The 462,036-nt window shown below is 46.6% G+C and overlaps 3 protein-coding genes, 3 long non-coding RNA genes, 1 other non-coding gene and 1 pseudogene across 17 annotated transcripts; 4 read left to right on the top strand and 4 right to left on the bottom strand.

Annotated features, from left to right (window-relative positions):
- The first annotated feature begins 12,197 nt into the window (after window positions 1–12,197).
- Window positions 12,198–19,848, top strand: LOC128930366 (uncharacterized). The gene is made up of 2 exons (XR_008478325.2): window positions 12,198–12,279; window positions 19,169–19,848. It is a non-coding gene; the product is annotated as an uncharacterized LOC128930366 (long non-coding RNA).
- LOC118149985 (U6 spliceosomal RNA) lies at window positions 19,086–19,188 on the bottom strand. The gene has a single exon (XR_004737755.1). It is a non-coding gene; the product is annotated as a U6 spliceosomal RNA (small nuclear RNA).
- Window positions 19,849–41,849: 22,001 nt separating the features above from the next.
- On the bottom strand, window positions 41,850–56,602 carry RIPPLY3 (ripply transcriptional repressor 3). Its single transcript, XM_003735393.6, has 4 exons — window positions 56,427–56,602; window positions 55,188–55,254; window positions 48,954–49,021; window positions 41,850–43,192 (listed from the first exon to the last, which is right to left on the bottom strand). Exons 1-4 carry the CDS (start codon window positions 56,528–56,530, stop codon window positions 42,955–42,957), a joined length of 477 nt encoding a protein of 158 aa, XP_003735441.2. The 5' UTR covers window positions 56,531–56,602; the 3' UTR covers window positions 41,850–42,954.
- Window positions 56,603–74,708: 18,106 nt separating this feature from the next.
- HLCS (holocarboxylase synthetase) lies at window positions 74,709–297,548 on the top strand. Of its 7 annotated transcripts, XM_078358637.1 has the most exons (12): window positions 74,709–75,036; window positions 91,009–100,896; window positions 105,292–105,429; window positions 122,615–122,777; window positions 124,534–125,480; window positions 131,288–131,470; window positions 165,806–166,077; window positions 280,669–280,736; window positions 282,768–282,928; window positions 288,305–288,419; window positions 292,046–292,259; window positions 294,057–297,548. In XM_078358637.1, the coding sequence occupies exons 2-12, from the start codon at window positions 100,702–100,704 to the stop codon at window positions 294,226–294,228; spliced, it is 2,628 nt and encodes an 875-aa protein (XP_078214763.1). In that variant the 5' UTR covers window positions 74,709–75,036; window positions 91,009–100,701; the 3' UTR covers window positions 294,229–297,548. The 7 variants fall into 7 exon arrangements, 5 of the variants coding, with proteins under 5 accessions (XP_078214763.1, XP_008984903.1, XP_035139061.1 ...); XM_008986655.6 differs by lacking the exon at window positions 91,009–100,896; XM_035283170.3 differs by lacking the exons at window positions 74,709–75,036; window positions 91,009–100,896 and adding an exon at window positions 86,327–86,354.
- LOC144580668 (uncharacterized) lies at window positions 77,636–80,674 on the bottom strand. The gene is made up of 2 exons (XR_013530620.1): window positions 78,547–80,674; window positions 77,636–78,439 (listed from the first exon to the last, which is right to left on the bottom strand). It is a non-coding gene; the product is annotated as an uncharacterized LOC144580668 (long non-coding RNA).
- A 1,373-nt stretch (window positions 297,549–298,921) lies between the features above and the next one.
- On the bottom strand, window positions 298,922–352,405 carry SIM2 (SIM bHLH transcription factor 2). Of its 5 annotated transcripts, none has more exons than XM_008986653.5 (11): window positions 351,614–352,405; window positions 342,468–342,550; window positions 339,056–339,145; window positions 331,312–331,420; window positions 327,661–327,746; window positions 324,360–324,559; window positions 319,041–319,147; window positions 306,886–307,033; window positions 304,878–305,046; window positions 303,529–303,937; window positions 298,922–301,033 (listed from the first exon to the last, which is right to left on the bottom strand). In XM_008986653.5, exons 1-11 carry the CDS (start codon window positions 351,786–351,788, stop codon window positions 300,606–300,608), a joined length of 2,004 nt encoding a protein of 667 aa, XP_008984901.2. In that variant the 5' UTR covers window positions 351,789–352,405; the 3' UTR covers window positions 298,922–300,605. The 5 variants fall into 5 exon arrangements, with proteins under 5 accessions (XP_008984901.2, XP_054105049.1, XP_078214764.1 ...); XM_054249074.2 differs by lacking the exon at window positions 351,614–352,405 and adding an exon at window positions 343,850–344,082; XM_078358638.1 differs by lacking the exon at window positions 351,614–352,405 and adding an exon at window positions 343,174–343,522.
- A 1,339-nt stretch (window positions 352,406–353,744) lies between these two features.
- Window positions 353,745–356,145, top strand: LOC118149984 (uncharacterized). The gene is made up of 2 exons (XR_013530621.1): window positions 353,745–354,997; window positions 355,469–356,145. It is a non-coding gene; the product is annotated as an uncharacterized LOC118149984 (long non-coding RNA).
- Window positions 356,146–426,465: 70,320 nt separating this feature from the next.
- LOC100387596 (small ribosomal subunit protein eS7 pseudogene) lies at window positions 426,466–428,941 on the top strand (annotated as a pseudogene).
- Window positions 428,942–462,036: the final 33,095 nt, after the last annotated feature.

Here is a 462,036-nt window from a genome sequence, read left to right as displayed (position 1 = left end):
GCAGAGGTGTGATCTCAGCTCACTGCAACCTCCACCTCCCGGATTCAAGTGATTCTCCTGCCTCAGCTTCCTGAGTAGCTGGGATTATAGGCATTCACCACCAAGCCTGGCTAATTTTTGTATTTTTAGTAGCGATGGGGTTTCACCATGTTGGTCAGGCTGGTCTCGAACTCCTGACCTCTTAATCCACTGTGGCCTCCCAAAGTGTTGGGATTACAGGCGTGAGCCACCGCATCTGACCCCCCTCCAACTTTTGACACCCTAAATATCTGCACTGCCTGGCTGGACTTTTTATTTGGGGTATAATCACATACATATATTTACACACAGAAGTGGAGTCACATATATTATTTTATTTATCTTTATTTTTATTCTTGAGACGAGTCTTGCTCTGACACCAAGGCTGGAGTGCACTGGCACCATCTTGGCTCACCACAACCTCCACCTCCCAGATTCAAGCGATTCTCCTGCCTCAGCCTCCCGAGTACCTGGGATTACAGGCACCCACCACCATGCCTAGTTAATTTTTGTATTTTTAGTACAGATGGAGTTTCACCATGTTGGCCAGGCTTGTCTTGAACTCCTGACGTCAAATGATCGGCCTGCCTTGGCCTCCCAAACTGCTGGGATTAAAGATGTGAACCACCAAGCCTGGCCTGAGTCACATATTTTAACATGCAAATTTATACCTCTGCAAAAAAAGGAAACTAATTATTTTAAGTAATTGAGAACACTAGGACTTCCTTTCAATAACCATATCCTTACCCAGTAAGCATGAGATGGATAATGTGAATCTGCTTTTCCTGTCCCCTAGTTTGTCCCAGTTCCTGTTATGGTGAGAGCATGTCACCACATTTAAGAGCAATTTAAGGGGGACGGATGTGGTGAACCATGCCTGCACTGCCAACGCAGGTGCATCACCTGAAGTCAGGAGTTTGAGAGTAGCCTGGCCAACATGGTGAAACCCCATCTCTACTAAAACTACAAAAATTAGCCAAGCATGGTGCACGCTTGTAATCTCAGCTACTCAGGAAGCTGAGGCCAGAGAATCGCTTGAACCCAGGAGGCAGAGGTTGCAGTGAGCTGAAATTGCACCATTGCACACCAGCCTGGGCAACAGAGTGGGACTCTGTCTCAAAAAAAAAAAAGGTACTATTAGGATCCCCATTTAAAAGATGAAGATATGAAAATACACAGAGAATAAACACGATGCCAACCAAGCTGTTTGGCTGCAAAGCCACACACAAAACTACAATGGTGGGTGGACAATGGACAGCTATTTCAGAAATCCAAATTTCAGTGACAGCAATGGAATTAGAAAGAAGTGGATAGATTTTCAAGTGTGTAGGAGAACAAAAAGAAAAAAGCAGTATAAGGGAACCAGCCAACTCCATGAAGTATAGAATGGTAAATAAATAAATCATAGTTTGTTTCTATAGTGAAACCCTATACAGCCATGCAAGCAAGAATGCATTACTTCTATACCTAATAATGTGAATTAACATGGACATAACATTGGGCAAAAAAAGCCAGACATAAAAGAATAAATACTGTGTGATTCCCTTTATTTGAAGTTCAGAATCAGGAAAAGCTCATCTATGGAGGCAAATATGAGAATAGTGGTTACCTTTGGAGAAGAGTGTTAACTAGGAGAGGTATGAAGGAGCCTGCCAGTGAATTGAAAATAGACTACATATTGATCTGGGTAGAGGTTATGGTTACGTGATATAATACATGTTTTTTAAAAATCATTAAGTTATTAAAATTTCTGCTTCTGATGCAAGTTACACCTCAATAAAAAAGGGGGGAAAAAACAAAACGTACTCACAAGAGAACAAGGATGAAAAAGACAAAACTACCTTAGCAGTATTATGAAAATAATTCTGACCTCCTAGGCCCCCTGAAAGATGGTCTTGGGACCCCGGACTTCAGAAACCACTGGTTAGGAGCCTCCACTAGCATGTGTGTGTGATTAACTAGAGCAGAACATGTCAGTGCATTGCACTTGGTAAATATTTTGACTGAATGTCTCTTGCAACCACTTCAGACATCTCTGTTCACCTCTTACTCCAGCCACTGATGCCCCAAACAGTTCATGCAGGTTTAACCAAATCCACACTGGTGCCCCTTATAGTACACTCTGGAAGGAGAGGGCTTAACACCCATAGGACCAGCCAGGAGCCCAGCCTGGGACAAGTGTCAGTGGATATACACATCTTCCTTTCAGCCTCAAGGAGACAGTTCTGCGCTGCATTCCGTTAGCTCCTCAGATGGTCTTGTGGGATTGAGCCGTGGTTGCCATGGTGGGGTGGACTCAGCCCATGTTCTTGTCTGTCTGCTGTATTTTGCACTCCCTGCTACTTGGCCCTGCTCTCTGTGATCACTTTCCCAGTAAACTGCCTGCATGCGAGCCTTTGTCCAGTCTCTGCTTTCAGAACTCCAGCTGAAATATTTTTTGTTTTTGTTGTTTTTCCAGGCTGGAGTGCAGTGGCGCAATCTTGGCTCACTGCAACCTCCACTTCCTGGGTTCAGGCAATTCTGCCTCAGCCTCCTGAGCAGCTGGGACTACAGGCGCATGCCACCATGCCTGGCTAATTTTTTTGTGTTTTTAGTAGAGATGGGGTTTCACCATCTTGGCCAGGCTGATCTCAAACGCCTGACCTCATGATCCACCCGCCTCAGCTTCCCAAAGTGCTGGGATTGCAGGCGTGAGCCACCGTGCCTGGCCTTGTTTTTTTTTTTGAGACAGGGTCTCACCCTGTTGCCCAAGCTGGAATGCAATGGTGCCATCATGGCACACTGCAGCCTTGAACTCCCAGCCTCAAGTGATCCTCCCACCTCAGCCTCCCGGGTAGCTATGACCACAGGCATGCAACACTATGCTTGGCTAATTTTTAAGTTTTTTGTCTGTAGTAACAGGGTCTCCCTATATTGCCCAGGCTGTGAGACGTTTTCGTTTTGTAAAAATTGTGCTTCTGCCATGATGTATAATGCATGTCTTAATTTAATACAAAGGTTTGAAAGATACTGTTTTGCAGTGAGCCCAAATAATAGCATAAACGTCTCCAAATAGAAAGTGTCAATAATGCAAAAATTTTTCAAATACTAACAAAACCTCCTCCAGTGATTCAACTCCCAGGGAGAAATAAAAGCCCAGGTATGAAATTACCTAATGAAAAGCCAACAGAATTTAAATCTGAAGTTCTGCTCTCCCTAATATCTTGACCTGCCCTGTATTAGTTAAAAGGATCTCAATCAGGTGCCTGGGTTTCCTCAAGAAGCTGCTGTCCAGGCTGTCATAAGAATGGGAGTCATTCCTTAAGCCAATTGACCCAACCCAAAATTTCTTGCATCTTCCACTTTTTTAAAGATTCCTTAGGATACACAGAAATATCATAGAGTCTCATGCCCATAGAACTTTGAAAACCCAAATACATCAACTTCTACAGCAAAAGTGCTGCATTGTGTGGTACAGACCCACCAGCCAGTAACTAGAACAGACTCGATGGAATGGGGGAAAGGAAGACAGAAAAAGGAAGAGGAAAAGAGAATTCTTCTTGATTCATCTTGCTGCGGTACAGGTCATGCTCTGGCAGTTTTCATGGGTCTGAATCACTCAGTTTAACGCAATGAGGTTAATGGTGGCACTATTTACTACCGTGGGGCTGGAGGAAATGTACTTACCCCAACTTTTCTAGTCAGGAGAATTTGTCATTCCATGGTAAAATTACCCTAAAATTTCAGTGGCTTAACAGAGTTTAGTTTTCAAAGAACTGTACTTTTGAGATAGCCACCAAATCTGAACAGGGCCACATGGACAAGCACAGCGGATGTTTCAGTGATGACCTATCTGGACCTATGAGGACCAGATGTTCTCTCTGTGCCTCGTCACCACTTAAGTCCCAGAGGCCAGAAATCCAATGGAAATCTCAGGGACCAAAGGAGTCAGAGTCAGAAATGATGGCGTTATGGAAAATATAATTATTGAACCAAGTGCATTTGTGGACTGAGTTTTATATGTTCATATAATGCAGGGTAAATTATTGTCCAATAATTCAATACCTGCCTAAGGCTTTTTCTGCAAGTCCAGCATGCCCAAGCTCTGCTTGTATAGGTTACGGTCACAGGGGACCCCATGACAAGGGCTGGAAGAAGCCAGCTAGAGCCTCAGTGACTCAGATGTCACACTCCAATTGCACTGTAATCAGCCCACTTGTGTCGTAAAACCTGTTTACACAAAGCCTGGCATCTTAGAAGCAGCTGTGAGTCAGCCTGCGTCAGCTGCTGCTGCTGCCCCAAGAGACCCATCTCTCCCTGTGATGCTTTGGTTTCTATGGCAACCTCTTTTGACTATTCTCAGTGAATGCACCGTGGGTGGGCACGTCCTAGGGAAAGTTCAATCACTTGCTCCTCACCACCATTCTGTGAAGGACTTAACGCACCTGGTAAGAATTAAAATACAGCGTCCACCTTATTACTGATAGAGCCAGATTTTCAAGTGCTACATAAGCCTGAAGCCAAAATAAAGCTCTATGCTTCATTTTCTAAATCCAGACTTGGGGACTGATGTGAGGAGGACTGTGCCCACACCTAGAGACATGGCCTGACCAGCTGCATGCTCAGGAGGTGGAAGGGCCAGGTGGACAGCAGACAGCTCCATGCAGTCACTCTTGGCTCATTTTCACCCATCAGATAAGTCACAGCTCTTCCCAGCGTACACTCCCTTACGCAAGAATATAGGGAAGACAGAGTGGCAGAAGTGGCTTCCCCACTGCTACCCCAAGAAGGTAGAAATGTTGCAATTGCTGAGGCAAAAGCATGAGAAAGACAATGGCTCCCACACACTAGCCACTTGGGTTGTCTCCTGTTTTCCCCTATTTTAAACAACCAGTACAACAAACATCTTTGTGGATAAACTTTATGAAATTGTGTCCTTGGGCCAAGCTTCTTGTATTGGAATTACTACAGGGTCAAAAAGCTCAAATGTTGATATTGTTCAGCTCTGTGTCCCCACCCAAATCTTATCTCAAATTGTAATCCTCATGTGTTGAGGAAAGGACTTGGTGGGAGGTGACTGGATCATGGAGGAGGTTTCCCCCATGCTGCTCTGGTGACAGTGACGGAGTCCTCACAAGATACGATAATTTAAAAGTGGCAGTTTCCCCTGTACTCTCTCTCTCTCTCTCCTGCTGCTATGTAAGATGTGCCTTACTTCCCCCTTGCCTTCTGCCATGATTGTAAGTTTCCTGAGGCCTCCGCGGCCATGTGGAAGTGTGAGTCAATTACACCTCTATTGTTTATAAATTACCCAGTCTTAGGCAGTATCTTTATAGCAGTGTAAGAACGGACTAATACAAATAATACTAATGCAAAACGGACTAAGATTCTTAATATAAAATGCCAGACTGATCTCCAAAAGGGTTCTATCAATTTACTCTCTGTATGCACCAACATTGGGGCTTACCCATGTACCCTTATGTGTTGTTCCTCAAATTTGCAGTATACAAAATGTCATGGTATTCCATTTTTCCTAATCTTAAATATGCTTTGATTTGCCACAGTTCATTATTAACAGACATTTCAGAATCATTTATTGTGGGACTTCCTGACCCTCCTTTGGGTTACTTATGCTTATTCTACCCAAGAAAATGGAAGAGGATACTGGTTTTTAATCTATAACATTTGCTGTCACTGCCATTGTGCCTTTTCGAGGCCCATGGTTCCACCTTCTCCCTCCCCTTCCTCACAAACTGCCAAAGGTTCACAGGGCTTGGATCTCTGTATCCAGAGGGCCGTGTCCCAGCCCACCTCCTATTCAAGGCCCTCCTCCATGGCTGCTGCACATCAACTGTCTTGGCCCTCTGTCCGCCTGTCCCAGTCCTAGGACCCGCAGTCATCACTGCTGGGGCTGGGCACACGCCCTGTGGCAGAGGCTTCTGGCATCTCTGTTTGTTCTCCCCATCTGCCTTTGAAATAGTTCCCCATTTTTAATGAGGCATGTGGTGGCCCAGAATAGAGCAAGAAAAAGTGACCAAGATGCCAGAAGGTGGCTTGTCCCACTTTTGCCAAGAAAGTAAATAAAGAAACAGTATGTAGTTTTAATTTGCAAATTGGAATACTAACAAAGCTCAGTATTTTTATTCAAATAGTGAATAAATATGCACTTAAGTGGCCAACCTCCAAGGAGCAAAGTGAAAAAAGCATGGGCTTTGAGAATCCATCAGAGCTGAGTTCAAGTCCCAGCTACACTACTTCCTGCCGGTGTGACCTTGGGCAGGTTGCATTACCTCTCTGAGCCTTGGTTTTTCATCTGTAAAACACTTATTGTATAGACTATGGGGAAACAGGAAGTGTATAAAATGCTTAAAACCATGCTTGAGACCAGACACGGTGGCTCATGCCTATAATCCCAGCACTTTGGGAGGCTGAGGCGGGTGGATCCCGAAGTCAGGAGATCGAGACCATCCTGGCCAACATGGTGGAACCCCATCTCTACTAAAATACAAAAAAATTAGCCGGGCATGGTGGTGTGTGCCTGCAGTCCCAGCTACTCAGGAGGCTGAGGCAGAAGAATTGCTCAAACCCAGGGCTGAATCAGGTGGAGTGGGTGAAACTCCTGGAATTCACAGAGCTTGGCCCATGGTCTCACTGCTGTTCCCTGCATGTTCCCTGGCCCCACCCACACCCCAGATGGGCTTGCATTTCTCTCTGAATGTACCCTACATTTTACACCCTGGTCCAAAGGCAGGCTAGGCTGTTTCGTTTGTCTTCACAGGGATTGAATTGATTCATCTTGGGTCCCAGTGCCTAATACAGGGCAGCTAACTATATATGGGGTTGTTGAGTGAAGAAAAAAAAATTTAGACATTCCTATCAGAAATCATCAGATGTCGCCAGGCGCGGTGGCTCAAGCCTGTAATCCCAGCACTTTGGGAGGCCGAGGCGGGTGGATCACGAGGTCAAGAGATAGAGACCATCCTGATCAACATGGTGAAACCCTGTCTCTACTAAAAATACAAAAAATTAGCTGGGCATGGTGGCGCGTGCCTGTAATCCCAGCTACTCGGGAGGCTGAGGCAGGAGAATTGCCTGAACCCAGGAGGCGGAGGTTGCGGTGAGCCAAGATCGCGCCGTTGCACTCCAGCCTGGGTAACAAGAGCGAAACTCCGTCTCAAAAAAAAAAAAAAAAGAAAGAAAAGAAATCATCAGTTGTGTTACAATTAAATTGTAGGTGCAATAAGAGAAGTGTAAACTTTTTTTCACATGGTAAGGAGTCAAATCATTGACCCAGATGTTTTGAATTGTCCATATGGAGATCCTCTAACAACCTTAAGTTACTAGAAAGCCACCATTGTTTACTCTTCTCAAATTTTGGTAAGTCTTTTAAGATTTTTTTTCCCTGAGGCTACTAAAGTTTATGAAACTCATTTGATAACAATTCCAGCCCAAATTCCCATCATCATCGAACGCGAAGATTAAATTTGGTGTGTGTGAAAGATAGATGAACTGCTACAGGACAAAGAAGCAACTGGAAATAATGGCCTCTGGCCGCAAAGGCACACAAATTAAAGGACTGTCAACCCAGGACAGAGATTCTATCAGTGATGAATCTGGCATTTCACTTGACTACTTGATCTAGTACAATTATGGGAAACTAACCGAGATGGCCTGAGTGCACAGACAGACTGGGCCATCCGTCTCCCAAGTGAAATTTCCTGGCACCCAACTTCAGGGTTTGCTTTTCCATCATTGCTGAGTGGCAGTATGGCAGAGAGAGATGACCTTTACTTAACCTTGAGAATAACTCCACCTCTTCCCGGCCACAATAGGGAATGTGTGTCAATGCCTGCTGACAATCCATTTGCAGGAGTTATTGCATGTTTGGTCTAAGTTGATGATATCTTTGCCTTTTTGAACTTTATTTTACAAACTAAGGATCTTCCATAAACCCTCTTGGACCACACACCAGCAGCAGACGCATGACAAATTTAAAAGGTAACTTTGATCTGTTTTGTTTTGTTTTAGGTTTTTGTTTTGTTTTTTTTTACTCTAACATTCAGCCAAATAAATATAAAAAATAACCAAGTTTCATCTGCCATCTTTTCACTGGGTGACACTCTACTTTCATTCCTTTAGGTATTTAGAAAATGTTTATTGCTGTCAGCAACCCAATAGATAAGTGATTCCAAAACAAATCCTAAATCAAGCACTTTTTAGACTTAACTCCTTCCTTCCCAAACATGCCTGTGTAATGATTTGTTCAAAGATCTGAAGTGAACGACATCAGATCAGATATGCAGTCCTTCAAAGAAAATGGTTTCAGTTAACTTAAATCCCAAAACTTGCCCTCATTTTCACCTCCCGAGCCCATCCTTATCAGGAGCTTCTTGTCACCAGTGAGATTAGTGGTAGTTAGTGTATTGGACCAAATAAGATTTTTTTCCTTTGGGTTAACCAAGACAATGTCATGAGCCAAATAACTTATGTGATTGAAAGGCACTAATGGTTCATGACCAGCCTGGTAAAACCCCGTCTCTACTAAAAATTAGCCAGTCGTGTTGCCATGCCGCTGTAATATCAGCTACTGGGGAGCCTGAGGCAGGAGAATCACTTGAACCCAGAAGGCGGAGCTTGCAGTGAGCCAAGGTTGTGCCACTGCACTCCAGCCTGGGCGAGGCAACAAGAGCAAAACTCCGTCTAAAAAAGAAAAGAAAAGAAAGGCACTAATGAAGTCCATCTACCACGTTTTCTATGGATCAATAGACTATTTCAGAAATACCCTTGATTAAAAGTCTCTAAAATTTTAGCTAAGGTCATTTCATGATTACAGTCTTTTAAATCTACCTAAGTTGGGCCCGGCGCGGTGGCTCACGCCTGTAATCCCAGCACTTTGGGAGGCCGAGGCGGGTGGATCACGAGGTCAAGAGATCGAGACCATCGTGGTCAACATAGTGAAACACCGTCTCTACTAAAAATACAAAAAAATTAGCTGGGCATAGTGGCACGTGCCTGTAATCCCAGCTACTCAGGAGGCTGAGGCAGGAGAATTGCCTGAACCCAGGAGGCAGAGGTTGCGGTGAGCCGAGATCGAGCCATTGCACTCCAGCCTGGGTAACAAGAGCAAAACTCCGTCTCAGAAAAAAATAAATAAATAAATAAAATAAAAATAAATCTTCCTAAGTCATGAAAATGGAATGGTATTGGATGGTTGATTTTTAAATATTTTCATTTTTGCTTTTTAATAAGTATCACTTATTTTAGAAGTAATATCTATTTATTGTAGAGAATTTTAAAACTACAGAGAATAAAAAAATTAAAATCATCCATAATCCATCACCCAAAGATAATTACTCCTAATAGTCTTGTATGAGTCCTGGTCAGTGTATCTGTGTGTTACATATGAATATTTAACCAAAAAAAGCGGGATCACACTGCAAATATAATTTTGTGGCCTCATTTTAAAAATAACATTACATTGTGAACATTTATATTGCATCAAGTGAATGCACTAAAATTTATTTCACAAAGTCTCTGTTATTAGGATTTTGGGATGGTTCGAAGTTTTCATTTTTATAACTGTTGTAGCAGCAAATATTCTTGAACAAAAATCTTTGTCCTTTTCTCTGATTTACCCTTGGGAAAGAGTTTTAGAAGGATAAGGGGATATAAAATTTCTGGAACTCCTGCGGATTGCCAAATTGCCAGGAAGGTAGCCGCAGTTTTACATTCCCACCAACAAAGCATGACTGTTCAGTTGTCCACATCATGTATTGATTGTTTATTCAATAAGCATTTTATGCTTTAATTATTTAAGAAAATGACAACAGATCTTCCATGATCATTTTGAGAATTAGTGAAATGAGTTCAGAGAAATCACAAAGTATGTTTTGGAGAGCTGACCGGCCATGCTTTCACAGGAATTTACTTAGCAACCTGTATTAAGAGCTTCCTGGCAAGCCTAAGAGGCTGAAGTCACCTGTTCGTGTGACATAACTGAAACTTTCAAACTCGTTTAGGTAATTCCCTTCACAGGCTGGGTACGGATATAATCCCGGTGATTTGGGAAGCTGAGGTGGGAGGATTGCTTGATCCTAGGAGTTCGAGGCTGCAGTGAGCTGTGATGGTGTCACTGCACACCAGCCTAGGTGACAGAGCGAGACCCTGTCTCTTAACAAAACAAGAAAAGAAGAGAAAATACCCTCACACACAACGTAATTCCTTTTCAAGAATAAAAATGGTTACGGAGTTGCCTAATTTATTTATTTTTGTCTGTATTTCTATTTCCTTTCCTTTTTGATGTTAACTTTTTATTTATTTATTTATTATTTTTCCATAAGTTATAGGGGTACAGGTGGAATTTGTTACATGAGTTCCTTAGTGGTGATTTGTGAGATTTTGGCGCACCCATCACCTGAGCAGTGTACACTGCACCGGATTTGTTGTCTTTTATCCCTCGCCCCCTCCCAACTTTCCCCCCAAGTCTCCAGGGTCCACTGTATCCTTCTTATGCCTTTGTGTCCTTGGAGCTTAACTCCCACATATCAATGAAAACATATGATGTTGGGTTTTCCATTCCTGAGTTACTTCGCTTGGAAGAATAGTTTCCAGTCTCATCCAGATCACTGCAAATGCTAGGTGTTTGTTTGTTTGTTTGTTCGTTCGTTTTGAAACAGAGTCTTGTTCTATCACCCAGGCCGGAGTGCAATGGCATGATCTCAGCTCCCTCAGCAACCTCTGTCTCCCAGGTTCAAGCAATTCTCCTGCCTCAGCCTCCTGAGTAGCTGGGATTACACAGGCCTGCCACTACGCCCAGCTAATTTTTATATTTTTACTAGAGAAGGGGTTTCACCATATTGATCAGGCTGGTCTCAAACTCCTGACCTTGTGATCCACCCACCTCGACCTCCCAAAGTGCTGGTATTACAGATGTGAGCCACCGCACCCAGCCTGCAAATGCTGTTAATGCATTCCTTTCTTTGGCTGGGTAGTAGTCCATTGTGATTGACGGGCATTTGGGTTAGTTCTACAATTTTGCAATTGTGCTGCTATAAACATGCGTGTGCAAGTATCTTTCTTGTGTAATGACTTATTTTTCTCTGGGTAGATACCCGTAGCAGGATTGCTGGATCAAATGGTAGTTCTACTTTCAGTTCTTCAGGGAATCTCCACGCTGTTTTCCATGAACAGTTGTACTAGTTTGCATTCCCGCCAGCAGTGTAGAAGTGTTCCCTGATCACCGCATCCACGTTTTTTGGTTTTTTGATGATGGCCATTCTTGCAGGAGTGAAGTGATATCACATGTTGGTTCTGATGTGCATTTCCCTGATCATCAGTGATGCTGACCACTTTTTCATGTTTGTCGGCCATTTGTATGTCTTCTTTTGGGAATTGTCTATTGATGTCCTTAGCCTACTTTTTGATGGGATTGTTCGTTTTTTTCTTACTGATTTGTTTGAGTTTGTTGTAGATTCGGGCTGTTTAGACTTTATCGGGTGTATAGACTGTGAAGACTTTCTCCCGCTCCGTGGGTTGTCTGTTTACTCTGCTGACTGTGCCTTTTGCTGTGCAAAACTCTTTAGTTTAATTATGTCCCAACTATTGATTTTTGTCTTTATCGCATTTGCTTTTGGGCTCTTGGTCATGAAATCTTTGCCTAAGCCAATGTCTACAAGGATTTTTCCAATGTTATCTTCTAGAATTTTTATAGTTTCAGTTCTTAAATTTAAGTCCTTAATCCATCTTGAGTTGATTTTTATGTAAGGCAAAAGAAGAGGATCCAGTTTCATTCTCCTGCATGTGGCTATCCCATCATCCCAGCACCGTTTGTTGAAAAGTGTGTCCTTTTCCCACTTCATGTTTCTTTTTTGTTTTGTTGAAGATCAGATGGCTGTAAGTATTTGGGTTTATTTCTGGGTTCTTGTAATGGAACAGAAGGAGTTAATTATGTTTACAAGTCATGGACAGACTCTATATCTTCATTTCCTTATCATTGGGAGTATTCCGAGCTCAGAATTTTCCCAATGCAAAAAAAAAAAAGGCTCTGAAGAGCCGGACCTGGGAACCTGGCCAGTTCCCTGATCCAATTTTTGGTAAACACCTCAAGGATGTTAGTTACATGATGAAGACGTGGACAGTGTCCTGACTTGACCCTTCTTTGTTTTAAAAAGTATAAAAGATTGTTTAGCAGAAGCCGAGCTGAGCTTCGATGGTGATTTGGTTTGGACTTGCGAAAACCCGTGCTGCTTTACTGCCGGTGTTGAAGTTTGTGAGCGTCTCTAGGTATCCTTGTAAATAAACCCTTTTTCTCTTTCTTTGTAAACAAACTCTTTTTCTCTATATACCTCGGCTGGTGTTTTTCTTCCCACGAATCTGCCTGAAAAGATTAGAAAATCCAAGCTTGGTACTGAGCAGTGCTCACACAGCTCTCTATTCTGCTCCATTGGTCTGTGGGTCTATTTTTATACCAGTATCACACTGTTTTGGTGACGATGGCCTTGTACTATTTTAAGCTCAGGTAGTGTGATGCTCCAGATTTGTTCCTTTTGCTTAGTCTTGCTTTGGCTTGCGGGGTCTTTTTCAGTTCCATATGAATTTTAGAATTGTTTTTTCTAATTCTGTGAAGAATATTGGTGGCATTTTGATGGGGATTGCATCGAATTTGTAGATTGCTTTTGGTAGTATGGCCATTCTCACAATACTGGTTCTACCCACCCATGAGCATGGGTTGTGTTTCAATTTGTTTGCGTTGTCTGTGAGTTCTCTTTCTTTTTTCTTTTTCTTGAGATGGAGTTTCACTCTTGTTGCCCAAGTTGGAGTGCAATGGCGCCATATTGGCTCACTGCAACCTCTGCCTCCCAGGTTCAAGCAATTCTCCTGCTTCAGCCTCCTGAGTAGCTGGGCTCACAGGCACGTGCAACCACCCCAGTTAATTTTTTTATTTTTAGTAGCAACGGGATGTTGTCATGTTAACCAGGCTGGTCCTGAATTCCTCACCTCAGGTGATCCACCCACCTCGGCCTTCCAAACTGCTGGGATTACAGGCATGAGCCACCATGTGCGGCCATGATTTTTGTTTTTAATTCTGTTTATCAGATGCATCACATATATTGACTTGCTTATGTTAGACCATACCTGCATCCCTGGTATGAAACTACTTGATCATAGTGAATCATCTTTTTGATACGTTGTTGGATTCAGTTAGTTAGTATTTTGTTAAGGATTTTAGCGTCTATATTCATCAGGGGATATTGGTCTGTAGTTTTGGATTTTTTCAATTATGTCCTTTCCTGATTTTTGTATTAGGGTGATGCTGGCTTCATAAATGAGTTAGGGCGGGTTCCCTCTTTCTCTATCTTGTGAATAGCGTCAAAAGGATTGGTACCAATTCTTTGAATGTCTGCTAGAATTCTGCTGTGAATCCATCTGGTCCTGGACTTTTTTTTGGTTGGTAGGTTTTTTTTTTTTTTTATTATTACCATTTCAATCTTGTTGCTTGTTATTGATCTGTTCAAGGTATCTAATTCTCCCTGATTGAAGCTTGGAAGGTTGTATTTTTTCTGGAATTTATCCATCTCTTCTAGATTTTCTAGTTTATGTGCATAAAGGTGCTCATAGTAGCCTTGAATGATCTTTTGCATTTCAGTGGTGTCAGTTGTAATATCTCCTATTTCATTTCTTAATGAAGCTTTTTGGATTTTCTTTCTTTTCTTGGTTAATCTTGCTCATGGTCTATCAACTTCACTTATCTTTTCAAAGAACCAGCTTTTTGTTCCATTTATCTTTTGTATTTTTGTTTCAATTTCATTTAGTTCTGCTCTGATCTTGGTTATTTTCTTTCTTCTGCTGGGGTTGGGGTTGGTTTTCCTTGTTTCTCTGGTTCCTTGAGGTGTCACTTTGGATCGTCGGCTTGTGCTCTTTCAGTCTTTTTGATGTTGGTGTGTAGGGCTGTGAACTTGCCTTTTAGCACAGCCTCTGCTGTATCCCAGAGGTTTTCATAGCTTGTGTCATTATGGTTTTTCAGTTTGAATACTTTTCTTTTTTTTTTTTTTCTTGAGACAGAGTTTCGCTCTTGTTACCCAGGCTGGAGTGCAATGGCACGATCTCAGCTCACTGCAACCTCCACCTCCTGGGTTCAGGCAATTCTCCTGCCTCAGCCTCCTGAGTAGCTGGGATTACAGGCACGCGCCACCATGCCCAGCTAATTTTTTGTATTTTTAGTAGAGACGGGGTTTCACCATGTTGACCAGGATGGTCTCTATCTCTTGACCTCGTGATCCACCCGCCTCGGCCTCCCAAAGTGCTGGGATTACAGGCTTGAGCCACCGTGCCCGGCCCAGTTTGAATACTTTTCTAATTTCCATCTTAATCTCGTTTTTTGCCCAATGCTCATTCAGGAGCAGGTTATTTAATTTCCATGTATTTGCATGGTTTTGAAAGTTCCTTTTGGAGTTGATTTCCAGTTTTATTCCACTGTGGTCTGAGAGAGTGCCTGATATAATCTCAATTTTCTTAAATTTATTAAGGCTTGTTTTATGGCCTATCATATGAACTATCTTGTAGAAAGTTCCATGAGCTGTTCAATAGAATGTACATTCTGTGGTTGTTGAATGAAATGCTCTGTATAGGCCGGGCACGGTGGCTCACGCCTGTAATCCCAGCACTTTGGGAGGCCGAGGCGGGTGGATCACGAGGTCAAGAGATAGAGACCATCCTGGTCAACATGGCGAAACCCCGTCTCTACTAAAAATACAAAAAATTAGCTGGGCATGGTGGCGCGTGCCTGTAATCCCAGTTACTCGGGAGGCTGAGGCAGGAGAATTGCCTGAACCCGGGAGGTGGAGGTTGCGGTGAGCCGAGATCGCACCATTGCACTCCAGCCTGGGTAACAAGAGCGAAACTCTGTCTCAAAAAAAGAAAAGGAAATGCTCTGTATATATCTGTTAAGCCCATTTGTTCCAAAGAATAGTTTAAAGTCATTGTTTCTTTGTTGACTTTCTGTCTTGATGACCTGTCTAGTTCTGTCAGTGGAGTATTGAAGTCCCCCACTATTATTGTGTTGCTGTGTTTGTATCTCATTTGTTAGGTCTATTAGTAATTGTTTTATAAATTTGGGGACACCAGTGTTCGGTGTATACGTGTTTAAGATAGTGATACTTGCCTGTTGGACAAGGCCTTTTACCATTATATAATGTCCCTCTTTGTCTCTTTTAACTGCTGTTGCTTTACAGTTTGTTTTGTCTGACATAAGAATAGCCATACCTGCTCGCTTTTGGTGTCCATTTGCATGAAATGCCTTTTTCCAACCCTTGAAGTTTATGTGAGTTTTTATGTGTTAGGTGAGGCAGCAGATGGTTGCTGAGTTCTTATCCATTCTGCTGTTCTGCATCTTTAAAGTGGAGCATTTAGGTTACTTCCATCCAGTGTTAGTATTGAGATGTGGGGTGCCATTGCATTCATCGTGCTGTTTCTTGTTTGGTTTTTGCTGTTGTTGTTTTTGCTTTTTAACTTGTGTTTTTGTTTTATAGGGCCTGTGTGATTTATGCTTTAAAGAGATTCTGTTTTGATGTGTTTCCAAGATTTGTTTCAAGATTTAGAATTCCTTTTAGCCGTTCTTGCAGTGCTGGCTTGGTAGTGGCCAATTCTCCCAGCATTCGTTTGTCTGAAGAAGACTGTATCTTTCCTTCACATACGATGCTTAGTTTCTCTGGATACAAAATTCCTGGCTGATAATTGTTTTGTTTTAGGAGGCTGAAGGTAGGACCCCAATCCCTTCTAGCTTGTAGGGTTTCTGCTGAGAAATCTGCTGTTAATCTATAGGTTTTCTTTTATAAGTTACCTTAAAGCTCTTAAGATTCTTTCCTTTGTCTTAACTTTGGATAACCTGATGACAATGTGCTTAGGGGATGATCTTTTTGCAACGAGCTTTCCAGGTGTTCTTTGTGTTCTTGTGTTTGGATGTCTAGGTTTCTAGCAAGGCCAGGGAAGTTTTCTTTGATTAGTCCCCCAAATGCGTTTTCCAAACTTTTAGATTTCTCTTCTTCCTCAGGACCACTGATTATTCTTAGGCTTGGTTGTTAAACTTAATCCCAGACTTCATGGAGGCTTTGTTCATATTTTCTTTTTTTTTTGAGACTGAGTTTCGCTCTTGTTCCAGGCTGGAGTGCAATGGCGCGATCTCCTCACAACCTCTGCCTCCTGGGATCAGGCAATTCTCCTGCCTCAGCCTCCTGAGTAGCTGGGATTACAGGCACGCGCCACCGTGCCCAGCTAATTTTTTGTATTTTTAGTAGAGACAGGGTTTCACCATGTTGACCAGGATGGTCTCGATCTCTTGACCTCGTGATCCACCCGCCTCGGCCTCCCAAAGGGCTGGGATTACAGGCGTGAGCCACTGCGCCCGGCTGTCCATATTTTCTTACTTTTTTTTCTTTGTCTTCGTTGGATTGGGTTAATTTGAAGACCTTGTCTTCAGACTCTGCATTTCTTTCTTCTACATGTTAATTCTATTGCTGAGACTTTCCGGGGCATTTTGCATTTCTAACATGTGTCCAGTGTTTCCTGAATTTTTTATTGTTTTTCCTTTAAGCCATTTATTTCCTTGAATATTTCTCCCTTCGCTTCTTGTATCGTTTTTGGATTTCCTTGCATCGGGCTTCACCTTTCTCTGGTGCCTCCTTCGTTTGCTTAATAACTACCTCCTGAATCCTTTTTCAGGTAAATCAGGAATTTCCTCCTGGTTTGGATCCATTGCTGGTAACTAGTGTGATTGGAGCGGGGTACTGAGGAGGGATAAAGAGCGTTGTTTTGTCTTAGTACCAGAGTGGGCTTTCTGGTTCCTTCTCATTTGCGCAGGCTCTGTCAGAGGGAAGGTCTGGGCTGAAGGCTGCTGTTCAGATTCTTTTGTCACACTGGGTGTTCCCTTGACGTAGTACTCGTCCCCTTTTCCTATGCATGTGGCTTCCTGTGAGTCGAACTGCAGTGATTGTTGTCTGTCTTCTGGGTCTAGCCACCCAGCAAGTCTACCCGGCTCCAGGCTAGCACTGGGGGGTTGTCTGCACAGAGTCCTGTGATGTGAACCATCTGTGGGTCTGTCCGCCATGGATACCACTGCCTGTTCCAGTGGAGGCGGCAGGAGGGTACAATGGACTCTGTGAGGGTTCTTAGCTTTGGTGGTTTAATTCTCTATCTTGTGCTGGTTGGCCTCCTGCCGGGAGGTGGCGCTTTCCAGGGAGCATCAGCTGTGGTAGCAGGGAGAGGGACCAGCAGTGGGCAGGGCCCTAGAACTCCCAAGAGCATATGCCCTTTGTCTTCACAACCAGGGTGGGTAGGGAAGGGCCATCAGGTGGGGCAGGACTAGGCGTGTCTGAGATCAGACTCTCCTTGGGCGGGTCTTGCTGTGGCTGCTGTTGGGATGGGGGTGAGATTCCCAGGTCACTGGAGTTGTATACCTAGGAGGATTATGGCTGCCTCTGCCGAGTCATGCAGGTTGTCAGGGAAGTAGGGAAAGCTGGCAGTCACAGGCCTTACCCAGCTCCCACACAAACCAAAGGGCTGATCTCACTGGGTGACCCAGGCTTGAGAACTTGCCCCAGGCTACCTGCCTCCCAGCTGCAAGGCAAGAAAAAGGCGTGGTTCTTCCCCGGCCTGTGGAGCCTGCACACTGTGGATTCATGCCCTCCCCCAACCAAGTTCTGGCCAGGAGGCTTCTTGCCCCAGTTCAGATGGAGATTTCCTTCTCCCTGCGGCATCCCCTCCACCCATCCTCTAGCTGCCCTCCCAGTGGTCCCTGTGGTGCTGGGCAGGAATGGCCTGCCTAGGGACCCAGTGTGCTCCCTAGGCCTTTCCACTGCTTCCTGTACCCCTGTATTTCGCTTGGCTCTCTCACTTCGCTCAGTTCCAGTTAAGGTCAGAAACGTCTCCCACAAACAGACCTTCAGTTTCTCCGGTGGGGGTATGTGTTCAGGAGAAAAGGATCTCCCTTTCCCACTCCTGCAGTTGGGGTGCTCACAGTATTGGGGGTGTCTCCTGGGTCCTGCAGGAGTAGTCTGCTTCCTTCAGAGAGTTTGTGTGTTCTCTCGAGATTGCCGGTTTGTTCTTGCAGTCAGTCTGGAGCTAGAATTCACTGTATGAGCCTCCGAGCACTGCTCTGCCCACCCGAGTCGGAACTGCAATTTAGTCCTCCTCCCGTCTCCATGATGATCCTGCTCCAGTTGTCTAATTTAAACCTGCCTAAACCATCTTTTGCAAATGAGTTGCAGCAATTTTCTGTAATCGGTAACAATGAAAGTAGCCTGGCAAACTCTTCTGTGTCAAGGGAGCAGGATGCAAAGAGAAGAAATGTAGCACTCTTTGATTGTAGACATACACCATTCTGTAAATAGGTCTCAACTGCAGCTCACCACATTTTTTGTTAGTCTGTTTTGTGACAGGGTGTAACTGTGTTGCCCAGGCTAGAGTTCAGTGGTATGATCATAACTCACTGCAGCCTTGAATACTTGAGCCCTGGGCTCAACTGATCCTCCTGCATCAGCCTCCTGAGTAGCTGGGACTTACAGGCATGTGCCGTGACACCCAGCTAATTTTTGTGTGTGTTTGTGTGTGTAGAGATGTCTTGCTATGTTTCCCAGGCTGCATATTTTTTTTAAAAGAATACAGAAACCACAATTCTAAAATTATGTATAATCATGTGCTTTTCCTTTTGGAGATTTGCATGATACTATAGAAACTTCTGGAGCCTCCGTATCATTGGCAAGGACACCCATTGCCACTTTTTTGTAGCCCGCAAATATCAGCTGATAGAAGGCCAGATAAACCAACGTGTCTATGACCCAGACCTACTCTTATTTCTCAGAAAAATTATGAGTTGAAATTCCCTTTTCCGCTCTTTAGCTTTTTAATTTTTCTGGTTGCACAACATAGTATTTTCAAAGAAATCTTTCCAGAAATGGAATTCCATCTTGGCAGCATCTTATCTCAATCAGTAAGTGTCCAAGGCACAGACAGTTTCGTTTCTTGAAAAGGATTTGCAAGCTAAACCTTTGCAAAAAAGCTGCTCTGAAAAACCTGTCTCGGGCTTGACTTTTTTTTTCAATGTGGAGTGCTTCATGAATTAGTGTGTCATCCTCACACAGAAGCCGTGCTAATCCTCTCCGTATCGTTCCAATTGTAGTATGCATGCAGCTAAAGTGAGGAGGGGCTTGGACTGTTGGTGAGATGCTGCTATCACAATGTCCTTCTGGATGGGACACTTGAGGCCCCTGATGGAGCCAGGCTGCAGCTGTCTTTTGCTTTGCAATCAGAAAAAGGAAGGATGTGCGAACCACACGTCGCTCTCGGCTCACTTCAAATCTGGGCATCTTTTACGGCACAAGAACACTTCCTCCTGGAATCCCTCAGACACCCACAGCTGCTGCTGATTGGACCCTGCCCCTGCTAGCTGGCCTGTCTTGGCTACGCCTCACAGCAACAGAAGAAGCCAAGATCACAACACTGCACTCCAGACTGGGCAACCAAGCGAGAGTCTGTCTCAAAATAAAGTAAAGCTAGATGTGGTGGCTCACACCTGTAATCCCAGCACTTTGAGAGCCTGAGGCGGGCAGATCACAAGGTCAGGAGTTCAAGACTAGCCTGGCCAGCATGGTGAAACCTCGTCTCTACTAGAAGTACAATAAATTAGGCAGTATTTTACAGGTGGTGCACGTCTGTAATCCCAGCTACTCGGGAGGCTGAGTCAGGAGAATCACTTGAACCTGGGAGGCAGAAGTTGCAGTGAGCCAAGATTGCACTACTGCATTCCAGCCTGGACGACAGAGCGAGACTCCACCTCAAAAAAAAAAAAAAAAAAAAGAAGTACTAGGAAAATGAAATCAAAAAAAGACAAACAATAGAAACCTGATTTTTTTTTTTTATAACTAGACTCAATAAACAAAAACTTTCTCTGTCAAATTCCTATAGAAGTTTCTCAACATTTCTCTCAATCCTGGCCGGGCAGGACGCAGTACACAGACCCCACTTAGAGAATCGTTGGTTTCTTTATTCATGTTCCCACTGGCCTTTGAGCTCTGGGAGGTCACCGGTCCTATTCACCACGATGTCCCTAAGGCCTAGCATGGTACCTGGCACATAGCAGGTATTCAATGCATTCTTAGTGAATGACTCGAGTGGTTGAATGAACAAGCATCCAGTGACAAAGGAGGGCATGTGGGAAGAGGAGTCCCCGGAATGTCTGGCTGAGTTGGTCACTGTTGGCCCAGTGGCAGGGTACAGGCTATGAAATCTGCAAGCATTCTGGGGACCCACAGGGACACAAGGATTACTCCTGCTGTCCAGGCCCATGGCAGTCAGGAGAGGCCCGGGGCAGTGGCCGCTGCCCAGGTGGAAGCCACCCTTATCTCAGGACAGCTCAGTATGGGCTGCGCCCCTCTGATTCTGATCTCTAACCAGATTCCCTGTGAAGGCCCTGGGTGGAAATTCAGACGAGGTCCATTGATGGGGGTCCCTGGGTGGGGGCAGGCCACTTGAGGGGAGACAGAGAGAGACCCTGAGGAGGCAGGTTTCGGTGGGGTGGCCCGTCCTTTGCCCTCTGCTAGTACGGGTCCCTGAGCAACGTGCAGCATGGACTGGGTCTCAGAGCAAGGCCAGCAAGGACTCATGCCTGACATAGAGACAGCCTCTGTGGGGCTCGGGAACAGGAGAAAGACAGGAGGCAGCGATCAAGCCCGCCAGGCTTCCAAGGCTGGCCCCTGCAGTGTGACACACCTGACTTCAAGAGAAAGCCACAGCGCAGATAAGGAAATGGAACTTTCCTGGACTTATCAGCCTGGCTAGGAAAAATGTTGTGGGCAAAACACTCAGGACAGAGAGCAATGGGCCAGGGGTGGGGGCTGGACCCAGGAGCCTCCAGGACACAGGCAGGAGGTGACCGCCAGGTCAAGCAGAAAGCCCCAGCTGTGGGACTCCTTGGAGGCGCTCATGGGGAAGGCGGTAAGAGGCAGGGCGGGGCCAAGAGATGAAATGAAAGCGCAGCCAGGAGAGACCAGAAGAGGGGAAGCAGAGGCTGAGCCCAGGACGGGGCCTCCTTCCGCCTGCTGTCCGAGGGAAGCCGTCTGGTCCAGCATCAGGTTGAAAGGCATGGTAGCCTTGGGAGACAATCCTCAAAGTTCCCTAATTTTTTTTTTTTTTGAGAGAGCCTCACTGCATTGCCCAGGCTGGAGTGCAGTGGCGCAGTCTGGGCTCACTGAAACCTCTGCCTCCAGGGTTCCAGCGATTCTCCTGCCTCAGCCTCCCAATCTTGGCTCAGTGCAACAAGCCGAGATTGGGAGGCTGAGGCAGGAGAATGGTCTTCTCTTGTGTGCAGAAAAATAACTGTGCTCATTTTCATGGTCATTTTTTTAAGAGCTGGCAGAAGGGTGGGAAAATCTCAGCTGAGATTACAGGTGTGAGCCACCACGCCTGGGTAACTTTTGTACTTTTAGTAGAGACGGGGTTTCACCATGTTGGCCAGGCTGGTCTCAAACTCCTGACCTCAAGTGATGTGCCTGCCTCGACCTCCCAAAGTGCTGGGATTACAGGCATGAGCCACCACACCTGGGCACAAAGTTCTTATTAATAAAAGGCCCCAAGAAAGGCAGGCCTGCACAGAAAATACTATCCTTTACCATCTCTAGGGAGTCTATGTGACCAGAGCAAGACACTGTCTCAAAAAAAAAAGAAAGAAATCCAAATTGACCTATGGGAAAATCAATTTTATAGGTCAAAGTGCTCACATATCAGCATTGCACATGGGTCTGCCTGATGCAGCTAGGTCCAGGACAGAAGGCAGTGAGGGCGGGGGGCCACCGGCCTCTTCCTCGGGCCGCTCTGGGTGTGGAGCAGAGCGGTCTCCAGGAGAACAGAGGCTGATGGCAACTGTGAAGAGAGAAGCTGCTGCACCCCCAGAGCAGAGGGAAAAGGGACAGTCACAGGGAAGCTGACTCAGAGAAGCAAATGGGCTGGGTCATCCCTCGGGGAGGTCAGTCCTCGGGGAGGACTCTCAGGGGTGGTCCCTGTCCCCAGGTGGGTCCTTCTGGGCAAGTCTCAGGATGTGCTCAGCCAGTTCTCAAGACAGTCACCAACCTGAAGACCTCAGGGCCAAGCCGGCCCATGCAAACAGACTGTGCAGGCGGCCTGGTGAAGCTGGCCCTGTCCCATGTCTGTGCTGACTCAAATGTAAGTCTACGTTGGTTTCAGCTCAGGGTTTTGTTTTGTTTTGAGACAGAGTCTCACCCTGTCGCCCAGGCTGGAGTGCAATGGTGCAATTTCAGTTCACTGCAACCTCTACCCCCCAATTTCAACTGATTCTGGTGCCTCAGCCCCCCGAGTAGCTGGTATTACAGGCGTGCACCACCACGCCTGGCTAATTTTTGTATTTTTAGTAGAGACAGGGTTTCTCCATGTTGGCCAAGCTGGTCGCAGATTCCTGACCTCAAGTGATCCACCTGCCTCAGCCTCCAAAAGTGCTGGGATTACAGGTGTGAGCCACTGCACCTGGCCTAGCTCAGGGTTTTAAGTGGATTAGTGAGTTGTTTTTTTCCCCAGGGCACCTCAGTTTTTGAAGGTGTGCCCTGATGTCCCTGGGCAGCTCAACACTAAATATCCAACCACCCCTTCCGGTGTGATGAGGCTGCCTGGCTACCCTAGGAAGAATCAACCACAGTACTCTGTGGAAGAAGGAATGCCCAGTACCGTCCCCTAGAGCCGCCTGCAGTGACTGTCATCTGGCCCACCCTCTCCTGCCGCTCTACCTGCTCAGGCCTGCCTCCAGAGGCATCAGGTGAGAGGGGCCGGATTTGCAAGGGCTGTGGCAGGAAGGACAGCACCCCTACCTGCAGGACCCAGGCCAGGAGGCCCTGACCAAGGCCTGATGTGGGGAGAGGCTGTAACCACAACCCCCCTCTCTGGCTCCAGCCCTTTCCTTTCCACCCCACTGATGGGGGAACAGTGGGTGGCAGTGGGGACAGAACAGTGACACTAATGCTTACTTGGGAAAATGTTAATTTGCCTGGAGATATGCTCTTGTTCCACCCCTGGGGACCTCCCTCAGGTTAATACATAGTTGTGGGGTCCCTGATTCTCCCTTAGCATCCTCTGGCAAGGCCACGTCTCCCAATGCCACTCATAGAGCCCTGGGGACCTGGATGCTGGTCCCAAGGGACCCCTATGAGAGTTGAGCAAGTTGTCAATCACGTGCACTTCAGTATCCTCAGCTGTCAAATGGTGATTGTTATGTCACAGGGCTGTTGTGAAGACGAAATGAGTAAAATACTCAGACCGGCGCTGGTGCAGAGTAAGGACTCAACAAGTGTTATGTGATTACGTAAGTCCTATTCTTGCTGTTTCAGAGATGCAAGCGTCCCTCATGCAACCCAGGTCAGGAAGGCAGCTGGGATTAGAAACACAAAGGAACAAAGAACTGATCTTACCACTGAAAGTAATGGCAAAACCCGCGGTGACTTTCGCACCACCCAAACAGCTAGCCCACAGGTCTCTCAGCTGCTCACCTCTGTTCCTCCAGCCACGGCTGTTTCATTTCACGTCCCCTACAGATCAGCTTCCTCTACTCCCCATCCTATGGCCAAATGTGTCGATCCATCCCAGATCCTCAACGTTTGTATTTTAGGCTCAAAACGATACAATGGAATATTATTTGGCCAGAAACAGGAATGAAGTCCTGATACATGCTACAACTTGTATGAGGCTTGAAAACCCTGTGCTAGGCCAGGCGCGGCGGCTCACGCCTGTAATCCCAGCACTTTGGGAGGCCGAGATGGGCGGATCATGAGGTCAAGAGATCGAGACCATCCTGGACAACATGGTGAAACCCCATCTCTACTAAAAATACAAAAAATTAGCTGGGCGTGGTGGCGCGTGCCTGTAATCCCAGCTACTCAGGAGGCTGAGGCAGGAGAATTGCCTGAACCCAGGAGGCGGAGGTTGCAGTGAGCCGAGATCACGCCATTGCACTCCAGCTTGGGTAACAAGAGCAAAACTCCGTCTCAAAAAAAAAAAAAAAAAAAAGAGAGAAAAGAAAACCCTGTGCTAAGTGAAAGAGCCTGCCATAAAAAGCCACATCTTATGTGGTTCATTTATATGAAAATCCAGAATAGGGATATCTATAAAGACCAAAATGAAATAAGCAGATTTGGTTCTGGGTTTTTTTTTTTGAGATAGAGTCTCACTCTGTCGCCCAGGCTGGAGTGCAGTGGTGCAACCTTGGCTCACTGCAACCTCCATCTCCCAGGTTCGAGTGATTTTCCTGCTTCAGCCTCTTCAGTAGCTGGAATTACAGGCACGTGTCACCACGCCCAGCTAATTTTTGTATTTTTAACAGAGATGGGATTTCACCATGTTGGCCAGGCTGGTCTCGAACTCCTGACCAGGTGATTTGCCCGCCTCAGCCTCCCGCAGGCATGAACTGTAATCTGTGCCCAGACTAGATAAGTAGACTTGTGGTTGCTTAGGGTATGGTGGGGAAATAGAGGACTGATGGCTAATACATATGAGGTTCCTCTTTTGAAGTGATGAAATGTTTTAAAATTGTGGTGATGATTGCATGTATCTGTGTGAATATACTAAAAACCATTGAATTGTACACTTTAAATGGGTGAATTATAAAGTATGTGAATTCTATCTCAACACTGCTATTTTTTAAAAAATGAATGAATGAAAACTGGTAATAACAATCAAAAAAGCTACCTATGTCAATCATATGAGAAACATCCCAAAGTGAAAACTGACCTAAAATTTGAGAAAACTGACCTCTTGATAAAGCATTCCCCCTTGTATTGCCTAGTTAGCTTCCCAGTGCTGAGGGATTTGTATTTACTTATTGCATCTTATGCAACACAAGAAATAATACTCTTTTTTTGAGACAGGGTCTCGTTCTATTGCCCAGGCTGGAGTGCAGTGGCATGATCTTGGCTCCCTGTAACCTTCATTCCCAGACTCAAACCATCTCCCACCTCAGCCTCCCAAGTTGCTGGGAATACAGGCACGCACCACCACGTCTTGCTAAATTTTGTATTTTTTGTAAAGATGGGGTTTTGCCATATTGCCTTGTCTGGTCTTGGGCTCCTGAGCTCAAGTGATTTGACTGCCTCAGCCTCCCAAAGTGGTAGGATTACAGGCGTGAGACATTGTGCCCAGCCTGCAATAAATAATACTTAAAAAATGTTAACTTATCCCAAAATATAGAATCCAAAATAATTTCTTTCCATTTTAAACCTAAGCAAGTAGGTGATTGGTTGTTCTATATCTGTTTGTAGTGAATGTTTGCCCTTTGACCAATGACAAGTTTTTTTGTTTTTGTTTTTGTTTTTTTGAGACAGAGTCTCTCTTTGTCACCCAGGTGCTGGAGTGCAGTGGTATGATCTCGGCTCACTGCAGCCTCCGCCTCCTGAGTTCAAGTGATTCTCATGCTTCCCAAGTAGCTGTGATTACAGGCAAGTGCCACCACACCTGGCTCATTTTTGTATTTTTTGTAGAGATGGGTTTCACCATGTTGGCCAGGCTGGTCTCAAACTCCTGACCTCAGGTGATCCGCCCACCTCAGCCTCCCAAAGTGTTGGGATTACAGGCGTGAGCCACTGTGCCCAGCGACAAGTTTTTCACAAATCCTGTCCTAAGTAGTAGTTCTAGTCCATGTCAATGGTTTCTAAAAACATGAAAAATAGGGCCAAATTCAGGAAGCCCATCTGATCTTGGAGAATACGATTTCTTCTCTACTACTAGTAAATAAGAATATCAAAAGTTGTGGCAGCTTTTAAAGCAAGCAAAAACAGAGAGTAAAGAGTATATGATAAATTCTCCAGTGCTAAAATCCAGCACTGCAGCTGCTCTCTTTGCTGCCTTAGAGTATGGTAGAAAAGAAATGAAACAGGCTGGATGCAGTGACTCACGCTTGTAATTCCAGAACTTTAAGAGGCTGAGGAAGGAAGATCGTTTGAGGCCAGGAGTTCAATACCATCCCGGGCAACATAGCAAGCCATCCACTCTATAAAAAATAAAATTTAAAAATTAGCCAGGCTTGGTGGTACGTGCCTGTAGTTCCAGCTACTTATGAGGCTGAGGCAGGAGGATTGCTTGAGCCTAGGAGTTGTAGGCTGCAGTGAGCTATGATCACGCCAGAGTATTCCAGCCTGGGCAACAGAGCAAGACCTTGTCGCTAAAGAGGAAAGAAAGAAAGAAAATATGTCATTGTTTGTCATTTAAATACGAAATTGTAATGGACATTATTCAAGAAGCTGTTTCTTCTGTATACTAACAAATACCCCAGAGACATGGAAAAGAACAAGCAGCTACAGAAGGAATCAGAATTTAAAGAGAAGTTAAAAGAAAACAGGATACAGCCCTCTCTGCAACCTGCCCCATTAGGGTGTAAAGGCCTCTGAGGTCTGGGAATTCTGGCCAACGCTTCGACTTCCACAGACAGGCCGCAAGCCAAAGGGATCCTTGTTTTCATAGAAAGTCTTCTCCAAACACAGGTGGACACCCAGTTCAGAGACCATGCAGTGAAACTGATGCAGACACTCCGTTTCACTGGGGGCAAACACTGGATTAAGATTAACCTGGGCCATCAACATATCCTACTAGAAGCATGTGAGCTGAATCCAGGTGCCCTGGCTTGAATTCAAATTCTGGCAGAGATGGACTCTGACATGGGGTAGATTATGAGCCCACAGCCACCTGGAAGAACCAGTCACTGGCAAGAGCTTTTAGCCCTGTCAGGAGGTAGACCACCACGCTCCAGAGAGCAGCAGACAAGTGTCCTCTAGGAATGGAGAGACTCAGCCTGGTATTACGTGCTGACAATTGCCCCAGGCATTTTTGTTTTTAAATGAAAAATAAGTTGGAAAATTCCAGCATTTTGGGAAGTCAAGGCAAGTGGATCGCTTGAGCCCAGAGTTTGAGACCAGCCTGGACAACATAGAGAAACCCTGCCTCTGTTTAAAAAAAAAAAAAAATCAGTCAGATGGGGTGACACATGCCTGTATCCCTAGGTACTCAGGAGGCTGAGGTGGGAGGATCGCCTGGGCCCAGGACATTGAGGCTGCAGTGAGCCAACAACACACCACTGCACTCCAGCCTGGGTGACAGATCTTGTCTAAAAAAACAAGAAAGAAAAAGACAGAAAAAAAAATTGATTTCCAGACGTTAGAGGGAAACTGAACACAGCTAACATTTTCCTTTGTATCAAAGCCAGGGCGGGGCTGTGAGCTGTGTTCATCCAGACTCCACTGAAGGGAGCTGGCAGGTGCCAGAAGGCTCATGTGGGCACATTTCCCAAGGTCCAAACCCCACAGGAGCGATGGCTTCCGATGTGATGTTTGGGAGACACCACACTCCACTAACTTCGTGACTGATACTCAGTTGTCCTGCCTATCACAGTGTTTGCTCAGGTCAGTTCTGACGAAGAATGAACGTGTGTTTACACGCAGGAAATTTCTCCATTTAGTGTGTTTACACTTACATCGCTTCAAGTGGCTTTCTAGATTTTAGCAAAATAAAATGATGTACCCTAAAGTTAACCATAAACATAGCCTAGCACCCAACATCCACCCAAGGTAGAGTCTCAACAGAAACGTCCACAGATGCTCACAAAAAAACACAGAAATGTTTCTAGCAGATTATTCGTAACAGCCGAAACCCTGGAAGCAAGACAAATGTACATCAATAATAGAATGAATAAGTAAATTATAATATATTCAATACAAGAGAATCTATTCACATACAATGATATATTTACATTTGAGACTATGGCTGATTTATGTACAGTGTAAAATAAATCAGATACAAGTGAGTGCCTACAGTATGGTTGATTCCATTTACATCAAGTTCAGAATTGGGCAAACAAATGTATGGTGTTAAAAGTCAGAATACGGCTGAGCATGGTGGCTCACGCCTGTAATCCCAGCACTTTGGGGGGCTGAGGCAGGCAGATTGCGAGGTCAGGAGTTCAAGATCAGACTGGCCAACGTGGTGAAAACCCGTCTCTACTAAAAATACAAAAATTAGCTGGGTATGATAGTAGCAGGTGCCTGTAATCCCAGCTACTCGGGAGGCTGAGGCAGGAGAATTGCTTAAACCTGGGAGGCAGAGGTTGCGGTGATAAGGCAAGATCTCGCCATTGCACTCCAGCCTGGGGGTCAGAGCTAGACTCTGTCTCAAAAAACAAAACAACAAAACAAAAATCAGAATAGTGGTTATCTTTGAGGAAGAAAGTAAGAGCGGTAGCTGGGAGGGGCTTATGAGGGGCTTCCAGGGTGATGGTGAGCCTCCATTTCTCAACCTTGCTGGTGTTATAGAAGGGACGTCACCTTTGAAAATTCGTTGAGCACTTACGATATGCTTGCTTTTCTATATCTGTTGTATATTGATAAAAACTGCATTTTAAAATAAAAAAATTGATGTCTTTTAGTTATCTCTATGGTAACTGCAACTGTTGCTAGGCATCAGCATATTATTGCAGAAAATGATGGAAAAGGATTGACTTTCCAGGTACACTGTTTCCAAGTGTGTCTGCAGAGCCCACTTCATGACAGTGGTGACGTCGAAGCCCTAGGTCTTACACCTAACTTAAATTTGGATATTGGTCTTACCACATTGTTCAACAACCTAGTCTTGGAGTTGCAAGTAATTCAAGACACTCAGTTTGAAGCTGGCCTACTGATGGCCTGGATCCGGGCAATTGGTCCTCCCTTCATGCTTTACTTTGGAATTGAACCCATTATTCTAAAAGGACACCTGGGACCTCTTTACCTTTAAGTGATTGATGGCTCAGAGGTCACTGCACATGTTCAGAAGACTGGATCTTAATGAATAAACCAAGGAGAGTAAAAGAGAAGGGAAGAAACTGAAGGATTTCTTTAGAATGTTTTCCTTTGGGTTACTTCCGAAAAATTCAAACTTGGTCATGCCTTCCACCCCTAAAAAGTGTATTATTCCTGTAGTGACTCAGTAGCTAAATAACAGATACAAATTTTGTCTTAACATAAGAGTCTACGCTTTAAAAAAACAAACAACTTACTGGGATGTGATTTATATGCTGTATATTCACCTGTTAGCACTGTACATTTCAAAGATTTTAGTGCATTTCTAGAATTGTGTAACTAACACAAAAATCCAGTTTTAGAATATTTCTATCACCCCAAAAAGTTTCCTTGTGCTGATTTACAGTTAATCCTTGCTCCCACTCCCAATACTAAGCAAACACTTTCGTTTTCTGTGGCTAGAAATTTGCCTTTCTTTGGACATTTTATATAAATGGACTCATATGGCTGGGTGCGGTGGCTCATGCCTGTAATCCCAGCACTTTGAGAGGCTGAGCCAGGTGAATCTCTCGAGGTCAGGAGTTCAAGACCAGCCTGGCCAACATGGTAAAACCTCATCTCTACTAAAAATACAAAACTTAGCCAGGCATGGTGGCGGGCTCCTGTAATCCCAGTTACTCGGGAGGCTGAGGCACAAGAATCACTTGAACCCGGGAGGTGGAAGTTGCAGTGAGCTGAGATCATGCCACTGCACTCCACCCTGGGTGACAGAGTGAGACTCTGTCTCAAAAATAAATAAATAAATAAATAAAAATAGGCTGGGCACCATGGCTCACACCTGTAATCCCAGCACTTTGGCAGGCTGAGGCGGGCTGACCACATGAGGTCAAGAGTTTAAGACTACCTGGCCAACATGGTGAAACCCCATCTCTACTAAAATTACAACAAAAATTAGCTGGGTGTGGTAGTGGGCACCTGTAATCCTAGCTACTCAGGAGGCTGAGGTAGGAGAATCATTTGAACCCGGGAGGTGGAGGTTGCAGTGACCCAAGATAGCACCACCACTGCACTCCAGCCTGGGCGGCAAGAGTGAGACCGTATCTCAAAAAAAAACGAAATTAAATAAATAAGTAAATGAAATCATACAATGCAGTCTGTTACGTCTGGTTTCTCCCACTTAGCACGCTTCTTCTGAGGTCCACTTGTGTTTTTGCATGTATTGATATTTCATCTCTTCTACCACATTTCATTTATCCATTCACCAGTTAATGTGTATTTGGATTATTTCCAGTGTGAGATTACTATGAATAGAGCTACTAGGAACATTCATGTACATGTCTTTGTGTGGACTCATGGTTTTATTTGTGTTGGGTAGACTCCTAGGACTGGAATTGCTAGGTTCTATGGTAAATTTGTTTAACTTTTTTTTTCTTTTCTTTCGGACAGGATCTTGCTTTATTACTCAGGCTGGAGTTCAGTGTTGTTATCATGGCTCACTGCAATCTCGACCTCCTGGGCTCAAGTGATCCTCCTGCCTGGGACTACAGAACTCACCACCATGCCTGGCTAATTTAAAAAAAAAAAATTTTTGTGGAGATGGAGTCTCCATATGTCGCCCAGGTCGGTCTTTAGTTCTTGGGCTCAAGCAAACCTCCTGCTTCAGCCTCCCAAAGGGCTGGGATTACAGGCAGGAGCCACCGTGCCCAGTCACGTTTACTTTTTACTGAAACTGCCAGATTATTTTCCAAAATGGTTCTACTGCTTAGACATTTCCACCAATAATATAATAGGAGGATTCTAGTTTCTCCACATCCCTGCCAACACTTCTTATTTAAAATTGTGATCCAGGCCAGGCACGGTGGCTCACGCCTATAATCCCAGCACTTTCAGAGGCCTAAGTGGGCAGATCACTTGAGGTCAGGAGTTTGAGACCAGCCTGACCAACACGGTGAAATCCCATCTGTACTAAAAAAATTAAAAAAAAAAAAAAATTAGCTGGGTGTGGTGGTGCATGCCTGTAGTCCCAGCTACTCAGGAGACTGAGGCAGGAGAATCGCTTGAACCTGGGAGGCAGTGAGCCGAGATCACGCCATTACACTCCTGCCTGGGCAACAAGTCTAAAAAAAAACCATGATGTTGAGTGTAATATGCCACACACAGAAAGACAAATACTACGTGATCTCACTTACATATGTGTGATGGTTGATAAGAGCGTCAACTTGATTGGATTGAAGGATACAAAGCGTTGATCCTGGGTGTATCTGTGAGGGTGTTGCCAAAGGAGGTTAACATTTGAGTCAGTGGCTGGGAAGGCAGATCCACCCTCAGTCTGGGTGGCCACTATCTAATAGGCTCCCAGCTTGGCAGAATACAAGCAGACAGAAAAACGTGAAAAGGAGAGACTGGCCTAGCCTCGCAGCCTCCATCTTTCTCCTGTGCTGGATGCTTCCTGCCCTCAAACATCAGACTCCAAGTTCTATAGTTTTGGGACTCAGACTGGAGCTCCTTGCTCCTCAGCTTGCAGAAGGCCTATCTTGGAACCCTGTGATTGTGTGAGTTAATACTTAATAAACTCTCTGAAATACATGTATCCATCTATCCTATTAGTTCTGTCCCTCTAAAGAACCCTGACCAATACAATGTGAAATCTAAAACAATAGGACTCATAGAAGCACAGCGTAAATAGGACGGTGATTCCAGAGACTGGGGACTGGAGGGAATGGGTAAATGATGGTCGAAGCCTCTGTTGACAGGAGAAATAAGGGTTTGGTTTGGTTTTCAATCTATTGCACAGCATAGTAAGTTCAGTTAATAATAGTGTATTGTACATTTCAAAATTGCTAAGAGAGTAAATTTTAAATGTTCTCACCACAAAAAAAAATTTGAGGTGATGATTAATCCATTTGATTTAATTTTCCCAAGTTGTGTTTGTAAATCATAACATCACTTTGTACATTATAAATACATATAACTATAGTTTTCAATTTATAATAATAATATTTTAATAGATAAATAAAATTATATCCATTCTAACAGGGATATAGCAGTATCTTCCTGTATTTTAATCTGTGCTTCTGTAATGGCATTGAGCATCTTTTTGAAATATTTGAAACGATAAAATAAAATCTGTTTGTAATGATTACTGTGACGATGCAATCGAATATTAAAATAGCACTGTATTTTTATTTGCCCAGCAACTGCCTCCTGGGGCAGTCAGAACCGTGCGCATCTTTTATAATTCATCATCGTCACGATCATCATCACAAAGTACCTATTTATGCAATGGCCTTTCACCGGCAGTTCTGCAAAAATGAGTCACGCAAACATGATTCATCCCGGCAGGAAAGAAGCAAATTCTTCCTCTGGTGTTTCTGTATGGGGCAGTTTTTCTCTTGCTTTGATGTTACTCTCCTATCACAGAATAAAAAGGTAACAGAAAGAAACTGCTCATGTCAGGCAGGTGGCTCACGTCTGTAATCCCAAGGCTGTGGGAGATTGAGGCAGGAGTTTTGAGACCAGCCTAGGTAACATAGCGAGACTCTGTCCCTACAAACAATAAAACGATGAGCAGTGCATGGTGGCTGCACCTGTAGTCCCAGTTACTCAGGAGGCTGAGACGGGAGAATCACTTGAGTCCAGGAGTTCGAGACTGCAGTGAACTCCAGCCTGAGTGATGGAGAAAGACCCTGTCTCTAAAAACTAAATAAATGTACTGCTCAAGCAAACAAACATAAAACCTCTTTCAGTTCCGTTGATTGTTCAGGGTCCAAAGTAAAATAATAGAAAAAAATCTCAGTGAAATCTGTGATTGGCATGGCAGGGATGACAATAGAAGCAGGTAAGAGTAGCAACAGGTGGCGCACAGTCAGCGGAAGTAATTCCCGGTGAAGGATGCTACCCCAGCGGAAGGGAGGTCGGGGAAGCCGTGCTCCTTGCTGAGAAGGAGCATTTGTAGAATGTGCGTTCTCCAATTTGATGCTTTCTGTAATTAGATTTTCTCTGTATGTAAAGAGACGAGATGAGTTCAAGCCTTGGTAAGTTCCTGAAAACTCCATGGATCCTTCAGAAGAGAATTATTAGACTGCTCCAGGATCTTCTTAAGAGATTGAATTCCTAAGCCAGGCATGGTGGGTACATCTGTAATCCCAGGATTTTGGGGGGGCTGAGGTGGGCAGATCACCTGAGGTCAGCAGTTTGAGACCAACTTGGCCAACATGGTGAAACCCTGTCTCTACTAAAAATACAAAAATCACCCAGGCTTGATGGTGGGCGCAAGTAGTCCCAGCTACTTGGGAGGCTGAGGCAGGAGAATGGATTTAGCCCGTGGAGGTTGCACAAAGCAGAGATAGTGCCACTGCACTTTGGCCTGGCCAACAGAGTGAGACTGTGTCTCAAAAATATTTAAAAATAACAAAAATGCAAAAATTATCTGGGTGTGGTGGACATGCCTGTAATCCCAGCTACTTGGGAGGCTGAGGCAGGAGAATTGCTTAAACCCGGGAGACAGAGATTGCAGTTAGCCCAGATTGTGCCAATGCACTCCAGTCTGGGTGACAGAGCGAGACTTGATCTTAAAAAAAAAAAAAAAAAAGGATTGAATTCCCAGTTCCCCTTTCACATTTCCAAGTCACATCCCATTCTCAAATGAAGTGAGCTCCTAAATATTGTTACAAAATCCCAATTTAGGAAGAAGGAAGAACCCACTGACTGTGGCGCTTGCTGGACACAACGGCACCTGACATGAGCATGTTAACTTTGCAAATTATATCCAGTTTATGATTTATGTGGTTTCCATAGGTGTGTTATTCTTTCACAGAACGTTCACATTGGGCCAGGTTCAGTGGCTTATTCCTGTAATCCCAGCACTCTGGGAGGCTGAGAAAGGCAGACAGCTTGAGCCAGGGAAGTCAAGGCTGCAGTGAGTTGTGATTGTACCACTGCACTCTAGCTGAGGGGACAGGGTGTGACTCTGATATGGTTTGGCTGTGTCCCCACCCAAATCTCATCTTGAATTGTAGTTCCCATAATCCCCACATGTCATGGGAGGGACCTGGTGGAAGGTAATTAAATCATGACAGTGGTTACTCTCATGCTGTTCTCATGAGAGTGAGTGAGTTCTCACTATCTGATGGTTTTATAAGGGGCTTTTCCTCCTTTTGCTCAGCATTTCTCCTCGCCACCACCATGTGAAGAAGGATGTGTTTGCTTTCCCTTCCACCATGATTGTAAGTTTCCTGAGGCCCTCCCAGCCATGCTAAACTGTGAGCCAATTAAGCCTCTTTCCTTTATAAATTACCCGGGCTTGGGTATGTCTTTATGGCAGCATGAGAATGAACTACTGCTGAGACTCAGTCCTGAAAAATAAATAAAATAAAATACATACAAAATGTTTTAAAAAATTAAAAGTTTACATTGAAAAACTAGCCTAGAAAGAAGGATGGTTTTATTTCCTTGATGTTAATATTTGTAACAAAATTGCTATGATTTTTTCCTCTAAAAAATGTGTTATTCAACATATTCTTCAAATAGACCTCTGGAATACAAAGAGAAAAAATAACCTTATGTATAATTTCAGGGAGCAGCTTTATGCCTTATTTTAACACCTACCTAAAATAGTTTAAAACTCCTTTGTGTGATGACCCCCAGAATTTACTCCTAAGCCCTAAAAAGTACATTGCACGAGTGTACTGGCTTGTTGGTGATACATATTTTACTTTTTTGCAGGCTTCCTTGATAACAAACATTCTATTCTCGCTGCGTGAAGACAGTGCTGCTCAAAACGCATGTGCCCCGTGCAGTGGGGTGTTTGCACAGAGCACAATGAGTGGGCGGCTTTGAGCCCCTGCTGGCCCACCCTTGGAGGCACTGTCACTCTCCAGGCCAAAAGCAGACATTTGCAAACCAAGGATTTGCTTATCTCCTTATGCAGAACGAATTTTTCTCTGAGCCTATGTAATTGGATTGTACCAAAATCAAGGCTGCATCGGCGAAGGTATCGATACTGTGCTCTAGCCACAGCTGGTGTGCACAGCCCAGGCGAATGTGGAAAGGATCATGGCTTAGGGGAGCGGGGACACAGTATTGGGTCTTCTGGGCTTTTTAAAATCTAAATTTGTTTTAAGTTTTAAACGATAATTTAGAAGCCAAATCAAAAGAGAAAACACATTGTATGATTCTACTTTTATGAAATGTCCAGGAGAGGGAGATCCCGAGAGACAGAAAGTAGGTGAGTGGTTGCCTGGGAATGGGGAATATGGGAGTGTCTGCTCATGGATATGAGATTTCCTTCTGGGATGATGAAAATGATCTGAGATTAGTGGTGATGGTTGTACACTTCTGCAAATACACAAAAACTGCTGAACTGTACAGTTTTTGGAAGCAGGATGGAGTGCAGTAGTTTGATCATAACTCACTGGAACCTCAATCTCCCAGGCTCAAGCAATCCTCCCACCTCGGCCTCTCGAGTAGCCAGGACTGCAGGTTCACACCAACACACCCAGCTACTTTTTGTATTTCTTGTAGAGATGGGGTTTTACCATGTTACCCGGGCTGGTCTCAATCTCCTGGGCTCAAAGCTCCTCCCCACTCTGCCTTCCAAAGTGCTGGGAGTACAGGTGTGACCCACTGTGCTTGGACTGAACTATACACTTTAAAAGGGTGAATTCTATGGTATGTGAATTACAACACAGTATAAAAATTTTCTGGGTGGATGTGGTGGCTCACACCTGTAATCCCAACACTTTGGGAGGCCAGGGCAGGAGGATCACTTGAGGCTAGAAGTTTGAGACCGGCTTGCACAACACAGGGAGACCCCATCTCTACAAAAAAAAAAAAAAAAAAAAAAAAAAAAAAAAAAAAAAAAAGCAGGCATGGTGGCACATGCCTGTAGTCCCAGCTACTCAGGAAGCTGATGTGGGAGGATTGCTTGAAGCCAGGAGTTCAAGTCTGCAGTGACCCATGATTGCACCACTGGACTCCAGCCTGGACAACACGTGGAGACCCTGTCTCTCTAAAACAAAACAAAACAAAATTTTCCCAAGAAACTGGACTGAAAATAATACAGATAATGCAAGCCCGAGCAAACACAGGAAAATGTCAAGGCTAACATTTCTGTTCTGTTGCAAGCTCCTCATCAGCCACATAACAAGCTAAAATGTTATGTTAGCAAAAATAATTAACATTATCAAGAACAATAATTGAATTATTAACATCTTTTATCATAGGACCCCAAGTAAAGCATAGATTATACCTTAGATACTATCAATGGTATTTAAAAATCATGTGATCCTCAATACAAGATCTCACAAAATTTCACTCAACTTAATGACAAATGTTTAACAGTGTGTTAAATTCATAATTCCATGTTTAATACAGAAGTTTAAAAAGAAATGTTCCATTTGGAAAACATTTTCTTCCTACCACAGTAAAACTGGTTAAAGTAGTCTGTAATCCCAGCACTTTGGGAGGCCGAGGCGGGTGGATCACGAGGTCAAGAGATCAAGACCATCCTGGCCAACATAGGGAAACCCCGTCTCTACTAAAATATAAAAAAAGAAATTAGCGGGGCGTGGTGGCACGTGTCTGTAGTCCCAGCTGCTTGGGAGGCTGAGGCAGGAGAATTGCTTGAAGCCGGGAGGCGGAGGTTGCAGTGAGCGGAGATCGCGCCATTGCACTCCAGCCTGCGCCTGGCGACAGAACGAGGCTCTGTCTCAAAAAAAAAAAAAAAAAAAAAAAAAATAGTAACTAGGAAACACTACGGCAAGAAATCGAAATGCATTCTTTTGTAAGAAAATCTATTGGAAGACTCAAAGAAAACGTGGCTGGAGATTTGAAGAAACCAATATTACAGCAAATCACTCAGCGTGGCAGGTTTGAGTACAGTGGGGTGAAAGTGCAGACACTTCTAGCGTGTTCCAGCTTGCGGTATTTGCAAGATTCTGTTTCAATAATGAAATTTATAAGGAGCTCCTTTTTGTGAGCCACTGAAAGAAAGATGTGTCAGAGGAGTCAGCCTCAACCATAAATTACTTCTTTGTATATTTTATAGAAAACCTAGCTAAGTATGACCATTGTCAGAGCGGCCATTTTGATTAGAATGCTAAAATGATTTCAGGGAACACGTTTAGAGATGGCACCACGTGTGAAATCCATTTACTGCACCGTTATTAGGCAAACGATTACAGGAAAGAAACGGAAAGGGGTGGAGGAACGGGAATGGTGGGGACTGTGGAGAGCGGGAGGCGCTGATTGTTCAATGCCAACAGCCAGTCCTCAGCTCCAACTGATTGATTCCTTGCAGGAACACAGGCAAACACTGCTAGAGATCCAGAGTTTTAAAGAGACATCACCTGATTTTTTAAACCCAAGTGACAGGAAAACAAAATGGGTCTTTTGAAGAGCAGTTTTCTCTCTTTTCCCATTTATATTTTGCTGTAGAATGATTAGGCTAGCGGTAATCTTCTGACTCCTTCAGGAAAGTTGTACAATGGGGTTAATGTAATAACACTTTGGGAAGCTGCAGAGGGAGGATCACATGATACCAGGAGCTCAAGACTAGCCTGGGTAACATAGAGAGACCCTCATCTCTGCAAAAATTTAAAAATTAGCTGGGCATGGTGGTGAATACCTGTAATCACAGCTACTCAGGAGACTGAGGCAGGAGGATTGCTTGAGCTCAGGAATTTGAGGTTGCAGTGAGCTATGATTGTACCACTGCACTCCAGCCTTGGTGACACAGGGAGACCCCATCTTAAATATATGTATATAGGCTAGGTGCAGTGGCTCACACCTGTAATCCCAGCATTCTACAAAGCTGAGGCCAGCAGACTGATCTGAACTCAGGAGATAGAGACCAGCCTGGGCAACATGGTGAAACCCCATCTGTATCAAAAATACAAAAAAAAAAAAAAAAAATTTAGTTAGGTGGGGTGACAGGTGTCTGTATTTGTAGTCCTAGCTACTCAGGAGAATCACTTGAACCTGTGAGGCAGAGGTTGCAGTGAGCTGAGATCATGCCACTGTACTCTAGTCTGGGCAATAGTGAGACCTTGTCTCAAAAAAAAAACAAAAAAACAAACAAACAAAAAAAACCCAGATTCACATCAAGGGAAAATTTGTTCATCAAATTTCAATAAAAACTTCTTCAAAATTGGTGGATGTGACTGGAAAATCATGATTTAGTAAGTGCATACTGTATTTCTTTTATTTGAATTCATGCTTCTCTGTGACACAGCTTAAATAACATATATATATATATATATATACAGTATGCATATATTTAGTTAGTATATGTATTTATTTCATGAGAATAAAAGGATTTAAGAATGATTAATAATTAAAATGCCATCAGGCAAGATAAAGAAATAAAGAGCATCCAAATGGAAAGAAAGGAAGTCAAACTGTCTGTTTGCAGATGATATAATCCTATATCTATAAAACCCTATAGCATTGGCCAAAAAGCTCCTTCAGCTGATAAACAACTTCATCAAAGTCTCAGGATAGAAAATCAATGTACAAAAATCACTAGCATTCCTATACACGGGCAACAGCCAGCAAGAGTCAAATCAGGAACTCCATCCCATTCACAATCGCCACAAAAAGAATAAAATACCTAGGAAAACAGCTAACCAGGAACGTGAAAGATCTCTACAATGAGAATTACAAAACCCTGCTCAAATAAGTCAGAAATGACACAAATAAATGGAAAAACATTCCATGTTCATGGATAGGAAGAATCAATATCATTAAAATGGCTATACTGACCAAAGCAATTTCTAGATTCAACGTTATTCCTATCAAACTTCCAATGACATTCTTCATAGAACTAGAAAAAACTATTTTAAAATTTATAGGAACAAAAAAAAAAAAAAAAAAAAAAAAAGAGCCCAAATAGTGAAGGCAATCCTAAGTAAAAAGAACAAAGCTGGGGGCATTACCCTGCCTGATATCAAATCATGCTATAGGGTTACAGTAACCAAAACAGCATGGTACTGGTACAAAAATAGACACAAAGACCAATAGAACAGAATAGAGAGCCCAGAAATAAGGCCATACACCTATAACCATCTGATCTTTAACAAAGCTGACCCCCCCCCAAAAAAGTCATGGGGAAAGGACTCCCTATTTAATAAATGGTGCTGGGATAACCGGCTAGCCATATGCAGAAGATTGAAACTGGACCCCCTTCCTTACACCATATACAAAAATCAAGATGGATTAAAGACTTACATGTAAAACCCCAAACCATAAAAACCCTGGAAGACAACCTAGGCAATACCATTCTAGACATAGGAATGGGCAAAGGTTTATGACAAAAGCAAAGCCAGGCCTGGTGGCTGATGCCTGTAATCCCAGCACTTTGTGAAGCTGAGGCAGCCAGATCACTTGCGGTCAGGAGTTTGAGACCAGCCTGATCCACAGGGTAAAACCCCATCTCTACTAAAATTACAAAAATTAGCAGGGTGTGGTGGTAGGCACCTGTAATCCCCACTTCTCAGGAGTCCAAGGGAGGAGAATCTCTTGAGCCCAGGAGGCAGAAGTTGCAGTGAGTAGAGATCGCACCACTGCACTCCAGCCCCAGTGACAGAGCGAGACTCTCTCTTAAAAAAAAAAAAAAAAAAGAGATGTCAAAAGCAATTGTAACAAAAGCAGAAATTGACAAATGGGATCTATTAAAGGAAAGAGCTTCTTCACAGTAAACAAAACTATCATCAGAGTAAAAAAACCTACCGAATGGGAGAAAAAATTTGCAAACTATACATTGGATAAAGGTATTATATCCAGCATCCATAAGCTACTTAAACAAATTTACAAGAGAAAAAGCAAACAACCCCTTTAAAAAGTGGGCAAAGGGTATGAACAGACACTTCTCAAAAGAAGACATACATGTGGCCAACATGAAAAAAAGCTGAACATTGCTGATCATTAGAGAAATGCAAATCAAAACCACAAGGTACCATCACACACCAGTCAGAAGGGCTATTGTTAAAAAGTAAAACAAACAAACAAACAAACAAACAGATTCTGCCAAGGTTGCAGAGAAAAGGGAACACTTACACACTCTTGGTAGGAATGTAAATTAGTTCAACTACTGTGGAAAGCAGAGTGGAGAATTTCCTCAAAAATCTCAAAACAGAGCTACTGTTCGACCCAGCAACCCCATTATGGGGTATATATCCAAAAAAATATAAATTATTCCACATGCATTGGAATCAACCTAAATGCCCATCAATGGCAGATTGGATAAAGAAAGTGTGGTACATGTATGCTGTGGAATATTATGCAGCCATAAAAAAGAGCAAGATTTTTTTTTTTTAGACTGAGTCTCACTGTGCTGTCCAGGCTGGAGTGTACTGGTGTGATCTCGGCTCACTGCAACCTCCACCCGCCGGGTTCAAGCAATTCCTCTGCCTCAGCCTTACTTGAGTAGCTGGGATTACAGGTGCCTGCCACCCTGCCCAGCTAGTTTTTGTATTTTTAGTAGAGATAGGGTTTCACCAAGTTGGCCAGGCTGGTCTTGAACTCCTGACCTCGTGATCCACCTGCCTCAGCCTCCCAAAGTGCTGGGATCACAGGCGTGAGCCACTGCGCCCGGCCTCATGCATCATATTTTAAACTGTGGAGGTTGGTGCCAGCAGAATTTGGACTACGTTTGGTTTCTTCAGGATAAAGTCATGATTGGACTAGGCTTTGTTTGTCAATAAAACTGATTTACCAAGAAAACTAAACAAAGCCAGACGTGAGTATTTCGTTTTTATCTCAAGCATCTCATGAAGGAGTAAAGATAAGGCTTCTAGTATTTTTCTGCAAAAGCCCAGCAAAATTCGGGGTCATCTGAAACTTTCCCAGGTTTAATTGTTTTTAAGTCTGAAAAGATGTACTTTAAACAAGTAAAAGAAACAACAAAATACAAGTTTTAATTTTTAAAAGAAAAAGTAGCCAAATTTGTTCAAAAAACAAAAAAAATAATTTTAAAAGAAGAAAATAGGCACAGAAAAGAAAAACACAAAAAAGGGATTTTTTTTTTTTTTTAAAGACTAAAGCAATAAAAAACAATTGATGTTTGTTACCTTTAGACAAAGAAGAGGGAGAAGAGAATGTGACTTTTACTTTGCAATGTATACCTTTCTACAGTGTTTGGATGGCTAAAAGTACTTCCATTCATCACTCCTACTTTTTAAAGTATTGGGCCTAGTATGGTGGCTCATTCCTATCATTCCAGTGCCTTGGAGGCCTAGGTAAGAGGATCGCTTGAGGCCAGGAGTTTAAGAGCATCCTTGGCAACGTATCAAGAACCTGTCTCTACAAAAAAATTTTTTTAATTCACTGGGCGGCCAGACATGGTGGCTCATGCCTGTAATCCCAGCACTTTGGGAGGCATCGGCGGACAGATGACCTGAGGTCAGGAGTTCAAGACCAGCCTGGCCAACATGGTGAAACCCCATCTATCTCTACTAAAAATATAGAATTAGCTGGGAGTGACGGCAGGTGCCTGTAATCCCACCTACTTGGGAGGCCAAGGCAGGAGAATTGCTTGAACCTGTGAGCAGAGGTTGCAGTGAACTGAGATTGTGTGATTGCTCTCCAGCCTGGGCAACAAGAGCAAAACTCCGTCTAAAAAAAAAAAATTCGCTGAGCATGGTAGCCCACACCTCTGTAGTCCTAGCTACTATTAAGACTGAGGTGGGAGTATTCCTTGAGCCCAGGAGTTCAAGGCTGCAGTGAGGTATTATGAGCCACTGCACTCCAGCCAGGGACAGAGCAAGACCCCATGTCTAAAATTTTAAAAAATAAAATAGAATACTAAAATAAAATAGAAATAGCTTATAATTTTAAAAGAATTATTTTTAGAAACCATGAAAACCAAAAAGCTTCAAAGCAGAAACTAATTTTTTTAAAAAAGTGATTATCAAACATGCTTTCAAAATATTTCAAGTAGAAATTGATAGAATGTACTATAGACGGGAAGACACCACATGTAAGCTAAGTGAGTAAAAAACTTTCAGGAGTTCACATGTGATCATCAAAATATTAAAAACCAAAATAATTTTATATCAGATATTTTAATGAAAAAGTGTCAGTCTATTAAAATAACATGCCCCAAACAGTCACATTAAGAGTGAAGGTTCCACCCAGTAGGAATCCACGCACAGCCCTTACACAGCCATCACACACTTTTTAAATCTAACACCTCCTAAAAATCCTTGTATTTTTGTTGCTCTTGTGGGAATTATTGAGTGGGTTAAGAAAAAATTTTTTTAATAAATACATTTTTTTTGGCCAGGCTTGGTGGCTCATGCCCGTAATCCCAGCACTTTCGGAGGCTGAGGCGGGTGGATCACCTGAGGTCAGGAGTTCAAAACCAGCCTGACCAACATGGTGAAACCAAACCGAATCTCTACTAAAAAGACAAAAAATTAGCCAGGCGTGGTGGCGCATGCCCGTAATCACAGCTATTTGGGCGGCTGGTGCGGGAGAATCGCTTGAACCTCGGAGGCCGAAGTGGCAGTGAGCTGAGACTTCGACTCTGCACTCCTGCCGGGGCGACAGGAGCAAAACTCCGTCACAAAACCAAACCAAAGCATTTTTTTTAAATGCTACTAAGCAACCGCATCTGCCCTTAGACAACAGATTTAAGTCGGGCTTTAATATCGAAATCATGTTTACAAAGCAGAAATAGCTAAATAACGAGTCTCAGGTTAAGTAGGAGGTGGAGGGGGTGACTCAGAAGAATTCGTCACCTGGTCAGCCAGTGACAATGCCGAAGGAGCTTGGAAAGTTGGCTCTACCAGATAACAACTCTTGTTGACACAGACCTTCCCTTTGTCCAGAGTCCTTTCTCAGAGGTATGCATGAGTGCACCAAAAACGAATCGCCGGGAGAAAGAAAAGTAAAAGCTGACTTCCTGCGGTGAGTAGTGTGCGGGGCCGGGGGCCATCCGAGAAGCCCCCAGCCTCTGTACACTCAGCAGGAAAGCGCGGTGTCCTGGCTCGGGTGTCCCCAAGAGAATGTGGGGAGACAGGTCCCCCAGCAGGGCCCAGGAGACAGAGGCAGATTCATTTAGATAAGGAGCACTCAGGGCCCCTTGAGGAGTCGCCGTGGGGAGCGGACCCTCCCCCCAGGGACCACCCGCTCCTGAGGATCGCGGCCCTCAGTTGATGCCCTGGTCTCTGCCCTTTCCTCCTGGGCCTTTTTCCTGCAGACCTCCCGCCTGCTGGGGCGGAAGATGGAGGGGCGGGGGTCCTTCCTCTGACTCTTCAGCTTCCGAAGCAGACTCAGTGGCCTCGTCGTTGTAGAAGTGAATGGTGGCTTGCACGGGGAAACTGGCCAGCACTTTCATCCCGGAGCTCTGCAGGAATTCTTGACGCTTCGACATGGGTAAATAGAGTCTAATATTTAAGAAACAAATACGCCATTAACCAACTGGAATCCAGTCCTAAAACCCTTCTAGAGTATCCTCTTTCCCAGAAGCAGAGAACTCCCCAATCTTCCTCTCTCTGATCTTTGCCTTCACAACGCACAGTATTTATTTTAAGTCACCAGAACAGAAAACTGTAGATACCTATTGGAGGACTTGGTGATAAACCTTCCCCAGTTCAGAAGTGAATTATAAATCTGACGGAGCCAGTCCATTTAGACAGACGCAAGAAAAAGGGTGTGTTTCCAGGCAACTGAAAACAGTGAGTTGCAAGATTAGGAGGCTCACTCTGATTAAATAGGGAACTTGACTCTTCTTGCATAATTGATTCCCAATTAGGTGAAGTCCCACTCTCCCACCCCACCCTCTGTTCCCTGCAGCACCGGAAATCCTGTAACCCTTTGGGTTCTGGAGGAAATTTAACATCTCTGAAACCCTGGTCTAGAGAAGCAGCTCGTTTTCCCAGATGCTGCCGTAGAGAAACTGGAGGCACAAGCGCCTGGCTTTGCCAGAATGGAAAAGATGTGCTTAGGAAAAAAGGAAGTAAAACAAAGAGAAAGAAAAAACAAAGTGCTTAAATATGTAAAATTTGGAATCCCTAAATTCCAGGTTTTATGGAATTTAGGATTCACTCACATGGTGAGTATTAAGCTAGCCCCACCCCATAACATCTTTCTTTCTTTCTTTCTTTTCTTGAGAGGGAGTCACTCTCTCACATAGGATGGGGTGCAGTGGCACAATCTCGGCTCCCTGCTCCCGCCTCCTGAGTTCAAGTGATTCTCCTGCCTCAGCCTCCTGAGTAACTGAGATTACAGGTGCAAGCCACCATGCCAGGCTAATTTTTGTGTTTAGTAGAGACATTGTTTTACCATGTTGGTCAGGCTGGTCTCAAACTGCTGACCTCAAATGATCCGCCACCTTGGCCTTCCAAAGTACTGGGGTTACAGGCATGAGCCACCACACCCAGCCACAGTCTCTTATCATTTACTTCTTTTCTTTCTTTTTAGTTTTTGAGAAAGGGTCTCACTCCACCACCCAGGCTGGAGTGCAGCTCACTGCAGCCTTGAACTCCTGGGCACAAGCATCTCCCACCTGAGCCTCCCAAGTAGCTGGGTCTACTAATGCATGCCACCACGTTCAGCTAATTCTACATGTTTTTCGTAGAGGCAGGGTTTTGCCATATTGCCCAGGCTGGTCTGTAATTCCTTAGCTCAAGTGATCCTCCTGCCTTAGCCTCCCAAAAGTGTGGGATTACAGGTGTGAGCCCCCACCATGCCCCAACCTGCTTTCCTTTCATTCATTTGTTTGCATTTTTCTCTGTAGTCTTCTGAGGAAGTGAGTTTGTCAATTGATCACTGCTTATTTGCAAAGCTGATTTCAATATCCTTTGTTTCAGGTAGAAGAGAAAAGGGTGAGAGAAAACACCCTTCTATAAATAATGGATAATAGTTTTTTGCTTCATAAGATATCCAATAGACCAGTGGTTCTTGACTTCCAGGGAACATTTCGCAATGTCTGGAGACATTTTTGGTTGTCACAACTGAGGGGAAGCTACTGACGTTTAGTGAGTAGAGGCCAGGAATACTGGCAAACATGTTGCAAGGCCCAGGACAGTTCCCACCATGAAGAATTATCCAGCCTAAAGTGCCAACAGTGCTGAGGTGGAGAAATTCTGCAATGGACAGAATGTCTGTGTTCATCTCAGACAGAAATATGAACACAGTTCCATTTCTAGCCATGTTTACAATTAGGTATTTATGCTGAAGTATTCACAGGTGAATTCCTAGGATGTCTGAGATTTGCATTGAAATATGCTGGGGCGAGGCACAGTGGCGCCTATCTGTAATCTCAGTACTTTGGGAGGCTGAAGCAGGAGGATCACTTGAGCCCAGGAGTTTGAGACCAGCCTGAGCAACATGGCAATACCCAGTATCTGAAAAAAAAAAAAAAAAAAAAGCTGGGTATGGTGGTGTGTGCCTGTAGTCCCAGCTACTTCAGAGGCTGAGATGGGAGGCTGGGGAGATGGAGGCTGCAGTGAGCTGAGATGACACAACAGCATTCCGGCCTGGGCCCCAGAGGAAGACCCTACCTCAGAATAAGTAAATAAATAAAATATGCTAACAACAGCATGGTTGCGGGCGATAAATATGACCAGCTCAGAACGTTGATAACTGTTCAGTGATAGGTACATGGGGTTCACTGTACCATTGGCTCTACTTTTGTGTATGTCTGAAATTTCCTGTAGTAAATGTATAAAGTGAAATTGTATATCCAGTGTGCAATGCATGGCTGCAGCTCATGCTTTGTCAGTCACGGCATTTTCTTTTTTTTTTTTTTTTTTGAGACAGTCTCACTGTGTTGTCAGGCTGGAGTGCAAGTGGCTCGATCTCAGCTCACTGCAACCTCTGCCTTCTGGGTTCAAGCGATTCTCCTGCCTCAGCCTCCTGAGTAGCTGGGATTAAAGGCACATGCTGCCATGCCCAGCTGATTTTTATGTTTTAAGTAGAGATTGGGTTTCACCATGTTGGCCAAGATGGTCTTGAACTCCTGACCTCATGATCTGCCTACTTCAGCCTCTTAAAGTACTGAGATTACAGGCATGAGCAACAGCACCCGGCAGGCAGTCACAGCATTTTTACCCAATCAAAAACAGGGTGGCTGAGCACAGTGGCTCACGCCTGTAATCCCAGCACTTTGGGAGGCCAAGGCAGGTGGATCACCTGATGTCAGGAGTTCAAGACCAGCCTGGCCAACATGGTGAGACCCCATCTCTGCTAAAAATACAAAAATTAGCCAGGTATGACGGCGCCTGTAGTACCAGCTACTCTGGAGGCTGAGGCAGGAGAATCGCTTGAACCTGGGAGGCAGAGGTTGCAGTGACCGAGATCGCACCATTGCAGTCCAGCCTGGGTGACAGAGCGAGACTCTGTGTCAAAAACATAACACAACAAAAACAAAATGGGGTAGCAGTAGGGTGTCTGTGAGGCCAGTGTGGGTAGGTGGCGAGACTGGACGCCTGTAGGGCATGAATCAGGGTGGTGCTTCTCAACCCTGCACATTAAGATCTCCTGAGGAGCCGGGCGCTATGGCTTATGCCTGTAATCCCAGATCTTAGGGGGGCAGAGGCGGGAGGATAGCTTTAGCCCAGGAGTTCGAGACCTGCCTGGGCAATATGGCAAGACCCCATTCTCTATAAAAAGGAAAAAAACAAAAAGACAAAAAAAAAAAAAAGATCCCCTGGGGAGCTTGTAAAAATACAGGCCAGGCACGGTGGCTTACACCTGTAATCCCAGCACTTTGGGAGGCCAAGGCGGGTGTATCACTTGAGGTCAGGAGTTCAAGACCAGACTGGCCAACATGATGAGACCCCGTCTCTACTAAAAATACAAAAATATTAGCTGGTTATGGCAGCCCACACCTTTAATTCCAGCTACTTGGGAAATTGAGGCAGGAGAATCGATTGAACCTGGGAGGTGGAGTTGCAGTTGGGCCGAGATTGCGCCACTGCACTCCAGCCTGGGTGACAGAGAGAGACTCCATCGCCAAAAAAAAAAAGAAAAGAAAAGAAAAAGGAAGGAAGGAAAGAAAGAAAAGAAGATACAGATGCCTGGGTCTTTCCCTAGAGCAAGTGAGTCAGAGTACCTGGAGAACCAGGCATCTGAATTTTTTTTTTTTTTTTTTTTTTTTTGAGCTAGAGTCTTACTCTGTCACTCAGCTGGAGTGCAGTGGCACAATCTCGGTTCACTGCACCCTCTCAGGTTCAAGCAATTCTTCTACCTCAGCCTCCCAAGTAGCTGCGATTACAGGCATGCACCATCACACCCAGCTAATTTTTGTATTTTTAGTAGAGATGGGGTTTCACCTTGTTGGCCAGGCTGGTCTTGAACTCCTGACCTCGTGATCCACCTGCTTCAGCGTCCCAACGTGCTGGGATTATAGGCATGAGCCACCGCACCCAGCCAGCATCTGAATTTTTAAAAGCTCCACTGGTAATTCTATGAGGATTGAAAACCACTGGTGTGGCCAGTAGCGGTGGCTCATGCTTGTAATCCCTCCCACTTTGGGAGGCCGACGCAAGAGGATAGTTTTCGCCCAGGAGTTTAAGACCAGTCTGGGCAATATAGTGAAACCTTGTCTCTACAAAAAAGTTACAAAATTAGCAGAGCATGGTGGCACATACCTGTGGTTCCAGCCACTTCGGAGGGTGAAGTGGGAGGATCATTTAAGCCCAGGAGGCAGAGGTTGCAGTGAGGTGAGATTGTGCCACTGCACTCCAACCTGGGTGACAGAGCGAGATGATGACTTTGAAGAGAAACGAAAACTATTGGTATAAAGAATACAAGGGAAGCTTCCTTCTAACCAGTCTGAGGGGCCTGAACTTCCTGCCTACACATGAGTGTCTGTGGGTTGTATTAAGCTTTCCAGCCTTCTAGAGTAACAGGGAAAAGACACCTGAGGAGTGGAGGCGGCCCAGGCTTCCCTAACTTTGGTAAAGGAGATCGAGAGCAACAGATAGAATAAGAGAGACAGAGACAGAGAGACAGGCAGAAGTCCTGGGCATGAACTACTTGCCTGAAACGAACGGAGTGTAGGTGGACACCGCAGTGAGAATCCCGGTCACCTCCAGGACCATGACACACACCTGAGAGGCTGGAGGAAAAGGATCTCTCCAAGGTGCTCGGCACCCACTGTGCTGGAGCCACACATCTACTCAACACATAGATTTTCTTCTTGTTGTTGTTGAGGCAGTCTCCCCGTGGCCCAGGCTGGAGTGCAATGGAGCGATCTCGGCTCACTGCAACCTCCACCTCCTGGGTAGAAGCAATTCTCCTGCCTCAGCCTCCCGAGTAGCTGGGACTAAAGGTGCGCACCACCATGCCCAGCTAACTTTTTGTATTTTAGTAGAGATGGGGTTTCACCATGTTGGCCAGGATGGTCTTGATCTCCTGACTTTGTGATCCGTCCACCTCGGCCTCCCAAAGTGCTGGGATTACAGGCTTGAACCAGCACACCCACCATTTTTGTTTGTTTGAGACTGAGTACCACTCTTGTCACCCAGGCTGGAGTATAATGGCATGATCTCGGCTCACTGCAACCTCTTCCTTCCAGGTTCAAGCAATTCTCCTGCCTCAGCCTCTCAAGTAGCTGGGATGACAAGGGGCCTGCCACCACGCCCACCTAATTTTTTTGTATTTTTAGTAGGGATGGGGTTTCACCATGTTGGCCAGGCTGGTCTCGAACTCCTAACTTCAGGTGACCCACCCACCTCAGCCTCCCAAAGTTTTGGGATTACAGGCATGAGTCACCATGCCTGCCCCCAACACACGGATTTTGAAGGTCGACTTTGCACTAGACAATATGCTAGCTTATATCCTGGAAGAACAATAGAAATGCACCTCGATATCTAAGTTTGTATATACACATATACAATTCATGTGAAATTATATAAATATAACACAAGGCATAATATGTAATGAGAGGTACAAAAAAAGATATCAAGAAAAGAGAGAGGCCAATTGTACTTTGCAGAAAACACTGATGAATGAATACATGAATGGATTCCAGAAATCCAACAAAATATCCTTGGTATAAGGAAACTAAACAACACCAAAGGATGTGTATTGAATTATTTTCCACTTCGTTGGAAATCTACGTGGTTGAAGACACTGAAGTGTATTAATGCTTGTATTAAAAGGAAATTACGGATTACTTATGGTGAAGTCATATATTACCTTACAGGATGCTGAAACCCGAAGGCTCCCTTTGATCCAAAAGTGTGTTGGTCAGCCCTAGGTGCAAGCTGTAACGACAGACACATACAAACACAGAGACAGTGCCGGAGCATCGGAAGGTGACATCCTGAGGTTTTAAACCATAGAACCTAGGTCATCTGCAATTGTTCATATCAATATCAACTTTAGAGAGTTTAGACACTTTAGCAGCATTCAATAAGCCTGTTCCTGTTACTGCAGCCCAAAACGTCCCAGGTGCTGTGAAGAATTCAGATGGAAGGAGTTAGACACAGTGCCTCCGTCCAGCATTTTACAGGCCCATGGACAGAGACGCACATGTATGCAAATAACCATGCTACCAAGCACCACACGGTGAGACGCCCATGATTCTAAGTGTGACAGAAGGTCAGGAGCGGGTTCATGGAGGGCCTCACAGAGACATCTGCAGCATGTGGGTTTGCAATTCTAAGACTATTTTGGTAGAGGAGAGCATCCAATTCAGAGTGGCAGGACCAGGCTCGGTGGTGCATGCCTGTAATGCCAGCACCAAGGCGGGTGGATCACCTGAGGTTGGGAGTTCGAGACCAGCCTGACAAACATGGTGAAACCCCCTCTCTACTAAAAATACAAAAATTAGCTGGGCGTGGGCATGATGGCGCCTGCCTGTAATCCCAGTTACTCAGGAGGCTGAGGCACGAGAATCACTTGAACCTGGGAAGCAGAGGTTGCAGTGAGCCAAGATCCAGCCACTACACTCAGGCCTGGGCAACACACTCGGTCTCAAAAACACACACACACACAAAATCAGAGTGTCAGGAAAACAGGGTGCAGGTGGGGAGCAGTGAGGAGCCTGAAGTGGGGAATACTGAGATGGGCAAAGGGCTCAAACAGCATCAGCTGCCTTGAATACCCACTGTTTAGGTTTGAATCTGGGTACAGGAACTGGAGATGGATTTCTGAGTCAGGGAGTCCAACAATCAGATCTGTATTCCAAGGACAGCAGTGGCCATAGAGAGCCATGCACAGACGAGGCTGACGTAGAAAGGGCTTGGAGGAACCAGTCTTGGCAAGAGATGATAAAGAGCTTCTGGATACGGGAAGGATGTGAACTCAGGCTGGGCACGATGGCTCACGCCTGTAATCCCAGCACTGGGGAAGGCCTAGGTGGGCAGATCACCTGAGGTCAGGAGTCCCAGATCAGCCTGGCCAATATGGTAAAACCCCATCTCTACTAAAAATACAAAATTAGCCAGGTGTGGTTGTGCGCGCCTGTAATCCCAGCTACTTGGGAGGTTGAGGCAGGAGAAATGCATAAACCTGGGAGGCGGAGCTTGCACCACTGCACTCCAACCTGGGCCACAGAGCAAGACTTGGTCTCAAAAAAAAAAAAAAAAAGAATTGAACCCAAGAACCAGCAATGGGAAAAGAAAGGAAAGGCAGACTCCAAGTATCTGTCAGTCACATCCAGAAGCTCTGTGACAGCTGGAGCAGCAAGAGCTAGGAAGGGCAGCTGGTCTGAGCACCAGGCAACCAAGGACACCACGAATGACAGCAACACAGCAGAGAGCCAGGCTTTTCCATGCTCGCTGCTGAGCAGGGTGGCCAGGAAAGGGAGGGACAATCACACTCTACCTATCCAAGGTGGGTCCTGTTCTGCCCAAACTCCTGAGAGTGCTGGATCTGAAAGGACTTGGCTTGAAATACAGCCAGGTTATCCCAGGGGCTGAAACATCAGAAGTCATCATGTGCTCTCAGGGCTCTGTAAGCTAAGTTCCTGGGGTAAGTGGGGGCATGGGGCATTCTGGGATAAACCATCCTGGGAGGACTTGAAAATGAGCTGAAATGGGCTGGGCGTGGTGGCTCACACGGGTGATACCAGCACTTTGGGAGGCTGAGGTGGGCGAATCACAAGGTCAAGATATTGAGACCAGGCCAGGTGCGGTGGCTCACAACTGTAATCCCAGGACTTTAGGAGGCCAAGGTGGGCAGATCACCTGAGGTCGGGACTTCAAGACCAGCCTGACCAACAATGGAGAAACCCCATCTCTACTAAAAAATACAAAATTAGCCGGGTGTGGTGATTCACTCTTGTTGCCCAGGCTGAAGTGCAATGGTGCAATCTCAGCTCACTGCAACCTCTGCCTCCCAGGTTCAGTAGGTTCTCCTGCCTCAGCCTCCCAAATAGCTAAGATAACAAGCATGCACCACCATGCTCGGGTAATTTTTGTACTTTTAGTAGAGACAGGGTTTCACCATGTTGGCCAGGCTGGTCTCGAACTCATGACCTCAGTTGATCCGCCTGCCTCTGCCTCCCAAGGTGCCAGTAATTACAGGTGTGAGCCACTGCACCCGGCCTGGTGTAAAACTTTTAAAGCTGTATATGTTTGTGGGTAAAGTGTTGAAAGTGGATAAACGTGTGCTGAATGTTTCACAGGGTCCAGTTAGAACTGAATGATTTACAGAAGCTATTTTTTCTCTGACACCTGCCACTGCCGAGTTAGGCCCTGTCCCATCGCAGGGTGGCAAACAGCCATTAGCAGGACAGGATTGCTGTGGCCATAAAGTGAGCTTGGGCAATTAGAAGTGTTTTATAATTACAAACAGAGCTTAAGAAAGAAGCAACTGGCTGGGCGCGGTGGCTCAAGCCTGTAATCCCAGCACTTTGGGAGGTCGAGGTGGGTGGATCACGAGGTCAAGAGATTGAGACCATCCTGGTCAACATGGCGAAACCCCGTCTCTACTAAAAATACAAAAAATTAGCTGGGCATGGTGGCGCATGCCTGTAATCCCAGCTACTCAGGAGGCTGAGGCAGGAGAATTGCCTGAACCCAGGAGGCGGAGGTTGCGGTGAGCCGAGATCGCACCATTGCACTCCAGCCTGGGTAACAAGAGCGAAAAAAAAAAAAATTAGAAGAAAAAAAAAGAAAGAAGCAGCTTCCTGTAGCCCCCAAAGAGTGAACAACTTAATGGAAAAGATTTTGTTCCAAAAGCTTCATCACTTCCTTAGCTCAACACAGTGAATTATGAAAATCTGGCTGATAAAATGCAGCATCTGCAGAGGCTCCTTACAGGCTAATTTGCTCATGAATGTTGTGTGCACATCCCCTGGCCCCAGTGTCCCTGAAGGATGGAATGATGTGGAGATTGCTGGTGTTAAAGTCCTTCCTTGTCAGGCTATAGCAAGTTTTGTCCCATTCCTTGTCTGGTTCCAACTGAATTCTGGAATCTGAGGGTTTGGAGTTTCTGGTGCACTGCCCCAGACCATTTCAGCTCATTTTCATTTATTTATTTTTGAGACAGAGTCTCACTCTGTCACCAGGCTGGAATGCAGTGGTGCAATCTCAGCTCACTGCAACCTCTGCCTCCCAGGTTCAAGCGATTCTCCTGCCTCAGCCTCCCAAGTAGGTGGAACTACAGGCAGGTGCCATCATGCCCAGCTAATTTTTTTTGTATTTTTAGTAGAGATGGGGTTTCACCATGTTGGCCAGGATGGTCTTGATCTCTCTCTCTCTTTTCTTTTTGAGACAGAGTTTTGCTCTCCCAGGCTGTACTACAATGGCACAATCTCAGCTCACTGCAACCTCCACCTCCTGGGTTCAAGTGATTCTCCTGCCTCAGCCTCCCAAGCAGCTGGGATTACATGTGAAGTCAGGAGTTCAGTGTTTTCCAGGAAACTACCTCCCTGGCAATGCCCGAAAATGACAAGGATGGAAACACAACAGACACCAAGAAAGGTCAGGTAGGGGAGGGAGATCGCTTCCTAGGGTGGTAGGGGCATCAAGTGGGTGAGGGTGACCCTGCTGCTCAGAGCACAGGGCCTTGCCTTCCCTTTACTTGAGGGTTTTTTTGTTTGTTTTTTTGAGACAGGGTCTTATTCTGTTGCCAGGTTGGAATGCAGTGTCCCAATCTCAGCTCACTGCAACCTCTGCCTCCTGGGTTCAAGCGATCCTCCGGTCTCAGCCTCCCAAGTAGCTAGGATTACTGGCACGCGCCACACCGCCCGGCTAACGTTTGTATTTTTAGTAGAGACAGGATTTCACCATGTTAGTCAGGCTGACATTGAACTCCTGACCTCGGATGATCTCCCTTTCCCCACCTCGGCCTCCCAAAATTCTGGGATTACAGGCGTGAGCCACGCGCCTGGCCTACTTGAGGTTTTATTCTAGTTTTGCTCTGCTTGCCGGGAGCCCTGGTACGGGTCACCAGGCCTTAGCCCTCCTCACCCCCACTGCAGCCAATGGCATTTTTGAGAAATACAGAATGGGGCTTGGGAACTGGGGAATTCTCCTGCTTGTCGGGGGAGGGCGCTGTTGAGCAAGAAGCGTTCCTTCCCCATGCTGGGCTGCGCTATCGCTGGGCTGCCGGGGATCGAGCGCGATGCAGGGTACCAGAGCACCGACTAAGCGCTGGCCGCTCTGCGCGACAAGCTGGACCCAGCAAAGAGCAGGTCCCGGGCTGGGGGTGGGGCGTGGCGGGCTCTTCAGCCCCCAGGGAACACCCACTCTCCCCACACCCACATCCATGGACAGAACTACTTCAGCGTGACAGCCTACCAATCAGTAAGAAAGTTACTAAAGTTTAACGTTTTTCTGCAAGTACATTTTTCTCACAAACGGACTTATCATAACAGAAAACAAAACCAAAAACCATCTGTCTTACTGAGGAAGCGTGCTATCGCATTTTGATTCTTGCAAACGACTGATAGGCTCCACATCCATTTCACTGAAAAGAACACTGGGTAATTGTGAACATCTATATTTTCACACAAGCACCTTTACATTTTATGTTTAAGAACTAAGTGTGAATGCGAAACAAGGGATTATTTTTTTTCTTTTTCCCCGAACCACATGGAATGGAAATAAGGGATTATTTTAATTATTTAGATATTATATGTATAAAAAAATGGGGACTGAAAATCATACTTTTTTAAACTAATTTATATTTTTATCTGCTTCCTTCTTTGAAGTAAATTAAAATTCCTAATATTCAGATTAATTTAATGAAGTCGTCTAAATATCAAAATGTGGTGAAGGCCTGTTTTCCCACACTCGAGTTTTCTTACCATATTACAAGTAACAGGCGTTATGTAAATTAAATACATCGCCTTTCCCAGCCTAATTCTTCAGTGTTTCAAGAGTCATCAAGAAAATAAATAAAATAAAAGTCATCAATTTATGTTTTAAAATATAACAAAGGAAAGGTAAATTCTATGAAAGCCAGTCATGACATCAGTGAGTATAAAGCAATTGAGTTAGCAATGCAGAGTCACAAAAGAATGTTCGTGGCAATTAATCTCGCCCACAAAGCCCTCGCCTTGAGTGTGTTTGCTCAGACAACATGAGTTACCTCAGGAGTGCTTGACGGGGCTGAAAGTGCTTCAGAAAGGGCCAGACGCTGGGTGGGGGCTTTTAACTGCACCTCTGGGCACCTCAGATGGGGCTGGCCTTATTTGCTCTGTGGCACCCGGCAAATGCTAATGGTGCTCTCAGCTTTTCTCTAAGGCAAGGGGCAGTGGCAGCCGTCTCCCCTCCCCTCCCGACCTGTAACTGCAACACGCAGGACCACCCTTATAATTCCCATGAAAGGACTATGACTTTGCTGTCGTTGTTTTTGGTGTGTGTGTGTGTGAGAGAGAGAGAGAGAGAGAGAGAGAGAGACAGACAGAGAGAGAGAGAGAGAGAGACAGGGTTTCACTCTTGTTACCCCCGGGCTGGAGTGCAATGGTGCGATATCGGCTCACCACAACCTCCACCTCCTGCGTTCAAGCGATTCTCTTGCCTCCGCTTCCCAAGTAGCTGGGATTACAGGCGCGCACCATCAAGCCCGGCTAATTTTTGTATTTTTAATAGAGACGGGGTTTCGCTATGTTGGCCAGGCTAGTCACAAACTTCTGACCTCAGATGCTCTGCCCGCCTTGGCCTCCCAAAGTGCTGGGATTACAGGCCTGGGCCACCGCGCCGCCTACGACTATGATTTTGTAATGGGTTTGCTTTTTTTTTTTGTTTTTTTTTTTTTAAGAATGGAGAAGCCTCCAGGAGCCCAATCTATAATGAGACTCAGGTGTAATTAACAGCTTACTCATTCAGATTCCAGCTCCCAAACCCCGAGGCGCTCCTGGGTTAGACGCCCAAGGTAGAGCCCTGCGCAGGAGGTCTTTCACGGTCTCCTTATTTTAAAAGACGGTGCCACTTTCTGGCTGGACAGGTTGCCTACAGCGCCCGCGCTGAACCTTACCGGGCTTTCCGTTCTGGTCAGTTCAGTATCCTCAGGTGTCTGGATCCAAGGTCGCCACAGCTCGGGGCTGGAACGGCAAACGCCAGGAGAGAGTGAACTCTGGGCACTCTGCTGCCTTCAAACTAGGTCATGAGAGTTATTCTTTTTTCCAGTGCCTGCCTGAAAAAGAGACACCGGACCCCCCAGGAACTTCCCCTCGAGTTATCAGGGGTGTGGATAAATTACTGTCATTTGTGTTTTTTCTCGCCTGAAACGTCCCTAGTTCTCTGCTCCCAGTTAAGCTTTGAGAAGGCAGGCCCTGAATCTCACACAATTATCTGAGAACCCATTAGATGAGAGATTTCTCTCCCTGCAAATCGTAGCTGAATTCTTCAATTCGGGGTTCCCCAACTATAGCTGGCCACTTGTCGTTAATTTGAATCACGCCACCTCGGCCACTGAAGGATCTTGATTCTACCACAGAGATGATTTTATAGAGTTATAGGACGAAAAAAACAAGAAAGGTGGCCGGGCGCAGTGGCTCACGCCTGTAATCCCAGCACTTTGGGAGGCACTTTGGGAGTTCGGGACTAGCCCTGACCAACGTGGCTAAACCTCGTCTCTACTAAAAATACAAAAATTAGCCGGGCGTGGTGGCAGGCTCCTGTAATCCCAGCTACTCCGGAAGCTGAGGCAGGAGAATCGCTTGAAGTCGGGAGGCCGAGATCGGGCCACTGCACTCCAGCCTGGGCCACAGAGTGAGACTCTGTCTCAAAAATAGATAAATAAATAAATAAAAAGAGAGACAGAAAAGAAAAGAAGGAATCTTTCTCCTGCCTGGCTACCTGGCCCACCCGGCCCACTTGCTCCCTTCCCTACCTCCCCGGCTAATTTGATTTCCTTCAACCTTACTGTCTTTAAAAGGGCAGGTGCCCAGGGACAGCGAACGCTGTCCCTTTGCAAGGCTGGCTCCGGAACCCGAGACTTCGGTGTCCTCGGCCGGCGAATTGAGATCTCTACTCGGAAGCGTCGGCCCCTTTCCCGGCCAGGTACCTCCTGGGCCCCCGAAGTTCAGAGCTGTGCGCTGGCACCGGGAGAACTGAGCGCCCCTCCCCGGAACCGGGCTGCGGCTCCGGAGCTTGCTCGGCGTCGCCGTCGAGCTTGGGAGCTGCGCCGGGACTCGGGGTCTGAGCGGCGCTCCCCGCACCGCCACCGCGCGCGCATCTCCGTGAGTCCACCGGGACGCGGGGCCACCCTCACCTGTCCAGAACGCGCTGTGGCGGAGGCCTCCGGGGACCGTCCCCGGGGCATTGACAGACGCGCCCCCGCGCCTCCCGGGCTCCGGCCGCCGCCTTGGGCTCCATTTGGTGCCAGCGGAGCCCGCGCCCCCTGCTGCGGCGCCGGCCTTGGTGCGCTCCCGGATCGGCTCGGTGAGCGCGCCAGACTACCCGCCAGCCAGGTTTAAAAACGGGGGCGGGGCGGGGCGGGGCGGGAAACTGAGGGGAGGGGGCAGGACCCAAGGAGCTCCGGGAGCGCTGCGGAGGGGCGGCTGGGTGTGGAGGGAAAGCCCGGGGCGGAGAAGTGGAGGAGACCAGGGAGCTGGGGGATGGGGAGGAGACGAGAAAAACTCGAGGAGGGGAGTCCGGCAGGCCCGGGCAGGGGTGGGGACGGACAAAGAAAAGCCAGGGAGGGGGCACCAGGGAAGGGGCGACCAGAGGAAGGAGGCACCGGGGACTGGAGTCGCCAGCTCGGGCTTGAGAGCGCGGGAAGTGACCCTGGAAGCCCGGAGAGGAAAGCGAGGCCCGAGAGGCTAGGGACGTTTCCGTCGGGCGCTGTCCCTCCGGGACTTGGGAGACCCGCGATCACCAACTGGGCCTCCCTGACGGATGTGGGATGTTGAGGAGTCCCGGCTTTTCCGTCCCTCTGTGGTCCCCCTTGGCCTCAGGCTTTGGTCCTGCGCGAGCATCGGGTTCCCTGGGTTTCCGGAAAATATTGCGTCCACCGCCTTATAGCGGCGGCGGGGTTTGGGGGACATCTATCTAATCCTCCGACCTGCGTGGACCGGCCCTGCCTTCGGTGCTGGTCAGCCGGCGCCCCGACGCCCCAGGCGTCGAACCCCAGGCGAAGCGGGTGGAGTGGGACTCGGCGACGCTTCCAGGCGACGGAAGGCCAGGGAGGGGACCGAGCAAGAGGAGTGCTATGAGCTCACCCTTCCCATCGATGGTGGCCTTGGAAATAATGCCCGTTTTTAATCAAGCCGGGAGCGGCGGGCTTCTCCTTCGGTTAGCCCTAGCCAGGCTTAGAAACCGCCTCCCGACAGGTGGGAGCGACCTTGCCCGACCCTGGGGACACTTCCCCGGGCGAGCCTGAGCCGCGGGAGTCGCTGGAGCGCCGCTGCCACCGTCACCAGCGCTCGGCCAGGGTGGGAGGAAAGCGGTTTCACGCGTAGTGCACTGCGGCAGAACACCGAAGGCGCTGGAGGGCCGCGGGCCTGGACCCTCAGGGGTAGTTACTTTATATAATTTAAATTACCGTAATGGTGTTAAAAAATCGAAGAACTTCAGGAATTAAAGTGTTTTCACATTTTTTTAAAGATCTGAATAACAATAATGAAATATAATTAAAGGCAAACATTTAAGAGGGGGAATTAATGAGAGATACCTAGAAGGAGGCAAAGAACAGTAACCGGCCAAGTTGCAACAATAAGGTACCAGATTTAATCTACCAATGCAGAACGCTGTTTTAAAAGCACACAGGGCAAGGCGCGGTGGCTCAGGCCTGTAATCCGCGCACTTTGGGAAGCGGAGACATACGGATCACTTGAGGTCAGGAGTTCCAGACCAGCCTGGCCAACGTGGTGAAACCGGTCTCTACAAAAATACAAAAATTAGCTCGGCGTGGTGGAGCGTGCCTGTGGTCCCAGCTACTCAGGAGGCTGAGGTGGGAGGATTACCTGAGCTCGGGGAAGTCGAGGCTGCAGTAAGCCATGATCACGCCACTGCAGCCCAGCCTGGGTCAGAAAGTGAGACGCTGTTATTTTTCATATATATTGTATATATTTAATTATATATATATATAGACACACACACATACATACATATATATACACACACACATATATATAATTTTTTAAAAAGAAAAGACGCTGTTATTTTTCTCAAACATTATATATATAATTTTTTAAAAAGAAAAGATGCTATTTTTTCTAAAATATTATATGTATATGTAATTTTTTTTCTTGAGATGGAGTTTCGCTCTTGTTACCCAGGCTGGAGGGCAATGGCACAATCTCAGCTCACCGCAACCTCCGCCTCCTGGGTTCAGGCAATTCTCCTGCCTCACTCAGCCTCCTGAGTAGCTGGGATTACAGGCATGCGCCACCATGCCCAGCTAATTTTTTGTAGTTTTAGTAGAGATGGGGGTTTCACCATGTTGACCAGGATGGTCTTGATCTCTTGACCTCGTGATCCACCCGCCTTGGCCTCCCAAAGTGCTGGGATTACAGGCTTGAGCCACCGTGCCCGGCTATGTATATATAATTTTTTAAAAAGAAAAGAAAATGAAAGAAGACTGGGCAACCAGGTGTGGAAGGGGTGTTTCCATTATGCTTGTTTTTTGAGACAGTCTTGCTCTGTTGCCCAGGCTGGAATGCAGTGGCATGATCATGGCTCACTGCAGCCTCGACCTTCCAGGTTCAAGTGATCCTCCTGCCTTAGCCTCCCAAGTAGCTAGGACTACAGGTGTGCACCACTATGCCTGGCTAGGTGTGGGTGTTTTTAAATGGGTGTCTGCTAGGGAGCTGGAGGCAATGCAATGAAAAAGCTTGATTAGATGTATCCTTTGCCGTAAAAATGTTCACCCAGGCCAGGAGTAGTGACGCATGCCTGTGGTCCCAGCTACCTGGGAGGCTGAGGTGGGAGGATTGTTTGAGCCCAGGAGTTCCAGGCTGCAGTGAGCCATGATCATGCCACTGTGCTCCAGCCTGGGCAACAGAGCAACACCCTAAGACCCTATCTCAAAAAAAAAGCACAACAAAAATGAACCTTCACCTTTTGTCCCAGTGATTCTACTTATGTCTACACTATAGATGTATTTTGAAATGGAAATGAAGATGTGTTTAATCAGAGAGCACTGCTTATAGTGTTGAAAAACTATGTCAAAAATACGGCAACAATTAAAAAACGATGTTAGAATAGTATGCAGCTAACAAAAATATGTTTACAGAATTTTGAACCGCACGGGGAGAAACATGACACAATGTGAAAAGAACAAAACTGTGTGATTAGGATGTGAACTCTAGTCAAAGGCTACAAATACGACAGAAGTGCCTGCTGAGTGCTGGCATTACTCAAGATTTGGAGGGGCTTTAAAAATTGTTTTCTAGCGGGGCGAGGTGGCTCACACTTGTAATCCCAGCACTTTGGGAGGCTGAGGTGGGCAGATCACAGGTCAGGAGTTCGAGACCAGCTTGTTCAATATGGTGAAACCCTGTCTTTAATTTAAAAAATACAAAAATTAGCCAGATGTGGTGGCGCATGCCTGTAGTCCCAGCTACTCAGGAGGCTGAGGCAGGAGAACTGCTTGAACCTGGGAGGTGGAGATTGCAGTGAGCCGAGATTGTGCCATTGCACTCCAGCCTGGGCGACAAAGTGAGACTCCATCTCAAAAAAGAAAATGAAAAAAAATTTTTTAGGCCGAGTGTGGTGGCTCACACCTGTCATCCCAGCACTTTGGGAGCGACACTGCACTCCAGCCTGGGCAACAAGAGCGAAACTCCATCTCACCAGAAAAAAAAAAAAAAAATTCTAAATTTTCAACAATTAATATATTACTTTTTATTGTGGTAAAAGGTACCTAACATAAAAGTTGCCATTTTCAATGTAGAGTTGAGTGGCAGTAAGTCCACTTGTCGTGCAACTGTCCCACCATCTCCAGAACTTTTTAATCATCCAAACCAAAACTTGGTACCCATGAAACAATAACTCCTCATTCCCCCGCCCCTACTATGCATTGAACCATTCCAGGCACCTCACAGAAGTAGAATCATTTGTTCTTTTCTGGAGTATACATTAATTTACAATCCTCCCTCTAACCCTCCAAATTAAGCATTATCCTCAGTTTACAAATTAAGAAACTGGAGTTCTCAGAGGTTAAGTAACTGGTACCAAGTCACCACTTGCTTAGAGAGGCAGGACTCAGTTCCTGCCAGGTACCTGAGCTGTAGAAATTGAGCACCACGGCCGGGTGCGGGGGTTTTCCCAGCACTGTGGAAGGCCAAGAAGGGCAGATCATGAGGTCAGGAGTTAAAGGCCAGCCTGGCCAGCATAGTGAAACCCCATCTCTACTAAAAATACAAAAATTAGCCAGGTATGGTGGCATGTGCCTGTAGTCCCAGCTACTTGGGAGGCTAAGACAGGAGAATTGCTTGAACCCTGGAGGCAGAGGTTGCAGTGAGCTGAGACTGCACCATCAGACTCCAGCCTGGGCAACAGAGCAAGACTCTGTCTCAAAAAAAAAAAGAAAAAGAAAAAAAAAGAAAGAAAGAAAAGAAAAGAAAGCAAGAGAGTAAATGCCAGGCAGTAGAAATAAATTTAAAAGGCCAGGCATAGTGGCTCACGCCTGTAATCCCAGAACTTTGGGAGGCCAAGGCAGGTGGATCACTTGAGGCTGGGAGTTCGAGACCAGCCTGGCCAATGTGGTGAAACACTGTCTCTACTAAAAATACAAAAAATTAGTTGGGCATGGTCTCAGGCCCCTGTAACCCTAGCTACTCGGAAGGCAGATGCAGGAGAATCACTTGAACCCAGGAGGAGGGAGTTGCAGTGAGCCAAGATTGCGCCACTGTACTCCAGTCCGGATGACAGAGTAAGACTCTGTCTCAATAAAATAAAATAAAAATAAACTTGTAAAATGTAAAATGAGGTTTTGTTTTCCTTTGTTTTTTAGTTTTTCTTTCTGCAGGTGAAGGAACTAAAATGCAGTGAACGAAATAAATTGCCATTGAGGTGGATGGGAATTCAAAGACCTTTTGTGTTACCAAGTGTTTATAACGATTTCTTTTTATTTATCTATTTATTTATTTTTTGAGACAGAGTTTTACCCCTGTTGTCCAGACTGGAGTGCAATGGCGTGATCTCGGCTCACCACAACCTCTGCCCCGCCCCCCACCCTGGGTTCAAGCAATTCTCCTGCCTCAGCCTCCGGAGTTAGCTGGGATTACAGGCATGCACCATCACACCAGGCTAATTTTGTATTTTTAGTAGAGATGGGGTTGCTCCATGTTGGTCAGGTTGGTCTTGAACTCCCGACCTCAGGTTATTCACCTGCCTCAGCCTCCCAAAGTGCTGGGATTACAGGCGTGAGCCTCTGCCCCCTGCCGGAACTATTTCTTGAAGTTTATTCGGTCCATGGAAGATCCTTATGCTACAGGAAGTAATTTGGGGAAGAGATAGAAACCTTAAGAAACTTAATTGGGCTCTTGGCTTATAAACTGGGAAAAATTGCTGAACTTCAAGTGTGTGAAACCCTCCCTGCCCAGGAGTTAAATAAAACGGATTGTCTATTTTTTTCCCTGCCATCTTTAACTAAAAATTATTTTCCCTGTAATCCAAGCACTTTGGAGACCAAGGCGGGCGGATCATCTGAGGTCGGGAGTTCAAGACCAGCCTGACCAACATGGTGAAACCCCGTCTTTAAAAACAAAACAAAACAACAACAACAAAAATAAAAATAAAAATTCTTTTTCACATGCCGACTTTCCGATGCTCCCGGAAAACAAAAAGTAAAGATGTCAGCCCCGAGGGTTTCTGGCCTGCCTGGTAGGAGGGTCCCAAAGTCAGAACATCTAAGAGGTCAGAATATTTTTCCGTAAACAGTGCTGAAGACAAGCAGGGAAATGATAATTTCCTTTTCTTCTGTTTAGTCAAACTCTGCAACTCTCAAAGCTGTTTTAGAAGCTACAAGATGCTGTCGTTGCTTTTGGTGTTATTTTCTAAAATATTTAAGACAAATGGATATTTGTATGTTTGTTCCATGGGAATAAGAGATATATTTGTCTTTTTGTTTTTGATTTTTGTTTGTTTTGTTTTGTTTGAGATGGAGTCTCATTCTATCTGTCACCCAGGCTGGAGTGCAGTGGCGTGATCTCTGGCTGACTGCAACCTCTGCCTCCCAGGTTCAAGTGATTCTCATGCCTCAGCCTTCTGGTAGCTGGGATTACAGGTGGCTGCCACCACACCCAACAAATTTTTGTATTTTTAGTAGAGACAGGGTTTCACTGTGTTGGCCAGGCTAGTCTCAAACTCTTGACCTCAAGTGATCTGCCCGCCTCAGTCTCCTAAAGTGCTGAGATTACAGGTGTGAGCTACCATGCCTGGCCAAAACTTATTTATTTTTATTTTTTTACAATTGTGGTAAAATACACATAACATAGAATGTAGCATCTTTAGCATTTGAAGTGCAGGGATGAGTGGCATTTGGTACATCAGTGCCACTGGGCTTCCATCTTGCAAAGATGAAGCTGTTCAACAGTAACTTCCCACTTTCCCCTTTGCCAGGCCCTGGCAGCCACCATTCTTTCTGTCCTCATGTGTTTGGCTATTATAGGTACCTCACGTAAGTGGAATCCATGAGTATTTGCCTTTCTTGGCTGATTTATTTCACTCAGCATAATGGCCAGAAGGTTCATCCATATTGTGGTGCAGGTCAGGATTGCTTTCCTTTTCCAGGCTGAATAACGCTCCCTTGTGTGTAAAGACCACGTTTTCTTTATCCATTCATTATCAGTAGATGGTCACATGAGTTGCTTCCACTTTCCGGCTGTTGTGACTAAAGCACTATGAGCACCATTCCTTCAAGCATCTGCTGTCAGTTCTCTTGGATATATTCTCAGAAATAGAATTGTTAGATGAAATATATTTGTTTTTTAATCCTTATGTTAAGGTCTGATTTTGCTTTTGAAAAAAAAAAAAAAAGGTTAATTAGCTGGGTGTGGTGGAGCACACCTGAAGTCCCAGCTACTTGGGAGGCTGAAGCAGGAGAATCATTTGAACCTGAGAGGCAGAGGGTGCAGTGAGCTGAGATCATGCCACTGCACTCCAGCCTGGTGACGAGTGAGACTTCATCTAAAATAAATAAATAAAATAAAATAAGTTAAACATGAAATTTGTATCCAAGGAGTGAAGGGAGATTGGAAATGTTTTGTAAAGAAGCTTTTCTGGCTGGGTGCGGTGGCTCACACCTGTAATTCCAGCACTGTGGGAGGCCACGGCAGGTGGATCACCTGAGATCAGGAGTTTGAGACCAACCTGGCCAATATGGTGAAACCCCATCTCTACTAAAAATACAACAGTTAACTGGGCCTAGTGGTGGGCACTTGTAATCCCAGCTACTTGGGAGGCTGAGGCAGGAGAATCACTTGAACCCTGGAGGCGGAGGTTGCAGTGAGCCAAGACTGTGCCATTGCACTCCAGCCTGGGTGACAAGAGTGAAACTCCATCACGAAAAGAAGGAGAAGGAGAAGGAAGAGGAGGAGGAGGAGGAGGAGGAGGGGGAGGAGGGGGGGTAGGGGAAGGGGAAGGGGAAGGGGAAGGGGAAGGGGAAGGGGAAGGGGAAGCAGAAGCAGCTTTTCTGCATGACTGCAAACATCCCTAGCTTAACCATGCCATGACTGATGTCTGGAAGCTGGAACGATCTACAGCCCTGCATTTAATTCCCCTACACCACTCCCTGTGGACCCCCTGGCCTCTGGACTGTTTCTGGCCTGGGAGCCTCCCACATACGTTCACGTCCCAGGGCCTCCGCCTGCAACACTTCCTTCCAGACGTCTGCATGGCCTGTCCCCTCAACTCCTTCAGGTCTCACTTGGATCTCCTCTGGGAATGATGCCTCCTCTGGACACCTGTGTAAAGCCTTTCTCTCCTGCACACTCACAAAGACATGTGCACCTTGGCATTCTCTGTCTTCCTTCCCTGCTTCAGTTTTCTCCATTACATTTGACATAACTGTATTTTTCATATCGATACCTATCACCCTATCAACATTTAACATACTATGTGTTTTCTTTCTTTCTTCCGGTTTTTTTTTTTTTTTTTTTGAGACAGGGCCTCACTCTTTGCCCAGGCTGGAATGCAGTGATACAATCAAGGCTCACTGCAGCCTCAACCTCCTGGGCTCAAGTGATCCTCCTGCCTCAGCCTCCTGAGCAACTGCGACTACAGGTGTGCACAACCACACCTGGCTAATTCTTGTATTTTTTTTTTTGTAGAGAGGGGGTTTTGCCATGTTGCCCAGGCTGGTCTGGAATTCCTAAGCTTTAGCAGTTTGCCTACCTAAGCCTCCCAAAGTCCTGGGACCACAGGCGTGAGCCACTGTGCCCATCCTACTGTCTCTTACCTATTAATTTCACTTATTGTCTGCCTTTCCTAGGAGCATGTCAGTTCCATGAGTGCCGGGTTTCCTTTGTTTGGGTTGCTGCTCAGCTAGCTTCAGGAGAAATGAAGAAGTACTTTTGAGTTGTCCGATTTAATTATGTACTTTGAGCTAATATCCAGCATGAGAAGACATGGAAAGCAGAAAGTTTTATCCACGGGTGGAACATGGCAAGTAGCCGGATCTCACCTCAGGCTGTCCCCGTAGCTCATAGGAAGATATTCCTCCTACTGTGGGTGGAACAGTGGCCCCCAAAAATGTATGTCTTAGCCCTACCCCCAGAACCTGGCAATGTGATCTTACTTGGAAAACAAGGCTTCAAAGATGCAATTAAATTAGAGATCTCCTAGCCAGGTGTGTTGGTACACACCTGCTACTCGGGAGGCTGAGGTGGGAGGATCACTTGAAGCCCGAGAGTTGCAGGCTGCAATGAGCTCTAATCACACCACTGCACTTCAGCTTGGGATATAAACCAAGATCCTGTCTCTAAAATAACAAGAAGAAGAAGCAGAATGAGGAGGAGGAGAAGAAGGAGGGGAAGGAGGCAGGGATCCTGAGAGGAGATCACTCTGGATTTAAGGTGTACTGTGGATTGATATTTGTTCCCTCCCAAACTGTTGTTGAAATTTAATTTTCAATGTAATGGTATTGGGAGGTGGGACCTTTAAAAGGTTGATTATGCTGTGAGAGTTCTGCCCTCATGGGTAGGTTTAATGCCCTTTTTTTGGTTTTGTTCTGTTTTATTTTGAGATGGAGTCTTGCTCTGTCGCCAGATTGGAGTGCAGTGGTGTGGGTTGTCCGCCTCTGGGTTCAAGTGATTCTCCTGCCTCAGCCTCCTGAGTAGCTGGGACTACAGGTGTGCACGACCACACCAGGCTATTTTTGTCTTTTTAGTAGAGACAGCGTTTCACCATGTTGCCCAGGCTGCTCTCAAACTCCTGGCTTCAAGTAATCCACCCACCTCGGCCCCCCCAGTGCGGGGATTACAGGTGTCAGCCACCGCACCAGGCCCACAGTTGCACCTAGACTGGTGCCTGAGTTTGTCATATAACGAGATTCACTCTTCTAGTTGTTTCTACAGGAAAACAGAAGACACTCCCATTCATTACATATTGCCTGGGCACATACAGTGCCATGTGGGGTAAAAAAAATGGACGAAGCAAATCAGGGAAGCCAGAACTGCAGATCTTAGAGCTGGAGAACTTCAACCTCATTCCTGGCTCATCTCTTTATTTTGCAGACAAGATAGTGGAAGCTCAGGTGGGGACACGGGGACGTGACTACCACACTAATAATAGCTAATATAGCAACTATAACCTAAACATGTATTGAGCATGTACTGTGTGCCAGGGACTGTGGTTTATGGCTCACTGCAACCTTGACTCCAGGGCTCAAGTGATCCTCCCACTTGTGGTTTATGGATATGAATTTACTCAGTCCTGACAATAAGTATGTAAGGGAGACAGTAGGTTATCCATACTTTTCAGGCGAGGAAACCAAGTCATGGAGAAGCTCAATCATTACTTCAAAGTCACCTAGAAGATCAGGGGTGTGACGTGAACACAATCAGCCTTGCTGCAGAGTCTTAGCAAGTGTGATCCACAGAAGACCAGACTCGCTCTGTGAGCTGTCAGGATGGATCTCGCATCACAGGCACACTGGCTCTGGGGGAAAGGGAGGAAAGATAAATCGTAGATGGCCACCAACCTATTAGTAAGCTGACCAGCAGAGACCACGGAGAAGGTGGCAAACACATGGTTAAAAAGGCATCCTACAGGCTGGGCTCAGTGGCTTTTGCTTGTAATCCCAGGACTTTGGGAGGCTGAGGTGGGCAGATAACGAGGTCAGGAGTTTGAGACCAGCCTGGCCAACATGATACAACCCTGTCTCTATTAAAATACAAAAAATTAGCTGGGCGTGGTGGCACGTGTCTGTTGTCTCAGCTACTCAGGAGGTTGAGGCAGGGAATTACTTGAACCTGGGAGGTGGAGGTTGCAGTGAGCTGAGATTACACCACTGCACTCCAGTCTGGGTGACAGAGTGAGACTCCATCTTGGGAAAAAAAAAAAAAAGGCATCTTACATCATCCCTCAGTCCCTCCTTACTCTTCATCACAGAGAATGAGCTGTGAGCAAGATGTGGAACTCACTTTTTCTTTTCTTTCTTTCTTTTTTTTTTTTTTTAAAGACAGGGTCTTGCTCTGTCACTCAGGCTAGAGTGCAGTGATGTGATCATGGCATATTGTAGCCTCCACCTCCTGGGCTCAAGCGATCCTCCCACCTCAGCCTCCCAAGTAGCTGAGACTACAGGTATGTTCCACCATGCCCACTTTTTAAATTTTCTGTAGAGACGGAATCTCACTATGCTGCCTGAGCTGGTCTCAAACTCCCGGACTCAAGTGATCCTCCCATCTCAGCCTCCCAAAGTGCTGGAATTACAGGCATAAGCCACCATGCTCCCAGCCTGGAACTCCTTTTGACCAATCCTGAATGAAAATTATTCAGGCTATGAGTCACATTGAAACTCAGCTTCTCTTCTGGTGAGTTGGAATTCAGACCCATCCAGTTTCCTCTGCTTCTCTGGGTTCTTACAGTGTTGAAAAGAAAAACACTTATCTGTAGTGTTTTCCTGTGTATCTTTTGCTCTGGGGCTACAGAAGCATGAAGAATGTGAGGAGAAAAAAGCAGTAGTATCTTGGGCATCTCTGGCTCCTAGAAATGCATAGGAATTTGAAATAAAGATGAGTAAGTATGCCTAATCCACTGCCCATTTTCTCTCAGTAAATAACTTTCTTTGTTTCTTTTTTTTCTTTTAAAGACAGGGTTTCACCATGTTGGCCAGGCTGGTCTTGAACTCGTGATCTCAGGTGATCCGCCTGCCTCGGCCTCCCAAAGTGCTGAGATTACAGGCATGAGCCACCACGCCCGGCATAACTTTCTTTGTTTCTAGCCATGGCCTATTTCACCCTTGGCTGTGTACTGATAGAACAATGTTCAGTACACAATAGACAATAAGTGCATTTTATTTTCTTTTATTTTTTGAGGCAGAGTCTTGCTCTGTTGCCCAGACTGGGGTGCAGTGGAGTAATCTCAGCTCACTACAACCTCTGCCTCCTGGGTTCAAGCGATTCTCATGCCTCAGCCTCTCTAGTAGCTGGGATTACAGGTGTGCATCACCACACTTGGATAATTTTTGTAGAGACAGGGTTTCACCATGTTGCCCAGGCTGGTCTCGAATTCCCGACCTCAAGAGAGCCACACGCCTTGGCTTCCCAAAGTGCTGGGATTACAGGTTTGAGCCACCTCGCCTGGCCAATAAATGCCTTTTAAATAAAAAAAATTGTATTATTATTATTATTATTTGAAGAAGTCTTGTTCTGTCGCCCAGGCTGGAGTGCAGTGGCATGATCTGGGCTCACTGCAACCTCCACCTCCCTGGTTCAAGCTATTCTCCTGCCTCTGGTTCCTGAGTAGCTGGGATTACAGGTGTGCACCACCACGCCCAGCTATTTTTTTTTATTTTTAGTAGAGACGGGGTTTCACTATGTTGACTAGGCTGGTCTTGAACTCCTGACCTTAAGGGATCTACCTACCTTGACCTCCCAAAGTGCTGGGATTACGGGTGTGAGTCACCACGCCTGGCCAGCTGGTCTTTTTTGGTGTGTAGACTTTTCTTGGAAAACCTATCTCCAGTTCACTGCCACCGTTGGTCCTGGCCTCTTCATTTCACACCTGATAGGGCCACAGCCTTCCCATTTGGGTCTCTCCTCCTTCTGATCTAGACTATAGTCTCCCTTCAGACGATTCTTCCTAATGCTACATCCTGGTTCAAAACATCCAATGATTCCCAGATCAACTCTCAACCTCTTACCTTAGCATTCTAGGATTACCATAGTCGCTTGTTAATCAATAATTCCCATGTGTCCCTCACTATAGAAAATCTGCTGTCTAGATATTCTCCTTACTTTTAATTTCATTTTATTAGTAGATCATGTGTTGACATGGTTCAAAAATAGAACAGCATAAAAAATGATATTGTTCCCTTCCCTGTTCCTTTGCATCCTGTTCCCATCCATTCCATCCCCCCTCCCCCGGCCCCTCACTCTTTTTTTTTCTGAGATGAAGTCTCTCTCTTTAACCAGACTGGAGTGCAGTGGCGAAATCTCCACTTACTGCAAACTCTGCCTCCTGGGTTCAAGCAATTCTCCTGCCTCAGCCTCTGGAGTAGCTGGGACTATGGGCGAGTGCCACCACACCCAACTAATTTTTGTATTTTTAGTAAAGACGGGATTTTACCATGTTGGCCAGGATGGTCTGGATCTCTTGACCTTGTGATCCTCCTGCCTCAGTCTCCCAAAGTTCTGGGATTATAGGAGTTAGCCACCTAGCCCAGTCGTTCCCTCACTCTTACAAGCTTCGTGTACATACTTTAGGGTCTTTTATGCAAATATAAGCAAATACAGTTATATTTTCTTTCTCTTTTTGTATAGATGGGGGTCTTAGTATGTTGCCCAGGCTGGACTAGAACTCTTGGGCTCAGGTGATTCTTCTGCCTTGGCCTCCCAATCAGTTGAGACTATAGGAACATGATACCTGACTAAATAAAGTTATATTACTTTTTGTTTGTTTTTTGGAGATGAAGTTTCGTTCTTGTTGCCCAGGCTGGAATGCAGTGGCACGATTTCAGCTCACTGCAGCCTTCACCTCCTGGGTTCAAGCGATCCTCCTGTCTCAGCCTCCAGAGTAGCTGGGATTACAGGCGTGTATCACCATACCTGGCTAATTTTTGTATTTTTAGAGAAGGGATTTCACCATGTTGGCCAGGCTGGTCTCGAACTCCTGACCTCAGGTGATCTGCCTGCCTTGGCCTCCCAAAGTGCTGTGATTACAGGCCTGAGCCACCGCACCCGCCCAAAATGCAGTTATATTATTTTCTTATCAGCCTCCCTGCCTTTTACACAAAAGGGAGCTGACTATATTCCAGATATTTATATTTCTCTATTCGTATACAAAGAGCTCCCTTATTCTTTTTTCTTGCTTCCTCCCAATTTTTATTTTTATTTTTTGAACAATGTTTTGAGTTTCATTAACACGAAACACGGAAGTCATCTGTGAGGCTCTGTCCCATAGAGAAGGGTCCTTCCTTCATGCCTGTTACTGGAATGTAGATAAACACAAACAGAAATCAAACAAACTGCGAATTACTCCGTCTTTTCCCAACGGATACAGCAGTGGTCCTCACAGTAATGCACCAGTCTGGAAAACACGCCTTCGGGCTGCTCCTTCCCATCCCCCAAGGCCGCAGCGAATCCTTCCTGTCGCCTCCTATTGGCCAAGGCAGCCAAGCATTTAAAAGTCGTTGGTTCGCAGACGCCCAGATCCGCTAGGACGTTCTCGTCGAACTCTGTCACTTAATTAGATTGCCAATGAACGCCGGATACGTCAGGCCGTGTTCCTGGGTAGCACCTGCAATTCGATGAATCCAGAGGGTCCTCAGGAACCTCTTCCTCGGGTTTCGGGCTTCGGGGCTTTGGTGCTGGAGTCACGGCTCTGACCGCCCATCGTAGCAGCGTTTTTTCCTCCCCCTGAAGTGCCTGGCGCGCTTCGGCACCTCCCGAATCGCCGGTAGCGGTCGGTGTCGCGATGTGACGCGATTCCGCAGCCGGAGCTGCGCGGTGAGGAAGACCCTTAGGCCCGCGGGTCCTCCCGGTGAGGAGCCGCACGGTCTCCCAGGGCACGCGGTACAAATACCTACTTGCCTTCCATGCCTGTTGGGTCTGTGGGTGGTTTCCAACCTCTGTCATTGCAAACAGTGCCTCAGTGAATAACCCCGCACACACACACCGTTTTGCGAACAGATGACGTATCTGCAGGGCAAATTCCCCGAAGGTGTATTGACGTTTTTTTCTCTTTCCTTTTTTTTTTTTTTTTTTTTTTTTTTGAGAGGGAGTCTCTCTGTCGCCAGGCCGGAGTGCAGTGGTGCGATCTCAGCTCACTGCAACCTCTGCCTCCTGGGTTCAAGCAATTCTCTGCCCCAGCCTCCCAAGTGAGCTTGATTACAGGCACCCACTACCACGCCCAGCTAATTTTTTTAATTTTTATTTTTAGAAGAGACCGGGGTTTCGCCATCTTGGCCAGGCTGGTCTTCAATTCCTGACCTCGTGATCCACCCACCTCAGCCTCCCTAAGTGCTGGGATTACAGCACACCGCACCCGGCCGGTCTGCTGGAGTTTGTCACCACTGTGCTAGGTCCCTTTTGTACCACCTATGGGCCTACGCCTCCTTACCATGGGCCTTCCTTGGTCTCTTGGAGAGATTTAGTCCCCAGGACAGTTAGGTAACTGATATATTGTATGTATAACTCACAGGATGTGACAAACACAGCTTTATCTTCTACCCTCTCTAAAAATGTATCCAGTAGAGAGTATCTTCATTTGTGCTCTCCACCCTCCTCTCACCCCCCCCCCCGCCCCCATTGAAAACTCTAACAAGGCTGAATTAGACTCCCAGGGCCTTGCAACAAAGTATCACAAACAGAGTGGCTTCAAAATAACAGAACTTTGTCTCCCAATTCTCAAGCCTAGAAGTTAAAAATCAAGGTGGCAGCAGGGATGTGCTCCCTCTGAAACCTGTGGGGGGTCCTTCCTCGTGTCTTCCTTGCTTCGGTGGTTTGCAGCATAGGTCCAGCCTCTGCCATTGACGTCACATGGCATTCTCCCTGTCTCTCATTTGCCATATGTCCATTTGATTATAAAGACGCCAGGCATATTCGGTGAGCGTCACCTCATCTCAACTAATTACATCTGCAACGAACTGTTTCCAAAGTAGGTCATATTCTCAGGTATGGGAGTGGTTAGGACGTTAACAGCTTTTTTAGGAGGATACAATTGAACTCATTAACACAGACTCAAAACTTTTCTGCTCATGTTAGGTTGGAGACAATCTTAGGGTCACTTTTTATTTATTTGTTTGATTGTTTAGAGATGGATCTTGCTCCATTGCCCAGGCTGGAGTGCAGTGGTGAGATCTCAGCTGACTGCAACCTCTGCCTCCCGGGCTCAAGTGATTCTCCTGTCTCAGCCTCCTAAGTAGCTGAGATTACAGGCACAAGCCACCATGCCCAATTAACTTTTGCATGTTTAGTAGAGACAGGGTTTTGCTGTGTTGGCCAGGCTGGTCTCAATCTTCTGAGCTCAGGTGATCTGCCTGCCTCGGCCTCCCAAAGGGCTGGGATTACAGCTGTGAGCCGCTGCACCCGGCCAAGGTCACTTTAAATCACAAACTTGTTCTCAATTCAGAAACTAGTATGCTCAGTCCTAGATATTTATCAGTTCTTCAAGCTTCATTCCAAGGCCAGCCGGCTGTGCTCAGGACAGGGGCTGCCTGTCTGCAGGAAGGGGGGTGGTTGAAGGTTTCCCAACCCTCTGCAGACCCCTTTGGTGCCAGGGGACGGGGAGTGGGGGTGGAAGAAGGATGGGACAGATCTGACCCGGCTGGGAAGTTCTGTATTCTCAGGGCCTGCTGTGGCTATCCCTTTCTTCTCACTAGGAATTTTGGGATTTCTCTGGAAATTTCCACTCTGGATCTCCTAATTCCTGTGAATGTCACTCAGTTTACACACTTTCTCCCTCTGCTATTTAGAGAAGGTGGACCCTCAAAATTGAAGGGCTTTTAAAACGTTGTAATTGTTTTTCCTTTTTTTCCCAGAGAGTCTCACTACGTTGCTGAGGCTGGTCTTGAACTCCTGTGCTCTAGCTTTCCTCCCACCACAGCCTCCCAAATAACTGGCTATAGAAGTGTATCACCACATCTGGCTTATTTCTAGTTTGTTTCTTTATTCATGACTATTTTCTTTTCTGAGACAGGGTCTTGCCCTATTGCCCAGGTAGGTGTGCGGTGGCATCATCTTGGCTCACTGCAACCTTGACCTCCTAGGCTGAAGAGATCCTCCCCCCTCAGCCTCCTGAGTAGCTGGGACTACAGGCGTACACTGCCATGCCTGGCTATAGATATATATATCTTTGTATTTTTGTTTTTAAAGAGATGGGGTCTGTGTTACTTAGGCTGGTCTTGAACTCCTGGGCCCAAGTGATCCTCCCAGCTTGGCCTCCCAAAGTGCTGGGATTACAAGTGTGCCCACAGCACTCAGCCCTCATTTTTTTAAAGCGTTATTTTTAGAAGAGTTACAGATTTACAGAAAATTTGCAAGACAGTGCAGAGAGTTCCAAAACCAATTTCTGATATTTGTATCTTACATGAGTATGGCACATTTATTAACAATTAATAAACCAACACTGGTGCATTATATTTATATTATTGGTACATTATTTAAATTTCCTCCGTTTTCTCCCAGTGTCCTTTTCTGTTCCATGACCCCATCTAGCACACCACTTCTATTTAACCATCATCTCCTTAGATGCCTCTCGGCTGGGAGAGTTCCTCACGCTCTCCTCGGTTTTGGTGACCTTCTCGGCCTCTGTAACAAATAGAGCTTCTCTAAAAGCCAGTGATATTTATTTGGGAAGAGAGTTTTGCAACGTGACCATGGGAACCATATTAAGTATATGTATATTCAGGAACGTAAAGGAAGACCAAGGTTTTTAAAGGAAAAATGAGGAGCGCCCGCCCCCCACCCCGCCCCGCCCCGCCCCGACTTAACTTCTGAGGCCGAGACGCGGCCGCTCCTGCGCCGCACACTGGTTTTGATAATCAACCTCAGCTACAAGTATAAGATATGATAAGGGTGACAGCAGTCTGAGGGGCAATTTCTGGGCAGAAGTCCTGGCAGGAGTCTTTTTTTGGGAAGGCTGACATGGCCTTTGTGCAAGGTTTTGGTCTTTTGTGAGCATTTGTGATATCAGGCATTCATGAACAGAACTCTTTAGCGCGATTTGTCAGGTTTTTGGTTTTTTTTTTTTCCTCTTTTTTTTTTTTTTTTTTTTTGAGACGGAGTTTCGCTCTTGTTACCCAGGCTGGAGTGCAATGGCGCGATCTCGGCTCATCGCAACCTCCGCCTCCTGGGTTCAGGCAATTCTCCTGCCTCAGCCTCCTGAGTAGCTGGGATTACAGGCACGCGCCACTGTGCCCAGGTAATTTTTTTTGTATTTTTAGTAGAGACGGGGTTTCACCATGTTGACCAGGATGGTCTCGATCTCTCGACCTCGTGATTCACCCGCCTCGGCCTCCCAAAGTGCTGGGATTACAGGCGTGAGCCACCGCGCCCAGCCTCCTTCCTCTCTCTCTTTTAACACAAATGACTCCACCATTTTGATTCTGACAACATTCGCAACCCTGACAGATTTTAGGTTAACTATTTTGTACAATGTCCCTCTACTGGGATTTGTTTGATGTTTTTCTCAAGATTAGACTGGGCTATTGGTTTAGTAAGTTTGGTATAAAAAAGCTATTTGGTCTTTGTCCCCAGTTCCTGACACAGAACTCCTAAACCCCTTGGAATTTCCTAGGCAATAGGAGCGTTTTTGTTATTCATAATGAGTCCCTTAATCAAATCAGAGTTTATGCTAATGACGCTCTAGGATGGATTCAGGGTGGGGCACGTGATCAGAGGGTTGTAACTTTCAGCCCTAACACGTCCCTACTCCCCTTGCGGGAAGGGAAAGGGGCCGGAGGTAGAATTTAATCACTAATGGCCAATGACATAATGAAACCTGGATAAAAGCCCCTTAAACAGTGCGGAGAGCTTCCAGGCAGGTGGAAGGGAGGTGCTGGGAGGGCAGCACTCCCGCCCTTCATGCCCGCGTGCTGCGCATCCCTTCCAGTTGGCTGTTCCGGAGTTGTGTCCTTCAAAATAATCTACTAACAATAAGTAAAGTGCCTCCCTGAGTTCATGTCGTCCCAAGGAATTGCTGAACCTCAGGGGAGCTATGGCAATCCCCCAGTTTCTAGTGGGCAGGGTAGAAATGTGGGCACCCCGCTTGTGGCTGGCGAAAGGAGGAGGGGAGTCTCTGTGGGCTAATCCCTCGGCCAGTCGGTTGGCGCTGACTCAGGTGGTGTCAGAGAACTGGGGAATAGGTCGATGCTGGAAAGGGCAACGCGGCGTTTGGCGGGGTTCAGGGAGGAAGGCGCGCAGGGAAGGTGGGGCCTGCTTTCCGCGTAGCAGGGTGAGGTTCGGCCCTGTAAGGGCGCAGGAGTGGGCCAGGCTGGAGCGAGCGCGGCAAGGAGGCGGCAGAGGCGCGTCTCCCAGGCAGCGTGGGCTAGAGAGGACGGGTGGCCGAGCGGCAGGAGCTGGCTAGCGGCGAATGGCCCGCATCCCGGAGCGCGCGACACCTCGGCAAGGGCAGGAGGACGCCGGGAGGCCCCGCGGCCCTGCGCATTGAGCCCGGCTGCATCGCCAGGCCGGCCACGAGGGGGCGCAGCGCGGCACGGCGGGGATTCGCTAGCGACCACCTGGCGCAGGAGCGGCCGCGTCTGGGCCTCAGAAGTAAGTCCGGGCGCTTAGAGCCGGGGAGAGGGGTGGGCGCTCGCCGGGGAGTGCTGGGGCCGGGCGAGGGTCGGGCGGTCCACGCCGGGCAACTCCCGGGGAACAGCCGTGTGCTGGGTCGGGCCCGCTAAGCTGCAGCCAGCACGGCCGGAAAGCCGGCTTCAGCTGCCAGAAGGGGGCGGGGCTTCCGGTGGGGCAGCCACGGGGACCTCGCGGCCCAGGGCAGCGCCGCCTCCTCGCGCCACTAGCGTTCCTCCCTTAAGACCCGGGCTGGCTCGGCCTGCCTGTCAGTGCGCACGCGCGGCTGACGCGGCCTGGTCTCCTGGGTTCGGGAGACTTGTTCCCCTCTCACGGGCTCCTGGGCCACGTGCCCCACGCTCGTGTTAGGGGCAGAGCCGCAGAGCCTACCCGTCGCTAGAAAACACGGGTGACTTCTCCTAGGACCTATGTGTGGGGAAAGGCTTCCTAATGACCCAACGCCTATGTGCCAGGAAGAAAAAGATTGGTACATATTAAATAACATTAAAAATCGGAAGCTGGGGCCGGCTGCGATGACTGACGCCTGTAAATCTCCGCACTTTGGGAGGCCGAGGCAGGCTGATCACTTGAGGTCAGCAGTTCGAGGCCAGCCTGGCCAACATGGTGAAACCCAGTCTCTACTAAAAATACAGAAATTAACTGGGCATGGTGGCGGGCGCCTGTAATTCCAGCTGCTCGGGAGGCTGAGGCAGGAGAATCTCTTGCACCCTGGAGGTAGAGGTTGCAGTGAGCTGAGATTGCGCCACTGCATTCCAGCCTGGACGACAAGAGCAAAACTCCATCTTATTAAAAAATAATAATAATAATAATAATAAGCTGGGTCAGACGCTGTGACTCACGACTCACACCTCTAATCCCAGCACTTTGAGAGGCTGAGGTGCGAGAATCACTTGAGTCTAGGAGTTTGAGACCAGCCTGGCCAACATAGCAAAACCCCCTCTCAGCAAAAAATAAGAAAACTTAGTTTCAGCTACTTTGAGGCTGAGGCGGGAGGATCGCTTGAGCCAGGGAGGTGGAGCTTGCTATCAGCAGAGATTGTGCCTCTGCACTCCAGCCTAGATGAGGAGAGACCTGGTCTCAAAAACAACAACAACAAAAAACTAAAACCCTACCATTAATTAAAAACAAATGGAAAACTGGGAAAAAATATTTGCAAACTCTATCACAGATAAAGGGTTAACATCTCAAATACCTAAATAACTCAAACATTGAGGGAACCAAAGACCAAATAGGCAAAAGACACAAACTGACAATCTGCACAAAAATGACATAAAACTGGCCTTTAAATGGAAAGCTGTTCGGTTTCTCCGGTAGAAAGGGAAAGCAGGGTGCTCTGGGGTAACATGAGTTCGAAATGATCCAGTTGCTAAGTGTGTAGAGCAACAGGACAGGCTGTGGGGTCACAGATCTCTCATACATTGCTGGTGGGAATGCAAGATGGTCCAACTCCTAGAGAGGAGAATTGAACATTGTTTAACAAAACTACATATGCATTTACCCTTTGACCCAGCAATTCTACAGCTAGGAATTTACCCTGGAGAAACACCTACAGGGATATAAAAGTGTATGTATGTGCAAGGTCACTCATTGCAGTATTGTTTGCAATGGCAACATTTTGGAAGAACTCCAGTGCCAAAACATAGGCAATTGGTTGAATAAACCCTGGTATCTTCACACGATGCAGTTATAACAAGGAGCAGGGAAGATCTTAGTGGACTGATGTGCAGTGATTTCTAGGGCATACGGTACTAGGAAGTGAACAAAAGTTAAATAGAGAGTACTGTATTAGGCTACTTTTTGTGTGAAACATTGAAGTATCTCCTTATTTTTGGGGAAAAAAAAGAAAAGAAAGGGAAAAATGAAATCCAGGAAGAAAAAACTAGAAACTAATAAACTGGTTATTTGCAGTGGGTGAATGGGAATGGGGTGAAAGTCTAAAAGGAAATGACCCACCTGCAGGCATACCTTTTTTTGGGAGCAGTTTTGACTTTTCAAAACGTGTTAATGTTTTAGTATGTAAAAGGTAAAACTAAATAGATATAAGATGTGGGAAAAGAGACTAAAATTGAATACAAACAGAAGTGAACAAATGCGCTAAACTGCATAGTAAATTATCATAGAAAGGCAAAGTCTAATAACTTTTAATACAGCTCTTTGACTACACCCATGTGTAAACAAAACTACAAAGAGATTTTGTTCTTCACTTAGTTGGTGGTGATCTGGTATAGCAATTCTGAAAATATTCTCTGTGTATTATAGGATTAAGCAAATAAGTAAATATAATGATATTCTTGGGAGCCAGGAACCTCACTATGAGAGAAGATAAAAATATAGAGTAAAGGGGCCAGGCATGGTGGCTCACGCCTGTAATCCCACCACTTTGGGAGGCTGAGGTGGGCGGATCACGAGGTCAAGAGATCAAGATCAGCCTGGCCAACATGGTGAAAACCCATCTCTACTAAAAATACAAAAATTAGCTGGGCCTGGTGGCATGTGCCTGTAGTCCCATCTACTCGGGAGACTGAGGCAGGACAATCCGCTTGAATCTGGGAGGCGGAGGTTTCAGTGAGCCAAGATCTCGCCACTGCACTCCAGCCTGGGTGACAGGCTCAAAAAAAAAAAAAAAAAAAAAAAAAAAACAGAGTGAAGGAAGGAAAGAAAGAGCTCCATGAATTAGAATGAGAGACTCCACATATTACTTACTAATTGCAAAGATACAAAAGGAAAGGAAACTTCATAGTGGAGAAGCTTGGAAACTTGGTGGATAACTCTCTTCATTTTTTTGGAGGCGACGTGTCGCTCTGTTGCCCAGGCTGGAGTGCAGTTGTGTGATCTTGGCTCACTGCAACCTCTACCTCCCAGGTTCAGACAGTTCTCCTGCTTCAGCCTCCTGAGTAGTGGGGACTACAGATGGGCACCACCACGCCTAGCTAATTTTTGTATTTTTAGTAGAGACAGGGTTTCACCATGCTAGGCATGCTGGTCTTGAACTCCTGGCCTCAAGTGATCCATCCGCCTCAACCTTCCAGAGTGCTGGGATTATAGGTGTGAGCCACTGCACCCGGCCTTCTTCATTTTGTCTTAAGCATTTATTTCCAAGATCTGTCTCCTGAGAGAGCTGGGGAGCAGGGCCACCCCAGTAGCAATGAGCATTCCTCATGACCGTAAATTGGTTTCTAAATACCATTGTTACCATTGTCCATTAAAAGGAGCCAGAGCTCCTGGGAGAAATGGCTCATTGGATGAAGGACAGGGAAGGTAGACGATGAGTCGGGCACAGCTTGTTCAGAACACAAGGAGATGCTCAAAGAATGATGGAGTTAGGTCAGAAGGAGCCGGGTTGATGGGGCTCCCATGGCCAAACCTGGAACAATTTGAATATCAAAATTAATAATGGCAGTAATGAATTATCACATTGAATGAAACAGAAGCCACGAGTGCAGAGTAATACTAAAAAGCAAATAAACTTACCAACAAATACATAAACAGAGGTAGAAAAGGAGAATGCCAGCTAATGATTGCTGAAGGAACAACAGTTAGAAAAGTTGGCTAGTCCGAAGATAGAGAGTTAGCTCGATTGTTCACAGATTGAACTCTTTGTTCTATTCGTTCCCCCCTCACTACTGCCCTTGACTAATCATAGAAAAAGTTCCCACATTGCAACGACACAGTCATCACCGATTCAGGGGCGGGCTTGCTGGGTGTCTTGGTCCATTTTACGTGTCTGTAACAGAATACCAGAGACTGGGTCATTTATAATGAACAGAAATTTATTTGACTTATGGTTCTGAGGCTGGGAAGTCCAACACTGAGGAGCCACATCTGGTGAGGGCCTTCCTTCTGGCTGCATCATCTCATGGTGGAAAACAGAAGGGCAAGAGGGTGGGCAAGGGCAAAGGAAAGGAAGGGGGCCAAACCCGTCCCGTCATCAGGAGCCCACTCCCGCAATGACAGCAGAGCCTTCGTGACCTAATCACCCACCTCTCAACACTATTGCGATGGGGATTAAATTTCCAACACATGCGCTTGGGGAATGCATTCAAACCATAGCACTGGAGGATAAGATGCCAAAGTGTCACTCCACAGATTACTTATGAATTGCAGATATAAAAAAGGAACCTTTATAGTGTGGAAATCTTCTGGATACCAATTTAACTGTGTGAACAAAGTCAGCATCATCAGTTTGAACTGACATCCCATGCCAAAAATGCATAACCTGAAGTGGATTTAGGAAGCATCAGGCAAACTCACATTGAGGGACCCGCTGCAGTACAAGGGGCTGGCTTTTTTGTTTGTTTTTGAGACAGAGTCTTGCTGTGTCGCCCAGGCTGGAGTGCAGTGGCACGATCTTGGCTCACTGCAAACTGCACCTCCTGGGTTCAAGTGATTCTCCTGCTTCAGCCTCCTGAGTAGCTGGGATTACTGCCTCCCGGGTTCAAGTGATTCTCCTGCTTCAGCCTCCTGAGTGGCTGGGACTGCAGGTGTGTGCCACCATGCCTGGCCAACTTTTGTATTTTTAGTAGAGATAGGGTTTCACCATGTTGGCCAGGCTGGTCTTAAACTCCTGACTTCAAGGGATCCGCCCACCTGGGCCTCCCAAAGTGCTGGGATTACAGGCGTGAGCCACCTGTCCTAACTGGGTGACTTTTAAAAGATGTCAAGGTCATGAAAGACTAAGGAACTGTTCCTGATTAAAAGGGAATAAAGGCTGGGCTCGGTGGCTCATGCTTGTAATCCCAGCACTTTGGGAGGCTGAGGTGAGTGGATCACAAGTTCAAGAGACCTAGACCATCCTGGCCAACGTGGTGAAACCCCATCTCTTCTAAAAATAAAAAAATTAGCTGGGCATGGCGGCATGTGCCTGTAGTACCAGCTACTCGGGAGGCTGAGGCAGGAGAATCACTTGAACCCAGGAGGTGGAGCTTGCAGTGAGCCAAGATCACGCCACTGCACTCTGGCCTGTTGACAGAGACTCGCTCTCAAAAAAAAAAAAAGAGGAAAAAGAGACATGACAGCTAAATGACATGTGTATCCTTGAATTGGGAAAAATCATATTGCTAGCAGGAATGTTACTTGGGACAACGGACTAAATGTGCGGAATAGTTATTAGCTACTAGTAATTGGATGGCTGCTAATACCTGAACCCAATTATTGCAGTGTTACATTTTCTGAATCTGATCATCGCAGTGTGCTTACGTTGGAGAAATGTTTTTGTTCTTAGGAAATACGGCTTGAAGTACTTACGGTGAAGGTCATGGTGCCTGCAGTTTAATCTCAAATGGTTCTGGAAAGAAAGTCTATACTTTGTACCACTGAGTGGAGATACAGTAATTCCTCCTTTTGCTTTTGCTTCCCAAGATTTCAGTTACCTGTGGTCAACCGCAGTTTGAAAATATTCAACGAAAAAAAAAAAAAACAAAAAAATGAAAAATTCCAGAACAGTTCATAAGTTTTATTTATTTATTTTATTTGGTAGATTTAGGGGATACAGTGCCCCTGTTTTGTTACATGGTTATATTGGGTGTTGGCGAAGTCTGGGTTTTTAGTGCAGCCATCACCCGATCCTGTATATTGTGCCCATTAAGTAATTTCTTATTGTTTACTCTCCCTTCCTCCCTCCCCCCCAACCCTCCCTCCCTCCCTGCCTCCCCCCAACCCTCCCTCCCTCCCCCCAACCCTCCCTCCCTCCCTCCCCCAAGCTGTGCCTTGTTCCCTCCCACCCTTCTGAGTCTCCAGGGTCTGTTATTCCACCCTGTCGTGTCCTTGTGTCCACATTATTGAGCTCCCATTTAGAAATGATAACATAATTCATGAGTTTTAAATTGTGTGCGGTTCTGAACAGCAGGATGAAATCTCACACCGTCCTGTTCTGTCTTACCTGGGACACGAATCATCTCTTTGTCCAGCAGATTCTCCCGTTTGTAACTCAGTAGCTCTCTTGGTGATCAGATCCACTGTTGTGGTATCACAGTGCTTGTGTTCAAGTCATCCTTATTTAATTTTATTATTAGTTTATTGTGACTCCATTTTATTGTAAGTTAATTTGTGGTTGTGCCCACTTTATAAACTTTATCATAGAGACATATGAATAGGAAATACAGGGTTCAGTACTGACTGTGCTTCAGGCGTCCGCTGGGGGTCTTGGGACATACCCTTTGTGGATAAGCAGCAACTACTCTACCACAGTTTGCTTAATATGTTCCTTATTGAACGTTTACAACTTTCCAATTAAAAAAACGCCCTCTTGGCCAGGTGTGGTGGCTCATGCCTATGATCCCAGTGCTTTGTGAGGCCAAACTGGTTAGATAGTTTGAGGCCAGGAGTTTGAGACCAACTTGGGCCACACAGCAAGACTCCATCTCTGTAAAAAATACAAAAATAGACCGGGCAAGGTGACTCATACCTGTAATCCCAGCATGTTGGGAGGCTGAGGTGGGCAGATCACCTGAGGTTGGGAGTTTAAGACAAGCCTGATCAACATGAAGAAACTCTGTCTTTACTAAAAATGCAAAACTAGCCAGGCATGGTGGTGCGTGCCTGCAATCCCAGCTACTTGGGAGGCTGAGGTAGGAGAATTGCTTTAACCCGGGAGGCGGAGGTTGCAGTGAGCCGAGATTTTGCCATTGCACTCCAGCCTAGGTAGCAAGAGTGAAACTCTGTCTCAAAAACAAAAAACAAAACAAAACAAACCAAAAATACAAAAATAATTAGCTGGCTCTGGCAGTCTGTGTGTGTAGTATCAGCTCCTTGGGAGGCTGAGGCAGGAGAGTCAGTGAGCATAAGAGTTCGCTATCACAGCACCACTGCAGCGCAGCCTGTGATATACCCTGTCTCAAAAACAAAAAAATCATTTTTATAAGGAATGTTGCTATTACAGTCTACAGGCCTGGCACGGTGGCTCACGCCTGTAATCCCAGCACTTTGGAAGGCCGCGGTGAGCAGATCAGTTGAGGTCAGGAGTTCGAGACCAGCCTGGCCAACATAGTGAAACCCTATCTCTACTAAAAATATAAAAATTAGCTGGGTGTGATGGTGGGCACCTGTAATCCCAGCTCCTTGGGAGGCTGAGGCAGGAGAATCGCTTGAACCCAGGAGGTGGAGGTTACAGTGAGCTGAGATCATGCTGCTGCACTCTGACCTGAGTGACGGAGTGAGACTCTGTCTCTAAATAAATAAATAAATCAGCCTGAGTGACAGAGTAAGACTCTGTCTCAAAATAAATAAATAAACAAACAAACATAATACATAAGAACTAAAATAAAGAAGAGGTTGTATGGAACGTGGGAGGTGAGAACAGTAGATTCTGAAGCAGCTGCTTATACTGTTGCGCACAGGATTCTCATATTACCGCAAACACTCCCCACACCATGCTTACACCAGAGTTTTTAAGTTCATAACACCCCTGGAAGTCCTAGGACTCATGGGTCTAATCCCGGCCGCCATGCCTAAATTTAGATGTGGACAGTAGGGGATCTGTAATTAGCTGGATCATTGCCTCTAAAAGATTTTCTTGATTAAGAACCACAATATGAGGCTTTGTGTTTGAGGACCTCATAATTCTCCAAGCCAGTTTGTGAAAATCAGTATAAATCTAACATTGAAAGGAAAATGTATTTGACCTGAAAAATACTGAGCCGAAAACAAAAGTCACTTTTTTTTGAGGCGGAGTCTTGCTCTGTTGCCCAGGCCAGAGTGCAGTGACTTGATCTCAGCTCACCACAACCTCCGCCTCCTGGGTTCAAGCGATTCTCCTGTCTTAGCCTCCCAAGTAGCTGAGACTACAGGCTCGTGCCACCATGCCTGGCTAATTTTTATGTTTTTAGTAGAGACAGGGTTTCACTATGTTGGCCAGGCTGGTCTTGAACTCCTGACTTCGTGATCTGCCTGCCTTGGCCTCCCAAAGTACTAGGATTACAGGTGTGAGCCACCATACCCAGCCACAAAATTCACTTTTAATGGGTGTGTCCATTGGTATAACTGCTTTGGAAAACAGTTTAGAGTTATCTCTGAATTCTGCATTTTCGTGCTTTCTGGGCCTATGTAGTAATACGTCCACACCCAGAGAAATGCCTGCCCAGGGGCTCTAGAAATGCCTACCCAGGGGCTTCCTGTTATGAAGCGAGTGGACGTTCATAACAGGATTATTAGTCAGAGGAAACTAACTGGAAATAACTCCGTGCTGATCAGCAGGAGAATGGCTAAATAAGGTAGGATATGATCACAAGTAGAATATTATATAGCAGTGAACATGAATAAAATGCAGCTTTGCAAAATGATATGTGTCAATCTTAGAAACATTGAATGGAAACCATGCAAGGCCTGGAAATATACTTATTGAATAATATTTTTATAAAGCAAAAAACAAACAAACATACCACAAAACAGTGTATGAGGCAAGCCTGGGCATGGTGGCTCACGCCTGTAATCCCAGCACTTTGGGAGGCTGAGGTGGGTGGGTCACTTGAGCCCAGGAGACCAGCCTGGGCAATATGGCAAAACTCCATCTCTAAAAAAAATACAAAAAATTAGCCTGGTGTGGTGGCACAGGCCTGTAGTCCCAGCAACTCAGGAGGCTGAGGTGGGAGGATCACCTGAGCCTGAGGAGGTCAAGGAGACTGCAGTGAGCTGTGATTGGGGCATTGCATTCTATATAGCTTGGGCAACAGAGAGAGGGAGAGGGGGGAGAGAAAGAAAGGTTGAGGGGAGAGAGAGAGACAGAGATTCTGTTTAAAAAAAAGTACTAGGAAATATTTATAGTTTGGGAAATTGGGGAGGACTTCTGAACATAAAATCAATGGAAAAAGTCATGAAGGCAAAGGTGAAAAGTTTAACTTAATTAGAATTTTAAAATGGTGCATCAGATCATTTCAAACACAATTAAAAGGCAAATGATAAGTTGGGATACAAATATACCACATATAAGGGCCGGGCGTGGTGGCTCAAACCTGTAATCCCAGCACTTTGGGAGGCTGAGACGGGTGGATCACGAGGTCAAGAGATTGAGACCATCCTGGTCAACATGGTGAAACCCCGTCTCTACTAAAAATACAAAAAAAATTAGCTGGGCATGGTGGCGCGTGCCTGTAATCCCAGCTGCTCGGGAGGCTGAGGCAGGAGAATTGCCTGAACCCAGGAGGCGGAGGTTGCGGTGAGCCGAGATCGCGCCATTGCACTCCAGCCTGGGTAACGAGCGAAACTCCGTCAAAAAACAAAACAAAACAAAACAAAACAAAACCACATATACGATAGCCTAAGAATTAACATCCTTAATATAGAAGGAACCTATATAAATTATTAAGAATAATATCCCAAATCCACATTATTTCATAGAATAAATGCAAATGACCAGTAAAACAATTGGAAAAGAATTAGTTTTTCTAGCAATTCAAAAGGAAATAAAAACTAATCTTTTAAAAAGAGATTGAATTTTCATGAATCAAACTTAGAAAGATTTTAAAAAGCACTTCGTGTGGCCAAGGGTGTTCTAAACTCAGTCCTCAGTCTTACCACCTCCAAGATAGAGGTGGTAAGAATTTTACTAGAAGATAAAATTATGCAACAGTGGAGGTAAGAAATGATGTATAGTAGTTTTAGAAAGTGTCATATCCTTTGACTTGGTAATCTCATTTGTAGGAATATAGAACATAGAAATATGTCCCAAAGATTTGCCAGAGATGTGGATCTAGGACTGCTCTCTTCACTATTAGGGGAGCAAACATTTGTGGGAAAAATGGTCCACCATCTGAAGAATGACACTCAAACATGGAATATGAAAAATCATGTGATTAGGCTTGGTGAGGTGACTCACGCCTGTAATCCCAGCACTTTGGGAGGCTGAGGTGGGCGGATCACCTGAGGTCAGGAGTTCCAGACCAGGCTGGCCTACATGGCAAAACCCCGTCTCTACTAAAAATACAAAAATTAGCTGGGCATGGTGGCGCACACCGTAGTAGCAGCTACTTGGGAGGCTTAGGCAGGAGAATTGCTTGAACCTAGGAGGCGAAGGTTGCAGCAAGCCAAGATTGCAAGACTGCACTCCAGCCTGGGCAACAGAGCAAAACCCCATCTCAAAACAAACACACAAATCCAAATCCACAATATAGCCAAAGATTTTAACATTCAGTAATTGATAGGATAGACCAAAAAAGAAAAAACAAAAATCATGTGATTGAGGACTTTGAGTCTAAGTCTGATCATCCCTAAACTTAAGCTCTTATTTTACCAGAAACCCCAGCAGCGATAGGCTGTGTCATTTGAGATTTTCTTTGTGGTAGGGCTGTTCTGCAGACCATCCGTAAACACTTCCGGGGCATCAGACGAGATTCCTTTTCCTATTTATTTCTTCCTCTTTGGGGGATAGTGTTCTAATTAACAGCATGAAAAAAAATCATATGCGTCTCACCACGGATTAAAGAGTCCCCCATTCCCCCAAACGGAGGATAGGCTGCAAGTCTTTGCTTGAAACTGTTGTGCTCTGTTTGCAAATAGAAAAAAAAAAAAAAATTGTTGTGCTGAAAGTGAAGGATTCGGGGTTCCGGGGGCAGAATTAGGACTCCATCATTAGGATAGCAAGAGAAGTCCGGTAGTGCCCTTAGAAAAGGAAGGGTCATTCTGGGCGTGGAAGCTCACGCCTGTAACCCCAGTGCTTTGGGAGACCGAGGCAGGTGGCTCACCTGAGGTCACAAGTTTGAGACTAGCCTGGCCAACATGGTGAAACACCGACTCTACTAAAAATACAAAAATTATCTGGGCGTGGTGGTGGACGCCTGTAATCCCAACTATTCAGGAGGCTGAGGGAGGAGACTCGCTTGAACCCGGGAGATGGAGGTTATAGTGAGCCAAGATTGTGACTCGTGTAAAAAAAAAAAAAAAAAAAAAGAGAGAGAGAAAAAAGAAAAGGGAGGTTAAGAGTTAACAGATCAATAGATCCAGCTCTCAGTTCCTCATCAGAATTAGGCAGGAGTAACATGGGGAAAGAAATCCAGTAACTACTTAAGCCGATTCTGCACCTCCTTCACCAAATAACCCATGGAGAGTGCCCGATTTGGCTACTTTTGTCCGTCACTCATTTTATTTAGCAAAACCTTCCGCCAACTTCATTATTTGCCAGGGAAACAGACCCATTTCCTGCCTTTGAAGGTTTGCAGTCTCAAGGGGGAAGCGGTTATCAAGGTGGGTGGGTGGTGCAGGCGAGCGTTGAAGGGGCCCACCTGGCGAGGGGGTAGGCCATTCCCCCTGGGAGGTGACGTTTGACCTATGAGGCAAGCCCTAAAGGACAGGTAGGGATCCCTGCGGATGCTGGGCTGGCGAGGCAGGCGTGAGCAGCCCAGCGCAGGAGGGCAGCGGGAAGCGCTGTCTGCAGGAGCCAGACGTCCCAGCCTGTGTGGCCAGAGGTGGCAGGGGCGCCGCCTGAGCGGGACTGGGGCGCGGGCAGGATTTGGGGGTGCGCCAAGAGGCGTCCTGACCTGGCCCTTTCTCAAGGTCGGTTCCGTCTCTCACGCCTCCGCTGCCACCTGCGCTGCCCTTGGCGACGACGCTCTCACCCTGCTGGGTGCGTTTCCGCGGTCCGGGAGCCGGGCGGGTGCGGGGGCCACGAGTGCTCCGCGGCCGGGATCGGGCCTGCAGGTAGGGACGCGCGGCCGCCCGGGGCTCCGGGGACTCGGGGGTCCAGGCACCCGGCCGCCGCTCCCACGGGGGACTCAGGCCCGTGAGTGGGTTCCCTAAGAACCCACCAGATTCTGCGGCTCGGGTTTCCTGCCTTGGATCCTGCTGTTTATTCCCCAGGGGGAGTTATTTCTAGACAGGAATAGTGCGTTCATGGCCTGGCTTTTCGGGCTCTGCGTTTTCATATTCGAGGTGCTTGAATGGGGGCTGGATGCCATCATCTTCCAGGACGGGAATCTTGTAGAAAGCGGGCTGCACAGGCAGGAGTTCAGTGCAGCCGTATCATCTGTTCTTGGCCTCTTCTGGAAACGGGCTAATTTTCCGTTTAGGGCTTTAGTAACATATCTGTGGTTGAGTTGCTTCTTCCTATTGCTTTTTCTTTTTGGAATTTATTTTAATATAGTCCGGGTCTTGCCCTCTTGCTCAGGCTGAATGGAGTGAGGTGATGGATCCTCCCCCCGCCCCCTTCAGCCTCTGAGTAGCTGGGACCACAGGCCGCAGGCCACCACACCCAGCTATTTTTTTTTTTTTTTTTTAGATGGGGCCTTGCTCTGTCACCTACGTTGGAGTGCAAGTGGCCCCATCACGGCTCACTGCAGCCTCGAACTCCCCAGGCTCAGGTGATCCTCTCACCCCAGCCTCCTGAGTAGCTGGAACTACAGCTTGCTTGGCTAATACTAGCATGCTTGGCTAATTTTCTCTATTTTTGTAGAGATGTGGTTTCACCATGTTGCCCAGGCTGGTCTTGAACTTGAGTTCAAGTGATCTGCTCACCTTTGCCTCCCAAAGTGTTAGGATTACAGGCGTGAGCCACTGCACCTGGCCACCTGGCTAATTTTTAATTTCTTGTGGAGATAGAGTCTTATGTTGTGCAGGCTGGTCTCAAACTCCTGGCCTCAAATGATCCTCCTGCCTTGGGCTCTCAAAGTGCTGGCATTACAGGTGTGAGTCACTGTGCCTGGTCCATATTGCTGGGTTTTTTTTCTTTGTTTTTGAGATGATATCTCAATGATTTTCCTGTGTCAGCCGCCTGAGTAGCTGGGATTACAGGTGCCCGCCACCACACTTGGCTAATTTTTGTATTTTTAGTAGAGACAGGATTTCATCATGTTGGCCAGGCTGGTCGTGAATTCCGAACCTCAGGTGATCTACCCGCCTCAACCTCCCAAAGTGTTGGGCTTACAGGTGTGAGCCAACATAATCTTAGTTTTCTATGTTAATGGGATGATAAAAGCAGCAGCTCAGGACTTGGAAACTGACTTGTTTAAACTAACGCAGTTGGCAGATAAAGTGACTTAACCTGAAGGAGCAGTTCAAGTGGTAGGGACTTCTGGCACCGTGACTGACCAGTTGAGGAAAATTTAGGCAGATGGGGTTTTCTGTGCCTGAAGAAGGGAACTCGATATACTGGGAAGGAACTCCCCATCGCTGCTTGTGTAATATCTCCCCACAAAGAGCTCTCGTGAAGATGAAGTGAAAGCACCTTGCCCTTCTATTCCTGTCCTGTCCACTCTGTCCAGGCCGGCAGTTCCTCGGTCACAATAGCCTCCACTTTTAGCCCTGTGTGGCTGTTCTGTCTGAACCCTCCCACCCAACACCAGGTGGATGCTATTATTATTCCTGCATTGGGGCTGTGGAAAAAGAAGCATTTGCTCTGGTCACATGGCCACTGAATATGTGCACTGTGTTGGGGAGTTGGGGGTCAAAGGCAGTATTTGAACCCAGGATTTCTGAGTCCAGACCATTGCCTCTATTGCTTCACTACACAAATGGCAACTCACACAGCCTCAATATTGGGCTGCTGTGTAGGATGATTGGCTAATGCCTTTTCCTTTTTCTTTCTTTCTTTTTTTTTTTTTTTTGAGATGGAGTCTCACTCTGTCCCCAGGCTGGAGTACTGTGATGCAGTCTTGGCTCATTGCAACCTCTGTCTCCCAGGTTCAAGTGATTCTCCTGCCTTAGCCTCCTGAGTAGCTGGAACTACAGGCACTTGCCACCACGCCCAGCTAAGTTTTGTATATTTAGTAAAGATGGGGTTTCACCATGTTGGCCAGGATGGTCTGGGTCTTCTGACCTTGTGATCCACCCATCTCAGCTTCCCAAAGTGCTGGGATTACAGGCGTGAGCCAGCCACTGCGCCTGTTCAAGGCTAATGCCTTTTTCATGTGGTTGTCAAGGTTTTAATTAATTTCCTTCCACATTCATTTATTTGACCTCTTAAAGCTGCCTTTCTGCAAGTGAAACATTTGTTCAAGAAATGAGCGAGGATCATTAGGAAGACAGACAATGATGTACATACTAGGAGTGCGGCTCCCCATTTGCAGGACACTCTTCCATCCACTGAGGCTGCTAAGAGCTTTAGTGGGGTGAGGGCAGTGGCCCTGTGTGCTTACCTGGAAGCTTATGGTACTAATCACCCCACTGGAGGGCCTGTCTATAGGCAGGAAACTGCTCACAGATGTCTCCCTTCCCCCAACCAGGACCTGATTTTTATATGCCCGAAATATAAAGGGCGACTCCCCTCTGCTAGATGAAGATAAATTTGCTTTTAATGGAGAAAAATTTTGTGACCACTTCGCTCTCTAGCGGTCAACTAGGTAAAAGAGCTAACAGTTCTACCTTGCTTTACAAACCGAGGTACGAACCTGTTTTTGAGGTAGTTTCAAAAACCTTCAGTGAGCACCAGCTATGTATAGGCACAATGCTAAATACCAGAGATATGAAGGTGAATAAGAGATCACCACAAATCAAATGTCTGTAGATTGCATCATATTGTAAATGTATGGGGAGCACAGAATTTGAGAGATTGAGGAAGGTAGAGATGATCTGGCTTGTATCTTTTTTTTTTAGTTGAAAAACTGTGACCCAGAGAAATGAAATAATTTGCTAAAGATCACATGGCTGGTTAGGAACAGGGGAAAAAGGAATGCTGTTGAAACTAAGTAGAATGTCACCCTCTGATTTTTATAACTTACTATTTTGAAATAATTTTAGGCTTACGAAAAAGAAATAGAGTTCTTCAGACCTTTACCCAGCTTCCTCTAATGTTAACATCTTACACAACCATGGATTTACCAAAAGTAACATTGATGCAACATTATGAAAAAAAAAATAAATATTTATTTATTTTTGAGACAGTCTTGCTCTGTCGTCCAGGCTGGAGTGCAGTGATGCAATCCTGGCTCCCTGCAATCTCCGCCTTTCGAGTGATTCTCCAGCCTCAGCTTCCTGAGGAGCTGGGATTGCAGGTGCATACCACCATACCCAGCTAATTTTTGTATTTTTAATGGTGGTGGGGTTTCACCATGTTGGCCAGGCTGGTCTCGAACTCCTGACCTCAAGTGATCTATTCAGATTTTACGAGTTCTCTCTCTCTCTCTTTCTTGAGACAGAGTCTGACTGTGTTGCCTGGGTTGGAGTGCAGTGACAAGATCTTAGCTCACTGCAACCTCCCATTCCCGGTTCAAGCGATTCTCCTACCTCAGCCTCCCGAGTAGCTGGGACTACAGGTGCATGCCACCACGCTGGGCTAATTTTTTTGCAGTTTTAGTAGAGACAGGGTTTTGCCATGTTGCCCAGGCTGGAGATATCATTTTTCCTTTGTCCTTTTTTCTATTCTAGAATCCAGTCCAAGTACCACATTGCATTGAGAGCCTTCAGATTTTCTTATACTTGAACTTCCTTAAGAGAGTAATGAATTACTGACCGTCAGCTGTTGCACAAAGTGGGCATCAGAAGCCTCTTTGCCTTTTGGATCATGCCTGTTTTCAGAGCAGGTTGTTTTCCCAGGTGATTTTGATGACATCCCACCTGCAGCTTTTCAGATGTATCCAAGTTGGGGACAACAATCCCAGCCTGTTCGACTGACCTGGACACAAAGGCTGTCAGGGCTGGCAGTGGTGCACCTGGAACCTTCTGCCACTCTGCGTCTTGGATCCTGAGTTTCATTTGCATTTTTGTTTGGTATAGAGCATTCTTTGCTCTTGGTTGCCTAGTTTATCCTGTGAAGGACTTTGGGCCAGAAGGACACAAATTCAAACATCACTTTCCCACCTAATCATGGGAGCTCAGTTCTGAAATTCAGTTTCTTCCTTTGCAAGATGGGGACAATAATGGCCGCCTTGCAGAGTTGTTGAGGGGTGTAAATGTACCCAGTAATTAGCACAGCACCTTGCGTGCAGGAAGAGCAGAATGAATAAGTGAATGGCTGGCATGAAGGGAGACCTGGCTAGGTGGGTACAATGGAAGGTCCTTTTCTTTTCTTTTTAGAGATGGGTCTCGTTCTGTTGCCCAGGTTGGAGTGCAGCGGTATGAACACGGATCACTACATCTGGGACCTCCTGGGCTCCAGCAGTTCTCCTGCCTCAGCCTCCCCAGTAGCTGCGATTATAGGCACGTATCACCATGCCTGGCTAATTTTTAAATTTTTTGTAGAGATGGGGTCTCAGTATGTTGCCTAGGCTCAAGGGAAGTTCCTGAATGCCAGGCAAGAGGCTGTCTGCACTTTCTGGGGCAGGGGCAGGCACTGCAGGAGTTTGAGAAGCAGGAGTGATGGGATCAGCACTGCACTTTAGACAGTCAACTGTGGAGTATGCTGCAAGAGGCAGAACCGTGGGAAATGGGGAGCGGGCACCAGGAATCTTGGAGGAGGCTGTCATGCTAGTGCCCGTTGTGATGAGAGCTGAGCTGGGCCTGCACTAGAAAGACAGGACAGTGTGAGACTGTGAAGAGGTCCTACCCACCAACTGCCTTGGAAATAAACAAGACGTAGGGGCTGGGGAAGTTGGGACTCCAAGATGCATGAATTCTGGGTCCCAGTGAAAAGGTGAACATGTCATGAACAGAGACAAGAGAAATCAGGATAAAGAGATAATTCATGGGAGGAAGAAAGACGCATTCATGTTGCCTTTGAGCTGCTGACAGGATATCCAAGCAGAGACAGGTGGAAGTCGTGATTGCAGGCCAGAGCCTGGGAGAGGCCAGAGCTGGCCAGAAGGACCTGAGCGTCATGGCTGGAGGTTGCTGCTGGACCATGAGGGAGCATGGGGTCACCAACAAGGAAGAGAACATAGAGTAGGCCAGAACCGGGGCAAAGACTCACTTACGCCTGACGGTTCAGACAGGGGCTAGAGACAGAGGCGGAGACCTTGGCAGTGCTGGTTTGCAAGGGCTGCCATAACTAAGTGCTGTAGACTGGCGGCTTGAACAACAGGAATTCATTTCCCCAGTTTTAGAAGCTAGAAGTCCCAGACGAAGGTGTGGGCAGAGCTGGTTTCTCGAGGCCTCTCTCCTTGGCTCATAGATGGCCGTCTTCTCCCTGTGCCCTCCCAGGCTCATCCTCCTGTGCATGTCTGTGTCTAATCTCTCCTTATAAGGACACCAGTCATAATAGATTAGGGCCCACCCTGGTGACCTCATTTTCCCTTAATGACTACTTTAAAGCCCCTATCTCCTGATGCAGATCCATTCTGAGGTACTGGGGGTTAGAACTTCAACATAAGAATTTGAGGGGTCACAGTTCAGCCCATAAACACAGGAACAGAAGCAGAATAGTGAATTTAAAAAGAACCCAAGGGAAGAGTTTCCGAAAGGCCAGGGGCTGGCCACGTGCTGCTTGTTCGTAGACACTCCCTTCCCTCCTGCCACCTTTCTCTCTCCTCTGGTCCACAAGGAGGTTCCTGGAGGCTCTTCTGCCGCTGGGCCTCTAGTGAGGTTTGGCCAGGGGGCACTGGGCTGCAGGTGTGGAGCAGCCGCAGTATTTTTCTGCCTTCTTCCTATGCCGATGTCTCCAGCAGCAGTTGTTCCTCTGTGGCTCCGTCTCCCACGACACTGATCTGTGGGTTCCAGCTTCCACCAGGAAGCTGCAGAGAGTCAGCCCTGCAGAGAGTCAGGGTCATCTGCTCTTTGTGTTCCCTGGGTGACCTCACTGTCCCTTGTCTGGTGTTTTACTTTTACCTTATTTTTTTCAGATGGAGTTTTGCTCTTGTTGCCCAGGCTGGGATGCAATGGTGCAATCTCGACTCACTGTACCTCTGCCTCTGGGGTTCAAGCGATTCTCCTGCCTCAGCTTCTCGAGTTCAAGTGATTCTCCTGCCTTACCCTCCTGAGTAGCTGGGATTACAGGTGCCTGCCACCACACCTGGCTGATTTTTTGTATTTCTTAGTAGAGACAGGGTTTCATGATGTTGGCCAGCTGGTCTTAAACTCCTGACTTCTGGTGATACACCCGCCTCGGCCTCCCAAAGTGCTGCTGGGACTCCAGGCATGAGCCACCGGGTGATACACCCGCCTCAGCCTCCCAAAGTGCTTCTGGGACTCCAGGCGTGAGCCACCGGGTGATACACCCGCCTCGGCCTCCCAAAGTGCTGCTGGGACTCCAGGCATGAGCCACCGGGTGATACACCCGCCTCGGCCTCCCAAAGTGCTGCTGGGACTCCAGGAGTGAGCCACCGGGTGATACACCCGCCTCGGCCTCCCAAAGTGCTGCTGGGACTCCAGGAGTGAGCCACCGGGTGATACACCCGCCTCGGCCTCCCAAAGTGCTGCTGGGACTCCAGGAGTGAGCCACCGGGTGATACACCCGCCTCGGCCTCCCAAAGTGCTGCTGGGACTCCAGGAGTGAGCCACCGGGTGATACACCCGCCTCGGCCTCCCAAAGTGCTGCTGGGACTCCAGGAGTGAGCCACCGGGTGATACACCCGCCTCGGCCTCCCAAAGTGCTGCTGGGACTCCAGGAGTGAGCCACCGGGTGATACACCCGCCTCGGCCTCCCAAAGTGCTGCTGGGACTCCAGGAGTGAGCCACCGGGTGATACACCCGCCTCGGCCTCCCAAAGTGCTGCTGGGACTCCAGGCGTGAGCCACCGCACCCTCCCTTGCCTGGTGTTTCAGCACCTTTGTCATGTTGTAGCCAACTCTCTGTATTAAATCCCCTCTGTTTGAATATCTAGTAGTTTTTGTTGATTGGTAGAAACAGCATGGTCAGGAATGCCAGATACTGCAGAAAGATGGAAGGGATGGAAATGGAAAATGGTCAGATGTTTGAGCAATGCGGGTAGAGGCCAGAATTCCAGGGCTTGAGAAGGGGATTTCTGCCAAACTGATGGGTGTATACAAATTCTCATCAAGGTCTTAATCTGGGCCTACTTTTGAGACTGAGTGCTTTTTCGTGTTTATCAGGCAGCTGTGTATAATCTGTTTTTAAAGTGCTTTTTCGTCTTTAGCTGTCCTCCTTTTTTGGTTTTCTGACTTTTCCTCAGGGATTTGGAGTTCTTTATATATTCTAGATGTGAATCCTTTATCAGTTATGTGTGTTATAAATACCTATTCTCATTCCAGTGCTGCTTTAAAAAAAAAAAAAGACAGAGTCGCGCTCAGTCACCCAGGCTAGAGAGTAGTGGTGCGATTTACAGCTCACTGAAGCCTCGACCTCCTCGACCTCCTACTTTAGCTTCCTGAGAAGCTGTCACCACAGGCATGCACCACCATGCTCCACTAATGGAAAAAAAAATGTTTTTGGCAGGGTGTGGTGGCTCGTGCCTATAATCCCAGCACTTTGGGAGTCTGAGTGGGAGGATCACAAGGTCAAGAGATTGAGACCATCCTGGCCAACATGGTGAAACCCCATCTCTACTAGCCTGACTAACATGTAGAAACCTTTTCTCCACTAAAAATACAAAAAATTAGCTGGGCACAGTGGCACATGCCTGTAATCCCAGCTACTCGGGAGGCTGAGGTAGGAGAATCGCTTAAACCTGGGAGGCGGAGGTTGCGGTGAGCCGAGATTGCGCCATTGCACTCCAGCCTGGACAAAAAGAGTGACACTCCATCTCAAAAAAAAGAAACCCTGTCTGTACTAAAAAAACAAAAACAAAAATTAGCTCGGTGTGATGATGTGCACCTGTAGTCCCAGCTACTTGGGAGGCTGAGGCAGGAGAATCACTTGAACCTGGGAGGTGGAGGTTTCAGTGAGCTGAGATTACACCACTGCACTCCAGCCTGATGACAGAGCAAGACTCCATCTCAACAAAAAAAAAAGGTGAAAAGTGTTTTTTGTAGAGATGGGGTCTCCCTATGTTGCCCAGGCTGGTCATGAACTCCTGGACCAAAGTGTTGGGATTACAGGCATGAGCCACTGTGCCTGGCCCCAAGTCCTTCTTAAATTAAATTTCCTTTTTATACATTTCAGTTGCTTGATTATGTAATTCTTATCAGTCTAGTAGATTCAGTATATTAATATGGCAAACTTAATAATATTTTGTTAGATGTTTCAATACTGTTCACAAACTCAGTAAGATTTCAGTCCAGAGGTACCCATTTCAAATTACTTATAAGAATGTCTTTAAAACAGCCACATTCTCTAACACATTTCAAGTATATATAAGACCCAAAATATGTACAGATTCCTTATTAATCCAGCAATATAAATCTATGGCTTTGCTTCTTTCAAGCCTTTCTTCTTTTTTTTTTTTTTTTTTAGATGGAGTCTTTCTCTGTTGCCCAGGCTTGAGTGCCGTGGGGCTATCTTGGCTCACTGCAACCTCTGCCTCCCGGGTTCAAGTGATTCTCCTGCCTCAGCTTCCCAAGTAGCTGGGACTACAGGTATGTGCCACTGCACCCAGCTAATGTTTGTGTTTTTGGTAGAGATGGGATTTTGCCATGTTGGCCAGGCTGGTCTTAAACTCTTGATTTCAGTTGATCTGCCTGCTTCAGTCTTCCAGAGAGGTAGGATTATAGGTTTGAGCCCCTGTGCCCAGCTGGCTCTTTATAATTGGGTGTGTTTCAATTTGATCCTCAAATCGTCCTGATTTGGCTAGTGGGGGAAGCACTTCTGGCTTGTCTCCTGCATCCTTCTACCTGGCCCTATTCTTCTTTGAAGCTTCCCCTGCTTCCTAGCCTAAGATGCTCCAGCTTATCCCGTATCTCCTAAACATGTGAATCAGCGATTTCTCCAAGGATTTCTAGTTCCTTGTAATGGGGAGAAGAGCACCCTTTAAAGAATCTGAGCACTCAGGTGCATTTTGCGGTAAGGTTACTCTAAGGCCAACTCAGTGAACAGAGCAAGAAAAGGTAATTATTTTCCCCTTAAAGACATGAGTTCAAATGAATATTTCCAATAGTTCAAGATGTTCTAATTTAAATTCTTTTGGCTCTAAATATTATCTACTTTTCTCTTTGACTATCTAAGAAAATTACTTTTTTGCTTGATTATCAAATCAAGCAAAAAAAAAAAAGAACATATTAATGTAAGTATTAAAGTTACTGAGTAGAGATCAAGATTTTCTATATAGCTCCTTGGTTCTTAGAAAGTATCCCAGGCTGGGCACAGTGGCTCATGCTTGTAATCCTGGTACTTTGGGAGGCAAGGCGAGTAGATTGCTCAAGATCAGCCTGGCAACATGGCAAAATCCCGTCTCTTCAAAAAATACAAAAATTAACCAGGCGTGTGGCAGGTGCCTGTAATCCCACAACTTTGGGAGGCTGAGGTGCGCGGATGGCTTGAGCTCAGGAGGTTGAGACCAGCCTGGGCAACATGGTGAGACCTCGTCTCTACAAAACATACAGAAATTAGCCAGGTGTGGTAGCTCATGCCTGTAATCCCAAAACTTTGGGAAACTGAGGAGGGAGGATTGCTTGAGCTCAGGAGGTCGAGGCTGCAGTGAGCTGGGATTGTACTGCTTCCCTCCAGCCTGGGTGACATAGCAAGACCCCGTCTCAAAAACAAACAAAAACAAGCTATCCTTCTCAGCTCTGGCTGTTTGACTGATGGAAATTCTGAATGCTCTCCAAGTTCCAACAGGTACTGAGTTAACATCAGTGTAACAGGCTTTCCCTGGGGAAGTGCTGTCATGTATTTAATGGGGGATGAGATAGTAAACATTCTATTCTCCCTTGTCCCCAGATTATTATTTCCAGGGCATGCCTGGAAGGACAAGAAACTAGAGACTTTTTGAGTCTGTGGAGACTTTCCCCATAGAAAGCCAGTCATGTTGATGGGTTACAGAGGTGGTCTTCAGTGGCTAGCTGGTTCACTCTTCTTCCTCTCTGCAGTGTTCTTATAAATAACAAAGTCTTGCTTCTAAATCCCTAGTCTGGCCAGGCGTGGTGGCTCACACCTGTAATCCCAGCATTCTGGGAGGCTGAGGTTAGAAGTTTGAGACCAGCCTGGCCAAGATGGTGAAACCCCATCTCTACTAAAAATACAAAAATTAGCTGGTGGCACATGCTTGTAATCCCAGCTACTCAGGAGGCTGAGGCAGGAGAATCCAATGAACTTGGAACCCGGGAAGCAGAGGTTGCAATGAGCTAAGATTGCGCCACTGCACTCCAGCCTGGGCAACAGAGTGAGACTTCATCTTAAAAAAAAATCCAACTGGGCACGGTGGCTCACGCCTGTAATCCCAGCACTTTGAGAGGCCAAGGTGGGTGGATCACCTGAGGTCAGGAGTTTAAGACCAGCCTGGCCAACATGGTGAAACCCCGTCTCTAAAAAAAAAAAAAAACCTTAGTCTGTGGTCTTACTTTCCACATCGTTTTGGACTTGTCTAATTAGAGTCTAGAGTAGCCCAAACCCAGGGAATGACGGAGGCAGGAGTTAGCAGTGCTTCTCTAACCTCAATGTGTTTGTGAGTCTCCTGGGATTTTGTTAAAATGTGCTGATTTGGGGTTGGGTGGGGCCTAGGAGTCTGCGTTTCCAGTGAGCCTCCAAAGGACGATGCTGCTGCCGCTCTAAAGACCACACTTGGAGCAGTGAGGGTCTCCAGGACGAGGATCAGGTACACACACGTTAATATCCCTTGATGGGTTACTTTTGCATCCTTCCCCTCTTCCTTTGCTATGTGGGGATGATGAAGCTCAACTCTATCCTCGACCTTTGAAAATGTAGTCATTTTTGGGCAGAGTCATAAACAGAGCTTGTGTGACTGTTTAGCTCGTCTCACCCTGCCCTTGGGATCTTCCTCCCTCTATTCCTTTGCCAGGCGTGAATGTTATCAGTCCTCTTCAGTGCAAGGGTCAGCTCGTGTTCAACCACGGTGGTCCTCGTGCTTTTAACCCAGAACTGGTATACACGACTGACCCCAAAATGTAATTTTCCCATGATGTATTCTGAGACCATATCTTGAAACACCTAAGGGAAAACCTGGAAAGTTCCTATTGGCCAGGTGGAGTTACAGTACCTGTGGGAAGGTGTGGTCTCAAAACCCTTAAGGGATTTGGAAGAACTGGAGATGCCGGGGATTTCAGATAGAAGAGATGACCTCTCCGTACCTAGTGGGGGTGGGAGTGGTTCTTACAGCCATAATTCAGCAAACTTCAAGAAGGCTATCTGAAAGGTTGTTCAGTGAAACATTTAGGATTTATCACTGTGGAGGACTTTGCATTTTCAAATTCATGACTTGCAGCCCTGTGTTATCCTGGAGTGGCAGCCTCGCCTCTCCTCAGAGGGATCTGCACGTCCTTCTCCAGTGACACAATTTTTTGTTTTTTTTTTTTTAATACGGGGTTTCTCCATGTTAGTCAGGCTGGTCTTGAACTCCTGACCTCAGGTGATCTGCCCGCCTTGGCCTCCCAAAGTGCTTGGATTACAGGCATGAGCCACCATGCCCGGCCCAGTGACACAATTTTAAGGTCTTGTTACCATGCAGGAATCCTTCACCTGCCAGGTTCAAGCAATTCTCCTGCCTCAGCCTCCCAAGTAGCTGGGACTACAGGAATTCACCACCACATCCAGCTAATTTTTTGTATTTTTAGTAGAGATGGGGTTTCTCCATGTTGGTCAGGCTGGTCTCAAACTCCCTCAGGTGATCTGCCTGCTTTGGCCTCCCAAAGTGCTGGGATTATAGGCGTGAGCCATGCCCGGCTGAAATGTTTGCTTTTGAGTTCAGTTTCTTTTTGGATTCTCTCTCTTTTAAAAATCTATTGCTATGTGCAATGGGAAAATTTGTTATCTCACCAGAAGTCTGAAGTTCTGGGAGTGGATATTCTATGCAGCTATTTTAAAGCGGATGAACAAATGTCAAGGTACTTTAAAAGTCTATCCTTGGCCAGGCCCAGTGGCTTACGCCTCTAATCTCAGATCACTGGGAGGCTGAGGTGGGTGGATCACTTGAGGTCAGGAGTTTGAGGCCAGCCGGGCCAACATGGTGAAATCCCGCTTCTCCTAAAAATACAAAAATTAGCCGGGCGTGGTGGCATGTGCCTGTAATCCCAGCTACTCAGGAGGCTGAGGCAGGAGAATCGCTTGAACGTGGGAGGCAGAAGTTGCAGAGAGCCAAGATTGCGCCACTGCACGCCAGCCTGGGTGACAGAGTGAGACTCTGTCTCAAACAAACAAATAAGCAAAAAACCCCAAATCTATCCTTAGAGCCAGGAGCCATGGCTTACACTTGTAATCCCAGCACTCTGGGGATCCAGGCAGGAGTCTGCTTGAGACCAGGAGTTTGAGACCAGCTTGGGCGACATAGCGAGACCCTGTCTCTATGAAAAATAATTCTTTAAAAATTAGCTGGGCACGATAGCCAGGAGGATTACTTCAGCTCAGAGTTCAAAGCTACAGTAAGCTATAATTGTGCCACTGCACTAAAGCCTGGATGACAGGACAAAAAAAAAAAAAAAAAAATCTAGCCTGGGTGTGTGCAGTTGCTCATTCCTGAAATCCCAGCACTTTGGGAGGCCGAGGCGGGTGGATCACCTAAGGTCAGGAGTTCAAGACCACCCTGGCCAACATGGTGAAACCCTGTTTCTACTGAAAACACAAAAATTAGCTGGGCATGGTGGCAGGTGCCTGTAATCCCAGCTACATGGGAGGCTGAGGAAGCAGAATCACTTGAACTTGGGAGGCAGAGGTTGTAGTGAGCCGAGATTGCTCCACTGCACTCCAACGTGGGTGACAGAGTGAGACTCCATCTCAAACGAACAAAAAACCATCCTTGGATTAAGACCTGCATGTGGTGTACATGACTGCTTCTGCTGCATCTTGCCATCCACTTGCAGCGAGGCCAGAATTGGAAGCCACTGGATGGAATTCTTTGCTATGCTTCGGAGCTGTTCAGGACTCGTTCTTTACATAATGCCTTTAAAGAACTGAAGTTCTATGGGAGAAGACTCTGTCAGGACTAATTCTGCTTCCCTTGGAGACATGAACACCGAATCATGTGGCTGTTTTCCTTCTCCCTGGTGTTAGGATGCTTACAGTCAAACTGGTGATCCACATGTAGCAAGAACACCTTAAAGAGCCTTTCTGGCACAGCTTTTTTAGAGGCAGCCTTTTGGGTACTTATCTGTCTTCAATTTGTTTCCTGCCCTTATTTTAAAAAACATTATTGCACCCTGTGACTATGTGATTGACCTTAAAATCTTTTGCATGAAGGCTTAGTGTAATTTAATAAAAACGGGCTTATATTATTTTCTCAAGTGGACTGGGTCGAGGCTGTGTGAGCCCCCGCCGTGGTGCTGGTTAGTAAACGCTGGCCGCGGCGGTTATGAACATAGGCAGAGCCCCCCCCCCCACAAATCCGCCTCCCACTCCTCCAAGGGAGGCAGGACTTGGCTTAAAAAGGTCGGGCGGCCACTGGAGCCTCCCCTCCCCCGCATCTACAACTTCCCCATCCCACTCCCCAGCCCCGGCGCGGCCCCTCACCCCGGCCTCCACCCGCTCCTGAGCCCCTCCCCGGGTGCAGCCTCGGCGTTCCCTGACCCCGATCCACACCCCTCGCCCTGGCGCTGCCCCTCGCCGCCACCACCCGCCCCGGGCGCGGCCTCGGAGCTCCACATCACACACCCCGGCGCGGCCTCCCCGCTCCCCCGCCCCTCCCGCCGCAGCCTCCAATGGCCCGCGTCACCCTTCGGGTCCCCGCCTCCCCCGCGTCCTCACCCCCGCGCGGCCCTTCCGGCCGGGGAGGGGCCGGGCCTGAAGCGCTGGGGCCGGCGGCCGAGACTGGCGCGCCCTGCGGGCGGCGCGGCCATGCTCATCACGCTGTGCTACCTGTACCTGTGGGCGCGCTGGGGTCGCCGGCCCGCTGCGCTCGTGCACGCTACGGTGCGGCGGCTGCGCGCCTCGTGCTGCTCCTTCACCTTCTGCGGCGCGGCCGCGCAGCCCCCCGGCGCCCGCGTGTGCCTGAGCCGCGGCGGCCGCGTCTTCTGCGTCAGCGACAGCCAGGTGGGCGGGCCGGGCGGGCGGGCGGCCCGGGTCCCGCGAGCCGGAAGCGCCCCCGGGCCCTGCACCCCGTCCCCACCCGGAGCCCGGGAGTGGCGCCCTGAGTGCGGCCTGTGCGGCCCGGGAGGAGCGAGTGCCCCGGGGCCCGGAGAGGGGCCGGAGGTGCCGGACTCGGACCACGGACCCGGGCCAGCCGGGCGGTACACGGCCGCGTGGCTCTAGGCGTGCACCTGTGAGGACGCGCGCTGTGGATTGGCAGCCAGACGCCAGCAGCTCCCACCCGGGGTCGCCCCCGACCTCCTCTTCTCTGAGAGCCGGCGTTTGGGTGACGGTGAACCTGGAAAGACAGCTGTAGGCAGCCGGGAGCAGTGGCTGACGCTTGTAATCCCTGCACTTTGAGAGGCCTGAGGGAGGATAGCTTTGAGCCCAGAAGATGGAGACCAGCTTGGGCAACATAGTGAGATTCCTCTCTACAAAAAATAAAAATAAAAAAAACTTAGGTCCGTGTAGTGGCGTGAACCTGTGGTCCCAGCTACTGGGGAGGATCCTTTGAGCTCGGGAGGTTGAGGCTACGGTGAGCTATGATTGAGCCATTGCACTCCAGTCTGGGTGACAAAGCAAGACCCTGTCTAAAAAAAAAAAAAAAAAACCCAAACAAAAACCCCCCACCTATGTCATCAGCTTTTTGTCAGATGTCCCCAAAGTGACAAAAACTGCCCTTTTCTCCCCTCCGTCTTCTGTCAGTTGCATCATTCACCAACGTAGGCACCCGACTGATGGGCTTTGCACCTTTTCAATTTCAGGCGACACTCAGCCTTTGTTTTTTTGATCCAGTGCTCAGGATGGTGGTTACGTGTTCAGCCCACTCTGTCACTTACATTGTGACTTGGGCCAGTCAATTAATCTCTGTACAAACTCTGCTGCCTTGCTGTAAAGGGAACAATAGATCTTTCCATTCAGCTGTTTTTGGAAATGGGCTTGGCTTCACAGTTCAGTTCACAAAATTTCATGGCCATCGCTAGCATTGTTCTCATTAATATTTAAACATGTTTTGCTTTTAATCACTTTCTTGGCCCTTTCCTGTGTTTTCTGGAAGGTTGCCTCATTGTAGCATTAAAATGACGTTTCCTGCATATGTCACACCTTAAAGCTCCTGTAGGAAATTGAATCGAAATTGAATCTTATCTCAGGTTTGAACATTTCCTGTGCCACTAGCAAATCAAATATACTCTATCTTGTTAGTACCATGTATGTATTATGACACATTGAATATGAATGACTGTTTCTTCAGGTCCCCCAAAGTGCTAGTTATGCACATAACTAGTACCACCTAGAAATAACTAGTACCAACTCCACGTAACTGGCACTACCCAGGCAAAAGGGGAAGAAGTTCATTTGTTACATGCAATGTGTGGCTTAGAGCCTTGGGAATTAACCTGATTGAGAAAGATGACTCATTAAAATGGGAAAAAAATTGAGGGGTGAGCTTTTTATAGTAGTTTCCAAATTGGATCAATTACATTTAGGGTATAGGTCAGAATAGAAATTTTGGACATATAGAAACATTGAGATGGAAATGTCTGATTTTCTTGGACAGTTTTGCTTTTGAAGATTTTCATGACTCCGCTGGTCTGCTGTTAACGACACGGACCATAACTAGTGCTTTTCAGGCCTTGCCCACCTGCGCAGCCCTGAGTAGGAGTGGCCTGCTGCTTTCAGAGATGTTGTAACCCTGCTTTCCCACTCTGCACAGTAAGCTTTGCCTACAGCTTTGGTTAGATATTGCTGTGTCATTTCCTACTTTTCCGGACTAGATGGGACTGTCATGCTCTGTGTCCCCATAGTCTTTAAATCACAGCTCCTGTGCTAGTTCGTATCTTTTTCTTATTAGGAACTGAGCCCATCTAGCATAGCAGCTTGACCTGAAATGGTCACTCAGTATTTCAGTGAAAGAAAGAGTAAATTTATTTTTTATTTTTTAATTTATTTTTATTATTATTTTTTAAGATGAGGTTTCACCATGATGGCCAGACTGGTCTTGAACTCCTGATCTCAGGTGATCCACCCACCTCAGCCTCCCAGAGTGCTAGGATTACAGGTGTGAGCCACTGTGCCTGGCTTGGAAAGAGTAAATTTAATAGTTGTTGGGTTTAAGCTGTGATGTTTAAGGTCTACAGGTGGAAAGCTTGACCATTTATTTGTGGTTGGCTGCTATTATTTTCAGATTTAAAATATGATTAGTTTGATGATTTGGTGGATACCTCAGTCTGCTTGGGCTGAAATAAGGACTCACCTGAATCTCATGCCCTTATTTTTATCATACATATATATATGTGTGTGTGTGTGTGTGTGTGTGTGTGTATGTATTATTTTTGAGATGGATCTCGCTCTGTCGCCCAGGCTGGAGTGCAGTGGCCGAGATCTCAGCTCACTGCCATTGCCACCTCCCAGGTTCAAGTGATTCTCCTGCTGGGGCATCCCGAGTAGCTGGAATTACAGGCACAGGCCACCATGCCCAACTAGTTTTTCTATTTTTGGTAGAGACGGGGATTCACCATGTTGGCCAGGCTGGTCTCAAACTCCTGACCTCAGGTGATCCACCTGTCTCGGCCTCTCAAAGGGCTTGGATTACAGGTGTGAGCCACCATGTCTGGCCTTTTCTCATATGTTCTACATTTAAAGTCAAATGCATAAATACTGAATGTATAAGTTTATAATCGAATGCCCTACAATCAGTTGATAAGTATAACTAAAGATAGTTTATACAAATTGACAATGTCAAGCTTTTTGTCTATTTAATATACGCATTCTGTACCTGCATAAAGTGGACATATTTTTTAACCACTATATTGATAATTATGTTTACCCAGGGAGGGGCAAATTCTTCCCTAAATTTTCATTCACTGTTTAGTTCAATAGGTTTTTATCAAGCAGATTTGATCCGACATGCACGGTGGAGCTGCCTAGTTACCTTTTTCTTGGGTGATGGTGAAAGCTCCCGGAATGCCCAGCTCAGATTTCATCTTTTTCTTTTCTTTATAAAGTCAAAGCCTTTAAAAATCAATTTGCTGTTTTTCTTACAGAGATTTCAGGAAAGAAAGCAAGAAATAAATGGGTATATCTGACTTGCTATCCAAGTTTGATTCTGATCTTCCTTTCAAAAAACTAAAATCACTCCTGACTGGAGTTGATACTCCGGTTAAAGCATGTCTGATTGTGTGTCTGCATATGGTAAATGCCTTTCCCTGAAATGGCTTTTCTCTCTGGATTTGACTGCTGTGTGAGCATCCAGAGACTTGCACGCTTCCCAGATCTCAGGGCGAGGAGCAGGGTTGATGTCACTATAAGGAAGGCGGAAAGAAAAACTGCCTCGTGCCCGATACTGTGACGGCTGTAGGGAATGGAGGAGCAGCCTTCGGGCTTCTAAGGAGCTTCTGTCGGCTGATATGCACTTCTAGGCCTCCTCATCTTTTTTCTTTCTTTTTTTTTTTTAGACAGGGTCTCACCCTGTTGCCCAAGGCTGGAGTACAGTGGCACCATCTGAGTTCACTGCCATCTCCCGCTCCCAGTCTCAAGTGATCCTCCCACTTCAGCCACCTGAGTAGCTGGGACTGCAGGTGCCTGCCCCTATGCCCAACTAATTTTTTTGGCATGTTTTTATAGAGATAAGATTTCACCATGTTGGCCAGGCTGGTCTTGAACTCCTGGGCTCAAGCAATCTGCCCACCTTGGCCTCCTGAATCACTGGGATTATAGGCGTGAGCCACCATGCCACCAGCCTCCTTATCTTTACATGTGCTAAGCAGTGAGGAATGGTGGGGATAAGCCCTGTTTCAGAATTCATTGCTTGAAAACAGTTATTAGAGATGTTAAAGCTGTCCTGAGTCATAGATGGGCTTTTGCAGGTGCTTAGATAGTCACAGTTAAATAAGGAACACTGGGTTCATGTGGCCTACAGAAGAGCATCAGATAAGCTTTTTTAAAATTTTTTATTTTTTTGAGAGGGAGTCTTGCTCAGTCATCAGGCTGGAGTGCAGTGGTGCGGTCTTGGCTCACTCTATCCTCTACCTCCCAGGTTCAAGTGATTCTCCTGCCTCAACCTCCCAAGTAGCTGGGACTACAGGCATGTGCCACCATGCCCAGCTAATTTTTTAATTTTTAGTACAGACAGGGTTTCACCATGTTGGCCAGAATGGTCTCGATCTCTTGACCTCATGATCAGCCCACCTTGACCTCCCAAAGTGCTGGAATTATAGGCATGAGTCACTGTGCCTTGCCCAGATAATCTTATTTACATTGTTACTTGGAATTACAGGGAGGGTATGTTTCAGAGGGGGTTGAAATTTATGGTAGTTGTGTGAAGTGACAATCTCATTATGTTTCTTTCCCTCTCTACAGTTCATTGAAGACTTGAACAAGTGGACCCTATTTCTTGTGTCCCCTTTTATACTTGAAGCAGAACACATAGCATTTGTGACAGAGAGCATCTGGGTACAAAGTGAGAATTTACAGAGATCATCCTCCTCTTCAGAAACAGTGAGTACCGTGTTTACTTGTGTCCTATGAGAAACTGATGTGTCTTAGTCAAAACCAAATTTGCTTACTTTTTTTGTTTGTTTTATTTGAGATAGAGTCTCACTCTGTCATCCAGGCTGGAGTGCAGTGGTGCAGTCTTGGCTCACTGCAACCTCTGCCTCTCAGGTTCAAGTGATTCTTCTGTCTCAGCCTCCCAAGTAGCTGGAATTACAGACACCCACCACCATGCCTGGCTAATTTTTTTGTATTTTTTAGTAGAGATGGGGTTTCATGTTGGCCAGGCTGGTCTTGAACTCCTGACCTCAAGTGATCCGCCCACCTTGGCCTCTCAAAGTGCTGGGATTACAGGTGTGAGCCACCGAGCCCAGCTCCTTAGGTTTTTAACCCAGTTTACAATTCTTACAAGTTCAGCAACAATTTGCAATCACTTTTAAAGGAATTTTTGAATAATATTCATTTTGTTTACAAACTTTAAATATCTTAAAAGATTTCATTTTAGGACCCTAGGTACACAAAATTGGATTAACCATACTCCTTGTTCCAAATGTACTCTCATCATTGGTGTATGCATGGCTCTCATTCACCAGTGGATTTGAAATAATATAGTAAATACCCATGAACTCACTGCTCAATATAGAAACTAGAACTACATGTACCTCCCACCCCTGAGTCCATCTGCTTCCTCCTGCTCCTTCCTTGTGCCCCCCACCCCTCCTCCCAGTTTCTTTTTAGATTTTTAAGTTGCCTGGATTAATAGACACCAAGTTTTTGAACACTTGCATAACTCTTATAAATCATCCCCACTATCAAAATAATGAATGTCCATTACCCCCAAAATGTCCTTGTTGTCACAGTTTTGAAATAAATGTTGTTGGGATTATAAGAGAAAGTAGGCCGGGCATGGTGGCTCACCCTGTAATTCCAGCACTTTGGGAGGCTGAGGCCAGCAGATCACCTGAGGTCAGGAGTTTGAGACCAGCCTGACCAACATGGTGAAACCCCGTCTCTACTAACAATACAAAAATTAGCTAGGCATGGTGGCATATGCCTGTAATCCCAGCTACTTAGGGGGCTGAGGCACAAGAATTGCCTGAACCTGGGAGGCGGAGGTTGCTGTGAGCTGAGGTCGCGCCACTGCACTCTAGCCGGGCAACGAAGTGAGACTCTGTCTCACAAAAAAAATATTCTTTATATCCTTATCCTAAAAGCTTTTTTCTAAGATTTTTCCCATTTTTAAAAACTTTTTGTTTTTAAAATTTTATTCCTATTTTTATTTATCTATCCAAATTTGTGAACATACAAATTGCTATGTTTCCTAGACTGATCTCGAACTCCTGGCTTCAAGCAATCCTCCCACCTCAGCCCCCTCAAGCACTGGGATTATAGACCTGAGCTACCACGCCCAGCCTGTTTCTTACTTTTTAAACTTTTTTTTGTTAAAAACTAACATACAAACACACACGTTATCCTAGGCCTACCCAGGGTCAGGATTGTCAGTATCACTGGCCTTCACTGCCCAGGTGTTCTCCTGGGAGGTCTTCGTGGGCAGTAACGTGCATGGAAAGATGAGCTCCTGTGATAACAGTGCCTTCTCCCAGAGTAGCTCGGAAGGACCTGCCTCAGGCTGTTACAGTTAACTGTTTTGTTGTGTTTTGTTTTGAGAGGGAATCTCACTCTGTCCTTCAGGCTAAAGTGCAGTGGCGTGATCTTGGCTCACTGCAACCTGGGTTCCAGCAATTCTTCTGCCTCAGCCTCCTGAGTAGCTGGGATTATATGTGCCCGCCACCACATCCGGCTAATTTTTGTATTTTTAGCAGAGATGAGGTTTCACATGTTGGTCAGACTGGTCTTGAAATTCTGAGCCTTTTTTTTTTTAAGTAAGTAGAAGGAATACACTCTAAAATAATAGAAAATATAGTCAAACACATAAACCAGTGACAGTTGTTAATTCCCAGGTACTGTGTACTGTACGTAATTGTCTGCACTGTACTTTTATATGACTGGCAGCCCAGTTTGTGTTCGCCAGCATCACCACAAATACGTGGGTATTGTGCTGTACTACAATGTCATTAGACCATAGGAATTTTTACCTCCATTGTAATCTTATGGGACAGCCATCATGTATGTGGTCTATCATTGGGCGAGACATTATGTGATACATGACCATATTTACAAATTTACAAATATGGTAAACTTGAAGTTTTCTTTTCTTTTTCTTTTTTTCTTTTTTTTTTTTTTTTTTGAGACAGAGTCTTGCTCTGTCACCCAGGCTGGAGTGCAGTAGTGTGATCTCGGCTCACTACAACCTCTGCCTCCCAGGTTCAAGTGCTTCTCCTGCCTCAGCCTCCCAAGCAGCTGGGACTACAGTCATGTACCACCACACCCAGCTAACTTGTGTATTTTTAGTAGAGATGAGGTTTTACCATATTGTCCAGGCTGGTCTCCAACTCCTGACCTTGTGATCCACCCACCTTGACCTCCTGAAGTGCTGGGATTACAGGCGTGAGCCACTGTGCCCAGCCAAGTTTTCTTATATATTCTAATATTATATATAATAGTAAGATTGCAATTTAAAGCCAAGGTCAGACTTTCCAAAATGTTGCAATTACATACAATGTCAAATATGTACAGATTTCTTTTTAACATAAAATGTGACTGCTCTGCTTTTAATTTCCCTAATTGTTAATTGTATGTCGTTATGGGGTTAAAAGATGTACAGCATCTTAAGGAACATAATTACTGTATTATGCAGGACACAGGCTAAGCTGTGTAACAAAGAGACCCAGAACTACAGGGGCTCAAATAAGTTAGAAGTTAAATTTCCCTCTCTGGGCAGTGGTTTTGTTCTGGAAGTCCGTCCAGGAACCCCTGTTTTTTTCCCTTCATCTTTTTGCTTGGTACTTTTTCCCATCTTCCCTCCTCTATCCTGGGTAGGGGTCTCTCTTGCTAGAGTCTGGCTCCCACTATCCCTGCTACTCTACCACCATCAGCTTCATCCACATTCTAGCCCTCAGAATGGAGGAAGAGAGAATGTTGGAAGACAACCAGTTTTCTCTTTAAAACTGTGATCCATTTGGGTGTGGTGGCTCTTGCCTGTTGTTCCAGCTACTTGAGAGGCTGGGGTTGGAGGATCACTTAAGACCAGAAGTTTGAGGTTGCAGTGAGCTTTGATTGCCACTGTACCAAAGTGAGACCTCATTTCTAAAAAAATTAGTAAATTAAAAAACATACTATTGTGATCTAGAAATGTCACATGGTGACTTCTGCTTCCATTCCATTGTCCAGAACTCAGTCACATAATCCCCTGGGTCACTTAGGTGCAGGGGTGGCTGAGAAATGCATCATCCCGCTGGACAGTCATGGATTCAGCAGAAACTGAGAGTTCTGTTCTTGTAAGGGAGAAAGAAAGGCAATTTGGGAGATAATTAGCATCTCTGCCACAGCTATCGTCTCAGTTAACTGACTCTCCAAGGAAGATTTAGTTAGGACCTTCTCGCTGAATAGTGGTTACTTAATTCTTAATTTTCTGGGGTAGAAAAATGCCTTCTCAACAAGGAGGATTGCTCTAGTCCAGTTAACTCATTTCATTTGTGATCAGAGAGGTCAGTGAGTGTTCCAACAAGGAGCTCGAGATGCCCAGAGCCATTCATGTTGACCACTCTGGCTGTTACCATGAGCTCCATTTTATAAGTGCAGATTCAAAACTTCAAAAGGGGTTGATCTCATAGCTCACTGTCTTCTAACTGAGTCGCCAGTACCCATTCAGGTTGACTGCTGGATGGGATTTTGTGTTTTGGGGGCTCTGATGAATCTGTGCATGTATGTTTCACCTAATGTCACTGCTGTTTGAATTTGACAGAATCCTAAGATATTAAATAGAAGATATATTATGTGAAAAGGACTTTTGATTTTGATGGGATCTAATTTTCTTTTTTTTTGCATTATAAAGACTACAACTCTTAAAGATATATAAAATATCTTTCTGAATTTTGGATATTTCAAATGGCTTTCATCTGTGGTCACTTTACAGATTCCCAGCAACAGACAAATGGATCTTAAAATTCAGTTTAAATTGGTAGGCTGAGGTGGGCAGATCATGAGGTCAGGGGATTGAGATCATCCTGGCTAACAGGGTGAAACCCTGTCACTGTAAAAAATACAGAAATTAGCCAGGTGTGGTGGCACGTGCCTGTATTCCCAGCTACTTGGGAGGCTGAGGCAGGAGAATCACTCGAACCCTGGAGGTGGAGGTTGCACCACTGCACTCCAGCCTGGGGGACAGAGTGAGACTCCGTCTCAAAAAAGAAAAAAAAAATCAGTTTAAAAAATGTAGCATTCACATATTTATCTTTTTAGTTTTTCATTGACAACTATTTATTGAACATCTGTGTTCCACTTACTTTGCTTGATGCGGTAATACCAACAAGTGGTGGCAGATTAGCTCAGTTTTCAGTATTTTCTGTACTTATATTAGCAATCACATTTAGTAAGAATTGTTGACCCAAAGAACTTAATGCAATTCTTTTTTTTTTTTAAACAGGAAATTTGCTTATGTTCCTTGTACTTCATCAGGGCATCCATTGAGGGTTTATCGAGTGCCTGTTATATTCCATATCATGTCCTAGATAGGGCTGGAGGCATGTGTCATGTGGGGATGAAAGATTCATTCAGAGATGACATTCCCTGTTTATAAGGAGCAAGGAGCTCACAGTGCGGGAGAGCAGGGAGCTAAGTAAATGAACAAGGTCACCGTGTTAAGTACTATAGAAGGCAGGGATAGGGATTATGGGGGGACCTACCTAGATGGGGTCAGGTCTGGAAGGACTTTCCAGGCCAGGTGATATCTGAGGTTTAAAGGAAAAGTAGGAATCAGGTGAAAGAGGAGGAAAGAACTTTCCAGGTAGAACAGCATGTGCAGATGAACAGAAAGCATTTGCACCTGGCCACTGCACACAGTTCAGTATATTTGGAGTCTACATTCACCTGAGTTGGGGAGTCGCCCTAGATAAGGCCAGAGAGGAAAGCAAGGGATGGAATGTTGTGTGGGGAAATTACCTTGATGCGGTGGTAGCTTCCAAGAACATGGTCAAGCAGGTGATTCCAGCAGTCACAGAATAGCAAGGCTCATAGCCTGTGTTAAGATGCTGGAACCACGTTGTTTATTACATTAATTCAAAACATGCATCAAGAAACAAGGGGAGAGATCTGGGATCGGCTAACACTTAGGATCAGGTGCCTATGAATGGAAGGACCGCAGTTTGAATCCTGGGCCATGCATTGCTCATACATGGAGTCCTGTCTCTCTGCTGCGTTAGCCTTCCTTGCCAGTGGTGTCATTACAAGGACTAGAGTTGAAGTTGCACAAGGGCCCAGAAGGTGGAAGGTGCCTGTAGCCAGCACACAGTTGCTCTGTTGGAGAGATTTGGATATGTATGTCTGCAATAGCTGTGGCTTACCAGGGACCTGCTGAGATGCTGTGTGTGTATTTTAATCTGTGTTTCTAGACAGTATATCCATGGGGTCAAAATGGGTGGCCAAATTAAGGATGACATAACTGTCAATCTGGAAGTGACATTATTTGTATCTTGCTAATATTTAAGATTTGATAAGATTGGCCCTGATCAGCCTGGGGAACACAGCAAGAAGCTGTCTCTTAAAAAAAAAAAAAAAAGATCACATGTACCTAAAACGTAAAATGCAATTAAAAAAATTTGAAAAAAAAAAAAAAAGAAAGAAAAAGAAAAATTAGCCAGGCATGGTAGCATATGCCTTTGGTCCCATCTACTTGGGAGGCTGAGATGGGAGGATTGCTTGAGCCCAGGAGGTCGAGGCTGCAGTGAGCCTTAATGGCACTGTTGCACCCTAGGCTGGGTAACAAAGCTGTGAGACCCTGTCTCTCTGAAAAAAAAAAAAAAAAAAAAAATCTATCTATATATATATATATATATATATATATATATATATATATATATATATATATATTGGTTCTCCCATGACTTTCTGGCTAGGACTAAAGACTATTTTGTTTTTTCCTATTTATCTATGTTCTACACACATACGTTCCATTTATTTTGTCCATCTCGAGCATGTCTTACAAGTGTTTGACTCACTGTGAGTTTCACCCATGCTATTTGTTTTTCTTGTTTTCTGTCTAGCAGAATTGAATATACTCAAATTGGATGGCACATGGACATAATACACAAATCAAACAAGGCTTATATGTGTTAACTAGGAATTTGCACTTGATCCCAAGGACAGTAGGCTAAAACCATTTTTTTTTAAAAGCAGAATGATCAGATTTGTGCTTTAGAAACATCACAATTCAGGCAGATTGCAGAGTGGATGGGAGGGGAGCAATCCTGGAATGGATTGTGGCCATGTGGGAAAAGATAATGGGTTTGATGAGTGTTGGGAGTAGGAACGCTGACATAGAGACAGATGGCCATAGTGGTTAGGAGGTGATGGCCTGTGGGTGGGTGGTACATCACTTGTGGAGATGGGGAATATAGCAGGAAGGGCTTAGGGGGCTGCTGTCAGGAGTGCAGTTGTGCACATTGTGTTAGATTGCTGAAGTAACAGATGAACTTAGGATCCCAGTGGCTTCTGATAGCAAATCCTAGTTTTTTGGGTATGTTACTTGTTGGCTCAGCAGGTTCGCTGCTGCTGTTTCCAGCTGCGACTCTGCTGTGAGCTCTCTGCTCTCTACATCTCTCTTGTGCAGGCTCCCGGGCCAAAGGAGCATGCCCATTTAGAGACATGTCTTTCTCATGCAGAAGGGGAAGACTAAATGCCGGCAGAAACTTATTTCAGCACATTGAAGATGGCTGCAAATTCTTTCCTCCTATTGAAAGGGAGTCACTTTCCCCTCCCTTGAATCTGAACTGACCTTAGTGATTTGTGTGTCCAGTGGAATATGGTGGAAGTGACAATCTGAGAGTTCTTGGGCTAGATCACAAGAAACCGTGGAGTGTCCACCTGGGCTCTTGGAACATACCATCTTGGAGTCCAGCTCCCATACTGTGAGGAAGCTCAAGCTACCCAGTGGCAAGATCCACATGGAGGAGAAAGACATGTGGCTCTCCGTGGACAGCCCTAACTCAGCTCCCAGGTGACAGGCAGCTCCAGTTCTGTGACAGAGACATCTTGAAAGTAGGTCATCGAGCCCTGTTGAGTCACGCTACCTGATGCCACATGGAGCAGCGTTAAGCTGTCCTTGCCTAGTCCTGTCCAAATTGAGATTTGTGAGAAAAATCAATGATTATTTTTAAGCCCCTGAATTGTGGGATGGTTTGTTAAGTATTCTAAACACTTGGGATACTTCTTAAAACTCCTCTTCTTCCTCAGCTTACATCAGTGAAATGGGGGGATGAGGTGGGAAGTGAGTAATTGTGGATGTGAATGCTACACACCTTAGCAGGCCTCGGGGGTGTGTTGACCATCTACAGAACACAATAATAGCACTCTTGTTTGTGGCAACAAGGGTATTTGTTCTGATAATATTTGTATTATTTTCGCAGTTACTCAGAACATTTTTTTTTTTTTTTTTGAGATGGAGTCTGGCTCTGTCACCCAGGCTGGAGTGTAGAGGCACATTCTTGGCTCACTGCAACCTCTGCCTCTTGGGTTCAAGCAATTCTTTTGCCTCAGCCTCCCCAGTAGCTGGGACTACAGGCGTGCGCCCCCACGTCCAGCTAATTTTTTGTATTTTCAGTAGAGACGGGATTTCACCATGTTAGTCAGGATGGTCTCGATCTCCTGACCTCATGATCCACCTGCCTCAGCCTCTGAAAGTCCTGGGATTAGCCATGGCTCCCGGCCCTGTATTTTTAGATTCTTTACCTCTGTGTGTCTAGCCCTCCTCCATCCACTTTGTTACTTGAACTTTTTAACAACTTCACATTGAATTATGATGATTTGGAAGAGGAGAAACAAGAGTCAGAAAAATTAGCAGCATCCGTGATCTGACTCTAGGTACCCATGGGTTGTTGAGATTTCTGTTCTTCACTGGCTGTAGAGCTGCTGCCTGCCAATGCCCCATGTTGGGCAGCGTCACTGTGCTAGTTTAACCTGGGGTCTTTTACTCCTGGGCTGCTTCTTGGATGTGAGTTTTAAGTTGAGCAGAGAAGATATGCCTTGCCTACTGCCATACATTGTAACATCAAGTCAAGAGCTTTAGTTACTTAACAGATTTCTGCTGGTTGCTTTTATAGGAGAAAACTCCTTTGTGTAGGGACAGCCAGGACTTCCTGAGCTTTGATCTTTGGCAGTGAGCCTTTTGCTTGACTTCCCTTCTCTTTTCCATGCCTTTGTTTCCATCTCGAAGTGCAAATTTGAAGTGCCCTGTTTGCCTTTATCCACTGGAAGGCAAACACCCTGGACGACATATCAGTGACAGCGCGGCTCTGCTTTGATCGGAGCACCCAGCACTGCTTGAAGGCATTTGCATGGTCCGTGGCTGATGGACCACGCTCCCAGAAAAAGGAAATGCACTTAGGTGAGGAAACAGTTGGCGGAGTGGAGAAACTCGATCCGGGATGTGTGTACTATTGTTCTTTGGGCTCTTCCTGTTCTTCCTCTTCCTTTGTTTATGTCCTGCCTCTCTGCTCCTCAGAGTGTGTGAGAATTTCATTACTGGCTCCTTTTACACTCTCAGTGCCTGCTACCGCAGGGGGTTAAATCTATGTTTTTACAGCTAAACTCTGGGTCGAGTCTCCATTGGCTGAGCGGTTCTCCTCCTCCTTCGATGGCTCTGAGGACAAGGATGCCTTTAGCTTCCTGTGGGAGGTTGCCCTGTTCCTTTCCATGTTTCCATCCACCCTCATCTCAAAAGTCCGCCCTGCCACGGTGTTAGCTTATCTTCTCATCTTCCTGAACTGAGATCCTTTCCTCCCAAAGCTGGAAATTAGCGGACTGTCTGTCCTGAGTCAAAGATGTCATTTCTGAAATGCAGAATTCTGCTTTTCATTGATGACCCTCCCGGTGAATCCTACTTCCCTTGTCTGTGTCTGGGAGGAGGTGGGAGAAGGAGGTGCTAAGGTGGAGGGGAAGCTACAAGTAGAGCGAAAGGAACATCCTGGAGTTTCTCTTTGTTCAAATATTCTACACAGGTTAGTAAGTTGACCATAAAGGCCTGTGTTTATTATTTTTCCCTCAAAGGAAGTGTTTCTCAAGTTTTTTTTTCAGTATTGTTTTTCCAAGGAGAATAATGAAATTCAAGTTCACTTTGAGAAGAGAAATGAGATACTAAGGAATAAGATTTTGTCGGGGGCTGGGCACGGTGGCTCATGCCTGTAATCCCAGCACTTTGGGAGGTTGAAGTAGGAGGATTGCTTGAGCTCAGGAGTTTGAGACCAGCCAGGACAACATAGTGAAATCTCATCTCTACAAAAAAATACAAAAATTAGCTGGTAATAGTGGTGCATACCTGTGGTCCCAGCTACTCGGGAGGCTGAGGTGGGAGGATTGCTGGAGCCCAAGAAGTCAAGGCTGCAGTGAGCCATGATTGTACCACTCCAGCCTGGGTGATAAAGTGAGACCCTGTCTCACAAAAAAAGAAAAGAAAAGAAAAAAAAAGTTGTGGGATAGGTTGAGTCTTGGAGGGAGGGCCACAAACTGTTGTAGTGTCGAAGATTTTCTTCACCTCTCCACTCCCTACCAAGATGGGTTTTTGCCCACTTGGGATGATGTGGTTTCTCATGAGGATACTTGCTCTGAAGGACTCTGCATTTTGGAATCATAAGGGCACCCGTTATGGCGCAGGCACTTGATCCCTTTTAGTGCTCCTAGTAACCTTCCAAGGTAGGTGCTCTTATCTCTACCTTACAGACAGGACATTGAGGTGTGGGGAATTGGAGTAACTTGCTCAAATCACTCCCTTAACCAGAGGAGCCAGGATAAGTTTGGGAAGTTGGACTCGAGTCCATTTACTGACCGGGCTGTCCTGGAAGAGTGTAGAGACAAGCAAACTGCCTGGGCTTTTCCCTTCTTTTTGCTTTAAAAAATTGAGCTATAATTCACATGCCATGAAATACACCCTTGAAAAGCAATTCAGTAGTTCTTAGTATATTTCACAAAATTTCACAATCATCAGCATTATCTAATTCTAGAACATTTTCAGCACACCAGAAAGAAACCACACACCTGTCCGCATTCACTGCCTACTTCCCGACACCTCACCTCCTGGCCACTGTGAATCTACTTTCTGACTCTGGATTTGCCTATTTTAGATACTTCATGTAAATAACCTCATATGGTATGTGACCTTTAGTTATTGGCTTCTTTCACTTAATGCGGTGTATTCAAGATTCATCTATGTTGTAACATGTATCAGTGGTTCATTCCTTTTTATAGTTGAATAATAATCCATTGTACGGATATATACATTTTATTTATCCATTCATCTATTGATAGACATTTTTTTCTACCCTTTGACTATTGTGAATAATGTTACTATGAACATTTGCATACAAGCTTTTTGTGTAGACATATATATATATATATTTTTTTCTTGAATTATGAAAATGGCCCTGATAGTTTTTTTTCTTTTGTGACTGAGTTTTGCTCTGTTGCCAGGCTGGAGTGCAATGGTGCGATCTCGGCTCTCTGCTACCTCCACCTTCTGGATTCAGGCAATTCTCCTGCCTCAGCCTCCCAAGTAGCTGGGATTACAGGCTGTGCCACCATGCCCAGCTAATTTTTGCATTTTTAGTAGAGACGGGGTTTCACCTCGTTGACCAGGATGGTCTCGATCTCTTGACCTCGTGATCCACCGGCCTTGGCCTCCCAAAGTGCTGGGATTACAGGCGTGAGCCACCGTGCCTGGCCGCCTAGCTAATTTTTATATTTTCAGTAGACGTGGGGTTTCACCATGTTGGACAGGTTGGTCTCGATCTCTTGACCTTGTGATCCGCCCGCCTTGGCCTCTCAAAGTGTTGGGATTACAGGCGTGAGCCACCATGCCTGGCCACAGTATTTTTAATTGTATATATTTATGGGGTACAACATATGATGTGGTCTTTTTTTGAGACAAGAAACAAAAATACAACCTATAGTCACCACGACTACAGTAGATCTTCAGAACTTATTCATGGAAGGATTTTAAGCAGAGGAATGGTGCAACATTTTTAAAGGAATAATGAGATTACCCTGGTGACTACTTGTAGAATGTCTTGGGGAGAGCCAAAATAAATGAAGGGAGCTTGACGAGGTCATTCAAGTATGATTATCGAGGGAGGTGATCAAAAAACCGGATGTAGAGACCTAAGCCAACTGTCCACCTACTGATGCTGACTAAACCTTATTAGCTGAACAAATGGAAAAACAACAATTAAAAAAACCAAAACCAAAATCAAAACAAAGAAGCAGGAAAAAAAAGAAACTGTCCTTACTAGTTTTGTTGTATATTAATTTTTTAATTGAGGTATAATTTATATAAAATAAAATGCACAGATTTTTTAGATGTACAGTTCTATGTGTTTTGATGAATGTATACACCTAGGTAACTGCCTAGGTAATTAAGACATGAAACATTTCTGTCACTTCGATACATTTATCTTGTGCCTCTTTCTATGCAATTCTTTCTACTTGGGCAGCCACTAATCTTTTTGACATGGTGAATTAGTTTCTCCTGTTCTAGGAATTCATGTAAATGGAATTACATAGTATGTATACTTTGGTGCCTTTTTTTCCCCACTCAACCTAATGTTGTTGAAATCCATCCGTGTTGGGTATATCTCTAGTTTGTTTTTTACTGCTGAAAAGTATTCTCTTGTATGAGAATCTTCATAAGCCATTACAATATGTGACCTTTTGTGTCTGATGTCTCTCTCTATTTTGTAGAGATGAGGAACCAAAAGAATTAAAATTGAAGCTTGGAGAATGAACTTGGAATTCTGAGGTGGAATAGAAGCAGTATATGCTCAGATCTTGGCAGCAGCCAAAATGGACTATTTTGGGGCCATGGAGTGGTCTATAGGGTCCCTGCCACTGGGGCATAAGTGGAATTGGAATGAGGGTGCCTGGTGATCTGTTTGAACTCTAGGATGGGTATCATTCAGGGATGTGGGTAGTGTGTCCATATTTCCCTGAGAAGGATTGGGCTTGACGCCTCCTTCAGATTATTTTTTTTTATACAGGGTCTCACTCTGTCATTCAGGCTGGAGAGCAGTGGCATGATCACGGCTCACTGCAGCCTCAACTTCCCAGGCTCAAGTGATTCTCCTACCTCAGCCTCCCAAGTAGCTGGGACTATAGACACGCGTGCCCACACCTGGCTAATATTTATAGTTTTTTTGTAGAAACAGGGTTTTGCCATGTTGTCCAGGCTGGTCTTGAATTCCTGGGCTCAAATGATCCTCCTGCCTCGGCCTCCCAAAGTGCTGGGATTACAGGAGTGAGCCATTGCACCTGGCCTCATTCTCAGATATTTGTTGTTGTTGAGCTTCTTGTTTTTGCCAAATATGCTTGTATTTGCCTTCTTGAGTTTTGCTCCATGGTTTTTGAACCAAACCTACAGTACTTCTGGATCTTTCCGTTGTGGAAACCATGTCTTTCTGAATGCTGGGTTTTGGGTATGGGTTCTTATTGAACAAGTTCAGATCTGCCAGTTGTTTCTCGATGTAGTTTGTTTGTTTGTTTGTTTGTTTGTTTGTTTTGAGGCAGAGTCTCCCTCTGTCACCCAAGCTGGAGTATGGTGGCATGATCTTGGCTCACTGCAACCTCTGCCTCCCAGGTTCAAGCGATTCTTCTGGCTCAGCCTCCTGAGTAGCTGGGATTACAGGCATGCACCACCACACCTGGCTAATTTTTTGTATTTTTAGTAGAGATGGGGTTTCACCATGTTGGTCAGGCTGGTCTCGAACTCCTGACCTCAGGTGATCCACCTGCCTCTGCCTCCCAAAGTGCTGGGATTACAGGCGTGATCCCATGCCTGGCCTATGTTTAACTTTGTGAGGAACTCCCAAACTCTTCCAAAGCAGCTGCAGCACTTTAATTTCTACCAGTAATGTATTAGAGTTCCAGTTTTTCCTCGTCCTCATCGGTATTTTTATTGTCCATCTGTTTTGATTGCAGCCATCCTGGTGGATATGACGTTGTGTCTCACTGTGGTTTTGATACACATTTCCTTAGTGACTGATGATGCTGGGCAGTGTTTCATGTGCTTATTGGGCGTTTGTATATATTCTTTGGAGAAATGTCTGTTTACATCCTTTGCCCATTTTTAAATTGGATTGTCTTTTTATTGTTGACTTGTACTAGTTCTTTTTTTTTTTAATTGTAACTTAGGTTCCGGGGTACATGTGCAGATCATGCAGGATTGTTGCATAGATACATACATGGCAAGGTGGTTTGCTGCCTTCATCCCCCCATCACCTATATCTGGTATTTCTCCCCTCATTATCCCTCCCCATCCTCCCCACCCATCTGTCCCTCCCCTAGCCCCCCTCAACTGACCACAGTGTAGGATGCTGCCCTCCCTGTGTCCACGTGTTCTCATTGTTCAACACCTGCCTATGAGCGATATCATATGGTGTTTGGTTTTCTGTTCTTGTGTCAGTTTGCTGAGAATGATGGTTTCCAGATTCATCCATATCCTTACAAAGGACACAAACTCATCTTTTTTATGGCTACATAGTATTCCATGGTGTATATGTGCCACATTTTCCTTGTCCAGTCTATCATCGATGGGCATTTGGATTGGTTCCAGGTCTTTGCTATTGTAAACGATGCCGCAATGAACATACGTTTGCATGTGTCTTCATAATAGAACGATTTATAATCCTTTGGGTATATACCCAGTAATGGGATTGCTGGGTCAAATGGAATTTCTATTTCTAGGTCCTTGAGGCGCTGTCTTCCACATGGTTGAACTAGTTTATACTCCCACCAGCAGTGTAAAAGTGTTCCTATTTCTCCACATCCTCTCCAGCATCTGTTGTCTCCAGATATTTTAATGATCGCCATTCTAAGTGGTGTGAGGTGGTATCTCAATGTGGTTTTGATTTGCATTTCTCTAATGCCCAGTGATGATGAGCATTTTTTCATGTTTCTTGGTCTCATTGATATCTTTTTTTGTAAAGCATCTGTTCGTATCCTTCACCCGCTTTTGAATGGGTTTTTTTTTTCTTGTAAATCTGTTTTAGTTCTTTGTAGATTCTGGATATTAGCCTAGTTCTTATATGGTTCTTATATGATTTGCCAATATTTTCTTCTGTTTTCTGTGTTGTCTTTTCATTTTCTTGATATCTTTTGAAGCAGAAAAAAATTTGATGAAGTCCAATTTCTCTGTTTCTTCTTTTGCTGCTTGTACTTTTGGTGTCTTATCTAAGAAACCATTGATTGATCAAAAGTCATGACAATTTATGCCTATGTTTTTTTTTTCTGAATTTTATAGTTTTAGCTCTTATAATGAGGTATTTGATCCAGTTTGAGTTAATTTTTATACATGGTCTGCATGGTGTGAGGAAAAGGTTTATCTTCATTCTTTTTTTTTTTTTTTTGATACGGAGTCTTGCTCTATCACCCAGGCTGGAGTGCGGTGGTGCAATGTTGGCTCACTACAACTTCCACTTCGGGTTCAAGTGATTCTCCTGCCTCAGCCTCCTGAGTAGCTAGAACTACAGGTGCCTGCCACCACGCCCAGCTAATTTCTTGTATTTTTAGTAGAGATGGGGTTTTACTACATTGGCCAGGCTGGTCTCGAACTCCTGACCTCGGGCAATCTGCCTGCTGTGGCCTCCTGAAGTGCTGGGATTGCAGGCATGAGCCACCGTGCCCAGCCTATCTTCATTCTTTTCGCACGTGGTTATCTAGTTGTACCAGTACCATTTGTTGAAAAGACTATTATTTCCTTATTGAATTGTCTTGGCACCCTTTCCCAAATTCATGGACCAGTTGTCCATGAATGTGTGTTTATTTCTATACTCTCAGTTCTTCTCTGTTAGTCTATATGTGTTAGTCTCTTTTCACACTGCTATTAGGAACTGCTCAAGACTGATAACTTATAAAGGAAAGAGGTTTAATTGATTCACAGTTCTTCATGGCTGGAGAAGCCTCAGGAAACTTACAGTCCTGGTGGAAGGCAAAGGCATGTCTTACATGGTGGCAGGCAAGAGACAGAAGAAACTACCACTTGATTGATTGATTGATTGAGACAGAATCTTGCTCTGTCACCCAGACTGGAGTGTAGTGGCACGATCTTGGCTCACTACACCCTCCACCTCCTGGGTTCAAGCAATTCTCCTGCCTCAGCCTCCTGAGTAGCTGGGATTACAGGCATCTATCAGCATGCCTGGCTAATTTTTGTATTGTTAGTAGAGATTGTGTTTCACCATGTTGCCCAGGCTAGTCATAAACTCCTGATTTCAGATGGTTTGCCTGCCTTGGCCTCCCAAAGTGCTTGGATTACAGGCATGAACCATTGCACCCAGCCCAAACACTTTAAAAGTGTCAGATCTCATGAGAACTCATTCACTGTCACGAGAACAGCATGGGGGAAACTGCCCCCATGATCCAGTCACCTCCCACCAGGTCCCTCCCTTGACACATGGGGATTACAATTCCAGATGAGATTTGGGTGGGGACACAGCCAAACCATATCACTATGTGTCTGTGCTTACGCCAGTTGGACATTGACTTTTGGAGGCCAAGTTGCCTGGATGAGCAAGGACCCTGGGGGCAGAAGTGGCTTGTCTTGCAGGAGGAATCCCTTTGGCTCTGGAAGGTTCAGGATTTATCCCAGCACTTGGCCTGGAACTTCACTATTACCTAGACTTAAAAGTTCTAGACTTTTAAGGTAGGACTTTATTCATTTTTTTATCCAGCATTTTAAAAATGGTTTTTAGGAGGTGTTCTGAACCCTAGCCCACCATCATATAAAATGGAATTCAAGCCAAGTGTGGTGGCCTGAGCCTGTCGTCCCAGCTACTCTGGAGGCTGAGGTGGAGAAACTGCTCAAGGCCAGGAGTTTGAGACCAGCCTGGGTGATATAGCGAGTATTCATCTCAATAAATACATACAAATAAATAAAAATGGAATTCAAAATTATTTATCTATAATTATGACATTGGGTAGTGTGTCCCTGAGAAGATATCTTTAGGAAGTAGAGGACTCATTCACGGCATCTTAGAAAAAGACCGCCCTGCTCACTGCTGCTTTTAAAGCCACATTTGTGATAGCTAATAGAAGCAGCTTCCAGTCATTGAGCACTTTATTCTGGCAGATATAAGCTTTTACAGGGGGCATTAGGTATACTCTAATCTCATTTACACAACCAAGCTTTAAATTATATTTATTAATATTAATATTGCCAGTATTCTCATTTTACAAATGAGGACGCTGTGAGGGTCAGAAGCTTGCCCGAGGACAGAGAGTGATGATTAGTTGCCTTTGACTTGGGCTCAGACCCCTGACTACAGTGCCGGGCTCTTCACCTCGTAGGTTCTCTTCTCCATGGGAACCCTCAGAGAGAGCATGGGTGTTCGGGGTCCCGGTCCCACGTCTTCTGTAGTAAGAACTGGAAGCCTTAGCGGGGTGTTTGCCTGCTCTGTTTTTCCCTGTCCCTCTTGTGGTGGGAACGTGAACTTCCTTACAGGCGGGCACTGGAGAGTCTTTTTGGATTGTTCTCACAGTTCCTTGAGTGCAGGAACTACAGGGGAAGCAGGTTTTAACATTCTGATTCCTGGACTTCAATTTCAGAGTCCAGTGCAGCAGGTAGGGAGGGAGTTGTGCTTGGGACTCTGAAGGTCTGATGAGCTCCCTGGGAGGTCTGTTGCACCTGGTCTTGGATCACAAATTGAGAAAAGTGGGTCCACAGGTTACATTTAAAGTCCTTGGGTATTGTGGACTTCTCGTTCTCTCTTCTCTGCTTTTAAAGAGCTATACACGATGTTTTTCCGGTGTCTGGGGAATGTCCCTTTACTTTTTAGTTCCTTAAAAAAGTGGAGACCAGTACTTTTAAATGAGAGTTGTATTTAGTGTTTTATAAGCACTGTTGTCAGGTAGAGATGAGCATATTTGATTCAGAACACCTCTGCTATTAATAAAATGCAATATCTAGTCATTTGTTATTAGTGACTGTAATTTAGTGGTAAGAGCCTCAAGGGGAAAATAAAGTATCTGGTTATTTTAGAGAAGAAAAATCTCAACCTGTCTTTTCCTACCTCCTCCCTCTTCTGCTTTTTCTCAGATTGTCAAGTGGTCCGACTGTTGCTTGCCATTAGCTTGCAGACCTGGGGATCCTTATCGGTTAATTGCGGAAGCAAGTGTGGACAACTTCAGCAAGCTGGGGGTGGCGTTCATGGAAGATAGACTCCAGATGGATAACGGTCTGGTACCCCAAAAGATTGTGTGTAAGTAACTTTAGAAAATGTTTTTATTGGCCATGCATAGTGGCTGATGCCTATAACCCCAGCACTTTGAAAGGCCAAGACAAGAGGATCACTTGGAGCCCAGGAGTTTGAGACCAGCCTGGGCAACATCGACCCCCATCTCCAAAAAAAGCAAAAAAAAAAAAAAATCGACTGGGTGTGGTGGTGCATACCTGAGATCCCAGCTACTTGGGAGGCTAAGGTGGGAGAATCACTTGAGCAGGAAGGTTGAGGCTACAGTGAGCCATGATCACACCACTGCATTCCAGTCTGGGTGACAAAGTGAGACTTTGTCTCAAAGAAATAAAATAAGAAAAGATTTTATCCTAGTGGGACACTCTAGGTTATTAGCTTAAGGACTGCTGAGTACTGTTACTGGTATGACATAAGGGCTATGCTTAGTTTCAGTTTAATTCAGTCAATACGTTTGATTTTACTCTGACAATATACAATTCATGCACGTGTCAGGTGTATATTTTTTTGGGGGGGGTACATTTTTGTGCTTATTAAATTTCTTTTATTTTGAGACGGAGTTTTGCTCTTGTTACCCAGGCTGGAGTACAATGGTGTAATATCAGCTCACTGCAACCTCTGCCTCCTGAGTTCAAGCAATTCTCCTGCTTCAGCCTCCTGAGTAACTGGGATTACAGGCATGTGCCACCATACCTGGCTAATTTTGTTTTTTTAGTAGAGATGTGGTTTCTCCATGTTGGTCAGGCTGATCTCAAACTCCTGACCTTGGGTGACCAGCCCTCCTTGGCTTCCCAAAGTGCTGGGATCACAGGCATGAGCCACCACGCGCGGCCTACTAAATTTCTTAAACAAGAATGTTTCATAACTGCATTGCTCATGAGGCATTCATATTCAGAACCCATCTGATATTTATGTCATACAGTTTAATACAGAATAACTGGTGTCTAGACTCTAGTTTGGATTGCGTGGGAGGCATAGCTAGATTACTGTGAAGTGCTAAACCAAGCAGCTTTTCACTTACAATTTGTCTACCACAATTTTTGGGGACAAATTGCTTTTCAGGAAACATGCAAACTCTTCTTCCTTGATTAGACTTAAAAACAGGCTTTTTATGTCTATAAATGTCTTCTTTCGTCTCATGGGCAAATAAATGTCCCTTATCAGCTCTGGAAGTTTAGGTAAATCCCTTAATATCCAGAATCACCTCGTACATGTCTCTAATACCATGTCTGACACACAGTAAGTGCTCAATAAACATTTTGGAATCAGTGATGGTCAACTTATGTTCCAGTCCCGAGACAAGATACTGGGAAGAGTCTTCTCCCACTGATCCTATGACATGTTCTGAGACTGACATTTCACTGGGGCATAGCGGGGTAGACTCTAGATATGTGTCCTTTTTATTGCTCAGTTTCATTATCATAAAGGAGAACAACACCCAAGAAATAGAATCTGTAAGTGAGGAGGCAAAGGCACCTCTCTGAATCTCAGTTTCTTCACCATTCAGTAAGAGGCTCTTAGGTTCTCCGATAGGTGTAAGAGATGTTGGGCAAACTGCTGATTTCACTTGGGGTCTTTAGGCAGGAACAATTAGTGTTTCCAAAGGATGTCCCCAGGTTGAGGGGCAATGCAGGAGGGAGCCGTGCCAGTGGCTGTCCTGAAATGTAAGTCCCAGAATGCAGAGCGGGTGATGAGATTCTTGAGATGAGCTGTGTGTCACACAAGAAGTGCTGCTAATTCTCTCTCTCTCCTGTTCCTTCCTTAGCGGTGCGCTTGCAGGACTCCACCCTGAAGGAAGTGACGGATCAGGCCTCAAACAAGCAAGCCCAGATCCTAGAACCGAAGCCTGAATCTTCTCTCGAGACTAAGTCTGAGCAGGACAGTATGGAGCACGTTGGTAGAGATGACCAGAAGGCTCTTGGTGAAGAGTCCAAACAGAGGAGAGGCAGTGCCTCTGGGAGTGAACCTGCTGGGGATAGTGACAGGGGAGGGGGCCTCGTTGAGCATTATCACCTCCATCTGTCCAGTTGCCATGAGTGTCTGGAACTTGAGAACAGCACCATTGAGTCAGTCAAGTTTGCATCTGCAGAGAACATTCCAGATCTTCCCTATGATTATAGCAGCAGTTTGGAGAGTGTTGCTGATGAGACTGGCCCTGAAAGAGAGGGGAGGAGAGTCAACCTCACGGGAAAGGCACCCAACATCCTCCTCTATGTGGGCTCCGACTCCCAGGAAGCCCTCGGCCGCTTCCAGGAGGTCCAGTCCGTGCTGGCCGACTGTGTGGACGTTGACAGTTACATTCTCTACCACCTGCTGGAGGAAAGTGCCCTCAAAGACCCGTGGACGGACAACTGTCTGCTATTGGTCATTGCTACCAGGGAGTCCATTCCCGAAGTCCTATACCAGAAGTTCATGGCCTATCTGTCTCAGGGAGGGAAGGTGCTGGGCCTGTCTTCGTCCTTCACCTTTGGTGGCTTTCAGGTGACAAGCAAGGGTGTGCTGCGGAAGACGGTTCAGAACTTAGTTTTCTCCAAGGCTGACCAGAGTGAGGTGAAGCTCAGCGTCTTGAGCAGTGGCTGCAGGTACCAGGAAGGCCCCGGAGAGCGGCTCAGCCCTGGCGGGCTCCAGGGCCACCTGGAGAACGAGGACAAGGACAGGATGATTGTGCACATGCCCTTTGGAACTCATGGGGGAGAAGCTGTTCTTTGCCAGGTACTCAGGGCAGCGTGGATTTGGTGATCTTTGGGTATCTGTGGTATCTTTGAGAGGGAATATGCCTTTTAAAGCTACGTGCTTCAAAGTTTCAGGACTTTGTGTGCTGCAGGCTGTTTTTGACTGTTGGCTGGGAGCTTTTGCTGATAGTGAGCAGGTTTAGTTTAGTTCGGGGCTTTCTTGAATACCCTGATTAACCAAAAGACTTGTGAGGAAGGAGCAGGGTGGGTGTCAGGGGTAAATGAGCTTGCTGGTTAACTGAGGCTTAGTCAGAAAATTCTTGTTTGGTTCTTTACTAGTAATGATCTTTCTTAACTACGTCAGTCTGCTTTCTTGCCTCAGAGTACCCCTTGGTTAATAGAATTGAGCCTTTATTTAACATAGGAAGTTAATACCATCAGGGTCATGATTCTAGATGTCAGTGACCACCACGATGAAACACTACAGTTGATTGGCAAGGTAGTTTATGCTAAAACATCTTCAGGTTCCCAATTCCTCTCTTAGGTTTTGTCACTCTTCCAAGTGCTGAAGAAAATCTTCAGACGAGAGAATATTGATCCCAGCTACTCAGGAGGCTGAGGCAGGAGGATTGCTTGAACTCGGGAGATGGAGGTTGCAGTGAGCCGAGACTGCGCCACTGTACTCCAGCCTGGGCAACAGAGCGAGACTCCATCTCAAAAAAAAAAAAAAAAGAATATTGAAGCTACTTAGATTTGTGGCATAATAATACATAGGGAAAAAATGGAAAGAGGAGGAAAGGAAACTGCTAATAGACTATTTCAGAATTCTTTATTATTTACTCCAAATCTTTTAATGCTCAGGGGAAAAGGTTTTCATTTGAGTTAGATGAACGTTCACTTGTCTTTAAGGATTTGATGCTCTAATGAGAACTAAGCAGACGTAGATATTTTGTCCAGGAGAGTTCCCAAGGTAAGTGTAATAATAGACTTTGTTTTATTATAGGGACCTTTTTATTGAGTTAGGGAATTGTTTACTTTTTGGTTTTGTTTTCATTTTTGTAATGCTTTGACTTTTTCCAGTTCTCCTGGAAGCAAAGTCTCTTGATTTTTCTGGCCACACATTTTTCCAGGGAGTATATATTTGTTTCTTTACATTTCTAAAACCGATTCACTTGTTCTTAAGATAATACTCAAGCAGAGATGCTTAAAATTGAGGAATTAGGATGTTAGGACAGGTGAATGTGTACAGCCCAGGCAGGTTTCCTGTAGGGCTGCAGGCCGCATGAATTAGCTTTTGGAGGCCTAATAAAAGTTCCTCTTGTCTTTTTATCTGCATATATGGTAACTATAGTAACTGCGTATTCTCAGAAAATCCACTTAAAAACCTGACTTCCTAGAGCCATATTTCAGTTTTGAAGAGCAAATTTTACCACCCCTGAGCACAGACGTGTACTAGAAAATTGATTTGGCACTGCTGCGATCCATTTCTCCGAGTTACATGGCAAATCTGCTTGCTGCACCATTTAAATTGACCCCGTTACTGTCATAAAATTCGATACTGCAGTCCATTGCCCTAGAAAAAAAGGCAATATGATGCAGCTTCACAAATCAGACTCAGAGGATTAGAATGCCAGTTTTGATTTTAAATGACTTCCAGTCTTCTGTGTGACAGGGTCACTCTTTTCTCCACAGGGCTGTGTCTCTGTGATACCTTACTGAGATTAAAAAATAAATATTATCACAGGCTGGTTAGTTTCCGCTTACCCTGTTCAATTTCATAGCCTTCGTCTTTGTAATAAATCTAGTGATGATGTAACCCAGTAAGAGGAGGTAAAGAACTTCAAGGGCAGAACACAGCTGCACCCCAGGCAGTGGTGTCACAGCCAAGTAAGCTGCAGATTTGATGCCTTTGCCATTCATAATAGTAAAGAAAGGGAGGAAAGGTTTGTATGCTCGCTGTGTGCTGATCAGGTTTGCAGGGAAAACTTAAGGCTGTGGATTAATGCTGACATTTGAGCGTCAACCGGACCAGGAGTTTGCCCTGAAGTTGTCCACAGAAAATCTCTAAAGTGGATTTTGAAAGATTTTGTTTTGTTTGGCTTAGCCCATGGTCGCAGTGGGTCGGCTATTATGGCAGAGTTTCTCAAACATGGCAGTACTGACATTTTGGGTCAGAGAATTCTTCATGGCGAGGGGCAGTCTCGTGCATTTCAGTTTGCGGAATAACATTCCTGGTCTCTGCCCACTAGGTGCCACCAGTACCACTCTCTCTCCCTATTTGTGCCTGGAGACTTTTTTTTTTTAGTTCTGGTCTTTGGTCCAACTAAAAAGTCTTAACTTTTAGAAGAAGCCAAGTTACAGAAATAGACCTGTCATTATGGTCACAGGATTACACCCAGAGGATGAGACTCTAGTACAGTACCTCTGTGGATGAGGAGCCCAGATCTACCACCCACACACTGGCGTGCCACGTCTCCCTGCTCATTGGGAGCATAGAACCGGAGGTGGCCTCTTTTCCTGTTTCCATGGTAGAAGCGCCTACATCTTGAAACCGTAAGACAGTGAAGCAAAGCAGTCCTTGGGCTTTCAGCGGCTGTCTTCCTCCTGGTCTCCTGGACCTCGGCCCACTTGTAGCTCATCCAGTTTCCCATCCTGGCATCTTTCTTATATGAAAATGAGTTCATACAATTCACGATGTGTGCGCCTCGGATACTCTGTGTAGCCCTGCTCAGTGAGCCCAGATGCATTCAGTCGTGTACCTCTCTCATCCCGTCGGCTCTGGTGGGAAAGGAACTTGACTTACTTCATTTCTGCCACCCGTAAGGGTTCATCTCTGAGACAGCCATGTGCTCACGTGAATTAAATAGGTCTTGCCGCTGTGCTCTTTGTCTACATTGGCATGGCTTTGTCCACCGGAGAGGAGAGGTGCACATTTAGGGTAGAAGCAACTGAGTAGGATACGATTCCTTAGAGGGTTTGGCTTTTCTGCCTCTCCCCATCTCCAGGGCTATCTAGAGAACAGGCACACCTGACCTGTTGCCCCGATCGGCGTCCTCAGTCTTGGGGGAAGCAGCCAGCCTGCAGCTGACCAGCTGGTGGTTTGGGGACCATGTTGGGCAGTGTCCTGCAGACCTTTTCTGATTAGACTCAACTTTTCTTTTTTGAGCCAGAATCCCACTCTGTCACCCAGGCTGGAGTGCACTGGCACAATCTCAGCTCATTGCAGCCTCTGCCTCCCAGGTTCAAGTGATTCTTGTGCCTCAGCCTCTCAAGTAGCTGGGATTGCAGACATGTGCCACCACACCTGGCTAATTTTTGTATTTTTTGTGGCAATGAGGTTTCGCCATGTTGGCCATGTCTCCGACTGCTGGCCTCAAGTGATCCTCCTGCTTCGGACTGCCAAAGTGCTGAGATTATAGGCGAGAGCCACCACACCCAGCCAGGCCTTAACGTTTAACATTTGGTTGATATATTTGGCTTGGTTAAGTCATGGGTGGGAATTGAGAGATTTTAAGTGGCCTGAAAGCTGGCACTATGCTTTTCTATTTTCATAATACTTCTATAATATCAGGCTAGAAGCTTTGCATACAGTCGGCAAAGCCAAAACAAAATAAGGCAAAGGAGCTCAGTTTGCTTTTCTGGGTACTTAGTGTTCTGGCAACCTCTGGGCTCCAATGCTCATTTAAAGTCTGATCTCAGGGCAGCTAGAGGTTCCAGTAAGTTCCTTCATACCACGACAGAGACTGTTGATAGGTGGAGACATTTTAATTTTAATTTTAACTAGACAACAAAGCCTAAAGTCACGAGGTGAAGTTCCAAGACTTAAAATTCACTCAGGGGAAGGAGGGTGGCAGGAAAGGCCTTTCTGGTGTCCAAGAAATCTTACTCCTTCTTCCTCAGTAAGTCCTTGCTTAAAGTTGTTGAGAGGTTCTTGGAAATGGCACACTTAAGCGAAATGACATATGACGAAGCCAGTGTTAGCGTAGGCTAATTGATACAAACAAGAAGTCAGTTCCCATGGCATATTTCTGTTCCAGAGACATCAGCAAACTTCTAAATACAGGCCCAAACACTGAAACATTGAAATAAATATGAGTTGTACGTACATTTAAGAAAGATGAATAAAAACATAAGATAATTATTTCCCTAATTATTTCAGGTCAGCCTGGTGGGCGGCCGGGCGGCTGGAGCTCATCCTGGAAGCTCAGGGCACTGGTGGGGAGCCAGCCCTGGCCGGGATGGGAGGGCACACTCACACCCGCACCCACACTTCTCAGCCCGGGACCATGCAGACACGGCCATGCACTGATGTGCACAGCTTGGGGATGTGGGAGGAAAACGGAGGACCTGGAGAAAACCCGAGGAGACACGGGGAGAATGTGCAGACCCACACAGACTGTGGCCCCGGTGGGGGAAGTGATTTTTTTTCCCCCGTATCAACTTCATAACTAAATGACTTTGAGTGAAACAACATTATTCAAGGACCTGCTGTATTTGAGTTCCTGCAAACTCTCTCTCTCTCTCTCTCTCTCTATTTTTTTTTTTTGAGAGGGTCACACTCTGTTGCCCTGGCTGGAGTGTACTGGCACGATCATAGCTCACTGCAGCCTGAACCTCCTGGGTTCAAGGGATCTTCCCAGCTCAGCCTCCCAAGTAGTTGGGACTACAGGCACACCACCCATCCCTGGCTAATTTTTATATTTTTTGTAGAGAGAGGGACTCACTATGTTGCCCAGGCTGGTCTGAAACTCCTAGGCTTAAGCAATCCTCCCACCTCTGCCTCCCAAAGTGTTGGGATTACAGGTATGAGCCCAGCCTCTTGCAAACTCCCTTAAAATGATGAATAAGGCTGCTCTCTTCCCCGGTTTTATTTTCCAGTTATGGCTAATAGGTCAAATGGAAGTTTCCAGCATGACTCATTTGCCTCCTTGAACTCACTTGCAATTACGTTTTCAGCACAATTGTCTTTCTAGATATTTTGTTCCTTTAACCAAGTTCAGTAACTTGCAGAGGGCCACATGGCTGATGAGTGTGGAACATCAGTACCTGGAGAGAGAGACTGTCCAGGGTCATTTCCACCATGGCCTCTCAGCCTGACAACCATGAATTTTTTTTTTTTTTTTGAGATGGAGTTTCACTCTTGTTGCTCAGGCTGGAGTGCAGTGGCACGATCTCAGCTCACTGCAACCTCCCCTTCCTAGATTCAAGCAATTCTCCTGCCTCAGCCTCCCGAGTAGCTGGAATTACAGGCATGCACCACCATACCCAGCTAATTTCTGTATTTTTAGTAGAGACGGGTTTCTCCATGTTGGTCAGGCTGGTCTCAAACTCCTGACCTCAGGTGATCTGCCTGCCTTGGCCTCCCAAAGTGCTGGGATTACAGGCGTGAGCCACTGCACCCAGCCAGCCAATCACAATTTTAACAGGCTTTTTGGAATCATTTTCTTGTTGGCCATGACTTTCCAGATATGCAGCTTCAGAGTTTATATGCTATTGATAATTAGAAAAATTCATGTTCAGGTTTTCTCTTTTGGATTATACTGTGTCCCTTAACTTTGAGAGGAGAGCAAAGGTATGAGCTCTCTGGGTGTGATGGGCTCACTTGGAGAAGAAAACTGGTAAAGAAATTTTTTTGTCAGGCATCGTGGCTCATACCTGTCTGTAATCCCAGCACTTTGGGAGGCTGAGGCGGGAGGATCGTTTGAGCCCAGCAGTTTAAGACCAGCCTGGGCAACATAATGAGATCCTATCTCTAAATTTAAAAAGAAAAAAAAAAAAAACCCAAAAACTGTTTTTCTTACTGCCTGTGACTGCCCCCAGTTTACAAAGTGTTGTCTTTCCCTTCAGGTGCACTTAGAACTACCTCCCAGCTCTGACATCGTGCAAACTCCAGAAGATTTTAACTTGCTCAAGTCAAGCAATTTTAGAAGGTACGAAGTCCTTAGAGAGATCCTGACGACCCTCGGCCTCAGCTGTGACATGAAACAGGTTCCTGCCTTAACGCCTCTTTACTTGCTGTCAGCCGCGGAGGTGAGTTGTAGGCTCAGCTGGGCGGAGCGCACCGCAATGGGGCCCCCTTCACAGTGGCGACCAGTTGCCTTTCATTGTTTTATTTTGGTTGGTTTTGATTTTGATTTTTCATTTCCGTTTTGACTTTGGGTTTGAAAATCATCTTCAAGATGTGCAAGTATTCATTTTGTGGGGGAGCATTACGTGTGAGGGAGGGACGACTAGTAGAGCTTAGAAAGGTGTGAAGTCCGCAGGTGCGGCCCTTTCCACGTTAGGTGGAGGCGGGTCCCTGTGTCAGGAGTATATTTAGAAACCGTCATTTTATTCATTTGGGATTGAAAACATTTGTTTTGATTTGGGCAGCTGTCAGCCAATCTTCGGAACAGTCACATTTGTGCTCATGTCTGCCATCTTGTGGCAGCTGCGCTCCGAGTTTCAGTTCACTCTGTGAGTCGTGTCTAACAAGAAAATGCCCATGGAGCTGGGAATGTGTTCGGGACTTTTCTCGGCCGGTGCTTGCACCTGCTGCCTGTGATTGATACCTGGTTTTGGGCAGGTCGCCAGATTCCCCAGGTGTGTGTTCTTGCTAATCCCCCTGGCTTGGCCATGCTGTCAGTTTCGCAGTCATTGTGACAAATTATTTTGTCTATCTCTGTTGTCTTCTCTGAACAGACAAATTTGTGAGTTTAATAACATAACCATGTAGTTTCTGCAAACACTCAATAGTCTTGATGACTTTAAACATCAAACTGGGAGGCCAAGGTGGGTGGATCACGAGGTCAGGAGTTCAAGACCAGCTTGGCCAACATGGAGAAACCCCATCTCTACTGAAAATATAAAAATTAGCCGGATGTGGTGTTAGATGCCTGCAATCCCAGCTACTTGGGAGGCTGAGGGAGAGAACTGCTTGAATCTGGGAGGCGGAGGTTGTGGTGAGCCTAGATCGCCCCACTGCTCTCCAGGCTGTACAATAGAGCGAGACTCCATCTCAAAAAAAACAAAAAAACACCAAACTTAGCTGCTTTCTCTTGAACAGAACAAATTTTACCTCTCACCCCAGCATTTTTTAAAAAGGAGGCAATTTCCTTTGTGTTACACTGTGTCCCTTAGTTTTTGGAGGATGGCAGAGCTATGAGCTATCTCGGGATGATGGGCTCACTTGGAGAAGACAGACAGAAAATCTGAGAGCATTTGGGATTGGAACATCTTATAGGGTTATTTGAGGACTAGATGAAATCATATATGTGAAAGTTCTGCATAAATTGTATTATTTAGACGATAGTGCAATTACTACGTTGTTGGGGTTGAATGAGTTAAATGTGTATAATGTGTCTAACAAGTGCCTGTTACCTTGTTTTAAAAGACTACAGGTATGTTTTTAATTTAAAAATGAATAATATAGTAATGAATGATTTTTTTTTTGAGATGGAGTTTTGCTCTTGTCGCCCAGACTGGAGTGCAATGGTGCAATCTCGGCTCACTGCAACCTCTGCCTCCTGGGTTCAAGTGATTCTCCTGCCTCATCCTCCCGATTACAGGCATGTGCCACCACACCTGGCTAATTTTGTATTTTTGGTAGAGACACGGTTTCTCCATGTTGGTCAGGCTGGTCTTGAACTCCCGACCTCAGGTGATCTGCCTGCCTTGGGCTCCCAAAGTGCTGGAATTACAGGCGTTAGCCACTGTGCACAGCCCAATTTTTTTTTTTCTATTTAAGAAACTTTCTTTTATTATACTTTCATCCAGTCTTTAGCCAGTTTGCACTGGTTTGATGGATGCTCTTTGGAATTAATGGTGTGCCTTTTGTTTGCCTCTCTGTCCCAGGAGCTCAGAGCATCCCGAGAGAGTGGAGTATCTCTGTTTTTATGTGTTGCATTAATAGAAGGAAGTGTCACCTCTGACTTGTGACTTATAAAAAAAAAATCAAAATAAAACCAGCCCTCAGGGCTTCAAGTGTTATGGGCAACCCACCTTGGAGGAGTGGGGCAGGGCCATGTTGGGAAGTGTGACTGGTGTCCCACTCCCCTAGACCTTCGCTGTCCCTCTTTTCCTGGGCGTGGAGTGCTGGGGCTGGCTACCTTAGCGAGTGCCTGCTCAGAGGCTCCCAGCCGGGGAAGTCAGGGAGTGAGGTGGCCTGGCCCTGCCCTTTCTGGGAGTTCTGATCATGCTGGTCTTTGGACTTGACCTCCAGACTCTTGGACAGAGCAGTGGATAGGAAAGAGCAGCCCCGCCCCAGGTTATTCACCTGTGGGCAGAAGTTTGGAATTCTTGGCATTTCTGGTGTATTTAGGATGAGTATGACCTGAATACCCAAGTTGGGGCTTTGTATCATGTGTCCAATTATATTCAAGCACACAACAGACACTTCACATTTTTGTTCTTTCAGTTTTTTTAAACAGCCTGGGGCAGTGGGAGGTGATACATTTTCACCTATTGATTGATCAGTTGCGGGAGTACTGATTTCCCTTTTCACAAACCTTGGGAATGAAATGCTTGAACATGATTAGAGCAAATATTTTGCTCTGTATACACATACACGATCACTCCCTACTAAGCCCCTTATTACATAATAACTTCAGAAAAGAATTATTTTCAGAAACGTTCACTTCCCACTGCGGGCCCTCCACTTGGCCTTGCTGGTTTTCTTGAGTATCTGTGCTGTGGACTACTCTCGTCTCAGTTGCTTATTTCTGACTGAGTTCTGCTTTACTTTGGGAGCCCAAGGAATGGAATGATTATGTGTATGTTGTACATACCCTCATTTATTAATGTTTATTGTTAGTTTTTGAGGCAGGGTCTTGCTCTGTTGCCCCGGCTGGAGTGTAGTGGTGCAATTATGGCTCACTGCAGCCTCAACCTCCCAAGCTCATGAGATCCTCCCACCTCAGCCCCTGCTAGTATCTGGGACTACAGGTTTGCATCGCCACACTTGGCTAATTTTTAAATACTTTTTGTAGAGACGGGGTTTCTCCATGTTGCCCAGGCTGGTCTTGAACTCCTAAGCTCAAAAATGTGCCTGGCTTGTCTTCCCAAGGTGTTGGGATTACAGGCGTGAGCCACCATGCCTGGCCTCTGTATTAACTGCTTAGATGACCTTGAATCTGCTAAAGAAGGAAATGGCAGAATTCAGTTCTATCTGATGTTTTCTTGGAATACAAGTTATCTAAAGGATGATGCAAATGAATTTGAACGTGGATCTACACGACTGAGTTGGTCTTTCCAGAGAAGGCTGAATTCCTCCTGTATCCGGTCACTGTGCTGTGGGTCAGTGTTTATAGACCTGGACCACAGAGCCTGGGAGTGGAATTGGGTTTGTACTTTGCATTTGGGTTTCTTTCCGGCATCCCTACTTAACAGATCTCTGTCATCCCCATGGAATTAAGTTTCATGGAAGAATCTTGGCACCCAGTCATCTGCTAAATCCCCCTGTCCATTCAGCTCATCACCTGCCTTAGGGATTGGATGCCTGGGCCCGCTTTCTGCTTCCTGTGGCTCTGTTGCTGGGAATCAAAGATCTCTCGCCACAGGGTGTCGCTGCTGAGCTAGGCTGCCTGGCATACAGAATCCTAGAACTATAAAGTTGTTCTTCAGAGATTTAATTTTTTTCTCTCTGTATCAGTTTCACATAGTATAATTTTATAGTTTTCTATTATATTGGTGGCACTTTCTTTTGGGTCTGCAGAAATGATTTCAATGTCCCAGTTAATAATATTCGTCTTGCATTCAACATTTACCATGTCCTAGGTACTATTATAGTATGGGATATGAAATAACAAAATAAATCCACCAGTTATCTAAATAGTTTTACTGTGTGCCAGCTGTGTTTATACAGTTTGCTGCCTTGACACTTGCTCTTTATGACGAATAGCACAGAAGATTTATGTGCTTGTCTGTTACTGTGATATGACTGGAAAGGACACCAGCAAGACCCGAGGAGAAAAAGCCCTCGCGTCAATGACACTTGGCTCTTGACATTTGTGAAGGATGTGCTCCGAGGCTTTCGTCGGTCCCAAACACCACGGTAGAGTGTGATTCCCACTGTAAAACCCGTCATGTGTGACTTCATCAGCGTCACTGTGCCCGACACCAGGAGGAAGCAGGACTTGGCTGAGGCGCAGGCTCTGGGCGGCCGAGCTGGGCTTCCTCCCGCCAAGGCTTTCACAGTTCATGGAACCTCGCAGAAGGAGGATTGAAATTTGGGTCCCAACAAAATGAACAAAAGTTAAACCATAAAACAAACACACGTTTGCCATACACCTATCTCCGTAGAAAGAAGACTACCCTGTGTGCGGCGGCTCATGCCTATAATCCCAGTGCTTTTAGAGGCGGAGGCCGGTGGATCGCTCGAGCCCAGGAGTTCAAAACGAGCCTGGGAAACCTGGAAAAATTTTGTATTCTTTACAAAAAATACAAAAATTAGCCAGGCATGGTAGTGCATGCTTGTAGTCCCAGCAACTCAGGAGGCTGAGGCAGGAGGATTACCTGAGCCAGGGAGTTGAGGCTACAGTGAGCTGTGATTGTGCCACTGCACTCCAGCCTGGGCAACGGAATGAGACCCTGTCTCAAAAAAAAAAAAAAAAAAAAAAAGGAAACAAGATTGGAAGGAAAAGGAAATCTGGTATATACTGGATATATTTCTAGTGGAGTGCTTAAGGGTGATTTTAATAATCTTTTAACACTTTCTCTGTATTTTCCAAGTTTTCTATAATGATCATATATCGCTTTTATAATGAGCCAAATTAGTTATTAAAAACTAAAAAACAAATGACTGTGTGTCATTGGACTTTGAAGGTATCTCACACATGGTCACACTTGGATGTTAAAAGGCGGGGAATCTCGTATAGGTCTTGACACTTTGGCTAATGTTAGTATTTGTCATATTATTTAAAAAGGTTTCTCTTTGATAGTAAAACCCGTGACTCTTGTTCGTGGCCTGTGGCAGCCGTGACTCCCATGGTTAACTGTGAGCTGTGAGTTGGTGTGCGGGTGCCTCCGAGCTGAAGTGCTCCCTTTGCTTCTGTGGGTGGAGGGTACCCCTGGTGTGAGTTCATAATTTGGGTGCCCCACCCCTGCTGGGATGGTCCAGTTACTTGGCAGAGTCCTTTGAACTGTTTCTCCAAGACCACATATATGGGGGCCTCTCCATGGCTTCCTCTCTGCAGATGTTGGTGGGTGAGAAACACCACATGGCTGACTGCTGGGTGTCCTGGGTGGGATCACCTGGTGTCTGCCACATCTTCCCATCGCAAGCGGGGGACGGGCAGTGAGCCACATTACATCTTTACCGTGCCGAGACGTGAGTGTTTGTGAGAGACACCGATTTTATAGAAGAAACACAATTCTTTCCCTCACAGAACACCAGAAAAAAACATAATTATTTTATGTTTTATAGAAACATTTTAATAGATTTTATTTTCTATCAAATTTGATAAAAAATAATAGAGAAAAAATGTAATTCTTTCCCAATTGAGAATCTGTTTTCCTTTTTAGCTCTGCCAGAGCAATGGCAGAAAGGGAGAGCACAGGAGGCCCGCTTCAAGGCGTCTCACTGGGAGGGGCTGCTGAAGGGTTGCGACTGGCCAGGACCTGGACCTGTGTGTGGGGCAGAGCCAGCCCCCACCCTCCACCCCTGCAGAGTTAGTTGCCCGCCAGCGGGTCCCTTTTGATCCCCCCAGTGAGGCCAGAGGAAGTGGAAGAGGGTGGGATGTGCCACCCCCAAGAAGGCTGGCACCTTTGCCTCTCATAACTGGAGACCTTGTGCATTGCTACCCTAGCCTGGGACGTTTGCTCAGGATCTGGGGAGCACGAGGTTTTTTCCAGTATGAAAAAGCTTGGGAAACTTGTGCGTGTTCACCGTGGCCAACGGTGGCTAATGGTGTGTCAATGCTCTGAGAAAAAGAAGCTGGTTGTACTCTTGGCAGGAGTCCCATGTCCAGTTACCTTACCCTTGGGATCAAGATGTAGCTGTCACAAGAAGTGACAACTGAGTTTGTTACTGAAATAACGGGGCAAAATCACCATGGTATTTGTGTTGGTGATTTTGGTAGCAGGGAGTTGTGGAATGGATAATATGTACTTTTTTTTTTGAGATGGAGTTTTGTTCTGTTGCCCAGACTGGAGTGTGGTGGCACAATCTTGGCTCAGAGCAGTCTCTCTCTCCTGGGTTCAAGCGATTCTCCTGCCTCAGCCTCCCGAGTAGCTGGGATTACAGGCACCTGCCACCACTTCTGACTAATTTTTTGTATTTTTAGTAGAGTTTAGTAGGGTTTTGCCATGTTGGTCAGGCTGATCTTGAACTCCTGACCTCATGATCCACCTGTCTCAGCCTCCCAAAGTGTTGGGATTACAGGTGTGAGTCACCATGCCTGGCCAGAATGGATAACACGTACTTCAAAGCAAAAACTAGTTATGACATTTCATTTTGATTTAACCCTGAATTTTTATTGCGAAACTTGCCCCCCCCCCAAAAAAAAGCAAGTTTTGTTGGTGAGGATAGTTTAGATATTTGTAAACATATCAAAAAATGGGTACAGACTCTTCTACCCCGGGAAGTCCTTTATGTTGCATTTTTTTATTGTGTATGTTTAAGGTGTGCAACATGATGATTCAATATGCATGAACATACTGAAATGGGGGCTGCTTTTCAGACATTGCTTGCTTTCTGAAGAAACTGAGACTAAGTCATATCACAAAGTTGTTTCTCCTTCAACTGGCCCCTTCGTGTAGCAAATATCTGTATGCCTACTAAGTACAAGCCCTTGCTGCGGATGTTTCTGGAAAACAAGGGATAATTCCTCATCTTTGTGGCGTGTGTTCTAGTTAACCAAGCGTTTACCTGTGTCGCTATCTCATTTGGGTCTCACAGTGACCCTGATAAGTAGGGCAGGGCAGGGAAGGAGTCCTTGCCCCCAGGAGAGGAAGCTGGCTTACAGGGCAGTGAAGAGGCTCATTACTTTTTGTTTTGGTTCTTTTTCTGAGACAGTGTCTTGCTCTTGTTGCCCAGGCTGGAGTTCAGTGGTGCGATCTCAGCTCATGCAACCTCTGCCTCCTGGGTTCAAGCAATTCTCCTGCCTCAGCCTCCCAAGTAGCTGGGATTACAAGTGTCCACCACCACGCCTGGCTAATTTTTGTATTTTTAGTAGAGACAGGGTTTCACCACGTTAGCCAGGCTGGTCTCAAACTGCTGACCTCAGGTGATCCATCCGCCTCAGCTTCCCAAAGTGAGGCAATTACAGACGTGAGCCACTGAGCCCAGCTTCATGTAGTTTTCTAATGAGTTAATTAGAATTCTCCACTTTAAAAAAAATCTTTGCCTGTCATTTTTTAGCATAGTATTTGATGTGGAATCCTCCCCTTCTCCTACTTTTAATCCTAGTTCTGAATCTGAAATGTATAGATATGGAGGAGCTTCGAGCATAACTTTAAAATACAGTTAAAAGATAATTTTTGGAGATCCACATGCGAGAGCAAGTCAGAATTCCAGGTGCACCCTGAATAGCTCTTGACATGTGGCTGCTGTGGTCTTGTGCGGCTGTTTTACAATACGGCACCGGGTAAAGGCAGCTGGCAGATTAAAGCAAACATTTAAAAGCTTTTATGGCTCTGAGTGTTTTTAAGGGTCTTTCATATACCTCTTTCTGTCCTTTCTTTCTTCCCTCGCCCTTCACCTACACTGGAAATTTTTTGTTCATTTTGACTGACTTCCTGTTACCAAACATAATACCCGTGGCGAAAGACGACATGATGCGTTTTGACGTTGAATTGCAAAAGAAATCACACTCTGGGCTTTCCTGTGCTCCCTTCAGAACGTTTTATTTTTGTGGGAAGAAGGCTTTTCAGCTACTGTGTGTCCTTTTTACTTGAATCTTGTTTCCACAGGCGTGCCAAAGCAGCGCCTGCAGAGTAAACACCGGGGCAGAGGTGTGTGCTGGTGGGAAATCCGCATGCACACTTCTGTTGTTTTCCACTTGTAATTGGTTCTGTGATGATTTTGGCTTCTGTGCATTGAGGCCTTTGCTGACTGGCCGGGGGAAGGGTGATAGCGTCTCCGAGGCCGAGGGAACGTTCCCGCTCAGGGCTTTCCTTCTTGGGATAGCATCTCGTCCAAGAAGGGTGGTCTGCTTTTCTGTGACTACTTATATCCACCATTTATGCAGTCACAAATTTGTGGATGGGAAGCGGCCTCTTTTGGAATAAAAAATCCTCCAAGACCACATGCTTTTTGTCTCCTACTCGGGCTTCCTAATAGCTGCCATGTGTGAGCGGTCCGGATTCTGGCCTCACCTCCTGGGGAAGTCGGTGGAGACTGGCTCCAGAAGGGATTGGAACGTTCTCACGAGCGGATTTTCATCTCCCACGTTCAAAAACACATCCTAGGAATAAGCCCACACTGGTACTGGGTTAGAGAGCAGGATCAAAGGGCTCCTGTGATCAGGTGCAGGCTGAGGACCAGGGTTGGAGGCGGGCGCAGCGGCGTGGGGCGTCTTGTGATGACAAGGGACCGTGGAGTCTGGTGCTCCCCGGCTGGAACTGGTGGTGTCAGCTCAGGAATGTCGGGGTCTGAGACCTGAATCCCATTTGATAAATGTTCCCCTTCAGTTCTTGGGATGTGAATTATAGTCGGGGAGCACATTTTGTTTCCATGCATGCTAATGCTTTGAGAATGCCGCCCAGAGAATTGCACTGTCTCAGAAAAACGTTTACAGCGTTTCGGGGCTTTCAAAACTGACAGGCAGTTTGAGGACCTGAGTGGTATTGATTCCCCTGTTTCCCCCACCTGAGTGTGAAGAGGGGAAAAAACTTGGGGTGCAAAAAGAGCGCTCCTTTGCCAGAGCTCCACCAATATAGGGCAGCGCCAGGCGGATTTCATGTGCTTCCTTGTGAAAGCAGGAAAACTCAGCCAAGGTTAGTCCGTCTATCTGTCCCTCAGGCACTTTCTCCTGGGAATGAGAAGGGAAGGCTCCTTTCTTCTGAGTGGGGGATTTCTTCATTTAGTTGTTGTGGCTGCCTGTGTGTGGCTGAGTCTCTCCAGGCACCGTGTGCCGGGTTTGGCCACACAGAGCTGTCCAGGTACTGCATGCTTCCAGTACAATTCTACGTGATCCCTTCATTGGCATCGTGGGTATTTTCTTTCTTAAAATATTTTCAGGCTTTGGATTAATAATATAATCAGGGGAAGGGATATTGGAGTTTCCATTCCACAACATACACATATACCAAAGCATCATGTGGTATACCAGGAATGTATATCTTTTTTACTTGTTAATTAAAATAAATTTTTTTTCTAAAAAAGAAATATTGGTGTTAAAGACTATAATTTCAGTTCTTACTGATCATTGGAGTTGCTGTCCCTTACCAAAAATTTCCACAGTTCAAATTTTATTTCGTGAATGGAACATGGCTTTAATTTAAAACAACATAGAGTGTGTTTTAATTGATACTTTTAAGGGCATTTGAGTTTTTAAAATTTCAACCATATGAATACACATATTTATTTATTATGATTATGTATATACATATACATTTATTTATTTAAATGCATATGTCTGTTTTAACCAGAACTACAAAAAAAAAAAAACAACGTAGGATTGCTGAGATGGAACGTGCCTTTGTGGAGCGCTCATTTCCCCATTTCCCCGCGAGAGTGGGAGAAGACTTAGGGTAGCGGGTCTGGGGACTGCTGATAAAAGGGAAATGCACTTTCCCTTGACACAGGGAGGCTCACAGCACAATTTTGTTGTGTAGATGTTCTTGTCTCTGGTGGGTCTCTGGTATATGTGTCCAAGCGCAGCGGGCAGGGGCTGTGGGTGAAGAGGACGGCTGCTTCGGCACAGTGCTGTCATGCCTCTGAGCCTGAGATTCAGATTGTAGGTGTGGGTGAAAGGAGAACGGCTTTCCCCATTGGCAGTCAGCTAGATCGCTGGATCCTGAACATGCCCATCATGGGACCCTTGGCAGTTTCACCCACCAGGAGGCTTTCCTGAGCACTAGTCTATAAAAACTTAGTTTAAATCAACTTGCCTCCTACATGCATTAAGTAAAAGTTTAAAAAATTAAAATTAATTTTTAAAGTGAATATTCGTTTTGTTTTGAGATGGAGTCTCGCTTTGTCGCCCAGGCTGGAGTGCAGTGCAGCTATCTAGGCTCACTGCAACCTGCACCTCCTGGGTTCAAGTGATTGTCCTGCCTCAATCTCTTGAGTAGCTGGGATTATAGGCACATGCCACCATGCCTGGCTAATTTTGTATTTTTAGTAGAGATGGGGTTTCACCACGTTGATCAAACTGGTCTCAGACTACTGACCTCATTATCCACCTGCCTCGGCCTCCCAAAGTGTTGGGATTATAGGCACGAGCCACTGCGCCTGGCTGAAAGTGAATATTATTCTCAGAAAACTTACTGAGCTTGCCTTTCTATGCTCTAGGTAAACATTTGGTAAGTTGCTCTCTTCTCTGAACAAAAATGAATCCTATGGGGAACAGTTCACTGAAAAGTAATTGAATGATGGGACCACTGATCCCCTATCCTGTTTTTCATTTCTGTAAATAAGAAAAGTTTTTCTGTAGGTTTTTAGTTCATAAATGCTTTAAAGGTGGAAGGTCTATAATTTTGAAGGTTTTCCTCTGTGTATTTTTTCCTTTTGTGATGTTGGGGTTAGTATGGTGTCTCAGATTGGCCAGATGACTTTGTCTGGGTAGATGGCTCAAAAAGAATTTTTTTTTCTTTCAATTTAATGGGTATGTAGTAGGTGTATGTATTTATGGGGTACATGAGATGTTTCGAGACAGGCAGGCTGTGCATAATAATCACATCATATAAAATGGGGGATAAATCACCTCAAGCATTTATCCTTTGTATTACAAACAAATACTACTCTTTTAGTTATTTTAACATGTACAATTAAATTATTATCAACTACGGTCGCCCTGCTGTGCTATGAAATACTAGGTCTTATTCATTCATTCTTTTTTTTTTTTTTTGGCCTCCATTAACCATCCCCATCTCTGCCCCACCCTCCCACTAGGTAGATGTCTTTTTTTAACTTTTTTTTTCTTGAGACAGGGTCTCTGTCACCTAGGTTGGAGTGCAGTGGCACAATCATGGCTCACTGCAGTCTTGAACTCTGAAGCTCAGGTGATCTCCCACCTCAACCTCCCAAGTAGCTGGGAGTACAGGCACATGTCACCATACCTAGCTAATTTACTTTTATGTTTTGTCAAGATGGGGTCTTACTTTTTTTGCCCAAACAGAACTCAAATTTCTGAGCTCAGACGATCCTTCCGCCTCAGCCTCCGAAAATGCTGGCATTACAGATATGAGGTACTGTGCCTGGTTGGTCACCAAACTCCAATTACCAAACCCTTCACTATTCTGTCGGGAGGGAGGGTAGACAAGATGACTTTCCTTATCCTTCCCAGGACTCTCTGCAGTATTTATGCTGGTCTTAGCAAAGTAACTAGACAAAAAAACAATTTTTAAAAAACTTTTTAAGCAGTTCCTTTGAATGCATTGTTTTCTAAGAATTTGTGGATATTACCATTTCATTTTTATATTAGAACAAGATAAAATCATAGATAGACACTTCCTCACAGTTAATTTCAGCGCAATGAAAGAATGTTTTACTCTCTGCTTTAGTTTTATTTATTTCAGGCTGATTCTCTAGTAGTACTGTTAATTTAAGAATTGTCAATGCACTGCATAACAGCCTCAAATTTACAAAAAAGCTGTATTTTCAAAGCTTGTGTACTAACTTGTCTTTTAACAACTTGGTCTCCATTATTTGTGACAGTTGGGTTTTCTTAGCAGCTCACGCATGCCCTCATTTTCAATAATGCAGTTAAACCGTAGGAAACTGTCTTATCTGTTTCTGTGTCACATTCTGGCTTGCTGGGGCACGTGTGTGGTGGGAACGCTTTGAGCATCTCTTTCTACTTCTCCATCGTTCAACTCAGGACATAGCAACCCTATCTCGGACACTGTTCAAAAACATCAAATTGGATACCTAGCAATACCATGACATAGGACTTAATTAATTTGCCTTGGTAGATTAATACTTTTCTTATATTTAAGAAAACTTTTTTTTTCTTTCAAAGTAACCGTTGAACTTTATACACAAGTAAAAGAAAACATTTCATAGCAAATTTCAATTATACAAAAGTAACATAAATAATGCAGTGGATTCTTCTGCACTCAGCAATCTCCTTCACAGTTACCGTTTATGGCCAGTCTCATTTCACTTCTTCCTGCCCACTTCGCCGCCGGTATTATTTTGAAGGAATTCCCAGATCCTGTTTCAAATCTCTCATCTGTGAGTATTTTAGTATGCGTCTCTGTAAGATATGAGCTCTGTTTAAAAACATAATCGCAATTCCACTGTCATACCCAAACTTCATATGTCATGTCCAGTCAGCCTTCCAGTTTCCAGTTAGGCATATTTAAAGACGGACTGTAGTATCTGTGCATCGTGTATAATAAGCACGTGTGTATAATAAGCACGTTGGTTCCGTTGCAAAACAAATGTGAGAAAGAAACGACTGATGTAAACCCCTGTGACTTTTTGGGCAAAGTTGATTTCTCCGCCCTGTTGAATGCCGCATTTTACCCTGTTACAAGGCCATTCTGAAAATAGCAGCAAGTCGCCAGTTTGAATAACAAGCTAAAGAACCCTGAATGTTGAAATACGGGATTTTGTTCTAACTTTCACTTTTTCAGAACTACACATGAGTTTCTCACCCTCTCTTTTCTGTATACTAAGTCCTGGGTCTCTTTAGCAGGGACGGTATTGATTTTTGCTCTGTATGCTTTCAGTTCGGGTTGATGTTTAGCCTTTGACCCAGCCACTTTCTTACAATAAACAGTTTGTTGATGAGAGCAGCTGCTCAGCAGATTGTTTCCAGATTGTTCTCTGACGGCTGAGGACAGAGTGCACCTTACGAAGAAGTTGGCTTGAAGCTGATGGCGTCTCCTTCTTACCCTCTCTGCCTTTGAAGCCAACTGTCAGCCTCTGATCATTCCTCTATTTATATCCAGTGAAATGGTGTGAATCTGTGGCACTAGAAATCAGGCCTCGCCTACAATCCCGAATATTTAATTATCTTCTCTGAATGAATGGTCGCAGCATTTTCTAGAAGTTTTTGCCATACGGAGCAATTCCTTACATTGCAGGAAGGATTTCCAGCCCTCAGTACATAGGAGTTAGTGTACCGTGGGGTGCTATGTAAGAAAGTAGACAAGCTGGGCCTTATTTTGTGCAGGAATCTGTGCTCCTTCAATATTTAAAGGCTTTCTATGCAAGTAAGGAATGCGATTACTTTCAAACTGAGTACGTATTATCTGCCTTGTGACTTGAGCCCTTTTAAAACAGATTCTCCTATTTATTTTTCTACTTTTGAAAGAGAGTACTTCATTTTTTTTTTTTAATGCAAGAGACAGATCATCCTATGACCTGGTGATTTAAATCACCCAAAGTCACAGCTTCCTTAGGGTTTTGCCGCTTCTCCAGTCACCCCCAGCTGTTACCTAGAATGGCCTGTCTGCTTGCAGCGACCTTCATTAAGAAGGGAAGGTCCCAGCTTTCAGCATCAGAGCCAACACTTTTTACTAAACTGGCCACCAGAGGCTGCTGTCAGAATGGTGAGGCTGAGCTCACCTCCCTGGAGGCAAGTTTACTTTTTCTACAACCAGTAAATTTTGTTAAGCTACCAATCCTGGTTTCAAAACTCAGGTCTCACTACACAGCCTCCAGTCACCAAGCATGCTTACGGCTGTAGCCCTTCCAGCCAGAAATGACGTAGGACCTGGACAGAATTCAAGACCTAAGATTAAGGCTTGTGTGTTTTTCATTCGGTGCCAATAAGCTGTTATTAATGCACTGATTCCACATATACTGAACGGCTTCATGAAATGCACTGGGGTTTGTCCTCGGGGAAAGTGCGCCCTGCATTTGGGCTGTACAGGATCCCGGCCTCCAGAGGGACGGCTCCATGAGGATGGAAATCTGTGGTTTTTCAAGGAGGTGTCCTTGCCACCGAATAGCAACCGTTCCCCGGCGCAGGCAGCATGAAGCCTTCTTCAGATCAAAAAGCCAAAGGGTGTCCTTCATTGCCATTTTGCTTTTTGATTCTTTATGAAGGCTGTTTCTTTGATGATTCCAGGAGAACAGAAATCCACAGCTCATATAGGAGCTGGGAGGGCCTTTCAAGCTTCTGGGGAAAATCCTTTATTTCTCCCCAATTTTTTGTTAAAAAAAATTAAAACCAAAGAGAAGGTAAAAGAGTCGTATATCTACCCCACAATTCCCATGGAGCCTTCTCCTGGATTTACCACTGCTGAGCCTTTCGCCACATTTTCCTGATAAAAACCTTTTGTTTTTGTTTTGAAGATGCCTATGTTGCTGCCTTTAGGTAAACCACGAAGCCCGGACCCTGTCGTGCGTTGTTTCTCGGAGTGAGAGGCTTTGACGTCTTTGCTTCCAGGAGTTCAAGAGAACAGCGCTAGTTTCTACTTGGCCCTGGGAGTATTCGTTTTATTTGAAGCAAAAGTAGTAGCTAACTGGTTTGTGATGGTTCCATATGGCCCTGTACCACCTTACTGGGTGAGGGGCATATTCCATCTTCATATGAACCAGCATTTATAAAGCACATTTGTTTAAAATTCTCAGAGTAGTAAGATTTTAAGTTTTAAATTGGCTAGTTGTGGTGGCTCATGCCTGGAATCTCAGCACTGCAGAGGCTGAGGTAAGAGGATCGCCTGAATCCAGGAGTTCAAGACCAGCCTGGGCAACATAGTGAGACCGCACCTCTACAAAAGATAAAAAAAATTGGCTAGGCATGGTGGTGTGCACCTATAGTCCCAGGTACTTGGGAAGCTGAGACGGGAGGGTTGCTTGAGCCCAGGAGTTGAGTTTGTGATCACGCCACTGCACTCCAGCCTCAGCAACGTGTTGAGCAGGCAAGACCCTGTCTCTTAAAAAAAAAAAAGTCTTAAATTACAGAACATAAAAAATCTTACAGCCAGATGCTGTGAGGACAAATAGTTGATCTCTTATACTCAACAAAGGGATTCTACCCCTCTGATCTAGGAAATTCCACTGATGATCACGTCACCCATATAGGATTTGAATTTTTCCTTTCGATTTTCTAACCCGAGTATTGTGACTTGGAACCTTAGATCTAGTCACTTCCATAAGAATTTTTTAGGTGGTTTGTGTAAGTGCTGTTGTTGTATTATTTGTATAAATATCGGTTTTCCATATTAAACTGTCACGCGAGATGATTTGAAAGGAAGGACCATATGTTGTTAATCTTTGTATCCCTTTCCCAGTATTTTGCTTATAGTAGGCATTTAGTAAGCACGTTTTATTTGGACACTTAAAAGTGTTTTGGCTTTTCCTGCTAACGGATTGGAAGCTGCTTCCTTGGCTCCACGCACTGAGAGTGCTGAGAGGCCCTAGGGACAGGCCAAGAGGGCACAGCCCACCCTGCCCGAGCGGTTGCCTGTGCAGTCCAGCTGTTTATCCAGGGACAGCAGGATAAATAACCTCACAGGTTGTTAGGTTATTCTGAACAATCGCGTTAAACAGTTTCTAGAGGAATCAGCTGTGGACATGGAAGAGGAAACTGACCAGATGGAGTTTCAGGGAAATGTTGGAATCATTTTGGGTGTTATTAAAAAAGCTTTTCAATTTAGAAACTATGCTGTGTACAAACTGGGCAGTCAGCTCCTTTCTCTTACAAATGAATGCACCTTCTGAACCAGGGCTTCTTAGACTGCAGCCTTGAGTGCGTGGTTTAGATCTGCCCTCTCCTTGCACACCTAGGGCAGTATTGGGCGCCACTCCACTCTCTCCTGCCAGGCCCTGGCCAGGTGTTGTTCCCTGGAATTGTCTGGATTTTCCTGAGTGTCATGGTGACAGCCAGTTGGACCAGTGAACCTTTGCTTAGATAAGGCCCTGGAGCAGAAAGCTCTTGGCCTCCTGATATGGGGCCGCTTCTCTCTTTTCAGGTAACATATATTTTAACTCTGGCATCCTAACACAGTGTTAAAACTTCAACTGAGAATTAAACAGTGGAGGCTAAACATTGAATCTTGAAGCTCAGTTTTGCCAGGGAGAGATGTTCTCATTTTCTTATTAGAAAAATAAAGAAGCTGGCCAGGCACGGTGGCTCACACCTGTAATCCCAGCACTTTGGGAGGCCAAGGTGTGCAGATCACAAGGTCAGGAGTTTGAGACCAGCCTGACCAACATGGTACAGCCCTATCTCTACTAAAAATACAAAAATTAGCCAGGCGTGATGGCATGCACCTGTAATCCCAGCCACTCAGGATGCTGAGGGAGGAGAATTGCTTGAACCCGGTAGGCAGAGGTTACGGTGAGCCAAGATGGCGCCATTGCATGGCACTCCTCTGAGTGACAGAGGAGACTCTGTCTCAAAAAAGAAAAAAGAAGCTGAAGTCAGCCCAGGTAGTGCCTCGCATGGCCTCCCAGCTGGTGGTGGCAGAGCCAAGGACAGGATCCGGTTCCAGGGTCCCCTGCGCCCACAAGAGGCCCAAGTGGGGCTGGCAGGTAACAGGCAAATAGCTGAGGATGGTGGGGCCAGGGGACATGTCAGCATCGGAAGGAAGGGGACATGTGAATGGTCACGTTGGTCTGCATGTCGGCTAGGATGGGCCACCTCTGGGTGCCTGGGGCAGGGCTGCCTGTGGGCCCCCGGGGCTCAGCCCCAGCATTGTCTGTGCTCTCTACCCCACACTGCCTGCTTGGTCAGAAGCCTGTTTGTGTCAGGCTGAGGCTTAATGAAGGCCCTGGAGACTCCTGGGGATGTTGGTCCCGCACCCATGAATCCCATGCATGGAAGTTCACGCCTCTTATTGTGAGAGGTGGTGGCTGAACCTTTATGTTAGAGCCGACCCTGGCTTTCTCTTTGGTCTCTGCACTTGCAGAATGATTCCGCCTCTACAATGAGCCTATTTGGCCGGGTGGAGGTGTGATGCCTATAAAACCAGCCTTGTTAGAAATGACTTATTCACTCCCTGCTTTTACTGTTCCACTCAAGCCTTTTGTGGTCTTCGCTAGTTGGCAGGTAACAAAAAAATGCAGTAAATCCTGGGCCTTTCAGCATCTGAGCCTGAGCTATCACTTTACATTATAAAAGGAAGACCGTTTAACAGACATTTATTGAGTGCCTACTGTGTCCCAGGCACTGGGGATTTAGAAAGCACTGTGGCAAGTTCAGCCCTGGAGGAACTCATATTGCTGGGAGTTAGGCAGCTGATGACGATGATCCTTTGGAGTTGCAGAATCGCCATTCCAGGTGTGGGCTAGTCGCTAGATCAGGCTGTGTAGAAATTCATGTTATTGCTGGGACTAGTCAGAGCTGTGCAGGGCTGGATGTGAGAGGGACATAACCAGCGAGCCCACCCGGCCAGATGTGCGGGCCCCTGGACTGTTTACCTATAGGCCCATCCCCGGGCTCCTGTGCCCCTCATTCTGGTTGCTTCTCATCACTGGCTGCACCGGCAGGAGATTGATGGGCAGGAGTTGAGAGAGGCTGAGGTGTTCATATTGTTTTCCGTTAACAGCTCCGCCTCTTGCTCCTTCAGTCCCTTGCCGGTTCCAAGTGCTTTGCCACCCCTTCCTTGTTCTTGGGTTCTCTTACCTCTGCCCACAGTCCTTCCATGATAGAATCCTTGTGAATATGGCACCTCCTTCCTGTAGAAACCGGATAGGGGTGAGGTCAGCAGTAGCTCACTTACATGATAAAACCTTTGTTTCCTTTTGAAAGTGTACTTATCCTCTTAGAGCCTTGTCTAAGTAGACACAGTGGGTGGTAGCTCCAAGGTTCAAATTCAAGTTTCTTTTCTTTTTTTTTTTTTGAGACAGTCTAGCTATGTCGCCAGGCTGCAGTGCAGTGGCGCGATCTTGGCTCAATGCAGTCTCTGCCTCTTGGGTTCAAGCAATTCTCCTGCCTCAGCCTCCCGAGTAGCTGGGACTACAGGCACCTACCATCACGCCTGGCTAATTTTTGTATTTTTTAGTAGAAATGGAGTTTCACAATGTTGGCAAGGCTGGTCTCAAACTCCTGGCCTCAGGTGGTCGGCCTGCCTGGATCTCCCAAAGTGCTGGGATTATAGGCATGAGCCACTGCACCCAGCCAAATTCAAGTTTCTCTTACCAAGTGCTCTGCTCCCACCCCTGCCTGCTGCCTTTCTCCCTCCCACCCTACCCCCAGCTCTGAGCCATACACATCCATTTTGTGTTTATTCATAGTTGCATATTATATCGAGTTTATATCTTTGTGATGCCCTCAGCATTTTGATTGTAGTAAGTAGGCAAAAACCCTAATTTGCTGCATTTTGGGTTAGGTAGGTCTCTGTGGGGACTGTGGGATAGGAATTAGAGCAAGGATTTGGGAGCCAGACAGATTTGGTTTCATGGGTGAAATGCCAGCTCTGTGCTGTACCGCCTGTGTGGTTCGCACAGTCATCAATGCTGTTTGGGGCCCTGTTTCTTCTGCTGTGGATGGTGCTAATGATGTGGAGGTATCATCTGGAAAGGACAGGGGATTTTGTATCCACAGCACCTAGCAGTGCTTGGCATGGGATGGGTATGCAGAAAGTGGTGGCTTTCACACTGCTGCTGTAGCTGAATAGGTGCCTAAGCAGAACTTAAAATCATTTAGCAGGAGAAGTAGGTGGAAAGTCACTTTGGAAATGACTTCTGTTCTGAGAGGTCCCTTGAGTGGCCTCTCTTGGTGATACTCAGGGACAGCAAGGAGGGACCCCAAGGAGAGCACAGCGAGACCCCTCGGTTGCCCATGCAAGCTGCCCCATTGTTCCCCCTGGTCTGCAGGGCTAATTGATGGAGGGGGATGGTGGTTAATTGCACAGAGGACAGCTTTGTGAGAGCAAAGGGACTGAGACCTTGACTCTTCTCTCTCCCCTTTTCTTTCTTTGTTGTGATAAAATATATATAACAGAAGTTTACTGTTAGAATCGTAAGCTTCTGGTTCAGTGGTGTACATTACACCCATGCTATTGTGCAACCATTTTCACCGTCTAGTTCCAAAATTTTTTTAAAGCATCTTAAACAGAAACTGAAACAGTGAATAAAGACTTGCCCTTCCCCTGCAGCTCCTGGTAACCTCTGTTCTACTTTCTGTTTTTATGAATTTTTCTATTCCAGTTATTTCATACAAGTGACGTCATACAATGCTTGTCCTTTTGTGTCTGGCTTTCATTTCATTAATATAATGTTTTCAAGGTCCATCCATGTTATAACATACATCAGAACTTCCTACCTTTTTTGGGGGGCTGAATAATATCCCCTTAATTGTATCTGCCACATTTTGTTTATCTGTTTGTCTATTGAGAGACACCTGGATTATTCCCAGCCTTTGGCTATTGTGAAGAATGCTGCCATGGTCATTGGCGCACACATATCTGGGTCCCTGCTGTCAGTTCTTTCAGGTTTATACCTGGGAGTGGAATTGCTGGGTGTATTAATTCTCTGTTTAACTTTTTTTGAGGCAGAGCTCTATTGTTGTTCAGGCTAGAGTGCAATGGCGTGATCTCAGCTCACTGTATCCTCTGCCTCCTGGGTTCAAGCAATTCTCCTGCCTCAGCCTCCCAAGTAGCTGAGATTACAGGCGTCTGCCACAATGCCTAGCTAATTTTTGTATTTTTAGTAGAGACAGGGGTTTCACCATGTTGATCAGGCTGGTCTCGAACTCCTGACCTCAGGTGATCAACCCACCCCAAAGTGTTGGGATTGCAGGTGGAAGCCACTGAGCCCAGCCCTCTCTGTTTAACTTTTTGAGGAACTACCAAAATGGTCCCCTTCTGTTCTGAGAGTGAGTCTTGTGAGTTACAATGGACCTAACTGAAAGAGCGTGTTATCAGGGCCCCAGAGGAGGATGGCTGGATGGGTTCCAGGCTTGCTGCTGGCGCTGAGATGAGTGGTCTCCAACCCAGAGGCCGGGGGAGGAGCAGGAGAAGCGACACACAGTGCAGCTGGCTGCTGGGACACACAGGGCCAGCTGGAGCGCGTTCTCCACGGGATGTGGGTGGCTGCTCGACTCCGGCTCAATACTGCTGTGTGGAGAGTTGCTGCTTCTTCAAAAGAGGCAGGAAATGTGATATGAAATATCTCAATTTTTAAATATTGCACCTGGTTCAAAATGGATGGGCTAAATAAACTACGTCTTCAGGTTCATTTTGGCCCGTGGGTGTTCCTAAGCAACAGTCTGCCTGGATCTTTGTGAAAATGGACTGGTTTCAGCAAAGCGTGCCACCGGAAGGTGGAAGCCCTCCAGGTCCATTCACTTTTGCGCGCCGGTGCTTGGGGCTAGTGGCAGGACACAGGGTGAGAAGCAGGAAGCAGTCTTCTTGGGAACCCATGCCAGGGTGTAGTGCTGGGCAGTGTGAAATCTGGACACGTCAGGCAGGGGTTGGTTAGACCACAGGGGACCAGAGTGGCCGTACAGAAGCCACTGAAGAAGGGACCAGGCCTGCGAGGAGGTGCACACACGCAGACACCTAGACAGGCACATCGTAAACCTGCATGGAGCCTTGCTTTGCTTGGTACTGGTGCCCTGAATAAACGTCTACCTCAAGGATCAATCCCTGCCTTAAATGAGATCAGGACAAAAAACAGTCCTATTTCAGGAGCGCCATTTTTTTTTTTTTTTTTTTTTTTTTTAAGTTGGAGTTTTGCTCTTGTTACCCAGGCTAGAGTGCAATGGCATGATCTCAGCTCACTGCAAACTCCGCCTCCCGGGTTCAAGCAATTCTTCTGTCTCAGCCTCCCAAAGTAGCTGGGATTACAGGCATGTGCCACCGTGCTCAGCTATTTTTTTTTTTTTTTCAGACAGAGTCTTGCTCTGTCACCCAGGCTGGAGTGCAGTGGGGTGATCTCTGCTCACTGCAGCCTCCACCTCCTGGGTTCAAGCCATTCTCCTGCCTCAGCCTCCCAAGTAGCTGGGATTACAATCACCCACTACCACACCTGGGTAATTTGTGTTTGTTAGTAGAGATGGGGTTTTGCCATGTTGGCTAGGCTGGCCTCAAACTCCTGACCTCAAGTGATTGGCCCACCTCAGCCTCCCAAAGTGCTGGGATTATAGGTGTGAGGCACCTCGCCTGACCCAGGAGTGCCAGCTTTTGATTATAAAGATCTGTGCTGTGTGCCTTCATTCTGTGAGTGAAGATGCCAAGTGAACATGAAATTGTCGTATTTTGCGTGTCAAATACCAATAGCAATAATTGGATTGCGTCATGTGAATTCCATACGAGTAGGCAAATATCTGCTTCTGTTTCCTCGAAAGTGTTTAAGAATAAGACACCCAAAAAAGGAGATTGTGTGCCTTGTTTTTGATGATTCGTTTTCTGATTAACTCACTTCTGGTTGCCTAGCAACTTATGATGTTATGACTGAAGCACAACTAATCTGATTATTTACAATTAGGCAAATGTGTCTCTGAGACAGAAAACCTTTATGGGTTAAGAGCAGTTATTTGGTGTTTCTTGGGAAAAGAAGCTCCAAAACGTAAGTGGAGATCATAAGAAATATTTTGAATCAAACACTGAATCTTGTTAGTAAATTTAACAGATGACAAGTAACAGGGGTGGAAGTGCTCTAAAGTGATGAGGCTCACACCTGTAAACCCAGCACTTTGGGAGTCTGAGGTGGGAGGACTGCTTGAGCCCAGGAGTTCAAGGTTACAGTGAGCTCTGATGACGTCATTGCACTCCAGCCTGGGCAACAGAGTAAGATGCTGCCTCCAGTAAATACATACCATGGGTTTCCGATCTTAGTTGCACTCTGTCTGCAGCAGACACTACAATGTGTTTACCCGCCATAGAGTACTCTGAACTTGCACTAGATAGAGATTCACGCATTCACTGTCTTTAGGAGTGGAGATATTGGTGCTGCTTTGGATGTTAGTGAATATGGAGTCTCATGCGCTTTAGTATTGTTAGTGTTGCATAGGTTTGTTGCCGTTTGCTTTTTTAAATAACCAACTTTAGTTATGATTTATATTCAAGAAAATGCACCCATGTTAGATGTTTTATGTGTAACTACCTTTATAATCAAGATACAGAACATTTCCAGTATTCCAGAAGATTCCTTTGTTACCTTTCTTAATAAGGTCTCATCTGCTTATCCACCCCTAAGCCTAGAGCATCAGGAAATCACTGATCTACTGTCTATCTCTAGATGATTAGATTGGTCTTTTTTTTTTTTTTTTTTTTTAATTGTTTGGAGACAGAGTCTCGCTCTGTTGCCCAGGCTAGAGTGCAGTGGCATGATCTTGGCTCGCTGCAACCTCCGCCTCCTGGGTTCAAGCAATTCTCCTGCCTCAGCCTCCCGAGTAGCTGGGACTACAGGTGTGTGCCACCACACCCAACTAATTTTTTGCATTTTTAGTAGAGACGGGGTTTCACCATGTTAGCCAGGATGGTCTCAATCTCCTGTGATCTGCCCGCTTCAGCCTCCCAAAGTGCTGGGATTACAGGTATGAGCCACCATGCCCAGCCAGATTGGTCTTTTCTGAAACTTCAGTGTTATGTTTTTGAGATTTGTCCTTGTTGTTGCATGTGTGGGTAGCCTATTACTTTTTCTTCCCGAGTAGTATTCCATTGTATGGATATGCTGTCATTTATGGCTGTTTTGAGTAAAGCTGCTATTAACATCCATATACAGGTCTTTTGTATGGACATGTGTCTTCATTTCTTTTGGGTAAATACCAGGAGTAGAATTTCTTGGTCATGTCAGAAGTGTATGATTAACTTTACAAGAGACTGCCAGCTGTTTTTCAAAATCATTGTGCCATTTTGCATTCTCACCAGTAGGGTATGAGAGTTCTTGTTACTCCACATCTTTGCCAACACTTGATAAATTGTCAGGTTTTTTTTTTAAGAGACATGGTCTTGCTCTGTTGCCCAGGCTGTCCGTGCAGTGGCACAGTCATGGCTCACTGCAGCCTTGAATTCCTGGGCTCAAGTGATCCTGCCACCTCAACCTCCTGAGTAGCTGGGATCCAGGTGTGTACAACCACTCCTGACTAGTCTTGTTTTTTTGTATTTTGTGTAGAGACTGGGTGTCACTATGTTGCCCAGGTTGGTCTCAGTTTCCTGGGCTCAAGCAATCCTCCTACCTCAGCCTCCCAAAGTGCTGGGGTTATAGGTATGAGCCACTGTGCCCAGCCAGATTTTTTTTTTTTTTTTTTTTAAGAGACAGGGTCTTGCTCTGTTGTTCAGGCTAGAGTGCAGTGGTGTGTTCATAGTTCATTGCAGGCTTAAACTCCTGGGCTCAAAATAATTTTTAATTTTAACCATTCAGGTGGAATTATAGTGGTATCTCATTGTTGTTTTAATTTGCATTTTCCTGTTGCCAAATGGTGCTGAGCATTTCTTCATGTGCTTGTTGGCGATCTGATATTTTCTCTTGGGCAGTGTCTGTTCAGTTCTTTTGCTCAGGCTTTAAGCTGAATTGTTTGTTTTCTTAATAATTTTGTTTAAGACTTCATTTTTACATTCCAGATACAAGTCCTTTGTCTGATGTAAGTATTGAGAATAATTTCTCCCAGTTTGTTGTTTGTCTTTTCACTGTTCTTAGCATTCTCTCTCTCTCTCTGACTTTTTGGGATGGAGTCTCACTCTGTTGCCGAGGCTGGAGTGCAGTGGCACGATCTCAGCTCACTGCAACCTCTGCCTCCCAGGTTCAGGCGATTCTCTTGCCTCACCCCCACGAGTAGATGGGATTACAGGTATGTGCCACCATGCCTGGCTAATATTTGTATTTTTACTAGAGACTGGGTTTTACCTTCTTGACCAGGCTGGTCTTGAACTCTTGTACCCATCTTGGCTTCCCAGAATGCTGAAATTACAGGTGTGAGCCACTGTGCCTGGCCAGAAAATTCTTTTTTTTTTTTAAGACATGGAGTCTTTCGGTGTTGCCCAGGCTGGTGTCAAATTCCTGGGCTCAAGGGATCGTCCTGCCTCAGCCTTCCAAAGTGCTGGGATTAAAAGTGTGGGTCACTGTGCCCAGACATCTTTAATTTTTAATTCAGAAGTGTTTTGTAGTTTTCAATATACAGGTCTGGCATATATTTTGTTAAATATGTCCCTAAATATTTCAGATCTATTGATGCCATTAAAAATTATAAATATATATGTGTATATTTTTAGCTTCTGGGCTGGGGCACTTTAAGGCTGCTTGGTGCCAGGGGGCTGCTATGTGTATATTTTTGTGATGGAGTCTTGCTTTGTAGCCCAGGCTGGAGTACAGTGGTGCAATCTTGGCTCACTGCAACCTCTGCCCCCACAGGTTCAAATGATTCTCCTGCCTCAGCTTCCCAAGTAGCTGGGACTATAGGTGTCTGCCACTATGCCCGGCTAATATTTTGTATTTTTAATAGAGACGGAGTTTCACCATGTTGGCCAGGATGGTCTCGATCTCTTGACCTCGTGATCTGCCCACCTTGGCCTCCCAAAATGCTGGGATTACAGGCGTGAGCTACCATGCCTGGCTTAAAAATGATATTTTAAAGAGGTTCAGGCTCCAAATATTTATTGTTAGTATATAGAAATGCGTTCAATTTTTGTATTTTTCTTTTCTTTCTTTTTTTTTTTTTTTTTTTTGATACTGAATCTCACTCTGTCACCCATGCTGGATTGCAATGGCGCCATCTTGGCTCACTGCAACCTCTGCCTCACAGGTTCAACCGATTCTCATGTCTCAGCCTCCTGAGTACCTGGGATTACAGGTGTGCACCACTGTACTCGGCTAATTTTTGTGCTTTTAGTAGAGGCAGGGTTTCACCATCAAATGGTCTGCGCAACTTGGCCTCCCAAAATGCTGGGATTACGAGCCCACATTGGCCTCCGAAAGTGCTGCCACCACGCCCAGCCAATTTTTGTATATTGACCTTGTATCCTGCAACCTTGCTAAACTCACTTATTAGTTGCAGTACTTTTTTTTTTTTTTTAGATTCCTTGGGATTTTCATGTCCTGTGCAACACATCCCAATAAAAGACAAAAAATATATTCACCTTTCTTGAGAATGACTGGGTACTGTGGCTCACTTAAAAGGGCCACATTTATGTGACTATAAAGCATTCAGCTGTTGGTTCCACCTAAGTTGTATTTAATTAACCTAAAATCCTAGAGGAAGAGACATACTAAAGTCTTGAAGTTTAAATGTTAGAAAAATAACATTAATTAGAATTGTATAAACCCCCTTGAGGTGGAATCTGACAGGGGTTGTCTGTTGTCAATAGAACTAGCTGTAATGATTTCAAAGATTGTGAATTTCTTTTTGATGCTACAGAGCCATCTCAGGACCATACTCTCTCATTGTCTTTTTTGAGTTTTACCTCTTGATTACCTGTGTATCTGTTACTTGGAGAGTTTTTCTTGGAAAGCTTTTTAATATGCACTTATACATTAAATGCTCAATTAAGCATGTACTTTTGTCCTAGCTTCCATGGATACAGTTGGGAGCAAAATAGGAACATACGTGTATTATCTTTACGGAACTTATATTCTAATAAGGCAGTTGGGCATTGAATAAGCGGTTATACAAATCATGTAATTATACTCGTGATAGGTGCTATAAAGTAACTGAGGGTTTATGAAAGTTTGTGAACGGCTGTGTGTCAGAGACATCCTCCCTACAGAAGTGACATTTTAGCTATCCTCTGGTAGTTGAGTTCAAAGAAATAAGTAGATTTGGGGATTGCAGAGTGGGTAATACTACTTATATGTCAGCCCACTTGTCTTGATGTCCAAGATCCAAAGCTTTTTTTTTTTTAGTGACATTTTCACACTGCATGGGCATTAGGAGAGTTTAGCCAAGAGTCATTAATTAATTCCTTTTCCCTGAATGTATTATGTAGCTCTCAAGTCATCGTCATAATTTGAGTGCATTTGAGAAGACAAAACAGGCAGATATATGCCAAAGCGATAGTAATTTTGATATTTCTTACAACCAGAATTTTATTTAGAATTTTTATGTTGTCCAAGGATAAGGTGGAGTGGGGAGAAAGTTTTGGGGGAGGCTAAATGCTTCCTTCAGTACTTAAAATGCATTTGACTGTAATGAGAACAAATATTTAAGAGAATTATGGGTGGTATATAGTTATATTTCTTAAAAGGTTCCTGGTTTCATTTGATACCTTTTAGATTCTGTTTGTTCTGAGTAATTCAGTTGGTTCTGAGTAAGCCCTGAAAGATTATGTAAAATAGGCATAAGAATAAAACCTGCATGCCTTGTTTTCATCACTTTTATTTTGCAGATTTGTACATGTCTAAGTATTGCTTTCAAAAACAAATAATTTAGAGTGTTACTTAAGGAATTAGTAGATATAACAATGATGATATAATTTCTTGAGAATATGGCTCTCACCTTGCATGCAGGTAAGATTAGGTGATTAAATTTGGCAAGTCAGGTTGACCTACTTTGCTAAAGAGAAGTGTATATTTGAATAGTTTGGGTAATTTTTTGTAGTACTGGTCACGCTGTCTTCTAGTCATGTGTATGCATCTATCTTACTTTGTGTTCTGTTGCTATAACAGAACACCTGTGATCGGGCAATTTAGAAAGAACAGAGGTTTACTTAGCTCTTGGTTCTGGAGACTGGAAAGTCCCAGAGTGTGGTGCCAGCATCTGATGAGGGCCTTCTTGCTGTGTTATAACATGGGAAGGGAATCACATGGCGAGAGGGCAAAAGCGTGCCAGTTTGGGTCTTTCTTTTCTTACAAAGCCACCAGCCCCACTGTAAGGGGCCTACCCCTTACAGGGTAGGCCTGATGACCCCATTCAATCTCAATTACCTCCCAAAGGCCCCACCTCCAAGTACCATCAACATATGAATTTGGGGATTATGTTTCCAACACATGAAATTTGGAGGACACATTCAAACTATAGCAGTGTCTGTCCTTCCTCTTCTCTTGCTGCTGTGGTACTGCTTTAGAGACACAGTGGGCGCTCTATTCGTATTTCTTAAATGAATGATGTATCCGTTAGCCAATCTGGGTAATTCACGTAAGAGGAGAATTCCCGCATTATTCTCCTGAAAGTTCTGCTCAGTGCTAGTTGTTTATTTGTCATTTCCCCCTGGTTTTCATTGACTTTGAATGGGCTATTTATCTTACTGTCATCTGATGAATCACCTCTTAGCTCTCTGCTTGAGTTAAGTAATAGTTTGATCTTTCTGTTTTTGTGGTTTGACCTATTCACTGATGTGTATCTCTAGCCTGTGTGGTGGCTTGGTGACATCCAATTGCCCTGGGGAAAGTGATGGACATTGACCAAAGTTTTAGGGGCAGAGTTGGTTATAACTAATGGCCAGATTTGAGATTTGGGGATCACCTTTGTATGTTATTTATTCATTTCTTCTTCTTCTTCCATTAGAGAATATACCAAGGAAGGAATGGTGAACAGGGAATAATCCATTTGAAATTTATCTTGATACTCTGTAGTCTGAAAACTGAAAGTTAATGCTGTTATAGGACCCAAGTGTAGCTTTTGGTAGCTCATTTGAGCTTGGCCTCTTCCACCAACTTTTCTGGTTTCTTTCTTTTCTTTCTTTCTTTCTTTCTTTCTTTCTTTCTTTCTTTCTTTCTTTCTTTCTTTCTTTTTCTTTCTTTCTCCTTCCTTCCTTCCTTCCTTCCTTCCTTCCTTCCTTCCTTCCTTCCTTCTTTCTTTCTTTCTTTCTTTCTTTTCTTGCTGAGAACAAATCATTGATTGATTGATTGATTATACTTTAGGTTCTGGGTACATGTGCAGATCATGCAGGATTGTTGCATATGTACATACATGGCAATGTGGTTTGCTGCCTCCATCCCCCCATCACCTATATCTGGCATTTCTCTCCATGTTATCCCTCCCCAACCTCCCTACCCCACACTGTTCCTCCCCTTGTCCCCCCAACTGACCCAATGTGTGATGCTCCCCTCCCTGTGTCCCTGTGTTTTCATTGTTCAACACCCACCTATGAGTGAGAACATCCGGTGTTTGATTTTCTGTTTTTGTGTCAGTTTGCTGAGAATGATGGTTTCCAGATTCATCCATGTCCCTACAAAGGACACGAACTCATCATTTCTTATGGCTGCATAGTATTCCATTGTGTATATGTACCACATTTTCCCTGTCCAGTCTATCATCGATGGGCGTTTGGGTTGGTTCCAGGTCTTTGCTATTGTAAACAGTGCTGCAATGAACATACATGTACATGTATCTTTATAATAAAATAATTTATAATCCTTTGGATATATACCCAGTAATGGGATTGCTGGGTCAAATGGAATTTCTATTTCTGGGTCCTTGAGGAATTGCCACACTGTCTTCCACAATGGTTGAACTAATTTACACTCCCACCAACAGTGTAAAAGTGTTCCTATTTCTCCACATCCTCTCCAGCATCTGTTGTCTCCAGATTTTTTAATGATCGCGATTCTAACTGGCGTGAGATGTATGTCAGTGTGGTTTTGATTGCATTTCTCTAATGAGCAGTGATGGCTTTTCTGGTTTCTTTGCAAGCAGGATCACCCCTTATTTTGCACACCTTCTCTGGGAGCGCTCTCGGGTGGTCTCACCTTTTTGGTCCTGGGGTGTTCCTCTCACTCTCTGCCCAGCCAAGATCACTCATCTTTGTCTTTCTGTCTCCAGCAGTGCCTCATTTGTGGCCGGTTAGTCTCAGTCACTGCTTTCTGTACAACCTCAGCTCACTGCCTCCTCTGCGCTAAGCCCACGTGGCTGGATAGCTGACTGTGGCGGGATAAAAATGCAAAATCATGCCTACCCCTCACTCTCAGTTCAGAATCACTGACCTTCCGTGGACCTCAGATGCTTCCAGCTGCTCTGGGGAAGGTGCTCAGAAGGTTTCCCTACTACATTCATCTTCTCACTCTCCCTGTTGTCATGTTCATTCTTCCCTCCCCAAACCTCACGCTTCCTTCTTTTCTCTCTTAGCTGATGATCTTGCTTCCTGTTTATTGAGAACGTAGAAGCAATCATAAGATGACTTCTGCCGGCCGCCAGCACCAGGATTCCCAACTCCCTGCAGCTGTGGAGCAGGGTGGGCGCAGCGAAGTTCAGTTACCAGGCTGTCCTGTATAGCTGTGCAACCAGCAAGAGCCAACAGAAGTCTGGAACCAGTGGGGTCATAAGGTGTCCCCAGAGGGGAGCCTGAGCCAAGCCCAACCCTGCGCATGAGCTGTCTCTGCTCCCAAGGCTGACCTTTCTGCTTATGCTCTGGCTCCCACCTCATCTGGCTCTCTGGATTCTTTTCTCTAGGGGACCTTTCACATCAACCTGAAAACGCTGCTATTTCTCCCTTTTAAACCAAACTAGAGTTTTTCACCCCATTCCTCCCTCTAGCCACTGCCCTATTTCTCTTCTCTCCTTGGAGGAGACACTGCCGGGTTTTATCCTGCAGTCTGCAGCTTTTCTCTTCTCACAGTTCCGGCAGACTTTGGTCTCCATCACGCCTCTCAAGCTGCTTTCATCAAGAGCCTGGGCTCTGCGGCACCGAGGCCAGCAGTCACTTCTCAGCTCTGTCTCCTCGGCACTGCCATTGTCTTCCAGCCTACAAAACTGTAGTCTGGAGACTCCTGCAGCCACCGCCCCCCGCCGTTGTCCACAGACGTACTTGATTTTCTCTCCCTTTCTCAGTCTCCTTTGCAGACTCTTTTTGATCTCACTGAAACCTAAGCATGGATTGCTCTTGTTGGTTGAATTGTGCCCCCCAAAAAGATATGTGGAAGCCCAGCCCTGGAGCCTGTGCACATGACCTTATTTGGAAGTTGGGTCTTTGCAGATGTAATCAAGTTAAGATGAGGTTGTTAGGGTAGATCCCTAATCCAGTCTGACTGGTGTCCTTAGAAGACTAGAAGACACACAGAATCAGGGACTTCAAGAGGAGAACGCCACGTGATGGTGGCCGCAGACATGGGGGTGATGTGTGTACAAGCCGAGGGGCAGCACAGAGTGCCAGCGGCGCCAGAAGCAGGGAGGCGTGAGCGTGAGATCACCCAGAGCCTTTCCAGGAAGCACAGGCCTGTCAACCTGCTCATTTCTGACTTCAGTCCCCAAGAACTATGAAAGCGTAGATTCTATCATTTCAGGCCACCTAGTTTGTGGTACCTTGTGGAAGCAGCCCTACTTTGCATCCTCTCTTCAGCTGGTCACTCTTCCGTGGAGCTTATCCTCTTTCTTGGCTTTACATGGTTACCCACAGCCTGGCAGTTCTCAGATTGGTATCCGTGGTGCAGACCTCTCCCCTGGGTTCTGGACTCACATGTTCTACTGCCAGTTCATTGTTTCCATGAGATTTTTTTTTTCCTTTTTTTTGTTTTTTAAATTTTGAGACCAAGTCTTGCTTTGTTGCTGAGGCTGGAGTGCAGTGGCATGGTCTCGCCCACTGCAACCTCCATCTCCTGGGTTAAAGGGATTCTCCTGCCCCAGCCTCCCGAGTAGCTGGGAATACAGATGTACACCATCACGTCCAGCTAATTTTTGTGTTTTTTAGTAGAGATGGGGTTTTACCATGTTGGCCAGGTTGGTCTTGAACTCCTGACCTTAAGTGGTTTGCCCGCCTTGACCTCCCAAAGTGCTGTGACTACAGGTGTGAGTCATGGTGCCTGGCCCCCATGGGATTTTCATAGATAGTTCAAACTTAGCACACCCAGAGCTGACCTCTCCAAACCTGCTCTCCCTGTGGTATTTCCAGTAGCAGTTCTCTCATTCCAGGTGTTTAGGCCAGAAATCTTGGGCTCTTTTGTGAGCCTCTGTTTTCTCTAACATCTCAAGTATGACTTGTTAGCAAATCCTGTAGCCTGTACTTTAGAGTATACTGTGAATGCTGTCCTTTCTTACCATGTCTGCCCCACACTGGTCCAGGCAGTGGTCCCGGCAGTGGTCCCACTCCTGGGTCACATAGATGACTTCATCACTAGTTTCTCTGCTTGTTTGTTCCCCTCAGGCTGCTCTCAACACAGGAGTCAGAGTGGGGCGATCCTGCTCCAACAGAGGTAGGACATCCTACACCCTTCCCCAGAACCTTCTGGCACTTCCTATTGGTCCTCGAGTGAACGCCCAGTCCTCACAGTGGCCTTTGAGGCCCTCCACGATGTGGACCGTGGCCCTCGCCACCCCCTCCACCTCTCTGGCCCTGGCGCTCTACCTTCTTCCCGGGCTCACTCTGCTCAAATGCTGTGCCCCGACCAGGCTCTTTCCCCACTCCAGGAGCCTCTGCACTTGCTGGAATCCCTTTATAAATATATATAATGACATGGTTTTTTGGATTTTGTCCCAGCGCCCTCCCTCACTTGCTCCAAGCCTTTCCTTAAGCATCGCCTTCTCATCAGGTCCTCCGTCTGTCTGATCTGAAGTGGCCTCCCTCTCTTCTTTTCTCTCTTCTCTGCTTTCTTGCCCCTCCTTTGTACTTATTACTCTCTAACATTCTATGTACTGTATTGTATTTATTTATAAATACAATATTTGAGACCGAGTCTTACTCTGTCACCCAGGCTAGAGTGCAGTGGCACAACCTTGGCTTACTGCAACCTCTGCCTCCCGGGTTCAAATGATTCTCGTGCCTCAGCCTCCCAAGTAGTCAGGATTACAGGTACCTAGCACCACACCCAGTTAATTTTTTGTATTTTTAGTAGAGATGAGGATTCACCATGTTGACCAGGCTGGTCTCCAATTTCTGACCTCAAGTGATCCGCCCACCTTGGCCTCCCAAAGTGGTAGGATTACAGGCATGAGCCACTGTGCCTGGCCTTTTTTTAAACTTTCTGACTCCCACCCTATAGCATTAACCCTCCAGAGATAGGAATTTTGGCCCCTTTGATCATTGCTCATTTCTCAGAGCCTGTGAGACTATCTGCCACATGGGAAACATTCTGTAACATTTGTTAATAGATGATGGAAGGAATGGGTTGCCAGTGTATGGTCAATTGAATTCATTATTATTATAATTTTTTGAGATGGAGTTTTGTTCTTTCTCCCAGGCTGGAGTGCAGTGGTGTGATCTCAACTCACTGCAACCTCTGCCTCCTGGGTTCAAGAGATTCTTCTGCCTCAGCCTCCTGAGTAAATGGGTTTATAGGCACCCACCACCATGCCCAGCTAATTTTTGTATTTTTAGTAGAGATGGGGTCTCACCATGTTGCCTAGGCTAGTCTCAAACTCCTGGTCTCAAGTGATCTGGAATTGTCAGCCTCCCAAAGTGCTGGGATTATAGGCATGAGTCACTGTGCCTGGCTTGAATTTATTATTTTTAAATAGCTTATGTTTATTTCACCACTTTTTTTACTCTTAATTATGACAGTTCTCAAACATGGAAAAGAATAGAGAGAATAGGGCCAGGCATGGTGGCTCACACCTGTAATCCCAGCACTTTGGGAGGCCAAGGTGGGTGGATTACCTGAGGTCAGGAGTTCGAGACCAGCCTGACCAACATGGAGAAACACCGTCTCTACTAAAAATACAAAAAGTAGCCGGGCATGGTGGTGGATGTCGTAATCCCAGCTACTCGGGAAGCAGAGTCAGGAGAATTGCTTGAACCTGGAAGGTGGAGGTTGCAGTGAGCCAAAATCACACCACTGCACTCTAGCCTGGGGGACAAGAACAAGACTCCGTTTCAAAAAAAAAAAGAATAGAGAGAATACTGTAACACATACCCCAGATACCCATCATCTAGATTTAGCAATTATCAACATTTTCCTTTATTTATTTTATATATTTTGGGGATAAGTTACAGATATCATGACATATATACATTTCTAAAAATTAAGGACTTTTCCTATGTCACCACAGTGCCTACTTTTTTTCTTGAGACAGGGTTTGGGTCTGTCACACAGGCGGGAGTGCAGTGGCGCATTGTTGGCTCACTGCATGCTCCGCCTCTTAGGCTCAAGCAGTCTTCCAACCTCAGCCACCTGAGTAGCGGAGACTACAGTTGCATGCCACCATGCCCGGCTGATTTTTGTATTTTTAGTAGAGACAGGGTTTTGCCATGTTGTCCAGGCTGGTCTCAAACTCCTGAGCTCAAGCAATCTGCCTGCCTCATCCTATCAAAGTGCTGGGATTTTGAGTGAGCCACTGTGCCCAGCTTCCACAGTACCCTTATCCCTTAAGACTGACAGTAATTCTAGTTTGTTATTTAATGTATACTGTTCACATTCAAATTTCCTAATTGTTCTTTCCAGCTAGTTTGTTTAAATTGGAATCCAATGAAGAACCACCTATTTCATTTCATTATGTCTTTTAAGCCCCTTCTGATCTAGACTGGGTCCCCCTCCACCTCTCTGTCCCCACCGCATCTCCACTGTGACATTGACTAGTTGAAGATTCCAGCCCAGCTGTCCTGTAAAATGTCCTGGATTTCTTCTGAAGTCATTTCACTTGTTTTCTTCTCCTCTGTATTATCTGCAAACTAGATGTGAGTTTTAAAGGTTGGTCAGTTGAAATTAGTTAAATTAAGTTTCGTCTTTGAAGCCACTTCTCTGTAGCCACAGGGAGCTTTGGACTTGAAGGGCCTGGTGTTTGAAGGAGGATGGCCTAAGAGCCTGGATCTGTGTTTACTAAGGTCTTAGTAAGTTTTTGCAGGTCTCTTGAGATGATGACTTGCCTCAGCCCTGAGTTCCATAAACCACCCTGGAGGAGGGCCTCTGGGACCTCTAAGGTCTGGGGTGGGGGAACCTCCTGCAGCTGTGTGGTTTCAGGGGCAGAACAGAGGGCTCTGCGGCTGGATTGGGCAGCGTCTCTTCTATGTTTTGCCTTCCGTCCTCCCCTTGTACCTCCATTTGGGGCAAACAGAAGGCAGCTTTGGGTGATCAACTTGCCTTGTCTTTACATGAGGAAGTGGAGTTTGTCTAAGGCCTGAGGCTGAGCCCTGTTCTCTGTCTTAGTGCTTTGTGTTCTGTGACTCCTTTCACCCAGGATTTTCTGTCGTTGTTTTTCTAGATGGGATAATGAATCTCTTTGTAGGGCAGAAAGATAAAAGTTTTCCATAAAATGCACAGAGGACTGGAGGACTACTCATGAACTCTAGATTGGAGGGGAATCTTGAAAATCATGACAGAATGTAAGATAAGGAGTATAATCATGAACCGAACTGATTTTCTTGGATCCTGGTTTCTGAACAGCTTATTTGATAGTATAGGCATATTGAGTATATTTATTATATTAGCTGATAGTTTAGATGTGTGGAATATGTTAATTAGCTTTTAGTGCTCATAATTTAGGAAGTACTCATATTACCAAAATGGCATTTTAAGGAAAAGCTACCATCATCAATGTAATTCCAAATTACGACCTTGTCATTTCTTTCTTCATGACACAGGAAATCCGGGATCCTCTTATGCAGTGGCTTGGGAAACACGTGGACTCTGAGGGAGAAATAAAATCCAGCCAGCTCTCTCTTAAATTTGTTTCATCTTACGTGTCTGAAGTAGAAATTACCCCATCTCATCTACCTGTGGTGACCGACATGGAGGCCTTCGCATCAGAGAATTTCAACTTGGAGATCTATCGCCAAAATCTGCAGACCAAGCAGTTGGGGAAAGTGATTTTGTTTGCTGAAGTGACCCACACGACGATGCGTCTCCTGGATGGGTAAGGTGTGAGCAGGCCTTCTCTGCATCTGCTGGGAGGAATCCTGTTCCGTTGATCATCCTCTCTCACCCGTAGTTGGGGAGGGGATAGTTGTAGAGGAATACGTTGGACTAGACCTATTAGCAAGGCGGAAGTACTCTTTCCTTAGAAGAGTTCAGCCGTGGGAAAGGAAGTTGAAGTTCTTTGATCACAGATTTGTTTTTTATGGGAATGGAAGGTGCCTGTGCTTTGTGTCTTGCTTCCTTGAATTGGGCCTTCAGAATGTTTTTTGTTAAAATAATATTATGAAAAAGCATGTGGCATTATCGCTCAGGTTATCCTTCTACTTTTGTGCAGTTACAATCAGTGTTAAGACATTTAATTGAGGATGGTTTTCAGGGGCATTTGAATAGCAAGTTTGAATGACACCTAAGCTGTGTTAAATTGAAAAAATTTAGAGCTTTGAAAAGTGTTTTGGGTACATTACTATCCAATTCTTTTATTTATTTATTTTTGGAGACAGAGTCTTGGTCTGTCACCCAGGGTGGAGCACAGTGGTACAATCATGGCTCACTGTAGCCTCGACCTTCTGAGCTCAAGGGACGCTGCTGCCTCAGCCTCCCAAGTAGCTGGGACTATAGGTGCACGTCACCACACCCAGCTAAGTTTAGTATTTTTGGTAGAGACAGGGTTTCGCTATTGCCCAAGTTGACTTCGAACTTCTGGGCTCAAGCGATCCTCCTGACTCAGCCTCCAGAGTGCTAAGCTTTTAGGCTTGAGCCACCATGCCCAGCCCCAGTACCTTTTGAAAGCAGTCTGCAACCCTGTTAGGATATTTGAAATTTACTCTTATTGCAAGTTTTCCTTTTGATTCTTTCCATTATGTAGACTTTGATTAAAGATTAAAAAGTAGAGAACAAATGAAAGGAGTTTTTAAAAACTCCTCAGTAGCACTAATACTATTTTAGTTTAAAAAATTGGGTTATAGAGGAAGGGAATAACAAAAGTGCCTTCCCTCAATGTGGGGTCAAAATCTTACGGAATGAAATATTCCCAGAATAACTGGATTCATAGTTTCTAGGCATTTCACTCATGGGGACCACATGATTAGACAGATGTGTAATTCAATATATGGGAGTATTATGGGCTTTTTTCTTAATAGTTTCTCGAACTTAATGCTATATTGCTGTAAAATGATGAGCGAACTCTAGCATTTTCTTGACTCACAGTTAGTGTCATTGGGATGGTGGTTTTAGTGTATGTGTTAGAGGAGCACCGGCTGAACCGTTTGGGAGGATTAGCAGAGCGATGCGGACAGACTGGGAGGGGAAAGTGAGCCATGTTCAGTAACAGTTGCTGTGTACTGAGTGAATTTGTGCTGTCATCGGTACTTCTATTTTTTAGTGTCCCCTAATTCTCCTGCTTCTAGCCCTCCCCTGACATCCGTTGCTTCCCAGTAGAAAAGGAAAAAGCCTGTTCTTGTAGATGGAATAGCCATCACTTGCTTATTGCAAACTCTGTAATAATCCTTTGTTACTCAAGTGAAGACTTTACTACGTTGAAGGGGTAACTCATGATAGTTACATTTTCTAAATAAAATCAGAAAAGTTATTGAGCAACAGATTTGGGGAGGCGAAGTTCAGTTAAAAAAATACGTGTACTTTCAGACCATTTTTGTTGTTTCTGTGGAGAACACTGAAGAATATTTCATGTGAGCGCAGTCTGGGAACTTTGGAAGTATGGTCCTGGAGCTCGTGGCCAGGGCAGTGCATCCCCAAGAGCGTGCGGAGGGACCGAGGCTTCCGTGCATCTGCAGAAGTCTGGGCTTCACCACATGCTGTCCAGCCTGTGTTTTGGGGTGAAAAAGAACCTGTATAAATACATGACCTTAATATTCTTGGATATCAGGAAGTTTACTTTTGATATTAAACTTAAAAAAACCCTCTGCCTTTGTAAACTTGGGTCTGTAAAAGTGTTTGACAGACATGGAAGCTGAGCTTGCCAACACTAGAGGTGGAAACTCCCATAGGGTTAAGAGTTTTTGTTTTTCAAAGGGGAAAAATATTTTAGCCTTTCTGAGAGTGTTTAGGAATCTTTGTTTCTCTTCTTGTCTGGTTTGATTGTTATGAATACCTTGCTTGGAACAGAGCTGATGTGGAATGAATGGTTGTTGATGGCCTTAGCTAACCATGGATGCACTGTGTCCTCTGTTCCCGGGGATTCCTTCCTAACACTGCTAGGTGAAGTTACTCACAGAAGCCTACTGAGTCAGGGAGCCTGGGAAGAAAGTCCTCTGGGTAGGAGGCAGTTTCCTTTGTAAGGAGAAGGTATTTTAAGAGATCACCTTGGTGTCAGAGGGACCACGAGATAGATGGATGAACAAAATGCCTGGCTTTTTACATTCCAAAATATTTCTAAAACTGTATTTGATCCTACACGAGTGTATCAGTTGGTTCTCACATTGCTATAAAGACCTGAGACTGGGTAGTTTACAAAGAAAAGAGGCTTCATTGACTCACAGTTCTGCAGGCTGTACAGGAAGCATGACTGGGGAGGCCGCAGGAAACTTACAATCATTGCAGAAGGTGAAGGGGAAGCAGGCCCATCTTCCATGGTGGGAGCAGGAGGAAGAGCGCCAAGCGGGTGGTGCCACACACTTTTAAACAACCAGATCTCATGAGAACAGCAAGGATGAAATCCACCCCCATGATCCAGTCACCTCCTGCCAGGCCCTCCTCCAACACTGGGGATTACAATTTGGCATGAGATTTGGGAAGGAACACAAATCTAAACCATTCTAATGAGCTATCCTTATGGAAACACAGTCTATTTGTGGGAGTAATAATAGGTAGCGTGTACTGGCAGCTCTTCTCTTCCAGTTGCTGCTTTATACAAATCAGTGAATCTCATACATTAATTTTGAGTGCAGAGATCCCCAACTCCCAGGCTGTGGACTGGTACCCATCCGGTCTACAGCCTGTTAGGAACTGGGCCGCACAGCAGCAGGTGAGCGATGCAGGCAAGCATTACTGGCTGAGCCCCACCTCCTGTCAAAGCGGCAGCATTAGATTCTCATAGGCCCTCAAACCCTATTGTGAACTATGCATGTGAGGGATCCAGGTTGTGTGCTCCTTAAGAAAATCTGATACCTGATGATCTGAGGTGGAGTAGTTTCATCCCAGAACCACCCCCAAACTCCCACCCATGGACAAATTGTCTTCCACAAAATTATACCCTGGTGCCAAAAAGGTTGGGGACCGTTGTTTTAGTGCTTTGAAGTCATTACCAGAACAGCGACAAATGCTAGTATCACACCAGTGTCTAAAATTCCAGGTAACAGAATTTATTGTTTGTGGAATTATTCCTGTTTCTGAATATTTGTCAAAAATGTGGGATGCGGCTGGGCACAGTGGCTCACGCCTGTAATCCTAGCATTTTGGGAAATTGAGGTGGGCAGATCACTTGAGGTCAGGAGTTTAAGACCAGCCTGGCCAACATGATGAAACCCCATCTCTACTTAAAATGCAAAAATTAGCCAGGTAGTAGTAGTGCATGCCTGTAATCCCATCTACTTGGGTGGCTGAGGCAGGAGAATCGCTTAAACCCAGGAGGCAGAAGTTGCAGTGAGCCGAGATCATGCCATTGCACTCCCGCCTGGGTGACAGAACAAGACTGTCTCATAAAAAAAAAATGTGGTATACTTTTTTTGTGGCTTGTGACTGTAATTGCAGCACTTTGGGAGACTGAGGCAGGAGAATTGTTTAAGCCCAGGAATTTGAGACCAGCCTGGTCAACATGTTGCGACGACACTTCGATAACCAGTTGGACAGGACAAGAAAAATTTTCAAAACCACAGGCTGAGTTCTCTGAGTGCTTATTTCTCTCATCGTATGTGTGTATCATTTCTGCAGCAATTGAGCAGCTCTTTCCCCCTGCATCTCCTGCACTGGCGGCCAGTACGTTTCCTTGTCACTGTCTGGCAACCCATGTTCTGCCCTCCGGGAACTCTTTCCTGGCATCTTTTAGGGTCATGGCTTTGCCTTCTGAAAGGGTCTTCTCTGCACCACGTCGGAGATAGATGCTGGAGAGGATGGGCTTCCAACACGCGCTTCCTGGGAGGATTTGGGGTCTGGGTGTTGTTTTGAGGCCTGAATAGTCACAGCTTTTTATAGGCCAGCCTTCAGGTTTCTGTGGGGACACAAGTCTCTCACGACTTGAGTAGCCCTCTGGTCTGTTTGCTTCTGATTGGTTCCATGTGAGTAACCATCAAGATCTTGTCTAGACAGTTTTCAGCCTAAAAACTGGTCTTTTAAAGGCCTCAGTGCTCTGCCATTCCATTCCCTCCCAATTTAATAGCACCTCCCTTGGGCCAAATGAAACCGTGGGCTTGGGTGGAAGGCCAGGCCCTTAATCATACAGGCTTCTGGGCTCTATGCAGTGAAGCATCTGTCTTATCTCCTGCTGGGGCTGCAGAGACAGCCCCATAGGCTCAACTTAGATTGTTGGTTGCTGAAACAAAGCTCCTTTCTAATCAAATCTGTATTTTTCCCCTTTCTTGAGACTAGTTAGCTTTAGTTGGAAGTTGTTTCTCTTTGCCTGAACTTTGCTGAGAATGTCAAAGACTGGCAAACGCTGACATTTTGAATTTTCAGAGCTGTCTTCTAAGGATACAGCTTCTAACAGACACCGGGTCCACCTCCCAGCATGTAGGTCAGGACTCGATCAAAGGCTTTGCTGCAGCGGTCACCAGTGGAGAACCTGTGACACCTGTGTCCTTGCCGGCCACCCCCTGCCCATCTCCTCCATCTCAGGCTGCATACATAAAATCTGAGACCTAGCACCCCCGATTCAGGTACCAGTTCCTAGGGCAATTAGGATTAGGTTTCGCTCTGTGCAACAGATATCCCAAAACAGAAACAGGATGGACGTTTATTTTTCTCTCCTGCAAATGAGATGGGCTGAGGTGGGAAGCGCAGCATGGGTGTGTTGGCTCATGTGTCACAGGCCAACTTGAGTTGCTCAGCCATCTCAGCACATGCACAAGATGGCAACTCTAGTGTTTATGTTCTTACCTGAGCCAGTAAGCAGGAGGAAGTGTTAAAGAAGGCAATTCTTTAAGGGACAGAAGTTGCGCATGACCTTTTTACTTATATATTATGAACAGGAGCTGTTCACGTGACCTGTCTACCTACAAACAAGGCTGGGAAATAAATGTGGTCTTTATAGTAGGCATCCATGAATCTCACTGGAAACCAGGCTTCTATTACGAAGAAGGGGAGAAGGGTAGACATTGGAAGAAAATTAGAATTCTGCCTCAGGCATGTACTTTCAGTTTTTCAGACTATCAAGAAAAATAGCTGGAGGCCTGAAAGCAGTATACCATAGTGCCAGGGAATACCAGATTTAGGATCACACGTAATTATTTGACTTACAACACTGATTTTGTTTCAGTGCTTACTCAAGGTAATTAGAGGCATTTTTTTTTTTTTTTTGAGAAGGAATTTCACTCTTGTTACCCAGGCTGGAGTGCAATGGCGTGATCTCAGCTCACGGCAACCTCCAATTCCCGGGTTCTAGCGATTCTCCTGCCTCAGGCTCCTGAGTAGCTGGGATTACTGGCATGTACCACCATGCCCGGCTAACTTTGTATTTTTAGTAGAGATGGGGTTTCTCCATGTTGGTCAGCCTGGTCTCGAACTCCTGACCTCAGGTGATCTGCCCGCCTCGGCCTCCCAAAGTGCTGGGATTACAGGTGTGTGCTATTGTGCTCAGCCATTAGAGGATTTTTTTTTTTTTTTTTTTTAGGTGTTGACAAATCTAGAGGATCTGGAGATTTCTGACAGATTTTGGAGGACATCATATTTTCTTCTTTGACTGCAAGTCCAGCTGAGCTACCATAGTACTGGTGTAAAGAGCTTTCATTTCTCTGAGCACCTGAGTAGCTTTTCTTAGAGGATTAACCCCCACCACCTTTACCTTGTGCCTCCACCCTGCAAGTTTTTAAGCATGTTTGTGATTGAGTAGAGGGGAGAGCATTCTGGGGACAGGAAGTAGCACAGGGCAATGTGGGTGCCGCTTGCTGATGACTGAGCCCCCTCTACCCTCAAAGTTAAAAGGCAAACCCTGTGAGTGATGCTCTTTCCCCCAAGAATCTGACTTGGCTTTGCCACCAAACTCATTTGCTTATGAAATGAGCAAATCTTCTCTGACGTATCTTCCTGACCATGAATTGCTTTTCCACACTATTGTCAGGGTAGCACTTTCTGGGTGCCACGTATATTTGTCTGTTTCCACATTGCTATAAAGAACTGCCTGAGATTGGGTAATTTATAAAGGAAAGAGGTTTAACTGACTGACAGTTCAGCATGCCTGGGAAGGCCTCCGGAAACTTACAGTCATGGCAGAAGGGGAGGGGAAAGGGGAAGCAAGGCACCTTCTTCACAGGGCGGCAGGAAGGAGAAGGTATCAAACATGTACAAAACCATCAGATCTCCTGAGAACTCACCATCATGAGAACAGCCAGGGGGGACCACCCCCATGATCCAGTTACCTCCACCTGGTCTCTCCCTTGACGTGGGGGTCATGGGGATTAAAGGATTGTAATTCAAGATGAGATTTGTATGGGGACACAGGGCCTAACCATGTCACCATGCCTGTGTATTGCTGGTTTTGTTTCATGCCAGAGGCCTTTATTTTCCTGTGCTATTTCCTGGTAGGTTTCCCTGTGAACAGTTAGGTAGAGTCCCAGGGACATGGGTCCAGTCTGTGTCTGTGTCTGTGTGACGGTGAACTTCCTCTTGTTCCAGGGTCACATCCCACAGCTACAGCTCAGGAATCCCTTTGCAAATGTGAGCTATTGGTGGTAGTGGGGACTAGGGAAGCGAGTGTGGACTGGCCAGGGCAAATCCATTGTCACTGCAGGAAAAGCCCCTCCCAGAGCTCGCTCTGCCTTGACATGGTGGGAGTGCGGCACATTCCATTTAATCTCCCGATAAATGACAATCGACCCTCTGCTTTGGAGACAGCATGAGATTCAACTGTGAAACATAGGAGCTTGGGATAACTGAGTCATTGTGCTGTTTTTAGAATCATCTTTTATTTGGCCAATAGTATCTTTTTTGATGGACTTATACCAAGTCTCCGTCAGTGAAATGACATGAAGCTGCAGTGCGTGGTGAGCAGATGAGCATAACCTTCCTTGCTTATGCTCATTTCCTGCATATATTTGTGCATTCTGAATGAGCTGGCCACGGGTTGGACGTTTCGTATTTGTAAAGAATATTTTAGATTTTCTTGTTAAATAAGCTGATTTCTCTTTTGTCACCGTTTAAGTCTCTTGATGTTCCAGGCTTAGATTTGCCTTCTTTGCCTCATGGGATGAGCATTTCTGGAGCACCTCCCGTATGCCAGGCACCGCGTCAGGCACTGCAGAGGTGTCACGGAGGCAAAGGCAGCATCCTTGCCTGACGGCGCATTCGCAGAAGCAGATCCTGGTGCGTCTGCCAGTTTGTAAAGTTGCATACACCATTCTTGGTCTGAGCACTGGGGCTTTGGGCAGAAAGGAAGTGGGCACAGTGATACAGAAGGGACGTGCAGGGTTTGTTTTTGTTTTTGCTTTTAGATGGCTGAGCTAAAAGCGCCTGATTTTGTGAATCAGGCTCGTGTGAGTTGAGGAAATGTTGTGTGGGAGACAGTTGACTTTCTACAAGTGAAGAAGAAAAGGAAACACAATCCCATAAAATAGATGTTTTCTAAAAATGGAAAGGGGGTCAGGAAAGCACGGGGGAGAATAGCCGCAGGCACTGAAGAACAATAATATTTCAACTTCAGAGTTCGGGGCCCGCCCCAGCTTTTCAGCCGCGTGCACACCTACCTAGTCAGTCCCAAACATCTTTCCCCCTTTTCTTCCCTTCTGGTTCTGTGCTGCTGACTGACTCAACTCTGCACCCTCCTCCCCTGAAGTCGAGGCCCGAGAGGACAGAAATTGGGCTGGAACTAATTTAATGGCTGAGTGACCTCACAGTAGAGAAACAGCCGGATCCTAATAGGGGTCTTTGTCTACATTTCCACCCTGGCTGGTAGCGTGCCAGTCAAGAGTCAAGCTGGAGACACAGGTGGAAGCGATTAGACCTGTCATAAAGTTTGAAAAATTGATTCTGGAGGCGAAGTGAATAGATTGAGCTTGACAGTGTTGTCCTAAAGATTCTAAGGGAAAATTCTGTAGTTTAATTTGAAATCCCTTGATTATTCATTAGCTTTCCAGATGGCTCTTGTTGATGTTTTACATATTAATGCCTGTATTGTGTTATTGGTGTACTCTTAATGTGCACATAGGTAATGAGCAAAGAATAAATAAATTGGTAAGTGTCCCAAATTAATGGGATATTAGCGTAATTGTGAAATAAAGGGTTTCAAAGACGTTGATTGCTTGGAATAATTAGTGCGAATTTTTTTATGTGTCAGTTTTGTACTTTAAAAGTGAAAATTATTGGAGAATTTTTAAAAACCTTCATTTTAATGTTTACTTCTAACGTTTAAAATATAACTTTAGCCCTTGACTTTGGCGACGGTCGTGACTGAAGGGTTATTCTGGCAAGTTCTCCATCAAATTTTTGTTGTTGTTGTTCTAATTCAACACCTGAATAAGTTAACCTTTCACATGCCAAGCTCCTGAAGTTGAATTATCCTGTGGCCTGGTTTTCAGAGATGCTTCTACATTAGCTTTTAGTGTTCTTGGTTGGTTGTTTTCGTATTTTGTAAATGATTTTTTAAGTAGGGTAGAGTTCTGATGTTTACCGTTTATGATAGCAGTAGTGTGTTATTTGGGTGACATTTTCATTAGAACTGCCCGTCCCAGTGTCCTCTCAGCGCTGATGCTGATGTCTTCATCAGTTTGGGGTGCCATCCACTGAGTGGCCTGTAAACAACAGAAATTTGTTTCTCACTATTCTGGAGGCTGGAATTCTGAGATCAAGGTGCTACCCAGCTTGGTCAAATTCTCTTCCAGATTGCAGAATGCTGACTTTTTTTTTTTTTGAGACGGAGTCTCACCCTGTGGCCCAGGCTGGAGTACAATGGCAGGATCTCGACTCACTGCATCCTCCATCTTCTAGGTTAAAGCAATTCTCCTGCCTCAGCCTCCTGAGCAGCTGGGATTACAGGCATGTGCCACCACACTCAACTAATTTTTTTTTTGGTATTTTTAGTAGAGATGGGGTTTCATCATGTTGGCCAGGCTGGTCTCAAACTCCTGATCTCAGATGATCCACCTGCCTCAGCCTCTCAATGTGCTAGGAATACAGGAATGAGCCACCGAGCCCTGCTTACTGCTGACTTGTATCCTCACCTGGTGGAAAGGGGGTGAGAGAGCTCTTAGTGGTCCTCAGGTAGAAGGGCACTAATCCCATTAGTGAGGGCTCCACCCTTATGACTGAAACACCTTCCAACAGTGATTACCATCACATTGGGGGTTAGGATTTCAACACATGAATTTTGACAGAGATGGGGAGGGAACACAAACATTCAGTCCGTTGCAGTTGTCCATTATTTTACTATTGGACAACTTGAAGCATTCCAAGTTTGCACAGAACAGCAAGAGTGAATGTCACCTGGAGTGCAGTAAACATGGTCTCCTTCAGGGTAGGGCAAGGTGCCTAGCTGTGGCAGGGCATCTGCTGTGCTCAAAACAGTTGAAGCTCTTTCAAACCCACAGCATCCATCTTTTGAATGTTTCAGTGGTGGCAGTCTTCATCTTTTGAGGGTATATGAGACTTTTAGAAAAAAAAGTACATGATATGGTAGGCTATCTGGGGCAGAAAGTGCTTGCAGAAATTGCATATTGGCCCATGGTTTATTCATTTTACATGACTTAGATCTTGGGATGGGGTCCTGCTGCCCTGGTTTGGAATCCCAATTTATTAGACGAGTAACCTTGGAGAAATCAGTAACCTTTTATGCCTCTATTTCCTTATCTGTATAATGTAGCTGGAAATAGTCTACCTAAAAAACAAGTTTAGGCCGGGCGCGGTGGCTCACGCCTGTAATCCCAGCACTTTGGGAGGCCGAGGTGGGTGGATCACGAGGTCAAGAGATCGAGACCATCCTGGTCAACATGGTGAAACCCCGTCTCTACTAAAAATACAAAAAATTAGCTGGGCGTGGTGGCACGTGCCTGTAATCCCAGCTCCTCAGGAGGCTGAGGCAGGAGAGTTGCCTGAACCCAGGAGGCAGAGGTTGTGGTGAGCCAAGATCATGCCATTGCACTCCAGCCCAGGTGACAAGAGCGAAACTCCGTCTCAAAAAAAAAAAAAAAAAGTTTAATTACTCAACTACTTTCTCTGGCACACTAGCTGTGCGCAAGACCCTGTGTGAGTCTCTGGGACCCATGGGGAATAGAGAGGACATTGGGCCCGCCCTCAGGCTGCCTCACTGGATAGGGCAAGGGCACACTGGGATAATATGTCAGCAGAGCTCTTAGTACATACTAATATTTATCAAACTCTCATTATTATTCAAACTTTATGTGCGGTTCTTTTTAGCCTTCATGATGCATCCTTCAACAGCAGTGCTGTAGATGTCCATGAAACAAATCACTGTGGTCTGCACTCAGGATTGTGATGTGTGTATGTTTTCGTTATTTTTTGTTGAAGACAGGATCTCACTCTGTTGTCCATACTGCAGTAGAGTGGTCTGATCATGGCTCACTGCAGCCTCAACCTTCTGGGCCCAAGTGATCCTCTCACCTCAGCCTCCTAAGTAGCTGGGACCACAGGCATGAACCATGCCTGGATAATTTTTAAATGATTTTGTAGAGATGCAGGGGACCTCACTATGTTACCCAGGTTGGTCTTGAACTCCTGAATTTAAGTGATCCTCCTACTTTAGCCTCCCAAAGTGCTGAGATTATAGGCCTGAGCCGCCGTGCCTGGCATGGTAGATGTTTTCTTGGAATGGAGTTTTTGTTGAAGATTTCGACAGTTTTTTTCTCATTGTACTAGAACCAATTGTTTGTTGCTGGTTACTGTTTTGCCGAAAATGTTTTTTAAGTCCAACTTTTTTGAAAAATGAGAAAATATAGTCCACTGTTCATGTTTGGGTTTCTCTTGTATGTGAAGCAAGTCTCTTTTTAATTGAACTTTCTCTTTTTTAAAAATCTTAACCCTTTAATTGTCATTTTCACAGGTAATTCACAGTCATTTCAAAAGAGCCAAATCTGCAGTTGTTTGAACATTTTCACAGTCCCGTGGATATGCCTTGTGCGTCACCCACACCTTCCTGAGACCCCTAAACCTTCCGTGACAGCCAGAACATGTACACCTGACGTTACTACATCCTCTGTTAAAAAAAAAAACCCAGATGTTTATTACTCTGCAGAATTGCTTAATTATAACAGCATTTGATATTCATTTTGTCAAATGCCTCTGCTTTATTTAAACACGCAGTAAAAGACCAGAAAAGGAAATAAGGCAAGGTTTGGAGTTCGAAAAGATAATTAATAAAGATGGTGGCAGGGACTTCTCTATACTCTGTTCCCCCTAGTTTGGGTTTATCTTAGAGAAAAAGCCAAGTGTGTTGACTGTAGTTTAACAGTGAGCTGAATCTGCTGATGGTTGGAGCTATTTCCACTCTGATGGTTTGAGCTGTTTCCACTGTAGTTCATAGATTTTTTTTTTTTTTTTTGAGACAGAGTCTCACTCTGTCACCCACGCTGGAGAGCAGTGGTGCAATCTCAGCTCACTGCAACCTCCGCCTCCCAGGTTCAAGCGATTCTCCTGCCTCAGCCTCCTGAGTAGCTGGGATTACAGGCATGTGCCACCACACCTGGCTAATTTTTGTAATTTTAGTAGAGATGGGCTTTCACCATGTTGGTCAGGCTGGTCTTGAACTCCTGACATCCATCCACGTCAGCCTTCCAAAATGCTGGGATTACAGGTGTGAGCCACTCCCAGCCTTAGTCTATAGATTGTAAAGAAGCTATTCTTTAGCAGGAGGGCCAATGACATGACCTTGGAAAAACCAGCCTGAGTTTATTGAAGTTTGGTTTACCACTGGGTAAGGCTGCATGGTATGCTGAAAGCAGGACAGGCCCTGGAGCTTCACTGGCTACTGGCCTGAGGCAGATTCTATGACATCTCGTCTTAAAATGGGAAGCTGCAGTAATGCCCACTCACGGTAATGCCATTCATGTGGGTAAGGTCAGAGCAGGTGGTGCTGTGGAAAGCCCATTGCAGTCTCTGACGTGGAGTGGGTGGCCACCAAGAGTTGGTTTAATCCCCTCTTCAGCTACCAACTTAGAATGGCGCTGCCGATAGCCACCCACTTTGGAAACTGCAAATAAAATCTGAGAATATGTTTCAAGATTCTGATGCAGTATGAAATCTATGATAAGAAAGCAGCATTGTCCAAGCTTGGATGATGATTTAACAGTAGTTTCTAAGTAGAAACTTTGCAGATACTCTAAGAAGTTAGTGTTCTTGATCATTGAGGTCTGACCAGTCACCTGGATACACGGGATGTGCAGATAGAGGCTGAGCTCCACGTTAAAAATGTTTGAGTAAAAACCTGTAAATGTATAAAATAAATATGCTGGATAACCAAGCAGGTATTTTCCCTCCTACATGTTAAGCACTGCTCTCTCCCGTTACTATTTCTCCCCTGACTGAGCTTTGTGGCTTATTTAGAGGAACTTTTGTTTTTCTTTCAAATAAAAGTTACCTGCTTTGGAGGTGAGAGTTGATTTGCTTTCACCTGCCCCTTTAAAATCTTTTACACCTACCATTTGGCCAAACACCCTCTGGGCTCTGAAATACCTTTGTTTCTGCTTTTTGTTTCGGCGAGAAGCATGTTCTGTTTCTGCATGAGGGGTATTCCGTCACTTTGAGATCCCAAACGCCACATTTCTTCTGCATTGCACAAGGAGTCATTCATCATTTTCGTTTTTTGTTTGGTTCTCCCATAAGAGTATTCAAATTAGTGAGAAGGAAAATGATGACGTCATTGCCTGGCGGAGGATTTTCTCTGGATGCAGAAGGCAAGGAGACGAGAAGAGGGAGGAATGATGGGGAAGTCTGAACCTACCCTTTCTTTACCCATTGGTTCCAGAGGTCACCTTGATGCAAATAGAGTTTTCAGTTTACAATTGGATAATTGCACATACAAAATTTACCTAAAAATGAAATAGAAAAACCTCAGACGGTAACCTTGCATGCTATTTTGACACAGCAGCTGTGGGATGTTGGTGAATCACCTGACTCTCTGGGGTCTGTTTCTCATCTGTGAGATGAGAGAGTTGTACTAGATCTGTGGCTTAATTTTTTTTTTTTTTTTTTGAGATGGAGTCTCGTTCTGTTGCCCAGGCTGGAGTGCAGTGAATGATCTCTGCTCACTGCAGCCTCCGCCTCCCGGCTTCAAGCGATTCTCCTGCCTCAGTCCCCCGAGTGGCTGGGACTACAGGTGCACACTGCCATTCCCAGCTAATTTTTATGTTTTTAGTAGAGATGGGGTTTTCACCCTGTTGGCCAGGCTGGTCTCAAGCTTCTGACCTCGTGATCCACCTGCCTCAGCCTCCCAAAGTGCTGGGATTAAACGTGTGAGCCACCATACGTGGCCAATTTCTTTTTTTTTTTAAGCAATAATGCCCCCGTTCCTTCTTTCTTTTCTTGTCTTTTTTTCTTTTTTTTCTTTCTGACGGAATCTTGCTCTGCTGCCCAGGCTGGAGTGCAGTGGGACGATCTCACCTCACTACAACCTCTGCCTCCCAGGTTCAAGTGATCCTCCTGCCTGCCTCAGCCCCCATAATAGCTTGGATTGCAGACATGTGCCACCATGCCTATAAAGCCCCCTTTCAAGTGAAGTGGGCACAGCCCCCTGCCCACATGGGCCCAGGAGCCTTCTCAGAGCCCAGGTTCGGGTGTGGATGTCGAGACCACTGAAGTTGGAAGTGTCCTTCCACCTCAGACACTGAGGCCTAGCTGGCCCAAGGTCAGTTCTTTTCTTTTAATGTCTGGCTGGCTGATCATCTGGATGACTTCTTTTTATGCCCTGCCCTGTTCAACAAAGGAATTACAGAAATGGGGATTTCATATGATCTGTTTCAAGTTCTCTCTGCCTACTGCAGGTGCTGTCCCATCAACACAGAATGCCTGTGGCACCTCTGGTTGGCACGCATCCCCCAACAGCTGTCTGTGTGTGCATGATTCATAACTCAGCTTCATTCTGTGCTTCCCAGCTTCCCACACTAGCAGTAGTTAGGCTGAGTAACTGGAGTATCCTTCTGGAACCCAGGAAAGCCAAGTGAGTTCCATGGCCCTGTTAGACGAAGTGCCTTCTGGGGTGGGAGTAGGGGGTGATAATCCAGGTGGGTGTTCAGATGTCTCCAATTAGAGTTGAGTTATATCCGAGAAGAAAAATCTCTGCTGGGTCAGGTGTGGTGGCTCACACCTGTAATCCCAGCACTTTGGGAGGCCGAGATGGGCAGATCACTTGAGGTCAGGAGTTTGACAACAGCCTGGCCAACATGGTGAAACCCTGTCTCTACTGAAAATACAAAATTAGCTGGGTGTGGTGGCACATGCCTATAATCCCAGCTACTTAAGAGGCTGAGGCAGGGGATTGCTTGAATCTGGGAGGAGGAAGTTGCGGTGAGCTGAGCTCATGCCACTGCACTCCAGCCTGGGTGACAATGAGACTCTATCTCAAAAAATAAAAAAAAATTCTCTGCTGGCATCACTTCCAACCCAAACACCCAGAACACAGGAGGGGATGATACTGTGGCAAGAACTCAGCTGTGGTGGAAAATGCCCCTCGGCTCCTATGCCCTTCGGTGTGCTCTGGGAAGGGGAAGGGGAAGGGGAGTTTGGGCAGATGTGGAGTGGGCTTGGATGAGGTCTTGGCTGACATTTGGATTTTGACATTTTGTTAAAGCTTGTGTGGCTTGCTAACATAGAGAGCGTAGAACCTGCTCTGAAATTGGAGTGGGGGTCAGATATGCCTAGAATCCTGCAGGAGTGTCCCAGGTGGATTCTGCAGGTCATGGTGTTCTCCCTGCTTTCCTGGTTTTTATTTTAATTCTTCTCATCTTCAGTACCCTTTCTACTTCTGGAAACAACCTATGGCATCTTCTCTTTCATAAACGGAAACAAGATGAAATGTGATCTGATTTTTTTTTTTTAAAGCATTCTGTGATGCCCATTGAGGTAATACAAGAAACTTAGATGTTGCAAACCTGGGCTGTGAATCTCTGATGTGGAGCTACTTTTAGAATTTGTTTTTGTTTAGCTCAATTAAAATGCTTTCTCTAGCTTTGTTTTAGATTTGGTTCTCTTCCTTCTCCTGCCTCCCCTTCCCTTCTTTCTGTTGCAAAATAATGAGCGTGTTTCTCAACTGCTAAGAGGCCTTCTTGGAGCTTTCGTTTCAGGCAGTGGAGATAGAGCGCCATTGTACCGTTACACGTGGTTTCTATTTTTACTGTTGATACCTGGAAAACTGTCATGGAGTGCACCAAATGTTTCCAGCACAATGTTGTCATCACTGAATCAAACGAGGGACTTGACTTCTGCTAAACCCTAAATCAGACAAACAAATGTCTATCCAAACTCTGGCAGGCACCTCAGGGGCAAGAGGGCTTGAATGCCCCTTGTAGTATTGTGGATGTGTCTGAGCACTAAATACTGAGCATTTCCTACCATTTGTTCAAATATATATTGAGCTTTTTTTTAAAAAAAAAAAAAAAAAGAGAGAGAGAGAGAGACGGGGTCTTGCTCTGTCACCCACGCTGGAGTGTAGTGGTGTGATCTTGGCTCACTGTAGCCTTAAACTCCTGGGCTCAAGCAGTCCTCACACCTTAGCCTCTTGAGTAGCTGGGACTACAGGCGCATGCCACAATGCTTGGCTATTTTTTCCTAGCTTTTGTAGAGGCAGGGTCTCACTTTGTTGTCCAGGCTGGTTTAGAATTCCTGGCTTCCCAGAGTTCTGGGACTATAGGTGTGAGCCTGAGCCTGGTCTGTTGAGCTCTTATAACTGGAGGCAGCCCATTCCAGTCAACTTGGAGATAGCTCTGTCTTCCAGAATGCCTCCTGATAAACCCACCCCATTCCAAAACAGCAGTCTGAATCCAAATACTGCTGAAGAAATGTAATTTTTTCCCAAAGGATACTTAAGATGTTGTTAATTGGTTGAAGAGACATGAATCATGTTAATCTTCTGGTGCATCTCCTTCTTGCCTTTTATTTCCTCCTACACTACATATGCAAAATTAGTCTGACCATAATTTATGTAAACACTCTTCCATGAATGCATTCTTGTCATTGTTGGTGTTTTCCTGTTATAAATAATAAACAGATTTCTTTCTGAGCCAGCACTTCTGTATAATTCTGTAGTGACTACATTACAGTCTTTCTTTCTAGTATATACTTGGTGAATTATAAAATCAAGCAGACATTGATAGAATTCAAATAGGATGGGATTAATAGCTGTTGTTTACAGTATTTCATATTATTTCATTATTATGTAATTATTTTAAATATTTTTTGTCCAAAGAGATAACATGCCTTAATAATAACAAACATTAATTCACTGCCTATTATGTGACAAGTAATATGAGAAATGCATTCTGTACATTTTTACCATTTAGTCTTTACTGAAACCTGATGAGATGGTTTTCATCATGGTTCCCCGTTAGAGCAATGAGGAGGTAGCTGTAGCTTAGAGAGTTTAAATGCTTTGACAGAGTTACATAAAGACTAAGTGGTAGAAGCAGCATTTAAGAGATTTGTCTGTCTTAAGAGCCTTCCTAGTTCCTGATACTATGCTACCTCTGACGGATGCTTCGCTGAAATCATAATGTACTGTGTTACCCATACTTCCAATATCTACTTATGTACTAATCTTATTACAAAGAAAATCAGGTTAGGTAATATATTTAACTCTTGATGATTCTCTTAATTTTTTAAAAAATGAGATGAGTGGTAGAAAGAGCCATAATGGGTTAAAGTCCTATCCCTTGAGCTTATTAGTGGGACAAGTTACTTTTTTGTTCCTCTGTACTGTTTTCTGTAAATTGTGGACAGTAATGCCTATATTAATGAGCTGTGGTCTAAATTAAATACAATGGTTAGTGTGGAAGCGCTGGTACCATTTCTGACCTTTAATAGATGCTCAGTAATAGTAGTTTGGAGTTTGGATAAATGAAAGAAAAGAAAACTTTCATTTATTTACTTGAAATTCACTTGGGGTACAATGTCTCTGGTTAGTACAATTTCCTTTGAAAGTTAGAGCTGCATGTTTCTGCTAGCTTCTGTCTAGTTCACGGTGACCCTTCAGTGATTAGCCACAGTGACTATAATTTTATCATCCTCATGTTCTCAGGTTCTATCAACTTGAAAATAAAACAGTTATAATGATCTAATCTGAAGAAGAGAGAAAAAGATTTTTAAAAAGAGCCTCAGGGCCCTATGGGATGATAGCAGAATGTTTCATATATGTGTAGCAGGGACAGAAAAAAAATTTGAAAAAATGATGGCTAAATGTTCCCGCAGTTTGGTGGAAGACATAAATTTACAGGCCCAAGAAGTTCAGCAAACTCCAAGCCAGATGAATATGGTGAAAATACATCTAGGCATTTCGTAGTCAAACTGCTGCAGACCAAAGATTAAAAAAAAATATACTGAAAGTAATCTGAGGAAAACAGCACTTCACGTAGCAAGGAACAATGATTTGGATGTCTGTTGACTTTTTCTCAGAAATTATTGAGGCCAGAGAGAGTGGAACAATATTTTTAGAGTGCTCAAGGAAAATAAACTCATCAACTCAGAATTCTATATCCAATAAAATATTTCAATAATGTTGGCAAAATACATGTTCAGGTGAAAGAACACTAAGATAACATGTCAGAGAGCAGGTCTGCTGGAAGGAACTGCCAAAGGAAGTTTCAGAAGGAGAAGGGAAAAACACTAGAGGGAAACTTGAGTGTTTAGGAAGGAATGCTATCTGGATAAATAGCTGGGTAAATTTAAAATACTCCCCTAACATACATATATCTACATAAAGCAAAACTGTAACGCCATCTTACATACTTACATATATTGATAGGATACATATGAGACAACTCTACCATAAAGGAACAAGGGGTGGTAAATGGACCTATAAGATTGTAACGTTTCTGCATTTGATCAGACATAGTACAGTATTAATGCTAAGTAGATGTAAAAGGTAAGAATGTACATTGTAATCCCTAGGATTACACTAAACACCTAAAGCAGAAGACACAGTTTAAAAGCCCATAGATAAAATGCCATTCTAAGAAAATGTAAAAGAAGTCAGGAAGAGAGGACTAGAAACACACACACACACACACACACACACACACACACGAACACACACACGAACACACAGAAACACACAAACACACACATACACACACAAACACAAACACACAAACACATACAAACACACAAACACACTAACACAAACACACACACAAACATGCACACACAAACACATACAAACACACATACACACACACACACATACACGCACACACACACAAAGAAAAAGAAACAAAAATTAACCAAATGGTTTAACTCAATTTAACCCTATCAATATTTACATTGAGTGATAATAAACTAAGCTCTGTAATTAAAAGGCAGAAAATGTCAGAATGGAATTTTTAGAAAGCAAGACCCAAGTATATGTTCTCTTCAAGACACAATTCAATTCTAAAGACAGATTAGAAGTAAAAGGATAGGAAATGTATTACCACATGAACAGTCTAAGAAGGTTGGAGTGACTTTTTAAACAGTAGACAAAATTGACTTTAAGACAAAGAAGTACAAAAGGTGAGGAGGGATATTTCACAGTGACAATAGGGGTAATTCATAGAGAACAGACAATGATGTGTGTTTACCTAATAACAGCTTTAAAACATATGATGCAAAAATGGACAGAATAAAAGACAGAGACAAGTCCATGGTCATAGTCATTTCAGCAGTGCTCTCTTAGCCCACAATGGAACAACTAACCAAAAATCATGAAAAACATAGATAATCTCGATAACATTGTCAACCACTTTCACCCACCTGATACCCAGTACTTACAGAACACTGCACCTCACCAAATGCACATTCGTTTCAAGTGCACTTGGTATATTCGGCAAGGTAGACTATATGCTGGGTCATATAACAAGTCTCCAAAAGCCTAAAGTGATTGAAATCACAGAGTATATCCCTGTCCACAATGGAATTAAATTAGACATCATAGCAAAAAATGTATCTAGGAAACCCACGAATATTTAGAAAGTAAACAACACACATCTAAAGAATCCATTGGTCAAGCAAGAAATCACAAGGACGAATAGGAAATATTTTGAAATTGCGTAAGACCTAAACAGAGAAATGAGGATCATGGTTTGAAAGAGTCAGTGTTGGTGAGGTGCCAGTTTGCTGGCACCTTTGAATTTGGTACAAGCACGATCAGAATCATGGCAGGAATTTTTGTAGAAATGTATATGAAAATGTCACAGGATCCTTAGGGTGTTGCTTTTCCAGCCGGAAACCTCTGTGACTGGTGGTACCTTTGGCTGAGTTTTGCTTGGGCCTGCTGGGCTCATTCAGCCTTGGCAGGCTGTGCTTGGCTCACGCTATCAGCCTGGATCCCATGGCTGCCAAGAGTGAGCCAGGTGCGGGTTGGTGAGGGGTGCGTGAATGAGCTAGCTTGGGGTCTGGCCACTGTGCACAGCCAGGCACACCAGCTGCTGTGGAGGGACAGGCAGCTCCAGGCGCTGGCACAGGTGCTGCCTCTGCAAGGCTGAGGCTGGATCAGATGTACCATAAGTGGCTTTTGCTGCAGGCACCCGCACCTGGGCAAGGGGAATGTGGTGGCATCCAGAAACTTGGAGATGCCAAGAACTGCAGAGTCCTAAAGAAGATGTCACAGCCCTGGCTTGGGAGGCCCCTAGGACTGGGCTCCCCAAAAGGCTGCATCTCTTCTCTCCTTGTCACCTGCAGCATGGCGAGCAGGGGGACGTGTTTTAGCCCTGTTTGTGTTATAGCTCTCTCAGTTCCACCATTTTGCAGGTCCCAAGTTCTTGTCTCGTGTCCAGGAAGAAGAAGGTATTTGGACAACTGGAGGATGAGCAAGGCAGAGAGGAGCTTCATTGAGTGGTAGAACAGCTCTCAGGAGACCTGAAGTGGGTAGTTCCTTTCTGCAGGGAGGTCTTCCTGATGAGTGTCCAGCTCTTAGTGGAGAGGAGACCTGTAGTGGGTGGCTCCTTTCCGCAGACAGGTTATCTCAATGTCTGTCTGTCTCTCAGTGAAGAGGAGACCCGCAGTGGGTGGCTTCTTTCTGCAGGCAGGTTATCTCAACACCTCTCTGGCTCGTAGTGAAGAGGAGACCTGTAGTAGGTGGCTCCTTTCCGCAGGCAGGTCGTTCCAACATGTGTCCAGCTCTCAGCGGAGAAGAGACCCGTACACACATAGTAGGTAGCTCCTTTCTACAGGCAGGTCATTCAGATGAGAGTGTGAGTCTGGCTGAGTCTGGCTGAGTCTGGGGGTTTTTATGTTGTCACAATGGAGGAAGTGTGTGCTGATTAGTCCATGGGTAGCCCTGGCTGGTCCTGGAAAAAGCATCATCCAATTGGCTGAACAGTCGTCAATGAAGTTCTTACTCCAGGCTGCGGACTTCTCTAGAGTTGGCAGCCTGGACCCCAGGCTTCAGGCTTGAAGGTGTGATTTCACCAGGAACCTGATTCTTCCTGCTTCGAAGCCTGTCTGCCTCCCTCTGCCATCAACATACTGTCCGCAGTGCCCAGGTTGTCCATGCTGAGGGGACAGGCCTGTGCCAACACCCTGAGTCCCCCAGTCTCCCTCCTGCATTCATTGGCCCCAAAGTCTAGAGGGGGCTGAGGCACCAAGTGGGGAGGGGGTGCTGGCATGTCAGCACTACTCCAAGTACGTGCTCACTTGGCTGGGTCATAGCAGCACTCAGGCTCTGCTGCAACTTTGCACTGGAGTGGGTGCTGGGAGTGGGGAGAGGCCAGGGAGTGGAAGTAGGCACTTCCAAGCCTGCAAGGACCGAGGGTGCTTCCTGGGCCCCCAAGAGTGCAGGGATGCCTGGGTTGAGAGCCATGGCTGGGTGGCTGCAGCAGTGCCTGGGAGTGTGGGGCTCCTGTGCCATGGACTTGCTAGGGAGCAGGGCTCCCACCTATTCCTGGCCCCTGCTAGCTCCGCGGAGTACAGCAGCCCTGGCCACACCTCCCTCATTGCAGCTGGCATCCCCACAGTGGCTGCTTCACATGGACCACCACACCCATTAATTCTAACATATACAAAAGAAAAAGTAAGAGCCTATAATAAAGTAATTTGGAACAAGAACAAAGTTGGTGGAGAAGTCATACTACTTTAAGACTTACTATACGATGACAGTAATCAAAGCTATTTGATACTGACATTAACAAGGAAATATATCAATAGAGCCAAATACCCCGGAAATAAATCTGCATCTTATTGGCCTTTGATTTTTGAGATAGGTGTTAAAGCAATCCGATGGAGAAAGAAACGTCTTTTCAAGAAGTGGTGATACAGTAACTAGATATGTGCTCCATATAGGAAAGGAAGTGAATCTTGTGCTCTACTTCACCTCATACACTAAAATCAGTTTGAGATGGATCACAGACCTTAATACAGAAATGAAAATCATAAAGCTTTAAAGGAAAACAGTATCTTCATGACTTGGGACTAGGAAGAAATTTCTTAAACTGATTACAGAAAGCAATCACTATTAAAGAAAAATTGATGGTAGACTTCATAAACATTTAAAAATTCTGCCAGGTGCAGTGGTTTATACCCATAATCTCAGCACTTTGGGAGGTCTCAGGAGCTTGATTTTAGGGGCTAGAGACCAGCGTGGGCAACGTAGTGAAAGACCATCTTTACAAAATATTTAAAGAATTAGCTGGATGTGGTGGCATGTGCCTATGGTCCCAGTTGCTCAGGAGGCCTGAACCTAAAAGATCAGGGCTGCAGTGAGCTATGATTGCACCACTGTGCTCCAGCCTGGATGACAGAGTGAGACCTTGTCCCTAAAAGGAAAAAAAAAAATCTGGTTTTTTTTTTTTTTTTTTTTTTTTTTGAAACGGAGTTTCGCTCTTGTTACCCAGGCTGGAATGCAATGGCGCAATCTTGGCTCACTGCAACCTCTGCCTCCTGGGTTCAGGCAATTCTCCCGCCTCAGCCTCCTGAGTAGCTGGGATTACAGGCATGCGCCACCATGCCCAGCTAATTTTTTTTGTGTTTTTAGTAGAGACGGGGTTTCACCATGTTGACCAGGATGGTCTTGATCTCTTGACCTCGTGATCCACCCGCCTCGGCCTCCCAAAGTGCTGGGATTACAGGCGTGAGCCACCGCACCTGGCCAAAAAATCTGTTCAACAAGAGGTACTGATGAAGAAATGAATGGATAAGTCACTCACTGGGAGTTAATATTTGCAAAACATGTCTGACAGAGGCCTGGTATCTGAGTTATATAAACAACTTCTACAGCTCATTAATAAAATGATGAGTACCCCAATTTAAAAATGGACAAAAGATTTGAACAACACTTCACAAATTAAGAATACTAGCTTTGTAATAAGTATAGTAAGTGTAATAATCCTTAACAATATCTGTTGTCAGGAAAATACAGATAAAAGCACAGTGAGATTTCACTGCATACCCACCAGATCAGCTGAAAAATGAAAAGACTGACCACACCAAATGTTGGTGAAGACGTAGAGCAGCTGCAATTTCTGAACCTCATTGGTGGGAATATAAAATGATATGACCATTCTGGAAAAAAAAAAAAAAGTAGCAGTTTTTAGATAAAAGCACATGTGTGCCTGCCTATGACGCAGTAACCCCACTCCTAGCTATTTACCCAAGATAAATGAAAATACATGTCTACACAGACTTGTCCATCATCGTTTATTTGTAATTGCCAAAACCTGGAAACAACCTAAATGTTCACCAACAGATGAATGGATAAACTGTAGTGTATTTATACAAAGGTATACTTAGCAGTATACTTAGAAATATACTTAGTATACTTTATTGCTACTTACAGTAAAAAGAAATGAACTTGCATGAATCTGAAAAGCATTATGCAGAGTGAAAGAAACATTCCATGAAGAGTACATACTGTGTTATTCCATTTATGAAATTGCAGAACAGAAACATCTATGGTGGGAGGAAATTACAAGAATGGGTGCTTCTTAGCGTATCAATGTAGGTCAATGTTACATAAAAACTAAGATGTTGATTTCCAGTTAATGGTATGCAGGCTGAAGTATTAAAGACGGTGTCTGTAGTTTCCATGAAAAGGCATAAGGCAAGAAGATGAATTAATGGTTGGGTACATGGGTTGATATGTACAAAAGCAAGTAAAACGGAATGTTCATGGCAGGTGGTTGCTCTGCCTCTTCACCAGTTTTTGGTGTGCTCAGTCTTTTACTTTCAGCTGATCTGATTGGGGTATGGTGGTATCTCGCTGTCCTTTTAATCTGCATTTTCCTGAAAACAGGTGTTGTTAAGAATTATTATACTTATTGTACTTATTACACTGCTGGCATTCTTAATTTGCGAAGCGTTGTTCAAATCTTTTTTCTGTTTTTGAGTTGGGCTATTTGTCATTTTATTACTGAGTTGTAGAAATTCATTGTATACCTCAGATACCAGTCCTTTGTCAGACACGTTTTGCAAATATTTTTTGTTTGTTTGTTTGTTTTTGAGATGGAGTTTCGCTTTTGTTGCTCAGGCTGGAGTGCAATGGCTGATCTTGGCTCACCACAACCTCTGCCTCCTGGGTTCAAGCGATTCTCCTGCCTCAGCCTCCCAAGTGCCTGGGATTACAGGTGGCTGCCACCGTGCCTGGCTAATTTTGTATTTTTAGTAGAAATGGGGTTTCTCCATGTTGGTCAGGCTGGTCTCTAACTCCCGACCTCAGGTGATCTGCCTATCTCGGCCTCCCAGAGTGCTGAGATTGCAGGCAAGAGCCCCTGCGCCCATACATGTTTTGCAAATATTAACTCCCAGTGTGTGATTTCTCTAGGTGGTGGGTATGTGGATGTTCATGCTAAAATCCAACCTGTGGTAATGTGTCAATATTTTTATAATGGGCAAACAACTGTGGACAGTTTTTTAAAGTACTGTGATTTAATAAAAAATCAATGGAAATTGATGGAAATTGTGTTTATGTAGCATTTTTGGTAACCCTTGTTGCATGTATGTGTCGAGGAAGCCTGATAAAGAGCAGCGTGTGGGGGCGACTGTGTTCCTACCTTTTCCTTCCTTGCTTCCTTTCTTTTACTTAAATGTGAGCAATTTTGTTCTCCTTCCTTGAACAAAATAGCTCAAATTATATAAAAATATAAAGTTAAAACTCAAGTGTTACTTTTGGTAACTTGCTGAATTATTTACTTCTTAGGTATTGGGTACGCTAAGTACTAAAATTTAAAACAAAAATCACAGTCTGTATTCTCGTTTTCTGAAATCCCAGTGGTCTAATTTCGCTTTATTTATGCCCCTAGTGAAAATATTTTAAAAATCTAAATTTGTATGCACATAAAGTTTTCATTTCTCACACCTCATATCATGCAGCCTGCTGTCATGGCCTTTACAAGTGTGTATGGAATACGAGGCTCCCTGCTGGGCACACGGCAGGTCTCAGGGTTGCCATAAAATGTTCTACCTCATGTTAAAAAGAAAAGATATAATTAGCAGCATTCGCATTATTGAAAATATTCTCATTAATGTATATTCTGATGTAATTTTACTCTATAATTGCTCAAATGAGCCTCTCTAAGGCTATAGTTGAAGGTGGGGTGGGGGGCCGGGGCCCGGGGGTAGGTGCTAAATTTTCCTCCTCCTTAGATGCCATTTTCCAAACCCTTCCGTCCAGGTCCTTTAAAATGGTTGGACCAGACCTGTGGGAGTTAGGACATTTTCTTCTCTTCGTATTGGGATTTTAGCCTTGTTATCTCTAGCTCATAATTTTATTGAAAATTCTCACTGGTAACTGGTCCTTAAGATATTTTTCCTCATGTGATATTTTGTCATGAAGCCCCCATTCGTGACTTCCAGCTACTTTAAGGGAAACCTGTAACTGTGGTTCCTGAACAGACGCTTCTCATTGGAAAGCCGAGATGAAAACACTCATGTCTGCTAATGTAGCAGATTTACCAATGTCTGTTGGAGGATGATGTAGGTAGCAATATACTGTCTATTTATTGGTAATCCAGTTTTAAAATTAATAATTGTATGGGAAGATATTTTCAGACATGGGTGGGGGAATGTGCTCATCTAAATGAAAATCATACAAGTAATAACTAAGAAACATAAGGAATTAATAGCTAATAATCGTGAGAGCAACTGTGACGACCATATCAGGCCTGCTAAGGAGGACATTAGGTAGATTCTCTTTTCTTCCTCCCCGTGGCCCTTCATGGTAATAAGACTGTGGTGTCAGTGAGGTTCCCAGGAAGATGCAGTGGTCCAGATGCAGCTTCTCAGAGAGGCAGCTGGGTCTGTGTCCAGGTCACTGGTGGCCAGAGGCCGTACTCTTAACAGCTGTACATGGGCAAGAAGCAAAAGCAACCAGGTTTCACTGCTGACATCCTTCAGAGTCAATTTCTGAATTCTCTTAAATGAAAAACATGCATGCTTTGGTGTGGAATTAATTTTAACATCGTGGCAAACAACTTTTCAGATTCTTTGCAATTCAAAGGTGCTATAACTAGAGTTCACAGGTTTTTATTTTAAAGGTGGTTTTCTCCTGTTCGTATTCCTGTTCCCACTCCTACAGGATTCTAAAGCAGGAATCCAGGGTTTCCCCAGAAGTTAAAGTTCCCCTATTGTTCATAAAATGATTCCAGATAGAAGACCTCTGTTCTTTCTTTTTAAGTAGGGGGGTTGGATTTGTTCTGTGAGTCTGTGATTTTAACCCAGATGTTATAAACACAAGATTAAGGACATCCGTAAATTTAAGATGGAGGATTAACAAAATAAGAATGTGGTATCTAGAAGGAAATGTACTTTAGGGAGGATAATTTAATTGTACAAAGCAAGTCTGGTAAAGATGAGAATTGTCAAAAGTAGATTTGTTTTTTCTCTATCATGAAATTCCTTGAGCATGTCTTGTGTTCTCACAGTGCTTTTTAATAAGCAAAGGGCATTTTGAACACGTGAAATGCAGTTTGCATGAGTAATCCTTTGGAAAGAAATGAGATTTGAAAATGAAAATCTCTTTTCTGGTAGCTCCTGAGATGGTGGAAAGAAACTCCTCTGAAATCAAACATCTATTGCTTAATAAATGGACTCAGGTCGTTGAAAGAAGTTGTAGGTTCCTTAGGCCCTTCTGGCTGAGGCTTGAATGCAAGGAGTCATGTCTCAGACACCCCCTGTGCAGTGCCTCAGTATTTCATTGGAAGAAACTGTCTCTTAGAGAAAGGGAGGTTGCTCTACACCTGATGGCTTGCAGGGGACAGAGCCTTCACCTCATCTCCTGGAGCCTGTGCTCTTTCCTGAACTAGGGTAGATGGACTTCTCCCCGGTTCTGGAGACCCCAAGATGGGGTCAGCTGCCCTGGCTCACACGGTAGCCTGGTGGAAGAATGCTTGGACAGGACCCCGCTGTGTGGGGCAAAGTGGTCATGCCAGCCAACTGTTTCGTCGCCTTTCCAGAGTGCGAGTGCCAGACAGTGTTCTTGTGACCCCTTTTCTTCATGACCGTTTTTATTTTGGTCATCATTTTCTTTATACTTTATGGAAAGATATATCAACTGGAATCACATTAGAATCCAATTGCCACCTTAATGAAAAATTTAGAGGAAAAAATAGAATTGGTCATTAAAATTGTTAAATTCTATAGATTATCAGCTTTCAATTATATGATTAATACGTGGATATATTTTCTGCTCATGAATTTAAAAGTGAATGCTAAAGCTTACCCTAATCCCACCTGTCTTTTTTTGCCTCTGCCCTTCCTGCCTCTCATTCCCGCCTCTGTAATTGCTGTTGGGAGGTCGATCTGTCTTTTTCAAGACTTTTTGATATGGTGTTAATATACAAGGTATCTTACTGTATCTTTCCTTCTTGTCTTTCTTTTCTTTTTTTTCTTGCTTTCTTGCCTTCTTTCCCTCCTTCTCTTCTCTATTCTCTCTTTTCTCTCTCTTCCTTCTCTTCTTTCTTTTGCTCTGTGGCCCAGGCTGGAGTGCAGTGGTGTGATCTCGGCTCACTACAACCTCTGTCTCCCAGTTCAAGCAATTCTCCTGCCTTAGCCTCCTGAGTAGCTGGGATTACAGGCATGCACCACCACAGCTGGCTAATTTTGGTATTTTTAGTAGAGATGGGGTTTCACCATGTTGGCCAGGCTGGTCTTGAACTCCTGACCTCAAGAGATCCACCCACCTCGGCCTCCCAAAGTGCTGGGATTCTAGGTGTGAGCCACCCACGGCGCCTGGTCGTCTTACTATATGTTTCTATGTTGTGATAAAATATTAAGTTGCTATAGTAAGAGACTCGACAATAATTTGGCTTTAAAGGAAGGGCACGTAGTTCTGCATCATGTGATGGAACAGAGTAAGTAGTGTAGGTCACTGGGCTGCTGTGTTCCATGCAGTTAATCAGAGACCCAGGCTGACAGACTCCGCCATCTTTAACATGTGACTTTCTAGGTCAGTCGTCTGGTCATTGCTTTTCCAGACAGCAGATAAGACAAAGGAGTGGAAATAGAGGGCTAGAGATTTTCTCCTAAACATGTGAGGCTGGAGTGGTGTGCTTCCTTGGCAAGAACCCGGTTCCGGCCTGCCTGGCTGAAAGGAGGGGAGTGAGGGCTGCACATTGCAGCCAAAATTCTGTTGCCAAGAAGGAGAAAGTAGATTTGGCTGGAGTTTGATCTGTCTTTGCTGCTGTGTTACTCTGTAATTCACCCGTGTATTCTGGAGGTTTAGCTATGCGGTAGCCAGTTGATCAGCTCTTTCCTTTTTACTGCTATACTATACCACAATAAGAGCATACCACCCTTTGTTAGTTGCAAGCCGTTTCCTTCCGAATGCACAGCCAGCTGATTTCTGTCGTTTTGCTCTGAGAACCAGTGTTACAGTACCCATGGGGGATCCTGCTCCCCAGATATATGTACCTGTGCAATGTTTCTCTCTTATGGGAACTGGGTCATCAAGGGTGTGTCTTCAGTCTGCATAGCTATTGTTAAACTGCCAACAAACTGAGTAGATCTGTTAATATCAGTTTACACTTGGGCCTTTGGGGTTTGAGAGGACCTTTTCCTCTGCAATCATCTTTGGGCTCATTTTTGCATTTTACTTGTGATAACAAGGGAGAGTAACTGCCCCTTTCCATCATACCCGAAAAAAAGAAAAAAATGAGCACTAATATAAAAGTTCTTTGGAGAAATATTTATTATTGAATAGATTCAGTAGAGCAGAACCCTTAAAAAAAAAAAAACTACTCAAGTTCTTGGCTTGCTTTTATAGCCAGCATCATGTACTACTAATTTATTTCTACTTAGTTACCCAATTTAGTATCAATTTAAAATCTGTGGTTGAAGATGATAGTTAAAGATGAAACTGATTTAAAGGAAATGAAAGTTACCTTTTGATTTAGCACCAGCTGACACGGAGCAAGATTGCTTTAGAGGACTTTATGGTCGAAAGAATGTGATCCCTGTGTTTCCGCTGTGAATTTGTCCAATCATGAAAATAGTCCTCCTGTAAAAGAGAGGGACTCCACCTTTCCTAGACCGAGTAGGAGATGTAAGTCTCCTGCAACAGCTCCTAACTAGTCAGGTACACGGTTATAAGTTTGAACTCACAGAAATCACCTAATTCTTACACCAGTCTTTTACCCCACACTGTGCACCAACCTCGTAAAAGTGTAATGACAGTCAAAATGGGCATTTCCCTAATGATAAGATAATATTTGGACTCATTTCACATTTGTCAATGTTTTCTCCCTAGTGTGTATCTTCAGTTTAAGTTGATTTCATTTTTGAAAAAATAATTAATTCCTCCAAGTCTCAAGTTATTGGTTTAATTCTCAGCATTTTTGCCCTTCCCCTTGCCATTCCCTTCCCCCACCTCTGCCCAGAAACATACATGTATTATTACTTTTGCGCTACTAACCAAACTAATTTCGTCCAGATTGAAAGGTTATAAAATGTATACAATTCAGGCTCACAAAAGTAAGACAGCACATGTGAATTCAAGAAGCTGTTAGTTATGAAGCTCTTTACCTTTCTGAAAGGAAAGTAGTTTTAAGCTTCATTGGATGGATCTATGAAAAAAGTTGAGTATTATTTTACAATAATTCTAGACTTTCATGACTGGAAATTAAATACAGCAGTTTTAAAGGCATATTTTACTTGAACTTTTACAAGCTCAGGCCATGTTTTTATTAAAAAATAGGACTCAGCACCTTATATGGAGTACAATACCAGATGTGAGATATAAGAGAAATTGCTGGGGCCACCTGCTTACTGTGTATTAAAAGCTTGTGTGGTAGCTGATGTCATCTAAAGCATGTATGATAGGGAATAATTCTGAGTCATTGACCATATCAGGGTAGTAAGGGTCACTGGTGGTGGAATGCTCAGAATTTTCTATCACAGTTTACTATTCATTTGGAACAACCAGGGTTGAAATGATGACCCCCCTGCTTAAAAATGGCAATAATAAAACAGTTCAAAGACTGCAGAGGTTCTCCGGATACATTTAGGAGAGACAGGAGCTGGGGAGGAGAAGGCTGAAGAGGGTCTGCTCCCTAATCTGATGGCCTTGTGTGGGGCAAGCCACAGAGTTCTAATTTATAGAGCTTTTCTCTATTTTTTTGAAGAAAGTTTTATTGTTCCTTTTTATGCCATTTTCTAACATTTTTCACCTTTTTGCATCTTTGCTTCTTTCCTGCTTCCATCCCCTTTCCGTGTCCCCAGGAACAGAGCTCCTGACTCAAGTGATCTGCCCGCCTTAGCCTCCCAGAGTGCTGGGATTACAGGCGTGAGCCACCACGCCTGACCTGTTGATGTACTTTAGATGATGGTGGATGACACATTTCCATGATACTTTGATTCCTTTGAACTCACTTAAAAGAGTGATATAATAGTTTCATTTAAATGTCAATATCGATCCCAAACCAGAAATTGCATCCTTTGCAACTGTCCTTAGACTGAAAAGTTTTATGTAAACTTAAAAATATTCAATGCTAGGCCGGGCGCGGTGGCTCAAGCCTGTAATCCCAGCACTTTGGGAGGCCGAGGCGGGTGGATCACAAGGTCAAGAGATCGAGATCAACCTGGTCAACATGGTGAAACCCCATCTCTACTAAAGATACAAAAAATTAGCTGGGCACGGTGACACGTGCTTGTAATCCCAGCTACTCAGGAGGCTGAGGCAGGAGAATTGCCTGAACCCAGGAGGGGGAGGTTGCGGTGAGCCGAGATCGCGCCATTGCACTCCAGCCTGGGTAACAAGAGCGAAACTCCGTCTCAAAAAAAAAAAAAAAAAAAAAAATATATATATATATATATATATATATATTCAATGCTTTTTAGGTTTTTTGTAATTCTATTAGGGGATATGCGAGCCAGAGGTTTGAAGCCCAGTGCTTTGTGGCACGTAGCTGAGTTCCACACCACAGCGTCGGAGCATTTCTTAACCTTGTGGTGGGTGGTTGAGATGAATTCTTGGGTCTTGAACAGCAGAACTTTGACAAGAAGAAATGATACAAAGAGAATCTTGAACAAGTTTAGGCGTTTTGCAGTGTTTTTCAGTTTTCGTTACTATGCTGAAAAGATCTGTCTGTATGATATTCAGAGACATTGTTGCTGTAGTGAGCTCTTTAAGTGCAAACCTGACCATGTTCCTTCCTTTCTCAAAAACCCACAGGCTTTGCATTTCTGAGTCTACAAAATCCCAGCCCTGAGCATGGCGGGGAAGACTGACAAGCACTGGCCCCAGCCTCTTTCCAGCCTTGACCCTTTCCGTGACCCCGCCTGTGACCCTCATACTTCTTGTTTTAGTTTCACTAAACACCTGCTATTTCCTGAAACTGGATCTTTGAATGTGCCGTTCCCACCCCTGATTATTCCTCACCCCCTCATTTTCCATCTGATTCGTTCTCAGTGGATCGGCATCAGCTCTCTCTCCTCTGGAAGCCTTGCTGATGTCTCCGGGTGGAATCTCCCTCTTTCGAGCTTTTATGGTGCTATTTCTAAATCTCTGTGTATCACCCCGTGTGACTGTTTTTATGTTTCTTCACGGACTCTGCCCCCAGAAAACAGGATTACTGTTTTACTTGTTCCATATCAGGCCTGGGAGAATAATGTGCACTCATATTTACGACTGAACGTACATTTCTGTCTCATGGGACTTGGGGAATTTGTAGCAATTAAGAAATGGTGAAGCCAGGCTCAGTGGTGCACGCATGTAGTATCAGCTATTCAGGAAGCTGAAGTGGGAGGATTGCTTGAGGCCTGAGCAACATAATGAGACCCCGCCACTTAAAAAAAAAAAAAAGAAAAATGGCAAGTGTTGAATTAGGGGCATGGCATGGCTTGGTGAAAAGAATAATCCAGAGACTTTGGGACTTTAGGGCTCTCTTCTGCCATTGCTGAATTCCTGGGAGTCTCCAGACCTTTCCTCTTCCTTCCCCTTCCAGGTCCGAGAGATGTGATGTAGGCTCTTTAAGGCTCACCAGTCATGTGAGAGCAGTGATGGTGGCCCAGGCCCCGACTGCAGGCGACCGCACCACATTACAGGAGGGTGAGAGGAACGGATGCTGAGAGGCTCTGAACTTGTAGGTCAAATGTGAAATTCAAAAGAATGCCAAAAAAAGTTAGAAAATTTTGTAAAGAAAAACACATGAAAAGCTCTAAAACACAAGAAAAACACACTCTAAGCACATGAAAAGATGCCCAGCTAGCCGTCAGGGAGATGCCAGTGAAAACTGCAGTGAGGTGCCACCTCACACCCATGGCTGTCAGAAAACAAGGCAGTAACAAGTGTTGGCCGGGATGTGGAGAAATTGGAACTCTTCCACACTGTTTCAGAAAATAGGCAGCGCCTTGTAGGTTAAACACAGAGTTCACCATGTGATACCGCAACTCTGCTCCTAGACCCCTACCCAAGAGAGATGAAAGCAGAGGTCCACACAAACGGGTACATGTAGATGTTTACAGCACCACGCTCATGATAACCAAAAGGTAAAACGACCCAAATGCTCATCAGTGGGTGAATGGATACATGAAACGTCTATTCATACGATGGAATATCATTCAGCCATAAGAAGGAATGCAGTACTGATGCATGTACACCATGGATAAAGCTTGAAAACCTCACGCTAAAATGAAAGAATTCAGACACAGAAGAAGACCACATGTTGTTTGATCTCATTGATAGGAAATGCCTAGGATAGGCAAATCCTTGGGGATAGTGAGTGTAATAGATTAGTGGTTGCAGGGGATTGGTTGGGGGGTGGAGAGACAGGAATGGGAGTGGCTGTTGAGGTGTGAGGGGTTTCTCTTGTGGGAGAGAAATCTGTTCTGGAATTAGATTGTGGTAACGATTGTACAACCTTGTGAATGTATCAAGACCACTGAGTCCTATACTTTGAAAGGGTGGATTTATAGTATTTGAATTATGTCTCAGTCAAGCTGTTATTTTTAAAAAGACAGGTGGTGTAGAAATTCAAAAGCTTACATCAGAGTGATGTAAGAGGGAGGTACTCTTTTAAAAGAAAGTTTAAGCAAATGAACACAGGAACAGAAAACCAAATACTGCATGTTCTCACTTCTAAGTGGGAGCTAAATAATGAGAACCAGTGGGCACAAAGAGGGGAACAGTGAACCCTGGGGCGTACTGGAGGGTAGAGGGTGAGAGGAGGGAGAAGATCAGGAAAAAAGTCTGTCGGCTACTAGGCTTAGTACCTGGGTGACACTCTGTACACCAAACCTCTGTGACATGAGTTTGCCTACATGAACTAACCTGTACGTGTACCCCTGAACCTAAAAGAAAAGTTTGAAAAGAAGAAAGGAAGTACAGGCTGGGTTCAGTAGCTCATGCCTGTAATCCCAGTACTTTGAGAGGCCAAGGCTGGAAGATCATGAGGTCAGGAGATTAAGACCATCCTGGCTAACACAGTGAAACCCCGTCTCTACTAAAAATACAAAAAATTAGCCAGGTATGGTGGCACGTGCCTATAGTCCCAGCTATAGTTGAGAGGCTGAGACGGGAGAATCACTTGAACCTGGGAGGCAGAGATTGCAGTGAGCAGAGATCTCACCACTACACTCCAGCCTGGCCACAGAGCAAGACTCCATTTCAAAAAAACAAAAAAAAGAAAAAGAAAAAAAAAGTATAACAAAAAACATCTCTTGGTGAAAGAGTATTTCTTTATCTGGAAGCAGCTGAGAGCTTGACAGACTACGTAGGTAACCACTCACAGGGACGTTACCTGGGCAAAGGGCGGAGTCTCATTTGTTGGGGGAGGAGGGGAGGTCTGTGGAGATAGTGGGATCCAGAATTTCTCGTGGTTGCCTTCATTTGGGCTGTAGAGACCCTGCCTGTGTGAAAAGGTAGGTTATATATGCTCCGAAATGAGAGGGACCACATTTCATTCCGCTTTGTCATATCCTGTCTCCCAGCCCTTAGCGCAGAACCTGGTCAGCGTTCCATAAATGCCTGTTGAAATAAAATGAAGTAATTTTTCTGTCAACATAACCACCATTGGGAGAGGTGAAAAATTGAGAAAATGAATAGAATGTGTTTAACTTATTTTCACACTCATTTTATTGAAGCTCTCTGTAAAAATAAACCCAGGTGGACGGTAATTGATTGAGTGATAATTTCTAAGTAGCGAGTGTTAAAGTAGATAAGTGCCTCCTACTGTGGAGAAATTGCCTGGCCCAAATCTGAACCGCCGAGGTGTTTATTTTAACACTGGGAAACATTTATTACCCTAAACTTGTTTCCATTCATACACAGCATCTATCATACCAGATGTGCCGTGTCTAAACTAGACATGGTTTAGAAAATGCAGTAATCCTCTATCAGGTGAATTTCTAAGAGAAATAATTTTTCCTTTTCATTTATTGCTTTTTTCTTCAGCCTCTCCTCCTTCCAGAGTAAAACAAAAGTTAAAATTTAGCCTAGTTTATTTGACTTACACAAAAATTAATATTGAATTACAGTGCATTTCAATTGGAAGCAGTAATTAAAATGTGAACATCTTCAAATAAAACTTGAACTTGGGACCTTATAAACAATAAAACACCAGCAGCTTTCTCTGTACATTGTTCTGACAAGTTCTAGCCACTTTTAGTGGCTAGTTTGGGGGATTAGCCTGACTTCCTGGAGGGTGTGGCTTCCTGGAAGGGTGTGGCTTCCTGGAGGGGGCCTGGCTTTGCAGTCTGATCACCCTGGCTTGAGTCCTGCTTCACCACTAACTAGGTGGCTGACCTTGGGGAGGTTATGTGACCTCTCTCTGCTTAGTTTCTTCATTTGAAAAAAAGAAAGGAATATTAATGCCTATTCAGAATAAGGATGAAATCAAACACTATATTAGACACACCAGGGCAGGTATTCAGTTAAAATTAACCCCTCCCCCTGCAACATGTACTATATCTGGGGTGCGTGTGTGCACACATACAGGGAACCTCTGCATCTTGTCCTGCTGATTCTAACCCAGGGCCTGCTGCAGAGTGGACTCTGCATGAATACTGATTAAATATGTGACCTGCAAGGAACAATTTCAGGATGGGGTCAGGGCCAGCGTGTCCTTAGGCAGCCAGGAGACTTCAGTGATGTAATTGATTATTGCTAGACCGTGCTCTTCCCCATCCCCTTGTCACTGTGCCTGAACGTATTGCTGCTGAAGGCTTCCCCACAAACATGTCTGGGAATGCTGGTTTGTGAAGCCTACCTTGGAACCACTTCTATTCCTTGTTGAAAATCCTACAATTTTATTTTAAACTAAATTCCAAAGGTTGAGGGATAATCTTGGGTTTGGAGCTGGATGCCCTTTAACCACAAGACAACTTGTGTGAAAGTCACCGCTGTGTGCAGCAAGCCCCACCAGCCGTGGTTTTGAGACAGACTTTTGAGACTAAAAGATGAAAATATTCCATCTTCCTGCCTCTGTAAAGCTCAGTCCACTCAGACAAAAGAACAAGACCACAGGTGTTGTCCTGCTCCCCTCTCCTCTTGTGGACCCTGTGGGGGTCCCAGGGGAGAGCTGAGGTGTAGGACCAGACTCAGAACAATGGATACTTCAGCTTAGAAACCGTTTGTGAGAAGCCAGGGAGGTTGCAGGAGAACCAAGTCAGGAAGGGAAGACTGCCGGGACAGAAGACAAAAAACTCCAAGCTGGTCAGGCGCGGTGGCTCACACCTGTAATCCCAGTACTTTGGGAGGCCAAGGCAGGCGGATCACAAAGTTGGGAGTTCAAAACCAGCCTGGCCAACATGGTGAAACCCCGCCTCTACTAAAAATACAAAAGTTAGCTGAGTGGTGGCACCCGCCTGCAATCCCAGCTGCTAAGGAGGCTGACAGGAGAATCGCTTGAACCTGGGAGGCGGTGGTTGCAGTGAGCCGAGATCGTACCACTGCACTCCAGCCTGGGTGACAAACAAAACTCCAAGCCAAACATTGGGTGACTTAAGGGCCTCAGAGGAGGTGCAGCCTATAGATGGCAAACCTGGCAGGAAAACCTGCCCCAGTGGTTCCTAGCTTGTTGCAGATGTCCTGAGCCCGGGGAGTGGGTTATGCACAAGGAGCATTTGGGAGCAGGCTCACTCTGCAGATGGGGATCATTTAGCCTCTGGTGCACTGTGCACGGGCTTCCCCTTCACCCTAAAGGCTCTTGCCCTGCACAGCTGCATGGCCTTCTCCTTGTCACCTGCAGATGCCCAGAGGTCCCCATGGCAGGACGGGCTCCCTCCCAGCCTGACAGCAGCCACTACCTCATTGCAGGCACCCTCCGTCCACGATTCTTCGGGACCTCCTCTGCCCTCGATGTATTGCGCTCTTTCACACCCGCCTCCCTCTCTATCACTTAAACCTTACAGAGTCAGAAGAAACTTTGCTCACTGCTAAATCCCTGGAGCTTGGATGAGACAGGCCTGGTAAATATTTGCTGAGTGAGTGGATGCATTTAAAAACATTTTCAGTGCTATTGCAATTGTTTCCCCCCAGTCTTCTGTTTTCTGTAAGACATTGATCTTTCCACCCGCAGTTTTAGCAGTCATGGCATCTCTTGGAAACAAGGCTTGGTGGTTAGGACAGAGTCCCATCCTGAAATTTCAAGTCATGTTTAGCTAGCAGCTAATTTTGGAATTATTTATCTTTTAGAGGTGTTTCAAAAATGACTCCAGATAATTGAGTGAATTAAATATAAAAATAGGAATGAGGAGGAGAGGATCAAGTGGATATTTAGTCATGCTCTTGATGAGATAAGACTTCTTAAGTTTAAGGGCAGTGAAAGGGATTTTTAAAATAAAATCTTGATGACTTTAAATACCTAATGAAAATGTTTAAAATATAATAAATAGGCTGGGTGTGGTAGCTCATACCTGTAATTCCAGCACGTTGGGAAGCTGATGTGGGTGGATCACAAGATCAAGAGATGGAGATCATTCTCGTCAACACGGTGAAACCCTGTCGCTACTAACAAATACAAAAATTAGCTGGGGGTGGTGACATGCACCTATAGTCCCAGACACTTGAGAGGCTGAGGCAGGAGAATCACTTGAACCTTGGAGGCAGAGGTTGCATTGAGCCACGGTCACACTACTGCATTCCAGCCTGAGGACAGAGCAAGACTCCGTCTCAAAAAAAGAAAGAAAGAAATATGATTAAAAAAAAAACAAACCAAGATCCAAAATTAAGCGATGGCCAGCTAAAAACTGGGCTTTTATGGAGAAAACAGGATCACTCTGCTTTGATGAGGGGAGCTTGGATGAAGCCACCAGAACTTGGGCCACTGAGATGCCATCTAGGAGCAGGAGCCCCAGAGAGGGCCCTGGAGATTTGGGGTGGGTGAGCAAAGGAGGGCCAATGGCGGGATGTTGGCATGACAGCTCGTCCTCTTACCATGCCTTTTCAAGATCACTGGCATCATTGATAACCTAGCTGGACTTCCTCCTTAAGTAGTACACAAATAAAAGAGCAAACAGCATGAATCCTTGTGAACCTCTTCGGAACCAGACTAGTGATGACAGAACTCCTGCCTTCTGCCGTTCCACCTACAGCTTTGGAATAGGATGGAACAGACAGAAAGGTTAAATAAGGGGAAGGAGAAAGGATTTTGAAGGTTTGTTCATCTTCTCCTTTGGGAATATCATCACTGAAGCAGCTGACCCGGAACTGGAATACCTGGTGTGGCTTGGGTTTTGAATGGCAGTGTTGAGCAAGAGACAGGCAATCCCGATACGGGTTTTCAAACAGATCTCCATATTAGAGAAGACTTTTAATAATGACGATTGACCTATTTTGGTAGAGACATTTATTGCTTTGCACAGCGCCATCTAAACTGAAAGTTGTACATATCAGAACAGTGTCCTCACTTCACACAGGTTGCCGTGGACATGTTACCGATGTGTATGACTTAGTTAATGTGGGACCATGCAAAGTGAGAGATGCCTCTATTAACAAACTTAAGGTAATCAAAGTAAGATGCTGCCAGGGGAAATTACACTGTGCGCATGTCTGTGTGTGTGTGTGACCTGCTAGTAAATCTTAGTTCCTTTGCGCCGGTTTTCTGATTTGAGAATACCTTAGCCATTTCATGTGCTGGTTCATACCCGCCTCATAACTTGAGGTGAGGGAACATGATCCCTAGGTGTGGTTTTCTCTTAACTAGGTGATTATTGGTGGTGGGTGCTATTTGGGCATTCATGTTTTTCCTTCCTTTTTTTTTTCCTTTTTGTTGCTGTAGGGACTGCTTTACCTTACCTGAAGATATACTTCCTAGAACAGTTTCTGTTTTTACGCTTTTTTAGTGTATTAATCGGGTCTGGAGGGTTTCAAAGGACTGCTATTGGTGTGGTAGGTGTTATTTATGTCTTTTCGACCCATAGAAGCCATGATATTTATTTGTAATCTGAGATAGATTCTATTTTGGAAAGTCTCACCTATGTTCATTACTATTTGTGTCGTTTAAAATGAAAACCTTCCATAGTCTAAATACTAGAAGTGTCCTGAGACTTCATAGCTGTTTTGAGACTGTACAGGTCCCACCAAGATGATCTGGCCTACGTTTCTCCCCTTTACTTCTCTTCCAAGTGAGCAGGTTTGGGATGACGGTTTTCCACCACATTTGACCCATTCTTTAAAAAAGCTTTTTGAAATAGAAACCACATCTCATACAATTCAACCACTTAAAGCGTACAATTAATTCAGTGGTTTTTTAATTATAGTCTCACTTGTGCAATCATCACCACACTCAAATTTAGACTCTTATTTTTTAGACAGAGTTTTGCACTTGTTGCCTAGGCTGGAGTACAATGGCACGATCTTGGCTCACCGCAACCTCCGCCTCCCGTATTCAAGTGATCTTCCTGCCTCAGCCTCCCGAGTAGCTGGGATTACAGGCGCCCACCATCATGCCCAACTAATTTTGTATTTTTAATAGAGATGGGGTTTCTCCATGTTGGTCAGGCAGGTCTTGAATTCCTTACCTCAGGTAATCCACCTGCCTCAGCCTCCCAAAGTGCTGGGATTACAGACATGAGCCACCAGACCCAGCCTAGAACTTTTTTTAAATCACTTCAAAAAGAAATCCTGCACCTGTTAGCAGTCATTCCTTTCCCTCTTGCCCCTCACCCACCAGCCCTGAGTGTCACCATCTACTCTGTTTCTATGGATTTGCCTGTTCTGGACATTTAATAGAAATGGAATCATATCTCATGTGGCCTTTCTCCTCTGGCTTCTTTGACTTAGCGTAATATTTTCAAGATTCACCCATGTTGTAGCATGTCCATATCTCTTTTTATAACAAATATTTTGGGCCAGGTGTGCAGGGTCACACCTGTAATCCCAGCGTTTTGGGAGGCCAAGGTGGGTAGATCACTTGAGCTCAAGAGTTTGAGACCAGCCTGGGAAACACAGAAAAACCTCATCTCTACAAAAAAATACAAAAATTAGCCAGGGGTGGTGGTGTGCACATGTGGTCCCAGCTACTTGGGAGGATCGCCTGAACCTGGGAGGCAGAAGTTGCAGTGAGCCATGATTGTACTATTGCACTCCAGCCTGGACAATAGAGTGAGGTCCTGTCTACAAACAAACAAACAAACAAACATTTTGTGTTGCCACCTTTAATCTCTTTTTGTTGTTGTTGAGATGGAGCCTTGCTCTGTCGCTCAGGCTGGAGTGCAGTGGCACAATCTCAGCTCACTGCAACCTCCACCTCCCTGGCTCAAGCAATTCCCCTGCCTTACCCTCCCAAGTAGCTGGGATTACAGGTGCCCACCACCAAACCTGGCTAATTTTTTTGTATTTTTAGTTGAGATGGGGTTTCACCATGTTGGCCAGACTGGTCTCAAACTCCTGACCTCAGGCAATCCTCCTGCCTCAGCCTCCCAAAGTTCTGGGATTACAGGTGTTAGCCACTGAGCTCAGCCAACCTCTTGAAGCTAAATTTATGCGTTAAACTACCTATGCACATAATTCTAAAAACCAGTATAGAAATAAAAAGTTAAAGAAAATAATATGCATCTTAATATGTTCTTGTATCTGACTGTTCAAGAAGATGTAAGGAAATAGATACATGTTCCTATACAAAAAATCATGAGCATGATGGCTGCAAGGTCATACCCAGACACTGTGAATAGTGTAGCCTTAGATGACGTGGCCTCATAGAGTGAGAAACAGCTTGTGCTTATGTGGACTTTACCCAGCTTCCCCTTGATTTACATGGTGGTCCTATCTTTGGAATATTTAGAGTTGACTACTGCTATGCAGTAAGTACTTTTTGCTTACCTGTAAAAATAGAATCAGATTCTCAAGTCAGATCATTGTGAACAAGTATTTCATCTAAATGAGTGTCCAGTGGAATGTCAAAAATTTGTTTTAATAGTGGGGGAATCTCATTGTCGAGGGCCGACCTTGTGCGATGCAAGACAACATGAGTCCTTGGCCCCTCTGAGCGCTAAATTCTAGTCATGAGGACAACCAGAAAAACAGAGCTCTGAAATGTCCCCTAGGGGGCAGTCCTGCACCCACAGAGGACCTCGCTATGGGGTCTTTTCTGTGACCTCTGCTTCATTAGTGCACTTACTACATAAGCTTTTCCCCACCTTGAACTGCTCAAATTGTGAACCCTACTCTCATAAACCGGAGGAAAGTCATAAACCTAAGAAATCACTCCTCCTGCAGAGTTCTGAGGGACTCACTGCATCTCCTTCTGATGCTTGTCTTACTGTTCGCTGTTAAAACGAACTTTTTATATGAGCATCGCTCTAAGCGGCCCTCCCTGTGACCCAGGTGTGCCTGTCTCTGGTGGGAACCCCGGGAGCTTTTGTTCCTGTGGTAGAGTAGTAGGGTGCCATTACAGCAGTGGTTGTTCAGTGTTCTTAGTTGTACCCCTAAAATAATTTTGAAAATCTGTAAGTCCCCTTACACCTGTTTAAGCTGACATCTAACAATTTTCATCAAAAGTCTAATTGTACGATGCAATGTTTAACATGTGATAAATACAGACATTCAAAAAGAGTCTCATGTCTCCTGTGGGAGGGTGGGGATGGGGGGAAGCGTGACCTTGTGCCTTCGTCAGTAAACTCATTTACACACACACACACACACACACACGCACACACACACACACAGTCTCATGTCTTTCTAAAATGTATCCAGTGAATTTAAATGCCATACCTATTTGATGCCTGCCATTATCCATTAAAAGTCATATGAAACTCTTTTTGAATAGTCAGAATTTTACATTGTTATCTTATCTTTTTGAACTCGTATTTCCATTCTTCCCCATAGAGTGATATACTAATGTAACCCATTTTTATGCTTGCAAACTCTTTTATTAATCACTCCAAGATATTTCTCTACAACAAAAACACATGTTAATTCCATTTGGATGCAGTTAATTTTTAAAAACAGCATTGACACTCAGTTTTTTGAAATGCTTACAAGTTATATGCCAGAAATTACATTGCACTCTCATCAATAATTATTTGTATAGACTTATCAGTTAATAACTCAGTTAGGTCCTCCTTCAGTTTTGTTGAAAGCAAAGAACTGAACCCACTTGATTTATGAAATAATCTGTTACTAGTGATTAGAGTTGTTCACTTTATTAATATCTGAAGGATACTTAAGAGACTCTGCTATGACTTATCAAAATGTTATCATTGTACCTGTTCATGCTTTATTTAAAGACATTTACTTCAATCTACTTACTTAAAGCTAGCTGAGAAAATTGAAATGGTTAATTTTAATGCTACCTCATCAATATAATCATATACATTTTAAAGAAAATACTTGTATTTGATCCCATGTTTTAAATATGCTATTATACAGCTACTCGGGAGGCTGAGGCAGGAAAATTGCTTGAACCCAGGAGGTGGAGGTTGTAGTGAGCCAAGATCATGCCATTGCACTCCAGCCTGGGTAACAAGAGCGAAACTCCATCTCAAAAAAAAAAAAAAAAAAAAATGCTGTTATAAAAACGTTGATCTGAGGATTCTTTGCTGTCATCAGAAGTTTGCGTGACTTGTGTGTTGTCCCATGGAGGTTTTTACACTCGCGGGATACATCCTTCCATAGTTAGAGCCAGGGAGGGTGAGAGGTCTCCCTTTCTTTGTCACTTGGGAAAAAGGCAGTTGTTTAAGCAGAGGATTAAAATAGAGCATTGTGTGCCTGAACTCCAAGCTTGTTCTGGAATAAACTTGTTTTAGGAAAAAGCACACACGAGAGAGTGAGGCGCTGTGGATTGTTTGCCTTTAAGACCATTTGTACCTGTGTACCCTCTTGGGAAGGTGTTTTGCTGCAGTTTCAAGGTGGCTTTATTTTAGGACAGTTTCAATCCTATTCATCATGAGAATCTCGAGGTGAAGTGTGCACTGAGTCACAGGAGGCCAAAATCCATGGCAAAATTTATTCTTGCATTGAAAGATAGAGAATTTGGCCGGGAGCAGTGGCTCATGTAATCTTAGCATTTTGGGAGGCTGAGGTGGGTGGATCACCTGAGGTCAGAAGTTCAAGACCAGCTAACCAACATGGAGAAACCCTGTATCTACTAAAATACAAAATTAGCCGGACATGGTGGTGAGCGCCTATAATCCCAGCTACTTGAGAGCTGAGACAGGAGAATCGCTTGAACCTGGGAGGCGGAGGTTGTGGTGAGCTGAGATCATGCCACTGCACACCAGCCTGGGCAACAAGAGCGAAACTCCATCTCAAAAAAAAGAAAAAAGAAAAAAAAGAGAATTTGTGTTTTTTGTTTTTCTCTCCATCCTTCCCACTTCTGTGCCACTGTGTTCCAGAAATGATTGGAGGCAATTTATAAATCTGTCAGGTCCTTATTAAAATGGGGAGGGGTAGAAGGAGAATACTTGCTGGAGATGTGCACCAACAGGGATGAGGAATCGATGTCCTCAGCGGGGTCCTGCGTCTGACACATGCTTTCAGGCAGGTGGGGTCTCTGCAGAAGGTACTTATTATGCACCAGGACTTGGGATGGGATCCTCAAGGTCTCAGAATATGACTCAAGAATCAGGCTTTAGAGGCAGATGTACCAAGGATCTGGTTCCCTGAACCTTCCGATGCCCCTCTGAGAGGTGTGCTGGGCCGTGCACTGGCTGTGAAGTGTGTATGTGTTTTGGAGAAAGAACTCTGTTCCCTTACTGCTTTCACTTGGCATAGGAAATATGAGAGCCCCTTGTCAGGGGGGCAGCAGCCAGCCTGGCATCAGGCAGCAGGACTTGGGGTGTTGGCTGCTGACTGGAATTACCTGGGAAATCCAGCTGTCCTTCCTGTGGAGCCCCTTGAGGGCCCCTGGGAAGCTGGGTAGAGGAGGCCTCAGGCCTGCTGGTGTCAGACAACCCAGAGTGGGCTCCTGGTAACTTTCAGGTAATCCCGCTTATCTCATCAGTTACGAATTTGTCTTTAGATGTACTAACAGCTGATGTGAAGAAGTCAACAAGTCACAGGTTAAACATAGACACTTAGAAAAGGTAGAATTATTCTGAAAGGTGAGACCAGACAGGAATTTCTTTGGGATTGACATGAAAGAATTCTGTGTGAGAATGAAAAGCATCCCCAGAGCATCTCTGCAGCAGGAAGTCATGGGTAGCACAGGGTGGCACTTTGGCTTATAATCTGTCATCTTAAAAAATCCCTTTACATTTACTTAGATTTACTTAAATTTAAGCCTAGAGTACCTGCCTTCCTAGATGGTCTCCCATGCAAGTACCAACCCTGCTTAGCTTCTGAGATCAGTAAGCTGGGTGCATACGGACTGTTACAGCCATAGACTGTTTCTACCTTTTCCCTAATTTTTAAAAATGTGTGTTCTGAAATGTGGAGGACTCTTTCGCTTTTTAAAATTTGAATTTGTTTATTTTTGTGGGACGTAGTGTGCGTTTTATGGGATATTTCGATACAGGCATGCAGTGTGTGATAGTCACATCGGGATGAATCCAGTTATACCCATCACCTCAAGCATTTATCCTTTCTGTTCTAAACAATCCAACTATATTCTTTTAGTTATTTGAAAATACACATTTAGAAGATTTTTGACTCTAGTCACCCATTGTGCTAGCAAATATTAGTCTTGTCCATTCTTTTTTTTGAGATGGAATCTCCTTCTGTCACCCAGGCTGGAGTCAGTGGTGTGATCTTGGCTCACTGCAGCCTCCACGTCCTGGGTTCAAGCGATTCTCCTGCCTCAGCCTCCCAAGTAGTACCTAGTACCCAGCATTCACCTTCCCTACAGCCTGCTAAATTCCTAAGAGGAAACCCCACACAGGGCCAGACAGGTGAGCTGCCCCAGAGTTGCCTCCCCATTCTCCCTTTTGCTCCCTCCAAGCCCCTTCTTTAGTAGAGAACATACAGTTACTGAAAACGTCAGCAATAATGTTGAGGTGCAAATCCAACTCTGACTCACTTTTAATGTATTTATAGGAAAAAAACGTTAAGCCTCTGACAGGAAAGTGACCACCGCCACACAGAATGTTTTCTGAAAAGTTACTCACTTCCCTATTTTCTTCTCACCTCTGCTCTCTGCTTTCACCTCTGCCACCAGACCTACCTTAGGGAGGAGAGTTGGGCATGACAAGAAGAAAGTGAAAGGAACAAAATCCAGGATAAACCATGAGATAAGTATGGGGAGGCCAACAGAGGAAGGAGAGGAGCTTCCTCACAGATTAGGCGTGTGTCCATCCTCAGGCCCTTTCGCATCAAAGTGAGCTCACACATCTTTTAACATCTGTTGGAAGCTATTAAGAGTTTGTACAGACAAGGTTCATGATTGTGAACAACAGAAATTGACCTGAGTCACTTAAGCAGAAAAGAAATGCATTGGAAGGATGGATGTTGGAGAGCTCTCAATGTCAAGGGGAAGGTCAGAGAATCAGGCTGGAAAGCAAGCCAGAAAGCAAAGACAGGCAGAGCCGGAGGCCAGCAGTTTAGTGGGGGCTGGGGTGGATACCGCCTGGCACCTGGCTGTGCCCCAACCACTCCTGCCCCTGGCCCCAGCAGGAACTCTAGGCTGCCCTGGATATCTTTGCCACACTGGCTGGCATCCAGGCAAGCAAGTCTCCAGTCTCCATGGCTTCCTTCCACCCAGATGCCCCCAGGGGCTCCTTTTTTACTCACAGAAGGAGGTGCCAAGGACCCAGCGAAAAGCTGCCAGAGTCATTCTTTTCTGCTGGATCCTAATGAGATTATGATTATATTTAATGACTTTACAAAATAAACCAAATTATGTTTTTACCTTCTGATGCAAGCAACATCTAGATGTATATGCACATATATCTGTGTGTAAGCTCTTTGTGGTCAGCCTGTTGGTGCACCATGATGGATGCATTGACTGCAGACAAAAAGGCCTTTTCCATATGTTTCTGAGAACCCGTGGCTCTCTAAGTGGGCCAAACTAGGCATGTAACAAACTACTTTAGTTTAACATTTTCTGGGTCATTGTTAAAATAACATAGCTTAAATGGAATTTATTCACAGTGCTGTTATATCAATATATTCTTTATTATTTTAGGATTCGATTTCCATGTATAACAAGAATGTTGTTATTGTCTTCATAGGGGATTTTATTATTGCCATTCTAGAATGGACCTTTTATTCCTTCGCCATCTCCATTTTCTCCTTCATTAACTAAGAAGCAAATTAGACTTGTGTTGAGCCGATGTCTGCCAAATGTTATTTTTAGAAGCCTTCTCACCTCTTTTCCCATCCTTTGGGATTTCTTTTTTCTTTCCTTAAGTCTGTTTTGCTTTCTCAAATATTGCAATCAAAATCAGTACCATCCTGATACTAGTTCAATATATAAAGCATATTTTGTATTTGCTCTCAGGATAGGAAAGGCCTTTCCAAGCTCATAGATCCAAGGGAAAATGATAAAAGAAAAAGGCAGATTGGTTGTTCTACAATAATAAAATTCCATGCATTAAGGAGCACTATGAAACAGGTGGCTAATGGAGGAAAATAGTTGGAAAATAATCATAAAAGTTTAATATTTTCAGTATACAAAAAGCTTTACAGTTAAAAATGGGTCCAGAAAAAAAAAAAAAAAACAGAAAGAAAGAAGAAAGAAAAACAGGTCCAGGAAGTGGGCATTCAGTTCCCAAAGGAAGAAATCGGGTAACTAGTAAAAATGTGGAAAAACACCTGAATATCTCTACTAATAAAATGGAAATGATACATAAGTTTTTACATGCTAAATTATTGAAGATTAAAAAATTATGGGCTGGGCGTGGTGGCTCATGCTTGTAATCCCAGCACTTTGGGAGCTGAGGCAGGCAGATCACTTGAAGTCAGGAGTTCAAGACCAGCCTAGCCAACATGGTAAAATTCCCTCCCCATACATTGTCAGTGCAGAATTAACAGAGCCTTTCTGGTGTGTCTCATATATCATATACCTTAAAATGTGCATGGATTTTGACCCAACGATTCTGTTTGTAGGAATTTAACCCAAGTAGATGAAATGACACAAAGTTTGACATATGTGGATGTTTGTTGCTTTTCTGTTTTAATACAGAAAAATGGAAGCTGTTGGCAGTGTTTAATAACGGGAGGTTAGTTGTATATCCATTTGATTAACTACTGTACAGCATTTAAAAATTTAAAAAGCAGATCAAAAAATGATACCTAATGTCCGACCCAATTTTGTTTTCAAAAAGTAAATACATAAAAGGTTTGTGCATGCATTGAAAGAAGATGAGAGAATTTTGCCAGAATATATAAAAGGCAGTTCTCTTTGAGGAATAGAATTAGGGGAAAAATCTCCCCCTAATCTCTGCAATTTTCTGAAATAAAAAAAAAATTCTTATATGTATTGCCGTTGTAAAACAGAAAGAAAACAATAAACTCTGTTGAAAGAAATAGAGCCATGTTTTCAGCATATCAGCAAGAGAATCCTTTCTTGGTCTTCTGTTCCCAGCTTACTGATACCCCAACCTTTGGAGTTTTGACCCAAATGTATTTTGGTTTTACAGTTTATTATATGCAATTTTAAATGAAAATTACTTTGCAGAACTTTTTAAAATTGAAGGTACCTTGGATATCCATTACTTAGCTTATATGAAATCCAGCAAACTGACTCCATCATAGGATAGTAAAGAAGATGCTGATATTGCTGTCTAAGCGCTTGTGCTGACTTTCTGTGCTGACGCTGCTGGCACCATGAAATTCCTGTTCAGTGATTCGTAGAGACGAGTCTGTGCTAGAACTCAGATGATGTTGATTCTAGCAAGCTGCTATGACTGTTGGCTCTTATTTATTGATCAGTATTTATACCAAATCCTGTGCTAAATACTTGAGTTTTAAAAAAAGGGTTTATGCCCCCCAAGCTTTTATTTCAATGTCAGAAATGCCATCTCTCCCTTCTGAAGCCCAGGTTGTCTTGCTCATCCCTCAGGTTTCTATCTGAAGCTTTTTAGTAAACTATGGTAATTTGATTACGAAAGAGAAAGATACCATCATTTTATATTGTGGCAGTGGTGACGTTTCCAACATCTGTATTTATAAAAGGGAAGATTTTAAAACTAGTTTAAGCTGAATAGCTGACGCAGTGCAGCAAATGGATTAGATTTTTGTGGTTTTGAAAAGGCTACAAAAATTGTGAGAGCTGTTCCTGGAATGGCCTTTTGAAAATCCCCTTGCATCGTGGAAGAAGGATGAGCGGCTGGCTCTAAATCTGGCATTGTTGGACCAATCGAGCAAAGATGGGGTTTGTTGACAGGAATGTTGCTGAAGAACCACATGGAGTTGAGCTGTTTGCCTTCAGACTTAGCAGTTGTTTAGACAAGCGGGACTCTTTATTCTTGCTCAGACCTGAGTGAGCTGAGCCTCAAGGTTGAAAAGTAAAAAAGGGATGTAAGGGAAAAAACAGTTCTTTCTCAACCTAGATTTCTGGGCAGTATATTGACTTTCCTTCAGAATTTTCTTTGTTCTGAATACTATTTCTTCCCTTTCTGCTGCCTCAGGGATTCCTTTTAGAACTTTTTTTGTAGTTTCGTTTTCCACTCTCTGTTTCACCAAAAACAAAGCAAATAACAACATCAACAACAGCGCAAACACAGGATATAAATAAACAAATAGAAACATTCCAGGGAACTGTCCCCCCAGGTGGAAACACCAGTCCAGGCCCCTTGGAAGTGCCTTGGTGGAGGTCCCAAAGGTCTCAGAAGGAGGACAAAGGAACTCAAAATTTATTGGGTGCCTAATGTATAGAAACTTTAGGAAACCAACCTTTATTGACTACGGCTAGGTATCAACTTTAGGAAACTAATATTTATGGAGTGTTTACTATGTATCCCCTTAAGGAAATAACATTTATGGTGTGCCTACTATGTACCAACTTTACAAAGCCAACATTTGCTGAGTGCTTACCACATATCAACTTTAGGAAATTAAATTTGTGGAGTGCTACTATGTATCACTTTTAGGAAACCAACTTTCATGGAGTATCTACTATGTATCACCTTTAGGTACTCAACAAACTCTACTTTGTATCAACTTTTAGAGCTTTAGAAGTGGCAATATTCCCATTTTATAAGTGAGGAAACAGGCTTTGAGGTTACTCAGCTAAGAAGTGCAGACTTTGAATCTAGGTTTGCCTAACCTTGTTTTTTTTCCTCTATATAAAGGGAGCAGTTGAGTGTTCCTAGCCACCAAGAAAAGATTGTCAAAATATATTCTAGTGGCCATCGCTTAGAGCTCATAGGAAAGAAGGGAGGCCAGGCTTATTTATTCCTCTCCCAAAGGAGGTCATTTTGATTCCCGTAATACTTGGACTTTTTATACTTAGCACAAGTAACAATTACATGTTCAGCTTTAAGATAATTTACCTAGTAACCTTGAGCTGGACTGCTCTGCCCCTTTGCCGACCCTCAGTCTCTGAGTCCCGCTCCACCCCAGGGGGCCAATTGTTGAGCAATAAGTGAGACACTTTGTAGCACTGGCCTGAAATTAACCAGGAGCATGTCCCTGCTACTATCTCTGACTGAATGAGCCTTGCACACACACCGTGGGACAATTTCAGTTTTACATACGTAGATGAGGGATAGCACAGTTTGCCATTGTATCTGCGGTTCATGAAACTTGATGATTTCTAATAAAGCTGGTGAAGGTGCTGAGTAGAAGTAGCAAATGCTCCCAGCAGACCCATCCATACAGCCGAGAGCGCTGCTAAGTTGTGTGCCATGGCACTGAAGTTTCTGAAGGTGACACTTGCCCATGTTCATTCTGGCTTAAAAAGGAAGCCCAGCATTCGGCATTCCTCACCTCCTTGGTAACATGTAACCCCCTCTGATCAGAGTTGCGTGGCTGGCTGTGAGCCTGGGAGGGGAGGGCAGGAAAATGAGTCATCATGAGGCAAAAGGTGTGCAGTGACTTCTTTGAACAGAAAGTTTTCTTCCATTTAAAAAGAATAACAATCAAAATGGATAAAAGTTATTAAACCCATTTCCTGGGTTAAAAAAAAAATTGTGGTTGTAGAAAATGGAAGCATAAAAAGTCAAGTCCATGTAAGCTTGAAAAGAAACCCGCAGCGGTGAATTTGCACATCGGCCTTAATTGGCCCAATCGACCTTCTCTGCTGTATTTACAATTGCCTTAAAATTGTAAGCAGATGTTTGAAACCCCTTCTTTAATAGGTCTCCAACATCTGTTTCACCAGTGCTGCTGCCCACCAAAGCAGTTGTAATTAGGGAGCGCCAAATGCATACATCTTTCCTTATGGACCCAATCGATCGGATTTCTCCCCACGGTATTAAAGTCGACCCTTATTCTTGCTTTTATTTGAATACATTTTGCGGTATATTTTCTTACACAGGACAGTATCCAGCCGAGTTAAAAAAAAAAAAAATAAGATAATCATTCTCCATACTGAATTGTTAAAATCATGTCTGTGTAAGTCACTGACCACGAGTGAGAAAGAAGTTCACACATACAAGCAGCAACCCTTGAAAATATGTGAAAGCTTTGGTTCTTTCCTGCGGCCTGTGTGTTCTAAAGTAGGTGTTTCCTGTAAAAATGATCAAAGTAAAATGTGGACGTCTTAGAAGGCGGGAGGAAGTGTTGTTTGTTTATTTGTTTATATTTTAATCAATAGACTTCACTTCTTAGAGCAGTTTGAGGTTAACAGGAAAATTGAACCGAGTGTGGAGTTCCCATATACTTTTGCCCTGCCCTTTGTCTCCCTCACTGAATCTGCCTCCGTTTCCCCCGTTATTAACATCTTTCATGAGTGTGGTACATTTATTACAATTGAGAGCTTCTATTCATCAGTTATTGTTGAAGTCCATCAGTTACATGATGGCTCATTCTTTGTGCTGCAGAGTTCTGTGGGTTTTGCCCGATGTCTACTGATATGTTTCCACTGGTACAGTATCTTACAGTTTCAGTGCCCTAAAAATTCCCTGTGCTGCACTGAGGAGAGGAAGCATTACTGACTGAAATATTCTTATATGAGGATGTATTTATTTTGAGAAGAAACTATTTCTCATGCATAGTGATCCAAATAAGTAGTCATTTTGACATTTTATTTTAACTTTCAGAGACAGCGTCTTGCTCTGCCACACAGGCTAGAGTGCAGTGGTATGATCATGGCTGCTGCAGCCTCAATCTCCTGGGCTCCAGTGATCCTCCTGCCTCAGCCTCCCCAACAGCTGGAGTTACAGGTGCATGCCACCATACCCTGGTGATTTTTTAGAATATTTCATAGTGACAGGGTCTCTGTTGCCCAGGCTGCTTTTTAACTCCTGGGCTTCAAGCAGGCCTCCTACCTCTCAACCTCCCTAAGTGTTGGGATTACAGGCGTGAGCCACTGTACCCACCCTATTTTGACATTTTAGACGTGAATGTACAGAATTTCAGAAACCTTTGTTTTTCCACATGCTCTATATTTTAAAATAACTTTGCACATACTAGTAACTTTGAATTTACTGAGATTAATAGGATATGATGTATGCCTAATTAGAAAATTCTATAAATTACTAGTGTTCATTTAAGTCTTTTACAAACAAATTGTTCTTTTAATAGTTTCTTAAAAGTTGTATCTTTAATATCTCAACAGATATTTCTTTTTCTTCCTTCTTTGTTTCTTTTTTTGGGGGGTAGAGACAGGGAGGATAGGGTCTCTCTCTGTCTCCCAGGCTGGAGTACAGTGGTACGTTCATGGTTCACTGTAGCCTCAACCTCCCGGGCCCAAGTGATCCTCTCACCTCAGTCTCCTGAGTAGCTGGGACTACAGGCATGTGCCACTACACATGGCTAAGTTTTTATTTTTTTGTAGAGACAAGGTCTTGCCATGTTTCCAGGGCTGGTCTTGAACTCCTGGACTCAAGCTATCCTCCTACATTGGTCTTCGAAAGTATTAGGATTACAGGTGTGAGGTACCATTTTAGCCAGTATCGTAACAGATATTTCTTTTAAATGACTTGCCTGAGGCAAGATGTCTTTAATTGAAAGAAGTTGGGTATCATTTCAGCTCAGTATCCTGAGGCATGTCTTTTTTTTTTTTTGAGACGGAATTTCACTCTTGTTACCCAGGCTAGAGTGCAATGGCATGATCCCGGCTCACCGCAACCTCCGCCTCCTGGGTTCAAGCAATTTTCCTGCCTCAGCCTCCCGAGTAGCTGGGACTACAGGCGCGCGCCACCATGCCCAGCTAATGTTTGTATTTTTAGTAGAGACAGGGTTTCACCTTGTTGACCAGGATGGTCTCGATCTGTTGACCTTGTGATCCACCTGCCTCGGCTTATAGGCGTGAGCCACCGCACCCAGCCTGAGGCATGTCTTTTACCTGAAGATTCCTTCCATACAGTAGCCACCAAAGTCTGGAAGATAAGCCATGGCAGGAAGAACTGCTCAGTTTCAGACATGTGCAAAGCAACAGAGAGATGTCAGGCTTAGAAATGTAAAGAGATTGTTGGTGGGAGAAGATGTTGCACCCTGGCCTGGGCCCCCAACCCTGCTGGTTAGGCTGATATGGGTCTGCAGAATTTAGGGCCTCACAGTAGGGTGGTGTGGGCTGCCCTGGGTTTGTGGCCTTGAATGGTTTTATCGATAATAAAGATAGGTTTTTTGGTGATTTTTTTTTTTTTTTAATGAGATAGAGTCTTGCTCTGTAGCCCAGGGTAGAGTTCAGTGGCATGACCTTGGCTTACTGCAACCTCCACCTCCCAGGTTCAAGCAACTCTCATGACTCAGCCACCCAAGTAGCTGGGATTACAGGTGTGCACCACCATACCCAACTAATTTTTTTGTGTTTTTAGTAGAAACGAGGTTTCGCATTGTTGGCCAGGCTGGTCTCGAACTTCTGGCTTCATGTGAACTGCTCACCTCGGCCTCCCAAAGTGCTGGGATTACAGGCATGAGCCACCGTGCCTGGCCAGAGAATTTCTTAAAAGTTGTATTGAAGTGTAATATGCATTCAGAAAAGCGCACACATCCTGAGGGTGCAGCGTTTGAATTTTTACAGCCTAACCTCTCTCACATGTAGCCAGTTCAAGAAATGGGCACCTGTCAGGTGCCTTCCCATCTACATCCCCCCTTTGGGAACACTGTCTTAGTTTTGCCTGGTTTTATATTTCATACAGATAGAAAGATACACCATTGCGTTCTGACTCGTCAACTGTGTTGTTGGTATACTTGGTTTGTTCTCATTGCCATAAAATACTTCTTTAGATGAGTACCCCACAGTTTGTTTATCTTCTACTATTAATGGGCATTTGGGTTGTTTCTGGTTTGGGGCTATTATGAATCATACTGTCATGAACCATCTAATTGTTTGGTGAACATATGTAAGCATTTTTACTGAGTGTATACCCAGGAGTGGAATTGCTGGGTTGTGAGGTATGCCTGTGTCAGCCTTAGTGGGTCCTACCAGTTTTCCAATGAGCTATGGATGAGAGCTGAGGGTCATTAGACTTTCGCGAGTGACATTCGAATTCTCCGACTTGATGGCCCCTTGTTATAAATGACAAGCATTTCTGGGATACCAGGCCTACCCGTGGCTGAAGAACAGAGCCAGGCCAGCTGAAGAACATAGCTCACATCTTCAGTTGCCTGTGAAGCCAGGCATTTGCCTACTGCTTCCCCACAGATTAGCTCACAAGAATCGTAAGTCGCATTATCCCCGTTTTACAGATGAGAAGCCTGTGACTAAAGATGACAGCGTTTTGTCCAAGGACAGAAGCCACTTCCCAGCTGCGGATTTGACTCCTGTGCCCTTAGCCACCACGTTGTGCAGCCCTAGCCCTTGCCACCTTCACACACAGATTGACTCCTCTTGCCTTCCACAAAAGTTGCATCATGTGGCTTTTAGATCACACGGCAGAGGCCATCGTCCTGTCCTTTGCTCAGGCCTCACATGACCATTTTTACTCTTACAAAAGTAGTAAGAAACAATGTGCTCATAGTTTGGCTATTTGTTACCACATTTCATGAACGCTAGATCTTCACCACATTGTAAATTCTGCCTCATATTTGGACAGTGCTTTAATTTTGTTTGTTTTATTTGAAGACAGACGAATTCCCTGGAAAGCCAAAAGAATATCCTTGGTTAACATATTTGACCCATTAAAACTTAAGTATAAGCCAATTTAGTTGAAATATTTTTAGCAGATTAAGAAATACCTTTAATTGGCTGGGCATGGTGGCTCATGCCCATAATCCCAGCACTTTGGGAGGCTGAGGCAGGCGGATCATGAGGTCAGGAGATTGAGACCATCCTGGCCAACATGGTGAAACCCTGTCTCTAGTAAAAATACAAAAAAATTAGCTGGGCATGGTGGCGCATGCCTGTAGTCCCAGCTACTCGGGAGGATGAAGCAGGAGAATCACTTGAACCCAGGAGGTGGAGATTACAGTGAGCTGCGATCACACCACTGCACTACAGCCTGGGTGACAGTGTGAGACACCATCTCAAAAAAAAAAGAAAAAGAAATACCTTTAATTTATGGCAGTAAGATGGAAAATAACTAAATGCTTCCAAGAGGTTTTTTGGTGCCTAAGTCCCTGCTGTTTTAAAATTATTTAAGGTCATTTAAATTTTTAAATTGAGGCATAATTTGTATACTATAAAATACCTACCCCAAGTAGTTTCGTTGCTCCGCCCTCTGTGAAAAAACAAAAATCCTCATGGATTTTTCTTCCACTGAAGATTACAAATTTAAAAGCAATATTGTGACCAGGTACAATGGCTGACACCTGTAATCCCAGCACTTTGGGAGGCCAAGCAGATGGATCATATGAGGTCAGAAGTTTGAGCCCAGCCTGGCCAACATGATGAAACCCATCTCTACTAAAAATATAAAAATTAGCCAGGCATGGTGGCACACGTCTGTCATCTCAGCTACTCAGGAGGCTGAGGTAGGAGAATCTCTTGAACCCAGGAGGTGGAGGTTGCAGTGAACCGAGATTGTACCATTGCACTCTGGCCTAGGCGACAAGAACAAAAAACTCTTGTCTCAAAAAAAAAAATTAATTAATTTAAATAAAATAGAAGCAATACTGTAATTTAGTCTATATTCCCTTCTCATCCTATAGGAAGATTACTTTATAATCTTTATAATGTTGAGATGTCACTACTTAGTTTTAAAACATGGGAGACATTTATTATTTTTGTTGCTCATGATTTAACTATAAGAGGTTCAAAAATATTTTAAAGGAAATCATTAATATAGCATTTCTTCAGAGGAATCATTTTTTAGATACCTGAATATTTTTCCATAGAGGGTACTTTTGGAGTCTCCATCAATAGTTGGGAAGGCAGTACTTCAACACTAAAGGGAGACGGAATTATTATTTTTTAAGAAATGTTCACTTACCTTTTCTAATGATAGGTTATTTTTATATTTGGGAATAGTAATTTTTTAACGCCAAGTATAAATGTTAGGCAATATGGCTATTTCATGTAGTTCTATGGTTATGCAAAAATTAGCAGGAAAGTTTCTAGTAGGATAAGTAAACTTATAAGATGTTATAAGCTTCTCAAAGAAATCCACACATGCTTTTTCTGTTTATGAGCTATTTAAGATACATCCTAAACCTTTATTGTGAGTCACAGAGCCTTAGTGAAGATCAGTTTGTTTATGTTTTGAAGTTTTTCTTGCTCCTTGGAAAGAACTTCCAAAATCGTGCTAACAGATTACAAGTAGGCCATTTATAAGCCACATAGCACTTGCTATTACATCTTCTTTGCATCCAGTGAAATAAATGTTAACATTAGAATTTAAGGTCATGGGGCAGCATCATGTGGTTCTCAGTTAGAAAACAATCCTAGGGACCCATATTTGGGGTTGAGGCTTCTTCTTCTGTTTTAAGACATTTTGGAATTTTCAGAAACATGTGTGTAGGATATTACCAGTGAGCTGGACCATCTTCTTAAGAACTTTTTGACTGTTTGGATGTCATCTGTGATGTGCCTGTTGATTTCCTTTGCCTGTATTTTGTGCGTTGGCTTTGAAGTTCTCTGTCTCCTCGCACACATCTGGTCCCCGCTCAGGTCATCTGCTGCCATCTGTTCTCCCTCAGTCCTTTCTTCCCTGGGCTGCGGCCTCTCTTCTCTCCCTCCTTTCAAGAATTACACTCCATCAGTGAGCAAAGCGTACTTATGTTTATATCTAGAAAGAAAAGGGAGTTCTCACAAAAATAGTGAGTGGTTACAATGTGTGTGAGAGATTCAGTCAGGCCTCGGCCCAGGCTACCTCCTGACATGTGACTTGAAACAAGATGGTCAGCAGTTTCACATTCATTTCTGAAAGTGAGCCATTCACATTGGACTGGATCCAGTGTCCACTAAGGCAGCGTGGAGACGTGTGTCATTTCTTCACCAAGTGGACGTGCTAATGCTGTCCTTTGACCCCTCGGATCTCTCAGCCATGTGTATTTGCACAGCAATTTCATATGTGATGCAGTGCCTGTGTTTAATCCCATTTAATCTAATTGTAGAGAACAAATGCTTAGATTGCTCTAAAGATGGGAGGTTGGTCCCTGTTAACTGTTGAAGTGATGCTCCTTTGGTGCTTCAAAAATGAGAATAATTTGTATATGGGTATCTGGAGTGTATGTTTCTTGGTGCTGCTGTAACAAATTCCTGCAAACTGGTGGTTTAACACAGCAGAAGAAAATCCTCTCTCAGTCCTGGAGGCCACAAGTCCGAAATCAAGGTGTGGACAGGGCCACAGTCCCTCTGGAGGCTGCAAGGGAGGCCCCGTTCCCTGCACCTTCCAGCTTCTTGTGGCTTCAGGAGTTCCTTGGTTTGTGGCTGCATCACTGCAGTCTCTGCCTGTGTGTGTGTGTGTGTGTGTGTGTGTGTGTGTGTCTTCTCCTCTTCTCTCTAAGGACACATGTCATTTGATTTAGGGCTGGCCCCAGTAATTCAAGATGATTTCATTTCAAGATTGTAACTTTTTTTTTTTGAGATTGAGTCTCACTCTGTCACCCAGGCTGGAGTGCAGTGGTGCGATCTCGGCTCACTGCAACCTCCGCCTCACATGTTCAAGCAATTCTCCTGCCTCAGCTTCCCAAGTAGCTGGGATTACAGGTGCTGGCTAATTTTTTTTTTTTTTTTTAGTAGAGATGGAGTTTCACCATGTTGGCCATGTTGGTCTTGAACTCCTGACCGCAGGTGATCCACCTGCCTCAGCCTCTCAAAGTGCTGGGATTACAGGCGTGAGCCACTGTGCCCGGCCAAGAGTGTAACTTAATTCTATCTGCAAAGACCCTTCTTTCAAGTAAGTAAACATTGACAGAGTGTGGGTATTAGGACATGGCTGTATGGCACGTGTGTGTGTGTGTGATCATTCAACCCGCTGCAGAAGGAAAGAAAACTCCCATTCTGACCAGCTACCTGGTGCAAGAAAGGCGGAAGGACAAGAGGGCCAAGGGAATGTAAGTGGCCAGTTTCCTGGGAGGTGGGGTGCTGGGCTGGGGATGAGCTCAGAATGTCTTCCTCTGCTGCTTTGAAATCCACTTGCTGCCTAGGTTACACTAGTCAATCAAATATGCGACAAAATGACCTAAAAAGTTTCTAAGTATTCTCTACCTTTAAAATTGGCCTAGATTTCCATTTTACTTAAGAAGGAGGAAAGAAAAACTTGGGAAATTGTCAAGTGTATGAATGGTCATTGCCTAAGGATTATTCAGACACTGGTTTCAGGAAACATACTTATTTATTTTGTTTTCCATATGTATTTTGTTGCCATTTCTTCCTCTCTCCCCTGTAAGAACGTGGTTAGCTGCAGAAGGCATCAGGGTGTCGCCAGAGGCTGGGCTGCACTGAGACTCCCAGACAAGGGCGGCTGTCATTACTTGGCTTGATACAGTGCTCATGATTGCAGCCAACTTGCAAATTTCTCTAAAAAGCATCACTCATTCCTTCACATTTGACCACTGTGTATCTTACTAATGTTTATTCTTCCATGGGCCAGCCTTACTGAGAAAATAATCTTTTTTTTTAAGTATCATTATATTCCTGCTGCTAATTTTGTGAGTTTGAGATTCAAGAATGATAATAGCACCCACTAGATAAGTTAACCTTCATTCCCACTTGATTAATAGTATTTTCACAAGGACTTACAATTCAGACACTTTCATTCTGTTTGGGCTTTTTCCTACTTGTCGTGGACATGGCCAGGATAAAGGGGGTTTTTTTGTGCTGTATTTTTTAATGTCTAAAGTTGAAAGGTTATGTGTAGTTGTGGATTTCAAGTTGCCTATTAGTAGAAGTTTCTATTTAAAAGGATCCCAGATTATAAAAACTTTATAGTATAGCATATAGTTTGTATAGTGCTTCAGGTTTTCACAAAACTTTTATAAACTGCTTTCTGAACAATAATCAGGTCAGGTCCCAATACCAAGAATGTCAAATGCCATGCAGGTTTTTGTCGTCGCTGTTGTTTGAGATGGAGTCTCACTCTGTTGCCCAGGCCAGAGTGCAGTGGCATGATCTCAGCTCATTGCAACCTCTGCCTCACAGGTTCAAGCGATTCTTCCACCTCAGCCTTCCGAGTAGCAGGGATTCCAGGTGCCTGCCACCACACCCAACTAATATTTGTATTTTTGTAAATACGGGATTTCACCGTGTTGGCCAGGCTAGTCTTGAACTCCTGACCTCCAGTGATTCACCCGCCGAGGCCTCCCAAAGTGTTGGGATTACAGGCATGAGCCACCACACCTGGCTGCCATGCAGTTTTTATATGGTTATCATCATTCAACAAGCAATTTTGGTCCAGTTCTGACTGCATGAGAAAGAAGCTTAGAACATGCCTTAACACTACTGCCTTAAAAAAATTGCATCAGGATTTTCACTGTCTCGGTAAACAGATAAGCATCCTGTTATAGCCCCAGAGTTAGTGTAGATCTTGCTCCTGTTGACTGTGGAGGAACATCAGCCCCTCCCAGTCTGGAGCTGTGTAAGTGGGGCCATGCTCCAGAGTAGTTTTGCCATAGTGGTTAGGAGATTGCCTTGGGGAACCTTTGTAGCCTCTGCCATTAATCCAAGCAAACCATAATGAGAATGAAGGTTCAGATGTGGCACTGGGGATAGGAATGTGGCGAGACCATGATCAGATTCGCGTGACATTCTTGGGTCAGGTGTGTTGGCTCTGGGCAGGGTGGTGGTGGGGTGTGGAGGGTCACTCTAAGCCAAGGGACTCCTGGTTTGATTTTAAACATGGGAATCAGGTCTTTGTGGGTATGAAGAACACGCAAGAGGGCCCCCGGAGAGAGAGCGTCGCCTCTGACATGCCCCAAGTAATGTGCTTAGGTCTAAAATGGTCTGGGTTCTGCTCATTGCTCACAAAACATGACATTTTCACAGTGGCTAATTAAATCACGCCATGACATGCCTGCTGGGGACAGCTGATCCAGGGTGTGTGGCGACATCTTACTCCCATGACAGCTGATTCTGCCCTGGATTGGGAGAGGTGCCCAGGGCTGTGAACTTGGGAGAGCAGGGAGCCTGGTGTGGCCTGCGAGGCTGGCATGAGGGGAGCTCTCCCCAGGGTCTCACAGTGAGTAGGATACCACCCTGCCGCCCAGAGCTGCTGTCTGAACTGTATTTGACTGTACAGACTAGGGAGGGACAGAGTGATAAAATTACTGCTTCCAGCTGTAATCTAGAGAAATTATGACTTCATAGTGGAGCTTTCACATATGCTCTGGATTTATTCTTACTGCTAATAAAATACATTTTAGTTGTCATTTGGCTTTAATCAAGTTTTTAACCCAAAAGGTGATAATTATGATTATTGCTTTTGCTGCCTGATTTCCGTGGGGCTTGTATAGGTATATTCAGTACTGGAAAGTTCCTTGGGTCCATAAAACTCTTGGCATAATATGAAATTAAAATCTTTGTGACTGTATTTAGAAAAGACGAAACCGTCACTGACTTTACTGATCATCTGAATCAGACATCTTGGAATCCCACATTTACTCTAAATCTTGGAGGCAGTTAGTTGCCTGCTCTGCTAGAAATGGCTCTGCCCCCAGCCTGTGGCTTTTGTCCGGCCAGGACACTGGGGAATGGGCGAGATGAGGCTGAAGGCCTTCAGCTGGAAATCTAGGAGGATAGGAGTGTTCTAGAGAAGGCTTCTAACAGGTGTCACAGTGTGTAGCCAGACTCCTGGTCCCACGCACTCACTGCTGGTCATTGCTTTCTGCAAAGAACTTGTTCCCTTCTTTTAGCCTAAAGATGTATTTTTGAACTTAGAGTAGGATGCCTTAGAAGTGTCTGCTGGAAGAGTCTCTTCAAATACAACCTCGATCTGCTGGGCCACTGAAAGCAGCCAGACACTGTCAGGCTCGGCCACCCCTGGGCTCAGTCACTCTTGGGATCAGCCTCTTGGTCACCTGCCCACCTGGCTGCTCTCGTGCTTAGCCCCTTTTGGTCACACCTGGACATCGTCATGCTGGTGCTCAGTGACATTGTTTTCTCCCCTCATGCACACTCCCACAGACTCCCACGCACTCCCAAGGAGAAAAAAGGAATTTTACTTCCACATTTGGAATCTGGAGCCTCATATCCTCAGTGTATAGAGATTAGCTGAGTGTAGTGACTCCCCACTATTCACCGGGAGCTGCAGTGTGTCCGATGATAAACCCAGCTGTCCTTCAGTATCTGTGGGGGATTGGTTCCAGGACCTCCAAGTACACCAAAGTCCATGCATACTCATTCTGGCAGTGAGCCCTATGGCACCCTCACGCAGGAAAAGTCGACCCTCTGTACACTGCAGGCTTCATGTCCCGCCAGTACGGTACTTTCAATCTGCGTTTGATTGGAAAAGAATCCACGTATAAGTGGACCCATGCAGTTCCATTGTGTCATTCATGGGTCCACTGTGCTAAATTCCAGCAGATCCTCTTCAGTCCTGGCAGTTCTGTAAAGGAGAATCATCTCTTCTCAAAACTGATGTCCATGTCTCATGAGTTAATTTTGATGTCAGGAAATATTTTCAAGTGGCAGTTTTTCCAGTGGTCATTTTTGTTGGGATTCTGGCTCCTGTACCACTTGCTTCTGTTTGAACTTCTTCCTTTGTTTTATCTGATTTATCCCCCCCTGGTTTGACTGATGCCTTATCCTCTTCTGTTCATTTGCGGTATTTCCACATCTTATTCTGCCTTTGCTAAATATTGAAATCTCCATATAGAATCAGTATCCGAATCAAATATGTATGTTTTGAGACAGAGTCTCCCACTGTTGCCCAGGCTGGAGTGCAGTGGCATGATCTTGGCTCACTGCAACCTTCACCTAGGTTCAAGCGATTCTCCTGCGTCAGCCTCCTGAGTAGCTAGGATTATGGGTGTGCACCACCACACCCAGCTAATTTTTGTATTTTTATTAGAGACAGGGTTTCACCATATTGGCCAGGCTGGTCTTGAACTCCTGACCTCAAGTATCCATCCTCTTTGGCCTCCCAAGGTGCTGGGATTACAGGCGTGAGCCACTGGGCCTGGCCCTGAATCAAATATTTTTGTGTATGCTTGTTTCAAAAAGTTTGTCAAAAAGGATTTCAGCTGGGTGTGGTGGCTCATGCCTGTAATCCTAGCACTTTTTTTTTTTTAAGATGGAATTTTGCCCTTTTTGTCCAGGCTGGGGTGTAATGGCGCGATCTCAGCTCACTGCAACCTCTGCCTCCCGGGTTCAAGCAATTCTCCTGTCTCAGCCTCCTGAGTAGCTGGGATTACAGGCATGTGCCACGACGCCCAGCCAATTTTGTATTTTTAGTAGAGACGCAGTTTCTCCATGTTGGTCAGGCTGGTCTTGAACTCCAGACCTCAGGTGATCCACCCACCTTGGCCTCCCAAAGTGCTGGGATTACAGGTGTAAGCCATTGTGCCCGGCCAATCCTAACACTTTGGGAGGTCTAAATGGGAGGATTACTTGAGCTCAGGAGTTCAAGAACCAGCCCGGGCAACAAAGCGAGACCTCATCTCTACTAAAATTAAAAAAAAAAAAAAAATTAGCCAGGCATGGTGGTGTGTAGTCCCAGCACTTTGGGAAGCTGAGGTGGGAGACTCACTTGAGCCTGGGACGTCAAGGCTGCAGTGAACCATGTTTGCGCCACTACACTCCAGCCTGGGTAACAAGAGCGAAACTCCATCTCAAAAAAAAAAAGAAGAAAAAGAAAAAGAAAAGGTCTTCTATTTGTGGGTGCTGTGTGGCCTCTGTCTCAGGGTATTCCCTTCCTTTGCTGGAAAGTAAGGAACAAGCTCTTGCACTCTCCTTAGTCATCTAAGCAGTGGAACCAAAAGTGTGGTGTAGAGAAGGCAGCTGAGCATCTGAGGCTCCTTCACAACCCTTTGAAGCTTCAGGCTGTGACGAGGGCTGCCTTTGGAGGGAGCATCCTTTCTTTGTATCTACCTTCAAGGATACATTTCACCAACTCTTGAATTAGCATAATATTGTTAAATGAGAGAAAGTAATTCCAAGATCATGTTTTAAAGAAAACAGTGAACAAAGAGTTAGGGAATGGCCTCCCGTGTTAGAGCTGAGGCTTTGCCTCAGACTAGCTGTGTGATTTTGGGCAAGTGACTTAACCTCTCTGTGCCTTATTTTTCCTATCTGTAAAGTGAGGGTACCGTGAGTGTTAAAGGAGCAATGGCTGTAGAGTGAACAGAACTGTGTCTGGCATGTGCTAATCTAGCCAAGGCTGTGAGTGAGATCGGGAAGCTGGAGCCCTCTTGTACTTTACTGTTTCATTTCTCACCAGCTCCCTTCCAGCCATTGACTGAGTCTCATGTTAAAGAGAAAAGCTTCAGAGTATGTGATCTACATTAGAATCTTCATTGAGATATAATTTTGCCTTCTGAGATTCTGGCCATGTGCATAGTAAGGGGAATCTTTGTCTTCCTTTTCTTTCCATCATCTTCCTCCTCATCAGGCGTCCTTTCGTTAGGTGATAATTCAGAGCACATGAAGCCAGAGGACACTCGCCCGGTAATAGACAGGACAGAGGAGGAGAGGTGCAGAGGCATACCCAGCTGTAACCCGCCCAGCTGGGATTTTCTTGCTTGGCCTTAAAGGACCAGGCCTTCAGTATCTAATTGAACCTAAGTGCCAATTTATGTGCAAGAACACATCCTTCAGGGAGCTGAGAGGAGTTTTCTTCCCCTTCCTCTGTGGTGATGGAAAGGCTGAAAATCTGAGCTGTAAAAGCTTAGCTGTGCCCCGTGTCCTGGGCTGCGTGTCTTGTGTCTAATCAATGATCTCGATGCTATTAGCTTAGGGCAGGTCATTGGGGAGCATTTCTAGTGAAATTGCTGAGAGCCAGTGATTTAGAACCAGTTCTGGAACTGAAGATATAGGAAATGGTATTTTTAAAAATTTAAATATATTCCCTTCTCACAAAGGAGACCTAACCCTAAACCACTTCATACCTAAATAGAATATTTTTCTGTTTCCAGATGGCATAGCTTCTATGATACAATAACTTTATTTTGATTATTTTTTGGCACTGGAGTCTTGCTCTGTCACCCAGGCTGGAGTATAGTGGCACAATCTCGGCTCACTGCAACCTCCACCTCCCAGGTTCAAGTGATTCTCCTACCTCAGCCTCCCAAGTAGCTGGGAATACAGGTGCACACCACCATGCCCAACTAATGCTTTTTGTAATTTTAGTAGAGATGGGGTTTTACCGTGTTGGCCAGGCTGGTCTTGAACTCCTGACTTCTAGTGATCTGCTCACGCTGGCTTCCCAAAGTGCTGGGATTACAGGCGTGAGCCACCGTGCTGGCCCAATAATTTTATTTCTGTATTCTGAGACTTGTAACTTATTTCCTTCCCTTTGGCTACCCTCAAAGATGTCCATTTCTTCCCACTTCCTTAAATGTTTTCAAGAGAGCTTGAAAGAAGTGTTTTACATAACTTATCATGTCTTTATGTAGCCATATGAGAGTTAATTATAGTTAGGAGAACCCTACATCTCTTATTTAATTTAATATCAGAAATCAGTGTTAAAAAAAGTAGATCGATGCTTCTGCTTGAGTAAGGTCATCAGCTCACATGTTTATTTTATCTTCTCCCCCTCTTGAAACCCTGCAGAAGACTGTACAAGAGTGTTAAACATCTATAACATCAAAGGAAATTAAAGGTGGTTATCAGCAGATAAGGTTTAAACCAAATTTGGTGAGATGGAAAGCAGGAGGATGACGGCGATGAAGCTGCCTTAGGGTAACATGGAGACCTGTAGCTCTGGAGGGAACCCATGCCCAGCAGAGGCCCCATGAGCTCGGGACCTGTATGTGTCTCTTGCTGAGGGCTGGGGTCAGGGTCAGGTGTGTGGCAGTCAGTGTTCTTCCCCTCTATTCTACTGCAGAACGGCAAGCCTTTACCCCAAGCAAAATATTCCCGTGATTCCTACCTTTGAAGAAGTAGAATGGCTTTCTGAGGATAACCAGGGCGGATACCTCAGAGTAAAAGCCTCCTCATCCCGGATGTAGGGATCCTAAGTGTCTACCTTTTTTTTTTTGAGAAAGGATCTCACTCTGTTGCCCAGGCTGGACTCTGTTACCGTCATGGCTCACTGCAGCTTTCACTTTCCTGGGCTCAGGTTATCCTCCTGCTTCAGCCTTCAGAGTTGCTGACACTACAGATGTGTGTTGCCACACCCTCTTATTTATTTATTTATTTTTTGAGAGGCTGGATTGCAGTGACGTGATCTCAGCTCACTGCAGCCTCTGCCTCCCGGGTTCAAGCAGTTCTCCTGCCTCTGCTTCCTAAGTAGCTGGGACTACAGGCACGCACCACCACACCCGGCTAATTTTTGTATTTTTAGTAGAGACTGGGTTTCACCATGTTGGCCAGGATGGTCTTGATCTCTTGACCTCGTGATCCCCCTGCCTTGGCCTCCCAAAGCGCTGGGATTACAGGCATGAGCCACTGCGCCCAGCCACGCCCTCCTAATTTTAAAATTATTTTTAGAGACAGGGTTTTATCATGTTGCCCAGGCTGGTCTCGAACTCCTACACTCAAGCGATCCAGCCACCTCAGCCTCCCAAAATGTTGGGATTACAGGTGTGAGCCACCGCACCTGGCCCTCATGTCCACTTTGACTAAAGTGAAACCTGTTTATTGACAAGCCCTGTGTGTTACACAGAGCTCTCTGCCGATAAGTCTATAGCTACAGATATAGAGGAAATATATTCTGACAAGAAACTCAAGATCTCTAAGAACAAACCACACATTCCTCTCAGAGCTTTGTAATGTTTCAGTTACCACAGGTCTGCATGGAAGAGGCTGATGTGACTCGGTGTATTATCTTGCTGGGACAGAGTACCACAGCCTAGTGTAGGTTCAGCAACAGACCTTCATTTCTCCCAGTTCTGAAGACCTGAAGTCTAAGATGAGGCATCAGCAGGGCTGGCTCCTTCTGAGGCCATGGGGGAGGCTCTGTTCCCGGCCCCTCTCTCTGGCTTGTAGAGGCTGTCATCTCCCTGTGTTCATGTCACCTCCCCTTTGTGTATGTCTGTGTTCAATGTCCTCATCTTACAAGGACACGGGTCATACTGGATTAGGACCCACCCAAATGACCTCATTTTAACTTGGTCACCTCTGGAAAGACACTGTCTCCAAATGCAGTTCCATTTTGAGGTGCTGAGGGTGATGACTGCAACATCTGAATTTTTAGGGGGACACACCCCCTAACCCCCTGCCTGAGCAGCCAGGTTTACCATGGGAGAGGGTCCCCAGACCATCAGATGTGAGCTCATATAGTGTCGCTGCATGGCTGCCCCTCTTTCCCTCTCAGGGAGAGGGTTGGGGAGAGGGGCCGGCTTCACTCTGGAACGTAAGCAAGTCCTCTGTGGGAAGGGGATAGAGCGGGGAGGTCTCTCAGGTTTTTTAGTCTCTTGAGTAAAAGCAAATTACGTGAGGGAGGAGACAGGGTCTTTTTTATGTTGATTCTAGAACCATCCTCCATTGGATGGTGCAGTGAACCCATTGAGAAGGAAATGTAATCCTAACAAACTAGGATTATAAATATCTGCTTAGTTACAAATATCTGCATAGTATGTTAATATTTAGTAATATCTAGTAATATGACTATTACTCTTTATAGTAATACCTGTATAGTGTATATCTATAGTGATAAGTATTATCTGTATAGTTAATAATGTAAGTTACATTTATGTGTCATGACATACAAAATTAGAATGTGTCATCTTTCAGAATGAATCTGGGGACAAATCATGAAAGGTAACAGTTGCTACTGAACAGCATGTGAATGTTAGTATATTTGACAAGGTAACGGGTGGCAGAGATGGGCAGGAAGCAAATGAGGAGAGAGGGACTGAAAAGCTGAGCATGGCAGTGCTTATCATACAATTGAGCGGGAAGACATGCATCTCATAGGCAAGCAGAGAGGGGTTTGTAGTACACTGTGTGGAATTTCCCAGGAATCTGGCAGAACTAGCAACAGAGGCATAACTGAGTGAGGAGGAGGAGAGATGGGTGAAGTGTGGCCTAAATCCTGACAGCAAGAATCCGAAGACAATGTGTGAAGTTACCAAGCCATGAAAACCAGTAAGGGGCTGTTGGAACCAGGTATATAATACAAGCTGCACATTTTTCCTGCTAGTTTAGGAACTTGGCCTGATCCCGAGGGACTTTTTAATCATGCATTTTCCTTCATTAGCTGCATAGGCTAATCATTGTGCATTTGTCTCCCATGACTGGTTCAAAAATTTCAGAGTGGATATTTTATTTATTGTTTTCTGAAAACTCAGTTTTGCAGCAATATTTTTATTACATTTTATTTTCCAGTAAGTGGGATCAGAGTAGTGATCCTGAAAATTATGCTTATGGTGGACTTAAGTAAAAAGGATTTATGCAATCAAATTTACAGATTGTTTTTTATTGATCACAACTTTTTTGCTAGGGATCAATTTTAATCTACTTGGCATCTTTAATTGCTTATCCACTTAAAAAATTAACTCTGGCGAATGGAAGAACCCCTTCTAATGTGAATTGTTTTTGCTGTTAGTGGAAATCTGGTATTATGTTATCTATTGCAGCTAGAGGGAGAAAAAGAATTACCGAATAGGCTATTCTTTTGGAAAAAAAGAGTTTTGTTTAGCACCTCAGTAACATTTCCAGGGTGTTGATTCTGCCTGCTCTCCTGAAGTATAACCATTCATTCATTCATTCATTCATTCTACACACTTCTGAAAGCCATCAACAAATCAAGTACTGAACTCCAGAGTTATGAGACTAATTATTTTTTTAATAAATCATGGCCTATTAGCAAAGCTTAACTCCCTTACTGGTGTTCCCCCTACTGGTTCCCTGGTATTACTCAGTTTTTTCTGAACCCACTGAATCAGACCTGAACCTGCGCATCCAACAACATTGAATATCTCAGAACCATGCTCTTCTGGTTCTGAGAACATGAAACAACTGTAGAAAAACACTCACCACTGAGTCTCCAGGTACGAAAAGGATAGGGGTATGATTTAAAGACAATCCCTAAGTCACCAAGGTTTCATCAATGAGCACACTCAACTTGTAAGTGAAAAATATTGCCCCTGGAAAACAGATTTCTTCTGCCATAGGAAATGAATACCCATCTCTTTCGGCTCAGCAGTATTTTTTTTTTTTTTTTGGAGATGGAGTCTTGCCTTGTTGCTCAGGCTGGAGTGCAGTGGCACAATCTCGGCTCACTGCAACCTCTGCTTCCTGGGTTCAAGTGATTCTCCTGCCTCAGCCTCCCGAGTAGCTGGGATTACAGCCATCTGCCACTATGCCTGGCTAATTTTGTTTGTATTTTTAGTAGAGACAGGGTTTCACTCTGCTGGCCAGGCTGATCTTGAACTCCTGACCTCAGGTGATCCACCCGCCTTGGCCTCCCAAAGTGCTGTGATTAAGAGCATGAGCCATCGTGCCCGGCCTCAGTTCAGCAGTATTTTTGACTTACCAGTTGGGTAGGCTCACTGAAGAACTCCTAGTGACCTTCAGTCCTTTTTTTTTTTTTTAACTTTAAACTCCTCATCCTTTTTTTACTCCCAAAACAGACTTCACAATAAGCTCCCCATGGATTCTTCAAGGCACCTCCATTTCCCAGCCTGCCAACAAGCATCAGTGTTTTCCTGTGTCTATTGGGCCACCTTAGGCACGCCATTGTTCTGTGACCCTCCCCGCCACGGGTCTGCGTTATTAGACAGCCTCATAGCACCCTGGTATCCATGCATGTGACTCTTCTTTTTCTGCTCCTCTTTATTTCTTTTGCCTGCAATCAGGCTCAGATCATGTTTATATCTATTAAGTCAACACTGGATCCTCTGTCACCTCTGTTTCCCCTCTTTCGAATATTTGTTCTGTGTTCACCATGTAAACTTTTACTGGGAGGCAGTATAGCAGAATGGAGTCCCAGTTCCGCTGTTAACTGTGTAAACTTGGACGAGCTTCCTCATTTGTAAAATGGGAGTAATGATATTACATATTTCATTTATGGCATTGTGGAAAGTTCACTAGCAGTGCATAGCATGCGTTGCAACTTCACATATACAGCCGTTCTAGAAAATGCTGTGCAGTAGAATGTTACTGTTTACCTGTGCTAGTTGGAGATGAGGAGCTGCGGAGGGGGTACGGGGTGGGCCTTGCTGTCAGGGCTCAGTTCCAGGACTTCTGAACAGAAAGCGATTTCATGCAGCTGCTTTTTCCCCTTTTGGAACAAAAGGAAGAATGATGGCAAGAAAAGCAGAGTTTCATTCAGCACCTTCTTTAACGTTTCCAGGGGGTTGATCCTGCCTGCTCCGGTGAAGCGTAACTATTCATTCATTCCACAGACTTCCGAGTGCCATCAGTGTACCAAGTACCGAACTCAGGAGATGCACGTATCTCACTGGAGATCAGTACGAGGGCTGGAGGCGCTGATGCCAGGCTGACTCCAGGAACAACTCCTAGAAAACAGCCACTGAAGTGGGCCCCTGCTGAGGAAGCGGTGGGACTGGGGACACTGCTGGAACTGCTGACCTCAGGAGCATGCCCTGTGGCTGAGATCTGGGAGCGGGTTCTCACTGCAGCTGCACCCACTCACAACACCCAGGTGGCTCATGGCCAGGCCCTGGGATACTTGGTCTGGCTGTGCCTACCATGTTGGGGACTGGGTGTGGCATTCCTCAAGAGAAGTGGCAGGAGAGCATCTCTGCCTCTCTTCCTCCTCCCAGATCTCATGTGAACATGTCTACGTCAGTTGCTTCCTCAGCCTTACCTCAGTCTCCTTCCTCAAACTCCCGATAGGAGTCTGGAGATGCCATTATTAACGTTTCCTCCCTCTTCAGGGCAGGATGGCACCCTAGAAGAAGGTGGAAGGCTTTGGGGTGCCCTTTCTCCTGCTCTGGCCAAGGTGGTCAGCAGGGGCTTCTTAAAGGAGGAGGGCTTTGACTTCATCTTAGGATAAACGGGGTGTGGGTCAATATCACATACTTGAGGCTGACTCTGTTCAGCCCATCCAAGTTTTCGTTTCTCTCTGTGTGTGTCACTGAGTTATCAAGTCTCCCTTTTTCAGCTCCCAAAGTTCATCTCACAAAAGGCCCCGTTTGTCGCTTCTTGCCTCTGGAACCCTCGCTTTCATTCTCCACTGTTCTCCTGAGGTGTTATCTCTGCAATGCCCCACAGAGATCTTCCGTCAAATTCTGGACCAAAGCCAGGCTCTCCTCTGTGTTTAAAGATCTTTCCCATAGGCGTGGAAGATTGTGGCTTCCTGCGCTGCCCCCCATGGCTGTGTGTGCTCCACCCCAGCTGTCTCTTTCGCCTCAGGCTCAGCGCTCCTGGTTCGTTCATGCACCGGCTTGCTTTTGTCTCTGTGCCCTCACTGAAGTGGCATCACCGTGAGCCTGGCATTCGCTTTCACCAACAGCCCCCCAGACTGCTTTGCGGCCCCGTAATCCCCTCTCCTAGGGGAAGCCTGCCCAGACCAGCCGCTGGAGTCTCTTGGTCTCGTAATCAGTAAGGGTCATATGCTTGGTTATATGTATTTTTCCATGGTTTATGTATTCTTTTTAAAATTACATTTTAGTGGATATTTTCAAGCTAAATTAGAAACAAACTTGGATGGAATTGATTTGCTTGTCACCTAAGAAGGGACAGACATTGGTGTTTTGCACATGCCTTTAGGGTTTTGGAAAAACAACCCACTAGCAACACAGTGGAATGGAAAATTCAGGAATTAAGAACAAAAACAGACATTAAATCCTAACGATCTGGAAGTAGAAAAGCCGCGATGTGGTCATTGGCGAAGCTCTTGTCTGGTGCCCTACCTGTCTCAGGGAGAATCCAACTCCTGATGCTCAAAGCACAAGAGAAAAATAAAGAATGGGCTGAGAGAAGGGTGGGAAAATGAAGGTTAAAATATTCATTCATTGGAAAAAGCAGTTAAACCAATAGTAGTAAAAGGTGATTATGTATTTCAAATATTGGCTTAAAGGAAGTGAAATTCATCTAGGCTTGTCAGGAACCATTTCACAAGTGTGCAGTGTAATACAAAATTGTGCGTTTTGATAGATTTCCATCTTTGTTACTCTTAGTTAAAATCATAGTTCACAGGGTGAAGTTGGCGGGATTCTTTCATTTGTTTCTAATTAAAACAATCACTTGTTACTCTTAATTCCTTATACTGAGTGAAGAAATCCCCTCTCCCTTCCAGGTGGATCTGTTCCTTCTTGTTGGGAGAGAATGTCCCTTCTTTCACTGTCCCCACTCTATGTCTCCCCTGCCCTCTAAGGTGTTGGTTGGCAGAATGCCAGCTTTCTAGTCCCCTCTTCATTGTGTGAAGTCGTACGTCACCAGCAGGCATCTTTTATCCGTGAAATTGTTCTGGTCTCTAACGTGCTGCTTGCGTCTAGAAGCTGCATCCCCAGAGTTGTGCTGTGGCATTGCCGACATCTGGAGATGGTGGAGATGCGTATGTGGCCTACAGGTGACATCAGGATCAGCCACCTGTGCTCTCCCTTATGCTAGCTCTGCCAGAATCCTGGGCCAGGGAGCAACTTGGGGATAAATCCTGGGTAAGGCTGGTAGAACCAGATCCACCTTCTGCATTTTAATGGAAACAAGAAGGCTAACTTACTTGGAAGATGAGTGAAGTGTATTTTTTTTTAATCAGGTAGAACAATATATATGAATACGTGCATGTACACACACACACACACACACACACACCCCAGAACCAAACCAGTCTCAAGGATTGGTTAACACAAAGACAATAATGATAATAATTTATTAATAATAATCATTGAGATAGGGTCTTACTCTGTTGCCCAGGCTGGAGTGCAGTGGCGTAATCTTGACTCACTGCAGCTGTGACCTCTTACACTCAAGCAATCCTCCCCCACAGCCCCCCAAGTAGTCGTGACCAGACACACGTCCAGCTACACCTGGATGACTTTCATATTTATTTTTGTAGAGACAGGAGCTCACTATGTTGCCTGAGCTGGTCCCAAATTCCTGGCCTCAAGCAATCCTCCTGCCTCAGCTTCCCAAAGTTCTAGGATAACAGGTGTGAGCTACTGCAGCTGGCCTCATGCTATAATTTCCTTAGTGGTCTACCTACTATTAGATATTGAGGTAATTTCTAATTCTTGTGATTCTGAAGCTACATTGAACATTTTCTATGTCAAAGTCTTTCTTTCAAAAAGAAGAGTTGGGACAAACTTGAGAAACAGGGTCACAAGTTAGTGACCATAGCGTGCCAGTGACTGGCTGTGTGTCATTACCGCCAAAGTACTTTCCCTCACCACCAAAATGTAAGTGTGACCATTTGGCTGCCATCTCTTCAGTGACGGGAATAGGAGGGAAATGTGACTTCCTTCATTGCTTTGTGTTTCTTCCCTGGTTAGGAAAGTTGGTGTGTTTCTTCACTTCGTTTATTGTGTTGGTACCTCTCACCCAGGTTTTCCTGTGGGTTCTGGTTCTCATAAAGTCCCCCTGTGGAGGAAGTCTCTATGTAGTGTGGACAAAAGAAAACCTAGAAAAAGCAGAGATTGCTGAGATGCCAGAGATGGTGTCAGAGTTTTTCTTTCTCTTTTTTTTTTTTCTGCTTAAATTTCTGGGATACATGTGCAGAGTATGCAGGTTAGGTAAATGTGTGCCATGGTGGTTTGCTGTACCTATCAATTCATCACCTAGTTTTTTTTTTTTAAACAGAGTTTCACTCTTGTTACACAGGCTGGAGTGCAATGGTGCGATCTCGGCTCACCGCAACCTCCCCCTCCTGGGTTCAGGCAATTCTCCTGCCTCAGCCTCCTGAGTAGCTGGGATTACAGGCATGTGCCACCATGCCCAGCTAATTTTTTGTATTTTTAGTAGAGACGGGGTTTCACCATGTTGACCAGGATGGTCTCGATCTCTTGACCTCGTGATCCACCCGCCTCGGCCTCCCAAAGTGCTGGGATTACAGGCTTGAGCCACCATGCCCAGCCATCACCTAGTATTAAGCCCTGGATGCATTAGCTATTTGTCCTGATGCTCTCCCTTCCCTTTCCCCTTCTTTTACAGGCCCCAGTATGTGTTGTTCCCCTCCCTGTGTCCATGTGTTCTCATTGTTCAGCTCCCACTTATGAGTGAGAACATGTGTTTGCTTTTCTGTTTCTGTGTTAGTTTGCTGAGGATGATGGTGCCAGCTTCGTCCATGTCCCTGCAAAGTACATGAACGCATTCCTTTTTATGGCTGCATAGTATTCCATGGTGCTTATGTACCACATTTTTTTTTATCCAGTCTGTCATTGATGGGCATTTGGGTTGGTTCCAGTCTTTGCTATTGTGAATTGTGCTGCAGTAAACATACGTGTGCAGGTGTCTTTATAGAGAATGATTTGTATTCCTTTGGGTGTATACTCGTAATGACATTGCTGGATCAAATGGTATTTCTGGCTCTAGGTCCTTGAGGAATTGCCATACTGTCTTCCACAGTGGTTGAACTAATTTACATTCCCACCAACGTTGTAAAAGTATTTCTATTTCATCACAGCCTCTCTGGTATCTGTTGTTTCTTGACTTTTCAATGCTATTCCCATCAAACTACCATTGACATTTGTCACAGAATTAGAAAAAAACTACTTTAAAATTCATATGGAACCAAAAAAGAGCCCATATAGCCAAGTCTATCCTAAGCAAAAAGAACAAAGCTGGAGGCATCATGCTACCTGACTTCAAATTATACTACAAGGGTACACTAACAAAAACAGCATAGTACTGGTACCAAAACAGAGATATAGACCAATGGAACAGAATAGTGACCTCAGAAGTAAGACCACACATGTGCAATCATCTGATCTTCAACAAACCTGACAAAGAAAAGCAATGGGGAAAGGATTCCCTATTTAATAAATGGTGCTGGGAAAACTGGCTATCCATATGCAGAAAACTGAAACTGGACCCCCTTCCTTTCACCTTGTACAAAAATTAACTTAGGTGGATTTAAGACTTAAATGTGAAACCCAATACCATAAAAACCCTAGAAGAACATCTAGGCAATACCATTCAGGACATACGCATGAGCAAAGATTTTATGATGAAATCACCAAAAGTAATTGCAACAAAAGCAAAATTGACAGCTGGGGTCTAATTAAACTAAAGAGCTTCTGCACAGCAAAAGAAATTATCATTGGAGTGAACAGGCAACCTACAGAATAGCAGAGAATTTTTGCAATCTACTCGTCTAACAAAGGTCTAATGTCCAGAGTTTACAAAGAACTTAAGCAGATTTACAAGAAAAGAACAACCCCACCAAAAAGTGGGCAAAGGGCATGAACAGACAATTCTCAAAAGAAGACATTTATGTGGCCAACAAACATGAAAACAAGCTCAACATCACTGATCGTTAGAGAAATGCAAATCAAAACCACAGTGAGATACCATCTCATGGTGTCAGAGTTGACTGTGACAATGTCAGAAGGTGTCCCGAAGAGTGGCAGGAAAGCCCTGTGAGGAACAGCAGAGGTGAAGCAGCCCAGTCACTTGCTGAGATGCACCCTGATGGTTTGTTAGTGGACTTTCATGAGTAATTTCTGGTTCTCATGGTTATACCAAAAATGTTTCTCTCTACCTGTGCTACCCAGGAAGCTTGCCGGTTTAGTGGCTTGTTAATGAGTTTCTGATACTCTGATATTTTTGCTGTTGTTTTTGTTGACAATTGATATTTTGGTACTAGTTCTTGTTTTGTTTTCTTTTTTGAGATGGAGTTTTGCTCTTGTTGCCCAGGCTGGAGTGCAATGGTGCATCTCAGCTCACTGCAACCTCCACCTCCTGGATTCAAGTGATTCTCCTGCCTCAGCCTCCCAAGTAGCTGGGATTACAGGCATGTGCCACCACACCTGGCTAATTTTTTTGTATTTTTAGTAGAGATAGGGTTTCACCATGTTGGCCAGCTGGTCTCAAACTCTTGACCTCAGGTGATCCACCTGCCTCAGCCTCCCAAAGTGCTGGGATTATAGGCGTGAGCCACTGCACCCGGTCCGTTTCAGTACTAATTCTGCTCATTGTCCTCCACTTTCCTTGTTGGTGTTCCAGCAAGCATGGCGTCATTGCTCTGTTTGGTTTCTCTTGGTTCTGTAGGGTTAGATGTTCAGAGAACCTATGAGGGCAACAAATTGGTTTTATCCTCCAAGAATGGGAGTGGGGAAGTAGCTAAATAGGCCTGGTTTACATAGCTCTAATACAGAGAAATATTTATCTTAGGTAATACAAAGTATAAAACCCAGTTGTGTCTAATTTACACAGGTGATACTGACACTGTACATCTGGTGGTAGTAAACTTACAAAATAAATTATACAGCACTTGCCCTGCCCTGAAACACATGTGTACACACACACACACACACACACACACACACACACCCTGCACATTTGAAGCTGGTTAAATGGGCTGTTGTTAGTCTCCTCATAGACTAAGTTCACACTTACACATATTTGCAAGTGCAGAGTTTGTGGGAGGATTCCTGAGTCTTCTTGCATCCTTGAAGGAGGTTAACAAGTTCGTGTTTCTAGTTTGCAAGGAAGGATCACTTCATGCATAGTGAAGAGAGATTCATATTATTGAACTGATTGTTCTTATCATGAAAGGCTAAGAGAGGGGTGTCCCAGGCAAGTGTAGGGAGGAAAGAAGGTGGTGTGTTGGCAAACGCAAGTAATTCCGTATCTAACAGATGACTGTCACCTCCTAGACTATCCATTGATTCAGTAAATATTTGCCTGGTTCTCATTCTCTTCGGGGCATTGTGCATCGTTATCCAAGGAAGTAGCAAATGTAGTTTTGGTTGGTTTCAGCTTAATGTATTACTGTTTCATCAGTTCTAAAATACACATTTTAACACTTGTGAAATTGGGCTGTGTACTGCCATCAGCGGGGTCTTAGATTTGTTTAAAAAGGCTATTCATCATTGTTCTGTTTGGCAGTGCTTTAACACACTGAGAAGTCCAGGCTCACAGGTCAAGAAAACCCAAGTGGTTATGCCCTCATCAATTTAACAGGTAATTTTAGTGAGTGATCCTTTTACTTTGGTGTTTTTATTTCTTTAAACCCCACTCTGAATTAAATGCTGTATTTGTTGATAGGTTTTTAAAATTAGTTATCTTGCTCTAAAAATCACTGTCATGGGTGCAGTGGCTCACGCCTGTAATCCTAGCACTTTGGGAGGCCAAGGCTGGTGGATTATGAGGTCAGGGGTTCAAGACCACCTTGGCCAAAGTGGTGAAACCCTGTCTCTACTAAAAATACAAAAAAAAAATTAGCTGGGTGTGGTGGCGGGTGCTTGCAATCCCAGCTACTTGGGAGGCTGAAGCAGGAGAATTGCTTGAACCCAGGAGGTGGAGGTTGCAGTGAGCTGAGATTGTGCCACTGCACTCCACCCTGGGCAACAGAGTGAGACTCCATCTCAAAAGAAAAAAAAATTACTGTCCTGTTGTAGCTAGATCTTGTCCTACTCTCATTCTTCCCTTTTCTGGGCATGTTTCCATGCATGGATAATCGGCCTGCATAACCACATTTTGAACTACTAGGAGAGGTAAAATTAACAGTTAACGTTAATAGTAACGATCCAGATACCACGCGTGCATCTGTGTCTGTCTCCATACTTCCCTGAACAAGCTATTGATTGATCTGAAAGGGCATATGTATATGTGCTGGTGCCCATCACATATGCCAAGTTCATCATGAAAGAACTGTGATTACTATCATTAAAAATAGTGTAAATGAAAAATTATTTCATTGGGCAAGAGATTGTGACTTTATTAGTTAAAAAAAATCAAAATAAAAAGTTTATTTAAAAAAACCATCAGGTCAGATAAATATGCTGTATGAAGTCTGTGTGTTACCTATTAGATTAGAGGATTGATCTTTTTTCTTTTTTTCAAGCTAGAGTCTTGGCTCCATTGCCCAGGCTGGAGTGCAGTGGTGCGATCTTGGCTCACTGCCACCTCCGCCTCCTGGGTTCAAGGATTTTCCTGCCTTAGCCTCCCAGGTAGCTGGGATTACTGCGCACCACCATGCCTGGCTAATTTTTGTATTTTTAATAGAGATGGGGTTTTGCCATGTTGGCCAGGGTGGTCTCAAACTCCTGACCTCATGATCCGCCTGCCTCAGCCTCCCAAAGTGCTGGGATTACAGGCATGAGCCACAGCGCCCGGCCAAGGATTGAGCCTTTATCACCATATCTTACTTACAAGGAAGATGTATCAACAGTAATTTAACTTGCACAAGGCCTGACAATAGCTCATTAGTGGATGTGGGAGGATGAGGACCACTGGCTGCCTCTCTCCTCTTTCCATCAGAGACCACCTGATGGCTCCTGTGCCTGCGATAGGACCCTCCTCTCAGGCATTTGTTTCTCCTCTTCTTCCCCTTTCCTCTCTCCTCCTCTCCCCTTCCTTCTGTTTCTTCATTTTAGTCACAATTCTCATTTTAAAGGAGCACATTTAAAATTCCTGTTATAGCCTAGACTTTGCATCTTCAAACTTGTTAGTTTTCAGATAATCACTGGTGTTTCTTTGTACTGAAAGCCTCAGCAATGAGTCTTCAGTCTATTCAGAGAAAACGTGTGAAGATTTTTTTTTAAACACGTGCTTAAATATCATATAGACATAACTAAGGTTCCTAAGAGGCAATGCTGTGAATGTGTGAGTTGCAGAAGTACTGAGACCTTGTTTTAAAATCCTGTATTGAGATCACTGCCAGAACAAAGTGCAGAGCAGGAGATTTTGGGAGAACAGTTCCACAGAGTTGGCCAAGGACAAATCTCCCAGTCATTTTTGGTAAGTGTGACACGGGGGATGCCAGTGAACTGAATGAGTGAGTGAGGGAATGAATGGATGTCTGGCAATTGAAGTCACCTCAGCCTTATACGTCTTCTTGGCAGTGGTTCAACAAAACCTTGAAAGACAGTTGTTTTTTCTGTTCTCCCTAATCCTCGTGTGCTACTACTATACACAAAAGACAGAGGGGAAGAGCTGGGAAATGAAGGCAGATTTGCCCTGGGCATGGTCCCCTGGACACAGTGGCCAGCTCAGCCATCAGTGTGGCCCCCTGCCCAAGGTGGTGTCTGCTCTGGGTGAAAAAAATTCACCATCGCCCAAGTGGACTGTCTCCCAGTCCTCAGCCCTTGGCTGAGGAAATAAGCAGGAAGATGATGCTGTCAGCTGAACATGTGATTCCTTCCACTGTTTCTTACATGGGAACCCGGTGTCCGACAACCTCATTGGTTTGTCTTTTTACACCCTCTTGCCGGGCACCCTCACATCCCAGGCGCCAGCGCTGGCACTAGTCCAGGCCGTGAAGTCGCCTCCCAGTCTGCACTCAGCATCCTACTTTCTGGTTTATATTTCCCCTCCACGGGATCACCACCCACGGAGCTAACTTCTGGTTTTTCCCTGCTTTTGGGGTCATCTAAAAGACAAAAGCTATCCAGACTCAAGAAATGCTTCAGGCTGTCCTTGGTTTGAGGATGGAGCTTCACCAGGGACCTGCCACTTTCTGCCCAGGAGCCTTTCTGCCTCCCGTAGTCATCAACCTGATATCCATGGTGCCCCCAGTGCCCAGGCTGTTCACGCCGAGGGGCGTGTGCAGGCCCACGCTGAGCTGTCCCCGTTTGGCCTCCCACCTGTGCTTTTGGGTGCCCAAAGTCCAGTGGGGGCTGAGGCAGCTGGGGGCTGGCATGTCAGCATTGCCCCAAGTGTGCACACACCTGGTTGGGTCATGATGATGCCCAGGCTCTGCCACAACCTTGCTCCAAAATCAGAGCATGTGCCAGGAGCAGGGACAGGCCTTGCAGCAGGAGCAGGCACTTCTGAGCCAGTGAGGGGAGGGGACTTCCTGGGCCTCCTGAGAGCACAGGGATGTCCCAGACTGCAGCCTCGGCTGGTGGCTGCAGCTGTGCCTGGGAGGGTGGGGCTCCAGCCCCTTCAACTCCGAAGGAGGTGTGACTCTCAACCTGTTCCCACTTCCTGCTAGCTCTGTGGAGGTGCAGCCCCAACCATGCCTCCACTGCAGCTGGCACGGGGCTGTCCCTACCATCACTACCTGTCCTCTACTCCCCAACTCATGGGAAGGGGCTGTCAGGCCACTGCTCCCTGGGCCCTGCCCCTTCCTTTGCATCACTCCTGATGGCCGAGGACCCACCTTCTCACTGAGGGAGGGGGGCTGGTTGGTGGTCATCTCCATGGGTCACACAGCTTGGCTTTTGGTGGGTCACACACCCTGAAGTGGCTTGAGTCTGGTTTATTTTTGCTGCCTTGTGAGTGCATTCAACCTGGCTTAGATAGGATGGTTTTTTCTTATTCATTCATAAAATCCTTGACCCTATCGTTTAACAGCATTTTTACTTTAAGCTTGAGGGACCTTGCAGCCTTTCGAATGTGCAACTTCTTAGTTATGCTTCTTTCTTTTAGATATGTGATATTATGTTTTCTCCTGCACTGTTTCTTTATGGGAAAGTGGAAAGAGTATGGATTTGGGAGTCCAGCAGACCTCACTTTAATCCTCTCAGTGGTGGCTGCTGGCTGTGCGACCTTTAACACCTGACTTGCCCTCTCTGAGCCTCAGGTGTTCTGTCTGTAAAACAATGATGCCACCTGCCCAAAGGATTGTGAGGATTACAGACAGTGTATGTAAAACAGATGTTGTATTAGAAGCTTTCTATAAATGATACTGTTAGTATCAGACCTTAATTATTATGATGTTCAGATACAGCAGAGTTTAGACAGTTAACACTGTTTATAGTGGGATCAATGACCCTACAAAGAAGTGGTGGGCTCTGATGTGAAAATGAAAGGTCAGAGGAAGCATTACTTTCAAATATTTTCAGTGTAATGTTCGATTCTTACGAAAGAATAAATGCAGCACAGGTGTTCATTGTGAAGCAGGGAAACCAAGAGGGCAGGATCCCATCTCCCCGTGCTCCTGCCTCATCCTCCCACGCCCCTGCCCCTCTGGGGAACCCCTCTGTTGAACCTAATGTCTAGCATTGAGGATGAACTTTTGCAAAACTTCAGTCCATTAAGTTGTTATAAATGTCCTGAGTCCAGATGCCAATCTGATTCTATTTATTCTTTCTTTAATTCGTTCATTTAACAGACACGCCATGTAGATTCCCTCCTCTTTCTAGGTGTGCTGCTGTCCCTGTGTTTTCATCTTCTGGAGCCTCCGGGGCTGCTGCTTCCTGCCAGTTCTATAGAGACTCAAGTATTTCATCCTTGGCGTTTCTGACATTAGCATCAACATTGCTTTATAATTTGTTGCAATCAGTCTTGAGGGCTATCCAACCATCCCCTGTGCTGTTAACAGGGACTCGAAACTAACTCGTCAAGATGTAATTTCCAGTCAGTATTAGGCCCACCACTATTAACTGTGTTCTGGAGACGGTTTCAGATTTTCGCCTGTAAGGATAACTGCAGTAAATGCCTGTAGAAATGCTCAGCACCGACTCCACCTTGATAAATGACTAAATTATCTCTTAATTGAGTACAAGCAAAATACAATGAGAGAAAAAGAGAAGTGTTCAAACACTGCCGCTCCTCCAAAGGGAAATTAAGTGCTCTTTCATGTCTGTTTCTTAAAAGTGGGTTTAATGACACCGTTGTGTGGCTAATGCTGGGGAAACACACAGCCTCCCCCAGCATAGGCACGTAATAATGCTATTTAAGCTCACTAGTGAAAAAGGCCTTCCCTTGCCATTTCATGTAGAGTTTCTCATGTGATTACTTGGAAAACCTAATGTAAAAATATTTTGGCTGCAGGTGTCACAAGTGACACACTGGCCCCCCTCTTGCCAGTGTGTAGGGACAAAAGCGGGTTCTTTTAAGACCTGCACTTTTAATGAACCGTCTTATTTTAGACACTCAGAATCTAATAGTGTGCCTTTTGGTGAAGTTGTTGAGAATTTTAATGCATTTTAGTTCTCATTCATCACGGCCTATGTGCTCCTCGCAGGAGGGTCTTTAGAAATAGGATTAACTTCTAGAGGAATGCATTAGCCATGCCACAGAAGTAGCCAATGTGCTAACTAGTCTGATAGATTGCTCCAACCTTCAAATCCTCCTGGCTGCCCCTCCCCGACTCCTTTCCCTTTATCGACAGCTTCTCATTGAATGGCTAGAAGCATTAGTGTATTTAGGAGTTAGATGTTTTGTATGATCCTAGGCTGATCTCATATTCCCTTTCTGAAATTAATTCGACACTGCTTTACATGTTAATCCGCAAAGGATTGATTTGGAGAAGGTCAGAGCAGTGCAGCCTCAGAAAATGGAAGAAAAGCTCCACTTAGAACAGCTCATTTCAGTTCCCAGACCTAAGCCTGGCTGCCTTTTCATTGTGACCCTTAGCCAGCTGTAGGCGGCTTGGACATCTCGCAGAATACATCAAACAGTAGGGTTCGATGTGTAGGATCGCTGGACTAATTAAGTTTAGCTTGGTTAACCAATTGCAGTTTGCAAATTGAACAATTGCACTTTGAAAGCGTCTGACACAATAGAACACAGAATCTTCTTTTTAGGCATAAACATTCCCCATAATGGAGTAGTACTTTTTGAAAGAAGCTTATACCAAATCCACAGAGTTTGGATGTCTCTAACATAAAGTTCGTTTCACTGGTAACAGAACTCCAGTCTCCTTTACTCCAGGAATTGCATGGTGTCAAAGGCAAGAAGACCCAGTGCAGTGGGTGGAGAAGCAGGCGGAGGAGCGGGGTGAGGGAGAGAAATGCTGGTGGGTGGAGGATAGGTGAGTGTTGGAAAATTAGGAAATCTCACGTCTTAAAAGAAAATGTTTTTAAATCTTGGGCGGAAGCCAGACAAATGTTGGAGAACTGATCACAACCATGGCATAAGATATGTGATGATTTTTGAAAGATGAAAACCAGAAAATCAAATTAAGGTGAATGCAGGGTCACTTGGTGGGAAGATCCAGTTTTACGTGGAAGGACACAGAAACTGATTAAGTCCAGACTGAGCAAAGACATTAATGGCTGCGACCAAAGTAATTCCAAGTGTGAGTAAAAAGAAAAAATACCAATGTTTATAATCCACCTTTACATCAAAGGTTCCATGTTAGATGCTTTTTTATTCATTTTGAAAAGAGTATGGTATGTAATGCACCCTGTTATCTGCTGCTTTCATCTTCCACTGTAATCGAGTCTTCATCTTCATCAATGCTTATTCTTCACTCTGAAAAGTTCCGGCAGCAGCCTATGTACAGCAACCAGACCAGGTTGCTTTGCGTGGCAGAGGGAAGCCAGCTTTAATCTTGGCCCTGAAAGTCTTACTGGGAGCTGAGCAGTGCCCACAGCTGACTCCTCTGATCCTTTGCTGAAGTACTTAGTATCATCATAAGGCTTTTCTTAGAAGGTTCTAGTCATGGGAAAGGAAATTTTTGCCACCGATTTCCCTTACACCTGTGGATATAAGGCAAGCAGCAGGGAGGACTTACTAGGTTAGTAGTGGCTGCGGGCTGCTTGCCTTTGGGGCTGAGCCGTGTATCTCCACTTCCCGAAGTCACCTTTTTGGATAGCCCGTTTTCTATCTCTAGTACGCATTTCACTGGCTCCATTGGCTTACCTGTATAACTGTGTGTTCTGAGACCTCAGTAGAGGTTTGGCTTGATTACTAGAATGGCTGAGTGGCAGAAGGCAATCCAGAGAAGGAAGGTCACTTCCCAGCTTAAGTCACTGAGCAATTCAGAGCTTCATGCAAACTAGCAAAGAAACAGTAACTACAGTGACAAGGTGTTAACAGGTGACGTCACTGAACTCTTCCTTAGTATTTCCTAGACATAGGTCATTAAGTTTATCCCTCACAGCAACCCAGTGACACACTTTTTTTTTTTTTTTTTTTTTTTTGAGACAGGGTCTTCCTTCATCACCCAGGCTGAAGTGTAGTGGTGTGATTACATCTCACTGCAGCCTTGACCTCCCAGGCTCAAGTGATCCTCCCACCCCACCCTCCTGAGGAGCTGGGATTACAGGCATGCGCCACCATGCCTGGCTAATTTTTAAACTTTTTGTAGAGACGGGCTGTCACTGTGTTGCTCCAGCCAGACATACTTTTATTGATCCCTTTTTACAGATGTAAAAACTGAGTCTAAGAGTAGTATGGAACCCAGGGAGACAGTTTCAGAGCCAGAATTCCGCACCAGCAGTCTGACTCTGGTACTCTTAACAAATGTGCTTTAGAGCCCCCTGAGTTACAGAAAAACAGTTTCCCAAAAGTTAAGACCCAGACCCGTGTCCACATTTGACTAGATGACTAATGGAGACATCCCATTCCATATACTCAACTAGTTGAGTAGCGGAATTTCTGAGGTGGGAGAATTGTAGGCTTTGTGAACGACAAGAATAATTTCCATTTTCCTAATGACTTTTTTTTCCGTCTTGAGTTGGAGGCATCAAGGAACTGGTATGGCTCTCATGTATTTCCCCGGGAGTCTCAGTTGACCATCCTTGGCTGATGCAAATGCCCTGAACTAAAAAAACTTTTCTCCAAGTCACTTTTGGAAAGGGATGCGAGTGTGTGCATTGGTGTGTATATCGGCACACACGTCACGAAGGGCCAAACAAGACCAGGTCCCGAGGTCTCAAGTCACCTTTCTGAGCACCAGTTTGATGAATTCTGTGCAACATATACCCTGTTTTTACTAGTTTGTCCAAATGTGACAAGGCTCTTATGCTGGATTCTTAAATGCGTGGCTGTTTCTCAGTAATATGAAAAGCATGCATGTCTAAAATTGTTTGCTGCTTTTGCTGTGTGGGGCATTTTGTATTGTTGCTCAAAACTCATGTCTTAGAATGGATGATAATAGTAGTTATTTCTCACAGTGAAGAATTAGAAGTAACTTCAGAAGAGACCAAATCTTCGTATTTCACCTTCACTGTTAGAAAAGCTTCACTGAGGCCGGGCACAGTGGCTCATGCCTGTAATCCCAGCATTTTGGGAGGCCGAGGTGGGAGGATCATTTTAGGTCTGGAGTTCGAGACCAGCCTGACCAACATGGTGAAACCCTGTCTCTACTAAAAATACAAAAAACAATTAGCAAGGTGTGGTGGCACATGCCTGAGGCAGGAGAATTGCTTCAGCCTGGGAGGCGGAAGTTGCAGAGAGCTGAGATTGCACCCCTGCACTCCAGCCTGGACGACAGAGCGAGACTCCATCTCAAAAAAAGAGGAAAAGCTTCATTGATCCCTGGCCTCCTTCTTTTCCTCAGTCACATATCCACACACTTGCATGGCCTTCCCTGGCCTTCCAGGGCCCCCACTCCTCCACCAGCTTCTCCACCCATTGCACTAGGTCTTCTTGCCATGCAATTTCTGGAATAAAGGAGGCTAGAGTTCTCTTACCAGTGAAATGAACTTTGGATCAGCAGCATCAGCATTGCTTAGAAAGAGATTAGAAATGGAGAATTCCAGACTCCACAACCGTATCCAATCAGAATCCACATGTTAAATTAACAAGATCCTTGGGTGATTTGTATGCACATAGAAGTTTGTGAAGGACCATGTGGAACTCTAAAAATAAGGAAGGCCTTATTTTCTCCTTACCCTTTCCCTTTCCTCACTTCTACCCCTTTTAGAGCTGCCTTTTCTCTACTTCCTGGACTACCAGAAAGAGGTAAAGGTGTTAATTTCTCATTCCCCATATTATGAATGTTTTGCATGGATTTGCCAGATAAAATCTGAGATGCCCAGTTCAATTTGAGTTTCAGATAAACAAGGTTTTAGTATAAGTACACTGTTTGTGACATACTAAGAAATGATCAGTTGTTTATCTGAAATTCACATAGAAATGGGCATTCTGGATTTTTATTTGTGAAATCTGGCAGCTCTAGTTGGAAGAAAATGATAGTATAGCCCTTTCGGGGAGAAAGTGAAATAGACAAAGTATACAAATGATTTTCCAGAAGGAAACCTAGAGAGAACACCATTTACCTCCCTAGCAAGTACCTTGAAAGGGGTGGGAATTGGGGTTTTGAATAAGATGTCAGTAGGGTCTTTCTCCTCACCTAGGCTGTGGTGTGTTTGGGGTGAGTGGGAGAGGTGAGGACAGTGACCATCAAGGGAACAGTCTATGCTGTTCTTTCTGAGCCTCCAAAGACCTCCAAATGAATTAAGCCCTACTCTGGGAAACCCACACCGGCCTAGCACTGGGGGCACATTTTTCCACCAGGTGGCTTTAGGGGAGGGACCTGGCAGAGTTGAAAATTTGGAAGAGAAAATGCTCTCCATGTGAGTATTTTCATTTCTCCAGAGTTTGAGTTTGGCCTTATTATGTCAGATTTGACTATTACATTTTCTTATTTGATGAGGAACACGAAGCTCTCGTTTATTGGGCTCATTAGGTGAAGGTATTACAGGTGTTCCTAAAACAGCTTGTGACCTAATATTTCTCATTGTTAGGTACTTCCAGATGATGGAGTTTGATGAAAATGCCCCAAAGCAATGAAACTCAGATTGAAGGCTTCAACATTTGCCATGACTCTTTGCTTTTTATGTCATTTAATAAGTTGTACACACATATTCTACGGGAAATTATGAGCCGCCTGATTCATTACACATTTTCCAACTTGTAATTGTGTTGGCATCAAATGTTGGCATCCTTTGAAAGAAACTGGCATATTACTTGATCATTGTAAATCTCTCAGTGCTTTAAACAAAATGGCATTAGAACCATTTTCTTAAAAATATGCTTTCTCCCATGATCGCTGCTTGGGAAGTAGACAGTGTTGGTATAAATCTTTCAGGACTCATTTGAAAAACTCAGCCTTTCAAGAATGAGTCTTCTTGCTATTGGCTTACTGAACTGAAAAACATAAATAAGAATGTCTGCGGACCTTAGGCATGCGTGAGATTATTACAGGAAATTATGTCGTGGAAGAAATGGAAGCTAGGATATTAAAACACCCGTTGTTTGGCAGCGTGTTTGCGTTGCCTAGTATCATGAGCAAGTTTGTTCAGAGGAATGCTGACTAAATTTACAATCTGGTAAAGTGACATTCCTAGTTACGGCAAAATTATCCATGCAGTTTACATATTTGCAAGTATGCATAGCATAATATTGCCAGAAAACAGGGGCCCAAGGCTTCTTGTAGATCTTTTCTTTTGTTCTCTGAGACAGATTCTTGCTCTGTTGCCCAGGCTGAAGTGTCGAGGCACCATCCCAGCTCACTGCGACCTTGAATTCCTAGGCTCCAGCAATCCTCCCACTTCAGCCTCCCAGGTAGCTGGGACAATAGGCACATAGTATTATGCCCGGCTAATTTTTTTATTTTTAATAGAGGCAAGGTCTCACTTTGTTGCCCAGGTCAGTCTTGAACTCCTGGACTCAAGCCATCCTTGCACCTTGGCCTCCCAAGGTGCTGGGATTACAGGCAGGAGCCACCGCGCCAGCCCTGATTTTTTTTCTTTTTAAGAGAAGAAAAAGAGTGAAAAATTTAGTATTTTTTTCCCTCTATATTTTCTGTATATTGGTATGTTGTCTCTGGCTTGCACTTTCATATATAATTTCTTATTTTCAGTTTTCAACATACTAAATTTGGTAAAAAGAGTACAGTTCTGTTTCTTGAGGAAATAATATTCTTAGCAATTTAAACAAACCAAGTCAAAATAATGAGAGCTATATTTTTGAACTTATAAAGACTCATAAAGATGATTTTTAAACTTATTTTTAAAACTAACATTTCTAAGACATAATTTGCTGGATTTCAGTGATAATTTAGGCACGTTCATTCTGCAACTAACAGTTGATCAAAAACCAAAAGATAAAGTTTACCATAAATGACATAAAGGATATGGGACATCAAAGCTTAGGTAACACTCTGTGTGTTGGAAAATTATAGATAATTCCATAGTAGGTAGGTATTTTCCTCCCTCTCCATGAGATTTGTTAAGAATCTCTTACCTCCCAATTTGATCAGACTCTAAGAAAGATAGAGGAGATTTGATACAGAATTGATTCCTCAAAACCTTTCGCCTTGACCTGGCTATACACACACCTTGAGCCTCTCGCTGTGTAGAAGGACACACTTCATCGTGTTTGTGAGGCAGGCCTGTGGCTCTTGTAAGTTCTTCCTGAGCAGAACGGTCATGTGGGGTGGAAGGAGCTGCCCAGCGTCCTAGGGGTCCCAGCTAGCCCACAACAATAAAGACTCACAGGAATGCCGAAGCAGGGAAGTGGCTTGGCCAGCTTTTCCCCAACTTCTGGATTTTACTGGTTAAGAAGCTGAGACCCAGTGAGACACAGTGTCTCTCTCTAATCATTCAGCAAGTTAGTGGCTGGGTCACACCAGCACCATAGCCCCTGCCCATGGTCCTCCGCTGTCTCACACCATCTGTAGACATCGTGTTCAATAGCAGGTGAGGTCTCCAAAGCAGGCATTTTGAAAGTTTAGAGGCTCATTATGACCAGAGCTTTGTTTCATGGGTGTCTTGCATGGGACAGAGGTCTTTTTAAATTATTTGACTTCTAAACCACATTTCTCCAAGGAGCACTGCTAAATGAATTTATTTTCATACTTAGTTCTATAAGAGGCAAACTGTGTCATCTCCCAAGTTTCACTGTATCAAGCTGAAGCTTGCTTTTTAACACTGCAGATGGGACAGGCATTAGAACGGCAGCAGGGAGGGCATTCGGGCTCTGTACGGGCAGTGATCGGACTCTCTGTGTTCTTTAGTTCTCGAGGGGCAGAGGTGTCTGCCTCCCTGGTCTCACCTGTAAGAGAGAGAGAGTGAGGGAAAGAGAAGGAGAGAGAGAGAAAAGACTGAAAGATTGAAGGGGAAATAAGGGCATTTTTCGATAAAAGAAAATTAAGAGAATTTATCACCAGCAGACTTGTGCTACAGGAACTTCTTTCAGTTGAAGGGAAATAATACCAGTGGGAACTCAGGTCCTTGGAAAAGAATAAAGAAGACTGGAATGGTAAAATATTTGGGTCAATATGAAATACTAGTTTTCTTCCTTCTGCTTTTTTCTTTTTCATTGTTAATCAGATAAGAATTTTAAGCAAAAATTATAACACTGTCTTGCGAGGCTTATAACATCTAGAGATGAGATGCATGTAACAGCTGTAAGGTAAAGGCCAGGGGTAGATAGGGGCCTCAAGGGTGACAAGAGTTCCTTATGATAGAGGTTGTACAGTGTTGACTGTAGGCAGGCTGAAACACATACTGTATTTCTAACTTGCAGCCAACTGAAAAATGTAAAAAATACGGGTTAAGCCAATAGAAGAATTGAAATGGATATTCAAATAATTTTTTAAAGACAGGAAATGAGGAATACAGGCATAAAATCTTGATTTTGGGGGGGAAGCAATTAAATGAATAAAAGGAAACAGTTTTTTAAAATTAGGTTTTCATAGTATGATGAGCTATTCAGTAACCATTTACCACTGGGTTTCTGAAGAACGGGAGCATAGGAAATTGCTCAGTGTTACATTAATTGAGAAAAGCAAGATGCTCAGCTAGTGTATGTGACAACGATTTTTAAAAATACAATGATGTATTCACCCATGTAACGTAGAAAAATACATAGAAAATAGACCGAAATGGCACTTAATGCCTTAGTCTTACTTTTTCAAATTTTCTAGATTTTTTACAGTGAACATGAGTTATTACAAAACTTACTTTTCAGCTCCTGCCAGAGTCCTAAGGTGGCATGGTAGTGTTTCTGTGTTCTCATTTTATACACTTCACTAGGTTTTTCTAATCGTTTCTAGCTGATTCTTTGAGATTTTCTAAGTGAACAGTTGTGCAGTGTGCCCCTAATATAATGATTCAGTTATATATTGAGTCATGAGATCTGTTAATGTCTAACTGTCTGCTTGAATGCAGGGGAGTGTCCCTGAGAACATTCAGGCACTGATCGGTGCCCAAACCACGGGGACTCCCACCTCCTGATCCACCCATAACAGCGTCATTGTTAGGATGAAAGGTGGTGATGGTCATAAAGCGCTGGACTCTGTGCATCTCCATCACGTGCCCTCACTCGGCGTTAGTGGTTATTCCTGTGAGGATGCGCCTCTGGAGTCACGTGTTTCTTAGGGCGGGGACAGAGCTGAGCAGTGGCCGCAGCCACATCAGGCAGTGTGGATCAGAAGGGAGGATGAGCTGTAAACAGTTGGCCCCTTAGTGTGGTCACCTCTGAGCAGCTGCGCCTAAGCATCAATTCAGTCTGGCATGTTTACTTTGTTTTAAAATCCACACCCAGATGCTCTCACCTTGTGGGCCCTGAATGAATGATGAATGATAGTAATGCTGACATGTGGCCTAGCGTGTGGCTACCTCCGTAGCTTATATCATTTTAGGAGGCTCGCCGTGGGAGACTCAGGCTCCAGATTTATCCTGTGAGTAAAGAGTCTCTCTGTGGTCAGCAGCCTTTGTTGGTCCTGGTGGTCTCTGTCTTCAGGTTTTCATGCTCCTGTGTAAGCCCCTCCCCTTGCAGGTGGTTGGACCTACTGGGTCATGTCTAACAAATCAAATATGGCAAAAATAATGGGATGGCACTCCTTTTTTGCACTCCTGGGTAACTTCTGTCTTGCTTGCCTTTCTTCTTCCCCCACCTCCCCCTACACCCAGCTCTGAGGGAGGCAAGCTGACAGGCTGTGAGTAGCCCCAGGGCAAAAGATTAGCAGCCATTGAGGCAATGAGGCCTGCAGCAGCCTACACATAAGCTTGGGATTGGGCAAAGTGGAGGTGGAGCCACCACCAGGCAAGCCTTGAGATGACCACAGTCCCTGCTGACACCTTGAGTTCAGCCTTGTGAGACACCCTGAGCTAAAGGCATCCTGCTGAGCTCCACGCAGACTCTGGATGCACAAAAACTGCGGACTTCTTAAGTTGTCTTAGGCTGCTTGGTTTTGCATTCATTTGTTACACAGCAATAGATAACCAATACATTCTCTTAAACAATTCAGAGTCTCTACAACCTCTACCTGTCCCATTCCTCCCACCGTTAGTCTTCGGGGAATTGTTCTAGTTTCACCATGCTACCCTTTTGTTTTTGAAATTTTTCATCAAGGTGCCAAATACCTTTTCTGCCCATTTCTTCATCTTTCCATCTTGCTTCTAGCCCAGCCACCACTTTTCTGCTGTGCTGGCAAAAGATAGCTCACTGACCGTCACCTGTCATTCACCTCTTTTCTTTGGAAACCTCGCCTGCTTCTTTCAAAAGGTGTAGAAAGATGTGGCTTCATGGCGATCCAGAGTTCAGAGCAGGGGCTCTCAGCCTGCTTTTTGTCTCTGTCGTATCTCAAAGACGATGTCACACCTGAGCCACACTGTAGGCCAGGGCAGTGAGGTGGCTTCTGACCACACAGGGTTCCCAGTCTCCCAGGTCCGAGCCCTCCCCATTACCAGCTGTGTGTGTTGGCTTCCTGAGATGAATGGTGGAAGAGGCTCTGGTCCTGACTGTGCTGAACTCAGTGGCGATAGCTCTGGACTCACGGCATCTCAGGGCAGCTTAGCCGTCTGCTCCAGAACATGTCTGTCTATGGAGTTTCTCTATCTGGAAGGCCTAGACAACGATGGCCACAGTTTACCTCTCCTTAAATAGAGCGTTAGGGAAAGAATCCCTCTGGAAGTGATAGAAGATGAGCATTTACTGTTTGAAACCTGAGCGGAATGATTGTACCATTTGTAAGCTGTAATAGGAGCCACCATTGTCCCCGGGCCCAGGAAGAGTTATGGAGAAAAGCAGGTCATCACACCTCCTGAAAATGTTTGCCAATTGAAAATTAGTTTCTCGTAAATCGCCTCTGTATTCTTTTAACTCCCGCTTCATAGAGTGGACGTCTGGTGTTGGAAGCCTCCATGCCGCCCCTGTGGCTAGTGGTCTGTTCACACCATTCCTGGCTACGTTAGGTGTCCCCAGTGCAGAGAATTAAGTCACAGGAAAAGTATACTCTGGATTTTACCAGGAGGTCACGGAGAGCCCTTCTTCCCTTGGCAGACAGCAGCATTCTTATTACACTTCATTTATCTATTTGGGAGGACTCAGGAGGACCAGCTGGGCCCCGTCTGCACTCATCAAGAGTTAATTTCTGAGCGAGGTGTTGCGGTCATGAACAAGTGCAGAAGGCACCCCGGTGGCCCTGCCAGACAAGGCGGGCCCTTAATTAGCAGCCACGTTCAATCAGGCTGCTTAACCTGCCGCGGAGCCGGGGAGGTCATGTCCTTCCTGCCGCCCTGCCTGTAAACACAGCGCCCAGAGCTGGGCCTGGACTCCGCGCAGACTGGGAGGAGGAAGCGAGGAAGACAGTGCAGACCTGAACCTGAAAGGCTTCCAGGGGAGACCTGGACTCTGCTGTTATTTTTGGTAGAGTAGTGAGGGTTAACCAAGAGAGAGATTTTTTTTTCTTTTAAAATTTGAAGGCAGCTTTGGCCTTGCCAACTTCATATCTCCCAAGCTGGACATCTTACTAGCTTGCTTTCTTTGCTATTAAAAAAGTCTTTCTCATGTTGTCATGCTTCTGGCATCGCCTGGGGCCTAGGGCTAGCTATGCACTGAGACCTCTTGCCATAGTGGAAAGTCAGAATCCTTCACCAATTTTGTGACTCTGCAATGTCCTTTGCTCAGATACAAAACGAGGATGATCGTACTGGCCCTGCCACCTCATGGAGCTTTTAAGAGGAAACCGTAGAGAGACAGTTTGTTAGCTGTCAAACCTTATGTCAGATATCAGCTGATAGAATTGGACACCAGGATTGAGGTGCTTTTACTTGGCTCATTCATTATAGGTAGCCAAGGTCCATTTTTATTTTAATGGTCACATAAAGAATACTGAAAGTTTGGTGGTGTTGGTAGATTTTTTTTTTTTTTTTTTGAGATAGAGTCTTGCTTTGTCGCCCAGGCTGGAGTACAGTGGTGCAATCTTGGCTCACTGTAACCTCCACCTCCCAGTTCAAGCAATTCTCCTGCCTCAGCCTCCATAGTAGCTGAGATTATAGGTGTGTGCCACCATGCCCAGCTAATTTTTGTATTTTTAGTAGAGATGGGGTTTCACCGTGTTGGTCAGGCTGGTCTCGAACTCCTGACCTCGTGATCCACCTGCCTTGGCCTCCCAAAGTTCCGGGATTACAGGTATGAGCCACCACCCTTGGCTGGTAGATGTTTTATACCATATTAGAAATGCCATCTACTATGGCAGCAGTTAATAAACAGCAAATACATACAAGCACTTGCCCACATTCTGGCCAGGAGACTTGAATGCACTTTGAGGACCACAGAGGGTCAGAGAGATGGGGATGGCAGGAGGAGAAAGGAATAGGAGGGTCATTTTTAGCTCTGTAGGACTTGAGACACTCCATGTGTTTGCTTAGTCATGAGAAACTCCAGGTGTTTGCCTGGGGAAACTTAAGGTGGGCTGTGGCTTAGTCAGCTACCTAGGTCATTGTGGGTAATTTTGGGGCAACCTGCTGTAGGGTTCTTGAGCAGACCCTTCAGTAGCCTCTGGACAAGGTCAGCTTCTGATGGTATATGGAGGAACCCAGCGGCTTCCCAGATCCCAGCCTATGAGTAACTTGATTTACTTAGCACAGTGGCTCAGAAGTCCTTCTGGTGATCAAAAGAACCCACAAAACGGAATAGGATGCAGCGCCCCATGCCCTTGTCAGCGAGGCAAAGTGTAACTTGGGGGTTTCATATGAGTGGCAGTTACCGTACCTGTGAGAGCATTGCATTGAACCCAGGGACCAGCCAAGAGGAACTAATGGACCCCATGGAAGATCATTTGAGCCTCAACCACAGGAAGAGCTGGACGCAGGCCGGGGAAGCGGATTGGTGGGCCGCACATTCATTTAAGGTTGAAATGCTTAGCATTTTAAAGGAGACTGTAAATTTTAAGCTTCGTTCTTTATTGACCTGGCAGATTGAGAGTGCTGTGTCTTGGTGTAATGAAGCATTATGTTGGTACAGTGAAAAGGAAACTGCCTTCCTGGCTGAAATTCGGTCTCCCTAAAAACTCACGGTCTGCTGAGGTGGATGGCTTGGGAGTGGATGTGTGTGTGTGTGTGTGCACAGACGTTTCTGATGGGGAAATTGAGGCCCAATTGCCCATCAAATTGCCTGATTCTACCTCATGGTTTCCTGAAATGGACGTTTGACAGCAAATCCATTCCTGTATTGCAGCCTTTTTTGGAAAAGAAAAGAAAGAACCTTGGAAGTTTTTTTTCACCTTAGGAGTTTTTTTCTTTCTTTCTTTCTACTTCTGCTTTGGAAACATGGAAATGATTCATGTAGAGAAAAAAAAGAATTGAGATTGAAGAATAAATCAGTCACGGGATACTTCCTACAGCCAAGCCTGTCAGTCTGTGAGCTTGTAAGAGAACGCCAAAAGCTGGCTGCTGCCTCCGGGAGCCTCGCTCTGCACCTCGTGGGCATAAACTGGAACCTTGGCAATAAACTTCTGCACACAAGGTCGCCCTGTGCAAGCGTTTCTGGAATCCAGAGTTAATACTGCACACGCCACCTTGTTTTGAAAAGAGAAAATCATTGCTTTCAATGTTGCAGAAGCCTGTTCCATCCTGAACATAGAAATACTGATGCTCTCTAGGCAGAGACCATGGAGAAGGTAGCTGGGGACGTTTTGTCCGCCTTGTTCCCTGCCTGCAGGAGTGGACTCAGCTGAGACTGGGCCATGAGTCTCCTTCCCATCGAGAAGGCCGGCTTGGCCAGGCGCAGTGGCTCACACCTGTAATCCCAGCATTTTGGGAGGCTGAGGCGGGTGGATCAAAGAGGTCAAGAGATTGAGACCATCCTGGCCAACATGGTGAAACCCCATTTCTACTTAAAATACAAAAATTGTCCGGGTGTGATGGTGTGTGCCTGTAGTCCCAGCTTTTCTCGGGAGCCTAAGGTAGGAGAATCACTTGAACCTCGGAGGCAGAGGTTGCAGTAAGCCGAGATCACGCCACTGTACTTCAGCCTGGGCGACAGAGTGAGACTCTGTCTCAAAACAAAAGAAGAAGGCTGGCTTGTCAATGGAAGAAGGTGTGCCAGACAGCCACTGCACACCCAGCTCAGTGACGCCTCCGGCTTTGTGTACCCGGTAGTGTGTTCTGACCTGTCTTCAAACTCCATCCCCCCAGTTGTCACAATGACAATGACTATTCCATGTGGGCTTCATGTCTAGTGAAGGGGACAGGGTTAGGAACTGGACTCTGATCGCCCAGAGTTTTTCCTCACATCCATAATTTTCATTTAATCATGTTCACCCATTCTGCACCAGTCTCTTTGACCTCTAAATAAGAATTAGAGGTCTTATTTTGAGATTATCAGGATACTAACTTCCGTTTCACTTTTGAAACGCTTCCTGAACTAGCTAACATGTGACTATGAACTGGTGAAAGCCTGCTCTCAGGTTGTTCTGTTAAAGCTACCCCATGAACTGTGTGAGGATTGTGCCTTTTTTATGGAATTACACGACACTGAATCCCACTGGGAGTAAAAAGGTAACCGTACTTCTGGCATAAATCTGTTCCATCACAGGAATCCTGTTCTTGAAGTTTAATACGATGCAAAGAAAAGTGGAAAGGGCTTGAGATTTGGATGCAGAGGTCAGGGAATGAGGTCTGAGCTGTGCCACTCATCAGCTTGGATGCTAAACCACTTCTCCAAGCCAGTTTCTTCACCTGGAAAATGGCAATAACAATAGCAACTTTTCAACATTTTTTCATTGGCTAATTTTTCTGAATGAATAAATAAGACATAGTGAAAAGTGCTATGTAAACCCCTGTAAAATAAAAGGCAGATGTTAATTGTCCATGGAGATAATGTGTATGGCAGAGAAAATAGCACGTGATTCCCAACCCTATTTCATTTTTCTCCTGGGTGCACAGTCCCCTTTCAGTTGGCCAAGTGTTGCCTGGACAACCAACAGACGGATGGACATGAAGTATGCTTCTTCCAGGCCTGGCCTGTGCGATTCTCCCACCGTCTCTTTCCCCTTATGCCACCATCTTGGAGGTCTTGTAGGAAAATGGCGGCATCACAGTTGGAAGAGGCCTGTGGCCCTGAGTCACTGCCTGGAGGAGAGCCACCTGACTAGCCCTGGACTTGGACCACTGCAGTTGAACTTGTTTCAGCTAATGTCAGCCTCCCCTGCTTAACCACAATTTGGAAAAAGAATATTATTTGCTACTATTAGTGTATGAAATAGTTGTATTTTTGTATACCTTACATCATATACATTATATAATATCATTAAAGAATATTTTATATATATATATATATATATATATATATATATATATATAAATATATATATCATATTGCTGCTAAAAGTGCAACTGAAAATAAAATCAAGGCTCACACCTGTAGTCTTAATACTTTGGGAGGCCAAGGCCTGAAGATTACTTGAGACCAGGAGTTTGAGACCAGCTTGGGCAACATAGTTAGATACTATCTCTACAAAAAATTTAAAAATGTATAAAACAAAGAAATGAAGTCAATGTGTTTGCAGTATTTATAAGTAGAACATAACTACTCACAATAAAGCAAATTCATATCTGAACGTTAGCCAAATTTTTGTGCATCCCTTTACTAGAAAGGAAAGTTAATACACTGAGATCCATTCATGCTAGAAACATTAATATTAATAATAGTAAGATGAACTGCGCTGGTGAAGCGCTTACTGTGTACCGCACTTGCTATTCCAGAAGCTTTGCAGACAGGACGGGCATGTGCCTGGCAGTGAAATGGCAGGTGTAGCCCTGATCTATGTATTTGTTCTTTTCTTTCAGATTACTCTTATTCCTATTAAATTGAACTGTGAGACAGATGCCTGTGTTTTTTTCCTTTTCTCGATGGTCATACCCTCTCCCATTGTTATAATAGAATATGGCACAGATGAGCTGGGCTGGAGAGCTAATTTGTATGATCCCCTGATTTCTAAAATGTCGTAGGATAGAAGCAATTACTAAAGTGGATTTCTAGTGGACAGTTGCAGGCTGAAAAGTTATTTGCATCTCTGTTGTGAATAACAAGGATAATCACTGAGGGGCGTTTGCAGCTTACCAGTGATTTACCAGTCTGTTCTTTAATTTTCCTACATAAATACATCCAGCCACGTAGTTATGTAGGAACTACATAAATTTCCTGCATGTCCCATGCCATCAGCATCAGGCATCCTGGAACCATATCCATGATAGAATCTCCATTCAGGTGAATGTCACCACAGATGACACAGCTACATAATGCAGCCTTAGATGCTTTGTGATGAAGCTACTTCAGGCTCGTCATCTTATCTCTTCACTTTAGCACCACTCTCCGCCCCTTAACTAAGTGGCGGGAGTTCACACTGTCCACTTAGAAATGGCAGCCGTCACCAAACTCGCTATTCTTGGTGGGTTCCATAATACCTGGGCCTTCGTTCTGAAGTTTTGTGAGTTAGGTTGTTTTAAGGTGACAGAGGATGGAAAGGGAATTTTTAGTTACTGTCTTATACTTGAAGTGAAGCAGACATTCGAAAGATGGGAGAGAATATCGCATACTATTATAGCTGAGCCATAGGCTGTGGAACCCCATAGCCTGATGACCTAGGTTCAAGTACCAGCCCTGCAACTGAGGTGGGTTTTAGTTTCTTTACCTATGAAGTGGGAGTAATCCTAGTGACTTCCTGCCTCTGTTTCCTCATGGTACAACAGGGTTAATAATTGTGCTGCCCCATAGGATGAATGAGTAAATTTCCCATAAACTGCCGAGAGTGGTTCTGGCAGGGAGCTGCCTCCACTCACCTTGTGGCTGTTATTATTCCTGTGACTGCATCTGTTCCATGTCTGATGTCCATTTTCATTGTATTGAAGAGCTTGGTCACAGATCCTCTGTTTTCTCAGCTGATTGTTCAAATGACTGCTGTTTCTTTCTTTCTCTCTGTTTGTTCACCAAGTACTTATGGAGTACCTGCTGCATGCCAGGAGTGGATTCTAACTGCCCACATCTGTGTCTTCTGTTTTCAGCATGAAAACATCTGTTTCTGATGATCTCTGCCACCATGAACAAGTAGTGCCTCACTCCTCAGGCTCTCACCATGGTCCTCTTTGATGATGGAGTGGTGGGGTCAAGCTGGCCAGAGTCTGTGGGGTCATTTGAGCTCACGATGACGTGTCCAGAAGTTGTTTTCCTGTGTTTTCAGTGGCTAATGTTGATCACGGTTCATAAATGTGGAAATGGATCACAGGAAACTCACATAACCCTGATTAGAAAAAGGGACAGTTGGATTTTTCTCATGGGGCTTGCGAGTCTGAATGTTTACATTTTATTAGTTGTCCACAAACAACCCTATGATTTTGACTGTTTACTGAACTTCCGTTTTTCCAAATTTGGGAACTGAGGCTTAGAAAACTGGAGCAGCTTTCTGAGCCTCTGGACTGAATTCAGGACTCTGGTTTGTAGGGTTGAGTTTTCTGCTCTTTGGAAATCTGGCAGATCCCAATTGGATGGAACTGTGTTGGCACTGCTTACAGATGAGAGAGGCTGAGGAGACCCAGCACTTCATTAGCACAGGCTGACCAAAATATATGAGTGGGCATGCAGGTGGGGTGCTCGGGCCGCAGCCTCTGCCCTCTCTGTGTTCATGTCCTACAGAGTATCCCTGAGTCCCCTGCCTTAAAAATCATCTCTAGATTGATGACTTCCAAATTGACATCTCTGATCTCTTCCCTCGCCTCCAGATTCTCACATTTATTTGCTGCCTAGATATATAAATAAACTGTAGTTCATCTCAGATACCTAATTTTTACATATCCAGGAGACATCTTAAAATTAACTTGCCTCAGCAATCAAGACCATGGGTATACAGATAAGGATAGAGATATACAGATGAATGGAACAGAATAGAGTGACCAGAAATACACTCATCTATATATGGCCAGCTGATGCTCGATAAAAGTGCCAGGGTCATTCAGTGGAGAAAAGATAGCCATTTCAATAAATGGTACTTGAGCAATTGAATATCTGCCTGCATAGCATCAAAATCTCAACTGTTACATGATACCATATGGAAAAATTAATTCAAAATGGATCACAGACCTAAATATAGGAGCAAAAATTATTAGGCTTCTCAGAGAGCACGTTTGTGACATTGGAGTGGAGAAAGATTTCTTAACAAGGCACAAAAAGCGTGAACTATAAAAGAAAAAATGATTAAAATGGACTTTGATCTAAAAAAAAAACTTTTCTTTATAAAACACAGTTTAAAAGTGAAAAAAGTAAACCACAGACTGGGAGAAATATTAAGACATATACCTGACCAAGGGCATGTAGCCAGAATATATAAAGAACCTTACGACTCAATATTAAGACAACTCAGTTTTTTTTTTTTGAAGGCAAATTTTTTGAAAAGACACTTCAGCAAAGAAGATGTATACATTTCTAAAGGCATATGAGAAAATATCATTGTCATCAGTCTTCAGAGAAATGCAAACCAACACTGTGGGAAGATACCACTGCACATGCATTAATAGGGCTGAACTTAAAAAAGTCTGACAATATCAAATGTTGGCAAGAATGGAGAAACTGGAGCTCTCACGTGTTACCAGTGGGAATGCATAATGCTAACAGCCACTTTTGAAAATATAAAATAATGTTATTACTATATTAATTTTAATGTTAAATATTAATAAATAAAAAGAATTATTTATAATAATATTTACAAAATGTTGGCCTTAAATGCTATTAAAACAACTGTGTATATGGGAGCCAGTACTCTTTTCTGATGTTATTCTATTACGTTGCTGAATATTTGTTTTAAGGCCAGATTGGAAGGTTTTTAGACATAGCACAAAATGCTGTCTTTGGATGGCACAGCTATAAGTTATGTCAGGGCAGTGTTCAGAGAGATTACAGTTGTGGCTCACGTCTGTAATCCCAGCACTTTGGGAGGCCAAGGCAGGTGGATCACTTGAGGTCAGGAGTTCAAGACCAGCCTGGCCAACATGGTGAAACCCCATCTCTACTAAAAATACAAAAATTAGCCAGGTGTGGTTGTGTACACCTGTAGTCCCAGCCACTTGGGAGGCTCAGGCTGGAGAATCGCTTGAACTTGGGAGGTGGAGGTTGCAGTGAGCCAAGATTGCACCACTGCACTCTAGCCTGGGCAACAGAGTGAGATGCCATTGTAGGAAAAAAAAAAAAAAAAAAAGAGAGAGTTTGTGATAAAAGGTCACTTTAATAAACTTGTGGATTTAGGTCTGATTATTATTTTTTTTTTCTGTAGGTGCTGCATTGCTTGTCTCTCCTGAATTTTTATTTCTGGAATTTATTATTCATTAACACGGGTCCCCCACATATCCCCCAGTGGAAGAGTCAAAGGGAGAGCTAACACTTAAAGTGGTTTTTCTTCCTTCTTGGTTAATGGCCCTGATAATGTTTGGTAGATTCTGTGGGAAGACCGGAAGGCTCAGATGGTGCATAGGATCATTTGCCAGTTTGGGGGAGTCTCCCAACGCCCTGAATTATCAGAGTCCTGGTCCCTCACAGTTCTTGTGGGCCCTGCTGATATATCTAAAACAGATTGCTGTAAAATGTTTAAATAGTAAAAGGAAACATGCTTTTGGAAATTGGAGAATCTAGTAAAATCATTAAATTGTTCAGACTGATAGGTCATTTGGACTGACCTATGGCTACTGAAATTACCAAATGTCTGTTCTGCATCTCTTCAGAAAATCGTGATTTTCCTCATTTTGCCCACCCATATGTTATGTATTATGTTAATACATTTTTCTGATGTTAAACCATCCTTGCATTTCTAGGATATATTGTACGTGGTTGTAATACACATAAGATGCAGCATTGAATTCAGTTAACTAGCATTTTATTCATGATTTTCACATCTGTGTGTATAAGTGCTTGGGTTTTTCTGTTTTCTTGTTCACTATCTGGTTGAAGAATTGAGATTATCTTAGAGTCATGAAGCGCGTCAGGCAACTTTCCCTCATTTTCTAATTCATGGGACATAATGGACTGTTTTCAGAGTTGCAGATTGCAACTATTTTGAGTCCCAGGTGTGCTTGGTTTACTTAAGCCATCAAAATATTTTTTAAAACCTTGTCTTTAATTAACCTTTTAAATTAAAAAGATGCTTTTCTAGTTCCACTGTTTTTCTTTTTTCCAGTGAGTGACCTAAATTAACTGTTTGGTTAATTTTTAATGAATATTTATTTGCTCATTCATTCGACATTTATTTAGATTTATTGGGCATTTGCTGTGCACAGGGCATTATCCCAGGCACTGGGGAAGGAATTAATGGCAGGATCTCTGCCCTCAGTTCCTCCAAAAGGGAAACAGAGCTTGTCCACAATTAGTAATAGCTTTGTCCCAAAGGCAGGATGTCTCACGCTGTGATAGGACAGGGTTGGACTGCTTGGGACCTTCAGACATTTGTCTCTCAGGGAATTGTAATTTTGCATATTTCTTGAGCTGTAAAGGAGTCCTGGCTCCAAAATTTCTGGTTTCTGTTAGAAATATTCATAACTATTCATCAAATGTTTGTAAAATACCTACCATATGCTAGGCAGAGTGCGGAGCATAGCAACTGTGAAAGCTGTTTCAGTAGCTTGTGTCCAGGACCCTCAGTGTTTGGGAAGATGCATATTGTCATCATTTACTCCCATTCCAAATATAGTAAGAAGGACTGTAAGGGCATGAGCCTCTCAGGAGGGGACCTCTGTGTTTCTGGATCCCTCCTGCCCTCTGTGGGACCTAGATGCTAGCTAGCTGAGCACCATCAGTGTGTCACGGCAGAAGACAAAGCTCATTTCATCTCTTCTCTTTTTCGCAGTTCCAGCCTGATGACATGGCTTGGTAACCATGCTTCATGTTTACTAAAAAGAAACCAGGGACATGAGTTTCCGAATTCTCAACTTGAGAATTCTGCCTTTGCGAGGGAACAAAGTTAGATTAATCAGACATCTTCCCCTCTCTAGCCCAACTTATTCCCTAGCTGACCTCTCCTGGTCCCACAGTTCTAAGAACCATCTCCACAATAATGATTCCCAAATGAATATCCTAGCCCAGTCCGCTCCCTCCCACTCCAGACTTCTGCTTGGAGTCCGTGAGCTACCTCATAAGCATCTTATGCTTGCCACATCCAAGCCCAGCACCAGATTCCACCCTCCGGCCTGCTCAGTGCTTGCCTCCCTGTTTTGGGAAACGGCAAATTCCCTTTTCCTCGAGTTGTGTGTGCCAGAAGTCGTGAACTTGCTCTTGAATCCATCTTCATCATCAAGTCCTGTTGGTTCCACTTTCAAAATGTGCAGAACACACTGTTCCTCCGGCTGGCATGCATGCCCAGCCCACACAGCACCCTCAAGCCGGGCCCCTCCATCAGGCTGTTTTCCATGTAGCAGCCAGGCGAATTCCTTTAAAATGTCACTCAGTTAACTCATCCCTCTTCGCTTAGAAAGGCTCAGTGTTGCTTCCTACTTCATTCAGTAAAAAATCCAGAGTTCTTACCATGACCTGCATACTTCCAAATCCGCCCCCAGCCAACATAGCCCTCATTCCTGTCCCTGCCAACCCCATGCACACACTGTGTGATTCAGCCACGTTAGTCACCTTATTGGTCCTCTCCAAACCTACTGAGGGCCTTTGGCCTTGCCACTGCCTCTGCCTGAAATAGTCCTCCGTCACATGTCTTCACGGTATACTCTCACTGTTTTCTCTCTGAATACATGCCTTATCGCAGCAACCTGCAGGGACCCTTTGACACCCCATCCTTTTTCCTTCTCTCTACCCCTTGTCCGCTGTACTGTGTTTTCACTGCATTGTCACATTATGCATTTACCTGTCTCTCTCCCACCCCCTTACACACACATACTAGAATGCCAGCTCCCTGGGTGCAAAGCCAGAGTGTTTGTTTGTGGAAACCACCCCAGAGCCTGGCTCATGGCACACAGTTACTGAATCGTCTGTATCCTCACGGATTTACTTCCCAGAGCTGAGAGATTGCCCCTTTTCAAAAGTTGCTCCAGGGAGGTCAGAATGAGCCGAGCATAACCCAGTCACACTCCTAGCTTGTCCTTAGTAAAAGCTGAGAATCTAAGGCAGGTTTGAAAGCACATTCACAGGGGGGGTCTGAGGCTTCTAAACAGCTGTCCACTTAGGTACTAACTTGGTAAATCCTCATAACAACCCTATGACTAAAGCATCGTCTTCATGAGAGACGCTTTCAATGGGAGAGGTTTTGGTTTTTTTTTTTTTTTTTTTTTTTTGAGACGGAGTTTCGCTCTTGTTACCCAGGCTAGAGTGCAATGGTGCGATCTTGGCTCACTGCAACCTCCGCCTGGGAGATGTTAAGTAGCTTGTCTGAGGTCTCTTGGCTATGAAGGGACAGTGTTGCACCAGCGGCTACATGCCTGACTGTTTGTATAGCTTCTGACTACCACTAAATTTCTTTAAAGTCTGATTTATGCTAACATGCTTGTAACTTTTGCATAATTTTTACTCCATAATTCTGGTACATGTTTGCTTTAATATAAAAATAACAATTGATCCTACCAGCTACTCACTCCACCTCCTTGCTTCTTGGCACTAAGAACACTGCATCCTGCTGGCCTGTGTTCTCATGAGCCCTCCGATGGGCACACGCCTGTGGGTGCTCTTCGAACTCATGTAGGCAGCGGGGGCCGTAGAGAAAATAGAATGGCAGCTGAGGAAATGTGCCAAAGTGAATGGCGCAATAGAAAGAATTATTTGACGTAAACTAAAGGTCTCAAACCTTTTATTGGTCTAAGTAAAGTTGAGCTTCCTCCTCTTTGGAGGAACCCACAGAGCCCAAGGACTGGTCATTTAATCAGGGATTAAAAGCACGAGCCATTCAAGTCCAACTGTAAAGTTTGAGCTTCCGGAGGACCACAAAGGCAGCTGCCCGCAAGGATGCTGACCATGTGACCACACAAGCGAAAGAAAGGGAAACGGAACACACGGATGGGGCAATGGACAGAGTGAAGGTGTAGACAGCATTTTGGGATCTTTGCTGCACTCACCCTGAGTCACTCTAGAAAGCCTGGGAGACCACATGACTGAGGAGACACCCCCCTCTCCCCAGAGCCTCTCCCTGCATCCTCTCCTTCTTGCCCTTTGTTGCTGGTTCAGGAGCCACCACATGCTCTACCAGCTCTGTAGTTCTGGAGTGAGACACAGGCTGTCAGCTTCATTACTTGGGGGTGAGTGTTTGTCGAGGGGACCGGGCATGTCTCTTACCAGCCATGTGACCCTGGACAAGTAACTTAAGTTCTCTGAGCAGCTGCTTCATCTACAGATGGGGATGGCCGTTGCTCCCATCAGTTCAAGGAGGAAATGAAATCATAAGCAGCAGCTCACACTGGACTGATGCAGCAGAATTGGCTGATGGTCATGATCCTCCTCCTCCCCTTCCCTTCTCCTTCTAGTCCTCCTCCCCTCTCTCTTCCTCCTCCTCCTCCTCCTCCTCCTCTTATCATCATCAGGGTAATCAAAGGAAAGAGCCATTTTTGCAGGTCCAAACAGTTGAATGTCAGGGATTTCATGGCAGGTTCCACCTGCCCCTTCTGCTCTGGCCACTGCTACAGTGACACACAGGTGGCAGCCATCCCTGGTCACACAGATGCCAAAGTGAACTTGTTCTGCCGTGTGACAGAAGAAAAGGCTGCCTGTCTCCAGAGCTTAGCGCTGGGAGCCTGCGGGGCAGCCGCTGGGTGACTTATTCAGGGTCCCCTTCTAGATTTCACTATTAGCACCTGGTTAATGGGAAGGGGATTTAGGGACCCGGTGCTTAGATGGTCTTTTACTGTTCTTCAGAGCAAAGTCCCATGAACCTTGGCAGGTAGTACACTCAGCTCCTAGCTTTGAAGGCTCCCTTGCTCCTGTCTCTGTGGCTGGCCCACACCTAACCGCCACGTTGGTTTTCTCCACTGCTTTTCTGACGGCTTCACGGTGAGAAACCTGCTGTGTCCCTCCCAGCCAGCCCTTTCTTTGTAAAAGCGGCAAGTAGGTAACCCCATTTTAACTTGGTGTTTGTTTTTTTCCTTTCCTTTTGCAAAGAATGCTTTTGCCACGGGGGTGGGAAGCTGCAGGGGTTTTGAATCCACGGAAACTTCATCCCTGTGTGTCTAGCAAACAGGTGCCTTGGAGCAGCGGCATTCCACGCGGCCCGTGGCACCCGCTTCTGTGGCCCTCGAGGGCCCACCCTCCAGGGTGCTCGGTGCTGTGTCTGAGCCCTAGCCAGCCTGTCTGCCATATTCCCCATCACTCTCTATTTCTCTCACATGGTACTAACCCACCTAGAGTAGGTTACATTTAATGGGGTGAGAAAAATCCACACCGTAAGAGAAAAGTCACAGGTGAGGTCAAACTGCTTCCTCCCAGGAGAGAAAATGATTTTTTCTCCTCTCTGGCTCCCACACAGAAAATTCATACAAAAGAGCTCTTTTTATGTTTGATGTATTGCCTTTAAAAAACAAACCTTTCATGTTTTTTCATTTTTGGTTCGTACCTCTTGGCCGACCCAGCAGGAACTTGGCAGTTGGTGAGCAGCTTCTCGCAAATGCTGAAAGCGGCCTCCCTGAGCAGCCACCGCTGCCCAGAGCCTTGGCTGTGTGGGCCGGCGGGTGCTCGGCTCCCATCGGGGTGGGGATCTGCATGTCATTACCCCGGACATCCCAGGTGGGGGTTCCTTATGCGATTCCTGCTACTTGTTATATATTTGAATTTTTTTTTTTCAGACTGAGTCTCGCACTATTGCGCAGTCTGTAGTGCAGTGGCATGATCTCGGCTTGCTGCAATCTCTGCCTCCTGGGTTCAGGCAATTCTTCTGCCTCAGCCTCCCGAGTAACTGGGACTATAGGCATGCACCCAGCTAATTTTTTTGTATTTTTAGTAGAGACAGGGTTTCACCATGTCGGCCAGGATGATCTCCATCTCCTGACCTGGTGATCCGCCTGCCTCAGCCTCCTGAAGTGCTGGGATTATAGGCGTGAGCCACGGTGCCTGGCCTTGAATTGTTTTTATAACAGAGGATGCTTCTTAGGGTTGCCTGAGGCATGGTTAGTAGGTTTGATTTTGGACAAGCCTGTATGTTGCTCTTTTTTCTATTATGATTCATGTCCCAAAAGATCTTTGCTGAGGCATATTCAACCCACTGTAAACACAAGCAAGCTCAAACGAAGGCCCCCCTGCATCTATCATTTCATTTTCTTCTGTTTACAAAGCACATAGCCCTACAACTGGATTCTTTGCCAACACCACAGCCAAATCAACACAGATGGGCCAAATGGTGGATGGAATGGCTTCAGAACATTTTGCTGACTTCCTCATTTTTTTACATGGCGAGAACACCAAAATTGTGCCATCAGCTGCTTCCAGAAACTGAAGTGCTCTTCAGGCTGATGGAAATGCTGCCCTGCCTGAGTGGTTAACAGCAGCTTCTGACCCGCCTTCCTGGGCAGACAGCCCTCTTGCTGTCTCAGCCTTGACAGCCCAGATTGGAGCATTCCTGCTTCCTTTTGCGTCTTTCTCCGTGGATGAGCAGAAGCATAAGATCCTGGGAAAGGCAGCTGGATGCAGAATAGGTTTGATGTGCTTGTTTTGTCTTGAGTGTGAGTGCAGGAGCCAAGGTCACATCACAGGACCCCACTTCCTAATCCTTCGCCGTTTCAGTGTGCTCGTTTGTTGGCCATTTTCACCCTCTACATCAGCCAACAACCAAACCACCGAAATGGTTTTTAATGAAGATTCCCAGGATGGGCAAGGATGTAATGAAGCAGGTACTTTGAAGCCTTGTTCAAACCCTAGTAGGAGTGTACATTAGAGCAACCTTTTGAAAAGCAGCATGGCAGTAGGCATCAGGAGTTGTACAAAGTTAATATGCTTGACGGAGTAATCCTACTTCTAGTAATCTACCCCTCAGAAGGGATCAGATACACGGGAAAGTTCATACAAAGATATATGGTTAAGTACCGTGTACACACTCACTCAATGGAGTATCGTCCATCAGCGGAAAGACTGTGGCAAGGTACAGAAATGCTCAGACCAATTAAAGTAAAAAGCAGGTTTCAATAAATTATTAATTAATAGATTACAATATTAAAACATGCATCTTTGAGAAAGGACTACAAAATACGCGAGGTGGCATGGTGTTAGTGTATGTGATGAAATCTTTTGTTTCTGTTTTCCAGACTGTTGGGATTTCTCTCATAATGTTGAAAATTAACAAACTAAATATCCTACACACTTCTGACCATGGTAAAGGGAAACAGGACTTTGGTCTTTGCTAATTTAGAGTTTGTGATTGTCTTGACACAGATTAAACAGAAATTTCCTAGTTTATGGACGCAAACAAAATTACAGGGAAAATGTGCAATTTACTTCGGTAGATCAAGCCCAAAGCCATACTCTGGTACAATTTTAATGAAACGTATTTAAAATAAGTAGAACTGCATTTAAAAAATGTTTTTCACCACATCACTCTGCAGTTTTGTGACTTACTGTTTTCATTCCGTTTGTAACATTAAATGGCTGAGGTGGTATGTTCTGTTTAAGAAGTCGAACAACCACCCTGGGCAACATAGCGAGACCCTGTCTCTAGAAAAATTTGAAAAATTAGCCAGGCACGGTGGCATACAGCTATGGTCCCAGTTACTTGGGAGGCTGAGGTGGGAGGATGGCTTGAGCCCAGGAGGTCAAGCCTGCAGTGGGCTATGATTGCACCATTGCACTCCAGCCTGGGCAAAAGAATGAGATTCTGTCTCAAAAAAAAAAAAAAAAAAAAAAAGAAGAAGAAAAGAAAAGAAAGAAAAACGTTAAAAGAAGTAGAGCAAAACAAATCAGATCAGGTGGCTATCATGGCCGTAGGAGATGGGCCTTCTTACTGCCTTTTTCTATTAGGAAATCAAGGTACTGAGTTACTACCTAGAGGGACTCTCTCATACCCACTAGAACTTCCCTAATCATAGAATGGATTCCTAATCTTTCTGCCCCTTCCCCTGCAAAAAAGTGCCCCACAGAAACAATGAAACCAATTACTAGCAATAAAAGAGCTCTCACATGACTGCACCCCAGTCTCTAGGAGGTGAGAGTCATTCATATCCACCAAAGAAGTTATTCATCTTCACTGACGTTCCTTTGAGTTTTTATAACTTCAGGATCCTTTTAATAACACACTCACTTTATATCATAATATCCAACTGTAATGCAGTGCATAAACCTCTCTCCCGGACCCTACGCACAGCTCCTCCTCCCGTGCTCATTGCAGCTCTGGTCTGTAGCAGGAGCTTTAATCTTCCCCTTTGCATTTTAATGCTTATCGTAAAAAACATTATGAGAAGTTCCAGGCAGTTTCATTTCATGAAAGCACACCCAGCAATCTTGATTTTGTTAGAATGTTAAGCCCTGTTTACTATTCTTGGCTTTATGAGGGTCATTCCTCGGGCCAGCGTGTAGCAGTAGGTCTGGAGGCCTGTGAACCCCAAGTTCCGATGGAGAAGCCACTGGGGTCCCTACTGTTGACAAAGGGTCCCTCTGCGGTGTCGGTGTTTGCCTCGCTCCCGGGCGGGCCCTGCGCAGCTGAGTCATGAGCTCGGCACAGCGTGAATGGGAGTGAGGTGCGCCCATCAGCTCTGCCAGTGGCATGTGCTCTTTGGGGACACTCAGGAAGACGCTTCACCGAGCATTTGGTATGAGTGTGGAAATGACCTGTGCACAGAACAGCTTCAGGAAGACAAAATAGCATCTGTAGAAAATACCTCAGTTTTATGTTTTGTGGGGAGTGGTGGCCCCACAATTTTGTAGAAGCTTGAGGAAGTGGAGGGAATCTAGCAAAATGGAAATGGAGTAAACCTATGATCAAATTCGAGCCAGCCAGAGGTATTCGAAGCAAAGGAAAGCAGCAGCAGCAGCGTCTCCCCCAAAGCCCTGGCAGCCCTGGTGGTGGGTAGCGGTTGGGTCTGGTCATCAGCACAGGTGTCCTGGGTGTTTTATCAGCTGTGGAACAACAAAAAACAGCAACCACTGTCTGCATAACCCTGGCAGCTGATCAGGTGTCTTCATAGGTCCTTGCCTCCTTTCTTAACTTTCCGTAGGGTCATGTGAGGTAGGAAGGAGAGAGCCGAGTTCTCTTTCTGCAGAATATCCTTGTGGTCGAGCACCTCAGACCAGGAAGCAGCACCTGATTGTAAAATGGCTGCATCTGGAATGTAGGTGCTGCCTCCTCTCCTAAAAGAGAGACTGCAAAGGTTTCCATCATGTCCATTTGATGATGAAAAAAGAAGCCAGGGGAGAAGAACCAGTGTGGCTGCATGCCCACAGTGCCCTGCACAGGGCTCTGATGCAGCGTGGCACCTTTATTCCCTAGGGGCCTTGGGCATTGAAGGGTTTGGGTCCAGTTTCATCTACAAGGAGATGAGGCTCAGCACAGGCAGGTGACCCCAGCGGGTCTTCCCAGCCAATTGCCTCTGTGGGGTCTTCCATGCCTCCTGGCTATGGCAGGGGGTCCTTGAACCAGCAGCCATCACGGTTAGGAGCAGAGGCTGTGCTGGAGTGCAAATGGCCTACCCAAGAGGTGCCTCGTCCCACAGTGGCCCTGGAGGACTGCTCTTCGAGGAACATCCAAAACTGAGCTGGACCTGCACTCAGAGTGGACGTGGCGGTGCTGCGGCACACCGACACCCACAAGCCCATGCTCACGTGTGGCCTGTCGGAACCTGGGAAGTCCATGCTCTTATGTGTTCAGTGCTTCTTGGCCCTGGAAAGTTCCCATGTTGAAATGCGGCTGCACGCAGTGCTGCCTGGGGATGGAATTATGAACTGTGAAGGCCAGCTTCATTCTGCCTACATGCTCACATCTTCCAGTGCACTTGGGATGTGCTGTGCGCCGACCTCCCCTTTCAAAGTGAGTCATCCCACCCAGACTCTGACACCTCTGTTGTCCCTACTCCTTAAAAGACCAGAGGCCTTGTATTACTGGTTCTCCTTTCCCTGGATGTCATTTCTCCCTGGTTGATCACACTTTAGTGAGAATGCAATTTTGCTTACGATTTCCTTGGATCCTCCCATATAGCTAATATGGCACTTTAATTCATAGGAATCCGATAAACATATATTTATTATTAAAAACTCCACTGAATTGCTGTCATTTCAGATGGTTCAAGATGCCTTTCCTTCCCCAAATTTTTTAGGAAAAAGTGAAACAAAGAAAATGCATGGAAAGATTTATGTGTTTGGTTGGGGGAGGGGAAATTAAACTTCTCATCATAGCTTTTAAATTAAATTTTGTGCTCGTCCAAATCCTTTCCTTCTCCACCCCTTCCTCTGATATTCCCTCACTCATTAAAGCCCACGGTTTTGATGGTATTCACAGGGAAGCTGATTTACTGGAATAAAGAAGTTCTTTAAGTTTTACATTTTGGAACGTTCCCAGTGTGTCTGAACCTGGGTTTCAGATTTTACTGGCATTTTGTTGGCAGAGCGGCCTTTGGAGCCCTTCCTTATTTGAGCGTGTTTCCTGACACCTCTGGCGGTATGGTACTGTGTTTTTTAGATTTAAAAAAAAAAAAAAAAGCTTAAATAGAAAAGCATATATAAACATATACAGAAGATTGATTATAAAATGTCAAGCAAAATAAAAGAGCAGCAAACACATTCAACAATTAACAAATGGGAAGCATTTTCTTTTCAACAGAGCGGGAAGAGGCAGGATGAAGGAGGGCGATGGTTCGGGAAACCTGGGAAAGGGCCGCTTTTCATCTGGGCCCATTCTCCTCTCCTAGCAGAAGCGTCCCGGTTGAAATCGGGTTGAGGATACAGCCCACCCCACCCTGCTCGATACCTGCAGCCATCAGGGCTGCAGACAGACAAGGATCCAACTCAGGATCCTGTAGAAGGGAAACACATGATGGAGGTGTCCCAGAGAGGGGAGTTCTGCCACCTGGGCCTGAACGAGCAAAGGAAGAAATCGTATTTTCCAAAGACTCAAAGTTGGAACGGGGTGGGTGAGATCCAGAGTCCTAAAGCTAGCATCCTGCTTCTTGAGGAAACCTAAGAGTTTACAATCAGGCGCTGCTTCCTGGTCCGAGGTGCTTGCTCCACAGAGACCAGGATCGAGGCCAGGATACACTCACTGCCTCCACTGCTGTGGTACTTAGCATTGTTCTGCAGATGTTACCCAATCCAAGTGGACACAGGAGCCAACTGGAGACGTAAGAATCGGAAAAGAGGCCGGGCGCAGTGGCTCACGCCTGTAATCCCAACACTTTGGGAGGATGAGTCAAGTGGATCACCTGAGGTCAAAAGTTCAAGACCAGCCTGGCCAACATGACGAAACCCTGTCTCTACTAAAAAAAAAAAAAAAAAGTACCAAAATTAGCCAGTCGTGGTGGCAGGTGCCTATAATCCCAGCTACTCAGGAGGCTGAGGCAGGAGAATCGCTTGAACCTGGGAGGTGGAGGTTGCAGTGAGCCCAGATCACACCATTGCACTCCAGTCTGGGGGACAAAAATGAGACTTTGTCTCAAAAAAAAAAAAAAAAAGATTTGGAAAAGAAGTAAAACTCTGTTTGTGGATGATATTATAGTATATCTGGGAAACCTTGAGAATAAATGATCAAACAACTCAAACAGTACAAGAATTCAGTAAGGGAACAGGATATAAAATGTCTTGCCAGCACAGAACCCACCCAGAAGCATGAACCCACCCAGGTCTCAGGGGGTCAGCCCCCACAGGCAGAGAGCCAGGAGAGATGGGTAGAAAATGGAATTGGGGGCAAGGGATGGAAAATAACCATTTGAATGAAAATCCGTTATAGAATTGGATTCTGAACCAGGTTTCGTTCACGAGGGCCATAAACCCAGCGTGTCGAGGAGCAAAACCCTGCCTGAAAGAAAGAGGCCCCTTGTCCCACTGAGTGAAGAGTTAAGCTGGTGCTAAGCATCCCGGGCAAACGAGCTCTGGCATGTTGGTTGATCTCTGGCAGGGCGGGGTTCAGGGAAGGCTCTGGAGAGAGGTGGGAGCTGCAAGAGGGAAAGGAGGGTGACACGCAGGGCATCAGGATGGTGAAAGGCACCCTGGTTTCCAGGCCAGCTGGCAGGCAGGGCATTCTTCCTCGTAATTACCCTGAAGGCGACGGGACCCGGGGTGGAAAGCAAGGGCTCCAGTGGCCCGGGGGAGCCACCCTTCTGCAGGAAGGAATTTGTTGCCTTCATGTTTCTTTGTTCGCCCAGATGTTTCAGATACCTCTTTACCCTGTAGGTAAAGAAGCTTCTTATTAGTATTATAATTTATGTAAATTTCATAAGGAAAATGAAGTATTTGAAGCAGAATGCGTACAGAGTTGGGAAAATACCTATTCAGACACGTAGCACAGAATTGATGAACTTGGCCTCGAAGCTGGTGGTGTTTATTTTTTGAAAATGTAAGATGACTCTGTTTCAGTTCTCAGGAAAAAAAAAAAAGATAAAGCAAGAACCCCATTTTGATTTTATTATTTGGAAGTAAATTTCCAGAACTTTCGAGACAGCCCAGTAACCTCTAAGAGTTAATACAAATGCATTTTAAGAGGCTGGCTGGCTGGGTGTGGTGGCTCACGCCTGTAATCCCAGCACTTTCCCAAGCCGAGGTGGGCAGATCACCTGAGGTCAGGAGTTCAAGACCAGCCTAGCCAACATGGCGAAAGCTTATCTCTACTAAAAATATAAAAATTAGCCAGACATGGTGGCGGGCACCTGTAGTCCCAGCTACTTGGGTAGCTAAGGCTCAAGAATCACTTGAACCCAGGAGGCTGAGGTTGCGGTAAGCCAAGATCACCTCACTGCTGGGTGAAGAGCAAGACTCTGTCTCATCAAAAAAAAAAAGCTGGTGGTGTTTCTACCTGAAGATTCTGTTTTGATAAAAGCAAAAGATTCTTTCCTAGTGAGTCAGAAGATGAGCCTCTGAGCCAGGCAAACTTAGTTGACTGTTCTGTGATCTCACCAAGCCACTTCTTCTGTGAAGCTTCCACTTGTCAGCAGTAAAATGAGACTACTTGGCAATGATCATGTCTTGAGAGTCATTGGGACATTTAAATGAGAACATCGCTCATACCAAGGGTTCAGCATGTGGGTGGGCGCTCAGTCAAAGGAGCCATTGGCTTGCCTGTAGTGTGGAATCTTGAGATCTAAAACCAAAGACACCCCTTCCCTATGGCCTGTCCATTCATTCATTTACAAGACCTTGGAGAAATCCTACAGTGAGTGGAAAGATGGTGCCATGTTGGCTGGTGTGCTCACTGTTGGAAGCCTGCCATATTGAGGTGGCAGTCGAGTGTGTGTGTGTGTGTGTGTGTGTTTGCACGATACACCAGCCCTAACTATGCCTCATGAGGCTAAAAATGACATCTGGTAGGCCTGACATCTGGTGATCATGAATAAAGCCACTGTAGGGAGACAGAACACCAGCAGGGACTCAGACACACTAAGTGACTGTCTTCCATGTAATGGCACTTCTGGTGCACACTCTGTGTCGGAATGACTATTCTTTGTTCCTTTCCCCCTTCTCCTTGTCCCCAGCTACCGACCCCACTCTGGCTCTAGAAAATGAAAGCTCTCCATTTGTGGGACTGTTGTTGTCCTGCCCTAGTAAATATCAAAATAATGCGATGCTTCATTTCAATCACTGAAGGAACCAGAGTAGAATTACTGCCTCTTTGATGTTGTAGCTCTGGAAAATTTTTTAAAGAAATGTAGTTAAAAAGAAAAGTCATTGAAAAATAGCTTTGGGAGCAGTGGTTTAGAACCCCAGTCTTTGACCAGCTGCATTCTCATCATCTGGGACACACCAAAGCTCTGGCTCTGGAGGCTGGCATTGAGAGGGGATCCCGGATCTTAGCATCCGTTTGTTTTTGCTTTGTGTTTGAAAACTGCAGGCGATTTTGCAGTGCAGCATTGTTTGAGAGCCTGGCTCCGGAGGTAGCTTTGTGACCTGGATGATATGGCCAGAAACCTGTGCTCAGGCTGTGCTGATTGTGGACCCTTTTCTTAGGTTCAGAACCCCGAAGTAAATGAACTTGGTCTGAATTTACATTTTTGTTCATTCGGATTTTTCGCTGATTCATGCTAGCCTGTCTTTAGGTTAGTCTCAGTCGTTGAAGCCTGATCTTAAGGACCATGTGACAATCAGGGCAGTACCACTGGCAGAGCCTCCATGGGTACTTGGCTGTCTTTAGTGGCCAGGAGGCTTTCTTGTTTGCAGAGTGACCCTTAGGGGGCTCCGGATGTTTCAGACTCAGCACGAGAGTACAAAACAGAGCACTATTCTTGTGTGCCGCTTGGTTACACAGTGAATGCACTCGGCTGCCACTCACAGAAAGATTTTATTCCACAACCTTTGCCAGCAAGGAAGGAAAATATACAGAGGCAGGGAGGTAATCATTATGTAACCCCCTCCTTTTTTTTTTTCTTTTCTTTTTGTAAGGACATCATCCACTAAGGATGCATGGAAATGCATTTATGGCCTCTCCTTTCTGCTGAGCAAACTCAAGCAGCTTCATTTTCAGAAACGCAGAATTGACAAGGTTTATAAATGCTGCTTAGTTGACCATGAGCCGTGTGGTTTGGCCCCAGAGTTATCTCAGATAGCACAAATAAATCTGGCGGCCTCCAGTTGTCTCAAGCTGAGCATTATTAGCTCCTTCCCCTGTTGTCTCCCTCCTTGCAGAATTTCCTCTTGGCCTTCAACACAGACTCCCTCTTCTCATTAATATGCCCTGTTAACTGCTGCCAAACCTCTAGCAGTTTAGTGCATGTGTTCCCTTAATCATTTCTCTTTGTTCTGGAAGTCTGTGTTTGGTTTCTGAACCAAGCTTTTTCCTGCCCCTCCCATCACTGTCCCTGCCTATAGCCTACGACTGTCCACTGTCTACACGTTTATTTACAGAATGTCCTAGATGGCCTTTGCAATCTGCTCACAATGTGCTAAATCATCCCCTTAGCCCCCGCCCCATCACCTCGAGAGCCCTGGGCCTTAGGAAGCCAGGTGAAGGGTTGCTGGACCCTCCAGAAGGCAGAGGTTCCTGGGAGACAATGTTAACTCCCACACAGACAAAGACTCCTTCTTCGGATTTTCTGCCCGTCCAACACAAGAAAAGGACGCTTTCTTCTTGGAGCCCAGGGCTGTATAGCACACTCGATCTCAATGAGTTATTCATGGTGTCCAAGAGAAATACTTCTGAGCTGTATTTCATGTGAGATGGAAGTGGGCCTGGCACATGGGCGGCGAGGCCGGCCTGCTCCCCAAGAGCGTCCTGCGCCTGCCAGCAGCCGTGTGGGAAGACAGCTCTCACCAGCCGAGCCCCTGCCCTGTGTGGCCTGACGTCTATTTAACAAGTGAAGGGTCTTCTGGATTCCCCCTGTCCTAACTGGGGTCTGCATATGCCATCAGATGGAGCTCTGTGAGCCATCGGTGCACAGTGGACACTTGTTTTTCTCTGCTTTTAAGTATTTTTCTTCTCTTACCGAGTTGCAGCCATTTGTAAAGTTCCACCCAGTTTCTGTAGCCGGGAGGGGAAGATGATGAGCTTCTCAGAGCGGGTCTTTCTTTAGAGCTCCTTTGTCCTCAGCAGGGCCACTGTGGAAGCCTGGAGACTTATTTATTATTATTATTATTATTATTATTATTATTTAGATGGAGTTTCGCTCTCATTACCCAGGCTGGAGTGCAATGGCGCGATCTCGGCTCACCGCAACCTCTGCCTCCTGGGTTCAGGCAATTCTCCTGCCTCAGCCTCCCAAGTAGCTGGGATTACAGGCACGCACCACCATGCCCAGCTAATTTTTTGTATTTTTAGTGGAGACCGGGTTTCATCATGTTGACCAGGATGGTCTCGATCTCTTGACCTTGTGATCCACCCGCCTCGGCCTCCCAAAGTGCTGGGATTACAGGCTTGAGCCCCCGAGCCTGAGACTTTATGTTATTGCAAAATGCCATCTCTTCCGCATCCCTGTCCCGGCCGCCCCCCTCCTTCCAAAAAAGAAAAAAATCAAAGAGGCCCTCTCATCTGCACTGACAAGTGGCTAAACCTGATCTTTGCTCTGTTGAGGAATCCTACCTCAGACTGCGCCTGCACAGCACCCGTTGCGCAATTCCCGGGTGTGCAGAGAGAAACTGTCCTACTGCAGTGTGGGTTGTTTTTTTTTTTTTGGCGGCCCTGCTGGCATACCGTGGTGTTAAAACAGGGAGAGCGCAGCTTGCAGAAAATTCTGAGGGTTTTTTTGTGTGATTTTTTTTCCTTTCCTTTTTTTGAAAAAAAGTTAATATCGACTCATTTGGTGGGGATGTAGTGTACTTTTCTACCTATCCCCCAAAGGAAAGTTTGTATTCTTTTAAATGAAACCATTTTAAAAGCAGGACTGAAGCCTAAAATGATGCAGGGCTCTCCTGCGTCCTCAGAAGGTGTGGATTTATTTACCATAGTTAAATCATAATTAGTTCTCAGGGGATAGTGTGTCTTTTAAACAGCTTTATTGCCACCATATTGGTTTTCTGAATAATCAGAAACTTCTGTTATGATTGTGTGCTAGTGTTCGCTCAGAAACGCACCCTAAGTAGGAACAAATGTCAGGAATTGCTAGTTGTCACTTGAAGAAGGTATACACATTGGGGTTGCGGGGAGAAAGGACGTGGTAGGATATTCTGAGGCAATATAATCTAACCCAGTCTTACATAAATGGAGTTACGGCTCAGGCAGTAACCCCCTCCCATGCTCTTTTTTGATGTTAAAAGGTGCTTTCTTCATCTCTTTTCATTCTCACACTGAGGTTAGAAAGGAGGGTGATATCCTTCCTGGCTCTACGTTCCTGAAGGCCAGTGGAAACCAGAGTTGGCCCTTTGTGGCCACACACCCACAGATGCACATAAACGGTGTCCATCCTGTGTGAGTCGTCAGTGCCCGCGTGTGTGTCCATGTCTGGCCTGATTAGTCTCTCTCCTGTTCGCAGGTTGATGTTTCAGATGCCACAGGAAATGGGCTTAATAGCGATCGCGGCCCGGCAGACCCAGGGCAAAGGTCAGTCATCCTTTGTTATCATTGTTGTTACTTTTGTTTTCTAAACTCTGCGACTCTTGTGGCCCAGGAGCCCAGTGAATGCATGTGCTGATCATCTGGGGACTCAAGTTAGAAGTCGTGTCTATGTTTATAACCACCCGGAATGAAGAGGAAGAGGCAAGGAGTGATCAGAAGGCTCAGCCTTAGCAGAACTAAAGCACTCTCTTCAGATCATAATGCTTATGAATCACTGGGAGTTTGCCTGTGATGGCAAATGTGACCTACATGAATTCTGAGCTTCACAATCTGTGGATCGTCGCTGTGCTCTAGAGACATTTATTTTCCTGAAAGTTCTCCATAAGGAGCCTTCTGTGTCTGTACTGAGCAGCACGTGGGAGGCCTTTTGTGTGCTGGTTCCCACCCCAGCTGGCTCTGGCCTTGCATGTACATGGTGAGCTGTGCACCAGGCCACTCACACAGTGACCACAGAGAAGCACAGCGCTGATCCCAGAGGCGAGAGCCCACATCCTCCCAGACCCATCCGGGGTCTGACCCTGTGCAGGGGCTGCTCCCCGGGCACGGCCCCTCCCTGCCCCTAGCCAGTGCCACACCCACCCAAATGTGCTTCTCTCATAGACTCTTACGACTTTTTCATAAGAACCAAAGAAATAAGAAATCTGCTGTTCTCACTTCTTTCTCTTGAACGTGTCTTTCGAACATAATTCAAATGGGAAAAAAAATCTTTTTATCAGAAGCTGTGGATCTCCATATGTGGATTTTTTTTTAAAGACATTCTAGAAGAACTTTGATGAGCTCTTCCTCTCATTTGGATTCTTCTATTTTTCTAACTTCAATTTTAAGAAAAGTAGGCCAGGCCCTGTGGCTCATGCCTATAATCCCAGCACTTTGGGAGGTCAAGGCAGAAGATCACTTGAACCCAGGAGTTCAAACCAGCTGGGGCAACTTAGCAAGACCCACCTCTTAAAAAAATACAAAAATTGGCTAGGTATGGTAGTACTCACCTATAGTCCCAACTACCTGGGAGCCGGGAGGTGGGAGCATCACTTGAGCCCAGTGAGCTGTAATCACACCACTGCATTCCAGCCTAGGCAACAGAGCAAGATCCCGTCTCTTTAAAAGAAGAAGAAGAAGAAAAGAAGAAGAAGAAGAGGAGGAGGAAGAAAGAAGGAAGAAGGAAGAAGAAGAAGGAGGAGGAGGAGGAGGAGAAGTAATAACGCAGTTAATATCAGGAATCCCTTTCTAAACAGCTTTACTGAAATAGAACTGCTCCATTTAAAGTATGCATACAGCTCTGGCTGGCGTGGTAGCTCACCTCTGGGAGGCCAAGGTGGCAGATCACAGGCCAGTTCAAGACCAGCTTGGCCAACACGATGAAACCCTGTCTCACTAAAAATACAAAAATTACCTGGGCATGGTGGTGGGCACCTTAATCCCAGTTACTTGGGAGGCTGAGGCAGGAGAATTACTTGTACCATTAGGCAGAGGTTGCAGTGAGCTGAGATCACACGTACTGTACTCCAACCAGGTTCCACCTTAAAAAATAAAAATAAAAATAAATAAATAAATAAAGTGTACAGCTCTGTGGCTATTATTTAATAGTGTATTTGCTGGGCTGTGCAACCATCGCCACAATAGGAATTACTTCTAAACAGTGGCTTACAGGACCTCTCATGGATCCGTACAGATTCAACTCAGTTTCCCACTGTCTCTGTGTTTGCCTTCAGGACTATATGGTGGGAATTAAACTTATAGTCACATTCAGACACTTAAGACTCTGAGTCATCAAGGCACACATGATAGGCTCACAGAAGCAAAACGTTATGCTAATTATTGGAAACTTTTTCAGCCACAGAGCTTCCGATTTTAAAAAGCTTTTCTTTTATTGAGTTAAGCCCAGAATAGTCAAGCATTGTAATAAGCCCAGCTTTATTTAAGTGGGATGTCTCTTCAGTGTGTGGTCCTGGCATGATGTGTGCCTGTGTCTGTCCACGTGGCAAGGTAGCATGTTTCCCACTGCGGCGTGTGTTCCAGGACGGGGAAGGAACGCGTGGCTGAGCCCCACGGGATGCGCCCTTTCTACTCTGCTCATCTCCATCCCACTGAGATCCCAGCTGGGACAGAGGATCCCGTTTGTCCAGCATCTGATGTCTGTGGCTGTCGTGGAAGCAGTGAGGTCCATTCCCGAGTATCAAGTAGGTGCAGTTCAGTCTCCCTTCACGTCCCTATGGTGCATTCAGAATCCGGCCTATTCTCGTTTGTAGCACGTGCTTCCATAACTGGTGAATGCAGAACCTCACGCTCCCCTTTGCACAGCTGGCGGCAGTGTGCTCTCAGAGTTGTAAGAGCAGCGGCAAGTGCTAATGCTGCTTCAGGCTTGCCCGGATGCATTCGTTCCTCAGAGCTCCTTTTCTGCGCAGTTCTTCGGATTTCTCAAACAGCCTGATGAGGGCTGTGCTTTAGTTTTTGGTGGTGGTGTTCATTTATTTTTTTAAATTGATATAGGGTCTCACTCTGTCACCCAGGCTGGAGTGCAGTGGCACTATCTCGGCCCACTGCAACCTCCACCTCTCGGGCTTAAGCAATCCTCACACCTCAGCCTCCTGTGTAGCTGGGGCCATAGGTGCACACCATGATACCTGGCTATTTTTTTGTATTTTTAGTAGAGACAGGGTTTTACCATATTGCCTATGCTGGTCTTAAACTCCTGAGCTCAAGCAGTCTGCTCGCTTCAGCTTCCCCAAGTGCTGGGATTATAGGCCTGAGCCACCGCACCTGGCTGTTGGTTTTTTGACTGAAGCACTGGATGTTTTTGATTGGACTGAATGGAAGTTATTTATCTGCATTTTCTGTTGAAAAGGGGGCCGGGCACAGTTTATACCTGTAATCACAGCACTTTGGGAGGCCCAGGCAGGTGGATCAGTGGAGGTTGGGAGTTAGAGAGCAGCCTGACCAACATGGAGAAACCCTGTTTGTATCAAAAATACAAAATTAGCCGGGCAAAGTGGCGCATGCCTATAATCCGAGCTACTCGGGAGGCTGAGACAGGAGAATCACTTGAACCCATGAGGCAGAGGCTGCGGTGAGCCGAGATTGGGCCATTGCATTCCAGCCCGGGCAGCAAGAGCAAAACTCCATCTCAAAAAAAGAAAAGAAAAGAAAAGAAGAGGGGAGGGGAGGGGAGGGGAGGGGAGGGGAGGGGAGGGGAGGGGAGGGGAGGGGAGGGGAGGGGAGGGGAGGGGAGGGGAGGGGAGGGGAGGGGAGGGGAGGGGAGGGGAGGGGAGGGGAGGGGAGGGGAGGGGAGGGGAGGGGAGGGGAGAAGGGTTATTCTGGGACCTGAGAACCTTTCTCATTTCCTACCTCCGTTTAACAGATCTGTGCTCTAGTGGAGCCATCCTTTGTCCACTGTTGGCCAAGCACAATGTGCAGGTCCACTTGGGGCTGTTAGGACCCGTGTGCCTGCTTGCTCATTACTCCTGGATGCTTTGTTGTCAGTTATTAAAAAGACAAGCAAGAGGGAACAATTAACCCAGTGACTGAAGCATTTCCTTCCGTAGTCAGGCTTCACTTCCCATAACCCCCTCCCAAATGTTCCTGGAAGAATTTCATATGGATATAAAGAGGAGATCCCTGCCTCCCTCCCCTAACAGCTCTTATGTCAGGCTAAAGAGGCACCATGGGATTGATTCCTAAAGCAAGATGTTGAGAGTGTGACTCTCAAGAAACACTTGGAGGCCCTGTCATCATTTCATTGAAGAAACAGTCCTCCCCTCTGCCCCTCAAATCCCTCTGTGGTGTGGCCACGTCCTCATACTCACTGTGTATGAATTTTCAGTGTTCCACAGATGTAGTCACTGCTGATGTCTCTGTTTCTTGTATCACATCACATCACGGAAACAGACGTTTAGTACCCTGCACCCAGCATCCTGGCATGTCTGATGGTTTGAGGGTATCACACACTGAGGGCTTCAGGTGCCTGGCCTTTAGCACCTGAGCTGTGCATTCTGTCTAGCAGAAAGCCATCAACGAGAAAGTCCTGGCCAGGCTTGGTGCCTCACACCTGTAATCCCAGCACTTTGGGAGGCTGAGGCAGCCAGATCACCTGATGTCAGGAGTTCAAGACCAGCCTGGCCAACATGGCGAAACCCCATCTCTACTAAAAACATAAAAATTAGCCCGCATGGCTAATGGTGGCGGATACCTGTAATCCCAGCTACTCAGGAGACTGAGGCACAGGAATCGCTTGAATCCAGGAGTCAGAGGTTGCAGTGAGCCGAGATCATGCCATTGCACTCCAGCCTGGGCAACAGAGTAAGACTCTGTATCAAAAAATAATAATAGCAATAATTAAAAAATAGTCCTGGTATGGGAGAAATGACCTTTAACTCTAGCAACAGGTTAGTCTTAGGAAAATAAGTAAAACAAACTCTGAGCTGAGAACGTTAAGTGGGTCTGTTTGGCCTGTTTAGCTTCTTCATGGCCTTGACTTTGACCTTAGAGCCCATGGTTCCCTTAGCGAGCATTCTTTGAGGGCCTGCTGTGCACAGAGGCTGTGTGTGCCAGGTGCTGGGGGCCAGGATGGAAGTGGGAAGCTCGCCTTCAGCGGTGAACGGGGTTGGGGGAATTTGTGGTCCTTAAGAAGCTTGTACCCGTGTTCTTCCCCTCTTCCACAGTCAGCCGCCCCGCCTCACCTGTGTGATGGGACATTTGATTTTGAATTGGGTTTCTTTTTTAGCATAGCCAGGTTAGCTGACATAGTGCAGCTACTAGATGATTGAAACAGGCCCCTGTCGTTTGGAATTCATTTTTGTTATGGTGTTCACTAGGGCCCCTACTGGTCCCTAAACAGATGTCACCTTCAGCACACAAATCGTGATCACCCTCCACAGACCCACAGCAGCCTCACTGGGACATTCCTTCCAGAGGCAGGAGGGCACCTGTGGAGTTCCCGGGGCTGTCAAGCTCCTCTGCCACGTGTGCGACCGCTGGTGCCTGGGCCTTCCTTCCAGAGCCTGCCTTAAGCTGTCCGTTCTCACTCCTGCTCTTTCTTCTGTCCGTGAAGTCCCTCTGGGCCCGGCACCCTCCCTCTACCCATGCACCCCTGCCCCCTGCTCTCTTCTCTGCTTCTTAAAATTCTGTTCATCCTTAAGGCCCAGCTCTACTTCATTCTCAGACCCTCCAGCCCTTTCCTCCAGCACTGGACAGCACTTGCAATGTTAAAGCCCCTTTTGTGGTATCCACCGTGTGTGGCTTTGAAGAGGAGTGATGTGTGCTCCTGTTCCATCTCCCACGAAGTTAGCCGCTCTTCAAACCAGGATTTGTTTCATTTTGGTCTTTTTTACATGGGAGAATCACAGCAACTGTTGGAATACATGATTGGGAAAATGAAAAATAAATACACAGCCTTCCTCTTCATCTGAAAATGTTGGTCCTGTTTACCTGAGTGGGAACCCAGAGTTTCATAAGCTACTTCATGAACTGATGTGATTTGAAGATGTGAAGGCAAGCTGGAGCCCACGTGCAGGGCCCGCTAGGCACCAGCGGCTGCACACGTGGTGGAGGAGCTTGACAGCTCTGAGAACTCCACAGGTGCCCTCCCACTGGCAAGGCAGGGGCTCATTCCCCTGGCCAGGTGGCAGGCACAGGGAAGGCGAGAGAGGAGCAGGAAAGGGAACTGGGGGCAGTGATGAAGAGCAGAGTCTTCCAGTCACAGGTTTCCTAGAGGAGACTTTCTCAGCCTGGCACAATTGATAAGTGGGTCCTGGCATCTTTGTCATCCGGATGTCCTGTGCCTTAAAGGATGTGTCAGCATCCACAGCCTCTACTCTCTAGATGCCAGTAGCACTCCCTCAGGCTGTGACAACCAAGAACGTCTCCCGGTATTGCCAGATCCACCCCTCCCAATGGGAATCCTCGTTCTAGAGAGAAAAGAAACGTGAAGCTGTTTATCAGTTCAGGGTCATTGCAAACCCCCATACTTTATTGGCTTAGACTTTTGGTTCTTCTGTGCCTCTCCTATTCCTACATTTTTTTCTCATCCTGAACTGCTGTTTTAGAGCAGATGAGCTTCTAATATGCTCTAACTGGCCAAGGTCAAAAGAAAGCCTGTTGGAAGGAGGAAGGGGATTTCATGGAAGCGACAGGCTGCATAGCATGGGATTCATCACCCAGAAAGGTTTGAATCTCAGCTCTGCGGCTTTCAAGTGATAGAACCTCAGGCAAGCCCCATCATTGCTCTAAGCTTCCGTTTCTCCCCGTGTTCCCTAGGGATGGGCTAGCACCAGCACATGGGCTGGTGTAAGTAACACGTTGACTAGTGCTGAGAAGGGGCTCAGGGCCGTGCCTGGCTGGCAATGCGGGAAGACCAGCCCCGTGAAACCTGGAGGCCATCGGCTACTCTCTGGTCCCTGAGCTTTATTTTGCTGAATGTTCTCTTCCAGCCTCACATCTCCAGATAGGCTTCTTTCACCCACCCATGGCACAGCCTGGCTGCCAGCCCCAGCTTTAGAAGATCAGCTGGTTCTGACACCCACTCAGCTAGCCCAGTCTCTGTGTCCCAACTTCAGAGTCACAGTGGATACACAGAGGTCTGGGTGGCCTCGTTCAAGACACTGTCCACTCTTGGTCCATTCTGTGAGCTGATGACAGGCAGAGCCCCCATCAGAGCTACACTACTCAAGATGCAGAGGCAATAGGCCACGTGACAAGTCAATTTCCATTACCCCACGGGACCATTAGCAGTTCTGCAAGGCTTTTGCTAAAGTGAATTACTCCTCTGCGTCTTCACAGCATTCCTTTTTTTTTCTTTTTTTTTTTTGAGACGGAGTCTTGCACTGTCACCTGGGCTGGAGTGCAATGACGCGATTTTGGCTCACTCTAACCTCCGCCTCCCAGGTCCACGCAATTCTCCTGACTCAGCCTCCCAAGTAGCTGGGATTACAGGCGTACCCCACCACACCCAGCTAATTTTTTGTATTTTTAGTAGAGATGGGGTTTCACTATGTTGGCCAGACTAGTCTTGAACTCCTGACCTCATGATCTGCCCGCCTCGGCCTCCGAAAGTGCTAGGATTGCAGGCGTGAGCCACTGCACCCTGCCCACAGCATTGTACTTAAGACATTTCTACCTGCCTTTTATGATCCTTTGTTAATTCAGGGGCATCTTTGTCTCTCAAGCATGGGTTCCTGAAGGGAGACACACCCTGAGATTACCATTCTCTCCCACCTCTGCCCTAGCTTGTTAGTTAGCTACTCCATGGTGGTGGTGATGGTTGATACTGACATAATGAATTAATTTACAAGGTAGGCATCTTCAGAAAGTGTTTTGGATGATGAGAAATGGTGCTGAGGGGTGGGGAAGAATGCTGGGGTTTATGCAGACTATGTTCTTCAGGTATTTTACCTTACTTCCTAGCCCCAAGAGGCACTTCAATACTGGATTGTCCCAAAGAAGTGACTGGCTATCTGAAAAAGGGGAGGACCTTAGCTTCTGCTGTCTTCCCTTAGCTCAGTGACTTGCCTGGGCCCCTTGTGTCCTGAGGCTGCTTAATTAATGTGCAGATTTCCCTTTAGGATATCAACTTACGAGTGAAGTGGCCCAACGATATTTATTACAGTGACCTCATGAAGATCGGCGGAGTTCTGGTTAACTCAACACTCATGGGAGAAACATTTTATATACTTATTGGTAAGTTTCCAAAACCTTTCCCCCAGCATTTTAGATTGATAAAACGATAAAAATGAAAAAGGTTTATGCATGCCTACATTGGCAAGAGCAGATTATCATATGAGATTACTTTGAGTCTTGTAGTTTTGGAGCAGGATGTAGATGCAGAGAGATTGGTCGAAAGCACTTCACCGAGTTTAGCATTTTCTGTGTGTGACCATGGAAAGCACCAAAGCGGTTATCACATCAAACCAAACGTGATGTGATCACTCATCAAAGTGGTATTACATCCTTCCACGCTCCTGCTACTCATCGAATTCGAAATGGTGAAAATAAACATTTAACATACCATTCTGTAATAAGAAAAAGGAAAGTTAATTTCTTTTTTTTTTTGAGACTGAGTCTCCACCAGGCTGGAGTGCAGTGGTGCGATCTTGGCTCACTGCAACCTCCGCCTCCCAGGTTTAAGCAATTATTTTGCCTCAGCCTCCCAAGTAGCTAGGATTACAGGTATGTGCCACCATGCCCAGCTAAATTTTGTATTTTTAGTAGAGACAGAGTCTCACCATGTTGGCCAAGATGGTCTCAATCTCTTGACCTCATGATCCACCCGCCTCAGCCCTGCAAAGTGCTGGGATTACAGATGTGAACCACTGCACCCAGCCCAAGTTAATTTCTAAAATAGTTCCCCTGGTGTCTTGCATTCTTATCGTGACCTTCCCAGGCCATGAAAGAGTTGCCGTCGTTTGAACCTTCAGAAGAAGCTCCAAGCTGGTCCAGGTTGGGTAAAGAATCCCTGTTTCACCTTAGCACATCCAGTTCAGGCAGAAAGATGGATTCAGAGGCAACCTCAGAAGTCCGTAGGTTCCTAGTCATCCAGTCATCAGCCTCACTCTGTGGCAGTCAACCCTTATCTGTGTTCAGAAACCAGCAATGCTCAAAAAACATGTAACCGTGTGTTCCACGTGCCAGCCAGGGAATACAGGCCTGTGTTACCAGCTCTGCCACCACGGGCAGTGTCACTCTGGGCAAGCTACTTCCTACCCTTAAAGCTCCATTTCCTATCTTTTTTTTTTTTTTTTTTTTGAAATGGAGTCTTGTACTGTTGCCTGGCCTGGAATGCAGTGCAATTCCAGAATTGCAAAAAAGGATGATCTTGGCTCACTGCAACCTCCACCTCCCAGGTTTAAGTGATTCTCCTTGCATCAGCCTCCCAAGTAGCTGGGATTACAGGTACATGTCACCGTGCCCAGCTAATTGTTTGATATTTTTAGTAGAGATGGGGTTTCACTATGTTGCCCAGGCTGGTCTTGAACTCCTGACCTCATGATCCACCCATGTCGGCCTCCCAAAGTGTTGGGATATGCCAGCCTCCTCCATTTCCTATCTTTAAGTGAATAATTGCAGTCGATGCAGAGATTCCTAGGTAGGGGCCAGATAACAAGGAGGCTCATGGATGATCAGCATGGGGTAAGCGAAGGCCAGACGTAGTAGCTTGAGCTCATAATCTCAGCTACTTGTGAGACTGAGGCAGGAGCATCACTTGAGCCCAGGAGTTAAAGCTACAGTGAGCTCTGATTGAGCCACTACACTCAGTCAGAATAACAGAGTGACACCCTGTCACTCCGATTGCGCCACTACACTCAATCAGGGTAACAGAGTGAGACCCTGTCTCAAAAATAAAAAATAGGCCGGGTGCAGTGGCTTATACCTGCAATCCCGGCACTTTGGGAGGCTGAGGTGGGTGGATTATTTGAGTCCAGGAGTTTGAGACCAGCCTGGGCAACATGGCAAAACACTGTCTCCCCTAAAAATACAAAAAATTAGCTGGGCGTGGTGGCGCGTGCCTGTAGTCCCAGGTACTTGGGAGGCTGAGATAGGAGAATCACCTGAGCTCAGGAGGTTGAGGCTGTGGTGAGCTAGGATCATGCCATTGCACTCCAGTCTGGCCAATAGGAGTGAGATCCTGTCTCAAAAAATAAATGAATTAAAAAAGAAGTAGCGGAATGAAACGTTTTCCTTTGGTGAGAATTCATAGTTTTTATTGAATTCTGAAGGCCATGGGATGTGGTCTCTGACTTTGGGGATTCAGAGTAGCCAGCAGGGATACCCACTGGTCCTTAGGACATAGCCTTAGTTGCCATTAGTCCGTGTTGCTATTCATCCTGGGAATTCCATGTTCTGAATGCAGGGGAGAGTTTTCAGTGCTGTATAGCACTTAATTTAATGCCTTACCTTCAACAAGCGCTTCAGGTATTGTTTGTATTCAATGAATGAATGAATGAATGAACTGCAAATTCTGCCCTGTTGCTGTAGTTACTTGGTTTCTTCTGGAGGTAAATGACATTGCTTTGCATTTTTTTTTTAATTTTTTTTTTCTTTTTTTGAGACGGAGTTTCATTCTTGTCACTCAGGCTAGAGTGCAATGGCGTGATCTCGGCTCACCGCAACCTCTGCCTCCTGGGTTCAGGCAATTCTCCTGCCTCAGCCACCCAAGTAGCTGGGATTACAGGCATGCACCACCGTGCCCAGCTAATTTTTTGTATTTTTAGTAGAGACAGGGTTTCACCAGGTTGACCAGGATGGTATCGATCTCTTGACCTGGTGATCCACCCACCTCAGCCTCCCAAAGTGCTGGGATTACAGGCGTGAGCCACTGCGCCCAGCTGCTTTGTATTTTAATAGCCAGTATATTGTTTTCAGATCTGAGACCATTCAGTCCTTCCCTTCACACTGGAAATGGTGGAGCACTTGCCACAGAGTGCTGTGGTCAGAAATGGCATTGTTCTGTCTGAGGCGAATGTCTTGGGGATTTTTTTCTTGGAGTCACTGAAAACATGGTAGTTTTCTTACTGCTTACTTTTTGCAGTATTTTGTTTCTTACTGAAGACCTCTTGCAGGTCGATTCAGTGCCCTGCTGAATACTGAAGGTCAGCTGTTCTGAAGACACAGCCCCTCCCTGAGCGGACAGTGGTGTTAAGTAACTGCACAGAGAAGCCTGTTCAGACACCGCCCCGGGAACTCTCATGAAGCCTTGGTTTAGGAGCCTGTAAAAAAGCCACTGAGCGCGGGTCAGTGTCTTGCCAACAGTGTAACCTTAGCACCAAAGACTTCCCAGGAGAAAGTAGTGAAACATGCAAGCTAGGGTAATGCCATGATCCAGGTCCAAAATGTCCGAATCCAGAGTTTACTCCCCAAGGCCTGAATACAGTCATGCAACTCTGTTTTCAGCCATGTGATCTGTTATTCAAGCAGGAGAAGAAAGAAGAGAGTTTCTTCTAGACTGCGCTCAGCACAGAGCTACAATGCTTGGTAGACCGCTTCTTCCCGAGGCAATGCTCATACATTTTGTCCCATATTTAATAGTTTCTATTGAATTAAACGGAATCAAATGTGGCTTTTTTCCCAACTTCTTATTTGCAGTAAGGCTGAGATGATTTTAGCTTGAACAAGAATAGTAAACAAAAGGACAAAAAGGAAGATGGACAAAAAGATAGAAGTCACTCTTCAAGTGGCTAAAGACAGAAAATCTGAAATGAGTTCAAGGAGGCAGGAAGTTGGCAGGACTGACACTTTTTCCAGGTGGCAGAAAGGGATGTGTGGTGCCATCAGCAGGCTGAGCTGCCCAGTTGTTTGTTTTCGTCCAGGCTGTGGATTTAATGTGACAAACAGTAACCCGACCATCTGCATCAACGACCTCATCACAGAATACAACAAGCAGCACAAGGCAGCACTGAAGCCCTTAAGAGCCGATTATCTCATCGCCAGAGTCTTGACTGTGCTGGAGAAACTGATTGACGCATTTCAGGACAAAGGGCCCAACAGCGTCCTCCCACTTTATTACAGATACTGGGTCCACAGGTCAGTGCTGGCTCTTCTTCATTCTTTTCTACTCCTTCATTAGTACCTTAGTATCAGTAATTCAGTGTCTTAATATGAGGGGCTGAGCAGTGGTCCAAATGATTATCTTCTGCGCCTCTGCTCGAGAAACCGCATGGACACCATCTTGACCAAGTTAACATCGCCAGTAATGGAGCAAACTGGCATCTTGTGCCTCCTGGTGGGATGCAGTGGGAAGAACCGAAAACTGTGAGAGAGTTTAACATGGATTTAATCTGGTTCTAATTGTGAGGAAACGATCTGACACATCTAAATTGTCGAACCTTCTAGGTAACGGTGGGTCTCAAAGTGAGATCCCCAGGCAGGCCTCAGCCTTAAGCATCAGAAACTCCGGGGCTGGGCCAGCACTCTGTGTCATAACAGATGCTCCAGGAGATTCTCATGCAGCTGAAGTCTGGGGACCACACACTGATGTTACGACAGCAGGCCTGTGTCCTGCAAAAATGTCAGTGTCCTCACACAAGCAATTGGACAAAAAAAGTGGGTCAACGGTTTGGGATTAGAGAGGACTAAAGAGGCGTGACATCTAAATGTAAAGTGTGTGATCCATAGATACTGGGTGGAGGGAAATAGCCACGAAGGACATGGAGGGGACAGTGGGAACGACATGAGCATGGACCACATGGTAGATAAGGTTACTGTATCCAGACCAAGTTTCCTGAGCGGTCGTAGTACTGTTATGATTTTGTAGGAGGTTCTTGTTCTCAGGAGATTCATGCTAAAATATTTAAGCAGAAAGTGTCATCATGCCTGCAGCTTTTCAAAAACTTTTTAAATTTCCATTTGTTTTCTATTTTTTTTTTTTTAAGAGAGGGTCTTGCTGTGTCACCCAGGCTAGAGTGCAGTGGTGCCATCATAGCTCACTATTGAAACCTTGAACTCCTGGGCTCAGCTGATCCCCCTGCCTCAGCCTCCCAAGTAGCTGGGACAACAAAAGTGAGCCACACACCCCGATAATTAAAACAAATTTTTTTTAGAGGCAGGATCTTACTATATTGCCCAGGCTGGTCTCGAACTCCTGGCCTCAAGCAATCCTCCCACCTTGGCTTACCAAAGTGCTAAGATTACAAGCATGAGCCACCACACCCAGCTGCAACTTATTTTTATATGATGCAGAAAAAAAAATGTGTGTTTATGTGTGAACAGAGAAAGCAAATATGGAAAATATTTTCGTTTGGTGTGCGAATGGAAGAGAATATGAGGTTTATTGTACTACTCTTTCAGCTCTGTAGATTTGAAATTCTTCAAAATAAAAACTTCAGGGGAAAATTCTATGCTTCGAAAGCTGTTAAGAAGGACATGACTTGAGTTCATTTGGAAAATATTCAAAAGAAGTAGGATCAGGATGAGTTTCATTTGTGGTTGACGTGACCCAACTCTGTTTTATAAAATAAAACATTGTTCGCCAGCTCAGCCTCTTTTCCTCCAACCTCAGCCAAGTGACCTAGAGTAGCACAGTGTTTCTTAAAAGCGCTGGAGGTGAAGAAGAAGCGGTTCGAACCATGACCACAGGTGACCAGAATTAGGAGGAGTGATACTGTGTGAAGAACCTTCCATCCTTGCTGAACTTGCACCCTGCTGGTTATTTTAGCAGCTATTGAAACTTTCACCTGGGTGGAAGGAAGTCAGGCTCAGCCCGGGCTGCCTCTTCCCCTCAGCGAGCCCCAGCCCCTCCCCAGCACCCAGCTCTCTCACCATGGATTATTATTCAGCTCATTGTCCTAGGCCCGCCTGTGACTTGCTGTTCCTCCTTTTCAGTGGTCAGCAAGTCCGTCTGGGCGGCCCGGAGGGACCAAAGGCCTCCATTGTCGGCCTGGATGATTCTGGCTTCCTCCAGGTTCACCAGGAGGGCAGCGAGGTTGTGACTGTGCACCCGGACGGCAACTCCTTCGACATGCTGAGAAACCTCATCCTCCCCAGACGGCGGTAGTGCTGATGTCCCTGAGACAGGCCTGGGCCTGCCCTCCTCACTCACCTGGCCTGGCACTTGGGCAGCAGGCGGAGACGCCACTGGGCTGCCTGGGGTCCGAGCCCAGTGCGGAACCACCGCGGTGAGCATTCCGCTTTCAGCACGGCCGCCTGGCCATGCCCACACATCTGGAAATTCTGTTACTGTTTTTTTTAGGTTTGTTTTGCTGTCGTTTCCTTTGGTGTTTGAGGAGAACCTGGGATAGATGGCTGACAAGTAGAAGATTTAGATTAGGGAACGCCCTGGCACAGGTGGGAAGTCACTCTCCCTTCTGGGACTTCAACTTATGTTTATTGTCAGGGGGAGTTTCACGTGGAAATGGCAATGGAAGGTCGGGCACAGTGGCTCACGCCTGTAATCCCAGGCAGATCACCTGAGGTCAGGAGTTCAAGACCAGCCTGACCAATGTGGAGAAACCCATCTCTACTAAAAATAAAAGGTTAGCTGGGCGTGGTGGCGCACCCCTATAATCCCAGCTACTCTGGAGGCTGAGACTGAGAATTGCTTGAACCCAGGAGGCAGAGGTTGCAGTGAGCCGAGATCGTGCCATTGCACTCCAGCCTGGGCAACAAGAGTGAAACTCAGTCTCAGAAAAAAAAAAAAAGAAAGGAAGAAAAGAAACAGCAATGGGAGGATTGAGAGATTTTCCCAGTAGCGGAGACCTTTACCCCTAGACTGAAAAAACAAACCAAGATATGCTCTCGAGCCCCGGCCAGTGTTGAGTAAGAAGTACCGTGTCCTGTTTCTGAGCATGTTGGGAGGTATTTAACACTAAGAACATGCTTTGGCACTCGGGCATTGTTCCATGTTTTTGTTAATGAAGGAAAGGGAAGGTAGACTTCCACCTGTGCTGTGGTCCCACAGCGAAGTCAAAACGCCTGTAGAGATACAGCCAACTGGTGTCGTTGCAATGACCTTGTAGAGGAAATGAGTTAATTGCTTTGACAGTATTCGGTGAGCCCCCCTTTCCTAAGGAAGTTTAATGTCCTTACTTAGGGACTTGGTTTGAATTTACTACCTATTATGAAGAGACGGAATCAAGTTCAGAGTCCTTAAATGTCTGATGAAGCATCACTTGGATGGGAGGTGGTGGCTTGGCTCTAAGAGCTGGAGATGAAGGCACATTCATGCCACATGCAAGGGAGGACTCGGAGCTTTAAAGCCAGTGTCAGATTCACTCTGAAATGTGGAGCATTCCTATAAGACTGTGCAGTTCACAGAATATAGAAGACAGGGCATTCTACTCATAAGTCATAGTTTTTCTCGCCCCCCCGCCCCCAACCTTTACCTCATTACCAAGGAAGAAAACGTTATTGATACTAAACACCATCAGTTCAGAGGGAGGCTGTGTGCATGAGTGCCCGCTGATGTGTGTGCGTGCGTGTGTGCACACGTAGCTTTAAAAGAAGACACTGAAAATCTGACGTGCTCAGGCTTCATGAAAGAACAAAAGAAAGGAAGCGTTTTGATACGCATTCGCTATTCCCAGATGGACGCCAGGCCTTTTCCATGGCGCTCCTATCTCTTGAACTTGTGAATGATCCCCATTACCTTTCAGCTTTAAAAGGCCAGTTTTTGTCCAGCTTTCTCTCTTCCTGCCAGTGCCAGCTGAAATTAGTGGAAAGAAAGTTTGATGGAGCTTTCAGCTTTGAACAAAAGTCCTCCACTGTAAACCAGCACCATCTTTATCCAGGTCTTCCCCAGTCAGGCTAATGCCAGAAACTTGTGGTTTTCAGTATAAAATCTGTCTACCTTTAGCCAGGCACAGAACACCCCACAGGAAGGAAAAATACCTAATACGTATTTTTTGGAAATGAAACATTAAAAGAACTTCAAAAGTAATTTTTGGAAATAAGGCTTCAATTAGAATTATTTTTCTCAAAAAAAGAAAAACACTCTTCTCCAAATGCCCAAGTCTTCTTTCAAAATTAGTTTGAAGCTTAAATAAAAGTCTGTACCTCCCCCAAATTACAAAATGGACTCACCCTTGAGAGGGCACCTGCAAAATATCATCCAGGGCAAAGATCTCGAGGCTAACGACGCAAGTTTCATTTCTCAGACTCTGTAATATAAGGCCAGCCCTCTCACAGAGCTGCCATCATCTCTTTTTTAATTTCTTTGGGGGTTATTTAATGAAAAACATGCTATGTTTGGTTTTAAGCTGAAGTCCTATTCTGGCCATGCTGCTTTGGGGAACAAAATGTTATTTAATTTCCTTTCTGCAAATTAAAACTAATGAAGTGTGGCCTTGTCAAAGGATGCGGAGATGTGCCTGGCCTTCTAACAGGCTGCCCACACTCGCAGGAGACCCAGTTGTCTTGAGGGAGATGAGGCAGCCTTCAAGCGGAGGCCTCATTTTCCATAAACCTGACTTTGCCTCACATGAACCAAAGACTCTCGCAACTCTGCTTCCTATAGAATTAGCTGAATAAAGGCATTTTCCCAATAGCTGTTAGTGTTAGGGCAACTGTCTACCTGCTATATCCCTCTCTCCGGTTTGGGCCGTATAGTATGCACCCTGCAACGAGGATCTCAAGGAGCTTTAAAGGTTTAATGGACACTTGGCATTTTCCTCCTGATCTTTAAAATGTGGTCACTGAACTCAGGATTGGCATGTGCTTTTAGAACACTGGATTATCCCTGGCTTTAGAGGCTGTGCATTGAGTATTGACTGTGTTTTGTAAAAGCAAGATATCCTCCTTTCCAGGCTGGTATCAGATTTCAGGAGGACTCCTGGGGAAGGGCCCCCTAAAATAGAACACAGCAGTCACTGGGCTTCCTGTCCCTGGCCCCATCCCTGGGGTGCCAGGGAGTGGTGGAAGTAGGAAGGATTTGTTTTCGAAGTCAAATCACGGTTGAGTTTCACTGCCGTAGGCTGATGTCTGATGTGAGAGCATGTGACTGAGTGAAGTGTGGTGCACAGGCCCACGGGGAGCACGGGCAGGAGCGTGCAGCCTCTGGGAGTCCCCCCAAGCCACAGCATGTACAGCATGCTCCCCTTTTGCCCTGGAGTCTGGGAACAAATAGCGGAGCCAGCCTCACCCCAAGCTTCAGATGTACAAGGGAGGCAGGATGGGCTCTGTTCTCCGGATCTGTTTGCTCTTATCCGGCAGAACATGGGAGAATCCTTATTCCTCATTAATCACTATGCATATTTGAAATAAAAGAAAGTGGAAGCCTCTGCAGTTTTAGCTTTTCAAAGAATGTTTCTGAAAAGAGTCACTTTAAACCAATGCCTATAAAAAATAAATCTACCAAAATAAACTAAGACTTTCTATGTGGTTTGGACTCACTCTTCTTTTTACAAGTTTCATTTTTGAAAGTAGGCAACTACTTTGGATTACTGTGTTTTTATTCATATTTAAACATATTTTTACAAAATAAATAAAGTGTTTTACATAGTAAGGAATATTTATGTATTTCCAAGTATTAAGAAGCCAGGTTTTTTTGACATATTATTGACAAATGTATTCAGCGCTGTACACCAGAGAAATATTATTACTCCAAAGAATGAAAGTTAACAAAACCCAGAAACAAAAACCCTTTTCACTGAGGTGAGAAATCAATTTAATGTAACAACTTCTAGGTTGTTTTTAGGACATTTCTTACTCTTCTGTGGAAACTGCTTGACTTTTCATCTGAACAGTGCTTCCCCCAAGACTTGAACCTTGTGTGTCATACTTAAGTTTCGGGACAGCTTGAATACTGCATTCTAGACAACACAAGGGCTGTGAGTCACTAAAATTCCAAGCTACTGTCATTTTATGGTATTTATTTGCAAATGTTCTTCATTTCCCATTCTATCTGTAGCAGCCCCCTGTCTACCTTAACTGTCTCATAGCTGGGGTAAATGAAAACTTAGGTAGACTTCATACGAGATCCATTGGCCATATTAAACCTCCCCCACTCTTAGGGCGGAAGGGCTGAAGGCAGGGCTGATAGGAGTTTTAAAAGGATAAAACGGGTTGGGGCGAGGGAGGCGGAAAATACAGGCTCTTACAGATACCCTCCGCTGCCCTCCACACCCAGCCCACTGCTCTACAAAGGTATGAATGGAATGGCTTTTCTAGAAAAGGGCTTCCAAGAACATAAAGGAATTCCTTTCCCTGGGAGGCCCTGTGGAGGGCTGAGCCAGCCTTGAATTGGGCTTATTTCTCAAATCCATTTGATCTGGCGTTTTTGTCAACATGGTACATGTTAGGGCCTACGATGATTTTTTTTTTCCTTTTTGTAAAAGAGAGGCATATATATTAAAAATGCTTCCTCTTCCCCTGCCAGAGCCTCACAGAAGTCAAGAAACGCTATCCCCAGCTTAAATGTGCAGACTCTTAAAGATGGAGGTAACAATATTAGGTTGCCATAGTAACAGCGCTGTTAACTTTGCACCGAGCCCTGGCCGTCCTGAAGCCAGCTCGTGGAAGAATCTTCCTTCATGTTCTAGGTTATGAAAATGGTGATGTTTGTTTAGACAAGGACGTTTCGCTAGTACACATTTTCTTTTTCCAGTACATATACAATCCGTTACGCCTGTCTACATTGTCACTTGTAAAATAGGGTCTTTTTTCTCAGCAGTAACCTTTCTTATTGAACTGCTCTGATAGCCTTGATTTATTTTTACTAAATACAGCTCCAAAAGTTAACAAGGTAGACACAACAGCATTTTGCGGTACTTTATTGGAAAATGTCGGTGGTATCTCCTAGTAATCAAACCTACACCTTTCAGGAATCGCGGTTTAATTACAAGACTCATGAACATAAAAAACAAATAGTACCCTCGGCTTATTTCATGTGCACACACTCGCAGGGAGCTGTGAATGAGGTATAGCTGAGTACGTGGAGAGGTGGGTGCATCCCTTCCCACCATGCAAGCCCCTTCGCTGCGTGACCCACGGTCCTAAATTTGCAAATTGTAACTCGTACCATGATGCCCACTGATAGATACCCTGTAGGGACTGAGTCAGGTCCTCACTAAGTGACACAGGGTTGGCAAAGAAACCAGTTCACATTTTGAGAGCAGTCGGTGTAGGTGCCCTTTGATTCTAGAATGACGAGTTAAAAACATTTGCGAAAACCTCTTTCCATTCAGAAAGGTGGAAAAAGTTTCCTGAAATAAACCATTGTGACAAAGCAGCAACATGATGCAGTGTTTATAGTGGGAAGAAAATGGAAAGACGGTGGTTCAACGCGTGGGTGCAGCTCGGAGCCATGATGGAATTTTTCAGTGTTGGGATCTTTAAGCAAAACCCACAAAAGATAAAAATGAATGGAGGGTTATTTTTTAAACACTGCTGGTGCTTTATGAAGGGATTTCTGTTTACCTGTTGCACACGTGACATGTTCTTATGAAGTTTTCTTGATTTGTAGAAATGCTTCAAATGTCTACATCATTTCATGACATCCCCTTCACGTTTTTCCTCCAGGAGGTGCCGGACCCATTGACAGTGTTGCGTATTGCACATGCAGTTTAACTGTATTAGCGCTATTTGTAGCAAACACAAGCCTAGTGAATTACAGATCTGTGTGGGCCAGAGGGATTTTGCCACATAATGAAGCTGGACAGGGTCATTCTCATAAACTCTCTGGCTACATATATATTTTTGCATTTAATGCCTATTTAATAATATATTCTGAAGATGCTATTCTTGGTTTTATCAAGAGTTCATAGGAGTTAGGGGGAGGTAAGAGCTTGTTCATGTGCTTGTGAAGCACACCCATGTTCAGACACACAACATGGAATTGCATGATCACCCCCTCAGTCTTGGTTTGTTGGTTTTTGTATTGAAGAAAGGGTTAAATAAAAAAAAAAAGAGACTCTTGAATGACTTTTAAAGACAGTAGAGTTGTGTATTCATAGGACTTAAAATCCTCACTTCTGCCTTCACCTAGGCATCTAAAAGGGCTCGGGACACTGGGGTCCCCTCCCAGATCCGCCATCCACGTGGAAGAGTGGACTGTGGCAGGGTGGGTTTCCCTCCTTAAAGTGGAGGATATTTGCGGAGTGAAACCGCTTCAATCTCCCAGCGGGACTTTCCTGGAACGTCGGGGACAAGGCCAAATGCGTGAAGCCAGATTTCAAGGTGAGGAAACCAAGACCCCAGCAACTGGGTCTCACCGGCCCTCGCAGGACACAGGCGGGCGGTCACCTGCCGGGCGCGCCTCGGGCCTCTGGCACCCGTGCGCGCGGCCTCCGCAGTGATTGAAAACCGCAAGACGGCGGCGGGGTCCTATTCAAATAGCTGTCTGCATAAATTACTGTAGGTCGCGCGCGTCTGCCAGGCTCGGTGGCGCCGCAGCCCCCGGAGGCAGGGCCCAGGCTCCTGGTGCGGGCGGCCGGCGGGTCACCTCCCGTTGGTGATGATGACCGAGGCGCCCAGGTAGTGCGGCAGCGGCGCTCCAGGCGGGGAGGCGGTGGCGGGGCTCGGGTGCCGGGGCCGCAGTGCACGGGTCGCCGCCTCGGGGCCGCCGGGGGCACAGGCCAGGCCGGAGGCGGTGGGTGCGGCGCCCCCCAGCGGCCCACGCCGGGCCAGCACGCGGTGGTAGTTGAGCAGCACGAAGGGCAGCTGCGCCGGCGCACCCGGGGGCTCGGGGGCCGGGGGCGCGCAGCACTCGGGCGCCGCGCGGGCCAGCGCCAGCCGCGCCCCGTCCCGGGCGGCCTGGCGGGCGGCCTTGGCCGGGCCCAGCGTGGGCTCCTCGCGGTAGTGGCCGCAGCTCGGGAAGCTCGGGGGCGCGGTGTCCTCGCTGAACCTCCGCATGGCGGCGGCGGGCGCTGCGGGGACAGGCGACACGTTAGAGGGAGACGCCCGCCCCGGGCAGCAAGGGGCGCGGCCGCAACCACCCCACTCCCATCCAAGCTCCGGACGCGCCCGCCACCCCTCCGCAGCCCACGCGCTCCATCCGCGGGGTCGCTGTCGCCCTCCCGCCTCTCGGTCTAGTCCGCATGGTCCAATCTCAAGACGCGACTTGAAATGTTCCAGGAGCCACGTTACAGAGAAACAAGTGTGATGCCTGTTAAATAATACACGTCCTTTAACGCACTATGGCCAAAATACTATCTCAGTGTGCAATTAGTGTTAAACAATTATTGGGACTTTTTTTTTGTTTGGTACTGAGATGCAGAGCACAGGTCACACCTGCCTCACTGCACTGGCCACATTTCCATGTTCAAGACCACATGGGGTTGGTGGCTACCTGATTGGACAGCAGGGGACTAGACGCCACCAGGGGCCTTAGTGTTAGATGGCCCTGTCTGTCCCGATTTCTTCTGCCAGTCCCTCAGTGGGGGAGGGGGTGGGTAACCACCCTGATTGTTTCGTGGCATAATGAAAAATAACCATTCCTGTCTACTCAGTCAGACGCCTGACATTAAGTAGCTTCCCGGCTTTTCTTTTTAACACCTTTTGGCAACATTTGTCTTCCTTTAATACCAAAGAGACTAGGAAACTGATCGCAAATTGCCTCAAATTACCACCTTTGGTCCACTTTTTATCACGTGTGTGACAAGGAGATTGTTAACCTCTTTCACTTTTAAAATAGTGGTAAAAGTCAAATACCATGTGACTGCATTAGCCAGCTTCAGACACACACACAAAAACTCTCTGAAGTCAATCTCAAGTGGGTCCGATGTTTAGCTGTTATCAAAACCCTTTGCCTTCCTTTGCTTGGCTGTTCTGGAGGTCCCTTCCTTGGTTATGTCAGGGTCCCAAGGTGTTCCTGGATATGGCGGGTGCATATCTAAGGGATCACTGGCTCCTGGGACAGGCCAGGTCAAAAGGCAAGGGGCCTGGCCCTGGTCACCAGTGTGGTCTTTTCTAAGTTGGGTACTTCTGAAAAAACACGCCCTAGTGATTTCCAGAAAGGCTGGATTCTCCCATAATCTATCCCTTGTCTCAGATTTGGGAAGAAATGTTATCTCAGCCTCTAGTTGAAACACAGAGCAAGAGATTCCTAGGATTTGCAGAAAAAGCAGTATGAGGCCCAGAAGGAGCAGAGCCCTGTCTGCCTCGAGAGAGGGGTGGGGGACTTTGGGGCACTCTCCTCTTTTATCCTTTCCTCTTTAAGCAGGGGCTCCGTGATTCTTTTCTGGGGTACATCATCCTTTTTTTTTTTGAGACAGAGTCTCACTCTGTCACCCAGGCTGGAGTGCAGTGGTATGATCTTGGCTCACTGCAACCTCTGCCTCCTGAGTTCAAATAATCCTCCCACCTCAACCTCCTGAGTAGCTGGGATTAGAGGTGCTCACCACTGTGCCCAACTAATTTTTCTATTTTTAGTAGAGATGGGGGTTTCCCCATGTTGGCCAGGCTGATCTGAAATTCCTGACCTCAGGTGATCTGCCTGCCTCAGCCTCTCAAAGTGCTGGGATTACAGGTGTGATGCGTCCAGCCTGGGGCACATAATCCTGATGTCACCTTCACCCACATTTTAGTGACACTGCAAGACATCTGCACCATCTTGGTCTACACTCTGAGCAGCAGTTAGGTCTGGGTGCAACGAGAATAATTTCCTGTAGCTAACCCTCCATCCCCACCGTCCACCCTCTGCCTGGGGTTGGTCCATGGAGCAAACAGGAGTCTGTGTCCTGGACAGCTGGCGGTGTCTGCAGAGGACATCTGCTTGCCAGCTGCCAGGAGAAGGCAAAAGGCCATTCCTTCCTATTGTTGAACTGGCATGTACAGAGCAGGCCCCTACTGTGTGCCATGACGTGGGAGTAGGCCCATCACAGCTTGTGGCCCCATTGTACAAGTGAAGAAACTGAGGCCTGGAGGGCTTGTGTTCTTTGCCCTGAGTTGGGGAGTGGCATTTCTGTCCCCAAGCTCATGAATTTCCACCATGGCTTTCCCCACTTCCAAAACTGGCATGGAAAACAATGAGGCTGTTTGTCTCAAATAGTCACTTCTGGGTGGGGTGCAAAGTAATCTTGCAAAAGAAATGCCACCAGGGCATTCTCGGCACATGAGAGCTGGTTTTGAAACTCACTGTCCCCCTTTGCTCAGGATTTACGTGATGGCCGGCTACTGTTTCCTTTGCCCTTTATACTGTCACTGTGTCAGTCCCCAAGGCAGGCAGCTGCCATTTTGCACCCTCGAGGAGCACCTGCATCAAGAGCAGGAAAGCACAGCAAACCCTACTTAGAAGCAGAAAGAGGGAAAGCTTGCCCAAAGCGTGAAGGTTCTGTCTCCATCTGCCACCCACTCTTGCGGCTGCTTCGGCCCCCGGCCATGCCCAGTCCTCCTGCCTTCCCCATGAGCAGACCAGACCCACCTTCATAGCTTGGCATCAGGCTGTGCCGAGCAGTGTTCACTGGTGGCTCTGGAGGGTTTTTAGCTGGAGACGAGCTGCTAGGCACTAGGGGGTTGGCATAATGCCACTGGCATTCACCGCTGGCTGGCAGTGTGCTCAGGAAAAAGCGTGCCACCTCACACGGGGATCCTTGGGGCTGCCCAAACTTGGCTGGCAACATTGGCTTTTTGCTGCTGAAGACGTGGGAGTCCAGAGGGAAGTGTCCGTAATGGTAGGAGAAGGGCAGGCTGTAGGACGGCGCGTACAGAAGGTCACTGCTCTCGGAGTGGAGCTGCGGTTCCGGGGGGGCAGGAGTGCTTGCAGGGGGACTGGCTCTCCAGTTTCCAAGCTGGCCACATTCCAGTTTGTCCATTTGGAACGAGCTGTATTGCTGCATGGCAAAGAAGATGGATGAAGGGCCAGCAAGGGGCCGGCAGGAAGCTGCCTTCTGGCCCTGCACGATCCACCCCTATGGGGCCCAACCCCAGCCAAGGACACCCCCTACCCTCACCACCACTGCAACGTCCTACTGGGGACAGGCACACAGCAAGTGATACCTCAGTGACCTGCTCCCAGGGTAGGAGAGCCCCCACCCCCGAGCTAACACCTCATCAGACACACATGGACACTTGCTGTTTCTTTCTTTTCTTTTGTTTGAGATGGAGTCTTGCTCTGTCGCCCAGGCTAGAGTGCAGTGGCACTGTCTTAGCTCACTGCAACCACCACCTCCTGGGTTCAAGCAATTCTCCTGCCTCAGCCTCCCAAGTAGCTGGGACTACAGGTGCGCTGCCACCACACCTGACTAATTTTTGTATTTTTAGTAGAGATGGGGTTTCACCATGTTGGCCAGGCTGGTCTCAAACTCCTGACCTCAGATGATCCACCTGCCTCGGACTCCCAAAGTGCTGGGATTACAGTTGTGGGCTCCCACCAGTCTAGACTCTAAGCTACCAGTCTAGAATCTAACCCACCAGCCTAGACGCTAACCCAGCGGCCGTCTAACTAACCAATCTAGACTCTAACCCACCAGTCTGAGATCTAACCCATGGATTCTAACCCGTCAAGGCATGAGAATCTAACACATGGGTTCGAATGGACTGATGTGCCTTACCAGTGGAGTCTTCTGTTTCCTAAACTTGACTAGTTCACTGGGATGTCAGCCTTCCCCTGGAGTCACTACCGTGTATACAGGACCTCCCAGAGGGACCTTGCTCCATGGGAGGGAGACCCCTGCTGTGCACTGAGAGGCTCCCCATTCCTACGTGTCCAGGCTTCCCAAACTCCTGGGATAAATTTATCAGCACCCCCAAATTTCAGGATGTGCGTGTTACCTGTGGGGGGTAAGGGTTTGTTCTCAGCTTTGTCTTCATCTTGGTATTTTTGGGTTTCGCTAATTTCCTAGTTTCTTGTGAGGTAGACAAGGCAGTCCTCCAGGAGTCCTGGGACTTGGCAGTGGACACCTGCTCCAGGGACAGCTGCAGCTCCTTGTATTCAATCTCCCTGGAAGGCGGGAGTGGGCCGAGTCAGGTCCAGCAGGCAGCAGAGGCCGAGCAGCTTCCCTGGCCCCAGCCCGGGGGCAGCTCATTCTCAGTGCCCCAGTGTGTCATTTCACTGGGGTTGGATGTGGGTGGGATTTGAGACAAGGCTGGCTCACCCTCATGATAAAAGCGGTCTGCAGCCCCAGGCTGGTCCACCTCAGGAAATACTGAGCCAGGTCAGAGCTCTCTCCAGTCCCATAAAGCCCCAAACACATCTCTGGGCAGTTGTCAGGGGGGGTGGAGGGTGGTGGGGGAGGGGCCATGGGCCATTAGGGGAGCCGTCAAGGGAAAACGCGACAGGCAGAAATACCATTGATCAGATCCACCTGCATCCAGCATGAGCATCTGCGGCCCCGGTGCCTCTCCAGATAGCACCCCAGGAGGCAAGAGCTGGGGACCCTTCACGGGTCTGGGAGCCTGGCCTCCAACTTGGTGCATTGTCACATCAGGGGCCCATCTCTGCCCTAAAGAACCCAACTCAGCAGGGTCATGGTCACACGTGGGAGGTCAACCTGGAAAACCAGCCCACAGATTTGCTCAGGAAGAATAACTAAAGGGCTAACTTGTTTTCTCCCTGACGGTTTTGCTAGAATCACTTGCTTTCTGAGACACACAGGACCTGGAAGTCATTCTGTGAATGAACCTAGAGCCTAAATCCTCACCCTGTATAAAGTGCAAATGAGAACCCTTTTCACCATGGGGCTGGGGGCACTGCAGGGGTCAGAGCCTGGAGTGAGGTGATTTAACGTACAATAGCTATGGTGGGTGGAAAGTAATACATGGCCCCAGATAGACATATGTCCTATTGCTTCTAATGGCCTTAAAAATATTTGCAGTGGCTCAAGCCTATAATCCTAGCACTTTGGGAGGCCAAGGCAGGTGGATTGCCTGAGGTCAGGGGTTTGAGACCAGTCTGGCCAACATGGTGAAACCTCATCTCTATTACAAATACAAAAATTAGCTGGGCATGTTAGCAGGTGCCTGTAATCCCAGCTACTTGGGAGTCTGAGGCAGGAGAATCACTTGAACCCAAGAGGTGGAGATTGCAGTGAGCCGAGATCACGCCATTGCACTCCAGCCTGGCAGACGAGAGCAAGCCTTTGTCTCAAAAAACAAAAGTATTTGCAAGCTGAACGCCATGAGCTCATGCCTGTAATCCCAGCACTTTGAGAGACTGAGGCAAGAGGATCGCCTAAAGCCAGGCATTCAAGACCAGCCCGGCCAACAGAGCAACACCCCGTCTCCACGAAAACATTTATATTTTTTTGATTTACAAAAAAAGCATTTGCGACTGAACTTGACCTTCTGAAGTGTTTAAAGGGCCAAATATTCATCATCATTTGCAACAGGCTCTATAGGAAGACAGGCAAAAAATGGGAGACTTCCTGTTTCAAGCAGCAGGAGCATCCAAGATGACCCAAATGTTTGTGGGCATGGATGGCACAAGTTTGTATTCTTGATCGGGGCGAACAGAATGCATGCTCTTTGCATTCTATTCAGGATGGGGGCATTCCCACCCACCCCCCATGCCCCTCACCTAGGCTCTGCGATGGGATCCTAACCTATGCCCAGGGCAGAGCACCCTCCTCCTGGCTGCCCCTGCAGCCTAGCACTTGGCTTTTACCGCTGAGCACAGAAATAGTTTAGACCTTCCAAAATGACTGGATTGCTCAAAAAAATATATTAAAAAGGAGACAAATGAACAGTTTGAGAAAGAGAGAAAGAGAGATGATGCTTATCGGAGCCATCCGATGTGGGACAGGGAAGAGAGCAAGGAGAGAAACAAATACGTGTGACTTACGTGAGTACATAATTGACACTCACGATGCAGTGGGGCCGGGACGAGCGGCTGTTGTGCACCACCGTGGCGTAGCTCTGCACCCACACCCAGCCGCCCCGCTTGGACAGCAGCCGGTAGTACTTGGTGGTGACCTGGCCCTTCACCAACACTGCAAGCACAAGGTGACACGAGTCCTCAGACACTTCACAGGCCCCACCTCTGGGATACTGCCCCCAACGGTGACCTAAATCCTGAGGATACCTCTGAGAAATTGACAAAGGGGGCAGGCTTTCTCCGCTGGAGGGTGCGTGTGTGTGTGTGTCTCGTGCGTGCCTACACACACACACACACACACACACACATGCATATGCACACAGATGTGCGCACAGGAATTTTGCCTACAACTTCAAGGAGTTCCCACCTGTTAAGAACTCTCATTTAACAGTCATTGCTTTCATTGAGGGAAACATTAGCCACCGAAGTGTGTACTGGGCAGCGTGAAAAAAAAAATTGAATCTGCTTTTTAGTTCCTAAAATGCCACGATGATGTTTTAATCCTCGAATCCTTAATGGGCAGAGCAGGTGAGTGATGTAGTTATTTACACCAACTAGTCAGTTAAGTGCATTCAACCAAGCGTCAGGCTGTTGCTGACTGGCTGTCCAGGCACATGGTGTATCCACAGTGAAACTGTTACTCTGTTGCCATTTATATTTTCTTCCCATTAATCCCAGTTTTCTTGGGCCCATTAATTTGCTATGTTGTTTATGTAGGAAGGACCTCTGCTTGGCTACAGAGTTCCTGAAAATTGGGCCTATGGGCCCTTCTTTTTTTTTTTTTTTTCAGGACAGAGTCTTGCTCTGTTGCCCAGGCTGGAGTGCAGTGGCACGATCTTGGCTCACTGCAACCTCTGCCTCCCAGGTTCAAGCGATCCTCCTGCCTCAGCCCCCCCTACTAGCTGAGATTACAGGCATGCGCCACCATGCCTGGCTAATTTTTATATTTTTAGTAGAGACAGGGTTTCGCCATGTTGGCCGGGCTGCTTTCGAACTCCTGACCTCAGGCAATCCACCCGCCTTGGCCTCCCAAAGTGCTGGGATTACAGGCATGAGCCACTACGCCCGGCTGTATGGGCCCATCTTCTATGCCAAGCAGCTCAGGCAAAGGCTTGGTGCACCCATAAACCATGATTCCACCTAACCAGGAGGCAGGGGAGGAAAGTGCCAGAACCTGCAGGTGGACAGTGGAGAGGGAAAGCTTCTCCACGGAAGGCGGGGACAGCACAAGTCTAGAAACAGACCCACGGATGCCCAGGTCCCTGGCTCCAGAACGTTCCTGCTTCTCAAGGCAGGACTGGCCCCTGGCCCTAACTAGCAGCTGCCTGAGCAGAGATTCGGGGAGGTGGCCAAAGGGGCTGAGTCTGTGGCTGTACCAGCTGGTGCCGAAGGAAACTCCCCAAGGTATCATTGCATTAAGTGAGGCCCCAGTCCTGCCCAGACGCTCCCTGGGCTGTCCATTTACGGTTTCTTTTCACCATGCAGATGGCTCTTTCTCATCCACATTAAAATATTTTGGTGCAAAAGAAAACGCTGCAAGGAGTTATTCACCTTAATATTATAAAGGGTTCGCAGAGATTGATAATACAAAGACCCTAAAGCAATACAGGCAAAGAGCGTGAACAACAATTCATCAGAGAATAAATATAAACAGGCGAAATGATGAAAAACACCCAACTCCCTGTCCATCCCACACATCAGATCAACAGACGCTAAAATAGAAACAAACGTTGTATGATTCCCTTTACATGAAATGTCCAGAAGAGGCACAGCCACAGAGTCTGAAAGCAGATGAGCAGGTGCCAGGGGCTGAAGGACAAGGGGAACTGGGAGTGAGAGTCCCTTTGGGGATGATGAAAATGTTCTGGAATTAAAGGGGATAGTTGTACAGCACTGAATACAACTAAAAACCACTGAAAATGGTGAAAAAGGTAAATCTTATCTAAAAATAAAGTAATAAAAGGCCAACAGGTGATAATGGCTAATCTATGATGAGAGGCATTTTCTTTCTTTTTTTTTTTTTTTTTGAGAAAGTCTCACTCTATTGCTCAGGCTGGAGTGCAATGGCATGATCTCAGCTCACTGAAACCTCCACCTCCCAGGTTCGAGCAATTCTCCTGCCTCAGCCTCCCAAGTAGCTGGATTACAGGCACCTGCCACCAGGCCTGGCTAATTTTTGCATTTTTAGTAAAGGTGGAGTTTTGCCATGTTGACCAGGCTGGTCTTGAACTCCTGACCTCAAGTGATCTGCCTGCCTCAGCCTCCCAAAGTGCTGGGATCACAAGCATGAGCCACAACATCCGGCCAGTGAGAGGCATTTTCATGTGTGATGGAAGGATGAGTTGGTGTGGTCCTCTGGAAGGCTGTCTGATAGCTCGTAGCCTCTGACACACTGATTTCACTTCTAGGAATTGACCCTATGGAATTGTGAGCAGTGCAAACACAGATTTATGTACACAGTGTTTCACCGCAGTCTTGCTGAAAATTCAGGGAAAAGGGGTGGGGAGAGACTTAACTGTTCAACGATAGGGAAAAGAGTAAAAATTATGGCAAACTATGCAGCCAGTAAAATGATGATGATTAATAAGAAATTATCACATTATGGGAAATGTGTATGATACAATGTTAAGTGAGGAAAGACAAGATTCAGAAGTGGGTAAAGCAGAACCCTAATTATGAAAAAGTGGGCACATGCACACACTACCCCCCCCAAACTGTGTTATCCTGGACAAGCTACCAACTCCCCTGTGACTCAATTTCCTCATATATAAAAAGAGGATAATCAGTCCTTATGTCATATAGATGTTGAGAGATTAGATTATTTATCTGAGGATTTGGAATACTGGCAGACACAGCTGATGGAGTCAATACATATGAACTGCATACATCTGACTGAAAGTGACAGGTAATTTTCATTTTCTTCTTTTCAGCTTTCCTTGACTTTCTAAATTTCCAACAAGAAGGAGGTTTAATCAGAATTAAAAGGTATTTATTTCCATGGGAAAAAAGATTGTGGGTGTTGGGAGGTGGGAATCCAATCTTCATGAGGATGAAGCTGGAGACATGAGGCAGTGCTGCTGTGTAACAAGCATGCCAGTGCCACCGGCTGGGGAGAGGCCTCTCTGGGACGGTGCAGAGAGCAGCGCTTTTCGGCCCAGGCTTAACATCTGCATCTCAACAGACTCAGATCGCTGCTGAAAGGTGTAGGCAAAGGCAGTGGGAAAGAAAGAAGCCTGACACTTCTCCTTTGGGGGTTTGCTTCTTTAACAAAAAGATACATGGTGTCTACTTCCAGCTCATTTCACAGGATTGCCTCATTCCATCCCTACTACAACTGTGCAGGGTGGGCAGCACCAGGAGAGGGGGATCAATAGAGCTTGAGGGCACAGCTGGGGTCCAGCCCAGGTGTCCTCAAAGTGGCAGCTGTGGGAGGAGGGAGGAGCAGCTGCCTCCAGAAAGTTCTCTACAGCTGTTAGGCTGGTGCAAAGGTAATTGCAGTTTTACCATTAATTTTTTTTGTTTTTTGTTTTTTGTTTTTTTTGGAGACTAAGTCTCTCTTCTGTCACCCAGGCTGGAGTGCAATGGCGAGATCTCAGCTCAATGCAACCTTTGCCTCCTGGGTTCAAGCAATTGTCCTGCCTAAATCTCCCGAATAGCTGGGATTACAGGCGCCCACCATCAGGCCTGGCTAATTTTTGTATTTTTAGTAGAGACCGGGTTTCTCCATATTGGTCAGGCAGGTCTTGAACTCCTAACCTCGTGATCTGCCTGCCTTGGCCTCACAAAGTGCTGGGATTACAGGCGTGAGCCACCACGCCCGGCTGCCATTACTTTCAATGTAATACATCAAATAATATGTATTGGGGTGGGGTGGGCTCACCTTTTAAGGGAGACTCGGCCAATTTGTTTATTGTCCCAAAATAACCAAGAGATGCACCAGGCTCAGCGTGAGGATCCATCCATGGATTTAGAGAGAACAAGTGCTTGCTAAGCTCCTCAACCTCAAAATCTATTCCTAGCAGTACCTGTCAAGTCCCTAGGAGTTTCAAACCAGCCTGGCCAACATGGTGAAACCCTGTCTCTACTAAAGACACAAAAAATTAGAAGGGCATGGTGGCAGTTTCCTGTAATCCCAGCTACTCGGGAGGCTGAGGCAGGAGAATCACTTGATCTCGGGAGGCAGAGGTTGTAGTGAGCCGAGATTGCATTTTAGGCAGGGTGACAGGGTGAGACTTCATCTCAAAAAAAAAAAAAAAAAGAAGATGATGATGAGGAGGAAAGCCCTGGAGAAGAGAGAAGCATCTTAGGGAAGAGTCCACAAGGGAAGCATTTTAGGGTGGACCCCAGAAGACGGGCTGAGCCTGACAGCCAGTCCCCTTGGGCACAGAGCAGAAGGGACAAGGTATACCTACAATGTCAAAAACTGCCTCCAAGGATTAGGACAACACGTATGATGATTTACTGTCATTACTTATGGCTCCCCCTTAGTGCACAGGGTTCCCCACACCTTCATCAGCAAGACAAAACCAGCCTACCTCCACACACAGCTCCAAGGGCATCTATAGAGGATCTAAGCCAGGCACCGTGGCTCACACCTGTAATCCCAGAACTTTGAGAGACTGAGGCAGGTGGATCACCTGAGGTCAGGAGTTCAAGACCAGCCTGGCTAACATGGTGAAACCCCATCTCTATTAAAAATACAAAAATGAGCTGGGTATGGTGGCAGGAGCCTGTAATCCCAGCTACCCAAGAGGATGAGACAGGAGAATTGCTTGAACCCAGGAGGCGGAGGTTGCAGTGAGCCGAGATCATGCCACTGCACTTCAGCCTGGGCAACAGAGCCAAACTCCATCTCAAAAAAAAAAAAAGATGTAAAAACGATGTGAGTATGACTTAAACTTCTTCAGCCATTTCTAGGTCAGAGGCAAGCAAGGCAGCAGCAGAAGCCAGCAGAGATTATCAATCCTGTAATATCCATCAAACACCCTGTACAATGAATGGGCTGGAAACTCCTTCCAAGTCGACCTGCTATTTCCAAACCTCTGTCCTCTGCTTCACAGCTGTGCCATAGAGTGGCTGCAACCTGGTGTCCCTGGTACCAGATGTGCTTGTTGGTATCATAGTGTTGTTACTCAGAATGCCTCTGGACGCCTCGTGTGTTCAGTTAGCCACAGGCTCCACCACTCCCTATTGCCCTATACGTGCCACTCATTCATGTTACCTGTCCGGCCCATAAGCATTGAGTGCATGACCACTGTATATCATCTGGAGTGTGTTCTCCCCAGATTACTACCAGGTACTCTATAATGTCCTGAAATTTGTTATAATCATTATTGCTCGAAACTTGTAAACCACCTATTCAGGCCTCAAAGCCTTTTTGGGACACTGAAATTGTTTTTTTGTTTTTTTGAGACAGAGTCTCGCTCCGTTGCCCAGACTGGAGTACAGTGGTGCCATCTCTGCTCACTGCAACTTCTGCCTCCCAGGTTCAAGCGATTTTCCTGCCTCAGCCTCCTGAGTAGCTGATATCACAGGTACACGTCACCATGCTGGGCTAATTTTTGCATTTTTAGTAGACATGGTTTTGCCATGTTGGCCAGGCTGGTCTCAAACTCCTGACTTCAAGTTATCTGCCTGCCTTGGCCTTCCAAAGTGGACATTACAATATTTTCACAGCTGGGCATGGCCTGTGTCCTCTTTGTGGTCTGGGCTTGGCCCACTCTGGGCAGGAGCCTACCTAGAGAGCGGGGTGAAATTCCCAACAGCCTTGGAAGAATATCCACGCAGACATCATGGTTTTTCCAAACCGTGGCCAGCCCAGTGCCCCTTGACACAGATTGTCAGGTTTATTGATGATGAGCCCTTCTCTACCTATGCACCAGGTGGTCCTCAGCCCTCCTTGAGGCTCTGGGACAACAGATCACAGCCTCTGCCAGCTCCCCCTACATATAAGAGAAAGTCTCCCTAACATGAAACAAAGAAAGCGGGGAGGCAGAGGAGGCAGAGCCCGGCTTGCCTGAGGCCAAGCTGGAGCCTGGTGCCTTTCTTCAGCCACAGGTGGTGGGTGAGGTGTGGGGTGGGAGGGTCACAGTGGCTGATGTGATCCTGTGTTCACTTTTCTTTACAGAAAGTTCTAAGGCAGGGTGTAGAGGCCCATACCTCTAATCCCAGCACTTTGGGAGGTCAAGATGGGAGGATCACTTGAACTCAGGTGCTCAAGCCCAGCCTGGGCAACAGACCAAGACCCCAGCTTTACAAAAGAATTTAAGAATTAGCTGGGTATGGAGGTACATGCCTGTAGTCCCAGCTACTCAGGAGGCTGAGGCAGGAGGAGTGCTTCAGGCCAGAAGTTCAAGGGTAGAGTGAGCTATGACCATACCACTGCACTCCAGACTGGGTGACAGAGCAACACCCTATCTCTAAAAAAGAAAGAAAGAATGAAGAAAGAAAGAAGAAAGAAGGTTCTGGGGAATTCTGTGGCACAGCTCTGACTTTGAGAGCCCACTGGGTGACACCCAGACCACAGCAACAGATGCCCGCATGCCCCCTCTTCTCGTCCGAGATGCCCCTTGCCTGACCTCTGCAAACCTGTGCTCCCCAAAGCCAGTGGAGCTGGCCCTGCCCCTCCTCACCAAGCAGGAGTTTCTGGAGGCTGGAATTCTCTCTTCAGGAGCTGTGATTTCTGCAGCCCCTGTGGACTCTGGCTCCTGGTGAAGATAACATTCTGAAGCATGTGTGCAAACCATCAGGCTGCCTGGGCCCTCCCAGACCACCGCCTCTCACCTCCAATCAGGCGTCCGCAGAACCTCAGCCCCCACCCCAAAGATTCCTGGCTTTTGGCCACTGGTGTGGGGAAAGCGAGGCCTCAGAAGATGGGACAGTGGCCTCACTTGGGCCCTGGCTGTTGGCAGCTGTCTGCTTTGTCCTTGCTCTCAGTGATCTCACCCACTGCCCATGACAGATGCATCTGGGTGTCCCACTGTGGGTCCAGGGGGGTCACTGCTGGCCACCTCCAGCTCTATTTGGTTGTGGCAGATGAAGGGCAGCTGGCAGGCTGCCTGTGTCCCTGCAACCCTCGGGCAACCACAGGGCCAGCTCTATCTTATCTGGTTGAAAGACTTGAGTCCTGGGTCCACAGTTGCCACAGTGGGGACTGTGGTGGAGCCTGAGAGGGCAGGAGGCTCAAACAGGGAGCCTGTACTTTGGGAGGCTGAGGCAGGAGGATCACGAGGTCAGGAGATCGAGACCATCCTGGCCAACGTGGTGAAACCCCACCTCTACAAAATTACAAAAATTTAGCTGGGCATGGTGTCAGGTGCCTGTAGTCCCAGCTACTCAGGAAGCTGAGGCAGGAGAATTGCTTGAACCCAGGAGGCGAAGGTTGTAGTGAGCTGAGATTGCACCACTGCATTCCACCCTGGCCACAAAGCAAGACTCCGTCTCAAAAAAAAAAAGAAGAGTTTGGCCTCACCACCCTTCCTTCAAGCCAGGCCCTGAGCCCTGCCGTCAGCCACCAAAACACTGTGTGATGGGACTAACAAGTCCCATTTCAAGATGGAGCCTCCCGCCTGCTCAGGCTCCTTCCTGTCCTCCCCAGGCCGGCCTATCCAGCTAAAATATGGGAAGGGCCCCTCCCAACGACGTGAGCGAGGACACAGCATACTAAGGAATGACCTGTTTCAGGCTGAATTGTGCCCGCCAAGATTTCTCTGTTGAGGTCCTAACCCTCGGTCTCTCAGCCCGGGACTTTACGTGGGTAAAGAGGTAATTACAGTAACAGTCATCTAGGTGGGTCCTAATCCAATATGAATGGTGTCCTTAGAAGGAGAGGAGGTTAGGACACAGACCGGCACAGAGGAATGACCCTTTGAGGACACAGAGAGGGGGAGGCCTCAGGAGAAGCCAACCCTGCCAACACCTCCGGGCTGTGAGCAGCTAATTGTCTATGGTGCTTTGTGAGGGCAGCCCTGGGACACTAAGACGGTCCCCAAGTCTCCACACCACGAGACAAAAGCATCATTCAGACCTGAGGTCCCTTGATGGGGCTCTATGGGGCCAAGCAATAGCGGGGTATGTCTCCGCAAGGGGAGAGGTGGCAGCCTTTGGTACAAAGCCAGGAGTGGAGACAGAACTGGAGAGCGTGGGGGATGGGCTTCCCTCACCCTCACACATCAGGGGCTTGGCTGTGAGGACGCTCCTGTCAGCCAACAGGGACCCCCAGAGAGAGGTGCAGCCTGTGTGGACACGGGAAAGATGACAGATGGGGTCGGGAAGGGAGAAACTTGTGGAGGGTTAGAACAGAGAACATCTTCACACAGCCTGGATGGAGGCCCAGCAGGGAGGAAGCTGAGAAGAGGCTGTGAAGACATCGGCCTTGCTCTGGCCCCCACGTCCAGCGGCCTGACCTGCTCTTCCCACTGAGGCCCTTCCGTGGCTGGGCCCACTCTGACCATGTTGGGTGTAAGCCGGGCAATCAAGGCCCCCTGAGAGCGGCTCTCCAGCCACTGACTGACAGGCATGGGGGTATCAATACTTCAGCTCACTCTCCCTCTGCTTGATGACACTGGCTCCAGGGTGTCGCCTGGGTTAAGTGCCAGCCTCCCATGGATATAGCCAGGGGACAAGACCCTTTGTGGCTCCTTCTCCTCCCTGGTTCACTCCTCACTCCCCTACGCATGTCTACCCACTGTCCAAATCAACCAGAGCACTTCAACCAGAAGCTCAGGGGCAGCTTCTGGAGTTTTAGGAAATCAAATAGGTGCCACCCAGCCCTGGGGGTGGAGAGGCAGGAATAGGAGGCCTGGGGTTGGCCCCTCTGGGCCAGGTTCTGCACCTGGGAAGGAGAGCGAGGCCTCCACCATCACAAAGCTCCACACCGTGAAGACCCTGACTCTGAAGGCCCTGCTCTGGAGTTGACTGTCTCCCCGGAGAGTTCTGGCTTTGGAAAAGCACAACCGACATCGCAGTTGAGTGCGCTGAGGGGAGGCTGCTGCTCAGCCCTGCAGGTGGCTCCCACACCAGAACCAGAGAACCCCCATCATCTGAGGCTGCCCTTGCTGCCACACCCTCTAAAAACTGCCAGGGGAAACCGAGGCAAGGACACTCATGGTGAACCCCAGGACCGCACCAGCCCCCAGCCTGACTGGGGTGCCCTCTGTCCTGCTCATGTCTCTGCCACAGCTAAGTCCGAGTCACAGGACAGCAGCAATACTGCCAATCTCACTATTTTCTGTTCTCTTTGAATTACCAATTCTGGCTCATTCGGAAAAGAAAGCTGTGTCCCATCTAATTTCTAAACACGCCTGCCTTTTCTGCGTGTCTCTTGGGAGCCTGTCTTGCCTGCCCTTTCAGAGTCCCATGGGACAACTGCAATGTCTGGAAACTTCCAGTGAGATAAAGTGGCTTGATCACATAAACCACAGGAGACCCCTCAAAGAAAATCACCTGTGGGTCTGGTGAGGAGGGCTCGGGAGGGCAGGGCCACAGCCGAATCTCCAAGGTGAAGCCTCACGGTGTGTTGTGGCAGTGACCATGGCTGACGGCACGAGAGCCAATGGGTGGCTTTGGCTCCTGCCCAGTTCCACTGCCTCCCCTGGGCAAGTGGCCCGAGTCTCAACCTGATCACCTGGGAAAAGGGCACGAGAGGGACTTAGCTCCCTGAAATGCCCGCAGGTCAGAGTCTGTAAGTGAAAAGCATCCACCCATGATGGGCATACAGGAGCCACTGACTCAGCCTCACTGTGGCCTTCAGTACCGTTCCAAAACACAAGGGGAAAAACCACCCTGCTCCTGGGTTAGCCGGGCAGTGTGAGAAAAAAGGCAATGTGTATTTGAAAGGAAGACTTTTGTCCAGGCGCAGTGGCTCACACCTGTAATCCCAGCACTTTGGGAGGCCGAGGTGGGTGGATCACTTGAGGTCAGGAGTTCAAGACCAGCCTAGTCAACATGGACGGACCCTGTCTCTATTATAACTATAGAAATTAGTGGGGTGTGGTGGCGGGAGCCTGTAGTCCCAGCTCCTCGGGAGCATGAGGCAGGAGAATCGCCTGAAGTCAGGAGTTGGAGGCTGCGGTGAGCTGAGATCTTGCCACTACACTCCAGCTTGGCAACAGAGCAAGACAAAAAAAAAAAAAAAAAAAAAAGACTTCTGATTCCCTTTGTTTTCTGTCTCTATGCTTAGAGGCCTGACTAATTCCTGCCTTTCAGCCCTCTGTGAAGAACAGGTCTTCCCTTGCTGTAATTCAGGGGTGCACTTTAGGCTCCCCCAGCATGTTCCTGCCCCTGTGGAAGGGGGCTCCAGATCCTCTCTTCGGGGAGCGCATGGAGGTGTGAGCCCTCACCTTCGCTCTCCAAGTCCCAGGCTGTTCCGGGTGCACAGCACGGCTCCATGCCTCGAGGCAGATGCCTCTCTCATCTTCTAACTGCTCCTGCTACTCCAGAGCCCCTCCACTCCCCTCTTCATATCTGCCTGTTCAAGTTTCCTGGATATGGAATTCTAGAATTGAAGCACCATACCTAGTTTGCACAAGAAAGCTTTCTGGCTCCCAAATTAGTGACACTAGGCAGTTGCTTCTTTACCAAGCTTGGTGTCCAGAATGACAGAGATGATTATGAGATCATGATTTGGTCTCTAACAAAAGAAAAAAAAAGGGTCGTTCACACCTCTAAGTCTCCCACACAGCGAGGAGCAAAGAAGAAGCTGTCCGTGCCTGCCCAGCCAGAAGTCTTGGCTGTCACCGGTTTCTGTCTGTAGAGACTTGGGGAGGGAAGAGCAACAGCGACACCCTGGGAGTATTGAGCTTTCTGGGTCCCAGTCCATACCAAACCCAGCACATCACGCCGCTGTGGGTCCAGCGGCCTTCGGGCCTGCCGCCCGCCTCCCATGCAACACCAGCGGCCTGTCCTCTGACATCCCTCAGCCAACACAAGGTAGAACAAGAACCGAGGACATGCCATCTGGGCCACACTGCAGAAGACCCAGCTCCTCTAACTATCTGCACCCCATTATAAAGCACCCCCAACCAGCCATGGGCATGGCAGGGCTGGACAGCTGGAAGATGAGGCATTCCACTCCAACCAAATTATTCTCTGCTCGGTTTGGATTCTAAGAGAAGAGTGTACGGCCGGCAGCGGTGGCTCATGCCTGTAATCCCAGCACTTTGGGAGGCTGAGGCACATGGATCACTTGAGGTCAGGAGTTTAAGACCATCCTGGCCAACATGGTGAAACCCTGTCTCTACTAAAAACTCAAAAAGGAGTGAGGCATGGTGGCATGCACCTGTAATCCGAGCTACTTAGGAGGCTGAGGCAGGAGAATGGCTTGAACCCAGAAGGCAGAGGTTGAAGTGAGCTGAGATTGCACCACTGCACTCCAGCCCAGGCGACAGAGACGGTCTTTAAAAAAATTTTTTTTTAATTTTACAAAAGTAAAAGTATCATTTCTTGAAACATTTCAGTGACTAGAGCACCCCCCTTTAAATCCAGATGTTCCCAAAGCGCCTCCATTGGCAAATCAAATTGGTGTTTGTTCACCCTTTCCAAGGTGACCTCTCCCATCATGAACAGTGGCCTCCCCCGGCTTCCCCTAGCTGGCAGGTGTATGGCAGTCGGAGACAGGGCTGTGTGTGGGTTCAGCTCCTAGCTCCGCCACCTCCCAGCTGTGTGAAGGTGGGCAAGTGGCTTATCTGGACCTCAGCAGCTTCGCTGGTAAAATGAAGGTCCTCCCTCACTGAGCTGGTAACATACTTAGTCACTTAAACTAGTGCCTGACAGCAGTAAGAGCTCCGTAACTAGCCGTTCTTCCATCATTGTTGCTCTTATTCACAAATGGCGTCCAGACATCAGAGTTTAGGTTCCACATCCACAATCTAGAATCCAGGCAGCTTCCCAATCCTACACCTGCCAGTGTCTCCCTGGAAGGGTGCTTGTGGCTACCTGAGAACCAACAACTGGCAGCCATACTTAATCATGGGGTGGAGGAAACAACACTGAAGGCTTGAGATTCAAGTGTGTATCATGGATGATTATTGCACCAACAAAAGGGACATGTCCCCCCAGCTCTGTCCTCAGCGCCTCCTCCCTGACCAGCAACCTCCCGTGGCTGGGGTGGGCACGCTACTCACGGAGATGGTGTGCGTAGCGGAGGTGGAACACGTCGCAGCCATGCACGTGGTGGTACAGGGTCTTCTCGATCAGGTCCTGAGGCTCATACCCCGTCACCTCGGTCACCCTGCGGGGGCACGGTGGCTCAGTGAGTTACACCACACTGCAGACTGCCTTTCATTTAAACCAACATTGGTTTTGCCAAGTAATCAAGTGCTAGAAGGCTCGAGGGAGAAATGTTGATTTTGGAAACTGAAAATGATCTTTTTTTTACAAGAAGCAAGTCTTTGAACTCTAGTCCGGGGCAGGATGTAGCACTATTCATGAACGGGAATGTTCTGAACACACTGGCTAAGATAATTTTTGGGATGGCTTAAAATTGTAGCCTTTTTCGAGGTTCAGCTTATCGGGGAACACTTACAAGTGGACTTTGATCCTGAGATTGTGAGAAAGCTCCCATAGGGAAAAATGAACCCACTCCTGGAAGGCCTCGGGGGTATGGTCCTGTGCAAATTTTTTAATAAATTGTGGTAAAATATACATAATATAAACTTCACCATGGTAACCATTTCTAGCATACAATTCAGTGGCATTTATTGCCCTCACAATGTTGTGGAATAGGCATCACTGCCCCTTTCCAGAGCTTTCCATAACCCTGAACAGACACTCTGTCCCCATGAAACATCAGCCCCTGCTGCCCCCTGCCCAGGCCCCAGTAGCCTCCCTTCTTTTTTTTTAAGGTGGAGTCTCGCCCTGTCTCCCAGGCTGGAGTGCAGTGGCATGATCTTGGCTCACCACAGCCTCTCGGTTTCAAGTGATTTTCCTGCCTCAGCCTCCCAAGGAGGCTGGGACTACAGGTACCCACCACCACACCCAGCTAATTTTTGTGTTTTTAATAGAGATGGGGTTCACCATAATGGCCAGGCTGGTCTCTATCTCCTGACCTCGTGATCTGCCCGCCTCGGCCTCCCAAAGCGCTGGGATTACAAGCATGAGCCACTGGGCCCGGCCTCTACTTTCTGTCTCTAGGGATTTGTCTCTTCAAGATAGTTCACATCCATGGATGGTACACCACATGGCCTTGTGTATCTGGCTCCTTTCACTCAGCACGATGTTTCCAAGTCTCATCCATGCGGCGGCATGCATCTGAACTTCATTCCTTCTTAGGACTGAATACGTTTCTGTTTTATGTAGATCCCACCTTTGGCTCATCCATCCCTGTCTGCACAGTTGTTCGCACATCTCAGCCACTGTGAGTGCACGTGTTTAAACCTCCGTGGCACACTAGACACTGCTGACTGACACAGATGGTCTCAGGATGAAGCCATCGGGTGATTCCTACCATTGGGAATGATGGAATAACTGGACACCTTAAAGCCTCATATCAGGAGAGAATTGGTTTAGATGCCCCAGAAGACAGGATAATGACCTAAGATATCGTGACTAAAAGGAAAGCCTTAAGCGCTCTAGAGAAATGGAAGCATTTTCCCATGTCTTGTGTGACACGAGCCCTCTGTGTTCTCATCAAGCCTGGGGCACGTGGATTTCCCACTTCGGCTCTTTGAAGAAAAGTGGCTCTCAGCACCCAAGACCACATCATCACTCGCATCAGGATGGCTGTGGCTGTAGGTGGAAGCTGCAAGTGGCAACGATGGTTTCCCAGGCTCTGGGCAATGGGGCTGGGCACCGTGCCCTTGAAGGAGGTGGTCCTAAACATCTTGCTGATAGATATTCAACAACAGATGAAAGAGGGACGTGCAGGCAAGGCTCTGGTGCAGAGTCAGTCCTGGGGGCTGGGTGAGGTGGGGGAAAGAGGGAGGGCCGGGGCTGGGGGCTCTCCTTGCTAGGATAGGAGACGTTAGCTGTAAATTAAACTGGGAAACTTGACCTCACTTTCATTCTTTAACCTGCTTCCCTTTCTGTGAAGCTCTGCTCAAGCTCTGGGTCATAAATCTTGGGAGATTCATGTTTCCCTGGAATCGCTTGCTGTTTGGCGTACACATTTCCATGGTAGGAGATTCTTCTGGGGTAGGAAGGAGACAGGGCTTGCGGTGCTGGGGGAGGGAACTTGCCCAGCCCAGAGCCATTTGGGGATCGGGGGACTTGTCTAAGGGCCACCTAGAACTTCAGGCCCCATCAGAGTCTAACTCTGTGTGGCAGGAAAATTGAGCCGTCTGACTTCCCCCAAATAGAAAACCAGGCATCTCTACCACGTGGGGATGAAAGAGGCTTCCCAGACCCTTTGGATGCACAGTTACAGAACAACGGCCCCAAACGTGTAAATGAATCAGAAACACATGTATTAAGTTTCTCATCAAAGTACACACTGGCTTTAAAAATTAAAGGGAAATGGAGGGGTTTGGCAGGGTGCCCTCCTGGTTTTTTCCAAGCTTCTAGTGTCTGAAGACCTGTCAGAAGGATCTGCCAAACCCCAAACATCGCTGTGTTCACCCATCCTTAGCAAAAGCATCAGCTCCAGTTTCAAAGTGAAATACCACAAAACCCTGACGAACCCAATTTCAGGTTATGGTGAGTTCAGCTGTGTCTGGGATTGCGACGGCTGTGGAGCCAGACAGTCCTGCCACCCTTGCTCCTGTGACTTGGGGCCGCTGGACCTTGGGCCAAGCCCTTGCCTGGCTCCTGGGGCTTGGACACAAAAGGGACATCTTCCCACCCCACCCTGCCGCTTGGCCACTCTGCTGTCCTCCTGGGGCTGGGCCAGCCCAGGCCCCATCCCGCCTGGTCACAGACTGACCGTGGTGACTGGGAAGGTCTCTCTGGCACTCTTCTGACCCCCTTCAGCCTATCCCATGTGACTGCAGCTAAGAAAAGGCCTCAAGGCTTTGCTAGAAGCTTCCTGATATGGCAGGAAGAACCAGGGATCAGGGAGAGGCAGGACGTCTCCTTTGAGACCACCAGCCGTCTCTCCTGCTCACTCCAAGGGTGCAGCCCCCACACCCCGAGATGCCGGAGCCCTCACTGGTACTACAGAGCCCCATCCAGGCCCTGTCCAGACCCCCTCAGGCACCACCTCCTGTACCCGCAGCTGCCTTTCCGGGCAGTGTGGATTGAACAGCCTGAAAAGCCCTCATGTCTCTCCTCTGGGGATGCCCCTTCTTTCCTGTTCTCAAGAATTCATCAGTCTCAGGGATTTCCTAGAATGACCAGAGAAAAACTAGGAGACAAAACAAGGGAAAAACAAGTCAGATCCTCCCGGATCTCTGATAATGACCTTGGGCAGCCGATGTCCTTCCAGCTGCCTCTCAGAAGTGGCTCCTGAGTCAGAAAAGAGGGAGCAGAGGGGTGCGCCCAGCTGGGAGAGCTCGGCTGTCTTCTCTCCCTACAGGGCCTCCCTCTGCACGGCAGGAAAATGGCATTTGTCACTCTTGGCTGACCCCAGAGGTGCTGGCAGCTTTCCCCAAAGAGCACTGCTTCCTCTCTGTTTGACATTTCTGGGAAGATGCTGGTGACACTGACACGCTCACCCTTGTCATTTCCCTGCCTCTGAGTGGTCCCGAAGTGCATCTCAAGGAGCCAAACCAACTCCTGTCTTTTTCTTTTCTTTTCCTTTTTGAGACAGAGTTTTGCTGTCACCAGGCTGGAGTGCAGTGGCACGATCTTGGCTCACTGCAACCTCCGCTTCCTGGGTTCAAGCACTTCTCCTGCCTCAGCCTCCTAAGTAGCTGGGACAACAGGCATATGCCACCATGCCCAGCTAATTTTTGTATTTTTAGTAGAGATGGGGTTTCACCATGTTGGCCAGGATGGTCTGGATCTCTTGACCTTATGATCCACCCGCCTTGGCCTCCCAAAGTGCTGGGATTACAGGTGTGAGCCACTGCGCCCGGCTTCCTGTCTGTATCTCTCGCCCCTAACCAGGAAGATTTGTTTTTTTCTTTATAGAGCATCAATAAATGGTTAAACTGATCAATTTTATGTGATGTGTATTTTGCCACAATTTTAAAAGTGAAAAAGAAAAGGAAGCAGTAAATCCTGGCATCTGAACATAGAGAAAGCAAAATATCTCTCTCCTTTCCCCACCAAAGACTCATCGAACACACACCCCACATCAGGAGTGGGTCTCTGATGTCTTATTCCTGCTTGCACAGCCAAGGAACCTACATGCCAAGAGCCAAAGTGGCCTTGCCGTAAGAGAGGCTTTGCTCTTTCCAGTGCTTCAGTGTATCATTGGATTTCAACTTTCCTAGCAGTGAGTGGGCAGGCTGCTCTGCTATTTTGCACATAAGAACACAGAGGCCTCACCAGCGTGTGGCCTCCAGACTTGGGAGGGGTTTGATTGTTCCACAGCGTAGACACGTGTCAAAGCATCACATTGCACCCTACGAATACCACAAAACGCTGATAACCAAACGCAGTTAGCATCTGTCCGTTAAAAATTAAATTCCATTTTAGGCTGGGCACAGTGGTTCATGCCTGTAATCCTAGCACTTTGGGAGGCTGAGGCAGGCAGATCACCTGAGGTCAGGAGTTTGAGACCAGTCTGGCCAACATGGTGAAACCTCATCTTTACTAAAAATACAAAAATTACCCAGGCATGGTGGCAGATGCCTGTAATCCCAGCTACTCGGGAGACTGAGGCAGGAGAATCACTTGTACCTGGAAGGCAGAGGTTGCAGTGAGCTGAGATCACGCCACTGAACTCCAGCCTGGGCAAAAGAGTGAGACTCCATCTCAAAAAAATAAACAAAAATTAAAATTAATTTCAATTTTAAAAAATGTGTTGGGACTGCAGCTGGCCCTGGGGGAGAGTGAAGGCCACTACGGCAGGGGTCTGGAGAGCAGGTCCTCCCCAAAGCCGGGGGACATGATGTCATCGAATCCTCTCCTCCCAGCCCAGATGTGGACTGGGGCCCCCATGAGCTGTGAGCAAAGCATCCTCCAGAGAAGGCAGCCTCTCTGCTCCCAGCCTCAGCCCTGTGGGGGCTTCACACCAGCCTGAGTGCTAAGGCCCACACACCACACTCAGGGTGGAAACCTTCTGTGTGTTCTTAAGTCCTCCGTGGACACAGGAGGCAGTGCTCTGACATCACGGCCTTCAAAAGCAGCCAAGCCGTGCTCACAGCACATGTTTTCATTTCAAACTCTAGTGATTCAAATATCATAAGTAAATTAAATAAAACAAGTCCCCGAGTCCTAAGGCCGACATATATTCTTTCGGTTCATAAATTGGTTTTACTTAATTCCTTGCTATTTAGTCCACATTCCTAGCACGACTTATTCCTTGTTGGGATTTGCCCTAGGCTGCCGCTTTCAGGGGCCGTTTCTGCCACCGGTGTCTTCCAAAAGGCCACAGCCGTGGCGGCAGGTGCCCAACTCACCTGGAGTCCAGGAATATCAGCTTCAGGTCGAGGCTGGCCCTAAACATGAACATGTTGCTGTGCAGCTTGATCTCGGTGATGGCACTGGGCGGCAGCGACTGGCCCACGGCCACCAGCCCCACGATCTGGTAGCAGGAGTCATACAGGGCCATGTCCAGCATAAACTGCCTGATCTTCAAGTAGCCACTGCAGTGGATGACCTGGGAGTGGAGAGGGCAGGGTCAGCCACCGGCCGCCCGGGTTGGGCTGGTGCCCACTACTCCTGGCTCATTTTCTCAAGCGTGCTGGAATCTCTCCCAGCCCAGCTTCTACTCCGCTGCACAGCCCAGTGTGCTGACAGGCACTGGTCCATTGCTTAGGAGAAGTGGAGAGCTGTGCTTCTTACGAAACCATATGATAGCTGGTGGCTGATTCTTGTCATCTCAGCACTTTGGGAGGCCAGGGTTGGGGGATCGCTTGAGTCTAGGAGTTTGAGACCAGCCCTGGCAACATGGTGAAACCCAGTCTCTACAAAAAATACAAAAATTATCCGGGCGTGGTGGTGGGTGCCTATAGTCTCCGGCTACTTGGGAGACTGAGGAGGGAGGATCCCTTGAGTCCTCGAGGCGGGGGTTGCAGTGAGCCGAGATTGTGCCACTGCACTCCAGCCTGGGCAACAAAACAAACAAACAACAACAAAATATCATAATAAAATAAAAGGGTTGTCTTTCCAATTACCTTTACTATCAGTAACTACAAATTAGGGCTCTGTGATATATGATGGAGATATCATTATTAGCTCACTAATAGTGAGTAGGTAACACAATAAAGGCATCGGGCAGAAGCCAAATTTCTACAAAAATTTTTTTAAAAATTAGCCAGTCATGGTGGCACATACCTGTGGTCCCAGCTACTCAGGAGGCTGAGGTGGGAGGATCACTTGAGCCTGGGAGGCCAAGGCGGCAGTGAGCCGTGATTGCACCACTGCACTCCAGCCTGGACAGCAAAGTGAGACTGTCTAAAAAAAAAGAATGAGCCACTGCGACAAGAATCCTCACACCAGTGACTGTGCTGCTTGCCACACTCTGACAGGACTGAACTTGGCATCTGTGTCACTTGACATGGGGTCTCACTCCAGTAAATAAACAATTCTTTCGGTAGATTTTTTTTTTTTAGACAAGGTCTTACTTCGTTGCCCAGGCTGGAGGTCAGTGGTGCAATCACAGCTCACTGCAGCCTTGACCTCAGGCTCAAGTGATCCTCCCACCTCAGCCTACTGAGTAGCTGGGACCAGAGGCATGTGCCACCATGCCTGGCTAATTTTTTAATTTTTTTGTAAAGACAAGATCTCACTATGTTGCCCAGACTGGTCTTGAACTCCTGGGCTCAAGCAATCCTCCCACCTCGGCCTTCCAAAGTACTGGAATTACAGGCGTGGAGCACCGTGCCCAGCCCCAGTACTTCGTTTTTAATGTATTTTTATTTCCTTTATTTATAATTCCAGATTTTATCCCCTCATAATAATAAGCCAGAGTGGCCCTATAGAAGCCCTTCCAATTGCCATAGTCAAAAACCAGACGGACGAGAATGCAGTGTTTCAGTGTCAGACAGAACATCCACACAGCCTCCAGCCTCCTCCTGGAAGCATCTATTCAAGCTGCAGTCTGTGAAATCTTGGTAGGATCGTTATCATCTTAGCCTTAAATTCTCTGTTCCAAAACCCTTCCTCCAGGATTTCTGAATGTATTCATCGCCTCTAGGGCTGAAACACATCTTAAACCCTCCCATCTGCTCTTCCATTTTACTAATAAGGAAACCAAGAACAAGACAGTGTCGTGTTTTGCTTAACACTGGACAGTGGACAGTTAATCAGTGGCAGAAAAAAGTCCAATCCCATCCAGGCACGGTGGCTCACTGCTGTAATCCCGACACTTCAGGAGGCCAAGGCGGGAGGACTGGCTGAGGCTAGGAACTCAAGACCAGCCTGGGCAACACAGTCAGACCCCATCTCCACCAAAATTAGCTGGGTGTGGTGGTGTGCACCTGTGGTCCCAGCCACTCAGACGGCTGAGGTGGGAGGATCATTTGAGCCCAGGAGTTTAAGGGTCCAGTTAGCTGTGTTTGCACAACTGTACTCCGGCCTGGATGACAACAAGATCCTATCCCTTGGCAGAAAGACCCAAGTTCCCTGAAGAATGTCTGTTGGCACTTGGGGGCTCCCCACCCTGGCCCAAAGAGGCTTAGCATCTGAAACATATCCCTCAAACTGTAGCAGCAATGTGAGATAGAGGTCAAAGGATCAGCTCAGAGTGGGATCAAAGAGGGGGGCTGGGGCAGGGCCTTCCAGAAAGAGAGGAAAAAGGCACAAAAGCACCAAAGCGCCCTTTTCTCTCACCCCACCTTCCTCCTTCCTTTTCTACGGAGCAAATCCTCCTGGAAGAAAGTTTCTAGCAGCCTCCAGCCTCATAGTGGTGGGTTATGACATCTGTCCTCCAAGGTGGGAGAGACAGCAGTGAAGGCGCCTGGGAGGAGGGTGAGGAGTCCAGAGAGGGGGCAAAAGGGTTGGTGGGGGCACTCAGCACAGACTTACCCCTGCCCACCTTTCCCTGGGGAGCGGCTGGCTCTCATGCCTGAGACTCCACCTTCTTCCCCATTCTGGAATTAACCAGAACAAGTGGTGGTGTCTGGCAGAGAAGTGCAGCCAGGGAGGATCGTGGGTTGGGCTCAGAGTCCCAGCCCTGCCACCAAGCCCCTTCTGCTGTCCCTCCTCTGGTCCTTGACTACAAACCCCAGCTGGTGCCACTCATTCCAAAGGGCAGCTGTGACTCTTGAGAGAGTGGCCCAGACATGGTGCTGCACAGGAAAGCTCTCCTCGTACCTTGGCACGGGCTCTAGCATTACCGTCGTGCACACCGTCATCGGCAGCAGGGAACTTGGTAGAACGTCCCGAGGGGAAGAGCAGTGTCTGTGCTCTGGGTACACGGCCAGGCACCGTGCCCCGGATGATGGGCCTCCATAAACTCCAGGGGCAGTGGCTCCAGCAGGGCTGGCCCACATGCAAAGCGCCAAGGTACTAATCAAATCTGCCTGAAGCCAGACTGATTCCGGGTCTTATGTGATGAATTGCAGCCAGCCCAGAACATCCTGCTAAAACACCGGCTCTCACATGTGCCTCCAAGACACTGTACACCGTGTTGCTGGAGAGGGCTACATTAACGGAGAGGACACGTGCGTGCTCCCGTGCCTTCCCTTCTGCAGATGCTGCTAAAACCACAGTGAGGACCCACAGCCGGCTCCTCCCCGCACCCAGGGCTCCCCGTACCTTGTATCCGCTGCAGGTCAGGCCCGCGTTCCTTTTCGCCAAGACGCACTTCATTCGAAGAAAAAACGACCTCTCTATCTCATACTCTGCAAGCAGGAGCAAGGTGAGGTTGTCAGCCGTCCCTCCAGGCTTCCTTCTCCCATCCTTCTTACAACCTCACCAATGCGTTCCCAGGGCCAGATGCAGCTGCCAGAGGCCTCTCAGCCTGCCCAGAACCTGCCCAGAGATCTTTGGCCTTGGCTGAGATCTGGGTAGGGCAGTGGAGACACCAGCCCAGTCCTGGTGTGGCTTCCTCAGCTCTAAAGGAAGGCAGCCAAACGAGGCCACCCCTGAGGCCCCAGATGGGCCCTGCAGAGCTCCACCTGCCGTCACCCACTCCTGGGGGCTGTGGGCTCCAGGAAGGCCCAGAAGCCTCTAATCTCCCTCAGGGTAGCAGGACTTGAGTGCGTGTGACCCAGGCTCAGCGGATCCACGCTTTCAGCCTCACTCCTAGCTCGGAAGGACCACGCCGTTGTCTGTGTCTCTCCAGGGCACTGCCCTTCCTACTTACTCTCTTTGCTTCCACAGGCCTCACACACAAATCTCTGACCTCACTATTGTCAGTGCAAATGTGTCCCCTAAGGAAACACCCTCTGCTTCAGGAAGGGACACCAATGCGCTGAGAAACAAATAGAGAAGGACCTCCAAGGGAGGACGAGGTCACCCCACTCTAAATAAACAGCCCTTTGGTGGAGGTTAATAAATGAATTTTTATTATTTTAACCTAAAGAAAGGTTACCATTAGGAATGGAAGCAAGGTCTTCCACCCTTCCTGACGTCACTGCCCTGTGGAAGCTCAGGAATCACCAACTAGGAATCCCCTACTTGGAGAGGCTGCCATATTTTACCCACAATTCCCCCTGCAGCTAGTGTCTGTGGGTGGGAGGCTTCCCTCTAACATGGCTACCTGCCCCAGCCATTTCTAGATAAGCAGTGGGAGTGGAAGCTCAGGTCTAAAATATATCACGCTATCATTAACTACTAAGTTCTGGGGGGAGCCCATTTCTCACACATTTATCATAAAATAATGGTGGTCATTTCAGACACAGAAAGTCAGCTCTGCAAGGGAGCAGCTGGGGAAAAAACCGAGCACTTGGGAACCTCAACCCCTACACCCCTCGGTTGGCTGTGGAAATGAGTCAGGTGCGGCCTCAATGCTTCCAGCCCTTGTTGCTTCAGACTTGAAGGCCACAGAAACGGGGTGAAAAGGTCTCATGATATACCCAAGACTCATTTGCTCTCATTTACAATCCCTCTTCGGGAGGTTATGACCCAGGCAAGGTAAAATGAAACCAGCAGTAGGGGAGAAAGGCCAGTCCCATGCAGTTAACATACTGTGCAACTTTCAGGCCGGGGCAGTGGCTCACACCTGTAATCCCAGTACTTTGGGAGACGGAGGTAGGTGGATCACCTGATGTTCAAGACCAGCCTGCCCAAGATGGCAAAACGCCATCTCTACTAAAACAATAACAACAACAACAACAAAATAGCCAGGCATGGGGACAGGCACCTGTAATCCCAGCTAGGGAGCCTGAGGCAGGGGAATCACTTAAACCCTGGAGATGGAGGTTGCAGTGAGCCTGGACCATGCCACAGCACTCCAGCCTGGGTAACAAGATCAAAACTCTGACTCAAAAAAAACAAAAAAAAAACCATACTGTGCAATTTTCAAACACAACAACAGCACGACGTTCTGCAATTCTCTAAGACACCTGTCATCTTTGTCCAGCTTTAAACAACCCCACAGGGAAAGAATCTGATTCAGCTGCGATGTTCTAGCCTAGCCCTCATTTTGCTAGAAATTACCTCTTCAGAGCCATGACTCATGTTGATGTGTGCAGACATATCACTTCCAAGAATCAGAACTTAGCTACAACTAGGTCCCCCTTCTCATTTCAGAAGCCAAGATGCCAGTCTCTCTCCGTGGTAAGGAATAATTAAACTCCAGTGACTATTTCTGCAGCTGGGATCTGGGGGCCAGAGAACTGTCTGCAAGGCATTTTACAACTGAGTGTGCCATTCTGTATTCTCCCTTCCTAGCCCGAGAATGACCCCCGCAGAAGAGAGCAATAAGAATGCAACTCATTTTTTTCCTGCAGCCAGCTACTCTGTTCTCATTACCCTTAAAGACTCTTCTTTTGCATTTTGTTCCACTGGGGTATTTTGGCCAAGCTGGGTACCATAGTCCAAAGCACACACAGGACCCATTTGTCAAGAGGCCTATTGGCCTCACTGGGCGGCTGGAGGGAGTTAAAAGGCCAGGTTCCCTGGAATAATTCCTTCTGTATCTTCCTAGCACTCATCGCAATTGAAACTTAAGGAGTCATTTGTGTGATGACCAGGATTTCTTGATGATTTGTGCCATGGCACAAAACCTACAGATCCTTACTTGAAGTAACATTTTTAAATACATAAAGTAAAATACATAAGATTATTGCGGGAAGTAGAAAAGTTCCTTTTTAAAGCTTCCTGTCTTGTTAAAGAATAAGTTGATAATATCTTTGTTAAGCCCTATCCTATGTAGCTGGTAGACATGCCAGGCTTACGGGCACATAGTACATTCTAAGCCCTTGTGCTTCAACCAAGATATCTTTGCTGGACGTGCTCACAGGCATGTCCCAGCTCTCCATTGCTTTTACCTGCTTAGAAAAGTTTTAAGTTATTAGCCAATTGGGTTTTAGTTTAAATTGTGAGGTCTGGCTCCAGCCAACGGAGATCAGACACAGCAATAAGGAGAACCCCTAACGCATAAGGGACAAATTTGTGTGCTTTTCTTTATTCATTGTACTCCCTGGCAAGATGGCTAGTGAGAGTGCCCTTCCTGCAGTCCAGGAAGTAAAAATCACGTTGCTGAAAGACCCTTTGTCTCAGTGATAATTTTTATTTATGTCACTGAGCACCTATTTCCAACAATTACCAAAAAGGCAACTGTATTGGAAAATAATTACCAAAATATTTCAACACCATAATATGGATATAAATGTGCCGCTTTATTAATACATGAGAAGATTCGGTTCCCGGTCTCTCAGAACTGAAATTTTCCAGTAGCCATGTGGAACATAAGCAGTATGTTTAAATACCTGCACAACTCTAATATAATATGGAAAATATCTGTGATTTCTGTTGTTAGCAAAGCCACAGGTCCTAGTGATCCCAAGATAGTTTATCATCTATAATCAGAAGCAAAGGAAATACTAAATTTCAACTGGAAGAAACACATATGTAATTTTCCCCCCATAATTTCATGGACTGCCCCCAGATCCCCGAGTCTTACATGGTTAAGGAGAAGCTTGGTTTAGAACCGTGACCCTGCAATCCCTGAAATTCTGAACCAAGAGCACATGAGGGGAGCAGGTGTAGACCACTTTTGTCTTCTACCTAGCACTCCACACAGTTTCTGGCCAACAATAGGAGCTTGATGAATACTGGCTTAAAAGACACAGGTAGATCTGCAAATCCCCACGTGGTGGGTGCTGTGTGCGTTGGAGAAACCTGGGCTGGGCAGTCCTAGTCATGCTTCAGCCACTTGGCAGACGTGGGAAGCAAAGCCTGAGTTCTACTTAAGAACATCGCTTTGCTTTTAGTCTGTTTTTTTCCCTCTGGACGGAATACCTTGGAGCAGGTGGTGGTGCAGCGGCTGGTGGGCCGTGAGGACAGCAGTCATCTCGTCGTGGTCGGAAGGATGGATGTATTCATAAATACTGTTGCCCGTGAGCTCCACCTGCCGTGGAAGGGAAGGGTCAGAAATGCCACCACGTCTCTGGGATCGGCACAGAGGGAGGGGCAAGGTGTGTCACAGGTGCACACCCTGCCAGGAGCAGAACTTTGATCTCTGCTGACAACCCACACCTTGGCCAAATGCAGAAACAGTTTTCTTTTCTAAACAAAACTCCGAGCTCTGAACTGTCTCCCACACTGTCTAAAAAGGCCAGGGCACCAAAGCTTGAGCCTGCAGCCAAGAGAACCCTTAGCAGGAAGAACTAGAAAGCGGAGGATGGAAAAGGTGGGCGCCAGATGTGGGTGGCGCCACGGGCCTGGGCAGCATCCTTCATACAGAATAGGGCTTGAAACTGACCCAGGCCAGGGTCTCTGTCCTTCCCTTGCTGGTGATCAGAGGGGACCGGCCAGCCAGGAGGCCAGCCGTCCTGTCCACTCGGTGCTCCCTGTGGAGCCTTGTCCACTCTGAACCTGACTGGCCGGCCACAGTGGGGCTCCATTGTGCCCAAGGAGGACACAAGCTCATACAAAGGCCCTTTCTTCGTAGGCTCTGAGCCAAGCCTCTCAGGCACTGCCAGGCCTCTCTCATGTTGCCAGCAATGTATCTCTGGCCTTCCCAGTCCAAGATGACTGTGCTAATTCTGTGGCTCCCACCCAGGGGTGTGGCTGGGGCTGTGCGTGACCTTCGGGAGGGTCTGGGCCTGCTCCAAAGAGCCACATTATGTGAGGATTATGTCCTGGGGTTGCTGCCTCAATAGTCTTGACGCCACCTACTTCCAGACACAGGCCACAGAAGACAGCACGTCCATGTCGCTTTGCAAGGACGAGTGGCCCTGGGAAAACACCCATCATAGTTACGATTCTCACACAGAGGTCCCCGGTGGCCCAAATTTCTGAACTTAAGAACCTTTTGAATGTTCTCCCAAACATAAGTACCAGGAGGAGAGACGACACCTGGATCCCCACCCACCTTAAAGATGGACAGTGGCATGGAATGTTCTAGAAATGACTAGCAGAGCCGCTTTCTGAGCAGTGGTGGGTGGATCCTATTTTTAGAGCTATAACCATAGTGCTGAGGGTGTTGGACAAGAACAGTGAGTCGCTGTACGCCAGCACTCTTCAGGGGAGGCCCGGGGCAGTGGTGGGACTTCCTCCAGTGCCAAGAGGTGCCCCCCATGCCCAGCCTGGGAAGAAACTCAAAGCACGTGGGAAACTGTCCTTGGGTGGCAAAGAACCTGGGGTGGGTCTGGAGGATTCCTTCTCTGACCCTGCCCCAAGGAGTGAGGGGGATTTAAAAAAACATTTTTAGGTGTGTCTTGCTGCAGGTGTTGCTGGGAGCTCTGGCTCTGCATCAGAGGAGAGGTAACATGATTATCTGCAAAGCACCATCCTGAAGGTGCCACCTCACGCAACAGAACAACCAGCCAGCTGCTAATGGAGCAGTTCTCCTGGGAGCTGCCATTCCAGATTAGCATCTAGGTCATCAGCTTTTACTTGGGACCAAGGAGTCGTGGAGGAAGGAAGTGATTTATTGCACTCCTATGAGCCTGTTCTTCCAATTTGTTAAGATGAGCAAGTTGCCTTCTTACTCAGAATAAATTACACTTCTGGCCCACTAAGTCATCTTGTCCCTAAAATGGCTCTCACAGTTCGATTTTTTACATTATTCATGGAATGTTTCCTTCCAATATTATGCAAACAGAGCAACAGAGAGAATCCTATTAGAGAAATCCTCCTCTCCTCTACTTAACACCCACTTCCCAGGCCTGGCACTGTTCTCAACACATCTCCCAGATGGACATTCGCTTTTTTTTGAGATGGAGTTTTGCTCTGCTGATTTCTCTAATAGGAGCAAGAATGTTTAGTTTTTATTATTTTTCTTAAATGAAATCCTGAAAAGTTATTACAGGATTTCATTTAAGAAAAATAATGAAAGCTAAACATTCTTCTTTCGAGTCATTCCTATTAATCCTTAAAAAGTTTAAATAAACCAGCGACGTGTAAGCCAGCCATTTGGGACAGGACCATTTCCTTTTCCTGAGGGTGGCAATGGGTCTGCCCTGAGAAGTCCTGTCCAGGTGCGGAGTGACAGAGGCTAAGAAATAAGAGAGCTGGTTTCAGAGAGTATATATTGACACTTGGGGAGGCCAAGGCAGGCAGATCACCTGAGGTGAGGAGTTCAAGACCAGCCCGGCCAACATGGTGAAACCCTGTCTCTACTAAAAATATAAAAATTAGCCGGGTGTGGTCGTGCACAGCTGTGATCCCAGCAACTGAGGAGGCTGAGGCAGAAGAATCGCTTGAACCCGGGAGGCAGAAGTTGCAGTAAGACAACATTGCAGCACTGCACTCCAGTCTGGGTGACAGAGAAAGACTCCATCTCAAAAAAAAAAAAAAAAAAGGAAAGAAAGAAAATACATATTGACTCATAATTTCAACAGTTTATTTTAAAAATGAAAAAATAACAAAGGCCAGGCACGGTGGCTCAGGCCTGTAATCCCAGCACTTTGGGAGGCCAAGGCAGGCGGATCACGAGGTCAGGATTGAGACCATCCAGGCTAACATGGTAAAACCCCGTCTCTACTAAAAATACAAAAATTAGCCGGGCATGGTGGTGGGTGCCTGTAGTCCCAGCTACTCGGAAGGCTGAGGCAGGAGAATCACCTGAACCCAGGAGGTGGAGGTTGCAGTAAGCTGAGATCATACCACTGCACTCCAGCCTGGGCAACAGAGTGAGACTCTATCTAAAAAAAAAAAAAAAAAAAAAAAAAAAGAAAGAAAAAAATAAGAAAACAGAGAAATTTTCTATTGGCCTATAATTTCTTCCTTCCCCATGTTTTTGGGGAAAAATGATAAATCTGGCTTGCTCAAAGTTCTTTTCTAGAAAAAAGTAACTGATGTGCTTTAGGGAAAATCTTGACATCCCTGCACAAAGACCCTCCATCCGTGCTGATTAAGGGTTAGATTTGCGTTTTAATCCCAGAGTAGTTTCTCGGGTTTTCAGAGTTCCCGTTCTTATCACATGCGTTTGAAGAATGAGAAGACTGAGGTTGCACAGACGAAAGGCTTGGTTTTCTGAAAACTCCAGTCCGCGAGAAAACGCACGGGAAAACTCCAGAGCTGTCTAGGAAGCAAAACAGCCTTCAAATAGCGGAAATGTTGTTGAAGAATAAATTTCAGAATGATAAAACAGTCCTGACCTAACTCAAAATTATGGTTGACATGGTGTTTCCTGTATTTACGTATCTATCCGTGCTTTTGAACATTGAAAGAAATGTGACCACCTCATGAAAAAAAAAAATTATGGTTGTCGCTATAAAACTCCCTGGGTCTCATACATCAGCCTTATTAAAACAGACCTTCCGTATGACATTTTAGTATTTGCAAAACCCTGCTAACTACAAAATGGATGGCTTTCCTACTAAGAGCTTTTTTATGTTTTGCTGAATAGCTTTTCTTCCTGCCAAGAAAACTACACATGATAAATACAGCACTAAATGCATATATTCTGTGTGGAAGGGCAGAGCCGCTTGGTACTCTGAAAATGCACGTTACTGTATTTGGGGTGTTTAGCTGAGTATGGTAAATTAAGCCTTTTAAAATAAGATGGTTTGGGTTTCAGGGTTCAAGTTATGTCAACAAACATAACATGCTGTCTTTTTCTTTGAAAAGGAAAGGTTTCGGTCTTGTGCTTCAAACAGTATCATCGATATGTTTACAGTTGTTTCTGGCCATAATCTCAATCAAGACATTAATTTATGTGTCTCATAAACAGCTACTCATACATATCTGCATTCATCTCAACATGTATACTAGTTACCTAGATGCTATATAACTATGCAACGTTGCCAAGGATACTTAAAAATGTATATAGCAGCTACACAGGGCTTTTTCTCCTCTCTAAATAAAAGTAAAATAATTGCATTAACCAAAAAGCCCATGGAACTCAATCATTTAGTAAATATGCATGGAAAAAGGTGGCTTTCCCAACTGTACCTCATCCACATGGATACGAATTTGTCTAGATGTTTTGAGTGTGGACATGTGTGTGAGTGTGTCCACCAAAGGAAGTTTTCAGGCTAAAAGCTGCCTTTCTTTTGCCTAACACTTCGACCCTGGGCCGAGGAACAACTGGCATTTAAGGTTCTCTGTCATTGTTTTTTAGTACCAAAGTGTGTCAGCAACAATAGCTTGTTTACTAGTTTAAAAACAAAATAGGTCGGCATATGAAATAGATTTGTTTCAGCACTTACTTTAAAAAGGCTTAATAAAAGACCTGAATGGAGATGGGCTTGTAACACATAAAGAATCATTTTTATACCCTCAAATAGAGAACTCAGGTAGTTATTTAGAGAGGATAGACCAAAAACAAAACAAAACAATCCCACGTTGCGGTGGATTTCCACACAATTACGGCAGACCCAGGGACTTATATTCCCCATGACTTTTCACATAAAGTTTAACCCTGAATTAACATGAGATACATCTTTACTTAATGAGATAATGTCATTGAGAGTAACTGAAAGTTTCAGGAACACAAAACAAAACAATCCCACGTTGCGGTGGATTTCCACACAATTACGGCAGACCCAGGGACTTATATTCCCCATGACTTTTCACATAAAGTTTAACCCTGAATTAACATGAGATACATCTTTACTTAATGAGATAATGTCATTGAGAGTAACTGAAAGTTTCTGGAACACAAAAGAGGAGCACGTACCAGCTATTACTACTATCGTTATTTAACAGAAAACCTGTTTAAATGGTTACTCTGACTACTGGGTAAAATTTTATTAACACTTTTAGCTCTCGTGACTTTCGAAAAAAATATTCAAGCCTATTTTAATAAAGTTCTCATGCTTGTTACATTTGCCTGACTTTTTAAAAAATAATCTAAAAGGCACAAAAATTTTTAAAAGCCAGTTGAGTATTTGACATCCTATTCAATACTTTATTTTACTATTTAAGTAAAGAAGACAGAAAAAAACACACATTGTGATTCTGCCTAGATTTCCTTCTATGGAGTTAATCATGAACAGGAGGCAGATTTGAGAGAAAAGCTTGTTGGTGCTTAAACAATTCGCCGTGGAACGCTCCCTAGACACCGACAAAGAGGGCACGTCAGCTTGAAAGTGTTTCTGTGGCTGCAGCCCCGAAGAGAAATCAGAAAAAATCAGTTGCCTTAGGCAGACGATCAGTTTGACTTACATTTTTAGAAACTGTCACTTCTACTGAAGAGACAGAGACAACGTATCTGTACAACCTTCTTAGGAAAAGGTAGTGCCTAACCCCTCTCATCTCAATTAGGATGCAAAGTTTTCCTGCTGGATTATGATCACAAGGAAATAGAGTACTTCAACTTGCCAGTCTGCCTAGATTTCCTTCCGTGGAGCTGACCATGAACAGGAGATTTGTCACCTATCCAGTATTTTGATCCTTCTCAATTACTGTGTTCATAATCAATCAATTCTATTTTCCACATAAAAAGAGAAAAATGACACAGAGAGGCTAGCCTGGATGGCCTGACTGAATGAACTGGAAGTCCTGGGGTGTCCACAGCACCTGCTGACGGGCCAGGGCATTCCAAATGACCAAGTGTCCCTAATAGGAGCCCCCAAAGGACTCTACTGAAAGCAACTTTGTTCTAATAAAACTGTGGGTAAGCCTGGTTTTTGTGTTGCTCCCTATAGTTTGTAAATCACATGAAACAGGCATTTGATCTGTTTCTCATCGCACTCCTGAAGGACAGACGGACAGAGCAGGCATGATTTTATTATGTAAGTTATATGGTTCAGGTAGGTTAAGAATCTGCCCTGTCAGACAATGAAACGGTATAACTGAATGCATTTCCCTTTTTGTTTTGACTGCTAGGGAGCTCTGATCTAAATTTAATATTTGATAACGATGACTTTACCTGTTTTAAAAGGTTTTCCATCAGTCATCTTTAAAAGTATGTGAAACGTTTTGTTGTGTTTTTGACATTACTGTAAGACTATGAAAAGTTTCCTAAACTATTGAAAAAAGGTAAGGAATCGAGCCAAGCCAGAAGTAGAAACTAGTCTAGGTACAACTTAAGGGCCCTGAATAATTCTAAATAGGGCAAGGTAGAAATCTGGAGAATAATATTAGGTTGGTGCAAAAGTAATTGCAGTCATTGCCATTAAAAGTAGTGGAAAGACAGTGTTTACTTTTGTACCAACCTAATAATTATGGAAAATGGTAAATTTCCTACTTCTAACAGTAGTTCTCATTCTGCAAGTGCACTAATCCCATGAATCACACAGGTCCGAGTGCCAAGCCTTAGGAAACTGTATTTGGGAGACTTGGTTTGATAAAAGCAGAGAAAAGGAAGAGAAAAACTCCCAAATCATTTAAATATGTAATTCATTTTAAAGGGCTAATTCATTGCCTAAGAAACACAGAGTTACATAAACTCACGTGGAACTGGGTAAGGAGATCCATACATCAGAAGAGAAGGTTGTAAACAAATAGCAAGTTTATATTTTAAAAAAGTATTGGCAGAAAAATAAAAGGAATACACCAGATGCAGCTTGCCAAATGTGGTCATTTTGTTTTCCAATGAGCAAACTGTAGCCACATGAATCGGCATGTTTGATTTTGGCTTCGCTACATCAGGAGCCAGGTGTAATTCAAATTCCTATGTGCCCCTCTGGAACCTATCTACTGCATCAATCATTAATTCTCGTGTGTCTTCAGTTGTGGTGAAACATCACTCTGATAGATCACAACGTGAAGAAACATTTAGTTCCTATATGTAGTTTAAAATGTGACTTTTAAAATCACGATCCGCATTTGTTAAGTCAGACAGGTGAATGGGAATATCAGTTACACTCTCCCCTTTCAGACATTCAATGGACCCAGGAAGCCCCCAAATCCTCCACCAAAACCCTTGGCTTACCAGGGAGAGAAAAAGCTGAGTCCTTCTCTTTCCTCCAAGGAAACCATGGACCCTTTTTAGAAGATGATTCCATCTTTCCAGAAAAATGGGTCATATTAAGATGTTCTAAAGAAACTAAGACCTTGCTGTGCAAAACAGTAGTAAACTGAGTTTTATGAGTTTCTATCACAAGCATATAAAATGCTTTGCTGAAACAACCACTGAACTGGAAAAAGTCAGGAAAAATGACCCTGAATTCTATGTGAACACTCATAAATCTACGCCTCCCCATTCTCTCTCCCAAAGCACATTCTGCATAAAATCCATGTTCCACATCAGCTTACCTCTTGCTTTACAGCAACTCATAATACCACGTGCAGACCAGCAAGTGTGGACTGAAACTTGTCCCACTGTGAAGCTCTTTTCAGGGCATCTAGCATTACTACGTAAGCAGATTGTCCAGGGCATGGGACAGAATGAATCTCAGAACGAGGCTGATGTGGTGAAGACACACTGGTCATGAACCCCAAGGGAAAAAGAGAATAAAAAAGTAAAACGTAATATGGAGAATAAAACCCCTGAGGGATGGCCTGAGAAGAGAATTTTGCAATTTGGGATTCTGTTCCCACACAAAAGCAAACACTTAAACAGACTCGTTTTCAAGTTGGGCGAGGCTATCAAAATCAGCTATCACTTCATTTAATATTTTGATTGCACATAAAATTAGTCAATACCCACCTGGGATAAGCCTAAATGGACAGAAGCAGTCTCAGAAATATACATGATTTTGCCATCAGATGCTACCACAAAAACAAATCCATCCAAAGTCTGTAAAAGATAAAAGTGTCAGAATGAGAGATGATCATTCTGCATTAGAGTTCAGTCTAACAATGGGACGGTCACTGGGATGGAGGGAGATATCAAATCTGGTCATCTACACATGCTTGCTAAATGCAAAAACAAAGCCCAGGGTCTTAAGAAGGACTATAGGAAACAGCACCCAGGGTTTAGTTCACCAGCCAGGCTCTGAAATGCTTTTAAAGCACTCTAGAAACAATCGTACATCCACATCACAAAACTCATGCAAAACATTTGAGAATTCCTATCACGCTCAGTTTAAATGTAGTAGCTTTATTGTTTGGGGTTATTTTAGCACTTAGTACAAATCCGGAGTTCTGTGGTACTTAGGGGAAAATCTACCACTATATAGACCATTTTATGTCATAATTGGCAGTCATTTCTACCACTAGGACGTATGCTTTATTTGCCACAATTTTCTAGTTACCTCTAAGTACCGTTTGAATAATAAATTCCGAACACTACCACTGCCCAGAAAATAAAACAAAATACCTGGTTATTTTACCAGACGATGTCTACAGAATTAATTATTTAGAATTTGCAAGAGATCAAATGACATTTGCAAAATTCAAGGAGAAAAAGTATCGACTTCAGAAAAATGAAAACTACCCAAATAAAATTCTGATTTTTGCCTAAGTTGGCTAGCCCTCAAAAATAAAGCAAAATTATAAGAGGTAATTAAGACAAATAAAAAGGTAATGATTATATTTATGTGTCAAGGATAAAAAGACTAAATTATTTTTGAAAAAGGAAACTGTATTTTATTTACTCATTCATATTTTAGATCCAGAACCAAAGAAAAGCAATAAAGTTGGTGAAAGACTCTTACAACCCACAATGCTGCCCCCATAAAAAATATTCCAAATTAATTTCTGGCCACAAATTCTATTTTTACAGCATGTAATTGAAACCAGATTACTTTCGGTTTTTCTAAGCCACCCCCCCCCCCCACCCCTAGAGAGGGAGCTGAAAAGAATGTAGCGTAAGTGAAACTTGAAAGATATACTTAAATTCTGCTGTCTCAAACACAGTTTGCTGCAAAAAGTCTTTGACAACTAAACTATCACTACCTTTCCCGGTGCTGAGGGTGAAAATCAGCATCTTGATTATAAGCCGAACTTTCAAGCTTCTAACTCAGCAGCAAAATACTTTCCCAACTAAACCTGTGATGTTCCAAAAATATAAACTATACAGCAATTTCTAAAGTTATAAATATCTTGGTGCTTTGGGCATGCTTGCTTAACTCCAAAAGCATTAAGGAGACACATTTAGTGAAAAAGTATCTCACAACCAGCTATATCTGGGATAACGAGGAAAAGAGGAAAATGATCATAATTAAATTCTAACAGTTGCCAGCAGTAGCTAAAAAAATAATATTCTTAATGAAAAACGTTGGGTATGCCTTCATAGCTTCAAATGACCTAATTCACTTACATGTATAATAACTGCAAAGATGCCCGTCCACACACCACTCCGGAATTAATTAAAGAAATGTAGCTTGGAGAAGTCTGGAGGTGTTGACTTTGCCAGCCAGGTTCTCACTGAAGTTCCCCAGCACTTAGTTGTCCCTGATATTAGTGTCACTTATAATATGTAGGAGTATGAAACATGCAACACACTCAGCTGGAGCTGGAAGTGAAGGAGGGGGAGCAGAGGCCGCCGGGGCAGGACTCCCAGAGCACCGTTAGCAGGCTAAACACACCATGTGCTTTATGTTGTAAAAGCTGGGGTTTCAAATATTCCCCGGGTCTTCTCTTCCCCAGGCAGAAATTTAAAAAAATAAACCACACTAGGGCATTTGGGGCAAGAGAGTTGTGAAAAGATCTGCTTTTTGGAAATGCAGAGCTCGGGCTGACTCGCCGACCTAAGTCACGGCATCCTGCAGCCAACATTTTTTTTTTTTTTACTTTTAAGTAAAACATAAACTAGAGGGCGGAAATGCAGAGCAGCTCATGGTAGGCATTTTTCGATGGCAGAGACAAATGACAGGAGAGGGGGGGAATGAATCGGGTCGTTGATGAGGCTCTGTAAAGGGCATTTGAAAGACCAGGATCTGTCCCCAGCCAGCGCCAACCACCCATCTGGAAATGGCGGGCTGTGCTCAGGGCTACCCGGGAGACCCGCAAAGCCCCTCTGCTGCCAGGGAAAAGCTGAGGTCAGGGACGGGTGCAGCTCCTGCAGGGTGAATGGCCCTGGGTTGGGGTGCTAAGCACCTGGCCCTAAACCAAGCAGGATCCTGGTGGCCTCACCAAGTTCTGGCTCCCCAGGTGGGCTCTAGAGCTAGGGCTCTAGGGTTAACCCCACTCCACCTCTTGCTGTGTGACCTTAGACATGTTATTTAACCTCTCTGTGCCTCAATTTCCTTCTCTAAAAAAAAAAAAAAAAAAAGGAGTTAAAAACAGAACCCAGTCAGGGGATGTTGGCTCAAGCCTGTAATCCCAGCACTTTGGGAGGCTGAAGTGGGCGGATCACTAGAGGTCAGGAGTTTGAGACCAGCCTGGCCAACACGGTGTAACCCTATTTCTGCAAAAATGCAAAAACTAGCCAGTCATGACAGTGGGTGCCTGTAATCCCAGCTACTCAAAAGGCTGACGCAGGAGAATCACTTGAACCCCGGAGGTGGAGGTTGGAGTGAGCTGAGATCACGCCATTGCACTCCAGCCTGGGCCACAGAGCGAGACTGTCTCAAAAAACATACAAAACCAAAACCAAACAAACCAAACAAAAAACGGGACCCACTCTGGGTGGGAGGGGAAGCCAGATGATCCGCTCAAGCCTGGAACTGAATGTGGCCCACAGTAAGCTCTGGAGAGCGCCCTTTAATGTTCTATTATCGATGCTGTCTATCCGTCCTCGCACCCCCTGCAAAAGGTGGCGGAATGCTTTGGAGCTCAGGGCAGCGCGATCATTCCTGCTGCTCCCGCCCTAGCACCTAGAGCAAGCTGGGTGGAAGCTGCCGAGGGACTTGAGGCTGGAAAGGACTTAACCGCGCCCGGGAGGCGAGGCGCCTTTGGCCTAGGTCTCAGGTGACCTGGGGAGTCCTGGGGCCTTCGGCAGGGTGTGGGGGCAGATGTAGGGTTAGGGTAGGGTTGGCCACAGGCCGCATCCGACACGCTAAGGGTCCATCCCGGAGCCCTGTCCCTCCGCAGTAGGGACTACCCCTATCCCCAGCCCCTCTGCAGCCTCTGGATCTGCCCGGGGCTCCTCCAGGAAGGAGCGCCTGTTAGGCTGGGGTGGGGGTCGGAGGGGAGCTTGCTGCGGCTGCGCTCCTCCCCTGGCTCTGCCGCTCTACCTGCAGCAAGTGCGATCCCAGCTCCTTGGCGACGCTGTCCAGGGGCCCGGTGCGACTCGGCTGTCCCCACGCATCTCCTAAACCTGAAGGAGGGAAGAAAGCAAATCCGTAAACTGCAGGGCCCAGCCCGATGCCTGGGCGCCAGGCCATCACGCGGAACCCCTGCACGCTGCCAGCCCTCCCCACGAGTCCCCCGCGTCCTCCAGTCGCCTCCCAGGCTCCGCAGCCGCCATCTGTGCTCTCGCAGTCGCTCCTTTGCCTTCGGTTAAGTAGGAAAAGGCCGAGGGAGAAATCCCCGTCGCGGCCCGCAGCCCAGGCGCCTCTGCGAACCTGCCAGGCCCACCGCTCCTTCGGGTCGCCCACGTGTTCATGGCCCTGAAATTGCCGTTTTATTTGAAACGCCACAAAGTAATCTAATCTGCTTTGAAATCGCCATTCTCGTGGCCAAACGGGGATATCGATTTGACCCGTAAATATTCCCCCAAGGACCCTCCTTCCCTCCCTCCGTTCTTTCCCTGCGTCTCTGGCAACTCCTCGTTTTCCCAAAGGCAGAGAGGCTGAGACAGAAAGTCCCTGCTGCCCAGGAGGCAGCTCTAGCCTTATAAAAAGCCCCCTACACGCTAAGCCTCGTGCTCCCCAACTCTCACTGGGGGCCGTGCTAGTGGTCCCCTTCCAATCCGAGAGCTTCTGCCTGGGAAGGGTATACCTGGGGACTCCCAAGAGCAGACTCCAATCTGCAGGCGGTGGGAGAGGGATGGGCCACAGGAAGAACTGGAAAGGGTCTGTTGTCACATAATTAGGGGCCCCGGGCCCCTCCTCTCAGCAGGCCTCCTGCTCTTCCTCACCACCTCCCCAAAGGCTGCCAACGAGTGTTCCGAACCAGGGGGACGACCCTGCCAACCAGAGCTCTCCTCCTGCTGCACCCTTGGCCCGGCCCGGCTGCTGCGCCCCGCGAGACCCCAGGCTTTTCCTGCACACTCTGAGGAAGCAGGAAAGCCAGGAGACGCAGTGGCGCTTAGCGTGGGCTGGAACAACCCCCGACCACTCCCCGCAATCTCTCTGCTGGGAGCCTGGCGGCAGACGTTCCAATGAGCGCCGTAGCTGCCGCACCAGATGGGGAGGGTCGGTGCACCGCCTGCACCCCAACCCCCCACCCACGACGCGTCCGCCGCCTCCCAGCCTTCGAGCCTAGCGCCTGCCCCCCACCCCGGAGCTCGGATCCCTGCGGAGTAAGCTCCCGGCTGCTGGCGTGTCCACTGCCCCAACCCTGCAGGCCAGGCCCAGCACCAGCCCGCTGCTTCCTGCCTGCTTGCAGTGCCTCGAGCACCGAACCAACTGCAGGACCCCCGACAGTGCAGGATACGGGGGATGGGGAACCTCACCAGCCAGGGAGATCCTGCAGACCGTTCCGGGGCTGCAAAGCCCTTCCTAGCGGGCAGCACCGAGTGGGTTCCCCAGGAGTCTCCCTGCAGTCACCCCGGACGCCCCGGGTCTTTCAGCGGTCTCCGGGAGCGCCAGGGACACCTCCACCGGCAGCGGGAAGGCTTCACAAAACCTTCCCTGTGCGGCAACTAAACACTTAAAAAAAAAAAAAAAAAAAAAAAAAAAAAAAAAAACTTTAAAAACCAGCAAACGAACAAAAAACCCCAAAACTATTCTGCAGCTAAAAAAGAGACGACTTTTAATTTCTTCTCCTGGGCTCAAGGATTTAGGGGCTTATCCTGGCTGAGGGGGTGGCTAATTTCACAAACTCGATCTCGAGAATACAATCACAGCTCATTATTCTGTGTCCCCAGCCTCCACCACGGGGGCAGAGGTAGCTTTTTAACCCCGGGAATCGCGCTCACCCCGCATCATCACCGTGATCACCGCGGCGCTCCCTGTGCTCTCATCAGCAGGCCCTTCCTCCCCGACACCCAGACACCCAGGCTGACAGCCTGGTGGCGGCAGCATTTACAATAGTTAAACCAGCAATGGCAAGGACCAAAATTTAAAGGCTCTGGGGTTTGGAGAAGACTTTACTAAAGACTTAGGAATTCTGATTTCTAAAAATGGACAAATGCACCCTGGTGATTGTCCTTTTCTCTGCTGCAGGGTCGTTCCTGGGGTTGGGCAGTGACCTGGAGCCACCCTCGCCTGTGCGGTGCTGAAGGTGAAAGTGGCACATGGGCCCTGGCTTCTTGCAAAGCCCGTGGCGGGAAGACTTGGGGAGAAATCTGCACCTAGGGAAATGAACCCCAGAACAGACTCTGCTGCCGGGATTCCCGAAAGCCCTGTCGAAGACTCTGGTTCTACACGCAAATGTGGGCACACGGGACAATTTTCTGCATAATTCAAATACCCGCACACTTCAAGAGAACTTGTTCTGTTCTACCATTACGGTTTTCCTGTAATTCCCCAAAGCCTCTGCTTTGCCGGTGGAGATTTGGTGCAAACGTCCCTTTCTGACCTGGTGGAGGTGGCCTGGCGCTAGATGTTCCTCCCAAGAACCCCCGTGTCTAGGCCACCCCACCCTCGGGCGGTGGCGCTGCCAGCTCTTCCATTAGGAACCGATGCGAACGAAATTTCTTCACTCAGCCCATAAAAATCTACTTTGGGCTGAATGCAGAGACTAAAAGATTTGTAACGAAAGAAAGTTGTCTTGGTATATAAAGCGATAGACGCTCCCGCGAAAGTGAGGTGCTGAGCACGTGGCCCTTATCTGGACCTAACCAAAGGCTTTAATTCAAAAATAGGGGGTGGGAAGAGTCTGGGCTAGGCACCTCGGGGTTAACGGCTCCCAGCACTCACTGCGCTCCTGGAGTAGCCAGGGGTCCCCAACCCAGCCTGTAGTTCCCTGCCGAGTAGTAGCGGGGTGGAGGGAGGGGTTCGGTAATGGGGGCTCCCTGCACCCCTGCAGAGCACTGCAGGACCTGTGGGGACTCTGTGCTATTGGAAGTCAGCGATGACCAGGTTGCTGGGACCCCCAGGGAGAAATGGAGGGAAAGGGAGCCAGCGCCTCCCTCCCCCCTTCCCCCCAGCACCTGTGTGTGCCTGTGGGTACCCACACCCTGCCTGCTGTTCCTCACACCACGGACACTGCCTCCAAGTGATCTTTCCTCTCCGGGAGCTGGCCCTGGGGGTAGCTCAAGCAAGATTCAGGTCACAGACCGCAAACAGAACCACACCGTGAAGAATATTTGGGAGCGAAGGGGGACAAAGGGCTTGCGCTGTGAGGCAGTTCCCCGCTCCTGAGGGACCTAAAGGAGACCTGTAAAGCAGGTACAGCCAGCCTCACGCCTTCACTGGGTGGTGGCTGGGACCGTGGGTCCAGCTGGGGAGACGGGTGTGGACTTTGGTAGGAACAGCAGGTTAGACGGCCATTCTCTCACTGCCCCTCCGGCAACCTCAGGTATCTAGAAACAGTGACAAAGACTCCTCACAGGGTTCTAGTGAATATCGAATGCGGTTAACTACAAGAAAGAGCCTGCCCTACTCCCAGCGCTCCACGGAAAATCGCACCTGGGAGTGTGGAAAATCTGGAACAGTTTGAGAACCCCCACCTGGGTACAGGGGTCTCACCTCCTCCGGCCTCCTCCTCCCCGGTTTAAGACGCCAGCTGGGCCCGTCTTTGGGGTCTGATCGCCAGAAGACCCAACCTCTAACCTCTATTTCTCACCTCTAAAATGGGATTTTGTGGAATTAAAGGAAGCGGCCCAGCCTGAGGCCCGGGTGTTTGCCACACTTGGTGCAGCCCACTCTGGCCTTCCCACCCCCTCCCTGCCAACAGCCTCTCCTCCCCCAATTACCACCCTCTCCAGAGGGAGCTGGGGAGGAGGGAAGGGAAAGGGGTGTCTATGGGGAGCGTGACCTCTGGAGCTTAGGCGGCCCTCTGAGGACGCTAGGTCACTCTTTCGGATTGCAAACCACTCCAAAGTCGAGAAGGATACGTGTTGGCAGGAGAGGAGGGCGAGGACCGGCTGCCTCTTCCACTCCCTGCTCCACTCAGCACACCCGGATCCTGGTGCTTTTTGCACTGGCAGCCTCTACAGCTCCCTCACCCTCGACCTCAGCGTTTACCACCCAGAAGCCGCAGCAGGACCCCCCGCAGGGGTGGTAGTCTCAAGGGGCTCCCCCGGGGACACCAGGCGCCTCGCACCTGCGCCAGGGCATAAGGAGGGAGTTTGGGGCCAGGTCCTCGCCTCGCCACTCTAGGACAGCCTACAGCTCGAGCCTCTAAGCCTCCTTTCCCCACCCAAGGACCCCAAGAAATTGTCACAATTCGGGGCACCTCTGAGGGCTTCAATCCTTCTCCAGTCTTGGGGCCTTCCTGTTCTCTCCCAGGTCCCTGAAAAGCCCGCCCTTGAGCCCTTTTCCAAACTGGGGATAGGGTGAGAAGGGGGTGGTCGTGGGAACACCCCAGCAGGCCTCCCACGGCCAACGGGGAGGGGCAAGGAAGGAGGCTCCTGGCCTGGCCAGGCTTGCCCACAGGTACCCTACTTGCTCTGAGGACAGACCGATGGTCCGCACCCCCAATGCCGGAGCCCAGACCCGGGGTGTGCGGACGCGGCCCCAGCAGCCGCTGGCTCCGAGAAGGTCGGCACCCACCACCACCGGGAGGCTTCCTTTCCACCCCGGGGGGCCAGGGATTCGGGTCCTCCTGCAGCCCCGCACTGAATCTGAAGCGCTCGCTCCAGTTTCTCGCCTCCAACGAAAGCATAGGCCTGTGCCCTGGTGTCCGCTTTACCACTTCCTGGATTGTCCCCTGTGCGCCAGAGGGCTTTCCCTCTGGGATCCCCGGTTGCAGCCCGGTAGGCTTCAAAGCAGAGACGGGGAAAGGTTTGTAAAAATCTACATTGTTCTTTTAATAAATCTGCATTTTTTTTTTTCGGTGGTAGACAGCGGCCTCAAGCCTATGATGCCATGACGTCTATAGGGTAAGTTTCTCTTCACCCAACTCTCCAAATCAAGTTGTTTCAATCTGGGAAACAATTTCTAAGATAACCTGGCTTTGCCCGGCGTGCTCAGTGGTGATGGGCACCTGCAGCTGAATTTAAACCCAAAGGCTCCTGGTCACTGGAAGAGTTCAGACCTTGAACTCCAACTCTTCTTGTGTGGGCCAATGGCAGTTTCTGGAGAAGCAATTCCTTCTGCCTCTTTCACTCGCACACGTCTTGGGTCTTTCAGGTTGGGGAAAGGGAGAAGGGGAGATTCAACCTTGGTTTCCAAACTTCACTACTGAGTCTGGTTCTGGGACCAGTCGGTTGTGCCAGGTTGGTGGTGGCACTGCTGAGTCTGGTGCTGGAGATGCTTCTTCCTACCTCTGAGAAGCAGAGGCTGCCCTGGGTTCTGCTGCCTGTGGTCAGAGCAGCTACAGCCAGGGAGCAACTGGAGCTCACCTGCCCCAGAGCTTTCCCAGTTTCCAAAGCCCCTCTCTCCAGAAGAGAAGGCCACACTTTGCAGGAGGGCCACCTAACCAAGTTTCGAGCCCATGTCCAAAGCCAGCCTTGCTCTTCTGTCCTCTTCCCCATCCTATCTACCTCCCATTTACTAATTCACTGTTGAAGCGGTGAAAAAGCAGCCACCCAGAAAGCGGGGGTCTTCAAAGTCCGGGCAGTGAGTCCCCCAGCTCTGCCATTCAAGATTCCTTTAACCCAAGGAAGATCCGGAGCTCACAGGGAGGGGTGAGTGGCGTAGGAACAACACTTAGCATTCCACCCTTGGGCACAGTTCTGCCTGTACGACCTCACCCTTCATCACAGCAAACTTGTGCATCCCTAACGGGCCCATTTTGCAGACAAGGAGACCAAGACCGAGCAGCACAGCCTGACAGTGGGGCCTCAAACCTGGCTATAAACGTTTAAAAGACCCCCAAGCCCTCAAACTGGTTATTGAGTTGGGTGGTTACCCTGGCTCTGGTGGCCTCCCTCTGAGCTCTTCTTTCTGTTTTGCCACCTGAGGAGATCTGGGTTAAAGGGGCAGAGGCTGGAAGCCACCTGGGTGCAGCAGGTTGAGAACAGGCCCCACAGGACTCCAGTGGCAGCAACTGGCCTGCTATTGCCCTTGCTATGGGGCCTTAGGAAAAAGCTGTGTCCTGTCTGGCCTCAATTTCCCCAGGCATGAAGTGTTAATCTGGTGATTCTTGCAGTTTTTTAGGACTATGCTATATATATTTTTTTCTTCCAGAGTTCTAAGTTGGTCTCTAGATTCTTTACCCCATAAATCTGCTTGCTCTCAGGCAAGACCACCCTTGCCAGATTAATGCCTCCTGGGTCTTTTTCACCTTGCAGTTGAGAGCCTGAGGCGATCTGGGAGTCCTTGCCACAGCCCGGGACCACCCCGGCCCTAAACATTCCTAGGGCCACCACCCTGACCCTGGCAACTCAGACAGACGCCATTCCAGCCCTGCAGCCATATCCGCCCTGGCAGAAACAAACCAGATTCCCCGAGAAGAGGTTAAATCGATCAAGATGCCATTCCATTGCCACTCTTTGGAGCTACTGGAAGGGTTACTACTCCAGTTTGCATAATGGAGGTCTTTCTAAATGCATCTTCTTCCTCTGCCCCAAGCTCCCTGCTTCCCTACTCCTCAGCCCCAGACTGACGTGACCCAACGGAGTTGCCACCCAGCGCTGCAGGACCCAGACCCCAGAGCGGTCCTCAGGAATTCCAAGGATGCGTGTCCACCCCTCCAGGTCTGCCCCTACCCCAGGCACAGCCCGAATGGAGCGGGGAGGAACTAGGTCACTGCTCCCTTCCCTTTCTGAGGAGGACCCTACAGGTTCAGGGCCTTTTCCAAAACTCTAGGGCCTTCCAGAGTGCCAGCTTCCAGGGTCACCCCCGCAAAAGACACACAGGAGGTCCCTCAACTGCTCCCAGACCTGCCACCAGGGCAAGTTGCTCAAGGCCTGAACCCCAGAAGGACCACCGCGCACACACTCAGGGCTCAGCAATCCTGAGTCCAAATGCCTGGAGACCTGCTTTCCAGAGCCAGAGCGCACAGACCCGGTTTAAAGGCGGCTGAGCCGGACACGCACCACTTCGTAGCTTTTAACAGGCTCTCCGGGAAACCCCTCAAACACCGAATAGCTTTGAGCAGACCTTTTCTCAGCCCTCCCTTACTCATTTCTGGTTTAATGGAAATCATTGACCACAAATCATTTAATCTTTGGGTTGTTTCTTCGAAAGCTTTTTTTTTTTTTTTTTTTTTTTTTTAACTTCCAAAGGGGGCAGAGGGCAGTAAAGAAGGCTGGAACCTTGCGATTCCACACCTGCTTTGTTGCATGCGGTTAAGAAACTGCTAATCCCAGCAAACCAGTTACCCCAGGTGGGAAGGAGACTCATAGAGCAGAATGCTCTTTTAATTTCCCTTGAAACTTCAGCCGGAGTGGAATCCTCCCTACTTCTCTGCCAAGGCCCGTAGCGACCACCTTGGGCAACAGCTCTCAGCGGGAGGGGCTGGGACAGGGGCGTCTTTGCCTCATTCTGGGTAGGAAAGGGAGGAACCTGCGGCCGGCTAAAGGACTGCTGCGCCGAGAGGAGAGCGCCCTGCGGCCGCGCGGTAGTGCCGGGGGTTCCCGAGAGGCCAAGGGTCCACTTCCAGCCCCCTCCGCTGCCCAGTGAGCCCCGGTCCTCCCGGGCCTGGCTCCCGGGCCGGCCCGCTGCGGGGTTGGAGGCCGCGCTTGCAGACCGGCCCTCCGCGCTCCACCAGGGAGGAGCTGAGAAGCGCAGCTCCAGACCCAGCGGCCAGCAAAAATAACAGGCTTGGCAGCGCCGAACGCAAAGGGTCGAACTTTCCGATTTCTAGTAGAGCGCCTGGCAGGCGCTCTGGAGGCGTCCTGTGGCCTAGGGACACCTGTCACGACCATCCGGCGCCCTGCGGCTGAAGTTGTCTCCCTACCCCGGCGCTGGCTCCCCGGGCTCCAGAGGCCGGTGCACCCCTCCCAGCTCCTGGACCCAGAGGTCTCATTAGACCCCAGAGTAGCGCGCCTCCCAGCAAAGCAAAATCCTTCCAGCCTGGCCGCAGCGACCCGGCTGCTGGAGGCAGAGGCGCTGGAAGACGCTCGGCCAGGAAGCCTTGGGACACCAAAAACGAACGCTGTGGTGACCAGGCCTTCCTGAGACCTGCTGCTTGGAGGTGCCTGGCTGGGCGGCCACCGTCACCAGCAGCAGCCAGCGTGGGCCGCGGGACAGTCCACCCAGCGCGCCACCATTTATTTCTGTTCCGAGTCTTCGGAACCGCGTGTCCCACACCCCTGGCCCACGGTGGCACATTTTCAGTCCTAAAAAGAACTGCAGCGCTCAGCTCCGTCTGCCATTTTTTAATTAATCGGCCCCCTCGCTTTCAGCCGGATCTCAGCTCACCAACCCGGGTTGTCTCCTGCCCTGACCTCCCGCGCCCCAGTCTCACTCCAGCCGGCGAGGCTCCGGCTCCGCACAAATGCTCACTCTGCGGCCTTAGCCCGTAGTGCCTGGGCCTCTCCGTGATCCCCGCTGACGCCCAGCGCGTGGAGCAGACCCTCCTTCACGTCCTCCAGGAACAGAAAAGAGAGGGGGGATGAAGAAAATATAGAGGGAATTGTAGAAAGAAAGAAGGAAGGAGGGAGAAAGAAAGGAAGGAATAGGGGAAAGCAAGCAAGCAAAAACAAAACCAGGGTGAACTTCCAAAGAAAGGAAGAAAGGCAAAAAAGGGAAGAAAACAAACCAGTGCACTGGCAAAGGAAGGGATGAGGGGGGAGGAAGGAAGGGGCGAGAACGAAAGGAAGAGGAAGAAAGAAAATCATAAAGAAAGAAAAAATAGAGAGAGAGAGAGAGAGAGAGAGAGAGAGAAAACAAACCAAACCAGAATGCCTTGGCGGAGAAAGGAGGAAAGGCAGAAAGAACAAAACCAGAAAGAACTGGCGCGCCGTGCGGGCTTGGGGACCGCTTGCCCTGGAACAATTCGTAATTCGCTCCCACGCAGCCCAGGAGAAGGTTTGGCCGCCTCGGCCCTGGCCCTTCTACCCAAGCCAGCGCCGAAGCCGAAGACCCTCACGCAGCCTCCCTCAGACGGCCCAACTCTGGACGCCAGGCCGCAGCAGCCCCTCCGGGAGAACCGGCTTGCGCTTCCCGCCTGGGCCGAGGCCGCCGGGCTCCCCAGCGTCCCGGCCGCCCACCTGCGGCCTCACCTTCGGGGAAGACGGCGCGCATCTTCAGGTAGCTAGTGGTGAGGCGAATGATGGATGCTTTATCCAGCTGCGAGGTGATGGCCGACGGCAACGGGAGCAGCTTGGCCAGCTCGTAAAACTCGCCATTTTCCTTCTCCCTCCTGGTCTTGGCCGCATTCTTGGACTTTTCCTTCATCGCGCCTCAGCTCCGGGCATATTAAACCCGGCCGTGCTCCAGGCCCGCGGAGCCTCGCTCCGGCGGCGGGGATGGGGAAGGGGGCGCCGGGAGCCAGATGAGTCCACGACGAGGAGCGCAGGCAGGTGCGCTGGGCCTCCCGGGGCTCCGAGATGCCTCCCTGCAGCCGCCAGGCCTGAGTTCCGAGCAACCCGGCGGCGCCTCCCCGCGCTCCGCCCGCCGCCGACCGGGGCGCAGCCTCCTCCGGGCCGGACAGCCCCAGGGCACCAGGATCCCCGTTCCTGCTCGCTCCTTCTGGCGCTTGCTTCCCCCCTCCTGCCTCGGCCTTCCTGGGGGTGTGGGGGCGGCGGGCACGGAGGCGGAGGCTCTGCTTACTCCTTCTCTGAGTGTTCGCACCGGCTGCGGCGAGGCCCCTCCGGATCGGAGGGCGGCAAGGGCGGCAAAGGCGGCGGCGGCCGCGGAGCCATGGAGCGGGAGGCGAGCGGAGGGGAGTGGGCCGAAGGCGGCTGGGGCCTGGCCCGGGCCCGGGCGCGCTCTCCTGCCCTTTTTGGCGGCTTCCTGTGCCTTGAGACGCAGCGCTGGAACCCGCGGTCTGTGGCGAGGCGCAGCAGTTTCCCGGTCCACGTGCGGCCGAGCCGCGTTTGTTTATGGCGGACCCGCCTTCGGGCGGAGCACTGGCCGCTGGGGTCCGGGGAGGGGGGGGCGGTAGGGGGGAGGGACCGCGGCGGGGGCGGGGGCGGTGAATCTCGCCTCCGACCCCGCCGCGGCCCTGGAGTTACAGGCGCGCCTCCGCGTCGCTGCCTCCAGGGACTCCCGGGAGAGACCCGCGCGCCCCCGGGCTCGGGGAAGTCGCGGTGAGTGCACACGGCGTGCCGCGGCGACCTGCTCCTGAGCGCCGGTCGCCGGACCCGGGAGCTAGGATGGGCGGCGGGGAGGGAGAGGGAAGTAGGGGTGCCAAAGCGTCCCCTGTGGCTCTTGGGCAGGTCACCAGCAGGCGCGGCCGAAAGGAAGCAGCGCCATTCGCCGGCAAGGCGCCCTGAGGGGGAGGACCGAGCCCTCCGAGCGAGCGCTGGTCCCAAGTCCTCGCCCTCCCCGCCTCGCAGGTCCAAGAGCTGAAAGGGTGAAAGCCAGGAGTCCCCCTCCACCCCATTTCACACAAGAAAACGGCATGAGTGGCTCCGAAGTGACCCTCTGCCCTTTCTGTCCTCGAAACACTAAGGTGAATAGGGACAGTCGCATTCTCAGGACGAGTGGAAGGCCGCTGGGGCGCGCAGGCCAGGGAAAGGGAGGGGCCGGGGAGCCCAGCCTAGCAGTGAGGCCTCTCCCAGGGCGCCGGAGAAAACAGGGCCCAACTGCCCGGGCAGCCGCGCAGCCGGATCCAGAGCAGCCGGAATTTTGGGGAATCGCCGCTGGGTGGGCACTTAAGGGCGAAAGTCTCTGAGCCAGGTCACAGGGTGGGCGCAGGTGGGGCCCATTGTAACGGGGCAGAAGGCAATTGGAGAAAGAAGGCACCATTGAAGACGCGGCCACCGGGCATTCCGGAGCTCTTCTTCAGGTTCGCTTTGGACCTAAAGAGTCCTTTTGTCACGCCTCTGTCCTCTCCTGTCCGGCTCCTGCAGCCTGGAAATGGTGTGCGGCCCAGAGTCCTCTGCGCACCCCTGCCACGGCGGTCTCATAACCCCACCTCTTCCAGGAGTCCAGCTTCCCAAGCGCCCCAGTCCAGAGACAGGCGCAGAGGATGCAGGGCAGTTCTTTCCTTGGCGTCGACATTTTGTGGGACTCTCGGCCGTGTGCCGCAGGGTACAGAGCTGTGGGGCAGGGTGGTGCGTGACCTGGAGGTCAGGACGGGCCAGGAGTACGCCGGGCTGCGGGCGCGGGCGCAGAGATTTGGGTGCCCGACGTCACCGCTCTCGCCACCGGCCCAGGATCAAAAGCCTGCTGCTCCGAAAATTCGCTGTCAGACAGCGACTGAGTACCCCCTTCCCTTCCCTTCACCAGGAAGGCCTGGCTTTCGGCAACCGTGCCTGTAGCTGTAGCTGTAGCTGTCCCTTTTCCCGGGACCCCTTTTAAGGTCAAAAGTTCGAAGGCGTTCGAAGCGGCGCAGGCTCCCTCCAGGGACTGGAAGGTGTGCGCAAACCCCGGCTCGCCCCTTGCCTGTCTAGCCCCTTGCGAAGCCCAGATCGTGGCCAGAGCTTGCTCGCAGGCGAAGTGCTCCGAAACCGCGATGCCACGCGAGCCGGGCGCACAGAGGAACACGCTTTCCTTTGGGGTTTCGGATCCAGAAGGGCTTTCCTTTGCAGCGGCTTGAGCAGAGGGCCGTGCGCGAGCGGCGTGGGTCTGCAGTGCTCAAGCCGGAGGAGTTGGGCCCACCTCGGCGCCCAGGATCCGGCGCCTGGCTGCGCTGACAGCTGCCGGCTCGGGGCCTCTGGGAGAAGGCGCTCCAAGAGGTTAGAGGCTACCGACCCGGCCCCCGCCGCAGCTTCCGCAGGCGGCCCCCGAGCCCGCTCTGGCACCTCCTGGGCTTCGGGAGGATTTAACGCGTTTCTCACCCCCACGACTTCCGACCCTCAATTATGGACCGCGGAGAATTCCTCTCGGGCTTGAAAGGGATTACTCAGATGGCAGAAACATGGCTAAGTGGAAGTGGGAGAAACCTGACAAGTAACAAGAACGGAAACTTTCCTCAAGGCAAATTTCCCGGATTTTACGGGAAAGCGCACTTGTCTTCCCAGGCGCAGCCTCTGTTCACGCGTCCTCAAGACGGGTTCGAAGAGTGCGCTTGGGAGGTAGCGCAAGGCCGTGTTTGAAGAATGGAAGATACTTGGGGGTGAGATAACCTCCAGGCCCAACGCCAGCTCAGCAGCTGCCCAAGCACATCCTTTCGCCGTATACACAGCTGTGGGTCTGGGGTCCCTGACAGCACCACGCCAAGTACCAAAAGTATTCGGGCACCGCACCTCGAGGCTTCCCAGGTAGGAATGACAGTGATACCGCGGTGGAATCGGGAAGGAAGAACCCCAGCTCTTGGTGGGGCCGTCCCGGAGCTCTCCCTGCCTGAAGGGGAGCCTGGGACCCTCGGAAAAGGACTCTTAAAGCGAACACCCACAGGCCCTATGTGGGACACTTAGTAAGCTGGACGCTCTATTGGAATGGAAAAGTACTGGGCAGGCGCTCACTGGACTCCTCAGGAGCAGCGGCGGTGACAGCAGGTTGGGACAACTCCTACGTCTCTCTCTTCTGGCGCGGGGAGAAATTTCGGGTCTGGGCATTCGGCCTAAAGCCGAAGGCCCAGCTCAGAACGCCCGGACCAGCCTCGCGGGCCCCAGGGGGGAGGTACAGATGCAGCGCCACGAGTCCGAGGCACCGTCAGATATGGCGGTTCACCCACTGGCCCCGAAAGAGCTTGCAGAGTCGGGAATGAAAGGTGGCTGGGTGCTGGGGAAAGGCGGCGGGGAGAGGGAGCGGAGGCACTGGGGTCTGGAGCTCCCAGGGCGTCCCTACCCGCAGTCTGTCCTGCGGCGCGTGCGAGCAAACCGCGGCTTACCCCACCTGTTAGAAATTTTCCATTAGGAAACTTATCTGGAAGAAATTCAGGCCCCACGAGGAACGAGGCGGGGCGGGATCGTCTCACAGCTGCTTGGATTTTCCGCTTCTGATGCTCCGCAACTCTTTTTCCCCAGGCGGCGCCCGCGCCTACCTGAGATCCATCCCCAGCGGAAACCGACTTTCGAGAGAGATCTAGGGAAGAACTCCCAGCTGTTACCCTCGGGATGGGAAAGGCTGTTGTTGTGGCGGCGGGAGATCAGAGACCTTGTCACTAACGAGGTGGGGGAGGGGAAAGAATTTCCAACCTCTGAAGTGGAGTTTAAGAACTTTCATCGCCCCAGCAAGCAGAGGCAACAGAAAATCCAGGACTGTGTTAATTCAAGCCTATTTGGTTTACACACCCTTGTCTACACCCGCAATCAATTACGATATAGTTATGCCAGAAAAGTCCGCTTGGTCCAGCATCACATATATGACCATTTCATGGCTAGGAGGATTTTTGGTCTGGACTATCTGAAAGACTTCCTCGATTTTTCACTCCTTTCCTTGTGTAAACCCTGTGGAGACGTCACCAACTGTCCTCGGGGTCATTGGTACTTCCAAAAAAAGCGGGGGGGGCAATCGCAGTATTGCTACCCACTGTTTCCAAAGAATTCCAGGTATGCAGAGCAAGTCCGGAATAATGTATTCCTCCGGAGACCAAGAGAGTAATTCGTTGTCTGCTGTTTCCCCAAGTAGGAGAAAGAAATTTATGTCTCTTTTTTGCTTGTTTTAATAAATTGCTTCACTGGAAGTTACTCCTTTAGAGAAAGTGTTTGCTTTTAGGTTAGTCAACTTTTCTGATTATCTCCTTACCTGCAGCAAGCCCGGGCAGATCTGCCTGTGTGCCCTGGTCTAGAGCTCCCATTGCTCCAAAGCCATCAGCCGCAATTGGCAGACCTCAGCTCTGTCTCCGTCACGAGAGAAGAGGGAGGGATGGAAGAATGCCAGGGGTTGGGGATTACGCCCACTTCCTGGGCAGCCTGAAGCTGATGGTCTTGGTTCTTCTCCTTGAACTCAGGTGTCTGGGATAAATTCGGGCTCTGGGGTTGGGAGCGAGAGAGGGTCTGCAGTCAGTGCTTCTTGTCTCAGGATTTGCATAGCTGCTCCCCGCTTCTCTATCCCCCTCAAGCCAATACTTTTAGGGGAATAAAAATGGTGTCCCTGGTAGTTCATGATAGTGATTAATTAATGATAGTGACTAGCAAACTCTTTGAGAGAGACCAAAGCTGCACCTGAGTCGCCACACCTTCCTTCTATTTTTACCTGGGGATGAGGGTTGAGTCCTTTCCTCTGCATTTTCCTTTCCTGCCTCCCAAGCTCTTTGTCTCTGGTCCCTGAGAAGGCTTCGGGACTTCAGTGGGCCCCTTACAATACACAGACATCCAGTGGCCTTCAGTGAGGGTGGGGACCCATCTGGGGCACTCAGGGTCGGCTCCCTGGGCCTGGCCAGGTATTCTGGGGAAAAGGACAAGGACAAGGGAGTCCAGCGTCCAGAGCCGACCTCCTGGCACTCCCCTCGACCCCCACGACCTGGCGCCCTCTCCCAGAGGGCTCTCGGCCCAGCTTAACGGAAACGTCGCCTCAAAGTCCAGGGTTGGGGAGACGCTGCACATCTGCTCCCTAGCGAAGCCCTGCTTTCGGTTTAGAAACATCCCGACGACTTCCAGGGAGCCCAAGACTCGTCTGTAAACCCCTGCGCTGGAGGAATCCTAGCCTGGTGTGCACTGAAATTCCTCAGAGGTTACATATTACCCACCGCCTCGAAATCTGAAAACCGATTAGTTCATTAACAACGTAGGGAATCGGCCCCTCAAAGATATGAACCAAAAACTCCCATTTAAGAAACAAAATCTATCCACCTCAGATAAATATTTCTGTACATCAAGAAAAGCACAGACATACGGGGCTCATATTTTTTTCCTAAGCATATAATAATTGTGATAGCCAACCCTTAACATAGAATAGGGCTGCTATAGTCCTTTAAAGACACAGGCTCATTGATTTAAAATATATATATAGGTGGTCTCTTTGCAAAGCAACGCTATCAGTGAGGAATCTACTTCCTAATCTCAACAAATCTGTAAGAAGAGGCACGCTCATTCGTTCGAGGTTTAAAGAGGGAAAGTTACTGAAAGGGCGGCGTGCTGGCGGGCGCGCTGGGTTGGCCCCTCCAGCCAAGCTGGGACTAGGCGTGGACATTTTCCCGCTTCGAGCGGATTTTTCTTTTACTTTCTTTCTTTTCTTTTGAAGGCCAGCGTGAAAGGTGAGTTTCCTGAGACGTGACTGTCGGGGAGCCCATTCATCCCTTCCAGGAGGAGGAGACGAAGCCCACGGCCGAGGGCTGCTCCGGGTCAGAGGTTCCGCCGCGCAGGGCGAGAGAAAGCCAGATTTCAGATCGGAGCGGCGGCGGGGCCACGCCGGGCGTAGGGACAGCACCCAATCTGGTCAGGCCCTGAAGCGTTGGCACTGGGGCGGTGACGAGTACGGGTGGCCAACTCTCCCGGCCCTAGGCCACACATACCTGGGCCTCGGGAGCTGCGGGCCACACTCGGGCACGCGGCAAGGGCGGCTGGAGCGGGCGCAGTGGCAGGCTTCCCGGTGGCCAGGAGTCTAGTTAATTCCGCGAAGGGGCTCGGAACTCCACCCGTAGCCTCGGGCGCCCGCTTGGGGGATTATTTCAGAGATACAATTCGTGGGCGTCGGGATCCTCCCTTTTGCGCAAAGTCTCGGGACCGCCCGCGTGGTTAGAAACGCAGGCCGGGCAGGTGGGCGGAAGGGGGCGCAGTGTGCAAGGCCGCACAAGCGGCTCGCGCACCTGGAGGAGGGATCGTTGGGTGCGCGCACACAACCCTGGTAGGGAGCTCAGTGCGTATCCCACCACGGTCTTGTGCGGTGTTAGGGCGACTGTGCGTGGCGCTCACATGCGTGCCTGGGGCCGGGCGGGCGTCTGTCCCGGCCCCGACGCGGGCAGCCGCTGCCCATCTCCCATCCTCCCTCTCCCTCTCCGGCCAGCCCCCTCTCCGCCCCACCCTCCCCAGTTTCTTCCCGCTGGGGGAGAAGGACCAGGGCTGGGACCCCTGTGGGGCTGGCGGGAGACCGGAACTCACAGCAGGTGGGTACTGAGATGTTTAGTGAGAATCAGAAGCCAGTGCTTTCTTAGCTTCGCCAAAGCCCCAGAGGTATACCCAGCTCTCGCCTACGTCCTGCTCTGAATCCATGCGCTGGAAGTTCACCCTTCTCCGGGGAGACCTGGCGTGGTCCCCGATTGGGGAAGAAGAAGGTCCAATGCCCGCCACTGTCCCTCGCCCCTACACTGAGCCAGAATTCCTTCTAGGCGCTAAAGCAAATCCCGAAGCAGTCAAGGAGGGCAGCACATTTTCCTGTAAAAGGAAAGACTTTAAATTATCACCTTTTTCAGCTTAAGAACATTTTTTCCTGGAGATAGCTTCGGCTGCTAACTACGGAGTGACTTCGAACCGTGTGGTCTACGAATAATTTTGGTACCGACTTCAGTCCTGTCTTCGTTTTACAGAGGACGGAAACAAAATAATCGTGGTGATTGCACCATCGCCCTTTCCACGCTGCGAGTGTAGACTAAGACTTTAACCTAACAACGGAATTCTTTTCGGTGCTTCTCTCCCACAAGCTTTTGAAGCAGGCAGAGTGAGCCCTGGGGCTCCTTCCTCGGAAGGGCACACAGATTTGCGCAGTCGGGGTCCCTTCTCCTGGTTTTCCTCTTTAAGGGAGAGGCGGTCGTGGTGCGAGTGTGCGCAGGGCTTACAGGGGTTGGGCGAGTGCCACTCCGCTCCCACAGTGGAAGCCAATTAAGCCGCTTTATTATGATGCGAGAGACTTATGTTCAATCTTGGGTTTGATTTTGGAGAGGTCCTCCTATTTGCCAGGCCACGCACTATTGACATACCTAATTTTGAATAAATACAAGGAAAAAAAAAGGCACGGAGGTGTCGCCGTGGGAGGAGGGCCGTTCAGTGACACAGGTAGACGCTCGCTTCCTCTGGCAAAGCAGCGCGTGCCACGTTCGACTTGCTCAGGAGCTCTCGACCCTGGATGGAAAGCCACAGCCTCCAATTCCTTTTAAAGAATCTAAACAAGGTGGAGAGTCCTGGAATACTTCTGTGTGAATTTGCTTTATTCCTGGATAGTTGGGAGCTGGGGAAGGAAAAAGATCAGCGCTGTAGTTACCCATGCAAAAGTAATTTTTGTGTTGATTGGAGTCTACTTAAGGTAATTGAACAGAAAATACCTCCCTGTTTGAGCAACATTAAGGATGCTCCATTGAAAGCTACTTGGCTTACTTATATTTCTGTTTAGCCTGATCCCTAGTCCTCATTTTTGAAGAAGCTGTCAGTTCTGACAAATGAAGGAAAGTGGTCTCCAGGAGAGATACACGTGCCAGGAGCACTTGAATCCCACAGCTGACTCCACCCATCTGTTCTTTGAGATCATGTCACTTGCACCCTACTTGACTGAGTTTCAGTAGTTGGATTTTCTAAAAGTAAATCTCAGAAATGGAAATTCATACTCATTATCTTGCACAAACATTTTAATTTCTTAGTGGCCTGAGTTGAGCCAGGGAGCAAGAACGCTTCCTGCTGTAGCCACAGTGGTCCCTTAAAAGCTGCATAACATCAGCTGAGGATTAGAAAGGCAATAATTTAAACACAGGGAAAATTCCTAGCTTCAAGAAAAGAAAAAAGGCTCCAAGTGAAGTTACAAAATTTGTACAAAACTCCTTTGAACAATTATTTGACAGTAAACGTCTTTTTCTAGCTATGTTTGCTGATCTGAATTTCTCAGCCACAGTTCATGTGTGAACCATGAGACTCTTGTTCTCAGCAAAGATGACTAATGGATCTTTTAGAAATCCATGCTTTGATTTCCCGTGTTAGCCGTGGAAGTTGCTTCAATTGGATAGTTTATGTGACAGCTGTCAAGAGAACTTTGGGTAAAATTTGTCAGGAGTATCTCTAAAAACATTATTCATAATTAAAAGCTGATTCATAGAAATCACCAGAAAAATTATGGCACATTATGTTCAAACATGTTTTTAGGCCATGTGGAATAAATAAAATCATTATGGTCTGACTAATACCCCCTCCCAACCTTCCTCTCACGGTGCCAGGAAGTCCTGATACAGCTTCGTAGATTTCAGAACAGCCTGTGTGACATGAGCCAGAAAACATCTGTGTTTTCTCCAGGTATTTTCTCTATTGATAATGCAAGTTACAAGTCTGTTCTTTAAAAGATAACTGAATAGTGTAGCCCAAGGGCTTGGGAAGGCAGCACTGAAAGGATTATCTTTGATAACTTTAGGATTTTTTAAAGTGGGGAGAAAGACTTTAAGAAAACTCCATGTGGTATAGTCTGAAAGACCGAGTAAATCCCCGGGCACATAGACCCACCTTGTTATAGGCCAGCTGATGTGCCACAGGTTTTTGACATCTTCGTGGTGAAATTCCCAAGAGCAATCTTTTTTTCTTTTTCTTTGAGACAGTCTTTCTGTGATACCCAGGATGGAGTGCAGTGGTACCATCTTAGTTAACTGCAACCTCCATCTCTGGGGTTTGAGTGATTCTCAGCCTCCCGAGTAGCTGGGACTACAGGCGTGTGCCACCACGCTGGCTAATTTTTGTATTTTTAGTAGAGATGGGGTTTCACCATGTTGGCCAGGCATGTCTCTGACTCCTGACTTCAGATGATCCACCCTCCCCCACGTTGGCCTCCCAAAGTGCTGGGATTACAGGTGTGAGCCACCGTGCCTGGCCCCAAGAGCAATCATTTTGCTACTACATTTTGCTCAACAGGAAAAAAAACAGTACAGGGAGGTCCAAGGTATTAGCAACACCAAGCCCTTCAGCTGGTAGTTGTGTGAGTATAAACCCCTTCCTGGGAGAGAAGTAGGGCAAGGCTTATGAAGGCTATTTGGTGGCCTGCAGTGGTTAATGCATCTTCTGAAGCCCTCGGGCTTACAGTGTAACTTGTGTGGGCATTGGTGGACTGTGGCAATATGTATGAGTGGCTAATATTGATTTAGAGAACCAGCATTAAATAGGACAGTTAACTTATTAAGTAATCCAAAGTGACGGATGCAGTTGCACTTGCTAAAAATTGCTCCCATTGACCTACCTAAAAGAATAGATGCAACCTGTAGCCTTGTGCACAGCTGCTTGGATGCCTGATTTATCAGACCATGTTCATCCTCTTCACAGGCAACACAGTCATAGTGTGGGGACTTACCTGGTGGGGACTTACCTGGTGTGTGAAGGTGGCTAAAGCGGACCGAGGGTTGCATATTCCAGGCCCTCACTTTCATGTGCGGTCTAGAGCTGGACTAGGCTAGATGCAACTCATGCTTTATGCAGCAAAAGGAATGCAGTTCTTTGGACTGGAGCATCTTCACGCACTCCCGCTTGCCCACCCACTGGTATGAGTAGACTCAGGAAACATCCATGGAGTGGCCTCGTGCGCCAAGCGCCGAGCCAGGCATTCACGTGATAAAACCGAGTTCCCACTGGGGAACTGGTCACAGTCCTGACAGTGACGTTGACTGAGAATCTGGCCTGCTCATTCCTGTATTTCAAGGGATTTGGAAACATTCACAGCTCTTGAACAGTATCTAAATCTTTTTCTGGTTATTTGGCCAATGAAGATCATTTCTAATACCAAAAAAGTATTTTTGCATGAGTATTTGCGTAATGGTAAAAGGCGCAAGCTTTGGCGTCAAATCTAGCTTTGACTTGTCTTTAACCCTCAGTTTTGTTATCTGTACAGTGGGGTTAATAGTTATGTCATAAGCAGGTTGTTGAGTCTTAACTAAAAAACGATTGACAAATATAGTGAATATAGAAGGGCCTACCTAGCACACTGCCTGGGAGGAGGAAGTATTACATAAACCATAGCTGTTACAATTGGCAGTATCATCATATTACTATTTGTAATATTAAATGTTGGAATCAATAGTCATAATATAAAGCTCTGGACACAAACTATCCTAGATTGGTGGGGCTGTTGATTAATTAAATGCATATATATGTATGTATGTATATTTAAAGAAAAGTTATGTAGCTATTTTAAAAGATTTTAAAAATTTCTAACAGGGTATGATACATACCTTTCACTATATAATGGTATTTCCCAGCCTCCCTTGCAGCCAAGGTTCTTGATATGAACTAGGTGTGACCAGTTGAATGCATTTCTTCGAGAAGGAAAGTGGAAGCCACACTTTGGTGTTTTGTGTTTTCTGCTGTAAGCACAATCAGCGAATATGTTTTTTTGGATACGTATGTGCCTGGCAGCATTAGCAGAGGTGCCAGTGGCGTGGCTCCGAAACCAGCAGTTCCAGTGGTGGTTTTCAGATCCCTCAATCACAGCTAACAAGGGTGTTGCTGGACTCACCAGTCACAGTGGCAGCTTCCTGATGCTATGATTGGTTGTGGCAGCGCTAACAGCTGCCCTGGCCGGCCGGTTCTGTGTGTTGTCCATTTCTGCTCAGCCAGTCTAGTGTCTCTATCCAGTCTTTTGAACAGTTTTGTAAACACCAAAGAGTCCCTCTGTTAAATCTCTTTGTGCTTCAAATAGCTTAAGAAATGTCTGGTATTGGCACCTAAATCCGACTGTTATACATTAGAAATCATTCCAGGCCTATAAAGTTCTACATGTTGTCTGATCATGGTTAAGTAAAGTAACAACAAAATTGCATATAGAGAGGACCAGAAGGATCTTCCTCAGACTGCTGATCATGAGTATCTTTGGGTAAGAAGCCTTTCAGTTACATTTCAAATTACTTTATATTGCTGCCTTGTTCTTTTTTTCTTAAATATGGCTTTATTGAGATACAATCATGGTCTTAGTCCATTTTCTGGTGCTATCGTTGAATACCTGGTGCTAAGTTATTTATTTATTTATTTGACACAGAGTCTTGCTCTGCCACCCAGGATGGAGTGCAGTGGTGTGATCTCGGCTCACTGCCACCTCCACTTCCTGGCTTGAAACAACAAAAATTTCTTCTCACCATTCTGGAGGCCAAAAGCCTGAAATCAAGGTATCAGCAGGGCCATCCTTCCTCCAAAGGCTCTAGAGAAAGGGCCTCCCTGCCTCTTCCGGCTGCTGGCGACCCCAGGCGTTCCTAGGCTTGTGGATCATTCCCATCCACCTTTATCTTTACTTGGCTTTTTCCTCAGTGTCTATGACTTTGATTTCATTTTATTTTATGTTTTTGAGACAAAGTCTAACTCTGTCGCCCAGGCTGGAGTGCAGTGGCACAATGTCGGCTCACTGCAACCTCCACCTCCTGAGTTCAAGTAATTCTCCTGCCTCAGCCTCCTGAGTATCTGGAATTACAGGCACCTGCCATCATGTCCAGCTAATTTTTGCACTTTTAGTAGAGACGGGGTTTCACCATGTTGGCCAGCCTGGTCTGGAGCTCCTGACCTCAAGTGATCCACCTGCCTCAGTCTCCCAAAGTGCTGGGATTACAAGTGTGAGCCATGGGTGCCCAGCCTTTTTTTGAGACAGGATCTCCCTTTGTTACCCAAAGTGGAAGGCAGTGGTGTGATTCGGTTCACGGCAACTCTGTCTCTTAGGCTCAAGTGATCCTCCTGCCTCAGCTTCCCACGTAGCTGGGACTGCAGGTGCCAGCCACTATGCCCAACTAATTTTTCTATTTTTTGTAGAGATAGAGTTTCAACATGTTGCCCAGTTTTCAAATTCCTGAGCTCAAGCGATCCTCCTGCCTTGGCCTCCCAAAATGCTGGGATTACAGGCCAAGCCACTGCCCCCAGCCCAGCCCCATACTCTTAATTGGGGATTAAGTTTCAGTGGGAGTTTTGGAGGTGACAGACATTCAAACCATAGCAATCACATACTATACAGCTCATCCATTTAAAGTGTACAATTTAATGGCTTGTAGTATATTTGCAAATAGGTGTGACCAATATAATTTTAGAATGTTTTATCACCTCTAAAACAAACCCCATAGCATTTAGCTATTAACTTCCTATCCCGCCACTCCAAGCACCAGCCCCAAGCAATCACTAGTCTCCTTTCTGTCTCTGTCGAGTTACCTGTTCCATGTTTGTGTGAATGGAATCATATGTAATAGCATGTGTTCTTTTGTATCTGATTTCTTTCACTCAGTATAAGATTTTGAAAGTCCATCCATGTTGTAGCATATATCAGAATTCCATTGCTTTTTATGGCTAAAAAATATTCCAGCCGGGAGCAGTGGCTCACGCCTATAATCCCAGCACTTTGGGAGGCCGAGGCGGGAGGATCACGAGGTCAAGAGATCGAGACCATCCTGGTCAACGTGGTGAAACCCTGTCTCTATTAAAAATACAAAAATGTAGCTGGGCATGGTGGCGCGTGCGTGTAATCCCAGCTACTCAGGAGGCTGAGGCAGGAGAATTGCCTGAACCCAGGAGGCGGAGGTTGCGGTGAGCCGAGATCACGCCATTGCACTCCAGCCTGGGTAACAAGAGCGAAACTGTCTCAAAAAAAAAAAAAAATCCATTGTATAGATAAATCACGTTTTGTTTATCCATTCATCTGTTGATAGACTTTTGATTGGTTCCCACAGGTTGGCTATTGAGAAGGATGCTGGTACATCCCCCCAACTTTTATTAACCTTGTAGTAATTTTAGGATATGTAATACATTCTGTAATAGGAGGAAAGTCTGGCCTGGTTAGCTAGTACATTAAGAAGGGAACAAGATTGCATATTTTGCCAGTGCAGCACTTGCCAGTTAGCTCATTACACATTAGAAGCCTAAGCAAGGCCAGACGCCTCCCAAATCCCAGCACTTTGGGAGGCTGAGTCAGGTGGATCACCTGAGGTCAGGAGTTCAAGACCAGTCTGGCCAACATGAGGAAACCCAATCTCTACTAAAAAATATAAAAATTAGCTGGACATGGTGGTAAGTGCCTGTAATCCCAGCTCCTCAGGAGGCTGAGGCATGAGAATAGCCTGAACCCAGGAGGCAGAGATTGAAGTGAGCCAAGATGGTGGCACTGCACTCCAGCCTGGGCAGCAGAGCAAGACTCTGTCTCAAAAAAAAAAAAAAAAAAGAAGTTAAGCCAGATCTTTGGGCTCTATCTGTACCTCCAGATCAGTAGGCTAGTCTATAAGTGGTGCTCTTGTTCCCCAGGAAGGTGGGACGAGAAGCTATAAACCCATCTCCACTGCTAAGGAGAGGCGCTGCGTGAGGCAGGGTTGATTGTGATAACCTAACAGAAGTCATGTGATTACACTAGGTATTTTATTTTATTTTATTTTATTTTTGAGACGGAGTTTCACTCTTGTTACCCAGGCTGGAGTGCGTGATCTCGGCTCACCGCAACCTCCACCTCCTGGGTTCAGCTAATTCTCCTGCCTCTCAGCCTCCTGAGTAGCTGGGATTACAGGCGCACACCACCATGCCCAGCTAATTTTTTGTATTTTTAGTAGAGACAGGGTTTCACCATGTTGACCAGGATGGTCTCGATCTGTTGACCTCGTGATCCACCCGCCTCGGCCTCCCAAAGTGCTGGGATTACAGGCTTGAGCCACCGCGCCGGGCTACACTTGGTATTTTCACATTAAAGTATCAATCTACTGGGGGTGCTGGAAAAGTTCTATGTCTTGATCTGGGTGGTGGTTATATGGGATTCATGTGAAAAGTTCTTTATGCTGTGTGCTTAAGCTTGGTGCATGTTATTATGTTTTACGATACGAACACTACACTCTGATTAAAGAAGAAACAATAGCTACGAGGTTTCCCTTGGATATTCCTTTCACTCTCCCATTTCATCTGCTTCTTCCTGTCTGACCATTTCTAAATGACCTCAGGCTCATGCCACACAGATGATAAGGGAGGGAGCTGGGAATTTAATCTGCCTCTTCCTGAGTTGATGTGGAGTGCCACTTTCCCCGGGAACTCTTCCAATGCCTAGAATCTACGTGATTTTCAAGGCTTGGCCTGAAATTCTGCGGCCAGTGAGTGCTGGGGCTGGAGTAGGAGGCCGGGCCTTCACTCTCAGCACCCAGCAGTGTACCAGGCCCACAGTCGAGGACCAGAAACTATTTGTTATGTGAATGTGGCCGGAGTGTGGTTGTCACCAAGGTCAGGCAGGCTGTCCACGTGGCAACCGCTGGAAAAACCAAGGCCAAAGCCTCATTTCTTATTTTTTGTTTCTCTGTGGCAACATCAGTGGATGCTGGTCTGTCTGTCACGAGAGCTTGGAAAATTTCCTCTGGAGATATCAGAGCTCTCTGGCAAAACCCATGAAGTGTCCATTTTAGCTTTCAATGACTGATGCCCCTGAGTCAGGTGGAGTGTGAACCAAAGCCGAGGATGACAGACTCGGAGAGTTTCCTCTTCTGCAGAAACTTGCTATTTGCACATTTTCTTGGAGAGAATTTCTGCTGTTTTGAGTGCAGCCTGAGAATTGTGAGCTACTCCTTAAAAATATTAGTGATCTGTCCTATCAGAGTTTCCCTGAGCTCATGTGTTAAACATGATTGTGACTTACAACGTCAAATGCCAAAAGGCTACAGGAATGACTATAAAACAAACAAAATACTGGCATGGCCCTCCATGTGCCGAGTTGAAAGATACATAGGTGGAATATCAATTACTTCAATCAAGAAAATAGGTATCCACAGGGGCGTCCTTGCTTTTGCTCAGTTTTCTTCTTTATACCCAAGTAGGGAATCAAGTTCCAGGGTGAATGTGTATGAAATGCTCGAAATCTAACACTGGAATTATGTCTACAGCTACATATATAGTTAACAAGAGAAAATTGTTCCCTATGGAAGTGTTCTGATTCGAGTGTGAAAGAAGGGTGGATAGAATGAGGATACAGCATTTTGTAAACCTTTGCTGGGATTATAGATCGTGTCAATGATCAGCTTATCATCAATGACTGCTAACAGGGAGAGGAAGGGAGGAGGAGAGGCACACAGGGAGAAAGGAAGAGAGAGATTTCTCCAGAGTGATGTGGAGATCTCATGTGTCTCCTGATGGAGTACAAAATACAAAATTATAAAATAGTCTGGCTAAAAACATCAACTGTGAATCTGATTCAGTCCCTAACTAGACATCCTAACCAGTGATTTTCAGGAAATACAGGAACAGGGAAATATGTGAAACAGTATCATAGGCTGCCACCAGCAAATCTAGAAGAGGAAACAAGACAGCCCAGTTCCTTTGACAACTAAGTGGTGAGGGCACAAAAGAGAAGGGGGAGGAAGGAAACCCACAGATGCAAAGACGCCTGAGAGGTGGATCAGCTGCATGCAAAGGGGGAGTCTTGTTTGCGTCTTAATTCAGGCAAATGGATAAGGAAATCAGGGAGATGTGAAGACTGACTGGATATTGGATGTTACCAAGACATGGTGTCAATTTTTTTCTTCTTTTTTTTTGAGACAGAGTCTTGCTCTGTCACCCAGGCTGGAGTGCAGTGGCAGGATCTTGGCTCGCTGCAACCTATACCTCCTGTGTTCAAGAGATTCTCCTGCCTCAGTCTCCCAAGTAGCTAGGATTACAGGCATCCACCACCACACCTGGCTAATGTTTGTATTTTTAGTAGAGATGGGGCTTTACTATATTGGCCAGGCTGGTTTTGAACTCCTGACCTCAAGTGTTCCACCTGCCTCAGCCTCCCAAGTGCTAGGATTACAGGTGTGAGCCACCACAACCAGCCAAGTATCCATTTTTTTAGTACAGTATTTTTTATCCTTGATTGCAAAGGGCCCCACTTTGCAACTCAGTGCACCCATATGCACTCCACTAGTGCCAGGCTCCCCTTCCTGCCAGTCCCTAGACAAATGCCCTGAGCCAGGCCAGAAGCAGCTAAATCAAGCCAGGCATCTCTCCTCCTCAAGCATCTGCTCCCTCAACGCAGCTCATAGGGGAGAGCCCCAAAGGGTCATAACCTCTGTACCGGGACACACCTGGCACCTGCACCAGGGATGGATGAAGGGCTCACACCTGCCAAGTAGCCCAGAGAGCATGCCGCGCTGTCTGCAAAGAATTATAATTTTATCCCTTACAGTTTTTACCTCTTACTTATTTCTTGCCTCAGTGCAATGGACTAGAACTTCCAATACAATTTTCATGGAAGTGGTGAGAGCAGACACGCTTTCTTCATTCCTAGTCTCAAGGGGAATTCCTTCAGTACTTCACCATTAGGTATGAGGTTGGCAACAGACAGATAGTCCTCTCCTCTCCCCACCCCCTTACGTAGGTTTCTTTCTAGTCTGTTGTCTTCTGGCTTCTCTTATTCTTGTTGAAAAGTCAGTCGTTGGTCTTCTTTTTTTGTTCCTTTGAAGGTAATGTGTTTTTTCTTTAGCTATTTTAAAGATTTTGGGGGGTTCAGCATGGTGACTACAGTTAACAATATTATATTTTTTACTTGAAATCTGTGAAGAGAGTAGATTTTATAAATTTTATCTTATTTTATAAATTTTTATTTTTAAAGATTTTGAGAGCACAAGTGCAGTTTTGTTACATGAAGATATTAGGTAATGGTGACGCCTGGGCATCTGGTGTGACCCTCACTTGAACAGTGTACATTGCACCTATTAGGCAATTTCTCCTCTCTCACTTCCCTCCCACACTAAAGAGAGTAGATTTTAAGTGCCAAATCTCTCTCTCTCTCTCTCTCTCACACACACACACACACACACACACACGGTAACTAATTCTGACGTTAATTGATTTGGTTGTGGTAATCATTTCACTGTGTATGTGTATGTATTAGTCCATTCTCATGCTGCTACAAAGAACTGCCTGAGACTGGGTAATTTATAAAGGAAGGAGGTTTAATCGGCTCACAGTTCTGCAGGGCTGAGGAGGCCTCAGGAAACTTACAATCGTGGTGGAAGGGGAAGCAGGCACCTTCTTCACGAGGAGGCGGGAGAGCAAAAGTGAAGAGGAACTGCCAAACACTTGTAAAACTATCAGACCTTGTGAGACTCTCGCTATCACAAGATCACTGCCCCCATAAGCCAGTCACCTCCCTCTTTCCACCCTGGGAATGACAAGCCCCTCCTTCAACATGTGACAATTACAATTCAAGATGAGATTTGGGTGGGGATGCAGAGCCAAACCATATTCATGTGCATCACATCATGTTGTACACCTTGAATAGACACAATTTTATTTGTCAATTATACCTAATCAAGCTGGGGAAGAAAAAATATGTATATTTTTAGTCTTGGTTTTCATCAGTGTTACTGATTTTCCTATAAATAATTCATCCTCTTTGGAGCTGGCAGCACATCTCTTGATTCTGTGATTTGATGTCTCTTTCATCAGTTTTGGAAACTTTCCAGTTTAGTATCTTTTCAAATATTGCTTGTCCCCAACCTCTCAGCTCTTCTCCACTCTAATTATACCTACGTTAGAATGTCATACTGGCTCTGCATGTCATGGATGCACTTTTTGGTGCTGTATTTTTCATCCTTGAGAAAATTTAATCTTGTGTCAAGACTAAGTTCGATTTCCTTTTCTACTGAGGCACAGTCCTTCTGGGGTCACAACTGAAAGCTTGGGTTTACTTACCAGGGTTCCTCTTCTCCGGCAGGCTCTGAATGATGATTTTTATATCCTCGCACTATGAGGCTTGTATGGTTTCCTGGGGCTGAAGTAAGTAAATTACCACAAATGGGGTGGTTCTTGAAAAAGCAGATTTATTCTCTCACAGTTCTAGAAGCCACAAGTCTGAAATCAAGGTGTTGGGAAGGCCGTGGTTCCTCTGAAGTCCCCGTGGAAGAAGCCTTTGCTGCCTCTCCCAGCCTGGTGCAGGTGTTCCCTGGCCTTGGCTGCCTCACTCTTGTCTCCATGGTCACAGCTTCCCCTCTTTGTGTCTCTGCGTCATCACCTCTTCCTATAAGGACACCAGTCATTGGATTTAGAGATCACTGTAAATCTAGGAGGATTTCATCTCAGGATGCTTACTTACTACATGCCCAAATATTGCTTTCTGAGATTCTGGGAAGACATGAATTTCGGGGGTACATTATTGAAGTCAGTAAGACTATTGCTGTTTTTATTTGTAATTTCTTTAGAGCAGTGATTTGTTTTTCAGTCCTGAGCTGGAAATACCTCTAACGAAAACCACATAGAATGTGAAGCTCCTATCTCCGCAGTCCCCCGGCCCTTGAAATTTTGCCCCTCAAGTACTAGCTGCCTAGATAGTTCTACGTTCAAATAGTTTTCCTTCCCAGCCTTCTCAGTGAGATCAACACAAGCTCCAGGCTACTGCTTTTTATTCATCCCCTAACTTTAAATTGGCAGATGCTCTAAGAGAAAAAGTAGAGGCTAGAATGAGGCTCACCTCCACATGTTTCCTCACTCCAGGACCTCTCCAGGATCCAATTTGAAGGTCCTGTTTGTTTTCTGAGGTTGTTCCTAGTACAAAGTTTACTATGACGCTTCTTCATAGATGGAAGCAGAAATACAGCACTCCTATTCTAGGTTCATGTCCCCAGACCACAGGTAACGGTCTCCAGCGCATTAGCCTTCAGAGCCCAGGTACTGAGGGGTGTGCCTTTTATTTTCCCCCTCCTCTTTACTGTGTTTTCAAAGAAGGCTGTGCCTGTGAGTTTGCCTTAGTTCTTTCGGAGCAGTAATGCTTCTGAAATGTAAAGCAAGAAAAAGCCAGACAGGTCTTGGGAAACAGTAGGATCTGGGGAGCCACATGGGGCTCTTGCCACCCTCCTTGTGTATAGGATCTTTAACAAAATCTAAGTATCAGGCATATAAAGGAACAGACTGCACGAATAAACCACACATATTGACATTGCACGCTGCAATCGGAGAAAGCAGAAAGAGGGAGGAGTTGTGCCCACAAGGGTATGTTTTTTTTTCTTTTCTCTCTGTTTTTTTGTTGTTGTTGTTTGTTTGTGTTTGAGACAAGTTCTAGCTCTGTCGCTCAGGCTGGAGTGCAGTGGCACCATCTCAGCTCACTGCAATCCTCCCAGGCTCAGGTGATCCTCCCACCTTAGCCTCCTAAGTAGCTGGGACTACAGGCACATGTTACCGTGCCCGATTGATTTTTGTGTTTTTGTAGAGACAGGGTTTTGCCATGTTGCCCAGGCTGTTCTCAAACTTCTAAGCTTAAGTGATCCGCCCACCTTGACCTCCCAAAGTGCTAGGATTACAAGCTTCAGCCCCCCTGCCCAGCCCAAGGGTATGTTTCTTAAAGTGAACTTTTTTTTTTTTTTTTTTGCGAGGTGGTACAGATGCTACCCATTGTACCTTCTACAAGCCTCCAAATGTATGGTATAGGTACTATTATTAGTCACATTAACAGACGAGGAAGGTGAAGTACAGGGAGGTTAATTGACCTATTATCTACCTTTGGGTAGATGCTCTTTAACCTGAGTTATACTGCGTTTCACTTCATTGGTTCCTTTAGTAAAACCACATTTTTTTTTTTTTTTTTGAGATGAAGTTTCATTCTTGTTGTCCAGGCTGGAGTGCAATGGTGCAACCTTGGCTCACTGCAGGCTTCACCTCCCCGGTTCAAGCGATTCTCCTGCCTCAGCCTCCTGAGTAGCTGGGATTACAGGTGTCTACCACCATGCCTGGGTAATTTTGTTTTGTATTTTAGTAGAGACAGGAATCTCACCATGTAGATCAGACTGGTCTCAAACTCCTGACCTCAGGTGATATGTCTGCCTTGGCCTCCCAAAGTGCTGGGATTACAGGCATGAGCCACCATGCCTAGCGCAAAACCACATTTTTAACTATCAAATGTAAACTTCTAGGGAAACCAACCCATAATAAAATGATGAGCCTTTTGGTAACTTTTTATATAATTCCCAACTTACATGAGTGTTGCAAGAATAGTACAAGGAACTCTCCTGCACCCTCTACCTAAATTCACACATTGTTTACATTTTCTCCCATTTGATCAATCATGCGCTCTCTCTGATTCATTAGAAAATAGGGTGGAGATATCCTTTACCCTTTATCCCAAACACTTTAGTGGATAGTCTCTAAGAATAAAATTATTCTCTTACATAACTTTGATACAATTATTAAAATTAGAAAGTCTACTGTTGAAATACTGCTGTTATTTAACCCAGAATTTATCTTCGAAGTTCATTAACTTTCCCAATATTGTCCTTTCCAACTTTTTCCTCCCTGACCCAGGATCATGTATTGCATTTAGTTGTCATGTCTTAGGAGTTTCCTTTACTCTGAAACAGCCGCCGTTCTGTCTGCTGCTGCTGCCTGTGATCAGATCCAGGTGAGGCATCTCTGGCCCCAGCGCTGTGTTCTTCCCATCGCAGCCTTTCAAGTAGTACATGATTTTGGCCCTACTACTACTGATGTTACATTTCCTCATTTGATTAAGGTGATATCTGTCAGGCTTCCCCACTGGAAATTTGTTTCAATTCCCTTTGTAATTAGTACATTTATTTCATTTTCTTTCTCTTCATTCTTTCTTTCTGTTACAGACAACTCTCACAAATATAATACAAATATAATGTAGTTAGTAAGGGGCCAGGCATGGTAGCTCACGTCTATAATCCCAGCACTTTGGGAGGCAAAGGCGGGCGATCACCTGAGGTCAGGAGTATGAGACCAGCCTGGAACATGATGAAACCCTGTCTCTACTAAAAATACAAACAATTAGCCAGGTGCCTGTAGTCCCAGCTACTCGGGAGACAGAGGCAGGAGAGTTGCTTGAACTTGGGAGGCAGAGGTTACAGTGAGCTGAGATTGTGTCACTGCTCTTCAGCCTGAGTGACAGAGCAAGACTCTGTTCTAAAATAATAATGATAATAATGTAACTAGTGTTTTTGTGGGTGACTTTGAGACAATACATTTGCCATTCCCCGTCAGACTCTACTCACCTGTGATACCTCATGCCTCCTCTGTGTTAGTTTCTCTGTCTCATCCTGTCTTACTTTGTTCATCTCTCATTTGGAGAAGAACATTTTCAATTAGCTTCCTGAGAAAGGACGCGTGGGAGTGCACGTGTTTGGGATTTTGCCCGTCTGTGTCTTTTTTCTACCCTCATTCTCGAATTGTTGACTAGTTATATAAATTGAGTCTAGAAACTGTATGTGAAGCTGTTACTTTACTGTTTTCCAGCATCCAATGTTGAGAAGTTGATAGCATCCTAGTTTTTAGAAATAGAAACTGTTTTTCCTCTGTGAAAGACTTCAAGATTTTTTTTGAAACAGTCTTTGTGGGGGCTTTGCCCCATTCATTGTGCTGGGTACTCTCCAGCCTAATCAGTCTGGAAAATCATGCATTTCAGGGGTGGCAGTTTCTGGTGGCAGGGGTCTTCTTTCTTTCCTAGTTTTTTCTCTCTCTATTATATGCCTTCTCTAGATTGCCTAGTGTTGGATGTTGGCTTCTGTATTGACTTTTTGCTTTTCTTTTTATCTTTTTCTCCTCTAGTTTATCTCTGTCATTTTGTTCTTCTTTCTGGGATAATTTTTCAATTCCTTTTCGAATCAGTTTAGTGAATTTTTCATTTTAGCGAATGCATCATTACTTTCTAAAAGCCTATTCTTCCCCTCTGATTGTGCCCTTTTTTCTCTATCATTCTCTCCTTGTATATGGATGCATTGTGTTCTCTTTAAGAATTTTGTTTTTAATTTTTGAGCTTCTTATCTGCTGCCCACAGTTGTCTTTTCTCCTCTTTGTTTTTTGCCTACCATGTGAGAGACCATCTCATATTAAAACGCTAGGAAAGTGGTCAGTTGTGGTGACTCATGACTAATCCCAGCACTTTGGGAGACTGAGGCAGGTGGATCACAAGGTCAGGTGTTCCAGACCAGCCTGACCAACACAGTGAAACCCCGTCTCTACTAAGAATATAAACAATTAGCCGGGCGTGGTGGCAGGTGCCTGTAATCCGGGTTACTCGGGAGGCTGAGGCTGGAAAATCGCTTGAACCTGGGGGACAGAGGTTGCAGTGAGCCTAGATTACGCCACTGCACTCCAGCCCGGATGACAGTGTGAGAGTCTGTCTCAAAAAAAAAAAAGCTAGGAAAAAATGTCTATAACAAATATTAGGGAGTGGCGTCTGATATGACAGAGAGCAAAACAAACCAACGTAAAATGAAAGATCCTGGAGAGCTCCCCTGTAAGAGAAGCTGCATGGAAGGTCTGCCAACTTCACTGCCACAGGTGGCGGTTGAGCTTCTCTGCAGAGTAATTGGAGAGTTATTGGTTTGTTTGTTTGTTTTAACCAGTGGGGGGCAGGGGGCCCTAACTGTTAATGTCATCAGGATTTTTACTGGGACCATTTAGAATCTTTAGAGACAAATCCTCCAATTTCTTGCCTGGAAGAAAAGGCACCTCATTTTCAATGTTCTGGGAGCTGAGTGGGAGAAAGATCTTCCCTTACTACTTCTATTTTCCATGCAGGGCTCCACTCCGACCCTCCACTGTGCCTGCCCTCCCTGAGTTCAGGGTTTCTGGGAATGGAAGATTTTGAGATAACAGCATTTGGGAAGAAAAAAAAAAGCTTTCTTGAAAAAGATCTGCAAGGATGTTCTGAGGCTAGAAGAAATGGATCATCAAATAAAACAGGTATTTAAAGAAAACAAATGCACAAAATTAGAAAGGCCACTGAGTTTATTGTAGTCTGCGCATGGCAGAGAAACAAAATTTATCACACGATTGTCATATCCACAAAGGGCCTGACGAATCTGTAAGCAGCAGCTTTGGAAACATCTGGGGTAAATGTTTTGTTGAGGAGCGAGTAATTTACAGGAAAGGCACAAGGTTTTCCTCATTTTGGGTGACCTTGCTTTGTTTGTTCGTCTCAAGTACGGTGTGTGTTCTCTTTCTGACTATGGGGTAAGGTGCCCATGGTTACCTGTAAGTGAGTACCACTTTGCCTCTACAGTTCCACAGAGTGGCCAAGTTCCTGGCCATAAGGCACATATTTAACTATGAGTTTGTTTTTATGATTTATATGATTCAGTATTTGTTAATTTGACGTTTTGTTTTATTTGATAATTTGATGTTTTATTTATTTGGTAAGATTAGTTACTTAGTTGTAAAAATAAGTGTTTAGGCCAGGCACGGTGGCTCACACTTGTAATCCCAGCACTTTGGGAGGCTGAGGCAGGTGGATCGCTTGAGCCTTGGAGTTCGAGACCAGCCTGGGCAACATGGTAAAACCCCATCTCTCAAAAACCAAAAACAAAAAATACGAAAATTAGCTGGACATGATGGTGCACACTGGTAGTCCCAGCTACTGCAGAAGCTGAGATGGAAGGATCATTTGAACCTGGTAGGCAGAAGTTGCAGTGAGCCGAGATCGTGCCACTGCACTCCAGCCTGGGGAACAGATCCAGACTTTGTCTCAAAAAAAAAGAGAAAAAGAAAAAAGAATTTACTATTATCAGCACATCTGCTGAGAATAGCAACCAAGCCATTTATCTCCACCTGGTTTTGCCTACAATCCCTGTATCTGTAAGAGTCTCTTCTTCCTCAAGGTTGTCAATGCCTCATGATTCTGTGGGTTGACTGGGATGAGCTGGGTGGCTCTTCTGCTGCAGCCGACGTTGCTTGAAGCTGCAGTCTTCTTGGGGCTCCACTGGGCAGGGACATCCAAGATGGTTTCCCACATGTAACAGAAGGCCCGGGGCAGGACTGGCTGATTCTGAACTGCCTCTGAGGAAGTGTTCCAGAACCCAAGAAGCACTAGGAGTTCTAGTCCTGAGAACCAGGAGTTCTCAGAACTGGAATAGTACAGGAGTGAGCCAAAGCTTGAAGCTGGTTCTAAAGAATTGGGAAGAAGGGGCATCTAGAAGTGGGCTCAGCTGGAGTGCTGGGCCTCTCTTCCTCTGGATCCCATGGCCTCTCTCTCCTCTGGCTTCTCCACGTGGTGTCTTCAGCAGCATCACTGCACTTCTTTTATGGCAACTCCCAGCAGTATAAATGCAGACTTTCCAGGGCTTCTGAAGGCTGGGGCCTGGACCTGGCATGGTACCTGATATGGTTTTGCTGTGTCCCTACCCAAATCTCATCTTGAATTGTAGTTCCCATAATCCCCACATGTCATAGGAGGGACCAGGTGTAGATAGTTGAATCATAGGGGCAATTTCCCCCATCATGTTCTCATATTAGTGAATTAGTTCTCTCAAGATCTGATGGTTTTATAAGGGGCCTCGCCCTTCACTGAGCACTCATTTTTCTCCTTCCTGCTGCCATGTAAAGAAGGACATGTTTTCTTCCCCTTCCACCATGATCGTAAGTTTCCTGAGGCCTCCCCAGCCATGCTGAACTGTGAGCCAATTAAGCCTCTTTCCTTTGTAAATTACCCAGTCTTGGGTATGTTTTTATTAGCAGCATGACGACGGACTAACACAGCATCAATTCTGCATATTCTGTTGGTTAAAACAGTAACAGTCCAGCCCAGATTGAAGGGGAGGGGAAATAAATACTATCTCTTAGGGTGGGGAATGACAAAGAACTTGGAATCATTTTTATTCCCCTGCACAACACTCAAATTTGTTTGTTCCCTGGGGCTGCCATAACAAATTGCCACAAACTGGGTGACTTAAAATAACATACATTTATTCTGTCCCAGCTCTGAAGGCCAGGAGTCCAGAATCAAGGTGTCTACAGGGGCGTGCTCCTTCCAAGGGCTCTCAGGGAGAATTCTGCTTGCGTCTTTCAGCTTCTGTGGCTGCACACTTTCCTTGGCTTGGGCAGCGTTTGTTTTCATGTGACTTCTTCCCTGTGTCTTTACGTCACTTCTCTCTCTCTCTCTCTCTCTCTCTCTCTCTCATTCTCTTTCCTTTTTTTGTATGAAGACATCAGTCATTGAATTTGAATCCCATATTAAATTCAGAATGTTCTCATCTCAAGATCCTTAACTTGATTACATCTGCAAAGACCCTATTTCCAAATTAGGTTGTATTCACGGATGCTGAGAGTTAGAATTTCAACATCTTTTGCAGGAATACAATTCAACCCAGAATTACAGCATGACTGTCTTTCATTTAGCCTGCTTGGAATTTGTTGTATTCTCTGGATATGTGGCTTCATGTTTTAAATTAGTTTGGGAAAATTTAGTCATTACCTTTTAAAACATTGCCTCTCTTCCTTTCTTCCCACTTCTTCCTTCTGGAGGAAAGATCAGAAGGATCTTTTTTCTTTTTATGAGACAGGTTCTCGCCATCACTGAGACTGGAGTGCAGGGATGTGATCATGTCTTACTGCAGCCTCAGCCTCTCAGACTAGAAGCAGTTCTCTCACCCCAGCCTCCTGAGTAGCTGGGACTACAGGTGTGTGACACCATGCCCAGTTAATTTTAATTTTTTTTTTTTTTTTAGAGACAGGGTCTCACAATGTTGCCCTGGCTGGTCTCAACCTCCTGGACTTAAGCAATCCTCCCATCTCAGCATCCCAAAGAGTTGGGTTGATTGATAGGCATGAGCCAACATGCCTGGCATGAACATTTTCTGTAAAAGACCAGAGAGTAAATGTTTTAGGCTTTGAAGGCCATGTAGACTGTCCACTCTACCCAACCCTCTTGCAGTGTGGCAGAAGCCAAAGGCAGTGTGTAAACAAAGGAGTTTGTTTGTTTTCCAATAAAACTTTATTTATCAAAACAGGTGGTGTATTAGGGTTCTCTTAGAGGGACAGAACTAACACGTAGACATATATAAAGGGGAGTTTATTAAGTATTAACTTACACGACCCCAAGGTCCCACAATAGGCTGTCTGCAAGCTGAGGAGCAAGGAGAGCCAGTTCACATCCCAAAACTGAAGAACTTGAAGTCTGACGTTTGAGGGCAGGAAGCATCCAGCCCAGAAGAAAGGCCTCCTTTTCAAGTTTTTCTGCCTGCTTTATATTCTCTGGAAGCGGATTAGATGGTGCCCACCAGACTGAGGGTGGATCTGCCTTCCCCAACCCACTGACTTAAATGTTAATCTCTTTTGGCAACACCCACACAGGCACACCCAGGACAAATACTTTGTAAGCTTCAATCCAATCAAGTTGCCGCTCAGTCTTCACCATCACAGGTGGCCAGCAGGATTTGGCACACGAACCATTGCTTCCCAGCCCTGTGCTAGACCTCCTCGCTCTAGTCTCCATATCTTTTATATTTTTCACATTTCCAGCTCTTTCTTTCTCTGCTGAATTCCAGGTAAGTTATGCAAATATCTTCCAGCTCATGAATTCTCGCAACAGTGTAATATACTATTTAACTTATCCATTCAGTGTTTTGATTCAATAGTTCTAGTAATCAATTTTTTAAAGTTTTTTTCTTGATTCTACCTATTCATGCTTCATGGTTTCTTCTTGTTTATTCATCTTTGTGAGTAGTTCCTTTCTTCTTTAAACATTGTATACTTAACTATTCTGCTTTTTTTTTTGCAATGATAGAACATCTGGAGTCCTTGGGATGGAATGTTTCTTGCTCCTGTTAGCTGTCATTCATAGTGACTTGCCTTCCCAAATATTTGTCAGTTTTTGCTTGTGAAGTTATGCATAATTTTAATTTGTGGGATTCCTGCAGAGCTAACTTGAGGAGGAAAAGTTTTCTCCAAAGAGACTCTACCTCTGCTTATGCCGATAGCTAGGGAAGCCCTCCCCTCCATTCATGATCACCTTAGACTCTCTCAAGGAATTTTTCATAAAGTGAGAATCTCAGTTTCAGGGCCCCCGTGGGAACCTGCCTCAGGGCCACCCGACCTCCTGGCCTGTCGCCACAGGTCCAGGTCAGTTCTTGCCGCTCCGATTCTCAGTTAGTTACTCCAGCCCCGGGTCCCTGCCTTTCAGCCACCTCCTGAATATGGCAGTTCTAGCCACTGGTGATTCCCGTTCACTTTTGGCCACAGGAGCTACCGTCTACCTCTTTCCTCTCCTGCACCTCCTCCATCCTCTCTCCCGCTCAGCTTTGTCTGTGTCTGTCAATTTCATGGCATCCCTGGAGACTTCCACCTCCAGGAATATGTCATGTCTGGACCTTGTTGGGAAGTAAGCCAGCACCCCAAGCTCCTAGTTCTCCATGGTCTGGAAATACAAACTACTGCTTATAGTTCTTTTGTAAAACTTACCTTTTTTTTTTTTTTTTGAGACGGAGTTTCACTCTTGTTACCCAGGCTGGAGTGCAATGGCGCGATCTCGGCTCACCGCAACCTCCGCCTCCTGGGTTCAGGCAATTCTCCTGCCTCAGCCTCCTGAGTAGCTGGGATTACAGGCACGCACCACCATGCCCAGCTAATTTTTTGTATTTTTAGTAGAGACGGGGTTCCACCATGTTGACCAGGATGGTCTCGATCTCTTGACCTCGTGATCCACCCACCTTGGCCTCCCAAAGTTCTGGGATTACAGGCTTGAGCCACCACACCCGGCCGAAAACTTAACTTTTTATGGACACACACACTTAACTCATTTGGTGTCACTGTGGACTGGTCCAGTGACTTAGGAAAGACCTTTTAGATCCCATCCCACTCATGCCTGGAGGGGCACTGGTGCCTTCCTCACAGGTTAATGTGAGGAATGAATGAGACACTCCATGTGGAAGAACATAGCCCTGGATGTTGAGTAGGCACTTAGTACACTTCGGGTTTTCTATAAAATCAGAATCACAGAGGCCTTCTCCAGGCATAGCTGGGGACTCAGCCTGGACTGTGATTCTTCATCTTCATCCTCAATAGCATCTCCTTATTCTGTCTGGTGCTTTACCGTGTACCATAACCATCTTGCTCTTAGAAAATGCTGAATTGGTGATCCACGCCTGTAATCCTAGCACTTTGGGAGGCAGAGGCAGATGGATTGCTTGAGATCAGAAGTTCGAGACCAGCCTGGCCAACATGGTGAAACCTTGTCTCTACTAAAAATACAAAAATCAGCTGGTGCATGCCTGGAGTTCCAGCTACTTGAGAGGCTGAGAAAAGAGAATCACTTGAACCTCGGAGGCAGAGGTTGCAGTGAGCTGAGATTGCACCACTGCACTTTAGCCAGGGCGACAGAGTGAGACTCTGTCTGAAAAAGAAAGAAAGAAAGGAAGAAAATGCCAGAATAAATGTATAAACAAAACCATGCTTAAAAAGGCTGGGCATGGTGACTCATGCCTATAATCCCAGCACTTTGGTAGGCTGAGGCAGGTGGATCACCTGAGGTCAGGAGTTCAAGACCAGCCTAACATGGTGAAACCCCGTCTCTACTAAAAATACAAAAATTAGCCAGGTGTGGTGGTGGGTACCTGTATTCCCAGCTACTTAAGAGGCTGAGGCAGGGGAATCACTTGAACCCTGGAGGCGGAGGTTGCAGTAAGCTGAGGTCGCACCACTGCGCTCCAGCCTGGATGACAGAGGGAGACTCCATTTAAAAAAGAAAAAAAAAAAAAGAAAGAAAGAAGGAAGATGCCAGAATAAGTGTATAAACAAAACTGTGCTTCAAATGTGACTCCTTCCAACAATATTAACGTTTCCACCAGGGGCAAACCCAAAGAAAGGAAGTTTAACGGTATAGTTTGGGACTTTCACCAGTTCTTTGCTGGGTCAGTAGGGTTGAGGTCTTCAGGATTGTGACCTTTTCTGGCTTCTCTGAAGTCACCCTTAGTGTTCAGTCTGACAGTAGAGACTCGTGCATTTGGAAAAGTGCCCGTGACTATTCCTGCTTTTATTAAGACTGAAGAATATCATGCAAAACCCTCTTACATATGACCCCCTGCTGAAAAATCAAGCTACTGGCTCTCACATTTATTGCAATTGCTGAACAGAGTTTTTTTCTGCAGAATTATAATGCGGAGTGAGTTTTCTAAGGTTGTGATTTATGAGCCATTTACAAATGGGTTTTAAATGGGGACACTGACAGTTCCACACCAGCTTTTTTGGCCCAAAGGCACTAAAATGAGCTGTCGTGGGGGTATCCTCGCCAGGATTGGGGGACACCCAGCCACTCCTGGCCCTCCCACATGTGTGCCGTTCCACTCAGCAATACCGGATGATGCGCTTTCTTTCTCTCGAGGAAGAAATAACAGATGCTGACATGAAGATTGAAGGCCGGATCTCTCCTGGGCCACAGAAAACACTAGAAGTGGAAAGGTCACACTTTTCCTGTTCATGCTTCTCTCTCCATTTTAGAATTGTTGGGTTGGAATTTCACTTGATTTTCTTTCCTTTCTCTTTCCCTGCTGTATATTTCAGCCAGGGGAGTGAGGATGGTATGGGGGATTGAAAAATGTGCCCCCAAAAGCTATGTCCACCTCCTAATCCCTGGAGCCTGTGAATGTGATCTTATTTGGAAAAAGGATGCTAAGTTAAGCATTCTGAGGTGAGGAGATCATCCTGGCTTACCTGGGTGGGCCCCACATGGCACCCCAAGCGTCCTTAGAAGTGGGAAGCCGAATGAGCTTAGGCAGAAACATAGGGAACAAGGTGCTGTGAGCACAGAGGCAGAGAGAGGAGGGGGATGTCGCCACAAGCCAGGAGCGCCAGGGAGTGCCAGGAGCTCCAGAAGCTGGGAGAGGCGAGGAAGGATCCTGCCCGGCCCTGCCTACACCTTGTTGCCAGACCTCTGGCCTCCAGGACCGAGGGGGAATACATTTGTTGTAAGCCTTCCAGTTTGTCGTAGGAAACGAACACAGATGATATGCCTCTGCACCCATTCCAGAACATTAACGAGGTCAGAATTTGCAGAAGGCAGCCTCTCACCCCTCTACGGAGCGGTACCTTTTTCCCTGAGGCAAAGCTAGTTCAGCACCCTGGAAAACAGCCTGCGGCAAACCTTATCTAACTTGTGAATCCCTTTTTGGGGCGGTGGTTGGTGCAACCCCAGAGAAGCCAGAGTGTGGGGAAAAAGGAAAGCGAGGCAGAGCAGGAGGAATGCCAGTACCCGGCCGGGCTTGCTCAGCTGGCCACCACACCCAGGACATCAGCACCTCGTGGTCACGTAAGGCATCTCAGGAGAAGCCACCTCTAACCACTGATGCTTGGGACAGGCTGTGGGGTCGGGAGGCAGGGAGAGCAATTCTCTGCAGGCTCCTTCCTCTGTCTCTCCTGGGCAGAGTTTGCCCAGCCCTTCCAGAGTATACTGTAGTTTCCAGCGGTGGCCAGAGCCTCCTGGGTGGGTCAGGCTTGACCCTGGTTCCAGAGTCACCGCAGCTCCCGCCACTGGAGGTGCAATGGGGGCTGTGCTCACAGCCTCTGGTGGAGGGCTGAGATGCAGCTTGGTGGGGGTGGACATGGCAGGAGGCCTCCCTGGACCACTGCAGCTGGGAAGCCCAGAAGGCAGGCAGAGTGGGGAGTCAGGGGACCACAGACTCAGGACAGGCCTCCCCAAAGCCTGAGGCTGGCAGCCAGGGTCAGCTTCAGCTCGGCTGGTAGGCGCTCAGAGTGGGGGACCTGAAGGCTCATTTGTCCCAAGCACACACACCCTGCCAGAGTCCCCTTCGCTAGTGCTGTGCTGCAGCTTAGTTTCTGCTGAGGAGTTTTCCAGCTCTTTCCTGCTGATGGTTTCCTCTTCCCGCCCCTGGATTGTCACCCACCATCGTTTGGCCTTTGCTGTTTTCCGTGTATCCCACCATTTGCAGAGATGTCCTCTCCTATCCTGTCTGACTTGTGTATCCAACCTTACTCTTCCTTGGGTTCAAGATTTCTGTCCATTTCTGCAACTGATTAGACATCAGAAAGAGAAATCCCCCTTCGTTTTACAGAGCAGGAATAGAGGATTGGGAAGAGGAAGGAGAAAAACAAAGAAGAAAAAGTTGTTGTTGTTTTGTCTGGTTTTGTTTTTTGAGAGAGAGTCTTGCTCTGTCGCCCAGGCTGGAGTGCAGGGGGATGGTGCTCTCGGCTCACTGCAACCTCTGCCTCCCGGGTTCAAGTGATTCTCCTGCCTCAGCCTCCGGAGTAGCTGGGACTGCAAGTGCCTGCCACCACATCTGGCTAATTTTTGTATTTTTGGTAGAAATAGGGTTTCGCCAAGTTGGCCAGGCTGGTCTCCTAATCTCAAATGACCTGCCTGCCTCAGTCTCCCAAAGTGCTGGGATTGCAGGCACAAGTCCGGGCAACATAGCGAGACCCTGTCTCTACAAAAAATACAAAAATTAGCCAGGTATGATAGTGTGTGCTTGTAGTTTCAGCTACTCAGGAGGCTGAGGCAGGAGGGTCACTTGAGCCTGGGAGGTCAAGGCTGCAGTGAACTGTGATTGTGCCACTGCACTCCAGCCTGGGTGACAGAGCAAGACCCTGGCTCAGAAAATAATAAAAAAGCAAAGCCTAAAGGTAGGGTTAGAGTTGAGAGAAAAAAAGTTTAATAATTGGCACAATTTGTGTCCCGTTTCCAACAGGGTCATTTATTATTCCCATCTTCCTACTCAGGACCTCCAAGCTTGCAAAGTCCTGGGTAAAGCTGAGATTCTCCGAGGGAGATGCTGTATTCACATCCGCCCTCTCTGACTCCTCTTATACTCCTCTCTCATACTTATTTGCAGCCAACAGTCCACTAGAGGGAAGCCCTTCTTCATGGCACCGCTGCTGGTGTCTACTGCGAAGGCAGTGGTGCCTGGGTCAAGGGTGCCATCTTCAGGAGCAGCCCAGACAGCTGTCCTGGAGGAGCTGGGAACAATGCTCATCCATGCAGGAGACACAGAATGTCTTTCCTGCCCATCCTGCAACTATCACTGCAGCTGTATCAATCAGTCTCTGCTGCTGGTATGCTGTGTAACAAATAATCCCTAACCTTGTAGATAATTAGAACAATAGAAGTTGACTTCTTATGCACACTATGTTCACTCTGCTACATGTTGTCCTCATGCTTGGAATCAAGCTAAAGATCCAGGACCCAGTTTCCATCCAGCACAAGCTGGTTTTACAGCAGAGGAGAAAGAAAGAGGAGATGGCCATGGTCCTAACCAAGCATAGGCCCTTCAAGGCTTAGCTCAGAAGTGTCGCACATCACTTCCTTTCACATTCATTGTCCAAGAAAGTAATGTGGCCAAGTCCATTGTCAATGGCATAAGGAAGTATAATCCTCCTTCAAGGAAGGACAGTAAGTTCCTTGACTAACAACACAATGAGGCCTTTACAGCACACTGCCCATGCTGAGGTCAACACACCTCTCGGCCGGGGCTCAACCCAGCCTGGGAGACTGGAGATGGTAGTTTCCTGTTGGATCTTCCACTCTGCTCAGCCTTCTTATGTTCCTCTCTCCTATGAGCCCCTAAACAGAATGCTTCTCTCCTTCAGAGGGTAGAAAAAGGCTCCAGTGCACATCCACACATGGAGATACATGTGAGAAGAGCAGCAGGCTCACCGGTTTGGAGAGGCATCAAACTCTAATTCCAGTTTGGGTTCAGGTGACATCCTGTAAGTTCGGGAACATTGGTCCTTCTGAGACTACACCATTCTTTTCAATGCCATTAGATGGCGTGGGCTGATCTCTCTGTTAGGTGAGCATGCTTTTCATTCTGCTGCCCTCAGCTGGATCCAGTGCCCTGAGCCTCTCTGGTTCACCTGGTCACAGAGGAAACATGCAGTATTCTGAAGGGGAGGGCAAGCAGCGGACATTCAGAAAGCAGGTGAGCATCACCAGCAATACCAGTGCACCTAGGAGGCGCCTGAAGGCCTGCCTTCCCCCGCACAGTCTTCCAGCCAAGCCTCCTCTGCAGCTTGCCTGCGTACTCTCACCTACAGAAATACCTGGAGCTGGCCAGGTGCCATGACTATGCCTGTAATCCCAGCACTTTGGGAGGCTGAGGCGGGCAGATCGCTTGAGTTCAGGAGTTCAAGACCAGCCCGAGCAACACGGTGAAGCCCTGTCTTTACTAAAAATACACACACAAAAAAAAATTAGCTGATCGTGGTGGTGTGCTCCTGTAGTCCCAGCTACTTGGGGGGCTGAGGCAGGAGGGTCACTTGAACCCAGGTGGTCAAGGCTGCAGTGAGCCGAGATCACACCATAGCACTCCAGCCCAAGTGACAAAGAGAGACCCTGTCTCAAAAATATGCATATATATATACACATGCCTGGAGCCCTGATTTCTGAGTGTTTCTGTGATTCTGGAGCAGGAATCATCTTGTTTCTTGAAGGCTCTCTGCAGTCAGCTGGCGCAGCTCATCGCTCTCCAGTCCGCTAAGCCAGAGACCATTAGTCCATTCACTGTTCTCCCTTCAAAATGTTGCTGAGGTTTCTCATATTCCACGGCTTCTTCTCCTGACCTTTTTGTCTCTGCAGGTGTGTTCCTTGTTTTTTTGCCTTTACTGTCATTTTAGTGAGCTTCGAGGTGTGTGTAGAGGTAAACACATGTTGGCTGATGTGATGGCTCACACCTATAATCCCATCACGTGTGGGAGGCCGAGGCAGGCAGATCACGAAGTAAGGAGTTTGAGACCAGCCTGGGCAACATGGGGAAAGCCTGTCTGTACCAAAAATTTAAAAATTAGCCAGGTGTGGTGGTGCACACCTGTAATCCCAGCTACCCAAGAGGCTGAGGCAGGAGAATTGCTTGAACCCAGGAGGTGGAGGTTGCAGTGAGCCGAGACTGCGCCACTGCTCTCCACCCTGGATGATAGAGCAACTCTGTCAAAAAAAAAAACATGCAAACGTGTTTATTTCAGCTGCTGATTTAACCAGAAGCACCCTACAATATCTTGATGTCTAGAGCAGCGTAGATTGGTCCTGTATACAGAGGAGATCTCCCTCTTTAGGGGGCTTAAGGGCTAAGAGTGAGTCACAGAGGGATCAGTGGGGTGTCCCAGATTGCCCCTGTGCTTCTTGGAGGCCAAACCTAAGGATACCTAAGTTTCAGCTCCTCACCTTACAGGGGAAGCCTGAACCCAGAGGCTCGGTGACCCACTGGATGCCACCGCCAGCCCATGCATGACAGAATGACAAGGCTGTCAGGGAGATCCCGGCCGGGGTGTGGCCAGGTAGAGCCAGCGGTCGGACTCTGCAACAGGGTTGTTGGCCTTCAGCTTTGGCGGATTTCCACTCATCCCGGCAGTGCTGCCAGACTTTGTTAATTCATTAAATGGAATGTATCAGATATAAAATGAAATGTCCATTTTCCTCTCCTCCAAGAATATGCCAAAATTATAGCTTTACTCTTGTTTGAATGCTAATTGTGTGTGTGTGTGTGTGTGTGTGTGTGTGTGTGTGTGTGTGTGTGTGTGTGTATTTAAAGAGGACAGTAGCTATTGGTTCTGGAAAAAGTGCAAGCAGGCTCTGAAATGGAAGTGCTCACTTCTGCCCTTGGCTTCCAAGCTCCCGCTTTCCTTCTGGCCTCCTCCTCTTGTTACCACATTCTCTCTGGCCTCGTAGCCTTGGCAGTGCTGGCCCCCCGCCTGGAGCCGTCTCCCCTCTCCCTTCCCTTCCCTTGCCCACTCCTGTTCCTCTTCCAGCTTAGATGCAGCTTCCTCCAGGAAGTCTCCTGAGATTCCAGATGAGGTGAGGGCACTGCTAAGGCTGCCCTGGGTGCACCATTCTCTGCCTCAGGCAGGGCACATGTCCCACATCGTTGTGCTGACTGTCACCTCGAGCCTGTGGGTTCCGGAGGAGCAGCCACCAGGCTTGCAATAACCCTGCAGTATCCCCGGGCTACTGTCAGCACCCCACAAGCACTCGGGGGACTCAATGAAAGAGGCGGAATCCATCATTCTTTCTGCATTTCCTTGGCTCAGCCCTGCCTCTCATATTCATGTCTATATCATACTCCATTTCAGATCTGTTTTTTTTTTTTTTTTTTTTTTTTTGAGGCGGAGTTTCACTCTTGTTGCCCAGGCTGGAGTGCAATGGCGCGATCTCGGCTCACTGCAACCTCCACCTCCTGGGTTCAGGCAATTCTCCTGCCTCAGCCTCCTGAGTAGCTGGGATTACAGGCACATGCCACCGTGCCCAGCTAATTTTTTGTATTTTTAGTAGAGACGGGGTTTCACCATGTTGACCAGGATGGTCTCGATCTCTTGACCTCGTGATCCACCCGCCTCGGCCTCCCAAAGTGCTGGGATTACAGGCTTGAGCCACCGCACCCAGCCCTCAGATCTGTTTTTTATATTAAAAGTGTCATCACAGAAATTTAGCTGGGTCATTGCTGTCTCCTTCTAGTTGACCATTTTGCTATTTTAATGCAAAAATAACTCTTTGAGGGAGAGGTGAACACAGCTATTAGGTAAAATTAATTGGAGTCATTAAAAGTGAAAAAGTTTTTTTGGACAAACCAGATTTTAGGGGTCAGTCCAGGGATGCTCTGCTGTGGAGCAGCCGCTCCCGGGGTTCACCCTGCATTGTTCTCTGCTTTATGTGACTGCCGGGCTGTGGCAGCTGACTGGTGGTTCTCACTGGTAGCCACTATTAGTGGCGGTGACATATTAATTGAACCTCACTACTTCCAGGTGTGTGGCACACTCCAGGGTCACCAGTGCAGGGGGGTTCATGTGTGTTCAATTACTGCTGCGATATGAAGGAATGCAGCATGTCATCATTCAAGTGTCAATTACCACCCCTCGAGGGGCTGCCCGAAAACTAAACCAATCAGCCCCTTCCCTGAGGAGCGTGTTCTGTTTGGGCTTGAAACGCTGTAAACCGAGGTGTAAACCGTGTGCATGTTCTCAAGAAACAGGGAGGAAACAGAGAGCCCAGAGGGGAAGGGCGAAAGGGCTGGTAAATTGATCTGGAAAGTTCAGGCATGTTCCCGTTCATTTCCAGGAGACACTAGGCAGTGTATAGGGCATGAGATTGGAATCACAAAGCCACAGATAGCTGAAGGGATTCACTCAAGGATGCAAGCATTTGCTAGGGGCCAGAGATGATGAAATATCTGTCATTATATATACCGGAGGTTTTATACGAAACTAGTTTATGGCCTTTCCTTTTTTTGGTTTTTGAGAGGGAGTCTCACTGTGCCACCCAGGCTGGAGTGCAGTGGTGCAATCTCGGCTTACTGCAACCTCTGCCTCCTGGGTTCAAGTGACTCTCCTGCCTCAGCCTCCTGAGTAGCTGGGATTCCAGGCATGAGCCACCGAGTCTGGCCTTTTGGTTTTTTGTTTTTGTTTTTGTTTTTGTTTTTGTTTTGAGACAGGGTCTTGCTCAGTCTCCCAGGCTGGAGTGCACTGGCACAATCATGGCTCACTGCAGCCTTGACTTCCTGGGCTCCGGCGATCCTCCCACCTCAGCCTCTGGAGCAGCTAGGAGTACAGGCATGAACCACCCTGCCTGGCTAATTTTTTTAATGTTTGTAGAGATGGCTCTCACTGTATTGCCCGGGCTGGTGTTGAACTCCTGAGCTCGAGCAATCCTTTTGCCTTGCCCTCTCAAAGTGCTGGGATTACAAAGGTGAGCCATAGTGCCTGGCCAACCTCTCTCTCTATCTCTATCTCTCTCCTCCTTTAGTAAAGACGATATATTGTCTCTACTATATATATACATATTTGATATGGAGTCTTGCTCTGTTGCCCAGGCTGGAGTGCAGTGGCGTGATCTTAGCTCACTACAACCTCCGCCTCCTGGGTTCAGGCAATTCTGCCTCCGCCTCCCTAGTATCTGGGATTACAGGCACATACCACCACACCCAGCTAATTTTTGTGCTTTTTTTAAAGTAGAGTTGGGGTTTCACCATGTTAGCCAGGCTGGTTTCAAACTCCTAACCTCAAGTGCTCCGCCTGCCTCGGCCTCCCGAAGTGCTAGGATTACAGGCGTGGGCCACCGCGCCTGGCCTGACCTTTACATTTTAAATGTTTATAGTTAGCATTTATGTGAAGCACAGAAATATACAATTACCCACAAGTCTTGGCCCCATGTATATTAATCTAAAGTTGTGGTAATTTGACAACTGAAACATGAAATTAATTTATGAAAAACGATGAAGAAGGAGAAGGTCTTCCGCCTCCTCCTGCTGTCGTGAACTGTCACCAAATCATTTTCCCTTCGGATTTATTCAGACCTGCACAAGGCCGGACACTCGAAGCCTGTCCCAGGAGGCTCCTGTTGGAGGGATTGTTCTTTCCTTCCTTCCTTTCTTAAAAGGCATTTTTCTTAGAAGCCAGGAACGGTTATTATAATTAGTATTTATTATACTGTCTTCCTTCCTCAAAGTCACAGCGATCAATCATGTTTACCCTCCCTTAGCACTGCCATGTATGGAATAGATATCATCTGCCTTTTTCATAGCAACAAAGAGGGTTAACGGTCTCGTTCAAGGTTACCTGATGAATTGTTCCATCCTGGAAATCACAGTTGCCTCAGCTCCACTGCTCTCTGTTCGTTCACTTTGGGGTGCTGGTAGCCCTCTTTCCCTGACCTCTGTGCTCGTTCATCAGTCAGAAAATACTTGTTAAATAACTGCTTTTAAATCTGTTCATTGTAGGAATCGGACTCTTTAGTTGAAAGGATACAGATCAAATTCCAATCCTCGAAATCACACTGACCTCTTCTCCCTAGGAAAAGTGGTCCTTGTTCACCAATTTAATTTCATGGCCATTTCTTACTCTTTCCCCCTGCCTCTCTCTGTCTACCTAGCCCAGGCTAGACAAAGTGCAGTGGTGTGATCTCGGCTCAGTGCAACCTCCACCTCCTGGGTTCAAGCGACTCTCCTGCCTCAGCCTCCTGAGTAGCTGGGATCACAGGTGCCCGCCACCGCACCCGGCTAATTTTTGTATTTTTAGTAGCGATGGGGTTTCATTATCTCTGCCAGGCTGGTCTTGATCTCCTGACCTCGTAATCCACCTGCCTTGGCCTCCCAAAGTGCTAGGATTACAGGTCTGAGCCAGCGCGCCTGGCCCTTTCCCCCTCTTTCTACTTCTCTTCCTCTAGTCCTTCCCTTCACAGAGCCTCTGCTTAGCCACGTTGCCTTTCCGCTGGAATCGGGACATCGGTTGCCTATGGCATTGCTGCTATTCTATGATTCTGACTTAATTCAGGGCTGCTACAGAGAGCTGTGGCTTGCGCCATTGTAATCAAACTGCACAATACCTGGAAAAGAATTTTGGGCCGGGCGTGGTGACTCATGCCTGTAATCCCAACACTTTGGGAGGCCGAGGTGGGTGGATCACGAGGTCAAGAGATCAAGACCATCCTGGTCAACATGGTGAAACCCTGTCTCTACTAAAAATACAAAAAATTAGCTCGGCACGGTGGCATGTGCCTGTAATCCCAGCTACTCAGGAGGCTGAGGCAGGAGAATTGCCTGAACCCAGGAGGCGGAGGTTGCAGTGAGCCGAGATCGCACATTGCACTCCAGCCTGGGTAACAAGAGCAAAACTCCGTCTAAAAAAAAATTTTTTTAATTAAAAAATTTAAAAAAAAGAATTTTGAAGACAATATCGTGCCAATCAAATCAGAGACGTGTGTTACTGCGTTTAATATGAACGTAACTACCTCGCTCCGTCACCCAGGACCAATAGAGTGCGCTTGTCGGTGGATTATCAGCAAATGAGATAGTTCCTTTCATTGATAATTTACTCAAAGGAGCTGCGTTCTTCCCCTCTTCTGTGGGAGGTAAGTGGGACCTGATCAGGAAGGAGCCTGGCTGGGCTTGAGCCCTCACGGTCTCTCGGGTGGACAGAAATTGAATGAGCGCCCTATTGTGAATCAGCTGACCTGAGAGAGAGCAGGCATCCCCGAGGGCAAGGCCCTCCTGCCTGTCCAACTCATGCACCTGCCGTTAACCTGCTGTTTCATCCTCATTACCTGAGAGCAAGTCTCTTCCTACATAACTACAATGCAGTAACTTACTAAGAATCTGCTCTGATTCTCTGCTCTTTCTTGGGTTTCCATGGCAGGAATTTGCAAGCTGCTAAAGAAGACACAGCCCCAGACACAAAAGGGCCGAGAGCAGGATTTTCTGGGCTATCAGGCTGAGCTGAGCTGGTGCCCAGGGGAGTGAGCTGGCGCATGGGGCCCACAGCCTGGTGCCTCTGATTTTCTGATGAGCTGGTTCCAAGGGGGTAGTTGGCATGACCATGTTAATCAAACGGTTTAATAAAAATTCACAGAATGGGCATAATAACAACCCCAGCCCCTGTCTCATACATGGTCTCAGTTCAGAAAGCCTTTTCCTCCCTGGTGTCTGGCTTGTGCAACTTTCACATGACCTGTTTCAGCCCAAGTCCCTGGGGAAAGACAGCCTGAAGCAAGGATGAAGGGCAAATGCGTACTTGAAAGGTGCACTCTTTGGGCAGTAAGAGTGTGGGCAAGGGGAACTGAGGCAAGGAGGATGGGAAGCAATGCAGCATGCTGTGTAGACAGGGGCCATTGCCTGGCAGGGATACTCATCAGCTCCAAGGAATGTCCCCAGGTGGGCTGTGTGGAGTAATTCTGTCGAGGAGAGAAAGAGAGAAGCCAGGTTTCCTCCAGTTTCCTGCGTCCCATTGGCCCAAGTCCACACACTGAGGAATTAACTCCCCTGTCCTATCAATTGCCTCATCCAGCTCCTTCCCCAGCCAGGGAGAAGCCAGATCCCATTATACCTTAGGGTGTGGATTTCATCTGAGCCCCCACACACCAGAAGGAGCTAGAGATTCTGGGCATGGAGGTGGTTGGTTTCAGGCAGCAAAACCACATGGGCCCAAGGAAGTTGATCACCCGTGGAGGCAGGACCCACAGCTGGGGGCCCGGGGGAGGGGAGGCTGAGGGAACCTGAGGAGTACGTTTAGTGCATCTAATACATGAGTCCGCTCGAATGTCAGTTAATAAATATTTATTAAGTGCCTCCCCAGCTGAGGGCTTCTGAGGACAAATCACACATGGAGCATTAATTACACATGTAATCAGGGGAATTCCCACCTGTAGGATGGTCCAGGGGTAAGATATGTACGTACCCAGGAACATAAATAAAGTACCACAGTGTCCAGGGGAGAGGGAATGTTTGCTAAACAATGCTGGATGCACTCACGTTTCCAAAACCTTATTAGTGCTACGAGCTTCAAGACTGAGCTGCTGGTGCTATCCAGGTGTTGTTTAACCTTATTTTATTTTTTTTAACTTTTATTTTAAGTTCAGGTATGTAAGTGCAGGTTTGTTACATAAGTAAACTTGTGTCTCGGGGATTTGTGGTAGAGATGATTTCATCACCCAGGGATTAAGCCTCATACCCATTGGTTGTTTCTCTCAATCCTCTCCTTCCTCCCACCCTCTGCCCTCAGGAAGGCCCGGTGCCTGTTGTCCCCCTCTTTGTGTCCATGTGTTCTCATCATTTAGCTCCCACTTAAAAGCAAGAATATGCAGTGGTTGGTTTTCTGTTCCTGCATTAATTTGCTCAGGATAATGGCCTCCTACTCTATCCATGTCCCTGCAAAGGACATGATCTTGTTCCTTTTTATGGCTGTATAGTATTCCATGGTGTAAATGTACCATATTTTCCTTATCTAACCTATCATTGATGGGCATTTAGGTTGATTCCATGTCTTTGCTATTGTGAATGGTGCTGCAATGAATATACATGTGCATGTGTCTTTGTGCTGGAATGATTTATGTTCCTTTGGGTGTATACTCAGTAATGGGATTGCTTGGTCAAATGGTAATTCTGGCTTAGGTCTTTGAGGAATTGTCACACTGGCTTCCACAGTGGGAATATAAAGTAGAACTAATGTACACTCCTACCAGCAGTATACAAGCATTCCTTTTTCTCCACAACACCAACAGCATCTGTTATTTTTTGACTTTTTAATAATAGCCATTCTGACTGGTGGTGTTACATGGTATCTCATTGTGGTTTTGATTTGCGTTTCCACGTTGATCAGTAATGTGAGTTTTTCATATGCTTGTTGGCTGCACGTATGTCTTCTTTTGAAGTGTCTGTTCATGTTCTCCTGTCCAGTTTTTATTGAGTTTGTTTTTTTCTTGTAAATTTTTAACCGTGTGTGTGTGTGTGTGTGTGTGTGTGTGTGTGTGTTTGAGGCAGGGTTTTGCTCTTGTTGCCCAAGCCGGAGTGCAATGGTGCAATCTCGGCTTACTGCAACTTCTGCCTCCTGGGTTCAAGCGATTCTCCTACCTTGGCCTCCTGAGTAGCTGGGATTATAGGAATGTGCCACCACACTCAGGGAATTTTTTATATTTTTTGTAGAGATGGGGTTTCACCATGTTGGCCAGGTTGATTTTGAACTCTTGACCTCAGGTGATCCACCCACCTCGGCCTCCCAAAGTTCTGGGATTAAAGGCATGAGCCACCGCGCCCAGCCTAACCCTCTTTTAAAAAACAGAAAATAAATGCATTTCTAGATGTCATTTCATCAGTGACTGATTCAGTAGAGATTTGTTGAGCACATATTATGGCCTGGCCATGTGCTAGGTGCTTTCTCAAATTGTCTCGCTGAGTACTCACCCTGCCCTGTGGAATGTTTATATGCCCTATTTTATCGTTGAAGAGATTATGGCTTAGACAGGTTAGGTAGCTCGCCCAAGGTCATGCAGGTTTTAGGTAGCAAAACTGGGACTTTTTTCACCTGGTTTCTGGGTGTATGGTATGAGGAAGCGAACATGGGGTACAGTGAATGCCCACTTGGGCAACGATCCACTCAGCAGGGGTGTGCTGTGACTCGAACACCATGTCGGTGAGTGCCAGGTGCTGACGGGCCTCTGCGGCATGCAGGTGAGCCAAAGAAAAAGTGGCTTAAAATCTAAGCTGGCTCTTGCTGGCACCTGATATATATTTTTAAGTAGATGCATTTTGCTGCTTAGGTTTTGGTTGAATGGATGTTAAAAGGGACGAACATGTTGGGATTTGGCAGCCCAGTTTTGCTTAATAAAGAGACAAGAGGGTGAAGGTGAGTGTGGGTGGAGAGAAGTGAAGGATAGGAAACCTTCTGGCCCCACAGAGCTGGACAGTGACCAGTCCAGGGGTGATGAGGAGATCATAGCTCACTACAGCCTTGAACTTCTGGGCTCAAGTGGTCCTTCTGCCTCAGCCTCCAGAATAACAGTCTACAGGTGTGCGCCATAATCCCAGAATAATTTTTTAGTGTTTGTTTGGTTTTGCGATGGAGTTTCACTCTTGCTGCCCAGGCTGGAGTGCAATGGCACGATCTCGGCTCACCACACCTCTACTTCCTGGGTTCAAGGGATTCTCCTGCCTCAGCCTCCTGAGTAGCTGGGATTACAGGCATGTGCCACCATGCCTAGCTAATTTTGTATTTTTAGTAGAGACGGGGTTTCTCCATGTTCAGGCTGGTCTTGAACTCCAAACCTCAAGTGATCCACCTGACTCGGCCTCCCAAAGTGCTGGGATTATAGACAAGAGCCGTTGCGCAGCCCCAGCGATAATTTTTTGTAGAGACAGGTGGTCTTAAGTTGCCCAGGCTGATCTTGAATTCCTGGCCTCGTGATCCCACTGCTTTGACCTCCCAAAACACTGGGGTTAGAGTCATGAGTCCCTGTACCCAGCCGGGATAAGCTGCTGCTCTGTGACCTGGGTGCCCACCTGTGGATAGAGAACGGGAACTGGTAAACAGGATTCCTAGGACACTGAGAGCCATGGCAGGGAAAGGAGAGACACCCATCATTCCCAGGCAAAGCTGAGACCCAAGCTGGAGCTGAGCAGAGCCAAATGGCCGAGGCAGGGTTCAGAGACGATAGGAGCAGCTTCAGGACCGCCTTTCCAAGCACTATCCTGTTGCAGGGGCCTCCTATCTTCAAGAGCTAGAAGACAAGTCTGAATATGAGTCAAAACGCAGGAAACAGGAGGCCCTTGCTGGGATAATGAAGAGGGATCAGGTTTTCCAAGGAGTCTTCAGTGCATGGCGGTCTGTGGAAGCAACCTAATGAGAGAAGTCAGCATCCTGGACATCCTCACTTTTTAAAGACCAGAGCTTTCTGCCAGCCAGTCTTTATCAGATCCAACCCTTGCTTTGCCCAAGATCCTGGTTCAAGTGCTCCCCTCTCGACCACAGCAGGGAGAGAGAGCAAGCAGTTCCAGTCCATCCACGTGAGTTTGGAATATTGTTTGCTAGTGATCAGTGTCTCCCAGGAGCTTGGGCAGGGTGGGAGAGGAGATGGAATCGAGGGAGAAGTTCCTTCCACAGCTTTAGCCCCTCTCCTGGGGAGAACCAAGTCCAGGCCCTGGATCTCTTTCTCTACCAGCTTCTTCTCTTCCTTGCTTTCCCAGAAGGTGCCGCACGCACGCCTGCATTGCTCCAGGCTGGCTGCAGATCAAGGCTGCAGTAGGGAGACCCCTCCTTTCCGAGTCACTGAGGCCTTTCCTTGGAGCCCCCTCCCCCCTTGACAAATAAACCAGGGCATGGAGATCATTACGCCACACATTATTAGGCAAAATTGGATTAATTAACCTCGTCTGGCCTCTCAGCTTGGGAGACAGAAAAAACTAGGTCTACTTCAAATGCAGCATTTTGAAAATGTCAGCCATGACTTGGTGATAAATATTTATAAATATATATGCTGCATATCAACAGGGTGGCCAGTGTATTTTTACATGTAAGTATACAAAGGCACTCTGTTGTCACCGCGCATTCAAAGCAGGAGCCTTGAAAGGGCCATTATGGCTTGGACTATGAATGTTTATTAAGAATAATATGCAAAACCGGGCCCCGGCTGAATGGGCCCATTGACGGGTATCAGAGCAGCCAGCCTGGGATGGCAGATCGTCAGGAATGATAATCACGTTCCTAGCAGGACTCGGCCCTGGCCGGGAGAGCGATGTGGTGTGTCGGCAGCCCTTGCTGCTTCTGGTCGAGGGTGTTTGTTCTGGAAATGTTGACTTAGGGCTTGACCGGGTCCTGAAACCAAGGCACTCAGGCCCAGAGTCATAGATCCATGTAAAGGATTGTTCCCGTGATGGAGCTCCAGGGAGTCACTGGAGGCCTAGATGCACCTTCCAACCAAATCGCTTCCTCCTCCCTGTCCTGCGAGTGGAAACATTTCCTAGGGGGTTTTCCACATCAGCCCCTTTCCTGCCTCTCCCCTGCTTTTCTTGTTAGAGACCTTTCCAGCTTCACCCCTTTGGGCATCCCAAGATCCCGTCCTTGTTTTAGGGGACTTTCCATTCATTTATTCAAAACATATATTGAGTGCCTGCCGTGTGCCCACATGGACCCAGACGTAAGACAGGAGAAGGTGGACACATGGTGCCTACAAGTCCTTCTGGGAGCAGACATAAAAATGCAGGTAGACAAAGCACATTGATGATTTAAACACCCAGCAGGCCCAGGCTAGGGAGGGCTGTGCTGGGGGCAAGGGGCAGCTGTTTCAGGATGGAAAGTTCCGGAACTCTCTCCAGCAGTGGCAGTGGGTGGAGACCTGAAGGACATGGACTGCTGAGGCTGGAAAAGCCCTCCAGGCAGAACATCAAGGGCAGAAGCCCAGTGAGACATGGCCTTGACCTCTTTGAGGACCAGAAAGGTAGAAAAGGGAACTTAGCAGAAGCCAGCAGGCAAGGTGCAGGCAGCTGAAAGCCAGAGGAAGCCACCTTGGATGTGAGTCTTGGAAAACCGAAGATGGCTCCTGGGATGCCGGTTCCTTGAAATCTGGTGTTACTCATGCTCCCACCCCTGAAAGCACTTGGGGACGTCCAGAGGTATTTACAAATGATTGATTCAAAGTTGCCATTGTTGATCGACTTACTCAGAAATATTCTCTGGGGGCGAAACACAGTCCATGGATTTTGGGTGTGTTCCTCTGTTCTGTATTGAGTTTGCGCTTAACTCTGTCTGCCATAACATTTTCCATCACAGAGCTGGATAGGACCCTCTTCCTCTTTATTTGATTCTGTTCCAACGGGGGCTTCCAAGGTGACTTCTTTCTTTCAGTCACTTCCTGGCTCATTTATCACTCAGCATGGTTGCAAGATAAAATTTTAAAAATCAACTTTATTTATTATTCCAAGAATAGTTGACACCAAGATCAATACATCCAGACAGAAGCTATTAACATTTTAATGAGTTACTCAGTAATATTCCAAAGATGTGTCAACGAGTCATGGCCCCTTTGATTAAGGGTGTACTTCAGAGACTACTGTAAATATATGTAAGAAAGGCCCGGAGCGAGGAGCTGTCACCCATCAATCCTGGAGGAAGAGTGAGGGTTCATGAATAAAGAAGCTCACAAGGTGACTGTCCCTGGGCTATACAGTTTCCTGTAAGAGAAATAACCTTTTCAAATGCCATTGGTCTCCAATAACTGGCAAACAAAGGCACTACCTCTGCTGGTTGTCAGGTGTGTGCGTGAGGGTGGAGGCAGGGGCTTTGCAGCAGATGAGGTGACGGGGAAATGTCTGTGAGTCTCACTTTCAGAGTCAGATCAGTATGGGGAGAGGTAAAGCTTTGGAGGGAGAAAAAAAGCCAGAAAAGGGGAAGTTGCTGGAAAAGAGGAGACTGGGAGTTCTGAGAAGAGAGGGCTGGGTGACAAACGCCAGCAGAAGGAAGTGTCCTCATTGTACCCACACTCACTGGTTGAAGACCGGTCCGTCCTCATAATCACTTTCAGGCCCATTTGTTCCTCTCCTTCATTTTGCTTCCCAGAATTTCCTGGACAGGTATCCTGGAGGTCCCCCATGATTTTCTGGTCTCTAGACTGGCAGAGTCTAAAGCTCACTGCTCCCCAGGGAAGTGGGTAGTGAAATCTGATTCTGACATCGGGCTACTCTGGCCTGTGGTCTCTGAGAGGCAAACTTAATTCTGTGTTTGTGCCAACGAGAAGAGGTCCACTCGTGGGTGAACTCCAGGTGAGGCACACCGCAGGATCCTGTGTGCCTGCTGGTGCAGAACCCATGGTTTGCTCTTGGGCTAGACCTGAGTGTGGGGGAGGGGTGGGAGCCTGGGGGAGATGATAGCGCATTACTAATATTTATCACTCTGGGAAGCTGCTAGTGGAGAGCTGCTATATTTGGATGTTTGTCCCCTTCAAGCCTCGTGTTGAAATTCCATCCCCAGGCCAGGTGTGGTGGCTCCCTCCTATAATCCCAGTACTTTGGGAGGCTGAGGTAGGAGGATTGCTTGAGCCCAGGAGTTCAAGACCAGCCTGGGCAACATAGTGATGCCCCATCTCTAAAAAATATTACAAAAAATTAGCCGAGTGTGGTGGCACATGCCTTTAGTCTCAGCTACTCTGGAGGCTGACCTAGGAGGATTGCTTGAGCCTGGAGGTTGAGGCTGCAGTGAGCTGTGACTGTGTCACTGTACTTCAGCCTGGGCAACAGAGTGAGACCCTGTCTCAAACAAAAGAAATATGATCTCCAGTATTGGAGGTGGGGCCTAGAAGAAGGTGTTCGGGTCATGGGTGGTAGATCCCTCATGAATGGCTTGGTGCTATCTTGTTCAGTCAACCTTGGACCCCAATCCCTGGCCACAGGGAGTGACTCAGAAATGGGCCAGTGACTCATCTCTGGGTCAAGGCACCAGAATTATCTCTTGGGGTTTTATGTATAGATGCTGGGAAGAGCAACACTCTTTCTCCCCTTCGGGTTTGCTGAGATGGAATAACACAGGTTGGGAGCTCTCTGTGGCTGTTTTCCATCCCCTGCACCGTAAACCACATGCAGGGAGCCCATCTTTAGTCATGATAGTGACATATGACATTTACAGAGACTTACCAAGTGCCAAACCACTATCCCAAATGTGCTTTATGAGAGGAACTCAATAATCCTCATAACAGTCTTGAGATAGGTTTTTATCCCCGTTTTGAAGATGGAGAAATTGAGACGCAGTTTAAGCAAATTGCCAAGTGCCACAGAGCCATACAGTATGTATTGGGTTTCAGAGCCTGAGTGCTTCAAAAATACAGAAAGAAGCAGGGCCGTAAGAGAGATGAATGGATGGATGGATGGATGGATGGATGGATGGATGGATAGATGTGCAGATAGATGGATGGACAGACGGATAGTTGGATGGACCAATGGATGGTCAGACGGACGAATGGAGGGAGGGAGGGATGGATGGATGGATGGATGGATGGATGGATGGACCAACAAATGGTCGGACGGATGAATGGAGGGAGGGATAAATGGATAGATGGATGGATGGATGGGTGGATGGATGGATGGACGGATGGACAGACCAACGGATGGTCAGACAGACGAATGGAGGGAGGGATGGATGGATGGATGGATGGACCAACGGATGGTCGGACGGATGAATAGAGGGAGGGATAAATGGATAGATGGATGGATGGATGGATGGATGGATGGATGGATGGATGGATGGTTGGATAGATGGATGGATGGATGGACATATGGATGGATGGATGGATGGATGGATGGATGGATGGTTGGATAGATGGATGGATGGATGGACATATGGATGACTAGTTAGCCAGATAGGTAGGAGTTCTAGTGATAACATGCAGGTCCCCTTGTCTTTGTGCTACTATAACGAAATGCCTGACACTGGGTAATTTGTAAAGAACAGAAAGGTATTTTATCACAGTTCTGAGGGCTGGGAGTCCAAGGCACTTGCAGGTTTGGTGTCTACTCCCAAGACAGCATGTGTTGCTGCCTCCTCCAGAGGGATGAATGCCATGTCTCACGTGGCAGAAAAGCAAAAACAGCCTAAGCTAATTCCCTCCAGTCCTTTTTTTTTTTTTTGAGATAGAGTCTTGCTTTATCACCCAGGCTGCAGTGCAGTGGTGTGATCTCAGCTCACCGCCACTTCTACCTCCAGGGCTCAAGCGATCCTCCCACCTTAGCCCCTAAGTAGCTGGAACTACAGGCTGGCTAATTTGTAAATTTTCAGTAGAGATAGGGTTTCTCCATGTTGCCCAGGCTAGTCTTGAACTCCTGACCTCAAGCAATCCACCTACTTTGGTCTCCCAAACTGCTGGGATCACAGGCATGAGCCACCGCCCCGGCCCCTCCAGTCCTTTTACACGAATCCTTTCCTGAGGGTGGAGCCTTCATGACTTCATCCTTTTCCAAAAGTTCCACCTCTTAAAACACCACAATGGCGATTCACTTTTAACCCATGAATTTTGGGGACCACTGAGAGCATAACACCCCATAATCCCTGAAGATAGCTCTACTCCAGGAGTAGTGACTATGTGAGAAAATTTCCTTTTTTGTGTAACTGACCTTGACTTACAGCTGGCTTTGCATGCTTTATACACATACATACATACATAGCTTTTTTTTTTTTTTGAGGCAGCATCTTGCTCTGTCATCCAGCCTGGAGTACAGTGATGTAATCACTGCAGCCTCGACCTCCCAGGCTCAAGCAATCCTCCCACCTCAGCCTCCCAGGTAGCTGGGACCACAGGTGCATACCACCAGACCCAGCTAATTTTTTAACTTTTTGTAAAGATGGGATCTTACCGGGTCGTCCAGGTTGGTCTCAAACTCCTGGGCTCAAGCGATCCTCCTGCGTAGGCTTCCCGAGGTGCTGGGATTACAGGCATGAGCCATTAAACTCGGCCTGTTTGGTTTATATTTTGTGTCGAACACGCTTTTCCATTGCCCTTCCGGTAGCAGCACCAGCTTTGTACTGGGGAACATCCTCTGTTCCCGGTGGCTTCTGCCAGAGCTGTTGATCAAGGAGCCCCTCCCTGTCCTGGCCACATGGGAGACATGACTGATGAGAGTGCTCTGTCTCCTAGTTGCAGTGATTGGTTCAGGGATGGGCACATGACTGGGTCCATCAGTGTACCCTGAGAACTTTGTTCTGCAGAGATGGGGGACACTATCTCTTTTGCTGGACTCACCATGCCGGGGAGTGGGTATTGGAGCTGCTGGGTGACTCCAAGTCATGGGCGTGCTGTTTTCTCTGCTGCCTCTCCTCTGGGTGCCCCTACAGGTTCCTACTGGTCAGCCTGTCCCAATTTGGACTCTGCAATGTCTCTCCAAACCTGCCTCTCCCATCATTTGACAGGTGGAAGTCCAGGCTTAAAACAGACAAGTGAATGTCTCCAATTTTAGATCCTGTTTCTAGAACCGGGGAACCCTTAACTTGAGATGGTGCCTGGATCACTCAAGTTTCTTGCATATTTCGACCTCCCCGCCACCCCCACTGCCTCACCGGCTTCATGGGTCCAAGACCCGAGCTGTCACAAAGGGCCCATGCCTGAAAGGGCCTGGCACTTGGGTTAAAGCTCTTGTATTGCCATCTTGAAATTCTTAATAACTGTTGATGAAGGTCTCTGCATTTGCATTTTGCACTGGCCCCAAATGATGTAGCCACCCTCTGTCTTCTGATTTTCTCCCAGTACTGGGGTGGGGGTGTGGAGATGCAAACTAGGCTTCTCTTGGTTTTTCTCTTCCTTTCTTTGATTGCCTATATCCTCTGGCCAAGGTGCTACCAAGCCAAAGGAATGAGGCTGGAGGGAAAGGGTAAGGAAGCCGAAGCCCTGAATCAATCCCAAACTGGATATGTCTGCTTCAGAATAATCTTGGGTAGGCTGGGCGCCATGGCTCACGCCTGAAATCCCAGCACTTTGGGAGGTGGGCGCAGGCAGACCACCTGAGGTCAGGAGTTTGAGACCAGCCTGGCCCACACGGTCAAACCCCCTCTCTACTAAAAATACAAAAATAAAAATACAAAAATTAGCTAGGCCTGGCCTGGTGACATGAGCCTGTAGTCCCAGCCACTTAGAAGGCTGAGGCAAGAGAATCACTTGAACCTGGGAGGTGGAGGTTGCAGTGAGCCAGGATCGCGCCACTGCACTCCAGCCTGGGTGACAAGCAAGACTCCATCTCAAAAAAAAAAAAAAAAAAAAAAGAGAGAGAATAATCTAAGGTTGACATTCATGGTGCCCTTAATCTGACACAGGAGTGTGAGCCATGAGCCTCTTTGGGGTGTGTTAAGGGAAGGATCCATGTACCAGCAGGAAGATGAGGTAGGTCCCCCAGGCAAGCCCGGTGCTTTAGCACCTCACCAAATTCCATCTGTCCCCCAAGACTCACTGGGAGTTGATGCTGGCCTCTAAGGATAGCCTGTGGCATTTGACACTCACCTTGGAAATGGCGGAAACACCTAATCCACCGCGGAACCAACTGATAAAAATAACTCTCAGCCAATACCTTGTTTCTGCAAATTGCAATAAGTGGCTGCTGTTACTTCCAAATAAATACGGTAACAATTTCCATCTCTGAGCAGCTTTATTTAATGTCCCGTGACATCTGACGTACCATATCTTTCTTCAAGCACCGAAACAAGAAACTCCGTGTCATTCAAGCCCTATTGCAGATGTGGAAGTCAACGGGTGGAGGGTGGCTTCCCAAAGAGGTGTTATGGTTGCATTCTGCTAAAGGGAAATCAGCCATGCATCAGGAAGGCCAGTAGGGGGGCACAGGCAGGGGAAGGGCTGGCCATTGCGTGTCCTTCCCTAAATGCTTCTGTTCCCGAGTTTACCTGGAATTGGGCCCTCTAAACCCCTAAAGTTAAGGAGTTTTATTGTTTTAAATATAAATAGAATTTCCCAGAGGTATCCAGATGAAATCGAAAGATTAAAATCATGACCTCTTTTGGGGTTGTAAGCAATACGTGTGCATGCGTGTGCATACATGCCGTGCATGTGCCTGTGTGCATGTGTGTGCGTGCATGTGCCTGTATGCATATGTGTGTGCATGTTCCTGTGTGCATGTTTGCGTGTGCATGTGTGTGCATATGTGTGTGCGTGTGTGTGCATGCATGTGCCTGTGTGCATGTGCATGCGTGCATGTGTTTATTGAAGTGAAGTTCACTTAACATAAAACCATTTTAAAGTGCACGATTCAGCAGCGTTTCTACACTCACTTCCTTTATCTAGTTCCAAAAGTCTTTTATTACCCTGAAAGGAAACCCTCTATCCATTAAGCAGTTGCTCCCCATTCCTCTCTCCTCCCAGCCCCTGAAAACCACCAATCTGCTTTCTGTCTCTCTGGATTTGCCTATTCTGGGCATTTCATGTCAATGCAGTCATGTAATGTATCATATTTTGTGTCTAACCGCCTTCACCTAGCACATCTTCAAGGTTCATCCATACTGTAGGGTGACCAGAACTATTCCTTTTTATGGCTGAGTAATATTCTATCATATGCATATAGAGTGTGTAGGATTTTGGTGGGGTTTTTTTTTTTTAAGACAGAGTCTCACTCTGTTGCCAGGCTGGAGTGTAGTGGCATGATCTCGGTTCACTGCAACCTCCGTTCCCCAGGTTAAAGCAATTCTCCTGCCTCAGCCTCCCTAGTAGCTGGGATTATAGGTATGCACCACCATGCCCTAATTTTTTTGTATTTTTAGTAGAGACAGGGTTTCAACATGTTGGCCAGGCTGGTCTCAAACTTCTGACCTCAAATGACCTGCCAACCTTGGCCTCCCAAAGTGCTGGGATTATAGGCATGAGCCACCACTCCCAGCCTCCTTTTTATGGGCGAGTGATATTCCATCATATGTATATAGATGTGTGTGTGTGTGTGTGTGTGTGTGTGTGTGTTTTCCAAGACAGTGTCTCACTCTGCCTTCCACGCTGGAATGCAGTGGTACAATCTCAGCTCACTGCAGCCTCTTCCTCCTGGGCTTAAGCAATTCTCATGCCTCAGCCTCCCGAGTAGCTGGGATCACAGGCATGTGCCACCATGCCTGGCTAACTTTTGTATTTTTAGTAGAGACAGGATTTCACCATGTTGGCCGGACTGGTCTCAAATTCCTGACCTCAAGTGATCTACTCACCTTAGCCTCCCAAAGCGCTGGGATTACAGGTGTGAGCCACCACACCTGGCAGTGAATGGGCTTTTTGTCTTGTTTTTTACAAAATTACTTGGGCTCTGCCACCTTGGTCTTCCTTGCCCAGGAAGTCTTACGGCCCTGCCACTATGTATATTACTCCTGGTTTTATGCAGCAAAAGGTAGGAAGGGATTCAATAGCCGCATCTTCTCTTCCACCTGCACCTGGAACTGCAACAGGGCAGAGATTTCCCAGACACCTGCAGTAGCACACAGAGTATGTTAGGAACAAGAGTACAAGAGTAAATTTGTGCCACTGGTGAGGCTTAGGACGGAGGCATTTTGAGCCTGTGGGTCATCCACGGCCATTGTGAAGCTTTGGCCTACATGGTTAAGCAAACAGTGAGGAGAGGGATAAAACTGGGGCGAGGCTTCTGGAAAGTTAGGCCAAAGGGAATTCAGTGAGTGTTCTTGGGTGTGCTCCTAAAACTCACTGTGTAGGGAACTCTCTTGCTGGCGTGGACTTCCTTAAACAGAAACTCTCTGATAGGGAAGGAGGGTCCCTCACTTTGGACAGCTTTTAAGACTGTTGCTAATTTGATCCCATTGTGACAATGAAGGATTTCACTCAACTTTTCAATGTCTTCCTTGAAATTCCTTCAGACCCTTCCTCCTCCTCCCAGCTACCTTCAGTCCCATTGTCCCGGCTGACCGGAGGGCGGAAGTATTTCCTGTGCTCTGTGAATGCTATCACATGACACCTGAGTGTGGAACCACTTCCCGTGCTGATAAAGTCTGAAAGCTGAGCTTCCTCTTCCTCTCAGGTTTAACGAAATGGTCGCTAATGTCCGTTCAGTGTTTTTCTTCTTTTCCAACCAAGAAACATAAATGTGTGTTTGAGATGAACACACGATTCTTGAGTGAAATGGGGCTTTACACATGGGGGTGATTGTTCATAGGTTTGAAGCATTGAAAACCAATACTGTACCGACTCTCAAGAGAAAAATGAGTTGTTTTTTCTCCCTAATAGAGTGTTGGAGATGGTTCTCCATTAGGGAGAAACAAATGGTGGAAATCCACTTTTTTTTTGAGATGGAGTCTCACTTTGTTGCCCAGGCTGAAGCGCAATGGCACAATCTCAGCTCACTGCAATCTCCTTCTGGTTTCACGCGATTCTCCTGCCTCAGCCTCCTGAGTAGCTCAGATTACAGGTGCCCACCATCACGCCCGCTGATTTTTGTATTTTTAGTAGAGACCATGTTTCACTATGTTGGCTTCTCTCAAACTCCTGACCTTGTGATCCGCCCCCTTCAGCCTCTCAAAGTGTTGGGATTAGAGGCGTCAGCCACAGCACCTGACTGGAGGTCTGCTTTTACTGGCTTCTTCTGGGCATGTCAGGCGCAAACCCTCTGATGCACTCTCCCTCTCTCTTGTTCTCACTCACACATGCAATTTAAAATGTTTATAGAAGCTCTGCTTTGGGATCAGGACTCTGAGATCCAAAACAAATAGGATTCATGCCCACATCCCACCAGGAGGACAGCGGCCTGGTTTGCTTTTGCTCAGCTCCTAGCATAAGCCCTGGCTCTTAGTAGGTGCTTAGTAAATGCTGACAGAAAGAATGAATACTACCCATCACTTGGCTGTATTAGTATTTTCCTGGTCCTGCCAGGCCTGGTATTTGCCGGATGTGGACATTCTCAACCTGACCAGCAGCAGTGCCTGCCAGGCAGGGGGTGCTGCCATCTTGGAAGAAGTGAAAAAACATGTCCCTGCCACACAGCCCATTCTTTGCAATGTCAAAGCCAAAATGGAAAATGAAAGCAACATCAGCAGGTTGTCCCAAGAGAAAAAAAGTGTTCCTAATGGAAATCTCATGGGTGATTCCACAGGAGCTGGAAAAGGCTGGTTTCCGGAGCCCATGGGGAGAAAGAGCCCTTATGCACTTGCTTCCCAATTCTGCTCCAGGTCAGACCTGAGAGCCAGGCAGCCTCCAGAGCTTTCTGGATCCCTGAGGACAGAGACTGGGTGGCCAGCTGGGAGCATCCCCAAATAATTCCTTGCTTCCCAGGATATGGTGTCTGGGGAAGAGAATGTTCTTTGTAGCACCAAAGTGTTTCGGGTGGGGCAGAGTTCATACACAGCGGCAGGATTGTGGCCAAAGGGGGATTTTTCAAAGTGAATAGACTATATTTATTCGGTTCTAGCTAAACTTTTAAAATGTGTATTTGGGGGGTACTCAGATATGAATATCATACCTGAGTTTGGTCAGACAATCAAAGTTGGGTACAGTTTCATTCATTATCCTTACTGAACTAGAGCATGAGTATCCTCGTGGGGTTGACCAAAAATTGGAATCCCAACTGAATTTTTAGGAGAACAATATCTAGTGTGCCACTCAAGAGGAGAACACGTTTGTTTGTAGGTGACCAGCTGAGGATCATAAGAAGAAAACAGACACCTTAAAAGGTACAGGACAAGGATATATTGATCAATGAGTAGCTCTGATTTATTGGCCAGGGTTCTCCAGAGAAACATAACTAATGGAATGTATATCATATGTGTGTGTGTGTGTGTGTGTATATATATATATATTTATGTGTGTGTATATATATATATTTATATATGTATGTATATGATATATCTCTCTTCTCTCCATATAGATATGTGAAAATATATATATATAAGTCTTATATACACTTTTATATAAGTGTAATATATATGTAATATATTACACACACACACACGACTTTCGGGAATTGACCCATGGAATCATGGATACTGGCAAGTTTTTTGTTTGTTTGTTTGTGTGAGATGGAGTTTCACTCTTGTCGCCCAAGCTGGAGTGCAGTGGCACAATCTTGGCTCATTGCAACCTCCACCTCCCGGGTTCAAGCGATTCTCCACCTCAGCCTACCGAGTATCTGGGATTATAGGTGACTGCCAGCATCCCTGGCTAATTTTTATATTTTTAGTAGAGATGGAATTTCACCATGTTGGCCAAGCTGGTCTCGAACTCCTGACCTTTGGTGATCCACCTGCCTTGGCCTCCCAAAGTGCTGGGATTATAGGCTTGAACCACCACGCCTGGCCAAAACTGGCAAGTCTGAAACCTGTGGAGTGGACCAATAGGCTAAAGACCCAGGGAAGAGCCAATTGCAGCTTGAGTCTGAAGGCCTCCAGGAGACAGAATTCCTTCTTTTTCAGGAGACCCCAGTCTCTGCTAAGGGCCTTCAACTGATTGGATGAGGCCCACACATGTGATGCTACTTGGTTTTACTCAATATCCAATGATTTACATGTTAATTTCATCTAAAAAATACCTTCACAGCAACATCTACACTGATGTCTGACCAATTAGGCACCATGGCCTAGTTGACACCTACAATTAACCACTACAATACCTTGCATTTCTTTTATACTTAAAATGCCCTTTTACTATCAGGGAACACTTCTGCACTGCTGGTGGGAATGTAAACTCCTACAGTCACTATGGAAAACAGTGTGGAGATTTCTTACGGGACTAAAAGTCTAACTACCATTTGATCCAGCAATCTCACTCCTGTGTATCTGCCCAGAGGAAAAGAAGTCATTATTCAAAAAAGACATTTACACACACATGTTTATAGCAGCACAGTTCACAACTGCAAAATCATGAAACCAACCCAAATGCTCATCAAGCAACAAGTGGATAAAGACATTGGTGTGTGTGTGTGTGTGTGTGTGTGTGTGTGTGTGTGTGATGGAATACTACTCAGCCATGAAAAGGAATGAATTAACAGCATTTGCAATGACCTGGATGAGATTGGAAATTATTATTCTAAGTGAATTAATTCAGGAAGGGAAAACCAAACATCGTATGTTCTCACTGATATGTGGGAGCTATACTATGAGGACGCAAAGGCCTAAGAAGGATACAATGGACTTTGGGGACTTTGGGGGAAGAGTTGGGGGGGGTGAGAGATAAAAGACAGCAAATATAGGCTGGGTGTGGTGGCTCACTCCAGTAATCCCAGCACTTTGGGAGGCCGAGGCGGGCAGATCACAAGGTCAGGATTTCGGGACGGGCCTGACCAACATGGTGAAACCCCATCTCTACTAAAAATATTTTTTAAATTTAACTGGGCATGGTGGTGGGTGCCTGTAATCCCAGCTACTCAGGAGGCTGAGGCACAAGAATCTCTTGAACCTGGAATGTGGAGGTTGCAATGATCTGAGATTGTGCTATTACACTCAAGCCTGGGTGACAGAGTGAGACTCCATCAAAAACAAAAGAAAAAAGAAAAAACAACAAATATGGTGTAGTACAGACTGCCCGGGTAATGAATCTCCACCGAAGAACTTATGTAACCAAATACCACCCATACCCCAATGACTTATGGAAAAAATTAAAAATAAATAAAATGTCCTTTTAAAAATGATCCTTTGGAGTGCAGTGGATGAGTTAGTTGTAAGGGGGAGCCATAGAAAGCAAATTGGCAGTTGGTACCCACCTGCTGTCTTGGGAGGTGGGGAAGCAACTTGGGAGGTCGTAGACTGGGCAAGTGAGGCGGAGCTGTTTTCTGAGTCCGTGGTGAACCCAGGGGTCTCGGGAAGGGGAGGCCACACAGGAGATGGGGGTGACGAGACAGAAGAATCTCAGGTCAGGAAAAGAAAGACCACACTGTATTCTGTGCCCCTGAGGGGCAGCTGTGCCTCCGAGGTCTGGGGGGAAGGAACCAGGCCTGCTGGGTACATGTGGCCATGTGGCTGCCTGACCAGTACCCTTCTGTAGTGTTTCTCCAGTGGAGACATTATAAAGATAAATGAAAACATTAAAAAAATAATTATTTCTCAACAAGTAAGAAATAATAATAATAATAATGCCAAATGATGACTTAGTACGTAGTCACGAGACATTTAAATCAACTTTTATTTTCTGGTAACTCATTGAAAATGGCTTTGGCTTTGAATTAATGAAATTGTCCTTCTGCCACTCAAGAAGTCTCTCACAGCCAGGTGTGGTGGCTCACACCTGTAATCCTGGCACTTTGGGAGGCCAAGGTGGAGAGTCCCTTGATACCAGAAGTTTGAGACTAGCCTGGCCAACATAGTGAGACCCCCATCTCTACAAAAAATAAAAATAAAAAAATTAGTTGAGTATGGTGTAGCACATGCCTGTGGTCCCAGCTACTCCAGAGGCTGAGATGGAAGGATTGCTGGAGCCCAGGAGGCTGAGGCTGCAGTGAGCCATGATTGTGCCACTGCACTCCAGCCTGGGTGAGAGAACGAGACCCTGCCTGGAAAACAAAAAATCTCTCCTGGAAACAGAAACGGAGGTCAGCAAGCCTGGTGGCAGGTACCTATGGTCCCAGCTGCTTAGGAGGATCGCTTGATCTTAGGGGTTCAAGTCCAGCATGGACAACATAGAGACTCTGTCTCTACAAAAATAATCAAGGGGCCAGCTGGAGCAAGATGGTGATCTGGGCCACATGGAGCCTCTAACTCTTGCAAAATCTTTAATGGTCAAATGATCCAGGTCTGAGTTTCACTCATTTTCCCAAGGATTGAAAAATTCAGGGGCCTATGGGTTTAAGACCATGCAAAATCCTCACCCTGCCCTTCCTCCCCTCGTCTTAGACGCCAGTGCAAATGTCGCCTCCCGTCTGCTCCTGGTCGGGATCCTGTCTTCCCGTGCAGCAGCCGAGCTGCCAGGTCCTCTGTGTCCTCTTCGACTGGGCTCTGACTGTGTGTCTTCTCTGCTGGATTAAGGAGCTCACCGGGGCGGAGGTGACTGAAGTCAGCAAAGCACTCAGGAAATGATTGCCGGAGAAGGGTGGGGAAGGGACCCACATCTCTTTTCTGCCTGCACCTTGCGGCCTCTCTTGCATGAGGTGTGGCCGTGGGAATAGATTCCTGCCCATGGGGTGTGCTTGAGAATGTAAGGAAGTGCCATTTCTGGGTCTGGGACTGACGTCTCTGTGCAGGTCTCATCTCCTCTATGCTCTCTTCCCTTCCCCTGGCTGGAAGCCAGGTGTGGTGACAACTGAACTTCAGTCATGTAGACAGCTAGGAAGCCATGGGATGGGGGAGCGACACGGGGAAGCGCCTTGGGTTTCGGAGTGACTGTGTGGAGCTCGGTAGCCCTCCCTATTTGGAACTCTGTGTAAGAGAAAAAGAAACTTCTGTGGTCTAAAGCCACAAGCACAGAGCACACACGGTGGACCAGTGGCTCTGAGAAGCGTGAGCACCCACAGCGTGGAGTGTGCCGGATTGGAAACAGACATTCCCTAAGACGGAGTGACCGCAGAGGAGCAGGGAGTGCCTGATCAGGCAAGGTGGTATCTTCGGGGGTCCCAGATGGCAGAAGGAGCTCCGCCCAGGTGGAACTTTGCAGGGGCCTAGGGTGATGGCCAGAGGTGGGGCGGCTGGAGCTCACAGGCCAGGCAGCCGAGGGGTTGGCCTGGCAGGTGGGTCCCCCACCATGGACCCAGACCTCAGATCAAATAGGAAGGAGCTGCTAAAGTGTAAGTCCTTGGGTCACCTGCAGGCAGGGTCCGCCCAGGCCCGAGTCCACAGGCAGGGAGCATCCTGGGGAAGAGCTGAGGACACTGTGTCAGGAAAAAGGAGGGAGGGTAGGGCAGGCTGCGTGCCAGGCACATGCACCCACAACCCTATTTAACACCCAACAGCCCTGACAAGTGGGCATCATTAAAGTCATTGTTGGTACCATGGCTGCGGCACTGAGTTCAGGACCCAGGGTCCTCCCTACCACATCACCCTGGCGACGTGGGCAGCCCATTTCTTCATTGTTCACACCAGGTGAACTTCAGTTTCTTTCGATTTACGTATCAAACAAATGTTTTTAAGTTTATTTGAGTTTTTTTTTTTAAAGCTGGGGTCTTGCTCTGTTGCTCTGGCTGGAGTGCAATGGCATGATCAGAGCTCACTGCAGCCTCTAACTCCTGGGCTCAAGCAATCCTCCTGCCTCAGCCTCCCAAGTAACTAGGTCCTCAGGCGCATGCCCCTGTGCTTGGCTATTTATTTTTGTGGGGGTAGAGACAGGATCTTACTATGTGGGCCAGGTTAGTCTCAAGTGATCCTCTCACCTCAGTCTCCTAAAGTGTTTTGATTACAGGCATGAGCCACCATACCTGGCCAACAAATGTTTCTGAACATTTACTCTGTCCCTGGAAATACATTTAGTGTAACAGGGGAGGAAGAATACGAAACAGTTAACACGGTAAGAGATGAAAATAGTGAGTGAGTGTAAATAGGGGGCTCAGGGGAAGTCTGATGGAGAAGGTGACATTCAGCAACTAACTCCCTTGGAGAAGGCTAATGCGATAACACCATTGAAATGAATGCTCTGAGCTCTTCCCAGCAAAGTGGTTCTCGACAGCGGTGATTCTCCTCCCACTCCCAGGGACATGTGGCTGTGTTCAGAGACATTGTTTGATGGTCACATCTGGGAGGGGTGCTACTGTCATCTACTGGGTAGAAGCTAGGGGTGCGGCTGAACCATCCACCATAAACAAGACACCCCATCCTCCCACGACGAAGAATGATCTAGCTAAAAACAAGAACAGTGCTGGGGTCGAGAACCTGCCCTGGAAGACAGATGTGCTTTTGCTGCAGACACTTAGAAGGCAAGGTGGCTCCATCTGCCCTTCCCCTCTGCAGCTAGGATAAAGGGTGGACCACACATTGTTCAGCAGAACAGATGGGCACGCCTGGTGCCCTGGGAACCCACAGCCTAGCCGGGGCCCGCCGACATGGGGGTAAGGAAGAGAAAGATGATGATTTGTACTAACTGGTGCAGCCTACTGCCAAATCTCCAGGGAAGGCGAATGAAACACATCCCAAGAAGCTCTGTTTATGGTACAGGAAGGGTTTAGTGACTTTACTGCTCAGATTACCATTTGGATATCAGTTTCATCATCATCAACCTCCAATTTCCTGTTTTGCTTATCTTGGAATGACTTTTTAAAAAAAGTGTTTGCACTGCTCATACGGCTTTGGCTTCAAGTCGAAGTTGATTAGATATGGAACTGGTTTATAATGGATTAGAATGCAGGATTTGTTTGCTTTGTAATATTTTAAGAAAGCAATGAAAGAAGCTGCAATGACAGGGAGAGATACTGTATACTTACAGTCTGATTCTTGTTTCATTACCGGAAAAGACAACTAATTGAGGAATGTGGATTATGGCTCTCGGTCCCTTTTTGATTTGTGTTCCACTTCAGGGTTTTCCTGAGTTACAAATCCCTGCAGATTTGTGAGACTTAAGAGGTACACATGGACGTTTATTTTTCCTTTTAGCATTTTTTTTTAGCCTGTGGGATCCCATGGGTTTTCTTCCTCCTCCTCCTTTCCTTTATGTGTTTCCTGATAAGCCAATCCGTGTACTGCTTTTCCTGCACCGTCGGTACAGTCGGAAACATTATTCAAATGCGTCCTGTGAAACCGATGGCCTGTGGCCCCAGTTGTTAAACACCGACACGCTGCCATTAACACTCAGTGTCCGCATATCCTAATTCCAGCTCAGATTTTAGTAAATACAGATTTTCTTGATCATTTCAAACTACCATGCAAAGCCACATCCTGTCCTCCACGAGATGCTTAGAAGAGTGCACTGTGCCTTGATGGCTTTGCAGCCAGGTGGCAGGGGGCTGCACATGGCTGATGTGGGGGCCAGGAGACCATCAGAGTAGTTGAGACAGGGCTTGCTGTTGGGTCCAAGATGAGAGCTTAGATTCCTGGGGCTCTCTAGGCCTCAGGGTTAGAGATTGTCTTTATATAACCAATCTTTTTTTTTTTTTGATACGGAGTTTCACTCTTGTTACCCAGGCTGGAGTGCAATGGCGTGATCTCGGCTCACCGCAACCTCCGCCTCCTGGGTTCAGGCAATTCTCCTGCCTCAGCCTCCTGAGTAGCTGGGATTACAAGCACGCACCCCCATGCCCAGCAAATTTTTTGTATTTTTAGTAGAGACAGGGTTTCACCATGTTGACCGCGTGATCCACCCACCTCAGCCTCCCAAGTAGCTGGGACTACAGGCACCCACCACCATGCCTGGCTAATCTGTGTATTTTTAGTAGAGACGGGGTTTCAGCATGTTGGCCAGGCTGGTCTCAAAGCCCTGACCTCATGATCTGCCCACCTCGGCCTCTCAAAGTGTTGGGATTACAGGCATGAGCCACCCTGCCTGGCGTATATAACCAGTCTTTAAGGTCCTTTGGTGTCATTGTAAGAAACAGTATACAGAGTCACAGGCTGAGAACTTGGGACCAGGATCTAGGATATTTGGTTTCTCAGCCCCGGCTCCCCTCTTCCTGGGATAGAACCAGACAGTGTGGGCCAGGTGCAGTGGCTCCCACCTGTAATCCCAGCACTTTGGGAGGCCAAGATGGGTGGATCACAAGGTCAGGAGTTCAAGACCAGCCTGGATAACATGGCAAAACCTCATCGCTAATAAAATTACAAAAATTAGCCAGGTGTGGTCATGTGTACCTGTAATCCCAGCTACATTGGGAGGCTGAGGCATGAGAACCACATAAATCCAGGAGGTGGAGGTTGCAATAAGCCAAGATCATGCCACTGCACTTCAGCCTGGGCAACATAGTGAGACAATAAAAAAAAAAGGAAGAAGAAGAAGAAGAAAGAAGAAGAAGGAGGAGGAGGAGGAGAAAGAAAAAGAAGAAGAAGAGGAAGAAAACTAAAATAAAGCAAGCAAAAATTGGGTGAAGTTGGAAGTTCTAGGTGGGTGGCATTATAGATAGCAAAGCACGTATCTTTCACAGCTATAAGTTAATAGATTGTGTTCTAAAGTTGATAAATCAGGAAAAGGCCCTATAATTTTAATATGCAACAGTTTAGAAATCAGGTGTGAAAAGTTAAAAAAAAAAAAAAAAAGAACCTCCTGGCATCTAGGCTGCAAAAAGAAGAGTTGAAACAGAAGTCTCGGCTTGCAAAACTGTGGAATAAAAACTCCCAAGCAATAAAACTCTCAAACATAAACTATACCAAAGGGTGACATTCAAGACAAACTACGCTCATTGTTAGCATCTGAACATTTGTGACTTTCCACAACGCATATGTTAAAATCCTAACTCCAAAGCGATGGTATTAGGAAGTGGGGGTCTTTGGAGGGTGATTAAGTCATGGTAGGAGGCAGGCTGGAGGCAAGTCCTCATGAATAGGATGGGTGCCCTTTCAAAAGACACCTGTTCCCCCTCTATCCCTAGAGCAAGGTAGCCCCTTCTACCATGTGAGGACACAGAAAGAAGGCATCATCTATGAACCAGAAATCAGGACCTCACCAGAGATGACATCTGCCTATGTCTTGATTTTGGACTTCTCAGCCTCTAGAACTAAATTTCTTTTCTCCTCTTCTTCTTCCTCCTCCTCCTCCTCCTCCTCCTCCTCCTCCTCCTCCTCCTCCTCCTCCTCCTCCTCCTCCTCCTCCTCCTCCTTCTCCTTCTTCTTCTTCAGTGACATGATCTGGCTCACTGCAACCTCTGCTCCCCAGGTTCAAGGGATGCTCCTGCCTCAGCATTCTGAATACCTGGGATTATAGGCAACCACCACCACATCCAGCTAATTTTTGTATTTTTAGTAGAGATAAGGCTTCGCTGTGTTGGCCAGGCTGGTCTCGAACTCCTGATCTCAAGTGATCCACCCACCTTGGCCTCAAGAAATAAATTTCTGTCACTTATAAACCACCCAATTTATAGTATTTTGTTACAGCAGCCTGAACTAACTTCACCCTCATTCAGATGGCTGTGTTGTCACGAGGACCACGGGCAGGCTAATCTCATGGTAACTGTACAGGCTGAAGTGTACTGCGTGTGTTCTAAAGGAAAGGTGCTGTCCAGCAGCTCACCTTGTTTACAAGTTGATCAACCCTCCCAAGAATCACCTCAGCACCCGCGCTGGTTCCCGTCATGATACCCTTGCTGACTGTCCCCATTTGAGAAGTCCTGTGGTTTCCCGGTGTGTGCTCCCTTGCAAGCTAATGCAACTCACTGTGTTTGACAAGTGTGCTCCTGTGGTCTTGGGCTGGTAGCTTTAACATTCGAAGCAATGTGAAGTCTTACATTGCTGGTGGCCTTTGCTCTAGTGAGCCCAAAGTATCTACCTGCCAACAGGGGCACTTGCATTTGTTACAGAAGCAATCAATGCGAAAGGGTCACTTTTGGCAGGTTGACCAGCCTGGGCAACATGGCAAAAGGAGAGAGACTACTCCTAATTCCTTTATCTCTGCCCTCTTCGAGCCGGGAGGACTCGGCTTTAAGAAACAGTGAAGCCCTCGAAGAAAGAAGTCTCCCATTTATCCTACTCTAGGAAGGACCTTTACATGCTCCACGCATTCGATGTTTACCAAAGTGGCTCTGATGTTTCCCGTTACGCGAGAGGAGAAGGCGAAGTCAAGAGCCATGTTCGGTGACTTGCCCCAGTCCTTCTTCCCAGGAGGTGGCCCAAGAGTCTTTACAGGGTGATGTGAGATTGACCTTGTGAAGTTTCCAGGAGGTCTGGGGTAAGATGAGCCAAGGGCCTGCAGGGCCACATTCTCCTGCCGGGACTCCTGTGGCCAGGCTCTGCTCCTATCACTTGGAGCCCGTGTAGTGGCCACCTCCACTGGTCCCGGGACCAGCGTTACCAAGTTGCCACCAAGAAGGATGTTTCCTTTTTCTTCCTCCCCACACCCACTTCCCCACAGGGCTTGCTGGCAGCAGGTGCCCCTTCTGCATGGCCAGGGTTCCCCATTGCTCAGAGCCCTCGGGGTGCGCATGCTCACACCTGCACCACTCCTGCCCAGCGCTGCAGTTACCACCTGCCACCTTCTGCCAGGACTTGGAGCCTGTGAAGTCAGTTGGGAAGTGGATGAGGAGGACACCCCCTTCTCTGGCACTTCTGGGGTGACAACTTGTTTCAGTTTGATGGGGGTGGTGAAGGAAAGAGCGGCCTCTCCATTCCAGAACACTTTATCCACACACGCTCAGACATCCTGTGACGAAGAGTCCAGGAACCCAGCCTGACATAAGGATGGCATTCTTTCCTGGGCCCCACGATGAGTGTATCTTTGGGGGCCAAGATGTCAAGTCCCTGCATCTTTTCCCCTGCCCTTCTTAGGAAAAAATAATCAAACAACCCAGCGCCCCAGAGCAGTTATTTTTCAGATAGTTCCAACCAGAACACACTCATGGATTCTGTCCATCCCATGCAGCATTTTGCCTGCATTACTGGGTGAGTAAAGCGCCCTGGGCCGCTTTGCTGGATGGTTTGACAGAGGACGGGAGCAAGCAGTCATGCTGGCATCCCAGATCTTCCAGGTGCTTGTGATCACTTAGTGTCAGCCTCCGTCCGAGAGAAGGTTTGGCAGGACTGCTGTCAGCCTGGCTGCCGGCTTCTTTGAACAATCAGTTCTGGAAGTAGCAGGGGCCATTTTTCTTGTAAATTCCTGGTGCTAAGACATAATAAGTATTAGCTAACAGCCCTTCACCACCTCACTGATGTTAGTGCTGGCTTCAGAGCCATGAGGGCGTGGAATTTCTAATCCAGAGAAGTCACCCCGACAGCATGCCTCCCACCTGGAATTGTGGGCAGAAGCGGGGGGAAGAAGGCGGCAATGGAAAAACACCCACTAGTCCTACAGACCTGATCTCCCTTTCAGGTTAGGATGTGGCTTTTTTTCAGACTTGTAGGAAAAGACAGACTATTCACAGGTTAATCCAGATCACCAAAGGAGGGAAGGGCCCAGTGGCTCACTCCTGTAATTTCAGCACTTTGGGAAGCCAAGATGGGTGGACTGCTTGAAGCCAGGAGTTCAAGCCCAGCCTGGGCAACATGGCGAAACCCTATCTCTACAAAAAATACGGAAATTAGCCAGGCATGGTGGCATGCACCTGTAGTCCCAGCTACACAAACTGCTGAGGTGGAGGAATCACCTGAGCCTGGGAGGTTGAGGCTGCAGTGAGCCATGATCGTACCACGGTACTCCAGCCCAGGTGATGGAGTGAGACTCCATCTCAAAAAAAAAAATTACTAAAGGATAAAACCCCAAATTGGTCTGTCTATGATATAGACAGAGAGGTTATTTTGATTCCAGGTTATGGTAAAACATGCAGTTCTCCTAAGCTGCCCTTATCTATGGCAGCAAAATGCTAAACATGAGACTTCTTGTTCATGGGTTTTCACAACTCAAACATTCAACATAGGTCAATTTTGAATCTCGGCTGCTCAACCCCCGTTTTTTTCCCATCTTCCCCAGAACTGTGATGGAGACCAAAGAAGGCCTCTCAGTCCTTTGGCCAGCCCCGCTCCAAGCTGGCCCTGTATCTGCTGAGTGCTGGCTGCAGACCACACAGCTCTCAAAGGACAGCTGTTGCAGGTCCAGGTGGAAAGGGTGGTCTGGAAGATGTTTAGACACTGATGTGTCTTGGTCATTTCAGTAGCTGTGGGGGCAAGTGCAGAAGAGCATGTGAACACCTGGTTTCCAAAGGCATGGCCCTGATGCTTTGTCCCCAGGTCCTCCTCCATAGCCACTACCACATGGAGAAGCTGCCTGATCTGTCCTCGCAAGGCCTGGACTCTCCTTGACTGGCTGGCTGGCTGCCTCGCCCGATGCCTGCCTCCCTCCTCCTCCTGGGGCCCCAGGGCAGGACACTGTGGTACAGCAGGGCAGTGGGCCAGGCCTCCCCGCCCTGCCAGACTCTGCAGAGGATATGCCTTGCCGGGATATCTCCCCACCAGGCTCTGCAGAGAACTCTCTGCTTGCAGCCCTGGACCCACCTGCCCTTGTCACCTGTCCCACCAGGAGCCCAGAGCCTTGGCCGGGAAGCACTCCTGGGACAAGCCACCAAACCCACCCTTTGGGGAAATGGTGCTTGCCTTTTGCTGCAATGGGTAGGAGGGTCCAATGTTTTGGCTTTCCTGGACCACATTGGAAGAAGAATTGTCTTGGGCCGCTCATAAAATACTCAAACACTAAGGACAGCTGATAAACTTTAAAAAAACCACACAAACAAAAATCTCATGTTTTAAGAAAGGTTACAAACTTGTGTTGGGCTGCATGCAAAGCCATCCTGGGCAGCATACAGCTCCTGGGCAGCTAACTGAACAAGCTTGAGTTAGTATTTTCTAAGGGAGGCCATGCGTGGTGGCTCACACCTGTAATCCCATCATTTTGGGAGGCCCAGCCAGGTGGCTCACTTTAGGTCATGGGTTCAAACCGGCCTGACCAATGTGGTGAAACCCCGTCTCTAGTAAAAGTACAAAAATCAGCCAGTCACGGGGGCATGCACCTGTAATCCCAGCTACTCAGGAATCTGAGACAGACTTGCTTGAGCCCAGGAGGCAGAGGCTGCAGAGGTTGCAGTGAGCCGCCATCGCACTACTGCACTCCAGCCTGGGTGACAGACCAAGACCCCATCTTAAAAAAGCAAAGGATATTTGCACAGATGCTGTCCATCCAGTAAGCTGGGTAACTGCAGCTCCAGGGCTGATCTCAGGTTCCAGGGGGCCCTTGCCTTGACAGACACCACACTGAGGTCCAGAGATTGTCCTGACATCCTGTGTCACTGGTCTTTCCATCTTAGGGCAGAACACACGGGCCACTGCCGGCACTATGTCTGCTTTTGGCAGGCCTTTTCCTAGGTGTTGATTGAACAAAAAGAGAGATGCCCAAGGGGTTACAGGAAAGGAGGAGTTGACAGGAGTGGGGGTTCCACACTTGCCTCTCCCAACCAGCCCTCGTGAGGGCTACACTGGCGTGGAGGGGCTGTCTCTACGGGAAAGGGCTGGGGCAGACCCAGTCTTCAGGGTGAGGGAATTGGACATTTCCAAGAGTGTTTGGTCAGTGTCCCTCCGCAATTCCTTCCCTACTTGATCTCATACTCTCCGTTTCAGGACTCCTGTCCTGATAGCAAATCCCCACCTCACACTGACTGCCAGGCCCCTTCTGCCACCCGCCTCCTCCCAACTTCCACCTGCCCCTCGCCCCAGCCTGTCCTCTGGCTTGAAGAACAGGAATTGGTGGAATTGGTGAGGAGAGAGAGTCCTCCCTATGGGGGCATGTGAGTCAGCTGCTGTAGCAAGGTAACGCAGCGCCTCCGATCGGGTGACTTAAACAACAGAAATGTAGTTGCTTACAGCTCTGGAGGCTGGAAGTCCAAAGTGAGGTGCTGGCAGGGCTGGTTTTCCCCGAGGCCTGTCCTTTGCTTGTAGATGGCCGCCTTCTCCCCGTGTCCTCACACGGACAACCCTCTGTGCATGTCTCTGTCCAAGTCTCTCCCCTTTATAAGGACATCAGTCATTTTCAGTTAGGGGCCCGTCCTACTGCAGTGTGATTTTATTTAACTAATTACATCTGCAGTCACCCTATTTCCAAATAAGGTCACATTCTGAGGCCCTGAGGATTAGGACTTCAACATATGAATGTGGGGGGATACACTTGTACCATAATAAGGGGCCGGGACCCTTTCTGGAGTCGGGGCTTTGGAGGTGGACCCGTTCTGGAGTTAGAGGGCTTTGAGCCTTCAGAACCTGCAGGAGCAGTGGAGGAGGGGCGTGTCTGGGGCAGCCACTCCACGTCACACTGAGCTGATCGCCCTACTTCCATTTGTTTCTTGTGGAGATTCATGTCCAAACTGAAGGAGGCTAAAATATACCCCAAGGGCTGAGATTGGTCGTGACTCCAGCTTCTCGGTGGGACTCTGCCCACCTCGGGGCCTATTGTTGGGGTATTCCTGCAGCGTGGCCAGGGGTGAGCAGGTGCCACGTTATGTGGGCAGGTTTTATGGCCATGGTGGCACAGGGTGGCTCCTGCAGTCTTCAGATTCCAGGTACAAGGAGGTGGGAGGTGAAGTGCTGCACAGATGGCCAGGAAGAGCCTGCTCCATGCCCCCTTAAGAATTCTGGAGAAGGAAAGAAAGTTCCAGATGGAAGTGAGGTCTAAGCTGGGAAGGGAGAAGCTGGTAAGAACAGGTGAGGAGGCCAGGGATGGGATGCGCATGGGGACCAGCCAGTGGCCCAGTTTGGCAAAAGCAAAGGATTCCTGTTGGGGTTCATGGGAGCCCAGTGAAGAGGGCTGTGTCCTCCCCAGCATGGCGTTGGACTCCTGCCCAGGGCCCTCAGGGGTTTCCCATGTGAGGCGTGTGTGTGACAGTGTCTAATGCATGCCAGAGTGCAGACAGCTCAGGGACATGAGAGACCAGCCAGGGGCACCCAGGAATCTTTGACCAGGCATTCCTATGGTCAAGTCAGGGGGAGCGTCGAACTGCGGGCAACATCTGGGCGCTTTCCCAGGAGAACGGCAGGAACAGGGCACCCTTTGACATGGCAAGAGGCCCAGGAGGAACTGTGGAGCAGGAGGGAAAGGGGAGGAGACGCTGGGCCAGGATGGATGTAAAGATTTGGGGGTCCTTCCTGTGTCTGAGCTTCAAGGGATGGAGACCACAGTGGTGGAAGCCAGGAAGACCCACACTTAGTAAGTGGGAAGAAAAGAAGGAGGAGAGACCAATTAGTGGAGAATCTAAACTCTCTGGGACAGGGACCACTTCTGTCACTGTACCCACAGTCCTGGGCCCTGCAGCTCATGCAGCACATACTAGGTGCTTAATAAATATTTGTTCAGTGAGGAAGGAAAACTGGGATAGAACATTAGCAGCCAAGTTCGAAGAGTGTTTTAGGAAGGGACCGTGGTCAGCCATGGAGCAGCACTTAGAGACTGTCGTCAGTGTCCTGGGTCTGCCACAACAAATGCCACCAACTGTGGGGTGCAAAGGCATGGAAGTGGGTTCTCTCACAGTTCTGGAGGCCGGAACCCGAAATCAAGGTGTCAGCAGGGCCATGCTCCCTCCAAAGTCTCCAGGAAGACCCTTCCTCCTGTGTCTGGCTTCTGGGGACCCTCCCTGTGTCCAGCTTCTGGGGGCCCTCGCGCTCCTCACGTGTGGCAGCCTTCATCTTCATGTGGCTCCTTCCCTGTATCTCTCTCTGTGTCTTCCCTTTTCTGACTCCTGTGAGGACACCAGTCATTGGGTTTAAGGCCCACCTAATCCAGGATGAGGCCATCTCAAGATTCATCCCTTAATTATAGCTGCAAAGACTTTATTCTAAACAAGGTCACATTGTGAGGTTCCAGTGGACATTATATTTTCTTGGTGGGAGGGTTACCATTCAACCAACATGACCGTAGATTTTCGAGAGTGACAGGAGAGAGAGAAATATGATGCTAGTTAGAACGAGTGCCAGGGTCAAGAAGGAGGTCAGTGATTTGTTTGTCTTTGAAAGTAGAGAAAGGAGAGGGGAAAGAAAGATCAGTTATATTGAAGGAGGAGGGGGATGACTGAGAAACGAATTATTGAATGGACCAAGTTTGGAAATCATTTGCAAGGCTGCCTTATGTTCAGTTTTAGCAAGAGCAGTGTAATACTGATTAGGAAAGGAAAACCAAACAATTGCTGTTGGTTTTTTTTGTTTTGTTTTGTTTTTCAAAATCAGGACCCACCATGTCTCATCGTGCTGCACGCAAATACTTCTAACCTCAATTCACTTTAGTTTCCTGGGGTTGCTGTAACAAAGCATGGCAAACTGGATGGTTTAAAACAACATAAATTGATTGTCTCACAGTTCTAGAAGCTGTAAGTCTGAAACCGAGGTGTTGGCACCTGACCCTGTTGCCAGAGGGGAATCGCTCCTGGCCTCTCCTAGCTGCTGGTGCTGCCGGCACACCCGGCATTCCTTGGCTTGCAGACACAGTCCTCTGATCTTTGCCTCTGTGATCACATGTGTTCTTCCCCTGCGTCTGTGCCTCATTTCCTCTTCGTACGATGACACCAGTCCTGATTGGTTAAAGGGCCCACCCTACTCCAGTATAACCTCACCTGTACAAATTACACCTGCAATGACCTATTTCTAAGTAAACTCACCTTCACAGGACCTGAGGGTTAAAACTTCAACATATCTTTTTGAGCGACATGCAATCCACAGCAAACATAGTTTACAGAGCTGGGGAGGATTTTCTTCAGCAGCCTTAGCCAGCACCTGAAGGAATCCAGGAAACTTCGCTGGAATCACAGAGCAATCTGTGAGCATAGATAGATATACCCAGACACTCTGGTGTAAAAGGATTCTGGCAACAAATATTGTATCGTAGTGCCTGAAGCAGCGTATGCGACCCACGAGTGACTACAACTTTTTTCTTCTTCCTCTTTTGAGATAGAGTCTTGCTCTGTCACCCAGGCTGAAGTGCAGTGGTGTGATCTTGGGTCGCTGCAACCTCTGCCTCCTGGGTTCAAGTGATTCTCCTGCCTCAGTCTCTTGATTACTGGGATTACAGGTGCCCACCACCACACTGGCTAATTTGTGTATTTTTAGTAGAGATGGGGTCATCTTTACTAAAGCCATGTTGTCCAGGCTCGTCTAGAACTCCTGACCTCAGGTGATCCACCCACCTTAACCTCCTAAAGTGCTGGGATTACAGGCATGAGCCACTGAGCCTGGCCAAGTGACTACAGCTTTGATGAGAGAAGGACCCATTCAGGACATCCGTGGACAACATCCCTGACATGCTCCTCCCACCCCTTCCTGCCCCTGGAGCCTCCCTGACCGCCCGTTCCAATCACACCTCGGCCATACTGGCTGCAGTCCCACTTCTCAGTGGCCAGGAGTTGAGGGCAAGAGTCAGAGAATTTTCCTCCCAGCTTCCAGCAGCTTCCAGATTCTTGCCTGCAACTGAATCATATAAGTGAGTGTACTCAAAAGATGGTTCCCAGAGAGACAGCTGGCCCCAAACTTCCAAATGCCAGAAATTTCAGAAATACAGTTTTCCAGGCCAGCTGCTCAGAGGTGTGGATAAATTGCAAAACAGGTTGGTAGCGGAGATGGTGTGATTCTAGCCTAATCCCTGGGAGGATCTGACATCCTGGGACATCTGGAATCCTTCCAGGGCTGGATGGGAAAGCTGGGGTCACCTCACCTGTCCACAGAGTTTATCCCGTCCAGCGCCACCGCCTGAATCAGACCAGGCGCCCCCTGGTGGATGCTTTTCAATATTCCCCTTAGGAAAGGCGCGCTCATGCGACCCTAGAAATGGTTTGGAAAGTTGCAACAGGCTTCAGAAAAAGGAGACACATTGACAGCATCTAAGACATAGCTCTGATTTCAAAGATAAGGAAGGGGGGGGGGCAAGAGAATACCCTACATCCCCATGGCTGTGGAAATACTAAAGGCAGAGCAGGGATTAGACTCTCGGCCAATCCAACATACCCCAGGATCATTTAACATCACAAGGAACTTGGTCTTTCTACCTCAGCATGTTCTTAACTGGAAGCATCTCAAATCGGGTGGGATGAATTTTAACCTCTTGCCAAATCCTGTGTGCAGCTGGCAATAGGAGAGCTATTTGGTGGAAACCAGGTCACTAGAGGAAGCCACCATATTTAGTGAGCGTTTGAAAGACTTCTGCTTTAGCAAGCTGTTCATCTCCCAGCAACGATTTGTCTCTTAAACCAGTGACAGTTTGGAGTTCCTGACTAGAAATTTTTTTAAAAAATATTCTTGGAGAGAGGTGAGAATGCATTCTTACAGAAATATTTTATTTATTCATTTATTTATTTAGTGAGATCGGGTCTTTTCTCTGCCATCCATGCTGGAGTGCAGAGGCACGATCATAGCCCACTGCAGTCTCCAACTCCTGGCCTCAAGCAATCCTTCCATCTCAGCCTCTGGAGTGGCTGGAATCAAAGACCCATGCCATCACACTGGGCTAAGTTTTAAATTTTTTTGTAGAGATACAGTCTCACTATGTTGCCCAGGCTGGGCTCAAGCCATCTTCCTGCCTTTACCTTCCAAAGTTCTAGAATTACAGGTGAGAACCAAGGTGCCCAGCCCAGAAAACGTTTCTTACAGAAAATAGGGTCTCCTGTCCCCTCATTTCCCAAGATTGAGTGGGGAAGTTGCCACTTTCAAGAGACCCGTGGCCACCTGCTCTCCAGTTGCAAAATCAGAGAATCTCAGCATTTCTATGCTGGGAGGGTTTCCTCCTCTCCAGCTTTGGGATTTGCACATGTCTCAGAGACTTTGTTAATGGGGACCACCCACTGGTCCCTTGACAAGGTCTCTAGACCTGAAGATGCAGGTGATTCGTGCAGATGTACAGAACAAAACTCATTTATGGAGCTAGAGATTCTTAGCTTTTCTTATTTATACTCTGTCTGGATCTAAAAAGGCTTGGAACGTGCAATAACATACCGGATATATATGACAGTGTTGATGCAGCCACAAAAACAGTGACAGATCAAGGCCATGCAAAGGAAGAGGATGTGACCAGCAGTGTCCTCAAGGAGCCATCATTGAATTTAGGGATAAGTTTCCTAGTGGCCACTGGGCTGTGCAATATTCATGATTAGAGAGACAGGAGCTTTATATATATATATATATATATATATATTTTTTTTTTTTTTTTTTTTGAGGCAGAGTCTCTCTCTGTTGCCCAGTCTGGAGTGCAATGGCTCAGTCTTGCCTCACTGCAACCTCCACCTCCTGGGTTCGTAATTCTCCTGCCTCAGCCTCCTGAGAAGCTGGGATTACAGGTGCATTCCACTATGTCTGGCTGATTTTAAAAATATTTTTAGTAGAGATGGGGTTTCACTATGTTGGCCAGGCTGGTCTCAAACTCCTGACCTTGTGATCCGCCTGCCTCAACTGAGCTTAATCATTTTTTAAAGGCATTTCCCCACTGCCATTATATTAAAAAAAATTTTTTTTGTTGGATCATCTACTGGGCTCCCTGGGTGACAAAACTAGCTGCTTCCTTGATAACGAGACGATGTCAGCTCCAATGCAGAAGCTTCTTAATCATCCTCGTCTGGACGCTTCTTGTAATGATCTCAATGAAATCAAGGGGCATAACCATAAACATGAACATATTGAAGAAACTCTAGGACCAAACTAGTGTAGTCTGGATAGTCGCCTTCCTCGTGGGTAAGCGTCATGAAGGGATGGAACATAAATCCACTTAGGACAGAACCATCTTGGGGCATGGTTAGCAGATGGCGGAGAAGTCTGAACTGTGTGAAGCTTTCCTCGGGAGTGCAGCTTTAGAGGCTCTGCACACATCACACGTGGACGCTTCCAAAGCTTGCATCACAGCTGTTCTTCGTGGACGCTTGCAGGGTCATTGCCTTCTGCTGTTTTTGGGGGACAACTTATTTAGGGACAGAGTGCATAGCAATTAGCCTGTTCTTAAGCACTTGGGATGCCTGAATCTTTATTGCCTATATGCATTAAGTAGCGAAAGTTGCAGTTTTTATTAAATTCAGCCCTGGCAGATGCCTGTTTAGCATGAGTTAGAAAGCCAGGCTCAACTCTGAGGATAATGCAACCCATATGTTGAACTGCTTGCTTCACTGACTTGAAGAAATATCTCAGGTAGCAAGTATTTTCTTACTGCCCTGCTAGGAAAACACACACCGAGCTCACACTGTTTGCTTTTTGCACCCTTTGTCGTTACAAAAATATAGTGGATGTGCAGAGGTGGGAGAGTAGGTGACGCCCTGGTGTGGCTTTGGGGAGTCGTATTTGCTGGCAGAGAAGAGCAGATGCCGCAGCATGATAATATTCTGGAATGTATGTTGTGCTAGCCAGTAAATCAGTGAAGGGATGGATTGACTCTATGGTCGGCTTCCCTCAAGCAGAGAAGAGGCAACTGGCTTTTGCTTGTTGCTCTTAGTTCACCTTGAAGTCCTGGCCCGTGGAGTCTAATGTCAGACGGATGCCTGCAGGAGTGAGGAGGCTCTGTGGGGTCACCTGGCACAGTTGTGCTTCATTCCCTGGAGTGTCCTCCAGGATGAAACCTTGGGGACAAGCTGCTGGGGGCAATGTGCATGCACTCATTAACAGGTTATTTTCTCCTTTACAAAACAATGGCTTACTGTTCACCGAGGAGGCCAGGAGGCAGAGGGACCCAGGCAATTAGTGGAGGCCCCCCCCGGCTCATTCGGATGTGGAGTGTGGGAACACCAGGCCTCTCGGCTCACAGAGCAGAAGGAAAACCAGCCCTGGCAGCCCCACACGTAAACGGAGGACTGACTGAACCCTTTCCTCGACCTGGTTTTATCCCTTCTCTTACCTGCAGGATTCATTGGGACAGGGAAGAGAAGGCTGAGAAGAAAAAGAGCCCCAGGATTATTTGAAGAGGTGTGTGATCTCGTAAAAGGAATTTCACTGCACTTTCCTTTTGACAAGTCTAAAAGATTTATAATATTTTAAATATATTTGCAATCTGATCAGAAAAACCAACTGAAACGTGGAATTTAGTTTAGTGTAGACCATTGACTGCTAATAAAAATGGCAAACCACTTCATTCTGCAACAATAATAGAAATTATATACAAATCCATGCATCTGATCTAAACGCTGTGTGTGTGTGTGTGTGTGTGTGTGTGTGTGTGTGTGTGTCTACACAAAAGCGTTTTATGTACAGCCGTATGCCACATAACAATGGTTTGGCCAACAATGGGCCACATACATGATGGTGATCCCACAGTATTATAACACTGTATTTTACTGTACCTTCTCCAGGTTTAGATACACAAATGCTTAGCATTGTGCTACGAGTGTCTGCAGTATTCAGTAGAGTAGCGTGTTACACAGGTTTGTAGCCTAGAAGCAAAAAGCTCTGCATGTACCCTGGGTGTCCAGTAACCTATGCCATTTGAGTTGGTGTATGTCCCTCCACAGTGTTCAAACAATGACATTTCCCAACAATACGTTTCTCAGAACACCTCCCTGTTGTTAAGCCATGCGTGACTGCACAGACTTCTTGAAAGGATCTTAGGGGGTGTATTAGTCAGTGCTACCCAGGAACAAACGGCCCCTCATTCTCCATGGTTATATTAGTCAGCGCTACCCAGGAACAAACGGCCCCACATTCTCCATGGTTACAATGACGAACATGTATTTCTCATCGTGTTGCAGGGTTTTACATATACAACTCAGGACATGTCTGAATGATGCTGGTCACTCACGTATTTAAATACATTATCTGGTTTGGCACTGGGTAGAAAGGCCACAGTGACACAGAGGTTGGGCTAGGGTCCTGTCCCATCTCCATGACTGTGGGGACGCAGTCATAGGGCACAGTCAAGGCACAGTCAAGGCCCTGCAGCCCCACGAGGCTCCGACACCCCTGTCCTCCACTCTCCCCGTTTCCTGGAGTAGAAACAGCGCTTGGGTGTCTCTGCCCAGTCTCGGCATCACGGATTCCTGGGGCTCCTTTAAGCCAATGTTAACCTCCAGCAGCTGTAGGGCCTCAGAAATATTCATGCCAGGCGCCGCATAGGAGCTGAAGGATGTCTGCTCTGTGGAAGAGAAGACTGGGGAGAAAGGGGACAGTCTTGAAATATTCGAAGGGACAGTCGCAGGATACAGGAATTAGACTCATTCCTCCTCCCTCAAGAGATGGAGATTGTGGGGAAGTTCATTTCGGTCCCACGTAAAGAACAACTTTATATCATCTGACCTGTCCCACGTGGTCAGGCAGGGGACTCTTAATTATACTCATAATCCTTTCCAGCAGAAAATTTTCCACCTTGGGGCAAACACAGTTGAGCCCCAAGGCAGGCCGCTGAAACTCTGGGGTAAAACTGGAGAGTCTGAGGGCGCTGGCTGTGCGGTTACACAAAGATGGAGTTTGAATCCTAGGATCGTGACTTTCTAGCTGTGAGCTGTACCTGTCCCCAGGGCCTTCATGGTGACCTGGAGGGAGGAAGCGGAGAGGACGCAGGCCCACAGGGAGCAGGTCAGTGGTCTTCAGGCCTCTTTTAACCAGGAACTTGTGATCTGTGGAGCCACCGCCTGAGACGATGGCACAGAGAGCCGGCTCTCCTGGCCACAGTTTCTAAGTCTATTCCAGTAGATCAGAAAAGTCCCCCATTTTTAAGGGGGACTGGAGCATATTTTACAGTGTTATTTTTGAGCCATTTGAATAGGATTTAACTCTTTGAAAGGTTTGGGAAATCCAAAGCCATATAAAGTTTATTTTAATTTCACGTATGTTACAACTCAAAAGAATCATCATGGAAAGAAATACCCTAATGATCTGAGATGATCTAATTCCTGTAGCCTTTTGCAGAGGAGTCCCACGGCCCCCACCAGGGGCCATGCACAACTGTTTCAGATGTGCTGAGAAGGACGTGACGTGCTGCCATTTTCACAGCAAAATGTGGGTTTTTGTTTCGTGAAAACATATTTTTATTGTTGAGAAGTGAGTTCTGATATCTGTTGCTTTTATAAAAGAAAGAAAGGCTGGGATTTTGACGTGCTGTCACGAGATTTGGGTCTTTTCCTAAGTCGGCGCTCACCGAGGAGAAAGCCATGTTCAGTTCGAGCGACAAGATCGTGAAGCCCAATGGCGAGAAGCCAGATGAGTTCGAGTCCGGCATCTCCCAGGCTCTTCTGGAGCTAGAGATGAACTCGGACCTCAAGGCTCAGCTCAGGGAGCTGAACATTATGGCAGCCAAGGAAATGGAAGTTGGTGGTGGCCGGAAAGCTGTCATAATCTTTGCCCCTGTTCCTCAACTAAAATCTTCCCAGAAAATCCAAGTCGGGCCAGTACGCGAATTGGAGAAAAAGCTCAGTGGGAAGCACGTTGTCTTTATCGCCCAGAGGAGAATTCTGCCTAAACCAACTCGAAAACGCCGTGCAAAAAATAAACAAAAGCGTCCTGGGAGCCGTCCGCTGACAGCTGTGCACGATGCAATCCTTGAGGACCTGGTCTTCCCACGTGAAACTGTGGGCAAGAGAATCCGCGTGGAACTGGATGGCAGCCGGCTCAGAAGCTTCATTTGGACAAAGCACAGCAGAACAATGCGGAACACAAGGTTGAAACTTTTTCTGGTGTCTATAAGAGGCTCACGGGCAAGGACGTTAATTTTGAATTCCCAGAGTTTCAATTGTAAACAGAATGACTAAATAAAAAATATATTCGCAAAAAAAAAGAAAAAAGAAAAGAAAAGAAATAAAGGCTGTCATGGTAGACGAAAACGTTATCCGGTTCCCCATGATTCATCCACCAGTGACTTTATGAATATCTGTTTCATTACATTTATTACATTTTCGGCTGCAACTGAAAAGAAATAAAAATGGAAAAAATAATCAAAATTAATGATGGCCTTGCAAAGTAACGGGAACTTTCTAAAAATGAAAGCTGTCTATTTCTAAGCTGTGAAGAATTTATATGAAGGTTATGTTATTTTAAAACATTCCTTAGAGCAACCTAAAACTCGAGTCGCATGTTCCTGCTGGTGCAGTAAGTCGGTCTGACTTGCTGGCGTGGTGCTGCTGTGTTTCCCAAAGTGTGTCCCCAGAGCGCCAGCCCCAAGTGCTGCTCCTCAGATGCTTCTGTGGGTTTTGTGATTAAAAAAAGTTAGGAAAAGCTGAAGGCCACTTTCCTGACCTGGCAATGACAGATCTCAATGGTGCTTTGTTTTTTGTTTGTTCGTTTATTTCCTCACGGCAACCTCCACCTCCCAGGTTCACGTGATTCTCCTGCCTCAGCCTCCCGAGTAACTGAGATTACAGGCACACGCCACCACACCCAGCTAATATGTATTTTTAGTAGAGACAGGGTTTCACCATGTTGACTAGGCTGGTCTCGAACTCCTGACCTCAGGTGATCCACCTACCTCGGCCTCCCAAAGTGCTGGGATTATAGGCATGAGCCACCGCACCCAGCCCCTCAGTGGTGTATTAAAGGCTCTGAGCTTTCCTGACCTGGCAATGACAAATCTCAATGGCATTTTGTTTTTTGTTTCTTTGTTTTTTGAGATGGAATTTCATTCTTGTAGCCCAGGCTGGAGTGCAGTGGTGCATTCTCGGCTCACTGCAACCTCCACCTTCTGGGTTCAAGCAATTCTGCCTCAGCCTCTCGAGTAACTGAGATTACAGGCACCTGCCACCACGCCCAACTAATTTTTGTATTTTTACTAGAGATAGGGGAAGATGGTACTAAACCATTTATGAAGGATCCACTCCCATGACCCAGTCACCTCCCACCAGCCTCCATCTCCCACACTGGCAACTACAATTTGACATGAGATTTGGGTGGGGACACAGAGTCAAACGATATCTGTTAATATCTCTTGGAAGACATTTTGGGAGCAGGATTAAGAACACTGGCTTCATTACCAGGAAACTTGTTGCTAGAGCTGGTTCTGCTGCTAACTGGTTTGTGGACTTCAGGCAAGCCACTTCCCCTTCCTGTGCCTCGGTTTCTCCCTAGCAGAGTTAGGGTTGTGCCATCTGTGGTGACAATTCTTCATACTCCCTTCCTTGTTAAAGGATTATACATCCCTGCCCCTTGTCTTTGAGCTTAGCCAGGGGACATGCTTTAGCCACTGCAATGTGAGCACATAAGGTTTAAGCCAGGTGCTTGCACAAGCTCTGTCTGAAAAGCACAGTGGGAGCTCCTGCCAGCCATCTTGCTCCTTTCCTCTGCCTTGAGACCCACATGGCTGCTTCGTGAGTCTGGATCCCAGAATGAGAAGATGCATGGAGCAAAGCAACATCAGGGACCCCAGTAATACAGTGAGAAACGTGTGTTTGCTGTTGTGGCCACTGAGAATCTGGGGATGTTTGTTACTGCAGCAGCACTGACTAATACACTGCAAGCCCAGGTCCACTCCAGTTCTGATATTCTGGCATTCTTGAATGTCTCCCTGATCCCCATGTTGTCTCTTCTGGTTTCCACATCCTCATCTTCCTCCTACCCAAGAAGATGCTAATGATACTTCTCCCCTCAAAATCTCTGAGTTGCCCCCTTCACCCCCTACACATGGAGATCCAACAACCTGGATCTCTGGTGTGGGCACAACCAGAACCTAAGCCTGCTCACTTTAGGACTTGGATGGGTTTGAGCATTTGTGAAACCTTGGGTGCTTGAGCCAGAAGTTTAGTAGTCTGGATGCCTAAGAGGCCCCCTAGGAAAAATCCCATTCAAAGGTAAGAGCCCGTAGATCTTCCGGTCCAACTTAGTATAATAATACTGTCCTGATATGGGGATTCTGGAATCTTGTAGGACAGGGACAGAGGACTCCAAGAACAGTGAGTTTGGATTGTGTGTGATGGAGCCAAGGAATCACTTTGTCATATCGGATAGCTCAGAGGCCTGTGGCTCCAGAGATGGAGCCAGGTCCTTAGCATGGAAATTATCAAGATCCTGACTACCCCAGCCCCAGCCCTGGTTTGCTAGATGTGGGTGAGGACCATTGTCAGCTGAGAGAGGGAACAGGGCATTGTCATCTCATGAGATCAGTATAGGGAAGGTTATAAAAAGTAAGTGGAGGATGCGGCGGATGGCTCGAAGGCTCGTGTCCTGCCCCCAGGTACAGAATTTAGTGGGATGCTTCTGGGAGGCTTGAGGTACTGCAGTGGCAAGCACAGCCCAGCCAGGAATGTGGGCTGTGCTGTGACTGTGGTCTGGGTGTTTCCCTTGGGGATGTGGCCCAGCATAACATGCTTGGGGACACCAGGCTTTTAAAAACTGCTGTGTAGGTCAGGCACCGTAGCTCATGCCTGTAATCCCAGCATTTTGGGAGGCAGAGGTAGGAGGATTGCTTGAGGCCAGGAATTCAAGGCCAGACTGGGCAACATGGTGAGACCGCATCTCTATAAAAAATAAAGCTAATTCGCTGGGCATGGTGGTACACGCCTGTAGTCCCAGCTACTTAGGGGGCTGAGGCAGGAGTGTCACTTGCGCCCAGAAGTTCAAGGACTCAGTGAGCTATAATCTCACCACTGCACTCCAGCCTGGGTGACACAGAGAGTCCCTGTCTCTAAAATTTTTTTTTAATGAAAAAATGAAAGAAAAAAAAACCTGCCCTGTAAATTTGTCCTGAGGAAACACATCAAGATGGGTAAAGATGTACAAGTGCTTGGGAAAGGCTCACAGCAGGGTCATTTATAATATCATGACGTCATGTGCCCTCAGTGCAGAATTGTTAAGGGTCCATTCATCAGTGAAGCTCTCACACACAGCTCCAAAAAAGCAAGCACTGCATGGCGGGCATTACCTTGGAAAGACGTCTTTATACACAGTGGTGCCCATATTGTGGATTCTCCTTTCTCATTGTATAAAACCATCTACAACTGGGAAATCCATTCTTACAGAGCAGGGAGAGGAATTGAAGAAAAGGGAGAGGAATCTTCCTTTTTCTGCTTTTATACATTTCTGCTTTCAGACACTTTATAATGAAAAGGTACTTCTTTCAGAAGACAGCAATAACGACATTTCCATTCCGAAGAAAAAGTGTTTTTTCCCCAAGGAAACCCCTAATGTTGCTTATGAAAGACGTGGTGGCTTCCTGGCCTCTTGTTACAAGGAGTGTTCCCTGCTTGATTTTTCCAGTTGATATTGGGGTGAAAACCATGCAAAGCAAGTTGCTTTTGGATCTGTGGTAACTTACTCATAACTCTTTCCAGCAGAAAATTTTCCACCTTGGCTCAAACACAATTGATCCCCAAGGCATGCTACTGAACCTTTGGGGTCAAATTGCAGAGTACTTAGGGCACTGGCTATGCAGTCCCACAAAGACAGGGTTTGCATCCTGTGATCGCTACTTTTTAGCTGTGAGCTGCGCTTGTGTTCTCGGCCTCAGTTCCTCAGATTGGAAAGAGATGACCGCAGCGCTCTCCTCCCCACCACAGTTGTGAGAAATTCACAGGGTTCTGGGTATGAAGCGCTCAGCCGCGTGTTTACACAGAAATCAACCCAATAAACAGATCGCCCTGCATCTTATTTATTTTTCTAGGCTTCTCTCTCCTGCTTTTTTTTTTTTCTGTTTAATACAGTTTGTTCTTCTGCCTCATTTTTGTTCTACCACTCACAGTTAACCCAGTCTTTTTCCATAACGTCTTTATATGGAGAAAGGACTTCCTTTCTTCTCTTAATAAAAAGCAAGAGAACAAATTGGTCTGGTATTTGTTTATCTGTATCTGTGCTGTCCAGCACAGTAGCCAAGGTGGGATTTGGTCACAGTGACAGCAAGCACCTAAGTTCCAGGACTTAGATGGGTTCGGGCATTGGTGAAGCCTGTGGGTGCTTGAGCCAGGAGTTCAGTGGTCTGGAGAACTGAGAGGCTCCCTAGCAAAGAATCCATCTGAAGATAGGAGCCAGTAGATCTTCCAGTCCACCTTAGCACAATAATACTGTCTGACACGGTGGGGTAGAAATCTTCTGATTTCAGAGAGCATAGGCGGTAAACCTTGGCATCCACCAGTCTGCAGAGTGCAAAAGCTGTGGGGGTGTGGCTGCCTCCACCTAGATTTTGAAGGATGGAACCCCCTGGAGTCTCAGGCATGCAACTCAGGCAGAGGGGCACCTGCAGGGCAAGCCCACACCAGATAGCCTTCACTAGGGCAATGCTTAATGGAGTCATGGGAATGGGGCAGCCTTCTAGACTCCAGACTAGTAAAACCATAAGCATACAATTCCAGTCTGGGAGAGCCACAGGTATGAGATTCCAACCTGGGAGAACTACAGTGTGGGCTTGGCCCAGTGAAACCATGGGGGCAGAGCCACCCCAAAGCCTTGTGGCCCCAACTCCTGCCCCAGTGTGTCTAGAAGGTAGGATGTGGAGTCAGAGGAAATTGGTCTCAAGCCTGAAGATTTAGTGCTGTTTGGACTTACTTGAGCCCTATCACCCCTTTCTCCCTTCCCATTCTTCCCTTCGGGAATGGGAACGTCTGTCCTGTGTCTGCCCCAGCAGTGTATTTGGGAGTACGTAACTTGCTTGATTTCACAGGCTTGTAGCTGGACAGCAGTTTGCTTCAGGATGAATTCTACTTTGCGTTTCACCCATATCTGATTGAGAGAATATTTAGATGAGACTTTGGACTTAAATTTTTGGTTGATGCTAGAGTAAGTTAAGACTTTTAGGGCTATTGAGATGGAATTAATGTATTTTTCATGTGAAAATGACATGAATTTAGAACAAACATATGGTCTGTTTGTTTATGTCACCCCAAAATTTATATGTTGAAACCTAGTCCTCAATGCAATAGTACTAACAGGTGAAACTTTTAGAAGGTGACTAGATCATGAGAGTAAAGTCCTTGAGAATGGGATTAGGAACATCTTAGTCTGTTTTGTGCTGCTCTAACAGAATACTTGAGACTGGGTAACTTACACAGAATGGAAATTTATTGGCTTGTGGTTCTGGAGACCGGGAAGTCCAAGATCGAGGCACTACCTCTGGTGTGGGCTTTCTCACTGCACCATCCCACGGAGGAAGTAAGAGAGGGAACAAGAGAGGGATGAACTTGCTTTTGTAACAAAGTCCCTCTCTTGAGAATGAACCCCTTCCCTTGATAATGATATGAATTCACTCATAAGGGTAGAGTCCTTATAACCTAATCACCTCCTAAAGTTTCATTTCTCATCACTGTTACATTAAGGATTCAGTTTCCAACACATGAACTTGGGGAGACACATTCAAACCATAGCAGCAGCCCTATAAAAGGGGGTCTGAGGAAGATTTTTCACCTCTTCCGCCATGCAAAGACACACAGAAGGCACCATCTATCAGGAATGGGCCATCACCAGACACAGAATCTGCTCCCACCTTGATCTCTCTTTTTTTTTTTTTTTTTTTGAGACAAGGTATCACTATGTCACCCAGGCTAGAGGGCAGTGGTACAAATATGGCTTACTATAGTCTCAGCTTCTCAGGTTCAAGTACTTCTGCCACCTCAGCCCACTGAGTAGCTGGGACTACAGGTCCACACCACCATGCCCACCAAATTAAAAAAAATTTTTTTTCACTCTGTTGCATAGGCTGGTTTCAGACTCCTGGCTTCAAGTGATCCTCTTGCTGCAGCCATCCAAAATGCTGGGATTACAGGCATGAGGCGCCATACCCAGCCCACCTCGACCTTGAACGTCCTGGCCTACAGAACTGTGAGCAACAAATTTCTATTATTTATAGATTGCGTCACCTGAGGTATTTTGTTATAGCAGCACAAACAGACAAAGCCACCCACGCAGAGATACCCGTGTGTAAAGCCACTTAGCCACTTAGGATAATGCCCTGCCCCCACAGCTCCAAATATGGGGAGTCTTTTTTAGAAAGAAGCCACCCCTTATGCTTTCATTCCTTTTTCTGTTTTGTTTCATGATGTACTATTATATATTTTATTAAACAAACAAAACACAAAAGTAACAACAAAATTAAGTCCGTGGACCTTGGGACATAGCGCGCCTGCAGAACCCAGGCTCCTGTAGTCTTGCGGGGCAGCCCACGTGTGGTTGAATGTGGGTGCACCCACCTCTTTCACAGCCGCAGCCACAGCTCTACTCAATTCCCCTTCACCCCCATCTGTCCTCACCAATCAGCCCTCTCGCCATGAGTCACACTCTTCCTCACACTCAGTTTATTTGGCGCTGCCAGCACAGGAACTAAGTCAACAAGAGGACTGGCGTGCAGTATGTCCTGTCAAACAAGAGGCTGCTAAATGAGAACACATAATCCAAACACTCATCTCCACAGCGGGCACACGGCATGATCCTCCAACATTTCTCTGTGATTAGGGGTCATTGTGCTTCCCCACATTCAGATCAGGAGATTCTGCTCAGGAGGGAAGATCCAGGACAGGAACCAGGACCATGCGTTCTGGGCTCCTCGAGGCACTGGATATCTCTGCTCACCTTTCTCAAAAGGTCTGCGAAATGCCCAGAATAGAAATGATTGAAACTGACACAAGCTACTTCCCATTGGAGAGAACGCCCTGCTGCTCTGCATGAAAGACTGGGCCAGGGGCCGGCTCACCATCTACACCCGGAACAAAAGCAGGAAGGAGGACGAGTGGTCAGACAGTGTCTTTCTCTTCTCCTTCTTCCCATCTGTCCATCACTGAGGGATGTTTGGGCAGGGAATGGAGGGCATGTCAGGAAATGGCAGCAATGTCCGGGCCAGCGGAATCGCCTGCATGGCCACGAACTGCCACTGAGTCCCCCAGCACAGCCTGGTCTGGCCAGAGAATTTATAAATTCAGTTCTCCCTGACAGATACAGCCAAAAGTTTATTTATAAAATCAAAGTAAAAGAGTGACATTTGAGTATTTTAATAAACCCCGGGAACACGAGAGTTCAAGTGGTCCACAGAAGGAAAAAATTAAAAGGCAATGTGCCTTGATGTTGAATGAAATAATAAAATATAAAATAAAATACTAAAGGAGAGCTTTCAGGGGGATCAGAGCAGAGGACCCCACCCCTGCCCCACACTGTGCAGCAGACAAGGACAATGACAAAAGTTTATCCAAATCCTGGAGATGGTGCAGTTTTGCCCACACAAAACGTTTCTTCTGCCTCATTTACACAATGACCTCTGATTTCCTTGTGGTTAGGAAGAAAAAAAAAACACTATATATTAGCTGTAATTTTGAGGTCAAAGGAAATTTTTGGACAGATATTTAATGGAATTCATTTATTAGAAATGTCTGTTTGTTGTAAAATAAGGAACCATCTTGAAAGATCACTTTAAAAGGAAAAAGAGGATTTCAGTTTTTGTTTCACATTTACAGCAAAATATCTTTAACCAAAGAAGAAGTCGAATTGGCTTTTTATAATTGTGTTTTTAAGTTAGCTGCCTCCAACCCCTTTCTGGAACAAGTCAGGGCATAATAAATATGACCTATTTTGAAACTAAATCTGGAAAATCTGACAGGAAGCCTGCTGGGTGGGGCCTGGACCGCCATAGGTGCGCAACAGAGAACCTAGTGATGGTTGTGTCTGTGTGGCATGCGGAGGGGCTTGCAAATTTGAAAAAAGCGAAAAAGCAGAGTGAAGACGAACCCATCCAATCCACCATTTGCTTTCAGTCTTCCAAGAGCCTGATTGCACCTCTCCGGATTCCACTAAGATCAGGCGGTGTCCAGGAAACCCCAAAGCCAGACTGCTGATTGAATGCCTCGTGGATGAGGCCAGGAATGCATTCTGGGGCCAGATTGGTCAAATTCATTCTCTTGAAAACGAAGCCCCCTCCTCTTCCTTAAACCACCCTCCACCAAAGCCCCATCCTGGCCCTTTCTGTCATGTTCTCCCGGATGGGTAAGGGACATCTCTGCCTGGCCCTTGTCTTACGCATGAAATTCTGCTGGAGAGTAGCTAGGACTAACTTCAGTCTGTATCCCTAAAAGCCACAGGGAAGAGAGTCCGTGGCAGACGGGAGAGGCTGTGGACGGGATTAGTCACAGGTGGAATTCAGATTGCAAGAATCTTCGTGTTTTTCAGGCAAGGCCAAAAGCTGGAACACCCTTCCATGGATAAGGGATTATAAACAATGACCAATGGTGGGAAGGGGATGGTTTCGTCCTGATCAATTTATGGCACATAAGGAAGTGAGTGCTTGGAATTTTGCACAGATAGAATCCAGTACATTTTCATCTACTCAATCCACACTTTCCTGCCAAAGAGCTATAACCCATGCCCATCCAACAAAAATACATCTGAGAACACACTGGGCACCTTTTAAACCCATGAAGGAGACAAGAAGGTTGGTACGTTAAGGTTAATAATAAACGTTGGGTCTGTGGAACCACTAATAAAAAACTAATTGCCTTCAACGTAGATTTGTCCCCCTGTCTTACTCTGGGTTGAAAAATCTAATAAAAAAATAATATAGCCCTAAACGTGCAGACCGTGTTACCTACGGATACCTACAGTCCTAAAGGTTTCTTTTGTCAGGAAGCCCCAGGGAGTTCACAAAAATAAATGAAACCTAGGGGAAAATTAAGCTCGAGGGAAAGTTATTGAGGAGATGGGATATGGTAAGAACTTTCTATGTGGCAGTCATGAATGCTGGGTTGACAGATGTAGCTAATTTCTGAAAGAATAACTTCCTATTCGAATAACAAGCAAAAGGTGTTTAAAGAGAGAAAGGTTATAGTTTACTTCAGCATGTACAGCTTCTGGTGAGTGTTACATAAATATTGTTTAAAAGCAATGTGTTGTTTTCCTTCACTTTGACAGGTAGAAAGAACATAAGACCATTAGCGTCTTTCTTCCTTGGCTGGTATGTTACAGGAATCAGGTTCTCCCAGGCACCTCTGTTATATTCAGGGGAAATCAGGAATTTAGGTTTTATATTTTTTTATTTTAAAATGGGAGGCATGCTTGTTAGTTTGACATTTGGTTTGACTTTGAACTTTTCAGAGTTTTAAAAGATAAATATTGGCTTGGTAGTGTTTATTATATACTGAGCTTGGTATGTTCTTTGGGGCCAGATCACATAAGATGAGTCATTTTCCTGGACAAGTCCTAGAGCAACAGTTCATAAGTTATATTTCTGTAGCTTCTTAAAGGGCAGTTTATCAACCAGAAATGGTTAGGGCCAGGTTCAAGCCGCACAGTCTTAATACTACTATAGCTACTAATAGTAGTAATAATAAGCAACTGTAGGAGTAGTGTCTCAGTTATCTGTTGCTGTGTAACAAACAACTCCAACAACAATTAATACCTTAAAACAACCGTCATTTTATTATAGCACCCAATTTTGTGCATCATGAATTTGGAAAGTGCTCAGCTGGACAATTCTTCTGTTGTACTTGGTGTTGATGGATGGAGGCCATTGCTGGTACCAACTGGCTAGGCTGGAAGGACTGTGATGTATGGCACCTTGATGTGGATAACTAGAAGGCTGGGCTCAGCTACAACTGTGGACCAGAGTGCCCCACCTGGCCTGTCCAATATGGAGGTCTCAGGGTAGCCCTCCAACAGCAAGTGTTCCCATGAACAGGGAAGAAGAGGCATGGCCTCTTATGACCAAGCCTCAAAGTCACATTTCTCTTTCCTGAATCCCAGTGGTCAAGGCAGTCAGAGAGTCCACCCAGATTCAGAGGACAGGAACATAGACTCACTCTCCCCTCCATCCCCCCACCTGAGAAAGAAATGCAAAAAGATTTGTAGCCATTTGAAAAACTACCACAAGCCTTATAGTAATAGCTAACATCAATTGTTTACCATGTGCCAGGCAATCTCTGTGAACTTTACTTGTAATAAGTTACTTAACTCTTGCAACAATCCTCTGAAATAAGTATAATAATGTCTATTTTATTCGTGAAAAAAACTGAAGAACAGAGTAGGGAGTCAGGCAGTTACCAAGAGAGTGTGATCAATGGCCCCTCTGTTTCCTGGAGCACCAGTTGGCCATGGTTGATTTGGTGGTTGAGTTTCTGCTGGAATCACCTGGAGCTCTGCAAACCCCACAGTGTGGGGAGAATGAACCGGGGGTGGGGGAGGTTCCCCTAGACCCACTTGGCCCAGGCTAGAGTTTGCACATATATTTGTTCAATTAAGGAATAAACAAATGAATAATGTATCTAACACACACATTGCTTGGTTGGTAAGATTTGGTTAACTGGGAAATTAACTGTTTTCATGAGCACTCTGGCAAACGTTCAGATTCCTCACCTTCTTCCTGGTGGATAAAACCCCCATTCTGTTTCAGTGTTGGGCAAGCCCGGGGGAGGGTCTTCTCCAGCCACAGGGGATAAATCACAGCACAGGGATCCTGGGCCTCCTTGCCAGCCATCAGTCTAGTGGTGACAATGTGACCTAATTCTGCTCCAAAATACCTAGGAAAATCTGTGGGGGTTTCTGGGGAAGACGGCCTTCCCTAACAAGAAGTGGCCATAGGGTGACCCAACGTGTCCCAGTTAGCTTGGGTTTCTGGGGAAGACAGCCTTCCCTAACAAAAAGTGGCCATAGGGTGACCCAACGTGTCCCAGTTACCTTGGGTTTCTGGGGAAGACAGCCTTCCCTAACAAGAAGTGGCCATAGGGTGACCCAACGTGTCCCAGTTACCTTGGGTTTCTGGGGAAGACGGCCTTCCCTAACAAAAAGTGGCCATAGGGTGACCCAACGTGTCCCAGTTACCTTGGGTTTCTGGGGAAGACGGCCTTCCCTAACAAGAAGTGGCCATAGGGTGACCCAACGTGTCCCAGTTAGCTTGGGTTTCTGGGGAAGACGGCCTTCCCTAACAGGAAGTGGCCATAGGGTGACCCAACGTGTCCCAGTTACCTTGGGTTTCTGGGGAAGACGGCCTTCCCTAACAGGAAGTGGCCATAGGGTGACCCAACGTGTCCCAGTTAGCTTGGGTTTCTTGGGAAGACGGCCTTCCCTAACAGGAAGTGGCCATAGGGTGACCCAACGTGTCCCAGTTAGCTTGGGTTTCTGGGGAAGACGGCCTTCCCTAACAGGAAGTGGCCATAGGGTGACCCAACGTGTCCCAGTTAGCTTGGGTTTCTGGGGAAGACGGCCTTCCCTAACAAGAAGTGGCCATAGGGTGACCCAACGTGTCCCAGTTAGCTTGGGTTTCTGGGGAAGACGGCCTTCCCTAACAGGAAGTGGCCATAGGGTGACCCAACGTGTCCCAGTTACCTTGGGTTTCTGGGGAAGACGGCCTTCCCTAACAGGAAGTGGCCATAGGGTGACCCAACGTGTCCCAGTTAGCTTGGGTTTCTGGGGAAGACGGCCTTCCCTAACAGGAAGTGGCCATAGGGTGACCCAACGTGTCCCAGTTACCTTGGGTTTCTGGGGAAGACGGCCTTCCCTAACAGGAAGTGGCCATAGGGTGACCCAACGTGTCCCAGTTAGCTTGGGGTTCTGGGGAAGACGGCCTTCCCTAACAGGAAGTGGCCATAGGGTGACCCAACGTGTCCCAGTTAGCTTGGGTTTCTGGGGAAGACGGCCTTCCCTAACAGGAAGTGGCCATAGGGTGACCCAATGTGTCCCAGTTAGCTTGGGTTTCTGGGGAAGACGGCCTTCCCTAACAGGAAGTGGCCATAGGGTGACCCAACGTGTCCCAGTTAGCTTGGGTTTCTGGGGAAGACGGCCTTCCCTAACAGGAAGTGGCCATAGGGTGACCCAACGTGTCCCAGTTAGCTTGGGACTTTCTAGTAACCCTTCAGCCTTGGGCAACAGGAGTTGGCTGGTCACCCTAGGTGTTCCTGCCTGAAACGTTGCCTCTACGGCTTTACAGACATCTGATCGAGGTCATGAGTTTAAAGATGAAAATCTAACTGTGACTAGCCAAGCAGAAAAAGAGCCTTCCATGACACCGTTGAGCCACATGACAGCAACCCTGGAATTTTCCGACTCTTGTTATGTGACTATAATGATAAGTAAGTCGTTGTCTTTGTTGCTTAAACCACTCTTAACTGGGTTTGCCATTATTTGCAGCTGAAAGTAATCCTAACTGATAGAATCAATAAAATGCCAGGGGGGAAAAATAAGTGGAATAAGACCAGTTGAGTGCAAGTCATGCAGAAAGCCAAGTCTTTGAGGACTCCAAGTTCCATGTACGGTACACACCAGCCAACCATAGAAGACACTGGGATCCCAGTCTCAGGGTGGAAACTGCTTGGGCACCTTCCTGTGCTGCCCCACATACCATCTGTTCAAATATTGTCAAACAGAGAAATCCTGTGTTGAAAAACTCCAGCACAATTCAGCTGCAAGTTTTACCTGCTGCAACAGGCAGAGCCATTATTTGAGAATTTCCACAAAACAAATAAGCCTTCACATTTCATTTGGTGAGCCACGTGGGGGACCCACATGAAAAGCCGAGTCACGTGCATGATTGTGTCTTGTTGATGCGCACATTTTTCATGCCCCAGTAGAGGTGTGTGTGGTTTGGCTCAGTTAAAAAATTCTCCACCCTTCTCCGTAAGCTTAGAAACAAAAGTGGTCTCTTTCCACATCTCTCATCGGCCTTTCATCTGGAGCCTTCCTGTGAGTTGGATTGACTGAGTGCTTGGGATTTAAAAGGGAGGCCTCCCTTCAGACCGGCTCCCAGAAATGCACCGGACCTCCGGGCACACCTTCGCTGTCATTTGCTGTGAGTGTCTTGTGCCTTTTGGCTCCCTTCCAAGTTAGAAGTCCCCTCTGGCCCTTCGTTTCCCTCTGGGGGTGTGGGTGACCACCCCGGGCAGGTAAGAGTTGCAGATGTCAAATCACAATTCAAACCAAATAGAACGACCTTCTACGAGACGTACTTTATGATACATTCACGGCACAGTTCTCAACCCGGTGTTATTGACATTTGGGGCTGGATCGCTTTTTCCCGTGGGCGGCTGTCCTGGGCATTGTCGGATGTTTATCCCCGGCTTGTCTCCACTAAATTTCAGGAGCACCCCTCCCTGCCACTGTGTGATTACAGATGTTTCCAGATGTTGCCAAATGTCCCCTGGAGGGAAAATCACCCCTGGTTAAGAACCAGAGGTTTCGGAGGGCATACACATTATTGCATGGAAGTTGTGAGGTTCACTGAAGCTCACCAGCTCACGTCCAGAGTGGAGGGGCTCATCTGGGAGGGTTGCCATTAGTGAGTGAGATGGCCAGGACGTCCAATCAGTTCAGTGTTTCGGTGAATGGAGGAAACAGGTGGAGAAAAGAAACGGTGAGTCTGTAAGTCCTCCAGCATTTGATGAAAATGTCCTCGCAAGTCCCAACCCATTGAGTTTGCATTTGCTATTCAGAAAGTGTTTTTGAGCCACTAGTGCACATAGTTGTTGGGACGGAGAATTCAGACACCAGGAGTGGTGGGTTGCAGCTGGCTGAAGCCTCTCCATAGACCAGCTTTGGGAGCCGCACTCAAGTCATAGTGTCAACAGTATTGGAACTACCTGAGCAGGCTGGCCCCCTGTGGGGTAGATGACACTGGCACACACCCGCTGTCTGATGATGTCATCAACCAACAGATGCACACTGAGCTACGTGACGTTCGGTGCCGGGACCTAAAGTCCCCCTGGGGTTCACAGGCTGGCTGGGTGTCAGGTACAGAAGTGAGGAGAAGCCGGTGCCCTGCAGACACAATTAGGGGGTGCAGACTGTGGATGCTGGAGGAGCTTAGAGGGGAACGGGCAGGCACGGGTCCCCTGGAGGCCAGAGAGAGCCTGGGCTGGCTGAGGTTGTCGGGAAGGCTGCATCCACAGGAGGACACCGGCCTCAGTGAAGGTCAGGCCGAGGGCAAGGTGCTCATTCTCAAGGTCCCCTTCAGAAACAATGAGCAGGGAAGCAGTATGGGGTGGGGGGGGAACCGTGGGAGGTGAGGTGGGAGGGGCGAAGCCGGGGGCGTGTGGAGGAGCCCTGGATGCCGCACTCAGGAGGCCGGGGCCCTGACATGAACATCACAAAGGGAGCCACGGATGGGTTTCTGCACATAATCAAGGCTTTGCAAACACCAGCGACTGGGCCAGACGGGGGGACTACCCGCAGGGCCAGGCGCACGCTCTGCTTACATCAGCCCGTGTCTCCCCCTGAGGAGCCAGCCCCTGTCCCCCAAGGCCCTGCATGCTCCCTGATCGTGCTCCCTGAATTTTAATGGCAGTAAACAAAACACTCTTCCACAAAGGCCGCAGTGTGTGGAAGTGAGGGCCTGCACGGTTCTCAGAGTCACACCCCATTTATCCCACGCGAATGTAGCCCCCTGAGAACCTCACCCCCGCCCCAAAGTGGGGAGTCGGGCAATTACCAAGAGAGTGTGATCGATGGAGGCAAGCAATTGGGAATAATTAGGTCAAAGCCCCTCTGTTTCCTGGAGCACCAGTTGGCTGAGGCTGAGTTTCTGCCGGAATCACCTGGACCTCTGCAAGCCCCGAAGCACTGGGGAGTGAGAGTGGGTGAGGGGATCCCCCCAGACCCACTCAGCCCCTCCTGGCTCTGGGGAGGCAAAGGAGCTTCCCAGGGAGTCTTGCAGGGTGGAGGGCTGGACTGTGGCCCTGAAGGCAGGCTCCCGCATCCAGCCATCACCTTGGGGCAGATTTGGAAGCTGCCCCCGTGGTTTCTCTAGGACCCTCATGTGCTAAGGTGACAGACGCCAGTCTGGGTCCCTTCTCTGACCCTTGACGTTATCCCAAAATAAGTGGTAACATGTGCCTCTTGCCCGCATTGGCACAGAGCCCCAGGGAGCAGCTCTATGAGTTTTCCTACAACCCCTCACTCTGGGGGCTCGGAATGAGGACAGACCCCAAGATCCCTGCTTCCTGTGTCTCCCAGTGCCGGTCATTGGATCAGGAGTGAGTGGAACCTGACTCCCCACAGTGAGAGGCTTCTTTCCAGGGAAGACTTCAGGTCCCTTCTACTACTCTCCATCATCTCTCCAACTTCGATCTGAGCAGCCTGGGCTCCAGCCGGGGCCGCTGACCTCACACCAGCTGAGGGTCCATCTCTGGGACTGATGGACTCCTTCACAACCCTATCTGGTGGCTTCCTGCTTGGGGCTGGGGGCCACGGAGTCTTGGGGCTGTAATGCTGCCGTCCTGTGAGCCGCTGCACTCCAGCCTGAGCAACAAAGCAAAACTCCATTTAAAAAAAAAAAAAGTTTTTTCGTATTCTTCAATTGGCTTTTTATGGCCTCTTTTCCCAGTTCAGAATGCAGCGTTTTCTCGACTCTTTCAGCCTGCTGGTTAGAGTGTTCCCCATCTCCTTCTGAATTCTTTCTGCTTCCCACGAGAAGAAGTTCTGTCTGTTTAGCTGTGTTTTTCACTCCATACGTTTTGTGACTGTCGTTGTCTATCATACCTAAGAATGAGAGGGTAGGAGGACTTTTCTAGATCTGGTTGGCATAGTTACAGTTGCACATCCGAATCCGTCTTGTGGCTGAGCCTCTTCCCTGAGCAGGAAGGCCGATGGGACCTCCACGGACAGGAGAGCGGCTGGCCAGCTTCCCATGAGAGCAGTGGACAGGGACCTGAGTCTTTCGACTTGGTGGCTGTCAAATGCCATTGAGGGGTGGGTTTTGTTACGTGCCATCGCCTACCATGGTTTTAACTCAGGCAGTTTGTTCAGTTTTTCTAAAGGAGAACCATTTGCTCCTCTTCCTCCTTTCTTTCCTCCTCTTCTTCTTTCCTTTACTTCTGATTTTCAGTCGCAAATAATCTGTACCAAAGAGCTTTGGTCTCTATAGCTTTTGAAGGAATCTGGAATGATTCAGTGGTGGAGTGAAAATGACGGCATTTTGACATTTGAGCATGCCCATTACCAGCATCTCCCATGATGATAAAGGTCCAGTGTGGTCACTTTGGCAGGATACCTCACCATCACCAAGAAAGAAACTCAGGCACTTGACGCATGTGGCAGCCGTGGGGTGAACGGAGTCACCCACGTGATCACTGAAGTGCAAAGCAGGACTACAGGTGCTCCTGGAATATGGGTGTGGGTGGAGAAAGCTACTGTGATTAAGGTAGACCCCAGGAAGAGTCACTACCGCAAATGTGTGGCCCTGGAGAAGGTGAGCTGAGAGGTGCTATCAAAAAACACCTTGTAGGCCGGGTGCGGTGGCTCACACCTCTAATCCCAGCACTTTGGGCAGCTGAGGTGGGTGAATCACTTGAGGTCAGGAGTTCAAGACCAGCCTGACCAACATGGAGAAACCCCATCTCTACTAAAAATACAAAATTAGCTGGGCATGGTGGCACATGCCTGTAATCCCAGCTACTCAGGAGGCTGAGGCAGGAGAATCATTTGAACCTGGTAGGCAGAGGTTGCAGTGAGCTGAAATCACGCCATTGTACTCCAGCCTGGGCAACAAGAGCAAAACTCTGTCTCACCAAAAAAAGAAAAGAAAGAAAGAAAAAAAAAAAAAGCACCTTGTTTAGAAAAAAATACTAAAAAATCTTGAAATGTAGGACTAGGAGGGAATTGGAGACCATCTTATCCAACAGTGCCACTTCAGAGATGAACAAACCAAGCCTGGAGGGGTGAAGCCACCACCTGCGGCACCCGCACCCCCACCCCACCCCCGCTGCCTGCCACCACCCTCCAGCTCTTTGAGTTGGTAGATGGATGGATTGGGGTTTTCGCAGTGTTTCTGTTCGAATTCCGCTGCCTAAAGGGTCGCACACGGAACTGTTGTCGGCCACTAATTGCTGCAAATTACTTAAATTAACGCTTCTCTTTATCTTGCCTCCCCTGCCCTTGAGGGAGTGAGACATGAGATAGACGAGTTTGTTTGAGAGAAAGGAGGAAGTGTGTACGAGACCATGCCATCCGTGTACAGTCTGTACATGACCTCATCATCTGTGTGGACATTTCTAAGGGCATCCCTTATCAGAGCCGCCTGTGAAGTGGAATATGCATCCTACTTCCTAGACTATCGTGAGGCTCACAGACACGATGTGTCTGCCTGGAGGTTAGGGGTACCTGACTCCAAACCCCACCTCGCAACAGCTGTGTACTCTGCCCAAAGAGGACACAAGATGGAAAACACAAATACTCAAGGACAAGGGTCACCTGATCCTTCTGGAGGAAGACTGTCTTGCTAAGGTTGATCCCGAGCTCATCTGGTACATACGAGGCTGGGTGAGGGGGTGGGATTTGCAGTAAGACATGTTTGGTTGGCTGGGTGGTTTAGACACGATGACGTCATGGCATCCTTGAGGGGCAGCGAGTGGACAAGTGGACAGGTGCCTGGTGCACGACAAGAAAGAATCTGTGTGTGGTGGGGGTGGGGACGGGGGTTGTGGAAAGAGCAACAAGGAAAACTCTAGATTTGAAGGTAGAGAGGAGGCACGGAACTGAATTTCAGACTCACAGAATTAGATTTCTGAGAGGCGTAAGACGTCCAGAAGCTGGAGGAAACTGAGATGGATGTTTGTTGGAGAGAAAGAAGGAAGTGTGGGTGCTGGAATGCTGTCGTTGGCACTAGAAGCTTTGATGATAGGAAACAAAGTGCGGGTCCAGGTTACAAAATGTTAATATTCTTTCAATTGTGATATTGATCACTTTTAAGTAACAACACATTGTAGAAAAAAGGATGACTCACCGTGGCTGGATCTGCAGTGACGGGGGCTGTGAGGCCTGTGGGCAGGTGCTCCTGACAGCAAGGAGAGAGAGACTCCAGAGATCCCAGCTGGGAGGCACGCAGAGAAGACCCAGGCAGCGGGGAGGGGAGGATGGGGGGAGCGTATTCTTCAGGATGGGCAAGGGTTGATTGTGGTAACAAATAGCCCCAGTCTCAGTGGCTCTGCATGACAAAGCCCACTGCAGATGGGTAAGGGCACTCCACTCTTTCAGCACCTGCCCCAAGCCTCAGGCAGTGGGGAAGGTGGCCTGGGCTGGAGGGCTTCCCAGGCAGGCCAGGAGTATCATGTGTCACTCTAGCTGCAAGGGAGGCCGGGACATGCCACCTTTCAGTGAGGGGAAGTCGCCGGTGAGCATAGGGCACTGTTTCTGCTGTGAGAAACGGGGAAGGAAAGGGAGACAAAGAGAACCGGAGAGGAAGGCTGGGAGGTGAAGGGAACAGAGGGAAAGCCAGAGGAGCAAAGAGCTTTAAAGGAAAGAGGGAAAGAAACGCTGCTTCCCCATGGCTGGCAGCCGTCAGTGCCCCTCCCTCCCTGCAGAATGAACACATTCAATGTCCCACTTGTAGGCAGGGGGACACTGTTGTCAGGTGAGGGGCAATCCTGGTACAATGTGGAGAGAATCGGGGAGTGGGGGGGACAGAACGGGAGGGAAAGGAAGAGGGAGGAAGAGGGAGGGAGACCAAGCAGAAGAGAGGAAAGGGAGACCGGGAAGGAGATGGGAGAGGGAAGGAGAGAAGGAGAAGGGAAGGGGAGCCGGAGAGCAGGGCAGGAGCGGGGAGAGCGGGGCAGGAGCGGGGAGAGCAGGCTCACAGAAGATGCGAGCAACAGGACAACCGTTTCTGGCTTGAGCCCACAGAGACCACTGTGTATGTCATGTTGTCTAGGAAATTTCAATGTATTTTAATGTATTTCCATGTTGTCTAGGAAATAAGTGACCCATTTTTAAAATTACCCCTTTTTCCTCCTTGTCTCCTTTCCAAAGTTTAAGTGTTTCCCATCCCACTGTCTAACAGCAGCTGAGTGGTTACAGGTTTGCCCACCTGCTGTCATTCCCTGCAGGTCAGCGGAATCCTCCCCCCAGCTCAGGTGTGTAAGAGGCACCCCGAGATGAGAGGAGCCCGCCGAGTCTATTGTCTGACCTTAAATCCAGGTGGAAGAACTGGGAATTATTTGTCTGTTTGGTGCCTGACACAGAGCCAGGGACGGAGGAGAGCTTCACGAATTCTGAAACGTGTACACACACATTCTCCTCCTACCCCCTTTTTTCCCTAAAATAAAATTAGTTTGTATTCAAGGCATTCCTTTTTCTCTAGAGGATGTGACCCAGGGTAGGCAGGGGTCTGAGGGCTGGCAGGGGAACCAGGTGGACGATGGGCCTCGGTCACGGCAGAAGAGTGCAATCTGCTGAGGCCCCTCTGCCTTCATTTAGATTTTCTAAGGCCAGGCCACCTGCCGTAGGACCTGGGGTTTGAACCTGCATCTGGCCACCCCAAAGGACAAGCAAAGAAGGGCTGGAGCCGGGAGTGGAAGCAGCAGCCGGCTCCCTGTTGCTGTTGCTCGGAGGTGGATGGAGCTCTCAGGTGCTTGCATTGTCCTGCAGCCTGGCTCTCCTCCTGGGAAGAACCGTGCACAAACCAGGACCAGCCTGCAGGCCAGAAGAGAAAGCCTCGGATTCACCTCTTATGTGGCTCTCAACCTGAAGTCAGGACTTGGTGACTCCTCCCCCTTAAAAGGATACGGATTTTGTAAAGAAGGAGATCATTTCCTTTGCAGGGAAATGGATGGAGCTGGAGGCCATTATCCTTAGCAAAGCAACACAGGAACAGAAAAGCAGATACCACACGTTCTCACTCATAAGTGGGAGCTAAATGATGAGAACTCAGCAGCACAGAGAAGGGAACAGAAGACCTGGGGCCTACTTGAGGGGAAGGTGGGAGGAGGGAGAGGAGCAGGACAGAGAACTCCTGGGTACTCCTGGGTACTGGGCTTAGTACCTGGGTGACAAAATGATCCGTACAATAAACCCATGGTGCTGATTTAACTATGCAACCAACCTGCACGCATACTCCCAAAACCAAAATAAAAGTTTAAAATAAATAAATTAGCCTTGGGGACCAGGGCTGGGCGCAGTGACTCAAGCCTATAATCCCAGCACTTCGGGAGGCCGAAGTAGGCGGATCACTTAAGGTCAACCGTTTGAGCTCAGCCCAGCCAACATAGTGAAACCCTGTCTCTACCAAAAATACAAAAATGAGCCAGGCATGGTGGTGGCGGCCTGTAATCCCAGCTACTTGGGAGGTCGAGGCAGGGGAATCACTTGAACCTGGGAGGTGGAGGGAGGTTGCGGTGAGCCAAGATTGCGCCACTGGACTCCAGCCTCGGCAATAGAGCAAGACTCCATCTCAAATAAATCAATAAGCAAAAGCAAAAACTTTTTTTTTAATTTTGAAATCATGCTCAATGCAAGAGAAGCTGCCAAGATAGAGCCCCCGTGCCTCTTTCTGTCAGTTTCCCCCGTGGCTCCATCTTCTGTAACTCACTGTGGTATAGCAGCCAAATGAGAAGCTTGGCATTTGTACAATATGTGTGCCATCGTTCTAAGTCTTTTTACCACGTGTCATTCCCGTGTAACCACCACCACGATCAAGACACAGACCTGTTCTATGGGTGATCCCTTTTCTAACAATTTTTATAACAGCCTTTTTACCATCCTGAAACAAAAACCATAGACAGAAGTGCAGATCAAGTTACAGAGAAGTATCACAGCACACAATCCGAAACGAGAGCGGTGCATTCAATGCGTAATGTGTGAAGTGCAATATGGAAGGAAAATACAAGGAAAGCGGAGGTTTGTAACAAAGTAAAATATATTCGATGCCTAATGTGATGAGCGCTCACTCCGTCTACGCTGGAAGACAAAATGAAGACATCAGCAAGAGGCAGTTGAGGCTCCAGCAAGAGGTTCTATTGCCGAGGCTGGAGTCCAGTGGCGCAATCTTGGCTCATCCACAGCTGCAGAGAGAGGCTGACGTACCTCAGAGAGGTGGGACATACTGAACTCTCAAAACCACAGATGCAATTTCTGATATGAACAAAACGAAATGCAGTGGTTGCATTCCTGGAAACACTGAACAAACGCTACTTTATGTTACGGAGCGGGTTTCCAGGCTCAGCCGGTCCCAAGCAGGTTTGTCATTTACCTGAATGGTGTATGGGATAAAGGACAACTCTCTACACAGAGGACCGTTCTGGCAGGTCCTGGAGCACCCCTGGCTCCTGTCCCCTCAGTGCCAGGAACTCCCCTACTGTAATCCTGCCAATCACAAAGGCCTCTTTCAATTTCCAAAACAGCCCCTAGGGGGCAGTCCTGGCCCTGCTCAGAACCACTGGCCTACTGGATACTGAGGCCGTGTGCCCAGCACTGTGCCAGGCTGGGGAGGGAGAAGGAGGGCCGGGAGCACACGAAACACACGTGGTATCCAGCGCCGTGAAACACGCCCTCTCATTAGAGTCAGATCACTCAACTTCGCAAGTGAAAACATTGCCCAGGACATGTTTATACTCAAAATTATTTGTTGTTTATCTGAAATTTAAATTTAGCTGGCTGTCTTGCGTTTCTTTTCTGAACCCTACTGATAACACATGGGGACAGGATGGTTGGGGACCAAGGGGACTCAGAGGTGGGGCCTGCGGGAGACATGGAAACTGTTTCTGGCATGGGAGTGGCCTCTGCTTTTTGCAGAGTTTTACACACTCAGTAGCTCCTGAATGCCCACACTGATTCAGGAGGTGACATTATGATCCCCAGCTCGCCAGTGAGGCAATTGAGGGGCCAAGAGGCCACGTGACTCCCCCCAGACACATCTAACAGCGGCAGAGGGAGCTGCTGATAGAACTCTCCCTGCGATGGTCAGTGGAGCCCCCACACTGGGGTGGCGGGGTGTGCTGGGAAAAGTAGCGGTGGGAAGCTTTGCCATCTCTGGACAAGGCCTCCTTACAGGAAGAACTGAGGTCAGAGGGCTTGGTTTAGGATTTGGAGGTGGTCAGCAAATGCAGGTTTAGAACGTGGTGAAGGTCTGTGTGGCTGCAGAAACCAGAAACTACCAGGAGCGTGGAAAGAAACCTGCTTTATGTTTTTTTGTTTTTTGTTTTTGTTTTTGTTTTGAGATGGAGTCTCGCTCTGTCACCCAGGCTGGAATGCAATGGCGTGATCTCGGCTCACTGCAACCTCTGCCTCCTGGGTTCAAGCGATTCTCCTGCCTCAGCCTCCCGAGTAGCTGGGATTACAGGCACGCGCCACCATGCCTGGCTAATTTTGAATTTTTAGTAGAGACGGGGTTTCACCATGTTGATCAGGCTGGTCTCAAACTCCTGACCTCAAGTGATCCACCCGCCTCAGCCTCCGAAATTGCTGGGATGACAGGTGTGAGCCACTGCGCCCAGCCAAGAAACCAAGCTGCCTCGCTCTAAGGAGTCCACCCCACCGGGAAGAGAAGGGGATAAGAGGCGTGCTCTTCTTCTTAAGAAACATGTGCTGGCCTCTCCTCAGCAGGTGATTCCAGCCTAGCCCAGCACCTGCAGTCCTGCACACTTGCCTTCCATGCCCTGTCACTACCCATAGGGATGGGGGCAAGGCAAAGACATCATCAGGAGATGCTGTGATCATGAGCCTGACCATGAGGACCAAGGGAGGAGCCTATGGACCTGGTCAAAGGTCGCCTCCTTCAGGGCCTTGGTCTTCCAGGTTTATAGCCGACTTCTCCCAGACAGGGGTACTCTTCCAGCCATGGGGTGGCCGGGGGCATGGGATTCCCCCGGGCCGGGAGTAGAACCTCAAGCTCATGCTCCGAGGCACAGGGAGAGCACAGTGAAGATGCTGGAATCCGCCAGCCTGGTTTTGGCTCAGGTGTGTTCTTATCTGTACAGGGCTCACCTGGACTGGCTTTCACTGAGACTCAGGTTTAATGTCTTTGAGCGATGAGTCTACAATGAGTCATGGAATGTGTCTCGACCAGCAGGAGAGACACTGACCTAGAAACTGGTGTGTGCTAACCATTTCCATACTGGTGGGAGCCGAAAGCTTAGTTGTCCTGCTAAGAGCAAGGTGGGACACTCGGGAGACGTGTCCTGTTCAGTGGGGACCTTGCAGCTTCAGAGTGGGGTGGAGAGCTCAGGAGAAGATTGTCTTCAAATCGCTGGGGAGAATCGGTTACAAGTCCTGAAAGGAAAGCTTAGCTGGATCTCTTTTCCTTGCTCTCTTGGGAAAATCTGAAAGAGAAGCCTAACCTAATTCATGAGAAGTCTGGATGTGAACAGAGATGCAATTGACTTGGCTTTAAACAAAAAAGTCAACTTTTTTCTGATCATAAAAACATTAAAAATATATGGAACAGCCCTACAGCATTTTGCTTGCTAACTAAGATTTAGAAGAAACATGAAAGGATGGGCCAGGTGCGGTGGCTCATGCCTGTAATCCCAGCACTTTGGGAGGCCAAGGCAGGTATATCACAAGGTCAGGAGTTCGAGACCAGCCTGGCCAACATGGTGAAACCCCATCTCTACTAAAAATACAAAAATTAGCCAGGTGTGGTAGTGGGCACCTGTAGTCCCAGCTACTAGGAGGCTGAGACGGGAGAATTGCTTGAACCCGGGAGGCGGAGGTTGCAGTGAGCCAAGACTGTGCCATTGCACTCCATCCTGGGCAACAGAGTGAGACTCTGTCTCAAAATAAATAAATAATAAAAGAAATACAGAAGAGTAAGTCATCATAAACTTGCTACCCAGAGTAACTTTTCTGAAAAATGGAAACAGGGTCTCACTATGTTGTCCAGGCTGGACTCAAACTCCTGGACTCAAGCAATCCTCCTGCCTGCCTTAGCCTCCTGAATAGCTGGAACTACAGGCACATGCCACTGCCACTGGCTAGAATAACTTAAAATAGCCACTAACTAAACATTGCCAGTCCAGTCGATCCTCTCTTAGTATATAGACCGGAATTGTTATTAATATATACATGCTTATATAAAAAGAGAGAGAAAGCTGGTCTCTAAAGTTTTTTGAGGACATTGATGTCTCTTTTCTAGTTTGGCTTACCTATGAATTTCCTTGTTAAACCCTTTTAAAAAACAAATGATATTAATGTAAACTTTATTTTGGTTCTTGTTAAAGTAATGCAAAAGGAAGCTGAATGCAATGCACCTATAGTCCGAGTTGTTCAGGAGGCTAAGGCAGGAGGATCGCTGGAAGGCAGGAGTTCGAGACCAGCCTGAGCAACACAATGAGAACACCCTCCCAATCTCTTTTTTTAAAAAAAGTAATGAGGCTTGGCTCTATGGCCTATGCTACTAATATAGGTGCAATATTTCAAATAAGGTGCCAATAAGGTGCAATGTTTCAAAAACAGATCCAAAGTTGCACATAATTGGGGTGGGGAACGGCTAAGGGAAGATAAAGAACCTGACAGTCATTCTCCAGCTCAATCACCTGTTAACCAATAGAGAGGACATTTAAACTTGGGAACCTCAGCTTCCCTTTCTGTAACATGGAAGTGTGAGACACTTCCATTGTTCTCAGCCAGGGTGTCCATTAGAATGGCACATCTAGAGCTTTTGAAAATATGCATCATGGCCAGGCATGGTGGTGGCTCATGCCTGTAATCCCAGCACTTTGGGAGGCCGGAGGCAGGTGGATCGCCTGAGGTCAGGAGTTTCAGACCAGCCTGGCCAACATGGTAAACTCCATCTCTACTAGAAATACAAAAAAATTAGCCAGGCATGGTGGCGAACCTGTAATCCCAAGAGGCCAAGGCAGGAGAATTGCGTGAACCCAGGAGGTAGGGGTTGTGGTCAGCTGAAATCGTACCACTGCACTCCAGCTTGGGCAAGAAGAGTGAAACTCTGTCTCAAAAAAATAAATAAATAAAATAAAATATGCATGTGTGGTCACCTCTGGGGATTCTGTCCCAATGGGCCTCCCACAACTGAGGTAGGAAAAGGAAGATCTTTGTCACTTTCAAAACGCTTCCCAGATCTTGGTATGCTGGAGTCTTGCCCCAGCTTGAGCCCATCATAAAATTCACACAAATATTGTGAGCTGGTTGCTAAAAGAATCACTATTTAAACATTTAAAATCATAGGCTTACAATTAAATAAATTACATTACCACAAAAGTAATAACTATTCCGAACTCATCACTTCTTAGCTGTTTTAGTACATTCCACTTCCTAATCGTTTTAGCAGTTTTTACTTCCTGATCGTGTTAGTACGTTTTACTAGTCCCTATGCTCCACCTATTATATCTGGAGGGTGGAAATAGTATACACTGACGTGGTGTTTCACATCTCTCCTGGCGCTGGCAGCTTGAAATCAGCTACTGTGGAAGTGTTTACACCACAGAAATGGGCAGATGCTAGGAATAGGGCTTTTTTTTTTTTTTTCCTTTCTAATGACTCAGTTTGTGGTTAACATTCCTCAACACGTTGCTGTCCCCGATGTGTGATGTAGGGGTTAATTCAGAAGTGTTATCCTAAGCTCCTTTTAAATAACTTTGATCTGAAGATGAGGCTTCTGCGCTTTCATTTGCTGAGATGCTAGTAGCCTCCTAGGGTGACTGTCTTTGCGGCTGCAAAGTCTCTTTCTCCAGTTTCTTTTAAAAGAGGGCCGTGTTTGCTGTGTTCTCCCTGGCACTGAAGTAGCAGGTGTGTTTGTGCAGGTCTTTAAGGTACCCTTAAAGTAAATAGGCTTGATAAAATCTTTTTCTCCCCTCTTTTCTTCATTCTTCTGTTACTTGTATTGATCCAGGTCTTTCTACAGGCACAGAGTATGCTGGCTGTGTTTGTTCATTTTTGCAAATAGATAATCGTGGAAGTCTATTATATAGAAACAGGCTTTATGACTATGAACTGTAACCAAAGGGGTGGCCAGCAACTTCCTCTCTTTTGAGATTTTGGTGTATGGAAGCTTTCCACTTAAATGCCTTTCCACAGCGTGGCCTTTTCCTTTGTTGCCGTGTTTGGAATGCATACCAGCTGTCACAGGGCAATAATCCGGAGGTGAAATCAATTTCCTTACTGGCCTTTAATGGAAAGTTCAAGCTTGCCCTGGGTTGGGCACACTCCCTTTTTAGCTTCAGGTATATTTTTTGGTGGATTAAGGGAATAAGGCTCCCTTATTGTAATTGTGCACAATTCGTGCACAATCCACCCACCAAATGAAAGCTGAAATAAAGGCATGAGGCCAACGGAGACCCAAAGACCATCTCTGTGTGTGTGTGTGTGTGTGTGTGTGTGTGTGTGTGTGTGATGGAGTCTGGTTCTGTCACCCAGGCTGGAGTGCAGTGGCAGGATCTCAGCTCACTGCAACCTCTGCCTCCTGCGTTCAAGCAATTCTCCTGCCTCAGCCTCCTGAGTAGCTGGGAATACAGGTGCCCACCACCACACCCAGCTAATTTTTGTATTTTTAGTAGAGATGGGGTTTCACCATGTTGGCCAGGCTGGTCTTGAACTTCTGACCTCAAATGATCCATTCACCTTGGCCTCCCAAAGTGCTGGGATGACAGGTGTGAACCACTGCACCTGGCTCAAAGACCACCTTTATAACTGACAGTCTGGCCTGGAGAATGTGGCTTATCTCTTTGGGCAAATAAGCTCCCCAGTACAGAAGTCCAACTTTGGCGGGGGCTGGGGGGTGGAGATGGGTGTGGCGGAACTGGGTGGACCCTACTTCACCCAACGGAGATGAGCCCATCCTTGGAGGAGCCCAAGGCTGAAGTGCCAGTCACTCCTGAGAGTAACTGGAGGTGCAGGAACCTCTTACTGCCCATGACCCAAGTCTCCTTTCAAACCTACCAATCAAGATGCTGGCAGTGCATGATGGGCACACCAAGCCAGGAGTTATGCTAATGAGCTCCCTCCCGTGGATATCATCTTAGGGTTTCCTTCTTCCCACAGCCACCCCCAACCTGGGCTGCCCAACAGACACTGCAAACAGGTGCCCTTACCTGCAGCAACTCAGGAAAGCTCCTCTATTTGAAAGCTGAGCTTTGTCTGTATTAGACCAAGTTTATGGACTGGAAAAGGGATCGATGCTCATTTCAGAGTGCTTCTGGAGGAACAAAGCAAGGATATTGCAGTTAAAGTTATTCCAATGAAGTCAAAAGTTCTGGCCTTCTTTACCCTTAAGTGATGATGCTTGGCTGAATTGCATCCCCCCACCTCAAAATTCATGCCCACCTGGGACCTCAGAATGTGGCTTGGTTTGGAAATAGGGTATTTATGGATGTAGTCAGCGAAGATGATGTCATACTGGGTTAGAGTGGGCCCTAAATCCAGCACGAATGTATCCTTATAATGAGAGGAAGATTTGGACAGAGACACGGACATGGAGGATACTGTGTGATGATAAAGGCAGAAACTGGAATTACGTTGCCATGAGCCAAGGAACAGCAAGGATTGCCACCAAACACTGGGAGCTGGAAAGGCAAGAAAGGCTTCTTCCCTAGAACCTTCAGAATGGTCCAGCAGTTGGCCACCCATGTGGAGCCCTTGAGGAAGGAAGAGGGAGATTTTCTCTGGGGGAGAGATGATGGAGAAGGGCCACACTCAGGTGACATTGGAGCTGTCACTGGATTGTGTGGGTGGTGGCAGAGGTGGGATGTCTTAGGGCTCAATCTCTGCTGAGGCTCCAAGCCTCCTGGCCCTTCACCTGCATCCCTGATTTTTCAGTGGAGCTACCAGAATCCACGTGGTTGCTGTGAAGAGTCATCAGGCAGCCCCAAAGGTATTCAGGGCCCTGAAGGGCACTCTGTTTGCATTTGGGGGTTTCTTCCACTCCGCCACTCAAGCCCAGCACCCTTCTACCTTCCCCCTCTTCCCAGGCTGTCTTTAGCAGGAAGGAAAATCTGGATGAGACTCAGTTTAACCACACCCTACAGAAGGGCTGGGAAAGAGTTGCGGGGAAACGGGGCCGGTTTTTATGATAGTCATTCCAAGGTGCTCTTGTATCCTTCCAGACGCTTCTGTGTAGCCAACAGCTCATTCGAGGCCTTGGACAGGTGCTCTGGCATCACTCTTAGAATTGTGGAGGGCTGGGGACAGGAGGCCTGAGGGCAGGTCTTGCTGTGTCATTGCTAAGTTTCATCTTCAAGGTAACAGAATGCACTATCAAAAGAAGTTTCTTTTCTTGGAGATTCGAGACCCCTTCCTGACAGCTGGTTTGCTGTAGATAGAGCTTGTGTCAGAGAGGGTCCCAGGCAAGGTGGTCCAGGTTGGGTGAACAATCGGTAGAAACCTCTTGTGCACGTGCAGGCACGGGCACTGCCTCGTGGAACGAGTCCTCGTGTGGAGACCAGGCAGACATTAGCAGATCGCATTTGACCTTGGGCATTCGAATCCTCTGTCCCCAGTCCTCGCCTGATTCTCTCTCTCCCTTATTTTTCCTGCTCAGAAAATCAGTGTCAGCCTTTGGCATCTGTTCTCCATCCTCTCCTGACCACTGAGATCCAAGCCATTTATTAAGCTTCTCCCCAAAATGTCTGATTGTATTGCTGAAAAACTGCCATGGCTGTTCTCAAGCACAATATGTCTCCTCTGCCAGTTCTTGCCTGTTTTGGTTAAAAAGGAAAAGTTGCATTTTTCTATCTAATCCTGTCGTGAGATTTTTTTCATTCATTCAATATGTGCATTCAAATAACACCTCTCGGCTTTCCTGTTTCTCACTCCTAATCTTTATTCTCTTTTCTGAAATTGACAATTTACACATGCACCTGTCCTTCTCTTTCTGCGGATGGCATGCCTTGCTCTCCACCCTATCCCGTTCCTCTGCATCCTCCTGCAGTAATGAGTCCTGGGGGGATCCCACAAGTACCCAAAGCATGTTCTCCTTGCTCTCCTTCCCTTGGCCCAGTACATCCTATTTTCTTTTTCTTTGTTTTGAATCACGTTCTCACTCTGTCACCTAGGCTGAAGACTGTGGTGGTGCAGTCATAACTCACTGCAGCCTCGACCTCCCAGGCTCAAGTGATCCTCCCACCCCAGCCTCCCAAGTAGGTGGGAGTACAGGCATGAGCCACCAAACCCGGCTAATTTTTGTATTTTTTGTAGAGATGGGGTCTTGTCATGTTGCCCAGGCAGATCTCCAATTCCTCTGCTCAAACAATCCACCCACTACGGCCTCCCAAAGTGCTGAGATTGTGGCTGTGACACACCGCGCCCAGTCACATTCCATTTTTTAAATCAAAATGTGTCTCCTTCTAAAATGTCTTTACTCAAAGATGATGTTCACTTTTCCATTCACAACTTTAGCATCCGTGGAAAACAAAGCAGAGTCTAACCTTCCTGAGATAAAAACCAGCAGCTTTCCCTCGGCCTCTAATCAAGCACTCATTTACAACAACAAACACACAAAATAGAAACGATCTTTGCAGAAAACCTTTTGTAAAATACTATGAAAATCGGCAGCTTCACCATCATGCCTTCCATGGAATCTGCAATACATGTTCAGTCTCTTAAGACCATTCACTTCTTCTGGAGAAAATAAGAGAAATGAATGAGAAAGATACATGGAAACACGTGTGCTCTGCCCAAGAAATGCAAACAAAACCCACAGCCACTCAGCGGGTCAGCTGGCAAGTCCCGGATACTGGCCAGGTGAGCTTGCGCCTGTGTTTCTTTGGTAGGACATGGGTGTGCAGGTTTAAGCCTCCTTGTTTGACTGTTTGACTGATTCTGGTAACCACACGGTCAGCAGAGGAAGCTGATGGGCAGATAGAGACAGACGTGTGAACATTGCATCGCCCAGGACCCAGGGCTGTGGTCCTTCCACCCTGAAGGCACCAGATCCTAAGTGTGTCAACCAACCGCCTATGTTTCCCCCTGTTTCTTGCTGCAGGGTTGGAACTGATGCACTAAATGATGGAATTCACGCATCTGAACATGGTCCGTGAGTCCTGCTGTTCTGTGACTCCCTGCCTGGGGGGTGCTCCTAGGCTGGTCCTGCCTCAGTGACAGGATCTTTCATCTGGAGCCTACAGACTTTAGACTTATGCTCCCCAGCTGTTCTGTTCTGCAGATTCTTTTGGAAGATGCATTAGTCAGGATTCGCCAGAGAAACAGAACCAGTGGGGTGTGTGTGAATGCTGAGGCCATGAACATGTGTGTTCACGTGTCTTGAGTCCCAGCTTTCAATACTGGGGGGAGGGGGCAGGGTATATACCTAGAAGTGAAATTTCTGGATCATATGGTAACTCTGTGTCTAATTTTTTGATGTCCCCCAACCATTTTCTGTAGTAGCTGCACCATTTTACATTTCCACCAGCAGTGCGCAAGGGCTCCAATCTCCCCATGTTCTCACCAGCATTACTGCCTGTTCTTTGATAACAGCCATCCCGATGGGTGTGAGGGCTGCTGTTATTTTTAGTGCCTCATGGCTTCTCCTGCCTCTCACCAACTGCCCATCTCTGCACTTCCTCCGAGAGGGAAGAAATTTGATTGGCCAAATGCATCTTATCATGCCAGGCATAGGTCACAGTTCTTGGGCAGTCCATAGGCGGACAGCTCCTGGGTCAGCTGATGATCAGCTAAGACCAGAAAGAGGGGAGTCACTTGTTGAAGCATGGCTTGGCTATCTACAGATGACCTCTCCAAAATTACCTTCCCTTAGGAGACGCCGTGGGAGCAAACCAACAAACAATGCCCAACACGAGAGCGGAAAGATGCTGTGGAGCTAAGCTGCATCTCACCTAAAATGTAACAAAGGAAGCTTGCCCTTGGCACACGCCACCTCTTATCTGGAAGCTTCTCTCTTGCCCTTTGTCCGTGGAGTCTTCAACAGGCCATGCTCATGTAATTCTCTCCTTCATGAGCGCTCAGCCATGGTGCTGCATGTTAATGGGAAACTCTCCATAATAAAAACTCTTTTAGCCGGTGTGGCGGCTCACGCCTGCAATCCCAACACTTTGGGAGGTCGAGGTGGGTGGATCACTTGAGGTCAGGGGTTCAAGACCAGCCTGGCCAACATGGTGAAACCCTGTCTCTACTAAGCTGGGCGTGGTGGCACGTGCCTGTAATCCTACTGGGGAGACTGAGGCAGGAGAATCACTTGAACCTGGGAGCCAGAGGTTGCAGTGAGCTGAGATTGTGTCACTGCACTGCAGCCTGGGCAACAGAGTGAAACAGCCTCAAAAACAAACAAACAAACCAAAGCCCTTTAATGTCCAAAGAAATAGAGGCTTTCCAGGGGAAAGGTTGGTAAAGAGATTGATCACCACCCTGCCTGGTGGCTACTTCATCGTTTAATAAGGCTGGGGAGAAATATCATCAACACCTCATTCTCCTCCACTCTGTGTCATTGACCGATGCATGAGAAGGGGCGTCAGAGACATCTTTTGGAACTTACCATTGTTTCTGCTATAAGAGAAGCATTGAAGATGCCACTGCCCACAAAAGCTTTTATTTAAAGAGAATGCTTGTGGGAACCCTATCTGGGCAAAGTGCTAGCTGTTAGGGAGTTCTGTTTTTCATGAGTTTATGGAGATGAACTTGTGTGACTGTGTAGGTTTCCCTTTGGTTGTCAATGGAAAGCTTAGAGCAAATTTACTTCCTACAGTTTGGGACTGAACTGAATCTTCCCCGTAAAATCCGTCTGTTGAAGCCCTAACCCCCAGTGTCACAGAATGCGACTGCAATTGGAAACAGGCACTTTAAATAGGAAATTAAGTTAAATGAGGTCATTAAGCTCTTAATCCTACGGCAGGTGTCCTTATAAGAAGAGGCGATTGGTTGGGTGCAGTGGCTCATGCCTATAATCCCAGCACTTTGGGAGGCCGAGGCAGGTGGATCACCAGAGGTTGGGAGTTCGAGACCACCCTGACCAACATGGAGAAACCACATCTCTACTTCAAAAAATATATACAAGATTAGTCAGGCATCGTGGCACATGACTGTAATCACAGATATTCGAAAGGCAGAGGCAGAAAAATCGCTTGAACCCAGGAGGCAAAGGTTACGGTGAGCTGAGATTGCACCATTACACTCTAGCCTTCCAACAAGAGCAAAACTCCACCTTAAAAGAAAAAAAGAAAGAAAGAAGAGGAGATTAGGGCACAAAGAAATGACCACGTGAAGATGCAGGAAGAAGACAGCTGTCTACAAGCCAAGGAGAGAGGCCTCAGAAGAACCAATTCTGCTTATACCTTGATCTTGGACTCCCAGCCTCCAGAATCCTGAGATGACAAGTCTCTATTTGTTGAAGCCACCTAGTTGGTGGCACTTTGTTATGACAGTCCTAGCAAAGTAATATACCTGCCCACAGCCATCATATATATATGTGTGTTTGCTTTTGTTTTCTGGACCATGCTTAGCTTCATGCTATCTCCCACACTTGCATTTATTTCCCATATACCTATTTTTGTGGTTACTTCAGTGTATTTTAGTATCCTTTTAGACTTTCTGAATTCAGGCGCAATAAAAATAAAAATTTTTAATTCTTAAAGTGATTTATCCTGGGCACCTCCCAAAGTGCTGGGATTACAGGCGTGAGCCAACACACTCGCCATCTGTGTATATCTCTCTTGGTCACCTGGGTGGATTCACCTGTCATCCACCACGTCCCTGTTCTCTTCTGTCCATCTGGGGCCTCCACGCTGGCCCTCCCACCATGCGTGTCTCTTCCACGGCCCCTCTTCACACCCTTGCTTTCCCTCCAGAGATTTTCCTTTCCAAGAAAGCCACGCTCAGTCTGGGCTCTCTTCTGAATTTGAACACCAAGAGGCATCAGCAGTCATCAGCAACAGTGAGGTCTAAGAAAACCAGCCACGTTATGGGCACCAGGAGATGGAGCCTAGAAGATTGGCATGTGCCTAGTGTTAAAGGTCTCAATAATGTTGGCCATTATGCCCAACTCTTAGTTACTATACCAGTCAGCATTTGCTACAAAAGCCAAAGACCTCCAAACAGTAATAGCTTAAAATAACAAATGTCTATTGCATGTCAGGATTCCGTAAGCTAAGTGACCAGTTCAGGTCTGAGCCAGCTCCATTAGAGCTGGGTGGTTTAGGACGGCCTCTCTTTCATGCCTGGAACCTCAGGGGGAAGCCTGGATGGTTGGAGCCTCTCTCCACATGGTCTCTCATACCCCAGGAAGCTAGCTTTGACTTGTTCCATGGTGGGTAAAGGATTCCTAGCTCCAGGAGAAGGGAAGCCCCAGTGCCTGCACTGTTCAGATCTCTGCTTGTCTCATTGACCGAGGTAAGTCATATGGCCAAGTGCAGACCAAAGGAGGGAGCATTAGTCCCGCCTTCTGATGGGAGGTCTGC

Source organism: Callithrix jacchus, chromosome 21 (genome assembly GCF_049354715.1).
Source record: "Callithrix jacchus isolate 240 chromosome 21, calJac240_pri, whole genome shotgun sequence".
NCBI lineage: Eukaryota > Metazoa > Chordata > Mammalia > Primates > Cebidae > Callithrix > Callithrix jacchus.
This window is presented reverse-complemented; position numbering and strand designations above follow the sequence as displayed.

Bases quoted from the DNA above. Each gene is read 5' to 3' on its own strand.
- HLCS (XM_008986654.5), top strand. From the start codon at position 86,371: ATGCTGGGCTGGCGAGGCAGGCGTGAGCAGCCCAGCGCAGGAGGGCAG. The intron at 122,778-124,533 runs GTAAGTAACTTT...TTCCTTCCTTAG, and splicing joins GGTACCCCAAAAGATTGTGT to CGGTGCGCTTGCAGGACTCC. The intron at 288,420-292,045 runs GTAAGTTTCCAA...GTTTTCGTCCAG, and splicing joins AACATTTTATATACTTATTG to GCTGTGGATTTAATGTGACA.
- SIM2 (XM_008986653.5), bottom strand. From the start codon at position 351,788: ATGAAGGAAAAGTCCAAGAATGCGGCCAAGACCAGGAGGGAGAAGGAA. The intron at 305,047-306,885 runs GTAAGTCACACG...CCCGCCTTCCAG, and splicing joins AGTGTCAATTATGTACTCAC to GGAGATTGAATACAAGGAGC. The intron at 301,034-303,528 runs GTGGGTCTGGTC...CTGTCCCCGCAG, and splicing joins CCTGATGCCAAGCTATGAAG to CGCCCGCCGCCGCCATGCGG.
- RIPPLY3 (XM_003735393.6), bottom strand. From the start codon at position 56,530: ATGGAGCCCAAGGCGGCGGCCGGAGCCCGGGAGGCGCGGGGGCGCGTC. The intron at 49,022-55,187 runs GTAAGGTTCAGC...CTGTCGTTACAG, and splicing joins TGACCAGAACGGAAAGCCCG to CTTGCACCTAGGGCTGACCA. The intron at 43,193-48,953 runs GTAATATATGAC...CTTAAATATTAG, and splicing joins GGGTTTCAGCATCCTGTAAG to ACTCTATTTACCCATGTCGA.